Genomic DNA, 576,716 nt, shown 5'->3' with positions numbered 1-576,716 from the left:
TCATAAAAGAAGGATAGTTCCTCTAAATGAGGGGCGGATGGGGGCTATGCTTCTTGTCTGATATCTACTATCCGGAGAGGTTCAGACAGCAATTCAGCAGTTTAGGAGGAACGCAAAATAACCTTGAGAAACCTCCATCTGGCAGAGGCCCTGCTAAACTGATGGATGCAAAGTGTGACCAAACTTCAAGATTTGCTGCCACGGATTAGACCATCTGGATTCCTCATGTTTGTTCTCAAACAATAGTCTGCTGTCCAGAGGTGGAACTGTGAAAATAATACCAGAAAGCTGGGACATTTATAAGAAGCGGATGCACATTAAGACAGAAAGGTCATGCTTCACATTCTGATAGAATTCTTTCCATTCCATTTTTGGTCTGATCCCTCTTCTAGTATCTAGAATAGAAGGAATGCATGCATTGTTCCCGAGCAAGACAGATGGATGTGATCAGTAACATTTTATTACTGCACCAGCCCCCCCATATTTCACTGCACCTTTCCAGCTACTCTGTGTAATTCTTACGTCCCGCTTCTATTATTCCACATTCTCCACACTAGTTACAAAAGAGAGATATATGGGGCTATAGAAAATCATTTCAGAAAAGGATACAAAGTTCTTCCAAGAAGATTGACATTAACATCTGAAGATGATTTATTCCTATATTGAAATCACTTTAAGAGTTTGGTTGGATTTTTTTATTTTTCCCGGACATTCATTGAAAAGATAATTAAAGGGACAGTATCATATATTTTTAAAGAGCACACAATTTGTGTTTTATACACTTGATTTACTAAAGGCAAATAGACTGTGCACTTTGCAAAGTGCAGTTGCCCTCTGCAAGTGCCGTCGCTCCAGAGCTTAGTAAATGAGCAAAAGCTCTGCTGACTTCCATCATCCAATCATGTGTAAGCAAAAATGCTGTTTTTTTTAATTTTCCTTGTTTGTGATTGGGTATTCTTTGCAAAGTGAAGCTTTACCTAATTTACTAAGCTCTGGAGCAACTGCACTTGCAGAGTGCACAGTTTATTTGCCTTTAGTAAATCAACCCCACAATGTTACATACTTAGGTTGTAAACAACTGAAGTCCACGTAGTTTAACCATACCTCCCAACTTTTTCAGATGGGAATGAGGGACACCTATCAGAAAAAGTATTCAGGCATAGGACACACCCCTTGTCAAGCCCCCTTAAAGGAGAATTGTACAAAAAAAACAAGGTGGGTTAAACCCACAAGTGCTTTTTTTACCACTACTATTCCTTTATATTGGCTTTTGGAAATTTACAAATGCAGCAATTTAGAAATCAGATGAAAGGTTTAGGGCTGGAAAACACTTTTTGATAGATAAAAAGTGCATTTTATTATCATTGCTCCAAATCAGGGACAGTCCCTCGAAATCAGGGACAGTTGGGCGTTATGGTTTAACCATCAGAATGAATAAATGCTGTAAATAGAATAGAAAACCATATGTAGAACCCTACATCCACAGTTCATCCAAAAGAAGGATGCCAAACTCTATGAGCCTCCATTCACACTAAGGGGTTCATTTACTAAAGGCAAATAGACTGTGCAGTTGCCCTTTGTAAGTTCAGTTGCTCCAGAGTCTAGTAAATGAGGTAAGAATACCCAATCATGTGCAAGGAAAAAAAAACAAAAAAAAACCCAGCAATTTGCTTGCACATGATTGGATGATGGAAGTCAGCAGCCTTTCTGCTTATTTATTGATTGGGTATTCTTTGCAAAGTGAAGCTTTACCTCATTTACTAATCTCTGGAGCAACTGCACTTGCAGAGGGCAATTTGCCTTTAGTAATCAACCAAACAATTTTACATACTTAGGTTGAAAACTACTGAAGTCCACGTAGTTCAACCAATAGAATGAATAAATGCTGTAAATAAAAAAGAAAACCATATGAAGAACCATACATCCACAGTTGATCCAAAAGAAGGATAAAAAAAACCCTATGAGCCCCCATTCACACGGGGTTGATTTACTAAAGGCAAATAGACTGTGCACTTTGCAAAGTGCAGTTGCTCCAGAGCTTAGTAAATGCGGTAAGGCTTTACTTACCACATAAGGTTTAAGAGTACCCAATCACGTGCAAGTAAAATAAAAAAAATAACAGCATTTTTGCTTGCACATGATTGGATGATGGAAGTCAGCAGAGTTTCTGTTAATTTACTAAGCTCTGGAGAAACTGCGCTTTGCAAAGTGCACAGTCTTTTTCCCTTTAGTAAATCGACCCCTATTCAGTAAGTCAAAACATTTTTGGCCATTTTTCATGCACAGGGTGGCCCATTCATTTCAATGGGCTGCTCTACACACATGACAAGTGTGGAAAAGAAGCTTAATGCGGAGCTCCAGGCTCCTTCAGAAAGAAAATTAAAGGTTAACAGCTACAAATACTGTAGCTGCTGACTTTTAATATTAGGACACTTACCTGTCCAGGGATCCAGCGGTGTCTTCACCCGAGCTGATTTTTCAGTTGGCTCTCGGGTGTTGCGGCCGCCATCTCAGCTAAGGGAAACTGACAGTGAAGCCTTACGGCTTCACAGCCGGCCCCTTACTGTGCATGTGCGAAGTGCGCTGCGCTTTGTGAATGGCCCAGCAGCAGAGGAAGGAAGAGGGGCCAAAATTCCGGGTGAGTTTGCCGTGGCGATGTCAGCCGGAAGTGGGAGCGGGTACCTCTCAAAACCAGGTACCCACTCCCCCTCCCCCCGAAAGGTACCAAGTGTGGCAAAGGAAAGAGGAAAGAGTCAAACAAGCAGGGCTTCCCCTTTTGGATGGAGCTCCGCTTTAAGTATCTATTTGAGCTTTGCGCAATTTGTAGCCACATTTTGGATGCCATTACCAAGAAATGTAGAAAATGAATGCTTTCATTCCGATAAAGGAAATTTGCATAAAAAAAGATGGCAATTTCCCGATGATCATCCCTGTTTTCAACATACTATGGGGCTGATTTACCAAAACTGGAGAGTGGAAAATGTGGTGCAGCTGTGCATAGAAACCAACTTCAAACTTCAGCTTGTTTAATTACACTTTGACCAAAAAAAAGCATGGAAGATGATTGGTTTCTATGCAGAGCTGCACCAGATTTTGCACTCTCCATTTTTAGTAAACCATCCTCTGTATATGCACAGCTCGACCACTCTAAAGTCAATAGCATGTGAAGACTTCTGTGAACATCTGGGAATTATAGTTGGGCATAACACCTGTCAAAGAGGTGACAAACCAACAGGAGGGACCCAGGTAACTCCACATATCAAGCATGTGATGTATAGCCAATATGAATTATCATTATGGTCTTCTGATATTAGAGCAAGTGATGAAGTAATAGGACTAGTACAGTGCAAACACCACTAAAGTGTTACCCGGAGAAGAGAGAATAGACGGGTCCTCATGACTAAGGGAGGAACAGGTCAGAGAAGGGTTAAAGAACTCTGTAGTTTAGTGTGGTAGGGGCGTAGCTTACCTGATTGGTAGGTGAGGATCAGATAGGCAGGGTGGTCCATTGCAAGGCTTGATGGGTAATCATTCCATAAAGTTCAGGCAACAAGAAGACTTTCCCTCCCTCCCGCCCTGTATCCTGGGTTTATGGTATATTCTGGGTTGGGGGAAGTTTTTGTGCTCCACATTTTTATTAAAAAAAAAAAAAATTGGCACTTTTGTCACAGCAGATTGCGGGTCAGGGGGTCTTTGGGGGGGGGGGGGGTCAGTGATTAACCATATTGTTAAAGAATGGGGGGCCCATCTAGGGTATGACGCTTCAACCTGGTTGGTTGTTGGTGGTTCTCCCAGGAGCTAGGTCCCCTGGGGGAAAGTCTAAAATGTGTAAGTCGCAACATCTTCGAGCCGGGTGGGTCGCGGCTGGGGACCTGGCCGATTATAGTAATAAAGTGTGCCTTAAGGACACCCAAAGACCCTCTCCTGGTTGCCATTGTTTAATTTGCATTGTTTAAATTGTTCTATTTCTGTTATTCATTCATTTGTCAATAAAATGGCTGCTGTGGTCTTTTAAACCCACGTCACGCAGTTTTGTGTCTTTATTATAAGTCTGAGGACCGAAGGTTGACGAATCCTCTAGTCATGTATTATTAATATTGATCTTCATCATACAGTAACAGTACTGTGGGACATATAAATGACCACATGACTGCTGCAATGATTTGACGTATTTGATCATTGATTTTTTATGGTCATTTTCATCAGTTGCAAAAGTTCATACTATTATGAATCTTACTTGGACTAGCTAACCATGCTTATGGGCTGATGTCTGATGCCTGGATATGACAACATCATAAATATCAATTTTTAACAACCACATTGAAGCTTTTAAGGGGACAGGTAATGTGACCAATTTTCTGTTGTGAATTTAAAAAAGGATTGTGATTTGTTATGCAATTCACTGTACTAAGGTAAATAATAAGAAGAAAGCTGCTGCGCCAACCAAACAAACAAATATAGGTGAATGTAAAAAATGAAAAATGTAGTGAAAAAGATAAGCAGCCAACACCACCAATTAGACTAATTGTGACAATGAGTATAAAAACATAAAGTGTAGCGCTATAATGTTTCGGTCAGCAGCATTGGAATGTGCTGAGTGACCAACAGTGTATATCAAAGATTAGGTTATATTAGACCACAAATAAAAGAACAATGAACCAGGGAGAAATCTAATATTCCAAAGAAAACCACTATTATCATGTCCTTTGTGACAAAACGATGTGAATCAAAGTTCACTGTACTGTATTACTGTTTCATTTCTTGCTATATAATTTTGCCTGGTTCTGGAAGTCTTGCTGAACCTTGCTGAAGATCTTTTGATAATGTTTATGAACCTTTACAAACATTGAAAATTACATTTGAAATGTCACCAAGCTTAAATTAGGATTTTAGTTAACGTTACATTAACATTAAAGTGGAGGTAAACTCCACTTTTGAACTTGTAGTTACAGGTAAGCTTATAATAAGGCTTACCTGTCAGGACAGTTTATATTTCCTAAACTTGCACTGTTTAGGAGATATTCACAGAGCATGCGCTCTGAAGGGGTGGCATACCGTGCTGTACCTTCAGATCTCTGGGCCAGAGCCGAAGCCCGCAAAACCAGAAGGAAGACCAGGCGAAGATGGCAGCACCAGGGCTCTGTGGCAGTGCCACGTGGGAGGGATCCACTTTACAGGTAAGTCTGTCATAATGTGCTAGTATGTAGTGCATACTAGCACATTATGACTTAAAGTGGTTGTAACCACTGCCAGCCCCTTTTTTATGCAGCCATAACACACTGTGTACATATTTGTGTAAAATGGTGCCCCTAAATACCTTTTTTCAGAGCTCTTCTGGCCATTCACGTTACCTTCGGCGACTCTATTCCTCCAATCTACGAGTTACAGTGAGAGGGGCCAAGATTTCCCTCTGACGTCAGCCGAGGTGGTCACGTGACTGCTGTGCTGGCCGCTCAGCCCCTCCCACTGTAGCCATTAGATGGGGGAGGAGAGTGACCGGTGGTCACATGACCGGCCAAAAGAGATCTGAAAAAAGGTATTTAGAGGTATTTAAATATGTACACAGTGTGTTTAGGCTGCATAAAAGAGAGGGGCTGGCAGTGATATTTCATTAAGTTTACTTTACTACTAATAGTGGCAGGAGCGAAGGGGGAGAAAGCTCACACACACACTGGAGCTGACAGTCAGGGAGGGAGGGGGAGAGGGTGAGAGAGGAGACCAGCAGAGGACGAGGCACTGACCACAGTAATCAGGGATCAGTAGCCATGACTACCGTGGTCAGCACACGAAGGGGGACACAGGAACAGGCAGGATCAACTAGGTTTTTTGAAAGCATAGAAAGGGACAGGTTAGACAGCACAAGCCTTCCTAAAAGAGAAGTTATTCACATGTCTCATTCCATCACATATCCCAAAATAGGAGGATTATTCCTTATTTTAGGACAAGAGCCACGCTGTTTCCCGGAAGTGTGAAACTCTCACTCTTTCAAAAACCATGGGAGTCTGGCTTCTCTTGGGAGTAAGGAAACATATGTACAAAATCCAGAAATCTGACATTCATGTTGAATTCCAACACACGCTGTTTGTGTTTACGGACGCAGGCAGCGCAGCTCGGGATTGGCTTCCTATGGTGGCACACTGAGAGAAGGAGGACCCTGGAGCACCATTGAGGGACCCCAGAAGAGAAGGATGGTGGCTGCTCTGTGCATAACCATTGCAAAGAGCAGGTAAGTATGATGTGTATTTTTTTTTTTTTAAAGCTTACAATCTCGCTAATATTTTATAACCATTTATTCCAAACTGCATACGGCTGTTTCAGGCTATTTGGCCATCATCGGTGCAGTGTATGGAAACCATGGCTTTCGATGGAGTAGGGCTTGGGACCTAACAAAATAGTATAACCATACAGGTTATCGTGAGAAGGGAATAAGCAATCAAAAAAACCCTCCAACTGAATCAGTATGTAGTATAGTACAATTTTCCTGAAACAGAAGGTATTCACTTGTCTCATTTCATCACATCCTACAATATTATTATTATTATCATTATACGGGATTTATATAGCGCCAACAGTTTGCGCAGCGCTTTACAACATGGGGGCAGACATTACAGTTACAATACAATTCAATACGGGAGGAATCTGAGGCCCTGCTCATTAGAGCTTACAGTCTAGAAGGGAGGGAATATATAAAATAAAATAAAGCTGGAGTTTCTCTTGAACAGAAACCTCTTTATAAACAGTTCTATACTACTAAGGGATTTGAGGCATTTCATGTTAAATTGCTTAGTTCTGCATTCTGCTCGGACTTACTACATAAGTCACATTATATCATGTTCTGAGAAGGATGTGGTTTGGCCTCTACCATCTGGAGTGCGGAGTCTTGCAGGACAAAGAGTTCCCATCAAGAGAAAGGATCTTGAGGAATGTGTCATTTTATTGGAGAGAGCAGAGGCTGCACTATCAGGGGCTCTTTATTTTTCACTATAATTGGTATTTCATGCCATGGTATATACAGCACTGCACAAGACGATCATTTTTAGCGCAGCAGGGTTTTGTCTGTTATTTATAGTGAAGTTGGCTTCATGCAATGGAAAACACTGGCTTGCTGTCATATTCCGTTCTAATCATCTTCCTGTTTTAAATTGTGAGACTTTAAGCTTTAAAAGAATATGCCACTTTCCACCCAATTTTCCATACCCTCCAGCCTATCTTACAAAATAATATAATTGTTGGATTTTATTTTTATTTTTAGTGTTAAAATAATCCCCATGCTATTTCCGCCTTCCTCTGGATCAACTGTGGGTATAGGATTGGATATATGGGATTGTATGATATTTTTTTTATTTGTTTTATTTATTTATTGTGTGGTTAAACTAGATGGACTTGTGTCTTTTTTCAACCTTACTAACTATGTAACTATTCACTTCAGCCCCGGACCATTTGGCTGGCCAAAGACCAGAGCACTTTTTGCGATTCGGCACTGCGACGCTTTAACTGACAATTGCGCGGTCGTGCGACGTGGCTCCAAAACAAAATCAACGTCCTTTTTTTCCCCCACAAATAGAGCTTTCTTTTGGCGGTATTTGATCACCTCTGCGGTATATTTTTTACATTTGCTATAGTAAATATTCCCCAAAAATATATAAAAAATCATTTTTTTTTCTCAGTTTAGGTCGATACGTATTCTTCTACATATTTTTGTTAAAAGAAATTGCAATAAGAGTTTATTGATTGGTTTGCACAAAAGTTATAGCATCTACAAATTAGGGGATAATTTTATAGCATTTTTATTAATAATTTTTTTTTGGCAGCGATTTTTATCATGACTGCGACATTATGGCGGACACATTGGACACTTTTGGCGCTATTTTGGGACCACTCACATTTATACAACAATCAGTGCTATAAAAATGCATTGATTACCATGTAAATGTGACTGGTAGTGAAGGGGTTAACCAGGAGGGGGCGTTGAAGGGGTTAAGTGTGTCCTAGGGATGTGTTATAACTGTAGGGGGGATGGGCTATGTGTGGCACGACACTGATCACCGCTCCCAATCACAGAGAGCTGTGATCAGTGTCCTGTCACTAGGAAGAAAGGGGAAATGCTTGTTTACATCAGCATTTTCCCGTTCTACCACTCCATGAGACGATTGCGGGTATCCCTGCGGACATCGAGTCCGCGGGACCCGCAATCACACTCATGGAGCGCGTGGCGGCGCACCCGCAATTCCGCGTCTTTAAGGCAATGTACAGGTACGATAATGCCTGTCCGTGCCATTCTGCTGACGTATATCGGCGTGAGCCGGTCGGCAAGGGGCTATATTAGTGTACCGCAGGCGCGTTGCTAGGGCTACAAAAGATCTGGGGCTAGAGCCCATAGCAGCATATTAAAGAAAGTCATACCCTTGGGTGGGCATACACATGTATATACAGTAATATACATGTATGTATATCCCCAGAGAGCCCCCCACTTACATCAGGGTTCCCAGAGAGCCCCCCTTACATTAGGGTCCCCAGAGAGCCTCCCCCTTAAATCAGCATCCCAGAGAGCCTCCCCCTTAAATCAGGGTCCCCAGAGAGCCTCCCCCTTAAAATCGGGGTCCCCAGAGAGCCTCCCTGCCCCTTGGGGACCACTGCAGAGACTCGGGGCTATGGGCCCCAGATTCGGGGCTATAGCCCCAAAGGCGACGCCACTGGTGTACCGCTCTACCAAATTGTGCAAATTAAATGTAATTTAATTACATTTATAACCTTTTGTGCTGCTACCACTACACAGTGCAATCACAACACGTATAAAATATTACAATCAATTAAAGAAGTGAAACTCTCCACCATTCACAATAAATAAATGTAAAACTACAAATATAATTCCTCATCAAATCACATGTAATCCATTCATAAGTCGCATACACTTTCCAATTAGTTATGATCAATCAAAATCACAATAATGCAAGTGTCCTAAAAAGATCAATCCAGCTAATTCCATCCTCAATGGGATCCACCACAGCATTCCAAGCATAGGTGAGCGCAGCCTATTGCATTAGGGTGTGCACCCCAAAGCTCAAACACACATGCCTGTCAGTAGGCAGAGGACAGTGTCAGTAGGGCAGAGATTGGTGTCAGCAGGGCAGTGGACAGTGTCAGTATTTTCTCATTTTTTTATTTTATTTTTTATTACTTTTTATAAAAAAAAATGTTTGCAATTATTTTAGGGGCCCCATTAGGGGGCTTTGTTGAAATATCAGGGTTCTAAACAAGGGGAATCTGCACCACACGGGGTGATTAGGGTGTGCATAGGCACACCTGGCACACCCTGTGCGCACACCTATGATTTCCAGCACCGTGCCTCAATAGGTGTCTCCTCACACCCAGCGTGATGATGTCAAAAGTGGGTGGTACATGACGCTGAGCAGGGACCAGGCGCAAACTTGTTTTCACATTTACCAATGTACAGCCAAGGTTCCCTCTAATATTGATTGACTAGTTATTTGAAATCCTTTGACTGTTTTATCTTCTTTTTAATAAATATTGAAGTGGTTTATACTATGAGGCTTTTCCGTTTTTTCTGCCTTATAAATGCTGCAGGAACAGGATAGGGGTGCTGGAGAGAGGATCTGATTGCTGAGGCTTTTTTCTCTGCTTAAGCGCTATCTGACTTCCTATTTTTTCAGTGAGGTCCATCCTGCCAGGTGAGAAGATCCCTGTAGGGCCACGGTGATGGGAATGCTGTGGCAGATCACGGTGAAGATTGAATTTACTGGATTGATCTTTTTGGGACATCTGCAATTAATGTGATTTTATCACAAATTGATCACAACTAATTGGAATGTGTATGGGACTTATGCACGGACTGGATATCATTTTTGTGTGCACTTTATTTAACTATTTATTCTGGGGAATTATATTTGTAGTTTTATATGTATTTATTGTGTATGGTGGAGTGCTTCACTTCTTTAATTGATTGTAAGATTTTTTTTTTTTAAATCAAATTTTTATTTAAGGGTAGAGTGATTCTTCAAGTATATAACAACGGAGAGACAAGCCATCAATCAGGACAGTGAAACTGAAAATAAAAAGGAAGGAAGAGAAGCACGATAAGGCCGATATACAACACTGAACACATGGATTATCAGTGTTAAGTGAATAAGACACTTACAGTGCCTTGAAAAAGTATTCATACCTCTTGAAACTTTTCCGATATTCATTTGTAAAACATTTTGAAAACCATTTATAATTTTCGTTCCACTTCACAATTATGTGCCACTTTGTGTTGGTCTATCACATAAAATCCCAATAAAATACATATACGTTTTTGGTTGTAACATAACAAAATGTGGAAAGTTTCAAGGGGTGTGAATACTTTTTCAAGACACTGTATACACCCCTATAATACAGAATAGGTGGATATTTATTTCACAATAACAGTAAATGCAGCATTCCCAATTGTAAGATTTTAACAGATCCTCCTAACATTTTTATGTTAGCAGTCATAGTGACAGGTCCTCTTGTTGGGTCACCCCAGCCCTGCTAATATTTACCTTCACCATGTTCCCCCACTGCTTTGTTTGTCTGTTGGAGCCATCAGTAATGGTATTTATAGGTCTGAAGAGCATTCCACCTTCTCCCCTAACTCCCAGAGTTCGGTGCTCAAGCCTGAGTGGCCAATAGCGCTATCACGTGAGATAGGAAAAAATGACAAAAAAGCTGAACCCCACAAAAAATAAAAATTACCCTTGCAATATAAGGGTTGAAATGGTATTAAAGGATAAGTGTTTTTACCATTAGGCTTTGTTAACACGTGCAGCCAGGGGGTGTCATAACCAGATGGATAAGCCGCAGTTTTACCGCCCACCCAAACACAGCTATGTAGACATGTTAAACAGCATGTTGCATTCACAAGGCGTTACTGACACTGAACACGATCTGTGCAAGTCTTTGGAGCTGCAACTAGTCAAGTAATTGCAATGCAGTGGTGCAACAGTTACAGTGTTAAATCAGGTGGTGAGGAGATGACATATTGCCTCCTCAGAACCTGTAAAACGCCTAGGGCTGGGGAAAAAATTGATTTGAATCTTGAATCGAGTTGAGAGGTCAAATCAATTCAAATTTTCAGCAAATCGATTTTTTAAATTTTTCATTTTCACCACGCCGGTCCTGAGGAGCTGCGGGCAGGAGTTTTTAAGCGAGGCCGCGGCTTCGGCCTAGTTCACGAGGCCGGACGCCGCGGACTAGGACGAAGTCGCGGCCTCGCCTAAAAACTCCTGCCCGCAGCTCCTCAGGACCGGCGCGGTGTCCATTCAAAAAAAAAAAAAAAACTCGATTCGAATCGTGAATCGTGTTTTTTTTTTTTTTAATCGCTGATTTTTTTTTGGGAGAAAATCGCCCAGCTCTAAAAACGCCTCTGAAAAAGGATCCACCGCGGACTGCATTTCAGAGGGGCGACAAGGCTGCTGCTAGATATATGTGCTGCAGCACATCCGATGTGTTGCAGTGGGTTTGTAGCCCACTGAGATAATATGACACCTATACAAAGCAAATCTTTTTGCATTGACTGTGTTGGGCAATGCTGCCCATTGTAGCCCATTGGGGCTGATATGGATGAGCCTTAAATACATTTTTATCTATTCCTTAAAATATGTATTCCTTTGTGGAGTCCATACTTCATTAAAATAATGTCCAATTCCAACCAAACAAGGGACTGCAGTTGGCAGGGAATGGGTACAGATTTACCAAGGGCTTGTCCATAGCAGCCCCATTGGGATACATTGGGCAGTGTAGCCAAATGCAGCCCACTGGGGAGTGCTATGGATGAGCCCTTAGTAAAAAAAGTGTTTTGATTCCCTACCAACTTTAATTCCATTGGGCTATGTTAAGCAGCGTTATTAAGTGAGTCCTTAATACATTTTTATCTCTACCTTAAAAAATTAAATCCCTTGTGGGGTCCATAATTCTTTAAAATAATGTAAAATTCCAACCAAACAAGGGATTGAAGTTGGTAGGGAATGGATACAAATTTACTAAGGGATCATTCATAGCAGCCCCATTTGACTATGTTGGGCAGAGTTGCCCAATGCAGCCCCTTGGGGCTGGTATGGATGAGCCCTTAGAAAAAAAAATAGTTTATATTCCCTACCAACTTTAATTCCATTGGGCTATGTTGAGCAGCGTTGCCCAGTGCAGCCCACTGGACCTGGTATGGATGAGGCATTAGTATTTTTTTTCTATTGCCTATCAACATCAAGCTTATTGGGCTATGTTGGGCAGCGTTGCCCAATGCAGCGAATGGGGCTAGTATGGATGAGTCCTTATTAATTTTTTTTTCTATTCCCTACCAATTTCAATTCCACTGGGCTATGTTAAGTAGCGTTGCCCAACACGGCCTAATGGGGCCGGTATGGATGAGCCTTTAGTATATTTTTATCCATTCCCTACCAACTTCAATCCCTTGTGGAGTCCATAATGAATTAAAATAATGTAAAATTTCAACCATGATAAGGCTGTTTGTTGTTGGAAGGTCTCACAGCAGAAGCATGTCAAATATTTACTTTTCTCATGGGAACGAATATTTCTGCAGGTTTCCATCAGAAAATTTCTGCTCTGTCCTCTTCCTGAATTCTCACTCTCCATGAAGCTCTGGGAACTGAAAAGTCCCTGCTGTGTAGAGGAGGCAGCAATAGTGCGGAAAGTGTATGTTCCCTCTAATATTATGCTTGTAACAAATATGCAGCCTGTTTTTCGGTTTCTCAGGGAGAGATTCCCACTTGAGTTCCCATTATCTCAAGCATTTTTAGAAAATTATAGCAATGACTCGACGGGGGTTGATTACCAAAAGGAGCAGAGCATGTTCACTTTCAAAGTGAATTTTCACTTGTCTTAGTAGATGAGGTGAAACCAGGGCTTTTTTTCAGCAGGAACAAGGGGGGAACTCAGTTCCACCACCTTTGGCTCAGGTCTTCTGCTCCCTGCTCACCACTATCACTTGGTAACACTGAGGTCCAGGTTCTGCATTTACAAGTGATAGCTTATCTCCCAGTAGCTTCCACAGGTCAGATCTCCTGCGCAGATCCCACTGAGTGCCGGACAGGGACAAGGGAGATACAGAACAGGTGCCCAGGGTTCAGTGCAGTCATGGGCAGGAGAGGGTGTGTGGTAGGCTGCACCCTCTGTGGTCTCCATTTTTTCCCTGGTGACCAGTTGTTGATGCTCCTACTGCATGATCTCCCTTGCAAGTGACTGTAGTATAGTATAGTATGCTGGGAGGTACTACAGCCGGATAGGTGTTTCAGCTTAATATTATAACAAAGGTAAGATATATGACAGATAGTGGAGCTTTTAAGGAGGGGGGAGAAGATGAGGGCAGTGGAGGGAGGGGGTTGTATGCAGAGGGAAGAGCTACTATTTGATGCCATTTGGCAGGTATGTGAGTGTGGCGGGCATGGTTGAGTTCCTGCACCTATTCTCTGAGAAAAAAAGCCCTGGGTGAAACTAAGTAAAAATTGATCTTGCAGAGAATCCCCAATAATATGCAAGGAAATGTTATTTTTTTTAATGGATTTTTGCCTGCAGATGATTGGATGATTGAATTCAGAATAATTATTCCTCATGCAATTAAAGATCGGTATTATCTAATGCTTTTTTTCAAACCAGTAATGGTTTGTTTACTGGAAGTGACAAAATACTCCTTGCTTCTGGTTTCTCAGACCATAGAGATGATCGGGGCCATTCCAGGAGAAACGGGAGAGCCCAGGAAGACGGCGGGGGGAAGGGGGCAACCCCTCCTGCCATTTGTAAAAACAATCCAGCGGCTATTTAGCCACTAGGATTGCTTTTACATGAAAGTGTTCCACCGGCTCTAAAAAACAATATCAGGATGAAGCTTACAGTGGTACGTCTCCCGGAGGCAAGTGGTTAAGCAGGATGATCGCTTGAGACTGCAGTGTCCCACTGGCCTGTATGGAGCGTTGGCCCATTATAAATTGCCTGGAGCTTCCAGGATAATGGAAGCCCCTGAAGTCGAGGTGTTCCCCTGTTAATGTTGAACTGTGTAATAGTAAACCATCAATCAGGCTTGGGTTACTGACCCTCCAATACATGACATTTCTGAAACTTGCCCTTGTCAGATTCTGAGGCTCAAACAAACCTACAGCTCATTACAGAGCTCCCAGGCCTGAAATCTAATATATAGTCGAACGTGCAGGGCCCTCGGATTCCTCTTATATTGAATTGTATTGTAACTGCCTGCCTTCAGTTTGTAAAGCACTACGTAAACTGCTGGAGTTATATAAATCCTTAACAATAATAAAAATTAATAATGTGGTCAAAGGTACAGATGGAGAGGAGAAGAAGAGGGACTCTGAGAAGACACCACTGCTAACAGGAAAACAATGATGCTTTCCCAACAGTTGTCTGCCAAGTGTCTGGTGGTATGTTAACCATGAGATTGAAAATTACAGAATGTCCATGGCACGTTTTAGCCAGATGAGTGCATTGTGGTTATATTTGTTACATTCTGTCACTCTGCTGCACATACAGATGAGCTTCTATCGGCTCATCTACTGTTGGAGGAGGAGGCAATATGTATATGCAATGTGTACACTGTGACTGGGTCTCATCTGTCACATTTATCTTTTGTATGTCGGCAGACAGATGTAATTAAATAGACTAATGGGGCAGTGACCTCATCCACCCAGTGGCCTCAGGCTCCTTCCACAATCCCTGTCTTATTGATCTATTGTTGGCACACACTACTTGTCCTTATGTACTTGCTTCATAGATAAAAGTATTGCTGAAGGTCTTCAGGTAATAGGAGATAACGTTTGGAGCCTTTCACATTGTTTGTTGTACTGCCGATACGAGTGAACTGGCCAAGTAAGCACCAGTATTGGCGTATGACGTACATAGATGGCCCAGAAACACAGGAGGCCAATCACTTAAATTTGAATGATATTTATAGCTCCTATCTGTTCTTCATTTGGAAGGACTGTCCCTCTTTCCTCCTCAGTTTTCCTTTTTTGCTTGATGTATATAGAAAAAAAGTAAAAATTAAGAACCAAAATTGTAATATAATAGTACACATATTGAAATTCTCTTTAGTTTTTTTTACATTCCTACAAATTGATCCACAGTACTACTGTCTCTGTACCCTTAGGCCTGGTTCACACCTATCCAGAAGCAACAGAGCAGCACAGGGTTGGGATTGTGGCTTGCAGTCCAACCAGAGTTGACGGTTCTGCCGGCCAGAGAATCTGTCAGTGATCGGAGGTAGAGGGGAAGCTGTCGCCACTAAGGGACCATCCTCCTTATCACCAGGGACCACAGTGAGTAACTGAAGTAAGTATCGAAGCAGTATTCTCACCAAACGGACACAGTGGAGAATCGGGAAACTTCAGGTGGTGATTAAGTCAGGGACCCAGCCAGTGGAGGTGACACTTGCAGAGCAGCCTTGTGTGCCAAGCCAGGGACCGAACAGGCCAGTGGGGTGACGTTTGAGAAGTATCTGTGAGTGTCAAGCTATGGTCCCAGCAGAGAGGCGGGGGTGACGTTTGAGGAAGATACCACCGTGAAGATTGGAGGAGCTCAAGGAATTCAGTGGCAGTGAATCAGAGGGTCTAGTGAGAGACCAGGAGCTCAGTGGGCTGAAGAACTACAAGGAGAAGTTGTAGAGAAGGCAAAAGAACTGTTACACTTTGTGCTAGGAACTGTTAAAGACTATTGCCATAGGAGACAGCATCCATGCATGTGCACATGTGGCGTCTTGCTGGAGGCCTTTCCCTGCATGGCTGTCTTCCTATTGAAGTCTCGCAGTCTGCTAATTGAACTTGCAACTACTTAAGGGTGTCCTGGCCCTAACCCTCTTTCCCCAAAAAAGTTTGTAAGAGAAATAAACATCTCTTTTGCATTCAAGAAGTGTCTGGTGCCCAATAACTTTATCCACCTTGCACCCACTATGCCTCACAACCCACCATATACAGGATAGGATGTCAGCTATCTCTGGCCCTGGAGGTTCTCATCAGACTTTTTTTTACTAAAAATATGTAGAAGAATACATATTGGCCTACACTGATGACATTTTTTTGTAATTTCTATTGGATATGCATTCTAGCAAAAAGTACAAAATATTGGGGTTTTTTTCAAAATTGACGCTCTTTTTTTTTGTTTATAGCGCAAAAAATAAAAACTGCAGACGTGATCAAATAGAAAGCTCCATTTGTGGAAAAAAAGGACATACCTTTCATTTCGGTATAGCGTCGCACGTCTGCACAATTGTTGGTTAGGTAACGCAGTGCCGTATCCCAAAAAATGGCCTGATCATTTAGGGGGTAAATGATTCCGGGGCTGAGTTGGTTAAAGGACGGTTTTCTGGAATGATTCTCCATACATAACAGCTATTATTCTCATCTGTATTGTAGACAGGTTGCCATGTACACATACACAGAGTGCTAGTCTAGACACACCTATTTAGTTTGGGTACACTTCAATGCATTCCTGACCTACACTCTACACGCGTAACAATCTATGTTCACTACAGACGTAAATGGAGACTGACTGTAATGTTTGCAGTTAAGTACAGAATAGAACACAGCACTACGTAGCAACACACTCTGATCCCTGCAGACATAAACCCTCAAAAAGGCCCTCAGACTGATTTAAAAGCTACAGTATAGATAAAATCTATTTAACGAGGGGGGGGGGGGGACTACAGAGGTGAGAGCTTGGGACTCCATCCAATGGAGTGTAGTCCCCTATAAGGGTGCATCCTAGCTGCGACTGTACGCGAGAAGAAATGATGAAAGCAATAGGAGGCTGACAGCTCTCACAGTTAATCGCACCCATTAACATGTAATCTCTCAAGCAGTAAAATAACAGGCAAGTGATTTGCCCAGGGCCAGTTACTCACATCTAGTTGCAGCAAGTGGGCGTGATTAGCCGTGCAAGCCAGCAGCCTTCCATTGCTGTCAATGGGGCTGCTGCTTGCAGTTAATCGTGGGAACTCCCGCTTGGGTTCTCGCATATAATTGTGGCTAGGGTACATTCACAAGTGTAAATGCACCCTAATGGCTGCTAACAGGTGCAGAAATCCTGGAAATCACTCTCTTATCATCTGAAATGCAGACTTTTCATCACATATGAACTATAGGCAAACTTTCTTTTTCATCTTGGATAGCGTAAGGGAGGATTATAACCCCTGTCAATTTTTATTTTATTTTTATCTGTGTCCCATTGGGGAGATATACGTTTACTTCCTGTCCCACAGCCAAAACAGGATGTGAGAGGAAATCCCTGCTAATTAAGGGAATCTATTGGGGTCTTCTATTACTTCTCTGGGGACAACTCAAAATTTGGGATTTCCTCTTAAGCCTCGTACACACGATCCGATTGTTGGTCAACAAAACCGTGGAATTTTGTACGAAGGGCGTTGGCCCAAATTTGTCTTCCATACACACGGCCACACAATTGTTGGCCAACAATTACGAACGTAGTGACGTATTACGTTGTTTTTCAGCTCTTTAACGCCACCCTTTGGGCTCCTTCTGCTAATTTCGTGTTAGTAGAAGTTTGGTGAGTGTTGATTCACACTTTTCATTTCGCACTTTTCATTTCGTTTCTGAGCGGCCGTTCGTCAACCAGACATGTTGCGGAATCAGAGGAGATAACGTGTTATTTATTATTGGCCTTGGAGTTATTGCTTTGACATTATTTTTTTGGTTGAATAATAATGATTTGATTTGGTATATTTTCTATAGTTCTATTGGCAGATAGCATGTCTAATTTTATTCGTTTTCTTTTTTTTAATGCACAAAAATTGTGTAGAATAATACTTGGCTATGTGTTTTACTTCAAATGACAGTTTGGGAGTAGGCAGTTACATTTTCAAAAATATGTAAAATTGACAAGGGACACCAACATAGTTGTATCTTTGATCTTAAAAACTACAGGATAATGGTGTTGTGGTAACTTGACCGAATAAAAACAAAAAAAAACACAATAATATTATTCTTGATATCACTAGAAAAAAAAGCCTTTGAAAATGTGTTTGCAAAAACTCCATCAGTATCACCAGCAAAGCAGCTTCATTATTATCCCATTAAAGAAGAAGAGAATTGTGTGCTGCATTTGGAGATTTCGTAATTTGCCACGTCACAAATGTTAATTCTCCATTACGAACGCTAGTTTACAAGACCGACCGCTTCTGGCTTGTCCTTGCTTCCGAGCATGCGTGTTTGTACTTTGGACTTTTGTCCGACGAACTTGTGTACACATGCTCGGAAAATCTGACAACACGCATTTGTCCGCGGAAAATTTATAAATCTGCCATCCAACATTTGTCCAAATGGGTTATTCTCTGTTTAAAATGGTAGTGCATCCCACTGAAGTCAATGCGGAACAAATTATTTTCGTTTCCATTGACTTCAATTGGAAAACTGACTTTGATATGCGAGTACTTTGGATTACTAGCATACTCCTGGAACGGACTATGCTCATAATCCGAGGTTCCACTGTATTTACATTCAAACAGCACAGGATATGGCCTATTACAATCATTTTCTGACCAATTCGTACAGAATGAATCTACATGCTCTTTGCTTGGACATTTACATTCACTATGTGAATTCTTTATAAATCAACCCTTAGTGTGTCTCCCTTTGATTACAAAGCCTGCCTGATTGTTTTTTTTTTTTTTTAATTAATTATTACTTAAGCTTATATGCAGAAATAGGAATTAGATCTCGGCATCTCCCTTGACTCACAAGGAGATGGTTGGTTGGTGGTTTCCTAAGTCCTGTTCCCAGAATGCACTTGAAATGAATTATAAACTGCTGTACCACTTGTACCTAGTTCTGACTCCAGTTGCACAATATATCCCAGGACATGCCGGGACCTGTTTTCGGGGGTTGCTTGGAACTGGGCACTTCGGCCCACATATGGTGGATCTATCCAATTGTTCAAGCCTTGAGGACGCAGATCCATGATGTGTTGCACATACTCTTTGAGGTGGACATTCTGATGGCACCTGCCTTGGCATGGCTCAATTTGAAACCAGAGACTAGCTGATGAACACCCTCTCCCTGAAAGCTGTAAAATGTAAGGTACACAGGATGCTTGAAAATGATAAATTAATGGCTAAACTTACTGATGCAATGCTTATCTTTCATAAAACCTGGGACCCATGGATCACGAAATTCATGCCAGCAGACTCTGACCACTGTCTCCTAGACCTGTCAGTGGTTATCTACTTTCCTGAGGCTGAACGTACACCTCCCAGGCTTCCACAATGCTCAGTCTCATAACATACTAGATCATTATGTATTACTTACCTTAGATCGAAGCCCCCCGCAGCAGTCCTCGTTCACCGCTCTGGCTGGCGTCATCGCTCCCAGAGTTACTTCTCCGGCGCTGTGATTGGCCGGAGCCACGATGACGTCACTCCCATGCAAGCGCGCGGGAGCCACCGGTAACGGCACAGTCTAACTGAAGCAATGGCACGTACGTGCCATTGCTTCGGTTTGCTTCAGTGCGCATATGCCGATGACGTTGGCACATGCAGATACAGGGGATATCTCCTATACCGTTCAGGTTTAGGAGATATCCAGGGTAACTACAGGTAAGCCTTATTATAGGCTTACCTGTCGCAAAAAGTGTGTTGTAAGGGTTTTATATCCACTTTAAGCCTAGTACACACAATGAGATTATTTTTTTGCATGCTAGTCTCCATATTGAAAATGAATAGGTTACTAAAGTATGGAAATTCTCGTAGGACAGAATACAAATTCGGAAGTGATGTAATGTATTGCAGTGTATTGTATTTTAGGACGAAAACTGTGCTGCTTAAACAAAGTTTTCATGTTTGTCCCTTTGGGAAATTTCAGACGAAAGCTGTATACGAAAGATCTGATTATTGTACAATCACGATGAAAGCAGTATTTTTTTGTACAATATTGACCTGCGTGCCTTGTTCATGACGTATGTACTTTGCATTGGACATCTCGTGAAAATAATAAAAACCAATTTACATTTTTACTTAAAATTCCACTTTAAGTGATTTTGTTGCTGTTGACAGGGCCATCTTTAATATTGACTGGACCCTGGGCAAACATTTTCTTGGGCCCCCTCTGCCATGCAATTTTCGCTCTCCACATGCTTTGAGACATGCAATAAATAGCAGCTAGACTCAAAATCAGTTTACTGAATCAGCAATTGCGATTGGTTGCCAGAGGTTACAGGGTATCATTACCACTCACTGACTGGCTGCTAGAAGTTGCAGCACACATTATTGTTCACTGTTTATTTTCTAGAGGTTACAGCACATGACTTCTGCTTGTTGATTGTTTGCTTGTAAAAAATATACAGAACTTTACACTGAGATATCGGGACACAGCACGGGACTAAAATTTCAGGGGATAAGGGAATTTGAACTGGGATAGTTGGAAAGTATGAGGCAGCTGCTTTGGGTCCCATAACAATAATGGGGCCCAGGGCATCTGCCCCTTTTGCCCTGCCTTAAAAACGGCCCTGGCTGTTGAGTTGCTGGTAACAATAGATTCCCTGATGTGACAGAGGTCCAGGATTGTGTTAGGCGTTTCAATATACAATTCACCAGAATCCACCCAAAACAGAATACTCAGTTTTGGTCAGAACCATCTTTGAAGACAGGATACGAATAATTAAAAAGGTTTACTTGTTTAGTCTTTTGTTATAAAACAGTGAGAAATCTTGTATTCTAAATATTTTGAATTTAAACTGTAAGCAAATATTTAACATTCTATTTCCAGGATCCACATCAAAACATCTCTTCTTTCAAACAGGACAAAATGTGAATATAATTTAGCTTGCAATCCTGAAGACACTTTGATCTGAATCCCACTTGTCAATTAAACGGTTTGAGTAGGAGCCAGGATAAGTCGTTCCATGTAACGGAGAACAAGCTGAAATAACAGAAGATGAAAAGCACTGAGCTCTCAGATCATCACAAAATCCCCCAAATCAATTTCTAATGATCCAATTTAAAGGGAACGTCTGAAATTAAACATGAATTGTAACGGCTGGCTAACAAGTTTTTTTTTGTTTTCCTTTGCATAAAAGCGTTGCATTGTTGAATTCCAACTTTGGCTTTAATCAAATCTAAATTGCCCTTTCAATTACTGTAAATGCAGGGCGTGTAGCACGATGGGCTCACCAAATATCAGAAGTGCATGCTGAGTGGTGAGCAATCTAGATGAATGTATAGCCCTTATATACTGTACACACGGGCTCCATATCCCTATATTTCAAAACCATTTTCAAACTGGGAAATGGGGCTGGTGCCTAGATTAGGGTTGCCACCTTTTCTTCGAGGCAACCCCTCACTGGACACTTACCTGTCCAGTGAGCCCGCGATGTTGCCCAACCCCCCACCCCCCCCGAGGCCGATCCGTCCATCGGATCAGCTGCCGTCACCGCCATCGTAACGCCCTTCGTTACGCCTTGCGGCTTCACTGCCCGTTTCCTACTGCACATGCGCAAGTCGCACAGCGCTTTCTGAATGGCCCCATTGTTTTCTGGGACACACACATGTCCCAGAAGACAACGGGGCTGCTCGCTGAAGAGGAGGAAGCGCCACGGAGTAGGAAGAGGCAGATTAGGAAGACTGCCTAGCAACAGGCGTTTCTGGTAAGTTAAATTTTTTTTTCAAATTTTTTTTAAGAATATTAATGCTATTTTTTATTTTAGGGTGGCCCTCCACTTTAATAACAATAGTCCCCCTTTACATCAGAGTCCACAGAGTTCTCCTTTTGCATCTGAACTCGTAGAGTTCCCTTTCACTGTAAGGGGGACTCTTCAGACTCTGATGTAAGGGAGAACTCTGGGGATTCTAATATAAGGAATGCTCTGGGAACCCTGATTTAAGGGGGAACACTGAGAACTCTGATGTACAGAGAGGACTCTGATTGAAGGGGGAACACTGTGGCCTCTGGTGTAAAGAGGAACTCTGATGTAAGGGGTGCTCTGAGAACCCTGATTTACTTTAGCGTTAGGAGATAGAAGGGGGAGACTTCAGTCACAGACAGGGATGGATGGTGAGCTCACTCACCCCTTGGCAGTCAGCACCTCTCATCCAGATGTATCTGAGGCTGCTGGACTTTAAATTTCCAGCCCGCACTTTAATTTTCTGAGGAGTGTGGGCAGACACAGAGGGGTAGGGCCGGGTGGAAGAGGTGCAGATCGAGCCCTCTCACCTCTCCCATCTGTATGTGTTTGGGGGAGATTGTTTGTGCTGACTTTGGGCAGTGTGAAAGAGTGTAACAGACACTCTCAGCTTAGACAACTGCAGCCAGCAACCCTGCTGGGAAGCCATAGTCCGGTCTAAATAATGTGTCTGGGTTTCAGGCAGTCTGAAACCCAGACGCATGATTCCAAACCCAAACCGTCCAGGTGAATCCCGGACAGGGGGCAACACTAGCCTAGATCCTAAAAAATAAATAGTTGTTCTTGTGTACAAAGCTGCTGCCACATGGTGTCTCTTGATAGATCAACATGCTCTGGAATCCCCAAGAACTGTAAAGGCCGGTACCCACTATACGATAATTAGGTGAACGAAAGTCCAGTTTTCATTGAAGTTTCACAGCAAGTTGAAACCGAGGCTGGAAATAATGTACGAAAATTCTTGTGCTATAGAGGCTTTTTGGTTGTTGTTTATTGTTTGTGATCATGCGCAGTCTTTTGTATCTGATTTTTCTCATACGGAAACCATATGAAAAGAGTACACATTAAAGAAATATCATTAGTTCTGTTCACATACAAGAAAAATTTTGGAGTTTGTCCCTTCGGAAATTTTCATTTGGAAAGTCTGAATCAGATGTCGACAGTTGTGTACACACTATAAGAAAATTCAACACTCGTGCCTCATACAGAGTTTTTCTTCTGATTTTCTTACTTTCAGGAGTGAGTGAATGAAAGACTCCTCTGAAAGCATTGGCTTCAGCTATTAAAGGTGAGTTCCAGGTATGGCAATTTTTACATTATATTAATCCAGTTATATTAATCCAGCTGGGTGCCATGTGTGTGCTATACCCGTGGGATCCTGGTGGAAGCTGGGGAACACTGTAGTAAGCACAGCCACTACAGTGATTGCTACTAGATTTCGGGTCCTGTGTCGCGTGGCTTTCCTGACGCTTGCTGAACAAGGGAGGGGGGTTGCTCGGCACAGACGCCAATTAGAGGACACTTTACATTTTCTCAATGACTGCAAAGTATTCTCTGATTGGATGAGGTGAAGTGGCGGGGTGGTCATGTCACAATCTGCACCTCATCCAATCAGAAAACACTTTGCATTAATTGAGAAAATAGAAAGAGTTCTCTGAATGGCACCTGTGTCAAGGGATCAACCTCTTGTATTCAGTAAGCATCAGGACAACAAGATAAAACAAAATGGCGCACGAGAGGGTACCGAAACACACTGATAAAACAACTAAAAGTCTATAAAGTTCAGGGAGAATACATATGCAGAATTAGTGGCAGCTCCCTTGAGAGCAAAGAACAATAGGAGAAAATCAAGGTGCAGCAGAAGATGCAACGAATGGTATATTTAATTAACCACTTGCTTACTGGGGACTTAAACCCTCTTCCTGCCCAGACCAATTTTCAGCTTTCAGTGCTCTCACACTTAAAATGATAGTTGCGCGGTCATGCAACGCTGTACCCAAATTAGATTTTTTATCATTTTTTTTACACAAATAGAGTTTTATTTTGGTGGTATTTAATCACTGTTGTTTTTATTATTTTTTGCTACAGAAACGGAAAAAGACCAAAAAGAAAAAAAAAAGAACAGTTTCATGGTTTGTTATAAAATTTTTAAAACAGGTCATTCTTCTCCTTCATTGATGCGCACTGATGAGGCTGCACTGATGGGGACTGATGAGGCTGCACTGATGGGCACTGATAAGGCAGCACTGATGGGCACTGATAGGTGGCACTGGTGGGTGGCACTAATGGTTGGCACTAATGGGCAGCACTGAAGGGCACTGATAGGTGGCACTGAAGGGCACTGATAGGCGGCACTGATAGGTGGCACTGATGGGCACTGATGATCACTGATGGGTGGCACTGGTGGACACTGGTAGGTGACACTGATAGGTAGCACTGATCGTTAATACTGATGGGCATTGATTGGCAGCACTGGTGGGCATTGATAGGTGGCACTGTTGGGCAAAGGTAGGTAGCACTGTGGGCACTGGTAGCTGGCACTGGTGGGTACTGATAAGTTGCACTGGTGGGCACAGATGAGGCAGCCACAGCTCTCTGTGTGAGGGACTGATGTCCCTCTGACAGAAGTAGGTTATCAGCTTTTTTTCCAATTACCGATCTTCTGTTTACATCACGTAATCAGCTTCATTGGCTGACAGCTGATTACGTGGTAAGGGGTCGGGATCTGCCCCTTACTCCGATCTGTGATCAGCCGAGTCACAGAGACTCAGTGATCACAGAGCGCGCCATCAGTGCCACACAGAGGGCACACAGGCAGCTCATGCAAGGGAGGACATCATATGACGGCCTCCCGGCAATTAAGGCCCGGGCTGTAGCCATCATTCGGCTATAGCGCGGGCAGGAGGTGGTTAAAATCAGCCAAATGGGTACTCACACTATAAGGATCAATAGGCATATAACAGTATAATACTGTGGTCACTCAGCAGGTCTCCGGTGGATTATGGTGTGTAGATGTTAACAGGAGAGGAGAGGAACAACCAGCTGGACATCTGTCTCGTCGTCTCTAAACCAGCATGGAATGCACTCGGAGTCACATCGGAAGAAATTCTCCCGCTCTACAAGACTCTGGTCCAGCCACACCTAGAGTATGCTGTCCAGTTCTGGGCACCAGTTCTCAGGAAGGATGTATTGGAAATGGAGCGAGTACAAAGAAGGGTAACAAAGCTAATAAAGTGTCTGGAGGATATTAGTTATGAGGAAAGGTTGCGAGCACTGAACCTATTCTCTCTGAAGAAGAGACGATTGAGAGGGGATATGATTTCAATATACAAATACCATACTGGTGACCCCACAATAGGGATAAAACTTTTTCACGGAAGGGAGTTTAACAAGACACGTGGCCACTCATTAAAATTACAAGAAAAGAGGTTTAACCTTAAACTATGTAGAGGGTTCTTTACTGTAAGAGCGGCAAGGATGTGGAATTCCCTTCCACAGGCAGTGGTATCAGCGGGGAGCATTGATAGTTTCAAAAAACTATTAGATAAGCAACTGAACAACCGCAACATACAGGGATATACAATGTAATACTGACATATAATCACACACATAGATGGGACTTGATGGACTTGTGTCTTTTTTCAACCTCGCCTCCTATGTAATGTAACTATGGAAGTGACGTCAGAACATGGGGGTAATGTTTCAAAGCATCCGATTCTTCATCAGATCTAAATGACTATTGATCTAAACAGTCTATATAGAGATTCACACGGAGCGTGGACCAGAGGCAATATAACTTATTGTGAAAAAACATCTAAACAATTTAAATACATGTTTAATTAACATATGTGTGAAATATTGACATTCTAATATCATGAGACAAACACAAGGTATATATCTGAATGTGGATATTGTTATTCGTTTTTGTGTCTTATAAGACAATTAGTAATGATCAACAATAAAGAAGCTAATGACTGTGGGTACGAATATATTTAAATAAGGGGTGTGTCATGTGAGAGAGATATATTTACCAAAAATGTTATATTCATATTAGGTTATATTAAAATAAGTAAAATTAAAGAGAGAACATTATTTATTTTACAATAAGCGGAAAATTAATTAAAATAAATTTTTTATGGAAAGACAAAGTTCCAACCAATATCAGTCCCAATGAGGTGATTCGGGTTCCATATGTCAGTGGTAAAATAAATATATATAAAAACAGTTATTCTATCTATATATTGTTATTATAACTATAATCACTAAATTATCATATCCACACTCTACATTTACTTTCCTATGATTAACAAGTGGTGGAATCACGAATGGAAAACTAGACTCCCAAAAAATCTAGAAATCTATTAGATGATCAGAGGAGGAACAAATAGAAGGCAAGATACTGGATATACATATATATATATATATATACACACACATATATGTACATATACATATATGCACATGCACACAAGCACACACACATTTTATATATATATATATATATATATATATATATATATATATATATATATATATATATATATATATATATATATATATATATATCAAGGCGTTTAAAATACTGCATTTATTCCAATTTCTTCATTAAGGCCTTTGGGCGTCAAAGTATCTGAAGTATAAATCCAAAATGTTTCCTGTTTACATAAAAGTTGAAAATACTCAGCAGGTGAATATTTTTCAGGTATGGATTCAATAATCCACACCTGAAGTTCAGCTGTTTTTACTGTGGTGTTTGGCAAAATGTCCTCAGACACTGTATTTAGGAAGACCTTCTTGAATGAACCGTTGGTGGTCACCGAACCTAGTCCACAGTGTCCTGATGGTTCTGCCCACATAGAGCAAACCACATGGGCAGGATAAACAGTATACGACATATGTTGTCGAACAGTTGTAGAATGACTTAATTGTGTAAGTATTGCCATTGGTTGTAAAGGCTTTTTTGCCATAAGGGACATGTGAGCAAGTGAGACATAGTAGTTTCTTGCAACAATACATACCCACTAGTGGAATGAGAGTTATTTGTTTAATAGTGGTGACTTTGGCTTGGGGTTTCCTTTTATTAGGTGCAATTTTAGTTTTTACATTAGGTGCCCTTCTATACGCAAACTTTGGTAAAGCTGGAAGGGATGCTGTCAAATGAGGATCCTGTGTTAGGATAGACCAGTATTTCTTGAATATCTTTTCCATCTTACGATGTACTGCATGATATTGCGTAATGAATCAGGAAATAGGTTCTTGGACCTTTTTGGATGAAGAAGAAAAATTGTCTGACAGATAAAAAGAATAGGCTTCATCTATCAATTTGGAAGGATGTCCTTTATATAGACTGTTTAGATCAATAGCCATTTAGACCAAGAAGCAGATGCTTTGAAACGTTATCTTCATGTTCTGATGTCACTTCTGATGCGACTCCTAGTGCATTCCATGCTGGTTCCGAGACGACGAGACGGATGTCCGGCTGGTTGTTCCTCTCCTCTCGTGTTAACATCTTCACACCACCATCCACCGGGGACCCGCTGAGTGACCACAGTATTATACTGTTATATACCTATTGATCTTTATATAAGTGTGAGTAGCCATTTGGCTGATTTTAAATAATAATACCATTCGTTGCATCTTCTGCTGCACTAAGTTTTTGGTGCACTTTGCTTCCCTCAGTAAGCATCAGGGCAGCTGCTGGTCAAGGAACACAGAAGCTAGCAGCAATCACTGTAGTAGCGGTGCCTACTACAGTGATTTTCAAATTTCAAGGGGATCCCATAGGAATGGCACATACATACTTACATTAGATTGAGTTAGACTAATGAAACTATGTAAAAATCACCATACCTGAAATTCAGCTTTAAGTTATCAAGAACAAACACAGCAGAATTGCCCTTGGTTATTCTATTTTCTCAGGGGCACACTGCAAGCTTTCCTCACCAAATTGGCTTTTTTAAATCTTCTATCACAACATGTAAGTTAGGTCTGACTTTCCGACGGGAAATGTTCGATGTGAGCTTGTTGTCCGAAAGTCCGACCGTGTGTATGCTCCATTGAACATTTGCTGTTGGAATTTCACAAATGTTTGAGAGCAGGTTCTCAAATTTTCCGACAACTTCACTTGTTGTCGGAAAGTCCGATCGTGTGTACACAAGTCCGTCGCACAAAAGCTCATGCATGCTCGGAATCAAGCAGAAGGCTATTGAACTTCCTTTTTCTCAGCTCATCGTATGTCTTATACGTCACGGCGTTCTTACGTTCTTACGTTGATCAGTGTATTCGGTAGGCGGGGAAGCAGGGAGGACTTCCCACATCCACCTCAAATGTGTAAATGGGGGGAATCGGGTCAGCATTTTTTTTTTCAACCCTCTGGTTGAACGAAAAAAACTAACGTAATGTATGGGCTGCCTTAGTGGGGGTCTCTGCTGGGCACTACTGAATGTAAGGGGGAGGGGGGCTCGCTTTACTGGGAAATCTTGGATGTAAGGGGGGAACTCTGCTGCACAATCCTGACTGTAAATGGGGAGCTCAGCTGATCTATTCTGGATGTAAGGGGGTACTCTGCTGGGCACTGTTGAATGTAAGTGGCAACGCTGCTGGGCAATCTTGAATGTAAGGGAGACTCTGCTGGGCACTCCTGATTGAAAGGGGGAACTTATTTGTTCGTTTGAATGTTATTCCTTCATTTACAAAACTGATTTTTTTTCAGCAGACAAATATCTGTAAAACATATGATGTGGCCCTCATACTGAAAAGTTTGCAGACTTCTGTACTATAAAACAATAGAAATGCTGATGGCAGATATTCAATCCAGCAGCTCTCTCAGCATCCATCGTAATAAAACCGGTGTGTTGCACTCGTGGCACCTTGACCTAATCATATGGAGTGCAGAGACATCTCAGTTACAATCACACCCTTTCATCTGAATGACTATTAGAGGCAGCACTTGTTGTACATACCCTTTAGCTACAGAAAAGTATTAACTGGACAGTCACTGACATCAAAACCGACTTCACTGGAGTACTACATATAAGTAAGGGAATTTCAGGCAAATGCTCTCTCCAAAAGGTGAAAGGACTTCTGGGTGAATGCCATTTGTAAGTAAATTAATCCACCCATCTAGGAGAAATGAGCAAAAAGGGTGGGACTTTAAATGAAATGCGTGAATGCCAAGAAACAAAATTGATGAACAACTAGGAAAATGTATTTGATTCATAAAAATATAACATGCATATAATAAAAATATATCAATCACAATTAGAGAGAAATATTGGCAATAATAGCAGCAATTATACATGATGATATGAATACAACAATTTTCCATGGTACACCAACTGGATGTTAATACATAACCATAAAATATGGGGTATTACCTACAAAATGTGTGCGACGAACACATAATAGGATAATAGGATCGAGCAATTAAATGGGGAGAGGCAAATAAGAAAATTAGTATTATTTGCCTCCCCCCATTTAATTGCTCAATCCTATTATCATTATTAGCTACCCTTCATTTTGGATTATAGTTTGTGATTCTTTCTGATACCAGCCTAGTCCATGGTTCATCTGTTCTGGCGGTGGCTTTATTGGCTTGAAACACCACCGTTTGTTTCGGGTTTCCTCTTTTCCGGGAGCTGTGACGCGCCTGTCGGCCCCTCCCCTCTGGGGGCAGGATCTGCTGCTACTGCTCGTCAGCGTCACGCACTCCCCATCGGACATGCACGCCCTTTGGACGCTGACACGCTCGATTGGATGGTGTCCCTCTCGCACACTACAGGGATGGGGCGTTGGCATCGGCTGGCCGGGCGCTCAATGCCCGATCGACGGTGCCGTTCACCCCTCCCATGTGTATGCTGCATGACGTTGGTGGGCGGTCCCCATGGTGGCGCCTATATGGGCGTAGCCTCGGCAGTGCTGGCTCCCGAGGCTCTCATTCCACTGGATACCACGTTGTTTGGGGACTGCTATTGCTTTCTTTCCTCCACATTGTCTCACTTTGCACACCAGGTACCTTCACCTCCGTAATGCCTTTGTTTTCTTTTTCTTTTCCCTGCACCTCCACTCTATGGCACTTGGTTTTTCCTTCTCAGCACTTTTATTCAGGTATCTCAATCCAGATTCCCTCTTTATCCTCAACACGGCCACATTCTTTCCTTCATTTCTGGCACTATCACTCCTACATCCTTCATTTACACATTATTTTTCACGTCTTTGGTATGGTCGTATTTGATTTTCAATTTTCACTTTCCACTTTAGGTTTGCCTCGTGGGTTCATGCCTGCCTTGGATGACGCCTTGTGGGTTGCCCCCGCTGATCCGTCCACCTCAGCTCCCGGGGGGTGGTGTCTCCGAATGTCGGGCGGCATATGGCTTTCTGCCACCATCTTACGAACCATAGTGTGTAAGCATGCACTTTGTGTGGGGCTCTTTCAATTACCCCACCTCTGTTTCATGTTTATATTTACCAGACCATTTTTTATCCTTTATCCTAGATAAGACACGCGCTTGCTCCTGACGAGTGGCACAACAGCCACGAAACCCGTAGAGCTACCATTGTCGCGGTTTTCACCAGCGTCATGCAATCCATTTTTTGAGTTTTTTTGGAGGCTTATTTTGTAGGCAATACCCCATATTTTATGGTTATGTATTAACATCCAGTTGGTGTACCATGGAAAATTGTTGTATTCATATCATCATGTATAATTGATGCTATTATTGCCAATATTTCTCTCTAATTGTGATTGATATATTTTTATTATATGCATGTTATATTTTTATAAATCGAATACATTTTCCCAGTTGTTCATCAATTTTGTTTCTTGGCATTCACACATTTCATTTAAACTCCCACCCTTGTTGCTCCTTTCTCCTAGACTAGTATAGGGATGGAAACACATGACCCCATCAGGTCATGGTTTCATTTAAAGTCCCATGGGATGTATAGTCCAAAACCTTCCTTTAATAATTAATCCACCCATTGGCCTATCAAATGATAGCTTTCAAATAAAAGAGATACAGAAGCTGTCTTGATAATTTTAGTTTCCTGCCTGCTTCTGGTTCTAGTAATACTGGCACTGACCCAGAAAAGAGGAATTCAGCCAGTGGGGTCAGAACTCCTTAAGTATACTCACAAGACTCAGACAGCATTCATGCTTGAGGGGCATCATGAAATGCCAGACAACTAGCATCTTTATAAGGGGCTCTCATCATCCTCTAACCAGATGAAACTGAGTGCTCTGCCGGCTGTGTGCAACTCTCTTTAACAGCCCCCTGGTTCTTTGTGTCATGCAGCATCCAGCTCTCACCTTTTGCTTCACAGCTGTGTGATCAGAGCAGGTTGTGTTCCTCTCACCCCTCACTTCCCTGCTCCCCTCACTTCCCTGCTCCCCTCACTTCCCTGCTGTATGAGCAGAGCAGTCTGTGTTCCTCTCACCCCTCGCTTCCCTGCTGTGTGATCAGAGCAGGCTGTGCTCCTGTCACCCCTCACTTCCCTGCTGTGTGATCAGAGCAGGCTGTGTTCCTCTCACCCCTCGCTTCACTGCTGTGTGATCAGAGCAGGCTGTGTTCCTCTCACCCCTCGCTTCACTGCTGTGTGATCAGAGCAGGCTGTGTTCCTCTTACCCCTCGCTTCCCTGCTTGTGTGAGCAGAACAGGCCTTGTTCCTCTCACCCCTCTCTTCACTGCTGTGTGATCAGAGCAGGCTGTGCTCCTCTCACCCCTCGCTTCCCTGCTGTCTGAGCAGAACAGGCCTTGTTCCTCTCACCCCTTGCTTCACTGCTGTGTGATCAGAGCAGGCTGTGCTCTTCTCACCCCTCACTTCCCTGCTGTGTGATCAGAGCAGGTTGTTTTCCTCTCACCCCTCGCTTCACTGCTGTGTGATCAGAGCAGGCTGTGTTCCTCTCATCCCTCGCTTCCTTGCTTGTGTGAGCAGAACAGGCCTTGTTCCTCTCGCCCCTCGCTTCACTGCCGTGTGATCAAAGCAGTCTGTGTTCCTCTCACCCCTTGCTTTACTGCTGTGTGATCAAGGCAGGCTGTGTTCCTATCACCCCTCGCTTTCCTGCTGTGTGATCAGTGCAGGCTGTGTTCCTATCACCCCTCGCTTTCCTGCTGTGTGATCAGTGCAGGCTGTGTTCCTATCACCCCTTGTTTCCCTGCTGTGTGATTGGAGCAGTCTGTGTTCCTCTCACCCCTCCCTTTTTGGCTGTGTGTTTAGAGCAGTCTGTGTTCCTCTCACCCCTCGCTTCACAGTTGTGTGATCAGAGCAGGCTGTGTTCCTCTCACCCTTCACTTCCCTGCTCTATGAGCGAAGCGGGCTCTGTGTGAAATCCCTGCTCGCTCTTCCCCTCCCCCCTTCTTCTTGGCAGATGATCTGAGCCAATCAGTGGCAAGAGTACATGTTATGCATCGGCTGCCATGAATTCTGGGAAATGTAGTCCTTAAAGGGGCACAGTGCAATACAAGTGAAGGGAGGCTAATGGAGCTGTGGACCCCACTACTCAGTGTTCCCTGCACAGCAGAGGATGAGAAATAGTATTTTTCCCAGGCATTTCTGAAGAGACCTAGGCCGAGCTGTACTGGAGCCAGAGTTTCTTGCAGCACGGGGACCAGAGAGTGTAGACCCACCACTGGGGTGTCTGTGTCTACACCAGAAAGGACACAGACCTGTTTCTGGTGTCTGAGCATAGCACCAGTGAGACTGAACAATTGAGAGATCACTTGCTGAGCTGGGACTGGAGCTGGAAAAACCCATTGTTGGGAGTGTCTACAGCAAGGGAAAACCAGTGAGGATCAGAGTTGAGAGATTGAGCCTTGGGAGGACCTGTGTGTGAGGACACCAGGTCCTGGGTACCCGAGGACAGTAAGCAGCCACAGTATTTGGAAAAGATTCCTGTGCACCAGGAGTGGTGAGCTGTATCATTTGTGTATATCTTAACACTGACACAGTTAATGCAATAGAGTCTGCTCCTTACTTAGCAGCCCATCAGCCATCCATTGCACACCCTTAAAGGGACAGCTTTATGTGTACAACCTCACAGAAGAGCCCCAGCTTCAGCCGGCTTAACATTTCACACTAGGTGCCCGATGTTACTACAGAGTGCACTCTGGGGGAATTTCTTGGAATTGGTTATTACAGAGTTACTGTGAGACTCCCTTTACTGCCTTTTATATACTGTTTATGTGCTTCCTTAATAATGCCGTTAAATCCATTAGTTTAGTTTAGCATTAATGTGGTCTAAGCTCATTTCCATACTTAATGCTAGTATTTAAATCAGTTAGCCTAACATATTCTAACTTGATCTTTGCCCAGTTTATTTTTAGTAATGACAGGGACGCTGGCCAGCCACACCATTCACACTGGTTCTTAGTGCCAAAAAATACCAGTGCTTGATTCCCAGCACTATGAATGAATATATTTTGAAACTTTCCATCAAATATTATTTTAATGTACACATTAAAATGATGACAGATTATACAGTGCCTTGAAAAAGCATTCTTACCCCTTGAAATTTTCCACATTTTGTCATGTTATAACCAAAAACATAAATGTATTTTATTTGGATTTTATGTGATAGACCGACATAAAGTGGTACATAATTGTGAAGTAAAAAGGAAAATTATAAATGGTTTTTCAAATTTTTTACAAATAAATATCTGAAAAGTGTGGTGTGCATTTGTATTCAGCCCCCCTGAGTCAATACTTTGTAGAACCACCTTTCACTGCAATTACAGCTGCAAGTGTTTTTGAGAATGTTTCTACCAACTTTGCACATCTTGAGAGTGAAATTGTTGCCCATTCTACTTTGCAAAATAGCTCAAGTTCTGTCAGATTGGATGAAGAGCAGCAATTTTCAAGTCTTGCCACAGATTCTCAAGTGGATTTAGGACTTTGACTGGGCCATTCTAACACATGAATATGCTTTGATCTAAACTATTCCATTGTAGCTCTGGCTGTATGTTTAGGGTCGTTGTCCTGCTGGAAGGTGAACCTCCGCCACAGTCTCAAGTCTTTTGCAGACTCTAAGAGGTTTTCTTCTAAAATTGTCCTGTATTTGGCTCTATCCATCTTCCCATCAACTCTGACCAGCTTCCCTGTTCTGTTGAAGAAAAGCATCCTCACAACATGAGGCTGCCACCACCATGTTTCACGGTGGTGATAGTGTGTTTAGTGTGATGTGCAGTGTTAATTTTCCACCACACATTACATTTTGATTTGTGGAGTGCACGACTAATAGTTGTCCTGTGGACAGATTCTCCCACCTGAGCTGTGGATCTCTGCAGCTCCTCCAGAGTTACCATGGGCCACTTGGCTGCTGTCAGTTTAGGTGGACGGCCATGTCTTGGTAGGTTTGCAGTTGTGCCATCCTCTTTCCATTTTCGGATGATGAATTGAACAGTGCTCTGTGAGATGATAAAAGCTTGGGATATGTTTTTATAACCTAACCCTGCTTTAAACTTCCCCACAACTTTATCCCTGACCTGTCTGGTGTGTTCCTTGGCCTTCATGATGCTGTTTGTTCACTAAGGTTCTCTTACAAACCTCAGAGGGCTTCACAGAATAGCTGTATTTATATTGAGATTAAATTACACACAGGTGGACTCTATTTTCTCATTTGGTGACTTCTGAAGGTAAATGGTTCCACTAGATTTTAGTTAGGGGTATCAGAGTAAAGGGGGCTGAATACAAATGCATGCCACACTTTTCAGATATGTATTTGTAAAAAAATTGACAACTATTTATCATTTTCCTTCCACTTCACAATTATGTGCCACTTTGTGTTGGTCTATCACATGAAATACCATTAAAATACATTTACGTTTTTGGTTGAAACATGACAAAATGTGGAAAATTTCAAGGGGTATGAATACTTTTAGAAGGCACTGTAAAATATGTGTTCACTAAAATTATACTGTGGAACTCCAATAGGGTATGCTGCTCATTGCATGTCAGCAACAGCTTACAGTCCACCTGTAACCTACCTCTGTAGGTTTTATTATCATTCTTCACATTTCATGCTTGTTTAAAATATTCTGAAGTGAAAAATGTCCAGCTCTGCTGTGAAAACACTTGGAAGTTGCATCAAGCAGAGCCCTCAAGGTTCTCTGGCTGCTCTTAATCTATGACATGCAGATCTCTAGCAGATAAGAGCTTTCTAACACAAATTCTTCACATTGATCAACGTGCATCCTGGAGGGAAAATCCTGGTATTTTTATGGTGAAGAGTCAGACGGGTGATGGGTTAATCAGAGATAATAGGGGCATGTAAAAAATGTGAAGGAAAATGTCTAGTTTCTTATTGGTCAACAGCTTAAAGATGAACTGCACAGTCTTGCACATTTGTACAGTGCCAGAGATCATAGCTCCATCTTCTTGCTGCAACAATGATGAAGGGGGCTTCACACTTTCAGCTGGATTTTTCATGTAATTCATACCAAAAGGAATATGACATCTCTGAGACAAGGGAAGACCTGGCAGGGAGATTCTAAGCTGGAGTCCCTGAGATTTATAAGAAGCCAGTTGGTGGATCCACCAACCAGGAGATAAAAACCTAAAACAGGGATATCTATAATACTCAATAGCACAGGGTAACCATCAGAGAACAAATGTGTACATAAAAGTTATTCTGTTTTCTTGTAGATTTCTATGTAAGAGTTTTCTGTGGATTTGGACTACTGCAGCATGTTACAGCTTAGTGGAACCAGGTGTATAATATGAAGTCATCCACCGAGACCTCTGTGACTGGTCTACACAGGAAGAAGAAACCTCACATCCCAAAAAAACAGGACATAAAAATCCCTCTGTAATTTCACTTGAAGTTCAACAGCTGCTGTTGTATTCACGACTTGATCCTTTTTTTTTCATAAAGTTGAAAGACCCTCAGGCATACAGATGTGTCACCAGCAATTTATTTTAAACTACATCACGTGCGGCACAGTACATCTAATAAAACTGCATAACTGAGTCCCTTCACTATTCTGGACTGAATGGACCAGCCATTTTTAACCAGGGTTCCTCTAGAACAGTGGTCTCCAAACTGCGCCCCCTTGGTTGCTTTTATCCGTCCCTTGGGGTAATATTTCATCCTCTGACACCAACAACGGAGCATAACGAATGAAAGGGCACAATCCTTCCCAATGACACCAACGATGGCCCACAGTTCCTCCCAATGACACCAATGGTGGGGCACAGTTCCTTCCAGTGACTCCAACGATGGGGCATGATACTTTCCACTCCATGACACCAACGATGGGGCACAATTCCTCTCATAGATACCAAAGATGGGGCATGGTTTACTCCCACTGATGCCGGGACATTTTCTACTTCCAGTGGACAGTAAACTGGCCCTGTGTTTAGAAAGTTTGGAGACTCCTGCTCTAGAAGGGGATTCTTCAAACTGTGGCAGATTGAATTCCTATTCCTATCTGCCTGCATAGTTTTGGATGAAGACCACTTGGGTCAACGCGAGTCAGCGGAAATCCACAAAGGATCTTTTAGCTGTCTGCAAGGGTGGCTTTCCTCCCACTGAGCACCAATGTAAGAACAGTGTAAGAAGTAGCAAGAAGCTTGGGTTTGGCCAAACCCGCAAGGTACCTGTCATTCCTGGGCCAATGAACTGTAGGTGGGGGACTATATTTGGCCGATGACACTGGCCTAATATGGTCATGTTAGGTGAACGATGTCACTAGTTTCCCCACCCCTTTGTGTACATGTGACTATGAGGTGGAGAATCTCCTGCCGCAGCTCTTTGGCCCATCACTGACAGATGAGTAATGGGTTCGGAGCGAACCTTGAGTGGAGCCAAAGGTAATTCTCCGCTGATCACTGATGTAAGGGAGTCTCTCTGTGTTTCTTTTCTGGCCATTATTTTTCATTTAAATTTTGTGATTATTACAGAAATTTATTTTATTTTTTTGTTTTGTTAGAAATGTGTTAAAAATGATCCACCATGCGCTTCAAATACTCTAGGTGTGCCATATTCTTTTTTATTCTAACGAGGGCTGTACCAAAAGTAATGCAAAAGTTCACACGTTGGTGGGGTAACTCTTCCTCTACAGTAATTCTTTTTTTTCATTGCATGTAAATATTGAATTCAAAGCAGAAGCAACATGCTATCATTGAGGAAGAAGGGGTTCAGGCTGTCCAACATCGAGAGAAGGTTACAGAATGTTTATGGAGATGACACCATGTCATGTCTAATATACCATGAGCTGTAGAAATAATTTTTAGCAATAGTTTTCTAAGACCAGAACATTTTTCAAGGGTTCCTCAAAGATTGAGAAGGGCTGGAAAGGACTCAGAAATATGTTCTTGTTTTCCAAACTGAATTTATTGATGTTCTCAATGCAGAAAAAGAACCTAACAACATTCCGATGTTTGAACGTCCTTAGTATAGATATTACAATCTGATTATGTACATTTTCCTTTAGATTTCCCAACTTCTATGTGTTATGAGGCTGCTGGGGAAGAGTAAAACTGGCACTTGCTCAGGGCCTTCACTTTCTGATGGAGCCCCAGTCTTACCTTGACTAAGCTCAGGTAACTGCAGTGTGGCACCCAAGGTGGGTGCCTCTTTTGCCTAATCCAAGCCTTGGCAGTTCCCAAATCTCTATCCTTATCTCTTTAAAAATGTGATGATGTCACCTGATCTACTAAAACAGGGGTCTCCAAGCTCTCTAAACAAAGGGCCAGTTTACTGTCCTTTAGACTTTAGAGTGGTCTGATTGTGGCCAGTGGGAGTATAAAATGCCTTGGCATCATTGGGAGTGAACATTACCCTATTTATGGTATTATAGAAAAAAAGTCACATCTTTGGTGTCAGAGGAAGAAATAGTGCCCCATCATTGCTGTCAGTCGGAGGAATCATTGGTGTTAGTGTGATGGAATAGTGTCAAATTGTTTCTGTCAGTGGGAAGAATAGTGCCCTATTGTTGGTGTCAGTGGGAAGAATACCCTCCATAGCTAATGTCAGTGGGAGGAATAATGCCCCATCATTGATCTCAGGGAGAGGAATAGTGCCCCCTCATTTGTGTCAGTGGGAGGAATAGTGTCCCATAATTGGTTTTATTGGGAGGAATAGTGTCCTTTCTTTGGTGTCATTGGGAGGAATAGTGTTCCATCATTGGTGTCTGTAAGAGGAATAGTGTCCCATCATTGGTGTCAGTGGGAGGAATTCTGCCTCATTGTTGGTGTCGGTGGGAGGAATAGTGCCCCATCATTTGTGTCAGTGGGAGGAATAGTATCTCATCATTGGTGTCAGTGAAGGGAATTGCGCCTCATCCTTGGTGTCAGGGAGAGGAATAGTGCCTCATTGTCGGTGTCAATGAGGGGGGGGAATAGTGTCCCATCATTGGTGTCAGTGAGAGGAATAGTGCATTATCATTGGATGTTAATGAGAGGAGTTACGCTCATATGTTAATGTCAGTGGGAGGAATGGTACTTCTTCAATGGTATCAGTGGGAGAAATAGTACATCATCCATAGGTGTGCGCAGCCTATTGCATTAGGGTGTGCACCCCAAACCTCAAACACACATGCGTGCATGTATGTATATATGAGCAGGGTTGCCATTGAGACCCCTGTGACCCCTGAAGCTCTGCCAGTGATGCATGGGGGGATTAGGGTGTGCCAAGGCGCATTCGGCACACCATGTGCGCACACCTATGACATCATCAATGGTATCAGTGGGAGGAATAGTGCGTCATCATTGGTATCAGTGGGAGGAATAGTGCGTCATCATTGGTATCAGTGGGAGGAATATTGCGTCATCATTGGTATCAGCGGGAGGAATAGCACCCTAAAGGCTGGATAAAGACAAACAAAAGGGCCACATCTACCCCTGGGCCACAGTTTGGAGACCACTGTACTAAAATATCAATGAATTCCTTGGTTGTGACTCCAGTTAGTGGAAGTCGGTATCCTTTGCAGTAGGGGGTGGGTAAGTAGTGTCTCAGGGGTAATGCTTTCCATTAGGAATTTTAACAAAACTCAAGTGAATAAACCAGCTACAGCCCACTCAAATCTGCATCATCATTCATGTGACCAGATTTTACCCATCAAAAAAGGTCAAGAGTATATTTTCCTGACATTCCCTCGGATAAAAAAAAAAGAAATTCGCAGGTCTTACAGCTGGTGTTTGCAGAAATCAGGCCAACAAGATGCACATTCCTTATTTCCTGCGAGATTTCTGAGAAAGACACTTTTTCTGCTTCAGTGCCAAACTAGCAGAAAGGAATTAAGGAATTATTTTGTCTCAATGGAACGCTGTGGGAACGGTTCCTGATATATTTGCAGAACAAAAAAAAATAGGAGAGGCTGCAACTTCGGCTAACAAAAACACAAGACGCAGTCATTTAGATGTGCGCCCGATAAGGGAGAACCCACACAAAAGCGTGCCCTTCACGTCTTCGTGGATTTCTTTTGAATGAGGTGGAAGGGGTATAATTACCTGAGCACAAAAGAATCGCAGGAACTGTTTATATTTTGTTGGAAACTAGCATGCACAATGCCTGCATATTTTACCCAACAACGCAAAGAAAGTCCGTGAACACGCAGACTCTTCATGGAGGATTTACGCTGTTTAGACAACAAGTGCTTACATGTGTTAAAAGCACATTTCTTTGTTAAAGTGACACTAATCCTTATTCTCCAAAAATAATCCATACACTACTTAAAGGAGAAGTACCACCAAAGCTCATTTGGCTGAACTTATCCTGTAGATCACAGGAGTGCAGTTCGTTCGGCACTCCTGTGACCTGTTTCCAGCAGACAGCGGGCTGAAGCTCGCTGTCAGCTGACGTCACAGAGCAGGTTCCAGATTGGGGAAAGATTGCGACAATAATGGTTGGGATCCACCCAGATTCCTAGACCAGCACCCGGCTCAGCCTCTCAGTAAGTTGCTGAGACACTGAACCAGCCGCTCCCGCCCCCTCCATAGCCCAGCACTCCAGTGAGCATGGGGGGGGGGCAGAACAGAGAGCCAGTGACTGACAGTCGACAGCTCTCTGCTCACGGAGCTCTGAGAACTGAGTGATCAGCGGTGTTAGATCGCTCGGTTCTCAGCCTTAGAGCCAGCTGCAGATGCAGCATTGGACCAATGCTGCATCCACCTAGGTAAGTATCAGAGCCAGGACAAGGGGTGAGCAGGAAGGGAACTGTGGTATTATGGGAGGGGGGGTGCCAAGAGGAAATTGTTCTAAGAGGGGATTTTTTTTTTCGGGGGGTGGGGGTGCCAGCAGTGGGGATTTATAGGGGGTTTGTGTTTGGAGGGGGAATGGGGGAAGAGGATTTGTGAAAGGAAGGGAGATTTGGAAGGTTTGTGCTAGAAGAAGTAAAATGGTAGAGGGGGGAGAAGAATTGTGCTATGAGGGAGATTTTTTTTTTTTGGGGGGGGGGGGCAAGGCCGTCTTTAATACTGATTGGACCCCGGGCAAAAATTTTCTTGGGGCTTTCACTCTCCATCTGCTCTGAGACATACACTAAATAGCAGCTAGACTTAAAATCAGTTTACTGTATCTTATCAGGCAGCAATTGCTATTGGTTGCCAGTGGTTACAGCATATCATTACTGCTTACTGTCTGGTTGCTAGAGGTTACAGCACACATTATGGCTCACTGATTAGTTGCTAGAGGTTACAGCAAATGATTTCTGCTTGTTAATTGGTTGCTAGAGATTACTGTACAGTAATACTGCTCACTGATTGGTTGCTAGAGGTTACAGCACATCATCTCCTCACTGCAGGGGGGCATGATATACATATGAATGCCGTCTTCATTTACATATCAATGCAGCCGGCCACAGCTATTTACTTATGCATGCCGCTGCTATTTAGTTAAAATTTAAAAATTATTTACATGTAAACACAGGATCTGAAGGTGAGTCATCTGTACACAACAAAAGGGCAGAGCTGGGCAGCATTAGTACCAGCACTTCACACTGAGATATCGGGACACAGCACAGGACTAAAACTTCAAGGGACAAGGGAATTTAAACTCGGATAGTTGGCAAGTATGAGGCAGCTGCTTTGGGCCCCACAATAATGACAGGGCCCAGGGCAGCTGCCTCTTTTTCCCTGCCTTAAAGACGGCCTGGGGGGGGGATTGTGCTAGTAAGGACGACTGGGAGGATTTGTACTAGAAGAGGAAGTTGGGGGGGGGGGGGGTATTTGTGCTAGGATGAGGGATGGGAGAGGGATTTGTGCTAGGAGTGGGGGGGAGAAGATATATATTCAGAAAGGAAATTTGAGGGATTTGAAGGGTAGAGGATTTGCTAGCAGGGGTGATTGCTTTTTTTTGGGGGGGAGCACTTGTGCTGGGGGGTTTTGTAGCAGGGGGTGCAGATTTGTACTTGGAGGAGGGGGAAATGTATGCTTAGAAGGTAGGTGTGCAGATTAGTGCTCAATTTTTTTTTGGGGGGGGGAAGGATTTTTGTTTACATATAATGCTCATACATCTTGGGGGGGGTGCACTTTGGCATGTTCACCCTGAGCTCTAGATGACCTTGTCCCGGCACTGGTAAGTATGATTCCAAAAACAAAAATAACCTTAACCTCTCTTTTAATGGCCCTGTAATTTTTTTTTTTCATGAAATTATTATTTACTGTGCTTTTCTGTCTCATTGCAACGTCCTCTGTGAGCTGTTGTACCTGTCCTTTCCCCCTCACTTTCCTTTGTTTGGAATGAGCAGTGCAGGTTAGTTCATGCACACTGCTCTATGCACACTATAAATCTCATAGGGGTCTTTCACATGGGCAGTCAGGGGGGGGTAAAAACAGGCAATTAGTTGCCACCCCTTATGCTGGCCATACACTATACGAAAAATCGGCCGAACACATTTTCGAAAAACGAACATTCGACCGTGACCGCAAACGATCATGCCATCATGTAATGACCGATAAATTGTTCAGTGGACATGAATAAATAATTTTTTGTTCATTTTTTTACATATACCTAGTGCAGACAGTTCGGACGGGAAACAAATTAACCTTGCAATTTATCGTACGTTCGGCAGAAATTTTCCAAACTTCCCGTTCGTTTTTTTTCCACAAAAACGTCACAAACAATTATCGATTTGTGCCCATTAACTTGCCGAAAAACGAACGAAGTGTCTATATGAACGATTTTTTCGGCCGATTTTTCGTATAGTGTATGGCCAGCATTAGATCACCCACCTAAATTCTACCATTACAACTGGGTGGGGCAGTGCACATGTCGCTCCTGTGATGCTCTGCTTTGCAGCTGACACCATTTTTAAATCAGCTAGCAGAGTTTGACAAGCAGCACCACCTATCAAATGCACCCATTTACCACTTGACCTTTTCGAAAGATTTTACCCCCTTCATGACCAGAGCATTTTTTTGCTATTGGGCACTGCGCTTTTTTAACAGGCAATTGCATGTAACACTGTACTCAAATTTTTATCAATTTTTTTCCTACAAATAGAGCTGTCTTTTTGGTGGTATTTGATCACCGCTGCATTTTTTTTATCTTTTGCGATATAAACGAAAAAAGATGGAAAATTTTGAAACAAAAACAATTTTTTTTTATTTTCTGCTATAAAACATATCCAATAAAATAAATTTAAAAATCGAATTTCTTCATTAATTTAGCCCAAAATGTATTCTGCTTTATGTCTTTGGTAAAAAAAAAAAAAAAAAAAAAATCCAATAACAGTATATTATTTGGTTTGTGTGAAATAGCGCTGGGTATAGATACTGAAATGTTTATTTATTTATTTTTGTTTGTAACCCGGAACGAAACGTAATTGGTCTGTATGTGTTTATTCTTTTTTTCAACAAACATTTATTGAGAAAAAATAAATAAATTGGTAAGATGAAATATAATAAATGCTTGCTTTTGGGTTTAATACTGCTTTAAGACTATATACTTGTATATATATATATATATATATATATATATATATATATATATTTTAACCAGAGTTTAGTCTCACTTTAAAACTACGAAAGGGACTTAGCACTGATAAATCACATCTTTTGCAAGCCAACATTTTGAAAGCAACCTCTAGAGATGCTTTTGTGTCAGTTAAGTGAGTTGATACAGGTTGTGCAATGGACATAGAACATTATGCACTGTTACATGTTGTGCAGACTAAGGACAATCCAGGACCTGACCATCGGACGTCATTATTAAAGTGGAACTGCATGCAAAATCAAAAATGATGCCATCTGTCAATAGTAATAATGGCAGTTTTTGTTTTCTGAGACTCCCCTGTAACATAGCATTAGTTTACCTCTGCAACAAGCCCGTAGATCCATTTTTTTCCCCCACTTCCTTTCATGGGATGACATTTTCTATTCTGAAGTGAAACTATAGAGCAGGACTGTCACTTTGTGCACAGGATAGTTTTAGAAAAACAAATAGGGTTGTATTTTTAAAAAATTTAAATTGCAAAGCAATTCTCCCAGTGAACGTGCCTGTAATATAGTTCTGTGCAAATAGGGAAGGGAGGATAGAATATTATTGGGCTATATCCTGAGCTAGACAAATGTTTTTCATTGATTTAAAACAGTAAATACTGGATATGGCCAGTAGGTGGTGCTAAGTATCATGTTGTATCATCCGAAACGCCAGCTGGTGGCCACTAGATGGTGCTAAGTGTGCTTTCCAATCCTACTTATTGCCATCTAGTGGCCAAATGCTGCGTTTTCCATTTTAAATCATGGAAAAACATTTGTCCAACATAGGAAACAGCCTAATAACATTCATTTTTTTCTGTTATGCACACAGAATGAATGTACATGCATTTTCGCTGGATGAATTTCTTTGCATTTTTTCTTTATAAATGCACAACGTGGTGTTAATAGGACTTTGACCCTTTCGCTGCCAGAGCCATTTTTGCATTGTTTCTGCTCACACATTAAAAAAAATATTTTAGTTAAAACCCCAAAACATTATATATTTTCTGAAAGCAGACACCCTAGAGCAGTGATGGTGAACCTTGGCACCCCAGATGTTTTAGAACTACATTTCCCATGATGCTCAACTACACTGCAGAGTGCATGAGCATCATGGGAAATGTAGTTCCAAAACATCTGGGCTGCCAAGGTTCGCCATCACTGCCCTAGAGAATACATCAGTGGTAGTTCCAATTTTTTTTTATTATAGGACACACAAATCCAGTATCTTACTAAATTTTTTTGTAAAATATAAAAGATGATGTTGTGCCAAGTAAATAGATACGTAAGCATACCTAAGTCAAGGCTTAAAACTTATAAACTCATATTTTCAATAGGTGACGCTTTAAAAACTCCTACAGGTCATCAGTTCAGAGTAATAGCAGGAATACACGGTTAGAAAATCGACCGATCGCTCGACTGCCGACCAACAAAACAGCGTCGTTGGTCAAAATTGTCGCCAACATTAAAAATTTTTTAAAAAATCTTTAAAAGAGCAACCGATTTCTTCCGTAGTGTTGACGTCTTGCGTACAAGTGAGGTCATCTACCAGTTCCGCTCATGCGTGATAATGTTCAAGATATGTTTTAAGGACGACCTTCACACCAACGAATAGAATATCGTTTGTTCGCAAACGATACGACACAATTTTTCCATTTTATCAATTGGTCTTTTTCGTTCACAATATCGATATCGGGTATTACTTGCTGGGCATCAACGAGTAGAAAATCGTCCGATCGTGCACAGAACAGAAATTTTCGCCCCATTTTCTGATTATGTATTTCTGCCATTAGCCATGAATACCGGGCCTAGAAATATTGCTCTCACTCCAGTGAAAGAAAATTCCCTCTATAGTGTATACTATAGGAGGCTCCACCACACAGCCTGTGATTGCCTCAGCTCTGTTCCCATGTGCTGTGTGAAGGGGGTGTGTCCCTTCCCTCCAATCAGCTCTCAGCTCTCCTCACTAAGCTCTGTAGAGTGTAACCTGAGCTACCCGCCCTCTGGTTTCTGAAAGCTCGGACAAGAAGTATAAATTCTGGGTTTGAATAGCGGTAGGGTAGAGAAGGCTACAGATGAACAGGTACAACTTATGAAGGAGGATTTGTTTAATCTTTTGGGTATCACCTGAGGCCAATCACTTAACTGGGTATATGGAAGGGTTTACAACCACTTTAAAGTGGACCTTCAGTAATTTTTCATCTTTCCATCTATTAAATCTTCTGCCCTTGTTGTTTTAACTTTGGATAGTAACACATTTTTTTCTGCCAGTAAATACCTTATACAGCCCACTTCCTGTTTCTTGTCTGGTTAAAAAAAAAGCCTAGGCTTATGACATCATGCACAGCTCTCTCTCTCACTCTCGTGAGAGTTTGCCAGGAAGGGAGGGGGGATGAGTCATAAGAGGGCCAATGAGAGCTGCAGAGCTGGAGGTGTGTCTGTGTAAATCCAGGAAGTGAACAGGCAGCAGCTTCAGCTGCCCTCAGTTAAAATGGCTGCAGCCAGACTCAGTGGAGGGAGATTTCTGCAGCACATTTGGCAAGTACAGAATCACAGTATATATAAAATAATATGCAAAGTGGTTGGAGGGAAGCTTCAGAATGGCAAAGATGTTTTTATTACAAATTATTTGAGCAGACTGCAGTTCCTCTTTAAAAGTGTAAGTTCAAAAATTGAAAAAGTGAACTCACCCCCTGCGGGGGAGGGGGCACCAACAACAGATGGGCCATAGGTGACACCACCGCTCTCGGATTCCCAGCAGTTGTTGAGTGCCCTCTCTTCTCCCTTGCAGCTGCCACTGGCTGACACATCACATGATCGGACGGGAGCTGGCTGAAAAGAGGACGAGAGGAAGGGACCAGTTAGGTTTAAGCTGGAATTCCACTTGAAATCTTGTAAGCACACAAACACTGCAACACACGTCTCTGGCTCCTTGCTTTGCTTATCCCTCTCCTAGTTTAAGCTCTGCTGTAAAGGGACTGCAAGTGGCTAAGTCAAATTCAGGTACATACACTTCTTGCATTCAAAAATGCATTTAATGATTACAGAGTTACATAAATGTATATCATCATATCTGCCTGACAAAGTCCAAGTAAAGCAGGCTGAGTAGGCTCTGATGACTTTGTACAATAAGAATGTCCCCTTGGCTTGTTATCGTCACCTGTCACCATGATGTCCTCAGCGCTGTCAGCAGCACAACCTGCAGCAAACACAAAAATTTGGCAGCCTTCATAAGATGGCTTTGTTCCATACAGGAAGGTTATTAGCTTTAAAATAACAACACCACTGAAATATCATAATTGTACTGTGATTTCTACCTCCTATATCACTATAGGACAGAGAAGTGCCATAGAGGTCAGAGGAAGGAACCATATCAACCGGCAGGGGGGGACACACATCCAACACACCTGGAAATGTGCTGATCCACAGTGGGAGGGGTAGGTACTAATCCTTTGCTTGGCAGGGAGGATTTATTTTCCGAGATCCCAAATCAGCAGGATGCACAAGATTTTCTGATTGCAGAACTATAGGTATGACCCAATAGAGGGCATGTCAGACCTCTGCAGAGAGACCACTGCTTCTACACTGAGAGTAAGGACCCATTCACACCTGAGCGTTTAGCAGCTTGATGGTACAAAATGCTCAACAATAACAATTTCAGGGTCTTCAATAGTAACAGGTGTGTAGGCGCTTCTACTTTCCCACATTACAGCTCCGCCCTGGTGCTCAGACTGTCAGGCCACCATTGCCTCTATATAACACGGATGACATTAGAAGTGGTCGGCACCCGGGATGGCATCAAACAACAGTCTTCCTTTATCTTTTATATTTTTTATCTACATACCTCCCAATGCTTTGAGATCAGAATGAGGGACACCTACTAGCAAATGTATGTAGGGATAGGACACGCCCCTCTTGCCACACCCCCTTAAAGGAGAATTAACAACAAAAAAAAAGGTTAATTAAATCCACGGGGGCTTTTTTTTACTACTATTATTCCTTTATATTGGCTCTTAAAATTTACAAATGCAGCAATTTAGAAATTGGATGAAAGGTTTAGCGCTGGAAAACACTTTTTGAAAGATAAAAAGTGCATTTTATATACAACTATATAGATCAGACCAAAATGAGGGACAAATGAGGAGTAATGAGGGACAGAGGGGCATTGTTCCAAATCAGGGACAGTTGGGAGCTATGCGTATAGTTGCTTGCTGACCGCCTCACGTAGGGGTACAGCGACAGAGCAGGCTCTCCTGGGCACGTATCTAGCTCGTGATCCATCACTTCCGGGTAGGGGGCATGCCGCCTGTGCTGTGATTAGTCGATCAGCCAACGATTGATTGCCAGCACCCACTGATCAGCGAGGAGGAAGACAGGCCAGAGCTCTGTCAATGTAAACAATACAGAGCTCTGTCCTGTCAGCGGCGATGTGCCTGACTTTGTTTCCCTCCAAAGCACATCCCTTAGTAAAAGCACAGTAAACACTGGCTAGGCACACACAGTGAACCCTTTGATCACCCCTGATGTTCCCAGCCAGTGTCATTAGTACAGTGACAGTGCATATTTCTAGCACTGATCACTGCATTAGTGTCACTTGTTCCAACAAAGTGTCAGTGTCAGATTGCCCGCCATACTATCGCAGCCCTGCTATAAGTCGCTGATTGCTGCCATTACTAGTATGAAAATAAAGAAATAAATACAAATTCCAGTATATATCCCATAGTTTGTAGACGCTATAACTTTTTGCACAAACCAATCAATATACGCTTATTGGGATTTTTTTTATACTAAAAATATGTAGCAGAATACATGTTGGCCTAAATTTATGAAGAAATTTGATTTTTTACATTTTTTATTGGATACATATTATAGCAGAAGGTAACAAAACATTGTGTTTTTTCAAAATTATCAGTGTTTTTTTTCTATTTATAGCGCACAAAAACAGTGCTGATCAAATAGCACCAAAAGAAAGCTCTATTTGTGTGAAAAAAAATATATAAATTTATTGGGTACAGTGTTGCATTACTGTGCAATCAGTTAATCAGTTAAAGTAAAGCAGTGCCAAAAAGCAAAAATTGGCCTGGTCGGGAAGGGGGGGAAATCTTCTGGAGCTGAAGCTGATAATAACTATAAAATAGCCAACATGTTTCGGGCCACCAGGCATTAGTTATGACTAAGAGCTGACGGCCGAAATGCGTTGGTTGTTTTAAAGCCGCTGTACAGTGTTGCATAACTGTGCAATTGTCAGTTAAAGTAACGCAGTGCCAAAAAGCAAAAATTGGCCTGGTCGGGAAGGGGGGTAAATCTTCCAGAGCTGAAGCTGATAACAACTATAAAACAGCCAACATGTTTCGGGCCACCAGGCATTAGTTATGACTAAGACCTGACGGCCGAAACGTGTTGGTTGTTTTAAAGCTATTGTACAGTGTTGTACAACTGTGCAATTGTCAGTTAAATGTAATGCAGTGCCAAAAAGCAAAAATTGCCCTGGTCGGGAAGGGGGTAAATCTTTCAGAGCTGAAGCTGATACTAACTATAAAACAGCCAACATGTTTCAGGCCACCAGGCATTAGTTATGACTAAGACCTGACGGACGAAACGCGTTGGATGTTTTACAGCTATTATACATGCTTTTTCAATAAAGGAAGACTGTTGTTTGATGACACCCTGAGTGCTGACCACTTCTAATGTGTCTTAAATAGTGCCTGTTTACACCTGAGCGCTCAGGCGCCTGACGCTTCAAAAAGGACTTCTTTTCAGGCAGATTTGAGCTTTTTAGCTCCATGACCTTCAATGTGAGTGCCTGAAAAATACACAGAAACGTGACTTATGCCTGTTCTCAGGCAATCCAATTATAAAGGTCTTTGGGTCCAAAAACAGGATCTTGCCCCAAAGAAGCTCCTTTATGGCACATCAGTCCTAAAACATGCAAAAAATTAGCAAGAAAGCCCAAAGTAAAGTGTGAAGAACACCAAAAATACTGATGCTCAGGTGCAAATGGAGCCTGAGGCTTCTTCTCTGCAGCATGCTGGAAGAGGGCAGGCTTATCTTTCTTGTGTAAACTACCAATCCCATCAATCCCCATGTAATGGCATAGCTCCCAACTGTCCCTGATTTCGAGGGACTGTCCCTAATTTGGAGCAATGTCCCTCTGTACCTCTTTCCTCCTTATTTGTCCCTCATTTTGGTCTGATCTATATAGTTGTATATAAAATGCACTTTTTATCTTCCAAAAAGTGTTTCCCAGTGCTAAACCTTTCATCCAAATTCTAAATTGCTGCATTTGTCAATTATAAAAGCCAATATAAAGGAAAATAAGTGGTAAAAAAAGCACTTGTGGATTGATTTAACCTTTTTTTTTTTTTTTGGATATGTCCCCTTTAAGGGGCATGGCAGGGGGTGTGTCTTATGCCTACATACATTTTCTAGTAGGTGTCCCTCATTCCCATCTCAAACTGTTGGGAGGTATGTAATGGAGATAAACAGATACAGACATGGATGGAGATACACAGGGCCGTCTTTAGGGCAGGGCAAAAGGGGCAGCTGCCCTGTGCCCTGTCATTGTTGTGGGGCTCAAAGCAGCTGCCTCATACTTGCCAACTATCTCAGTTTAAATTCCCTTGTCCTTTGAAGTTTTAGTCCTGTGCTGTGTCCCGATATCTCAGTGTGAAGTGCTGGTACTAATGCTGCCCAGCTCTGGCTTATTGTTGTGTACAGATGACTCACCTGCAGACCCTGTGTTTACATGTAAATAACCAGCATTCATATATAAATAGCGGCTGCATTCATAAGCAAATAACTGTGGCCGGCGCGGCATTCATATGTATATCATGCCCCCCTGCAGCGAGGAGATGATGTGCTGTAACCTCTAGCAACCAATCAGTGAGCAGTAATACTGTACAGTAATCTCTAGCAACCAATTAACAAGCAGAAATCATTTGCTGTAACCTCTAGCAACTAATCAGTGAGCCGTAATGTGTGCTGTAACCTCTAGCAACCAGTCAATTAAGCAGTAAGGATATGCTGTAACCTCTGGCAACCAATCGCAATTGCTGCCTGATCAGATACAGTAAACTGATTTTAAGTCTAGCTTCTATTTATTGTATGTCTCAGAGCAGATGGAGAGCGAAATTGCATGGGGGGTGGGCCCAAGAAAATTTTTGCCCGGGGTCCAATCAATATTAAAGATGGCCCTGGAGATACAGACATGTTTGGAGTCCAGCCAAGTGTGGAGATCATGAATCCCTCCATAGATACAGTGGATAGGTCAGTGTAGCCATCCGGGGAAAAGTAGTATGTTATGTGAAGGGTCACCAAGTAAAAACCTGATAAAAGAAAACGAATGCAGCCACTATGTCTAAGGGCTGACAGACTACAACATCATACGTTGTGGTTTTTGGGTGTGGATACACTTTAACATTTCTAGGTTTTTCCCTATAACACAGCCACTCTTTTTGAGTTCAGGTCCACGTTAACCTGTAATAGCTCAGAACTATCTTTAGTACAACATAAACTTTGCTATGTGGCTCAAAGTGCATAGATATTCACATTCCAGAAAATAAAGAATGGATGTGTCCGAGGGAGCAGGAACAAATTGGAGACCGCATTACCACCATCTAAAAATAGCATTTTTGGATCTGATCAGCATCATTTTTAGCCTATTACTCACAACAAAATGTTAGTTCAGCAAAAGGAATCATTGCCTTTCCTTAAAACTTTTTGCTGCAAACATTTTTTCTAAGTTCACATATGTGTTTTTTTTGTTTTTGTTTATTTGCCATCATTTTTTTAACATAAAGCTGAACACTAGGCAGATATTAAAGACACAAATTAACCGCTTGCTGACCGCCCTATAGCAGATTTACTGCTACAGGGTGTCCGTTCTATGCAGAATCATGTATATATATATATATATATATATATATATATATATACACATGATTTTTCTCTTCTGGGTAGGGGGTGAACGTGCCACTTCTGCTGTGATTATCCACAGCAGAAGCCGATCGGTGGGTGATGTCCAGCGGCACCTGCTGATCAGCGAGGAGAGAGGCTGGATGGAGCTCTGTCTATGTAATGTAAACGAAGCACAGCTCCGTCTTGACAGCGGGGATGTGATGGGTTTTCTTTCCCTGCAAAGCAGGGAAAGAAAATCCATCTCATCCCTTTGTGAAAGCAGCTCACATAGTACACCAGTACACATAAAACACCAGTTAGGCACACATTTTAGACCTTTGATCACGCTAGATGTTTAACCCCTTTCCAGCCAGTGTCATTAGTACAGTAACAGTGTATATTTTTAGCACTGATCACTCTATTAGGGCTCATTTACACTTGTTTCGGCTTCAACACACATTAAAGTGCTTGTAAACCCTTACAGACCCTTACAGTCTGTTATAATAAGGCTTACTTGTAGCTACCCAGGATATCTCCTAAACCTGCCGACGTCATCGGCACATGCGCACTGACACAAACTGAAGCAATGGTGCGTATGTGCCGTTGCTTCAGTGAGTGTGCCGTTACCGTGCACATGCGTGGGAGTGACGTAATCGCGGCTCTGGCCAGTCGCAGCACCGGAGCCGTGATACCCGGAAGTAACCCCCGGGAGTGATGTCGCTGGCCGGTGCTGTGTACAGCGGGGGCTTCGATCTCAGGTGAGTATTACATAATGAGCTAGTATGTTATGCATACTAGCTCACTATGCCTTTGTCTTGCAGGTGTTAGTTTTTTTTTTTTTTCAAAGTGGGTTTACAACCACTTTAACGGCTAGTTTACACTTGCTTCAAAACAAAGCTTTGGACAGGCTTTGTTAAAGCTCCTGTCATTAAATAAAATGGTTAGCTTACAGTCCTGTTTTTGCTTTGCTTCGGCTTTGCTTCAAAAATTATACCCCATGTAGCTTTAGTGGTGCTTCAAAGCGTCTTCAAAGCCTCCATAGAAGTCTATGGCAAAACTCGCTTGAAGCCCCACTGAAGCCTCATCGAAGCCCCACTGAAGCCTCATTGAAGCCCCAAGCAAAAGCAAGGTGTAAACAGGACTGTAAGCTAACCATTTTATTTAGTGACAGGAGCTTTGACTGTCGTTCAGAGAGCTTTTAGGACTAGATTATACTTGTTTCAAAACAAGGCTTCGGACACACTTTGTTAAGCTTTCTGAACACCAGTCAAAGCTCCTGTCACTAAATAAAATGATTAGCTTACAGCCCTGTTTACACCTTGCTTTTGCTTGGTGCTTCAATGAGGCTTCGGTGGAGCTTTGATCGGGCTTCGATGAGGCTTCAATGAGGCTTTGGTGGGGCTTTGGTGAGGCTTCAGTGAGGCTTTGATGAGACTTCGTGGGGCTTCAATGGAGCTTTGTCATAGACTTCTATGGAGGCTTTGAAGATGCTTTGAAGCACCACTAAAGCTACATGGGGTATAATTTTTGAAGCACAGCAAAGCAAAAGCAAGGTGTAAACAGGAATGTAAGCTAACCATTTTATTTAGTGACAAGAGGTTTGACTGGCGTTCAGGGAGCTTTAACATAGTGTGTCGTAAGCCTTGTTTTGAAACAAGTGTAAACTAGCCCTTAATGTCACTAAAAATTTTTATTGATTATGTTTTAAAGCAGAAAGTAAAAAATAAATATTTTTTTTCAAAATTGTCAGTCTTTTTTTGTTTATAGCGCAAAAAAATAAAAACCGCAGAGGTGATCAAATACCACCAAAAGGAAGCTCTATTTGTACGTACATTTTATTTGGGTACAGCGTTGCATGACTGCGCAATTGTCAATTAAAGGAACGCAGTGCCGTATCACGAAAATGGTCTAGTCATGAAGTGCGGTGAATCATACAGAGGTCAAGTGGATATACAGTATATACTGTATATTATTTTGGCATTGAGGCAGAAAAAAACCCTTCTGGTTTGAGTTTTTGAAAGCAGTTTTCTGGCAGAAAAAACGATAAACGCTCCTAAGTACCTGTAAAAAAGTGCACTATATGAGTGTTTTTTTCTGCCAAAAGAACTGGTGTTTATTTAAGCCCAGTGTGCATGTAACCCTAATTGAATGACATTTAATGTATGGAATGTTCATTAATTGTCAGTGGGGTCAAATCAACAACAACGTTTTTTGACTGTAGTGACGAGAAAATTCAAGGGAGCAGAATGGAGATTTTTCTTCAAGAAAGCAAATCCTAATTGTGAATGTGGTTTTCGTTCAGGGAAGAAAATGTACAGTACATCTTGTTATGGAACCTGTTCAATAGGTCTGGGATTCCATTCACAAAGAAGGTCTGGACAAAATTGTAAGTCTTTTCAACGCAATTAGTTGACTCATTGACGGCAGGAAATAATGTTCTGGTGGTTTGGGTCACTGGTATGTAAGAGTGTGGTCTAGTTGAGATATGGGTGGCTTGGTAGCCCCATGACCAGGGAGAGGAAAGGAGAAATCAAAACTCAAAAAGGGTTAATAAAGAGTGTAGAGAATTGAGGGGGAGGGGGTGTAGAGGAGTAGAAGGTGAGGAACTTTGTCAGGGTCCATTTATTATTTTAATGAAAGATGTTGATTGAAAACTATGGAAAATTACCTTAAAATGATATTAAAGTGGTAAAGCTTACGTGCGATTTTAGTGATGGGATTGATATATACTTTATAAAATAGCAGACTCTCCCTGATAAGAAACATGTGCTTGTCATGTTGTACCATGCTCATCATATCTAAATAACTTCACATGAGGACTCGTGTCACATCTAAGTCATGTGTGCCAGCAGCAAACTGAAAATGGACGTTCTGGAATTGAATTAAAGAAATTAATGAACGTTTCTCAGAATTTCATATCCACTTTTGCGGAACAAGATTACCATTCTTATAGTGGAATACAGCATTTTTCAAGCTTTTTTCAGTCATGACCCCCATTAAAGGTATGTAAAAAGAGGCACCCCAATCTAAAATGTAAAAAAAAAAAACATAGATATTACTTATCAATGGGAAACTTGAGCCTGGAAGGATGCACACAACCAGCTTAATGGAATTAATTTCACAACAGAAGTCCTCATATTTACATCAGAGGTCTAGCTATCACATCAGAGGTCCCTCCATCACATCAGAGGTCCCTCTATCACATCAGAGCTTCTCCCATCACATCAGAGGTTCCCCCATCCCATCAGAGGTCCCCCCATCACATCAGAGGTCCCCCATCCCATCAGAGGTCCCCCCATCACATCAGAGGTCCCCCCATCCCATCAGAGCCCCTCTTCAGATCAGAGGTCCCCCCATCACATCAGGGGTCCCCCCATCCCATCAGAGCCCCTCTTCAGATCAGAGGTCCTGCCACTACATCAGAGGTCCCTCTATCGCATCAGAGTTACCCCTTCACCTCAGAAGTCTCCCCTCACATCAGAGACCCCTGATCATGTCTGATGTCCCCCTATCACATCAGAGTCTTCCCTTCGCATCAGAAGCCCCCCATCACATCATAGCCCACATCCCTATACATCAGAGGTCCTCCTATAAATAAGAGACTCCTAGTACATCACGGTACCGCAAGGACAGAGTATCCTCATCACATAAGAGTCCCTCAATCACATAAGGTCTCCTCATCATAGAGTATTCTTGTCACATCAGAGTCCCCCAATCATAGGACAACCTATCACACAGTTCCCCAATCACACATTACCTTTATCCCAGAAACCTCCCAATCGCACAGTCTCTACAATACAGAGCGCCCCAATTACACAGTCTCTGCATCACAGAGCACCCCAATCACACAGTCCCCGCAATTACACAATGCTCTATCACAGCCCCCCCCCAATAACACAGAGCCCCAATCACAGAGCCCCAATCACACAGTCCCCTTATTACACAGTTCCCTATCACAGACCCCCCCCATCACACAGCCCCCAATCACAGAGACTCCAATAACAGACCCCCCAATTACACAGCCCCCCATTACAGAGCCCCCAATCATACAGTCTTCTCTTTACATTAGAGCCCTACATTTTGGCTTCAGTAGTGTGGTAGAGGTTGTGAGGTGTAGAAGGTCTGGTGTAGGTGGGCTTCTGTGTTCTCCTCATGGGCGTAGCATAAGGGGTTGCAGGGGTCACAATCGCAACCCCGCCCCTAGCTCCAGGGGGCCTCTGCAGCCTCCCTGTCATATTATCATATCCTCCACAAAATCCAGCTCCGATCTGCCCTAGGGTCCCAAAGCCATGCTCCAGTACTGGGCTTCTACTTTGCCTTCCACAGTCCACACCCCTCTGTTCCCATTGGCTGGGGAGAAGCTGTGAGCCATTTCCTGAATGGAGAGGAGCATGAGGTGAGAACAGCCCAGGATGGGGAAGTGTCTGTGCTGTGTGCTGGCAACATGGAATGGTAACCAAGCTCAGCGAGGCAAGAGGAGGAGAGTGCCGTCCTGTAGCCACGGCGGGACCGATGTCACTGGTGAGGTATGACACTGCTCAGTGTCTCCTAGTCACCAGCTGGGATTCTCTGTACCCTCCACCCGGGGATGTCTACTTACCCCACTTCCCTGACAACTGGGGTAAAGACACACACCTTCGGGAGGTGACCTTCCCCCAACACTGACAGAGAAACCTTCAGAAATTGATAAAACAAATCCCTTAACACCTCCTTGGGGGGCCCCAGAAGGGCTGCAGGCTCCAGATTTTGTGTCACATGGCTTTGCCCTCCCAGATTTAAGTTGCCCCCCCAAAGCCCCCTGACCACCCCCTCCACCCTGCATGCTATGCCCGGCTGCTGAGCTCCTTTTCCATTATAGCACTTTATACTGCTCCTCCTCCACAGGGCTGGAATCACATTCCTTTACAACACAGCCAGTCAGCCAAGATCTTCACAGGGTGTATCCGCCTACTGCAACTACACTGCCGATCCGACCAGAGAATTTCACAGGTCACAAGGGAAACATAAAAGCATAGCTCCTAACTGTCCCTGATTTCTTCAAGGGACAGTCCCTGATTTGGAGCAATGTCCCTCTGTCCCTCGTCCCCCCTCATTTGTCCCTCATTTTGGTCTGATCTATATAGTTGTGTATAAAATGCACTTTTTATCTTTCCACAAGTGTTTCCCAGTGCTAAACCTTTCATCCAATTTCTAAATTGCTGCATTTGTAAATTTTAAAAGCCAATATAAAGGAATAGTAGTGGTAAAAAAAAGCCCTTGTGGATTTGATTAACATTTTTTGGGGTTAATTCTCCTTTAAGGGGGTGTGGCGGGGGGGCGTGTCTTATGCCTACATATGTTTGATAGTAGGTATCCCTCATTCCCATCTCAAAATGTTTGGAGGTATGTAAAAGCCAGATACACCCTGTGAAGACTGACAGACTGTGTGTAAAGGAATGTGATTCCAGTCCTGTGTAGTGTAAGGGAGAGGAGCTGTAAACAGTGCTGGGATGGGAAAGGAGCTCTGCCAAGTGACCTGCCAGGGGTCCCTGTCCTCTGATTCTCCAGGGGTGATCCCTGTCCTATGATGTAAGGAGGAACTCTGGAAACTCAAATCTCTTAAGCCACTTTGAGTATCTTGGCATGCGGTGGGTGTATCTGCACGCACAGTGGAAGTAGTGGGGGGGCCCAGGTCAACTTTTGCATCTGGGCCCACAAGCTTCAAGCTACGCCTGTAGTTCTTCTTAATGCTGGGGGGCAGCCCTGCATATTGCTTGCCCTGGGTGGCAGGTCGCCCGCTAACACCATAGCAATCAATGGCACAGAGGTCCTGTCTTACAGAGTTATTGGATGTTATTGCGCTGGCAGCCACATCATGGCAACTTATGACCCTGATCCAGTGCAAACTAGGTCTTGTGTATGCAGCGACATAAAAAGAGAAAAGGGCGCACCAGCCATGTGCATTATCTTTTGTAAAACATTTATTAAATAAAATGATAAAGGAAATTACTCACAAGCAGTAAAAAATCATGTGCCATAAACCTTGGACATCAACTTGCAACAAGTGGTATAGATGATGAACAAAACCTTCCAAAGGTGTTTCCGAGGAATATATACACTGCCCGCTTACGCGTTTCGAAGGGCTCATCCCTTCTTCATCAGAGCTCAGCAGTCTGAGACTGCTGAGCTCTGATGAAGAAGGGATGAGCCCTTCGAAACGCGTAAGCGGGCAGTGTATATATTCCTCGGAAACACCTTTGGAAGGTTTTGTTCATCATCTATACCACTTGTTGCAAGTTGATGTCCAAGGTTTATGGCACATGATTTTTTACTGCTTGTGAGTAATTTCCTTTATCATTTTATTTAATAAATGTTTTACAAAAGATAATGCACATGGCTGGTGCGCCCTTTTCTCTTTTTATGTCTTTGTTTGCTAGGAATCCCCATCCTTGAGGGCAGCAAGGCCAGTGTGTTCCTTCTATATTGGGTCGACCACTTGTGCGCAGGAGTCATTTTCTGTTTTTATATCGGTTGCTTGTGTATGCAGCACCTCAGATAAACCTCACCAATGACACCCCAGTTGAGAATCTCTGGTGTAATATAATATTGATTGATTTTATGCATGCGGGCACCATACATATCCATATCCAAATAATTCCATAAATATATCCCATAGTTTGTACAGACTAACTTTTGCGCAAACCAATCAATATCCGCTTATTGGGATTTTTTTTTTTTAACCAAAAACATGTAACAGAATACCATACCTCCCAACTTTTTGAGATGGGAATGAGGGACACCTATCAGCAAAAGTATGTAGGCATAGGACACACCCCTTGCCACGCCCCCTTAAAGGAGAATTGTACAAAAAAAAAAGATTGGTTAAACCCACAAGTGCTTTTTTACCACTACTATTCCTTTATATTGGCTTTTGGAATTTACAAATGCAGCAATTTAGAAATCAGATGAAAGGTCTAGTGCTGGAAAACACTTTTTGATAGATAAAAAGTGCATTTTATATACATCTATAGAGATCAGACCAAAATGAGGGACAAATGAGGGGGAAAGAGGGACAGAGGGACATTGCTCCAAATCAGGGACAGTCCCTCGAAATCAGGGACAGTTGGGAGCTATGGAATACATATTGGCTTAAAGGAAAAGTCCAGCCTTGTTTGGCTGGGCTTCACCTATGGGTCACAGGAGTGCAATTCGTCTTGCACTCCTGTGACCCATTATCAGCAGAGAGCGGTCTGAAGTCCGCTCTCTGCTGACGTCACCAAGATCAGTCCATCCCGACAATGGAAGTGTGGATCCGCCAGGTGCCTGGACTGACACCCGTCTCAGGCTCTCAACAAGCCGCTCTCAGCCCCTCCACAGCTCAGCGATCCAGTGAGCGTGGGGGGAGGGGGCAGAGCGGAGAGCTGTGACTGACAGGAAGCAGCTCTCTGCTCGGACCGAGCGATTGTCACTGCCCCATCCTATTGCCCCCATCAAAGTTGCCCCATCATATTGCCCCATCAAAATTGCCCCATCATACTGCCACAATCAAAATTGCCCCATCTTTTTGCCCCATCAAAACTGCCCCATCATATTGCCCCCATCAAAATTGCCCCATTATACTGCCACCATGAAAATTGCCCTATCGAAAACTGCCCCATCCTATTGCCCCATCAAAACTGCCCCATCCTATTGCCCCCATCAAAATTGCTCCATCAAAATTGGCCCATTATACTGCCTACATCAAAATTGCCCCATCCTACTGCCCCATCAAATTGTCCTCATCAAAATTGCCCCATTATACTGCCACCATCAAAATTGCCCCATCCTACTGCCCCATCAAATTGTCCTCATCAAAATTGCCCCATTATACTGCCACCATCAAAATTGCCCCATCCTACTGCCCCATCAAATTGCCCCATTATACTGCCACCATCAAAATTGCCCCCATCAAAACTGCCCCATCCTATTGCCCCATCAAAACTGCCCCATCCTATTGCCCCCATCAAAATTGCTCCATCAAAATTGGCCCATTATACTGCCTACATCAAAATTGCCCCATCCTACTGCCCCATCAAATTGTCCTCACCAAAATTGCCCCATTATACTGCCACCATCAAAATTGCCCCATCCTACTGCCCCATCAAATTGTCCTCATCAAAATTGCCCCATTATACTGCTACCATCAAAATTGCCCCATCCTACTGCCCCATCAAATTGTCCTCATCAAAATTGCCCCATTATACTGCCACCATCAAAATTGCCCCATCCTACTGCCCCATCAAATTGCCCCATTATACTGCCACCATCAAAATTGCCCCCATCAAAACTGCCCCATCCTATTGCCCCATCAAAACTGCCCCATCCTATTGCCCCCATCCAAATTGCTCCATCAAAATTGGCCCATTATACTGCCTACATCAAAATTGCCCCATCCTACTGCCCCATCAAATTGTCCTCATCAAAATTGCCCCATTATACTGCCACCATCAAAATTGCCCCATCCTACTGCCCCATCAAATTGTCCTCATCAAAATTGCCCCATTATACTGCCACCATCAAAATTGCCCCATCCTACTGCCCCATCAAATTGTCCTCATCAAAATTGCCCCATTATACTGCCACCATCAAAATTGCCCCATCCTACTGCCCCATCAAATTGCCCCATTATACTGCCACCATCAAAATTGCCCCCATCAAAACTGCCCCATCCTATTGCCCCATCAAAACTGCCCCATCCTATTGCCCCCATCAAAATTGCTCCATCAAAATTGGCCCATTATACTGCCTACATCAAAATTGCCCCATCCTACTGCCCCATCAAATTGTCCTCATCAAAATTGCCCCATTATACTGCCACCATCAAAATTGCCCCATCCTACTGCCCCATCAAATTGCCCCATTATACTGCCACCATCAAAATTGCCCCCATCAAAACTGCCCCATCCTATTGCCCCATCAAAACTGCCCCATCCTATTGCCCCCATCAAAATTGCTCCATCAAAATTGGCCCATTATACTGCCTACATCAAAATTGCCCCATCCTACTGCCCCATCAAATTGTCCTAATCAAAATTGCCCCATTATACTGCCACCATCAAAATTGCCCCATCCTACTGCCCCATCAAATTGCCCCATTATACTGCCACCATCAAAATTGCCCCCATCAAAACTGCCCCATCCTATTGCCCCATCAAAACTGCCCCATCAAAACTGCCCCATCCTATTGCCCCCATCAAAATTGCCCCATCATATTGCCACAATCAAAATTGCCCCATCAAAACTGCCCCATCAAATTGCCCCCATCAAAATTGCCCCCATCATTTTGCCCCATCAAAACTGCCCCATCCTATTGCCCCCATCAAAATTGCCCCATCATATTGCCACAATCAAAATTGCCCCATCAAAACTGCCCCATCAAATTGCCCCCATCAAAATTGCCCCATCAAAATTGCCCCCATCATATTCCTCTAATATAAATGATTAGTAAAGGTGTGGCTGTGCTGTCCCCTGGGCTCTGTAATCAGAGCTGGGATGCTCCAGCCGCCTCCCCCACCGCCCATTACTGTGTATAAGAAGCTTTGGTAACCATGGCAACAAAAGTCTGGTTACCCTTTTTAAAAATGGCGCTGGCCGCCTCCTTGCATCGCGTCATTTCCGGTTTGAAAATAACGCGATGCTACAGTCCAGCGATGCCTATTGCCTCCTGGGATTGATGACACACATCTCCCAGGAGGCATTGCAAACCGGAAATGCCGCGCGCGGCAGCGGCCAGGGAGGAGGAACTGAAAAATGAATACAGCAGATATACAGAAGGTGCTGAGAAAAAAAATTCAAAAAATATCCAATTCATTTCCAGTGCACAAAGTAGTGAGGGATGCTGAGGAGATGAAAAGGTGTGTGGAACTCCGCTTTAAGGGATTGTAAAGTCTCATGGTTTTTTAACCTTATACATTCTATGCATTAAGATGAAAAACCTTCTGTGCTGCTTCTCCCCCCAGAGCCACCCTTTTACTTACCCGAACCCGATCGTTCCAGCGACGGGGACAAGCACACCAGCTCCTCATTGGATAGATTGATAGCAGCGGGAGCCATTGGCTCCCGCTGCTGTCAATCAAATCCAGTGACAGGGGAGCCGGGGGCGGGGCAGAGTCCTGCTGTCTGTGTCAATGGACGCAGCAGCAAGACTGGGGAGCGCGCCCGCTCAAGTGCCCCCATGGAGGAGGAGCCAGGAGCGCCACCGGGGGATCCCCAGAAAAGGAGGATCGGGGCCACTCTGTGCAAAACCCTTACACAGAGGAGGGTTAGTTTGACATGCTTGTTACTTAAAAAAAAAAATATAACAAAATAAAAAGCCCTTTACAATCACTTTAACCACTTAAGGACCGGACCTCTTTTTTTAGATTTGTTCTTTACAAGTTAAAAACAGTTTTTTTTGCTAGAAAAATACTTAGAACCCCCAAACATTATACATTTTTTTGTCTAACACCGTAGAGCATACGATGGCGGTCGTTGTAATACTTTGTCACACCGTATTTGCGCAGCGGTCTTACAAGCGCACTTTTTTTGGAAAAAAAAACACTTTTTTGAATTAAAAAATAAGACAACAGTAAATTTAGCCCATTTTTTTATATTGTGAAAGATAATGTTACCTTGAGTAAATTCATACCCAACATGTCACGCTTCAAAATTGCGCCCGCTCGTGGAATGGCGACAAACTTTTACCCTTAAAAATCTCCATAGGCGACGTTTAAAAATTTCTACAGGTTGTATGTTTAAAGTTACAGAGGAGGTCTAGGGCTAGAATTATTGCTCTCGCTCTACCGATCGCGGCAATACATCATATGTGTGGTTTAAACCACGTTTTCATATGCGGGCGCTACTCACATATGCGTTCACTTCTGCACGTGAGCTCGACGGGATGCGTTTTAAAAAAAAAAAATTTCTTATTTATTTTAACTTTTATTTTTTATTTTTACCCTGTTCTTTGTTTAAAAAAAATCTGTCACTTTTATTCCTATTACATAGAATGTAAACATCCCTTGTAATAGAAAAAAAGTATGACAGGACCTCTTAAATATGAGATCTGGGGTCAAAAAGACCTCAGATCTCATATTTACACTGAAATGCAATAAAAAAATAAAAAGAAAAAGAAATTTGTCATTTAAAAAAATAATCTCTCCCGCCGCCGATAAAAGTGAGTTTGCGGCGAATCCGCCGCAGAGACCACTCTTATCGGAAAGCGGACTACTGGACGAAGAAGAGGATACCAGGGTTATTGCAGGTAGCTGCTGCCATAACAACGATATTCCTCTTCAAAAATCGCAGTGAAAAAATATATGATCTATATATGTAGACTTGCGCTGATGGTGAACAAATAGGGTAATAAAAAAGTGAATGAAGCTGCTATACACAAAGTGCTAAACACTTGATCACAATAAAAAAACATAAAATAAAAAAAACACAAGTGAAAAAAATCAAATTAAATCATAAAGTCCGTGATGAAAAAATGCTTCACATCTGGTGGGCAAACAGTGCAGAAAAAATGTTTCAGAAATTTTCAGGCGTACCAAGACACCCGCACATGTGTCCCCACTCACCAGATCACAATGACACCCAGCTTTTCAGTCTGGGGTTCAAAACAGACTTAGAACAATATCCAAAGGACGTCAGGCAGATTCAATGATGGGACTTGATGAGAAATACTTCTTCAAGATGATATCTCAGCCATAAAAACAGGTACCCAAAAGGAAAGAGTTTTTTTTTCTGACATGGTGGAGGCCTCTTTCTTTTCTAAAAGGAAAGAGTTGGACTAATAGTGAAGTAAGCTAAGAACAGGTTTTATTGCGCATAAAAAAATGCATACTTACAGACGTAAGTTAAAAGCAGGCATAAAATGGAGAAGAAAATACAGCAAACGTCGTCTGGTGTTGTTTCCACGAGACCGGAAGTGACGTCAGTCGTGCCGGAAGTTGCGTCACGTCAATTAATTTCGCCCTCCCACAGGGCGTCATCAAAGGACCTGATAAAAAACGCAGATCGCCGCCATTACTAGTAAACTAGAAAGGATAAGGAGAATCTAGCAAGGGCTACTCCGAGAATGCCCTAGTTCTCCAAAAATAAATTATTGGACTATTGCGGTACCCAGGTAAAGAGTAAGACATAGATAAAAATTACAATTTATTTTAATTACAAAAAAGTAATACAATTTACAACAAGAACAACTCTACAGGGTAGACAATTAAGCACACATATAAATGACAATGAATAAAACCCCCATGTGTAGGTAGAGGCACAATGATGTGAAAAAGGACGTTTGGCCTCAACAGTTTCGCGGCCAATGCCGCTTCCTCAGGAGGCGTCCAATCATAACATCTAGAAAAACATATAATCAGAATTACAATCATAAAGTGCAATGAACTGATAATGCATAGTAATACATAGTAATATTGGAGTGTTTGAACAATGTATAGCAGAACTCACCAATAACTGCCCAAACGGGCAAAGAATGGCAATTCTGAGACACCCAGGATGGGTGTTCCCCCTGGGAGCGGACACGGGGGGCTATTGGGACGGACTACGGGTAAAAAATATTAAAATTATATATTGGTTTTGATACCAAGAGGGTTGAGATATGCTCTGAAACACAGAAACACTGTGGATGGGAGTAGGGCAGGGGGAGAAAGTAAAAAAAAAATAATAATAAAAATGCTATAAAACTATCCCCTATTTGTCGCTATAACTTTTGCGCAAACCAATCAATGAACGCTTACTGCGATTTTTTTTTTACCAAAAATATGTAGAAGAATACATATCGGCCTAACCTTAGGAAAAAATTTGTTTTTTTATATATTTTGTGGGGGATATTTATTATAGCAAAAAGTAAAAATTATTGCTTTTTTTTTGAAAATTGTCGTTTTTTTTTTTATTTGTTTATAGCGCAAAAAATTAAAACCGCAGAGGTGATCAAATACCACCAAAAGAAAGTTCTATTTGTGGAAAAAAAAGGACGCCAATTTTGTTTGAGTGCAACGTCGCATGACCGCGCAATTGTCAGTTAAAGCGACGCAGTGCCGAATCGCAAAAAGTGCTCTGGTCAGGAAGGGGGTAAAATCTTCAGGGGCTGAAGTGGTTAAAGAGGAACTGCAGTCTGCTTACATAATTTGTAATGAAAACAGCTTTGCCATTCTAAAGCTTCCCTCCATCCACTTTGCATATTATTTTATATATACTGTGATTCTGTAGTTGCCAAATATGCTGCAGAAGTCTCCCTCCACTGAGTCTGGCTGCATCCATTTTAACTGTGGGCAGCTGAAGTTGCTGCCTGTTCACTTCCTGGATTTACACAGGACACACAGAGGCACACCTCCAGCTCTGCAGCTCTCATTGACCCTCTTATGACTCATCCCCCCTCCCTTCTTGGCAAACTCTCACGAGAGTGAGAGAGAGAGAGAGAGAGAGAGAGAGAGCTGTACATGATGTCATAAGCCTAGGCTACTGACCAGACAAGAAACAGGAAGTAGGCTGTATAAGGGATTTACAGGCAGGAAAAAAATGTTTTACTATATAACGTTAAAACGACAAAGGGCAGAAGATTTAATAGATGGAAAGATGAAAAAATGTCCGCTTTAAGGACAATTAGCATTACCAGTAAAGTCATTTAGATCACCATCAGTCAATGAAGTTCTGTAGTTGTTCTCTCATCTACTTAATTCAACTAAACTAGTAATTTGCAGGAAATTGTCTAACAGGATCCCCATGCGGGTCACATGGTACCCAGCACATTATATAACATTCATTTCATAGTCTGATGCTTGTCATGCCTACTGTAAGTCACGAGTGATAATGTAATTGCCTTACAGAACTTTTTCAATTATTTCCAGAACTGGATATTAACTTTTGAAGCATGGGATCTCATTGTGAAAGAATAGTTCAGCTTAAAGGAGCATTTAACTCTTGCGGTGCTTGGAGGCCATTTTTTTTTCTGGTGCCCAGGATGGGGATTTAAAGTTGAATTCCAGACCAACAGCTGGGAAACATATATGTGGCTGTTTTACCTGTCAAAAGATTTGTAAGTCTGTATGCCCGTCCATCCAGTCCTGAGATTTACACAGCTCAGCCCTGCCGGACAGGACAGAAGACCTGCATTTTCTCCGCTGCAGATGAGTGACAAAAGTGAAAGGAAAAGCAACAATCTGATGAGCTCATCTCTCCTCCTATCAGCATGCTCCTTGTTAGCGCTGTTGTGTCTTGCACCTCCCTCTCTTAGTGTGAGCTCTGCTGCCCAGGGCCCGCAGGAGGCCGACACCAAGTCTTATTCCAGTAAGTAAATTGTTCATTCACAGGGATGTATTGATCCGTACGCACGTGCAAAGGAGCCGCCTTCGTCTGTGCAGACCTGTGATAACAACCTGTTAAAATCAATGAAAGTCCCCCAGATCTCCACCCACATCCCAGGGGGTGCATCAGTGCGGGTCCATTCCATGAATCAAGATGCAGACAGACTGGGTTCTGATGCATGCATTGGAATCGCATGTACATGGAGATCTGTGCAGGTCCGTGCAGCCAGCAGCAGTGCCGGGACAAGGTCACTTAGAGCATAGCTCCCAACTGTCCCTGATTTCGAGGGACTGTCCCTGATTTGGAGCAATGTCCCTCTGTCCCTCATTCCTCCTCATGTGTCCCTCATTTTGGTCTGATCTATATAGTTGTATATAAAATGCATTTTTTATCTTTCAAAAAGTGTTTCCCAGTGCTAAACCTTTCATCCAATTTCTAAATTGCTGCATTTGTACATTTGTACATTTTAAAAGCCAAGATAAAGGAATAGTAGTGGTAAAAAAAAAGGACTTGTGGATTTAATTAAAATTTTTGGGGGGTTAATTCTCCTTTAAGATGGTGTGGCAGGGGGCGTGTCCTATGCCTACATACATTTGCGAATAGGTGTCCCTCATTCCCATCTCAAAATGTTGGGAGGTATGCTTAGAGCCCAGGGCGAACATGCCAAACTGCAACCCCTTCCCCAAAAAGTATGTACATTATGTGTCAGCAAACCCCCCCAAAAAAAGATTCGGCACTAATCTGCATTATTACCCCCTAAGCATAAATGCCCCCTCCTCCCAGTTGCGCCCCCTGCTGAAATTCCCCCTTGGGGCACAAATCTCTGCACCCTCCATCCCCCAAAACACAAATGCCCCCTTTCCCAAAAAAAAATAAATCACCCCTCCTAGCACAAATCCTCCATCCCTGAAATTTCCCCTCCAAGTGCAAATTCTCTCCCTCATCTACTCCAAATCCCCCTCCTAGCACAAACACTCCCCAAACATCAATATTAACCAGTTGCGGACCAGGCGCCGCAGTTTCACTGCGGCAGGTTGGCTCTGCTGCGCAAAATCACGTTAATGTACGTGATCTCGCGAGGTCCGGATTGCAGGAGCGCGCCGCGAGCTTCGTGAGTCCGACCGCGTGTCCCGCGGACTTGATGTCCGCGGGGATACCCACGATCGTCTCATGGAGAGGAAGAACAGGGAAATGCTGATGTAAACAAGCATTTCCCTGTTCTGCCTTGTGACAGGACACTGATCAGCACTCCCTGTAATCGGGAGCGGTGATCAGTGTCGTGTCACACATAGCCCCTCCCTCCCACAGTTAGAATCACTCCCTAGGACACACTTAATCCCTACAGCGCCACCTAGTGGTTAACCCCTTCACTGCCAGTCACATTTACACAGTAATCAATGCATTTTTAATCGCACTGATCGCTATATAAATGTGAATGGTCCCAAAATAGCGCCAAAAGTGTCTGATGTGTCCGCCATAATGTCGCAGTCACGATAAAAATCACTGATCGCCGCCATTACTAGTAAAAAAAAATATTAATAAAAATGCCATAACTCTATCTCCTATTTTGGAGACGCTATAACTTTAGCGCAAACTTATTGCGATTTTTTTACCAAAAATATGTAGAAGAATACGTATCGGCCTAAACTGAGGGAAAAAAAAAAATGTATATATATATATTTATATATATATATTTTTTGGGGGATATTTATAATAGCAAAAAGTTAAAAATATTGCTTTTTTTCAAAATTGTAGCTCTTTTTTTGTTTATAGCACAAAAAATAAAAACCGCAGAGGCAATCAAATACCACCAAAAGAAAGCTCTATTTGTGGGGAAAAAATAGACGTAAATTTTGTTTGGGTACAACATCGCACGGCCACGCAATTGTCAGTTAAAGGGACGCAGTGCCGAATCGCGAAAAACACTCCGGTCACGAAGAGGGTAAATTCTTCCAGGGCTGAAGCGGATAAAATAAACTAAAAAAAAATTAAATAAAAATAATGTAAATATAGTGCAAAAAAAACACAATGATTGTGTGAGAACTTCCAACACGACAGCAGCCTGTGTGTTACACAAATTCAATCAATATAATGTGCACCAGTGTGTAATCTTGTAATAAGCACCACTATGAGACAATGCACCTCCACCACATAGAGTGCGTGCTTACCAGAAGGCAAGCTCTTATGAGCCTGCGGCTATAAACCCAGCCAGGGCCTCTGTCCGGAGGAGTGTTGATATAACAATTCACAGATAGCTGATAAGAAGTGTCATGGGCTAGGCATCAGGCGATCAGGGAGACTTAATCATCAGCCAATCAAGGGAGTAGGTCAAGCGTTACCCAAAAATGTAAACAGACTCACCATAGCGTAAAACGTACCATATAAGATTTATTAATGCTAAAAATTGCACTTACAGGAATGCAGAGTAAAATCATCAAGAAACAGCTGGCCCAGCTTGCTAACACCCGTCCACTGCGTTACACCGCGATGACGTCAGCACGTCAAACCTCCCGACGCGTGTTTCGTCACAATCTGACGTCGTCTCGGGGAATCCCCAAACCCCCCAATCATCCCTACTTGTACTAACCCCCCCCCCCCCCCAAAAAAAGAAAAACATTTCCTCCTAGCAGAAATCCCCTTCTACCATATCACCTCTTCTAGCACAAACCCCCAAATTAACCCTCCTAGCACAAATCCTTTTCTCCTATCCCCCTCCCAATACAAATCTCCCTGTATCACCACTCCTAGCACACACAGCCAAATTTCCCCCCCTACAACAATTCTTACCGTTTGCTGCCCCCAAATTCCTACTCCCAACACAAATCCCTCCCCCCCTCAATCTCCTTGTGGTGCACCCCCACTCCACTCATTCATTTCAACAGGCTGCTTTGCATGGGCCAGCAAGGTACAACTGTGCATCCCGTGTGGATAAAAAGAGCCGCTTCACACAGGCATATGGATCAGTATGTATATATTAAGTGCTGCACTAAAAAACTACCATAGACAAGAAAAGAAAAAAAAGTAAAAAATATCCAAACAGTCTGTAGTATAGAGCAATAGAAAAAAAAGAATAATCTGAATATACAATATAAACAGCGTCTGAATCTTCAGTGTGACCGCCATTCCACATGCACTCAAATCTGCTTACCAGATACATATGATTCTCAAGAATATACGAGTCAAATATCGCTTTTGTAATCATATACAGGATCCACAATCCCAGTCTCCCTCAGTAAAAGGTGGTCTGCTTCTGTGTTTTTTCTGTACAAGTTACCCATAGGAAACCCATATTGGAAATCATTTTGAGCTATCAGTAGATGTACTGTACTGCTGCTGTGGTTTACAGACTTAAGCCTCGTAAACGCGATCGGATTTTCCGCAGACAAAACGGCAGACTTTTGTCCAAAGGGCATTGGCCAGGAACTTGTCTTGCATACAAACGGCAAGGAATTGTCAGCCAACCAACACGAACGTAGTGACGTACAACAAGACTACAAAGAGGAAGTTCAATTGTCATGTGCCACCCTTTGTGCTCCTTCTGCTAATTTCATATTAGTAGACGTTTGGTGAGTGTTGATTCGCGCTTTTCATTTTGCACTTTTCAGTTTGTTTCTCCTCAACCAGACATGTTGCGGAATCGGAGGAGATAACGTGTTATTTATTATTGGCCTTGGAGTTATTGCTTTGACCCAGGTCCAGTCCAGGAACAGGAGGAGGAGGATTTCTTGGACCAAAAATTGGTTGCTTTATTAATCGTGACCAATTATGTCATATGGAGCGGGAGCTCCAGGAGAATAATCCGGATGATTTTCGGAATTATCTCCGGATGACGGACCCCTGCTTTCACCAACTCTTGGCATTGTTGACCCCCTATATTAAGAAGCAGGACACATGCATGAGGCTTTTATTTTATTTTTTAGTTGAATAATAATGATTTGATTTGGTATATTTTCTATTTTTGGATGCATAGAATACACTTTTTGGTTAAGTTCTATTGGCAGATAGCATGTTTATTTTCTTTTCTTTTTTTAATGCACAATAAAAAAAATTGTGTAGAATAATACTTGGCTATGTGTTTTACTTCAAATGACAATTTGCATTACATTTAAAAAATACAATGTAAAATTGACAAGGGACACCAACATAGTTGTATCTTTGATCTTAAAAACTACGTGATAATGGCGTTGTGGTAACTTGCACAAATAAAAAAATAACAAGCATAATAATATTATTCTTGATATCACTAGAAAAAAAAGCCTTTGAAAATACCTTTGGCAGAACTCCATCAGTATCACCAGCAAAGCAGCTTCATTATTATCCCATTAAAGAAGAAGAGAATTGTGCGCTGCATTTCGAGATTTCATAATTTGCCGCGCCACGAATGTTAATTCTCCATTACGAATGCTAGTTTACAAGACCGACTGCTTCTGGCTCATCAGTGCTTCCAAGCACGCGTGTTTGTACTTTGGATTTTTGTCCGACGGACTTGTGTACACACGCTCGGAAAATCCGACAACAGACATTCGCCCGCGGAAAATTTACAAACCTGCCATCCAAACCTGCCACGGAAAGTTGGCCAACAATTGTCTGATGGAGCGTACAAACGGTCGGATTTTCAGCCAACAGCCTGTCATCACACATTTCCCATTGGAAAATCCGATCGTGTGTACGAGGCTTAAGTTTTAGCTTACAGGCATCATGCATCAAACAAAAGACAGAAATTGCTGCCATCTAGTGGCCAAATATAATACAGCAGTCCTGCCAGACTAGGTTTAATCACTAAGGGCTAGTTTACACTTGCTTCAAAACAAGGCTTCGGACACGCTTTGTTAAAGCTCTCTGAATGCTAGTCAAAGCTCCTGTCACTAAATAAAATGGTTATCTTACAGTCCTGTTTACAACTTGCTTTGCCATAGACTTCTATGGAGGCTTTGAGGACGCTTTTAAGCACCACTGAAGCTGCATGGGGTATAATTTTTTTTGAAGCGAAGCTGAAGCAAAGCAAAGCAAAAGCAAGGTGTAAACAGGACTGTAAGCTAACCATTTTATTTAGTGACAACGTTCAGAGAGCTTTAACAAAGCCTGTCCGAAGCCTTGTTTTGAAGAAAGTGTAAACTAGTCCTTCATGTGTGTTGAAGCCGAAGCAAAGTGTAAATGAGCCCAAAGTGAAAGAATTCCAGGCAGATATACAAGAGACAAATTATTTGAGCACAATATTCATTATTAAGTCAATAAATGTTTTTTTTCCCCAAATGATAGGACTCCAGAACGACATACTCAAAGAGGCACTGGGAACTTTCATACTTGCATATTCAGACAATTGAAGAAAAACTTCAAACAAGGACCTCTGGCGAGGTGGTCCAAAGCCCAGTGTGGAATAGCTGGATTCATTTGCTATTGGGCAGGAAAGGTATAGTATGATGACCATTGTGAGCTGGGGATAGGTAGCAGGTACAAACGCTCCCTGGGGTGGGCACACTTTCAGGCACAGATACCAGTCCAATGGAGTAGTGGCAAACAGTGCTGTGTTTATTTGTGCTATTTACAAGTCTATTTACCAGTGCTGTACAGTGAAGTAAACAGAACAAAAGAAAAAAAAGTCCTAGCTGTGTCCTGGCATTAACTGCACAATCAAAAATCCTGACTATCAAGCTGTCCAAGCCTAATGCCATGTACACACGGGCGGACTTTTCGGCATCAAAGGTCCGGCGGTCTTTCCGACGGACTTTCAACGGACTTTTGATGGACTTCCGAACGAACGGACTTGGCTACACACGATGACACCAAAGTCCGACGGATTTGTACGTGATGACGTACACCGGACTAAAATAAGGAAGTTGATGGCCAGTAGCCAATAGCTGCCCTAGCGTCGGTTTTCGTCTGTCGGACTAGCATACAGACGAGCGGATTTCTCGATAGGAACTGGGTCCAGTGGAGTTCCGGCGGAAAGATTTGAAATATATTCCAAATCTAAAGTCTGTCTGATTTTCGACCGAAAAAGTCCGCTGAAGGTCTGATGAAGCCCACACACGGTCGGATTGTCCGACGGATTCGTTCCGTCGGACCAGTCGAAAAGTCCGCCCGTGTGTACACGGCATAATTCTACATATCTTGTTTTCTTTTCACCAACCTTGTAGCTCTAAGGCCCCTTTCACACTGACGGACCAATCGGGTAAACCTCTCAGTTTTTTAGGCGGACCCGATCGGACCATCCATTGCTCTCTATGGAGCGGCGGATGGCAATGGACACGTGGACATGTGTCCACTGACACCCGCCAGCATCCGATCCGCTAAAAACAGATGGATGGCGATTTGGATCGGATGACAGTTGGATGGAAATAGACAGGCGATTCGTCTCCATCAAACAGCCCATAGAGGACAGCAGGCTGTGTCCGCTCTTCATCAGCGGAGGGGACGTGGACCTGTCATCTGCCAGCTCAGAGGGGATCAACAGAGAGATTCCCTGCTGAGCAGGTGGACTCCACTAGTGTGAAAGGGGCCTAACACCCTGTTTGTTCCCCCCAAGCTCCAGCACTGACTGCATGTTCCAAGTGAGTCTAAACTGCCACAGTGTAGAGGAGTAAAACGTGAACTGGACCAGGAATCAGAGATCCCTGGAAGTGTATGAGAGGAGCCTGGGAGATGAGTAAACCCTGAACTGGACTTTTCCCAGCTCCCTCTGCTACACCAATGTCGCAGCTTTGCATATTGTCTCTGCTAACACTCTAGACTCTTCTGCCCATGAGAAGGTAAGGCCTCTGGTAGAATGTGCCTTTATGGATTCCCAGAGGCTGCTGACCACTACCCAGGTACAGATTTTTAAATGATCTTAAAGAGCCATGAAGAGATGGTATGGGAACACGCTCCTTTCTCCCTTCTTGGGCCCACTGGGACAATTATAGACTTTTGCTACTGGGAGACAGCGCCAATGGGACAGTCAGAAAAATGCAATATAGAATGTCTAATAACAGCAAGAAGGTGCATACATAGAGAATGGCGCAACCCATTTCCCCCCAACTTTGGAAAGGGTACAGAGAGATATAAAGAACTTGCTTTACTTAGAAAATCGAATCAAATTAAAATAGATGATGGGGGGGATCAAAAATCGAAGAAAATGAATCAAAGATGGGCTCTATACAGTGGAAGCTCGGATTACGAGCATATTCCGTTCCAGGAGTATGCTCGTAATCCAAAGTACTCGCATATCAAAGTCAATGGAAACGAAAATAATTCGTTTCGCATTGACCTCAATGGGCTGCAATACCGCATGCGGCCAGAGGCGGGGGCGCCGGAGCCTCCGAAACTGCCGAAAAGGCCTGAGGACACTTTGGCGGACCTCGGCAAACCTCAGAAAGACTTCCTGAATTGTGCTTATTTTGCGAGACAACACTCGCAAACTGAGTTATGATTTTTAAAAATACAGTGCTCGTATTGCAAAATGCTCGTTAACTGCGTTATTCGCAATCCAAGGTTCCACTGTATATGGAGAAATCTTTACAGCGCACGAAAAGGCTACGTTATCACCTAATTGGTTGTATACAAGTTGTAAAACTAGAATATGAGGGGTGACCATATATTACTTTTCTCCCTTTTTTTTTCATCTGTTACATATTTTATATGTTATATTTCACATCTAAGACCCTAGATGCCTGTTGGCATGTGTTTTGTACTGCTGATTTGTTCAATAAAACATTTCTGTTAAAAAAAAAAAAAAAAAAAGACTAGATTTCGATCTATTGGTGAAAAAAATGCTTATATACTAAGAGAAAGCGGTGGCAAGAAATTAACAATGAAGTTCACACACATAGGTTGGACTTGATGGACTTGTGTCTTTGTTCAACCTCACCTACTATGTAACTATGTATGGTTTGGTGATGGGTAATAGAGAGAAGAAATTAGTAAAAGTCCAGGATAATTGATATTATTAAATATTGGACTCCCTTCTTTTTTTAATGTGTCATTAATTTGTTTGTTTTTGTAAAGAAATTTGTCTGAAAAAAGAATTCAATGTTTTTGAAAGAAAAAAAAAAAGCCTTTCCTGGTGACATGGCAGCATACATGTGATAGTATCAGTGTCATGGATTGGCCCCAGGAAAGCAAAATTACAGAAGTATTTGATACAATTTTCTGATTTTATCACATTTGCTGCCAATAAACAAGCAGTGAGATTTCCTGATAAATTGAGGCTACATGGCTCTTCGTACATGTAGCTCCTGGCTACTTATCAGGAAAATCTGATAACTCCCATTCTCGGTTTACATGGAATTCTGTTGTTGTTGCTGTTGGGATAAATTTCCGTAAGACACCCCTCTCCAAAACAATGTGATGTGTGGTTCACAAACCCTAGGGCCCACAATTTTGAGACGCTCCTAGCAGATGTTAGCAGCCACCAAGAATAGGGTCTTAAATTTGACATTTTTAAAACACATACTGTATTGTAAAGCGGGTTTTGATAAGAGCGTTGTCAGGTTCAGAAAATATCTCCCTGGGGGTCTGATGTTTAATGTTCACACTGCTCCGACACAAAAGTAACACGACTTTCGATCTGACTTTGCCCTGCAACTTCAGTCCAACTTTGATCCAACTTATTGTGACTTTTTACACTCTATGGCATTGAAGTCGTATCAAAGTTGGACCAAAGTAGTGCAGGAACTTTTTTCAAAGTCGGACCAGTTAAGACGGATTTAATAGGGAACCATCGATTTATACACGTCATGCGACATGTTGGAGCAAATGTGACACTAGTGTGAACCAGGCCTTAGTCCGTCCTTCATAAAATGATCAACTAGAAGGTTTGCTGCCAAATTAATTTCTGTAATGGACCAGGCCACTGATATTTGGACATTAAAGGAATTTAATGCCAGTATGTTATCCAGGCCCCTTTGTAAACAGATGGGGAACCTTGGGCTTTAGTGGGTTTATGAGAAATAGGCACAACTATTCCAGATCCGATAGCAACCTAAAGTGGTATTAATTCCAAAAGCAAACATTTATTCAGAATCAGAATACTTTATTAATCCCAAAGGGAATTTATTACAATGCAGATTACCAATTCTGAGATGTGATGGCTGCATTCGTTTTCTTGTTTAGTCTTTCTTTCCTTTATTTTCATCGGGTGTTGCAGTAAGCAGGTCTGTTTTTTTTCAGTAGAAAAAGCTCTCCTGCAAATGTTAAAGCTGAGTTCCACCCAAAAGTGGAACTTCCGCTTTAAGCACTCCTCGCCCCCTTACATGCCAAATTTGGCATGTAAATTTTTTTTTGGGGGGGGGAGTAGGTACCTGGTTTTGACAGGTACTTCCTTTCCAACTTCCTCCTTCCGTCTTCTCGCCACCTAAGCGACTCCTCCTCTCCCCGTAGGCAGCCCCTCCCTCTCTGCAAGCTTCTGGGACGCGTCACAGGTCTCAGAAGATTGCATGGCCATTAGCAGAGCATAGTGCGCGCCCGGCTGTGAAGCCGCAAGCTGTCACAGTCGGGTGCCCTCAGTTGCTATGACGGCGCCACATAGAGGAGGGGGAGAGGATCGAGGCTTCGGGTGGCCGCATCGCTGGACCGTGGGACAGGTAAGTGTCTGTTTATTAAAAGTCAGCAGCTAAACTTTTTGCAGCTGCTGACTCTTAATAAACTGAAAAACGAGTGGAACTCCACTTTGAAGCCCCGCACACATGATCGGATTTTCTGACGGGAAATGTTTGATGTCAGGCTGTTGGCGGAAAATCTGACCGTGTGTATGCTCCATCGGACAATTGTTGTCAGACCTTCCGCCAACAAATGTTGGCTAGTCTGTTTTCCAATTTTCCACGAACAAATGTCTGTTGTCAGATTTTCCAAGCATGTGTACACAAGTCCGTCAGACAAAAGTCCAAAGTACAAACACGCATGCTCGGAAGCAAGGACGATTCTCTTCTTCTTTGATGTGATAATAATGAAGCTGCTTTGCTGGTGATACTGATGGAGTTATTGCAAACACATTTTCAAAGGCTTTTTTTTTCTAGTGATATCAAGAATAATAGTATTATGCTTTTTTTGTGCAAGTTACCACAACACCATTATCCTGTAGTTTTTAAGATCAAAGATACAACTATGTTGGTGTCCCTTGTCAGTTTTACATTGTATTTTTTTAAATGTAACGGCCTACTCCCAAACTGTCATTTGTAGTAAAACCCATAGCCAAGTATTATTCTCCACAATTTTTTTTATTGTGCGTTAAAAAAAAGAAAACAAATAAAATTAGACATGCTATCTGCCAATAGAACTTAAAAGTGCATTCTATGCATCCAAAAATATACCAAATCAAATCATTATTCAACCAAAAAAATAACGTCAAAGCAACAACTCCAAGGCCAATAATAAATAACACGTTATCACCTCCGATTCCGTAACATGTCTGGTTGACGAACGGCCGTTCAGAAACGAACTGAAAAGTACGAAATGAAAAGTGCGAATCAACACTCACCAAACTTCTACTAACACAAAATTAGCAGAAGGAGCCCAAAGGGTGGCACTAAAGAGCTGAAAAAACCACGTAGTATGTCACTACGTTCGTAATTGTTGGCCAACATTTGTGTGGCCGTGTGTATGCAAGACAAGTTTGAGCCAACGCCCTTCGGACAAAATTCCACAGTTTTGTTGGTGAAAAATCCGATCGTGTGTACGAGGCTTAAGGGTGTTGAGACAAACCATTTATGCTTACAATGATCAGCTTTTATTTATTCAAGTTATCCCAAAAGAAAAACTGTTGCTGTACCCGCTTGTCTAACTGCAGTTTGGCTCCAATTTGCTAAATCTAAATCTGCTAGTACATCTAACACTCCCTCCCCCAGACTAACAGTGCTGCTGTCCAAAGGTGCCCCTGTGCTCCTTCATCCAGAGTGGCATTACAGGAGGTGTGTTGCTGACCAGATCACTATGTGAAAATAGAGGGGACAAAAAGCCTAAGAAAGGAAAACTAATGCAGCTGCCACTTCTAAGGCTTGGTAATATACAGTATTACAATTTTGATTTTATTGTTGCTTTAAGGCACAGGACGGTGTTCAGGAGAGGCTGAGCCTGAACAAACAGGTAGTGATAATAAAATGAACGGGCCTGTAGTGTATTTTCCCATAATCCATCATTACCAATGGAGAAAGCAGCTTCTTTTTTATTTTTATTAATGTCCACTCTTTCCTAATTTGAATCTGCAGATTTTCATTTTGGAACTTCACAAATACCCGGCAAAGACATTTTTAAAAACATGATAAAAAGAGGCAAAGACCAGCAGAGCACAAAGAGGAAAAAATTACCACAAATTCAAAATACAGACTGTTGAAGAAAAAAAAAATCTGAAAACATTCAGGTCTGGTAGATCTGTTGATCTGGGATCTCTGCACCCGAGTTTTGTTGGATTTCATTTTATAGCAATTACACAAGGAGTGGGGACGGGCAAAACTCAATAGTGGGGACAGTGGGGTTTGATTCACTAAAACTGGAGAGTGCAAAATCTGGTGCAGCTCTGCGTAGAAACCAATCAGCCTCCTAGTTTTAAAGTGGTTGTAAAGTCAGAAGGTTTTTTATCTTAATGCATTCTATCGGGACTCCACACCCCCCCCCCCCCTCACTGACTGAGACAGCAGCGTGGTGCCATTGGCTCCCGTTGCTGTCAATCAAAGTCAGTAAGCCAATGAGCAGAGAAAGGGAGCAGGGCGGGGCCGCAGCTCCGCGTCTGAATGGACACAGGGAACTGTGGCTCGGATGCACAACAAACTGCTTGCTGTGGGGGCACTCAACAGGAGAGAGGGGCCAGGTTCACCGAAGAGGGACCCGAGGAGATGAGGAGGACCTGGGCTGCTCTGTGCAAAACCATTACACAGAGCAGGTAAGTAGTATAACATGTTTGTTATTTTTACCTGAAAAAAAAACAAAAAAACACGAGACTTTACAATCACTTTAACTGAACAAGCTGACTTTAGAAGCCGATTGGCTACCATGCACAGCTGCTGCAGATTTTGCACTCTCCAGTTTTAGTAAATCCACCCGTGTTCCTACTGTGCAGTCTTTGTAGAGAAAAAAAAAAAAAAAAAAAAAGGGGTGGGGTGGGTTTAAACCCCTTCGCGACCTCGATATAGCCGAATGATGATTTTAGCATGGCCGCACTTTGCCGGGAGGCCACCATACGTTCTCCTGTGCTTGCGCTGCCTGTGTGCCCCCTGCGGCGTGCATCAGCAGTGATCTATAACCTCTGCATCCTTTGGACGCAACTGATCACAGATCGGGGTATAAAGAGCCAATTATGGTGGGGTTTTACCACGTGATCAGCTGTGTCCAATCACAGATGTAAACAGAATTTGCCGGTTATCGTTAATCCCCTCTCACGCTGACAGGGGGTGTGAGGAGAGGAGAGCCGAAAACTGGCAAGTCCACACAGGGGATATCTGCTCTGACAATCAGTGCAGCCCCAACAGTGCTGCCAATCTGTGCCCACCAGTGATGCCGGTCAGTGCTGTATATTAATGCAGCCTCATCAGTGCAGCCTTTATCATCAGCACATATCAGTGAAGGAGAAAAATCACTTATTTACAACATTTTAGAATAGAAAACTAAGAAAAACTTTTTTTCCCCCAAAATTTTTGGTCTTTTTTCCATTTGTTTAGCGAAAAATAAACCCAGTGATGATTAAATACCCCCAAAGGAAAGCTCTATTTGTGTGAAAAAAAAAAAAAGATACAAAATTTAGTTTGCATACAGTGTTGCATGACCGCTCAATTGTCATTCAAAGTGTGACAGCGCTGAAAGCTGAAAATTGGCTTGGGCAGGAAGGGGGTGAGAGTGCCCTGTAGGCAAGTGGTTAATCTGATTTTATAATTATTTTCAGTGTTATGATCCGGTCATCCTTGCAAGACAGCATATCGTTCTCCATGACATCGCTTTTCTCTTCTGTAGTTTAGCATAGAGCCTGGTCAGGACCTTCCCCAGTCTGCTAATCGGACAATGAAGAAGCTCAAACATATGTCTAAAGTGTTCTTGCGAGCCACCATTGCCTTGGAGTGCTGGCCCTTCCTTCTCAGTGTGGATGCTGCTATGCTAAGATGTGACAAAATAGTATCTATACATCAGGATGGAGTACATTTTTAAGTGTTACTAAACCCAGGACCCTGCATTCATTATATCCCACAGTACAGAACATGGAAATGCAATAGTTTTAGTAAATATAAATTCTCATCAGCAGTATATAGCAGTCCCGTGACTTCTATCAGTGTCTGGTTAAAGCTTATAGGAGGAGTTTTCATTCTCTTCTGAATGTCCTCTGAGGCTGCAGGACCCCTGACCCTCTCACATGCACCCTCCCCCCCCCAAAAAAAATAAAACAATACACACCAAACTGAGCATGTGCAGAGTGCCCCCAAGGCTCTGTTCTATCAGGGGATAGATTGGGGACTGTAAAAGAAGGGGAGGATCAGAGAAGACAGGATCAAGCAGCCTTTTTACACAATGAAAAGGATTAACCCCTTAGGTTCCACAGTGAGTATAACAAGCATGCTTTACTGCATTTAGACTGATTTTACTGTTGTGGGTTTAGTAACACTTTAAAGTGCTATTAAACCCCAAACCAAAAATATTATATATTGCAGCTTAACAATCATTGCATGTGGTGGCTGTATTTTTTTAAGGCGTTTCCCCTCGTTTGTTTCCTGGTGATCTGGCCAGTAACGCACCTCCTGTATTAGAGAGAGACCACTCTGAATGAAGGAGCACAGGAGGCACCTCTGGAGAGAAGGACTGTCAGTCTGGGGGGGTCTAACCCTACCCATGCCCTTTAAGCTGTATACAGTATGGAAATTGTATGACCTAGGAATGCTCCCCTACCTGGAGAGTCGGAAACTGTCTCTTCATCTGTTAGATGTAATAGCATCTAAATACATCTTAAATACACCAACAAATTGAAGGTATACTCCAGCTAATACTTTATAATCAGTTACAGTGGTTTTTCCTTTTGGGATAAAGGTTTCACATAAATAAATGCTGATCATTTTAAGCACCCTGCCAGTGTTAATGGGTTTGTCTTATCTTTGTAACTGCAAGAGAGCTTGTTCTGTTAAAAAACAATAGACTTACTGGCCAGATCACCAGATGAAAATAGAAGAAAGAAAACCTAAAAAAGGAAACTAATACACATCTAAGAATTGATAAGCTGCAATATAATAAATGTTTGCTTTTGGGTTTAATACTGCTTTAAACTCTGGTTGAATTATAAAGAAAACAAGATTTAAAGGAGCCAAAAGGCACACGATTTTATCAAATGTAGATTTTATTTCGGTGAACTATTTACAAATTATTTTACCTGTAAAACAGCCCCTGAGGGGGATTATTACAATAACTTAGTTTGAAACACACTCCTTTATAAAAGGTTTCTAAGACAATGCAGACGAGCGGCAGAACCAAACTGCATTTTCACTGATTGAGAGAAATAAAAAAAGTAAATAAAAGCATTGATGTACTGCTAGACAGAAGGCTCTTTACAACTCATTACATTCACCAAGACAAGTGTGTTCTATACACCATATACAGTAGTCCTGCTCTCTCACATGTATGTTCAGGAACTGGTGACTAGGGACATGTGAGATATCTACACTCAGTTATGACTGCATTCTGGAGGTCAGGTGACTCCAGGAGATCGGTTTTCCAATCAGATGCAGACTGCTTGTGTCCAAATTACAGCTATGAAACCTTTCGCTTTTTTGCAGTTGATGGCTCATCCTCTTCACCTGAAAGAAAAACAAAATAAATAGCAGAGATGATGGCTTGCAGTCTAAAGCAAGAGCTTTAAAAAAAATAGTAAATCTAAATTCAAAACACTGGGTTTGCTTTAATGCTTCATTAAAGGAGCGCCTGCAAAGATCTGAATGCAGAGAGTACATTAAGGTCCATGCACCTAATCCTGCCCGCTTGTCAAATTTTAACATGCGGCTGCATCCAGCTGTACAGGTTGCTTGCATGCAGCTTGGGTCAGACGCAGGTGAAATAACAAAGGGAGCCTGCACACAGGACGGTGGTCAGCGTCCGTCTGAACAAACCCTAAAGCAGAAACAAAACCTAAATAAAAAAAAAAAAACACTCCTAACAGATAAATATTTGTAGTAGAGACTCTATGGGATTGGGTTTACTAAAGGCAAATAGACTGTCCACTTTGCAAGTGCAGTTTCTCCAGAGCTTAGTAAATGAGGCAAAGTGGTTTATAACCACTTGACCTTTGGAAGATTTACCCCCCCCCCTTCATGACCAGGTAATTTTTTGAGATACAGCACTGCGTTACTTTAAAGCAGGGGTCTCAAACCTGCGGCCCTCCAGCAGTTGCAAAACTGCAAGTCCCATGAGGCATTGCATGGCTGACAGTTACAAGCATGACTCCCACAGGCAGAGGCATGATGGGGCTTGTAGTTTTGCAACAGCTGAAGGGCTGCCAGTTTGAGACCCCTGCTTCAAGGTATAACTAAAGGCAGAATTTGTTTTTAGTTTTGGATAGCCGTTTAGCATGTGCCGGCGGACATCCATTGGCCAGCACCTGCTGATCGGCTTGCGCTGTGTCTAATCCAGTGTTTCTCAACTCCAGTCCTCAAGGCGCCCCAACAGGTCATGTTTTCAGGCTCTCCATTATTTTGCACAGGTGATTGAATCAGTTTCACTGCCTTAGTAATTACCACAGCTTCATCTGAGGGAAATCCTGAAAACATGACCTGTTGAGGAACCTTGAGGACTGGAGTTGAGAAACACTGGTCTAATTCCAGGACCGCCGCAGTGAGCGCCCCCTACCTGGAAGTGCTGGATCACGTATTTTTAAAAGTTACCTTCAATCGGTTTAAATCTGCAACTTTCATTAAAGTGCTATTTAAGCCCAAGAACAAAAATGTAATAAACTGCAGCTTGCTAGGCCTTAGATGTTGTGGCTGCAATCTTGTGCTAGGGTGACAAAGCCCACTCACTGTACTGTATCTATGGACAGGGATCACCATATCAGATTAGCAACCCAATGGCCAATTAAACTGAAAACCCCCAAAAAGGCAGCGTTCTCTGCTGCATTACTTACCCTCCTGGTGCAGTCCTTTGCAGCATGGTTGAATGATGGCCATTGATGCTCAACCTGGAAGTTAACGCACAGGCCATTATGCCCACACCCCCTGTAGTCTTTTGGACCAAATAAGCTGTATTCAACAGACAGTCTGCCAGTAGTGGCTGTATGAGGTATGTGCATCACTCTGTCCACAGAACTCCAAGAACATAGTAAGCTGACACACCTAACTGCCATTGAGGAGATTTCCCTTCACGTCCTGTCTCATAGCCAAAAGAGGAAGTGAGAGGAAATCCCTCCAAAGTGAGGGAATACCTGGTTGTCATCAGAACTGCGATTTAAAAACACATACACCTGGAAGATTCACCTGCAATGAAAGTCAGATTTACTGCTTTCTGCCCCACGGGGTATATAAAGCCAAAACATTTTTCTTTAATATATTTTACTGAAAGAAAGACAGGAAAATTATACCTATATAAAATAAAATCCAAAACTTTTTTAGCAGTTTTAAATCATGTAGGAAAGCGTTAGCACCTCTATCAGGATATTTTAATTTTGGAGACACAACAGGAAATGAGAAGAAATCTCTCCAAAGTAAAGGAGAGAGTTGTCATAGGAACAGGTGTCCTCACTCGAGGATTTTCCCTCACCCCTTGCTTGGATGACAACGCAAATTTTTGGGTTTAAAGCAAGCCATAGATGATTTGATTTTCTTTCCTGTAACTATGGGTTACAGGAATGAATATCGCTTGATTCCCCCATCAACACAGTCACTGTTGATGGGGGAATTCCTCTTGCAGTGCTATTGTATTCTGCTGGTAGGGGGGCACGGGGAGCCTTCCTGGCTGGCAGAACACCATGATTACTGCTAACAGCTATAGCCGCTGGCAGTAGACACATGTAAAAAAAATCTGATCTGATGGATCGACTTAGGTTCAACCAAAATGTGCCCAGAGATGGGTTGAATCTAAGCTGGTCCCTGCTGAACTAGGACAAGATTCGATCCATCTATGGCTGGCTTTACCCCCATTTTCTGTCTCTGCAACAAAGCTCACCAGGACAGAGGAATGAATCTCCCCAGTGGGGGAAAGAGGCAGCAATAAAATCTGACAAAGAGTCTAACCCTACTCATGCCCTTTAAGGTGTATACAGTATGGAGATTGTGTGACCTAGGAATGCTCTCTTACCTGGAGAGTCAGCAGCTGTCTCTTCATCTGGAAGAAACTTAGCCTTGGTCACCTGTTGAGGAGCATCATCTCCGTTGTCCTGGTACATACTGGACCATTTTATAGCCATGTCCAATTCAGGGGGCGGCCCCTTCTTTTCTTCTACCTTGTAGGATGCTGGAGGAGGAACTGCATTCATCTTCCATGCTTTAAACTCTCTGGGAGGCTGTTCCAATAAAATAAGAACATTACAGATCATCAGATACTGAAGAAGAGAAGAGAGCAAGTGCAGAGTTTGCTAAAAAAAAAAATTGTAAAGCAGAGCTGTGAAATAATGAACTCTGTATATAATATTCATTCTGAGAAGAGTTTAGTTGGCCCTGTTCAGGCTTGTGAAGTCTCCATTAATCCTGACCGCAATCTGTGAGATTCTTCTTGATGCCACAGGGAACTGAACACAGACACGGCATCACAGCTGGCATGATAAAGGGGCCGCAATCGAAATAGAAAATTAGAAACAAAACACTAACATTGGAGTTTGGTGTAAAGATTAGGCAAGTGAAAATGGGAGTTTAAAGGTGCAGAATTAATTAACTTTGAAACAATATCAATGTCATAATTTTACTAAACATATATAAATTGAAAAATTATAAAAAACAAAAACAAAACAGCACATAAAAATCATGCTGTCACAATACAAAGATTTGTTTCCTCTTTTAAAAATAATTTTAAAATGTATATATGTTTAATAAAATTATGAAATTGATATTGTTTCAAAGGTAATTCTGCAACTTTAAACTCCCATTTTGACTTGCCTAATCTTTATACCTATATCCTGAGGAGGTGGTGCTTGTACCAAGACCTCTCATCCCTGGTATAAAATGTAATTTATTGAATTTTGGTGAATGTTGGGATAATGACTGTACAGATCCCACATGGCAACAAACAGAAGGAAAACATTTTCAACAGAGGAGAGCAGAAACGTCAACTTGTATGAACACCAGGGGACAAACCAGAGAGCTAAAATGTTGGGCAAAGTTTATTATTTTGCCACCCTGGCCTCAAATGTGCCAGGTAATGTGATAAAGTTGGGAATACCCTAAGAGTAAAAAACGCTAATCTCCATCCAACCTTTAAGTCTCATATGTCTGTGTACTGATCTCTCTTGTAAGCCCCTCATCACAATGACTCCACTTCTCCTGTGATCCCCTCCTTCCCAACTCTCCCGGGACCTACCCGTTCCCACCGGGACCTACCTGTCCCCACCTCCACTGAGTCCACCGGGACCTACTCGTCCCCGCCTCCCCCGGGACCTACCCATCCCCACCTCCACTGGGTCCACCGGGACCTACCCGTCCCCACCTCCACCGGGACCTACCCGTCCCCACCTCCACTGGGTCCACCGGGACCTACCCGTTCCCGCCTCCACCGGGACCTACCCGTCCCCACCTTCACTGGGTCCACCGGGACCTACCCGTTCCCGCCCCCACCGGGACCTACCCATCCCCAACGGGTCCACCGGGACCTACCCGCCTCCACCGGGACCTACCCGTCCCCAACGGGTCCACCGGGACCTACCCTTCCCCAACGGGTCCACCGGGACCTACCCTTCCCCAACGGGACCTACTTGTCCCCACCGGGTCCACCAGGACCTACCCGCCTCCACCGGGACCTACTTGTCCCCACCGTGTCCACCAGGACCTACCCGCCTCCACCGGGACCTACCCGTCCCCACCGGGACCTACCCGTTCCTGCCTCCACTGGGACCTACCCGTCCCCACCGGGACCTACCTCTCCCCACCGGGTCCACCAGGACCTACCCGCCTCCACCGGGACCTACCCGTCCCCACCGGGTCCACCAGGACCTACCCGCCTCCACCGGGACCTACTTGTCCCCACCGTGTCCACCAGGACCTACCCGCCTCCACCGGGACCTACCCGTCCCCACCGGGACCTACCCGTTCCTGCCTCCACTGGGACCTACCCGTCCCCACCGGGACCTACCTCTCCCCACCGGGTCCACCAGGACCTACCCGCCTCCACCGGGACCTACCCGTCCCCACCGGGTCCACCAGGACCTACCCGCCTCCACCGGGACCTAACCGTCCCCACCGGGTCCACCAGGACCTACCCGCCTCCACTGGGACCTAACCGTCCCCACCGGGTCCACCAGGACCTACCCGCCTCCACCGGGACCTACCCGTCCCCACCGGGTCCACCAGGACCTACCCGCCTCCACCGGGACCTACCCGTCCCCACCGGGTCCACCAGGACCTACCCGCCTCCACCGGGACCTACCCGTCCCCACCGGGTCCACCAGGACCTACCCGCCTCCACCGGGTCCACCAGGACCTACCCGCCTCCACCGGGTCCACCAGGACCTACCCGCCTCCACCGGGTCCACCAGGACCTACCCGCCTCCACCGGGTCCACCAGGACCTACCCGCCTCCACCGGGTCCTACCCGTCCCCACCGGGTCCACCAGGACCTACCCGCCTCCACCGGGTCCACCAGGACCTACCCGCCTCCACCGGGTCCTACCCGTCCCCACCGGGTCCACCAGGACCTACCCGCCTCCACCGGGTCCACCAGGACCTACCCGCCTCCACCGGGTCCTACCCGTCCCCACCGGGTCCACCAGGACCTACCCGTCCCCACCGGGTCCACCAGGACCTACCCGCCTCCACCGGAACCTACCCACCTCCTCCGGGACCTGCCCGTCCCTATTTCCAAATTGCCCCCCCATCCAAATCTATTACTACCCCTCATATCCCTCCTCTCCTCCAGGGTCACCTCCTCGGGGGGTCGGATGAGCCTCTTCTCCCAGTTAATGGTGGAGGAGCTGGAAGGGGCGGACAGGAAGGCCGGGCGGCTGACAGTCTGGAAGAGCTCATCAGGTCCGGGGAGGCGGCGTGCTGGGGGCGGCCTCTTCACCTCCGCCGCCCTCTTCTCCCCTTCCCCGTCCTCCTCCTCACTACTACTGTCCGAACTCCCATACTCCGCGAAATAACTCAGAGGATCCTTCTCCTCCGCCGCCATGGTGCACCCTGCAACACCGTCCCTCACCAGCCACGCTTCCGGGATGGGGGGGAAGACATTTCCGGGTGCACACTCACGCACTCTCTGCGTACGGAGGGAAAGAGAAGCGTCCTGCTGCCGAACAGCGCCACCAAGCGGCCCCTCCACGCACTGCGCCCTCTGCAGAGCCCTGTGTTCGCCTTCTGCGCAGATATCTGCACTGCTGAAAATGCCTTCTGCTGGGCTGTCATCGGCTTCTGAGTCACAGGCATGCAGGACAAGAGTCAGAGAGAATCGAATAGGCCTGAGCTGTATTCATGTCCTTGTCAGCAACTCAGAAAGTGCTCATGTCTTTAATCGTCCCCCCCCCCCCACTTCCACCTCAAAAAGTGTATATCTTCTGAAATCAGAGGCCCTGGGGAATAAAATGGTGGTAGTTGCAATTTTTTATGTCATGCAATATGTGCACAGTTTTTTTATTAAAGGCATATTTTCAGGAAAAAAAAAATCCACCCAAAAGGTGAAGTTCTGTTTCAAGGCCTCCTCCCCCGCTCCTGTTTGTGAACTGGAGTTTTAAGGGAGGGAGGGGAGCGGGTACCTGATTTTGACAGGTACCCGCTTCCACTTCTGTTCTGATTGCCTTTGGCAATTGTAATTGGAAATTCTCCTCCACCCCCCCCCCCCCTCCAGAAATCTTCTGGGACACATGAAAGGTTCCAGAAGACTTTGGGACCAGTCACGGAGCTCATGCGCAGTGGGAACCCAGCTGTAAAGCCGCAAGCTGTCACATCCGGGTGCCCATAGTGAAGATGCCGGCGCCGCCCAAGGAGGACACAGGGTGAAAACGTCTGTGGTGAGCACACCGCCGGATCGTGGGACAGGGGAGTGTCTCTTTATTCAAAGTCAGCAGATACTGTTTTTGCAGCTGTTGACTTTTAATTCTCACTTAAGAGACCGGAGCTCCGCTTTAAAATGAATTTTAATGCAAACAAACGCAATATTATACCTAATTTTTGTTAAAATATAACATATTGACCAGATCTTTTCAATAAAAATAAAAAATAATAAAATTTAACATATTGGATTGCGTAGAATAATTGGATACCAAACATGTCGTCTTAAAATTGCAAATGCCCTCGGAATCGCAAAAAAAACGACGGTACCAAAAATTCTCCATAGGTGACGCTTTAAAAGTCTTTACAGGTTCCATAATCAGGAGACACAGGCGATCACAAGACCAGAGCAGAGCACTTCCTGTTGCAGGCTGACAACGATAAGCCACTGCTTCACAATTAGCAGCAGGGTTGTCAGTCCACTATGTGAGTTCCGTCATTGGATTGCCTATGCATACCCCACAACTGTCCTGGATTTTGCGGGACTTTTCCGGGATTTCAAGTAAATTCCGGTGTCCTGCAGGTCAGGGCTGGAGTCCCGGAGCCAGTGCCAGAACGCCTGCCAGCAGTGTCCCCCGTCCTCTTTCCTGCCAGCGGCGACCCCTGTCCTCTATCCTTCCGGCAGTGACCCCTGTCTTTTATCCTTCCAGCAGTGACCCCTGTCTTTTATCCTTCCAGCAGCGACCCCTGTCCTCTATCCTTCCAGCAGTGACCCCTGTCTTTTATCCTTCCAGCAGTGACCCCTCTCCTCTATCCTTCCAGCAGTGACCCCTCTCTATCCTTCCAGCAGTGACCCCTGTCCTCTATCCTTCCAGCAGTGACCCCTGTCTTTTACCCTTCCAGCAGTGACCCCTCTCCTCTATCCTTCCAGCAGTGACCCCTCTCTATCCTTCCAGCAGTGACCCCTGTCCTCTATCCTTCCAACAGTGACCCCTGTCCTCTATCCTGCCAGCAGTGACCCCTCTCCTCTATCCTTCCAGCAGTGACCCCTCTCTATCCTTCCAGCAGTGACCCCTGTCCTCTATCCTTCCAACAGTGACCCCTGTCCTCTATCCTGCCAGCAGTGACCCCTGTCCTCTATCCTTCCAGCAGTGACCCCTGCAGTGCAGCTCTATTCAATTGAGTGGGAGTTGTTTGGCAGTTCCCACTGAATGCAACAGGAGGTATAATTCCCGCTGCTACTGCAGCATGTGTGCATCCCCCGCCACTGACTTTGCAGCTAAAGGGGGAGTGGTCCGGTGGGGGCAGTACAACTGTAGCTCAATTGCATGGTTTTACCATCCTCAACTGCTAATGTAAACAATCCAGGGACATTTTTTTTTTTTTTAATTGGCAAATGGTAAACTATTTTATAAGCATATTTTCCTTAAATTATATATACAGTGTGTGCGGTATGTGTTTATGGAATGATTGTATGATATATACGTTATTTCTTAGATTTCGTTCATGAGATTAAAAAAAAAAGATACTTCTTAGAATTTGTTAGGATATGACTACCACAGAGAATTATTTTTTTTTTTAATGCATATCTCATATACTGTATTTCCCTCTTTCTATATACTGTATCTCCCACTGTCTATATACTGTATTTTGATATTTCTGTATTTCCCTCTCTACGTATACAGCATCTCCCTCTCTCTATGAACTGTATTTCCATCTCTCTGTATACTATATCGCCCTCTCTCTATGTACTGTATCTCCCTCTCTCTATCTACTGTATTTCCATCTCTCTGTATACTGTATCTCCCTCTCTCTATGTACTGTATTTCGATCTCTCTGTATACTGTATCTCCCTCTCTCTATATACTGTATTTCTATCTCTCTGTATACTGTATCTCTCTCTATCTACTGTATCACCCTCTCTCTATATACTGTATTTTGATCTCTCTATATATACTGTATCTCACTCTCTCTATATACTGTATTTTGATCTCTCTGTATACTGTATTTCCCTTCTCTATATACTGTATCTCCCTCTCTCTATATACTGTATTTCGATCTCTCTGTATACTGTATTTCCCTCTCTATATACTGTATCTCCCTCTCTCTATATACTGTATTTCGATCTCTCTGTATACTGTATTTCCCTCTCTCTGTATACTACATTTCCCTCTCTCTATGTACTGTATTTCCCTCTCTCTATATACTGTATCTCCCTCTCTCTATGTACTGTATTTCGATCTCTCTGTATACTACATTTCCCTCTCTCTATGTACTCTATTTCCCTCTCTCTCTCTATATATACTGTATCTCCCTCTCTCTATGTACTGTATTTCGATCTCTCTGTATACTGTATCTCCCTCTCTCTATGTACTGTATTTCGATCTCTCTGTATACTGTATCTCCCCCTCTCTATGTACTGTATTTCGATCTCTCTGTATACTGTATCTCCCTCTCTCTATGTACTGTATTTCGATCTCTCTGTATACTGTATCTCCCCCTCTATATGTACTGTATTTCCATCTCTCTGTATACTGTATCTCCCTCTCTCTATATACTATATCTCCCTCTCTCTATGTACTGTATCACCCTCTCTCTATATACTGTATTTTGATCTCTCTCCATATACTGTATCTCCCTCTCTCTATGTACTGTATTTCGATCACTCTGTATACTGTATCTCCCTTTCTCTATGTACTGTATTTCCATCTCTCTGTATACTGTATCTCCCTCTTTCTATATACTGTATTTCCATCTCTCTGTATACTGTATCTCCCTCTCTCTATGTACTGTATCACCCTCTCTCTATATACTGTATTTTGATCTCTCTCTATATACTGTATCTCCCTCTCTCTATATACTGTATTTCGATCTCTATGTATACTGTATTTCCCTTCTCTATATACTGTATCTCCCTCTCTCTATATACTGTATTTCCATCTCTCTGTATACTGTATTTCCCTCTCTATATACTGTATCTCCCTCTCTCTATATACTGTATTTCGATCTCTCTGTATATTGTATTTCTCCCTCTCTGTATACTACATTTCCTCTCTCTATGTGCTGAATCTCCCTCTCTCTATGTACTGTATTTCGATCTCTCTATGTACTGAATCTCCCTCTCTCTATGTACTGTATTTCGATCTCTCTGTATACTGTATCTCCCTCTCTCTATGTACTGTATTTCGATCTCTCTGTATACTGTATCTCCCTCTCTCTATGTACTGTATTTCAATCTCTCTGTATACTGTATCTCCCCCTCTCTATGTACTGTATTTCCATCTCTCTGAATACTGTTTCTCCCTCTCTATATATACTCTATCTCCCTCTCTCTATGTACTGTATCGCCCTCTCTCTATATACTGTATTTTGATCTCTCTCCATATACTGTATCTCCCTCTCTCTATATACTGTATTTCAATCTCTCTGTATACTGTATCTCCCCCTCTCTATGTACTGTATTTCCATCTCTCTGAATACTGTTTCTCCCTCTCTATATATACTCTATCTCCCTCTCTCTATGTACTGTATCGCCCTCTCTCTATATACTGTATTTTGATCTCTCTCCATATACTGTATCTCCCTCTCTCTATATACTGTATTTCAATCTCTCTGTATACTGAATTTCGATCTCTCTGTATACTGTATCTCCCTCTCTCTATTTTCTGTATTTCGATCTCTCTGTATACTGTATTTCCCTCTCTCTATATACTGTATCTCCCTCTCTCTATATATTGTATTTCGATCTCTCTGTATACTGTATTTTGATCTCTCTGTATACTGTATCTCCCTCTCTCTATGTACTGTATTTCGATCTCTCTGTATACTGTTTTTCCCTCTCTCTATATACTGTATCTCCCTCCCTCTATGTACTGTATTTCGATCTCTCTGTATACTGTATTTCCCTCTCTATATATATATATATACTGTATCTCTCTTTCTCTATATACTGTCATTCCCTCTCTCTCTATACTGTATGCACAGAGCTAGATCAGGATTGGGTTCAGGTATGTATTTAGGGGGCCACAGGGGAGCTATTATTATTAAAACATTTTTTTACATTAATGTGGAGAATGCATTAAGATAAAAAAAAAACGTTCATCTTTATAACCACTTTAAGGTGCGGTTGCAAAACATCAAAAGTGATAATTTCCTATTTTAGCCTTGTGCAAAAATAATAAAACAAATCTCACAAAGCATTTGAGGAACCTCATCTGACATGAAAGTCCAAAACACTCATTAATGTTATAAGTGCAAAAATGTGCCGCTGTAGAATTGGCTGTGTGTTGTTAAGGGCTCCTTCCTGCTAGCTTTGCTCTTTGAAGATCAATCCGGATTGCTTTTCAGAGAGAATTTGACAGTCAGTGAGGCAGTCTTGTATCACCTCTCGCTCTAAGGTTGCGTTCACTGATCAGTTTTTCTTCTGCTTTTGAGTTAAAAAAGCAAAAGAAAAACGTGTGACCACGTGATCCTATGGAACTCCTCACACTGTTCTGTTGTAGTTCTGCTTCGTTTAGTAAAATCCTACTTGCTGTATTTTTGGTGCAGTAAATAAAACTGTGATGGCTTTGCCCTGAGTTATTGTATGGAGTGGACAGAGCAGCCATTGGGACTATTCCCCCCCTAGTGCCATGGGAGGGAACTCCATCTAGTTCTTTTGTGGCACACATGAGCCGTGTGTACTCCAATCACAGCTGCTGAGATCATTGTGGGCAACAGGAAAGAAGGCACACTGCGCAGTTTTCTTGGAGTTCCGCTTTAAAATGGAACTAAACCCCCCTGTGTATTACAGCCAAGGAAGCTGCCATCTTGGCCTTTGTTTGATTTGCAATTGTCATGGCGCTGCACATGTGATAAGTAATGACACCAGCCATTTGATGGCTTGACAGTTCAGTTGAGAACACAAGCAACTGTGACAGTTATCATTCACAGCATACCTTGAATGCATCTGTTTGGGGTTAATCAATGAGTTCAATCAATAAGTTTAGCTCCACTTTAAAAAAACTTATTTCACAACTAGCTTCCAACATCCTATATACAGGGCAGCCTCACATTTTCAATTCTCCTTTTGATCTTCTCCTGGTGTCATTCTGTGGCCTTTTTCCTATTTATGCTAGGTTCGCATCTCTGCGTGTTTGTGGGCTGCGTTTACGCCGTGTCAGCAAAATTCTAAGTTTCTCCCTATAAGCAAATCATTTCTTTGCGCTTAAAAGCACAAATACAGCTCTCTCATATAATGCCAGGACAGCGCGCTTTTATGTCTCCAAGTAACACAGACAGGCGCTGGTATCACGTTGAGCTCAGCAGAATCCTGCCATTGAATGCGTTTACTCCTTTATTTATACTGTCAACATGAATAAACAAAGGAAAGGTGGTGGCTTCAGAATAAGCCAATCAGACACTTGTATTCTTTCAAAAGAACCAATCACACACACGTGTATATATTCAAATAGAAGTACAGTAGTGACGTGTGCAGACGGTCATGTTCAGGGCCATGCGGCAAGCGTTTTGTGAGACACAAAGGACATGGCTCTGAACAAGATCGTGTGCACATTTCCACTGCTACCAATGACGCAAGCCATACTCTATCATGGCTCAGTGGGCCATAATTTTGTATGGTTATGCTATGGTTCCCATGTACGCAGATCTGCTTACTTAGGAGTTTAGATGTGGTCGCCATGGAGTGACCAGTCCCTTGGTGAGGCATAAACAAACATCCTTTAAAGAGCAAACAGATCTGCCATGTCCACGGGAAGGTTTCTGCAGTCAATGGTCTTCCACCAGCGTCTTTATGTGCGAATACCCTCACATGAGCGTATTACAGCAAAACTGACACTGGGGGACATCTGACAACATACATTAATTAAAATTTCCACAACAGCGGGCACGGCAGGCCATTCATTTCAATGGGCTGCTGTGCCTGTGTTTCCGGAAAAAAAAAAAGGGCGTGCACCTTTTTAAAGATGCAGCCGCAGGAAAATCACATGGTCTTTTTGACCCCCTCCCTGCAGTTCCCACACCCGCACTGCGATTTTACATACATGGGGGTGGCATTCAGAATGAATGGCAGCCCCGTGCGTTTCCACAGAGCAGTGAGTTTTCACTGCAGGTGGTTGCAAGTGTGGGAATCTCTGCGATTCCCGCAGCCTCACGCAGAAGTGTGAACCTAGGGTTAGGCTCACTTCACACCTATGCAGTTTGCTTTTGATCATTTCTGCAGTGCTTTTTGCTGTGCATTGTGCGTTTTTTCCATGGGTTGCATTTTGCATTTTTATGCCTTCTTTTTGCCAATTTGTTGTTCGGCAGATTAAAAAAATGCAAAACGCGGTAACATCGCTGCAGAAACACAGTACATGCTTTTCTGCCGCTTCTCCATTGAAGGCCATTGAACCAAAAAAGAAAAAAAAGCAGCGTTTTGCGTTTAAATAAGTCCCTGACCCTTTCCAAAAACGCAGTGGCTGAAAAAAAGCATAGATGTGAACGTGTCCCATAGGAAACAACACCATAAAAACGCATAGGTGTGAACCAGGCCAGGTCATTTGGTTCCATAGACTACAATGGAGAAGTTGCAAAAGAGCATATAGTGCGTTTTTGCAGCAATTTTTAATCTGCTCAACAAGTTAGCCAAAAAAACCCATAAAAAAAATGCAAATTGCAGTAAAATCACATGTGTAAAAACGCACAGCAAAATGCACTGTAGAACACACCAATCGCAAACTGCATAGGGGTGAACCGAGCCTGAACCAGGTCTCAGTTCCAAGCAGGAAGTCACCCATCCAGCAGCAATCCATAGTTATCAGCTGTCCCTGAATTGGAGCAATGTCCCTCTGTCCCTCTTTCCTCCTCATTTGTCCCTCATTTTGATCTAATCAATATAATGTATTCAAAATGCACCTTTTATCTTTCAAAAACTATTTCCCAGTGCTAAACCTTTTAATCCAATTTCTAAAATTGCTGGAATTGTAAATTTCAAAAGCCAACATAAAGGAATAGTAGTGATAAAAAAATAAAGCAGTTGTGGGTGTAACCAATCATTTTTTTGTATAATTCTCCTTTAACTGCTTGCCGCCCGCCCACCGTCAAATGACAGAGGGATGGTTCTGGGTGGACGTCACGTGACAGCGCACCGAACAGCAACGCAGCGCGGCGATCGCGGCGTGTTGCTAGGACACAGCGCGACCCCGATCTCTGTAAGAGCCGCAGATTATTAACCCTGTGACCGGCTGTGTCCAATCACAGCCGGTCACATGTAAACACGGAAATGTCGGTAATCGGCTTTCATCACCTCACACTGACAGAGTATGTGGCGAGGAGAGCCGATCAGCGGCATTTCCTCGCAGGGGACATCCAAACATGTAATCAGGGCACTGATCATCAGTGCCCTGATTACAATAAAATGCCACCAGTGCCAGCAATCAGTGCCCACCAGTGCCAGCAATCAGTGCACACAAGTGCCACCAATCAGTGCCTATTAGTGATGCCAGTCAGTGCTGGCTATCAGTGCCCCTATCAGTGCTGCCCATCAATGTCCATCATTGCTGCCCATCAGTGCCACCCATCAATGCCCATCAGTGCCGCCTATCAGTGCCCACCAGTGCCACCTATCAGTGCCACCTATCAGTGCCCATAAGTGCGGCATATTAGTGCCTCTTCATCAGTGCCTATAAGTGCTGTTTCATCAATGCCCATCATTTCCGCCTCATCAGCGCACATCAGTGAAGGAGAAAAATTACTTATTTACTACATTTACTGACAGAAACAAAGAAAAACTTTTTTTTTTTTCAAAATTTTCAGGCTTTTTTTTTTTTTTGTAAAAAATAAAAGACCCAGCAGTGATTAAATACCACCAAAATAAAGCTCTATTTGTGTGAGGAAAATGATAAAAATTTCCCATGGTTACAATGTAGCATGACCTCGCAATTGCCATTCAAAGTGTGACAGCGCTGAAAGCTGAAAATTGTCCTGGGCAGGAAGGGGGTGAAAGTGCCCAGTAGGCAAGTGGTTAAGGAAGGTGTGGCAGGGGGTGTGTCCTATGCCTACGTATTTTTGCTGATAGGTGCCCTTCTTTCCCATCTCAGAAAGTTGGGAGGTATGGCAATCTCACATTTTTAAAAACACTGGGGCAGATTTAATAAGGCATTTGTGATGCACTTCTGACACTGTTTTCGTGCATTATTTTGTGCATTAACCTCTTTATGACTGCTCCATAACAGATTTACTGTTACAGGGCGGCCACTGTATGCAGAATCACGTATATATATGTGATTCTGCACTTCCAGGTTTTGGGGCACGAGTGCGCGCCGTCGGCCGATCAGCGAGTTCCGGGGACCCAATGTCCGCTGGGATCCGCCGATTGTTCGATACTCTGACAGAACGACAGTCTGCCTATGTAAACAAAGCAGACTGTCATTCTGTGAGTACAGAAGACATGGATCCTGTGTTCCTGTGAATCAGGAACACTGACCCATGTCTTCAAGTAGTAAAAGCACCTCCCCCCACAGTTAGTGAACACTACCTAGGCACACAGTTAACCCCTTGATCACCCCTGATGTTAACCCCTTCCCTGCCAGTGTCATTAGTACAGTGACAGTGCATATTTTTAGCACTGATCACTGTATTAGTGTCACTGGTTCCCAAAAAAGTGTCAGTTAGTGTCCGATTTGTCCGCCGCAATATCACAGTCCTGCTATAAGTCGCTGATCGGCGCCAATACTAGTAACAAAAAAAAATGTCCCATAGTTTGTAGACGCTATAACTTTTGCAAGAACCAATCAATATACGCTTATTGGGATTTTATAGCAGATGATATAGCAGAATACATATAGGGCTAAATACATTTTTTATTGGATATGTTTTACAGCAGAATGTAAAAAATATTGTTTTTTTTTTTTCAAAATTGTCTTTGTTTCTTGCGCAAAAAATAAAAACCGCAGATGTGATCAAATACCACCAAACGAAAGCTCTATTTTTGGGGAAAAAAGGACATCAATTTTATTTGAGTATAATGTTGCACAACTGCGCAATTGTCAGTTAAAGCAATGCAGTGCCGTATTGCAAAAAAAGGCCTTGCCATTAAGGGGGGTAAACCTTCCGGAGCTGAAGTGGTTAATGCAGGTTGTAATGAAGCTGCTGCATTATCTTCCCCGCAGCACACCACAAAGCATAGATAGTTCCCGTCTGTTCTTCGCGATCTGCTAAAATGCATGCGTGTTGCATCATTTTGGATAGAGTAGAAAAGATTAGATCCTATGTCACCACCCAAAGATTCTAATTCAATTGTAAACTTTATTTGTGAAAACAGTCCAAAACATTTTGTATATGTTCCCAACATGTTTCAGGGATAGAACACCCTCTTTATCAGGACTTAGAATATTGCTGGAGACAAGAGATGGATTCTGGGGGTGAGGAGTCTGGTTGTACCTGCACAGCAATAGAGCTTAAAAGACGTCACCTGTTTGAGTGACAACTGTTTAAGAAAGGATTTCGCTTACTCAAGAGCAGTGGTAGTTAGAGCCCCTCATGTGTGGCCGCTAACATTCCCAGAGAGCTGCATATTTGAAGATCATTTTGATGCATTGTATTGCATTACATAAGATTAGACAGCACATTCAAAATGAATAGGCTGCAATGCACCTCAATGCTCAGAAACTTTGATGCTGCTGTATTTTATTTAACACAACATGCACTGAAGAGAAAATGGGAGTAAAATTGGCCCAATTGTTGGTGTCAGTGTGAGTAATAGTAACTCCCAGCATTGGTGTCAGTGGCCACAGTAGTATCCCTCAGAATTCGTGTTGGTGACCACAATCAAAACCCCCAACACTGGTGTCAGTGGCCACAGTCATAACCCCCAGCATTGGTGTCAGTGGCCACAATAATACCCCCAGCATTGGTGCCAGTGACTGCAATAATAACCACCAGCATTGGTATCAGTGGCCAAGATCATAACCCCCAGCATTGGCGCCAGTGACTGCAGTAATAATCCGCAGAACAGGTGTCAGTGGCCACAGTCATAACCTCCAGCATTGGTGTCAGTGGCCATAATCATAACCCCCAGCATTGGTGTCAGTGGCCACAGTAGTATCCCTCAGAATTCGTGTTGTTGACCACAATCAAAACCCCCAACATTGGTGTCAGTGGCCACAGTCATAACCCCCAGCACTGGTGCCAGTAATCACAATAATACCCCCCAGCACTGGTGCCAGTGACTGCAATAATAACCACCAGCATTGGTATCAGTGGCCACAATCATAACCCCCAGCATTGGTATCAGTGGCCACAATCATAACCCCCAGCATTGGCGCCAGTGACCGCAGTAATAATCTGCAGCACAGGTGTCAGTGGCCACAGTCATAACCCCCAGCATTGGTGTCAGTGGCCACAAACATAACCCCCAGCATTGGTGTCAGTGGCCACAATCATAGCCCCCAGCATTGGTGCCAGTGACCGCAGTAATACGCAGCACAAGTGTCAGTGGCCACAGTCATAACCCCCAGCATTGGTGTCAGTGGCCACAGTCATAGCCCCCAGCATTGGTGCCAGTGACCGCAGTAATAATCCGCAGCACAGGTGTCAGTGGCCACAATCATAGCCCCCAGCATTGGTGTCAGTAACCACAATCATAACCCCCAGCAATGGTGCCAATGACCGCAATCATAACCCCCAGCGTTGGTGTCATTGGCCACAATCATAACCCCCAGCATTGGCGCCAGTGACCGCAGTAATAATCTGCAGCACAGGTGTCAGTGGCCACAGTCATAACCCCCAGCATTGGTGTCAGTGGCCACAAACATAACCCCCAGCATTGGTGTCAGTGGCCACAATCATAGCCCCCAGCATTGGTGCCAGTGACCGCAGTAATACGCAGCACAAGTGTCAGTGGCCACAGTCATAACCCCCAGCATTGGTGTCAGTGGCCACAATCATAGCCCCCAGCATTGGTGCCAGTGACCGCAGTAATAATCCGCAGCACAGGTGTCAGTGGCCACAGTCATAACCCCCAGCATTGGTGTCAGTGGCCACAGTCATAACCCCCAGCATTGGTGTCAGTGGCCACAGTCATAGCCCCCAGCATTGGTGCCAGTGACCGCAGTAATAATCCGCAGCACAGGTGTCAGTGGCCACAATCATAGCCCCCAGCATTGGTGTCAGTAACCACAATCATAACCCCCAACAATGGTGCCAAAGACCGAAATCATAACCCCCAGCGTTGGTGTCATTGGCCACAATCATAACCCCCAGCATTGGTGTCAGTGGCAACAATCATAACCCCCAGCATTGGTGTCAGTGGCAACAATCATAACCCCCAGCATTGGTGCCAGTGACGACAATAATACCCCCCAGCATTGGTGCCATCAAACGCAATAATAACCCCCAGAATTGGTGCCATCTGCTGCGATAATAATACCTTCAATAAGTTCACCAGCGTTTGAAATAGCCTAATAACAATTGTTTTTTTTTCCCTCTTCCCACAGAACAAATATACATGCACTTTCACTGGGTGGAATTGCTATGCAGATATTTTATATATACACCCCATAGTGTGTTTGTGTTAATGTGTCCATAAATGTTATTTGAGAATCTTTCCAAAATTGTGGTGCTTTGTCAGATGATAATACGTTCTGACCGTCTTGGATATTTTCAGAGGTTGGAGGGTGAAGTGGACCTTAGGGGATGAAACTGACTGTCAATCGGGATGCTGACACACACATCTTCATGCTCCTGGGGAAGGGTCACTGGAAGAGGAGGCGCTCCGAATTCTCCGGGTCTTGGGAGCCGAAGTGAATGGGGAGAACTTTGCCTGGGGCTCCTTGCTCTGTTTTCTACAACAGACAGATCAGTTAATGTCAGGGTTGTGTTAAAATAAAGAGGAAGGCTAGATTCACCCTCGGGGTGATAAAGAACCGTGGATTCTGTTTCCGGCGACAATAACTTGCTATCTGAGGAGTGCTGTCTATAAAGATCACTACTTAATCCATTCAGTGTGGCCGGCGAAGTGCTCAGACTGCAACCTGCAAGACAAGGTTTAGATAAAAATCATTAAAGTAGACATAATCGCTAAATGAATGACAGTTTGCTAAAGCGCTGGGTATCATAAGTTATTGCCTTTTTACCACTTGAAGACCAGGCCTTTTCTGGCACTTCTTGTTTAAATGTAACAATCTATATTTTTTGCTTGAAATTTTCTTAGAACCCCCAAACATTACATATTTTTTTTAAAGCAGAGGCCCTAGAGAATAAATTGGTGGGTTTTGCAATTTTTTTGTCACACGATATTTGTGCAGCGGTTTTTCAAATGTGATTTTTTTTTTTCTTTTTTTTTCACCATTTCATCTTTTGTTGCAGCTCAGTGTTGATGATCTCTTTGCAGCCTCTTTGTGGCCACCTCTTGTCTACATACACTGCAGTGATAGCTGTATGGCATTTCCCAAGGTGGGTGTCCCGATTAGGGCTGCCACCTTTTCTTCGAGCCAAACCCGAACACTTCAGCAGGGCCTGGCCTTTTTTTTTTGTAGCATACACCATGAGATTGTAAAATACCTGGGACACCTCCAAGCAAAGTCATTTCACAGAATTAAATAGACTGAGCTCTTCAGGACACAGGACCCAATGTCCCCTTTAAAGTGGTAGTAAAGGCTAAAGGGTTTTTTTTACCTTCATGTATTCTATGCATGGAGGTAAAAAAAAAAAAAAAAAACCACTGTGTACTGCTCTCCCCACAGCCCCATAATACTCACCTGAGCCCCCTCTCGATCCAGCGATGTGCACAAGAGCCTCAGCTGTCCCGGGTCTCCCTCTCCTTATTGGCTGAGACAGTAGCAGGAGCTATTGGCTCCCATTGTTGTCAATCACAGCCAGTGAGCCAATGAGGAGAGAAAAGGGATGGTGCCGAGCCACGGTTCTGTGTGTCTTATAGACGCGAAGAGCTGGGCTCGGGAGCGAGCATGCACCAGTGCCCCCATAGCAAGCAGCTTGCTATTGGGGGCACTGGTCAAGGGGGAAGAGCCAGGAGCATCAGCGGAGGACTTAGAAGAAAAGGATCGAGGCTGCTCTGTGCAAAACTACTGCACAGAGCAAGTAAATGTAACATGTTTGTTATATAAAGAAAAGAAAAAAGAAAAAGCTGAACCTTTAATACCACTTTAAATATGCTGACTTTAGCCCAGGATGGATGGCAAACTGCACTCAGTCTCTAGGATCTCTCTCACCAGTCTGCACTCACAAATATGCTTGGAAAATTGGTTGCCTTCTTCCAATATCCTTGTGACACTTTCACCCTGTGATACCAGACTAAATCCTCAGATGACAGTCTCTTAGTCAGTTTTTCGCAACGTTCAAAGCCCGAGTCCAGGTAGGCCACCTGTGGCTTTGACACTCCGCAGGGACATGGCGGCATGGCCTAGGGGGATAGAAGCCCCCCCCCCAGGCTGTGTTCTTCTTCTCAGAAAAAAGACCCCACTACTCTCAGTTCCAGGGTATTTATACAGACTCCCAGTCACCATCTGGGCCCCTCTCCCAAGGGATTGGCCAGGGCTGTATGAATATTCAGCTGCTTCCTGTCCACTAACTTCCAGAACATTTCTGGACCAGCCAGGGGGAAGCAGTCAGTCCTGCAGCCACTGAAACATAGAACAGGCCAGAACAATCAACACAGCTACACTGATTACAGTCAGCCAGCACTAAATTTACCTAACAGTGAACTGTGGCTCCACTGGATACAGTGAGCCAGAACTAACTTTACCTAATCCTAGCACCTTACTAGGAGGGTGCTACACTTATGGGAAAAATTTGTGAATATTTGGCGAAAGTTTGGTCAACATTGGATGAAAACATTGATAAATAGATGCTTTAGTTTCAAGAAATGCTTAGTAGATGTAACTTAATATTATACATGTTTAACCCCTTGAAACCTAAGCCTTTTTCTGACACTTGTTGCTTACAAGTTAAAATCAGTACTTTTTGCTAGAACCCCCAACTATTATATATATATATATATATATATATATATATATATATATATATATATATATTTTTAGCAGAGACCTTAGAGAATAAAATGGCGGTCATTGCAATATTTTATGCCAAATTGTATTTGTGCAGCGGCCTTTCAAATGCAATTTTTATGTAAGAAATACACTTTCATGAATTAAAAAAATAAATAAAACAGTGAAGTTATCCCAATGTTTATTTTATAATGTGAAAGATGATGTGATGCTGAGTATATAGATACCTAACATATCATGCTTTAAAATTTCTTTTACGGTTACCAGTTTAGAGTTACAGAGGAGGTCTTAAAAGCATTCAAAATGCCAAGTTTGGCTGTTTTGAATTGAGTCATTTTTTAAAATCTGGTGCCTTTAAGGCTTGAGTAAACCGGAAGTGATGTCATGACATCGCTTCCAGGTTACTAGATCCGAGACCCGATCAAAGCCGATTCTGGCTTTGTTGGGGTCTCCGGCCAGCTGACAGACGTGCCGGCTTGTCACTTGGGCCTCACGGTGGGACAGGAGAGCCCGGGCGAGACGTGGAAGGCGGCAGGAGGGGCGGGCATCCCATTACCCTGCTTGTAATAACAGCTGAGTGGCTGATTAGACGCATCAGTTGTTATTACAAGAAAGCCGACCGTCGGCTCTAAAAACGGTAATGGGGTGATGCGTGCAGCTACACGCATCACCCAGGTACAACCCATTGAAGGAGAAGGCTGTATATTTGCGTTACGTTAGCGCAAAGGGGTTAACTATCATTTTTGTCTTGATTTATGTTTCTTTCATTATTTCTTTTCATTGTATTATTACATCATAGTGTTTGAAAGTCGATTGTAAGTGCCAGATGAAAACCGCATGGGAAATTGATAGGTTTGTTCTCAGTCTAAAGACCCCGAGGCTAAAATATACATCACAAGTAGTATAAAAGAATACAGCAATCTCTCCTAAGACCTAATAAAGACTTTGTACTATCTTCAATACACAGCTTTATCGTTTACTCTACCTCCTGGCTACATTACAGCCTTGAGCGGGACACACTTACCTTTGCTGAATTCCAGTCTCTTGTTTTTCAATCGGAGTACCTCGTCTGTGATCTTATCAATGAGAAAATCCTGCGTTCGTAGCAGTCTAATTGATTCAATCAGCCTGTCAAGGCCTTTTGGGTTTTTCGCCAGTCGATCCAGCAGTTCGCCCGCTCTTTTACTGCTGGTAGTCTGGTTCATAATTTCCTCCGTGTCGTCCTTGTTTAGTATCCTATTTGAACGCAAGTAATCAAAGTGCCTTTCCGCAATCAGTTTGTCACACAGGTAGTGACGTAGGCATTCGATGGCCTGGAAAACAACCGGTGGAATCAAGAATGTATGCGTAGTCTTTTTGATGTTTTTTTTTTAGACAGGTTTTAAGCAGTATTAAACCCAAAAGCAAGGATTTATTATATTTCAGCTTACCAATTGTTAGATATGATGGCTGTATGTTTCCTTTTTTTTTGTCTTTCTTTCTTCTATTTTCATCTGGTGATCTAGCCAGCAAGTCTTCAAATTGCTAGTGTATTTAAATCTGCTGGTACATTTACCCCCCCCCCAGCCTGACAATACAGCTGGTGCGAGTGAGGGGGGGGAGGGTGGCCGTGGTGCGAGTGGCGGAGGTGCGAGTGAGGGGGGGGAAGTTAGTTTGCTGGTTATATCACTATGTTGCTGCCTATTGTTTTCCATGCTGGAGAGGAAGCTGTACTGGAGGACCTGCATAGCAAGGATCCCCCTGCTGCTTCATGAATATTCTACCAGTCAGATAACCATTCATCAGTGGTCAGATCTGGCATGAGAAAGCAAAGTCTTGGTCCTCTACCAACATGGCCTCCTCCACACAAAGACAGTGCCGAACAAGGCATAATAAATCAGTAATGGGGAAAAGATTAGCTGCAGGGAGATCACGGGTGACAATTCCTTTGCACACTACCTGAATTTTTTTTTTGGACACAGCTTCCAGAGTTCAGGTCCTTTTAAACCCTTTGAAAATACCCACCACCCCTCTTTTACCCTCCACACATTCTTGGCGCCTTCTGCCCAGATTTCCTATATACATAACAGGAAATGAAAGACATATCAGTCCAAAGTGTGGAAAATCTCCTCTTAGACAGTTGTCACTGGAGAAAGTGTCCCAAATTGAATATTTCCACTTTCTGTTCCAATGACATCTGGATTTGGAGTTTTCATCCTTTTCTGTCCCACCAAGACAAATGGAGAGGTCAGATGTCCCCAACAGCAACAAAAACCTCCATATGTTTCCTTCTCCGGTCAAGAGCACACGGCCCATGGTGACACTGTCAACAACCATTCAAAAATAATGGCAGCACAATTTTAAATTGATTGTAAACCGTTTCAAATACAAATGTGTCATACTTACCTGCTCTGTGCAATGGTTTTGGACAGAGCAGCCCCAATTCTCCTCTTCTTGGGTGCCCTGCCGGTGCTCCTGGCTCCCACCCCCCATCGAGTGCCCACCATAGCAAGCCATTTCAGTTAACTTCAGAGCTGGATCTGTGTGTCCATAGACCTACAGAGCATTGCTCGGTCCCTCCCCCCACTCCCTCCTCACTGGCTGTGATTGACAGCAGCGGAAGTCATTGGCTTGAGAGCTGAGAGAGCAGCTGCTTTCGTGCACAGATCAGGTTCAGGTAAGTATAGGGGGGACTGGGGGAAGGAGTAGCACTCAGAAAGTTTTTTACCTTAAAGCTGAGTTCTACCCAAAAATGGAACTCCGCTTTTCGGAATCCTCCCCCCTCCGGTGTCACATTTGGCACCTTTCGAGGGGGGGGGGGGGGTAAAACAGATACCTGTCTAATCCAGGTATTTTGCTCCCACTTCCGGGCATAGATACAGTATCCGCAGATATCTACGCCATGTCCGGCACCTCCTCCATCCCCCCCGCTGTCTTCTGGGAGACACACAGGTCCCAGAAGACAGCAGGGACCAGTGGACTTGCGCATGTGCAGTAGGGAACCAGGCTGTGAAGCCGCAAGGCTTCACTTCCTGATTCCCTTAACGAAGATGGCCGCGCCTCCACCCGAGAGCCGAAGGACAGATCGGCTTCGGGTGCCGACATCGCGGGCGCCCTGGACAAGTGTCCATATTTTAAAAGTCAGCAGCTGCAGTATTTGTAGCTGCTGAGTTAAAAAAAATAAAAAATTGGCGGAACTCCACTTTAATGCAGAGAATTAATTAAGGTAAAAAACATTCAGCTGTTAGAAACACTTTAATGAAATCAAATTGCAAAAGCCATGCACAAAACTGCAGAGTCAATAATCAATACCACCAATGAGAAGGACCCCTTTCTTAAGGTTGCAACCAGAGCAACAAAAACCTGATTCTAATTTTTCTCTGCTTTTCCAAATTGAGAAGAAAAAAAAACAGTTTGGTTATAGATACACTTTAAAATGAATGAATGAATTTCTGTTATTTGCCCTTTCTGTGCTGTCTGTGTAGCATTGGGGACGAATGTTCCTTTCACTTTCTTTACCAGAGGCCCAACAGGAAGTTAAAGGATATATCCCAAAGTGAGGGGAATTCTACTCTCAAGTTAGAATCTCAGACAGATCTGCAGGGACTGGCTAAGATTCGATCCATGTATGGGCAAGCTGATTGTACCCAAGTCAATCCATCGATCGATCAATCGATCCGAGTACAACCAGTATGTCAGATTTCTGGCATGAGATTATTGCCACCGGCCATAGCCACTAGCAATAATTACTGAGTTCTCTTGGCAGGGGCTATACACCCAACCTGCCCACCCCCCCCCGCACTTGAAGAACACAATAGCTCCGCGAGGAATTCCTCCATCAACAATGACTGCATTGATAGGGGAATTAAGTGATTTTCCTGTGGTTGGAGGAAAGAAAATCACTTCATCTATGAGATATCAATAGATTCCTCCCTGCATTCTAAGTGGCATAGATTGAGGAATGTGCACTGCTGGCTATTGTATAGGAACTGTATCTGCTAGGATGCAGTCACTGTTCAGCTGACACGGCTTGAATTTCAGCCAATTCAGCTGAAATCAGATGAAATTCAAGCCATGTAAAGCTGGCAAAAGATGGATTGAAATTCAGCCAGTTCAGCAGGGGCCGGTTTAACTTTGATCCATGTGTGGCCACCCCCGCTTGACAGAAATTAATCTAACAACTGACTTCTGTCGAATGGGATTGTTGGAAATGTTTTCTCAATCAGTAGCTGCAGCCACTGATCAGTGTATTCTGACAGCGGAGCGAGTCCCTGCTTTCAGAATTCAATGTGCCAGCGGGGAGGATTCCTCTATCCACCTCGATTCTGTGGCTGGAGGAACCCATTCATTTTTTTGGGCTGAACGAAAGAAAACAGTCCATCTATGGGCAGCTTTACGCTGGCATTAGACAGATGTCTCCAGAACAGCTGTCCCTGATGGAAAATTCTCCCTTACCTTTTGTTCTAAGGACAACTGAAATTTTAGCTTTCTCCTTACTTTCTGTCCCGATGACTATAGTAATCTCCTCAATGTGGACATAAAGTGCAATAAAGATTTTTCAGAGGGTCCAGCCCCAACCCAAACCATCCAAATAAATACAAACTTTAGACCTAGAGCAGGGGTCTCCAAAGTTTCTGAACAAAGGGCCAGTTTACTGTCCTTCAGACTTTAAGGGGCCAGACTGTGGCCAGCGTGAGTCAAAAATGCCCTGGTGTTAATGGGAGTAAACAATGGCCCATCAATGGTATTCGTGAGAGAAATATTGCTCTATTGTTGGTATTAGGGGAAAAAATAGTGCCCCATCATTGGTGTCAGTGGGAGGAATAGTATCCCATCATTGGTGTCAGTGGTAGGAATAGTGCCCCATCATTGTTGTCAGTGGGAGGAATAGTGCCCTATTGTTGGTACCAGTGATAGGAATTAGACAGATGTCTCTAGAAGAGGTGTCCCCACTGAAAAATTCTCCCCTACCTTTTGTTCTGAGGACAACCAAAATTTTAGATTTCCCCTCACTTTCTGTCTCGATGACAATAGTCTTCAGGACAAATAGAGAGGTGAAATCTCACCAATGTGGACACAAAGAGCAATAAAGACTTGTCAGGGGGTCCGGCCCTAACCCAAGCCATCCAAAGTAAATAAAACCTATAGCCTAGAGCAGGGGTCTCCAAACTTTCAGAACAAAGGACCAGTTTACTGTCCTCCACACTTTAAGGGGCCAGACTGTGGCCAGCGTGGCTCAAAATGTCTTGGTGTTAATGGGAGTAAACAATGCCCCATCATTGGTATTCGTGGTAGGAATATTGTCCCATTGTTGGTATTAGCGGAAGGAATAGTGTCCCATCATTAGTGTCAGTGGGAGGAATAGTATCCCATCATTGGTGTTATTGGGTTGAACAGTGCCCCATCATTGGTGTTATTGGGAGGAACAGTGCCCCATCATTGGTGTCAGTGGAAGCAATAGTGCTTCATCACTGATGTCAGTGGAAGGAATAGTGTGCTATCATTGGTGTCAGTGGGAGGAATGGTATCCCATCATTGATGTCAGGGAAGGAATAGTGTGCTATCATTGGGGTCAGTGGGAGGAAGAGTATCCCATCATTGGTGTCAGTGGGAGTAATAGTATCCCATCATTGGTGTCAGTGCAAGGAATAGTATCTCATCATTGGTGTCAGTGGGAGGAATAGTGTCCCATTATTGGTGTCAGTGGTGGGGAATAGTGTCCCATAATTTGTGTCAGTGGAAGGAATAGTGCCCCATCATTGGTATCAGTGGAAATAATAGCGCTCTATTGTTGGTATCAGTGACAGGAATTATACCCCATTGTTAGTATCAGTGGGAGGAATAGCACACCAAGGGCCTGATCAAGACAAGGAAAGGGCCACATCCAGCCCCTGGGCCACAGTTTGGAGGCCACTGGCCTAGAGAGACTCTTTAAATTCGCCTTTACATGCAAATAGCCAAAATGGCATTATTTCACAATTTTATCTAAAATTTTGGGAAACAAAACCTCTTTATTTTGCTCATCCCTGACAAGGAAACATAACCAGGGTTGGATATTAGGTGGCCCTGTAATGTCTGTGTGTACTTGTATGGGACTGTCTGTGGTGCACTGTATCATCTCTGACTGATTTCGTAAGCAAAGTGGCCCTTACATTTAAATACGTAAACCTCGTCTGCTGAAAGCCAAATTTTTGTACTTACATCCCTTTTAATTTCTGCCATGTCATCCTCATCCAGCCTCAGTGTAGTCATCTTGGCCTCCCCCCTCAGGCTTTCCTGTTCATACAGCATCCGGCAGAGGGGCAAACTGAAGTCAGGTGTTTGGGGAAGGGAAATCCGGAAAGGGCAGAAACACGGAGATATATTGAATTATCTCTTACGTGAATGAGCCGGCCTTCCCTTTCCAGCTGCACATTGGTTTCTAGTGTTTTCTACGAGACTTCCTGTCACAAAAAGGTGAACTGAACAAGAAAGTCCCGTCTGAGGGCTTCCTGTCAGTGAGGTTGCCACAGGCATTGTGCTCAGCACTTCCTCATACTTCTGTCAGTGACGTGTTCGGGCACATTTCCTGAATTCCTTTGGTACGCAAACACAACATGGCTGCAGATTGCTAGCTGTTATCTCCCCGTATCCGTATCTTCCAACCTGTGACATCATGAGGGGAATTAAAGGGGTGCTCTAGATCAGTGTTTCTCAACCTTTTTTCAGTCAAGGCACCCTTTAAAATTATGGACAATCTCAAGGCACCCTTTAAAATTAACAGAAGGAGGTAGCTCCAGGGATTCTATGGACATGGGAGGGAGGTAAAACCAGACCATACAAGAGTATAAAAAAATACATTTATTGAAAAGACATATAAAGAGACATAATATATTAATAATAATTAATCATTTAAAATTAAGGACAGTCTTAAGACGCCCCATTCTAAAATGTAAAAACGATTCTAATAGTTGTACACAATGCAGCACATCCACACGTAGGACACCCAACCTAAGAGGTGATTTATTCTTCCACTGCAACACTTTTGCAAACTACAATCGTGCTACTTCAGCGTGATTTCAAAGCCGCCGGTCAGTGCGGTTTGCTGACATCTGTGCGACTTCGTGCACAGATGCCAATGCAAGTTGCATATGAAATCACCAAAAATAGTGCAGGGACCTTTTCAAAATCAGTGCTGGAGTCGCACCAATATGAACGGTTTCTTAGCCAGAAATAGGGTGGGACTTGTCATGCGACTTTGATCTGTCAAATTGCATGACAAGTGTGAACAGGGGCTTAAAGTGTATGTAAAGTCAAGACTGTTTTTGAAAACTTTGTGCAGAATAGGGAACGTTTTTTTTTTTTTCTTTTTGAGCCCGTGGTGAGGTATGCAAAATCTAAACACCAAAAGTGTACAAAACAAGTGCACTTAGGTGTGTCTTAGTCCCCTCCCAGAGAGGAAGGACCCTGCCCTGGCCCCCGGGGTGCAAGACTTCTGACCAAGGTAATACCTGGTACACACGGTAATTGTTTTTTTTTTGTTTAAACCAGCATGCTGAGCGAAAAAAATTGAGGTGCTCACCATACTAACTGTGCGATGTTAGTACAGTGATCCCCCTGCTGTGTTTTGTGTTCTGACAGGGGGACCGCCCCCCCGCCAGAATACACCGGTCAGCGCTCGCAGCCATTGGCTGCGAGCGCTGATCAGATGCGGATCAGCTGCTGGCTTTCCAGCATGCCCGTCAGTGGTGGCTGGTGCTCCATTTTTTTTTATGGGGGCGGCAAGGCTCTAATCATCAAAAAAAAAAAAAAAGCTAGTAAAAATCTATGCATCCGGCGCCCCACATGGAGATTAGGGGCCGGTGCAAGGAGATTAAGGGGGCGGTGCCCCTTATGGACCGGCCGCCGCTGAGGCCCGTTCTACAGAAGCCGGCCTAATGTGTGCCTTCTGTCAGACAGGCTGCTGTATACACTGGCCCAGAGGTGGCCAGTTTCTGTTGAACCGGCTGATACCTTCCAATATTCGTCCCGTGTGTACACTCAGGTCTACCTAGCCAAAAGGTCTGGTGATCCCCGATCCTCATGGTCAGCTGAAGTGGACCAAGGCCAAGACCAAGGAGTACTAACTGAGGGGCTCTCCCAAAGAGGGACCCCCCCAAGGCAGGGGGGGAAGGAACCTGATGGCTACACATCCTCCCTCTAGACTTCAGAGTAGGCCTGAAGACCCCCAGCCTCCACCCCGAGTGAAAGGAAAACACATAAACAAGTGCAGGGTGACAGCAAATAAATATGCAAAAATAAAATAAATTTCCCTGTGCAGGTGGATTGGGTAGGCCTTGCGGCCTGGTAACAAAAATTGGTTATTAACCGCTTGCTGTCCGCCTCGCACAGATATACTGCGGCAGAAGGGCTCGTACAGGCAGAATCACGTACCTGTACATTGCTCTTTAAGAGGCGGCCTGCGCGTGCCCGCAGCAAACTCCGTGAGCCACGATCGTCTCACGGAGAGGAAGAATGGGGAGATGCTAATGTAAACAAGCATCTCCCCATTCTGCCTAGTGACAGTGTCACTGATCTCTGCTCCCTGTGATCGGGAGAGATGGTCAGTGACGTGCCACACACAGCCCCTCCCCCCCACAGTTAGAAACACACCCCAGGACACACTTAACCCCTACAGTGCCACCTAGTGGTTAACCCCTTCACTGCCAGTGTCATTTACACAGGAATCAGTGCATTTGTATAGCACTGATCGCTGTATAAATGACAATGGTCCCAAAAATGTGTCAAAAATGTCCGCTGTGTCCGCCATAATGTCGCAGTCACGATAAAAATCGCTGATCGCCGCCATTACTAGTAAAAAAATATATATATTAATAAAAATGCCATAAAACTATCCCCTATTTTGTAAACGCTATAACTTTTGTGCAAACCAATCAATAAACGCTTATTGCGATTTTTTTTACCAAAAATATGTAGAAGAATACGTATTGGTCTAAACTGAGGAAAAAAATGTTTTTTTAATATATTTTTTGGGGGATATTTATTATAGCAAAATGTAAAAAAGAATGCGTTTTTTTCAAAAATGTCGCTATTTTTTTGTTTATAGCGCAAAAAAGAAAAACCGCAGGGGTGATCAAATACCACCAAAAGAAAGCTCTGTTTGTGGGGAAAAAAAGGATTTCAATTTTGTTTGGGAGCCACGTCGCACGACACGTGCAATTGTCAGTTAAAGTGACTCAGTGCCGAATCGCAAAAAGTGCTCTGGTCAGGTAGGGGGTAAATTCTTCCAGGGCTGAAGTGGTTAAAGAAGTATATCTAAAGTCAAAACCCTTTTTTTTTTTTTTTTTTTTTTTACTTTGGATACAAGTGTAAAGGGTTAAGACTACTGGAATTTTTTCTTTCTATCTCATTAGGGGATTCCCCTTCACTTCCTGTCCTGTAGAGTCAACAGGAAGTGAGGTAATCCCCTGTCAGAGTGCTTTCACATGTGTGGCTATACTGCCACAATGGATTGTTTTTCAGAGGGCATTTGACAGGTGGTAAGGAGGTAGTACATCATCCATTTACTGCCTGCTGCAACTCTTGAAATGCTGTACTGCCGTGCCAAAGCCGTGTGTATTTCATGTGGTTGCAGGGTGGTTGTGGCATAGCTCCATTACCTTAACCACTTCACCTCAGGAAGGTTTTACCCACTTCCTGACCAGGCCATTTTTTGCAATTTGGCACTGCGTCATTTTAACTGACAATTGCGCGGTCGTGCAACGTTGTACCCAAAAAAAATTTATGTCCCTTTTCCCCAAAAATATAGATTTCTTTTGGTGGTATTTGATCACCTCTGCGGTTTTTATTTTTTGCGCTATAAACAAAAAAAGCGACAATTTTTTTTAAAAAAACAATATTTTTTACCTTTTGCTATAAAACATATCCAATAAAAATATGTAAAAAAAATCTTATTTCTTCATCAATTCAGGCCAATTTGTATTCTGCTACATATTTTTGGTTAAAAAGAAAAAAAAAAAAAATCTCAATAAGCGATATAGCGCCTACAAACTATGGGATAGATTTATGGACTTTTTTTTTTTTCTATTGTTTTTAATATTAATGGCGGTGATCAGCAATTTTTAATGGGACTGCGACATTGCGGCGGACAAATCTAATCCTGAGAGCCCTTTCACACTGCCAGCGCCCGAGCATCAGTTTTAGCGGCCCTTTACCGTCGTTTTTGCGGCGCTTTTTGGGCACTAGCGGCCGAATAAAGGGTTAACCCCGCTAGCGGCCAAATAAAGGGTTAAAAGCACCGCTGCTGAGGCGCTTTGCAGGCGCTTCGGCAGAGCTGCCCATTAATTTCAATGGGCAGGGGCCCTTTTTTGCACTGTATACACCGCTCCTAAAGCGCCTCAAGGAAGCTGCTTCCTGGACTTTTTTTGACTTCCTGCCAGCGCAGCGCCCCAGTGTGAAAGGACTCAGGCTTTCACACTGGGATGGCAAATGAGGCTTTTTTCAGGCGCTTTACAGGCGCTATTTTTAGCGCTAAAGCGCCTGAAAAACGCCTCCAGTGTGAAAGGAGTCCTGGTGACACTTTTTGGATGCCAGTGACACCAATACAGTGATCAGTGCTAATAAAAATGCACCGTCACTGTATAAATGACACTGGCAGGGAAGGGGTTAACATCAGGGGTGATCAAAGGGTTAACCGTGCTCCTAGGGAGTGCTTTCTAACTGTGGGGGGGATGAATGCCCTAGAAGAAACCCAAGATCTGTGTTCCTGTTTAGCAGAAACACAACATCTCCATTTTCCTCTCTGACAGAACGGCGGTCTGCCTTGTTTACGTTCTGCCTCTCAGAATGATTGAAGCGGCCATCGTGGCCACTGGACCCACTGATTGGCTCCCGCTGTGTCCATTCACAGCAGGAGCGGGGCTCCGGCGATGCGCGCACGCGCCCCCAAATCATGTGCACAAAATCAAGTACAGATACGTGATTTTGTGACTGCGGTGGGCAGTCTGGAAGCCGTTAAATAACCTATCCATGCAAACGTAACATGCGATTTACATTTTGTTGTGGCGGCGAAGCATTGCAGCCACGGCATGGGTACAGCCCCGAGCAGCAACTTTGATTTTTTTTTAAGTGGGGTGGTAAAACCGCAGCACAACCGCTTGCTTATACCATCTCTCGCCCTTAGACAGTTTTCACAGGTACAAGTGTCCCCATTGGTAGATTTTTCCCTCCTTTCCTGTTCTAATGTTAAATCAAAATTGTGGATTTGCACTCACTTTCATCCCCGGTGATGATGGTGGGTTCACCAACTATTAAATTCTAGGTATTCGAATTTCCTTTCAAATTAAAATAACGAATACAAATGGAATGTAACAAATTAATAATAATAAATAATAAGATTAAAAAGTTTTTATTATTATTATTATTAATTTGTTATGTTCCATTCGTTTAGATGCGGGCTTCTTTATTTCGGATAATTTGTTACTTCGGTTAAATTCGTATTCACTACCAGCCAAATTTTAAAGGAAATTCCAATACCTATAATTTACAAGTTAATAATAGTTATTATTTCAGATTTTCAAATTTTTGTGGTTTCAAATTATTCAGATTTTCGTTCTTTGGAATTTTCGGGTTTTCAAATCTTCAAATTTCGTATTTTCGAATTTCGTATTTTCAAATTTCGTATTTCCTGAAGTTTTGTTTTTGGAAAAATTTGTTAAACGGGTTTTCGTTAACTCAAATATTTCCGGATTAACGAATTTCATCGAAAAACTAATTTGGAACGAAGCGAATTGCACATGTCTATTGGAAGATTTCCACTCTATTCCGGTTTTGGCACCAATCCAAAATGTAGGATTTTCTTTTACTTTTAATGATAACATTACAAGTAGAGAGGATGAATCGCCCCAGGCACAGGCAGCATTAAAAACCTGACAGGGGGTCTAATCCCTCTCCATTATATCCAAAGTTACAAAAAACAAAAACAAAATGTTTGTCTTTAGATATATTTGGATAACTCCAATCCAGAGCTTTAGGGCACTTTGAAGTCTTCAAGGAAGTTGCCTGAAAACTCTGCAGATATAGGCAACTCTGATCTTGGTATCGGGGGGGATTTTAAGGGGGTCTATCGATAAAGCAGTAAAAGTGACTTTCACCAAACATTCTGGAGACTCAATCACTGCCATTTAAAATACATGGGTCTGGGCGATTCTCCTGCAGAGAATGTGTGCCGAGCCCTCGAGCACATTGAAGCGACTTGTCGCATGACAAGTCGCATCCTATTGCTGGCTATCACACTGTTCAAATCAGTACGATGCCGTCTTTGTGGTGCCACATCAATTTGAAAAAGTAGTTCCTGCGCTACTTTTGGCAATTTGGGGTGCAACTTGCAGAGACTTAGAAACTTCCAAGTCGCACCCAAAGTCGTACTGACATGCAAATGTTAAAATTGTGTGATTTCAGATAAAGTCACACGATTTCAAAGCCACAGTCAATATGAATGAAGGCGTAATGTCAGGTTCAGTGCATTGTAAAAATGCCCCTCATATGTTGGTTCATCAAGGCTGCAATAAAAAAATAAAATAAAAAAAAAAATAACCAGCAGGAGGCGCACATGTACAATCTATTTTCTTTGCTATAAAAAGTATTCACGTGATTGCGCACAACTATTTACTGTGTTTCAGTTCAGTGTACCTGTTGGTCATAAATTACTAATTTTTTTTTATTTATTTTTTTTTTTTACGTTGTTACATAAACCTGATGTTTCTGACATATATGAGCTAATCAACATGTGTTGTAAAAACCTTATTTTTTATGTATCACTTGTAACAATATCATAGTTGCCAACATTTCAATGAGGAGGGGGACAGGAAGGTGAAGAGGTGAAGGAGGAGGAAGGAGAGGTGAAGAAGGAGGAAGGAGAGCTGAAGAAGGAGGAAGGAGAGGTGAAGAAGGAGGAAGGAGAGGTGAAGAGGGGGACAGGGAGGTGAAGTGGGGAATGGGAAGGTGAAGGGGGGGAAGAAGAGGAGAAGAGGGGGACGGGAAGGTAAGGTGAAGAGGGGGACGGGAAGGTGAAGAGGGGGACGGGAAGGTGCAGAGGGGGGCGGGAAGGTGCAGAGGGGGACGGGAAGGTGCAGAGGGGGGCGGGAAGGTGCAGAGGGGGGCGGGAAGGTGCAGAGGGGAAGGAGAGGTGAAGAGGGGGACGGGAAGATGAAGAAGGGGACAAGGAGTAGGGGGGAAGGAGAGGTGAAGAGGGGGACAGGGAGGTGAAGTGGGGAATGGGAAGGTGAAGGGGGGGGAAGAAGAGGAGAAGAGGGGGACGGGAAGGTGAAGAGGGGGACGGGAAGGTGAAGAGGGGGACGGGAAGGTGCAGAGGGGGGCGGGAAGGTGCAGAGGGGGGCGGGAAGGTGCAGAGGGGGGCGGGAAGGTGCAGAGGGGAAGGAGAGGTGAAGAGGGGGACGGGAAGATGAAGAAGGGGACAAGGAGTAGGGGGGAAGGAGAGGTGAAGAGGGGGACAGGAAGGTGCAGAGGGGAAGGAGCAGAGGGGGGCGGGAAGGTGCAGAGGGGAAGGAGAGGTGAAAAGGGGGACAGGAAGGTGCAGAGGGGAAGGAGAGGTGAAAAGGGGGACGGGAAGATGAAGAAGGGGACAAGGAGTAGGGGGGAAGGAGAGGTGAAGGGGGGGACGGGAAGATGAAGAAGGGGACAAGGAGTAGGGGGGAAGGAGAGGTGAAGAGGGGGACAGGGGGGTGAAACTGGGAAGGAGAGGTGAAGAGGGGGACAGGAAGGTGAAGAGGGGGTGGGAAGGTTAAGAGAGGGACAAGGAGTAGGGGGGAAGGGGAATGGAGAGAGAGATGGTTGGTAAAAAGGGGAAAGGTGGGGGAGATGAAGATGAAGCTCTTGAACCCAGTCCTTGATGAGGAATTGACTTTGAGGAAGATCTCCAATGTCTTGGAATAATGGTACTTGTTAAGAGGAAGATGTAATCACTTTTATAATATTACAGCTTAGACCCCCTTCACACTGCGGCGTTTTTCGGGCTAAAAATAGCACCTGTAAGGCACCTGAAAAACATCTCCCCTGCAGCCCCAGTGTGAGAGCCTGAGTGCTTTCACACTGGGGCGGTGCACTTGCAGGACGTTAGAAAAAGTCCTGCAAGCAGCATCTTTTTTGGGCAGTGAAGGAGCAGGTGTATACACCGCTCCTCCACCGCCCCTGCCATTGAAATCAATGGGCACCGATGCCGAAGCGCCTGCAAAACGATTCGGCAACGGCGTTTTGCTGGCGCTTTTAACCCTTTATTCGCCCACTAGCAGGGGTTAAAAGCGCCCCACCAGCAGCCTGAAAAGCGCCGCTATAACAGCAGTAAAGCCCTGCTAAAATTGGTGGCGTTTTACTGCTAACATCCCTCCGCCCCAGTGTGAAAGTAGCGTGATAGCCCTCTTAGAGGACAAGTGCAGTTTTAGTAAAATGTCCCCCCTCTCTAGCTCTACTCACCTAATCTAAAACCACCACCACCACCCGGCTGCCTACTAACCTTACTGAATAGCATTTTAATTTAAATGGGTTCAAATCAGCTAAGGCCAGTGTACAAGAAGAAAAACATTGACGTAGGGCCACATGACTGGGTATAAGGGATTTAGGAAGAGTTTTAGAAAACTAAAAGTAAATATAGTTTTGGGGTACTTATCTGATTGGTGGGTCAAACAGGAGGAGATTCAGGGGTTGGTTACAGAAAGGTCTTTGGAGAATCTTCAGTTGGAAGGTTACCTGCCATCGGGAAATCTTACAACCCTCCCTGCCCTCTTATGCCCTGTACACACGATCGGACATTGATCGCACATTCCAACAACAAAATCCATGGATTTTTTCCGACGGATGTTAGCTCAAACTTGTCTTGCATACACACGGTCGCACAAAGTTGTCGTAAAAATCTGATCGTTCTGAACGCGGTGACGTAAAACACGTACGTCGGGACTATAAACGGGGCAGTAGCCAACAGTTTTCCTCTCTTAATTTATTCTGAGCATGCGTGGCACTTTGTTCGTCGGATTTGTGTACACACGATCGGAATTTCAGACAAAGGATTTTGTTGTCGGAAAATTTTATAGCCTGCTCTCAAACTTTGTGTGTCGGAAATTCCTATGGAAAATGTGTGATTGAACCTACACACGGTCGGAATTTCCGACAACAAAGTCCTATCACACATTTTCCATCGGAAAATCCTATTGTGTGTACAGGGCATTAGGTCTGATTCACACCTATACATTTTTAGTGCTTTTTGCATTTTGCAGATTTGCACTACAGTCCATTTAACATGGTTTCCTATGAAACACGTTCTGTAGTGAAAATCTGCAAAATGTAAATAGCACTAAAAATGCATAGGTGTGCATCAGGCCGAAAGTATTTTTGATAGTGTAACCCTCTTTTCAGGGGGCTTATGAGAAATGCCCCTCCCCAAACAGGATACTGCGCTAAACCTGAACAGAACCTTCACATGGATTGAAATTCAGCTGGTTCAGCAGGGACAGGATGAATTTTGATCTATGCATGGTCAGGGTAGTTGTACAGAAGTCAATCTATCGAACCAAATTGCTGCTGCTTGATCAGCGCTGATGGCTATAGCCTCCCCGCTGTTGCCTTACGTCGCTTCGCGTTTTAGCCACTAGGGGCGCGTGCCCGGAGCCGATGGGAGTGCCCGGCGGGTGCAATGACCGCCGGGTACCCGCAATCGCTCGTGACCACGGAACTGTGTGTGTAAACACAAATCCAGGTACTTAAAGGGGAGAGGAGACAGATCGTGTGTTCATACGAAGTATGAACACCAATCTCTTTGCTCCGATCTCTCTGCTCCCCTAATCAGTCCCATCCCCCCCACAGTTAGAACACACCTAGGGAACACTGTTAACCGCTTGATTGCCTCCAAGTGTTAACCTCTGCCAGTGACATTTATACAGACAATGTATAATTGTCAATGGTCCCAAAAACGTGTCAAAAGTGTCCAATTTGTCCGCCTTAATATCGCAGTCCCGATAAAAATCGCAGGTCGCCGCCAGTACTAGTAAAAAAAATAATAAAAATGCCATAAGTCTCTCCCCTATTTTGTAGACACTAACTTTTGCGCAAACCAATCAATATAGGCTTATTGCGATTTTTTTTTTACCAAATATGTAGAAGAATACATATCGGGCTAAACTGAGGAAAAAAAAAGATTTTCTAAAAAAAATGTGGGATATTTATTGTAGCAAAAAGTAAAAGATAGTTTGTTTTTTTTTTGTTTTTTTTTGTTTGTCGCTCTTCTTTTGTTTATAGTACAAAAAATAAAAACTGCAGAGGTGATCAAATACCACCAAAAGAAAGCTCTATTTGTGGGAAAAAAAGGACGTAAATTTTGTTTGGGTACAGCGCCGCAGACCGCGCAATTGTCAGTTAAAGCGACGCCGCGCCGTATCGCAAAAAATGGCCTGGTCATTGAGCAGCCAAATCTTGCGGGGCTGAAGTGGCTAATATTTACTTTTTATTAAAGTTTTTTTTTTTTTTTTACAGTTTTACAACATACAAGCATTACATCAAAACAAAACACTAATTCTACAAAATATATTTTTTTAGATCCCAGACTATTATTTCAGACAATCTCCAAAATAACTATATGCCACAAAGGAAAAAAAAAACCCCACCATTACCTCCCCAGACTACCACTATTGATCCTCCCATACCTTTTAAAGCATCATATCTGGCTCGTATTTACCTATTACCTCATATTTCATACTGTAATGTTCTAGAAGAGGCCAAAGAAAATAAGGCCAGTCCTGAGGCTGTTAACCAGGGTCCCCACAGCTTATCTCATATATCTAGTGTACCCCTATTCTGATAAACCTGTTGTTCCATTAGTATTGTATAATTTACCTGGGAACGCCATTCCTCAAATACTGGTATAATATAGAAGATATTCATTTTCTGGCAATTAACTTGCGAGCTATAAATAATAATCTACCAATTGGTATTAATGTTTCCCTTGAATATAGCTCTAAAGTAACCCAGTAGACAGGTCTTAGGTTTCGCTTCAATATGGGTACTATAGGCTCCATTAATTGTGTTCACCATCTCTCGCAAATATCTGGCCAGTTTAGAGCAGTGGTCATCAAGTCCTGTCCTCAGGGGCCACTAACAGGCCGGGTTGCAAGATAACTGAAATACATCACAGGTGATATCATTTGTTGCTCAGTGATTGCAGTATTCTAGTCTGCATCTCCCCAAGGTAATACATAAAACTTGGCCTGTTAGTGGGCCCTGAGGACAGGGTTGAGGACCACTGGTTTAGGGCATTTCCACAAAATATGGAATCGATCAACCGGGGATCGCTTACACCACGGGCAGTTTGAGGTTTCCCTTCGCCTCCACTAACTTTACCGGGGTCCTATATGACCTTTATATAATAACCAATTGAGATAAACATTGTGTAGGTGATAACGATACTAACTGGGCCCTCTTAATGATATTTTGCCATTCCTCCTCCGATGTGACCCCAGATCTGTCTCCCATCCCTTTCTGCCTGGATTGTCTAAAATATCTTGTTACTTCATCATAAGTTGACTATAAACTACTGAAATTAAGACTTTTTTCTTACAGCCCCTGCCAATAAAGATAACAGTGGCATAGATCTTATGTTCATCCCAACACCTTTAAACTGTGAATGGGCCGCATTTCGTAATTGTAAATATTTATAAAAATTATTATGAGGCAATTAAGACTCCTGTAACTCCTGAAAAGACCACATAACATTTTGAGCATAAAGCTGAGGAATATATTGTATTCCTTTAGACCGCCAATGCTCAAACCCTCCAGTTTACAGAGTTTTTCATAGTGCCTATTCCCCCATTTTGGTGAAAATTCTGACACCCCTTCATATTTCATTATGCGTCTCATTTCCTGCCATACTTTTTTCATAAGTACCATTTTTGGGCTAGAATGGGTACAGGCAAATGATCCTGATTCTAGCTGAGCCAGGGCTGCCATCGGGGGGGGGGGGGGGGGGGTACAGCCGTTACAACTGTAAGGGGCTCCGGGGGGCTCAAGGGGCCCGCCCGGGCCAGAAGAAGGTAGGTTGGGTGAAGGGGAAGAAATGATCTCACAGTTTCTGCAGTTCTTGTTTCATTGATTTTAGACATCGAGCTCTTTACTGCCACCCCTGGCTACTATGTGTATGTGCACCCCTCATGTGACAGTGATCTGCCTGTACTATGCTTCTCAGCAACACGTCAGCTTTGTAATTCTACAAAATATATTTTTTTAGATCCCAGACTATTATTTCAGACAATCTCCAAAATAACTATATGCCACAAAGGTGTGTGTGTGTGTGCACCGACATATATACAGGTGTGTGTGTCTGTGGGGAGGTGAAATATATACAGGTGTGTGTGAGGGGGCTGACATATATACAGGATTGGGGGGGGGGGGGCTGAGTGCGTACAGGTGAGGTGGCTGGTGTGCGGATTCGGTAGGATGGCCCATAGGCAAGCCCTGGGGAATGTTGGTGGTCAGGCTGGGGGGGGGGGGGGGGTTGCGGAGGTTCCAGGTCTAAAGCTGTGTAAGGGGCCTAAAAATTTCTGATGGCTGCCCTAAGCTATAAGATTATAGCGCAAGCAGTGGCTCAGAAGCACAGCCTGTATGGGGTCTCTCCAATCTATCGTCCCCCACCCAGCAAAATACTGGGCTGCTTTAGTGAAAGAATGGGTTTGATAATGAAGTTGGCAGTGCTAACACCCAGGACGGGGCCTCTGTGAACAGAGGGGATTCCCTTCCTGGGAAATTAAAGCGGAGTTCCAGGCTTTTTTTGTTTATTAAAAGCCAGCAGCTACAAAAAGTTTAGCTGATGACTTTTAATAAACAGACACTTACCTGTCCCGCGGTCCAGCGATGCGGCCGCACGGAGCCTCGCTCCTTTTCCTCTCCTCGACGCCTCCAATGAAACTGTGGGCACCTGGCCATGACAGCTTGCGGCTTCACGGCCGGGCGTGAGTGAGTCGTGCTGCTCTCTCCAAGTGGACAGGCAATCTTCTGGGACCTGTCACATGTCCCAGAAGATTGCAGAGAGGGAGGGGCCGCCTAGGCGGCCCGTAGGCGGAAGCAGGAAGTGGGACAGAAAGTCCCACTCAAAACTAGGCACCCACTCCCCCCAAAAAAATTATACGCCAAAAACGAAAAAAATCAGATGTACATAAGTATTTACAGCCTTCGCCATGACGCTCAAAATTTAGCTCAGGTGCATCCTGTTTCCACTGATCATCCTTGAGATGTTTCTACAACTTGATTGGTGTCCACCTGTAGTAAATTCCGTTGATTGGACATGATTTGGAAAGGCACACACCTGTCTATATAAGGTCCCACAGGTAACAGTGCATATCAGAGCACAAACCAAGCCATGAAGTCCAAGGAATTGTCTGTAGGCCTCAGAGACAGGATTGTATCGAGGTACAGATCTGGTGAAGGGTACAGAAAAATTTCTGCAGCATTGAAGGTCCCAATGAGCACAGTGGACTCCATCATCTGTAAATGGAAGAAGTTTAGAACCACCAGGACTCTTCCTAGAGCGGACCGCACGGCAAAACTGAGCAATTAGGGGGAAGGGCCTTAGTCAGGGAGGTGAACAAGAACCCGATGGTCCCTCTGACAGAGCTCTGGCGTTTCTCTGTGGAGAGAGGAGAACCTTCCAGAAGAACATCCATCTCTGCAGCACTCCACCATTTAGGCCTGTATGGTAGAGTGGCCAGACAGAAGCCACAGCTCAGTAAATGGAACATGACAGCCCGCCTGGAGTTTGTCAAAAAGCACCTGAAGGACTCCTCAGACCACGAGAAACAAAACTCTCTGGTTTGATGAAACAAAGATTGAACTCTTCGGCCTGAATGGCAAGTGTCATGTCTGAAGAAAACCAGGTACTGCTCATCACCTAGCCAATACCATCCCTACAGTAAAGCATGGTGGTGTCAGCATCATGCTATAGGGATGTTTTTCAGCAGCAGGAACTGGGAGACTAGTCAGGATTGAGGGAAAAGTTAATGCAGCAATGTACAAAGACATCCTTGATGAAAACCTGCTCCAGAGCGCTCTGAACCTCAGACTAGGGCGAAGGTTCATCTTCCAACAGGACAACGACCCTAAGCACTCCAGCCAAAATAACAAAGGAGTGGCTATGGGACAACTCCGTGAATGTCCTTGAGTGGCCCAGCCAGAGTCCAGACTTGAACATCTCTGGAGAGATCTGAAAATGACCGTGCACCAACGCTCCCCATCCAACCTGATGGAGCTTGAGAGGTCCTGCAAAGAAGAATGGGAAAAACTGCCAAAAATAGGTGTGCCAAGCTTATAGCATCATATTCAAAAAGACTTGAGACTGTAATTGGTGCAAAAGGTGCTTCAACAAAGTATTGAGCAAAGGCTGTAAATACTTATGTACATAAGATTTTTTTTTTTTATAAATTTGCAAAGATTTCAAACTTCTTTTAACGTTGTCATTATGGGGTGTGTGTTTGTAGAATTTTGAGGAAAAGAATGAATATATTCTATTTTGGAATAAGTTTGTCACATAACAAAATGTGGAAAAAGTGAAGCGCTGTGAATATTTTCCAGATGCACGGTATACCTGGGTACAGTTGATTGTCGCATCAAAGTCCAGTTGCAGGGGCCCCTGAGGATGATGATGGTGTTCATCTCGGTGTTGAAGTTTTGAAAATGGAATCAGTGATGATGGGGAGATCCTCTAGCCGCTGTCCAACCAGCCTGGAACACTGCTTCTCACCCGTAGAAACCTTGGTGTGACAGTGTAACTCAGAATCAGCCTATCTACTCTGCGTCCTAGTCCCTAGTAGCTTCCAATCTGCAATACAACTGGACCTCTAACTGCCTATGGGCTGTCAGATGCCTAACCTGGTTTTAGCCTATGCTGGTTACAGAGCCCTGAGCCAACACTAGCTATAGAATCCCTGACTAGTAGGGACAGGTTTAACTAGAATAACAACTGCATATAAACTCTATTGCAATAAACAGGTTCACCTACCAGCATACAGCAAAGTGACCACAATACACGCACACTATGGGGGTTATTTACTAAAGGCAAATCCACTTTGCACTGCAAGTGCACTTGAAAATGCACTTGGAAGTGCAGTCGCTGTAGATCCGAGGGGGACATGCAAGGAAAATAAAAAAAACAGCATTTTAGCTTGCACATGATTGGATAAAATCAGCAGAGCTTCCACTCTTTCACATCTTCCCCTCAGATTTAGAGCGACTGCACCTCCAAGTGCACTTGCAGTGCAAAGTGGATTTGCCTTTCGTAAATAACCCCCCATTGTCACAGACTGAATTATCTGGTACAGGGCATGTGAGAAAGCAGCAACACAGCCATCCAGAGAAAGGAAGTGCTTGTACATAATTAACTCTATATTAGGCAGCACAGTTATTTACAAATACAGACAGTAGAGAGCAGCAGATCCCTATACACACACACACACACACACACACACACACACCACTTGTGCAACCCCGTGCTAGTAAACATGGCCCTCACACAGGGTATGCATTGATATGCATGGGGCTCAATCTCCCTAATAGGGGAGACAGCAATACAAAATTGACAGGGGTTCTAACCACTCATCAGTCAATCCAAAACGAAAAAAAAAATCTTTGGCTTTAGATACACTTCAAGAATGAATACAATCACACTACAATGTGCACACAGGGTGTTTTATCACATGAGTTATGATGTTAAAAGCCAACTTGGGCTTTAAACATGAGTTGCCAGTGATCTATATAGAACCCCTAATAGCCCCTATGCACTCTGTGCCACTTGAAGGGGGACACCACTCAGCAGTAATAGGAATTACTTACCCTTTGTGGCCTCTGTATCTCCCTCTGGGTGCCACTCAGCAGTAGTAGAGATGCTTTGAACCGAGGCGCAGGAAAGCTCAGTTTTGGCCCAACAAAAATCTTGTTATACATTTTCTTTGCCTTCTGCATGCTATTCCACAAATTTCAATTAGTGTTTGATTTTTTTTTCTTAACTGATGCAAGGAGTACTCCTGATGTGTGGAGGCACTCTCAATGGAAGCCGACACTCCGGATTTGTAATGCAGGACTCGGATGCGTAAAGGGGCACTCCTGGTGTATAATGGAGAGCTCTGATAAATGTAATGGGGGTCTCTGATGTGTACAAGGGCACTCCAGATGTGTTAAGGAGGGACACTCCTGGTATGTAATAGGGGACTTTGACATGTAAGGGGGCACTCCTGATGAGTAAGAAGGCATTCTTGATGTATAATGGGGGGCACTGATGTGTTAAAGGGGCACTCCTGGTATGTAATATGAGACTCTGATATGTAAAGGGGCACTCCTGATGTGTAATATGGGGGCTCCAGTGTATAAGGGAGCACTCCTGGTATGTAATAGGAGACTCTGATATGTAAAGAGGCAATCGTGATGTGAAAAGGGATATTCCTAATGTGTAAAGGGAGACTTCTTATTAGTAATGGGGGCTTTAATGTGTACGAGGACACTCCTGGTGTGTAATGCCCCCCCTCGTACCCCCCCCATTACTAAGGGGCACTCCTGATGTTTAATTAGGGGCACTGGTGTGTACCACCTCGTAATGTGGGGGCTCTGATGTGTAAGGGGCACTCCTGATATGTAAAAGGGCATTCCTGATGTGTAATGGGGGGGTTCTGAAGTGTAAGGGGGCATTCTTAATGTGTATAAGGCATACTCCCTATAATTGTGGGCACTCCTGATTGATAATGGGGGGCTCTGATGTGTCAAGAGGGGCATTAATGTGTAGGAGGGCACTCCTGATATGTAATGGGGGGTTCTGGTCTGTAAGCAGGAATTCCTGATGTGTAATGGATGGGGCTCTGATGCATTAAGGAGACACTAAATGTGTAGGGAGGCACTCGTAATGTAGGGGCTCTGATGTGTATGGGGGGCACCCCTAAAATGTAATAGGAAACTCTGAAATGTAAAGGGGCATTCCTGATTTATAATGGGGGGACTCTGAAATGTAAGAAGGCACGCCCGATGTGTAAGGGGGACTCTGAAGTATAGGGGGCCACTTCTGATGATTAACATGTTTTTACATTTTTGAGTTGATATTATAGTAAAGTTAACTAAAATATCAGTCAGGTGTTTGGACAAGGGCACAATGTCAGTTCTTGCCATGGGCGCCATTTTCCGTAGATGTACACTACGTAAGGTGCTGTGCAAAGTGACATCACTATATAAATATCTGTAATAGATAAACCAATGCAGCTCTGGCATCTAAGGACTGGTAAACTGCATATTTGTTCTTGAGATTAGATGCAAGTTAAAATTCACAACAAAATTGCAACTGCAGAAATGTCTTAATAAATCCCTTATTGTAATAACTTTATTTTTCACTGACAGTGTTACATTTTTATACATGTGCAATCACAGTTTCTTGGAAAACGACAACACCCACATGTACAAGATTAATGCTAGAAGTCTAGTTCAAGTCTAAGTCAAGTTTGCTCAAATTACAACATTTATTTAGTAGAACATAAAAAAACAAAATCACAATAAAATTTGCTCTCCAATTAATTTACGACAGTTTTAGGGGATTAGCGGCAGCCAAGTTTGCGGCGAGCGAATGTTCAGTCTGTTCGGTCAGCACAGTGATGGCAGTAGATTTCCACAGAGAGGGCTCAGCTTGCAAACCAGTTGCCGCTTTGACTGCAAAGGATCGTTACATTTCAAGGGGAACTTTCATTTGATAAAAAACATAAAAAGGTTTAGTCCTCCTAAAAAGTGTTAGGCCACTGCCTGCGTCCCAGGCTGACCATTTGAATGCGATTGCTGCATGAGCGATTACAGGTGAGTGGCTGCGATTAGCTGCAAGAGCCTTTCATTGCTTTCAATGAGGCTGACTCTCGCAGCTAATCACGGGGAACGCTGGGGTTCTCACATCTAATTGCAGTGTGGGTCCATTTGCAAGTGTGAATGCACCCTAGAAATTATGTTCCAATTTTGTGGAGAAGCTGTAATGCCAATGATGGGCACAATTTACAGAATTTTCTAACCATGTAAACGCATATGTGCGGAAGCAGGGAGGGTGGGCCTTGATGTCCATGTGCCGCACATATGCGTCCCATAGGGATGGGGGGTTTCTGTGCTGAGAGGGTGCTCACTGCGCGCTCTCAGTGGCGTGCCCGAACTGTCGCAGACAGCTTCCGGCCTCTGTTTATGATCGGGAGCTGTTGAAAGGGGCTCCTGGTCATATGACCACTATGACAGCCAATAGCCGTGATCATGTGATCTTTAAAGCGGTTGTATACACCGCTTGGTCATTTTTAGCTACAGATAAGCCTATAATAAAGCTTAACTGTAGGTAAAATGAATATTTCCTAAACCTGCACAGTTTAGGAGATATTCACCCTGCATGCTGACATCAGCGGCTTGTGCCAGAACTTGCCAGAATGGAGGACTCGTGCCCAAGTGACCTCATTGCGGCTCCGGCCACTCACAGCGCCGGAGCCCACGAACCCGGAAGAAACGCTGAGGGAACAGGTCAGCCCCCATAGCGGTCACTGGACGCGCTGCAGGAGCTTCGTTCTAAGGTAAGTATTTCATAATATGCTAGTATGCGATGCATACTAGCACATTATGCTATTGTCCTGCAGGTTTTTTTTTTTGTTGTTTTTTCAGCGGTTTACTACTGCTTTAAGGGCTCATTTAGATGTGCGTTAAAAGACATGGTTGAGCTGCATTTTTAGACAGTGGTATTCACATGCTGCGGTTGTAATTCTTTGCTTCACGCTTGTGGCAAAAAATGATCCTCCCTTTGACATTTGTTGTGTAGTACCACCACCGAACACGATCATTCAAGCAATGCACGCGGTTGCAGCACACTGGAGCATTACAGGGTTCACACAGGTAGTGAAGAAGCGTCATATCGCTTCCCCACTGTCGGTCAAACACCTCTGAAAAATGATCCAAATGCAGATCGCTTTTCAGAGGGACAGCAATTTAGGCCGCACGTCTAAACCTAGCCTTAAGCCAGCCATTCACGGGTGGGGAATAGGTGGCGTTTCCGCCTAGAGAAGACAGTGATTATTGCAAGCAGCTATACCAGCCGCTAGCGATATTCACATGTAAAATGCAGCAAGCTGGTTGTACCCAAGTTAACCGATCAATCAACTTTGTACATTCAGCCTGCCCATACATGGTTTGAATCTCAGCTGGTTCCTGAGACTGGAACCATCTATGGCCAACCTTAGTATGTCCTTCCTCCCGGAGTTAAGACCCATTTAAAGGGCTGCCAGGCGGGGATGGAAAGGGGGTTCAAATTGAATTAGTTAAACTCTTATCCTGGTTTGTTCGCTTGGAGAATTGAGCCAAATGTCTCTCTCTCTCGTTTTATTTTTGAGGACTCCAGCGGGGGTTGGTGGTTGTTCCTGGCTCTGCCCTTTAACAGTATAGAACACAATTTAGAGGTCTCACTCCTCCTGTTGCAGTAGGATAAGATAAAGCACGCCTCTCACTGCATTCTCAGTTAAAAAAAAAAAAAAAAAGTAGCTGCATCAGTTTAGTAGACATGGAAATTTAGAAAAAGATCATGCTGGTGGGGTCAAGAAGATTGGTGGCTGACCCAACCTGCTGGCAGCTACCCATTGATTGTTTTTTGGGGGACTAACTTAACCAACAGACAGTTGGAATGATTTATTCAGATTAAAGATATTAGCTATATCTTGGCATCACATGACCTGCCTTATCATCAAACTCCACCCAAAACAATATCACTCTTGCTTGCTGGCAAATGAAATCCCAAGCTGGTTCCTTAGATCACTCAGAACCTCAAATGGCGAGATTGCCACCACTGCTATTCACAGTTTTGCCCAACAGTCATAGCCATTATATAGACAAAGGACGGTGTCACTCTCCCATGGACGGGTTAACAAAAACAATAAATAAATTAGGGTGGCGAGTTGCAGGAGAGTGACATCTTCATCGTAGCATTGCAGGTATAAGGGACAGACACAAACTACTGCCTGGGAAAACTTTCCGCCTGAGTTTTTAAAGCTGGCCACACACATTATAACTTCTATAGAATCTCCTTTAGATGTATTATCAAATATGTTTTGCAAGAACCAGGCTAAACAATACATTTTGAGTGAAATGAGTGAGATTTTTATCGAAATGTCAGTAAAGATTGGGAGATCTCTCTGAACCTTCACCAGTATGATGAAATGCATTGGTGTCAATGGGTAAGGCAAACATTAAAGTGGTTTTTGGGGGTTTTCAATTGTGTAATGGGTTTGAAATGGCCCCCCCCCCCCCCCCCCCCGAGTGCTACAGAAGCTCCTTTCATCTATCCTGGGCCTATTGTTGTGCCAAAAATTAGCCCCGCTATTTTATTTAATTTTTTTGCACAGAAAAATTAAAACATACATTGTAAAAAGTAAAACAATTGAAGAATTAGTGTGCATATAACAATCAAATAGACTATAAAGAAAAAAACAAAAAAAACACCAAGGGCCCATTTTTTTGTTTTTGAGGTGCGCCAACACACATACGTCAATGTTTGTTATGTTAATGCCTTTCCCTAAAATTAAAGTTCATTAAAATAAATGGGCTGCAAATGCACCCCAACATGCCAAAAACGAGACATTATCAGAAATGCAACACAACGTACATTCATGCATTGCATCGCTCTGTAAGACAGGTATGTTGCCCATCTGCATTGGTAGCTACATTCAAAATAAATGGCGCCGCAATGCAGCAACGCGCGTAATGTTACTACATCGCAAAAGTGTAAATGGACCCAAAATTAAATAAGCTAAACTACTCTTAAATACACAAAAACCCCACACCCTCCAAAGAAAGAAAAACAAAAAGATTTTTCACGTAATCTTTGCCTAAGCGGCAAAATTGGGAGCTCCCGCTACGAGAAGATTTTGCCAATAGTGAAATGAACTTTTCTGAAATCATCCCACCCATCCCTATGGTCTCAGACAGGTGTCCGTGCTTACTGCCCTCTGGAAAGCATACTGGGGTGGATTGCTTTTCAGACGGCAGTAGAGCAGCAGCTGACAGGCGTTCAGGAGGCGCCACTGCCGTCTGTTTTTTTTTTCTTATTTAATTGGTTTCTATGCAGAGCTGCACCAAACAGCAAAAATGCCACAAAATATGGACAACCCTGTCAAGCTATAGGCCGAGTTCACATATGTGCGGTCGCAGGTTCGTGCCCGGGGCCCGGTGCCCATGTGTTCACTGGTTCAGGTGCGATTCAGGTCTGAATTTTTGGCCTGAATTCGCATCTAAACTGGACCCAAAACACGCACAGGACCCTTCTACAATTCACTCTGCGTCCGCCCCCCCGACCTGTGAGAACCGGCTCCATTATGAGCTGATCACACTCGCCTGTCATGCGAATTGGATGCTGGGAAAATCCAATTCGCATATATGTGAACCCAGCTTTAATGTTAGCATTTTGGTCAGTGGCTGGGGGGGCAGTAAAGCCACAGAGTTACTGTCTGCTTTTACTGCCAGCATGTGAAAGAGCTCTATTTGTTTTATATCTAGTAAGGGTGACAATCATAACATAGTTGTCATTACATCTACAAGTGATTATGTAACCAGATTGTAATGTGTGCAGTCATCTTAAAGGTATAATTCACCTTTCAAGAAACAATGTGTAGGTGAACTAAGAGCGGCCACCCTCTCCCCCCCCCCCCACTGTCAGCACCCCCGAAGGCACTCCACCAGTCTGGGGATTTGAAAGACCCACTGCTTCCGGGACAGACCAGTTCTGATTGGTCGGCTCCGTCAATGTTGTGACACTGACCAATCAGAATTGATCTGGTCCATGCTACCCTGTTTCCCTGAAAATAAGACCTAGTGTGATTGTCGGTGATGGCTGCAATATAAGCCCTACACGCCAAATAAGCCCTAGTTAAAGTCCTTGTAGGTCTTATTTTCAGGGTAGGGCCTATTTTGGGGGAAACAGGGTAGGGCTTATTTGGGGGGAGGGCTTATATTGCAGCCATCACTGACAATCACGCTAGGTCTTATTTTCGGGGAAACAGGGTAGAAGCACTGCAGGACAAGATGGAGAGGAGCTGGGATTTTGAATCCCTGGATTGCTGGAGCAGGTGTGGGGGGTGCCGATCCTGGAGGTAAGAACAGCGGGCATCGATAGGTGGGGTGGATGGCCCCACACCCCAAACCTATACACTGTTTCTGTAAGCCTGGGTTCACATTTCAGCATGGCCTTGAATGTAACTTCTTTAACAGAAGCCAATGCAAGTCATACCAAAAACAGTGAAGGAACCTTTTTCTAAGTCGGGGGGATTTAAGTCGCACCAATTAGAATGGTTCCATTGAATAGAATGGGGTAAGACTTCTAATGTGACAAGTGCTCCAAATTCGGAGCGATTGTCGCATCAGTGTGAACCGGGCCTAAAAGGCGAACTAACCCTTTAAGATATATAAGAAATCAGAAGCAGATGCAAACACACTGGAGTCCACTTAAGACTGAAATACCAGTTGGGGTTAACCTGTAAGGGGGACCTCATAGAAAACTGGAAATCCCTTGTCCGTGACTCATGCATGAATAAACACAGCATATTCCCATCACACGGCTGGCAGCTTTGGGCTGTACTAATACAGCCCATTACAAAAAAACAATAAATCCCTATAGCGATTGTCACATTTTTATGGTTGTCCGCAAATCACTGCAAACAGCTGGATGGGCCTCTTTCAATGGCATCTTTCCACATTGCTGTGTCTGACTATGCATTACACAACATGAGTCACTGCCCCGCCCCCTCCCAGTACTGATGGAATGAGAGTTCTGGAGCCAGCAGAGTTGGACCGGCACCACAAGAGTGCAAAACATTGTTGGGTGGAGTTTTTTCTTGAATGGGCAAAAATGTGTGAAATTCTGACAAACCCACATGCTGTATAATGATGAATATTTATTAATACAGAATTACAAAACAGGCTCTTGTGTTCATGAATTTAAGGCGTTCATAGATGAATAGAAAGTGATAGAATAAGATGATCTAGTAATCAAAATCCAGCCCTAGATTTTTTTATTTTATTTTTTTTCTCACAAGATGTGTCACTTAGTATTAGTAGCTTAGTGGTAGATTGTCAGATTAAAGGGCATTACAGTAGTGGCCACAGGATTGAACCGGTGCCGTAGGCATGGCGGAGTCCATCATCTCAGAGGTCAGGTGACTTGTTTATCAGTAGGGAGCTGCAGGTCAGACATCCGTCCACTTTGGCTAATTCCGAATTGGCTACGGGGATCAGCATGTGTTCCTTCAGCTTCTCAAACACCTGCAAGAGGAAAAGTAGCAGAGTTATCGGTGCTTGCCCTGATTTAAATTTCATTAAAGTGGTTGTAAACCCTTTACAACCACTTTATACTACAGGCAAGCCTATAATTAGGCTTAACCTGTAGCTACACTGGATAGCACATGCGCACTTAAGCAAACTGAAGCAATGGCACGTACGTGCCTTTGCTGCAGTTGTATTGTGCCGTTACCGGCAGTGACGTCAATGCGGCTCCGGCCAATTACATAGCCGGAGCCGCGATACCCAAAAATAACCCCCCAGAGAGATGTAGCCACTCCGGGATAGATGGCGGCGTCGGAGGAGGCGAACAAGGACCGCTGCGGGGGCTTCAATCTCAGGTAAGTAATTCATAATGAGCTAGTATGCTATGCATACTAGCTCATTATGCCTTTGTCTTGCAGGTTTTTTTTTGGAAATTTTTTTAAGGGTTTACAACCACTTTAAAAAGGAGAAGTACTTCTGTGGATCACAGGAATGCAGTTCGTTCTGCGCTCCTGTGTCCGGTTTTCAGCAGACAGCGGGCTGAAGCCCTCTGTCGGCTGATGTCACTGAGCCGGTCCAGGCTCAGGAAGGATCGCAACCATATAGTCAGGATCCACCAACATGCCTGGACTGGCATCCAGCCCAGCCACTTAGTGAGCCCCTGAGAGCCTGAGCCGGCCACTCCCGCCCCCTCCACAGCCCAGCGCTCCAGTGAGATTGGGGGGCAGAGCAGAGAGCTGTGATTGACAGTCAGCAGCTCTCTGCTCAGGGAGCTCTGAGAACCGAGCAATCGGCGGTGTTCGATCGCTCGGTTCTCTGTGTTAAAGCTGGCGGCGGACGCATGCAGCATCGTACCGATGCTGCATCCAGCTAGGTAAGAATCAGAAAAAAAAACCAAAAAACACCATACTTTTTTAAAAAACATATTTAAAGCCAAGATTTTTTTTAGTTTTGAATAGGGTAGCAAAGGGTTACAATTTATGTCAGGGCAAAATAAAAAATAAATAATAATAATAAAAACATATGCAGCACATTTCTGCAATGCGTGAACAGGTTTTATCGCTTTAACCCTTTCACTGCCAGAGCCGTTTTTGAATTTTCTTTGCACACAAGCTAAAAAATCATTTTAGGCCTGAAGATTATTTAAAATATTATGGGAGATATTTACTAAAACTGGAGCGTGCAAAATATGGTGCAGCTCTGCAAAGAAATCAGGTTTGAACCCCCGTTCACAACGGCGCGATTTGACAAACCACAGCCTTTTGCCGGCACTGTCCCAATCGGTGGGACGCCGACTTTGCAGTGCCACACCGATTTCCAAAAGTAGTTCCTGCGCTACTTTTGGCGACTTGGGGGGAGATTTTAAAAGAAATCTGTGCACGAATCCGCACAGATGTCTTTCAACTCACCACCGAACTCGCACTGAAATGCGGGTTTGAAGTCGTGCGAGTTCAGTGCGATTTCAAACCTGCGTTCGGTGTGAACGTTCCCTTATTGTCAATGCTTGAACAAGCTGAAGTTAGAAGCGGATTGGCTACCATGCACAGCTTCACCAGATTCTGAGTGCTCCAGTTTTTGTAAATCTCCCCCTATATATTTTCTGAAAGCAGACACATTGATGAATAGCGGTTGTTCCAATTTCTTATGGCACACAATATTTGTGCAATGGTTTATCAAGTACTAATTTCTTTGGTAACATGTTAGAGGAGACTATGCCATGTACATAGATGCCCAACATGACAAGCTTTAAATCTGTGTGTGCGCCTGCAAAACAACAATAATCTTCAGTAACCTCTAATTTCCACAGGTCATCAAATTAGAGATAACCATGAATAGTGACCCTAGAACTATTGCACTCATTGCGGCATGCATTTCAATATGTAACATTTGTATTGCAAGCAAAGTTTTCATATGTATAATCATTTTTAAGGCAGGTTCTCTAAAATGAGAAATCCATGCCCTTTAGATCCCTGATGTCTCACCTGCCTTCTATTGTGTGCCATTAGCTTCTCCCCTAGCCCCAAGAGCCAGGGAAAAGTGTCACCTGAGACCATTCCTGATAGGGGAGATCAGCAAACATATGCTCGCTGGTCTCCCTCCCCGCCTCCCAGCAACACCCGCCACGCAGGTCCCAGGCCCACAGGTGGGACAGAAGAGCCTGGGAAGCATGGCGAGAGTCGCACTCCATGGGTCGTGGAAATCAATTGGGTGGCCCACCTGATTGCTATCATTATAATGCCAACAGTTGGCATGTGGCGTGTACACACATTCTCAGTGCTGCAGCTGCCAGGAGTATGTGAAAAACCCCTTGCTGCCACTGCTGTAAGCCTTACAGCAATGGCAGTAAAAAAGGTTAATGACCATGCAATTACAGAAAAAAACCTGTTGGTAAAAACAAAAAAAAAAAAAAAAAAACATGTTTCATACATCTCTACAATACATGCACTTCATGTTTTAATATTAAAGCAACACACACACACACATGATGTAGGCAGCGCTATTATAAACACCAGAGATGGTGTGAACTAAATAACTCTATATATCATACAAAAAAATTCATGCGATACACAAAGTCAATAAAGAGCATAAATGATGAAGTCCATAATTAAAATGATAAACAGTTCATAGGGTAATGCAGAGTGAAGTTTCTTTAAGATAAAGATGGCTAGACTTTCACCGATCCCCCTCTGAATAAAAAACTTACCAGAACTAGTAAGGTAGTAAGCAGGTTAATGGCACTTGTAAACACTCGTTTTGGTATTCGATTTCCCTGGAACAGCTTTATCATAGGGGCTTGATCACACACATAAATATCCATGTCCAATCATATGAAAAACAGAAATAATTCCAGTGTGATTCTGTATAAAAGTATTTATTTCCTCATAAAACAGACACCTCCCTCTTTAAGAATTGCACTTACAGCAAGAAAAGTAAACAATGAGTATTGCATCACATGAAGCAGTTGTACCAGTTGGAACAGCCAAGCATGAATCAAAATGTCAGGGTATCTCCTACCGCAATCAGCTCTATCTACGGTGGTAGTGAGACCCGTGTCTCTGAATAGTGTGCTGGAATGTAGTATTGATTGTCGCTGAGACACACCCCAACGTTTCGTCGTAATTGACATCATCAGAGGGCTGATTGCGGTAGGAGACACCCTGACATTTTGATTTATGCTTAGCTGTTACAGCAAGAAAAGTAAACGATGAGCATTGCATTTCATGAAGCAGTTGTACCATTGTAAGTGCAATTCTTAAAGGGGGGGCGTCTGTTTTATGAGAAAATAAATAAATACTTTTATACAGAATGACACTATGGAATTATTTCTGTTTTTTTCTCATATGATTGGACACAGATATCTATGTGTGTGATCAAGCCCCTATGATGAAGCTATTCCAGGGATATCGAATACCAAAACGAGTGTTTACAAGTGCCATTTACCTGCTTACTACCGTGTTTCCCCGAAAAAAAGACCTAGTGTTATTTTCCAGGAAGGCTGCAATATAAGCCCTACCCCGAAAATAAGCCCTAGTTTAAAAAGCTTGTAAAATCCTATAATCCACTCTATTACAGTAGTATATAATGTGCAATGTGTGTGTTTCTGTAATATAAATGCGGGGAAGAGAGCTCCGGCGGGTCACAGAAGCGCAGAGAGGCGCTATAACGAAGGTATTTGGCACAATTATATTATAAAAACACACACATTGTACATAATATACTACTGTAATAGAGTAGATTATAGGATTTTACAAGCATTTTAACTCAGTTCACACTGGGGATTCCTTTCAGGCAAAGAGAGAGAGGGGGAGAAGACAGCACATTACATGGTAAGACCTGCCCCAAAAATAAGCCCTACTGTGTCTTTTGTTGCCAAAATTAATATAAGACCCAGGCTTATTTTTCGGGGAAACACAGTACCTTACTAGTTCTGGTAAAGCCGCGTACACACAAGCAGAATGTCCGAAGGAAGCTTTTCACCGTCTATTCCGATCGTGTGTAGTTCTCATCTGACTTTTTTTTCAAAAATTCTGATGGACCTAGAAATAGAACATGTTCTAAATATTTCCGACGGAACCAATTTCTATCGGGAAAACCGCTCGTCTGTCTGCTGTTCCAATGGACCAAAAACGACGCATGCTCTGAAGCAAGTACGAGACGGAAGCTACTGGCTACTGAACTTCCTTTTTCTAGTCCCGTCGTAAGTGTTGTACGTCACCGCGTTCTGGACGGTCGGACTTTGGGTTAACCGTGTGTAGGCAAGACCGCTTGGATGAAATTCCGTCAGAGTTCCGTCGGAGAAACCTTCGGAGTTTATTCCAACGGCAAAACCGGTCACGTGTACGCGGCATAAGAGTTTTATTCAGAGGGGGATGTGAGTACTCCCCTTGCCTTGTACGTGTGGTGGTGTCGTGAAAGTCTAGCCATCTTTATCTTAAAGAAACTTCACTCTGGATTACCCTACGGACTGTTTATCATTTTATTTATGGACTTCATCATTTATGCACTTTATTGACTTTGTGTATCGCTATGATTTTTTTGTGTTTGATATATAGAGTTATTTCGTTCACACCATCTCTGGTGTTTATAATAGCGCTGCCTACATCTTGTGTGTTGCTTTACTATCTGTTTAAGCCTTGGTAGGCCATAAGGTAGCAGCTGTTTGCCTTAATTGGCTATATTTTTTTTTTTTTTTTGTGTTTCACCTTATCCATGAGCGCTTGTTAATGTAGGAACTAGGCGTTGATTCTGATATTTATTTTTAGCATACATGTTTTAACATTAGAGTGATACTAAAGTCTCTTTTTTTGTTAAAAGTAACAAACATGTTGTACTTCCCTCCTCTGTGCAGTTGGTTTTGCACAGAGCAGCCCAGATCCTCCTCTTCTCGGGTCCCTCTTCGGGGCTCCTGGCCCCTCCCTCCTGTTGAGTGTCCCCACAGTAGGCAGCTTGCTATGAGGGGCACCCGAGCCGAGCCATAGCTCTGTGTGTCCATTTAGACATGGAGCTGCGACCGCCCCCGCCCCCTCACTCTCCTCATTGGCTCACTGACTGATTGACAGCAGCGCTAGCCAATGGCGCCACTTCTCAGCCAACCAGGAGGGAAAGTCCTGGACAGCTGAGTCTCTCATGCAACATTGCTGGATCGAGATGGACCTCCGGTAAGTATTAGGGGGGCTGAGGGGCGGCTGCTGCACACAGAAGGCTTTTTTTTTTATCATAATGCATAGACTGCATTAAGATAAAAAAACTTTCTGCCTTTACAACCACTTTAAAGTCGCAAGTATGAAATAATTCCTGTTGATGTGCCAGAAACATAGTATGCTCCCACCTTCCTCTTTGGCATGACAACTCAGTGTCATTTTGGTTCTGAATTTTAAGCACATGGTGTCAGCCCTGCCTACTTTTTTTTCTTCTAGTGGATCACAAAGAACACTGCCCTCTCCTCATCTCCTGTACCCTTGCTCTTCTCTCCCCCCCCCCCCCCCAATCTCCATAACCCCTCCTTAGGCACAGAGCACAAGACGTTATTAGCGCACAAGATTTCTGACAGGATCAACAGGTATTTTTTGCAATCATTGAAAAGATATAACCTGCCTCTGATTGGGACCTTTCTGAAGAAGTAGTACTATTACACACCCTAGTAAGCAATTACCAGCTAGATCTTGACAGTTAACATGTGCAATATGTGGGACAATGTTTACTGGTCTAAGGCTGTACTTATTTTTAGGTTACCTTGACACTTTCTGGGAATTCCTCAGGTGCTCTGTGTAATAGTACATGGCCTTTTCCTGGTATGTTCAAGTAGATGCAATTCGCAGCCGCATCATCGGGGACAGTCAACTTATCATAACGGTGATCACTCATTTGCTGCATAGTCTGCCAAATAATTACAGTATTATCAATTCTTGTCTGTTCACATACCAGGTTAACAAACATAACTTGTAAACTGGAAATACAATCCATTTAACATTGCACTTGTGTTAAGGTTCAATCATGCTACCTTAATCTGAGTTTTATGCAACATGTCACGATCCTTTACAGCCAGATGATTCAGCAGGACTTTCACAGTGCCCACGAGTAGGAGGCAGGCTTCTCATAATCATTCTGAACTGTGCAAAGACTTTCAGAGCTACACACCTCTGCATGTAATGTTTCCGCAAGACAGTAATGAGGGTAGAGTGGGTCATAAATATATTTTGGGAATGGACAGAGGTGTGTATTATTACACTGCAACAGTCTCAAACTGAAATGGAACAAGGCCAAATCAATGGAACAAGGCATCAGCCCCTCCAATCCCTTAAAATGGACATTGGCAAGGGATGCAATGGACACATAGATTGCCTGTACTGGCATTGCCCTATAACACCAACAGAGCATGTTCACTTAACTTTCATTAACTACTTCCCGACCACCCCATAACAGATTTACTGCTACAGGGTGGCTGTTCTGTGCAAAATCACCTATATATGTACACACATGATTCTGCACTTCCAGGTAGGGGGGCGCTAGTGCACCGCATCTGCTGTGATTAGTCACTGCAGAAGCTGATTAGTCGGTACCAGCCAATGGATGTCCGCCAGCATCCGCTTATGTTCGAGGACAGAGATTGGACGAAGCCAGGGAATAAAATCCATCACATCTCTTATTGAAAGCAGCACAGAGTACACAAACACTGGCACACATTTAACCCTTTGATCGCCCCTGATGTTAACCCCTTCTCAGCCAGTGTCATTAGTACAGTGACGAAGCATATTTTTTAGCACTGATCACCGTATTAGCGTCTCTGGTCCCCAAAAAGTTTCAATTAGTGTCAGATTGTCCGCCACAAAATTGCAGTTCCGCTATAAATCGCTGATCGCCCCCATAACTAGTATCAAAAAAAAAAAAAAAAAATCCAAATATATTATATATATATATATATATATATATATATATATATATATATATATATATATATATATATATATATATATATATATATATATATATATATATATATATTAGTAGACGCTATGACTTTTGCGCAAACCAATCAATATATGCTTATTGGGATTTCTTTTACCAAATATATGTAGCAGAATACATATTGACCTAAATTTATGAGGAAATTCGATTTTTTTGAATTTTTTTAATTGCCCATGTTTTATAGCAGAAAGTAAAAAAATCTGTCTGTCTTTGTTTATAATGCAAAAAAAATTAAAAACCCAGGAGGTGATCAAATACCACCAATAGAAAGCTCTAAATTTATAAAATTTTATTTGGGTACAGCATTGCATGACCACGCAACTGTCAGTTTAAAGAACGCAGTGCCGTATTGCAATAAGTGGCCTGGTCACGAAGGGGGGGGGTAAATCTTCCGGAGGGCAGAACATGCATTCACACATAAATGGTTCATACAGAAAATTCACTTGAAAGTGTTCTACTTTAAAGTTTCTACAGAAGATACTAGGGCACTTGTGGATAAAAGGTTTAACCTCTTCATGATGAAAGGATTCTTTACTGTTAGAGTTGCAAAAAAATGTAGAACAGTCCTCCATAGGAACAGCTTAAAAAAGGGCAGGAGGTATTTCCTAATATACAAAATATTGTTTTCTAAAATTTCTAAAGAATGCATTGCAAATGTCAATCAGATGATCCATATGTTCATTATCCGACTGCCTATAGGGATTAGAAAGGATTTTTTCCTATTAGAGCAAATTGGGCCACACTTTTTAGAGACGTTTTACCCTTCTCTAGATGACTATGGGTTAAGGGTTTTGTCCAGTTCAATTTTTTTTTTTTTTTTTTTTAATATCAGGCAAATGTACAGAAGAAAAATAAATATTTGCTACATAAATGTGACAAAGGTCTATAACCTTATTAAAAATAACTAATGGAATAAGAAAAGAAGAGGATTAAATGGGAGGGTAAGTGACTCTATAGAACAAAAAAATGTCCTGCTTGAGCAGATGTATGAAACTCAAGAATCCCAAACCTTCTGGAAATCATCTGTTTTATCATTTAAAATAGCTGGGAGATTGTCACTGATTATTACCCAGTTCAGTTTTGAAACAATCCAGGTAAAGTTAATTGACGTTGAGTTCCATGACCTACCAATTGTAATGTTGGCTGCAAGGAAGACACAAGAAATGCCTTTACTGGAAGGCCTAGGAACGTTGGGTATAATGTGGTTAAGAGGAGCCATGACTATGGGTCAAGGGTTTGATGATGCAATGCTTTTCTGTTTTTAATGGTTAAATCTGATGAACATGTGTTGTCTTTCACTGTAATTATATAACATGCAGATAGAAATAATAGGCTTTTTGACTTACCATAAAGTCCTTTTTCCTGAAGTTCATTAAAGTGGAACATTACCCAAAAAGGAGGGGGGGGGGTTTCACATTTCCACCTCCTCCCCCCACACTCTAACTTTTGGGCACTTTTTTTTGGGGAGTGAATACCTAGTTTTGATTAGGTACCCGCTCCCCAGTTTGCGGAAGTTTGGCTCTCACTCCTCTTTGCCCAAAGTCTTCTGGGACCTGAAGGCTGTGGGACCATTCACAAAGCACAAAGCACAGTGGAAAGCTGGCTTTATAGCTGCAGGTAATCACAGCTTGCTTCCCACACTAGACATGACGGCGCCGGGGACCCCAAACCCAGCGAGAGCTGGCCCAGGTGAGGACAGGGCTGGATTCCTGGACAGGAAAGCATACTTTTAAAAGTCAGCAGCTATGGTATTTGTAGTTGCTTACTTTAAATTTTTTGGGGGGCGACTGAAGATCCTCTTTAAAATTTAACTTTAGTCAGAAAACTTCAGGCTGACCCCTTTTACAGGTATAGCTATGTAGAACATTAAAAATAAGTGACTATGCTGTTTAAAATCCAGTAATACACTGTCCCACCCTGTTCTGTACATGCTCAGTTGCTCTTTTTTTTTTTTTTTTTTTTTTTTTTAGGCACTGTACCGAAATTGTAGAGGCCGATCTGCTTACAGTCTAAAGATTTACTGCTGTTCAGGGGCTCTGGGCTTCAGGAAAAAAAAAAAAAAAAAAAAAGGAGTAGCCTCCAGCAAGAAGAAACACTAACAATGTTGGAGGCGATTTACAGCACACACTAACTTTGGTTGCATAATTATTAATGGGGATTGTATGTTCCTTTCTAAATAACATTATTTTTATCAAGTTGTTATCGGTAAAAGTTCCAATTTAAGAAAGATTCTGGGACAACTGAGTTATACTGCCACCAACAGTTGGATTGGACACTGGCAAACAAAAAGATGTTGGTCAGCTATTAACTCCTCCCACTCCCATCATGTTTTAGTTTGTGCAAAAGAAGTAGTAGGAGTGAGGCATAAAGACAGAGGGGGTAGGACATGTGTCCCTTAATCAATTCCAAGAAAAAGGATTTGAAAGGAAATCATTTTTTTAATCATTCATTAAAGGTCACATGGTCAGAAGAATTCTGAGACAGCTGGGAGTCCAACTGAGGGGTGGGCAACAGAAAACAAAATGCTAACAGGCCTGCAAAAACAAAGCAAAATCGTGTGCTGCCCGCAGTTCAAAGAGCAGGCTGAAGGACTTTGTGTTAGAGGCTGGCATCAGATAAGGCCTGACATTCCCCTGGTAAAATGTGGGGAACATGCAAACATCCTAGTAAGACACCTAAGTTAGTTGAAAGCCCAAATATATTTCTTTATCAGTAAGAATGGAATAGATTGCACAGGGACACAGGATTACGGGGAAACCTACAGTATGTGCCATAATCACATAGTCCTATCATAAGATTGAGGACTATACTATGGGATCTAATGAAATGGAAAAACAAAAAAATAAAGTGAAAAGAAACCAAGCTTCAACTATGCAGGAGAGAGGTATCCACAGCTAACCCCATCTATCACTCATAATAATGTGTAATGTCCCATTCATTGTGTTAACCATGTGGAATACGGGTCTTCAAATGGAAAATCCAGAAAACTACTCTCCTGCAAAAGACAGCGAGACACATCACCCCTTTTGGAGAGCGTATTTGAGTGGACCTAGACAGGAAAATGGGGGAACTTTATCCTTAAGCCTATAGGCTTGAATGGTGAGCTGCCTAAGCCACCTAGAAATGGAGGAACGAGATGCAGATTGTTCCTTAGGGGGACCTTCAGGAATGAATGAATGAATGAATGAATTATTTGTATAGCGCTGCACATGCGAACTGAATCGCCTCAAGGTGCTAGATCTCTCCTGTGTTGTCCAGCTCCTTAGAAGAGGTAGGTCTTGACTTTCTTCCTGAAGGCCTGATGGTTTTCTTCCATGCGGATGTGAGTAGGAGGAGCGTTCCATAACCGTGGTCCTTGGACTGCGAATCTTCGTTCTCCTTTTGTTTTGTAGCGGGTTTTTGAAATAAGGAGGAGGTTTTGGTTTGAAGATTGAAGACTGCGATTGGGTGTATAGTGCTTTATTTTCTCGCATAGGTATTGAGTAGCATTTCCTTGTATACATTTGTGGGTGAGGCAGAGGGTCTTGAAAGTGATTTGGTTCTTTACGGATAGCCAATGTAGGCTCCTCAGGGAAGGGGAGATGGATTCCCAGGGTTTTTTCCTGTTAACAGTCTTGCCGCCGTGTTTTGGATGAGTTGCAAGCGTGCAAGCTGATATTGGGGTAGTCCTATGTAGAGGGAGTTTGCGTAGTCAAGTCTGGAATTGATGATTGTTCCAACTACTGCTGCTTTGTCCTCTTCTGGGATGAAGGGGATGAGTCTACGTAGCAGGCAGAGGAGATGGTGAGATTGGCTGACTACTGATCCTATTTGTGCATCAATTGACATTTCTGAGTCAAAAATGACTCAGAGACTCTTGGCTTTGGTGCTTGGAGAGATGGTCTGTCCGAAGATGGTGGGTGGTGTCCATGGGGTCTTAGTTTTGGAATTTTTATTTGCGTGTAGGAGAAGAAGCTCAGTTTTTGATCCGTTGAGTTTAAGAGAGCTAGTGGTCATCCAGTCTTCTATCAAAGTGAGGCATTTTTCTAGTTGCTGATGATGGTCTTTTTCTCCAGAGATGCGAAGGTAGAGTTGGGTATCATCAGCGTATGAGTGGAAGCAGAGGTCCGAATGAAAATGATTGTCCAGCTTGAAAGAAGATGTGGCTGAAAGACCAACTTGAACAGCTTGTTCAAGCAATGGAGAGAACTTGTATTGGGATGTACTGTATTGTACCTACAGATTAGGAATGTCTCTGACAGGGTCAAAGGGTGGTCTTTGAAGAGCCAACAGAGCTAGTTGTAGTAAGGGAAAGGGATCACCGCTCCAGGTGGAAATGTGGATATAGAACTCTTCTCGGAACTGGAACACCAGGTGCCGGCTAAGCATATAGCAACATGAGGCAAAAAGGAAGTTCTGGACAGCCGCATTCCGGAATATAGCCTTCATTAGTAAAAAGTCCAACAGATACAAGCCACAGCAAAAAAATGGGACAAACAAGCTGACGCGTTTCATACTTAACAGTGCTTAGTCATAGCTGCCCTACCACCAAAAACAGTGCAATATATACACTAAAATGTTTCAAATATGTGACTCCATGTGTAGGTAATTGAGTCTAATTACTCAATTAGATCTTCAATTGGAAGAAACCCTTGATTAACAAACGTGCTCAACGTGTGTGAGTTGGGGGAATACACATGAATATGTGAATTCAGTGCAAAGATGAAGCAAATGCTTTTATAATGAATTAAATTAAATTTAAACCAACTAAAATAAAGTGTCTAAATAACTTATTTTGTTTTAATGAATTGTTCAAATGAACTGTGAGCTGTAAATATGTCCAATAAATATGTGAACACCTAAATAGTTGGTGAAAAAAATGAAATGAAATAAAAATAAAATGTGATAAGAATTAAACATTAAAATAAAATGAGTGACTTTATGATAATAATAAATCTGTGTTAATAATAGTGAAATATATATGTGTATGGGAATGGCTAGAGAAAAGATCTATTCTTTGATGGTACTCAAGGCCAGCATCAATCAAGACCAGACTGAAATGGTAAAGATATGCTCTACAGAGTATTTCCTAGAATAGAAATGCTTTTCCTCGCACCCTGTGAAATATGCTTTCCGAGTGCGACGGTGGACCCTGGGAGAGGTGGATTTCCTAGCCTAGGACACTAGCACAAAACTGAAGCATGATGGGATTTGATGAAGTTATTCTTGGCTGACTTAAGCTGGCCATAGAAAATAGTATAGATAGTCACCTATCAGTTAGCGAGCAAAAAAATAAACATATTTCTCCATCCTTCTAACCCTGTGCCCCTTAATGAATGATTAAAAATAAATAAAGAAAAAAAAAGAAAAAAAAAAAAAAGCAGGCTACTATAAATTACCTCCTTCTACAGATGCTATGTGCCTGGCTGTCCCTAGCACCAATACTTTGAGTCAATGATCTAGAGGAAGCATAAAGAAAGTGAGTTTAGCCTGCAAACTTGCTCTAGGTCATTGTCTTAGAAAATACTAAAGCCATTGGATCAGTGTGAGAGCCAGGCAATTCACATTTTCACAGGGAGAAATCAGCAATGGCCGCTTGCTCGTTTCAGCACAGTTTTTCCAAGTATATATGATTTAGTGGAAAGTGTACATATTGTACTTTCCATGGCGCCTTATAGATAACATTTTCCATTTATCCCTCTAGCTTGTTCGAGTGCATCAGCTCCCCAGAGGTCTGGCAGGGCTGCTTAATGTTTTCCAGGTCTATTTGCAAACGCTTAAAGATATCAGTAGTTTATCATTCTTTCAGAGGTAGAGTAAGGTTGCAGGCAAATATTTCCATTGCATCTCATGGATTAACCTTAGTACAATATTGTCTATAGGAGTCCGAGAACAAAGAGAAGGCATTTTGGTGCACATACCGTACGTGTACCAACCATGAGTCTAGGGGTACTTCAAGACTTTTATTACTCATATTTGTCTAATACCAACATATTCCACTGTGCTTTACAGAACACACAGAATTGCCTACATCAGTGTCAGGGCTGGGCTCAGCCCTTCCTTCTCTGAGCTGGCCGCTCAGCAGTCGGGTAATTGCCAGCTCCTATCTCGCCACAGTTATTCAGCTGTTAATTATATCCTGCTCGTCAGTCCTGCCTACTTAAGCCGTCCAGTCCAGAGGAGCTCTGCCTTCACCTTGGTCAACATCACAGAAACTATCTCCTGCGATCCTGTTCAAGACTTGCTTTGCTGACATCCCTTCCGGCTCCAGATCTTGCTTGCTGTTCCACTACATTGATCCCTGACTTCTGGCTTGGCTGACTATCCGTTCCGATTACTGAACTTTGGCTATGTTTTGACTACATTTGTTCTTTTTACTTTTATTATTAAACAAGTGTGATATAACTGTACTTCTGTCTTGGTCTGATTTCATGGTTTCTGACAATTGGTCACGGAATCAGTGAAGCTTATAGGCGAATGTGCCTAAAATAGTCAGCCAAATAGACAATAGGACCCCAAAGTTTCATAACTCCCCCAAACCTACACATAAATCATGATCAGGAAAATAGTATAAAAATTTAAGTTGAAATCAGGCTTAGGCATTATGCACACTGCACGTTTTACAGCTGCTCTTAGGGGCGTCTGGCGGTTTTTTTTCCTGCCTCTAAACTCCCCTGCATGTTATCCTATATATCCATGCACACAGACGTTTAGTAGCAGGAGAAAAAACCCTACTGCCAGTGCATCCAGGAGCAGCGGCCTTTTGGAAGAAATAAATTGGCGCTTGTAAACTAAACATTAGGTGTGTGTAGCACTTGAGCATTAATTCATTTCAATGTCCAGAATAATAATTTATTTACATGAATTAACGCCCAAGTGTTTCGATGCCTGTAAACGCATTACGACCTTTACAAGCAGCAGGCGTTTTTCTATACATTACTAACCAGGGGGAGGGGACTCACAAGGGGAGGAGACCGATCTGTGTTCCTCTGTACAAGGAACACACCATCGGTCTCCTCCCACCTGACAGGACGTAGATCTGTGTGTTTACACACACAGATCCACGGTCCTGCTCAGTTACCGGGTGCATGGCGGACATCGCGGCCACCGGGCATGCGCACCGGGACCCGAGTGACGTGGCGGACGCGCGCGCCCCCTGGGGGGCCTGGAAGGCTGTCACGTCATATGACGGTGGCCCAGGATAACAGCTGCACCGTCCCGCCGTCATATGATGGTGGGCAGGCAGCAAGTGGTTAAAGGGGATCTATTTTTTTTTTTTTTTTTTTTAAATAACAAACATGTTATACCTACCTACTCTGTGTAGCTGGTTTTGCACAGAGCAGTCCAGATCCTCCTCTTCTCGGGTCCTGGCCCCTCTCTCCTATCGAGTGCCCCTTCAGCCAGCAGCTTTCTATGGGGGCACCCGAGTCAGAGCTTCGTGTATCCATTCAGACACGGAGCCCTGACCTGGCCCCGCCCCCCTTTCGCCTCTGATTAGCTGACTGATTTTGATTGACAGCCGCGGGAGCCAATAGCGCTGCTGCTGCGTCTCAGCCAATCAGGTGGTGTCAACGCAAATACGCATCACGCATGTGGGTTCTCAGTTTAAACGGCAGGGGTGTTTTTTCTTGCATCATCCGTGTTATGAACTTTATGTTTTTTTGCTTTTAAATTTAAATAAATCAGCCAAAGATTTTCTACACCAGTGGAGTCTCTTTTTCTTCTTTTGGCACTTATGGTTCATCTTTGCTGGATTCGTGGAAGCAACTACTAACTGCTCTATGTGAAACGATCCTGGGACTGCACCTTGTGAAGCACTTCAAGTTGTTGCTAACGTGTTGTCCATGAAGGAGGTTGGTGTTTCTTCTCAGCAGTGCCTTCCGGAGCATACCCACGGTGGTCTACATCTTTCTACTAAGCCTGTTTTGACCCCCCTGAGTAAGGGCGGTTGCAGGCTTTTTGGTAAGACTCCATTACTTTATCATCAGATGGTGGGCGGCACTAGTGGTGGAATACTGACCCTGGGCCTCGTACTGAATACCAAACATATCACAATTTTGGACTTTTTCACTTTCATCAAATTAATTTATTAATTTTAATTCATATGTTCTTGTAATACTTATGAGCACTTAATTGTTGTTGATTTGTTATCAGTGATTGGAAGTTATTCACTGTGGTTTGTTATTTGATCAATTGATTTATCACTGTTCACATAATTTTATGTTACATGTCCAGCGCTGCACTTTCTATTTTTAAATCAGGAGGTGTGTCCCGGACTGCTTAGACATTCGTGGACATCACAGGAGAGAGAAGGGGCTCAGGTAAGTAATTAGGGGGTGCTGGGGAGGCTTCTACATACAAAAGGTTTTTTTATCTTAAAAAAAAAAAAAAAAAAAAGAAAGAAGAAAGAAGAAAGAAAGAAGAAAGAAGAAAGAAAGAAGAAAGAAGAAGAAGAAGAAGAAGAAGAAGAAGAAGAAGAAGAAGAAGAAGAAGAAGAAAAAAGAAGAAGAAAAAAGAAGAAAAGAAAAAAGAAGAAAAGAAAAAAGAAGAAAAGAAAAAAGAAGAAAAGAAAAAAAGAAAAAAGAAGGAGGAAGAAGAAAGAAGAAGATTTAGTTTTCCTTTAACAAACATATCATACTTACCTCCCCTGTACAGTGGGTTTTGCACAGAGTGGCCCCGATCCTCCTCTTCTGGGGTCCCTCAGTGGCGCTCCTAGCTCCTCCTCTTCTGGAGTGCCCCGGAGAAGCGATCTCCCTTGGGGCACCCATGCGGGCGCGCGTCCATTGACACAGACAGCAGGACTCGGCTCCGCCCCCCACATCATTGAATTTGACTGACAGCAGCGGGAGCCAATGGCTGCGCTGCTATCAATCTATCCAATCAGGATCCGAGACACAGGCTGGAGTAGGTGTGCTCGTCCCCGGTGCAGGAACAATCGGGCTCAGGTAAGTAAAACAGGGGCTCTGGGGGGCAGCTGCACTAAAGAAGGTTTTTCACCTTAATGCATAGAATGCATTAAGGTGAAAAACACCGAAGGTTTACAACCCCTTTAATGCACAGAATGCATTAAGATAAAAAAACCTGCCGCCTTTACAACACCTTTATTGCTGAACTCCAGGTAGATAAAAACACAAAATTAATCAATACATTGCATATAATCTGTTCAAAGCACCTAATGTAATGTAACCTACACCTAAATTGTGTTGGGATGCGATTCAAGATAAACAGACCATTTTGTGTATTAACATGCTAAGTGAAATATGAAGGCTGCCATAGTTGCCAGCATATCAAAGGCTGCTTTCAGTATTCTACAGATTAAGGAAGCCCTAGCATTAAAAAAAATTATCTAGGCTGCATTCTGAAAATTCTAAGCCTGGCTTTCATGTTGATTCCTGTTGCTTTGATACTTGTATTAGAGTCATAGGAGAAGGAGGTCAGGCTCCATAGTTCTCTCAGCACAGTTTTCTTTAAAACTGAATACCAAGCAAGCAGATCACTTCATATATACATACACACACATATATACAGGGCCGGGACATGGAGCAGGCAGGAGGGGCAGTTGCCCTACGTGCAATGGTTTACTGGGGGTGCCTTCCTTCTGTTGCAAGGCTGACAGGAGTGACAATGGCAGTGATTCTAACAAGTGAGTGACTGCTGGCAGAGGCGTAGCTTGAAGCTTGAGGGCCCCGATGCAAAAGTTGACCTGGGCCCCTCCCCACTACCACCCACCACTTCCACAGTGCGTGCAGATACACCCACCACATGCCAAGATACTCAAAGTGGCTTAAGAGTTTGAGTTTCCACACAATATATGTTGCAATACACTGGCTGATAGAATACCAGTGGAAATCCCCATTGGTACCTCTAGTCCATTTGAAAATTAGAACAATATTAATCTCATGGAAAAATATTTCAAACCTTACATAATACAAATCATTTATATGATAAAAAATGGGACCCCTGGTTCAATCATTCTAAACACTTCTTAAACCATGAATAATAATACTTTGATTAGAGATCATTGAAAAATATAAGTTGTTTATGGTATTCAAGGATATTACTGTTAACATGTTAGTCAACTATAACAAAGTACATCCATCAACTACTCTATACTTTACCAAACCTCCTTACTTGTAAATCTCATGTAATGCATTTCTCTTGACATATGATATCACTTTTTTGTACCCAATAAAAATAGTTTGTAAACAGAAAAAAAGAGTTTCCAGAGTTCCTCCTTACATCAGAGGACAGGGACCCCTGGCAGGTCACTTGGCAGAACTCCTTTCCCATCCCAGCACTATACAGCTCCTCCCCCCACACTACACAGGGCTGAAATCACATTCCTTTACACACAGTCTGTCAGCTTTCACAGGGTGTATCTGGCTTTTATGTTGCCCTTCTGACATGTAAAATTCTCTGGTCGGAACGGCAGTGTAGTTGCAGTAGGCAGATACACTCTGTGCAGATCGTGGCTGACTGGCTGTGTTGTAAAGGAATGTGACTGCAGCCCTGCGGAGGAGAAGCAGTACAGAGTGCTTAATGGGAAAGGAGCTTAGCAGCCGGGCATAGCATCCAGGGTGGAGGGGCGGTCAGGGGGCTTTGGGGGGGGGGGGGGGGGGGGCGCAACTAGGATTGGGGGGGGGCAAAGCCATGTGACACAGCACAGACCCTTTCCCACCCTGAGCGGTTCTCACCTCATGCTCCTCTCAATTCAGGAAATGGCTCGCAGCTTCTCCCCAGCCAATAAGAACGGAAGGGTGTAGACTGTGGAAGGCAAAGTGGAAGCCCAGTATTGGAGCGTGGATGTGGGGCCCTAGGGCAGATCGGAGCTGGACTTTGTGGAGGATATGATAATATGACAGGGAGGCTGCAGGGGCCCCCTGGTGATAGGGACGGGGTTGCTATTGTGACCCCTGCAACCCCTTATGCTGCACCCATGACTGCTGGGTGTAGGATCCTCTAAGTTTGCACATCATGAATAGGGGCCCAGTTTGGCATCTTTGCCCTGGGCGCTGGATGACCTTGTCCCAGCACTATGTGTATGCGCATGTGTAGATATAGATATAGATATAGATATAGAGAGAGAGAGAGATAGATAGAGAGAGAGATAGAATTTTTATGTGCCAAAGGATCCTTAACTCTGTTCAGCCAGACCTGTGCAAGACAACATTTCCAGGTTTGACTCCAGTCTTAAAGAAAGAAGAAAGAAGGCAAAGCCTCTCATGGTTAAAGCTAGTAAATTGGGTTTACTGAAAAAAAAACGCTGCGCGGACTCATGCATCTGATGTCACCAACTCTAATGTTGCGTACACACGGCCGGACTTTCCGACAGAAAAAGTCAGATGGGAGCTCTTGGTCGGACATTCTGACCGTGTGTATGCCCCATCGGACTTTTTCTGTTGGCATTTCCGACAGACTCCGATATAGAACATGTTCTAAATCTTTCCGTCAGAGATGCCGACAAAGTTTAGCCCGTTGGCAAATCCGCTCGTGTGTACGCGGCATAACACGTTTCACTTCTACATAAAAAAACACCCTAAGAGTTGCCAACACCAGATGCATGAGTCTGTGCAGCGTTTTTTTTTTTTTTTTCAGTAAACCTAAATACTGGTTTTTAAGCATTAGTGAATGGCTTCCTCCCCTTTTTTTTGAAAACCGGAGTGCTAAATATGGAGCAGTCCACGACTGTTGGGAACTTGCACGATTAGGACTAGAGAGAGGGAAGCCATTCCTGTATGGGAATAAAATTTCTAGCATGACCAGGTTCTAGACCTCCCTAGAGACTACACAGTGCTTAAGAAATACAGCCTGTTCCGAGACCTGCCCTAACCAGTGATTGGACATAGAAAGAGCATCAGCACAAGGATAACATCACTCTTCTTCTCTCCCCACCTATAAGATATCTTCCTTGTAAGCAACAGAGCCCCGATTGGCTCATAGTTCCAACCCTCCCTCTCCCAATCTTAGTGCTTGGTGTTATATCGAGACTCAGTTTTATAAAAGTTTTATAAAAGTTTTTTTTTTTTTTTTTACCATAACTTGATTAACCCATGTTTCTTTTTTTCTGCCTGGAGTCCAGCTTTAAATGCCAGGCCATTTTGTTCTTACCCAACCTACCCGGTTTCAGATCCGGCTTGAATTTGATATACAGGATGCACACAGTAGAGTGAAACTCTCAGGAATGTTGACAGTGATCTAATACATGCTTTGGCTTTGATCCCTGAGATCTAATAATGCCAAAGGTTTTATTTTATGATCTGGATATATGGCACCAGCCTAAGAAGCCACCTAGATTCTGCCCAAAGGCTTCATGCGGCCAAGAGGTGGGGGCGGGGGTGATTAAACATTAATCTGGCAAAAGGCACAGAGCCTCTTAGAGGTATAATACGGGTTACATCATTCCAGATACCGAACATTAAACAGCATGTGAGGATGAACAGACATCTTTCATTCCGGTTACATTGTTTCACGGGGCATGCAAAACACCCACTTCCCCCCGACAGGTCCTGCCCTGGGGCTTGTGTGCAGATATTTTTATTAAGTCTAGTATTTACCTTCAGAGCTTTCTGTGCAGGCTCGCTTGAACCGATGACGATGAGGTTTGGTCCGGCCATACTGCAAAAGCTTTTTAAATGCAAATTGTCCAACACGGGGACTGTGGAAACAGCATAATCCTGCAGAAAAGAAATCAGAGGAATAAATACTAAACTTCCTCTAGCAGCCTGGATTACTTAAGCAAGCCATAGGTGATGCAATTTTTTTTTCCTGCAACAGGCAGAAGAAAACCATGATTACTTGTGGTGGCTCTAGCCACTGGCAGTGATGGCATGCAAACAATACGACAGGTTGGTTGTACTGAAGTCAATCCATGGATCGACTTCAGTACAACCAGCCTTCCCATAGATGGATCGAATCCTGGCTGGTCCCTGCTGAACCGCCTGAGCTTTGTTCTACCTATGACTGGCTTTTACTAATTGACCTCCAGAAACTTCACCCCCCTTCATGACCAGGCCATTTTTTGCGATACTGCACTGCGTTACTTTAACTGACAATTGCCCAGTCATGCAACACTGTATCTAAATAAAATTGATATAAATTTTTTTTCGCACAAATAGAGTTTTTTGGTGGTACTTGATCACCACTGCGTTTATTTTTTGCGCTATAAACAAAAAAAAAAAAAAAACACGAAAATTTAATTTTTTTTTAAAATATTTTTTATTTTCTGCTATAAAACATATCTAAACTATGGTATTGGTATAATAAATAATATATATATATATATATATATATATATATATACACACACACATACATATATATACACACATACATACACACACACGCACCTACACATATATACACATATACTGGAATTTTAATTTATTGATCTGTTTTTTATACTAGTAATGGCGCCGATCACATCGGACACTGACACTTTGTAGGAACCAGTGACACTGATCAGTGCTAAGAATATGCACTGACACTGGCTGGGAAGGGGTTAAACATCTAGGGTGATCAAAAGGGTAAATGTGTGCCTAGCCAGTGTTTTACCGTACTATGTGTGCTGGCTTAACCTAGGGAAGTGATGGATTTTATTCCCTGCTTTGCAGAGACACAAAATCCATCCCTTACCCCCGTCAGAATGGAGATCTGCCTGGTTTACATAGGCAGATCTCGGTTCTGCGTCTCTGCCTGACGATCGGCAGGTTCAGACGGACATCCAGTGCCTGGCACCCGCAGATCAGCTTCTGCTGTGAGTAATCACTGCTAAACGTGACTCATTCAAGTCAACCGCATGCAAATGGTAATGTGTAGCTGCACCTTTAAAAAGGTGATCCCCGGTGGCAGAGGGAATTTGACAGGTGAGGCGGTAATGTGTTGCTTCCTTGCCGCCTGTTTTAACTCAAAACATCGGACCACCGTGCTGCAATGGCGTGCATTGTATGAAGTTGCAGGATGTTTGGGACATGGCCCTATTAAACCTGCATGGGTTACATTTTGCAGCAGTATCTGCCAAATGCAACATGCCATTTTACTGTTGCCACAGCCGCAAAGCAAGCTGCAGCATGGGTACAGCCCTAAGTGGCCGCATTGCTTTGTTTAGGTGGGCGGTTGGGCAGGGGCAATAAAACCACCTGGTTTTACCCCTTCAGGTCATCAATGTGAATGAGCTCCAACACATTCCAAAATCCACACTAGGCATCATGGATAGATGGATTCCCCTTGATGGACCATTGTATCCTGACAGTTGGCACCATTGACTGTCAGACCATCTGAATGGTGGCTGCAGGCACTGTTTGGGCGACAATTTCCGCAGGATTCCTTCTAGAAAAGTTGATTGAACAATCAACTTTTGTTGAACGGAGCAGTGCTGGCAGGACCGTACACCGCTTGAATTTCACCTAAGCCAACAGGAATTGGCTGAAATTTGAGCAGTGTATGACCAGCTTAATGAGGACTACAGATGGATCAAAATTCAGACAGTTCAGCAATGACTGGCCAAATTTCAATCCATCTATGGCCGGTCCCATTCAAGTGCAGTTGATCTCCTGATCAACTGCTCACAAATAGGCTTGCTGGAAAACTTTAGTTCCAATAGGCTGCAGCTCTGCTCAGTGTAATCTGACAGCAGAAGAGTCCAGCTGACTCCTCCACTGTCAGAATACAATGACACAGCGGGGAGGATTCCCCCATCCACCTCATTTGTATTGATGGGGAAAAATCGGTTCAGTTTTTTTTGTCTGAGTGAAAAACAACTGAGCCATGTATGGCCAACCTAATGCTGCCCATACACAGAATTTCAGCCGAAACTGGTCGATTTCTGAAAGATCGTTCGACGATTGTGCGGTTAGTGAATGCGGTCCTGGCTAATGTCGATGGATCTCAAGCGAAAACTTTTATCGTTTCAACAAAAGTGTATTCCTGCATGTTAGAACTGAAACTAAAATAATATTCAGTCTTGTATAATATGTTTTTAATGTTATCAAACGATCACTTCGAACATGGAAACTATCATAGAGACTAGTTTATTCTGTCCGTTAGTGGCCAATTAGCTTTTGACTGACGAATAATCGTTCAGTCTGCAAACGGCTGAAATTCTGTGCATGTATGGCCAGCATAAGAGTGTCTTCTCTTCACACCAAAAAAAAAAACAAAAAACAAAACATGGGTCTGACCTTAAAGGTATCAGCCAGTATTTCTGCACCTCGTTGATTGGTTCTTTTTGATAACCCGACAAAGAACTCCCGTCCTGGAAAGTAACACAAATAAAACACAATGAATGAAGTTGGTAATGCTGATTAGTTAATATATATATTTTTTTCTTTTGAATAAATTAACAACAAAAAAACCCAGAAACAAAAATAAAACCAGAACACCGCCATTACAGCCGAAACCCTGTTTGTTCTTCTGATGTGCCAAAGGTCGCCCACCCCTCTCTGCCTCCAATACATTGCTACTGGTCAGCGGGGCAGCCTGTCATAGTGATGGACCAATAGGAATGTGGAGGGTCAGGAGGTAGCAGCAAGATCAGCACTATCTGATACTGTTGCAGTGTTGCTGTCAGAACAGCACAGAATTCATTTTAAATATTTTATCTTTGGGTTTGCTGAAATAGTAACTTTAATATGCCCTGTTCGTGCATGGCTTCCATCTGTCTCTGGTTTTCAGACAGTTGTTGAAATGAAAGCGTATGGAAACCCAAGAGCAAAAATGTAATACATAGCAGCTTAACATCCTTTGATGTGGTGGTTCTATTTTTTTTTTTCAGGCTCCCCCCCCCCCCCCCCTACATTTTTCCCCGGTGATTCTGCCAGTAACACATCCTGTTCTAAGGTGACAACACCCATTCACTATACTGTATCTATAGAGAAGCAGCATTATCAACCCAGAAGAGGAAGTGTGTTAGGACAACAAAACACCCCCTCCTCCTCTACATAACATGGGAAGGTATTCTGTAGTCCAGAAAGACAGTAGACACTGCGCTAAAAACATTGATGGAGATTTTAGTATTGTGATCTCAATACCTGAAGGATCAACAGGTATGTTTTGCACTTAACAGATACGCTTTCAACTGTATATTTAACAGACCAAAAGGGAAAAATAAGAAGTTCATTGCTAGGGTCTACATACATTTACAAGAAAACTCTGAACAAATAAAAAATGTAATTGAGTCCATTTAAAGTGGTTGTAAACCCTTACATATACCCAGTGGCCTAAGGTTATACACAGAGATTAAACAAATCCACCTACATAAGCCGTACCCGTTTCTCGGTGGTCTTCTCTTCTCTACAACCATTCAAAGTGCTGAATTTTTAAAGCTTGTCTGAGCTTCCAGAAAAAAGGGGGCGGAGAGCTGACATTACACTCTGCCGAGCTCAGTGGGGCGAGCTCTGAGAGCTGATTGGAGGAAAAGGGACATGCCCCCTTCACACAGCACACAGGGACAGAGCTGAGTCTGTCAATCAGCTGGAGGTCCCTCCCCTGTCACCATTTTTCTCTTGGTGTCAGGAAAACTTGTCAGAAGTGATTCATGCACATAGCAAAAGAACGAAGCAGCATACAGAAATGGCACTTATTGCCCTGGGTTGAGACAAGTATACACTATAAAGGGATAGGCTTTGTTCATATTTCATGTCTGAGGTTTACAACCACTTTAAAATGGAGTTCCAGTTATTTGTTTATTAAAAGTCAGCAGCTACAAAAAAGTGTAGCTGCTGACTTTTAATAAACGCACACTCACCTGTCCCACGGTGTACTCACCACAGTGGTGTTCTCCCTGTGTCCTTCCTCTGCAGCTCTGGCATCTCTATTATGGTCACCTGGATGTGACAGCTTGCGACTTCACAGCTGGGTGCCCACTGCGTATGAGCGAGCTGCACTGCGCTCTGTGACTGGTCCCGAAGTCTTCTAGGATCTGTCATGTGTCTAAGAAGACTTTGGGAAGGAGAACTTCTGCTTCCAATCGCCTAAAGAGACAGGAAAGGCAGTGGGAGCGGGTACCTGTCAAAATCGGGTACCTGCTCCCCGCCTCCTCCCTAAAAGCTCAGTTTCACAAACAAGAGCAGGGGAGGAGGCCTTAAAGTCGAAGTCCCACTTTTGGGTGAAACTCTGCTTCAAGTCTTCATAAAAAAACTTAAAATATATTTTAAAATGTGGCTTTAAGTAATCGGCTTTTAAAGTATCCTCTTATAATTCAGCTCCATTTTTTGTACATTAGATAAATGCCCAGCATGGCGACACAGAGAGGTGCAGCAGGAGATGGCGGTGTCACCCTACAGCCTAAGCAGTGACAGGGTGTCTGGAGAACATAGGTGCCTAAACAATATGACTAACTTACTGGCAGCCAAAAGAGTTGACATACAGTTCTTGAATGTATAGAGTCATCATGTGAATACTTTCATTGTCTGCTGTATGGTCTGGATGTCAGCTCAATCTACATCACTTGCCCCTTTGATATTATACAGCTGAGGCACTGGGGAGGAATACAGGCGATTTACCTGTGAACAAAACATCGCCTCCATCCAATGTCGCATTTTCGTCTGTCATCTCAACAACATTCAGCTGCAGGTCTTGCAATGCTTTCTTAACACCTTCCACCTGTAGAAAAAAATAGATTGGACAATTAATTCCCAGTTAGAAAACTGCATTGGAAACTAACTTAAGAGAAAAACAGAAGGTTAATATAAAAAGTAGTACAATAATTCTGCCGCACTCAAGGGTGGTGTAATGGTGCTGGAAGTGTCACATGTTCTTGGCGGGTTCAAAATGAATGCACAGGTTTTGCTGCCCTCTGAGGGCCGAGGGAATGAGCCCAATGGGAACACTGTAAACCAAAGAGGGCGCACCAACCTTGCCCATTACCCAAGTGATATCTTTAATAATGTATAAAAAGAGATATACTCACAAACACATAAGTGATAAAAGCATTTCAAAGTCCATAGTAAAATTAAAAGCAACCAGGTCACCAGTTTATTCCCAGTAAGTCGGAGTCTGAAGGTCCTCTAACTTGCTGGTAATAGTCTCAGTGACCCGGTTGCTTTTGATTTTACCATGGACTTTAAAATGCTTTTATCACTTTTGAGTATACAGTAAAACTTTGGTTTGAGAGTAACTTGGTTTGAGAGCGTTTTGCAAGACAAACAACATTTAATAAAATTTGACCTGAAATACAAGCGATGTCTTGATATACAAGTAGCGTCATGTCACAACTGATTATAAAAGAGAAGAGAGGCGCCTCTAAGTGTAGCAATATGGTTACATTTAATGAAGGTACAACATTTAGCAACTCATATGGTTAATGATTAAAACAGGCACATCTAAGTATGCAGGCATCCAGGGTAAAGCTGTCCACATAGCTCTCCCTCCCCACCGCCATCGACATCATCTCTTCCACGCTGCGCTCCACGAGCGGTTCAAGCCTCGCTTTCAGATCGCTCTACTGCAGGGTAGTCTTCCCGGTCATGATTACAGACTGACAGCGGTGAGAGCAGGCGGTGCAGGGGATGGCTGTGCCATGTGCCTCTTTAATCATCAACCATGTGAGTTGCTAAATGTTGTACCTTCAATTAATGTAACCATATTGCTACACTTAGAAGCACCTCTCTTCTCTTTTATACTCTGTAGCTCCTGCTGGATTTTACTTATAATCACCTTGTGGAGGCTGCCATTTGTGGATATACATTTTGTGATTATGCAACCTATCACATTGCTATAATCTTTTTTATATGGACTATAAATTGAAGCACTTATGGATTACAAGCATGTTTCTGGAACGAATTATGCTTGCAATCCAAGGTTGTACTGTATCTCTTTTTTTTTATACGTTATTAAAGATACCACTTAGGTAATGCATAAAGTTGGTGCGACCTCTCTTTGTTTTACAGTAAGTAGTAGTTGTACATAAAAACAAAAAAATTAAACATTTTTTTAAGTAGAGTTTGGCCACACCCCCAAGTCTCGGATAGGCTGTGCAACACATTACATAGCCAATAGGGACGCATGGGCGACAGAAGGAAGTGGGACCAAGCTTGACTTTTACAGATGTCAAGATTTGCATAAAGCTTCAGCTGCCTACATCACTCAGTCATCTGATTATCTCCATAAGCAGTTTTCACTGATGGAAATGTTTGCTCCTATTTTCTTTATCTAACCTCCCATTTTAAAGTTCTACAGTTTGTACCAGGTTCCCTTTAAGGGGAACTTGTATTCTGCCCACAACAACTGAAGGCAAAAGGTATTACTAGAGGCTCTGTAAGCAGTCAGATCTTACCTCCTCTAAAGCCGCGTACACATGAGCGGAACGTCCGACAGAAAAAGTCAGACGGAAGCTTTTTATCATCTATTCCGAGCGTGTGTATGCCTCATCTGACTTTTTTTTCCCCGAAAATTCTGACGAACCTAGAAATGGAACATGTTCTAAATATTTCCGACGGAACCAATTCTTATCGGGAAAACCGATCATCTGTATGCTGTTCCAATGGACCAAAAACGACGCATGCTCTGAAGCAAGTACGAGACGGAAGCTATTGTCTACTGGCTATTGAACTTCCTTTTTCTCGTCCCGTTGTACGTGTTTTACGTCACCGCGTTCTGGACGGTTGGACTTTGGTGTGACCATGTGTAGGCATGACTGCTTGAATGGAATTCCGTCAGAGTTCTGTGGAGAAACCTTCAGAGTTTATTCCGACGGCAAAACCGGTCGTGTGTACGCGGCATTAGCTGTCCTGCTACCCCGATTCCTTTCCAGAACCGTCTGAAGTCTGGTGTCATGGTTAGGGACCATATGTCTTCCAAACTACTCCACCCCGCCCCCTCCCCCTCAAACTTTAAAATTATCCCTTGCAGTAGGGCCGTACCCACACTGCGCACTAAGTTAATTGCTCATTTAGGTCTATAGGACACAGAAAAGGAGATTTACTTAACAAATCCTCTGCTCCTTCCAACTGCTAGACCGGTTCCCACAGCATCTTCTCCCCCATGCTCCACTGGTCTAAAGTCCCGATGTCATCAAGATCAGTGGAGGGTCCATAGCCCTGTGCTAGAAATGAGGACATCAAGGGACAGTCCACTGCTGGAAAGTGGGGGAGCGCCATCTGCTGAAGGATCAAGTAAAGGTTATTATCCTCTCCCCTAGATAAATTGAGCAGTCAACCCTTGCAGTGCAGGCACGACCCCCATGTTATGGGTTCCCGAAGTTGGGCTTTAAAATTATAGGTTCCCATTCAGTATGACGGAAACTGAAAGTTTTATTTTTGTCCAACATGCACAGAAAAAATAGCTACTATTGGCAAGGGAACTTTGGCATAGCATTAGGGCACCTGGGAATTTGGGGGTGGTCATCATTTAAAAATAATGATCTATTATCTGGAATGTTTAGTATCTAGAATAAATATTATTTTAATACATTTTCAAAGCCATGAGAGGGTTACTGAAATCAACATCCTGCTTTTTTTTTTTTTTTTTTAAATTATACTAAATTTCTCCTTTACTAGTAAATGATTTTAGCTCAGAGCTATAAACGCACATTGTCTGAACTCTGGCACCCGGAGCCAGTAGTCATTCACTTCCTCATACTTCTACAATTAAGGCAAGTAACGAACGGCGGATGACGTTCGCGGCAGTTTATTTACACTGCCTTTTTTAATAAAGCGGCTATTCCGAGTTCCAGAGAAACATGAATTTCTGCAATGTCTTCCCTGAGTCCCCCCAGGCAGGAGATGGCATATATGTCAGAGTACAAGGTGATACACAGCAATGTAAACATGGCAGTATATCTTCTCTAAAACCTTCACCGGTGACAGAATTATGAGGCTGACATTTGGAAGAAAACTGAAACCGTGCAAAATTTCTGAGAACATTCACAGAAGAATCTCTGCAAACCCAATCTGACAATTGGGTTACATCACTTGCAATCGTGTGAACCCTGCTTATATAGCCATCTTGAAAAAAAAAAAAAAAAAAAAAAAAAAAGGAACATTCTCATAGAAAATAACTTTTTAAGACCAAGTGTTGTAACATAGAATGGAAGAGGCCATTTTTTGGGGCTTATGCAATATTTAGAAGACTAGATCTTGTCAGTTCAGTAGAAATATGACTGGAAACATTTTACAGACATGTTCGGGAAGGAAGAGCATAGAGAAATGAGAAAATACAAAGTGCACTGAACCAACAAAACCAGCCAGATTTGTTTGCATAACCTAGATGTGTTTCTAAACTCTGACCTCTCCTTTAGGTTGCACACCCAATCACTGACCAAATTATTGCCACCTTCTCCTCCGTAACATTACCAAAATTAGCTCCTTTTGAATTACCGACACCGATATACTCATTCACGTTGTGGTTATCTCTCCACCTCCACCACTGAAACTCCCTTCTCATTGGTCTACCTATACCTCCTTCAATCTATCATGAATGTTGCCGCTAGACTTCTATTAACTGATCAATGGTCGCTGCTCCTCCCTGCCAGTCCCTTCACTTGCTTTGGCTAGGGCAACATGTACGTTGTAAAATACTAACAACTACAAACAAAGCCATCACAGCTCTGCTCCCAGCTACATCACTAACCTCCTCTCAAAATATCATCCAAATTACCTACTCCTGCCAAAATTTCCTGCTCGCTAGTTCCCTTGTCTCCTCCTTCCTTATTTAGGACTCTCTAGCCCTTTATCAGCCACTTCCTGTCTACATGCACTTACTGTCCGAATGCACTCTCAGCCACTTCCTGTCTACATGCACTTCCTGTCCGAATGCACTCTCAGCCACTTCCTGTCTACATGCACTTCCTGTCCGAATGCACTCTCAGCCACCTCCTGTTTACATGCACTTGCTCCCGGTGCCCATCATTGCTCTGAGGTAGATTGTCATAGCCACTTGTAGCCTACTCCAGGGTGCATGTGACAAAGTATATGACTGAAAGACAATTGTCACCCCAGAACAGTAATACAAATCCTTATGGCAGAATGACCTGGTATTATTTTAATGAAAGCTGCAAAATACAAAAATGAAAACGTTTACCCTAATATGGGAAAGCTTAAATGAGGCTTTACTGTATGAATAGGCAGCATGAGCATATACAATTATGCAGGGTCATCAGGAATGCATTCTCAAGCCTGTGCTGTGTAACTCTCTCTCTGTATCCTGCTTCACTAATTACATTGAAACTTCTAAGACAACTCTGAATCTGGTTGATGGCTGTGTATGGAAGAGCCCTGGGGCCATCATAAAAAAAAAAAACTGAATTCTGACTTTGAAACTCAGAATTCTGAGATTGAAATTCAGAATTGTAAGTTTAAAAAAAAAAACAGAATTCTGAGATTCAAAGTCAGAATTCTGAGTTTGAAAGTCAGAATTCTGAGATTCAAAGTCAGAATTCTGCCTTTCAAACTCAGAATTCTGAGATTCAAAGTCAGAATCGTGAGTTTAAAAAAAAAAAAAAAAATCTAACGAATTCTGAGATTAAAAGTCAGAATTCTGAGATTTAAAGTCAGAATTCTGAGATTTAAAGTCAGAATTCTGAGATTTAAAGTCAGAATTCTGAGTTTCAAAGTCAGAATTCTGAGTTTCAAAGTCAGAATTCTGAGTTTCAAAGTCAGAATTCTGAGATTAAAAGTCAGAATTCTGAGATTTAAAGTCAGAATTCTGAGATTAAAAGTCAGAATTCTGAGTTTCAAAGTCAGAATTCTGAGTTTCAAAGTCAGAATTCTGAGATTTAAAGTCAGAATTCTGAGATTAAAAGTCAGAATTCTGAGATTTAAAGTCAGAATTCTGAGATTAAAAGTCAGAATTCTGAGTTTCAAAGTCAGAATTCTGAGTTTCAAAGTCAGAATTCTGAGATTAAAAGTCAGAATTCTGAGATTAAAAGTCAGAATTCTGAGATTAAAAGTCAGAATTCTGAGATTTAAAGTCAGAATTCTGAGTTTATAAATATAGTAGTCTCTATTAGGAAGATTTTAGGACCAATGAGCAATAATGTAGTAACACCCACAGATCATCATTCTGCAGACATACATGTCTTCTGCTCTGTATATGGATATATAAATCTATCTTATTAACAGCACACAGTACAGGGAAGCAGGCAGTGCTGGGTTCTCTGGTTCTATGACTGTACTAATAGTTCCTCTGTTTGCTGTCTTATCCTTCTTCTCTGTGATCTGCTCTAACATAAAGAGCCATGCTGAAAACGTGTATTGTGTGTGAGTGGGGGGGACACAGCTTCCATAGATAACAGAACACAATGGCCAGCACCCCTCTGCACCCCAACTTGTAGAAAACATTGCACTATTGCCCCTACATTGGGGAATTGTGAATCGCTAGAAGGCAGCAGGACAATGTGTGTCTATGGTTATAACGGATTAATCATAGCAATTACTTGTCTGGAATAATAGAGGTGTTTCACACACAATTAACCTCATGTTAAATGTAAAAGCATGCTCAAACAACTAATGAGAGTTAGTGTAGTGGTTAGAGCAGCAGGCTTACAGTGGTGAAGTTGTGGGTTCTAATCTGGGTGAGACTATGGTTTTTATCTAAATATATTTAAAATAAGAGATTTGCGAGGGCTTAAATTGTATTTGGGCTTAAATTGTATTTTATTAATATATCCAAACTGATCCCAATAGAACACAATGGCCAGCACAGCACAGCTCTGCACCCCAACTTGTAGGACACATTGCACTATTGCCCCTACATTGGGGAATTGTGAATGACTAGAAGGCAGCAGGACAATTACTCGTCTGGACTAATAGAGGTGTTTTACATACAATTAACCTCATATTAATCATAAAAGCAAGATAAATCAACTAATAAGAGTTTAGTGTAGTGGTTAGAGCAGCAAGCTTATATTGTTAAAGTTTTGGGTTCTAATCCTGCTGAGAGTATGTTTTTTATATAAATATATTTTAAAATATGAGATAGCGAGGGCTTAAATTGTATTTTATTAATATATCCAAACTGATCCCAAGGTATATTAACAAAGACACACTGATATATTGAGCACACAAAACAAATATGCTGACTAGTATTAATTAGAGTAGGATTTTTTTATTACAAATATGTGTATATATTAGGGTGATTAGTGTGACATCTATAGTGTTCCCCAGAGGTAGTTACCAATTTCAGTAGACTGTCACTGGGTAAAAATGTCCCCATCCCCCCACAGGTCCCAAAAGACTACTACAAGCTGCAGGGCGATCTGGAAGCAGCACATGCACACAATGTTGAGGGGTGCTTATTTTCAACTGAGGCAGAATATCATTCTACAACAGCAGAGGCTAGGTGGTGCACCCCCTGGGACAGACAGATTGGTATGTCCTGCTGTGCAGAGGCACAAGTTTATAAAAGCAGCAGTGACATGTGGCTTCGCTGCGTGTGGCGGGAAGGAAGCTGGAAGAATACCGCGGAGGAGGGTCTGTCCTTATACACGCAGCCCCCCGCCTTTGTGGCTATCCCTCACCACCACAAATTCAGGTAGGCAGTGATGGCAGAGTTTGAGAAATCTTTTGTTTGCTTAGTTAGGACAAGAAGGGACTATTCAGTCGGGCACTGTGATATAGGAACATGTTAACGGGGACTTGAAGGAGGCACTGTTAGGGAGGCTCACTAGATAGGGGCAATGTGAATGGGGCCCCTGGATCGGGTCACTCTGAGAAATTCTGATCTATATGAGAACTGTGATATAGGGGTGCTCCTGATCTGGGTACTTTGTGAATGGAGGAATCCTGATCTATATGGATACTGTTTTAAGGGGGCATTCCTAATCTACACACTCTAAGGTGGCCAATCAACTGATGAAATCCTCCAGGATCCCCTCATTTATAAAATATATGTCTCTTAATATCCTATGTGAAAAAAATGATGTAGGTGTAAATGGTGTGGTAGAAATTACAGAACCTCCCTGATAAAAAAAAAAAATCATGGCTATGACTGCCAAACTCCATTAACATCTTAAAAATTTGATATGGGACACACCAAGCTGTATCAAAGCTATACATATATAAAAAAAAATATATGAGTGACATCGGAATAATTAAAACTTTTGGCCAAGAGGTATAGAATCAAACTAGTACTGCTACCACTGGTAAATGAAGGCACCTCTCTTCTAACATACAGTGCATCTTCAACATTATATTGCAGCCTGATACTACAGTTGTTTAACCCTTTTTCCTACCTGGCTCATATGCCATACAGACATGAATGGGGGGTGGTGGTTTACACACACATGTGTTTACCTGACAAGCAGACTGTCTCCTATCAGATTGAAGCATTTGGGCAGCTGTGCTGCCACCTGATTGATTTCACACATACCCGGGTTACCTGCACATGTCCCCACAATGTATCCCAAGTTTTGCTTGCCCATCTGCAGGCCTGGGACCAGCATAGCGGGTGATCCTGGGTAGGTGAGAAGTAGCAGAGGGGACACATGTCCACTCTCCTCCCCTTCTTGTTCCTAACTGCCATGTCAGTTTCCCTGGCCAATACATCCAAAAAAGCATGTGATATAATTCAATCTGCATTGCGTTACATTTAGCGGAGCACAGGGGAGACATTGGGGGGCCTTTTACCCCTTGAATGTCTCACTAAAGAGAACCGGTCACCAAAAAAATCATCACATGGTGGATAAAAAAACATTAAGTGAATGGAAATTTTTGTAAATTGTAAAAAAAAATTATGTTGCACCCAAGCCTATATAATCCTTTCTCAGAAAAATGTCAAGGCATCCCCCCCACCCCACATATATGCATGTACTAACGTAAAGTGGTGTTCCACCCAAAAAAAAAATGCATTAAAAAATCCTAAAAAAAAAAAATAAAAAAAAACATTTGGAATTTTTTTTTTTTTACTCACCTCTAAATGCCTGTTGCTAGGTGGTCCCTCGTAGTCTGCCTCTTTTAGTGCCTGGGCTGCTGATATCACTTCCCCCTCGACATAGGAAGGGCTCAGCTCTGCTCCCTCCCTCCTGTCAATCATCTGGGACCCATTACAGGTGACTGAGCGCAGCGCCGCATGCGCAGTGGGTGCCCAGCTGTGAAGCCACAGCCCGGCGTCCACAGTTGCAATGCCGGCACCGCCGAACGGAGGGGGAGACAAGCGGGTCTTCGATCACCCGCATCGCTGGACCCAGGGACAGGTAAGTGTCCAATTAAAAGTCAGCAGCTGCAGTATTTGTAGCTGCTGACTTTTAATTTTTTTTTTATTATTATTAATGGGCCCTCCTCTTTAACCACCTCAATACTGGGCATTTTCACCCCCTTCCTGCCCAAGCCATTTTTCAGCTTTCAGCGCTGTCGCACTTTGAATGACAATTGCGCGGTCATACAACTCTGTACCCAGATGAAATTGTTATCATTTTTTCCCCACAAATAGAACTTTCTTTTGGTGGTATTTGATCACCTCTGCAGTTTTTATTTTTTACGTTATAAACTAAAGAAGAGCGACAAGTTTGAAAAAAAACACAATATTTTTTACTTTTTGCGATAATAAATATCCAATTTTTTTTCTGTAAAACACATTTTTTCCTCAGTTTAGGCCGATATGTATTCTACATATTTTTGGTAAAAAAAATCGCAATAAGGGAATGATTGGTTTGCGCAAAAGTTATAGCGTCTACAAAATAGGGGATAGATTTATAACATTTTTATTTTTTTTTTATTTTTTTACTAGTAATGGCGGCGATCTGTGATTTTTATCGTGACTGCAATATTGCGGCGGACACATCGGACACTTTTGACACATTTTTGGGACCATTCATATTTATACAGCGATCCATGCTATAAAAATGCACTGATTACTGTATAAATGTGACAGGCAGTGAAGGGGTTAACACTAGGTGGTGATTGAGGGGTTAACTGTGTTGCTAGGGAGTGTTTCTAACTATAGGGGGTGGGGACTCACTAGGGGAGGAGACCGATCGGTGTTCCTGTGTACTGGGAACATACCATCGGTCTCCTCTCCTCTGACAGGACCGTGGATCTGTGTGTTTACACACACAGATCCACGGTCTTGCTGTGTTACCGGAAATCGCGGGTGCCCAGTGACACGGCGCGCACGAGCGCCCCCTGGTGGGCCGGGAAAGCAAGGCCGTCATAGGACGTCTGCCCGCAACGAGAGCTGCGCCGCCTGGCCGTCAATTGCCAGCCGGCAGTCAGCAAGCAGTTAAACACACATGGGGATACCTACACTTGAAAATGTTGACTACACTACACATGTTACATATCACCACACATGCTGGAGTGAGAGCAATAATTCTAGCACCAGACGTCCTCTGTAACACCAAACTGCTCACCTGTAGGGGTTTTTTAAAGTGTCACCTATTAAAAAATATAGGCTACTGAAGTTTGTTTCCCTTTCACAGGCGCAGGCAAATTTAAGGTTTGACATGTTGGGTATCTATTTACTCGGTGCAACTTCAGCCTTTATATTTTACCCAACAATTGGGTCATTTATTGCGTTTGTGTTACTTAGTAACATAGTAACTTTGCTTTTGTTTTTTAATACTATGTGGTAATATTGTGTGCCATAAAAAATGGAACTACCACTATTTTTATTCTCCAGGGTGTCTGCTTTCCAAAAATGTTTGGGGTTTTATATAATCTTCATGCCTAAAATTGTGTGAAAAAAGGACACTGGCAGCTAAAGGGTTAAATTCATTTTTTTTTCTCAATCTAAACTCAGTACCCCAATGGCAAGGTGAAAACATAATTTTAAAAATGTTAGCAAATTCATGAGAAAGGAAAAATGGAAATATCACATTGGCAAAAGTATTCAGACCCTTGGAAGCAACACTTGAAATTTAGCTCAGGTGCCTTCCATTTTGCTTGATCGTTGCTGAGATGCTTCTATACCTTGATTGGAGTCCACCTGTGGTAAATTAGATTGATTGGACATGATTTGGAAAGGCACACACCTCTGTATAAGGCCCCTTTCACACGAGGCGGACTCCATTTCTACGGAGCCCGCCTCTGTCCGCCGGCTCAGTGGGAGATCTGTCCGTTCATCTCCGCTGAGCCGGCGGATGACAGGTCCCTCTCTGCTCACTAAGCGGGGAGGGGCTTGTCAGGCGCCGCTGTCGCCTATGGAGGGATCGGATGAAAACGGACGGCGTGTCCGTTTTCGTCAGATCTCACCCGATCCGATCCGCCAGCGATGGACCTGGACGTAGGGCCATCCGTCTGCTTTTAGTGGATCGGACGGGGTCGGATGTCAGCGGACATGTCTCCGCTGACATCCGACGCTCCATAGACTAACATGGAGCGCCCGTTCAGATCCGCTGTCAAAACTGACAGGTGGACCTGAACGGTCCGATCGTGTGAAAGGGGCCTAAAAGGCCTCACAGCTGACAGTGCACACTGTTATGGAACAAAAACCATGAGGTCAAAGAAACTGTCTGCAGAGCTTAGAGACATTATTGCAAGGCATAGCTCTGGGGAAGGTTGCAAAACCTTTCTGCTGCAAGAGCAGTGGTTCTCAACCCTGCCCTCAAGTACCCCCAACAGGCCATGTTTTGGGAATTTCTCTTAAAATAGCTGTACAAAATACCAAACATTGACTCTGATTTAAAGCACCTGTGCAAGATAAAGGAAAACCTGCAAACATTCCCTGTTGGGGGTACTTGAGGACAGGGTTGAGAACCACTGCCCAAGTGCATAGTGGCCTCCATATTTCCTAAATGGAAGTTGTTTGGCACAACCAGGGCTCTACCAAGAGCTGGTCACCAAGCCAAACTGAGCAATAAGGTAGAAGGGCCTCAGTAAGAGCCCTTTCACACTGAGGCGTCGGCGGTAAAACGCCGCTATTATTAGCGGCGTTTTACCGTCGGTATGCGGCCACTAGTGGGGCAGCTTAACCCCCTGCTAGTGGTCGAGAAAGGGTTAAATACCACCGCAAAGCACCTCTGCAGAGGCGCTTTGCCGGCGGTATAGCCGCGCCGTCCCATTGATTTCAATGGGCAGGAGCGGTATACACTCCGCTCCGAAGATGCTACTAGCAGGACCTTTTTTTACTGTCCTGCCAGCGCATCGCTCCAGTGTGAAAGCAGCGGCACTTTCGGGTCGGTTTGCAGGCGCTATTATTAGCGCAATAGCGCCTGCAAACCGCCCCAGTGTGAAAGGGCTCTAAGAGAAGTGACTATGAACCTGATGGTCACGCTGACTGACTTCCAGAGTTTCTGTGTGGAGATGGACAAGGTTCTAAACCAGTGGTTCTCAACTCCTGTCCTCTGGACCCATTAACAGACCAGATTTTAAAGGGGTTGTAAAGGAAAATTTTTTTTTTTTTAAAAAATAACACATGTTATACTTACCTTCACTGTGCAGCTCGTTCTGCACAGAGTGGCCCCGAACCTGGTCTTCTGGGGTCCCTCGGCGGCTGTTTCAGCTCCTCCCCGCAAGCATTAACCACCTTAATGCGAGCTCCCTCGCATGGTGGTGAGTGCTTGCGGGCGCGCTCCCGTGATACAGCCGGCGGCTATAGCCGCTCACTGTATCACTCGGCCCCGCCCCCCAGCACGCTGCGTCATTGGATGTGATTGACAGCAGCGCAAGCCAATGGCTGCGCTGCTTCCAATCCATCCACTGTAGCCAATCAGCGGCCAGGGTGAGCGGAGGAATAGCTGTCGGGAACGCAAAGCTGACTTTCGAAGCGTCAGGTAAGTAAAACGGGGGGGCTGGGGGCGGCGGTATTGTCAGAAGTTTTTTCACCTTAATGCATAGAATGTCTGAATAGGGGTCTGAATACTTTATGAATCCACTGTATGCACCTTCAACTGTATAATTCAAAAGGGCAAAAGTCCATAGGCATGAAGTGTCCAATCCAAATTTGGTATATAGAAAACACTCAAATATTGCTGTGTGGATGCATCAGCCAATTAACATCACCAACCACCATACTTTTCAGATGAATGGTTGTCCTTGGACACATTGGCTATAGAGTGTCTCCCATGTAAATATACAGCAATAATATATGGTGAAATAGCACTATTGTAGTAGAATAGTTCTTCAAGATGCCAAATTCCAGTCACTGAAATCTAAGGGACCACTCCTAATATGTATGGGCACTTTGGTCTAAGGGTGTACTATTGATTTATATGGCATTGTGATCTAATTGGACACTCCTGATCTTATACGGTAGTATGTGATCTTAGAGGATAATTATAATCTATATGGGCCCTCTAAAGGTGGATTTTTATTTGGGGGAAGATTCTAAACCGCATGCAGTAATGTTTATAGTAGTGTATACTGTAATGTTTGTGGTAGAGCACCATACTGTAAATTTTTTTGTGGAGCAAACTGCCCATCAATAAAAAGGGACATACCAACTACCAGTATAAGGGGGTAGGGGGGCACAATGCACAACCACTGTGCTACAACCGCAAATGCACACATTTGGAAGGAGGTTGTGATATGACCCCCTTCACTTAAATTGGTTGCGTTCAACAGCGGTACCACCCACCAAATGCAATATGCCATTAAATATTAGCGGTGGATGCAAAGCAAACATCACAGCCGAAGCAGGTGTACAGTATTGAGGGGCAGTAAAACCATGGCTCAACTGCTTGGCACAGTGGTGTAGTGGATAGCACTCTCGCTTAGCAGTAAAAAGGGTCACTGGTTTGAATCCCAACCACAACACTACCTGCCTGGAGTTTGCATGTTCTCCCTGTGCCTGCGTGGGTTTCCTCCAGGTACTCCGGTTTCCTCCCACACTCCAAAGACATGCTGGTAGATTAATTAGATCCTGTCTAAATTGTCCCTAGTATGTATGAATGGGAGTTAGGGACCTTAGATTGTAAGCTCCTTGAGGGTAGGGACTGATGTCAGTGTATAATTGACAGTGCTATTATAAGTAACTGAAATAATAATAATCCTTTTACTGCCCTCCAGCCACCTGTGTCTGCAAGCCCCTAGAAGCCCACTGTCCACCAATGTAAAGGGGCACATTAGGTATGGATTACCAACATGAGTGGTTATGCTGAGCACCAATGTAAGAGGAAGCACTGGGCAGCTAATGTTGTACATAGTCCTAATGCCAAAATTCAATATGCTACCTCAGTCCTGCAACGGATCAAAAAACTCACGGATCGGATCGATCCTCGGATCAGAGTCACGGATCGGATCATTTTCGGATCAGCAAAAAAAACGAAAAAAAAAGACAAATCTTGTTACACCCACCGGAGTTTTAGATTTAAAAGCTATTTTCCACACAAAACGGAGTTTATATGCATAAATACAGTATTTGTAGATCGGACGGACTGTTTAGATGTTAGATTTTAAAAGCAACAGCAAACCTGCTGACCTTACATGGTTGCTAATGTGACAGAACACCTCTGATTTTCACATTTAACATTAAATGTGAAAATCAGAGGTGTTCTGTCACATTAGCAAATACTGTATTTATGCATATAAGCTCCGTTTTGTGTGGAAAATAGCTTTAAAATCTAAAACTCTGGTGGGTGTAAGATGTCCGCTTGCCCCCTTCTAACTCTATCATTACAGTACTGTGCAAAGGAGTGTGGGGTGTAGCAAGATGGCGACGACGAAACGTCACTTCCTGACGATACAGCGGCTGCCGCCGGGTGTACCAAGATGGCCGCCGCTCCGGAGCTAGGCCGAAGCCGCGGCCTTTCCTATGGCCGAGGCAGGCGAGCTCTCCGCGGATCGGCACATCCGCGGAACGCTCGCCTGCCTCGAACGGATCATGGATCAGTGACGATCCGTTGCACCCCTAGTCCTGACCTTCATCATTGCATATGCTATGTTATGTGACTTAATGAAGAGGGCACACAGCATAGTCCTCGCTGCTCTACTCCTAATGCTCTGTTGTATGTTAAGTAGTCCTGAATACTGCACCATATATATTTTGTACATTATCATGTTCTGACATGTACATTATTTACACTGTTGTATATTGCATAGTATTGATCACTCCATATTCTATTTTGTTTGTTATAGTCCAAACAGCCATGCTGTTTATTCAAACATAGACGGAGAAACACATTTGGCAGAACTAACTCTGTGACGTCATCACGCTGAGGTTCACTGGATGACATTGCGGCCAATCTGCAACAGTGTTTGTGAAATGGCTGTTTCCGAATCTGTGTAAGTGCAATATCTTATGGAATAAATTGAGTATTTTTGTTGCGCTATGAGACTTCTCCCTTTTTAAATTTGATGCATCTGTGTGTTGGAGCTTGTTGCTGGAGTGCTTGCTAATATTTTTCATTAAATTCGGTGGACTTTGCTGCTAATTCTGTTCATTGGGGTCATTGAGCTGTGTGGAGATTCAAGGAAATGTTGGCTCCTCCAAGCCAAACAGAGTTATTACAATTATGCAGCGTACACGCGGCTGGACTTCCCGACAGAAAAAGACTTTTTCTGTCTGCATTTCCGACGGACTCAGATATAGGACATGTTCTAAATCTTTCCGTCGGAAATGCCGACGGAGTTTAGCCCATTGGCAAGTCCGGCCGTGTGTACCGCGGCATTAATCTCTATAATTTGAGATAAGGTCTGGTAAGAGGCCCCATTATCTTACTAGCACTCTGTGCGCTAGAGCACTTTGTATACTGGAACACAGAGCACTTTGTTTTGCACGTGGATGCACTCCATCTCCATAAGACTTTTGATTTATAAGTATGAGTGGTTTATGAATGATTTGTTTTATACCAATACATTTTCATTTTTGACACGTTGGTAATGAATTGCATTTTTCACTGATTTCACGTTTTTAATTATTTTGCTTGATTTGCGCACTTTTGGGTTATTTTTTTTTTTTTTTTAAATAATGTCTTTTTTTATATGCATGAAAGTTCAGTTTGATTTTTTTTTTTTTTTTTTATCACTTAGGGACAGGGTGGATATAAATCAATGATTTTTCAAAAAAAATCTATAAAATCTGATTTTTTTTATTTAAATGTTTTTTTTTTTATATCAAATTTATTTAAATAAAATTCTTTTGAAATAAAATCGATCTAAAAAATGTTTTCTATTTAAGATACATGAATAATTTTGTTTAATCAGCATGAAATGGAACTTAGTTATGTAGCATACGGCTGCATATTCTGCAATATTTAACCACTTTACAACCGGCCCTTAGCCGAATGACGGCTTGCAGGGCGGTTGCTTAACTCTGGGATCACGTCATATGACGTCTTCCCAGAGTTCCCCTCTTGCGCGCCCCCTGGGGCGCGCACCTGAACATATCCGTGACCGCCGGGTCTAGAGGACCCGGCGCATCACGGATCCCGGTAAATGGCCGCTGATCGCGGCCGTTTACCATGTGATCGCTCCGTCAAATGAGATGACGCCGGTTTGTTTACATGTGATCGCTTCGTCATTTGACGGAGCGATCACATGGTAAACGGCCGCGATCAGCGGCCATTTACCGGGATCCGTGATGCGCCGGGTCCTCTAGACCCGGCGGTCACGGATATGTTCCTCTCCTCCCCTCCTGTGTACCGATTGGTACACTGTGAGCGGAGAGGGGGATGGATGGCTGCAGCGCTGTGGGCTGGTTGTGTAGTGCCCAAAGCGCTGCACAGTGACATCCAACCATCCATCCATCCATGCTCAGCCATCCCTAACGCTCTGCAATGCCCTGCAATACTCTGCAATGCCCCAGAATAATGTGCAATACTCTGCAATACCCCGCAGTACTCTGCAATACCCCGCAGTACTCTGCAATACCCCGCAATACTCTGCAATACCCCGCAATACTCTGCAATACCCCGCAATACTCGGCAATACCCCCGCAATACTCGGCAATACCCCGCAGTACTCTGCAATACCCCACAACACTGTGCAATACGCTGCAATACTCTGCAATACCCCACACCACTGTGCAATACTCTGCAATACCCAGCCATACCCAGTCATACTCTGTGATACCCAGCCATACTCGGCAATACCCCACAATACTCTGCAATACTTGGTGAAACCCAGCCATACTCTGCCATACCCTGCCATGCTTGGCCATGCTCAGCCATACTCGGCCCCTGTATGTGGCCAGGCTGTGGAAGTCTCACACATGTGGTATCGCCGTACTCAGGAGGAGGAGGAGAATCTATTTTGGAGTGTCATTTTTGGTATGTACATGCTATGTGTTAGAAATATTGTATAAATGGACAACTTTGTGTAAAAAAAAAAAAAAATTCATTTTCTTTACACATTTTCCAAAAACTTGTAGAAAAAAATGACAAGTTCAAAAGACTCATTATGCCTCATAGATTATACGTTGGGTTGTTTTCTATCCAAAATAGGGTCATTTTGGGGGCGTTTCCATTGTCCTGGTGCTCCAGGACCTTCAAAAGTGTAAGAGGTAGTCAAGAAATTTGATGTGTAGTTTATGCTCCTAGAACGCCTGATGGGGCTTCCTGCATGTTGGTCCTCTGTATGTGGCCACGCTGTGTAAAAGTCTCACATGTGGTATTGCCATATTCAGAAGGAGTAGTAGAATGTATTTTGGGGTGTAACTTGTGGTATGCATATGCTGTGTGCGAGAAATAACCTGATAATATGACACTTTTGTGAATAAAAAAAAATCCTGCTTTTTCAAAGAATTGTGGGGAAAAAATTACAACTTCAAAAAACTCACCATGCCTCTTACTAAATACCTTGGAATGTCAACCTTCCAAAAAGGGGTCATGGGAGGGGGGGGGGTATTTGTATTGTCCTGGCTTGTTAGGGTCTCAAGAAAGGAGATAGGCCGTCAGTACTTCAGGTGTGATCAATTTTCAGTGATTGGCACCACAGCTTGTAGACTCTATAACTTTCACACAGACCAAATAATATACACCGATTTGGGTTATTTTTTACCAAAGATATGTAGCAGTATAAAATTTGGCCAAAATGTATGAAGAAAAATTCTTAATTTGCAAAATTTTATAACAGAAGCAAAGAAAAATTTATTTTTTACGGAATTTTTGGTCTTTTTTCGTTTATAGCACAAAAAATAAAAAACCCAGTGGTGATTAAATGCCACCAAAAGAAAGCTCTATTTGTGTGAAGAAAGGACAACCATTTCATATGGGTACAGTGTTGCATGACTGAGTAATTGTCATTCAAAGTGTAAGAGCTCTGAAAGCATAAAATTGGTCTGGTTAGGAAGGGGGTTAAAGTGTCCAGTTGTCAAGTGGTTAACTTGGTTTCTTGCCCTGACACCTTGCTAGGGGTTATCGATGCTGGCTCTGACACATGCTGGGCGTTATTACTAGCCCCTCTCACTTGCTGGGGACTCTCATTGCTGGTCCCAGTAAAGCATGTTTTACTTCCACAATCTCTTTAGTATACCTGAAGGCCCTGTTCAATCTATACAAAGTGGAATTGACTATACCAACGGGGTAAACATGGCACACTATGAGATATAGACTGGGAAGAAACACACTTTTTGGAGCACACCCACATGCAAAAAGTGGGTGGCATCTTGTGCGCATTGCATCAGTTCACCCTCTCATGCTTCTGTGAGTGCAGGTGCATAGCACCCTCAAACGATTTGGTCTGGAGCAACTGTACCTTCTAAAGTGCATTTGGTAGTGCCAGGCCTTCATGGTATGTTGGAAAAACACTTCACTTTCTTCTGGGTTATGTTGCACAAGCCAGAAAATCTCTTGTAAAATGAAACTTTTGGATTCTAGTAATTATAATAAATTTGTAATATTTGTTTTTTAGATTAAAAAAGTTGAACATGTCTGAGGAAAATTCTGTAATAGAATTTCTCTGAGATCGTGGACTTCCGGAAGAAACTTTGCAAGTCCTTCAAAACGAAAAGGTTATTTTTGTATTTTATTTTTTAGCTGAACAATAAAAATATTAAAGGGGAAGTCCACCTTAATACTAAAATCTCTACATCTACAGTCTACCACGATCTAAGACTAACCTATCTAGCCCTGTAAAGAGGAAATCACTATACATAAATCTTTTCTGAAGATGATCCAGTCCCACGCTTAGCTGTCAACGGCGGCTTTTCTGCGTAGGCGGGTGCAGATGAGGCAGCCCCATAGTCTATGAGTGACGTCACTCCCCATTCATTTTACAGCAGTTGTCGACTGTGTCCTCTGCAGAGTTTCCGCCTCTGGAGAATGGACCGCATCAGCTTCAAAAAGGTCTGTATAGCAGTTTCTTCCTTATAGGGTTAGATAGGTTAGTCTTAGATCGTCGTTGTCTGTAGATGTAAAGATTTTAGTGTTAGGCTTGACTTCACCCTTAATGTGTGTTGTTTATTTTGAGCTATTGCTAAATGTTGGACGGAAGTTTGCCATAATCTTTGCAGCTATTACCATTTCTAAGGGTCACAAATTATCTTTGTAAGTTAGCTCCAGGTTTTTTTATTTTGGACGAGTATGCCAGATGTATGTGTTTCATTGTAGCACAGAATTTTAGAAACCTTGGTAAAACTAGCTGGCAGTAATTGTCATTTAAAAGTGGAAGAGTGTTTGCTAGTTATGTAAAGAAAAAACAAGCTTGTGTAATATTTTTCACCATAGATAATTTGTCTGTTGCAGGGAGGTTTGATAAATGATTGTCAAATTATACTTGCTAGTTTTATATGTAGGTGGATATAACTTTATATATTGACTTTTTTATTTTATTTGCTAAATATATTCTTTCATTTTAGATTGACAGAGATATTATACTTCTCATGGAAGACCATTCGCTTTCAAAGTATATTCCATCATATGGAGACAGAATAGCTCTGTTCAACTTCTGTAGGCGATCAGAGCCACTGTCAAAGCGCAAAATGGGCCTTTTTGAAAAATTACGTAACAAAATGAAACTTAGAAAAACCCAACCTGAAAAAAGTCTTCTAAGTAAAGACCATGATGAAGCAGAGATTGAGCCTAAAAAAAAATTGTCTGTAACTCGGATGATTGAAGTAGGTTGGATTAATGAAGTGAAAGGGACACTTAAACAAGTCAGAACTAAACAAGGTGGCGGAACCAGAAAGGTTAAAATGTCTAAGGAGGCTGGAAAGACTGAAATACTACATGAAGCAAAAAAACTTTTTTTTCCTAATGGAAATTCACCAAGAGGAAAAGAATCCCTTTTTACATTTGATGTCTGTGACTTCCAGCAAAATCCTCTTTCTGATGACATTACAATAGGCAAAATGTATGAGCTTGTAAAACTTTCTGTTCTGCGTTTTTACCTGAAAACTGTTATTAAAGCTGATACTGAAGGAGGAGACTCTACCTACTTTCCTTCATTACCCACATCAGTTTGTGTTGGGGCGACTCAAAGTGAGCATTATTCCACAAATAACACACCAGTTTTGATTGAAAATATACTGATGGAAGAAGGTGATATAGCTGTGCAAGCTTCTGCCCTTGGAGAGCTAACCAACAGTGATAATGAAATTAATTTTGGTCCACTAGACACCTCTGATGAAATATTAGAAAGCACTCTTCTATGGTTATCTCCGAGTCCTGCTGAAAATGAAGAGGAATACACGTTAACTATTCACCATGCTAACTGTCTGACCGATATGATCACTGCTTTTAGTAATCCCGAAATTTTAAGGCAAAACATTCATGTAAGACGTCTGTTTCCAGACGGCTCAGAAGAACCTGCATGTGGGTCAGGTGTCATGAGAGATACATTGTGTCATTTTTGGGAGGAATTTTATGAGCGGTGTACTTTAGGAAACAGTTGTAAAGTACCATTCATAAGGCACGACTTTACATATGAAACATGGAAAGCAATTGCCAGAATCATCCTGAAAGGTTACAAAGATTGTGGGTACCTTCCTATAAAACTTGCGCTTCCGTTCATGCATGAAGTCTTATTTGGAAGTATTTATGCTGACATAATTGAATATTTCTTTGAGTATGTCAGCTATTCCGAAAAAGAAACCCTCGCCACGGCTCTGGACACGTTTTCAGCAGTTGATGAAGCAGAACTTATGGATGTTCTTGATGATTATGGATGTCGACGTAAAGTAACATCGACCAGTTACAGAGCTACACTGTTTGAGATAGCACACAAAGAATTAATACAAAAACCAATGTTTGTCATTGATGCCTGGAAAGAGATATTACAGGAAATGCAGTTTATTACAGTCGACCTATTATCACAACAATACACAGAACTCCAGCCAACATGTCAAAAAGTTCTGAAGCAGTTAGAATTCCCTATTGCCATGTCGCCAAAGGAAAATGAGGTATCAAAATATCTTAAAAAATACATTAGAGAACTCACTAAAAGCAATTTGTGTAAGTTTCTGAGGTACTGCACTGGCAGTGATTTAAATATGCCTGGGATCATCTACGTGCAATTTGAAGAAATGCCTAGTTTTTCCAGAAGGCCTATTGCCCGTACATGTGGTAGGGTCCTGCATCTTTCTGAAAACTATGAAAATTACCCTGATTTTCGATCAGAATTTAATGGCATACTGGATTGCAATATTTGGGTAATGGAAATTGTCTGAATGCTTTCCATTATGTCTTTCATTTTTTTTGGTCGTATACATCTAATTTCTGCCTTTTTTTTTTTTTTCGTGATTTTTTTTTTTTTTGGGAGGACTACTTTATTTTAATTGCCTAGCTACTTCGGTCCAGTTTGGCACAATGTAAATATGTATATCTGAGGGACTGCAGGGGAAGAAGACATTCACTGTAGTAGTTGGTGCTACTACAATGCTTGCCACTTCTGAATCCTGTGCCAAATGGCTTTTCAGTTGAATAGTGAACTCAGGGGGGTGCTTGCTAGGAAACAAGCTGCCGTTCACAGAGCACCTTGCTTTTTTTTATAACATGGCATTCTCTGATTGGATTAAGTGCATATTGTGATGTCCAAGACCCAATTCTTCATCTACTCCAATCAGAGAATGCTATGAATTGATAAAAATACTAGCCATTTTATAAATGGCAGCAGTGCCAGTGAGCAACCCCTTGTGTTTACCATGTAGAAGGTAAGCTGCTTGGTACAGGTCTCAAAAGATAAAAAGCAGTGCTTGCTTCCACAGCAGTCCCTCAGATATGAAATATGCATACTTATGTTGGTTCAAGTTGGACCAATGTAATAATGAAAATAAAATCATACCTTGTAGGTGTGTCTGAGCAGTTATGGACCTTTATTTAAGATGAGTGCCAACTCCACTGTTTCAGTTTTCACACTTGAGCTTATTCCTGCAGAAAAATATCCAAATGGCAGTATTCTGCCACCGGATCCAGAATGCACAATTGCTTCAAGATGACTTATTAGTTGGTGGACAGTGAGGACAGGCATGTAATTGCATTGATATGTGCTCAGACAATTCCTGCTTCCTCCTAAACCTCAAGAACCATGGCTGTTTTCCTCGTCCCCTGATTCTGAGTCCAGTGGATTTGATGTGAACAACTTCCACCTGGAATTGCCAATTGGGCAGTTTGAGTAGAACCTGACCCAGCCTTTGTCTTGTGTAAAATAGGTGAGGTGCTTAAGTGCACCAATTATAGAATTACAAAGGCAGATGTTGAGGCCCTGATTCATCAAGTGCATGATTCTTAACAAAAAGGCTCTAATGTAAATCTACAGTGACTTTTTCCAAGTTACTGAAAGACTAGATATGGGAGAGTCTACAACTTCAACGATGAAGTCCAGGATTGTCCCACTAGAACAATTTCAGAGTTCACAAACCGTATATTTGTGCACTCTCCTGCTGCACACTAAGGACTTAGAGGACATAAGTCACTGGAAAAAAATACAACTATGTTCACTTGCTGGAGGCAACTGAAGCTGAACATTTCCAAAACACTACAAAATTCATACTATTTTAACTACTGGACAACACTACAGACACCTTTTAATGATTGACTTGCTCCACAGAAGTCTGTACTCACGGTCACCTGACCCTGCCAGAACATGTGATGTTCTTGGTTGTATCCATTATTAATCTCAGAAAAATGAGATCTTATGTCAGGCATGGATTAAGGGTCTGGGAGAGTTTGATGGTGCACAAACAAATCTTGAGGATACTGATCCTTTAAATCTGACTGACTGAAACCTCTGTTAAATGTTCTAGTTCACCCGAAGCTCTCTGAACCCTGCAATCTTTTAGTTCCCACCTTCTCTTGTTCTGCATACATGTGAACTTTATCCTCTTTAGACTACCATTCCCATCTCACTCCTGAGAGAGATGTAAACCCACCTTTGCCCCTTGTTAACACCTGTAACCCACTCAGAAAAACATGGATGTCCTACATGGAGCTTGTATCGTCTATCCCCCTTTGACATTTTCAGCTTGCCTATACAGACTATAGTGTATAGGGGGAGGCAATCTTTTATTGGAACCCCCAGGATCTGTCAGGTTACCACTTTTACAACCTATTGGTGTTCTTCAAAGATTTTGGTGATGTTGCTATCATTCCTCTTTGGACTAGATTGTGGCTAACATGGTATGTCTTTTACAGTGCTTGCAGATGTATTTTTGTAATACTCTTAACATCTGATAGAAACCTTTGATGATCAATGCTTTAATCACATTAAACAATACACATTGGATTTCCAGGGGTTAAGGAGGGTACTTATGTTCATGCTTTGTGTTATGTGGCTATTTTCCGCCATACATTCAATGTTGGGCTCATAGATGTGAATGTGATCTTTTTGGGGAGATGTACTGATGTTTGTGTCTGGCCTGCTCTGATTTCATGCACACGAGTACTTTGCAGTGGGCCTGGCCTTTTGCCTTGACTGTTTTGGGTAGCATTATGCTGGAAATATGGAGAGTTGTAATTTTTGTTTTGTCCTCTGCAATGTCCTTTTATATGCTTATTTTCTAGCATCAGCAGGCAAAGGTGAAGACTTATGTGTGGTGAATGAGTTTAGGGAGATGTCTTTGCATTTGCAAGGTGTGTTTTGGGCTTTTGGACTGATATTCCTAAGACCGTGGTGCTTCAACAAGCAGGTTCCATCTTTATACCTCAGGGGACCCTTTAATTGCCCACGGCTTCTACCTTTGTTCTTTTCATTGTCAGTTATAAATGTTGTCAGTTGATTTGTTGTTCCTAAGTGTGCTTTAGACACTAGTGACCCTTAGACCCCATACACACCATTAGATTTTCTTGAGGTCAAACATTAAGAGTTTCAATTTGTATGCAGTCAGGCAGGCCCTTGCACTACGGGGTCTTAAGTTGACCATAGTTGATTAGAACCATCTGTTAGCGAGCTGATTGTACCCAAGTTGATCCAGCAATCATCTTGTGTACAACCAGCATGTTTACATCCAGTTATTGCCAGCGGCTATAGCCACTAGCAATAATTACTGTGTATTACCAGCACTGACTGTGTTGGAGGAAGTGAGCGTTTTAATTTACTGCAACCCATGGTTTCAGGAAAGAAAATTGCATAATCTTTGGCTTGCCTTAGTTTAAATGTTTCATTAAAGTTGTATTCTGATAAGATGTCTTGTTCTGTTTTGTTCAGATATTGCTTAAGGTCATTTGTACCTATGATCCTGTATGGAATACTGGGAGGGGGGGAATGGAGAAGGCTAGTTCTTGCTGAGCTCCAAAGCACCCTCACCATAGGTCGTCACCCACAGGGTAGTCCTTTTAAATTTAGTGAAGTGGGAGTAGATTCCCACTTATACCCTGCCCACGTTCCACAGCATTATCCTCTGTTTGAACCCCACCTTTCCTAGATCCCCACTTAACTTTTAGATCATTGCTGTCACTGTTCTGTCCCCCCGCCCCCCAAATCTTACTTTCCCTAACCTTTCACCTTTTCTTCTTTTTAACACATTTCCACCAGGCTTCAGCTCACGTTATTTGCCACTTTAAGTTGGAATTTAAAATCAATTATGCATCATTTTGGTAAAATCTTCTCAATCTGTGTGAAAACAGACTACACTTGAAAAGATGGGGGGGTTGAGAGTTAGAGAAAGGTGTTAGCAAGTTATTTAATAGATCCAAAAGGTTATCTGCAAGGTTCTGTGAGGTAAGCATTTTATCACTGTAACTTGTAGTCACTTTAGAGATATCGGAATGCTATTGCTGAGCGCAAATTGCTTCATCCAGAGCAATACCACACTTGTTACCATGCTACCTGTATTTATAGGTACCATCTTTCTCTGACTGTGCTCCTGTATCTCTTTAGTTGGACCTTACCAACCAACCCATGAGATCATGGAACTGGTGACTTAATTTTTCACTTGTTCAGGATCCTGTAAGTTGAGGATCAAGAGGATTTTCATTAAATGTGGCCCTCTACTTAAAAAAAAAAAAAAAAGAAAAAAAAAGGACATTCCAAATAGAAAAACACTTGGGGGATATCCATAACTTAGAGTCTACCCATAAGAAAACATTAGCCCTATCCATTCTTGGTAAAGTAACCATGTTGCAGAAAAGCTTTAGATCGCTTGATTTATATAGTACCAAAGCAAAACAAACAAAATGTAAAGTACTACTAGGAGCATGGTAACAACTGTGGTAAAATGACTACAAGATGGAGGGGATAAAGAGCCTACCTCACAAGATATTGAGGAAACCTTTTGAGTATAATATATGCAGTAACTTGCTAACACTTTTCTCTGACTCTCAGGCATTTCATAACATGTATGTTCTAAACAGTTTTGGACATCTGTTAGAGATATGGTTCTTCTGGTACGGTCTGATTAGGTCCTTTTGAAAGCAGGTAAGGCATATTTTAGGCATATTCATGTTCCAAATGACCCTGCCTTCTTTCTTTAGAATAATACTTATGTAAGGAAAACATATGTAAAGTCAATACTTTCCTCACAGAAAGCAACTAATGCCGCGTACACACGGTCGGACTTTTCGTCTACAAAAGTCCGACAGCCTGTCCAACAGACTTCCGACGTACCTTCGGCGGACTTGCGGCAGACTTTCTTACGAACGGACTTGCCTACACACGACCACACAAAAGTCCGACGGATTCGTACGTGATGACGTACACCGGACTAAAATAAGGAAGTTCATAGCCAGTAGCCAATAGCTGCCCTAGCATGGGTTTTTGTCCGTCGGACTAGCACACAGACGAGCGGATTTCGGGGTCCGTCGTACTTACGACGTAAAGATTTGAAGCATGTTTCAAATCTAAAGTCCGTCGGATTTGAGGCTAAAAAAGTCCGTTGAAAGTCCGGAGAAGCCCACACACGATCGGATTACCAGCCAGCTTTAGTCCGTCAGCGTCCGTTGGACTTTTGTAGACGAAAAGTCCGACCGTGTGTACGCGGCATTAGAGTTATACTCAAGATTTATAGAAACAACCTTGTCCTCTTTCCATTGCTGTGTGGTTAAAAAAAAATAAACAACCTTTAACAAATGGAAGACTTTATCTCCTATAGCAAAGATAATAAAGAACATTTTGATAGGTGTGGTTCTATTGGTGAAAATTCTGTACTGCCCAGAATACAAATTGCTTCTATAAGACAGTATTCTATATTACTAAATAAATATCCGTTATTGGGCCTTGTCCTACATGCGAGTTGGAGCCTGTCGGAGGAGATCAACCTTCAGCTGTGTGGACCATATTTTTCCCTTGCATTCCTTGTGTTTTTCTTCTCTCTCCTACCTGCCTCTACATTTAGATCCTTTTACCCCCTCCCACATCTTGTTGGGTTCCACCTTGCTTCTTCCTCCCATATGTTGTTTATTTAAAAAAACTATACTGGATTGACATGGTTCATAGAACATTTGCATTTCATGCTTTCCTGTTTGATGGACTAGCAAATACATGTTTTTATGGACTATGATTTATAACTTACTGATCTCAATGTTGTCTGAAAACTATTATTTTTGATTTTGTCTCATTTATCTTGTGAATGTTGTATAACTTTGATTATAAAAAAATTAAAAACATACCTCGAGTTGTAATCTAATGTGTAGACTTTTTTTTTTTTTTTTATTAATTATTTTAAATTATTAAAATTCATTTGACTTAGTTGACATTTTTCATTGTAAATGGGAATCAGCTAAACTGCCCTGGGTTCATTTGAAACAGTTTGACTTTAAAATGATTTAGGTTGAGCAACTGAACTCCTTTGAAGTTGCCCAATGTTAGGGATTTATCAAAACTGAAGCAGACAGAATCTTGAGCAGTCATGCATAACAACCTATCATCTCCAGCTTGTTAATTTTTGGAAATAAAATAAAAGATGATTGGTTGCCATGCACAACTGTTTTATATTCTGATTACGCCTGTATTGATAAATTCTCCTCAATCCTAGCTGAATCTGTCAAATCCGAAATGCCCATTTTTTTAGGCAAATAGGTAAAGGGCTGTCTAAAAAATAACGTGGTGTGTTGGTAATGCCCTGGAGAACTTGTAGCAATGCAGAATTTTAAAAATACATTGGGCCATTGAGAAGTGTTTTTTTTTTTTTTTTTTTTTTCAATGCGCCAACATTTACATTTTTTATGTAATTTGCCAGCAAATGACATTTCCCTCCTGGCGTCTTTATTCACTTCCCTACTGGCCTATTGCAGAATGACGTCCACAAGGTGGCTCAGTTATCCAAACTGGGCATCAGATGACATCTAGCAGGATAAGCTGCTCCTGGTCCCCCTCGGGGCATGCAGAGCAGCGATTGGTGTTGCAGTGTATCGATCTGACACACCGCATCTCCGAACTTGGTAAAGAGCATATGACATACAGTAGGCTCTTTATCATGTGATCAGCTGTGACCAATCACAGTGGTAACCAGGAAGTGCCGGTAATCAGCTTTCCTCAGTTCACACTAACAAGACGCGAGCCCAGCCAAACGGCAGCTCTCCTGACGGGGGGTCTGCGCTGATAATCACTGCATTGATTATCAGCGCAGCCCCATCAGTAATGCCTATCAGTAATTCAATACCAGCCATTTAATCTGAGCATGCAGTCAAGTTAGCCAGAAAAGAGGTTGACATGCATGCACCCTACCCACCCTGAACCATACTGGGCCACATGCCCTCAACATGGGGAGAGTATCTTGCCAGGGGGAACCCTTGGTAAAGCTCTATGTCCTCATTTTAATGAGGACAAGGGCCTTTTCCCACAGCCCTGGCTAAGTGATGTTGGGGGCTTTTGGCTTCTGGAAAACTTTAACAATAAGAGGGCACCCAGATACTAACCCCATTCACCTATGTGTATATATTATCTCTAATCATAAGGAAAAAAATGAAAAAAGTCTCACAATGTACATTAACAATGACCGAAGAGCTTAACTCCATGACATCACTTGCCAAATAACATCTCCCTGATCGTTAATATACGGGGAAGGCCGTTGCCATATTCAGGCAATGATGTAACACCTCGCATTCCCTGCCCATTTAGTTACTTGGCTGGGGATTCCTGCCCATGTAAGTGAAATGGGCTGAGTAACATCAGTGGTTGGTAAAGATTTGATGGGTGCTAGCCTCTGCTGCTTCCTTAGTAATCATTGACAGCCAGAAGCTGCCACCTTTGTTCAAACTGCCTTAAAGTGGTTGTAAAGTCAAGGTATTTTTTTTTTTTTAATGCATTCTATGCATTAAGATAAAAACCTGTGTGCAACAGCCCCCCTAAAACTTGCCTGATCTTCCAGCGATGTACACAAGCTCTTTGGCTGTCCAAGACTCTCCCTCCTGATTGGCTGAGACACAGCAGTGGTGCCATTGGCTCCCGTTGCTGTCCATAAATTCAGTTAGCCAATCATGAGAGGGGGTGGGGCAGAACTGCAACCCCATGTCTGAATGGACACAAAGAGCTTCAGCTCAGGTGCCCCCATAGTAAGCTGCTTGCTGTGGGGGCATGTCACAGTAGGGAGAGGCCAAGAGCCTGTGAGGGATCTGAGAAGAGGATCTCTGCTGCTCTGTGCAAAACCACTGCACAGAGCAGGTAAGTATAACATGTTTGATATTTTTCAAGAAAATAAAAGGAAACTTTACAATCACGTTTTAATTTGTGAAAACATCTGAACACTGAGCTCATCCCTAATTGTGAACAGGTTTCACGTTCAGATCACCGTAACTCATCCACTAATCAATTACCTCTGAGCAAATGTGTTCTTGGACACTATTTAAATAATCCTGATTTGAACTGGTAAAGTTATGAAGCACCAAATTGAAACCTGACACAGTCCTGGATTGAACGTAGCTCACAGGTCATCTCTAAAGCTGCGCATAGACTAACCATAAATTGAAATGATTCTGAAGGGACTGACTATATTTTGATTCAGGTGTCGCCTTCCCCTGTTTGACTGAGGTCGATTGTTAGGTCAAGTTCTGTTGAATCATGTGCAAGCAAAAATGCTGTTTTTATTTTTCCTTGCACGTGATTGGGTACTCTGCAAAGTGAAGCTTTACCTCATTTACTAAGCGCTTGAGCAACTGCACTTTGCAAAGTGCACAGTCCATTTGCCTTCATTAAATCAACCCTGTTGTCTGACCGAATTTCTAAATGTAGTGGTATTGTAAACCATTTAACCCTGTCCATTACCTAATATGCTTGCACAATGAAAACATACCATGAGAACAGGCCATGATTGTCAGGTGACTGCAATGAGGCCCATTAACTTGAATGGGTTGTGTCCTGCACTAGTGTATGTCAAATATTACAGGGGCTATAATTGCTGCTGTGGAGCAGATCATCAAGGATTTTGCATGTGTACTCATTCCTAGCTGCTGCGTTGTCAGCTAAAGAGGGAGCAGTTTGGGAGCCCTTATAACACAGCTCAACCATGTGGTTAAACAGCCCCCCCCACCCCCCAAGTGTGAATGAGCCCTTAGCGTTCAGATAATACTTGCTACAGTTTTTTTTTTAACCAGTTCCTGACCATGCTATTGCCAAAAGATGGCTACAGCATGGTCGGCTAGTTCTGGGAGGGCATCCATGGACATCTGCTGCACTCTGTGATCGCAGTAAAGGGCCAATCACAGTGGCCTTTTACCATGCGATTGGCTGTGTCCAAACATAGCTGATCACAATGTAAACAAAGTTATCAGTTATCAGCATTTCTTTCCTCACGTGATTTTACAGGGTCAGGCGTGAAGAGCCGTTAACCGGCAATTCTGACAGGGCACATATACCGTATTTTCCAGTGTATATGACAACCTTTTACACCAAAAAAATGGCCAAAAAGCGGGGGTTGTCTTATACGCAAGCCGCCTGCTCGATGACAGCCCTCCAGATGCTTGCTGAATGTGCGGTAATACTGTATACATTATACACCGCTGAGCTAATCCCGGCAAGAGATGTATTCTATTAATGAATACAAAGTCTGCTCGGATTGGAGTAACAACCTCTGCCAATCCGAGCAGACTACATACAGTAGTCTGCTCCGATTGGCTTTGAGAGTCAGAGGCGCGGGCTGATGATGTTACAGCCTCTGCCAATCTGAGCAGTCTTTGTATTCATTAATAGAATACATTGCTCGCCGTGATTGGCTCAGCGCAGTAGACTTTGAGACAGTATGTTACCTGTTACCAAAGCTACTGAACATACGGCATTACTGCACATCCAGCAGGCTGACAGACTGGTCGGGAGGGGGTCGTCTTATACGGCGAGTACAGCAAAAAGACAATTTTAAATGGAAGATTGGGGGGGGGCGTCTTATACGCCTACCCGCCTTATACGCCGGCAATTACGCTACGTTGATAATCAGGATACCGGTTGTAAGTGCAGCCTCAACAGTACACATCAGTGAAGGAGAAAAATTGCTTGTTTGCAAAAAATTTTAACATAAACTGAGAAAAAAATAAATAAAAATTTTACATTTTTGGTCTTCTTTTGTTTATCAAAAAAAATGGTGATTAACTACCATCAAAAGAAAGATCTATCTGTCTAAAAAAAATTAAATAAATATGAGTACAGTATTGCATGACCGCACAATTGTCATTCAAAGTGCAACAACGCTGAAAGCCCAAAATTGGACTGGGCAGAAAGGGGGTGAAGATGACCAGTATTGAAGTGGTTAAATGTGCTGCCCTCAATGAATGTGGAAAACCAGCAGATGCTGCCCACTGAAGTAACAAAGACGGCTGCCCTGTGTGTTAAATCGTACACCCGCTGCCTGTTGAGTGCAGGCTCCATGCCACTGAGCTAAGCTCCTTGCCGGACCTCTGCGACAGGCAGCTGTGGCTGCACTGTACCTGCCATGAATGCTGTCACAGAGACCACTCCAAGCAGTTGGACAGGGGACTCAGCTCAGTGACATGGAGCCTTAACTAAAGCATTGCCCTGATTCACCATGTGAAGCCGGTGTTCTGTCGAGATGTGCCTACCCATCGAATAGTGCCCGGGACGAACTGCGCATGCGTTGTACGTCGAAGCACAACAGCTGTTTTGCCTATCAGCTGGGCTGACGTAACCATGGCGCATGCGCACATCGTAGGAGGTATTTCTCGATGGGAGATACCACAATTTAAACCTATACAAACAGCAGGGGTAGACAGAGGTTCTCAGATTGTGCATCGCTGCTGCTGGAGGGTGGCATGTGGCTGTGTTGAAGAGCTGGTTTTGTCTGTGTTGCAAACCACCGTTTCACACAGGCAAAACCGGCTGTTCAACACATGCAAACCCACCCTGCAACATAGACAAAACCAGACCATCAGCACACTGTAAAGCCGCCCCGCGAGGCACAATGTGAGAACTACGGTCTCCCCCCCCCACTGTTTGTATAGGTTTCAATCAAGGCAGTGAAATGGTATCTCCCATCGAGAGAGACCTCCTAAGATGTGCACTTGCACCCTGGTCACGTCACTCCAGCTGATCGGCAACTCAGTTGGAGTGCGGCTCTGTCCTGCGCATGCGCGGGCACTATTTGATGGAGGCCACTTCTTGACAGAACACCGACACTTGAAGTCACCTTATGGGAATTAGGCACCCCTGACTTTCACAGAAGTTGGTTGAGTCTAGATATACAGCTCTCTGCATGACAGGAACACCACTGACACAGATGATTTCAAAATAATAACTATATTATCTCCACATTTTTCAAATCTTGAAAAAGTGACATATTTATATACCAGTATTTGATTTGGGTAACAAATCCAAATTCTAATTGTATTATTCAAAGGTTTTGAAGAATGTTATTCCTCAACTGAAGGTATAGATCAACAGCTGAATATGGGTCTTCTGGTGCATTCCAGGAATTCTCTTCCATAATGAGACAACACAACTCAAAAACAGTTTCATCACATGAGTATCGACCTTTTGGGAGGCATTCCTCCTTGCATATGGCTACTTCATCTGCATCAACAGGCATTATTCTATTCACTGTGCCACGAGTTTCTGGATACAGATATAGTAAAATGGGCCTTCCACCTGAGCTGTCCTGTCTTTTGCATTTTCGCATATTGTGAGAATTCCAAATGTATACAACTTCATCAAGTTCAGCCTGAAATAACAATACTGAGAATTAGGGTCTACGAGGGAAATAAGAAATATTAAACAAAATGTTCCCATACTTCTTCATTGAAGAAAATTACATTGCTAGCTTGTCAAAGAGATCTATACCTAATTGTGATGGAGCAGTAATTCAAAGGTCCTGTATATATTTTAATTTAAAGGATAAGTTCACATCACATTAAAAAATCAATAAATACATTTTTTGGCAGTTAAAAAAGTGTATTTAATGTGTTTTCCATAGGAGCCTGAAAACATTGCACCCGGAATCAACAGATCAAGGGTGCAGTGTCAGGCTCCTGCAGACTGTGTAACTATCTGCCCATGTCTTTAATATGGACAGGCATACTCAGTCCAAGAAGAATCAATAAACTCCAAGGATGCTCACCAGCTCCCTCATTGTGCACTAAAAGCTATCAGCTGCAAAGGCTGTTGGTGTTTGGAGTTTATTTGTTCACAAAATGAATGATGTGACCGTGTGGGCGGAGCCCTGCATGGCTAGGTTCTTTTCAAATTGTAAAATTAAAAAAGCTGCGCTAAAAAAAGGTTTCAATCAGTGAGTCCAATTAAACTTTAAAAGACAGGAAAGTCAATATAAGCCACTTGGAATTCTTGATATCACCGCAATGTGCACACACAAACAAGAAAGTGCCCGATCACCGTATTTATATAGTCTGCTTACCAGATGGCAAGCATAAACGGCAGGTGGCTATAACCCAGCCATGGCCTTTAGCTTGTAGATGATAACAATGGTAGAGGTAAACCGGATCATGCAGATCACTCCCTCTATTCAACTATGATGTCCGTTATGGCTCAATGGATAGCGTAATTTAGTCTAGATAACAGTTTATTAAAATGAGGTATTGCACAGTTAGGAAGAAATGGATATGCATATAAAAGAAATGCCGGCCAGCACAAACACATGAAGCCCGTCCTCCTAGTTCAATCGTGTGGTGACGCCACTACGATGTCACGCTTTAAAATTGCTCACACTTGTGGTATGACGCAAAAGTTCAGTACTCAAAAATCTTCATAGGTGACGCTTTACATTTTTTTACAGGTTACATTTTTATAGTTGCAGAGGAGGTCTAGTACTAGAATTGTTACTATCGCTCTAACGTTCATGCTGATACCTCACATGTGTGTTTTGAACATTGGTTACATATGCGGGCGCGACCTACGTATGCATTCGCCTCTGCGTTCAGGGACAGGTGCGCTTTAATTTTATTTTTATTTTTTTACACTTTCCCTTTCAAAAAAATGGTTTTGATCACTTTTATTCCTATAATGTAAACATGCCTTGTAATAGGAATGGTGCGTGATCCGTCCTCTTAATGGAGAGATGTGGGGTCTATAAGGCTGGAAAGCATCAGATCAACAAAAAAACATGAACGATCTAATGCTTTTCTGCCGTGTCCCAGGCTTTTACTTACGCCGGACTGGACATGACGTCATAATGTCACGCCCGGGCCCCCGAGAGTCATAGAGATTGCCTGGGACCATCTATCCCTCAGCGCCAAATTCTTTCTCCGCGACGCCGATCGTACGGGTGACCCGGGAGAAGCACCGGAGGGCGACGGGAGGGGGGGTCATCCCCTCTCGCCAGCTGTAAGAATGATCAAGTGGCTGAATAGCCGCTATGATTTTGCTTACGGTGAAGGGAATCACCGGCAGGAAAAACAACATCTGAATGATGGTTGCAGCTGCAGGTATCATTCAGATATAGGGTTGCCACCTGTCCAGGATTCACCTGGACAGTTCGGCTTTGGAATCATGCGTTCGGGTTTCAGACTGCCTGAAACCAGGACACATTATTTAGACTGGACTATTACTTCCCAGCAGCTTCCACCCCCCCCCCCCCCCAAACACTCCTACCCCTCTGTGTCTGCCCACACTCCAATCCCCAGCGCTGTGCCTCAGAAAAGGAAAGTGGGGGCTGGAAATTTGAAGTCCAGCAGCCTCAGATACATCTGGATGAGAGGTGCCGACTGCGAAGGGGTGAGTGAACTCACCATCCATCCCTGTCTGTGTCTGAAGTCTCCCCCCTTCTCTCTCCTGCCTCTGAGTGAGTACACTAAGGCAAATCAGGGTTCTCAGAGCACCCCTTACATCAGAGTTCCCCTTTACACCAGAGGCCACAGTGTTTCCCCTTACATCAGAGTCCTCTCTGTACATCAGAGTTCTCAGTGTTCCCCCTTACATCAGGGTTCCCAGAGCATCCCTTATGTTAGAGTCCCCAGAGTTCTCCCTTACATCAGAGTCTGGACAGTTCCCCCTTAAAGTGAAAGGGGACTCTGCGAGTTCAGATGTAAAAGGGGAACTCTGTGGATTCCGATGAAAAGGGAAACTCTGTGGATTCAGATTTAAAAGGGGTACTCTGTGGACTCTGATGTAAAGGGGGACTCTTGTTATTAACTTCATATGAATAGAAATATTTAATAGCAAAATATATGTATAGTTTATACTATAAAAAAAATTGCTGTGCGGTGCTAAAGTGTTTGGGTTTGAAAAGGTGGCAACCCTATTCAGATATCACCACTGAAAGACCAGGACGTCATATGATGGCCAGCCGTCGTCAAGTGGTTATAGACAGCTTACACATTTAATTGCATGTATGACATCCTGTGTCACTAAAATGTAACCAAAGAAGTATGTTTGGATAAATATGCTAGCTATTTTACATTAGGAATGAGACAAACATACCCGGGTTGGATTCGATGGCCATTTGGGGAGCATGTCATACATTCTGCTGAAAAATCCGAACCCCTTTTGAGTTGATGGGAGTCAAATCTGTCAAACCAAGTATCGCCATTTTAAAAGCTAATGGCAAAAAGGGCATGGGGGCTGGACTCTGCCCTGGGGGACATGAACCAATGGAAATGTATTTAAAAAAAATTAAGAGTTTATTGGGAAAATTGATTTTAAGGCCTTGTTTACAAGGGCTCTGTTTGCCTGCACAGGGATGCACAAATGTTCCATGCACAGCCACTGCTCCCAATGTCACAGCCGTTTAGGTGCGGGTGTGTGTCCCTGAAGAAACACACACACAATGTCAAAATGGAAGCAGCAGCTGTATCCATGCCGCTAATGTGTCCCAATTGACATGAACAGAACTGCCTGCATAGGAATGCACAGTACGCCTGTACATCCCTGTGTGGGCAAACACGCCCTCACACAGGAATATACTTAAGTACACCCGTGTGAACAAGGACTAATAATGCATAAAGCAAAAATAAATAAATTTAAATAACATGACTGTGGGTGGCCTTAAAGCGGTAGTAAATGTAATTAAATAATTAAAAATCCAGGCCCCCTGCATGCTAATGTCATAATGTGCTAGTTTGCATCACACACTAGCACATTATGAAATACTTATCTTAAAGCGAAGCCCTCCTGGTTTGCGGTCTCTGACCATTTGGCTGAGCCGCTATGATGTCACTCCTGTGCGTGCGCACGGGAGTCATAGCCGTGACACAGAGCTCTAAAGGGACGGCATGAGCATGCTGTCCCATCAGAGCGCATGTACCGGTGATGTCATCAGCCGCAGAAACAGTGAATATCTCCAAAACAGTGCACATTTAGGCGATATTACTTGTATCTACAGGTAATCTTTATAATAAGCTTAACTGTAAGTACAAGTATCCCAGTGTTTACTATCAGTTTAGCCTGCCTGTGAGCAGTGTTAATTTTGTCGACTAAAACGACTAAAACCTTTTAGCCGACTAAATGAATACTATTTTAGTCTACTAAAATACGACCAAAACTAAAACAACTGAGATGACTAAAATACGGCTAAAACTAAAATGGCATTTTAGTCCTAAGACTAAGACTAAAACTAAATTGAAATTTGCTTCCAAAATTAACACTGCCTGTGAGGTGTTGCATCTGTATGATGTATAGAACCTCCTGCAGCAAAACTAATATTTGCAGCATTGCTGTATGGTGGTTTAAATTGCAAGTAATTTACTTTTTAATGCCAGTTACCTTTATTTTAAAACAAAATGCATAGATACCCCACTAAAATACATTTCAAACTGTCAAGAGACATAAGGGTCTAGTATGCATTTTGGGGGGTTCCTGTGCACCTTTTTTGGGTACGAAATAAAAGAGGTTTACTGTGAAAAGTAAATTACCCACTGATGTATTTTTATATCTAAAAGGGGGGGGGGTTGTCGCAGAAAATCTATACTAGACCTCTCAGAACAGATTTTAAGGGGGTAGCCTGTGCAAAGTACAAGAAAAGAAAAATGACATAGGGTTCCCCCAACTCTATACAACACCCTTGATCCTAGCACACAGCCTGGCAGGCCAGGAAAGGGGGGATGAGTGTGCGTTCCCCCTTCTGAGTGTGCGTTCCCCCTTCTGAATCCTAACAGGCACCTGCCTTCAACATAGCAAGATTATGTTGCCAGGGCTATAATTGACCAATGCAATGATGGTTCTAGACATGCATTTTTGGGACAAGTTATTCCCCCAAATGTCCCTAAGGTTCGGATCAGTATCAAAATTCCAAACAGACAATGTTCATCTCATCCCCATTACACATTACTGAGGTTTTTTATTATCAGCTACTGCAGTCAAATTTAACATGTACCTGTTTTGTAATTCTCAAGAATAAGCCAAAAAACCAAGCATGCATGTGACAATCATGAATTTAATTGGCTGTAAATACTTGTAGAATATATGTAGTCAATGAGCAACTCTTCAATGGTAATTTTATAGTCCTGCCCTGCTTCCAGTGGTGTACCTAGCACACCTGACACCCGGGCTAGACATTTTTTTTCACCCCCCCAAGAAAAATGGTATGTGGCAATATAACCAAAACTGTGGGTGTGGTCAGATTGCATCAACAGTGGGAAGGGTTTAAAGGGCCATATGCTTTAAGACTGTGCCACAAGCGAGTATGTATCAGACAGTACAAACCTCAGTATACTCATTTTAATAAAAGAAAACTGTTCTATTGCATATCCTTTACTACACACAGCTAACCATAAAGTGATATTATAGTCTTGATTTTTGTTTGTTTTTTCTAAATAATAAACATGTTATACTTACCTGCTCTGTGTAATGGTTTTGCACAGAGCAGCTTGGATCCTCCTCTTCCTGGCCCCTGCCTCTTTCTGGGTGCCCCCACAGCAAGCACCTTGTGTCTATTCACACACAGAGCCATGGCTCGACTCCACTCCCTCCGTCTTCTGATTGGCTCACTGGCTGTGATTGACAGCAGTGTGAGCCAATGGCTCCCGCTGCTGCCAACAGCCAATTAGGAGTGTGAGTCCCCAGACAGCCAAGGCTCTCGTAGACATCGCTGGATTGAGAGGGTTGGGGAGGCTGCTGCACACAGAAGGTTTTTTACCTTTGTGCATAGAATGTTGCACCTTTACAACCACTTTAATAAAGAATGCGCTGTACTTAGAATGCTGTAGTCAGGATAGGGTTGCCACCTTTTCTTCAAGCCAAACCCGAACACTTTTGCGACGCACGGCAATTTTTTTGTAGTACATGCTATATGATTGTAAAATACCTTCTGTTACCCAAAGAGAGTAGTAATGAGGTGTGCTACAGTGAACAGTGGCTGTGGCCCAATTGCATTAACAGTGGGGGGGGGGGACTTAAAGGGGCATGGTTAAATAAAACAAAAGCATTAGTGTACCCATAAAATATGATTCGATTAATAATTAATAATATCACTATGGCAGAGGACGGTGTCAGTATGGCAGAGGACAGTGTCAGTATGGCAGAGGACGGTGTCAGTATGGCAGAGGACGGTGTCAGTATGGCAGAGGACGGTGTCAGTATGGCAGAGGACGGTGTCAGTATGGCAGAGGACGGTGTCAGTATGGCAGAGGACGGTGTCAGTATGGCAGAGGACGGTGTCAGTATGGCAGAGGACAGTGTCAGTATGGCAGAGGACGGTGTCAGTAAAGCAGAGGACGGTGTCAGTAGAGCAGTGGACGGTGTCAGTAGAGCAGTGGACGGTGTCAGTATGGCAGAGGACGGTGTCAGTATGGCAGAGGACGGTGTCAGTATGGCAGAGGACGGTGTCAGTAAAGCAGAGGACGGTGTCAGTAGAGCAGTGGACGGTGTCAGTAGAGCAGTGGACGGTGTCAGTATGGCAGAGGACGGTGTCAGTATGGCAGGGGACGGTGTCAGTAGGGCAGGGGACGGTGTCAGTATGGCAGAGGACGGTGTCAGTATGGCAGAGGACAGTGTCAGTATGGCAGAGGACGGTGTCAGTATGGCAGAGGATGGTGTCAGTAGCACAGTGGACGGTGTCAGTAGAGCAGTGGACGGTGTCAGTATGGCAGAGGACGGTGTCAGTATGGCAGAGGACGGTGTCAGTAGGGCAGGGGACAGTGTCAGTAGGGCAGGGGACGGTGTCAGCAGGGCAGTGGACGGTGTCAGCAGGGCAGTGGACGGTGTCAGCAGGGCAGTGGACGGTGTCAGCAGGGCAGTGGACGGTGTCAGCAGGGCAGTGGACGGTGTCAGCAGGGCAGAGGACGGTGTCAGCAGGGCAGAGGACGGTGTCAGTAGGGCAGAGGACGGTGTCAGTAGAGTGGATGGGGTCAGTAGAGTGGATGGGGTCAGTAGAGTGGATGGGGTCAGTGGGGCAGAGGACGGTGTCAGTAGAGCAGAGGACGGTGTCAGTAGGGCAGAGGACGGTGTCAGTAGGGCAGAGGACGGTGTCAGTAGGGCAGAGGACGGTGTCAGTAGAGCAGTGGAAGGTGTCAGTAGAGCAGTGGAAGGTGTCAGTAGAGCAGTGGACGGTGTCAGTAGGGCAGTGGACGGTGGCAGTAGGGCAGTGGACGGTGGCAGTAGGGCAGTGGACGGTGGCAGTAGGGCAGTGGACGGTGGCAGTAGGGCAGAGGACGGTATCAATAGAGCAGAGGACGGTGTCAGTAGGGCAGAGGATGGTGTCAGTAGGGCAGTGGACGGTGTCAGTAGAGTGGATGGGGTCAGTAGGGCACTGGACGGTGTCAGTAGGGCACTGGACGGTGTCAGTAGAGCAGAGGACGGTGTCAGTAGGGCAGAGGACAGTGTCAGTAGGGCAGAGGACGGTGTCAGTAGGGCAGTGCACGGGGTCAGTAGAGTGGATGGGGTCAGTAGGGCAGTGGACGGTGTCAGTATGGCAGAGGACTGTGTCCGTATGGCAGAGGACGGTGTCCGTATGGCAGAGGACGGTGTCCGTATGGCAGAGGACGGTGTCAGTAGGGCAGTGGACGGTGTCAGTAGGGCAGTGGACGGTGTCAGTAGGGCAGTGGACGGTGTCAGTAGGGCAGTGGACGGTGTCAGTAGGGCAGTGGACGGTGTCAGTAGGGCAGTGGACGGTGTCAGTAGAGCAGTGGACGGTGTCAGTAGGGCAGAGATTAGTGTCAGTAGGGCAGTGGACGGTGTCAGTAGGGCAGTGGATGGTGTCAGTAGAGCAGAGGACGGTGTCAGTAGAGCAGAGGACGGTGTCAGTAGAGCAGTGGACGGTGTCAGTAGGGCAGTGGACGGTGTCAGTAGAGCAGTGGACGGTGTCAGTAGGGCAGTGGACGGTGTCAGTAGGGCAGTGGACGGTGTCAGTAGAGCAGTGGATGGTGTCAGTAGGGCAGTGGACGGTGTCAGTAGAGCAGAGGACGGTGTCAGTAGAGCAGTGGCCTGTGTCACCCGGTGAGAACTGTATATATGGATGGTGTATGGGGGGGGTGGAGTACTGTATATATGGGGGGGGACTGTATATATGGAGAGGACTGTATATATAGATTGTGTATGGGGAGAGGACTGTGTATATGGGGGGACTGTATAGGGAGAGGACTGTATATATGGGGACTGTGTATATGGGGGGGACTGTATATATGGATGGTGTATGGGGGGGAGAACTGTATATATGGGGGGAACTGTATATATGGATGGTGTATGAGGAGGAGAGAGAGAACTATATGGATGGATGGATGGTATATGGGAGGGGGCCGGCAGAACTGTATATATAGTGTATGGTGGGGGGAGGGGGGTGTACGTATATATGTATAGTGTATAGTGGGGGGAGGGGGGGTGTACGTATATATGTATGTATATTGTATGGTGGGGGGAGGGGGGTGTATGTATATATGTATGTATATTGTATGGTGGGGGGAGGGGGGTGTATGTATATATGTATGTATAGTGTATGGTGGGGGGAGGGGGGTGTATGTATAGTGTATGGTGGGGGGAGGGGGTGTATGTATATATGTTTGTATAGTGTATGGTGGGGGGTGTATTTATATATGTTTGTATAGTGTATGGTGGGGGGAGGGGGGTGTATGTATATATGTTTGTATAGTGTATGGTGGGGGGAGGGGGGTGTATGTATGTTTGTATAGTGTATGGTGGGGGGTGTATTTATATATGTATGTATAGTGTATGGTGGGGGGGAGGGGGGGGTGTATGTATATATGTTTGTATAGTGTATGGTGGGGGGAGGGGGGTGTATGTATATATGTTTGTATAGTGTATGGTGGGGGGAGGGGGGGTGTATGTATGTATGTATGTTTGTATAGTGTATGGTGGGGGTGTATTTATATATGTATGTATAGTGTATGGTGGGGGGGAGGGGGGGTGTATGTATATATGTATGTATAGTGTATGGTGGGGGGAGGGGGTGTATGTATGTATGTATAGTGTATGGTGGGGGGAGGGGGGGTGTATGTATATATGTATGTATAGTGTATGGTGGGGGGGAGGGGGGGGTGTATGTATATATGTATGTATAGTGTATGGTGGGGGGAGGGGGTGTATGTATGTATGTATAGTGTATGGTGGGGGGAGGGGGTGTATGTATGTATGTATAGTGTATGGTGGGGGGGGGGGGTGTATGTATAGTGTATGGTGGGGGGAGGGGGTGTATGTATGTATGTATAGTGTATGGTGGGGGGGAGGGGTGTATGTATAGTGTAAGGTGGGGGGAGGGGGTGTATGTATGTATGTATAGTGTATGGTGGGGGGAGGGGGTGTATGTATATATGTTTGTATAGTGTATGGTGGGGGGGGAAAGGTGAGAGTACTTTGAAATCCTGACATGGATGGTAAAAACTTACCTTACAAGCTGGGCTCCAGTCCCAGCGTGATCTGTGCACACATTCCAGCAGGGAATGGGGAGGCTCCGCCCACCTCCTTGTCCCTTCTGCTGTCAGCCAGAGGATTGGAGGAGAGCACCCGGCCGGTAACATGGAGGCTCTGCCTCTGTGTCCCGACTCCGTCCTGCACTCAGAGTCAGACAGCTGAGCACTGCAGGAGCAGAAATCAAGCAGCGCTAAGGCGGCGCTACGGAACGGAACTCCACGGCCGCACTGATGACACAGCTTCGGCACAGGGAGCCACGGGTCTGAGATGAATAATGTGTCCGGGTCTCAGGCGGGCAGAGACCTGGGCACATGTTTCAAAACCCGTACTGTCCGGGTGAATCCCGGACAGGTGGCAACTCTAAGTCAGGAGTAAGAAATGTAAAACACAGTGAGGGGAATTCATCAAAACTGGTGCAGTCAGAATCTGGAACTACTGTGCATGGCAACCAATTAGCTTTTATCTTCAGCTTGTTCAGTTTTAAAAATGAAAGTTATGAGCTGATTGGTTGCTATGCACAGCTGTTCCAAATTCTGTCTGCTCTAGTTTTGATAAATTCTCCTAAGGCCTAATCAGACTGGTCCTGTATGCTGAGCCACTTTTTGATGCATCTGCGTCTACCAGAGAGCTTCACCTATTGAAGTGGGTGCACAGATCCGAATTCAGACACTGTGCGTTTGGATACATGCATCCCTTCCTATCTGCATGTCAAATTTTGATACTCGACTGTCCATGCAGTTGCTGCATCCCGATTGACTTTGACAGGAACTGCCTACACAGGAATGCACAGAACACCATGCATCCCCATGCGTTACACAAGGCCATCACACTGGGCATGGATGCATATGCTCCATGTAAATGAGGCCCAATTGCCATGTGGGCCAGATAGCAGGAAAGATGATATGTTGGGTAATTAAAAGAGAAGTACAGGCAGTCCCCGGGTTACAAACAAGACAGGGACTGTAGGTTTGTTCTTAAGTAGAATCTGTTTGTAATTTTGAACTGGTACAGTTTTTTTTTTAAAGTGTAGCTCCAGCCAAAAAATCTATTTTTAAGCTTTTTGGAAAACATAGGGAAGGGTTATCACCCCTGTAACATTTGTTTTGCTGTCTGTGCTCCTCTTCAGAAGATTTCACCTCACCTAGGTGGATGCTGCATCTGTCCCCCACTGGCTCTAAGGCTGAGAAACAAGTAACCAAACAACCGATCACTCAGTTCTCAGAGCTACCTAAGCAGAGAGCTGGGGGCTGCCAGTCTCTGGCTCTGCTCTGCCACCCCCGGTGCTCACTGAAACACTGGGTTGTGGAGGGGGCTGGAGTGGCCAGCTCAGGCTCTCAGCAGCTTGCTGAGAGCCAGAGCTGGGTGCCGGTCCAGGCATGTGAGCAGATCACAAACATATGGTTGCGATCTTTCCCCAGCACCAATTCTGTGACATCATCCGACAGCAGGCTTAAGCCAGATGAAAATGGGTCACAGGAGTGCAAAACAATCTGCACTGCTGTGATCGACAGAAGAAGTACAACCAAACAGGCTTTGGCTGTACTTCTCCTTTAATAAATCTATCACACGACCTGTCTCTCTGGTCCTGTTTGGCATTACTTAAAACAATTGATACATTTTGCCATTTATGTTGTGAACTCACCCTCCAGGGCCCAGACAGGCTTTTCCTCAGCCCAGGCTTTAAGGCCCCATTCACACCTGAGCTTGGTGTTTTCAGGCAGAAAATCGCGCAACTTTACAGCGCTTTTACGGCGTTTTTTGCAGCGTTTTTATACAGCGATTTGCGGCGTTTTTTACCGCGATTTTCCAGCGATTTTGTGCAGGGCAAAAGGTCACCAATGTAAAAAGCAGAAAAACGCCTAAATCTGCCCAATTTGCGCGACAAAAAAGGGTCCAGAACTTGTTTGAGCTTCAGTCGTAGGGCTTCAGGCATTTTGGAGTGGAGATGTGAACTATCTCCATAGAGAATAATTGATTTTTTCCCCTCCAGCGTTTTGTAGCTTCAGGCTTCAAGCTACAAAACGCTCAGGTGTGAATGGAGCCTAAATCCAGTCCTCTCTCTCCCTGAAGCTGGAAGGTCCTTCAGGCACCCTCTTTCCTAGTCCAGAGGTCCTCCACGATCCCTCTCTCATAGTCCAGGGCCTCCATATACCCTCTCTCCTAATCCGGGACCTCTAGGCACCCGCTCACCTAGTCCAGTATCTCCCTTGTCCTCCACCTAGCCAAGGGCTTTTGCCACACCACCCCCTTCCTAGTCGGGGGGCCTCCTCTGCTAGTCCAAGGCCTCCTTTACAGCCTACCCCAAAATAGGAGCCGCCTCTGCACCCTGCTCTCCAAATCCAGGTCCTTTATCAACCCCACTTTTCAAGTCCAGGGCCTCCATTGTACTCCCCTCCTAGTCCAGGGCCTCCTCTGCTAGTCCAAGGCCTCCTTTACAGCCTACCCCAAAATTGGAGCTGCCTCTGCGCCCTGCTCTCCGAATCGAGGTGCTTTATCAACCCCACTTTTCAAGTCCAGGGCCTCCTCTATACCCCCCAGTCCAGGGCCCCCATTGTACTCCCCTCCTAGTCAAGGGCCTCCTCTTTATCCTCCGGTCCAGGGCCTACTCTGCACCCCTCAGTCAAGGGCCTCCTGTGTACTCCCCTCCTAGTCCAGGGCCTCCTCTACACCCCCCACACTCCTGCACCTCCCTCCTATTCCAGCACCTCCTCTGCACAACCCCAGTCCAGGGCCCCCTCTGCACCCCCCAGCCAAAAAGCTCCTCTGCATCCCCCAAGTCCAGGGCCTCCTCTGCACCCCTCAGCCCAGGGCCTCCTCCGCACTCCCCAACCCAAGGCCTCCTCCGCACCCCCCATCAGCCCAAGGCCTCCTCCTCACCCTCCATCAGTCCAGGGCCTCCTTAACCCCCCCAGCCAAGAAGCTCCTCTGCATCCCCCAAGTTCAGGGCCTCCTCTGCACCCCCCATCCCACAAGGAACTCCTCTGCACCTCCTCTAACCCCCCCAGTGTGGGGTCTTCTCTGCACCCCCTCAGCCCAGGGCCTTCACTGCACCCCCCAGCCTGGGGCTTCCTCTGCACCCCCCCAGTCCAGGGCCTTCCTTGAAGCCCCCCCTTCTCTGGGATACATCACGCAGAAAAGACATAGGCTGTTTGGGGACTGGGCAGGAATAGGAGGGAAACCGGCCTGTCCATTACACTTGATCGGGTGGCAGTGACACCCTTAGAGCAGCGGTTACCAGTGTGGGTGGGGGCAGCACCCCCCTAGATGTGTCACCCGGGGCAGGCGCCAACCCTGCACCCTCTAGTTTTGGCCCTGCCTGCTTCTGACATGTTTTGGAAGTAGAGTGGGAAGAACATTTTGTTAAATAGCAGTAAATGTATTCTATTAAAATTGCATTTTACAAGAGCTTATAAGGTAATCACTCTCATATATTTAAAAACACTTACCTGTATGATGTTTAAGAAGCAAAACTGGATGAGGTTTTTATCGATAAAGTCTCCAGTAAAATAGCCATCATTCTGAATATTTCTTAAAAGGTTAATCCAGAACTGCACATTCTGTTTCCTCAGTACACCCCACCATCTTTCAATTCTTTGATTTGCTGTACTTCTTCCATACAAAAAACTTTTCTCTGCAGCCCAATTGTCTGAGTGTGAGCGCCTTAGAAATTTCTGCATTTGTTCCATATGTCCATTCTCTGTGCCAAGATCAGCACGTATCCTTTCTGGGCAACCTCCAATCATAGATACAGCATCAATAAAATAATTAGCAACTATTTTGGGGTTGCTATTAGTAGTAAAGGCTTCCATCCATACAATATAACGACTGTAACCATCAATGCAGCCATTAATTGCAATGCCATAGGGTTTTAATTTGTCATAAGAATCTACATGCCAAACTGCATTTGGACCTTCAGTATGGTAGCGCCGTCTATGCAAGCGTCGAGCTGTTCTTAATTGAACTCCTTCTGGGTCAAGGTATTTTACCATTTGCCTTATCGTTTTCTGTGTAACAACAAATCCTTTTTGAAGTGCCCTTAGATGTAGCCATCTATATCCCTGCATTTGCCCAGATTTGAAAATTTCAGCTTGTAGAAAGCTAAAAACTTCAGGCAAGTTGGAAAAGTTCTTCTTTCTGTAAAGACTAAATTTGCTGCAGATTCTCTTCAGTGTTCGATAACTAATAACTATGTTATGACTGGCTAAAACTGCAAGTATTTCCTTATTATTAAATCCAAGTCTAAAATAGAATTGAACAAGTTCTTCTCTATTTGCCATGCTTCACTGACAGCCACTGAAGCTAAAGAAACCTCTACTGGGCTGAGTCTCCTGTAACATTCCTTTTATACTGTGTAATCTCAGAATTCTGACTTTTAATCTCAGAATTTTGTTTAATACATTTTAGGATGGATAAAATTTTAAACAAAAAAGTTACTTCTGTTGTTTGCAGCCTCCTCCAAATCTACGGCCCTGCCCTTATACACTGCTCACTGCAAATGAAATACTGTTCCTTGTCACCAAACACTGCTCACTGGTAGATATTAGGTAATGCCATTTTATAAAGCTTCCTTCACTGACACAATATAAAGTTGCATTGCCAGACATCCCAACCTGCAAAAACTCATTTCAGGGAGGTGGCAAACCCATTTCATTCTCACTCGCTCCTGGACTCACTCCTCCCTCTGTTTGAATCCGACACAAGCTCCCTCCACACAGCTGCTGCTCACCTCCCATTGGCTGCCCTGGCTAACTCTCTCTGAGCTGGATTGGCAGAGGGCAGGCACTCAGTGATTGGGGGAGCTGGAGGGTTATAAGAGGAGGGCGGAGTAACAGTCTGGGACACATAGGAAGTCCTATACTGCACCCGCTTTCATACAATTGATCCCCATAGCGATGCCACTGCCACCCCTGGCCCGGAGGAGGGGGTGACTCGGGCTGTTGTGGTTGACAATCGGAAGATGATGCTGCACTCGCAGGTGTCTGTGAGCCCGCCGTCAATTATGGGAGACTTGGGATGTCGGCATTGCCATCATATACTGCTGATTGAACAGAACTGCTATTACACTCTGCTCACTGCCCTGACACTACATTGTGTTTAATCATCACCCTGACACTGCCAGTACATACAGCTCATGGCCTGCACTGCACTGCCACTATATACACTGGTTACTGTGCCTCCTCCCCCCTCTCAGGTGGGGATTCTGGGAAAATAGTGGCATGCAGAGCAAAATACTGTATCTGTGTATATATATATATATATATATATATATATATATATATATTTGTAGTATGTTAGACCCCTTTCACACCGAGGACGATTTGCAGGCGCTATAGCGTTAAAAATAGCGCCTGCAATCTGCCCTCAAACAGCTGCAGCATTGTCTCCAGTGTGAAAGCCCGAGGACTTCACATTACTCTACCTGAGGACTTTCACACCGGAGCGCTGCGCTGGCAGGACATCAGGAAAAGTCTGCGCTATTGCGGCGCATTGCGGGCGGTTTTAACACTTTCTTGGCCGCAGGCGGGGGGGGGGGGTAAAAGCACACCGCCAGCGGCCGAAATGTGCCACTAATCCGATGGTAAAGCACCACTAAAAATAGTGGCGTTTTACCGCCGACGCTATGGGCGGCTCGGTGTGAAAGGGGTCTAAGAGTTTAAAACTGGTGCACACATAAGGGACTAACAGTAGTGAAGAAGAAAAATGACCCTGCATCGGTGGTGTCACTGGATGAAAACAAAATGACCCTGCATCGGTGGTGTCACTGGATGAAAACAAAATGACCCTGCATCGGTGGTGTCACTGGATGGAAAAACGACCCTGCATCGGTGGTGTCACTGGATGGAAAAACGACCCTGCATCGGTGGTGTCACTGGATGGAAAAAAATGACCCTGCATCAGTAGTGTCAATGGATGGAAAAAAATGACCCTGCATCTGTGGTGTCACTGGATGGAAAAATGACCCTGCATCGATGATGTCATTTGATGGAAAAAAATGACCCTGAATCGGTGGTGTCACTAGATGGAAAAAAATGACCCTGCATCGGTGGTGTCACTAGATGGAAAAATGATCCTGCATCGGTGGTTAAGTTATAAGACGTGATGGTTATCATGCAGCTTCCAGGGACAATCTCCTGAAATTTAGAACTGGCCCCATGTCACCAAAATCATCCCAATATATACACAGATTTGTAAAAAAATCCCTACTCTCTAATTTATAGTAGTCAGCTTATATAACAATTTTATCAATATGTCTTTGTTAATATGCCTTGAAATCAATTTGGATATATCAATAAAATACAATTTAAGTTCTCAGTAACGTATAGTTTAAAATATGTTTAATATAAAATCAATATATTGAAAATACATATATAATTAAAAACGTGCTCTGAACTGGATAAGAACCAGAACTTTCAACACCATAAGCCTGGTATTCTACCCACTGTACTATCACTTAAGGGTTTCTAATAGTTTCTTTCTATGTTTAATATGAGGTTAATTCTCTGTGAAACTACTGTTTTAATCCAGACAAGTGATTTATGATCGATTCGTTATGACCAGTCTCCTAAATTATGAACTGCCCCCGGGGAAACTGAAGATGACACCCTAATGATCCTATCTGATCACCCTAATAATATATACACAGTTTTTTCTTTGAAATCTCTACTCTCTATTTTATAGTAGCCAGCATATACTACAACTTTGTGTGCTCAATATATCAGTGTATCTTTGTTAATATACCTTGAAATAAATTTTGGATATATTGATAAAATAAAATTTAAGCCCTCACTATCTCATATTTTAAAATATATATATATAAAAAAAATTCCCACACCTGGATTAGAACCCACAACTTCACCAATACAAGTCTACTGCTTTAACCACTAAGCTATCTTTCGTTAGTGGTCAAGTGCTGCTTTTATGATTAATATGAGGTTAATTGTATGTAAAACACCTCTATTAGTCCAGACGAGTAATTGCTATGATCAATCCGTTATGACCATAGACACACATTGTCCTGCTGCCTTCTAGTCATTCACAATTCCCCAATGTAGGGGCAATAGTGCAATGTGTCCTACAAGTTGGGGTGCAGAGCTGTGCTGTGCTGGCCATTGTGTTCTATTGGGATCAGTTTGGATATATTAATAAAATACAATTTAAGCCCAAATACAATTTAAGCCCTCGCAAATCTCTTATTTTAAAATATATTTAGATAAAAAACATAGTCTCACCCAGATTAGAACCCACAACTTCACCACTGTAAGCCTGCTGCTCTAACCACTACACTAACTCTCATTAGTTGTTTGGGCATGCTTTTACGTTTAATATGAGGTTAATTGTGTGTGAAACACCTCTATTATTCCAGACAAGTAATTGCTATGATTAATCCGTTATAACCATAGACACACATTGTCCTGCTGCCTTCTAGCGATTCACAATTCCCCAATGTAGGGGCAATAGTGCAATGTTTTCTACAAGTTGGGGTGCAGAGGGGTGCTGGCCATTGTGTTCTGTTATCTATGGAAGCTGTGTCCCCCCCACTCACACACAATACACGTTTTCAGCATGGCTCTTTATGTTAGAGCAGATCACAGAGAAGAAGGATAAGACAGCAAACAGAGGAACTATTAGTACAGTCATAGAACCAGAGAACCCAGCACTGCCTGCTTCCCTGTACTGTGTGCTGTTAATAAGATAGATTTACATATCCATATACAGAGCAGAAGACATGTATGTCTGCAGAATGATGATCTGTGGGTGTTACTACATTATTGCTCATTGGTCCTAAAATCTTCCTAATAGAGACTACTATATTTATAAACTCAGAATTCTGACTTTAAATCTCAGAATTCTGACTTTTAATCTCAGAATTCTGACTTTTAATCTCAGAATTCTGACTTTTAATCTCAGAATTCTGACTTTTAATCTCAGAATTCTGACTTTTAATCTCAGAATTCTGACTTTTAATCTCAGAATTCTGACTTTAAATCTCAGAATTCTGACTTTAAATCTCAGAATTCTGACTTTTAATCTCAGAATTCTGACTTTTAATCTCAGAATTCGTTAGATTTTTTTTTTTTTTTTTTAAACTCACGATTCTGACTTTGAATCTCAGAATTCTGAGTTTGAAAGTCAGAATTCTGACTTTGAATCTCAGAATTCTGACTTTCAAACTCAGAATTCTGACTTTGAATCTCAGAATTCTGTTTTTTTTTTAAACTTACAATTCTGAATTTCAATCTCAGAATTCTGAGTTTCAAAGTCAGAATTCAGTTTTTTTTTTTTTATGATGGCCCCAGGGCTCTTCCATAGCTGTGGGATACTTTGTGTTGTGGAATTTTTATATCGGTCTATAGGAGGCAGCAGGGAGGGTGTTCAATTATTAGCAGATGTGTTCCATTTTTAGTATAAAGTGTGTTCTATCATACTAACAAGTGTGTTCCAGGATCACTAACAGAAGGATTCCATCGTCACCAGCGGATGTGTTCCATTGTTTTCAGCAGGTGTGTTCCATCATTACCAGCAATTGTGTTCCAGCATCATCATCTGATGGATTCCATCATCACTAGTAGGTGTGTTCCATCATATTTAAAGTGGATGTAAACCCAATGTCAACCCCTATGGCAGTAGTTTAGAAAGGATATCTATAAGGATATACATGCCTCCTGCATGTATCTTTACCTGTCAAATGTCTCCCCTCTGTCTGTTATGAGACCCGAAAAACTGCAGATTCTGTGGGTGGGTCTGTTGTCTGGAGTTCGGTGGGTGGAGTCGTGATGTCAGTAGACTCCCCGCCCACCTCTACACTCCCCTTGTCAATATGCATTTTCTCCTGTGTATTTCTTACACTGAACTTCTGCTATGATCTCTAACATCCAGTGAAAAGACAGGAAAGTAACCACATGACTTCAGCATGCCAAATCATGCTGAGGTGTGGAACAGCCAATCCTTGCAGAGCTGCTGAAGAAAGGAGTGGGGGTGGGAATTAAAAAATAATGCATGTCTCTTAGGCTAGTACACGAGATATGTAAATCACCTGTCACTCACAGCAAGGGGGGGGATTTGACAAAGTTTTTCTCTGTTTGTCAAGTTTTATCTCTCTGAACAATAAAAGAGGATTGCTCAGTGATGGCTTAACTCTTCGTGGCAAGACTGGGCTCAAATGATAGGAAATCCTATACTCTACATTATGACATAGAAAAAAAAAAAAATAATTTCAGGTTTACATCCACTTTAAGCAACTGTCTTCTTTCATGACCAGCAGGTGTATTCCATAATTTTCAGCATCACCAACAGATGGATTCCATCATCACTAGCAAGTGTGTTCCATCATTTTTAACAAGTGTGTTCTTTCATGACCAGCAGTCGTGCTCCAGTATCACCAATAGGTGGATTCCATCATCACCAGTAGGTGCGTTTCAATATCACCTACACTTGTGATCTATTCTCACCAGCAGGTGTCGTCCAAGATTACCAGATTATAGAAGCAAATGTTGTGGACTGCTGCAGTCCATTAGTCTACTAGTAGTATTTAGGTAAAAAAAAAACCTGCACTGTTCAGCAGATGGGCTATGCTTCTTATTTGCATCTCAAGCTCTGTTTTTTCAATTCAGGCCACAGAATACTTTTACATTTTTCACAGTGGGTTGTCTGCATTTCCTCCCCATCATGGAATAGAAATTCACTCTTTGCGAAGCATCTAGTCCCTATAGCGGTAGTTCGGTTGCATCTTCATTTAGGCCCAGCCCACAATATGGGTGTTTCAGAATATGCAGACAGTTTAATATCCAAACTCTAATATCCATTTTGCATTCTTGTCAATGGGACAAGCTATAATGTTATTAAGATTTGGATTTCATTGGGGCATATTTGCACTTCACAGCGCCGAGACAATTGGACTAACTGAGAGACATCCTGAGGTTTTGAGGCAGACACATTCCTGAGTTAGAAAATGTCTACAAATGTAGATGAGAGACATAGAAGATCTGCCAGTGCTCCTCAGTTTCTGGGAAAGGAGCAATAAATGTGTGTTAATGACATTTCTAAGAATTTCCTGTTATCCGGCTCACAGTAAAATCCATCCTGTAGCACTGTCCCAGTATACCAGTACACGTGTATGCAGCCTGTCAGCTCTCAGAGAAGGAGCGCCGTTTAGCAATGCATAAAAACAAACTGTTGATCTGTCTTCTAGGGGAAGAACTTCCCCAAATCTTTATCAAGTATAGCTGGGCAGTACATTGACTAAGCAGCTAACATTCCTTCCTTACAGCACTGGTTTACTGGCTTCAGTTGCTCCCAGGGACAGTTTGCATGGAATTTGAATGTTCTCTCTGTTTTTGTGGGAAATTCATCCAGTTGCTTGAAGTTCCAAACACAAAAGGTTATTAAAGTTTAACTAAAAGGTTATTATCATTAAAAACGAAAGTAAAAGAAAATCTCAAGTTTTGGGTTGTCCCAAGAAAAGTAATGGAGGGAAATCTATGGGGACACTAGTTCTGATGGCCTGGGGGCCCCAAGAGATCCCCTTAATTTGCAGGGATTTCCTTTCACTTCCTGTTTTGGCTCTGGGACAGGAAGTGAAGGGAAATTTCTCCACTGGAAAAAAAAAAAAAAAAAAAAAAAAAGGAGGTTAAAAATAAACCTTACAGGGGGTATAAACCTCATTTACGCTATCCAAAATGACAGTTTTTGGTGCTATACAGATATGAGAAATAAATTCTGTATTGCAGCTGGGTTTTATAAATTCAATCCAATGGCCTGTGTGAATGAGCCTTGGGTTTCTGTCAATGGCATCAGTTTGAGATGCTTCTAAGATAATTCAGAAACCACTGACAGGTGTCTTTTCTGCAGTTGACCTTCTTCTGATGTGTGTTTGACCTGCTTCAAGCAGGTTTTGCATTAACCGACTAGCATGTCAACCTTTAAATACTTGGGTGTCGTTCTTACCCCACAGGTAATAACTCTGTAGAAAAGAACTTGAGTCCCCTCCTCACACGTTTTAAACAAAGCAGTAAAACATGGAGTAGGCTTCCCTTGACGGTGGTAGGCAGAGCCAATTTGGTTAAAATGGTATGGATGCCACAACTATATCTTCTCTATAACTGTCCCGTATGGCTTCCACAGTGTTTTTTCCAAAAATAGATTCCATCGATGAAGACCTTATTTGGAAATATAGACACTCTAGAATAAGGCTCTCCACATTACAATTGTCCAAAGACGGGGAGGCCCAAATGGGCGGTACCCAATGCTAGATTAGATTTTTTAACAAATGCAACACTGTTATGGTTAAGAGTAATACTGTGTGGGGTCTTGAAGGTCAAGTTTATTCCAACAAAACTCTACCTGTTCAACTGGTAGGGGCACATGATTTCCATCTTAAAACGTAATCTCCCTACATTTCATTTAATACATACCCTATGGGAATCTGTAAAGGGCCTAACTTTGCATGAAGGGTACACGCAATATATGCCTATCTGGATTAATCCAGAATTACCACAACTGGAAAAACTTGAAGGGTTTGATTTTTGGAACAGGGCTGGTCTGGGGTTCCTTTATCAACTGTATGATACCATAATTATTATTACCATTCAATGTCTTAGCAGAACGTTATCGGCTACCCAATACATTTTTTCTTCAAGGGTTACAACTATGCCATGCACAACAGAGCCAGGCGGCTGTGTACTGGCCATTGGCCAACATATAGTCCATTCAGAATTCTGACCATGGCAATATCTAAATCTTGTACCAAATGAGGTTTAATAGAAGATTGATATTCTACTATCTAAATAGCAGTAATTTGATTATTCTAGTACAGGAATGCAAAACCAATTTGAAGTGGGCTAAAAGTCTGTCAACACAGGGCCTTAAAATGAAATTATATACAAATATATACGCTCCAATAATTTAAGCAACCTACACTGCAGATTGTTAACACTAAGCTGGACTTTTGCAACTTCCTCATACGGACAATTGGTGGGGTCTTCTTTAAACAGAAATGCTTCTTCATATTCCCAAAGCACACATTCCCGGTGTAAGCTCTTGAGATTTGGGTGCTGCAGCAGCAACCAGCTGGATACTGGTTCAAGTCACAACGTAGATATTTGCCAGCACACCAAGGATCGGCACAAAGTGGCGTTCAAACGGGTGGTTTATTGCATGATCACAACATAAAAAAGGTGCAACGCTTCGGAGTCACGCAGGACCCCTTCATCCACCTGCCCGATGAAGGGGTTACATAGTAGGTGAGGTTGAAAAAAGACAAAAGTCCATCCTGTCCAACCTATGTGTGTGATTATGTGTCAGTATTACATTGTATATCTCTGTATGTTGTGGTCGTTCAGGTGCTTATCTAATAGTTTCTCGAAACTATCGATGCCCCCCCCCCCACTGAGACCACCGCCTGTGGAAGGGAATTCCACATCCTTGCCGCTCTTACAGTAAAGAACCCTCTACGTAGTTTAAAGGTTAAACCTCTTTTCTTCTAATTTTAATGAGTGGCCACGAGTCTTGTTAAACTCCCTTCCGCGAAAAAGTTTTATCCCTATTGTCCTGCGTGACTCCGAAACATTGCACCTTTCTTGTGTTGTGATCATGCAATAAACCACCCGTTTGGACACCACTTTGTTCCGATCCTTGGTGTGTTGGCAAATATCTATGTCGTTACGTTCTTTAAACAAAGACTTCAGTGCAGGAGGAGTTTTACTAGGGCTAGCCATTCACGGGTAAAACATTTTTAAAAAGAAAGAATGAAAAATTGCCCATCAGAGCATGCAATTGTACTCAGCAAATTTTGTTAGAATGCCCTTATAGAGGTTAAAATGTTAGCGTTCAATTTCGAGATGCATCGGACCGATGTAATATTTATGCCTGTTGCCATACCACATACTTTATACAGTATACCATTTTTAAAACAAATTAATGTTCACGACAGACAAACGTTTTTTCCATTTCCAAAAATGTTTTGAAACTGACCAGTTTGCATGAAATGATATCAGAGTCTTTATCGGGTAAAAGGTGGGATGTAAATTGACTGGAAGCTAGCTTTCCTTCCTTACCCACTTCCCGTGGACCTGGCGCATATACACTTTACTTTACTGTGCCGAGAGTGCGCTCCCTGAGCACTGCCAGCGCAATAATGAGCAGGTATCGGAAAGTTTACAAAGCATACTTGCGATTGGGATGATCCAGTCATGTGACTGCCAATCACAGCGGTCACCTGACCGGAATGCCTGCCTCCGCCTACTAGCATTTTTATTCACTTGAAGGTCCAGGATGCAGCGCCGGGAAGGGGTTAGGGTCCTTGCAAACTGCAGTGTTCTGCTCTGTTTAGCAGAATTGGAGCTGAATAGGGAGTATGTCAGTTGTGACATCCGTGCCCATTCAGTTTTCTGTCCGCATTTTCGTGGGCTGTGATGGACTCGTGTTGGATCTATGGGCAGCTGGATGTAAACAGACTTGTGTTCATTTACATCAGGAAACCCTCAGATTCGTCACATTTAGGTCCATAAATACAGAAAAGGTCCTTTTCCATTTTTTATCTGGACCTGGATGGACACGGAAGTAGAAGAATGTAAACAGACATAAGTCTGATTACATCCTCCTTCCCATAGACCCGCATGGCACTTCAGTTTTTCAGGCAGACCTGATCAAGAAGCCCATGTGATCTGGTGCAGAGTACTGTGTATGTGGGTTCAATTGCTCTTAAGCCTCACACACACCATCGGACTTTGTACAAACTTTCCCGTGGATTTTTGTACAAAGGGCGTTGGCCATAAACGAATTAAGCATACACATGGCAGGACTTTTTCAGCCAACTTACACCAAATCACGTGGTTTTTCAGCTCTTTACCGCCACCCTTTGGTCAACTTCTGTATTGTTGTCTGATCTTTTGCATTGGTTCTGAGCATGCGTGTTTGTACTTGTGTACACACGATAGGATTTTGCATCATAGGACTTTTGTTGCCGGAAAGTTTGTCTGTTTGCACAGCCAACATTTGTCCGATGAAAACCGAAAAAGTTTGTATGATGGAGCGTACACACGGTAGGATGTTGCCTTAAAACAGCTAATTTGCATGTTTGTTGTCAAAAAGTCCTATCGTGTGTATGGGCCTTTACGGAGTCCACATGGAGTTTGTATGTGCTGTAACCACAGTTGTGCATTGTGGTGCTTCCTGCTGGCCCCTGTGTCACTCCAGGACACAGGAATGGTGCACGGCCGCTAATAAGGCAGTACAGCCAGCCCCCCCTGTACTGGGGCCCATCAGTTCCAAAGGGGGGCCCGGGCACCTGCTAAGCAGGAGTGCCGGCTGTACTGTCTTATTGCAGACACTGATCCTCTTCTGCCTAACCCAGGAGGTTCTCCTCCTTTTTCTCTCTCCGGCTTCCCTCCTCTCCTCCCCTGTGACAGATGCTGCAGGAACACAGGAGAATGCTTCAGGATAGAGAGCGGGGGAAGGGGTAAATATGTCATTTTCTGACCCCTTTCTTTCCTGAATGAACACAGTGAGCGATCGGTGGCAATGGTTCCTGTGTCCATTCATCACGGAAGCATAGTAAACTGTATTCACTATGCATCCGTTTGTGAATGAGCAGGAAGCCTCCTATTCATTCATCTGTGCAGCTGAGGTTGCAGATAAAGCGACAGATACATCTATGTCCTCAGTCACTTTCAAACGGATGGGGGGGGGGGGGGGGTTCCTGTCAGGTAGGCTGTATGGGGCCCAGTGATTTCTAACAGCAGCCCTGGGTTGGTAGATCAAAACCACTGAGCACATGGGGGATTGGAAAATTCTGCAGATTCTTCAGCCGGTGGTTTCTCTTCACGTTAGCAGAGATTGGCAGTATGGGCAGCAGGAGCCATGGGTATTCAATGCCAATGGGCAACAATTCTGCTTTACGTTCCTGCAGCTCTCACATACAAGAACAGATCTGCTGGAGCCATTTAGCATCAAGGGTTGGAGAGGATTATGGTTTTAAATAGAATACAGAGTTCCTACATAATTGAAAGTTTTGTAGCTATCCTTATATTAGTTCAATATGGGCAATACAAATTTTCTACTTTGATCCTAATCCTTTTGCGTAAAAAAACTACGTAAAACGCAGTCAGTCATGTTATTTAGAGACCATAAGTGGGGATAAAAATAAATGACCTACAAACAAAACAGCACTTCTGCGTAGGAGCTGTCCAGAGAATTGTCTGTTACCCATAGCAGCTCTGGAAATGTCAAATTAAGACTAAACTCTAGACAGATATAAAAAGACAAACTAATGCAGCCATGTAACCATTTGGGATGCATTTGCACCTTGGCATTTCGAATCGCGGGCAGATGTGCCGCGATTCTGCCTGCGATTTCAAAGCACAGGAGGTGTGAATTGTGAATGACATATTTCAGATGCCTTTCATATGAATGCCACTTAAAATCCCGGTGCGGTTCTGCCGCGATTGTCTCGTGATAAATCGCACTGCAATCGCAAAACAACCCGCATGGCATGAAGCACGTCGCCCAAAAGTAGCTCCTGAACTTTTTTGGGCGACAAGTTTCACGTGATGTGGGTTGCTGCGATTGCAGCGCGATTTTAGATGCCATTCAAAGTAGCAGAAAAAGTGAAGGACTGAAGGTGAACATTGCAGAAATGGCTGGTTTTGTTCTTTTATTTTTTAAAGGGCTATTCCTTTTTAGCTTGTTATTTTTGGCTAGTGTTCTGCTCTAACCACTTCAATACCAGGTACCAGGTCGCAAAATGTAATTCTCTGCTCTGCAGACGCTTCTAGACGCAAACGCAGTAAAACGCGGCTAAACGCGGCATGCAAATGCGGTGAAACAGGCGTTTCTAAATGCCAGTTTCAGCTTCTAAAAACGTGTTCAGCAGAGTTTGCACCGGTGTCTCGTGTGCATGAGGCCTGATTTGATCCATAACCATCACCTCCTTCCAACCTCTAGTTTGATATACACTATATTGCCAAAAGTATTGGGACACCTGCCTTTACACGCACATGAACTTTAATGGCATCCCAGTCTTAGTCCGTAGGGTTCAATATTGAGTTGGCCCCCCTTTGCAGCTATAAGAGCTTCAACTCTTCTGGGAAGGCTGTCCACAAGGTTTAGGAGTGTGTTTATGGGAATGTTTGACCATTATTTCAGAAGCACATTTGTAAGGTCAGGTACTGATGTGGATGAGAAGGCCTGTCTCACAGTCTCCGCTCTAATTCATCCCAAAAGTGTTCTATCGGGTTGGCGTCAGAATTCTGTGCAGGCCAGTCAAGTTTCTTGACCCCAAACTCGCTGATCCATGTCTTTATGGACCTTGCTTTGTGCACTGGTCCAAATCATTTGGTGGAGGGGGGATTATGGTTTGGGGTTCTTTTTCAGGGGTTGGGCTTGGCCCCTTAGTACCAGCGAAGGGAACTCTTAAGGCGTCAGCATACCAAGAAATTTTGGACAATTTCTTGCTTCCAACTTTGTGGGAACAGTTTGGGGATGGCCCCTTCCTGTTCCAACATGACTGTGCACCAGTTTTTGTTTTAGATAGAGTGGAGAGGGATTAGAACACCTGTCAGTGCTCACTGCATCCCCGTTAGGAAAATTCATCCTATTTGTTCTGTTTACCATCATCATTGAAAGTGAAAATAAAAGAAAATACCAAATTTTGGGTTGTCCCCAGAAAGATAATAGAGGGGAAATCTTCCAATGGAGACACTAGACCTGGTGACCTGGGGGGTCCCCAAGAAATTCCCTTAATTTGCAGGGATTTCCTCTCACTTCTTGTTTGGCTATGGGACAGGAAGTGAAGGGAAATCTCTGCAGTGAAACAGATGCCGAAAAAAAAAAATCTGACAGATGTTATAACCCTCTCTTACTCTATCCAAAATGGAAAAAAAAAAAAAAAAGTTTTGCCCATAGTTCTACTTTAATTAAATAGCGGTTTCATTTTTTCATTTTTTGTGGTGCACAGATACAGTTTAAAATGATTTAGGAATTAAGGAATTAAAAAAGTGATTGTAAACCCCCAATGCAGAAGTTGTACCTATAGGTAAGCCTATAATAAAGCTTACCTATAGGTACAGTAAATGTCTCCTAAATATGCACATTTTAGGAGATATTTACCTTGTAGTGCGCCGATGAGGTCAGCTGTGCAGGAACGGCCCTCCATGCTGTTTCTTCACTAGCGAGTGCCGTGACTGGCAGCTCCCGTGTGCATGTGACTCCGGACAGTCACAGAGCCGGAGTCCGCAGCCCCGGAAGGAACATGGGCTTAGATGGGTGCGACCTCCAGCAGGGACATTGCGGGCTTCGTTTGCAGGTAAGTGGCACATAATGTGATGCGATGCATACTAGCACATTATGCTTTTACTTTGCAGGGAACTAAAAAAAAAAAAAAAAAAAAAAAAAGGAAGTAAAACCCATCATGGTTTCCTTCCTCTTTAAAAGAGGAAGTAAAGCCTCTGAAAAAAAAAAAAAAAAATACACCCTGCAAGACAAAGGCAGAATGAGCTAGTATGCATAGCATACTAGCTCATTATGAATTACTTACCTGAGATCGAAGCCCCATCGGCCCTTGTTCGCCTCTTCCGACGCCGCCATCTATACCGGAGTGGCTTCCGGGTATCACGGCTCCGGCTCTGTGACTGGCCGGAGCCGCAATGACGTCACTCCCGCACATGCGTGCTGGTGCCGCCACTAACGGCATAATCGCCGTTAGAAACGGCACGCTCGGTGCGCCTGCGCCCGATGTCTGCGGCGCATGCGCCATAGACAACCGTGCCGCTATTTCTGCAAATATCTCCTAAACCTTTTAGGTTTGGGAGATACTTCTTGCACCTACAGGTAAGCCTTAATCTAGGCTTACCTGTAGGTTAAAGTGGTTGTAATAGGTTTACAACCACTTTAACTGCGCTTTAGTACATTTCCTAGGATCATCAACGCCATCTGGTGGCAATAACAGTATTTTTTCCTGAACGACCTGAAATAAAATAAAAAAATACGGCCTGACTGCCACTAGATGGCGCTGATAATCCTAGGAAAAAAACATATTAAGCAACCTAGAGTGAGATTTGTTGTACCTGTGTGAATGATTGACACAGCAATTTTTTTTTTTTTTATACATAAACCCCAAAAAACTGTCAGGTATTTTAATTTCCCAGTATCTACCAAAAAAAAATAAAAAAAATAAATGAAATCTCCATTGTAAGTGGGAAGACTCTTTAAATCATAAGACAAGCAATTACTTGAACACAGCTGGCACTGTCAAACTGATTTGTCAATATTCCTTATGTAGGTTGATGATGCATAAAACATGGCCCAGCGACAGCTCGTGTCAAAGCCTCGGCCCCAGCGGCAATGTTCTGTCGCTAAAGAGGGGATCTCACGCACGCTCGGCCAGCTTTCTAAACAAAAAGGGGTGAGAGGAGGACAGCCAGACCGAGGTTTAGGCATACATGAGTAAGCTCAGGATTCTGCCACTGTACGGCTGTTACAATTACCAAGCATCCGTCAACACCGCTTCAGATTCTTACATCAGAATTATTCAGCCCCCTCCCCGGGCAAATATTTTCCAGGCTGCAGACACAATCCCGGCTGGAATAAAAACATGACATGTCATTCCACACACTGGCTCCTTGTGCAGGCTCATTCAAAGGACAGCACTGTATTGGGAGTCCCATAAATCATGACCTGCAATTACTAAAATGTGCGCCGCTTATTAATTTCCCATTACCGCAATCAAACTGCCTATTATTTCAAAAATAATTAGATACGTGTCTGCTTGAAAGAAGTCCGGAGACTGAAAGTAAAAATTAAAGGCTAGGTCTACCAAGGAATTAGATTTTACATTAGGAGTGGACCCTAGGGTGCTAAAACAGCCAAAATATTCAAAACCTGGTGATTTTTATGGTGAAAATATTTTTAATGTATTAATAACAAAAGCTTTGAAGATTTGTAAAGCTAATTTATTTTTCTGGTGGGGTGTTAGAATTTTTGGTAGGTTTAAAATCTCAATACCAGTATTAAAAGGAGTAAATAAACTCTCCCAATCAGCATGATTTATGTTTAATCCTTATGCTGCTAGCATTAGCAAGTAGATAGGAAGGTACAGTGGGGAATATGATTTGATCCCCTGCAGATTTTGTAAATATGTCCAATTACAAAGAAATGAAGGGTCTATACATTTTTATCATAGGTGTATTTTAAATGATAGAGACAGAATATCATCCAAAAATCCAGAAAAAAAAAGAAAAAAAAAACACATGATACAAACAAAAAAAAATAAAACACTCTCTCTCATTATAAACAGATACAACTATTGTCCTAAGTGAACCTCGCAATCACGTTGGAACAGGAAGGGGCCATCCCCAAACTGTTCCTACAAAGTTGGGAGCATGAAATTGTCCTAAATGTCTTGGTATGCTGATGCCTTCAGAGTTCCCGTCACTGGAACTAAAGGGGCCAACCCCTGAAAAGCAACCCCACATCATAATCTCCCCTCCACCAAATATTTGGACCAGTGCACAAAGCAAGGTCCATAAAGACATGGGTGAGCAAGTTTGGGGTGGAGGAACTTGACTGGCCTGCACAGAGTCCTCACCTCAACCCGATAGGTGTTCACCTTTGGGATGAATTGGAGCGAAAATTGCAAGCTAGGCCTTCCTGTCCACATCAGTGCCTGACCTCACAAATGCGCTTCTGGAAGAATGGTCAAGCATTCCCATAGACACACTCCTAAACCTTGTGGACAGTCTTCCCAGAAGAGTTGAAGCTGTTATAGCTGCAAAGGGTGATCCAACTCAATATTGAACCCTATGGACGAAGACTGGGATGCCATTAAAGTTCATGTGAGTGTAAAGGCAGGCGTCCCAATACTTTTGGTAACATAGTGCATCTCTCAATAACATGTGGGCAGGTGCAGTCCGTATACCACACTGTAGGTGGTGCTCAACTAAAGCTGCAATGCAGAAGGAAAAGGAAATTGTAAGGAACTTGGTTCCTCCATGACTTCCTGCAGTCACAGGGAGACAGCTGTCCAACTGTACGCGAACACCCCACGTAACCTCGGTGGCCATATTGGGAAAGGGCGAGTTAACCTGTCCTGCTGGCATAACTCATGTGGCAGCACGATGGGTGGGCCTTACTACCAACTGCCACGTGTGTCCATGGGGCTCCGCTGCTGTGTGCTGAAAGCCTACTCACAGCATACTGACCCCAACTGCCACTGACTGCTCCCGGTCACGGTGTATGACAGTGGCGGCTGGTGCTCAAAATTTGGGGGGGGGGAACAAACATGGCCCCCCCCCCAAATTGCTCGCTTGCACTAGCCCCCCCCCCGGCATGCAATCGAGCAATCGGGAAGGCAGCGATCCGTGGCATTACCTGATGTGGGGAGGTGGTTTGCGGAGGGAAGACCCAAGCTGGGGCCATTGCTTCTCCCCCCCCCAGCCAAACAGGAAGTGGGTCCCGAGACCCGATTCGCTAATGTCACACAAGTGGATGGGCTCGGGGCGCAGTGCTCTGCAACACAAGCCCACCCTTTTTAAAGCCAATTAGAGCCTCTGGCTCTAATCACGTGCTTCTAAAAAACAAAAACACACCCCAATAAAATCCATGCATCCGGCGCCCTGCTTGGAGATTAGGAGCCAGGCACATGGGTTAAGGGGGAGGCGCCCCTGTGCCCCTAATGAGCCACTGTTCTATGACAAGGAACTGGTGGGGCAGACGCCAGACCATGTGACTGCCAATCAATGTGGTCACATGATCAGGAATTCCAACTCCGCATGTTAAGATCAACTTCAGGTGCCAGAGTAACAGGGATGGTGTCACAAGGGGACCAGGGCCAAAGCCAAGGGGTACTGGAGTTTCTCTTTAACTAGCAAAAGGCTGAGCTTTTAAGGAAAAATTAGAGCTTTGCTGTGTGACATGCCAGGAATTTATTCATGCAGACTTGTAAAATTTCTGTAAGCTCTACCTTAGCATTTTCCCATAACCCCCTATGACTGTAAACATGGACGGTGTTGAACTCAAAAGGCCGATGTGATTTTGATTGCCCTCCGCGGCCAACATCAACCTGCCTCCCCACTGATAAGACACACACATTTCTCAGAAAACAAGTATGAATTTCATTAACCCAAAAGCCGAGCTGGGTCAGTGCATCGCAGCTGAGGAGCGCATTTGTTTTGAAAACACAAGAAAGCATTCAGGTCGGTGAAGGAAAAAAAAAGTTATATAACAGTTTTACTGGCACTTAGGGACAACCCCAAAATACCAGCACAGATCCTACACGATAACAATGACATGAAATGAGGATCTTGTACGAGCTTGCTGAGAACGGCCATCGCTGAATGCTTCACTTTACTATTACATAATGATCAATTGTTCTGTACTGGGCAAAGGTACATACCCCATTCTGTCTGGACATGCTCGGTGGGCCAAGAATGTACCTGGACTAGCCAAAAATGTGTTATCTTTCAGGCACCAGATATATCCTAAATGACCTGGACTGCATGCCAGTTCCCAACCACTATGCACAAAACAGATGAAGGAGCTCAACTCTTAGGTTGCAATATACAATGTACTGTGCCACGCACTAAATAAAAATCAAATATTGGTTTCCAGTCACCTCCTATGGGCAAGTCACTGGTCCTCCATGATCATGGCGAGTCTCTACTCCTGGTCTACCATCCTGCAACATTTATGCCCCTGCTAGGTACGCAAGCACCATCTGCTGGTTTAAATTAGTTACTGATTAGAGTTGTCCTCCTACATGCTTGTGATGTAATGAGCAGAAGAATTAAAGGGGAGCTCCAGGCAAAACTTTTTAAAATAAGGTTTAGACAGAAACTGGAAAAATTAAAATCACCGCCTGATTCTTATTACGGTCTGTGTTCCACTAAGGAGTTATCCCCTCACTTCCTGTCCCAGTGACCACACAGAGTGAAGTAAAACTCGCTAAGCAGGGAAGTAGACAGCTATAAAAAAAGAGGGAGGACCACTTCCCCCAATCAAAACTGAAAAACTTTTTGCTAGGATTAAACTAGAAATTAGCGCAGTGGGCTGGCTTTGTATTGGTTCCTGGTTTTCCCTCAGAATCATGTTCTGCCTATTCTGTTTGGCTATTGGTATTCGTTTGCCTGCACTTGCTTTGATCTGTGATATAACTCTGCCTGCCTGTTTATGGATTGCACACTTCCATGATTATTCTCTTTGGTGCCTGTTAGCTAATCCGCTGTCAACAATAGGGAAAATCTGAAGGCAAGACCTAGGAGGTGCCACAAAACACAGTTAACCCCCCCCCCTTTCCTTGTTCCTTTCCTTTTCCTTTGGAGTGGGAGACTCTTCACATAATGGGCAGTGATAGAACCATTAAGCAACTGTTTAAAATGTGACTACTGAATTTGTTATTCTGTTTAGATGGCATTATTATATAAAAGTCTATATCGATAGATCCCGATGAAGATTATGTCCAAGAAACGCGTTGAGCTGTAAAGACTATTATATGAAAATATACTGCAATATTAACGCTGACCCTTTTTATATTTCTGTATTTTATTATGATGCTTTTTGTAATGTGATTTGTAAATAGCGTTGATGCTGCTCTTAAAATAATTTTGAACAAACAGTATATTTTAATAACAAAGAGTGCTGTGTCTTAAAAGTCCCGTGCCAATACTATAGTATAACTTTGATGACAGCTTAAACCTACTTGGACACTATTTAAATACATTTATACGTTTAAAAAAAAAAGAAAAAAAAAAAAGCAGGGAATATGCTTTGAAACAAGCCCTCAATGACCCCTGCAGCTACAGGCACTGTAGAGTAATTCATCCTAAAAATTTCACAGCAGAAAGCACTTTCATTACAGCATCTCAGCTCACCCTACTGCCCCCTCCCAGCAGAGTTACTTAGTTATTCTGCTCTCCACCCCAGAAGGGACCTGGTAGCTTGCCAGCTTCTATCTTTTAATGTAAACACAGAGCATATGTACAGGAAAGGGGAAGAACTGAGTACAGAGTTAAACCTTCTCTAGTGAGCTTTGAAGATGAATTAATGCACAGTTTTTGCATCTACATAGATCAGTAAGGCTCCATGCACACTAGTTTAAAAAAAAAAAAAAAACGCTCCTAGCAGCTTTCAAGCAATTTTTTTCTGCTTATAGAAGCAAATAGTGTTATCCTATGTGTCCATGCACACTGTTTTAGTCTAAGCTTTTTTGAAGCTTCAGCTTTGAGGAGCAGTAAAAAAAAAAAACAAAAAAAAATATATATATATTTTTTGCGCTTTTGGGAGTGATTTGATGGAAAACACTGAACACTTCTAACTGCTGCTAAAACACTGCTAAAAGCTGGTACAAAAACGCTATTATGAGCCTTTTTTCATCCAGCGTTTTTTGGCATTTGTTTAGCTTATAGTATGCATGGAGCCGAAGGCTGGGTTCACACTTCTGCGATGGCGGACATCGCATGTGATTCGCACCGCATTGCTGTGCACATCAAATGGGATGTCTGCAAGATGCAAAATATAGCCAGACATTCGCACTAAAACGGTGCCGCACTGGAATCGGATCGCATAGGTGTTCAGACCCATGCGATCCAATTCCACAGTTCACACTGTGTTCTGCGAACCGATTTGGGGGTGTCATTAACTTTCTATGGACACCCGCAGCGGTTCACAGACATCAGTGTTAACTGCCCGCGAGTCAGATGCAATGCGGGAACCTGCACAGGAATCAAGCTGGTGGTTCCCGCATCGCACCACTGTGAATCGAGACTAAAAGCTTACTTGAAAGTTTATTTTCATGTTAAAGTGGGTGGAACTCATAAGGAAACGTCGTAAGCACGCCTCGCCCTCCCTCGTTATTGGATATTTTTTTCCTCCATACCTTTTTTTTATATTTTCTTCTGGACTTCCGTCGCCATGTCACTTCTGCGTTTTTTTTTTTTTTGCCCTCCTCCTTTCACTCCCCCCAGTCACCTTCTAGGACCTATGTGTGTCCCAGAAGATGACGGGACTAGTCTGAAAGTGCCGCACAGCTCACGCATGCGCAGCTGGAAACAGGCTGTGAAGCTGCAAAGCTTCACTTCCTGCATCCCTTAGTAAGGATGCCGGCGCCTGCACCCAGAGCCGATGGACGGGACGGCTTTGGGTGCCGACATTGCGGGCTCCCTGGACAGGTAAGTGTCCATATATTAAAAGTCAGCAGCCCCAGTATATGTAGCTGCTGACTTTTCATTTTTTTCACTCAGGCTGGAACTCCGCTTTAATGATCTGGAAATATCTGAACTTCCACAGCCTGGCTACACTTCTACATTAAAGCCCAATTCCCAGCAGAACCTTTCTTGCTTTACATCAGCAAGCAAAACCTCCATTTATACAGGTTCTCTTCAGGTTCTTAAAAACTTGTTTGTTCACATGCCCAATTAGTACAGCTCCCGCTATAATTCATGGCCACTCCGGCTCTAATGGCCCATACACACGATCCGAAAATCATATGACAGATCGTCCATTTTTTTTTTGGTTGCTAGTCTGATATAAAAAATGAAGTTTACTGAAGCGACGAAAATTCTCATAGGACAGAATAAAAATTTGGAAATGATGTAATATGTTGTAGTGTATTTGTATTGTATTTTCGAGCGACAACTGTACTGTTTCAATGAAAATCGTACGATCATATATCGTATATGCTTGTTCCATCGGATGAACTGTCCTGATCAGCTCTCGAAAGCTGTGTACTAAATGATCAGATTATAATACGATCGCTTCGAAAGTGGTATTTTGCAGACAATTTTTGGATCGTGTGTACGGGTCACAAGAGCTGTAGGTCTCAGACCATAATGCTGCAGTTGCATCTCTGACTCTCTCTACTCCTGGCCAGTCACAAAACAAAGCCTGGCCATAGATTGCTCAAATTTCAGTTGCCTGCAAGCCCTGCAATCACCACCCAGCTTGACAAGTCAATTTAAAATATTGACTGAGACGGGAAAAAATAAAAATAAAAAATTGCATAATGTCAAATGCAGACACTGTTCTGGCAGGCACCTGAATACAGTAATTGTTGCATGGATGGGGGAATCAATTGTTTTTTAATGGCTGAAAAAAAAGGGAGTCAACTGTTTACGCCTATAAAAAACATTAAAAAAATATTTGCTCAATCAGGTAATCTAAAACATTAGTATCTTGGAGGACACCTCCAAGACACTGGCCAAAACTCCCAAGACTGCATGGAAAGAACTGATGGATTGGAATGGATTTTCCCAGCTGGTATCTATTGTATCTGCCTCCTCCATATTCAGAAACATACAAGTTCATCCAATGAGAACTTGAGGTTTGAGGAAAGACCTTTGTCTTTGTCGGTTAGGTCATGCATATACAGCCAGCTGCAGTCCAACGTCTATGGCAACTTTTCTCAACCTTTTTTACTCTGAAGGAACCCTTAAAATAATTTAGAGGTCTCAGGGAACCTCTGTTAATAATTATTTCTACAATTCACCGTAAAATAGTATGATCAGTATGCTGCTGAAGGTTTTAAATATAAGAATATGACATAGTATTTGATACCCAGTGAAATAAATAGGGGGTGGCACTCGCTTTTTCTACGGCCTGGTTCACACAGACATACTACAGCGTAGACCTGTGTTTTCTCATACGGGGATGCATCCCCATGCAGGCAGTCCCATTCATGTCAATTGGGTCGCAGAGGCGGCACGGACAAAGCCGCAGTTCCCAATTTGACATCCATGCAGGTGCATGGCCTCCGAATGCAGACAATGATCATGAAAATGACAATTCGTCACCAGAAGTGTCACTTAAAATTAGTGGTCAGTGGTGGAGTGCGCCCTTTACATCAGTGGTCTGCGGGAAAAAAATATCCCGCAGGAGATGTGCTGGAGATCATTGAAGTGACCCCTTATATTGGTAGTCATTCTAGGTGGGAGATTACCATTACTCATTGCTAAAGGAACCCCTAGCAACCTCAGAAGGAACCCTAGGGCCCCACAGTACACTGGTTGGGTGTGGTTGCCTGGTCTGTAGGTAGTAAAGACCAAAATGGTGACATCAAGGATTCACTGCCCTCTGTGATGGAAGATTACTACCTTAAAGTGTTACTAAGCCCACAACAGTAAAATCGGTGTGTATATTATATATATATATATATATGCAGTAAAGCATGCTCGTTATACTCACTGTGAAACCTAAGGGGTTCCTCTGTATTGTGTAAAAAAGCTGTTTGATCCTGTCTTCTCTGATCCCCAATTCATCTCCTGATAGTACAGAGCCTTGGAGTCATTCTGCACATGCTCAGTTTGTTGTGTATCGCTAGAGTTTTTTTTTTTTGGGAGCGTGCATGTGATCGGCACAGGGCCAGTCAGCTCTGTCCAGACAGAGGGTCAGGGGTCCCGCAGCCTCGTAGGACAGTCAGAAGAGAAAACGAAAACTCCTCCTACAAGCTTTAACCAGACTCTGATAGAAGTCACAAGACTGCTGCATACTGCTGATGAGAAAAGGTATTTAGCAGTTTATATTTACTAAAAGAATTGCATTTCCATTTTCTGTGTACCGTTTCTGTGTACTGTGGGGTGACCAGATATAGTGAATGCAGGCGCCTGGGTTTAGTAACACGTTAAAACTAATTTGTAGCACCTCACTTAGGTTTGTTATACTGATATATTCTTTTCATTACCTGACAAAGGGTTGCAGCCCCCAAAATGTTGTACAGAAGCCTTGTAACTCCAGAATTCTCTGCAGTTTATAGAGCCTGATGGAGGTTTAGCTCCCCTGAGAGTTCTTCTATGTACTGCTGGCATCCAGAAGCCCAGTTTAATTACCGCTCCTGACCACTAACCATGTGTCCTATTTTTCTGCTGAAAAGCATTTAAAATTCATGAGGCTCACTGAAAGCCTGACTGTCACATTCTAGCCATTCCAAAGAGTATGGGAAAGTGAGGGGCAAGGCAAGAACATCAGCTGAAACCTTTATTACTGATGAATACTAGATATGCCATTAAAGTGCAAATAAGGCCCACTTGCAAATAAAGTTGGTTTCAATCAACAGAAATTCCTTAGATAGATTTCACTGTCAAGGGCTGCTTTCCAGCTGAGCCATTTCTCTTTTTTCTCCTTTTACACAAAAGGTTTACAAAATAAATGAAGTTAAACTAGACACCATTTTTTTTTTTTTTTTTTTTATATAAATTAAGAGATTCTTGAGCTTGAAAAAAAATGTGAAAGCACCAAGAAAGAAAACAAGGATGGCCAAGTTCAGGCTTTGTTTGTAGACAATAGTGGAGATCTCTGGTCTGCAGTTGGCACAATAGTAGCTGCCATGGCAACTCTCAAGGAACAATGGGCAATTTTAAAAGAGGAGAAGAATGGGGTGAGGACCAAGGACAAATTCTGGGATGAGGTCCTGGCCTTTGGCAGCTAGAGGGCAATGCGCTAGTCACTTTCTGCTCTACTTATTTCTTTTGTATCCAAAACCTAAATTTTAAAGAAAGCTATAAACAAACAATAATGGGAAAGAGCAAAGAGCTGCACATTTAAAAAAAAAAAAAAAAAAGGGAGGAAGAACCCCCCCCCAAAAAAAAAAAAAAACTTTTATTTTTTAAAGTTGAAGTTTTGGCATAAAAAAATTATCTGTTCGCTTTACTGAACTAATTTACCTGTAATAAAGTATATCCCACATTGGATAGCTGGATCGAATAGGTATAAAAACAGGTACCCACTCTTAGATCAAGAATTGTAATTACGACCGCTCCGAAATCGGTATTTTTCGTAGGATTTTCTGATCATGTGTACCGGGCATAACTGTCGGTTGTGCAACTTCTCCTCTATGTATGTAATGCTATATTAATAATTAGAATCATAGTTCAATTTGAATATGATTGGTGGATTTGGTAAAGCAACTCCACCAGATCTAGAATTAGCTCTTCGATAGATCGGGGGGGAGGGGTAATGGCCGAGAAAACAGTGAGCAGGCTGTTGGGTGACTTAGTGGGCCGGCTGGTGACTAGGCAGGCAGGCTGCTGTGCTGAGCGGGTGAGTGAGCAGGCTGGCGGGTGACTCGGCGGGCGAGTGAGCAGACTGGCAGGCGGATCAGTGAGCAGGCCTGCAGGTGACTCGGTGGGCGAGGGAGTAGGCTGGCTGGCAGGCAGGCTGCTGAGCAGGTGGGGGCGAGCAGAGAGAGATGACATCTCACCGCCCCCCCTGCATCACCGCAGTTCTGTGTCTAAAAGAAGACTGCTATTACTATGCAGGTGCGGGCAGCACAGAGATTATATAATCTCTCACTTCTTGCCCTCAGACTGGGATACGGTCACTGGCAAGTGACAATCCGCATCTGGTTGCAGACGACGTGGCAAGTGACAATCCGAATCTGATGACAGGTGACGTAGCAAGTGACACGCTGCATCTGGTGGCAGGCGATGGTGGCAAGTGACACTCTCACGTCTCCCACCGATTCTGCATTATGGTAAATTGAACAAATTTCATTTTATATTACAATGTAATAATAGAAATAATGTGCTCCAATCATCCTGACACCATATCAACCATGGTGTCGTGATGATTGACACTCCAACACCAGCCATTACCCCCACAAATTGCCTGTGAAAATTTTGGCAGTGCCCCTCCCGAGATTAGACTCTGGATCCGCCCCTGAATGTAAGGAGTCTTTTAGCCAATGACCACCATGCTAATGCTCCGTGAGATATGGTTATAGTCATTTTTGTCAGGGTTCCCTTAGACCTAAAATGTATTTCAAGGGTTCCTCCGTGTTAAGGTTGAACAAGACTGGCCAAAAGCTTAGTACACACCATCAGTTTTCTCAAAGGAGAACCCGTACCAACAATCCGATGTTAGTATAGCAATCTCCCTGCTGAGCTATTGTGTTCTGACGGGGGGGGGGGGGGAGGGGGAGAGGTGGCACCCCTGCCAGAACCCACCGGTCAGCTCAGCCATTGAGAGAGGAAAACAAGGAAGCGCCACCTAAGTGCAGTATTAGGATCAGTATTTAATGGCAAGGTACTTAAAATAACTGTATAACAGGCTCATCTGTTCCCAGTAGTCCGGAAAACATCCGGAGGAACAGTGCAATAGCAGGAAGTGGACAGATGGGCTACACGCTCAGAGCTTTAGCTCCTTCTACAGGTCTGGGGTGGCAGTGTCACATGGGTACTATTTATATGAACAGTGCATATAAATAGTACCCATGTGACACTGGCTTAAAGGGTTCCCTGATCAGACTACAAAGAAAAAAAGGAAGGAGCAACAGGATATAAGATTTAAAGAAAAAAAAACTGCCAAAGCTCTTGCCCATATCAACCTACAGTATTAAAATATGATTTTATTTTACCACAGAATAAAAGAGGACTTGTGATTGGTTGCTGTTGGTGAAACCTCCAACTTTGTTCCAATTCTGATCACTGCGCTGCTATTCCATACCTGATTGGTGTTCCTTAAAAAAAAAGTGACTTGTAGCTTGCAAAAAAAGTATATTATGAAAAGAATTACGAGGCATATAGCAAAGAAAAAAAAAAAAAAAAATAATAGAGCATGGATCACAGAACTAAGGATTATTTTACAAAATCTCTTGGGAAGTAACCCAAATCCTATATATGTATCTCCAAGCAGTAACAAGGTGTCACCTGCATATTGCAGAATTTTCTCGTGGATCTCACAATATTGGAATCAAGGGGGTTGGATCTGATCATGACAGCCAGCGGCCTCAATGTCCAGAGCAAACAGAGGGGGCATCCCCTGCCTAGTTCTGCTCCCCACAGTAAAAGGTCTGACATTCTACACAAATTCTCTTATGACCGCCTGCAAGTTAAGGTACAGTAGACGGACCCAGGAGATGTATATGTCCCCAAATTCAAACTTGGCCATCGTGGCCCCCAAGTAATTCCAGTCAATACTGCCAAATGCATTGATGGCTTCCAGCGACAGTAGGGTCTTCCGACCTTTATTACTGTATCTGCCGGAGTTCACGTATTTATATAGAGCCTTCAGAAACTGAATGGTGTGGAGTGGACCAAATCCTAGATTTGTGATAGAACCGTGTTCTTGGCTGCCTGGCTGGAGTTACCCTTTTAACTCAAAATTGTTGAATCATAGAAGTTGCATGCTCTCAGAGGACCCTTTCATGAACCCCCCTCAGTCATGTTTCGTGAGGAACAGGGCTTACGCATCATTTGCTTTGTATGTCTTTACATGGCAACAAGATGAAGACGGCAACAGGATACAAGAACCAAAAATGGTTGCATTTCCTGGATGACCCAATCCTTCAATAATGTCATACAAAAACTCCTCTCAGAAGGCTAATGAGGTCTAATCAGAAGACCCCATGATGTTATGAGAAAAAAAAAAAAACAAAAAAAAAAACACACCACTTGTACATTCTGAATGAAGTTTAACATTTTCTTCTACAGAACGGAAAGCTTGGCAAGCTCTCGTTCTTGCAAACAAAATATTCAGTGTTCCCCAGCTGTTCTGCAAAAAACTTGGCAAGGGGACAACTTTTTAGCTAGAGGAAAAGATGCACAAGTTTTCCATAAACTCCCGGAGACACTGTACGAGGCAGCTCCTCCAAGGATAACGCTGTGTTTGTGTTTAATAAAGAGGAATGTCCGATTTATTTACCAGGCTCATTATTTGCATAACGCCATTCCTGCACGCCATTCAGGTAGCTGCGATTATTAATCAATCAAAGCATTCCTTCAACAAACCAACCCTTTCACCAAAATACCGGCGCGGTGTTTATGTTGGGTGATGAAACGGTGGACTTCAAAGAACAGAAATATATTAAAGAGAGCATTGAGGAAAAAATCCATAATTCAGCTAAGGTAAATTCAAGAGCATGTTGTGGTTCTGTCAGCAATTTTGTATTAAAGTATACCTACCGCCAAAACTTTTATTTTTAAAATTGCAGGAGGGTTAAAACCAGGTTTTTCTTTTTACCCATCTGTGTCTAATGCCGCGTATACACGAGCAGAATGTCCGACAGAAAAAGTCAGACGGAAGCTTTTCATGGTATATTCTGATCGTGTGTAGGCCTCATTGGACTGTATTTTTAGAAAATTCTGACGGACCTAGAAATAGAGCATGTTCTAAATATTTCTGACAGAACCAATTCCTATCGGGAAAACCGCTCGTCTGTATGCTGTTCCGAGGGACAAAAAAACAACGCATGCTCTGAAGCAAGTACGAGACGGAAGCTATTGGCTACTGGCTATTGAAGTCCCTTTTTCTAGTCCCGTTGTAAGTGTTGTACGTCACTGCGTTCTGGATGGTCGGACTTTGGTTTGACTGTGTGTAGGCAAGACTGCTTGAATGGAATTCTGTTGGCGTTCCGTCGGATAAACCTTCGAAGTTTATTCCAACGGCAAAACCGGTCATGTGTACAGGGCATAAGAGGATATCTTTCCAATGTGAGGAATAGCTTCTTCTTGACAACTGTCACAGGAACAAGTGCCCTCTTCGGAACATTTCTCCTCTATTCCTGTTCTGGTGGCAACTCAAAATTTTGAATTTACCTTTTTATTTTCCGTGACATTGGCAATCAGGACACTCAAGAGTGAGTAAATCCCCAAACAAGGACCCAGGTAGTGGTACTATCCAAATCTAAAAAAAATGCCCTTTAGTTATGACTCAATGCCCAACGCTGTTGCTGGGTGTGGGGGTTTTAAAAACGGTGGGGTGTTAGAACCTCCTTTCAATTTTTTATTGCTGGAAGAGGTTTTAAAAAACAACAAATTGCCAACTGTGTGGATAATGTAAAGATCGGTGTATTTATTGTTACATCAAGTTAAAATGGTTCTAAAAGCCAATCGTTTTTTTTTTTCTTAAAAGTATAACTATAGGCAAAGCTTTTTTGTTAATTTTGGATAGAGCAAGGGAGGATTATATAACCTCTGTCAGGTTTATTTCATCATCTTTGTTGTGGGGATTTCCCTTCACTTCCTGTCCCATAGCCAAACAGGAAGTGAGTGGAAATCCCTGCAAATTAAGAGAATTCTTTGGGGACCCGCAGGTTGTCAGAACTAGTGTCCCCATTGGACGATTCCCCCCTATTACTTCTCGGAGGACAACCCAAAATTTTTGATTTTTTTTTTACTTTCACTTTCAGTGATAATTGTAAACAGGACAAATAGACAGGGTGAATCTCCTTAACGGGCGCACAGACAGCAATATGAACTGACAAGTGTTCTAATCCCTCTCGACTCCATCCAAAACAAAATGGATGAATATACTTTAAAAGCGGATCTTCACTGTATCTGATCACTTTGAAAAACAAAGCAAACACTTCCGGCATTTCTGGCTGCAGCCATCTTTAGTAAGGACAAATCATGGTTCATGAAGAATTTACTTCCTGGAATCTATCTGCCTTTAGCTCAAGCATACAGTACATGCAGGAGAGTGTGCTTAGCTAAGAAAACCCCTCTTCCCCTCCTGAAGACTCCTGGGATGTATGACAGCATTTGCCTAGGCAAGACAGCAGGAAGTAACTGAAGAAATGTAAAAAAAAAAAAAAAAAAAAAAAGTTTAAAACAAGTAGATATGATATATTTTCCTACCCATTTACTAATGATATCAGCAAGAGGATTAAAAATGATCAATAATTAGGAGAGTGAAGTTCCACTTTAATTAACTCCCTGCATTAGGGTAAAAAAAAAAAAAAAATCACTCACTACTTCATGTGCACCCTCCCCCCCTCACAACCCTAAACTTACCGGATGCCTCCACAGATCCAGAGCAGTCCCGTCCACAGCACCACTGCTTCCTCCTCCCAGTCCCACAGCAGACCACGAGAGCAGTGGGAGACATGGGTTCCTGCTGCTGTCATTCAAATCCTGTAAGGAGGGAGCGAGGGCGTAGCCGAGCCACGTTGTGCGTCTATGGACACACAAAGACCGGCCCATAAGCACGACCGAATGGGTGCCCCCTTGGCGCAGGACTCGCTGAATTAGCACTAGTGGGAAGAAGAAGCTGAGAATGCTGGTGGGGGACCACCAAAAAGGAGGTATGCTACTGCTTTGTGCAATATCTTTCCACAAAGCAGGCAAGTATAACATCTTTTTTATATTTTAAGAAAAAAAAAACAAAAAAAACAGCCTTTAGTATTACTTAAAAATCGGATCAATTAACGATTGGTATCGATATTATTATTGTTGAAAACACCAACCAAACAACAGTTCAGACTCTCTACAATGAAGACCTGATGAAAGGGGTTCCTTGGAGTCCCCGAATAAGTTGATTTCCTAAGTTCTAAAGCCTTAAGATTTTTTACCCTAATGAATTCTATGCATTAAGGTATAAAAACCTTCTGTGTTTTAGGATCCCCCTCCCCCACCTTTTTCTTACTTGAGCACGATCTGATCCAGCGATGTGCTTGACATGAGAGGCTCTCTCCGCTGTCTCCTTCCTCATTGGGCAGATTGATAGCAGCGGGAGCCAATGCCGCTCTTAATCAAATGCTGTGACGAAGAAGCAGGGGACGTGGCCTAGCTGCCCACTCTGTCATTAGAATCAGACAGGGGTGCTCAGGAGCGAGCAGGCAGAGGTGCCCCCATGGAAAGAAGGTTTTTGTGGGGGTACTCGCCAAAGAGGAGGTGCCTGGAACACCGGTGGGGGACCCCAGAAGACGAGGATCAGGGCTGCTCTGTGCAAAAGCATTGCTCAGAGCAGTTAAAGTATGACATCTTTTAATAATAAAATATATATATCATATCACTTTAAACTGGATATAATGATTAATGAACTTGATTAGCACATTAACTACATAGTAAGGCGGGCCATAGATGAAGCAAATTTCTTTCCTGCAACCCATGGTTGCAGGAAGGAAATTTGCACGATTCTCCCATCAACACAGACAGTGCTGACCGGGGAATCCCTCCTACCGAGACACTGTATTCTCCCGGCAGGGGTGGGGTGGGAGCCTTCCCCACTGGGAGAATACAATGTCTTGCCAGGAGGGATTCCCCTGTCAGCACTGTCTGTGTTGATGGGGGAATTGTGCAGATTTCTTTCCCGCGACCCGTGGGTGAAAGAAGTTCGAACCGTCTTTGGCCTACCTTAGTCTCTTTTCTTACCTCCCTGAGTATGTTCCTCCAAGAACCAAAACAACTCCTGTATGCCAAAAGAACAGTCTACTGTATGTAGATATTCCTACTATAAACTTCCTGCCCAGTCAAAATAAAATGTGATCCAGCGCACCCTATCTTCACTACCATCAAGGGTTTTATTGCAGTCTGTGTCCTCACTGGAGAGATTCCTTTTTCTATTGTCTCTAGTACTGCAAGTGAGGGAAGTGTTTTTGAGTTGTCATCGAGCAAACTGCATGTGTGTTTGTTGCTTTTTTTGCTCAGAGATGGAGGGTGCAGGTTTGTCGGGAACTGCTTTGGCAGTTCCCTAAGGAGTATGGTCCACCCTTGGACTAGGTAGACCATAGTATGCCTTGCCCTTGTCAGGAGCCTTGCGCCCAAAGGTCAGGGATTGAGGACCTTTTACTTGGGAAATTGGTCATTTTCTGTACCCTTTGTGCACTTTAGTATGCTGTGATTTCACGGTTCACAGGGGATCGACTAAGAACCCACATTATGGAGCTCCAAAAAAAAAAAAAAAAAAAAAAAAAAAAAAAAAAAAAAAGGAGGATACAGCTCTATGCAGTTTGGAATATGTGACCATTTTATTAAGCTATATTTGTGGTTTGTGGTTTACGCCAGCGGTTCTGGATGTGCCTCTAGCTGATGGGGCATAAAGGAATTATTTACATGACGATGCCCAATGTTTTGAAATAAGAATAATCCTCCTATTTTTGGGACATGTGATGGACACTTGACTGCCTTCCGGTCTAAGAAATCTTTACGTTTACAGGTGGGTTAATGTTAAACTTTATAGCACAGTAAACTTTTTTAAAGTTTTGGATAGAGTATGAAAGGGCTACAACCATCTATGTTCTTGCTGGGGAGATTGACCTCTACTACTGTTCTGATGACCATATTCATTGATACAGGAAGTGATTGGAAATCCAACATTTTTGATCTGTTACTGGAACAGATAAGGGAAATCTTCCAATGGTAACACTTATTCTGGTGGCAACTGTATAAGAAGGGATACAGACTCTGCTTTGAGGGGGGGATCTCCTCTTTCTCCAATTACTCTCTGGCATAGGAGGTGGAGAAAAATTTTCCCGACAGAATACAAAATGGCATGGGTCAAAACTATTCTCTACTCTGTCTAAACACCCCCCCCCCCCCAAAAAAAAAAAAAAAATATATATATATATATATATATATATATATATATATATATATATATATATATATATATATATATATATATATATATATATTCACAATCTTTAAAAGATTGATTAATCACCCCCTCTGTCGATCTGTATTGCGTTTCCCTGCAGTGTTTCCCGATTCTTTCATGTAACAAGTATAGAGAGTTCTAATATTTTATCTCTCACTGTATTTGCCCAGCGGTCTTTCAAACGCAATTTTTTTTGGGAAAAATACACTTCAATGAATAAAAAAAAAACGAAACAGTAAAGTTAGCCCAATTATTTTGTTTAATGTGAAAGATGTTACGCCGTGAGAATCGTGATCTAAGGAAAAAAAATAAAATTAAAAATCGCAATTCTCATTTTAGCCAGAAATGTATAATATATATATATATATATATATATATATATATATATATATATATATATATATATATATATATATATATATATATATATATATATTTATTTTCACTCACATGTACTTTACCCAACCCCTAAATGTATCCTAAATGAACTTAATCATAATGCCTTAATCATAAAGAAAATTAATGTCATAGTGAAAACCATACTATCACCTCCACAAAAGCACCAGTAATTATCCCCCCCCCCCAAAAAAAAAAAATCTAAGCACCAAAGACCATAAACCCCCCAAGGCCAACTAATTTAGACTTTTGGTTACTAGTTGTCATTTTCCAGGGCACAGATCTGATTGGTGGCTAAGGAGGAATACTCACACATCTAAGTACGGCCACTTTAGCTATATGAATTCTATTTTGCAATAGTCAGCCATTTTGTTTTTTTATTATTCATCACAAAGGACCAGAGAAATGATTTCAAGAACACAACGGTATGCTTAGCCTTTTTTTTTTTTTTTTTTGTTCTCATTACTCATCAGTAATGAAAACATAATCACAGCTGGTAGATTGAAGTTGAGCCAAACTAGGCCCCATTAGAATCTATGACTCATCTGTGACTTTCACTGCTGGTAAAGACAGAAATATAATGCCATTTTTGGGCCTCCTGATCAAACACGTGTGAAAGAATAATCTTTGTTGCCCCTCAGCAATCAGATTCTTCCCGTCATCCAATGAATGGGAGTGATTTCACTGCCACAGGCAGCACAAACAGTTCATCTTTCAAGTAGGATGTGGTTTATTGGGTGGTTAGTGAAAGGAGCTGTATTTTTTGTCTACCTTCTAAGCTCAAGAGATGAGCAAAGTGATTTCAGAAAAATTAGTGACATTAGTTGGGGAGCTTGAAAAAAGACACAAGTCCAACCTGTATGTGTGTTTTTATGTAAATAATATATTGTTTTCTCCCTATTGTGGGGTCACCAGTATGGTATTTGTACACTGAAATCATATCCCCTGTCAAGCGTCTCTTCTCCAGAGAGAATAAGTGCAATGCTTGCAGTCTTTCCCCATAGCTTAGATCCTCTAGTCCCTTTATTAGCTTTGTTGCCCTTCTCTGGACCCTTTCCAGCACATCCCTCCTGAGGACTGGTGCCCAGAACTGGACGGCATACTCTAGGTGCGGCCGGACCAGAGTCTTGTAGAGTGGGAGAATTATGTTATCTCTGGAGTCAATCCCCTTTTTAATGTATGCCAATATTCTGTTGGCCTTGCTTGCAGCAGCCTGGCATTGCATGCCATTGCTGAGCCTGTCATCTACTAGGACCCTCAGGTCTTTTTCCAGCCTAGATTTCCCCAGAGGTTCGCCCCCTAGCGAGTAAACTGCATTCATATTTTTGGCACCCAAATGCATTATTTTACATTTTTCAACATTAAACCTCATCTGCCATGTAGTTGCCCACCCTGTTAATTTGTTTAGATCTTCCTGCAAGGTTTGTATATCCTGCGTAGAAGTTATTGCTCTTCTTATCTTAGCATCATCTGCAAATACTGAGATTGAGCCATTAATCCCATCCTCCAGATCATTTATGAATAAATTAAATCAGATTGGTCCCAAGACAGAACCCTGGGGGACCTCACTTTCCACACCAGACCATTCCGAGTACTCCCCATTTATCACCACCCTCTGGACTCGCCCCCGTAGGCAGTTTTCAATCCATGTACTCACCCTATGGTTCATGCCAACAGACTTGAATTTGTGCATTAAACATTTATGGGGAACTGTATCGAATGCCTTGGCAAAATCCAGATATACATCTACAGGCCTTCCTTTCTCTAGATGGCAGCTCACCTCCTCATAGAAGGTTAATAGATTGGTCTGGCAAGAACGATCTTCATGAATCCATGCTGAATACTGCCAATAATACAGTTTTTATTATGAAGATATTGTATACAGTCCCTTAACATCCCCTCCAAGAGCTTTTCTCCAATCAGCTGGTACCATTCCAGTCAGTAGAATGTCCATAAAAATTAGGAACAATGGTTTGGCTATCACCTGACTGAGTTCCTTAAGGACCCTCGGGTGCAAGCCATCTGGTCCCGTTGACTTATTAATGTTAAGTTCTTCAAGTCTACTTCTAATTTTATCCTCTGTTAGCCATGAGGGTGCTTCCTGTAATGCGTTATGAAGATAAACATTGCAGACTTGGTTACAGAATCCCCCTCGTTTCCCTTGTGAAGGCTGAGGAGAAGAATACATTCAGGACCTTTGCCATATCTCCATCTTTTGTAACCAGATTCCCTTCATCATCCTTTATGGGGGCCATTATGTTCTGACCTCCCTTTCTTACTATTTATGTACTTAAAATCACTTACTGGGATTTTTTTTTTTTTTACTCTCCTCCGCTATGTGCCTTTCGTGATCTATCTTCGCTGCCTTGATTGCACCCTTACATTTCTTGTTGCATTCTTTGTAAAGTTGGAAAGCTGACTATGACCCCTCAGCCTTGTATTTTTTGAAGGCCTTCTCCTTTGCTTTTATTTGCATTTTTACATTGGGGTTAAGCCACCCAGAACTTTTGTTAGCCCTTTCAAATGTATTTGCCATTGGGATGCACTGGCCAATACCTATATTTAATATGCTCTTAAAGCACTAATTTTTCCACCGTATTCTTTGCACTCAGGATTTTATCCCATTTAATATCTTCTAGCAAGGAACGCAGCTTAGGGAAGTGGGCTTTTTAAATTCAGTGTCTTTGTATTACCCTTGCGTTCCCTATTTGTGCGATTTATGCTAAAACGAATTGACCTATGGTCGCTATTTCCTAAGTTGCCCCGTATTTCCACATTTGCGATCAGGTCTGTATTGTTAATAATCAGTAGGTCTAGTAATGCATTGTTTCTAGTTGGTGCAGTCACCAGATGACCCATGAAATTGTCCTTCAAGACATTTTGGAAATGGCAAGCTTTGGTCAAATGCGGTTCCTTCCACCCAGTCTATGTCTGGATAATTAAAATCCCAATTATAATGACACTTTCCATCCTTGCCGCCATTCCAAACTGTGATAGGAGGTCCGCCTCCCCCTCCTCTCTCTGCCTATAGCATATTCCCAGTATTACTTTTCCCTTAGTTTCCTACCTTTGAAGCTCTACCCATAAGGATTCCTCATATTCACTTGCACATCATTCTTGATACACAGGCATAGTCCTCCCCCTTTTTTACCCTATCTATCTCTGCAATATAGGGAATACCCTTGAATGGTTGCCAGCCAATCATGAGTACTGTTGAACCAAGTCTCTGAAATTCCTACAAAATCTAAATCCTTCTCATACAACAGCAGCTCTAGTTCTCCCATCTTGTCAGCCAGACTCTTGGCATTAGTGAACAATCCTCGTAGGTTTTGTCCGGTCGCATGCCAACTCCTTGTTGGTTGTTCTGAGGCTGGAATATAGATTTGTTAATTTACTTACCTTGAGTTTAGGTACTCTAGTCACCCTACCACTAATGCCCCCAATACTACCCTCTGAAATTTTTTCCACGCTGGCTCTCTCTACATCTAGACCCTCCCCTGTCGCCTACTTTAAAAGCCCCTCTAACTTCTGCCCTCTTCTCTCCCAGCTGAGCTGCACCCTCCCCATTTAGGTGCAGTCCGTCCCTGCTAAAGAGCCTGTAACTGACTGAAAGTCAGCCCAGTTCTCCAGGAACCCGAACCCCTCCTTTCTACACCAGCTCCTCAGCCACCTGTTAAACTTCCCTGATCTCCCGCTGCCTTTCTGGTGTGTCTCGAGGTACCGGTAGTATTTCTGAGAATACTACCTTGGAGGTCCTATTCCTTAAATTTAGCTCCTAAGGCCCCCAAATAGTTTTTTAGAACTCTCCATCTTCCTCTGTCATTGGTGCCAACGTGCACCATGACAGCTGAGTCATCCCCAACCCCTCCCAGTAATCTGTCCACCATATCCGTGACGTGCTAAACAACATACAATTCAGCGCTCCAGGTCTTTATGACAGATTGCCCTCTCTATCCTTCTAATAATTGAGTCCCTTACCACCAGAATCTGTCTTTCCTTACCCTCGGCTTTACCCCCGCCCTCACAGGAGAAGTTTCTCCCCTGGCAGTTAGGGGTGTCACTCTGCTCCAGCAATGCTGGTCCCTGACTGGTTTCCCCAATATCATGCAACAGGCCATACTTATTGGGATGTTTCAGCCCAGGACCGGCCTTCCTGACACTTTACCCTCTACCCTTCCTGAGTATCACCCATCTACTCTGCTCTGGTGCCTGCCCCCCTTGGTCTCCACCCGCCTCTGTGCTGGCACCTACCGAGTACGATCCCAACTCTTGAGTATGGAGAGTCTTCTCAGTGTTGACCGCTGCTTCCCTAGATTCAGAACCTGGGCTTCCAGGGAAACGTGCTTACACTTTGCGCAGCAGCATTCGCCCTTGATTGGATGATCAAGGAACGCATACATGCCGCAAGATGTGCACCGAGTCGTATCACCACACCCGCCAGGCATCGTACCCACTAATTAAATGGGGATGTGGTATAAAACTCCGTCCGATTATCTAACAACTAGCTTCCTGACTCTAGTAATCAATACAGGGGCACTCAGTTTTGCCGCAAAATTCTCAATTTTATTTTTTATTTTGTTTGGAAAAAAAAAAAATTCACTATATTTCGTGTGTGTGTGTGTGTGTGTGTGTGTGTGTGTGTGTGTGTGTGTGTGTGTGTGTGTGTGTGTGTGTGTGTGTGTGTGTGTGTGTGTGTGTGTGTGTGTGTGTGTGTGTGTGTGTGTGTGTCAAAAGTTTTGGGACACCTGTCTTTACACGCACATGACCTTTAATGACGTCTTAGTCGGTAGAATTCAATATTGAGTTGCCCACCCTTTGCAGCTATAACAGCTTCAACTCTTCTGGGAAGACTGTCCACAAGGTTTAGGAATGTGTATATGGGAATGTTTGACCATTCTTCCAAAAGCACATTTGTGAGGTCAGGCACTGATGTTGGATGAAAAGGCCTGGCTCACAGGCTCCGCTCTATTTCATTCCAAAGGTGTTCTATCGGGTTGAGGTCAGGACAGTCAAGTTCCTCCACCCCAAACTCGCTCATCCACGTCTTTATGGACCTTGCTTTGTGCAGAGTCATGTTTGAACAGGAAGTTCCCACTGTTCCCACAAAGTTGGAAGCATGAAATTGTCCAAAATGTCTTAGTATGCCGACGCCTTAAGATTTCCCTTCAATGGAACTAAGGGGCCAAGCCCAACCCCTGAAAAACAACCCCACACCATAATCCCCCCTCCACCAAATGATTTGGACCAGTGCACAAAGCAAGGTCCATAAAAGACATGGATGAGCAAGTTTGGGGTGGAGGAACTTGACTGGCCTACACAGAGTCCTGTCCTCAACCCAATAGAACACCTTTGGGATGAATTAGAGCAGAGACTGCGAGCCAGGCCTTCTTGTGTGTTTGGGTAATGCACAGTTAAATTGCGTGTTTTACCGCATTTGACCACAACACACAGATGTGAATCCACCATATATGGTTGCAGAAATTCCTAATTTCAAAGCCAAAATGCTGACTTTTTTTTATTAACAATGTTCCATGAATAGGCTTCATAATTGATTCCCCTTTTGTCTGAATGAATTGTCTGTGTTGCCCCCCTCAGAATCAGCTTAATCCTTTTTTTTTTCTTCATTTTTTTATTTGCACACTGGAAAATGATGATTACATTTGCTTAGGGAACAATCAGTTCCAATCTGCACACTTTGAAAAATGAGAGCCTAATATTTTTACTGCACTGCTGTATGACATGAACGGAGAGGTTAGAATACTATGAGCATTAGCACTAAAGGCTCGCTCTGCGTCATCCTATTGTCTTCAATCTGTGGGCTGTGTGCGTCTCAGAAGCCAAATTTTGATTAACCGCACAGTCGTTTGCTAGAAAACTGATCTGGCAGCACTGGTGGGCCTTAGTCATTGTGGATTACTTCCCGTATTACAGTACTGTGAAACCTATCAAGAATAACAGCGATTAATCACAGCCCACCTTTCTAAGCACCGCTGTCATTCCTTTGCCTCTCTTGTCTGGACCCGTCACTTCACCTGCCATGGTAATAATCCATCCCACCACAACAATCCCCATTCATTCCTTCACGCAAGAGGATTCTTCCTCATATTTCTCAATGTACATCTGGAATCACAACCCCCCCTTTCCCAATGTTCACTAGTTTCAGAGAAGTAGTGGTTAATCCCTGCCACGACCACCACATAGCATTTACATGTTCTATGTGGATTTCCCCAAAGTGATCAAGTTTCCTTACACAGTCCAAGATTCATCCCACAATTTCAACCTAAAACTACCTCACTGTTTATGCATTACTCATATAGGTACATTAGGACTGTAAAACTCCCTCACAAATGTCAGCTGTCCCAGTTTGGCCAGGACAGTCCAGCATTTTGGACCTTAGTCCTGATGATGCTGTGTACCAGGAGATGAGCGCACTCTCAGCACAGAAACCTGGGCTACCATGGGTGCCTAAGTGCGACATGCGAGCCCACCTTCCATACTGCCCCACATATGCATTGTGGTCGGCAAGAGCTTAAAGCGTATTCAAACCAAAACTTTTTATTTTGTTTGAATACAGTTTAAAAAAGGATAGAACCTCTGTCAAATTTTATTATTGCCTGTGTCCCCACTGGGAAACTTACCCACTATAGGTGTTCCAGTGACCACTGTCACCTGGACAAAAAAGTGAAGGTAAATCCAAATAGGTGTCAACCAAAACAGGAGAGGTGAAATCTTACAATGGGGAACTTCTTCTGGTGACATTTTTCCCCTAAAACAACCTCCCTATGTAGGTATTACTCTGATAGAGAGACTGTAAACACCCTCATGGATTCCAATTGTCCTGGATTTGCTGGGACAGTCAAGGTTCTCGGACCTTGGTCTGGCATCTTGGACAGCACAGAATCTTGGACCTTGGTCCTGTCCACTGTCAGCTGGACAAAAAGTGAGGGTAAATCCAAAATGTAGAGTTTTAGTGGAATAGAAAGAGGTACAATCTTCAGACGGGGACGTCTTTAAAGTGTTACTAAACCCAGGACCCTGCATTCACTATATCCGGTGTCCCAAAGTACACAGAACATGGAAATGCAATAATAGCTTTTCTCATCAGCATTATATAGCAGTCTTGTGACTTCCATCAGTGTCTGGGTTAAGCACTGGTTAAAGGGAAGATCAGAAGAAGGTTCAGAAACCTTTTTACACAATGCAGAGGATTAAGCCCTTAGGTTCCACAATGATTGTATATGCAGTAAAGCATGCTTGATATAGACTTATTTTACAGTTGTGGGTTTAGTAACACTTGAAGTGACAATTTCCCCCAAAAACTGGCCTCCCTGTGTATGTATAACTTCAATAGAGAAGTTAGACTGTAGGCTCCCTCATAGATGCAAATTGTCCTGGATTTGCCGGGACAGTCCGGCATCTTGGACCTTAGACCAGCATCTTGGTAGTTGGTCCTGTCCACTGTCACCTGGACAAAAAGTGAGGGTAAATCCAAAATGGAGTTGTCACTAGAACAGGAAGACAGGAGAAATTTTCCAGTTGAGATGCTCTCCTCTAACATCCTGCTGTGTCTAAAGGACAGTATAAAGAGAAGTGATAGGAATTCTACCCAATGACAAACGCAGCAAAAATACAAGCTAGGGGTTGTACCATACTCTAATCTATCCAAAGTTGAAGAAAATTAAGTTTTGGCTTCACATACAGTATACTTGTCTTTTGAATACTGAAACTCATCCAGAATCTTCCCTTTTACGAGCAGGTTTCAGATACAGAGAGAATGACGACACCGATGTATACAACATCATCCTGCACTGAAGCCCAGCTAACTAAATACTACTCTAGTGTGGTACAGGAGGGACTCCATATCTTAAGCTGGTCATACACAGTACAATCAATGCTACTTAAACAATTCATTTCATTTGTTTACAATGAGGTAGCTCCTCTTACTGCGGTAGACCTCAAGGAGATTGTACAATCCGATTGCATTCTTATATTTATACTGTGGATGAGTTTTTGATTTATGAGTCAAATTATGAAGGATGTTAGATGAAGAGATAGATGTTCTTTCCACACGTGTCTGCCTCTCAATGGGCCATCCCAGCTATACAGAAACATTTCCTTTCCATTCCTTTCCAGTGATCTTCTAGGAAAAGCCTGCACCTGTCTGACTGCAGTCTGTCTAGAACATATTCCTCTGCATTGGTCCAAACCAGACCATGCTGATAGTAAAAGCAGACAGAGCGTATGAGAACATTAGCAGACACACTCGGGAATGCAGTACACGTTACGCCATGCTATCAAAATCTTCCGTATTGCGTCTTCCTCTCCGTCCTAATAGTTTTTCCATTCTGTAATGCCTAAACCATGTCCTATGTTCTCTATACATTAAAATGTCTTTTCTCCGGAGAGCAAAGGCTGCAAGGGGTACCGCACTCAACCCGAGACGTGAATAGTTCAGCACTTTAAGGCCGCACAAGGACTGGGACTGCTGAGGCTACAGGGTGAGAGAATGGAAATTTAATATTGCAGGATGAGGCATGTCAAAAACCATTTTGCAAAGCAGCTGGTTGCTGCAAGTTGTGAAAACAGACAAAGAACAAAAGATATCGAATTGTGAATATAAAGATGATAGGTTGTACTAGGAAGGCTGTACAGTGCAGGGAGGAATATGTCTGCACACAAGGACTGAGGATAACAAAGAAGGCTTGTGATATAGATAACCTGTACGATTCAAATCCTTCAACGCCATATATGATTATTTCTCTATTGCACTCCTCTCATGTAGTCACTAGTGAAACAGATCACAAACTGCCAAAGAAGGGGCCTACATAAGTTTAGCTAGACCTTACCCATCTCTCCATCCTGTGTAATACCAGACAGTTAAAGTAGAACTATAGGCAAAACTTTTTTTTACATTTTGGATAGAGTGATATAACCCGTCAGATGTTTTTTTTCACCATCTGTGTCCCATTGCAGAGATTTCCTTTCACTTCCTGTCCCATAGTCAAACAGGAAATGAGAGGAAATCCCTATAAAATTAAGGGAGTTTCCTTGGGACCCCCAGGTCACCAGAGCTAGTGTACGCATTGCAAGATTTTCCCTCTATTTCTTTTCCGGGGACAACCCAAAATCTGGGATTTCTTTTACTTTCACTTTCAATGATAATGGTAAACAGAACAAATAGAGAGGATGAATCTCCTTAACCACTTCCCTACCTGCCTATAGTCATATGACGTCCACAGATGGGATCTCCCATCCTGGGTGGACGTCATATGATGGCCTCGGGTTCCCGGCCGCCTAGGGGGCGCGCGCCCGCCGCGTTGCTCGGGACCCGATATGTGTGCCCGACGGCCGCGATGTCCGCCGGGCACCCGCGATTGCCCGTTAACCGGGCCGGACCGTGGATCTGTGTGTGTAAACACACAGATCCACGTCCTGTCAGTTGTGAGGAGAGCGATCTGTGTTCCTAGTACAGTGGAACACTGATCGGTCTCCTCCCCTTGTGCGTCCCCTCCCCCTACAGTTAGAAGCATTCCCTAGGAAACACATTTAACCCCTCCCCGCCCCCTAGTGGTTAACTCCTTCACTGCCTGTCACATTTACACAGTAATCAATGCAATTTTATAGCATTGATCGCTGTATAAATGTGAATGGTCCCAAAAATGTGTCAAAAGTGTCCGATGTGTCCGCCATAATGTCGCAGTCACAAAAAAAAAAAAAAAATATCGCTGATCGCCGCTATTACTAGTAAAAAAAAAAATAAATAATTTTTTTTTAAAAAATGCCATAAATCTATCCCGTATTTTATAGACACTATAACTTTTGCGCAAACCAATCAATATACGCTTATTGCAATTTTTTTTACCAAAAATATGTAGAAGAATACGTATCGGCCTAAACTGAGGAAAAAAATTGTTTTTAAAAAAAAAAAATTGGGATATTTATTATAGCAAAAAGTAAAAAATATTGCGTTTTTTTCAAAATTGTCACTCTTCTTTTGTTTATAGCGCAAAAAATAAAAACCGCAGAGGTGATCAAATACCACCAAAAGAAAGCTCTATTTGTGGGGAAAAAAAGGACGTCAATTTTGTTTGGGTACAACATCGCACGACCGCGCAATTGTCATTTAAAGTGCGACAGCGCTGAAAACTAAAAATTGGTCTGGGAAGGAAGGGGGTGAAAATGCCCGGTATTGAACCGGTTAAAGTAGAAGTCCAACCTAAAACTAAAATCCTTGCATCTAGACATCCACAATCTAAGACTAACCTATCTAACCCTGTAAAGAAGAAAGTATACATACCTTTTTTGAAGCCGATCCGACCCAATCCCATGCTGAGCTGTCAGCGGCGGCTTCATTGTGGAGGCGGGTGCAGAGGAGGCAGCCGACAACGGAAGCGCCATAGTAACCCTATGGGTGATGTCACGCCCCATTCATTTCACAGTCAATGTCGGCTGTGTCCCCTGCAGAGCTTCCGCCGCTGGGGACTGGATCGGATAAAAAATAAAAAAAAATTAATGTATACGGATTTCTTTTTTACAGGGCTACAAGGGTTAGTGTTAGATCGTGGATGTCTGTAGATGCAGAGATTTTAGTGTTAGGGTGGACTTCCACTTTAACGGGGATTACAGACAGGAATAAAAACTGACAAGCTGTTTAATATCTCTCCCCTTTATCCAGAACTTAAAAAAAAGTTTTGCCTTTAGTTATACTTTAACTGCAGAAAGGAGAAGTCTTTTTTATTGTTAGTCCTGGTTTGCAAACTTGTTGATCTGTACAGTGCATACTGCAGACAGCCTGAATGCAAACAAAACAGTGTTTATGTTCTCACCAGCCTTAAAGCCAAACTTCAAGTTTTTTCGTGAAAAAAAAAAAAACTCTCCTCTGGGTGATCTATGTATATTACAAAGATTTTAACAAACTGTTGCAGATTCCTACCTTTTGTTATTCTGAAGAAATCCCTGCGCTTGTCTGTGTCCATGTGGAAGGTGAATCTAATTGGAGTGGTTTAATAATTATCAACCAGCTGCTGCACCAGCAGGACTCTAATGAGGAAAATTGCACGGTCTGCATCCCCTTAGATGTGACTTCCTATTGGGAGTATCTTACCAAAAATGCCATTTTTGTTGCAGGAGATGCCTAAAATCTGACTTGTATCTTAGTGTAGACTTCTGGGAAAATCAGTGAGCCAATCACACAAGCAGGAAATTACATATCTGGAGGGGGGGGGGCATTCTGTACACATCCGTGTACAGAACACCTCCAGGTAGCCATATATTGTTGCATTTTACAGACAATTATAGACCTGCAGAATGAAAAGGAAAGGTCATTTTTAGTAACATGCAACTACAAATTACTACTACTAACTCATTATGAAATACCTTAGAACGAAGCCCTCTCAGCAGCGCCCGCACACCACTGAGACTGCTGACATCTTCCCCGGTGTTTCTTCAGGGTTTGCAGGCTCCGGCGCTGTGATTGGCTGCAGCTGCGATGACGTCACTCCTGCGCATGTGGCCCTTTCTTTAGAGCGCATGCGCCGATGATGTAGCAGGTGTCGCTGCAGTACACTTAGGCGTGAATGTAGCCTAACAACTATTAACAACTATTAAAGTGTAAAATAAAATTAAAAAAAAAAAAAAAAAAAAGTATGTTTGTTTATCTTCTCAGAGCCTTTCACTAATGCACTAAGCTCAACAATAAAAAAGGGTAGCTGGCAGTGAGAACTGCAATGAGTCTGCATCTGAATCCTTTACTGCCATTTAGGAAATGTATGTTTTGGGGTTTTTGGCCTTTTGATTGGCTGAAGGAGGATGATGTCATCTTGCACATGGGAATCAGTCATTTCAGCACTTCCAAAATGTGTACCAGGAATGCATGCTGAGCTGCACATGAGCAGCTCTGGGTACATTTATTAGAAAACTGCAAGCAGGCAAGATTATATTATTGCAGGAGACAGCATGCAATAAAAAAGCTGCCTGCTCGCAGTTTTCTAAAAGTTAAGCCAGCCATAGATGGTTAAAATCTCGGCGGGTTCAGCAGGGACCGACCGAGATTTGAACCATTTATGGGCAGGCTGATTGTACCTAACTTGGCTAAAAGGAAGCCATCCCCGCAGGGAGAACACAATAGCTCTGCGGGAGGGATTTGAGCGATTTTCTTTTTGCAGGAAAGAAAATAGCTTCTCCTATGCCCAGCTTTAGGTTTAGTTCCACCTAATCCTTGCACTATATGTGGAGGAGGCAGGTGGGTGACCGCATCTGGGAGCATATTTAGATAGGAGGCTTTGCAGGACTGGTCGCAAGGGTCAATAAGCCCTGCTGGGGTCAGGTATTCCTCTTTATTCCTCTACCCCTAGACAAAAAAGAGCATTTAACCCTTGTAGTGTTGAAGGGAGAAGAAGGTCAGGAGGTGGATTTTAAAGCGACTTTTCAGTTTGTCCTTAATGGCAATGGCAAAGAGACAGGGTCTCTTTAAATTTCTATACCGCAGTGGGTATTTTTCATTCATATGTGAAAAAGCCATTTATGCAATCTTCAACACACACATTACTTTATTGTTTGAGTATCATGGTCCTTTAAGCTTCAGGCGTTCACATTTGTGGAGACCTCCGCAGACAAACCTTAAAACAGGACATAAAACCCCAAAGGCCAAAGTGCACCTACAACTAAGAAATGTCATAGATCATTTTTTTTGACGTCATGTGTGACTGCATGACTCGAGTGTCCCCATGACACCAAGATGAGAAGAAGAATGTGCTCACTGTTTTGCCTTATAAGGACAAACACTTATGGTCGGAAAGGGCCTTCTCAGCACACGTTTTGTGCAGCTGTTACAATGATCAGCCGCCAAGAAATGGCTTTGAAAGTCCAGATTCCTGTGTGTTGTGATAATCAGCTGGATTCGGAAAATCCTTCAATAATCTACTCGGCTGGCAGCCTAACAAGGCTTCCGAAAAAACAACAGTTCAACATCTGGAAATAAAATATGCGCAGGACATCAAGAGCTTTGGAGGAGAGAAATCCTTTCCTCAGTGGAGCACAATCAAAATGAATATCTTTTCTCGGAACAATTCAGATTTTAATTGTGGGAGAACAGAAAGTTGTGGAACGGGAGAGGGTTCCCGCTTCCTCTGACTCTGCAATGATTTTCTGGCCAAAAACTGTAGAGATGGCAATTTGTGTTAGTTGACGCATCCAAAAATGGAGTCTGAAATCAACAGGATAGCGTATAGATGAGTGGAGAGTTCCCTACACCAATATATTCACAAACATCATGTCTGGGCTTCCGGTGAGACACACACACACACACACACACACACACAGTTGTGCTCATAAGTTTACATACCCTGGCAGAATTTATGATTTCTGGGACATTTTTTAGAGAATATGAATGATCAGCACAAAAACTTTTTTCACTCATGGTTAGTGTTTGGCTAAAGCCATTTATTATCAATCAAGTGTGTTTACTCTTTTTAAATCACAACAGAAACTACCCAAATGACCCTGATCAAAAGTTTAAATACCCTGGTGATTTTGGCCTGATAACATGCACACGAGTTGACACAAAGGGGTTATTAAAAAGGTAAGCATCCTCACCTGTGATCTGTTTGCTTGCAATGTGTGTGTGTGTAAATAAAAAGGTCAATGAGTTTCTGGACTCCTGACAGACCCTTGCAATCTTTCATCCAGTGCTGCACTGACGTTTCTGGATTCTGAATCATGGGGAAAGCAAAAGAATTGTCAAAGGATTTGTGGGAAAAGGTAGTTGAAATGTATAAAACAGGAAAGGGATATAAAAAGATATCCAAGGAATTGAGAATGCCGATCAGCAGTGTTGAAACTCTAGTCAAGAAGTGGAAAATGAGGGGTTCTGTTGAAACCAAACCACGGTCAGGTAGACCAACTAAAATTTCAGCCACAACTGCCAGGAAAATTGTTCGGGATGCAAAAAAATTAAACCCCCTAATAACTTCAGGTGAAATACAGGACTCTGAAAACATGTGATGTGGCTGTTTCAAGATGCACAATAAGGAGGCACTTGAAGAAAGATGGGCTGCATAGTCGAGTCGCCAGAAGAAAGCCATTACTACGCAAATGCCACAAAGTATCCGGCTTACAATACGCCAAACAGCACAGAGACAAGCCTTAAACATTTGGCACAAAGTCATTTGGAGTGATGAGACCAAAATTGAGCTTTTTGGCCACAACCATAAACGCTACATTTGGAGAGTCAACAAGGCCTATGATGAAAGGTACACCATTCCTACTGTGAAACACAGAGGTGGATCGCTGATGTTTTGGGGATGTGTGAGCTACAAAGGTGCAGGAAATTTGGTCAAAATTGTTGGAAAGATGAATGCAGTATGTTATCAAAAAATACTGGAGGAACATTTGCATTCATCAGCCAGGAAGCCGCGCATGGGACGTACTTGGACATTCCAACATTACAATGTTTCAAAACACAAGGCCAAGTTGACCTGTCATTGGCTACAGCAGACTAAAGTGAAGTTTCTGGAGTGACCATCTCTGTCTCCTGACCTCAATATCATTGAGCCATTCCGGGGAGATCTCAAATGTGCAGTTCATGCAAAACAGCCCAAGAATTTACAGGAACTGGAGGCTTTTTGCCAAGAAGAATGGGCAGCTTTACCATCTGAGAAGATAAAGAGCCCCATCCACAAATACCACGAAAGACTTAAAGCTGTCATTGGATGTTAAAAGGGGGCAATACACGGTATTGAGAACTGGGGTATGTAAACTTTTGATCAGGGGCATTTGGGTAGTTTGTTGCCATGATTTAAAAAGGAGTAAACACAGTTGATTGATAATAAAGGACTTCAGCCAAACACTAACCATGAGTGAAAGAAAAGTTTGTGTTATTCATATTCTCTGGAAAATGGCCAAGAAATCATAAATTCTGCCAGGGTATGTAAACTTATGAGCACAACTGTATAACTAAATATAATATAATAATATATATATATATATATATATATATATATATATATATATATATATATATATATATATATATATATATATATATATATATATACACACACACATACACACACACACACACACACACACACACACACAGAGGACGCCTGCTTTTACACGCACATGAATTAATGGCACCCCAGTCTTAGTCCGTAGGGTTCAATATTGAGTTGGTCCACCCTTTGTAGCTTAACGGCTTCAACTTTTCTGGGAAGGCTGTCCACAAGGTTTAGGAGCGTGTCTGTGGGTATGTTTGAACATTCTTCCAGAAGTGCATTTGTGAGGTCAGACACTGATGTGAATGAGAAGGCCTTGCTCGCAGTCTCCGCTCTAATTCCTCCCTATCGGGTTGAGGTCGGGACTCCGTGCAGGACAGTCAAGTTCCTCCACCCCAAACTCACATATCAATGTCTTTACGGACCTTGCTTTGTGCACTGGTGCGCAGTCATGTTGGAACGGGAAGGGGCCATCCTCAAACTGTTCCTTCAAAGTAAGCATGAAAGGAGCATGAAATTGTCCAAAATGTCTTGGTATGCCGACGCCTTAAGGAGTTCCCATCACTGGAACTAAGGGGCCAAACCCAACCCCTGAAAAAACAACCCCACAACATAATCCCCCCTCCACCAAATTATTTTTGCCAGCGCACAAAGCAAGGCCCATAAAAAGACACGGATGAGCGAGCTTGGGGTGGAGGAACTTGACTGGCCCATTCCGATATCATTGTCTACCATGTGGAAAGACCAAAGGAAAAAAAAAAAAAGGTGCCCACAGAAATCAATCATCCTGCATCTGATCTGTCTCAATTTCATTCCTCTGATGTACATCTGAATTGAATCATTTTCATCTTCTGTATAATACATTTTTACAAGCTGCTAATAATGACCTTTCAGAGGCTGGACAGAACAGCCAAATGATAAGACACGTTGATTATTAAGGACTCGCTGTTCTATGACCTTAAAACAACCAAATGCATGATCAGCTAAAATAGAGTTCACCAGAATTCTACGCTAGGAGACAAGCCCTATAGATGAAAAAACAAAGTATTTATACCAAGCCTTCCAACACATGGAAAAGACATACTAAGTCATGCCTTTCCTAGAAGCTTCCTATTTTCTATCCAGATTAAAGAAAGTTTGTCTGATATAAATAAATAAATAAATAAATATAGGCTAGTTTTAAATTGATGAAGCTACTAAAATGAATGACTAGTACCAAGTGGAGGTTTGTAATGAGATTAGCCATGGCTAGCTTGTGTGCGGTAGAGGACATAATACTGGCCATCCACATCATGATTTAATGTGATTCTAAAAGGAAATTGAAAAAAAAAAAAAAAGACACACACACCACACACTTCTCTGTGTAATGGTTTTGCACAGAGCAGTCTGGATCCTCTTTTTTTTGGGTTCCCTCATTGAATACTTCCCCCTACCAAGGGCCCCCAATAGCAAGCCTCTATGGGGCTCCTGAGCCATGCTGTGTATCCATTCACACACGGAGCATGGCTCGGCCCCTGCTCGCTCCTCATTTGCTCGCTGGCTATGAGAGCAGCGCGAGAGAGAGGGGGAGAGGGGGAGCACTGCTCTCATGCACATAGCTGGATCGAGATGGGACTCGGGTAGGTATAAGGGGGAGCTGCACTTGCATTTTATTTACCTTAATGCATAGAAGCATTAGGGTAAAAAACCTTTAGCCTTTAGAACCACTTAAATGTAAAAATTGTTTTGAAGAGTAGACTGATTTCACCAAATACATTTTCCATGATTTATTTATTTTTTTAAAGGCAAGACTGGATCTAGCAGAATAGCTTAATTTTACCAAATAGATCTAACAGAAATAATTAAAATTGTTTGAATATAAATTGATCATTTTTTATTACCTCCATAAAAAGCCCAGAATTGTAAGTTCCTTCAGATGAAAAGGGTTGATGTGGATGGCTGAGGTTCATTTTGGATAGATAGGTAGGGTTAGAACATCTCAGGTTTTTAGGAAGCACAAGAAGTGATCTCTCCAATGGAGACACAGGCAAAAATGCATTTTTAGTAATGCGAGGAAGAGTTAAAAAACTGACAATTTTACCTGTCTGTCTCAGTGATTACAGTTCCCTCTGTTCCTGGAATGGGCAACACAATGACAGGAAGTGAAGTAGAAACTTTCCAATGGGGCCACAGACAGAAAACAAAACAGCAATTCTAACTTTTAATCACAATAATATAGGTCAGTGCAACTAGCAACAATGTATGAAACATTCAAAAGAATACATGTGAATAACTGTGGCAATGTGTTCTAAAAGGCAAAACAAATTTTCTACAAAAGAAAAAAAAAATGAAAATCAGTCCAAATAAAATGGCTCAAAAGTTTATTGTGCTAACAATATACTGTGATATTCCACTTCCGTGTTGCAAAGTAAATGTGCTCATCAATAATAATCCTCCATGCGTGTCATCCTGGGTATGGACTTCATCAGTGGGTCTACTGATGAAGTCCATATCCAGGACGACATACATCTGGGAATAGGAGCCAGACCCTCGATTTTTTATCTCACCACTGATGCTGAAGTGCTTTAGGAGCCGATCACCTGTTTGACACGCCGGCATGGTTGAGTGCCTTTTATGCGAGTGTGCCACCTTGATTTTATCCGACATTAAACAATCTGACAGAGAGCACTAGATTTCCTTTTGTTTGATTTTCATATACCGCTGACTGAGAGCATGCAGCACTGACAGGAGGTGTTGGAGATTAAAGGGCGGATCATGAGCATTCATCTGATATCACCCAATTAGGGGACTGCATGCTTAGACCCACTGGTGAAACAGGGGTCTAAGTATAAGTTGAGCGGCCATCCATTCAATGGTGGAGGATTATTATTGATGAGCACATTTACGTTGTAACACGGAGGTGGAAGATCAAAGTATATGGTTTCATTCATTAGCACAATGAACCTTTGAGCCATTTTATTTGGACCGATTTTCTCCATTTTCTTTCATTGTAGCACATGTATTCTTTCGAATGTTTGATACATTGTTGTTGCGCTGCACTATATTTTTCTGATTTTTTTCTGAATTTTTCACTTTATTATTTTGATTTATTTGTGCGGATTAAGGTTTAGGTTTATTTTGAAATATTCTGACTCGTAACCCCCCTCTTTAGCTGGAGTTAGGTTTTAAAGCATTGTGGGCAATTCATTAAGGGTCCTTGGGGTACTTTTTCACTGCTAGACCTGTATATGCTATGGATATGTTCACGTGTACTCAATCATACTGTCACTTGCAGTTGTGCCATGTCTCCTACATGGTGTAGGGAGGCATTCTCTATATTTCCATGCAGTGCCTGGAGTCCTCACATGGCAAAGCCTGGGTCTCCTGCAGCTAGCTACATCATATACCACCAACACTACTCTAGTGAATTCAGTATCCAGGGCTTAACTACGGTTCTTGGGCTACAGCCAGCCTAGACAGAACTTCAACTGCGGTCATGGTAGGGCAGTCAGGAACTCTTATGGATGAAGAAACTTCTTTCTTGGAGTCGTCCATAGCTATGAAGCTAGATGAGTCAACTAAGGAGAAAACCCCAGTGATGTCCAGCCAAATCTGTAATTTAATTTCAATGAGGACCTTTAAAAAAGTTGCGTAGCAACCATATCATCACATACAAACCCCCACATATTTCCATCATACAGATAACTGAAAATAAAACTAGGGTTGGAGGTGATTTCAATAAACAATAACGTAAGTGTCATAAATCTGTATCTAGCAGAGCACATCCTGTTTGCAGGAAACCAGTGGTATCTCAGAAATCGTGCAAAAACTTGGTTTATACAAAAAGGATCTCCTCCGGGGGTCCAGAGATACTTTTGTTTAGCTTAATCATACAAGAAGAATGCTGTGGGCTAGATCTGTTATTTTATTTTATAGAAATTGCAGAAGAGGAGGAGGAAAAAATTCATCCTTTCTGTGCTATCTGGGCAGTGCGGTACATTCCTTGTGCTCAAATACTTCGGCTGCGGTACTGTTAAATCATAAAGTGAATTTAAACTGCACACAGGCCATCACAGGACAGAATGTTCCAGATTTTATACACATATTTTTCTGCCATTCTAAAAATGGGAAAAGTTATATAAAAAAAAAAAAAAATTAATCAGGATGGAAGAGAACAAAGAACAGATATAAAGGCGTAAGTAAAAGCCAGGACTAGCTGTCCAGTAACCAAGGAGGCCAAATGTATCAATGCATGAACAAAAGTGGAGCTGCTGCCTATAGTAACTAGACACCCTGTGACCCAAAATGTAAAATACATAATATTATTATTATTATACAGGATTTATATAGCACCAACAGTTTACATAGCGCTTTACAACTTGAGGGTAGACAATACAATACACTTTAATACAGTAGGAATCAGAGGGCCCTGCTCCTTAGAGCTTACAATCTAAGAGGGAAGGTCAGGAGATACAGTATATACAGAGATATAATATATTATGTAGTGAAGTCACTAAATGAAAGCCTACCTAAAACTGTTTGTTTTGAGGGAACTAATCATTGGCTTTGTAAAGCCCTTGGAAGCTCCAATGGTAGACATTGCCTGGCAGCAGTCTTAAGCCTCCTGCTAGTTTCATATCGAAAATGAAGAGGTTACTCAATTTATGAAAATTCTTGTACGACAGAGTACAACTTCAGAAGTGATGTAATGTGTTGTATTGTATGGTTTTGTTTCTGGGCATGCGTGGCCTTGCTCTTTTGATTTTTTTCAGATGAATACTGTACTGATTAACTGAAAATCTTATGATCTGGTATCATACGAGAAAAAAATTAGTATTTGTCCCTTTGGATAATTTTGGTTGAACTGTCGTGATTGGCTCGGTGTACCAACGATTAGATTATCATACAATTCCTTCGAAAGTGTAATTTTTCGTCTGATTTTTTGATTGTCTGTACTAGGCTTTAGTCTCCGTCCTCGTACACATGGTCATGACAAAAGGTGTCATTCTGACAGCCCAGTTCCTCAAAGTTTGAGATCACTTTAGCTTTGTAATGGACACAAAAGAAGAAAATTGAATCTGGGTCATCAAGAGACAAAAGGCTATGTGATTCCATTGGTTAACAACTATACAAATCTGAAATATCTGTTTTGTATGGGACTTTAAAAATATTTCCCCTACCTGAACAATACGTAACAATCTACTCAACTTCGATACTAAACCTTCTACCTACCTTAAATCAAATTCATGTCCCTACCTAAACCAACACTTAACCCGCCCTCTACCCAAACCGTAACAGATATTCTTCTCCCTAAACCCAAAACGCTTGAATCTCCCGTTACCTGGACCCAAACATTTAACTCCCCCTCTATTCAAACTCTAAAATGTATTCATAGTTTCATAGTAGGTAAGGTTGAACAAAGACAATAGTCCATCCAGTTCAACCTGTGTAGGTGTATGTGTGTCAATGTCAACAATCATTTTCCACATCTCCGTATGTTGTGTTCACTAAGATGCGCGACCAAGAGTCTTTTAAAAATATCAATACTTTCCGCTGACACCACCAATTGTGAAAGAGTTCCACATCCTTATCGCCTTGACAGTGAAAAAACCCCTACGTAGCTTAAGGTTAAACCGCTTCTCTACCAATCTCATTGTGTGGCCCCGTGTCCCCTTATACACCCTGAGACTGAATAGTTTTTTTTTCCTATGCTGGGATCACCATTGAGATATTTGTATGCTATCATATCTCCTCTCAAGCGTTTCTTCTCCAGGGAGAATAAATGCAATGCTTGTGGTTGTTCCTCCTAATTGAGGTCATCTTCTTACCAAAACTCCAAATCTTAACCTGCCTTCTGTCCAAACCCCCAAATACATTAAACTCCCCATAACCATACAAGGATCGAAATTCTGACAGTTCAGCGGGGACTGGCCAAATTTCGATCCATGTATGGGCTAGCTGGTTGGACAGAAGTCGATCTATTCTGTTTTTTCCACGAACAATCAGTGCCACCGGCTATAGCCAGCAACACTGATCATTGTATTCATTGTTTTCCCTGCCTGCAGCAGAATACAATAGCTCAGAGGGAGTGATTTACCCATCCACATGGAATGGGTGGATGGGGAAATTGGTTTATTTTTATTATCATGTATGGCCTGCCTTAAACATTTGTAAACATTATTTCCCCCCCACCAGCTGTAAATAGGTTACACCGAGCCCTGACAGCCCCCAGGCCGGATGGACTTCCGCGAGGTGCGATAGTTAAGCCACATTTTTACTGGATTAAGAAAAAGATAATGATGTAAGCTAGAACCAAAGGAGAAATATCCCTCCTGGGACATTTGGTTCAGATCTTTGCAGATATCTCTCAGGTGACGATCCAGAAGAGGAGATTGCTGAATCCGCTACTAACCCATCTGATCAACCTGCCAAATCAAGTATCGATGGTTGTTTCCATTATCATTTTCATATAGGGGGAAATCCCACTACTTTGCGAATTTCCAGTCTAGTGAGACGTTGCTCATAGATTTGGGTCTTATTTCAAGAGGTTCACGTGTCCCCCAACGCTCCTTATGGTCCCAGCCCAGAAGATCCAGCTCCAGAAAGCCTCCATCTATCACCTGATCATCCCCAAGAATGTCATCTGGGCATTACTTCTCTCTCTGAGACCAGTCTTCCTGCACTCGGACTATGTCCAACATTGAAGACTTCTGTACCAACAGTAGACAGCTTGTTATGTTCTGTTCCTCAAGCGGTTTTAGTTTTCTGCCCACTTACCAAAGGTTTTCATTCTTCAGGAGAATGACGTTGTTCCCGATTGTGGACTTATTTTGCATTTATGACGCCAAGTTCGGTCAGCTGGTCCCTCCCATCCCTTCCAGACGCTGAAAGAGATGGGCCGGTAGCGGTGGTGAACTCGCCTATATCTCGAGAGTGGAGGCAACTTCCCAACACGATAGGGGGGGCTTGGCACCCCCAAAACACTGCAACAGTGTATGGGTTCTTTTTACTTGATTATACTGTTTGCATGTTTTTATTACAGGTTAACCAAAGACGTACAGTCTTCTCTCCTTAACTTTGTTCTTCTCTCTTCTTTTCAAGCCTGTCTTTCCCTTGGCGCACCCCCACTCCAGTAATATGTTTGATCCGACAGATCGAGGGGTCCCCAAGCAGAATTCTTGAAGCTCCTAACAGGTGAGTACAATCCACTGAGCCATTATGACCAGTAGGTCTTAACTCCCCTACAAAAAGGGCTAAAGCCTTTCAACAATACCATAAAATGGGGAAGGATATATTGCCATTACAGGAGACACATTTCTTACGGACTTCTGCCCCTAAATACTTGAATGCAAGATACCCTACGGTTTTCCTGTCAAATAGACCAGATAAAAAATGAGGAGTATTTATATGCATTGCTAAAAAGTTCCTTTCACACCCACTACAGTAATAAAAGATAAAGACGGCTGCTATGTCATGGTAGCAGGGAAAATTAATGAGAACGCAGTCACACTACTCTCCTACTATGCCCCTAACACGGGTCAAGCACATTTCTGCTACTGACATTTCTGCTACTGACAACCTATATGACATAATCTCTCCCCTGTCCTGTCCTGACCTGGCCACTTCTGTCTACAACAGTTCACTCTCATCATCACTAGATGCACTTGCTCCCCTAACCACACGCAGAATTAGGCCCCGACCGTTACAACCCTGGCAAACTGACAACACTAGAAATCTCAAGAGACATTGCCGTGCTCTTGAACGACTGTGGCGTAAAACCAAATGCTTGCAAGATTTCACCCTATATAAATCTGCCCTTCTAAAATACAATTCATGCCTCCATGCTGCCAAACAAGCCTACTTTGTCTCTCTTATTAATTCCTTGTCATCCAGTCCCCGTCGGCTCTTCTCAACCTTTAACTCTCTGCTTCGTCCACCACCCCCTCTACCCACTAACTCACTCACTGCCCAAGAGATTGCCAATCACTTCAAAGACAAGATCAATGCAATTCGTGAGGACATCTCCACTGTGCGTACATCTTCCCCACCCATCATACCTTACCCAGCAGCACATTCAACCCTCTCCTCTTTTGAATTGGCTACTACGGAAGAGGTTACAAAAATTTTCTCGAATGCCCACCTAACCAATTGTCCCTTGGATCCTGTTCCCTCACAACTACTACGGTCACCCTCTTCTTCTATCCTATGCTCCCTCACCCACATCTTCAATCTCTCCCTTTCTAGTGGCATTTTCCCCTCCCCTCTAAAACATGCACAGATCACTCCCATTCTTAAAAAGCCCTCACTGGACCCTACCGACCTGAACAACTTAAGACCCATCTCATTACTCCCATTCACCTCTAAACTTCTAGAACGCTTAGTCTACAACCGTCTTAGCTCCTACCTCAATGAAAATAACCTTCTTGACCCCTTACAGTCTGGCTTTCGCTCGCAGCACTCCACGGAAACTACCTTACTAAAACTCACTAACGATTTGCTAACTGCTAAAACCAACAGCCAGTACTCCATACTCCTACTACTTGACCTCTCTGCGGCCTTTGATACTGTTGACCACCCGCTCCTTCTCAATAAACTACATTCCCTTGGCCTCCGAGATTCTGCTCTATCCTGGTTCTCTGGCTATTTATCACAGCGCTCCTTCAGTGTCACCTACAACTCTGTCTCCTCCTCTCCATTGCCCCTTTCTGTGGGGGTCCCCCAAGGCTCGGTTCTTGGACCCCTTCTCTTCTCTATCTACACCACCTCCCTTGGTCACCTAATAACTGCCCACGGCTTCCAATACCACTTATACGCTGATGACACCCAAATCTATCTGTCTACTCCTCACCTCACTCCTTCAGTCTCCTCTCGCATTACTAACTTACTAACTGACATATCAGCATGGATGTCGCACCACTTCCTTAAACTAAATCTCTCTAAAACTGAGCTATTAATATTCCCCCCCGCCCGTGCCCCCCTCCATGACTTTTCCATCAAAATCAACAATGCAACCATCAGTCCCTCCCCTCACGCCAGGGTACTAGGTGTAATCCTAGACTCCGACTTGTCATTTCAGCCTCAAATCCAATCATTGTCGAAAGTTTGTAGAATTCACCTCCGAAACATCTCTAAAATTCGCCCTTTTTTAACAAATGAAACCACCAAGCTCCTCATTCACTCCCTTGTTATCTCCCGCCTTGACTATTGCAACTCCCTTCTCATTGGCCTACCGCTCCATAGGCTATCCCCTCTTCAGTCTATCATGAATGCTGCTGCCAGACTTATCCACCTTACCAACCGCTCAGTGTCTGCCAACCCTCTACTTCAATCCCTACACTGGCTCCCAATCACCCAGCGAATTAAATTTAAAATTCTAACCACAACATACAAAGCCATTCACAACTCTGCCCCAAGCTACATCACTAATCTTGTCTCCAAATATCACCCAAATCGTCCTCTCCGCTCTTCTCAAGACCTCCTGCTTTCAAGCTCTCTCATCTCCTCCTCCCATGCTCGTCTCCAGGATTTCTCCAGAGCCTCTCCCATCCTCTGGAACTCGCTACCTCCATCTATCCGGCTAGCCCCTACTCTTGCTACCTTCAGGCAATCCCTGAAAACTCATCTCTTCAGGAAAGCCTATCACGTCTCCAACTAATCTCCTACCACTTCCACCAGCTCATTCCCCACAGTTACAACCTTTTGTACCACCTGCCCCACCCTATTAGATTGTAAGCTCTTCTGAGCAGGGCCCTCTTAATCCTATTGTATTGTATTGTATTGTATTGTATTATATTATAACTGTATTGTCTCCCTTTTATATTGTAAAGCGCTGCGTAAACTGTTGGCGCTATATAAATCCTGTACAATAATAATAATAATAATTTCCTTTTGCTTGATGCTAGAAGTGGTTATGCCTCATAATGGGGCATGCAATTTTAGGTGGGGGTGGGGGAATAGCAATACTTCCTTAGACCAAATTTTGGATAAATCTAATCCTAGGAAGACAGTCCTAAAAACACACCCCGAAACAGAGTGGTGGAATAGCACGCCTACTACATAGCTACGATTTGATTGATATTTGGAGAGATGCTCATCCCACCACTATAGACTATACGTTCTACTCCCATGTGCACATAACGTATTCGAGAATTAATCATCTATTTACATTATCCCCTCTGCTTCCGTATTTCTCATCAGCTAAGATATTCCCCATTGCATGGTCGGACCATTCCTCGGTCCAAATTACATTAGCAGACCTATGGTCTAAACCACAGCCATCGTCTTGGCGAGTAAATGTGTCCATATTGAATGACCCAATTATTTCCATAGAAGTTGAAACTGCTCTCCAACAATACTTTCAGGACAATCCCCTCCAACTATGGTTTAGGAGGCCCATAAGGCAACCATACGCGGCAAACTAATACAACTAGCCTCCACAGTTAAATAAATGCGAGAAGAAACAATCCGACAACAGGATGAGGAGCTGCGGCGTCTCATGCGGAAACAATGAACAAATGCAATGATGCAGCACAAACGGCCCTGAACTTGAGCCTGACCATGAAACCAGAAAAATATATTAGATGGTCCAGACACCGCTACTATGCCATGGGGGATAAACCTAATAGTTTACTAGCAAGGAAATAACTCCCAGACAATTTACTCCCGCATTACCTAAATTATGATTGCAGAACGGCCAAACAACCCAGAATCCTCAGTTAATACTACATGAATTTTTCACTTTTTATTCCAAACTATATGATTCAACCTAACTATTTTCACAAAGATAAGGTGGAGGAGTTCCTCTGAGATATCCCGCTTCCTACACTGGCTCGAGATCATGTAGAGTTAATGGAAGCGGAATTTGCAGTTGGCGAAGTAGTAGCAGCTATTGAAAGTTTAAATCCGTCAAAGGCTCCGGGCTCCAGATGGATTCTCTGGCCACTACTATCGCAAATATGTTGAAGTTCTGACCCCACTTCTATGCTCTTTTTACAACGAATTGAGAAAAGGTTCCCCTTTAACACCACACAAAAATAATGCCTTTAACCAAGTTATCCCGAAACCAAACAAGGACCATGGGGACTGCAAATTATCACCCGATATCATTAATGTCTACCTCAAAATAACGACAAAGATTTTAGCTACTCGCATGAACTTGTTTTTATCCAAATACATCCACCTGGACAGGTAGGATTTGTTCCCAATAGGCAAGCCCCGGATCAGACCAGACGGATTATTGATATCATATTTGCTCTGAACTCGGGCTGGGATGGTGGGGGTCAGACGGGGGCGCTATTGTTATCATTAGACCTCCACAAAGCCTTTGACTCCCTGTCTTGGGATTATCTCTTTATTTTAGAATGCTACGGATTTGCCTCAAAATTTTTGACGACGCTTAAAATGATCTATAGTGCTTCCGCGGCACGCCTCGTAGTCAAGGGCTATAAATCACAAAACAGACATACGCAGAGGGACTCGACAGGGTTGCCCCCTGTCCCCCTTATTATGGCGTTAGAACCGCTAGCCATCAAAATTCGGGATCATCAATATATACGGGGGTTCACTGCGGAGATCGCGAGCATAAGTGTGCGTTGTTTGTAGATAACATATTGCTACTCCTCTCCTCCCCAGTCACCTCATTGCCTAATCTAAACGTGGTACTACAACAATTTACCTCTATCACAGGCTTGCGAGTGAACCATTCCAAATCTCAAGCACTCAACCTATCCTTACAAAAACACATAGTCCGAGCTTTACGAAGCTCATTTCCATTTAAATGGCAAAATGAGGCTCTTCCGTATTTAGGCATCTTTTTGGCCCCCTCCCTCCCCACACTCTATAGACGAAATTACCCTCCGATGTTTAAAAAATTATTAGAGGATCTCAAAAGATGGTCAAATAATCCTCCTTTGGTTCAGTCAATTGTATTCTGTCAAAATTACCATTTTGCCTAAGGTTTTATACTTATTCAGGAGACTCCCAATATCAGTAATAGTGTCTGATCTGAGGAAATTTCAGGCAAAACTATTAGAATTTATATGGGGAGATAAAAGACCCAGGGTGAATAGACAAACATTATACACTCCAAAACTGAGGGGAGACCTAGGAATGCCAGACTTGGTTAAGTACTACAATGCAGCGCAACTGGCCCAATTGACTCGATTCCACTCACGACAGTCCAGGCCACTCTGGATGTCTATGGAATCCTCCCTATACCCAAACAAGGAGATTAGTCACTTGATGTGGATGAAGGGGAAAGATAGACCAGCAATATTGTGCCCGACTTTATCATTTTCCTTAAATGTATGCGACAGGCCACACATGGATTTAAATCCCTACACACCCCACCAGCTCCGTTGCTTGATAATCCTTCATTCACCCGGGTCTTCACCCCCATAATTTTACATGGTGGACTAATAAGGGTTTGAAACGAATAGCAGATCTATGTGACCATAGAGTTTAAAGAAACCTCTGCTCTACCTTGCCAGACACCACCAGCCACATCATTTTTGACTCCAAATTTTAAGATCCATAAGGCACATCCAGATATCTGGCTGATGGATACACCCATCTCTAACCTTTGATGTTTTGGATGGTTTAATAACTTTCGATACACACCATCAACCAGACCTGCATTCAGGGGAAAGTACTATACTACCTCTCCTCTATAGCTATGGTCTATATAGTTATACCACTAAGTTATACAATAAGACCATCCCACATACGGACCCCCTGGCTGATGTCATTCACGTTCTCTGTTGCTTGTGTGCTGTTCTGATGGACATAGCTTTCTTTTAATTTTTTAGCTATGTTCTTTGTCTTTATGGGTGGAGCATCAACATTTGGGATATAAGTTAAAGATCTGGAACCCACAAGCCCTCTGTCCCTGAAGATCTGCATTTTGTTTTTCAAAACGCATTGGCCATTCTGTCTGACAAAGCTCTGGGCATTTCCTTGCAGCTGGTTTACATTTCTGTTAACAATATTTGTGTTTGTTGCGTAATATCCCCATGTTCATGTTGCTATATATTATCAACGTGTGATACATTTTGAATTTTTTTTACCATCAAACTGTTTGTGGCCTGGTTTAAAGTCCCAATCTGAGGAATTCATGTTTTGACTATGTGACCATAGAGGTGTTTTGTCGAAACAGGCCCTTCAGGAGAAATACCATCTTCCCAACTCAGAACTATATCGCTACACTTAGTGCATTTCTTGGCAACACTGAATCGCACTTCTGAATTGACCACATCCACCTTGATGGAACATTTCTGCAGGACGTTCAACAAACACACTGGCCACATATCAAAAATTTACAGTATTTTGTCCTCTACTTCTATAAAGCTATTCTATATGCAAAAATGGGAGCAAAATTTAGAAACCAGCTTAGAAGTTGAAGAGTGGTGTAAAATGGTACAGTGTGCATCCAGATCATATATTAATACCTCGTTGATAGAGGCAGATTATAAAGTCTTGATGCGATGGTACATGGTGCCAGTGAGGGTAGCAACCTATGTCCCGGGGCCTCCCCACAGTGCTTCAGAGGATGTGGCATGGACGGCACCATGTTCCACATATGGTGGATATGCCCAAAAGTGCAAAGGTTCTGGATACGTACAAACAACTTTATATATTCATTGACCCAAGTGAACCTCATTAAATCACCTCTACAGGCACTGTTGGGACGCCTAGTGGAGGGGACATCAAAACATAGGAGGAGACTCATAGCCTTCATATTCGTAGCAGCAAGAATATCCACAGCCAAATCTTGGAAGTCCCTTACGATCCCTTTTCACCTGCTGAAATCTAAACTATCATGGATAATGGTAAAAGAACGCCTCTCTGCAATTTTGAACTATAAGGTTGCTTTGTTCGACAAAATATGGGACCCCTGGATCAACTACCTTTCGGCTGCATTATGAGTCTTCTTCTCCAAGGCTAGAGTGCACCCCCTTCACTACCCTCTATTGTTCTGTCATCTCTTTTCCCTTTCTCTCTTCCTTCAATCTGAATTTGCCTTTCATTGGGCCCTCGGACCAATTACGGTCCCTGGGACTACACAGGAGTTAAGTTAGTAGGTTGCATCAAGTAGCTGTAGCAGAGGGGGATGGAGATTTACCCCTCACTGTTTCCCATGCTACACATTGGAATACACCAGTGCAGTACCGAGAGTATAAAGAGGGGTTCCCGAATTAAAATTGCATTATAAATGCATTTCCCTCCCCCAAGTTTTGTATATTTCTAGTGAGATGAGTGGGGAAGGCATGGAATATTATGAGACATCATTGCTTGATGTTATTCCTACATTTCATAAGATATACAGTGTCTATAGACAGTTTAAAAATGTTTTCTTTTTTCTGTTTCTTTCATATAAACCTAATGTGGATGATGATACATTAAGTTCCACATCAATATATGCTCTTCTGTGCTGTAACTGAATCATCACCGGTTTGTTAATGAGCAATTACTTCCTATTACAACAGCAAATGCTGACTTTGTACTTGTTAAAAAATTTTCTGAATAAAAATATTGGGATAGAAACATTTTGTAAACATTAACTGCCATTTGTTTACATAAATACTTGTTTTCATCATTTTTGCCCTCTTTTGTATATCTACAGTATACCGCTGATCTTCTGCAACCTCTATGTAGCCACTTCCTGTCACCATGCACTCCAATAATAGCTACATGGGATTTCCTGGGGCTGGTTTTCTGATAGTGACAACATGGGTTCATGCCTGCCTAATGTGTGTTGAACTAGCCACTTGAAGTCTCCCTTGTTACCCCTTGAGGTGGGGCTGTGCTAGCTTCTCATTTTGTTCTGGGGGGGGGGGGGGTTGGGGGAGAAAGAGCAAGGACTTACTCTGATATTTCACTGCTCTACACAGCTTCTTCTACTCCTTGCATGGTATAGGGCTGTGATGGCGTACCTTGGCACCCCAGATGTTTTGGAACTACATTCCCCATGATGCTCAGCTACACTGCAGAGTGCATGAGCCTCATGGAAAATGTAGTTCCAAAACATCTGGGGTGCCAAGGTTCACCATCACTGTTCTAGGGTCTTGATGTCAGCAAGACCCCAAAACGAGGTCCATAGTCCTGTTTTGGATGCAATGATGCCAAGGGGCAGTCTACCGCTATAGCATGGGAGAGCACCATCTGCTGGTGGAGCAGAGGATCAAGTAAAATGTTTTTTCCTCTACCCTAGACAAAACAAGCTATTAATTCTTGCAGTGTAGGCACTGCCTGTAGTTGGGCTTTATGTGACAACACTGACAACTGGCTGTCCAAGAACCGAACACTTTATGGGGACAACTTTCTAAAATCAAATATATATCTCCAAGTTAATCTTTAGGATCATCAGCTCGCAATCGATACACACATGGTGGTGCACTCATGTAGACCGATTATCAAATGCCACTTAACCTCATTGCTTTTTCCTGGGAGACGGGAGATTATACATGCCCCCATATGTGGGTACAAGCTCTGATAGCAAATTATGATGGGGAGCACCAGTAAGGCAAGTGCACACTGGGGTTGATTTACTAAAACTAGAGTGCAAAATCTGCTTAAACTCTGCATAGAAACCAATCAGCTTCCAGGTTGTTTTTTTTTTGGCAAAGCTTAATTGAACAGTTTAAAGTTAGAAGCTGATTGGCTACCATGCAATGATGCACCAGATCTTGCACTCTTCAGTTTTGGTAAATCATCCCCAATGCTTTTTGTACCTGCTCTAAACTGTTCCTGTTACTTTTCCTAGCATGGGCAAAGTAAACGTTCGCTTTAGCTAATGTTTTTGGACTGATACAATCTAGTATTACCTGAACAAATGGCCTATGTAATGCCATGAAAAAGAATTTGCAGATACAAAAGGCTACATTGTATGAAGAATTCCCTGAAATTTCATCCCCATGCCACCTGTAACGATGTGTATCTGCAGGCCACACAGGGCTGCCACACGTAACGTTCAAGCATCCCATCAATGCTCGGCAAACATTCAGGCTATGAAAGGCCTCTGTATGGCAGTGACCGGTGACCTGAAAGCCATAGCGGAATGTGCACAGCACAAAGTACACTGCCCACTTCTCTCCAGCATGCCCAGCAGCTGCAGAATGGCCGAAAAAAAAATCCTCTCTGATAAACAGTATGTCGTGCTTTTTACCAGCCAAGGAATTCGGCTTCCAAAACATATTTCTGCAGAGCTGAAAACAGGCTTACACCGACTTCCAGTAAGATCTGTGACTCTGGTTTAGCAGAAAGGGGGTGAGTGCCAGGGCTGGAATGAATGGCAATCTGTCCTGCAAATATTTATCTTGGAACGGCCGTGGGCGACCCGTCCTTTAATGTGAAAGATGGGAAGAGGGCCTTGCTTGTCCTCCATCGCCAATTATTGGACAAGTGCAGCCTCACAAGTATTTTTTTTCTTTAAAGGAATTTTCTTCCAGTAACGCAACAGCCAGAAATACCTCTAAATGAGCTTATTTTGGAATCTGTTTTTCCAAGAGAAACTGGCTTTAATCCGGAATCGTATCAAAATAAGGATCATTAGGGGTACTAGAGCGCATAGAGATGACAGGTTTATGTAACGTGTGGCTCGTTGGCAGACGATGAACTACTAGCTCAACCATTCATCCAAGTGAATTACTAACCCTATTCAGGAAACACTGCAACTGTCAGAGGGCCCACCTAGTCCATCTTTAGTCTAAAAAAGGTGGTCACACACATACTACCAATTGTAAAATCTTCTTTAGCTTTACCAACAGCCATATAGTGTGATGACCTACCTGTTATAGCGATCGCATAGGTATAGGTAGACCTTTACACTATATTGTTGGTAAATCTAAAGTAGATTGTACATACTACACATGGGTTGTAATATGTATTAGAACATCTGGTGCCAGATTCAGTGGGTTTCTTAGAACTATTGTGTCAAATTAAAAAAAAATAAATAAAAAAATATATATCTGACTGTTGTGCAAACCAATAGTGTAGCACAGTGCAAGAATTTCTGAATGCCTACACTTTAGGTGTCTGGAAAACCCATGGGCTCCAATACATAGGTGAAGCGTAGGTCATGAGTTGAGGGCCTGGCTCCACTTCCTCTATTTTCAACCTTTTTACCCCAAAGGAACCCAGAAGATAACTTTCAGGTCTAATGAAATCCTTGCTGAAATCAAATATTTTGGGGTTAACTAGTGTAGCAATAACTCACAGTGGAGCTGCTGATTTAAAGCGGGCTGTTACTGTCACCTTTTTACCTGTAGTTTCACCAATACCAGACTTAGAGTCCACGTTAAGCTTATTATCTGACAATGTAGGCACCAGTCAGTCACTTTAGTACTTTTCCAATGCTTTAATGGGAGATAACTGGAAGTAGCAGGAAAGAGGTAGAAGAAGAGTTGCAGGGAAGTTCAAATACCTTTTCTTGGTGTAGCACTAAGGAATTGAAATCTCAGGGATGAATGTATCTTCAGTTCAGGATTAAATCTTTGCCCGCCCGGATAGGTTTCTCTCACTAACCTAGCAGCCGGAGCGCAGCACGAACAGAAAGTCTCTGCCACAGACTTGGGTACAACAAAACTGTACGATCCTCTGCCACAGGACATAGTAGTTTTAGATGAACAGCAACACAGTACCAGAACCTTTAAGCCGACCCGGCAGTACTATGTGGTAGGTTAACTTAAGATGCGTCCTCCAATTGAGTCACCAGGCCCCTCTCCAGAACAACGCTCCGCATGATCCTTCCAAGACGGGTCCTCCCCTGGATTCTTCTCAATTGTCCGGCTTCGTCCCGCAGGACAAACAGCACAGGACCATCTCTGCAGTAGTCGTAGTAGGCTCCAGACAGACTTCTGGGCCCACCCACACACTGCAGCAAGACAGTCCTCCGGCTCGGAGGACCATGAGGTAGGACTCCTAGGACATACCTGTCGGCCAGGAGGGCCAGCAAGTGGAAAGAAAGACCAAGAAATATGGCGTCTGTCCCTTAAATACCTCTTCCCAGAATGCACCGCAGGGGACAAACTCTGCCGAGTTACTTCTGAGAAAGGAGAGCACTCAATACACCTCAGTCTGCTGCTTTTCAGCTCCGGTCTGTAGTGACACCGACATCTACAGGCAACGGAGTGGAACTGCACGTAACACAACCAAGGCTAGAACAGAAGCCAATTCAGCCATAGATTAAATCTGAACTATGTACAGAACAGATGACCCACTAAATTTACATATAAGCGGAAGATTAAAAATCTACCACCGCTACACTAGAAAAAAAAAAATGGTGATCAGTAGGAAGAATTAAATTCTTACAGTGGTGGTTACAATGCCACCCTTAGAGACAACTAAAAAGATAATTGATGTCATGCTGTTGTCTCTACCAAGTAGCGGCGAACCTAAAAATGTTTAGACACCAATCAAGACCAATTAGAAGGTCAATTAGCCACAGCTGAACCCCTTCACGCCTGAAGATAAAACAAATCTTAATGCCTAAACACAATTTTGCAACTTTAACATGTGTTAGTAAAACCGTACATATCACCACAACTATTTTGTGCATCCAGGTGGATTATACCAGGTTTTTTTAGGATAAATTGGGCTTTCATTTGGTGGTAAATGGTAATGGATACCTTCTGATTCTTTTTGCTTATTATCAAAGGAAATCTGGCCCAAAATAGTACAAAATTGAGGTATAGATATATATTTATTTTATTTTTTTATTATTTTTTTTTTCGCTTTTAAATTTAGCTGTACATTTCTTACTACTGCCATAACCTGCCACCAAAGAACAATGTAAGATAAATTCTTCTGTTCCCAACGATCGCAGCAATACCCCATATGTGTATGTTAGTTATTTGTACCCGTAGTACAGCCCAGAAACAATAGTATGCATTTTGCTTTTTTATGTATCCTACCTAAAACATACTGAACACTGAGCCTGGGTTCACACTAGCGTGATCTCAGAGATGCGCCACAGGTGCCGATCGCATGCAATCTCTGAGCAATGCGAGTCCAGCCATACAGTTGTATGGCTGAACTCGTACAGAAAATAGTGCCGGGACTTGTTTTTCCCCCACACTAGAATCGGATCGCATGGGTGTTCTCACCTATGCAATCCGATTCCTGTGCAAGTTCACAGTTCGCACTGCGATCTGTGATCCAAACTGGGGGTTGTTAATGACACTCGCAGCGGTTTGCACAAGGCAGTGTGCGGGAGACGAGCGATGCGGGAATCGGCTCTGGAATCACGCTGGTTACCGTATCGCACTAGTGTGAACCCAGGGTGATACTAATTTAAAAATGTTTTTTTTTGTAAATAAAATAAAAAAATCCTGCCCACAAAATACTGACCGTGACCTTTGACCCTAACTTGACTTAAACACTAAGTGCCGGTTCACACAGGGGCGGCACGACTTGCAGGTCGCCTCAGCGAGGCGACCTGCAAACGACTTCTGAGGCGACTTGCAAAACGACTTCTGTATAGAAGTCTATGCAAGTCGCCCCAAGTCGCCCCCAAAGTAGTACAGGAACCTTTTTCTAAGTCGGAGCGACTTGCGTCGCTCCTATTAGAACGGTTCCGTAGCAGAGAACGGGAGGCGACTTGTCAGGCGACTAGGTCGCCTGACAAGTCGCCCCTATGTGAACCGGCACTTACCCTGCCACTGACTTACTATTTATTATAATATTATTATTTATTATAATAATATTGATCTAACCATTTATTTATTTTTTTATACACACTTGTGTATTTTTCTCAAATACAAATGCAATGCATCTCTCTCTCTCTCTATTTAGAGAAAGAAAACACATGGGAGGGCTGCACAGTGACTGATCACTGTGATAACCAGAGGCTATCACAGAATTCAGGTGACCTGGAGCTGGGAGTTCCAGGTCCTAATCGTTAGTATGGGACATGGGGCTCCTGGTGAGAGCTCAGTGCTGGGAGGACGCTGTGTGCCACACTCCCAGCAAATAGACAGATATGCATAGATGTGGTCTCACAAACAAAAGCCCAGTTTAACCACTTGCTTACTGGGCACCTAAACCCCCTCCTGCCCAGACCAATTTTCTGCTTTTAGAGCTGTCATTCTTTGAATGACAATAGCGCGGTCATAAAACACTGTACCCAAATGACATTTTTATTTATTTTTTTTACCACAAATAGAGCTTTCTTTTGGTGGTATTTGATCACCTCTGGTTTTTTATTTTTTGATGTAAAAGATGTAAAAAATGTAAAAGACCGATTTTTTTAAACAAAGAATACAAAACAGTTTTATATTTTGTTAATACATTTTGCAAACAGGTCATTTTTCTCCTTCATTGATGTACGCTGATGAGGCTACACTGATGGGCTGCACTGATAAGACGGCATTGATAAGGCGGCACTGGTGGGCAGGCACTGATGGGCATTGATAGGTGGCACTGAAGGGCACTAATGGGTGGCAGGGATGGGCACTGATCGGAACTGGTGACACTGATAGGCAGCACTGCTAGATGGCACTGATGGGCATTGATAGGTGGCACTGATGTACTGGTGGGCACTGATTGGTGGGCACCGATTCGTGGCACTGGCAGGCGGTACTTGTGGGCACATGAGGGGGTTTCGCCTCTCCCTGCTCGGGACCGATATCCCTTCAACAGAGGCCGGTTATCGGCTTTTTTTTCTCCTCGCGCTTTCAGCGTGAGAAGGGAAAAAAAAAAAAAAAAACTATTACCGATCTTCTGTTTACATCATGTGATCAGCTGTCATTGGCTGACAGCTGATCACGTGGTAAGAGGTTGGGATCGACCCCTTACGCCGATCTGTGATCACCCGAGTTTCAGGGGGGCGTGGCCAGCTTGCAAAGGGGAGGACATCTATTGACACACTCCCGGCAAACCAGATCCGTGCTGTAGCCGTCATTCGGCTATAGCTCGGATCTGAAGGAGTTAATGAGACCGCATATATGCATACTGTTGGCAGGAAGGGGTTAGGGAACCCCTAGCAGCCCCTGGAGGAACCCTAGGGTTCCACAGAACCCTGTTTGAGAACACGGCTACACGATACGTCCCATTACTGGTCCATTACTGTGATGGGTGACCGATTTGGCCCATAAGCTCAGGAAGTAGGATCAAGTGCTCAACCAATCTGATCCAAGAGTTTCTGTAAGTTGGAAGCTAGCCAGCATCTACCTAAAGCTGAAATATGTGAAAGTGGAGCCGTAACCAAAAGAACTTACCAACCAAAATTACGGATAAGCTAGAAATCGTTTTTATTGCAGTCCTCGTTGGGATAGATCTTCCTTTACCCACTATGATCATGGGACCAAAAAGTTCAGAAAATCTTACCAGTGTGAGCTGTTGGGAAGATTATGTCTGTGTTTCTCCAGTGCAAAACAGTTTTTAACCCTTCCTTATGCAATCCAAAGAGATTAGACTGTCTCTGGCCATCTTAAAACCATCTGCATGCTACAGATAAAAGTCCAACTGTAGTCGACTCTCTCTCCCCCCCCCCCATTTTAGAGCGTGGAGAAGTAAGAGCTTCTATCAGGTATATAGTCGTTGTCTTTGTCCCCATTGGACATTTTCCTATTTCAAGGTTATTTTGTCAAAGTGACAGGTTTGCTTTATGATTTTGATATCTACCTAGTAGAATTTAATTTGAGAATTTGAGTTTTTAAAAGCATTTGTTCGATTTTCTAATAGTGAGTGGAATTAATTCGAAATTTGTTTTTAACTTCAGTTATGAGAATATTTAAAGAAGCAGGATGGAATTTTTTTTTTTTTTTTTTTCGAACAGTGAATTTTGTTTTCAGTCAGAAAAGTCCATTCACTCCAAATTCAATGTAAAATTCAAATTGATTTTTTTAAAGTATATTTGAAAAACATTTGTCATGTCATCGAATGTACTGATTTTTTTTTGGGGGGGGGGGGCTCGTCCGGGATTTGAACTCAGGACCTCTGCAATGCACTGTCATTTTTTCTACAAACATTTGTTCAAAGATCTACTAGTGTATGGCAAGTTTAAATCTTTATCAGGATTTTAGGGCTTGGGTACACAGGCATTAATTTACCAGTGTTTGGCATGCATTTGAGCGCAGATCAGTTTTGTCTTATTTACTCCAATGGTAAAGTCTAATGCTATGGATACATGATAGGATTTTCCGACAACAAAACCGCAGATTTTTTTCCGACGGATGTTGGCCCAAACTTGTCTTGCATACACCGGGTCACACAAATGTTGTCAGAAATTCTGAATGTCAAGAACGCGGTGACGTACAACGAGCCGAGAAAAAAAAAGTTCAATAGCCAGTGCGGCTCTTCTGCTTGATTCCGAGCATGCGTGGACTTTTGTGCGTCGGAATTGTGTACACACGCTCAGAATTTCCGACAACAAGTCTTGTTGTCGAAAAATTTGAGAACCAGCTCTCAAACATTTGTTGGCGGAAATTCCAACAAATGTTCTATGGAGCATACACATGGTCGGACTTTGCGACAACAAGCCCACATCCAACATTTGTTGTCGGAAAATCCTTTCCTATGTACGGCCCATTACAGTTCTGAGGCTGCAGTTGACCTGCCTTTCATTGTGTCGCATTTCTTTGAATGCAGCAGGTATGTGCTGGAGATGTGCTTGCACTGCAGGCAAATGCAGCCTTCGGGGTCTGAATGCATGCATTTGAGCTTTGCTGCCTTATGAAAACTATGAAATCCAGCGTTTGACAGCAACACCCATGTACACAAGATACTAAGAGTTTAATGTAGTTGTAATCTAGTAAAATTCCATTTCAATATAGGTGTACCTAGTGATCCTGCTATGGAGGTCCTTATTCAGGCACTTCCTGTTTTAGGGTGACAATGCTCTGCCCCTGTCCCCCTTTTGTGCTCCTACATTGTTGCCAGTTACATGGGCTTCTGATAAAAGCTAAAAATAGCCATTAAAAGCACATTAAGCAGGCATGATGCACTGTTGTCCCCAGCAGGTAACCTGCCCTGAGAAAGGTCATGCAACCATTACTGGGGTACATGTAGACAGGAAGTAGTTGCAGCACTGAAATGGCGCAAAAGTGCAATAAAACATTAAATAAGTTCCAAATTTAAGAGAAGGCAATCATTTGTGATACACAGTGACAAACTGACATTTATTTGGGGTCTACACCTACTTTAATATAGGATATATTGTACCCCTTTCCTGGTTTTTATTCCTGTGGGCTCGGCTGAACTAACACTGCAGCTTTTATAATACTCAGCTGAATAAGCTACAGTGTCAAAGAAGAAATAGTTTTGGAAAGAGCTCAAAAATCTGAATAAATTCCTGAGAACTGAAGAATTCAAATGCTGCCACTGACTTGAGCCTGAACGAGCGCTGCGGGGAATTTGAAACCCCACATTCCAAACCGCTAATTACATGAAGACGCTGTAAAAAGTGTCAACAGGCTACATTTTAACAGCCAAAATTATATTATGGTGCTAAATATAAGGAGCTTTAATTGCCAACAACCTAGAACTGGTAAAGAAGTTTTTACCTGCTGATCCCCACTGAAGCCAGTCTAGATCCTGCTGGAACAGCTCAAGGTCGCTCCGAGGTCGGGGGAGCTACAGAGCCCAGCTGACCTTTTAATGCTGGCAAAGCATGGTCTATACAAGACTGGTAAAGCCATTTGTGTGTAATATTATGTATACATATATACATACACACACCACACAGTATCTCACAAAAGTAAGTACACCCCTCACATTTTTGTAACTATTTTATTCTACCTTTTCATGTGACAAGAAATGACACTTTGCTACAATGTAAAGTAGTGAGTGTACAGCTTGTATAACAGTGTAAATTTGCTGTCCCCTCAAAATAACTCAAAACACAGCCATTAATGTCTAAACCGCTGGCAGCAAAAGTGAGTACACCCCTAAGTGAAAATGTCCAAATTGGGCCCAAAGTGTCAATATTTTGTGTGGCCACCATTATTTTCTAGCACTGTCTTAACCCTCTTGGGCATGGAGTTCACCAGAGCTTCACAGGTTACCACTGGAGTCCTCTTCCACTCCTCCATGATGACATCACGGAGCTGGTGGATGTTAGAGACCTTACGCTCCTCCACCTTCTGTTTGAGGATGCCCCACAGATGTTCAATAGGGTTTAGGTCTGGAGACATGCTTGGCCAGTCCATCACCTTTACCCTCAGCTTCTTTAGCAAGGCAGTGGTCATCTTGGAGGTGTGTTTGGGGTCGTTATGTTGGAATACTGCCCTGTGGCCCAGTCTCCGAAGGGAGGGGATCATGCTCTGCTACAGTATGTCACAGTACATGTTGGCATTCATGGTTCCCTCAACCTTTTTGTACAGGCTGGGACTCCTCTTTAAATGACATGGGCAGTATTTTTGGTGTTTTTGTCCTGATGCGGAATAAATTTGGGGCCAATCACACATTTCCTGATGGTATGGCATGATAGACCAGTATCTGCCTGTATACCATTATGCCATGCCCTTAATTTATCAAATGCTATATGTTCTCCAACTTAGGAGACTATAATTATAGGAGATCGGACCGCAGTACACAGAGGAGCCTTGATTTGGCACTGCCGCTTACGCATATATTTGCAAATGTGTGCAACTAAACCCTCTGGGGTTGATTTACTAAAACTGGAGAGTGCAAACCTGGTGTAGCTGTGCATGGTAGCCAATCAGCTTCTAACTTCAGATTGTTCAATTAGGCTTTGAGCCTTAAGCTGGTTGGTTTCAATGCAGAGCTTCACCGGATTATACACTCTGCAGTTTTTAGTAAATCAACCCATCTGTTTTTAAAGTGAACTGTTATGCCCTGTACACACGGTCGGACATTGATCGGACATTCCGACAACAAAATCCTAGGATTTTTTCCAACGGATGTTGGCTCAAACTTGTCTTGCATACACACGGTCACACAAAGTTGTCAGAAAATCCGATCGTTCTGAACGCGGTGACGTAAAACTCGTACGTCGGGACTATGAACGGGGCAGTAGCCAATAGCTTTCATCTCCTTATTTATTCTGAGCATGTGGCACTTTGTGCGTCGGATTTGTGTACACACGATCGGAAATTCCGACAACGGATTTTGTTGTCGGAAAATTTTATAGCCTGCTCTCAAACTTTGTGTGTCGGAAAATCCGATGGAAAATGTGTGATGGAGCCTACACACGGTCGGAATTTCCCACAACAAGGTCCTATCACACATTTTCCGTCGGAAAATCCGACCGTGTGTACGGGGCATTAGACAGGATCAATTTGGTTGTTTTGCAGGCTGGCTGGTAAGTGTGCTGGAAAACCTTATTTTGTTTGTAACTTGTGCTGCCCTTCCATGTGCATCTTACTGCAAAGGCTAGTTATAAGTTGGGGTGGTTGCCACATTTTTACAGCTGGACTCTCTTTGGCTTCTAATGCACACTGCGAGAAGCTCACAGTGTGCAGCTAAATCAAAAGTAAGCAATGTCAGCACAGGAGAGTACAACTGTGCAAGACTAAAAAGGGAAGGCTGGAGGTCAAATTTAGGAAGCTTCTGCTGTTTCAAATCTACTTGAAATAAAAAAAAAAATTAAATCAGTTCAAAATGACAAGATCTTGGTACCAGCTGACACACTGCATGGAGTCTATTCCCACAATCCAAAAAAAATATACTGATAGGCTGCAAAATGAAGCTGATGCTCACAATATAAAAGGGACTGAGATGACAGGGACATGACATTTTATTCTCCTTTGCAGAGGAGACAGATGGAAACAGTTGGAGTTCTCTGTAGAGCTCTGCAGGAAGGGTCAGTGCTGTACAAATTATAGAAACGTATGACAGCCATTTAAATGTAGTTTAAAGATTTCCCACTAGATGGCGCATAGGAATGTGTTCTGCAAAGCCACATAGCCACATACCCCAAGAAGAAGACTGAGAGCATCCTTCATCACTGACACTTATTAGAAACAGAACTTTCCCTCGGATGTGATAGCAGTCTGTGTACAGCACAAGTGTCACGTAGCCGCCAATAACGGAGCAATCTGTAACTGAAATGTTGTTTTCATATACAGAAGATATATGGGATATTTGTACTGACAGATACAGACATATGACCCCTCTGCATCATCTGATCTATTGATTAAACCCATTAAGCTTGGAAAGCATTCAGCATACAGACTAATAGGAGTCTGAATCTAGAGAGACAGCTGATAACCTTTATTGGCAACACACAGCGCTTAAAGCTCACCTCCGGGAATTTTCGAAAATTCTTCCTTGCGGTGAGGCTGTGCCAGCACTACAAGGGTTAACTGATCATTTATTCTCCGCTAAATGCTCTCTATCCTCAGGCTTATTCTAGGGGAGAGTAAAAGCACTTTTCCTTACCCGATTCCCCATGCTCCAGCGGAGAAACGTCCCTATGGACCCTGCATCGGTCTTAATGAAGTCAGGACCCTAGACCACTGCAGTGTGGGGGGAGAAGAAAAAAATAATAATAATGACACCAGGACCTGGAGGTGATGTTTTATACTAGGCTAGCAGTACAGTCACTAGCAGGAACAGGTATTTCTGATCTGTACCTGTCATTCTGGTTCCAGGTCTGCCAATGGGCACACGGAGCCTAGGAAACATGGAAGTGGCACATGGTGTGTGGGGGGGGGGGGATCCAGCTCTGTAAAACCCCCCACCGCCAAATCCAACTCACAGCCAGGGTCAGTGGCGTATCCTCGATGTGCACAAGGGATTAAGATAAGCAGAGGCCGCTTTTGGTCTCCACTTCTGTGGGGGGGGCTCCTAAGGCAGACACTGATGTAAGGGAGGGGGCTCCGATGGGAACCCTGATGCAAGGGAGGGGGCTCCGATGGGAACCCTGATGCAAGGGAGGGGGCTCCGATGGGAACCCTGATGCAAGGGAGGGGGCTCCGATGGGAACCCTGATGCAAGGGAGGGGGCTCCGATGGGAACCCTGATGCAAGGGAGGGGGCTCCGATGGGAACCCTGATGCAAGGGAGGGGGCTCCGATGGGAACCCTGATGCAAGGGAGGGGGCTCCGATGGGAACCCTGATGCAAGGGAGGGGGCTCCGATGGGAACCCTGATGCAAGGGAGGGGGCTCCGATGGGAACCCTGATGCAAGGGAGGGGGCTCCGATGGGAACCCTGATGCAAGGGAGGGGGCTCCGATGGGAACCCTGATGCAAGGGAGGGGGCTCCGATGGGAACCCTGATGCAAGGGAGGGGGCTCCGATGGGAACCCTGATGCAAGGGAGGGGGCTCCGATGGGAACCCTGATGCAAGGGAGGGGGCTCCGATGGGAACCCTGATGCAAGGGAGGGGGCTCCGATGGGAACCCTGATGCAAGGGAGGGGGCTCCGATGGGAACCCTGATGCAAGGGAGGGGGCTCCGATGGGAACCCTGATGCAAGGGAGGGGGCTCCGATGGGAACCCTGATGCAAGGGAGGGGGCTCCGATGGGAACCCTGATGCAAGGGAGGGGGCTCCGATGGGAACCCTGATGCAAGGGAGGGGGCTCCGATGGGAACCCTGATGCAAGGGAGGGGGCTCCGATGGGAACCCTGATGCAAGGGAGGGGGCTCCGATGGGAACCCTGATGCAAGGGAGGGGGCTCCGATGGGAACCCTGATGCAAGGGAGGGGGCTCCGATGGGAACCCTGATGCAAGGGAGGGGGCTCCGATGGGAACCCTGATGCAAGGGAGGGGGCTCCGATGGGAACCCTGATGCAAGGGAGGGGGCTCCGATGGGAACCCTGATGCAAGGGAGGGGGCTCCGATGGGAACCCTGATGCAAGGGAGGGGGCTCCGATGGGAACCCTGATGCAAGGGAGGGGGCTCCGATGGGAACCCTGATGCAAGGGAGGGGGCTCCGATGGGAACCCTGATGCAAGGGAGGGGGCTCCGATGGGAACCCTGATGCAAGGGAGGGGGCTCCGATGGGAACCCTGATGCAAGGGAGGGGGCTCCGATGGGAACCCTGATGCAAGGGAGGGGGCTCCGATGGGAACCCTGATGCAAGGGAGGGGGCTCCGATGGGAACCCTGATGCAAGGGAGGGGGCTCCGATGGGAACCCTGATGCAAGGGAGGGGGCTCCGATGGGAACCCTGATGCAAGGGAGGGGGCTCCGATGGGAACCCTGATGCAAGGGAGGGGGCTCCGATGGGAACCCTGATGCAAGGGAGGGGGCTCCGATGGGAACCCTGATGCAAGGGAGGGGGCTCCGATGGGAACCCTGATGCAAGGGAGGGGGCTCCGATGGGAACCCTGATGCAAGGGAGGGGGCTCCGATGGGAACCCTGATGCAAGGGAGGGGGCTCCGATGGGAACCCTGATGCAAGGGAGGGGGCTCCGATGGGAACCCTGATGCAAGGGAGGGGGCTCCGATGGGAACCCTGATGCAAGGGAGGGGGCTCCGATGGGAACCCTGATGCAAGGGAGGGGGCTCCGATGGGAACCCTGATGCAAGGAGGGGGCTCCGATGGGAACCCTGATGCAAGGAGGGGGCTCCGATGGGAACCCTGATGCAAGGAGGGGGCTCCGATGGGAACCCTGATGCAAGGAGGGGGCTCCGATGGGAACCCTGATGCAAGGAGGGGGCTCCGATGGGAACCCTGATGCAAGGAGGGGGCTCCGATGGGAACCCTGATGCAAGGAGGGGGCTCCGATGGGAACCCTGATGCAAGGAGGGGGCTCCGATGGGAACCCTGATGCAAGGAGGGGGCTCCGATGGGAACCCTGATGCAAGGAGGGGGCTCCGATGGGAACCCTGATGCAAGGAGGGGGCTCCGATGGGAACCCTGATGCAAGGAGGGGGCTCCGATGGGAACCCTGATGCAAGGAGGGGGCTCCGATGGGAACCCTGATGCAAGGAGGGGGCTCCGATGGGAACCCTGATGTAAGGGGGGGGGGGTCCTAAAGCAGACTCTGATGTAAGGGGGGGGGGCACTGATGTAAGGGTAGCCCTGATGGGGATCTTCTTTGCCCCATGATTATTTGTAAAATATAAAATGCAGCCCCTGTAGTGGAAAGTTTGGAGACCCCCGATCTACATCCATCACTGATCTGCAGATGAAGCTGATGAAAGTTTCATATCGAGAACAGATACACCAATCCGCTGTGTGTGGAAGCGATGACCTGTACAAGTCAGCACATTTCGGAACACGTGCGCATCAAAGAGCAAAGCTTTTTTTTAGGTCTATGTACTACCTTGATGTTTTCTAAGGTTCATTACCTCGCTAGATTCCATATTCAAGAATTCAGAAAATGTGCAGAGCAGTGATGGCAGAGAACATGGTGTGCAAAATAATGCTGCCGACTAAGAGGGTCCCTCCACCTTTATGATGAGGTATTTATCAATCTCCTTCCTCTATGCCAGCACAGGTTCTCTACATATGGACCCAACATTCCAGGAGTCTACAGTTCACTCTTTATGTAAAACAGAATAAAAGCTGCTCTATGCAGCAATTTCTATGGCCATTGTAATTGTTGTATATGCTGTGCCTTATGGGTTTTTAAAAAAAAAAAAAAAAAAAAAAAAAAAAAATACAAATTCTTGAACAAGAAAACAGAGTAAGGCTCACAGGTTCACACTGCTGCAACCCCAAAGTTGTGCAACTTTGCGTTATGACTTGCTTGTGACTTTCATTAGGGTTGCACCAATGCCGATATTGATACTGATCATTTGCAAAAGTACTCATACGAAGGCTCAAATACCTGAAACCAATACCTTTCCACTGCAATTTGAGCCCATACAAAATTAATGGGCTCAAATCGCACTGCGAAGAATTGCATGTGATTTGAACAAGAATTTGGTGCGATTCCTGTCTGAATCGCATGCTATTTGTCCCACTGCCCCTGTGTGAACTCAGGCTTGTCATCGTGACTTCAGCCTAGGTTCACACAGTGAGCCATGGGGGAAACCGCATGCAAGTCGAACACTAAGGCTCGGTTCACACATATGCATTTTAAATGCTTTTTTGAAGAAATGCACTACAGTTCATTTAACATAGTTTCCTATGAGACATGTTCACATCTATGCTTTTTTCAGCCAATGCATTTTTGGAAAGGGTCAGGGACTTTTTTTTAAAAAGCAAAAAGGGTGTGTGGTTTTGGTTCAATGGAGAAGCTGCAGAAACCCATGTACTGCATTTTTGCTGCGATTATTCCTTAATTTTTAATCCGCTCAAAAAAAAATAGAATTAAAAAAAAAAAAAAAAAACATAGAATAAAAAAAAAAGAAAAAAAAAAAAAAAAAAAAAAAAAAGTGTCAAAAATGCATGTGCAAAAATATAAAATGCACCTCAAAAAGCACTGCATAAATGGATCAAAAGCAAACTGCATAGGTGTGAACTAAGCCTAATGGCACAGCTTCCCGTTCAAATCACATGTGATTCTTTGCAGAGCAATTTGAGCCCATTAATTTTGTGTGGGCTCAAATCGCACCTCAAAAAGGTGTCGGTATCGGGGAGTACTTGAGCATAAGTATTGGTACTCGTACTAACCGATAAAAAAACGATATCGGTGAAACCCTAACTTTCATGTTTTGCGACTTTGGCAAATCATAAAACAGAGTGTGACACATATTTTTGAACTTTCAAAACCCTCTGAAGTCGCAGCCAAAGTTGCAAAGATAGGACAAAAATGACTTTCTTGCGACTTTTGTGCTTTTAACATTGCAGTCTATGGTACTCATATTGCATAGTAGATGCAGAAAAGTAGTGCAGGTACTTTTTTTTGCTGCAACTTGAGTCACAACAATTAAGGCAGCACCAACTGAAAACGAAAGGAGTCTTGACTTTTCATTCGACTTTCTGTCGCATGTCGCAGCGAGTCGCATGAGAAGTCGCAGTAGTGTGAACCAGGGCTAAAGCTGGCCATACAATTGCAGATTTTTGAACGAGCGTTGCATGGAAAATTTTAGTACAACTGGTTTGCTTTTAAGATTTCGTTTTGGAACCACATTCTCTGCTAGAAATTAATTTGTTCGACAAAAACGTTCTATCCCGCTACTTCGATTTTTTTTTTTAGGTCAATGCGGTAGAAAACTAATGCCGATTCAATCCCAACAACAATTAGAAAAGACAACGAAAGTTCTTAAAATTGAACATTTTTAAAACAGAATTCTACTTATGTATGTCCATCTTAACAATAAAGCTACTGGCATATATTGTTAAATGTCACCATCCTGGTATAGAAGGAGAAAGAAGAAGGAATCTCAAAAATCCAAATGTTGGTTGGCTGATCACATGCTAGAAACCAATACAAGCACATAAAAGTGCTCACAGACAGGCAGATCTTCCACCCAAAAAATTATGGAACCTGCCGATTGGCGTTGTCACTACAGGTCCACCAGATGGACTGATTTAAAAATACCTTGTTCCCAACTTTTTAAAGAAAAACACAAGAAAGAGCACAGAAAAAAAAATCTAATATTTAAAATTCTTACTTGCAGTATTTATTCTTCCCAGAAAAAAGAAAATTATTCACTTGCAAGGTGCCTTGCTAAAGAATTAGACTGATACAACAAAGTCCATCCTCTAGCGCAGCCTCCTCGCAGGACATAGCCCACACCTCTTCTGGGAGTGTCTAATTACTGTCTGTGCTGGCCCAGCTCCTCCACCCCTCCCCTGCCTTCATAACCCGCTGGGGGAGGAATGAAGGAGAATACTTTGGAGTGTGAATTGAGTGACAGCTCTGAGTCTGCTGGGGCTTCTGACATCACATCCAAGATGGCGGTGCCCAGCAGCAGTCTCGGGGTTTTTGGAGGTCTACACAAGGGAGGTTTTTTTTTTTTTTTTCAGATAAACATGCATGAATGTTACATGTTCGTATAATCTTATTAGGACATTTTGTTGGAATGAATGGTCTGGAGGCAGGATCTCAGGCATTCACAACAGGCCCACACACAAATTACAGCCACCACTTTGTTGCCTTTGGATAGTAAATACAAAATATGAAGCACTGTGATACTTTTGTGCTGCGACAATTGCTCCAGCTTGCCAGTCAAGTGATCCACTGCATATAGATTGTATCAGGATGAATGGCCACCCCTGCCTGATCATCACCCCCCCCCCCGCGAAGCTGCATCATGGGATCAATGTCTAGGTACTGGGTCAAGTGACAATACACTGGGTGGGAATGTGGAGCAGTGATTTCTATAGGACAGGTGAGTATCACAGAACATATTTAACCATCCATTGTAATGGGGAAGGAGGGTCAGGATGAGAGGGTGTGTTCATTCTAACATTTGATTTAACTGCAATGCATATTGTATAGTAGAGCTGCACAATTCTGCCCAAAATGAGAATCACGATTTTTTTTGCTTGGAATAAAAAGATCACGATTCTCGCAAAAAAAAAAAAAAAAAAAAAAAAAAAAAAAAAAAGAATTGGGCTAACATTACTGGTTAGTTTTTTTTTTTAATTCATTAAAGTAATTTTTTCCAAAAACATTGCATTTGAAAGACCGCTGCCCAAATACAGTGTGACATAAGATATTGCAACAACCATAATTTTCTAGGGTATCTACTACTAAATAAAAAAAAAAAAAAAAAATTATATTACACACACACATACATATACAGTGGGGACGGAAAGTATTCAGACCCCCTTAAATTTTTCACTCTGTTATATTGCAGCCATTTCCTAAAATCATTTAAATTCATTTTTTTTCCTCATTAATGTACACACAGCACCCCATATTGACAGAAAAACACAGAATTGTTGACATTTTTGCAGATTTATTAAAATAGAAAAAACTGAAATATCACATGGTCCTAAGTATTCAGACCCTCTGCTCAGTATTTAGTAGAAGCACCCTTTTGATCTAATACATCCATGAGTCTTTTTGGGAAAGATGCAACAAGTTTTTCACACCTGGATTTGGGGATCCTCTCCCATTCCTCCTTGCAGATCCTCTCCAGTTCTGTCAGGTTGGATGGTAAACGTTGGTGGACAGACATTTTTAGGTCTCTCCAGAGATGCTCAATAAGTCAGGGCTCTGGCTGGGCCATTCAAGAACAGTCACGGAGTTGTTGTGAAGCCACTCTGTGTTTTTCTGTCAATATGGGGTGCTGTGTGTACATTAATGAGGAAAAAAAATGAACTTAAATGATTTTAGCAAATGGCTGCAATATAACAAAGTGTGAAAAATGTAAGGGGGTCTGAATACTTTCCGCCCCCACTAAGTAAATTTCTAGCAAAAAAAAAAAAAAGAAGAAGATTTTAAACTTGAAACCAACAAATGTCAGAAAAAAGGTATAAAGTGGGGTTCCCATAAAAAAAAAAAAAAAAAAAGTCAGCAGCTACAAATACTGCAGCTGCTGACTTTTAATTGGAAACTTACCTGTCCCAGGGTCCAGCGATGCGGGGGATCGAAGCCCCGCTCGTCCCCCCCTCCACTTGGCGGCGCCAGCATTCTAACTGTGGGCACCCACTGCGCATGCGCAAGCCGTGCGCTGTCACTGGCCCCGCAATCATCTGGGACCGGTCACGTGTCCCAGATGATTGACAAGTGGGAGGGAGAGAGGTGATCTCCCTTCCTGCGCTGAGGGAAGTGACACCAGGAGCCCAGGCATCGAAGGAGGCAGACTACGAGGGACCCCTAGCAACAGGCATTTAGAGGCGAGTAAAAAAAAAAAAAAATTCTCCAAATTTTTTTTTTTTTTTTTTTTTTTTTTTAACGCATTATTAATTTTTTTTTTTCGGGTTGGAACTCCACTTTAAGTGGTTAAACTTTCCTCATTTACACACCAAAGTGTATTCCTTTGACAAATTGTTACAATGTTTATACTTAAGTTCCACTGATAAAGATTGTTGTGATTCTTGGCAGACTGCCCGTTTTTTTCTTCCTTTCTTTTGACAGCTGTGGCTTCAGAAGAGCAGAGAGAATTCTCTGCATAGAAAGAATCGGGAAATACTTTGTCAAGATTGCAATGGGGGGGAAAAAAAAAAAAAAAAAAAAAAAAAAATCGCAATAGCGGTTCTTAAAGTGGAGTTCCACCCACTTTTACAACTCTTCAGCATCCCTCACTAAACTGTGCACTGTAAACGAATTGCATATTTTTTTCTCAACACCTACTGTATATCTGCTGTATTCATTTTTCACTTCCTCCTCCCTGGCCGTGGCCCATTGCATCATTTCGTGTTTGCAATGTCTTCTGGGAAGGGGCGGCAACTTCCTCTGACACTGCCGTTGCTATGAAAACCTGACCTGAAACCTATTACACTGCTTGTGCTGCACTGAGCATGTGCGAGATCTGCAAGGATGAGATCCAGGAAAAAATACATTCTGGCTTCAGATGCCCAGACTTAAGATGGCCACGGCCTGCTGTAAGTTTATAAAATACCAAACTACTGCTATAAACTAACAAAACAGACCTTAGTTTACAGACCAACTTTACTAGAATACATTAAGCTTGTGTATTATAGGGGTATTTTTATTTAAAAAGTATAATTTTGGCCGGAACACCACTTTATCGATTAATCATACAGCTCTAGTACACATAACTCATAATAAGTAACTTGTACATACAAAACATAGAAAAAAAATACATAGCATTTAATACAAAATGATGGATCTGTGCACAAAAATTTATAAACATAAGAGCCAGTAATGCTTGATACTTTGAGATGATCATGAACAACGAACTTTGCATAGTAGAATATAGAATACAATTTTGCTAAAATGTATACACCATATCTTAAAAACATGTATGCATCTAAAATTGCTTGACGCGTTTCATGGTATTATTCCACTTCCTCAGGAGTAAATGCATAAAGTGTGTAAGTATATTAGCTCAAGATCCAACCATACAGTACTGAAGGCTGGGGGCTGTCAAGGGTGTCTGCCCCGGGAGCTGTGGTGGAGAGGGCCCACGGGAGAACCGGACTCACACAGCACCACCCAAAGAGGATGGAATTCTCCATGCTGGAATCTCTTGTGGTAGGCAGAATATACATCCAATGTGTCTTGTATGTCCCATGGGAACAAGATCCGCGTGTAATGGGTCCCAAATGAACAGCCAGCAGGTTCTAGTTGGAACTAAGATATTTCTAATTGTTGAATAAACTATCAGCCAAGGAAAGAAAATCACAACTAGTCTTATGCACATGTACTTTCACAAACCCTGAAATCTTTCTATGAAAGTCAGGATATTGACATGGTACCCGCATGTAAAGTCATTTGAAAGTCCATGAAGGCACCATCAAATGGTTGGAACAGCATTTTATATGCATCCTCATGTGAATGATTAAATGAAATTCCACAGGTGCCAGGTCAGCATTAGTGACTTCAATCCCAGTGGAGTAGCTTATAATACCCATAGGGGGTTTGGACTCCAGGCCTTGCCTTATTTGCTCCCCACTCTATTGTCCTGCTCAACTGCAACTCTTCGCAATACTAAGCCATTAATAGGTATGCCACCTGATAATATCAAGCAGCGTTCATACTGGTGGAATAGCATGCAAACATCTGCCAGTTCACAGGTAGCCAAAGTCATGAATGAAGGTGTGATAGAAGGATAGATAGAATGATCATCCAGTGCCCTCTGGCCTGCAGTAATGCAATACATGCATGGGTGGTACACAATGGCTAAATTAGTAGAGTCCATGAAAGCACCATCGAAATGGTTGGATAGGCAATTTTTTTACTTTCTCGTCCAGTGGAATAAAATTCTACAGGAGAAAATATAAATAATTGCCTCACATCAAATATGGATATTGGCACCACATCCCTAAAGTATACAATATACAAAGCATGGAGGGAACTGGGATTTTAAAAGGTGCAAAAGGGTGACAAAATTTATGTAAAAATTTCACATTTTATTTAGAAAAGTTGATAAAAACATTTATAAAAAGGGTTTACATTCAATGTACTGAGACAGTCTTTAAATAGTGCAACCGAAGGATTTATTTCTCAAAATGTTTCACCACATGACTGGACGAGAAAGTAAAAAAATTGCCTATCCAACCATTTCGATGGTGCTTTCGTGGACTCTACTAATTTAGCCATTGTGTGCCACCCATGCATGTATTGCATTACTGCAGGCCAGAGGGCACTGGATGATCATTCTATCTATCCTTCTATCACACCTTCATTCATGACTTTGGCTACCTGTGAACTGGCGGATGTTTGCATGCTATTCCACCAGTATGAGCGCTGCTTGATATTATCAGGCGGCATACCTATTAATGAAATTCTACAGGGTTTAAGCAAGCATTAGTGAGGTCAACCCCACTGGAGTAGCTTATAATACCTAAACCCCAATGCAAGTTTGGACTTCAGAATACTCTCTCCCCCCCCCCCCCCCCCCCCCCCCCAATCGCCCCTTTAATGCTTAGATAAGCAAATGACAATTTTTTAAACAAAATTTTACACGTGTACGGCCAGCTTACACTGCACCAGCAACTATGATCAGAGATCTTTGTGATCATTCACTTGTATAATTAAGAAGAAGAAGACAAAAACACATGAATTATGCATGTAATGAAAAGTTGATATGGTTTGTTTCAAGCTGACAGATAGAAAAGTGATAAACAGAACAAAGGGAAGGTATGGGCCCATCTGTAACATTACTGCCCTATGCACTGGCTGCTTTGGCCTTTTCATACACCTTGGTCCGGCTACACTAGGACAGAATGGAGAGATGCTGCTGCTGCTGCTCCTTGCATGGCAGGTGCCCAACTCAGACATTTTCCTTGGCAGCTGGACAGAAAGTGATGAATTGTTCTTAACTTTTAGTATCGGCGTACTTACAGATTGTTACAGAACTGACAATGGAATGCTGAAACCACGAGACAGAACAATACCCCCAATGTCCCTCACACAAAACACCGTTGTTCCCAGATACGTTGTCTGCATTTATGACCACCTGCTGATCCCATATTACATGTCAACTTAGCTGACATTTAACCCTTTCCTGAGGGCAGTTAAGCGTAAGCTCTGGCTGTTGGGTTGTATGCATATTTAGTTACACATAACACACATTCTAAAGGAATTCACATATCAAATGATGGAATGGCTTGTACTTAACCACTAACCGACCAGCCGCCGTCATACTGTGGCAGGCTGGCTCTCTCCAGCAAATCGGCGTACTTGTACGTCAGTCCTTTAAACAGCTATAGCCTGCTGCACGCCAGGGGACCTGATGTGCGTGGTCACAATGACCGCCGGCCCGCCACGAGAGCCAGAACGGGGATTTGTGTGTGTAAACACACAAATCCCTGTTCTGAGAGGAGAGACAAATCGTCTGTTCCTACTAGCTAGGAACAACGATCTGGCTCCTCCTCTAGTCTGTTCCATCCCTCCACAGTAAGAAACACCTAGGGAACACATTTAACCTCTTGATCGCCCCCCTAGTGTTAACCCCTTCCCTACCAGTGACATTTACACAGTAATCAGTGCATTTTTATAGCAATGAAAGCTGTATTAATGTCAATGCTCCCAAAAGTGTCAAAAGTGTTTGATCTGTCCGCCGCAATGTCACAGTCCCAATACAAATCGCTGATCGCCACCATTACTAGTAAAAAAAAAAAAAAAAAAAAATTTTTTAAAATGCAATAAATCTATCCCCTATTTTGTACAGTGTAGATGCTATAACTTTTGCACAAACCAATCAATATACACTTATTGTGATTTTTTTTAACCAAAACTATGTATAAGAATATACATCAGCCTAAACTGATGAAGAAATTTGTTTTTTTTTGTTTTTTTTTAATTTAGGAGGATATTTATTATAGCAAAAACTAAAAAAATATTGTTTTCTTTTCAAAAAATTGTTGCGCTTTTTTTTTTTATTAAAACACAAAAAATAAAAACTGCAGGAGGTGATCAAATACCACCAAAAGAAAGCTCTATTTGTGGGAAATATCCATTTTAGATGATGAAACTTACAAAGTTGAAAAACTGGACACCAGCCAATGGATATTTTTTTCTGAATGCTTGTGGTTTTTGCATTTACAGTTCTGCATTATGCATTACAACGTAAAAGGTGGTTAAACCCAACTGGGTTTTTGTAATATTACCGAGTGTGAATGTACAAAGTGGAGCAAACCACAGTAACTCATCTGAAACCTTCTCTTAATTGATCTGACTACAATGCACTCAAATTGGTTTGGTTTGCTCTTTATACTGTTTAACCTCCCTGGTGGTATGATTATGTCAGATTTTTGATGCTCAAAGCAGTACATTGTTTTGCATGGAAATTTGGCGTTTTATATTGTAGGCCTGTAATTCTTGGAATAACACACTTAAATCTGTCCAAACAAGAGTCTAGTAGACATCCCGGGTTTGATAAAGTTTGAAATACGAAATCATAAATTTGTAATAAATAACTATAAATAATAACATAAAAAATAACAAAATAATAATAAAAATGATTCAATAATGTAATCAAAAAACACTGAAATTTGCTCAGTTGCAGAATTGTCGCTGTCATTACTTTCTGTGTTTGATGACGGATTTCCCCACAAATCACTATCGCTCAATTCTGCAAGTGATTCTAATTTACTATCGCTGTTTTCTAGCTGGTCTAAAACCACTTTTGATGTAAAAGGGACGTTTTTTGGTTGCTATGGACAATCTCAAGTGTCCAGGCAGAAAGAACAGTATTTATAATATAAAACTGCATGCAGGACACTGGACAAACCACTAGGGACAAACGGATGTGAAATAATTTGATACAGTAATGTCATCTGTAAGATTACAGTATACTGTATGTATTGTGTGTTTTTAACTTTTTGAATTTGGCGCCGTGCTCCGTCCCGTGCGTCGCAACGCTCGCAGGGAACAGAGCTCGGCACTGTGATACATCGAGCGGAGACACGGCTCACACACACACAGCGGGGGACAGGGTAAGTAACTGTACCTAGATCCTGCAATGCGATCGCAAGTGTGGCTCAGGGTTACCGCTTTTGGTACTGAAAATTCACCCCGAGCCACACTCGGGAATACCACTAAGGAGGTTAATGGATTAAAGTATCTAAACCCAGCAACAAAAATATAATACAAGGGTTGTACCGAAAATAATGCAAAAAGTGGGAGTAACTTTTTTATTAACTTCACATGTTGGTAGAGTAACTCTTCCTCTACAGTAACTCCTCTTCTTTTTTGTCATTGCAGGTAAATAATGGATTCCAAGCAGAACCAACATGCTTTCATTGAGCCTTTTTCCAATTTATTTTTACTTGGTGATCCTGTCAGTAACCCACTCCTTCCATCAGATGTGGTGGATGCATTCGTTTGTCTTTCAAGTTTTTTTGCTTTATCTCCCTGATGCCAGAAAGTTTGGGGACCACTGCTTTATCTATGGAGGGGCAACATTGTCAGCCCAGGACAGGAAAAGTGTTAGGACTACAGAACACCCTTCCCCACTCCTCATCCCAATAATACACTGGGAAAGTGTTCTGTAGTCCATGGAAGTGAAAAAGACAGGGCCGATAGAGCATGCGTAGATTAAAAAAAAAAAAAAAAAAAAAAAAAACCCCACACAAGGTGAAACGTGTGCATATTGGAGAGACTTATTGAATGTTTTTATTTTTATTTTGCCCGGGCATACACTTTAAGCTATAAATATTTACAAGGACATATATCTGTATATATTGCATGGAAACTATACCATAAAGCAGAATGCTTCACTTTTTCAAACATCTGTTGTGTGGAAATTATGAACTCCCATACAGCAATCAAGTCAGCACATCCTGGGACACATGCTCATCAAAAGAGAAGATTTTTTTTTTTTGGACCATTTTAAAAAATATGATGATTTTGAGGTTTTCCAGTGTTCCATGCCTTACAAGTTCCCATAATCAGGACTTTAGCAAATGTGCAGGGCAGCAATGGTAAGAATAACTGTCGGACCGCAGGGGACGTGGCAAGTGACAGTCTGCATCTGGTAGTAGACGACGTGGCAAGCTGCATCTGAAGGCAGGAGAAAATGGTAAGTGGCACACTCAGGGCTCCCACTGATTCTGTATTGTGGGGAGCTGAACTATTTCATTTTACATAAACAATGTAAAAATAATGCGCTTTAATCATCCTGACACCATATCAACCATGGTGCCCTGATGATTGAAGTGCTAACACCAGCCATTGCCCCGACAAATTACCCGCAATAACTCCCCATGCGAAAACCCCCCCCCCGACCTTGGCACAATTTTAATTTCACGCAGTCGATGCCAAAAAAGTTGGGGACCGCTGCCTTAATATGTGGCTGACAGATGGTGTTAAAAGCTAATTAACACCTGTGAATCGGCATGGAGAAAAAGACAAATCTTCAACATTACAGATTACGTCCAGTTGAATGTGACTACTACTAGCTATACCATGACCGGGATAACCAAGAACCTTCACAGACATCAAGTATCTCTGGTCCCCTGTCCTGCATACCAGTTCCAAGGCAACAAAACCAAGACTATAGAATACAAAGGCAGCCAGGCAACCAGATCTGTCAGTAAGAGGACATTGAAGACAGATATCGTGGTACAAAATATAAAAGGTATTACATATGAATATTCATGTGTACCACTTGCAGCCGGCTCTGAACAAGCGCTGAACCACTCCCATGGCTCTTTCAATAGCTTTTCAGATAGACAGATAGACAGGAGAGAGACCTGATTAGCAGGGACACTCAGATTACACCATTGCTTAAGGCCAGGTTCACATATATGCAAATTGGATGCATTTTTAACCATTACCAATTTGCATGACATGTGAATGTGACCAGATCTCAATGGAGCCGGTTCATACATGTCCGCGGCGGCCGTTTCAAAAAGGGTCCTGTGAGTTTTTGGTTCAGGCACACATATGTGAACCCAGGCTAAAGGATAAGTTCACATTTTGTAAAAGGTTACACCCATATTCAGTGTGTAATGCGTTACAAATGCACTGCCCCCTGCACCCCCCGATCCCCCGTTTTGACAGCTCGTTGTCACAATCTAAAAAAAAAAAAAAAAAAAAAAAAAAAAAAAAAAAAAAAAATGCGGCCGTGGAGGGCTCCACTTACCCACATCATTCATTCACAGTATTCTGTGAATGGGAAAATTTTGCTGGCGGCTTGTAGTTCTCAACTACCAGGACGCAGCGAATCGCTCTGGGTAGTTCATTGAGCTTCCTGTCAGAGTGTAACTGCCTGCCTGTATCAGAGGTACGGGCAGACAGCTACACAGACAGTCGTGTCATTACACTTATAATCTGCTGATCGTGAGTGCAATGATTTCCATGTCCCTAACAAAAAAATTAATAAAAGCATATTTTTTACCTGCAAAAAATGTGCTGTTATTAGTTTTTTTTGTAAAAGTGAACTTATCCTTTAAAAGACTCATAAGAGACACACCCGCTTTCTTTCTACATGGCAAAGTTTGAATTGTCTGAATTAGTCAGTTGAACACAGGCTGCCAAAAGCATGCATGCTTGCAGTTTGTATTTTTTTTTAATAAAAAGCTTGACATGTACCCTGCAATAAGTTTGTAAAATTGGGAATGTTTATGGCCATATCGCACCATATGGCCCATAGAAACAGGAAAAAGAATGTGTCCTACACATGAATTTCACATACGCATGATTACAAAGGTTGAAAACATAAAAATAAATAAAATTAAAAAAAAAAAAAAAAAAAAAAAAAAAAAAAACACAACACACACACACACACACACACACACACACACGCGTCTTTTGGGTTCTAACAAAAGACAAAATCTTTAATCCTGCATTCTCAGAACCGTACAAACTCCTATGGTAAAGAAGCTTTTATGTATGCAGAGGTTAAACATTTTTTCCTCCAGATGCGGTCTTGTCTTTTTCAATGATCCTAAAGTTAACAAAAATTGCACCAAATTTTCTATACTAAAACATTTATGAATTTATACAAGATGATCATATACCTGTTACTTTCCTCTTCTCAAGGGAGAATATGCACAGAATGTCCCATAACCCCTAGGGTTGATGTACTACTTTAAAGGCCTCATGCAGACTGGACGTTATAATAACATTATAAAAACGCCAGTAGCTTTGGAGTGAGTTTTTCAATGTTTAGTGTTTTTTAGAAAATTTATCGTTTTTTTCTTTTTCAATGGGAAAAAAAAAAAAAAATGCTAAAAACTGCTGGTGAGCCGCGTTTATCGGCGTTTTTAGACGTTAGAGCGTTTTTACAGCTGAAAAACTCCTCTCAGAACCCACTAGTTTTGGGGGTTTTTTACAGCCAAAAACAGTTGATAACAGCCTATGTGTGCATGGACACATAGGATAACATGGAGGAGAGTTTATTGACTGCAGAAAAAAAAAAAAACATTCAGTGTGCATGAGGCCTTAAAGTACATTTTGATAAAGAATGATAAAGATTAGAAAATTATGTACAAAGATGAAAATTCACGTTTGGATTAATATCAAGTTATGTTCAAAGAAAAAATGTAAAAAACAAAATGAATTTTTCATGTCAGCAAAACTTCACCTCATCCACTAAGATGCCTAAAACTTCCCTTTGCAAAGAAACAAACTGATTTAGTTTAGTGAAGGAGATAAGGTTGTGCTTAATGTTGTTGTGCGTAATCATCGTAATTAATGTTGGTTGTGCGTAATCATCCAATCACATGCAAACAAAAATTCTTGCTTATGATCGGGTATTTTTTGTAAAGTGAATCTTCACTTTGCTTCAACTTATTTACTAAGAAAAGTGAAAATAAACATAGGCAACGCCTTAAAAGTGGTAGTAAACTTTGTACCACCACTTGTACCTACAGGTAAGCCTATAATAAGGCTTACTTTTATGTACTGTGAATATCTCCTAAACCTGCAGTTACAGTTTAGAAGATATTCAGAGTGCATGCAGCCGATGACATCACCTCTGAAGTTCTAGCTTACCTTCAGAGCCTGTGCCGGATAGGCGGCTCCGCCACGCATGCGTGGGAGTGACGTCATCGCGGCTCCAGCCAATCACATAGCTGGAGCTCGCAAACCCGGAAGACAGATGGTTTAACATGTCAGCCCTCTAAGCTGTGACTTTACAGCGCTGGAGGGCTTTGTTCCAAGGTGAGTATTTCATAAATGTGCTAGTATGCAATGCGAAGGTAACAATTAGCAGAACATAACTCCCCCCTCCCCCACCAATGTTACATATTGGTGTGGAATGATTACTAATGCCCTGTACACACGACCGGTTTTGCCGTCGGAATAAACTCTGTTTCTCCCGACGGAATTCCGCTCAAGCTGTCTTGCATACACGCGGTCACACCAAAGTCCGATCGTCAAGAACGCGGTGACGTACAACACGTACGACGGGTCTAGAAAAACAGAAGTTCAATAGCCAATAGCTTCCGTCTCGTACTTGCTTCAGAGCATGCGTCGTTTTTGGTACGTCGGAACAGCATACAGACGAGCGGTTTTCCTGATAGTAATTTGTTCCGTCGGAAAAATATAGAACATGTTCTCTATCTAAGTCCCTCTGAATTTTCTACGGAAAAAGTCCGATGGGGCATACACACGGTCCGAATATACCATGCAAAGCTCCCATCGGACTCTTTCTGCCCGAAATTCCGCTCGTGTGTACACGGCATTAGGCAGATGCACAGCTAAAAAAGTCCACTTTTTTTTTTCTTAACAAAACTACAACACACAACAACATTCCCCTCTGGGTGATCTATGCACATTGCAGGGATTTTAACAAACTTTGTTGTAGAATCCTATCTTTTGTTATTCTGAAGAAATCCCTGTTTGATTGTCTGTGTCCATGTGCAAAGTGAATCTGTATGGCAGTGATTTTATCATTATCAGCTGCTGCACTTGCAGGGTTCTAATGAAGAAAGTGGCAGTCCTTTATATGTGATTTCCCTTTGTAAGTATCTCACCAAAAATTACATTATTGTTGCAGGGGATGCCCAAACTTTGACTTGTATCTTAGTGCAGACTTCTGGAAAAATCAGTAATCCAATCACACAAGCAGGAAATGACATTTCTGCCTCCAGGTTGCCATATTGCATTGAATTTTACAGAAATTGACAGAGCTGCAGATTGAAAATGAAAGGTACATTTTTAGTAACATTCAATTACAATATGACTTGTGTTGCAATTGTATACTCCATATTTTTTTTCTATTTGTCATTTTCCCCCCCCACGAAAGTGGAGTTACCCTTTACCTGTATCATACTAATGTGATCAAGATACAAGATATAAGCATAGGGTAACTCCACTTTTGTGGTGAAAAAATAGCAAATAAAAAAAAAATATATAATATAATATAATATATATATATTACACAATTGAGACACAAGTCATATTGTTAAATAGAAAGGTAGTTGCGCTCTGCTAATCAATAAACGAATACTAAAAAAAGACTGTGAAAGTGAATGAATGCTGCTGCTGTCACCTAAGTGTTCCCACAAGAAAAAGAAGATAATAAAGTGAATGTGACAGCACTGCATATATAGTAAGCTCAAATAATAAATATAAATGTTGATTTTTATAAGTCATATTGTTATATATTTTTTTTTTTTTTTAAATGAGAAAGTATGCATACACAATATTTCAAAGTATACAAGTCTTTTAGGACAGCCTCTTACATAGCTATAACAGCCTATTAAAACACAGTATATTATGTACAGTATATAAAGTGCACAAGTGCAGCCTCCATTCACCTCTTCTGCTATCAACACAAGTCATATTGTAATTGAATGTTATTAAAGAATGACCTTTCCTTTTCAATCTGCAGCTTAGAGCGGCACCATTCTGGATAAAATGAGAATCATTTTTTGCTTAGAATAAAGATCACGATTCTGAAAACCTTTTCTGTAAAAGATTAACAACTCCTGAACATTAGGTTATTAAACAAGAGGGCAATATAAAGACATAATACTCTTTGCTTCAAATTTAAAGAAATGTAATAAAAAAAAAAAAAAAAAAAAAAATTACCATTAAGTTATATTAGGATCTTTTTTTTTAGTACTCGCCGATATCAAATAACGATACCTACCGCAACTTTTTTGTTTACACTTCAGCAGCAGTGGCGGCTGGTGGTTTTTTTTGTCTGGGGGGGGGGGGGTAAACAATCCTGCGTGACACCTCAAACCCCCCCCCCCCCCCCCCCGCTGTCTGCCGGTACACCAGCACTTACCCCATCAGCGGCAGGGATCGGCGGGCACATCGGGCAGGGAGACAGGCTACGGAGGGCATCTGGCAGTACCTCCTGTGTCCTCTTCTGAGATCACGGCGGCTTCCGCCGTGCGTCTCCTCCCATAGGATCGCCTGACCTTTCAACCAAAATCGGGAAACAGGTAACAGACCCGCATTTCCTGATTGGTGGAGAGGCAATTCAGTGTTAGAAAAGCAGATGAATATTCGCTTTTCTAACACACCTGGGTGGGCTCCGAGTGCAATGCTCTGTGCTCCGAGTCCACCCTATTTTGAAGCCTATTAGAGCCTATGGCACTAATCAGGCACTTCAAAAAGCACCCCCACCGCTGTAAGGGGTCTGGACGCCTGAATAGGGTATGCTATGCATGAATCTATCCATTAACCATGGGTGGGGGGGGGGTGGGGTTCGGCGCCCGTGTGCCCTTATTGGATGGGCCGCCCCTGTTCAGCTGTCAGCAATGGTACAAAGCATTGAAAAGTTATTTTACAAATGAAATAAATATATATATTTTTTTATTTTGCGCTTTTTTCAAAGTGAAACATGTAAATAGATGTTAAAAGGTGTAAAAATATTAATGAACAAAGCAAACAAAAATAAAAATTGTTTAATTAATAGTTTATAAAATAGAATAAAAAAAAAGAAAAGAAAAAAAAAAAAAAAAAGGGAAGGACTGCTGTTAGCTGACTTAGCCACTTAAGGGTTCTCTAATGCCGCGTACACACGACCGGACTTTACGGCATACTTGGTCTGGCGTACCGGAGTCCGTTGGACAATTCGATCGTCTGTGGGCTCCAGCGGACTTTTTTTTCTCGAAAGTTTGACGGACCTAGAAATGAAACATGTTTCAAATCTATCCGACGGACTCGAGTCCGGTCGAAAAGTCCGCTCATCTGTATGCTAGTCCGACGGACAAAAACCAACGCTAGGGCAGCTATTGGCTATGATCTTCCTTGTTTTAGTCCGGTGTACGTCATCACGTACGAATCCGTCGGACTTTGGTTGATCGTGTGTAGGCAAGTCCGTTCATTCGAAAAGTCTGTCGTAAAGGCCGTCGAAAAGTCCGCCGGACAAAGTCTGCCGTAAAGTCTGCTCTTGTGTATGCGGCATAAGAGAGTAGTGAGAACTTATTCAACATGATCTCTATAATTTACAGAGATTTCATTGTGATTAGTAGAGGGAATCCACCTCTGCTTCTTGCTCACACCATACAAACCAACTATTTAATCACAAAATGATTCCTTATAGGGGATGACAACTAGAGAAGAGAAAAGAATAAACACAGGAAGAAAATAAAGTAGAATTCCATGCAAAACCTACCATAAAAAAAAAAAAAAAAAAAAAAAAAAAGCTCCCTCCCCCTTACTAGCACCCGACTAATCTTGGATAGAGATAGAGATGATAGAGATAGAGATGATAGAGATGATAGAGATGATAGAGATGATAGAGATGATAGAGATGATAGAGATGATAGAGATGATAGAGATAGAGATGATGAGATTATATATATATATATATATATATATATATATACACATACATACATACACACACACACACACACACACACACACACACACATACATACATACATACATACATACATACATACATATATATATATATATATATATATACACACACACACACACTTAATTATTTTTAGGCCACTTTGGTCCAGTTATGCAATTTGGCTCCCCTCGGCCTGCCAGTGGAGGCTGCAGGAGAGAGGAGGGAGCGCCGACAACAGCTGGGGCATGGGAGCCAATGGGTGATGTCACCACTCCCAGCCATTGTTGAGTGCTCCCACCTCTCCCCTGCAGCCGGCGCTGCCGGACACAGGGGAGATCACATGCCTGGACCGGAAGTGCCTGAAAATAGACAAGTATACTGTATTCATCTTTCTTACACAGGTCAAAATAGGTGTTGGGGGGTGAGCATTTTTAAGACTAGTTAGGTTTTGTGTGAAATTCTACTTTAAAGTGGTTGTAAAGGACCTTTTTTTTTTCTTTTTAAATTACAAACTTACTTGCTTTGTGCAACAGAGTTGCACGCAGTGGCACCAAACCTCCTCTTTTCCGATCCCCTGTTGGAGCTCCTGGCTCCTCCTCTCTTGCTAGCCAATTCCCATGGGGGACCAGTGCAGGTTTGCTCCCAAGACCTGCTGATGAATCCATTGACACAGACAGTGGGACTCAGCCCTGCCCCCCGCTCCCTTGTTACTGAAGTAGGAGCACGTGGCTCCTGCTGCTATCGATCTGCCCAGGGAGGAGGGACAAAACCAGGAAAGCCGCATCTCTCATGAGCAGCACTGGATCGCGCTGGGGCTTAAGTACAAGAGGGTGAGGGGGGAGTCTGACACACAAGGTTTTTTTACCGTAATGCATTAAAAGAAGTTGTAAAGGCACAAGGTTTTTATCTTAATGCATTCTATGCATCAAGCAAAAAAAACCTGTGTGTAGCAGCCTCCCCAGCATCCCTAGTTACTTCCCTGAGCCCCATCTCTCTCCAGCGATGTCCACAAAAGTCTAAGCCATCAGTAAACTCCTCCTGATTGGCTGAGACACAACAGCGGCACCATTGGCTCCTGTGGCTGTCAGCCAATCAGGGGAGAGAGGGGCGGGGCCAGGTCGAGGCTCCGTGTCTGAATGGATACATGGAGCTCTGACTTGGGTGCCCCCAAGGCTGAGGTGGGCCAGGTGCTGCTGGCTGAGGGGGCACATGATAGGAGGGAGGGGCCAGGAGCAGCAAAGAGGGACCCGAGAAGAGGAGGATCCAGGCTGCTCTGTGCAAATCCAACTGCACAGGAGGTGGTAAGTAGGGTTGTCCCGATACCAATACTAGCATCGGTATCGGCACCGATACCAAGCATTTGCCCGAGTACTTGTACTCAGGCAAATGCTCCCGATACTTCACCTGATACCTGGACAGTCAGCGGTGATCGGTGAGTGGGGGAGTTACAAGCTTCCCCCCCCCCCCTTTCAGCTGCCTTAGTGAAATCTATAAAAGCGGTGATCGGTGCTTGTAACTCCCCCACACACGATCACCGCTGACTGTCACCACATCCTCCTCCATGCCCCCTTCGTTCTGCTGTCCCACTCCTTTCTTCCTCCATGTCCCCCTCCGTTCTGCTGCTGTCCCCCTCCATGTCTCCCGCCGTTCTGCTGCTGCCCCCCTCCGTTCTGCCTCCGTGTCTCCCGCCGTTCTGCTGCTGTCCCCCCGCCAGTTTTCCTCCGTGTCCCCCTCTGGTCTGCTGTCCCTCTCCATGTCATCCTCCTTCCTTTGATGTATGAACAGAGTCAGTGATCACTGACTCTGTCCATTCACATAACTGAAACATTGTAATCTCCTGTGATTACGATGTCTCAGTTTATGAATGGAGAGGAGCCGCTGTCTTCTCTCCATTCATTCTCAGTGCAGCTAAGGCTGCAGAGAAAGGGACTGAGGAATCTCTATCAGAAGTATCAGTATCGGTGAGTACTTGAAAAAAAAAAAAAAAAGTATCGGTACTTGTACTCTTGTAGTCTTAAAAAAGTGGTATCGGGACAACCCTAGTGGTAAGTATAACATATTTGTTTTTTTAAAAAAAACTAAACCTTTACAATCACTTTAAAGTGGATGTAAACCCAATGTCATCCTTTCCAAACTCCTGCCATAGGGGTTATCTATAAGGATATACATGCCTCCTGCATGTATCTTTACCTGTCAAATGTCTCCCCTCTGTCTGTTATGAGACCCGAAAAACTGCAGATTCTGTGGGTGGGTCTGTTGTCTGGAGCTCGGTGGGTGGAGTCGTGATGTCAGTAGACTCCCCGCCCACCTCTACACTCCCCTTGTCAATATGCATTTTCTCCTGTGTATTTCTTACACTGAACTTCTGCTATGATCTCTAACATCCAGTGAAAAGACAGGAAAGTAACCACATGACTTCAGCATGCCAAATCATACTGAGGTGTGGAACAGCCAATCCTTGCAGGGCTGCTGAAGAAAGGAGTGGGGGAGGGAATTTAAAAATACTGCATGTCTCTTAAGCTAATGCACAAGATGTAAATCACCTGTCACTCACAGCAAGGGGGGGGGGGGATTTGACAAAATTTTTCTCAGTTTGTCAATATTTTTCTCACTGAACAATAAAAGAGGATTGCTCAGAGATGGATTAACTCTGTGTGGCAAGACTGGGCTCAAATGATAGCAAATCTTATACTCTACAGTAGGATATATAAAAAAATAAATAATAATTTCGGGTTTACATCCACTTTAAAGGTAAAAAAAAACAAAACAAAAACTTGAGGCTTTAGAACCACTTTAATCATTCTAATTAGCTCCCTGATCTGGAAAACCGCAACAGTCACATTTTTGTGTGTGTCCTAACCAGTTCATTCTTCAACCACTGTGGGACTGGACTGACTTGTTACCAATGTGTACAGCAGTAGGGAGGCTCCTCAGGGGTGGGCCTTAGATATAGTAACAATGCTTTGCAACAGAAGAGGCACAAAAGCGGTTTAGCTTTTAAATGGATAAAACATCAGCTGGGGAAATTCCATACAGCATCCATTATGAACTTCCTTCCCTTGCTTAGAAAATATCTTTACCAAGCTAGTGGTTTAATTGCTTCCTCTTCTATTTCACAATATCATGATATATTCACAGTGTGCCGCTAGGTCACAGAAACCCTCTCCTTCCTCATTACATCCTTGTGTGAAAAGAATGCACAGAATCAGTCCAGTCAGCAGACCATCCAGGTGGAGGAAGCACAGTGACAGTTATTATATTTAACTCAGCGGCCTCAATATCTATTCTTTTTATGCTCACTTATGCTTTTTTGGCTTCTTTAATCAACAAAACAGAATATCCAAATGAACATGAAAACAAGCACATTAGCAGCTTCTGGAAAAAGATTGCAAATAAACAAATTTTCTTCTTTTCTGCAATTAAACCGTTCATATTACTGCAACTCAAGTTGCAGCGACTTTGAAAAAGGTTCCTGCACAATTTCCGTGCGATTTCAGTTCAAATCGCATTGACATCTGTTAAATGAAGTTGCACAGATATCAGCAAGCTGCATAAAAATAAATAAAATTTCACACTGCTTTGATGTCACTCTGAAGTAACGCAACTTCAGAAATGCAGTGATGTGAACCAGGGCTGAAAGAGTAAGATACACCTATCTAGGTGCTGTGAAAGCCATAAAAAATGACCCAAGTCATATTGACTTCACCAGGCCCTTTATCAGTCAAGAATGAAAAATGTTTTACTCTGAATATCCCTCATCTAAAGCCTAGGCAAACATCACAAGGTGTCTAGTTACTGGAGACTGTAAAAAGTGTATTCTTATCAGTCATACAGATCCTGCGTGCACACATAGCAAAAGGATGGAAAACGAATACTGCACATCACCCTGAACACACCATCCCCACCGTGAAACATGGTGGTGGCAGCATAGTGTTGTGGGGATGCTTTTCTTCAGCAGGGACAGGGAAGCTGGTCAGAGTTGATGGGAAGATGGATGGAGCCAAATGCAGGGCAATCTTAGACGAAAACCTGTTTGAGTCTGCAAAAGACTTTCAGTCTGGGGCGGAGGTTTACCTTCCAGCAGGACAACGACCCTAAACATACAGCCAGAGCTACAATGGAATGGTTTAAGATCAAAGCATATTCATGTGTTAGAATGGCCCAGTCAAAGTCCAGACCTAAATCCAATTGAGAATCTGTGGCAAGACTTGGAAATTGCTGTTCACAGATGCTCTCCATCCAATCTGACAGAGCTTAAGTTATTTTGCAAAGAAGAATTAGCAAAAAAGTCACGCTCTAGATGTGCAAAGCTGGTAGAGACATCCCCAAAAAGACTCACAGCTGTAATTGCAGTGAAAGATGGTTCTACAAAGTATTGACTCAGGGGGGCTGAATACAAATACACTCCACACTTTTCACATATTTATTTGTAAAAAAATTTGAAAACCATTTATCATTTTCCTTCCACTTCACAATTATGTGCCACTTTGTGTTGGTCCATCACATAAAATCCCAATAAAATACATTTACGTTTTTGGTTGGAACATGACTAAATGTTGAAAATGTCATGGGGTATGAATACTTTTTCAAGGCACTGTAAAATTTGAGCCATGTATTGCTTTCCCCATAATCAAATAAGTCATAAGTAATTATGCACACCCCAATGTTCGTACGTTACTACAAAGTATACACAAAAACAGTGAACTGAGCCAAGAGTTTGGCCCCCCTCCTTCCCCTGCAGTCTTCTGGGACACATCAAAGATCCCAGAAGACTATGGGACCATTCACAGGCGCAGCGCGACTTATGCATGCGTAGTAGAAAACCGGCTGTAGAGCAAGGCTTCACTTCCTGTTTCCCTTACTAGAGATGCCGGCACCTGCACCCAAAGGCGATTAAAGAATCGGCTCAGGTGAGGACATTGTGGGATCCCTGGGATAGGCAAGTATCCTTATCCAGTATTTGTAACGGACTTACATTTTTTGAAGAAAAAGCTTGGAGCTCCTCTGTAATATAATTTAGTACACCCTTAATGCAGAAGTAAACCCCGTTTTTTAGCCAAGGGAGCTGCCATCTTGGCCTCTGATCTTCAACTTCCATGGCGCTGCATATGTGATCAGTTAGGACACCAGGCATTTGATGGTTTGACAGTTTGGTTAAGAGCACAACCAATGTGACAGTTACATTTCTAGCAAGTGCTGGGAACGTAACTTTTTTGAAACGGTTAAATCAATGGGTTTAGTTCAGTTTTAGGAAGTCTGCCTATATTGCAGGTGTCGAAGTAAAAAGGCTCAGTGAAAGATATAAAGAATATTTTCGAAAACGCTCACCTAACATCTCCAGGTTTTGGACCCTTTCTGTGGGCACCTGGAAAGTCAATGTAGCTCACTGTGGGATCCAGCTGAGGATCCTGAATCTCATGAGAAGAAGGCAGAGACATTACCCCAACCTGGGAGAGCCATGACGTACAGTAAATATTTCCTTTTGTTGTTATATACAGTATATAGTTGTCTATAGTATTTAGTCAAGGGATGAGGTGTTGCAACATACTGTATGTGAACCCTGTATTTTAGGACCAAAACTACTAATCGATTAATTTCATAACCGATTAGTTGTCGATCTATTACTATTTTCATAATCCATTAATTGGCCAGCCGATTAGTTGGCCTGCGCACAGAATGCATTATTTATTTGTTTACATATCAGGTAATACAGTGCAGCACACATACAACCCAGTACACCATCCATACATGTCAGTAAGTGCCTGAGAACTTGTGTGAGGAGCAATGCCTCATGGGACATGTAGTCCTGGGCAAGAAGTGACTGGTTCTAAAAGGCAGAATTTTTTTTTTACCTTGCTATAGGGGCACACTATGCTATACTTTGTGGCTTGCTATAGGGGCACTCTGAAGGCAAGAGGAGCCAGAAGCATTAGTGGGGGACCCTAGAAGAGGAGAATCAGGGCTGCTCTGAGCAAAACCATTACACAGAGCAGTAAGTATAACATGTTTGTGGTTTTTAACTGCAAAAAAAAAAAAAAAAAAAAAAAAAATCACGTGCGCAATAATCAAAAACGCACAGCAAAAAGCACTGCAGAAACAGATCAAAAGCAAACTGCATAGGTGTGTACCGAGCCTTATGCTGGCCACACGGATCAATTTTCAGACGAGAATATTCAGACGAAAAATCTTTGTACATTCGCTGAATGAAAGAATGTTTGAAATTTTCACTTGCTTTTAACATTCTGTTTTAAAATGAATGTAATTCATACACTATCCACATACACTGTCTGAAAATTCCTACGACCAAGAAGTTTTCTATTATTTCTAAATTTTCCCATCACTATGGCAGAAAACGAATGTCGATGTGACCCCACTAACGATTAGAAAATCAAACGAACGTTCTTAAAATAATTTTTTTTTTAAAAAAAGGAAGACAGTGTTTTTGTATGGCCAGCATATAATATATTACAGTTCTGTTTGAAAATCTGCAAAACAGTCTAACTTTTTTTTTCCCTTTAAATTTAAAAAAAATTTGATCTCCGAGTCTGATATTTACCAGATTCAACCTCTAATAGTATATACAATAGATCTCTTCTGTCTGTTATTCTCAGAGTGGATTCGAGATTTTGCTCCCTAACCATATAGTTGGTTATTTATATTTATCACTAATTAAAAGATATTTAAGAATAAATTGCTTTTTTTTTTACTTCTACATAGCAACTAAATTTGACACCACACTTTAGAGTCATTAACCGATTAAGCGAAACAATAAATCGACCAACTAATCAAATATGAGAATAATGTTAGTTGAAGCCCTACTGTATTTACATTCAAGGTTCTTTTGAGGGTAATACAGGTATACCAGGAAAAAACACACAAAAAGTACAGTTCTTCTTTTAAATGGTATCTCCTCTAATTGTAGGCTGGTTGATTCAATCCACCCAATCACTTGTTGGTATCTCACTTTGGCCATAGATGGACCATTACAAGCAATTCTCCTCATTTTGTGAACAGATTGCGATACCTTGTCCATCTTTACTGGAGGCAAAACACGTGGCCAGAGCCTAAGGCCTCATTCTCACCAGGCGGATCCGCTTCCACGGAGTTCGCCTTGGTCCGCCGGCTCAGCGGGAGATCTCTCCAATGTTCCCCGCTGAGCCAGCGGATGACAGGTCCTTCTCTGCTCACTGAGCGGGGAGGGGCTTGTCAAGCGCCGCTGGTTTCTATGGAGAGATCGGGCAAAAACAGACAGCATGTCCGTTTTCATCAGATCTCATCTGATCCGATAGCGACGGATCTGAACGTAGAGGCATCCGTCTGCTTTTAGCGGATCGGACCGGGTCGGATATCAGCTGACATGTCACCGCTGACATCCGTCACTCCATAGACTAGCATGGAGCGCCTGTTCAGGTCCGCCGTCAAAACTGACAGGCGGACCTGAACGGTCCGCCGTCAAAACTGACAGGCGGACCTGAACGGTCCGATCGTGTGAAAAGGGCCTTACCCGAATATTGAACAGAGCCAAGTACTACACCTGTTCTGTACCATCGCAGAGACAAAGTAGACCCAGGTATTTATTTATAAAGGAGAGCAGGAAAACTCGATCCACTCTGTAGAGTTATTCTATACTGCTCCTTGAATTTTACAGCCCATTCATAAAACCAAGGCTGCTGTGCTTTATAAATGTGCAACAGTTTCTTTATCATTTAAAAAAGTATAAATTAAAAAGCAAAACTTTTTTTTGTTCCCCATTTTGGACAGAGTGGAGAGGGATTATAACCCTTGTCAGTTTATTGCTGTCTGTAACCCTGTTTACCATTATTTAAAATAAAAAAAAAATCCACATTTTGGGTTGTCTCCAGAAAAGTAATAGAGGGTAAATCTTCCAATAGGGACACTAGTTCCAGTGACCTGGGGGTCCTCAAAGAATTCCATAACCAAACAGGAAGTGAGAGGAAATTCCTGCAAATTAAGGGGACAGGAATTTAAAGGAAAATTTCTGCAATGGGACACAGATGCTTTATCAGCAGATCCCCAAAGCTGGCCTTACCCCCTGTAGATTCCCGCTTCAAAACACTCAATTTCAGAAAATTCATTCATTTATCTAAGGGTTAAAAGGGGCCAATATAACAATTGCTTTTGAGTGGAGTGATCAGGGAAAATTGAAGGACAGAGATGAAAAAAGTTTATCAAAAGTCTAATGCCGCGTACACACGACTGGACTTTCCGTCAGAGTAGACTCTGGCGTTCTTTCCGGAGTTCCGCTAAAAACGGACTTGCCTTCACACGATCACACCAAAGTCCGATCGTTTAGAGCGCGATGACGTACGACGGGACTAGAAAAAAGGAAGTTCAATAGCCAGTAGCCAATAGCTGCCCTTGCGTCGTTTTTGGTCCCTCGGACTAGCATACAGACGAACGGTTTTCCCGATAGGTATTAAGTCTGTCGGAAACATTGGAAAAATGTTCTATTTCTAGGTCCGCCAGAATTTTAAAAACAAAGAAAAAGTCAGATGAAGCCCACACACGATCGGTATGTCCGACGGAATGATTCCGTCGGACCTTTTCTGCCGGAAAGTCCGGTCCTGTGTACGCGGCATAATAGTAACAAACCAATTTCTATTCATTAAATTGTCTCCCGGACAAGAAAAATCATAACTTGTCAAAGTTAATTGGGATCATCAAATTGAAATTCAAGACACTGACATGGTACTTGAATGAAAGGCTCGAAATTAATCGAGTCAGTGAAACCATCAAGTGTTCGGACAAATGATTTTGATCCTGTCTAATTCTAAGCCCTCGTTCACATTAAATGCAGCTTTAAAATCGTACGACTTTACCTGAAAAAAAAAAAATCTCACGATTTTCATCTCACGATGTCAGCGTGACTTTGAAGGCATCTGTGCGGCTTCATGCACATATGTTCCGCTCCGATTTGAACAATGCCATTGCTGACAATAGGCTGCAACTTGTCATGCGATTTGACCTCCGATATTAACGAGAGCTAATGTTCGATCGAAAATCTACAGGTGTAAATACAGCTTTAAGCTCCATGCACACTGGACGTTAAAATAATGTTATAAAAACGGCAGTAGCTTTGCAGTGAGTCTTTCAAAGTTTTTTTAACGTTTATTAGCGTTTTCTTTTTATTTAAATTTTAAAAATTTTTTTCAATGGATCAAAAACGTTAAACGCTGAACAGCCACGTTTTTTGTGGTCAGAAAAATGACTCCTGAACACGATTTTATGGCGTTCAGAAAACAGCCCATAAACTCCACTGCTGATAAATGTCCAAAAATGTCCATGTGTGCATGGACACATAGGCTAACATAGAGGGAGTTTATGGGCTGTTAAAAAAAAATGCCCAAACTCCCAAAAACTGCCGTTTATCAGCTTCAATATGCATGTAGCCTAATGCCGCGTACACACGATCGGACTTTCCGACAACAAAACCTTGGAGCCGTACTACGTGTTTTTTGAGCTCTTTAGCGCCACACTTTGGGCTCCTTCTGCTAATTTTGTGTTAGTAGAAGTTTGGTGAGTGTTGATTTGCGCTTTTCATTTCGTGCTTTTCAGTTCGTTTCTGAACGGCCGTTCGTCAACCAGACATGTTGCGGAATCAGAGGAGATAACATGTTATTTATTATTGGCCTTGGAGTTATTGCTTTGACATTTTTTTGGTCGAATAATGATTTGATTTGGTATATTTTCTATATTTTTGGATGCATAGAATGCACTTTTTGGTTAAGTTCTATTGGCAGATAGCATGTCTAATTTTATTAATTTTATTTTTTTAATGCACAATAAAAAAAATTGTGTAGAATAATACTTGTCTTGTGCTTTACTTCAAAACGACAGTTTGGGAGTAGGCAGTTACATTTTAAAAAATACAATGTAAAATTGACAAGGAACACCAACATCGTATCTTTGATCTTAAAAACTACGGGATAATGGTGTTGTGGTAACTTGCCCAAATTAAAAAAAAAAAAAAAAATAAAAACACCCCATAATAATATTATTCTTGATATCACTAAAAAAAAAAAAAAAAAAAAAAAAAGGCCTTTGAAAATTCGTTTGCAATAACTCCATCAGTATCACCAGCAAAGCAGCTTCATTATTATCCCATTAAAGAAGGAGAATTGTGCGCTGCATTTGGAGATTTCATAATTTGCCGCGTCACGAATGTTAATTCTCCATTACAAACGCTTCTTCTTCAGAGCATGCATGTTTGTACTTTGGACTTTTGTCCGACGGACTTGTGTACACACAATCGGAAAGTCTGACAACAGACATTTGTTGGCGGAAAATTTGAGAGCATGGCATGCTAGCCAACATTTGTTGGAGGAAAGTCAGCCAACAAATGTCCGATGGAGCGTACACACGGTCGGACTTACCGCCAACAAGCTCACATCCAACATTTCACATCGGAAAATCCGATCGTGTGTACGGGGCATAAGAGTATAAAAAAATAGGGTAAATGAAGTAGCCCAAAAAACTCATCCACATCTCCATTTACATATTAACCAGAACTGCAAATCTGAACTTGACATATTACTATAAAACTAGGACAGCTCATAAAAAAGCTAGACCCTTCACAATGGAATCTTTCATGAAAGCCGAGAGAGATTAGAAGTTATACAGATAAATGCAGACACAGCACAGATGGTCAGATGACTTAGAGGATTACACTAGTAAATAACACACTTATATCTGTCTGCTGTCCATTCACTGTCCCATCACTCTTCAGGACTTACTAATGAGTCAATAATATACACCAACCGCTTTCCATTTCAGACCGCACATTTGTTTGTTTATCACAATAGACTGAAAGATTTGTAAACCTAATTGATCTTTTTAGACAGGTCAATATCTGATCTCTGAGAGGCAAGAATTTTCATGACCCTAATGGAAGTGAATGAAATGTACAGATCAGTTTTAGGCATTAAAGGTTTTGCAGAGATGTGCATTGCCTGCAAGGTTGAGAGACCAGTCCATGTAGAACATGTTTGGCATCCAGAAATCTTCAATTAAAGAAGTTTACTGTTCTAGTCAGGAAGAGAAGAAGACCACTCCTGCTGGTCCTCCTAGAAGATGCCATGACTCTTTCCCCCAAGTACATACTACTGTCCTGAGGCAAGGTCTACCAAAAGCCTAACAGCCATTGCCTCAATATTTCTTTCACTGAATAAAAAGCAGCGACCAAATCTATGTGAGGTGGGAGCTACGAAGGACTGTTCAGATAGAGGTAATCAGAATGTTAAAACCAAACTTCATTCTAAAGAAAATAAAGGATTTATTGTCTAAGCCTTAAAAATGTAGTTCTCTCTTATGCAATACCTAAAGGGGTTGTAAACTCTCACGGTTTTTCACCTTAATGCATTAGGGTGAAAAACCTTTTGTGCTGCAGCACCCCCCATTTTCTTACCTGAACCCGATGGTTCCAGCAACAGGGACGAGCACAGCAGCTCCAGCCACTGTCTCAGGTCCTCATAGGACAGATTGATAGCAGCGGCTTCCGCTGCCGTTAATCAAATCCAGTGACAGGGAAGCCGGGGGGCGGGGCCAAGTCCTGGTGTCTGTGTCAATGGATGCACGAGTGCCCCCATGGAAGGCGGCTCTCCATGGGAGCACTTGAGAAGAGGAGGAGCTAGGAGCGCCACAGGGGGGTCCTCAGAAAAGGAGGAGCTAGGAGCGCCACAGGGGGGTCCTCAGAAAAGGAGGAGCTAGGAGCGCCACAGGGGGGTCCTCAGAAAAGGAGGAGCTAGGAGCGCCACAGGGGGGTCCTCAGAAAAGGAGGAGCTAGGAGCGCCACAGGGGGGTCCTCAGAAAAGGAGGAGCTAGGAGCGCCACAGGGGGGTCCTCAGAAAAGGAGGAGCTAGGAGCGCCACAGGGGGGGTCCTCAGAAAAGGAGGAGCTAGGAGCGCCACAGGGGGGGTCCTCAGAAAAGGAGGAGCTAGGAGCGCCACAGGGGGGGTCCTCAGAAAAGGAGGAGCTAGGAGCGCCACAGGGGGGGTCCTCAGAAAAGGAGGAGCTAGGAGCGCCACAGGGGGGGTCCTCAGAAAAGGAGGAGCTAGGAGCGCCACAGGGGGGGTCCTCAGAAAAGGAGGAGCTAGGAGCGCCACAGGGGGGGTCCTCAGAAAAGGAGGAGCTAGGAGCGCCACGGGGGGGGGTCCTCAGAAAAGGAGGAGCTAGGAGCGCCACGGGGGGGGTCCTCAGAAAAGGAGGAGCTAGGAGCGCCACGGGGGGGGTCCTCAGAAAAGGAGGAGCTAGGAGCGCCACAGGGGGGGTCCTCAGAAAAGGAGGATCTGGGCCACTCTGTACAAAACCCTTGCACAGAGGAAGGAAGTATAACATGTTTGTTATAAAATAAAACCACAAAGCTTTACAATCACTTTAATCTAGATTTGGCATGGTCTCCCACAAACTCATTGCTCTGAGATCCAGCACTGGTCCTTCAGATTGAATAACAAATCGGGAAGATTTACTAAAACTGGTGCACGTAGATTCTGGTGCAGCTGTGTATAGTAACCAATCAGTATCCTCAGTATTCTAATTGCAGTTTCTTCAATTATGCCTTGACAATAAAACTTAAAGTGGTTGGCAAGTCGCTTTCATTTCTTCATACTATCAGCGCTGTGTCCCCCTATGTGAGTGATTTATATTAATAAAAAAAAAAAAAGCCGATTATACCTCAATTCACATCGCCTCTCAGCGGTCACGTGACCGGCTGGCTCTTTCCTTCCCCCGTAAGACAGATGCAACGGGCAAGGGCCCAGATTCTCAGCTGACAGAGAGACAGAGACAGAGACAGAGACAGAGAGAGGAGAATTACGACACAGAGCGGATAGTATGACAATATACAGTTAGGTCCAGATATATATTTGGACACAGGCACAATTTTAGATTTTTTCGGGTATTTACCAAAACATATTCAAGCTATATAATGGGCTGAAAGTGTACACTCTCAGGTTTGAGGGTATGTACATCCAAATTGGAAGGGTTTAGGAATTACAACTCTTAAGAATAGCCATACCCCCTTTTTCAAGGGACCAAAAAGTAATTGAACAATTGAATCAAAAGTAATTTCATGCCCAGGTGTCGGCTACTCCTTCGTTATTTCTTCATCAATTAAGCAGGTAAAAGGTCTGGAGTTGATTCTAAGCATGGTATTTGCATTTGGAATCTATTGCTGTGAACCTACATCATGTGTTCAAAAAGGAACTGTCCATGCAAGTGAAATAGGCCATTGTAAGGCTTCAAAAAAAATAAAATAAAATCCATCAGAGAGATAGCAGCAACATTAGGAGTGGCCAAGTCAACAGTTTGGGACATTCCGAGGAAAGAACGCACTAGTGAGCTCAGAAACATAAGGCCTGGACGTCCACAGAAGAGAACAGTGGTGGATGATCACAGGATCCTCTATATCAGCGGTTCTCAACCTGGGGGTCGATTGCCCATTCTCCAGGGGGTCGCGAATGCTGGCCGAGACAGACCCGAAGTTACTGCCTGAGTCCGTCCGTCTCGGCCAGCGAGATGTCACTTCCTGGAGAGGAGGGACTACACGGAAGTGACGTTCCGTCGCCGCCATCTTGGTACTCTCGTCCACAGTAAGGCTTAGACTTAGAAGTCGGCAAGCGGACATCTTTGTACACCCACCGAAATCCGCTTGCTGCGGACGAGTGTACCAAGAGGGAGGCAACGAAACTTGCTGAAGAAGAACACCTGTGACTTCTGGTAAGTCAGACACACAGGAAAAGCTGACAAGACAACATTTTTTTTATTATGGAGATATATATCTCCATAATAAAAAAAATGTTGTCTTGTCAGCTTTTCCTGTGTGTCTGACTTACCAGAAGTCACAGGTGTTCTTATATATATACACGTCGCATATATATATATATATATATATATATATATATATATATATATATATATATATATATATATATATATATATATATATATATATATATATATATATATATATATATATATATATATATATATATATATATATATATATATACACACACGTCCCAGTTGGTTCCTCAAAAGTAGTTATTCCGTGCCAGTGCTAGATACATGTTTGGAAGCTATACACTTTGTGTATCTAGCACTGGCACGGAATAACCACTTTTGAGGAATCAACCGCAACGTTTATATATAAATCAGTGGTGGGGGCGCAAACAAACTGAAACAATCAGAAAAAAACCCCCATTAGAACGCTGCAACTGTGCCATCAAATGCAGCCACTGTGCCCATCAATTGTCGCCACTGTGCCAGCAAATGCAGCCATTGTGCCCATCAATTGTCGCCACTGTGCCAGCAAACGCCGCCACTGTGCCATCAAATGCAGCCACTGTGCCCATCAATTGTCGCCACTGTGCCAGCAAACGCTTCCACTGTGCCATCAAACGCAGGAACTGTGCCCTTTAATTGTTGCCACTGTGCCAAACGCAGCCACTGTGCCCATTAATTGTCGCCACTGTGCCAGCAAACGTCGCCACTGTGCCCATCAATTGTCGCCACTGTGCCATCAAACACAGCCACTGTGCCCAACAATTGTCGCCACTGTGCCATCAAACACAGCCACTGTGCCCAACAATTGTCGCCACTGTGCCAGCAAATGCCGCCACTGTGCCATCAAACGCAGCCACTGTGCCCTTTAATTGTTGCCACTGTGCCAAGGGCAGCCACTGTGCCCATCAATTGTGGCCACTGTGCCAGCAAACGTTGCCACTGTGCCAGCAAACGTTGCCACTGTGCCATCAAACGCAGCTACTGTGCCATCAAACGCAGCCACTGACCCCTTTAATTGTTGCCACTGTGCCAAACGCAGCCACTGTGCCCATAAATTGTCGCCATGGTGCCAGCAAACGTTGCCACCTGTGCCATCAAACGCAGCCACTGTGCCCTTTAATTGTTACCACTGTGCCAAACGCAGCCACTGTGCCAGCAAACGTCCCACTGTGCAGCCACTGTGCCCATCAATTGTTGCCACTGTGCCAGCAAACGCCGCCACTGTGCCAGCAAACGCGACCAGCAAAAATAATTTTACTGTTAGGGGTCCCCACAACTTGGGAAATTTTATCAAGGGGTCACGGCACTAGGAAGGTTGAGAACCACTGCTCTATATGGTAAAGAAAAACACAACATACAGACAAGCGACACTCTCCAGAAGGTGGGCGTATCACTGTCAAAGTCTACAATCAAGAGAAAACTTCACAAGAGCAAATACAGAGGGTTCACCACAAGGTGCAAACAATTTATAAGCCTGAAGAATAGAAAAGCCAGATTAGACTTTGCCAAAATCATCTAAAAAAGCCAGACTAGTTCTGGAAAAGCATTCTTTGGATGGATAAAACTAATGCCGCATACACACGGCCGGACTTCGACAGAAAAAGTCCAATGGACTCAGATATAGAACATGTTCTAAATCTTTCCGTCGGAAATGCCGACGGAGTTTAGCCCGTTGGCAAGTCCGCTTGTGTGTACGCGGCATAAGATTAATCTATACCAGAACGACAGGAAAAAAAAAAAAAAAATGTGCAGGAGGTTTGGAACAGCTCATGATCCAAAGCACACAACGTCATCTGTAAAAACATGGTAGTGTGATGACACGGGCATGCATGGCTTCCAGTGGCACTGGGTCATTGGTGTTTATTGATGATGTGACAGAAGCAGCTGGATGAAGTCTGCAGTGTTTAGAGATATACCGTCAGCACAGATTCAGCCAAATGCAGCAAAGTTGATTGGACGGTGCTTTACAGTACAGATGGACAATGATCCAAAACACACTGCAGAAGCAACCCAGGAGCTTTTGAAGCAAAAAAAAGTCAATCACCTGATCTCAACCCAATTGCGCATTTCACTTGAAGGCAGAACTAAAGGCAGAAAGACCCACAAAGCACAACTGAAGACAGCTGCAGTTAGAGCCTGGCAAAGCATCAAAAAAGAGGAAACCCAGTCTTTGGTAATGTCCATGGCTTCCAGACTTCAGGCAGTCATTGCCAGTAAAGGGGGAAGAGACTGTGTATAAGAACGGTTGCAGTTCCTAAAGTTTGTACTTGATATGTTTGTTCAACTCCTTGAAATAAAGCTGAAAATCTGCACTTCAAATTCATTTGGATGGTTTTGTTTTAATTTTGTTTTGGTGGCGTACAGAGCCAAAAGTATGACAATTGTGCCTGTGTCCAAATATATATGGACCGAACTGTAAATGTTATTTAAGCAGCAGGAGGGGGAAGGGGACAGCAGAGCTGCGGATTACGGAGGCACGTAAACTGACCATGGTGTCAGGGCTCAGCAGCCATGATATACCGTGGTCAGTTTACAAAGGGCAGGGCAGAAACTGGTAGGATCAGCCAGGTATTTCAGGTGTTACAGGGGGCCAAATGATACAGCACAAGCACTGTGCTGTATAACATGCTTTAAAACGTTAACAAATGTTTTAAGCCTCATTCACATGCTCTGAAAATCGGACGACAGATCGTCTGGTTTTTTTTTGCATGCTAGTCGCTCAAACATGAAGAATTTACTAAAGTTATGAAAATTCCCGTACGACAGAATAAAATAAAATTAAAAAAAAATTTAAAAAAAAATCGAAAGTGATGTAATGTGTTGTAGTGCATTTGTATTGTATTCGAATGACAACTGTACTGATTAAACAAAAATCATATGATCTGGTATCGTACGATAAAAATTTTCGTGCTTGTCCATTCGGATGAACTGTCATGATCGGCTCTCGAAAGCTGTGTACTAACGATCAGATTATCCTACGATCGCTTCAAAAGCAATATTTTTTGTACAGTTATCGGATCGCGTGTACGGGCCTTTGGAAGATGATTGGTTACTATGCACAGCTGGACCAGGTTCTGTGTGCACCAATTTTAGCAAATCTCCCTCTGTGTCCTTCCACCTATTTCCTGTAAACCCGAGGCATTAAGGACCCATCCCCTGAGGATACATCAAGTGTCATTGGGGGTCTCAGGAAAATTCTGCAGGGAACAGCACCACATCATTACCTGGAATTGGGCTTTAAAGACCTGAACCCTTGCTTACTGTAAAAACATTCTGTAACACCTAACAACTTAACCCCACATTCTAATACCATCCCTAATTGAATGCCTTTAACCCCCGGAATGCTCTATCAGGTTCTGAAGTCATCTGTAAGTAAAGCTTAGCTACTGTACCTAACAGAATTGAGATATACTGAGAATTACTGATCTGACTAGAGTAACGGCACACGGATATTTGGGGGACCCAGAATGAAAACATTCGGTGCAAGAATGATAGAAAACCAACTCGAATACTTGTCTTATGCCAGATTAAACACTCATTAACGTTTGGGTCTCTGAATTTCTAGCACACTAACATTCAGGCCCCTAAAATAATGGCATACAGACACATGGGCCTCTGAAATAATGGCAAACTGACCATTTGGAACCTAGAATAATGGCACATTAACATCTAGACTCCTAGAATGATGGCAAATTTGAACCTAGGCTACTAAATTATGACACACTGACGCTTGAGGAACTTTAATAATGGAACTCTGATATATGAATTATCTGAAAAGAACCATTATGAAGGAAAAGCTCCATTTATTGTTGCCACCATCCCAAATATATTGTATATAAAGAATAAGTCCCCCCCCCCCGGTACAAAGGGACTTTAAGGGCGAACTTTTAAAGGCACAATATTTTTAAAAAAAAATAGAAAAATTTATTGTTTCATAAAAATGGTGTAACGGTCAAAGATAACAACCATACACAAAGTGATAAATAATATCCATATTTAGTGTATAAGAAAAGAGGACTTCTCAACAGACGTGGTTGAAAAGAGTGGTGGACATACATGCAATGGAGGACTTGGTGGCCACAGAGAAAGGCCTACATGAGACATTTTCCAAAAAATGGTTCCACTGGCATGAATTCTACTACTTTGAGTATGGACGGCTGGTGGCTCAGCACCCTTGAGGGGGTCATCTCTGGAAGGACCCAAAGGAGAGTGGCTGCGACTGGAGGATGGTACCAGCTTCCCTTTCTTCAACCTCCTCCCCTTTTTTTTTTTTGTTCCCCCTCCTCTATGTTCCCTGTCTCATCTTCGTTCTCTTCCCTTGTACTGTCTAGGTTAGGAGCACTAATATGCTATGCCTTTTTTGAGCCGGTCACTTACGGGCTCAAATCTCTTTTTTCCAAAACCTACAACGGCATTTGCCGTAAAAATGGTCATGCAGGATCCAGAGGACTCCTGTTCCATTAATACCCAATATGATTCCCCTCTGATAGCTGAGATACCCTCTTTTCAGGGTTATCCATTTGTGGCACTTGGGGGACTGTCTGCTTTATTGTGATATGTACCAGCGTAGTCTCTGTATTTCTGCATGTCCACCTCTCTTAAATAAAGAATTTTTTTTTTTAATATAAAAGAACAGAGCACTTCTTCTCCATAAGATATGGATATTATGTATCACTTTGTGTATGGTTGTTATCTTTGTCCGTTACACCATTTTTATGAAACAATACATTTTTCTATTTTTTGAAAATATTGTCTTTAAAAGTTCACCCTTAAAGTCCCTTTGTACTGGTGGGGTACTTATTCTTTATATACAGCACTAAAATATATGCTCCCCTTGAATATTGGCACATTAACATGCAGGCCCCTAGAATAATGGCACATCTGGGCCCCTGGAATAAATGTAAAGCTGATGAATGACCCCATGGAATAATGGTACACTAACATGTGGGCGACTGGAATTATGTTGCGCTGAACCTTGACGTCCCAGAATAAATGACAATATGCCATTCGTGGTACCATGGCAACTGACTTATGGGGTCCCGAAATACCATCTGCCAGCTGAATTACCTGGACTAATGACTCAATGGTTTGGGTCTCTGAGTTCACAGCAGCCTGACATCCAGGTCCTGCAAATAATGGCAAACTAATATCTGAGCTCCTGAAGCAATGGCACACTGACATATGGGCCCTGAACACACAGCCTTGACATCCCAGAAATATTATTATTATTATTATTATTATTATACAGGATTTAGATAACACCAACAGTTTGCGCAGCGCTTTACAACATAAGGGCAGACATTACAGAATAATAATAATAATCTGACATTTGGGGTACAACAGCGTTGATACTATGATACTTTAAGTTTGAGAATAAGGACACAATGGATCTTAGTATAACACTTATACTTAAAATCACCCAACACTTTGTCTTCTTCAATCACAAATTGGTAAATAATTCATATAAAAATTACACTTTTTCCTTGGTATACATTTGCTTTTGATTTTCCCAGCTCAGTTATTGTTCTCACGATCGTCTCCAGCTTGAGATTCCGCCCTGTCACTTAGATTCTATTTTCCGGCTGGCTGCCCCTTTCCTCTGTCATTATGTACTAACGAGCACCCCCCCCCCCCCCCCCAGCTTCCTGCAGGCTGAGAACTGCAACAAAGATGGTCCAGGGGTGTGGTGGGAGCTGACAGCAGAACAGAGAATATGTACTGAGCTCCATCACTAATGATCCCAACTGATACATTTTTTTTTCAGTTAATTATAAACTGATACTTTTACAGAACACAGCCTACACAGTCAGTCATTCCCCCCCCCCCCCCCCCTTCTTTCTGATGCCAAGTATTCACTGCTATTACAAATCGCAACTGCTATATTTTCACCCTTTTTGATGATCGGCTCTCCTCACCCTTTTTGATGAGATGCTAGCTGCTTCGTTGACATATACAAATGCATGCATGGTATACAAAATAAAAGTTATTTGGTTAAAAAAAAAAATATATATATATATAAAAAAAAAAAAAAAATTTTTTAAAAAGTGATAAAAATCGCTAAACATGTGCAGCATCATAACAAATGCAGCTTTTAACAAATAGGATACGGTTATTTTGCATGAAATCACTTCTGATTGGCTGAAATTTGTATATTGCTCTTCACCTTAATGAATTAACCAGTTTTCATAATGCTTTATTAATGCATAATCCATTTATAAGAACAATCGAGGACACACCCTGCCTAGTAGCATAGTAAAGTCGCTCCATACACTGTCCATGTAAAAAAAAGCTCCACCACCTGCTGAGTCAACATTACACTATTTTAATAAATGCACAGCAAGTTACACTTTATCATATCTCAAAGCTCATGGTCTCACCTTATGTTATAGTAAAGCAGCCTTTCTCAAATTTAAATATTTAGGAGAAACCCTTAATAAATATTTTTCAGGTCTCGGAAAACCCTGGTTAAAAAATAATTAAACTTAGGGCCCTTTTACACTGCTCATTATGCGTTTTGTGTGTGCTTTCTGGTTGCCTGACTCCAATCATGCACCTCTGAAAACATGGACATGCAACTCAAAAAGTGCACCAAAAAATGCAACCGTGGTGCGTTTTTGATGCATTTTCCATTCACTTCAATGGGGAGGTGTGTTTTTTCTGCACTTTTTTTTTTTAGACATGCACCAAAAATGCAAAGACTTTTAAAAACACACCACACCTGCAGAGCATTGGTTGAAGATTTCCACAGAATTTAAAGGGACACATTTTCATGCATTTTTGTACACCAAAAGCACATAAATCAGTGTGAGTGTAGACGTGCCCCCCTCCCTTTGCGTTGGTGGTCAGTGTAGACGTGCCCCCCCTTTGCGTTGGTGGTCAGTGTAGACGTGGCCCCCCCCCCTTTGCGGTGGTGGTCAGTGTGGAGACGTGCCCCCCCTCTTTGCGTTGGTGGTCAGTGTAGACGTTCCCCCCCCCCTTGCGTTGGTGGTCAGTGTAGACGTTCCCCCCCCCCCTTGCGTTGGTGGTCAGTGTAGACGTGCCCCCCCCTTTGCGTTGGTGGTCAGTGTAGACGCTCCCCCCCTTGCGTTGGTGGTCAGTGTAGACGCTCCCCCCCTTGCGTTGGTGGTCAGTGTAGACGCTCCCCCACTTGCGTTGGTGGTCAGTGTAGACGCGCCCCCCCCCTTGCGTTGGTGGTCAGTGTAGACGCGCCCCCCCCCCTTGCGTTGGTGGTCAGTGTAGACGCGCCCCCCCCCTTGCGTTGGTGGTCAGTGTAGACGCGCCCCCCCCCTTGCGTTGGTGGTCAGTGTAGACGCGCCCCCCCCCTTGCGTTGGTGGTCAGTGTAGACGCTCCCCCCCTTGCGTTGGTGGTCAGTGTAGACGCTCCCCCCCTTGCGTTGGTGGTCAGTGTAGACGCTCCCCCCCTTGCGTTGGTGGTCAGTGTAGACGCTCCCCCCCTTGCGTTGGTGGTCAGTGTAGACGCGCCCCCCCCCCTTGCGTTGGTGGTCAGTGTAGACGCTCCCCCCCTTGCGTTGGTGGTCAGTGTAGACGCTCCCCCCCTTGCGTTGGTGGTCAGTGTAGACGCGCTCCCCCCCTTGCGTTGGTGGTCAGTGTAGACGCGCCCCCCCCCCTTGCGTTGGTGGTCAGTGTAGACGCGCCCCCCCCCCTTGCGTTGGTGGTCAGTGTAGACGCTCCCCCCCTTGCGTTGGTGGTCAGTGTAGACGCGCCCCCCCCCCCTTGCGTTGGTGGTCAGTGTAGACGCGCCCCCCCCCTTGCGTTGGTGGTCAGTGTAGACGCTCCCCCCCTTGCGTTGGTGGTCACTGTAGGTAGGAGAGCAATTTTCCATTGCTTAAACCTCAGAAGGAACCCTGGTTGAGAGAGGTTGCAGTGGTAGGGACCTTTACAAATCAATAAAACCCCAAATTAAATATACCAGACAAAAAAAAAGTAAAACAAAAGTCAAAGTAAACAATTATTTTTTTTTCCTGTATTTTGGTTTTCCATTCTCCCCAAGGCAAATGCAATTAATTTTCAATATATACTATACACTGTGGGACCTATTTATAATATACCCCATGGCCAACTTTTGCACTCTGAAAAGATCTGTTGCATTTATAAAGCACACTCACTATCCATATTCGCCCATGAGCTTGGTCAGCCGATTTAAATTGGACGACACTGCCCTGATGTCTGGGTTTCTAATTCTTCAAATAGGTAATTTAGGTGTCAGTTTTGTTACTATTGGTTTTAAATACTCAGCATCTATCAATGGCGAACTGCTGCCCCCCCTATCAAATCGCTGTTGGATCTTCTGCAATGGATCCAACTTGCTAACTATTCATTGCAAACCTTCATTTGCATTTGCGTATTTTATTGATTTTCTTTTTATTAAAAAATAAATAAAAAAGCAAAACAAATAAAAAGTGCCACTTTGTATAATATATGTAAGTAAACAGACACAATGCAACTCTTATACATACACTAACTCGATCAGTAAGCACATAGTTGCAATGATCACATGACATGTAACACAACCACAGTAGGAAGAATGTCTTGGCATTTGCACACACAGACATATGTCCCTTCCATTCCTTTTTCTATTTAAAGCCTATTGCTGGTTTGAACTGGTCACCACCATGACAGAGAAATCAGCGTCTTAAAATTCGCCTTGATGTCTGCACAAATCACTGATTAATAGAACATTGTAAACTCGTTGTTGTGCGTCTGACACATTTTAGGGCAAAATCTACTGAGCAGATAAAAGACTGGATTTTCCTAATCAGCAGCTTGCAGCAGGCATCTGGTTGTGTGGGCACAGTCAGGCCCTGGCACGCTGGAAGCATGCCACACCTAAAGTATTACAGAGCTGCTGCCTGCAAAGAACAGTGCTGTGCAATCGCTCCCAGTCACCCCAGCTGGTTAAACCACACGGTTAGGCGGCTATGGGAAAATAAATCTGTCTGCATTACAAAAAGTCCCATTACGCCAAATGATATGGAATTTTATAGTGCCAGCATGTTCCATAGCGCTGTACAAAGTGAGAACACAAAAGAGCTCCAACGATGTTTTATCAGGCAAGGGTTCCATGACCTGTGAACGATCAACCTTCTATTAATGGTGACTGTATGGCTCCGGGACCAACATCACTTGGCAGAACCAAAAGCATGACACTCATTTTTTTAAGCTGTCTGTAAGGGTAGCTTTGTAACCACCAATGTAAGGGGGGGGGGGGGGGGCTGTCTTCCCACCGACCACCAATGTAAGGGGGGGGGGCGCTGTCTTCCCACCGACCACCAATGTAAAGGGGGGGGGGCGCTGTCTTCCCACCGACCACCAATGTAAAGGGGGGGGCGCTCTGTCTTCCCAACGACCACCAATGTAAAGGGGGGGGGCGCTCTGTCTTCCCAACGACCACCAATGTAAAGGGGGGGGCGCTCTGTCTTCCCAACGACCACCAATGTAAAGGGGGGGGGGCGCTCTGTCTTCCCAACGACCACCAATGTAAAGGGGGGGGGCGCTCTGTCTTCCCAACGACCACCAATGTAAAGGGGGGGGCGCTCTGTCTTCCCAACGACCACCAATGTAAAGGGGGGGGGGCGCTCTGTCTTCCCAACGACCACCAATGTAAAGGGGGGGGGGCGCTCTGTCTTCCCAACGACCACCAATGTAAAGGGGGGGGGCGCTGTCTTCCCAACGACCACCAATGTAAAGGGGGGGGCGCTGTCTTCCCAACGACCACCAATGTAAAGGGGGGGGCGCTGTCTTCCCAACGACCACCAATGTAAAGGGGGGGGGCGCTGTCTTCCCAACGACCACCAATGTAAAGGGGGGGGGCGCTGTCTTCCCAACGACCACCAATGTAAAGGGGGGGACGCTGTCTTCCCAACGACCACCAATGTAAAGGGGGGGGCGCTGTCTTCCCAACTACCACCAATGTAAAGGGGGGGCGCTGTCTTCCCAACGACCACCAATGTAAAGGGGGGGGGGGCGCTGTCTTCCCAACGACCACCAATGTAAAGGGGGGGGGGCGCTGTCTTCCCACCGACCACCAATGTAAGGGGGGGGGGGGGTAATGTAAAGTAATTTTCTAGCAAAGTACTGATTTTCACATGAAGGAGAGGGTGGGAACATACTAAACTGGTTTTAGTAAGCCCCCCAAAAAGTAGGGGTCCCTCTGAGGTGAAAAAGGCTTCCACAGACCCATTAAACAATATAAAGGATATACACCCAGAACAATATACATCACACAGGCACCCAATCCCAAATATGAACACATGCAATTTGCAAACCAATATGCAAGTCATCCAATCAGCATTCCTCTATAGGATGAAATGTGGTTGCTAGTAGTAATCTCCATAGTACAGGAGGTGTAATGTGGGGAGAGAAAGGGGTGACAGTGGTAGGTGGGTGGGGGAAAGGGGTGACAGTGGTAGGTGGGTGGGGGAAAGGGGTGACAGTGGTAGGTAGGTGGGGGAAGGGGTGACAGTGGTGGGTAGGTAGGTGGGGGGTGAAGGGGTAGGTAGGTGGGGGAAGGGGTGACAGTGGTGGGTAGGTAGGTGGGGGGTGAAGGGGTAGGTAGGTGGGGGAAGGGGTGACAGTGGTAGGTGGGTGGGGGAAAGGGGTGACAGTGGTAGGTGGGTGGGGGAAAGGGGTGACAGTGGTAGGGGGAAAGGGGTGACAGTGGTAGGGGGAAAGGGGTGACAGTGGTAGGGGGAAAGGGGTGACAGTGGTAGGGGGAAAGGGGTGACAGTGGTAGGGGGAAAGGGGGTGACAGTGGTAGGGGGAAAGGGGTGACAGTGGTAGGGGGAAAGGGGTGACAGTGGTAGGGGGAAAGGGGTGACAGTGGTAGGGGGAAAGGGGTGACAGTGGTAGGTGGGTGGGGGAAGGGGTGACAGTGGTAGGTAGGTGGGGGAAGGGGTGACAGTGGTGGGTAGGTAGGTGGGGGGTGAAGGGGTAGGTAGGTGGGGGAAGGGGTGACAGTGGTGGGTAGGTAGGTGGGGGGTGAAGGGGTAGGTAGGTGGGGGAAGGGGTGACAGTGGTAGGTAGGTGGGGGAAGGGGTTACAGCAGTAGGTAGGTGGGGGAAGGGGTGACAGACAGTGGGGAGGGGGGGGGGGGGTAGGTAGGTGACCGGTTACCTCCTTCCTCCGGCTGGTTGCTCCAGGTCTGGTCACCAGGGCGGTCTCATTGAGCACTACAGCGATGTCTTCTACGAAGGGAGCGTCCGGCATGGAGCTGTCCGCCTCCAGCTCGATGACTTGCAGCCCCAGCTTGTCTCGGAGGACCCGGGTGTAGAGCTCATGTTCTCTCCGGGCTCGGGCTGTGTCCACCTCTCCGCTGTCCGCGGTACGCAGCGCCTGCTGGCTCAGGGAGTCGGGAATGGAGCGCACTATGGCGTGTGTGCACCTGCCGAGGACGGAGGCGATCTGAGCGGACATGCTGGACGGACGGACTGGCTCGGGGACACGTCGGGCGGCGGCGGCTCTGGCTGGACTTTGATCAATGAGCCGCCCGCATCTCTCAATGTAAAGCGGTCCCCAGCGCACAGATGTAATGCACACTCCAATTGGCCGCTTATCGGTGCTGTTTGATTGGATGCTGCGCAGTCCCGGTTGATATCCTTGCTGGTGCTGAGGCTAGAGCAACATTTCATTCATACAGAGGATGTCCCTACCGGGACTGAGTACACCGACACCGTCCCTGTCCTCACATACATGGTTCTTGTGCTGCAGCTTTATTATTTTTTTGCTTGATTATATGGTATCTCGTGTCCTTATTTTATGTTTTTTACTCACATGTGCTTTTTATTTTATGTTTCCTTTCTTGCTGTCTTGATTTTAGTTTTTTTTTTTTTTTTGCTAATGTTCTGTGTCCTGATCTTATGTTTCTTGACTAGCTGATATCTGGTGTCCTGATTTTATACTCATTTATGTCCTGTGTACTTATTTATTCTATACTCATTTATGTCCCATGTCCTGATTTTATACTTATTTATGTCTTGTGTACTCATTTTATTCTCATTTATGTCCCGTGTACTTGTTTTATGCTCATTTATGTCCTGTGTCCCATTTTGTTTTACTCATTTATGTCCTGTGTCCTGATTTTATACTTATTTATGTCTTGTGTACTCAGTTCATGCTCATTTATGTCCTGTGTACTAATTTTATACTCATTTATGTCCTGATTTTATACTTATTTATATCTTGTGTACTCATTTTATGCTCATTTATGTCCTGTGTCCCATTTTGTTTTACTCATTTATGTCCTGTGTCCTGATTTTATATTTATTTATATCTTGTGTACTCCTTTTATACTCATTTATGTCCTGTGTCCTGATTTTATACTCATTTAGGCGGCAGGGAAACCACATGGTCTTTTTGACAATTCAGTTTCACTATGTGAACCAAGTAAAGCCCCTTTCACACAGGCGTTCCGTTTGTTTCATCAGTTCAGTCATGTTTTTTTTCAAAGAAAAAACTGATTTAGTTTACATCAGTATTTCATCAGTTTTTCATCAGCTTAAGGCCAGGTTCACACTATAGCGATCTCAGACATCGCATGTGATTCGCACCCGCACCACAGGTGCCGCTCAGATGCTATGTCTGTGCGATGCAAGTTCAGCCATATAGTTGTATGGCTGAACTTGCATTGGATTTGCAGGAAAAAAAAAAAGGTACAGGGACTTTCCCGCACTGGAATCGGATCCCATGGGTGTACTCACCAATGCCATCCGATTCCTGTCCGAATCCACAGTTCACACTGCGATCTGTGAACCGATCTGGGGGTGTCATTAACATTGTATTGACACCCGCAGAGCTTCGCAGAGGGCAGTGTGAACTGCCTGCGGGAGAGATGCAAAGCGGGAATCGCGCTGGTTCCCACATCGCTACAGTCTGAACCTAGGCTCAACGGATGGATAAAAAATTAACAAATAAATTGCTTGTGGGAAAGAGGCCTTATACTCATTTGTTGTTTTTTTTTTTTTTTTTTTTTTTTTTTTTATAGGAGCAAAATGCACTGGAAGCGTGGTAAAAAAAAGCGCAAAAATATGCATTTTTGCAATGAAACAGTGTAAAAGTAGCCTTCCGGTTGCCTAATGTCTCATGCCCTTTTTTATGTTTGTGTATTTTGTTTTATGTCTTTATTATATGTTTTACTCCAGGGGTAGGCAACCTTTTGAGCAGAGTGTGCCGAAAATATGTTTCGAAGAATGTGAGAGTGCCGGCTACATAAAACAAAATGTCAACTTCACCCTCTCAATCACGAAAAAGAAATTTTATAACGTAATTTCTGAAAACAACTTGAATAATAGTAATATATACTGCGAGGTAAGTCTGCTAAAGTTGAAATGAATATGCCCAATTCCTGCACACCTCAAATCAGTCCCAATTCCTACACCTTCACCCCTCAGATCAGTCCCAATTCCTGTCCCTTCACCCCTCAAATCAGCCCCAATTCCTGCACCTTCACCCCTCAGATCAGCCCCAATTCCTGTCCCTTCACCCCTCAGATCAGTCCCAATTCCTGTCCCTTCACCCCTCAGATCAGTCTCAATTCCTGTCCCTTCACCCCTCAGATCAGTCCCAATTCCTGCACCTTCACCCCTCAGATCAGTCCCAATTCCTGTCCCTTCACCCCTCAAATCAGCCCCAATTCCTGCACCTTCACCCCTCAGATCAGCCCCAATTCCTGTCCCTTCACCCCTCAGATCAGTCCCAATTCCTGTCCCTTCACCCCTCAAATCAGCCCCAATTCCTGTCCCTTCACCCCTCAGATCAGTCCCAATTCCTGCATCTTCACCCCTCAGATCAGTCCCAATTCCTGTCCCTTCACCCCTCAGATCAGTCCCAATTCCTGTCCCTTCACCCCTCAGATCAGTCCCAATTCCTGCACCTTTACACCTCAGATCAGCCCCAATTCCTGTCCCTTCACCCCTCAGATCAGTCCCAATTCCTACCCCTTCACCCCTCAGATCAGTCCCAATTCCTGCACCTTCACCCCTCAGATCAGTCCCAATTCCTGCCCCTTCACCCCTCAGATCAGTCCCAATTCCTGCCCCTTCACCCCTCAGATCAGTCCCAATTCCTGCACCTTCACCCCTCAGATCAGTCCCAATTCCTGCCCCTTCACCCCTCAGATCAGTCCCAATTCCTGCCCCTTCACCCCTCAGATCAGTCCCAATTCCTGCACCAAATAAGTGCTGTAAATGACTGGCTTTGTGAGTACTGTACTGCAAAGCCAGATATACAACATTACTCACAAAGCCAGTCATAAAGCATTACTTATAATGCCAGATATAAAGGAGTGCTCAGAAAGCCAGATATAACGCATTACTCACAGAGCCAGATGTAAAGGAGTATTGCTTTATATCTGGATTTTTGAGAAATGCTTTATATCTGGCTTTGCAGTACTTACAAACCAGTTATAAAGCATTTCTCACAAATCCAGTTATAATACCGTACTCACAAAGACAGTTATTAAGTATTACTCAAAAAGCCAAATATAATACTGTACTCATAAAGCCAGATATAAAGTATTTCTCACAAAGCCAGTTATTAAGCATTGCTCACAAAGCCAGATATAACGCTTTACTCACAATGCCAGATATAAAGTATTTCCCACAGAGAAATCTGATTACGGTATTATATTTGGCTTTATGAGAATTACTTTATATCTGGCTTTGCAGTACTTATAAAGCCAGTTATAAAGCATTGCTCACAAAGCCATCTATAAGGCAGTATTCCTTTATAACTGGCTTTGTGAGAAATACTTTATATCTGGCTTTGTAAGTATTACTTTTAGTAGTACCTACAAAGCCTGTAATATTTTTAGAAAACTGTTAAAAACTTCATCCACAGTGAATATGGTCTCCCCTTAAGCTTGAGCCAGTTGTGTGGCTGCTTAGGGAGAGAAGGGACAGAGATAACAGATGCACACTGATCAAAAAAAGCCCGGGCATGAGCTGGCTGAATACAAGACTGCTGCTGTCAAAGGGAAAAAAAAATGCATGGATTACCAAAGGTCTGCCTTGAGGCGTCCTGCCCTCTGACTCACCCACTGCACATAGTGAAGTCGATGCCAGCGGGAAGAGAGGTGGGCAGGAAAATAAGTGGGTGAGAACCAGTCTACAGAGATAGTGAAGTGCTCAGCCAATGCCAGCGGGAAAAGAGGTGAGCGGGAACCAGCCGCAGCACCTGGCTGGCATTCATGTTTGGGAGGTGGGCTCCCCAGGATTGGCCTCACGTCCCGCCTGAAGGGCAGCCACGTGCCATGTCTGGCACATGTGCCAGGGGTTGCCGACCCCTGTTTTACTCATTTATATTTTGTGTTGTGTCTTTCTGTTTTTTTTTGATTAGTTAAACATCTTGTCTCCTTTTTTTTATGTTTCTGTTAATTTGTGTCTTTTTTTGTGTGTTTTAGTTTTCATCTGTGTTTTGTGTTCTCATTATATGTTTGTTTTAGGCTAGGTTCATACTTTGTGTGTGTTGGGAACAGGTGCAAAATTTTGCACTTTCCTGACATGCACAGAAAAGCGCTTTCCTTTACCAGCTGCACCACAGTGCCAATAATTCCTAATGGCATCCCTTGCATTTGTTAACCTGCATGCAAAACACATGGTGCAGTGCAATTTTGCAAAGAGGCCAAGGTCTTCTTTTGTACATTTCTTGCACATAGGGCAGCCCAATGAAATGAATGAGCTGCACTACACATGGGAACAAACATGCTGTCACACCCGCAGCTTGATTAGTCTAAACGGTTCAATTGTTGGCAGGGGATCGTCTGTTGACAGACTGTTGTCCGAAAATCTTACCGTTAGTACGCTCCTTTTGACAATTGTTGTCTAACTTTCGGCCAACAAATGTTGGATGACAGGCTAGTAAATTTTCGGCGGACAACGATTTGACGTCAGATTTTCGTATGGTCAATACACAAATCCGTCACACAAAAGTGGAAAGTACAAACACACGTGCTCGGAATCAATGTTCCCCAAACACGAAATTAGCAGAAGGGGCCCAAAGGGTGGCGCTCAAGAGCTGAAATTCCACGTAGTACATCACTAAGTTCGTGTTTGTTGCACGACAATTGTGTACCGTTAGTATGCAAGACAAGATCCTGGCACACGCCCTAAAGACAAAAATCAGACGCTCGGTTGGCTAACAATCGTACCATGCGTACGAAGACTTTAGAGCCCTTTCACACTGAAAGTGCCCGGGTGTTGGCGGTAAAGTGGTGCTATTTTTAGCGCCACTTTACCGTCGTTTTAGCGGCGTTATTCGGCCCCTAGCGGGGCGGTTTTAACCCCGAAAAAGGGTTAAATCTGCCCGCAAAATGATGCTGCATCGGCGCTTTGCTGGCGCTGGCCATTGATTTCAATGGGCAGGGGCACTTTAGGCGCGGTGTATTCACTGCTCCTACAGCACTGCAAAGAAGCTGCTGGTAGGACTTTTTGTGATGCCCTGCCAGCGCAGCGCCCCAGTGTGAAAGCACTCGGGCTTTCACACTGGGATTGCAGCTGAGGCTTTTTTCAGGCGCTTTACAGGTGCTATTTTTAGCGCTAAAGCGCCTGAAAAACGCCTCAAGAGTGAAAGGGGTCTTATGCTGGCCATGCACTAAACGAAAAATCGTCCGAAATTCGCTCATTTAGACAGTTCGTTCGTTTTTTGGCCAATTAATGGGCACAAAAATCGATAATCGTTTAGACGTTTTTGAGCCGAAAAAACGAAGGACAAGTTTGGAAATTTTCCGCCGAACGATAAACTGAAAGGTTAAGGTTAATATGTCCAAACTGTCTGCACTAGGTACATGTTCAAAAAAAAAAAAAAAGAACAAAAAATGCATTCATTTGTGTCCACTGAACGATTTATCGGTCATTACACGATGACACTATCGTTTGCACTCACGGCCCAATGTTCTTTTTCTAAAATGGGTTTGGCCGATTTTTGGTATAGTGTATGGCCAGCATTAGGCAATGTTTCTCAACTCCAGTCCTCAAGTATCCCCAACAGGTCATGTTTTCAGGATTTCCCTCAGATGAAACGGCTGTGGTACAGATCAAATCACCTGTGCAAAATAATGGAAAGCCTGAAAATATGACCTGTTGGGGGTACTTGAGGACTAGATTTGAGAAACATTGGTGTAAAGCATAATGCCTGGTACACACAATGAGATTATCGGACGGATGATCGTCCATTTTTTTTTTTCAAGCTAATCTCATATCGAAAATGAAGAGTTTACTAAAGTTACAAAAACTCATGACAGAATAAAAATTTGGAAGTGATGTAATGTATTGTATTTTCGAACATTTGTATAGATTTAATGAAAATTATACGATCTGGTATCATACGAGAAAAATTTTCGTGCTTGTCTGATCGGATAATATCGGATGAACTGTCGTGATCAGCTCTCCAAAGCTCTGTACTAACGATCAGATAATCGTACGATCGCGATCTGGTCGGGTGTATGGTCCTTAAATCAGTGTTCCAGTTGTTTTTAAGCTTATTATTAAAAAAAAGACCCACCTTATTTTAATAAACAGACCCACCTTTCCCACAGTCCAGCGATGTGGCCACCCGAAGCCTCTCTCCTCGCACTTTCTGTGGCGCCAGCATTGCAAGTGTGGGCACCCGTCTGTGACAGCTTGCGGCTTCACAGCCGGGTGCACACTGCGCATGCGCGAGTTGCGCTGTGCCTTCTCAGTGTCCGTGCAATCTTCTGGGACCTGTGACGTGTACCAGAAGATTGCAGGGAGGGATGGGGAGTAAGGATGAGCTCCGGCGTGTTCGCACACTCCACGTGCAGAGCCCGCCAGGAAGTCGGCACGGCACTGCGCTAATCACAGGCAGTGAGACATTTCCCGATCTCTGCAGCCGCACATCGGGAAAATGTCTCACTGCTTGTGAGACAAAATAACAGAAAAAGTCAATGTGCATAACTATTCACCCCCCTAAAGTCAATACTTTGTAGAGCCACCTTTTGCGGCTATCACAGCTCCAAGTCACTTTGGATAAGTCTCTATGAGCTTGTCACATTTTACCACTGGGATTTTTGCCCATTCCTCCTTGCAAAACTGCTCCAGCTCCTTCAAGTTGGATGGTTTGCGCTTGTGAACAGCATTCTTTAAGTCTGACCACAGATCTTCTATTGGATTGAGGTCTGGGCTTTGACTAGGCCATTCTAACACATTTACATGTTTCCCCTTAGACCACTCAAGTGTTGCTTTAGCAGTGTGTTCGAGGTCATTGCTGGAAGGTGAACCTCCATCCTAGCCTAAAATCACACACAGAGTGGTACAGGTTTTGCTCAAGGATATCCCTGTATTTAGCACCATCCATCTTTCCCTCAACTCTGACCAGTTTCCCAGTCCCGACTACTGAAAAACATCCCCACAGCATGATGCTGCCACCACCATGTTTCACTGTGGGGATGGTGTTTTTTGGGTGATGTGATGTGTTGGGTTTGCGCCAGACATAGCGGTTTCTTTGATGGCCAAAAAGTACAATTTTAGTCTCATCAGACCAGAGAACCTTCCTCCATACATTTTGGGAATCTCCCACAAGCCTTTTAGCAAACTCAAGACGTGCCATTTTGTTTTTTGCTGAAAGTAATGGCTTTCTTCTGGCCACTCTGCCATAAAGCCCAACTCTATGGAGCGTACGGCTTATTGTCCTCCTATGTACAGATACTCCAGTCTCTGCTGTGGAACTCTGCAGCTCCTCCAGGGTTACCTTAGGTCTCTGTACTGCCTCTCTGATTAATGCCATCCTTGCCCGGTCCGTGAGTTTTGGTGTGCGGCCGTCTCTTGGCAGGTTTGCTGTTGTGCCATGTTCTTTCCATTTGGTTATGATAGATTTGATGGTGCTCCTAGGGATCATCAAAGATTTGGATATTTTTTTTATAACCTAACCCTGACTTGTACTTCTCAACAACATTGTCCCTTACTTGTTTGGAGAGTTCCTTGGTCTTCATGGCAGTGTTTGGTTAGTGGTGCCTCTTGCTTAGGTGTTGCAGCCTCTGAGGCCTTTCAAAAAGGTGTGTATATGTAATGACAGATCATGTGACACTTAGATTGCACACAGGTGGACATCATTTCACTAATTATGTGACTTCTAAAGGTAATTGGTTGCACCAGAGCTTTTTATGCGCTTCATAACAAAGGGGGTGAATACATACGCACATGTCAATTATCAGTTTTTTTATTTCTGAAAAATAGTTTTATGTATATATTTTTCTAATTTTACTTCACCAATTTAGACTATTGTGTTCTGATCCATCACATATAATTCAGATTAAAAAAAACATTGAGCTAAAGGCTGTAATGTAACAAAATAGGTAAAAAGCCAAGGGGGGGTGAAAATTTTTGCAAGGTACTGTAAATATTTCATTTGTGTTGCCCAAGAAAAAACGGTGTATACTTATGCAATACTGTGAATTGATTCAGCAAGTCAGCATGTTGTCCATTAAGTTTACTGTTTGGTTAAAGTTTAATCGTTAATATATAGCTGTGGGTTAAAGTGTAATGAATTCTGCAGTCTAAACATCACACTTTACACTACATTTTTTTTTTTTTTTTTTTTTTTTTTAGTTTTGAATAGAGTACCTGCTGGGGGGGACTCACCCCTCTATGGGGGGTATTTACTACAACTGAACACAAAATCTGCTGCAGCTGTGCATGGTAACCAATCAGCTTCTAACTTCAGCTTGTTCAATTAAACTTTGACAATTAGCCCTCTTTCACATTGAATGCGCCTTTGAAATCATGCAACTCCATCTGAAACCATACGCTTTCAAACGTCAGTGTGACTTTGGTGTGGCTTCATGCACAGATATCTATTCAAGTCTCACCTGAAATCGCCAAAAGTCAAAATCACATGACAAGTCGCTGCATTGTGAACGAGGGCTAAGGCTCGGTTCACACCTAGGCAGTTTGGTTTTTGATCCGTTTCTGCAATGCTTTTTGCTGTGCGTTTTTGCACACACAATTTTACCACAATTTGCGTTTTGTATGCTCCTTTTTTTTTTTTGACTAATTTGTTGGTGGGCAGATTAAAAAACGCAAATTCACAGCAAAGACGCACTACATGCTGCTTTTCTGCAGCATCTCCATTGAAGTCTATTAAGCAAAAAAAAGCACTGTTTTGTGTTTTAGAAAAGTCCCTGACCCTTTCCAAAAGCGCATTGGCTAAAAAAAGCATAGATGTGAACGCACCCCATAGGAAACCATGTTAAATAGATTGTAGTGCATTTCTGCAAAAAAGCCCCAAAAAACGCATAGGTGTGAACCAGGCCTTTGCCTAGGTTCACATTGGTCCGATTTGGCATGCGATTTGACATGCCAAATCGGCGGCTATTGCCGGAAATAGCACCGTCCGAATCAGTGCGACGCTGACTTCCCAAAATGAGTTCCTGCAATACTTTTGGTGACTTCGGGTGCGATTTCAATAGACATCTGTGCAGGAACCCACACAGATGTCTGTCAAATCGCCCCCCGAAGTCGGACTGCATTGCCGGGTTGAAACCGTGCGAGTTCAGCTGAACTCGCACAATTTCTAACCTGCAGCAATGTGAACCTAGGCTTAACCCCCATTCACAACGGTGTGACTTGTCATGCAATTTTACAGATCTGAATCGCATGACAAGTTGCACCCTATTGTTGGTAATGGAACTTTTTAAATCAGTGCGACTTCGACTTTGCAGTGTTGCACCAATTTGCACTATTTTTTCCGATTTCAGGTGCGACTTGTATAGACATCTGTGCAGGAAGTCGCACAGATGTCAGGTAAGCCGCATCTGAAATCGCACTAACCTGCGGCTTTGAAATTGTGCTACTTCAAGTGAAGTAGCACGATTTCAAAGTTGCATTCACTGTGAATGGAGGCTAAAACCTAGAAGCCGATTGGTTGCTATGCACAGCTGCACCAAAATCTGTGTATTCCAGTTTTTGTAAATCCCAAACATATGTGTCTTAGTGACCGTTGCCCCAGAGACAGAGAGGAAGTTGAAATCCTACTTTTTTCTCATGAGGCCAAATCTTTTAGGGCCCTTTTTGTACTAGAATGCCGTGCGGGAAAACCGTGTTCAGTGCTGGTTTCCCCGCACTGAATTTCAATCTTACAATCTGCAGAAGGTGTCAGTGCAAAGTTAACGAATCCCCAAATACATGTCGCAAATGCAGTGCGTTTGTCCGCACCAGATCACATGGTACAAGGTACAGACATTATGGCATAACCCACCTGGGAGCCCCCAACAAAATAAAGTTATAATGGACTTAAGTGCTGCTTTAACACTAGAAATTCTGAATAAACCCTCTGCACCCTCTGCTATTGGGATTTGAGCACAATTATATCTTGTTTCTGTTAAATGGTAAGTTAACGACACCCCAAACGCAGGTCGCAAATGTAGTGCATTTGAATGCACTGTATCGCATAGTACAAAAGTACCATGCGAACCGGTTGCAGTGTTTCCAAAGGTAATGCATGCACTACTTTTGGTATGTTGTGGAGTGATTTTATCTCATTCAAAATGAATGGACTGAAGAACTGCAAGAACCGCACAGCATTCCTGTGCGATTCACATGCAGTTCCTAGTGTGAATGGGCCCTTAGTACTCGTTCACAAATGCTTGGCTCTTTAAAGTGGGATCTGTGTTCTGAACGCTCTTCAGAGAGCATCTGACAGGTGATGAGGAGGTGCTGCCTGTTTTAACCCCTAAATGTTGGACTACCATGCCTCAACTGCATACATTGCACGGGGTTGAGGGGCGCTTGCAGCGCGTCCCCGTGCACTTAAATGGGTCACGCTCAGGAGACACTCCACCCGCAGAACAGGACTGGAAGTATGATTCCTGCTACGAAGCTAGTAGTTGTGGCCTTCTTGACTTGATATGACTTATCGTAGCGATAATGGCTCATTTTAGCCCCTGTTCACACCGGTGCGACTTGTCATGTCAGGTTCAAACTGCATAACAAGTTGCACCCTATTGTCGGCAGTGGAACTGTTAAAATCGGTGCAATTCCGACTTTTGCGGTGCCGGGGCCGATTCGAAAATAATGTTTCTCCGCTATTTCTGGCGATTTCAGGTGCGACTTGCATGAAGTCACACAGATGTTAGCCAAGTCGCACTGACCTGTGGCTTTGAAATCGAGCGAGGTTGAACAATTTCAAAGTCAGACTCAGTGTGAATGGGGGCTTAAACGTGCTTAGCACTTTGAAGAGCGATCTGTGTTAGAATCTCTGTCACATGCACTCCTAATGGAGGCTACAAGCAGCCGTGCAGACCAGGGCCATCTTTAACATAGGACAAAAGGGGCAGCTGCCCCGGGCCAAGTCATTATTGTGGGGCCCAAAGCAGCTGCCCCTTGAGCCTGCATAGTCAGCTAATAGTTGATAAGTGAATTTGGGAGGGCCCAAGAAAATGATTGCCCAGGGTCCAATCGATATTAAAGATAGCCCTGGTGCGGACACACATTGCACAGGTATGGTCCTCTATGAGAAAGCCAGTTCAGTGATGCACAGCTAATACTGGAGCGAGTGCATGTAGGCCGGAAGTTACTGAAAGAGGCTGGAGAAGATCAGCAGCACAGAGGTTAAAGAAATGATAGAAAAAATGGTGAAAATGTTTTTTTGTTTTTTTTTTTTAAATAATGGCGATTGTTTATGATACCCAGTGCTTTAGCAAACTGAATGGAGAGGGTTTAGATCTACTTCAATTTTGTTTTCCCCTAACCCTAATCACCATCTCTTGTTGCCCAGCTGCGCTGTCGCAGGTCAAGCAGAAAGCATCATCCAGTGCTTGTTTTTGGTAATGACAGCCTGCGTGAGCCAGATCTCAATGACGTAAGTGCTGGGCACATCATGAATATTTAAGTGCGCAATGCAAGATAATTACCCATGCATCAGAGAGCATGCCATCCGCACACAGGCAGCCATACTACAACACTGTTGAGATCATTGAAACCTACTTTTCAGTTCCTGTAATTGGTGTCTGTGTTTTATGAATGCTGTTAATAATTTAAAAAAAATCTCAGAACATTCTGCAGTTAAGAGAATAAATGATTGACTCTTCAATGTATTTTCCATTTATTTTATAAAGGAATAAAAAAAAAGAATGTAGTCCAAGTGGAATTAAAGCCTTAGGCCGGCCATAGGTTCACCAGGAACTGGCAGAGATTTGAACCATGTGTGGGCAGGCTGAATGTACCAAGTTGATCGATCAATCAACTTGAGTACAATCAGCCTGCCGGATTCGCTTGCGATTATCGCTAGTGATCGCTACAGTCACTAGCAATAATCACTGTCTGCTCCTGGCGGGGACGGCTTCCCTCGTCTGACCCCCGGCCATGAGCAGACAATGGCTCGGCAGGAGGGATTCCCCTGTCAGCACTGTCTGTGTTGATGGAGGAATCGTGCAAACTTCTATGGCCGGCCTAACCAGTGGCTCCAGCCGTGGGGGGGTTAGGTGGCAAACAAGCCTCAGGCTCTAATCATGTGCTTCAGTAAAAAAACCCATAGAAATCTATGCGTCCGGCGCCCTGCATGTAAATTATAGGCCAGACACATGGATTAGGGCGGCGGCGCCCCTAAGGGAGCGTTCACCACTGGGCCTCATACTAACTATTCCTAAAAATGTTGCCTCGCCCTCCTCCTACTTATCTGCTAACCCTGTGTAAAAACATACTGTATACTTACTTTTTTTTAGTCTGCTCCGGTCCAGTCATATCTCTGGCTTTCCTGTGTCAGTGAGTGGCTGCTGCAGGGGAGAGGAGGAACCACTGACAATGGCTGGGTCATGTGAGCCTATAGGTGACATCACGGCTCCCTGAATTCCCCACTGTTGTCAAGCGCTCCATGACACAGGGGAGCCAGGGCTGCAGGATCGTGTGACCAACTACATTGAAAAAAGGTAAGTATGCAGGGGGTAGGTAGGCTAGATCGAAGGAGGGGGGAGGAAATGTTTTTAACCACTTTCTTACTGGGCACTTATACCCCCTTCCTGCCCAGGTCAATTTTCAGCTTTCAGCGCTGTCGCAATTTGAATGACAATTGCGCAGTCATATAACACTGTACACAAACTAAATTTTTATCTTTTTTTTTTCACACAAATAGAACTTTCTTCTGGTGGTATTTAATCACCTCTGGGTTTTTTATTTTTTGCTAAAGAAACAATAAAAAACAAAAATTTGAAAAAAAAACAAAAAAACATTTTTCATAGTTTGTTATAAAGTTCTGCAAACAGGTAATTTTTCTCCTTCACTGATGTGTGCTGATGAGGCTGCACCGATGGGCACTGATAGGTGGTACTTATAGGCTCTGATGAAGCGGCACCGATGAGGCACCACTGATGAAGCACCACTGATAGGTGGCACTGATAGGCAACACTGATGATGGGCACTGATCGGTGGCACTGATTAACAGCACTGGTGGGCACAGAATGGGACCCATGTCCCTGTAACAGAAGCCAGTTAGTTACCGGCTTTCTTCTATTCTCCTCATGCTGATCCTTAGGAGGAAAAAAGCCTATAACCGGCTACTGAATAGTTCTGTGATCAGCTGTCATTGGCTGACAGCTGATCACATGTTAAAGGGCTGCTCTGATTGGCCCTTTCCCTGTTCTGTGATCAGCCGAGTCCGAAGGACTCAACGATCACAAAGCGCGCCAGCAGCACGATCACGGGAGGACGTCTACTGATGCCCTCCCGGCACTGGAGGCCTGCGCTGTAGCCATCTTTTGGCTATAGCCCGGGCAGAAAGTGGTTAAGAATAATTAGTGTAATGCCACGTACACACGATCGGACTTTCTGCCAACAAAACGTGGATTTTTTTCCAGAGGATGTTGGCTCAAACTTGTCTTGCATACACACGGTCACACAAATGTTGGCCAACAATTCCAAACGTGGGAACGCCGTGATGTACAAGACGCACAACGAGCCAAGAAAAAGGAAGTTCAATAGCCAGTGCGGCTCCTTCTGCTTGATTCCGAGCATGCGTGGACTTTTGTGCGAAGGACTTGTGTACACACGATCGGACTTTCCAACAACAAGTTTTGTTGGCTGAAAATTTGAGAACCTGCTCTCAAACATTTGTTGGCAGAAATTCTGACAGCAAATGTTTGATGGAGCCTACACACGATCGGACTTTCCGACAACAAGCTCACATCCGACATTTCCCGTCGGAAAGTCCGACCGTGTGCACGCGGCATTAGACTTCAACTCTACTTTAAGTTGATTTTGGACATGTCCTTGTATTGCTGCGTTAAGGGGTTTGTGTTTGGTAGATGCCGCAGAGTTTAAAACTGATGTTTAGTCAAGAATTAAAAAAGGAAAATCAAGCTATGTGTCCCTTGTGCTGCTGGATGGTGATTTAGTTGAAATCTTCCATCCTCCAATGCCCCCCTACCCATGCCACGATAAACTCCCAATATGGCAGGGGGTAATAGAGCTGAGAGACCTCTCATATAAACTTATTGTGAGTGTCGACTATGCCTGGCCTTTCAGCTCCCCTCCTCAATTCATGGAAGTTGTACTAAAGCTTCTTTAAATCACGCACAATCTATGATTGACCGACAGGCGGATGAATGAAAGCCCTCCCCCCTCCTCCATTCATAAAACGCTTTTCATTCATACAGTAGAAGCTATCATACAGATACTATGAATGGAGGAGGGGGGAGGAAAGGGCAGGCATAGTTGGAACTCGATGAGTGCATATGGCAGACCCCTCAGCTCTATTAACTCCAACTGCACTGGAAGATTGCAGCGGCAGGGAAAAGGGGGAATCAGGAGATTTCAACTAGCACCAGCCAGTAGCGCAAGGGACACATTTTTTTGTGGCAAGACTTGAAAATTGCTGCTCACAGACTCTCTCCATCCAATCTGACAGAGCTTGAGATATTTTGTAAAGAAGAATGGGCAAAAATGTCACTCTCTAGATGTGCAAAGCTGGTAGAGACATCCCCAAAAAGACTTGCAGCTGTAATTGCAGTGAAAGGTGGTTCTACAAAGTATTGACTCAGGGGGGCTGAATACAAATGTACACCACATTTTCTGTTATTTATTCGTCAAAAAATTTGAAAACCATTTATCATTTTCTTTACACTTCACAATCGTGTTCCACTTTGTGTTGGTCTATCACATAAAATCCCAATAAAATACATTTACGTTTTGGTTGTAACATGACAAAATGTGGAAAATTTCAAGGGGTATGAATAGTTTTTCAAGGCACTGTACGCATAAAGGAAATTAATGCAGATAAGGGATCTCTGAAACAGTTCTAAGGTATTTATGGGGATTTCATCTGACATTTACTAATTATTCACTGCAGGTGTATCTTCCAGGTACATGTATTTTAAATGACAGTGATGGATTTACCACCAGTAAATGTTTGGTGAAAGTCCTATTACTGCTTTATAAATATGGGTGTATAACACCACAATTTTTAACCAACATTAATTTCTGATTTTGAAAAGCACTTGAGTGCACTAATATCAGTTAAAATAGATGCTGGTAGCCTGCCCTACTGACACTGTCCACTGCCCTACTGACACTGCCCTACTGACACTGCCCACTGCCCTACTGACACTGCCCACTGCCCTACTGACAAGACACTGTCCACACACTCTCCACTGCTCTACCGACACTGCCCACTGCCCTACTGACAAAGTCCTCAGCCTTACTGACACTGACCTACAGACAAGACACTGTCCACTGCTCTACCGACACTGCCCTACTGACAAAGTCCTCAGCCCTACTGACACTGCCCTACTGACACTGTCCACTGCCCTATGGACACTGCCAACTGCCCTAATGACACTGCCCACTGCCCTACTGACAAGACACTGTCCACACACTATCCACTGCCCTACTGACACTGTCCACTGCCCTACTGACACTGCCCACTGCCCTACTGACAAGACACTGTCCACACACTCTCCACTGCCCTACTGACAAAGTCCTCAGCCCTACTGACACTGACCTACAGACAAGACACTGTCCACTGCTCTACCGACACTGCCCTACTGACAATGTCCTCAGCCCTACTGACACTGCCCACTGCCCTACTGATACTGCCCATTGCCCTACTGACAAGACACTGTCCACACACTGTCCACTGCTCTACTGACACTGCCCACTGCCCTACTGACAAGACACTGTCCACTGCTCTACCGACACTGCCCTACTGACAAAGTCCTCAGCCCTACTGACACTGCCCTACTGACACTGTCCACTGCCCTACGGACACTGCCAACTGCCCTAATGACACTGCGCACTGTCCTACTGACACTGCCCTACTGACACTGTCCACTGCCCTATGGACACTGCCAACTGCCCTAATGACACTGCGCACTGCCCTACTGACACTGTCCACTGCCCTATGGACACTGCCAACTGCCCTAATGACACTGCCCACTGCCCTACTGACAAGACACTGTCCACACACTATCCACTGCCCTACTGACACTGCCCACTGCCCTACTGACAAGACACTGTCCACACACTATCCACTGCCCTACTGACACTGTCCACTGCCCTACTGACACTGCCCACTGCCCTACTGACAAGACACTGTCCACACACTCTCCACTGCTCTACCGACACTGCCCTACTGACAAAGTCCTCAGCCCTACTGACACTGCCCTACTGACACTGTCCACTGCCCTACGGACACTGCCAACTGCCCTAATGACACTGCGCACTGCCCTACTGACACTGCCCACTGTCCTACTGACACTGTCCTCAGCCCTACTGTCACTCTGCCCACTGCCCTACTGACACTGCCCACTGTCCTACTGGCACTGTCCTCAGCCCTACTGACACTGCCCACTGCCCTACTGACACTGCCCACTGCCCTACTGACACTGTCCTCAGCCCTACTGACACTGCCCACTGCCCTACTGACACTGCCCACTGCCCTAATGACACTGCCCACTGTCCTACTGACACTGTCCTCAGCCCTACTGACACTGCCCACTGCCCTACTGACACTGTCCTCAGTCCTACTGACACTGCTCACTGCCCTACTGACACTGCCCACTGCCCTACTGACACTGCCCACTGCCCTACTGACACTGCCCACTGCCCTACTGACACTGTCCTCAGCCCTACTGACACTGCCCACTGCCCTACTGACACTGCCCACTGCCCTACTGACACTGTCCTCAGTCCTACTGACACTGCCCACTGCCCTACTGACACTGTCCTCAGCCCTACTGACACTGCTCACTGCCCTACTGACACTGCCCACTGCCCTACTGACACTGCCCACTGCCCTACTGACACTGCCCACTGCCCTACTGACACTGTCCTCAGCCCTACTGACACTGCCCACTACCCTACTGACAATGCCCTACTGACAAGACACTGTCCACACACTATCCACTGCTCTACCGACTGAAACTGACCACTTGAAGACCAGGCTTTTTCTGACACCTTTTTTGTATACATGTAAAAATCTTTTTTTTTTTTTTTTGCTAGAAAATTACTTAGAACCCCAAATATTATATATTTTTTAAAGCCGAGACCCTAGAGGATAAATTTTTAAATTTAAAAATTTTTAGTTTTAAAATTGCCCATGTCTGCACAGAGGCGACAAACGCCGTAAAGGATACTATCCAGAGGTGACATTTTAAAAGCCTTTATAGGTTACCACTTTATATCTACAGAGGAGGTCTAGTGCTAAAATTACTGCCCATAATCTGACGTTTGCAGCAATAACTTCACGTGTGGGATGATCGCAGTTTGCGTGCATGCGGGACTGACATATGCATTCGCCTTTGCGTGCTAGCATGGGGGGACAGGGGCATTTTTAAAAATATGTATAATTTTTTTTGCTGTCACAAGGAATGTAAACATCCTCATGACAGGTACTCTTTATGGAGGGATCTGGGGTTTAAAAAGACTCCAAAGTCTAACCTATCTGAGTTTTTTGTTCTATTGGGGCATGGCAAAGGTGTTTCAGTGTGTACAGACATCACCTGGCATTCAAGCAGATAATAATGCATAATAAAGATATTTTAAGTAAATACATTATCTAGCCAGTGTCTTATATAACTGTTTGTTGTTACTGTTTGCAGAGAATGTATTTCCGCCTAGTAGGCTGCATTCCCTACTCATTAAACACTGATGGGTTTAATGCAAGGTGAGCCTTCATTAAGGTATGCCCCGATCACAGCAGGCAGAACACATCTGTTGTGTGGCATCTGACAGATTCTGGATGCTGCAGGCACTATAATAAACACAACCAGTGCGTTCTTCTAGCTACACACAGGATACACACACATCAGTTATATCTTGCATTACAGTTTATGTGTAGCCCAATTTTTTTTTTTTTTTAGTTTGTATGAAGTAGGAAGGGGTAATGACCTCTGTTGGGTTTTTACTGCTATCCAGGGCTCTGTTAAAGAGACCCTTTTGCCAGATCATTAATTTCGGCCAGAAATACTGTCGTAAGATTATTTGTGCATTTAACTTATTTTATGTCTGTTATTCTCCTGTAAAAGCTTGTCTAGACATTCAAAAGCCCTGAGACCCCAGCAGACTCAGGGCTGTCACTTAGCGGACACTCTATGTGCTCGTTTACATGTGCAGTGCTCTCTGAGAAGTGATCCACATTTGGATTGCTCTTCAGAGAGCATTTGACAGGTGGATAAATGAACACTTAAATGCCGCACAACCACATCGCAACCATGTGCACTGTACGTTGTTGTGGGGGCACTGGCAGAGCAGCCCCACTCACTTGAATGGGTCATGTTCGGCGGGCACTATGCCCGCTGAAAGCAACAGGTGGCAAATTTCTGCCAAAGTCATGAAGCAAAGTATCACCGCCATGGCATGTGTACACCCCCCGGTGAAACTAAAGGTTAATAACTGTTAGGGGTAATCATAAAAGTTCAGTTTAATAGTTAGAGGCAGGATAGGCTTCTCTGAAGAGATGAGTTTTCAGGGATGTCCTAAAGGTGGCCAGAGTGGGAGATAGCCGGACAGATTGGGATAGACAGTTCCTGAGGATGGGAGAGCCTCTGGAGAAATCCTGCAGATAAGCATGGGAGGAGGTGACAAGAGTGCAGTGGGGGCTGGTGGTTAATTTTTTTTTGGGGGGGGCAAACAGTGCAACCACAGCCAACCCCCCCCCCAGTCGGTCGGGTCACCCGCACCCTCCAGTCAGTTACCAACCCCACACTTACCCCATCCATGGCGCGGGCAGCGCTTTCCTCCGAGCGACAGACGGGGGCTCCCCTGCGTCTCCTCCTTGGCATCACACCATGCGTCTCCTCCCTCCGCCTCCCAGGCCAATAGAATCGATCCTCCTTTCAGCCAATTGGGAAATGGATCTCAGGACCCGCTTCCTGATTGGCCGGGGGGAGAATCAGGAAGACAATAGCGAATATTCTTTTGTTATTGTCACACCCTTTTTTGAAGCCTATAAGAGTCTCTGGCTCTAATCACGTGCTTCAAAAAATTAAAAAAAAGACCGATTGGAATCCATGTGTCCGGCGCCCATGTAGACTAGGGGGCCGGACCCATGGATAGGTGTGGGGGGAAGCTGGAACCCGTGCACCCTGTTTTACGGGCCGCCACTGCAAGAGAGATAGCGAGAAGGAGGTCATGGGTCATGGGAGTGAAGAGAACAGTTTGGTTATATTGAGATGAAGTTGGAGATGTAACTCAGGGCAGAGTTGTGGCTCTGTAGGTAGCAGTCAGTATTTTTAAATATTATTCATTGGGTGAGAAGTCAATGGAGGGATTGGCAGTGAGGAGTAGTGGACAATGAATGCGTGGGAAGGCGGATGAGTCTTTTACCTGCAATTCTTTTTGGTAGGTGAGAGGATCTCTTTAAAGTTGACACATTCTTGACAAGCAGGAAACAGAGGTTCTACATTTCCCATCCACGCAAATGTGCTATTGCTGTCAGTTTAAGAATTTTTGTTTAGTGACAGGTTTGCGTCAAGGCAGCCCATTTGCTTTGAACAAGCCCCTAACAAGATTCAACACACAAAAATTTACTTTTTTTTGGGTGACTCAATACACTGCAATGCATTTGCATTTGCAAACATGGTTTGGGGTGAAGTAAAGTGCAGATGTGCTGGGCTGACACTACATGTGAGTTGGAGCGCCATTCAAAAAACACCACGATGGTACACTGTGCTAAAACTCATTAAAACCTGAATTTTAACATTATAATGGAAAAATATTTCTGCACTAGGTGAGATAAATGGTATACTTAAAATGTGAATGGCAGCTGCACTCATGATATCGCCCACAACAATATTTACGAGGACACTATTTGAAAAAAGGTGCTGCACTCAATATTAATAAGTGCATGCCACATTCAAACATGCTACACTGTGCATAAAATGAATCAAACAAATATAATTCATATAATCATAAGTTAATCAACCACTTGGATGCGCTCTCCTACTCTCCTCAGTTGTCCCAGTGATGACGTCCCATGTGACAAAACGTACGTCAGGCAGAGGAAATAGCGATGATGTCAGCACACCAGCCAGGGTTCCAGACACTGTGTATACTGAATGCCTGTATTTTTGCTGTCCTTGTGAGTATAATTCTTTTTTTAATTAAACTGCTTTTATACTTGGTATTGCGCAGGGAGGTTTCGCTTTCCCTCTATTTGAGTTTACCAGGCTCCATTTACACCTGTGAGATCAATATCGGGCCATATGATGTTTTACTGAGGCGGGTAGGAGAGCGCATCCAAGTGGTCGATTAATACACTGACCTGCCAGGGTTAATAATGCACTTTTTGGCCTGCAAGGGTAATATCTTTCCAGTAAGCAGCTAATTGGCACTTTTGGAGTGGAGCACGTATTTTGGTGACCTTTCACAGCACGGACGTTCATATGAATACATGAGTGGAACACCACCTTTCATTAGTTGGTTATTGGGACTAATAAGATTATATTGAGCACTTTGCACTTTATTCTCTGCATGATAGCATGGACTAAATGGTGGGTTATTTTATGAACTTTTTGGATTTATTTTATTTATTGGCATTGAAGCACTTTTTGCACTTTATGATTATATGAATTATATCAGTTGGATTCATTTTATGTTGTAGCACATTTGATTGCGGCATGCACTTATTATTAATATTTTTTTGTGAACACAGCGCAACACCTTTTCCCATAGTGAATTTGAACACGTATTACTGCGCACACATACTGTAGGTGTGACAACTTTAAGGATAACTGGACATTTACCCTACAGTCACACCTAAGCGCTTTTTGGTGCATTTTGCATTTTGCAGAAATGCACTACGTGCTATGGATGTAGTTCACATCTGTGCGTTTTGCAACACTGCGTTTTTTTCTAAAAAGGTCAGGAACTTTTTTCCCCCATCAGATTGCATGTAATAGACTTCAATAAAGTCGCACCAAAAACACAAGTGCTGCGTTTTTTATGTGTTTTGCAGGGGTCTTTTTGCTTTAAAAACACTGTCTATAGCTGGTTGCTAAGGAGCGGGCTGGGAAGCCAATCGCTGCATCCTTAACAACCAATGAGTCATCAGCTGTCAGTGGGGAATGTAAAAAAAAATTGCTGGCAAAAAAAATCCAGAAAAAAAAAATACGCCAAATACGCCAAAATAAAAAAAAGAAATGGCATGGGGCCACCCAAATCCAAACCAGACCCTTATCTGAGCATGCAGCCTGGCAGGCCAGGAAAGGGAGGGGATGAGCGAGCGCCACCCATCCCCCTCCTAAACCATATCAAGCCACATGCCCTCAACACAAGGGGGTGCTTTGGGGTGGGGGGGGCTCTGTCCCCCCCACCCCAAAGCACCCTGCCCCCATGTTGATGGAGACAAGGGCCTCTTCCCCATAACCCTGTCTGACGTCACTTTTGCCGCTTAGGCTTAAGAGTGCTTTCACACTGAAAGCGCCCGGGCGTAGGCGGTAAAGCGGTGCTATTTTTAGCGCCGCTTTCCCGTCTTAGCGGCGCTATTCGGCCACTAGCAGGGCGGTTTTAACCTCCGCTAGCAGCCGAAAAAGAGTTAAATCCACCCGCAAAACGCCGCTGCAGGGGCGCTTTGCCAGCGGTATGGCGGCGCTGCCCCATTGTTTTCAATGGGCAGGAGCGGAGGAGGAGCAGTGTATTCACCGCTCCTCCTCTGCTGCAAAGAAGCAGGACTTTTTGTGACGTCCTGCCAGCGCTTTCACACTGGGTTTGCAGCTGAGCTGCTATGCAGGCGTTATTTTTAGCACTGTATTGCCTGAAAAATGCCTCCAGTGTGAAAGGGGTCTTAATGGATGATTTTTTTTACATTCCTTGTAATAGAAATGAAAGTGATAAAAAAATAATAATTAAGGCACAGTGTAAAAATAAAAAGTAAAATAAAAAAATTAATTAAAAAAATCTAAAATGTTCCTCTGAGCTCTTGCATAGAAGTGAACACATACATAAGTCATGCCGCATATGTAAATGGTGTTTAAACCACACATGTGAGGTATCACCACGATCGTTAGGGCAAGAGGAATAATTCTAGCACTAGACCTCCTGTAACTCTAAACGGGTAACCTGTAAAAAATTTTTAAAGCGTTGCCTATGGAGATTTTTAAGTGCCGTAGTTTGATGCCGTTCCACAAGCATGCACGATTTTAAAGCAAGATAGATAGCTATTTACTCAGAGTAACATCATCTTTCACATTATACAAAAAGAATTGGGCTAACGTTAATGTTTTGCTTTGTTTTTTTTTTGTTTTCTTTTTATTCATGAAAGTGTATTTTTTTCCCCCAAAAATTGCTTTTGAAAGACCGTTGCACAAATACAGTGTGACATAAAATATTGCAATGACCACCATTTTATTTTCTATGGTCTCTGCTAAAAAAATATATATAATTTTTGGGGGTTCTAAGTGATTTTGTAGCAAAAAAATACAAATTTTTACTTGTAAACAACAAATGTCAGAAAAAGCCAGGATCAGCAAGTGGTTAATGGAGGCCTCACCTCTCTCTTATTCTAAGACACAGGCTGGAGGGGCGTTACACAGCCTGTGACTGGCAGAAATCAACCCACACTATATTTGTACATATAGTCAGTGGCGGATCCAGGGGGGGAGCGGGGCAATTGCCCCCCAGAAAATATTACCGACTCCTAGGCTTTCTCCCTCCGCCACCTCACCATATTTAAGTTTGGAGAGGCAGGGACTTTATTTCTGCTTCCCCCACTCCTCGCGTCTTCCAGGTGGCCTAAGATATATTCAATGGGCCCCATCAGTTAATTTAGAGGGGCCCAGGCAGCGGCGTCGCTTTGGGGGTACAGACCGCGGTGATACCGGGGCCGCCGCTATACACTGTGTAGTATTACTGGCAGAGCCGCAGCACAGCGGTGCAAGTGTGCCCAGCGTACTCCTGCCTTTCTAAGCACTTACTTCCCTGTCAGGCGGAGTGATCTCTACCCGACAGGAGCTCCCTAGTCCCGGCTAGCGTGACGTCACGATTCAGAGGCCAGGAGCGTGAGATCGAAGGTAAGATGCTTCCGAACTGTAGCCAGACTAGCCTGTGTGCACTGCAAGTGAGTGATTAACACAACACTGCCTTAGCTGTCTTAGCTGTTTGAACTTGCTGAAGTGGTGGGGGTGGGGGTTAGGGTTAATTCAGTAAGGCTACTTTCACACTGAGGCGCTTTGCGCAGGCGCTATAGTGCTAAAAATAGCAAAGCGCCCTGAAAGAACCGCTCAATTCACTCCAATGTGAAAGCCCCGAGGGCTTTCACACTGGAGCGGTGCGCTTGCAAGGACGGTCAAAAAAGTCCTACAAGCCGCATCTTTGCAGCGCTATAGGAGTAGTGTATTCACCGCTCCTAAAGCGCCCCTTCTCATCGAAAACAATGGGGCAGCGCTGCAAACCCGCCGGCAGATCGCTTTACAGGCGGTTTTAACCCTTTTTTCGGCCACTAGCGAGGGTTAAAACTGTCCCCGCTATCGGTCGAATAGCGCCGCTAAAATCACGGTAAAACAGCGCTAAATATAGCGCCGCTTTCTCGCCGGCGCCCACCCAACTCAGTGTGAAAGTAGCCTTACAATGGTAATTGTAACACGCAGCATGGAGGGGGTTAATGTACTCACTGATGCAGTAGTCACCAATGGTAATTAATTAACTCCTTTGTGCTGCATTAGTGACAGTGCCACCATCAGTGTTAATTAACCCCTTTTATGCTGCAGCATGAAGGGGTTTAAAAAAAAACACTGCCACTAATGCAGCACCAAGGGGTTAATTAATTGCCATTGGTCACTAATGCATCAGTGAGTACATTAACCCCCTCCATGCTACGTATTAGAATTAGCAATCATCATCATTATTATCATGAGCCACAGCACCTGTATTGTGTGATTATCATGATAATAATGATGATATAGAATGATAGTAAATTTCATCTTTAGGCCTCATTCACACAGGGCGTGCTGCAGACATCCATCTAACATGCAGAGCTGTCTTTTACTGGCTTGGGGATGCATAAAGTGTTGCATATATCTCTGTGGTGGCATCCCATTTATTTCTACTGACACACACAGAGCTATTGTGTCCCAATATGTCGTGTGTGGTGGGTGTGGGTCTCAGATTGCATGCAGGGTGCGTTTAGGGAGCTGCACCAGCATGTCATATTGGGATATAGCGGCTGTGTCAGTGCAGCCATGTGTCACAATACAAATAAATGGGATGCCGGAATGGGGATGCATGTAACACTTTAAAAAAAAGTGTCGCTGTTTTAAACAAGGTTAGGACTGTGGAATATGTTAAATACAGTTCTCTAAGCAACACCTTATTTTCTGGCAGTGCCCCTCCCGAGACTAGACTCTGGATCCGCCCCTGCATATAGTGCAGGGCTACTAATAAAGTGCAATAAAATGAATATCACTAATAAAATACAAATAATAAAAATACAATTCAAATAAAATAGACACAAATGAAATGAACAAATGTCCAAAAATATAAAAAAATGTAAGTGAATGTCTCTTTAACCGGTTCAATACTGGGCATTTTCACCCCCTTCCTTCCCAGAGCAATTTTTAGTTTTCAGTGCTGTCGCACTTTAAACAACAATTGCGCGGTCGTGCGACGTTGTACCCAAACAAAATTGATGTTGTTTTTTCCCCCACAATTAGAGCTTTCTTTTGGTGGTATTTGATCACCTCTGCGGTTTTTATTTTTTGCGCTATAAACAAAAGAAGAGCGACAATTTTGAAAAAAACACAATATTTTTTACTTTTTGCTATAATAAATATCCCAATTTTAAAAAAAAAAAACAAATTTTTTCCTCAGTTTCGGCCGATACGTATTCTTCTACATATTTTTGGTTAAAAAAATCGCAATAAGCGTATATTGATTGGTTTGCGCAAAAGTTATAGCGTCTATAAAATACGGGATAGATTTATGGCATTTTTTAAAAAAAATGTATTATTTTTTTTTTTTTTACTAGTAATAGCGGCGATCGCAATTTTTTTTTCGTGACTGCGACATTATGGAGGACACATCGGACACTTTTGACACATTTTTGGGACCATTCACATTTACACAGTAATCAATGCAATTTTATAGCATTGATCGCTGTATAAATGTGACAGGCAGTGAAGGGGTTAACCACTAGGCGGCTGGGAGGGGTTAAATGTGTTTCCTAGGGAATGCTTCTAACTGTAGGGGACGTACAAGGGGAGGAGACCAATCAGTGTTCCTCCGTTCTGGGAACACAGATCACTCTCCTCTGAGCTAACAGGACGTGGATCTCTGTGTTTACACACAGAGATCCACGGTCCGGCCCGGTTAACGGGCAATCGCGGGTGCCCGGCGGACATCACGGCCGCCGGGCACACGCACCAGGATCCGAGCAACGCGGCGGGCGCGCGCCCCCTAGGCGGCCGGGAACCCGAGGCCGTCATATGACGTCCACCCAGGATGGGAGATCCCATCTGTGGACGTCATATGTACATACGCGGGTAGGGAAGTGGTTAAATTGCATCAATCTTATCCAACCAATGTGTAAAAAAAATCTGTGCAAAAGAAATATACAAAAGAATTTGTACAAAGAATGTTCTTCAGTCAATGATCTTCATTTCATATATTTTTAACCATGGACTATCCTTTTCTCTCAGCAATGTGCCACCTCCACTGTTTTAGATGTACCCTCACCTTAATACAGCAGATAATGATCCTTTATCATTTTCCTTATATAACGATCCAACCACACTATGTTATTGCCAAAAACTAATCAAATATATGTATGTATGACAATCTAAAAGCTGTTTTTTTTTGTTTTTTTGGGTTTTTTTACATCTGACCAGCAACACAGGACTAGAAGCTCCTCCTACTTATGTTTCCTTGCAGACAGGCTGGGAGAGATTTCTATATTTGTTTCAATTACCAAATCTAATAACCTGTGTTTGGGACTGTCCAAAAATAAAAAAAATATTGGAATGAGATCTTACAACTTATAAAAGAGGTTACCAACAGAGTAATACCTGAAGAACCGTGGACGTGTTTGTTTCATGGGGTGGAAAGTCCAACAAAGCAATATAGAGAATCAGTGATACCTCATATGATGAACGCTGCTAAAAGCCTGATACCCAAAAAATGGCAAGAAATAGAAAGCCCCAAAATAAGGGACTGGATTAGTAGAGTAGAAGAGACATATAACATGGAATACCTGAGATATAGTGGGGAGGAAGAAATGGAGGGATTGGCAAATACATGGAAAGATTGGAAGACGTTTAAGAAGACGAAGAGAATTCTCAAACCCTAGAATTACAATGCCTAACTTACTGAAGATATTAAAATATTATGGAGAATTATCAAATTTTAAAATAAACCCCGCTAAATCAGAGATCCTAAATATAATTATAAGCAAACAGGAAGAACAGAGCTTACAGCAGGAATTTCTATTCCCATGAAGGAAGACGGAATTAAAATATCTAGGTATAAAGCTAACAGCATCCTTAGGGAAAATATATCAAGCAAATTATATACTATTATTAGATGAAATAAAAACTGAAATTAAAAAAATAGCAGTAAGGCCCCTCTTATGGATAGGACGAATAAATACCCTAAGGCCTCATACACACGGACATTTTAACAGCGGCTTTTTTGAGCTTTTTTGCTGCTTAACCACTTCAATACCGGGCACTTTCACCCCCTTCGTTCCAGTCCAATTTTCAGCTTTCAGCGATATCGCACTTTCAATGAGAATTCCGCAGTCATGCTACACTGTACCCAAATGAATTTTTTATCATTTTGTTCCCACAAATAGAGCTTTCTTTTGGTGGTATTTATTCACAACTCCGTTTTTAATTTTTTGGGATATAAGCGAAAAAAGAGCAGAAATTTGGAGAAAAAAACAATATTTTCTCTTTTCTATTTTAAAAGAAATCCAATAAAATCTAATTTTGTCATAAATTTAAGCCAAAATGTATTCTGCTACATGTCTTTGGTAAAAAAAATCCCGTTAAGTATATAATAATTTGGTTTGTGTGATCACAGACATATGTATGCAGATGATCATGTACAGATGTGCGCAGATGATCACAGACAGATGTACGCAAATGATCATGTACAGATGTGCGCAGGTGATCACGGACATATATGTGCAGATGATCATTGGGACATGTGATTTTACTGTTACATATGTGGGACAGGTGTTTTTACTGTGTGGGGACATGTGTGTGTGGGGACGTATTTTGGGGACACTATTTTGGGGACATGTGTGTTGACATTGTGTGGGGACATGTGTGGGGACACTGGGCCGGTGATCAGTGTGTAAAAAGCTGTAAAAAACAGCTCATACTCACTGATCACTGGCCAGCTGCAGCGATCTGCCCTCCTCTCCTCACTGACAACCTCTGAGTGAGGAGAGGAGAGCCGTTCGCCTAGCAACCAGCTCTCTATTTACATCACATGACGGCTGTGATTGGACACAACTGTCATGTGATCAGGAGGGCCAATCACAGAGCCCTCCTGCTGATCAGAGATGCGCCGTGTCCGGGTGACACAAGCGCATTGGGATCGCGCCGCTGCGCGGGCATGCGCGTGTGCGATCCCCTCCTTCTGAGGGACGTTCCTAAATGTCCACTCAGAAGGAGGAAGTGCCCACCTGGCCGTATATGTGCAGTGGCCGGGTGGGAAGTAGTTAAGAACGCCACTTCATGTTATTCAATGGGCTCATACAGACCATGGCGTTTTTGAGCTGTAACAGGCAATGGTCATTTTTAAGCTCCAAAAAAAACCAAGGACCAGCGCTCTGAGGCTCTAGCGCTAGAGCTGTTTTGACGCTGACAGCGAAAAAATTAGCGATATACCGAAGTTTTTTTAGCGTCAGCGTTTTTAAGCTGTAAAAATGTTTATGTGGGTAATTTGGGAGTGGAAAATAGCAGAGGGATGTTTTTTTAAAAAAAATGCGCCTTAGCGTTAACGCTTACAAATGACGTTAAACGCACATTGACGCCAAATCAAAACACTAATAAAATCGCGTTTTTAATGCTGCTTTTTTCCAGGTGTTGTTACTAGCTTTTTATAGCCCATTTTTTTAAATGTCCCTGTGTATGAGGTTTAAGGCCTCATGCACACTGGATGTTTTTTGACGTTTTTTACAGCAGCTGTTTTTGGCTTCAGACGTTTTTTTCTGCAATCAATAAACTCCTCATGTGTCCATGCACACATAGGCTGTTATCAGCAGTTTTTGGCTTGGCCGTTTTTTTGGCTTTAAAAAAAAAAAAAAAAACACTAGTGGGTTCTGAGAGGAGTTTTTCAGCTGTAAAAACGCTCTAACATCAAAAAACGCTGATAAATGACGATAAACGTTCAAAAACGTGGCTCACCAGCATTTGACGTTTTTGATCCATTGGAAGAAAAAATAAACCGCTAAAAAACGCTAACGCGGAAAAATGCTAAGAAACGCTATTGCAAAAACATTGAAAATTGTTAAAAAACTCACTGCAAAGCTACTGCCTTTTTTTATAACATTATTTTAACGTCCAGTTAACCAAGTTTATTTGGTAGAATAAGAAATCAGGAATTTCATTTTTGGTATTAAGGAAAGATAAAAAGCAAGGAGGACTAGTGGTACCAGATTTTGAAAAATATTATAACACAGTGTTGTTATCACGAGTAGTGGAATGGGCAAAAAAAAAATGAAAAAAGGTGGGTAAAATTGGAGAATACAATGAGTAATGCACGGTTGAGGAATGTAATATGGATCCCACCACAATGTAGGGCACTAGGAGAGAACACATATAATCACATGAAGTGCACTTGGAGTTGGGATTTAATACACAAACAAGGTAAATGGAAATATAATTCATTAATTCCACTGAAGGAAAACAATTATTTTACACCGGGAAAAGGGATAGTAGGTGGGAATTGGATAAAAAATGAAAATGCTCAACTCAGAGATATAACAAAAAAGGGGAAAATATGCACATTTCAACAACTAAAACATAAAACAGATTTGATGGTGGTTAATGAATGGCGGTATCTCCAGCTGAAGCATTTCGTTAGGACTTTGCCCCAACCAATAAGATCAGGGGATGATTTAATGCCGCTAGAGCTGGCTGGCTGGTTATGCACAGCGGCAAATACAAGAAACAGCATATCCCGGATCTACATAATCCTAATGGCAGCAGAGGGGCTGGAGGTTCTGCCATATATAAAAAAAAATGGGAGAAAGAATTGGGGACACGAGGGAACAAGCAAAATATAGGAAAGATATTGAAACTGGTACATAGTTCCGCGGTAGACACAAACACAGCCAAAATGAATTACGAATGCCTGACAAGGTAGTATATAACACCAGATAAAGCATGCAAATAACAACCAGGGAAATCCCCAGAGTGTTGGCGAGGTTGCAAGGTAGTAGGAACTATTTGGTGGGACTGTCCAAAAAAAAATATTGGAATGAGATCTTACAACTTATAAAAGAGATTACCAACTGAGTAATACCTGAAGAACCGTGGACGTGTTTGTTTCATGGGGTGGAAAGTCCAACAAAGCAATCTAGAGAATCAGTGATACATCATATGATGAAGGCTGCTACAAGCCCGATACCCAAAAAATGGCAAGAAATAGAAAGCCCCAAAATAAGGGACTAGATTATTATGCCGCGTACACACGGTCGGACTTTTCGACCGGACTTGTCCGACGGACGCCGACGGACCAAATCCGGCAGACAATTCGATCGTGTGTGAGCTTCACCGGACCTTCACCTGACTTTTCCAGTCTCAAATCTGACAGACTTTAGATTTGGAACATGCTTCAAATCTTTACGTCGTAACTCCGCTGGACCCAGAAATCCGCTCGTCTGTATGCTAGTCCGACGGACAAAAACCGACGCTAGGGCAGCTATTGGCTACTGGCTATCAACTTCCTTATTTTAGTCCGATGTACGTCATCACGTACAAATCCGTCGGACTTTGGTGTGATCGTGTGTAGGCAAGTCCGGTCGTTAGAAAGTCTGTTGAAAGTCCGTCGAAAGTCTGTCGAAAGTCTGTTGGACGGGCTGTCGGACTTTTGTAGCTGAAAAGTCCGACCATGTGTACACGGCATTAGAGTAGAAGAGACATATAACATGGAATATCTGAGATATAGTGGAGAGGAAAAAATGGAGGGATTGGCAAATAAATAGAAAAATTGGAAGACGTTTAAGAAGACGAAGAGATGTGTTGAGGCGATGAGTTGCTAGGTGAGGGGGAATTGGGTGAAACGGAATGAAAAAGGCAGGGGGAGGAAGGGTTCAGGGAAGGGGGTGGGAGGGTTTGTAATTGCATTTAATATTATATTCATGGTTGAATTTTGAAGGAAAATTTTGTATGCTGGTATTTTGATATAATGAAAATAAATAATAATACAAAAAAGACACAAGTCCAACCTATGTGTGTGATTATATGTCAGCATTACATTATATATCACTGTATATTGCGGACGTTCAGGTACTTATCTAATAGTTTTTTGAAACTATCGATGCTCCCCGCTGAGACCACCGCATGTGGAAGGGAATTCCACATCCTTGCCGCTCTTACAGTAAAGAACCTTCTAAGCAGTTGAAGGTTAAACCTCCTTTTCTTCTAATTTTAATGAGTGGCCACGTGTCTTATTAAACTCCCTTTCGCGGAAAAGTTTTATCCCTATTGTGGGGTCACCAGTACGGTATTTGTAAATTTAAATCATATCCCCTCTGAAGCGTTTCTTCTCCAGGGAGAATAAGTTCAGTGCTCGCAACCTTTCCTCATAACTAATATCTTCCAGACACTTTATTAGCTTTGTTGCCCTTCTTTGTACTCGCTCCATTTCCAGTACATCCTTCCTGAGGACTGGTGCCCAGAACTGGACAGCATACTCTATGTGCAGCCGGACCAGAGTCTTGTAGAGCGTTGCATGCTATTGCTGAGCCTATCATCTACTAGGACCCCCAGGTCCTTTTCCATCCTTGATTCCCCCAGAGGTTCACCCCCTAGTAAGTAGATTGCATTCATATTTTTGTCACCCAAATGCATTATTTTACATTTTTCTACATTGAACCATTTGCCATGTAGTTTCCCACCCCATTAATTTGTTCAGATCTTTTTGCAAGGTTTCCACATACTGCGGAGAAGTTATTGCCCTGCTTAGCTTAGTATCGTCCACAAATACAGAGATTGAACTGTTTACCCCATCCTCCAGGTCGTTTATGAACAAATTAAACAGGATTGGTGCCAGCACAGAACCCCAATATTGCACAGTACCTAATATTAAAAGTCAACAGTTACAGTAGTTGTAGCTGATGCCTTTTAATTTTTTCGTGAGGGGGGCCGGAACACCTCTTTAAGTGGGTTTAAAAAAAAAAAAGGGACATGTCTAGGGTCATATCCCCGACTTTCCCTGGAGATTACAGCCAGCTGAAAGCTATGGAAGTAAAGCACAAGCTGTTCCTTACCTTGGCCATCCATGGTCATCTGATTGAGTCACAGTACGCTCTAATAGACGCTGCCTTCATGGTGGTACAATCGTCATCAATGAACGGATGGCTAGAAAAGAAAGTAAAAAGAGTAAGTTACTGGGGTTGGATGGAGGAAGTAGACACCAATATATACACAGCATAGGAAAATCCGGAGGTTTCTGCATCTAAAGGTTACAAAGAAAAAAGTATTCACACAATTCAAGAAATGTGTTTGAAGGCCGATTTCATGAACCAAACAGAAGATGGGTGACTCAGCATGTTGTGCAAATATGCAGCTGGCCTGACTCAAGGGTAGGACAAGTGAAGTAGATGCCTAAGGGCCTGAGCAGTTCTTAGAATGCATAGCCACTTCAAAGTTTTACTTTGTAGACATGCTAAAGAGATCAGCTTGATGGAAATAATCTCATCAATATGTTTTTTTTTTGTTTTTTTCATTCTACGTATCATTTCTAAGGATTACTTATGCAGTTGTGCTTTCTACCTTGCAGTGTTGCACTTCACTGCTCACAATAATAATGCTGACTCACTAGAAACAATTCACTCCCTGTGTGGCTGATAAGATATTTCCAAAGTTGTTGAAGTTGAACTCAAGGAATGATTTTTTATTCTTTTTTTTACATCACAGATGGGTAAATCCTTTATATATCACACCCGGAGGGCCAGGGGGATGCAGAAATTCACTGTAGTAGCCCGTACTGCAGACAGTCAGCGCTGTCCCTTCTGGGTGCTGCTGAAGCGACTTGCATTCTGTATAGTGAACACAGGGGGACGCTTGCTCAGCATCTTAAACAAAGGCCCAGTTTAAAGGCCTTCAGAATTTAGGGGGGCCTGACTGTGGTCATAGGGAGTAAAAAAATTACATAGTGTCTGTGGTCAGTAGAAGGAGGAACTGTGCCTCATAATGGGCATTAGTGATAGGAATTAAACCATATTGTTGGTGTCATTGGAAGGAATAAAGTCCAATTATTGGTGTCAGTTGGAGGTATAGTGCCCCATCGTCAGTGTCAGTGGGAGGAATAGCCCCCATTGTTGGTGTCAGTGGAAGGAATAGAGCCCCATCATTGGTGTCAGTTGGAAGAATAGTGCCCTATCGTCGGTGGGAGGAATAGTCGCCCATTTTTAGTGTCAGTGGAAGTAATAGAGCGCCATTATTGGTGTCAGTGGAAGGAATAGGTACTGCTGGTACTGACGTTATTCCCGGACCATGGGGTTCCATTTTAACTTTAGTGGAACACAGGTCGGCTCTCTTGTCAGCTTGTATAGTGGGGTGATTCACTGAGAATCAGGGCCTCTGATAAGGCAGTACAACCAGTCCTGTTGTAGTGGGCCCAGGCCCCATCAGCTAAACAGGGGGGCCCAGGGCAAGTTTCTGCCAAAATAAATACATTTATTTTACTAGGCCACACCCTCACTCCTACTTGCTTACCAGGGCTTAAATTACATTTACACAGGTTAACAGAGGGGCCCAGAAGGTGGGAGCAGAGGAGGGACTTTTTTTTTCATTTTCAAGGTGTAGGTAGATAAAGTCAGTGCTGCTTTTCTGCTGCACCCCAGGGGGTAGGTGTGGTTGGGGGGGGGGGGGGGGGGCATCAGAAGGGCTGTATGGGGCCCCATGATTTCTAACAGTGGCCCTGTTGAGAATGATCATGCTATGTATATGTGCCTAGCCATTGAGGCACCTACAAATGTGAGTGCAATATTTTGTTTTATTCAAATAAAGAAGAGTTTTTTTTTAACATATTACACAATGAGTCCCTCTCTCTGTTCCCTTTTCTTATGAGCCAAGTATGTCCGAATTCCTTCTCATGAGTCATATACACCTGGATCTGGAGGATTAAGGAGAAAAGGCAAAGTCGTCCCCCCCCCGCCCCTTTGAAAGCATTTTTGACCTGGTGTTATTTAACATAGGTCCATCTGTTCTGGTGAGTCCAGGCTGTCCAAAGGAGAGTGCACTGGGTGGTGGATTTCATTTCAATTGATAAGTGGAACACTTTTAAATGTGGACCACATTTATGAACTATTCATTTTTATATTTATTATTTTTTATATTATATATATATATATATATATATATATATATATATATATATATATATATATAATTATTTATTATTATTATTTTATATTTATTTTTTTGCATTTATGACTTTTTTGGTGAATGTGGACTGTCTATCTCCTTTTTTTTTTTGTATAGTGTTTATTGATATTATATGCAATATACAGTACCTTGAAAAAGTGTTCAAACCCCTTGACAGTTTCCACATTTTATCATTTAACATCCAAAAAACGTAAATTTATTTTATTGGGATTTTATGTGATAGACCAAGGATCTGCAATTAGCGGACCTCCAGCTGTTGCAAAACTACAAGTCCCATCATGGCTCTGCCTCTGGTTGTCATGCTTGTGGCTGTCAGAGTCTTGCTATGCCTCATGGGATTTGTAGTTCTGCAACAGTTGGAGGTCCGCTAATTGCATATCCCTGTGATAGACCAACACAAAGTGGCACATAATTGTGAAGTGGAAGGAAAATGATAAATGGTTTTCAACATTTTTTACAAATACCTGAAAAGCATGGCGTGCATTTGTATTCAGCCCCCTTTACTCCGATACCTCTAACTAAAATCTAGTGGAACCAATTGCCTTCAGACGTCACCTAATTAGTAAATAATGTTCACCTGTGTGTAATTTAATCTTAGTATAAATACAGCTAATTTTTTTGAGCCCTCAGAGGTTTGTTAGAGAACCTTAGTGAACAAACAGCATCATGAAGGCCAAGGAACACACCAGACAGGTCAGGGATAAAGTTGTGGAGAAGTTTAAAGCAGGGTTAGGTTATAAAAAAATATCCCAAGCTTTGAACATCTCACAGAGCACTGTTCAATCCATCTTCCGAAAATAGAATAAGTATAGCACAAACGCAAACCTACCATGACATGGCCGTCCACCTAATCTGACAAGCCGGGCAAGGAGAGCATTCATCAGAGAAGCAGCTAGGAAGCACATGGTAACTCTGGAGGAGCTGCGGAGATGCACAGCTTAGGTGGGAGAATCTGTCCACAGGACAACTATTAGTCATGCACTCCACAAATCTGGTCTGTATGGAAGAGTGGCAAGAAGAAAGACATTGTTGAAAGAAAATCATAAGAAGTCCCGTTTGCAGTTTGCGGGAAGCCATGTGGGGGACACAGCAAACATGTGGAAGAAGGTGCCCTGATCAGATTAGACCAAAACTTTAGTTTTTGGCCTAAAATAAAACGCTATGTGTGGTGGAAAACTAACACTGCACACAGTGGCGGCTGGTGCTCAAAATTTTTATGGGGGCACAAACAAACTGAAAGATTCAGAAAAAAACATCAATTGCAGCCTCACTGTGCCCATCAATTGCAGCCACTGTGCCCCATCAAATGCCGCCACTGTGCCATCAAATGCTGCCACTGTGCTCATCAAATACCGCCACTGTGCCCGTCAAATACTACCACTGTGCCCATCAAATGCTGCCACTGTGCCCATTTAAAAGTTAACACTGTGACCCCCCCCATGCCTGCTCATCGTCTGCCCGGCACTTACCCTATCTCGGTGGGGCAGCAGGTGACGGCGGCAAGCTATGTCCTCTGTGCGTCTCCTCCCGATAGGCGTCAAATCACAGCGCCTGTCGTTTCAGCCAATCACGTGACGGGTAACACACCCGCGCTTCCCGATTGGCAGAGAGGCAGTTCAGCCTGGTTAACTGACAGCCTTGCAATGCCAAATGGGACTTGGAGTCCTGCAACAGTTGGAGGGTCACAGGTTGAGCACCCATGGTTTAGATTAAAGCATATTCATGTGTTAGAATGGCACAGTCAAAGTCCAGACCTAAATCCAATTGAGAATCTGTGGCAAGACTTGAAAATTGCTGTTCACAGACGCTCTCCATCCAATCTGATAGAGCTTGAGCTATTTTGTAAAGAAGAATGGGAACAAATCTCACTCTCTAGATGTGCAAAGCTGGTGGAGACATCCCCAAAAAGACTTGCATCTGTAATTGCAGTGAAAGGTGGTTCTACAAAGTATTGACTCCGGGGGGCGAATACAAATGTACATCACATTTTCTGTTATTTATTCGTCAAAAAATTTGAAAACCATTTATCATTTTCTTTACACTTCTCAATTATGTGCCACTTTGTGTTGGTCTATCACATAAAATCCCAATAAAATACATTTATGTTTTTGTATTTATAATATGAAAAAAATGTGGAAAATTTCAAGGGGTATGAATACTTTTTCAAGGCACTGTATAGCTTACATTTGTGGGTCATTTTTTAAATTTGTTTTAATGCAGTATTGGTATAATATTTATGTATCGTTTGTACCTATGTAACATTTTGTATTCAAATGAGTGCTGTTTTATTTTATACACATATTGTTGGCAGCTAGTTGATACACTTGGTTTATGAGTAGCATATTGTAACATTTTGTATCCAAACAACTACTACTATAGTTCACACATATTATTTGTACCTGGTTGATACACTTGGTTTATCAGTAGAAGCTTGTTTTCACTATGAAGATTTAAAATAGTGATTATAACGATCACCTTATAAAACAACCCATTCAGTTTAAAAAGGTAATGAAAGGCAAACCACTTGTTATAAATATCTTTTTTCCTCCCTTTTTTATAGGTGATCACATTCCCTCTGTTGTAAGCTGCATAAGAGCTGGGGGGAGGAGAAGCAACAGCACATTGAGCTTACCAGTGAAAGGCTGTGCAGGGGGGCATTTCAGGACAAGTCTGCTCATTGGGGGAGAGCAGGCCAAGTTCCCAGCATAGCTAGAGAACTGACCACAGTGTGCTCCCCTGCTTAGTGTGGTCAGCTTTTAATAGGAAAGCTGAGGGACTGGCAGGTACACCAGGGATTTTACACAAAGGAAGTGATACAAAGAGAACAGGAGACTTTTTCAAAGAAGTACATGGTACAGCAGGCACATATCAGGAAATGAAATGTTGGGGTAACAAACACTTTAACCACTTCAGTACCAGGCCATAGTCATATGATGTCCACAGATGGGATTTCCCATCCTGGGCAGGCATCATATGACATCCTTGGCTTCTCGCCACTCCTGCGGGCCCCCGGGGGCCCGCATCACAGTGATCGGGGATGAGGCATGTCCCTCGGACACAGCCCACCCTAGATCCGTGTAAAGAGCCAATAAAATAATGGCTCTTTACCACGTGACCAGCTGTGTCCAATCACAGCCGGCCACACACTGTCCACGTGCACGGTGCACAGATCGCCGATCGGGGGTGAGGCTTGTCACCCTGACACAGCCCAACCCCGATCTCAGTAAAGAGCCAATGAAATTGGCTCTTTACCACGTGACCAGCTGTGTCCAATCACAGCCGGTCACAGAATGTCAACAATGTTACCGGGTTCTCCTTCTCACACACCGATCATGTGTGAGAAGGAGATTGCAGTAACAGCTCGTTACTGCTTACCGTGCACACCAACACACACTGATTGCCCCCCCAATAAAGAGGACCTTTCATCAGCCATCAAAGTACCTGTCACCAGTCATCAAAGTACCTGAGTACGTGTCACAGCCAATCTGAGTACCTATCACAGCCCATCTGAGTATCTGTCACAGCCCATCTGAGTATCTGTCACAGCCCATCTGAGTACCCGAGTACCTGTCACAGCCTTTCAGAGTACCTGTCACCACCCATCAGAGTACACAAGTACCTATCTGCAGCTCATCAGGTTACCCGAGTGCCTATCTGCAGCCCATGCCTCATAGATTACACGTTGGGGTGTTTTCTTCCAAAATGAGGTTATTTTGTGAGTAATTCCACTGTCCTGGTGCTCCAGGACCTTCAAAAGTGTGATAGGGAGGAATGAAATGAGATGTGTAATTTATGCTCCTAGAATGCCTGATGGTACTACTTTAATGTTGGACCTCTCTATGTGGCCAGACTGTGTAAAAGTCTCACACATGTTGTATAGCCATACTCAGCAGTAGCAGAATGTATTTTGGGGTGTACCTTTATTTTATTTATCTATATACATGCTATGAGTTAGAAACATCTTATAAATTAACAATTTTTTGAAAAAAAAAAAACGTTTTAATTTTCTTTCCACGATTTCCAAAGACTTGTGGAAAAAAAATAACCATTCAAAAGACTCATAATGCCTTATAGAACAGACTTTGGGGTGTTTGCTTTCTTAAATGGGATAATTTTGTGGGTAATTCCATTGTCCTGGTGCTCCAGGGCCTTCACAATGTAATAGGTCATTTGTAAATTAGGGATGTAATTTATGCTCCCAGAACCCCTGATGGTGCTCCCTGCATGTTGGACCTCTCTGTGTGGCCAAGCTATGTAAAAGTCGCACACATGTGGTATCGCCATACTCGGGAGGAGTAGCAGAATGTATTTTGGGGTGTAATTGGAAGTATCCATATGCTGTGTGTGAGAAATAACTTGGTATGACAATTTTGTGAAGAAAAAATTCTTAATTTTTCCAAGAATTGTGGGAAAAGTTACAACTTCAAAAAACTCACCATGCCTCTTATTAAAACCTTTGACTGTCTACTTTTCAAAAAGGGGTCATTTGGGGGGTATTTGTACTGTCCTGACATTTCAGAGCCTCAGTACATTAGGTGTGATCAATCTTCAATGATTTGCACCATAGCTTGTAGACTCTATAACTTTTACACAGACCAAATAATATACACTGATTTGGGTTATTTGTATCAAAGATATGTAGCAGTATACATTTTGGCCCAAATTTATGAACAAAAATGATTTATTTGCAAAATGTTATCATAGAAACTAAAAAAAAGTGTTTTTTTTTCACAATTTAAGCTCTTTTCTCACTTATATCGCAAAAAAAAAAACAAAAAAAAAAATAAACAGTGGTATACCACCAAAAGAAAGCTCTATATGAAAAAAATGATAAAAATTTTTGTTTGGGTACAGTGTTGCATGACTGAGTAATTGGCATTCAAAGTGTGAGAGCACTAAAAGCCTAAAATTGGTCTGGGCAGGAAGGGTGTATAAGTGCCCTATATTGAAGTGGTTAAGTGGGCTTAGCACTGTCAGTCTACTCTTAACAGCAGTACCAAATAGGCCAGCCTGAACCTAAATGTCACAGCACCAGGTTGGGTGATGGTAAATCTTCAGGCACAGTAAGTCACAGCACAGGCAAGGCCTACATTACCAGGATGGCATCTGCTAGATGGGTGGCTGAACGGCAGGGCAGAAGGCATTGGAGAGAGAATATAAGGTCTGCCATGGTAACTCCAGGGACCGGTGTAGAGTAGAGCTGCACGATTAATCGTTAAAGAATCAAGATTCCACCCCCCCCCAATCTTAAAAAATAATTTCCTAGATTCAGTGCAGAGAGTTCTCTGCTCAGGCTGACAGCTGTCAAAAATAAATAAATAAATAAAAACTGGGCAGCCTGTCAAGTTTCTCACATTTCTTAGACCCCTTTCACACTGGAGGCATTTTTCAGGTGTTATAGCGCTAAAAAAGCCTCATCTGCAATCCCAGTGTGAAAGCCCGAGTGTTTTCACACTGGAGAGCTGCGCTGGCAGGACATCAAAATAAGTCCCGCAAGCAGCTTCTTTGAGGCGCTTTAGGAGCGGTGTATACCAATGCTCAATCTCTTTCCCTGACAAAGTGGGTTCCTGTCCCTACACTGACCACTCGCAGAATGTGTGCCAAATCCTGGCAGGGTCTCTTATTCAAAAAGGCTACCCCAACCAAAATGGCCACAAAAGGTAACCAGGGATCGCAGCGTCCAATTGGACAGCTGCTTTCCCAGTAAGGCCTACAGAGGCTTCAGAGGAACAATGTTCCTCTGAGTCTCCGCTCCATCTGCATAGTGGCAAGACGCCACCTGCTGGATGGAGTAAGAACTACACCTCTCTACAGCATCCACCTAGAGATGCTGTGCAGAATAAAGCATAAAAAGCCAATGAGGTGAAAAGATCAGCTGCAGAAAGCCTACAGGCATTACAAGGTGACTCGTCCTTTGCCTTCTGCTTGCCATTTTTGGGCACAGCTTCCATAGTCCAGGTACTCTTTAAAGAAGAAGTAAACCCTGATGAGTTTACTTCCTCTTTGTTTCCCTGCAAAGGTAAAGCATAATGGGCTACTATGCATCGCACAGTAGCCCATTATGTGTCACTTACCTGACAAGGGAGCCTGCGATGTCACTGCTGTCCCTTCTCCTATGAAGCGTCCATCTCCTTTCCGGGTATCGCAGCTCCGGCCAATCACAGCGCTGACGTCACTCCCGCGCATGCGCTCTGGTGCCGCCACTAACGGCACGATCGCCGTTAGGGACGGCACGCTCAGTGCACCTGCGTGCCGTTGTCTACGGTGCATGCGCCGTAGACATCGGTGCTTGTCTTTAGGAAATATCTCCTAAACCATGTAGGTTTAGGAAATATTTCTTGCACCTACAGGTAAGCCTTAATCTAGGCTGACCTGTAGGTAAAAGTGGTCTGTAAGGGTTTAAAACCACTTTAAGACAATAATTACAGTAAGTCACCGACAGTGCCCTCTAGTGGCCAATCTACAAATCTCAATACAAACGATACAATACCAAAAATATGAAGAACAAGCTTGTATAAAAAAGTGTCACACTTTAATGCCACGTACACACGACCGGACTTTCCGGCAGGTCATTCCGATCACGCGTGTGCTTCATCCGACCTTTTCTGTCGAAAAATCTGACAAATCTTAGAAATAGAACATGTTTCAAATCTTTCCGACGGACTCGATTCCTATCGAAAAAAACGTTCATCTGTATGCTAGTCCGACGTACCGAAAACGACGTAAGGGCAGCTATTGGCTACTGGCTATTCAACTTCCTTTTCTAGTCTGGTTGTACGTCATCACGTTCAAAACGACCAGACTTTGGTGGGATCGTGTGTAGGCAAGTCCGTTTCGTCGGAACTCCGTCGGAACTCCATCGAAAAGTCCTTCGGAGTTCAGTCCAACGAGAAGTCCGCTTGTGTGTACGCAGCATAACACCTTCAAGACCACAATGTCCAGATTAACGTTCTCAGAGAGCATTAAAGCTGAACTCCAGGTATGATCTTACTTGCATTGGTCCAGCTTGGGCTGAATGGGCTGCTCTACATGTGCACCAAAAGAAGCTCCCGCTTTTTCCAGGCGGTGAGCTTCGCCCTTTTCTTTTACTGTGAGTTTTGGCATGTGTGATTTCCTAGCCATGTTTGGCATCCCATCAACAATTTCCTAGAATAGGATCCAAGGAGGGACCCAAATTATAATAACATGGGGGAACTACTTGCGGAAAGCACCAGAGGACTCTGTAATCACAATCATATTTATTATGTTTTTTCAAACAATGGCTATACCATTATGTATATCGGTTCATGTTTCCTTAAAAAAAAAAAAGACGAAACGCACTGGCCTAGACAAGTGTACGCGACACCACATTCCACTGAGATACAAAACACTTTTACACCAGAGAGGAAAAAATGTTTAGGAGGGAAAAATTCCCAATAAGTGCGAAATTCACATTTTTTCGGCTGTGTTTCTAGGTGGCAGGGGTGAGTTATGTCCCGTTAGCTCTCTCTAATAACAGAGACATTGAGTTCGGAAATTTGGACCATGCTCCGGGTAATCTTTATTTTTCCTTTCACTCTATTTCAAATGATTTTCCTTAGACATTCCATTCGGCAGCGGAGAAAAGTCATTAATCTCTTGTCTGACACAAACATACATGGTACAGGAGACATACTTTCCACTGTTTGTGGACAGTCAGGGTTGTTTTAATAACCCTACAGGTGAAGCCAATGTAAAAATGCAGTTATATCCAGCAGGAATTCAGCTCCAGAATAGAAGAGGCAAATTCCAATTAAAGGGAAACTCCTTTTTTAGTGAGCACACAGTTTGCATTTTGGCTTTAGATATACAACAAAAAAAAGCTGAACTCTAAATTCAAAAACTTTTGTTTAAATACACTATATTACCAAAAGTATTGGGACACCTGCCTTTACACACACACACATGAACTTTTAATGGCATCCCAGTCTTAGTCCGTATAGTTCAATATTGAGTTGGCCCACCCTTTGCAGCTATAACATCTTCAACTCTTCTGGGAAGGCTGTCCAGAAGGTTTAGGAGTGTGTCTATGGGAATGTTTGACCATTCTTCCAGAAGTGCATTTGTGAGGTCAGGCACTGATGTTGGACGAGAAGGCCTGGCTTGCAGTCTCTGCTCTAATTTATCCCAAAGGTGTTCTATCGGGTTGAGATCAGGACTCTGTCCAGGCCAATCAAGTTCCTCCACCCCAAACTCGCTCATCCATGTCTTTATGGACCTTGGCTATACACAGGAGCTTTTGTTCTGCACTCCTGTGACCCATTTTCAGCTGACAGTGGGCTAAAATTCCGCTGTTGGCTGATGTCACAGAGCCAGCTCAAGCTATGAAAAGATCCTGATCATATAGTCAGGATCCACCTAACAGCCTTGACCGACAGCTGGCTCAGCCTCTCAGTGATCCACCAAGAGCCTGATTCAGCTGCTCCCACCCCCTCCACAGCCCTGTACTCCAGTGAGCACTGGAGGGGAGAGCAGAGAACCAGAAACTGACAGTCTAGGCTCTTTGCTAAGAGCAGAGGGGGGGGGGGACTGAGCAATCAGTGATGTTTGATCACCCAGTTCTCAGTACAGAGCCAGAGGGGGACAGATGCAACATGAGATCGATGCTCCATTCACCTAGGTGAGTATAAAAGTTTTTTGGGTTTTTTTTTCAAAGTCCATACTTCTCTTTTAATTTGTTCAATTCTAAATCTGATGATCAATCTAACACTACCCTCTCCACAAGTTGACAATGCTGCTGTCCAAAGGTGTCTCTGTTTCCCCTCCAGTGGGGTGGAGACAGTCTAAAAAAGAAGCGTGTTATTACCCAGATCACCAGATAAAAAAGCCCTAAAAACAAAAAACAAACAAAAAAAAAAACCAAATGCAGCCATCACATTTAAGGATTGGTGAGCTGCAATCTATTACTAAGCTCTGGAGCAACTGTACTTGTACAGTGCAACTACACGTTGCAAAGTGCACAGTCTGTTTGCCTTTAGTAAATCAGCCCTTAAGTGCTCGTTCACCTTAGTGCATGTGGTTGTGGAGCGTCAGGGATCGGGGCATAGGTGGACATCGGGTGGGAATTGGGGCATCAGGTAGCAGCCCCTGTGTCTTCTCCTCCTCCATCCCGCCGTGTGTCTCCTCCCCTCCTCCTAGGCGTCCAAAAGGATCGCCTGTTCTTTCAGCCAATTGGGTAGTGGGTATCAGACCCGCTTCCCAATTGGCCAGGAGGAGGATCAGTGTTGCAAGCCATAGGAATTCATGCACCCGGCATCCTGAAAGGGGCTGGGCGCATGGATAGGGAGTGCGGCGGCATGGATAGGGGGGTGGCACCCGTGTGCCCACAATGGATGGGTTGCCCCTGTTCAGAGCCAGCTTTTTAAGCAGTTACAGCAATAGTTTTTTTCCTTTTGGGGTAAAGGTATAGGAATAAAAGCTGACCATTGTAAGTACACCTGATAGGGATAAATGGTTTGTCTCAATCCTCTACCTGCCACTTTTACTGGACAGCTTGGTCTGTTAAAGAGGAAGTAAACCCTGATGGGTTTTACGTCCTCTGTCGTTCCCTGCAAAGCAAAAGCATAATGGGCTAGTATGCATCTCATACTAGCCCATTATGTGACACTTACCTGCAATCGAAGCCCGTGCTGTCCCTGCTGGTAGAAGCATCCATCTTCTGCCCTCTTCCTTCCGGGACCGCGGACTCTGGCTCTGTGACGTCACTCCCGCGAATATGCGCGGGAGCCATCAGTCACGGCACATACGAGTGAAGAAACGGCATGGAGGTCCGTTTCTTCACACTACAAGGTAAATATCTCCTAGACGGCGCACGCTTAAGAGATATTTCCACTTCCTATAGGTAAGCCTTATTGTAGGCTTACCTCTAGGTAAAAGTGATGCTGGAGGGTTTACAACCACTTTAAAGAAAGCTAAAAAAATACTGGCTGGATCATCAGGTGAAATAAAAAAAAAAAAAAAAAAAAAAAAAAAGAAAACCAATGCAGCCACCACATGTAAGGATTGGTAAGCTGCAATACATTTTTATTTTGGAGTTTGATCATTTGAATTTCGCCTTGCCCATTAACCCCAAACATTTTCTCAAAATGGCAAAAAATTGCCTAAACATCCAGGTTTTCACCAAAATTTAAACAAGGCAAAAATTCTCAATTTCACTCATTCCCAGTCAGTACATTTAGAGCCATGGACAAGAAGAGCAGGCAAGTGTTTACCTGACTCTGCTAGCAGTTCAGTTCTAGTGTATGGACCCAGGGTGGATGAAATGTGCACACCAACAAAGATACATCTACCAACAAAAATCCATAATTAGTGCAGCTATTGCAATAAGGACCTGGCTGGAAGGGATTGGCAGCCCATTCACATCTACACGTTTCGGGACAAACGCGCCAAACTGCGCAGTAAAAAAACACGCAAAGCTCAACACCCGAAAAAGTGCGGGAACTTCTTTTAGCATGTTTGTTATGCTTAGGACAGCCCATTCAAGTGAACAGGCTGACCTATGCATCCCGTGCAAATAAAAAAGGCACAAAAAAATGCGCATTGAGGTGACACACAGATGTGAATGGGGTCTTATAGAGTGGAATGTGCTACAGACCACAAGCAATCTGCAGCAAATTCTTCTAAAAAGGAGTTGAAAATGGCAGTAACTTTTTATTGTACTTATACGCAGACACACGCACATGCCAATTTTGGGTGAAAGCCAATTAACCTGCCGGTATGTTTTTGGAAAGTAGGAGGAAATGGAACACCTGGAGTACACCCACACAATTCAAGAGAATACAGAAGCTGTGATACATATCAGAGATATGACCTGAGGTTACATTCTCCAGGTTGATCTTAAAAGGTTTTCATGAGATAACAGTAAGCCCTCATGCACACAGGCTGTTAAAAAAACGTTATGAAAACGCCAGTATCTTTGCAATGATTTTTTTAAACTTTTTTCAGCTTTTTTCAGCGTTTTTGCAATAGCGTTTTTTAGCGTTTTTGAGCATTTTTCCGCGTTAGCGTTTTTGAGCGTTTTTTTTTTTTTTCAAATTTTTTTTTTTTTTTTTTTCAATGGATCAAAAACGCTTAAAAAACGTTGGTGAATGACGTTTTTGAGCGTTTTTGAGCGTTTTTGAGCGTTAGAGCGTTTTTACAGCTGAAAAACTTCCTTTAGAACCCACTGGTCCTGGGTTTTTTTTACAGCTTAAAAACGCCTATGCCACTTGCAGCTCAAAAACGCCTAGGTGGGCATGAAGCCATAGACTAACATAGACAGGCCTTTTTAAGCTGCAAAAAAAGCTCAAAAAAGCAGCTGTAAAAACGTCCGTGTGCATGAGGACTAAAGTTTAGATGGCTGGATCATTCCTGTGTGCCCTAAGCCAACTGTCTTGACCCACTTTCCTTCCCCTCTACCCACTAACTAGCCTTGGTATCGCATTGACAAGATCGGACACCACAGACCTACAAGGCTCAGCGAGGCTGGGGTGAAAAGACAGTGTGCCCACTCAGTGCCAGTGCTAGGGATGAGCCTCTACTTTTACTACCATATGTCAGTGACTTTAAAGTAGAGCTTTACCCATAACAACTTGATAAAAAATAATGTTCTTTAGCAAAAAACATACATTCCACAATAATAATTATGCTACCAAAATTAGTGTGTCCTGTAAATTGCCTACTGAATTGCTCCTATTTCTTCTTGCTGGAGGCTGCTATTTTGCTGAAGCCCAGAGCCCCTTAGCAGCAGTAAATCTTTAGGCTATCAACAGATCGGCCTCTCGTGGCTCTGATTTTCAGCACAATGCCAAAAATGGAGAGCAACTGTGCATGTGCAGAGCAGGGTGAGACAGTTGGGGGGGGGGGTTACTAAAACTGGAGAGTGCAAAATTTGGTGCAGCTCTGCATAGAAACCAATCGGCTTCCAGGTTTTATTGTCAAAGCTTAAAGGAACAAGCTGAAATTAGGAGCTAATTGGCCACCATGCACAGCTGCCCCATATTCTGAGTGCTAAAGTTTTAGTAAATCTCCCCCCACTGTATTACTGGATTTTACGCTTATTTTTAATGTTTTACATGCCATTCCCGTTCTTATATTATGAGCAACTCACACCTATGCATACATTACGCACATTTGCATGCCCTGTAATGCAATAAGGATGCCCATTCACTTTAACCACTTAAGCCCCGGACCATTTGGCTGCCCAAAGACCAGAGCGCTTTTTGCAATTCGGCGCTGCGTCGCTTTAACTGACAATTGCACGGTCATGCGATATGGCTCCAAAACAAAATTGACGTCCTTTATTCCCCGCAAATAGAGCTTTCTTTTGGTGGTATTAGATCGCCTCAGCGGTTTTTCTATTTTTTGCGCTATAAACAAAAAAATAGCGACAATTTTGGAAAAAACAACGCATTATTTTTTACTTTTTGCTGTAATAAATATCCCCAAAAAATATATATAAAAAAAAACCATATTTTTTCCTTTTTTAGGCCGATACGTATTCTTCTACATATTTTTGGTGAAAAAACTCAATAAGCGTTTATTGATTGGTTTGCGCAAAAGTTATAGCGTCTACAAAATAGGGGATAGTTTTATGGTATTTTTATTAATATATTTTTTTTTTTACTAGTAATGGTGGTGATCAGCAATTTTTATCATGACTGCGACATTATGGCGGACAGATCGGACACTTTTGGTGCGATTTTGGGACCAATCACATTTATACAGCGATCAGTGCAATTAAAAATGCATTGATTACTGTGTAAATGTGTCCGGCAGTGAAGGGGTTAACCACTAGGAGGCAGTGTAGGGGTTAAGTGTGTCTTAGGGAGTGATTCTAACTGTGAGGGGGAGGGGCTATGTGTGACACGTCACTGATCACAGCTCCCGATTACAGGGAGCTGTGATCAGTGACAGTGTCACTAGGCAGAATGGGGAAATGCTTGTTTACATCAGCATTTCCCCGTTCTTCCTCTCCGTGAGACGATCACAGGTGTCCCCACGGACATCGAGTCCACGGGATTACACTCACGGAGGTCGCGGCGGGCGCAAACCGCTTCTTAAAGGGCAACGTACAGGTACATTAATCTGCCTGTACGTGCCCTTCTGCCGACGTATATTGGCGCGAGCCAGTCGGCAAGCGGTTAAAGAGGAAGAAAACCCTGATGTGTTTTACTTCCTCTGTTGTTCCCTGCAAATTAAAAGCATAATGGGCTAGTATGCATCGCATACTAGCCCATTATGTGGCACTTACCTACAATCGAAGCCCACGCTGTCCCTGCTGGTGGAAACATCCATCTTCTGCCCTCTTCCTTCCAGGGCTCTCTGACTGTGACTGGCTGGAGCAACATGACATCACTCCTGTGAATGCACGCGGGAGCCGTCAGTCACGGCACATACGAGTGAGGAGACGGCATGAAGGTCCGTTTCTTCACAGCCACACACAACGTTTCTTCACACTACAAGGTAAATATCTCCTAAATGGCGCATGTTTAGGAGATATTTCCACTACCTATAGGTAAGCCTTATTCTAGGCTTACCTCTAGGTAAAAGTGATGCTGGAGGGTTTACAACCAGTTTAAAGAAAGCAAAAAAATTCTGGCTGGATCATCAGGTGAAATAAAAAAAAAAAAAGAAAACCAATGCAGCCACTACATGTAAGGATTTGTAAGCTCCAATATAATACATTTTTATTTTGGAGTTTAATGCCATTTGAATTTCGCCTTGCCCATTAACCCCAAAACATTTTCTCAAAATGGCAAAAAATTGCCTAAACATCGAGGTTTTCACCAAAATTTTAACAAAGCAAAAATTCTCAATTTCACTCATTCCCAGTCAGTACATTTAGAGCCATGGACAAGAAGAGCAGGCAAGCGTTTACCCGACTCTGCTAGCAGTTCAGTTCTAGTGTATGGACCCAGGGTGGATGAAATGTGCACACCAACAAAGATGCATCTACCAACAAAATTCCATAATTAGTGCAGCTATTGCAATAAGAACCTGGCTGGAAGGGATTGGCAGCCCAATCACATCGACACATTTTGGGGCAAACGCACCAAACTGCGCTGTAAAAGAAACATGCAAAGCTCAACACCCGAAAAAGTGCGGGAACTTCTTTTAGCATGTTTGTTGTGCTTAGGACAGCCCATTCAAGTGAACAGGTTGCCCTATCCATGCCGTGCAAAAAAAAAGGCACAAAAAAACACGCATTGAGGTGACACACAGATGTGAATGGGGTCTTATAGAGTGGAATGTTTTACAGACCACAAACAATCTGCAGCAAATACTTCTAAAAATGAGTTGAAAATGGCAGTAACTTTTTATGGTACTTATATGCAGACACACGCACATGCCAATTTTGGGGGAAAGCCGATTAACCTGCCGGTATGTTTTTGGAAAGTAGGAGGAAACGGAACACCTGGAGTACACCCACACAATTCAAGAGAATTCAAGAGACTCGCCCGTGCATGCAGGGGTACCTTTCTTATGGAGCACACTCATCAATGCCTGGCACTAGGCAGAGACTGTGGTCATGTGAAATTTCTAGCATTAAGGCCCTGACACACTTTTTTTTTTTGTTCAACCCCGCTGAGCTGTTGTGTTCTGACAGGGGGACGGCCCCCCACCAGATCAGTGCTCTCTGCTATTGGCTGAGAGTGCTGATCGGGAGTCGGTTGGATGCTGGTTTTCCAGAATGCACGTCCGACAGAAGCCGGTCAAACGGCCAGCTTCTGTCAGACAGACCAACATACACATGGGCAAAATGTCGGTCTTTTTTCGAACCAGCAAATGCCTCCCAATATTCTGCCTGTGTGTAAGGGCTTCAGGAATGAGCCTTCACTGTGTGTAGTAAAACTAGAGTTCCTCTGAAAAGTGTCTTGTCCCGTGTCACTACACACTGAATCTGTTGTATGTTGCATTGGGAGGGACGTCCTGAGCTCTCCCCCAGTAAGAGAATGGGGTCCTGCCATGTACCTACTACGAAACTCATTTATGCACTCATTAACTTCACTTTCCGTACCTTGTGACCAGGCCATGGATCTCCTTAACGTGAGTTCGGATCTGGTTGCTGCTGGATACCGACCACTAGAGATGGAATCAGACATCGACCCCAGGTAACTACCAGAGGACCTGACACCTTTACCAGGTACCACGCCTCACAACTGGTAGCTTTGTGTCTTGAACTTGTGCTTGGTCACTATTGGTAACTACACTCCTCTTCTTGTCTTGCCACGTTAACCCCTTTTGTAGTAGCGTTACTTCTTACCGCTTAGTGCTTTACAAACTCTGGTTCTTTAGATACACCAGAACGAACATACACCCCTCTGAATAACTTCAGACCATGCTAATAACGGTTAATGTAACTTTACTAAACAAGTGTGGCATAACAGTTCAATATGAACAACGTCCTCAACCCTAATTTAACTATTGTTGTGTGGCTGCCCAGGCATACTTCCGTGATTATGGCATTTTCTATGGATTGAATGTCTCAGAAAGTCCCAGTGTATTCAGCAGCGGTCCCGGGACCATGGAAAGAACCAACCAATTGGGCTCAGAAGAAGATCCTGGACCTCAGCTTTCCCTCTTTTTATAGCACAGGTGGGTTGGCTAGGACCAAAAAGCCTGGCAACTGAACTTTCAACAGTTAATCCTTTCCCTAGCCTGGGCCAGCCACTAACTTGCTAGAACACATTTCAACCTGCCTACAAGCTTATCTCACTGCCAATCTGCCAGCGTATGACCAACAGGAAGCAATTTATTCCCTGCAGGCTCTAATGACTCAAAACACCCACGCATATTACCCAAGGGCCATATTTTTTTTTGTCTAAACTTTACATATGGGAGCAGCACTTTTATGCTGCATACACACGGTCGGATTCTCCGATGGGAAATGTTTGATGGGAGCTTGTTGTCAGAAATTCCGACCGTGTGTAGGCTCCATCAGACATTTTCCATTGGAATTTCCGACAAACAAAATTTGAAATCTGGATCTCAAATTTTCCGACAACAAAATCCGTTGTCGGAAATTCCTATCGCGTGTACACAATTCTGACGTACAAAATTCCACACATGTTCGAATCAAGCAGAAGAGCTGCACTGGCTATTGAACTTCATTTTTCTCGGCTCGTCGTACGTGTTGTACGTCACTGCGTTCTTGGCGTTCAGAATTTCCGACAAGATTTTTGTGACCGTGTGTATGCAAGACAAGTTTAAGCCAACATCCGTCGGAAAAATAACATGGATTTTGATGGCGGAATGTGCGATCATGTTTGCATTAGACTTATGGCAATGGGCTCTGATCTGCCAGCCTTCTAATATAGACAAACAGCAGGTGCTGAAAGATGTTAAAAATTGACTGAAACCTGACTTCAGAGTCACTGCTAGAATATTTGAGGATGAATTACTCCACGATACCTACAGATACAGAGGTCAATGAGGATCTATTTTACAGCTAATTTACTGCTTATTAGGAATATGTACTGTAAATTCTTCTACAGAGGACCTTGACTCAAAATTAACGCTTCCTCTCCCTTCCTTGTTACACATTTGCAAGTGTTTTGTTGGAGGGTGACCCTCTTGGCTCACCCTCCCCCCTGGCAGCAGCCTCCTTGGATAAACGTCACATATTCCAGGAGGCTTCGGGACAGCCTATTCCAGTTGGAAGATCTCACACATACACAGTATGAGGGCCATCTGAGTGCTCAGGGAGTGACAGCAAACTACTGAATTCAAGATGGCGGTATGGGAAAAAATAGAACTGTGAAGACATCAGGTGCGAGGAAGATAGTGCTGGACTTTATGGGCCAGTGTGTGTGTTTTTAAAGGTCAACAGCTACAGTACTTGTAGCTCCTGGCTTTTATTTCTGGATAGTTTGATGATGTTTCTCTTTTATGTAGTAGCCTGGGCACAGGTGTGCTTTAACTATGACTTTTTATGATGGGTCCACTTAAAGAGACTTGGCAACACAAAATTGGTCTCCTTCACATCGACGATAACAGCCTCCGAATTTTGGCATACGGTGGAGATTTGGCAAGAACATAGGCTGCCTGCAGGGGTGTCTCAGGAGATGAAGTTTTATAAACGATTATAGGGTCAGAAAAACACAGTCACACTCTTCTAACCACAACAGCTATAAAATGTTGAGCACGTTGATAGAACCAAGGACTGACATTAGCGAAAAGAATTTAAAGGTAGGAATTGAACACTATACTACTGTATACTCAATAAAAGGTGCTTTTATTTTTTGGATTAGAGCTGCTGTTACATAGTTGTCTGTAGGTGTGAATGGTGGTTACCTCTGTGAGAATGCAAAATGTTCCTGTAACAAGAATGTAAACACCTCCTTGTATTTCTCAGACTTTTGCATCACCTGTCAAAGGACAATGCACAGTAATTCTTTAATCGGAATACTTAGAGCAATTAGCAAGGACTGTCATGTCAGAGGTATGCTTTCACCAATGACACAAACAGAGGCTGGATGCTGGACTAGATGAAAAACAGGACTCTAAGTGGAGTATGTTTTAAGAATAAAAATAGAAAACTGTTTAAAGGGTTTGGAATTAAGGAAGGTGAGGTCTGTATGATGTGGTAATACCATTTACCCCATCCCTGCCAATAAATTGTTATACGATCCTGTACCTAGCACTAGAAGTTCCGGTACATGCTATCTTGCAGTAACCCCTTTGCCACAGCACGTATTATTGAGCGCTATGTTCATTTTGGATGGGACCTAATGCAGGAGAATCCGCAACTGCTCTATTTTTTTTTTCACTGATATAGCACAGGTGCGCTCTGTAGGTGAGTTAAAAATGAATGACATTCAAAATGAAGGGCGCTGCAACCCATCACACTCTGCTTAATACGTTACTGTGCATTGTGGTAATGCTCATGCTTTACCGCAACTCACATGTGAGCAGGCCCTTTAGCAGGGACGTAGGTAAAAGGACATTAGAGGACACAGGGAATGGGGGGGGGACTTATAAGGGGTGTCATAGACACCATTTAGAATTCTGATGACCATCTTATCAAAATTGTTGATGCTTGCAGAAGATTCATATGCTTGTTAAAGACAAGTGTATGAATCTATTGGTGAAGGGCACTAAGGTTGGAGTGGCCATAATGGACATTCCTTCCTCAAAATGCTCCCTTCCTCCCTCATTTGTTACACTGATGTATACATCCCTTGGAATTCTGTTGGCCACCATACCTAAATTCATACACCTCTCATAGATATGTACATGAATCTGTTGGTGTCGGGCACAGTGTCTATACTGGACCCTCCTTTCTCAATGAGCTCCCTTCCTCCCTATCTGGCTACTGCACCTGTCTCACACTGATTTTTGTAGTAGGGATGGGTGCAGACTGCTTGGGAACTGAAAGAATAGTTCCATTTCAGGACCACCTGGCTGTTGACTGACTGCACATAGCCTTTATTCAATCCAATGTCAGCTTTTGAAACCACTTACTGCCGTGCGCAAAGGAACAGTGGACTTGGAAATAGTGGTGATGTCATTACCCAAATATGCCAATGTCCATGTTACTATGTGGGTGGAGACTGATGGGGAACTGAGAAACTAGTTCCCCATCAGTCTCCACCCACATAGTAACATGGACATTGGCATATTTGGGTAATGACATCAGCACTATTTCCAATCTCTTTGTATACATTTATCTTTTGGCCGGGGCATCTCCCGGTCAATAGTTGAATGAAGCCAAGGATAGAGCCCTGTTCCGGAAGCTATCACTCAGAGCCCACTCTGAGTATTGTGGTGCCTTTATATGGCAACTCTTTAAGAATTTGTTGCTGCCACAGCCCTGAGACTGCTGCTGGGTGCTGCTAACTAAGATGTAATGTCAGCAGCCCCAGCAGACTCAAAGTTGCATCTCCTGTGAGATTATAGCTTCCCCCATGTGACAGCACTTGCTCTTGGGGATCGGCCCAGTGCTCTCTTATGGCATGTCACATGCTCCTCCATATCAGGTATAAAGTAAACCCATTGCTTTATCATGCATAGGCAAAGTACAGGTTTGCTTTAGGAATCTTAATTGAATGTGGTCTCAATCTGTTTCTGTACGTCATTAAAGCTTTGATTGCAATCTTCATATTTCGTTCCAAAGAATCAGAATATTTTAAAGGGTAAGTTACAAAAATTTTTATAGAAATGATTTTTTCAGATTTGCAATTGTGGCTAATGCCGCGTACACACGGGCGGACTTTCCGACGGACTAGGTCTGGCGGACTTTCCGACGGACTTTTAAATGAACTTGCCTACACACGATCAACCAAAGTCCGACAGATTCGTACGTGATGACGTACACCGGACTAAATCAAGGAAGTTCATAGCCAGTAGCCAATAGCTGCCCTAGCGTCGGTTTTTGTCCGTCGGACTAGTATACAGACGAGCAGACTTTTCGACCAGACTCGAGTCCGTCGGAAATATTTGAAACATGTTTTATTTCTAGGTCCGTCAGACTTTTGGGAAAAAAAAGTCAGCTGGAGCCCACACACGGTCGAATTGTCCGACGGAGCCCAGTCCGCCAGACCTAGTTCGTCGAAAAGTCAGCTCGTGGGTACGCGGCATAACAGTAGCCACAGATTGTATTCTGTTTGGTCCCATGATTTGGTTCCAGTCTTTAGCTCATCATGGTGGACGGCTGTAGATGGTACCCAAGCGTAGAGACATCTTGGATGCTCATAGCTGTTGCTCCATGGTGCCCTCTTGTTGTGGTACAACCTGGCAAGTGTCCATTTAGGCAACAGCTCACAGAGCACCACTATATGTTGGTCCTGTGACCACTGCTGACACTCGTTATAAAGCAAACTGGCTGTGGTAACTTGTTCTCCATGATGCTCTGGGTTTCAGAGCTGAAATAATCTTTTATTTTAAGCATCTGAAGAATGCGTTGGCGTCACTGTATTCCTCCACCATCAATCTTTCTGAAATATTACAAGAAGAGAGAATTTATCAACGTCACCAGAATGTCAGAAATAACATGACATCGACAACTGTACTGTAATCTGGACATTCAGACTTTTGACAGAGAGTGGTAAAACTTATTTACAAGCAGTGTGCCGCAGGAGTAAGCACTGGTTTGTGGTACTTGGGTTATGACCACACTCCATCTATGTGAGTGCTCCCTGTGTTTATGGGGGTTTCCTCCACGTAAAATGTTTTCCTTCACAAGTCCAAAAATATACCGGTAGGTAAGGTAGCTTACACCCACATTTTCCATAGAATCTTAAAGTGACCTTGTCAGGGGGTTACAAAAATGACAACGGCAATACCCCTTAAATGAAGAAGGTTTATATTTAGTAATCTGGAGGCCGATTTGCTGAAACTTCGCTCTCTTGCAAAACTATGTGCGCTGAAACAAACCCGTACTTTCGGTTATGAGCAATGTGTCATTTGCTGACCACAGTGGCTCCTGTTGGAAAACCCATATGCCACTATTGTGTCCAGTGACTATGGGTCAGTGGGAAGAACCACAAAGTTCAGCAGTGAACTCATTCATGCACAGAGCTCATTAAGAGAATGAAATTTCAGCAAATCAGCCACTGGACAAGTTAGTATAACTCTGCTTCTTTCATAGGGTATTGCTATTCAGATTTTTTTTTAACCCCCTGACAGGGTTTCTTTAGGAGCCAGTCACTAATGGACTTATACAAGAAAATGAATAGTCTGGTCTCTAGAGAGCTGGATGCAGAAGCACAACTACCAGTGCTTGTGTTCCATGACTCTTCAAAATGCTATTCTGGAAGGATTCAACACAACCAGGTCATGCCAGCAGGGGCGTAGATAAGGGGGGGGGGGGCAGGGGTGTTCAAACCCCCCCAGGGCCAAAATGAAATGCATGGTGCCCCTGCTCTGCAGCCGCACATGACACCAGCGACAGGCAGCACTGCAGTCAGTGGCATACAGTGTGTAATAATGCCGCTGCAGCAAGTGTAATAGATCATTAGGCATACCCGCACGCATGTTGTGGTACACCGCCAGGCCGGTCTATCAGGCTCTGGATGAAGGCTGACAGAGCTATCACCAGGCAGCAGTTCCTGTGCGATTTACATGCAAACTATAGTGTGAACCATGCTTGATACCTGTGTTGATTGTGGTGCAATCAAGGCCCCTTCATTTTGAATAGGCTCAAATCGCACCAAAGTCATGCATGCACCAATTTTGGAACCGCACTGCAACCGGTTCGCATGGTCGTTTTGCGAATGCGAACTGGTGCAGGCAAACACAATGTTTTGCAACCTTAGCTTGGGGTATCGTTAAAGTGGTTGTAAACCCTTACAACCACTTTTTGCTACAGGTAAGCCTATAATAAGGCTTACCTGTAGCTACCCCGGATATCTTCTAAACCTGCACGGTTTAGGAGATATCCCTTGTATCAGCATGTGCCGACGTCATTGGCACATGCACACTGAAGCAATAGCTAGTGTGCCTTTACCGGCGGCTCCCGTGCGCATGCGCGGGTGTGACATCATTGTGGCTCCGGCTAATCACAGCACCGGAGCCCGTGATACCCGGAAGTAACTCCGGGAGCGATGTCGCCAGCCGAAGCGGTGTACGAGGACCGCTGCGGGGGCTTCGATCTAAGGTAAGTAATTCATAATGAGTTAGTATGCTCATTCTGTCTTTGTCTAGCACTGACACCCACTGCAGATTGCAAGGGGGGTGCGATTTGAATGAGGTGCATGAACCGTGCTTGGATTGAGGGTTTCCCACATTTTAGTGTACCTACTGCTGAACCCCCCCCCGAACAAAAAATTATCTACGGCCCTGCAATGCCAGAGATGGATGTGGCCCTCTCTTCAGTCAATGGTTGCTAGGATGCTAGCAACCTGGCTGCACAGCATTACTGATTGCAAGAACACAGGCAGCCAGGGCTACACATTGTCATTGTTTGTTATCGTACAGGTGGTGTGTCTGCACCATAACAAACACCGACACTACAGCATGGGGGCTTAACGTACAGAAGGCTGAACATGCACTAAAGACAAAGTGTCTGATATAAACACTCCGGCCTCAGTGCTGCCCACTACTGCGCTTCCATGACTGCTGCCAATCTTGGCCACCTCAAATGGCCTCATGGGTGGCACAACCCTGAACGTAAAGCAATGAGGCACCATGGCTCAGTAGTTGCAGCTTCCGAACTAGTGTAAAGCAACACAAAGCACAGTATACAACTGATACTGTATGTGCACTGAGCCAATCACCTTACTGCAAAATGTCAGAACCAGCATTTAGGGTTAAGTCTGTTTAAAGTGATACTAAAGTCTAGTTTTTTGTTTCAAAATAACAAACATGTTATACTTACCTGCTCTATGCAGTGGTTTTGCACAGAGCAGCCCAGATCCTCCTCTTCTCAGGTCCCTCGCCGGCGCTCCTGGCCCCTCCCTATTGCCGAGTGCCCCCACAGCAAGTAGCCTGCTGTTGGGGCACCTGAGCCAAGCCGCAGCTCTGTGTGTCCATTCAGACATGGAGCTGTGGCCTGGCCCCACCCCCCCCTCTCCTCATTGGCTCACTGACTTTGACAGCAGCGGGAGCCAATTGCGCTTCACTGCTGTCTCAGCCAATGAGGAGGAAGAGTCCTGGACAGCCAAGTCTCTCGTGCAACAACACTGGATCGAGATGGGGCTCAGGTCAGTATTAGGAGGGCTAAGGGGGGCTGCTGCTCACAGAAGGCTTTTTATCCTAATGCATAGAATGCATTAGGATAAAAACCTTCTGCCTTTACAACCACTTTAAGGCCTCATGTACACTGCTGCTCCCAAATGTGAGTTTAGGAGCTTTAGGTTTTTTCTTGCCAAAGCTCCTGAACTTTATGGAAGGTTTTCCCCAGTGGGGCTTTAAAACAGCACTAAAACAAGGTCAAAGAATTTTTTCTTAATTAATATATAGAGAGTTGTTTATTTGAAAAATGTCCAATATCATGGTATAGTTAAATATGATATGTACAATAAAACCTGGTCCAATAATACAATACACGTTCCACAATGCAATAAACAAACACATTTGTGCACATCATTACATTACAAAATGTTATATGGTATGCAAGCCCCGGCGCATTTCAACCTATGTACGGTCTCTTCAGGGGGACAACTGGATCTAAAAAATATTGCATATATTCAGAATTAAAGAAGCATGTCGTCGTACAACACATTAAATAAGCCATGGTGGTATATTTACTGCTCAGAGGTCGAATGAGTGTTCTATAACCAGAAATAGTAGGAGCCATTGGAGAATCCGGAGGGCTTATAAGCCGCCCCCCTATAAGCGGCTATAAATGGCTATCACTGGGTACTCGTTGCGGGCGTGTGCTCCTCTGTCCTTCAAAAGGCGTTTACAGTGTGGCTCCTTGCAAGCCCCTCGGGGTGGGCTCTTCTTCCCTGGGGAGGTGGGGGCGGCCTATAAGCCCTCCGGAGTCTCCAACAGCTCCTACTATTTCTGGTTATAGAACACTCATTCAACCTCTAAGCGGTAGATATACCACCATGGCTTATTTAATGTGTTGTATGACGACATGCTTCTTTAATTCTGAATATATGTAATATTTTTTAGATCCAATTGTCCCCCTGAAGAGACCGTACATAGGTGGAAACGCATCGGGCCTTGTATACCATATAACATTTTGTAATGTAATGATGTGCATAAATGTGTTTGTTTATTGCATTGTGGAACATGTATTGTATTATTGGACCAGATTTTATTGTACATATTATATTTAACTATACCATGATATTGGACATTTTTCAAATAAACAACTCTCTATATATTAATTAAGAAAAATTTCTTTGACCTTGTTTTAGTGCTGTTTTAAAGCCCCACTGGGGAAAACCTTTCCATATAATTCGTTTTCGGGGTGTGCAGCTCTTTTCATCTCTCCCATATGTGTCTTTCCTATATTGTAAGCTCCTGAACCCAACACAATAAAAGCCTATGTGTCCATGCACACTAAAACGAAAAATACCGCTTTCTAAGCGATCGTACGATAATCGGATCGTTAGTACAGAGCTTTCGAGAGCCGATCAGGACAGTTCATCCGATAGTATTCTATCGGACATGCAGGAAATTTTTTTTCGTACAATGCCAGATCGTACGATTTTCGTTTAATCAGTACAGCTATTGTTTCGAAAATGCAATACAAATGCATTACAACACATGACATCACTTCCGAATTTTATTTCTGTCGTGCGGGAATTTTCGTGACTTTAGTAAACTCATCAGATTCGATCTGAGATCAGCATGCAATAAAAAACGGACGATCATTCGTCCGATAATCTCATCGTGTGTATGGTGCATACGTTTTTACCAGAGTTTAGGAGCAGCAGAGTACAGGGGCAGTTAAATGTCCCTCTCTTGAACACAGAAGAATCACGTTGGTCAGTACTCTGGCCAATTAAATGAATAAATGTCCAAGCACTAAACGCGTCTAAAGGCAGTACACGTTCACATGTGCTTTTGCACACATATTTAGTGTTTTTCTGCTGCCAGGAGAGTTAATGTCTGGGGGAGTTCCAGTGTACATTTTGCCTAAGTCAGAAACATCTCCCATGTATCTCTTTTTGAAGCCTGGGTGAAGGATCATTTGTAAATTTTGCAACATCAGTATTGGCTGCCATGTATACTCCATTATATATTCTTTTACCTATATATCTTTAATAAAATCCATATATTTTTTCTACTTTATTGTTTTGCTATATTCATGCAAGTGCCGCTAAAGTCCTACCCCAAAGGGACCTGTCTTTCTTTGTATATTCATATATTTGGATGTTGGCACTATGAAGTCTAACTATTCAGCTTAAGTGTAAGGGGTCAGAGGTCTCCTGAAGTTTCCCAAATGATTCCCTGTTAACTGCCTTCTAGCTCCTGAGAGTGCATAATAGTGTAGTATAGATAGGACTATAGGGTTTACTTCCTCTTTAAAGGGACACTCGGGGGTTGGGCTTACTAAAACTGGAGAGTGCAATATCTGGTGCAGCTCTGCATAGAAACCAATCCCATGCCGAATGTGAATACCCAAGTGCTTTCACACTGGGGTGGTACGCTTGCAGGACATTACAAAAAGTCCTGCAAACAGCATCTTTGGGGTGGTTTGGGAGTGCTGCATACAGCACTCCCAAACCACCCCTGCCCATTAGAATGCATGGGCAGCGCTTCTGAAGCGCCTGAAAAGTGGTTCGGAAGCGCCACAACACGGGCGATTTTAACCCTTTCTTTGACCGCTAGCGGGGGGTTAAAAGGGTCCCGCTAGCAGCCAAAAAGCACTGCTTAAACAGCGCTAAAGCGCCACTAAAATGAGCGGCGCATTAGCTCTAACCCGGCCATGGCTACAGTGTGACAGTAGCTTTAATAAAGGGTTTTTTTTACTTGACAAAGTTGCTTTAAAATTACTTCATTTGCAGACCGAAGTTCATCGTTTTGATCTGTAAATGAATAAACAGAAAGATACAATAGTTCTTTTTATCTGTCTCTTTCAGGTCTGAGCAATGTTGTTGATAAACATTGCTAGCTGCTTTTTTTTGACAGCTGTGAGCAGGGGAACTGCTCTACAATTTTTACATGACTCGTGGAAATGCTGGATTAAGGTCGTGTGGGGGGTCGAATCGAGATCTCGATCTTTTAACAATTAATCGTGCAGCTCTAATGCACAGCTGCAGCAGATTTTGCACTATCCAGTCCCTGCTGAACCGGCTGAGATTCGAACCATCTATGGCTGGCTTAACTTCACTAACTTTGTCTGAGCCTGACTCTTCAGATTGGGTTTCAGAGGTCATGCTGCCTTGTTAATTGCTTGACCTCACTTACTGTCTCTCAACTCCTACGTGCTTACCAGTTTTAAAAAACAAAATCCTGGTGGGTTTACTTCCTCTTTGTTTCCCTGCAAAGGTAAAGCATAATGAGCTACTATGCATCGCATAGTAGCCCATTATGTGTCACTTACCTGACACAGGAGCCTGTGATGTCACCGCTATCCCCTCTGCTATGGAGCGTCCCTCTTCTTTCCCGGTATGGTGGCTCCAGCGCTGTGATTGGCCGGGGCCGCGATTACGTCACTCCCGCGCATGTGCACGGGAGCCGCCACTAACGGCATATCGGTGTTAGCAGCGGCATGCTCAGTGCGCTGTAGACAGCGGTGCCTGTCTTTTTGCAAATATCTCCTAAACCGTGTAGGTTTAGGGGATATTTCTTGGACCTACAGGTAAGCCTTAATCTAGACTTACCTGTAGGTAAAAATGGTCTGTAAGTGTTTACAACCACTTTAAAGCTAAACTCCAGGCACACAGCTAAATACACAGCTGAAACATAAACAGGAAGCTGTTTTACCTGCCAAAGGTTGGGAGATTTCCCTGTTTGGCAGGGAAGGAGACCTGGTTTTTCTCTGCTACAGTTACATAACACTTACAGGTCTCTTCATCACTCCAGCCTGTGATTGGACAATAAAAAAAGAGAAAATAATCTCTCTGCCCCTCTGCTTCCAATCAGCATGTTCCTTGTTAGCACATAAACACTGCAGCACCACTGATTGGCTCCTTGTGCTACCCCCCTTTTCTAATCTGAGTTCTGCTGAAGCAAGAGGCTGATTTCAAAATAATTTTAGATACCGTATATACTCGAGTATAAGCCGAGTTTTTCAGCACATTTTTTTTGTGCTGAAAATACACCCCTCGGCTTATACTAGAGTCCTGCCAGCGCTGTCCCCATCTGCCGCCTCATTATCTCCTGGCGCTGTGATATATTCAGTCTAGTCAGCGCGGCCGTGCAGTGCCCCACCTCCTCCTCGTCCGTGATAGGCTGAACACTGACTCACTGCTGGGAAACCGAGTCAGTGTTCCATCACGGACAAGGACGAGGAGGAGGCGGGGCTTTGGTACACTGCATGGCCGCCGACTAGACTGAACATATCACAGCGCCGGGAGATAATAAGGCTGCAGAATGGGCACAGCGCCGGGATCAGGTACACGAGGCAGGGAGATGGGCACACTGAGGCTGAGGCACAGCTTCCATAATAGCATAACCTGGATATTTTAATGTATATCTATGGATTCCAAACAAGTATGAGTGAAAGTTGAAGGCCATTTATTATCTAATATGGAATTTTTATATGATGTGGCATTATACTATGTGCAGATGGACACAGTGAGGCTGAGGCATGCAGATGGGCACAGGGAGATTGAGGCATGCAGATGGTCACAGTGAGGCCGAGGCATGCAAATGGGCACAGTGAAGCTGCAAATGGGCACAGTGAGGCTGCAAATGGGCATTGTTGACCCTCTTTTCCACTTACAGTAGCTGCTGCATTCTCACCCTAGGCTTATACTCGAGTCAATAAATTTTCCCAGTTTTTTGTGGTAAAAGTAGGTGCCTTGGCTTATATTCGGGTCGGCTTATACTCAAGTATATACGGTACATTCACAGACACATAAAAAAAAAAAAATTAATGAGCCATTAATTTATATAGAGCTGCATTTATTTGAGTATCTTACATGTGCCTGGAGTTCTGCTTTAAATCTTGCTTCTGTTTAGTGGACTTGGTTTGATCCCTATGCTGTGCTGTTCAATGGGGATGTATAATGTGATTATGCTGAAAATTTGGCCTAAAGCTCTTGGAGAATAGTGACTCATGAAGCTGCAGGTTAAACAGTGATAGAATAATTAGAGTGTATCACAAGTGAACTGGAAGAAAGAGAATAAATGACAGGAAGACAAGTGTTAACGCTCAAAAATATAGGTCAAACATTCTCTATTAGGACTTCAAAGCTTCTTCACTCTGCTTACCTGTGATTCCAGACTACAGCAATGAGTTTGAAGAGGGATAACATTAAAGGTAACCTGTCATGAGAAAATCCTGACTTTTTCTATTGAAAATGCTAGTTGTTTGGCGATCATAATTCGTTTTTTATCTGAACTCAAAAACCTTAATTGAAATAAATTCCCCTATAGTCACAAAAGATATAAATCCATCTTGTGTGTACCAAATGCCTTTGCAAACTGAGATTTTACCTTACAAAAAAGGCAATGGCATCATTATTGTGCTAGATCTATATGTGAAAAACGTTTTCCAATCAAAAAGATATCACAAAAAAAACTAGAAAAACAAACAGCAGCACTTATATGATACTTTATATACCAAAATATCAAACCAACAATATTAACAGAAAATGCTGTGCTGTCCATTTAAGTTTATATATTTAAATACAACAAGTGCCCATAAATAAAAAAGTCCAGTGAAGTCCAACAGAGGCCCCTTAAAGACGTCCTTTTGTGTCGAAGTGCGTAAGTGAAGCTAGCAGTGACGTCATCACGCACGCTCGTCATGAGCAGCAGGGCCATCTCTACTTGCTTGCTTTCTGTGTTGTTTTGTGAGTATCTCTTTGTTTTTTTAATAAAATGTGTCTTAAGATTCTTTATTATGGAGTTTTTCTTTTTATTTTGACTGGATATTTATCATCAGTACCCGGGAATCCATAAGTGGAAGAGCGGACCACATGTGCGATCCTGATTGGGGTTTAACTCCTAAGTGCTTTTAGACTTCTTTTGCTTTGGTGGTCTGAACATCTTGTAAGAGGCTTATTAAACTTCACTGGATTTTTCTATTCACTGGCTCTTGTATTTAAAGGCTAAGTTCACCTTTTTGTTTTTTCTAAAATCCAGTTCCCCTATTTACCAATGTACCATTAATGTACCTCAGTTGCAGAAAAAGACAAGCTTTCTTTGATTTTAAGAACAAGGCCTTACCTTAGCCCTTGCTGTATTTCTTAGAAAGCTTCAAAGACTCCCTGGTATACAGACAGAGACCGAGAAACCAGTAAGACACAGGAAGGAGTTTACCAACTGACCTCATTAGCACACTCTCTTCACCTGTCAATTGCGTTTTTAAAGCATCCCCGGCATTTTTCCACGCGTCAATTTGCCTGGCTTCCCCATCGCCCCTTTGGACGGGCTCAGGCTACATGCTAAACTTCCTGGGGCCGCGTGCAGCCCACAGGACAACCCTGATGTAGTGCAGGGGGCCTGCATGATTGGATACAGAGTGAGTGGATAGCTGGTGTGTCTTCCTATTATATAGTTTTGGTAAATCTAAAGGAGATTGTACAGAGGTTGTACAATCAGATTGTATAGTGTATGGCAACATTTATACACCCAAAATTACCTAGTTGAGCTTTCAGTGTCATTACTTGTTAACAGCACACCAAGAAGCAAACACACATTTTGCCACAGGTGAATAACACAATAAAATAATGTGCCACTTGCACCATGCCAAAATGTCCATTGAGCTACTTTGCCGCGTGTAGCACAGCCTATTGAAATCAATGGGCTGCCCTATGTGTGTCACTGCAAAACGAGCCAAAAACATGCACTCCCACTATGCTAGGTGTGAATGGGGCCTGAAAGTGAAATTGGTGCGTTTACACAAGAACAATGAGGCTCCATTCACATCTTCAAACTGCACAGAAAATGCATGCTTTGCCATGCGTTTCAGAAATGCTGCATCATGTTTGTGTTGTCATTACATGTTAAAGGCACCCCACATGTGGCAAACACACAAAAAAACTGCGGTAACGCACTATGGTCTTCTCCCCAAAAAAGAATTCTGGAACTTCTCTGGGGCCATTGTTGTGTGTATGGCAGTCAATTCAAGTGAATGGGTTGCCCTATGCATGACAAGTGAAAACGCTCCAAAACACCTAAAAACAAACACATGCGGGAATGTGTGTTTTCACTATGTGGAGATGTGAATGGGGCCTGACAACTGTCTCCGTCCACTCACCCCTATGTACTTGTATAAAAATGTTATCTGCTTGTACAATCCCTGTACAATTTCCTTTACATTTATCAGAACTATGGAATAGGGGGACACATCTGAACAGTCCATTTAATTTCTCTCAAATCAGACAGGCCCTTGTACTACATAGCTGATGGGAGATCTAAAGGAGATTGTACAATCAGATTGTATAGGAAGTGGGTGGAAGGTAGTATTGTAATGAGGGAAATGTGGTCCAGAGTAGTGAATGAAAGGGAGGTGTCATCCCAGTAGGCACTGTAAGTTTCTAAAGGTGGGCCCCCATCCCAATTTCTAGCCAAACACAAGCACCCCCTATCGGAGTGCAATACCTCTAACGGGACTTTATGGCGGGGTCACCTCTGGTAAAGTAGAAAATAGTAGGAAATTTTTAAATTTTGTATAAAAGTATTAAAGTTTATTCATTAAACATTTCTTAAAACACATTACCATGACCTAACCGTATATACAGTAAAAATGGATGCGTATAATGGGAAGATACAATTGTAAAGGAAAATTGACCAATTGCAATGATACAGGTAAATAACCAATAATCATAGAAACCCAACGTTTCGAGGTATGTAAAAAAGTTGACCTCTTCTTCAGGGGTAACGATAATTAGTCAGAGTGGGTGTTTCATCTAAAAAGTTAACAAAAAAGCAGAACAGAAATAAGTGAAAGAAATTCTCAGATATTCATAACAGGAGGCAGTGGAAAGCATTTTGGTTTGCATTACAAGGTTCAGTTCACATTTCAACAGTTGTTAACATCATTGGTAAATTCTAGGCATCTATAAGCAAGAAATTCATACTGACCCCTTGAAAATTATGTAAAACTTCCTAAGGACATTTCCAGCATCCAGTGCGACTTAAACAAATTGCCGTCCGTCACGGCCACACAGGAATCGCAAGACCAAGGTTGAAGCAGATAGAGAAAAGACCAAGTAAACCGCAGGAGTGAAAGCCAGGGTGGGCTGAGGTTGCTTCACAAAGGATGTCCCCCAAAAGGCGGAACAGACACAGTCCTCCCCAGAGTAGTGAATGCGCCCTATCACACCCACTTCTGTGATGCAACAAGGAAGTGAAGGCTTCTGGGAGATGACCTACAGGAAGTGAATGCTGAGAGAATCTACGGGAAGTGAATGCTGAGAGAATCTACAGAAAGTGAATGCTGGGAGAATCTACAGGAAGTGATGGAATCTGAAAATCATTTTAAAAATTAAAATAAACTGATAAGTTTTTAAACTTCCTGTGGATGAGGTAAGTGAGAGAAAAGCACATTGGGATAGCTGGGCAAGAAATGGCATTGGAAAACACTTCTATTTATTATGAAAAATGAAATTCTGCCCAAAATTGAAAAAAAAAAAGGTGAATTTATCCATAAAATATACTGTATAAACTTAAAGGGGCAGCACAACATTTTCTGTTTATATCATTATTGTGCTGCACATAGGCTGTGGAGAGAGCAGAGCTGTGGGAGGGACTCAGCAGACTCCACCCACTACAGTCTGCCTGCAAAAAACTACAGGAGGGGGCGGAGACAAGACCAGTGACCCTGCACAAGTAGAGAGAGAACAGCAGTGACCGGTCTTTATTACAGGAAGCTCCTGCATAGAGGTAAAGTTTCACACTGGATTACTACACAGATCTGGTGGACATATACAAAGCACACCAAGATTCAAGTAAGAACACACCTGACTCTTGTATTTAGACAATGTTTACTTATCCCGGTGTTCATCTTTAAGTTGAAGCACTGGCCTCAAGCACTATCAGAACACTGCCTCACATGTATTAAAAGCTTCAGGATAAACAGTGATAGAAAAAAAAATGAATGTACGACAAGTGAACTGGAAGAATTGAAGGCAATATAGATGAATTATTTAAAAATGTAGGTCAACAAATCACTCAATGAGCAGATTTGATTAAAAATATCTTGCCTCTTGTTTATTTTAAGGAAAAAAGTCTTCATTGGTATTTCACTGCAATATTATTATTAAAATTCTTCTAAAACATTTTACTGTTTATAAAGCATGTGAGTTTATCTCTAATGTTTTATACCTGCTTGTACTGAAAGGAGCATTGCTAATAATCCACCTTGGCTGTGTAGGCCAGCCATTCTCAAGTAGGGATCCGTGGAACCCTAGGGTTCCTCCAGAGGTTTCTTGAACTGTGGCTGATTGACCTATCTGATGGCATCTGCATAGTCCTGAGGCCGATGCTATTTTTTAGCTGTCTACAAGGGTAGGATGCAGACCACCAGTGTACATGGGACGTTCTTGTCACTGGGCACCAATTTAAGGCCCATTCTTCCCACTGACCACCAATTATGTGGTTTTAGAGGGGGTTCTCAAAACCTGAAATTTCTTTCAAGGGTTTTTCTAGGGTAAAATGGTTGTGAAAGGCTGGTGTAGCAGTGAAGGTGGGTTATATTGTAAAAAACCTTAAGCTGGCCATAGACGGTTTGAAACTCAGCCAGTTCAGAAGGGTCTGTCCAAATTTCCATGAGTGGCCATCCCATAGTTAGATCAACTTCTGTTGAATGGGCAGACTAGAAAATTGTTCTCGATTAGCGGCTTTAATGAACAGCTGACCGAACTAAAAAATAACAAACCATCTATGGTTAGCTTTAGGGTCAAGTCTGTAAGATAAATGTTCCCAGACTCAAGTTTTTTATAATTGATTTCAAACTACTCTCCCCAACAATGGAGTCAAATCAATATAAGGCTATATCTGGCAGCAGTTCCTAGCGCCCCTCTAAAAAGTGACCCATGGCAGTTGACTTCAATGGCCAAGTTCACAAGTAGCTCTACTTGCCAAAGTCAGTTTTCTGAGTTAAAATTTAGCACTGAAGCATCACTGATGTGGGCAGGCTGCCCTCTGGTTAAGTTAGTGCACCCAGCTGCCCAGGTTGGTAGGGAAGGGGTTAATGCTTCTGTAGCCTTTTCTTGTGTGTTCGTGGGTTTTCATCTGGGGTCCAGCTTCCCTCCTGTATGATAAAAAGGAAGGAGGTCCAGATCCTAGAACGGACCAGGGATGCACGCAAGGGAACTAAGGACTTTGCCTCAAGAAGCTTGCTCGTCAGCTTGCAATGCCAAACCATCGGGATGCTGTAGAGGACACAGACTTCTCCACTCAAGTTATCTCCAGTCTGAACGCTTTCCAAAGATGCTACACCTGTGCAGGTACCTGGGCAGCCATGGTCTGGTTTAGTTAGGGAAGAAATGCAACTGCATGTTGTACATGTTCTGCCAAATGTTCAGTAAAGTTTCTACTGCTCAAGGCCTGGTCTGAAGTTACTCATCACCCCCCTACCCCTACATACTCACTTGAGCTGCCACCATGTTCTGTTGAAGGTAAGGAGGCAAAAACATGGCTGAGCCACTTGTTTTTACTGAATGTGTGAACATGGCCTAAAGGTGGCATAAAGCTTATCATAAACACACCTGCCGAACCTTCTGCACTAGAATAAGAATTAAGAAGAAACATTCACCACTCCATCCAACACTGACTGTACACACAGAGATATTTGGTTAGGTTATACATTCACTTATACGCATCAAATACTCCTATGTATAGGAATCCTTAACCCTTTCATGACTAAGCCTATTTTTGAAATTTAGTGTTTACAAGTTAAAATCCGTATTTTTTGCTAGAAAATTACTTAGAGTTCCCAAACATTATATATATATTTTTAGCAGAGAATCTAGAGAATAAAATGGAGATTGTTGCAATAGTTTATATCACATGGTATTTGTGCAGCGGTGTTTTAAACGCAAATTTTTGGAAAAGGGACACTTTCATGAATTTTAAAAAATCCAAACAGTAAAGTTACCCCAATTTTTTTGTATAGTGTGAAAGATGATGTTACGCCGAGTAAATAGATACCAAACATGTCACCCTTTATAATTGCACGCACTCGTGGAATGGCGACAAACTACGGTACCTATGAATTTCCATAGGCGACGCTTTAAATTTTTTTTACGGTTACCAGGTTTGAGTTACAGAGGAGGTCTAGGACTAGAATTATTGCTCTTGCTCTGACGATCGCGGCGCTACCTCACATGTGTGATTTGAACACTGTTTACATATGCGGGCGCGACTTCCGTATGCGTTTTCTTCGCTGCGCGAGATCGCGGGGACGGGGGCACTTTAAAAAATGTGTTTTTTTTTAATTTATTTTATTTATTTTTATACTTTATAAATTGTGTTTAAAATTTTTTTTTTATTCTTACTTTTATTGCTGTCACAAGGAATGTAAACATCCCTTGTGACAGTAATAGGTGGTGACAGGTTCTCTTTATGTATGTCTAAAAGACCCCCGATCCCTCCTTTGCACATCAAAGTATTCAGATCGCCGAAAACGGCGATTCTGAATACTGTATTTTTTTTAAAAACCGGCGCCATTGGCATCCGAGTAAATGGGAAGTGACGTCATGACGTCGCTTCCGCGTTTACATTGAGAAGGCTGGAACGAAGCCGCCCACAGCTTCGTTCCAGCCCGCCCACAGCCGCCGGAGGCAGCCGATTGGACACCGGGCCTCCCGATCGCACGGGAGGCCCGGTAAGAGCGGCGGGAGGCGGCGGGAGGCGGCATGTCCCCTCCCGCTTCTTCGGTATAACAGCCGAGCGGCTTTTAGCCGCATCGGTTGTTATACTCGGGTATGGGATCGCCGCTGTAAACAACGGTACCGGGATGATGCCCACTGCTGTATAACCCCGGAAAACCGAGTACGCATATCTGCGTACGGTCGGCGGGAAGGGGTTAAAATCTATCTAAAGCCAATTTTTTCTTTTGTGGATAGGGTGTGGATGTAATAATACCTTTCATCTCTTTGTTTCCGAGATTCACATTCTCCATTTGTTATGTTGACCATGGTCACCAGTACAGTAAGTGATGGGGGTTCCAAAATTTTACAGTGGTCTCCAGAAAAGAATAGAGAGAAAAAAACTCTAATTGGGACATCTGTCCAAGAGGTGATTTCCCTTCTCTTTGGAGAGATTTACCATCAGTTCCTGTTGTTTGTCAAGGAAGTGAAGACAAATCTTTCCAGTGGGGACACACACAAAAAAAGGAAACTTACAGGGGTTTTAATTGGTCCCTCTTCTATTGAAAAATAGATAAAACTTTTCGCCCCAGACATACTTTAGCAGTTGATTCTAACCACAAAACAACACACGTCACAGGGTAATATTCTCAGGACTTGTTCAGAAGACAACACTCAGATTCCTACATATGGTTAGTAGATAATTGATTTGTGTTGGAGTATTGTACTGCAGATTATCAACAGGGAAAACATTCAGAGCTTCCCTGCAGTCAGTTGGCCCGTGTTTTGGTTGCCCTTTCAAAGCTAATATCCCTTGCATATGGAACAGGGAGCTGGAAAATAAAACTGCATGAAGGTCACATTTGCTATTGAATGTGGTACAAGTGATAACTCTGACAGCCCCGCCCCCACGGAGTTTGTCACCTGCTGTATGGACATATTTGTAATATTTAGCCTTTATTGTAAGTGTGCTGAAGATGAAAACTTCTGCACCCAAGGCTTTGAAATGTTAGGCAATTCACTGTCTGAGTATAAGCATATTCATTTTTTCAATTCAAATGCTATTGCAAGGTCAGTCCACCCAAAAATGTTATTTGTTTTGAATTAGTTGCAAGTATGTTGAATCACATGCTGGTTTTCTATATCATTCGGGAAGTCAGGTGGTGAGTTATCGCCATCAAAATTCCCAATTCTACCTGACTATAATGCCGCGTACACACGGTCGGACTTTTCGTCTACAAAAGTCCAACGGACGCTGACGGACTAAAGCTGGCTGGTAATCCGATCGTGTGTGGGCTTCTCCGGACTTTCAACGGACTTTTTTAGCCTCAAATCCGACGGACTTTAGATTTGAAGCATGCTTCAAATCTTTACGTCGTAACTACGACGGACCCCGAAGTCCGCTCGTCTGTATGCTAGTCCGACGGACAAAAAAACGACGCATGCTCATAAGCAAAAACTAAACGGAAGCACTCGGTCTAGTAAAACTAGTGTTCGTATTGTAGGTAGCACATTCATCACGCTGCAAAATCTGTGATCGTTGAATGCAGCGCATTTTATTTCTTCTTTACGAAGGCTCTATAAAGAACGAAGGTGTTTTGCTGTTCATAATCAGAGTTCTCCCAAACTGATTTCTGGATTCTTTTTCTCTTTGATCTCATGAATGATATAGTATGCATTTTAAAAACAATGTTTCCATACTAATAATACTTTTTCCCCTTTTTTTTTTTTAGGTTTGTAAAGTTACCACAAAGAACCCATTATTCTGTTTTTTTTTTTTATAGTGATTATTTTTTAGTTTTTAGATAAAGTTAACCCAAAGCACCGTTTTTGGTTACGTAAATTTTTTGATTTTCAAGACTTACCACTTGAACATTATTAACATTAGTAATGTATTTTTGGTGTGTTTTTTTTCAAACTCAATGAGATTGTTGTCCCTTGTTAATTTAACATTGTGTGTAAAATCAATGATTTCAAAGAAAAAACATAAAGTCTTTTGCTAAACTCAAAAAATGATCCATTTATTCATGGTCAAAATAAAATAAAGAGGAAGTCAACGCTGGAAAAAGTCGGTGTACCAGAAAATTGGGATCTTGCGGAGTCCATATAAGAGGGAGCACAATCTGGTCCAAGAATCCCAGAGATCAACAGCACCAGCAGATGATCTAGATGTCCCCAGACTGTGGTCCTACAACAGCCTGCGTCTTCTGTCAGACCAGACTGAACCCAGGTCATCATTTTCTTCTCTTCCCTGCAGCCTTTCCTCCACGCTGCCCTGCAGCCTTCCCTGTAGCCTTCTTTTGAGGCTGTGGCTCTGGTGTTTCAGTTGTGGCAGGAGGAGGAGGAGGAGGAGGAGGAGGAGGAGGAGGAGGGGGGGCTGCCTCATGTAGTTGGGTGTTTTGTGTTAGCGTGCCCTGCAGCCCCTTATGGATTGTTTCCCCAAATAGGCGCTCACAAATGAGGCGCTGCTCCCTATTCATCTGAAGAAGCCTGCTGGCTAAGTAGCAGCCATAGGATTCTTCCGCTTCGGGGGGGCTCCTTAAAAAACGGGTGGCCTCTTGCATGAGGCGCAGGGATGCGTCCTGTGTGACCATCCCCTTCCTGGCCCTTTTTTTGGGAAGGTGGAGGGGAGGCACTTGGGATTCGGTCAGGCTCCTACTGGGCCCAGCCACCTCACTTGGCCCAGCCACCTCACTTGGCCCAGCCACCTCACTTGGCCCAGCCACCTCACTGGGAGCAGCCACCTCACTGGGAGCAGCCACCTCCTGCCTGACACTGGGCCCAGCCTCCTCCAGGATGATGGTGAATCCGGCCTCCTCCAGGCTGTCCATGGGCCTGGTCTCCTCCTGCCTGCCACTTTCCCCACATTCCTCCTGGATGGACTCATCCTGTGTATAAAAAAAGGACAATAGTTTGAGTATATTTTTTTGGGTTCATCAATGACACACAGTTTGCTTCTCATGAATAGCAAATTCAATGTGAATACTTCTCTTTAATAAAAGAGTCTAATCAGACACCCTAATTATTTCAAGCAGGTGCCAAACATATTTAGCCACTACTGTCAATTGATATGTATACACAATTTTGAGTGCCAAATTATTTTAGACAATTATAACATCCAGTTAACATCATTAATATTAGTACAGTAAATATTTGTTAAAATAATTTACCTGACTCCAGATGGTCATATCTGGTTCATCCAGGATGGAAGACCCAGCTTGCTCCTCATCAGCCTCTGCTGGGGTGGAGGGAAGGGTGGAGGGAAGGGTTGAAAGTGATGGCCTGGCTTCATTCTGGTCATCCAGAAAACGGAGTTGATTATAGTACCACAGCCTGGGTACATAAACATCATCTGCTGATGCTCCTGATCTCCTTGATTCCTGGATCTTCTTATGCTCCCTCTTATACATGTTCCTCAAGACCCCAATTTTCTTGAGCAATGTCTCCATTGTTGCTTCCGGGATGGTCGCCTGGACAAAGGCCAGAAGTCTCTCCAGCGTTGACTTCCTCACATGCTTAGCATAATACTGAGGGTGTTTCACCTCCCACAAATTCCTCATCTCTCGATATTTGGAAATAAAAGATGTAAGGAACTCTGGATCCTTAAATAGGGGATTCATTATATCTGGAAAAGATGAAGTCACAAGACAAAAAACACTTTTATTATAGGTTTCGGCTAACCCCTCATCATCTTCTCCCTATGTAGGCCTCATCAATCTATCAAGCCATATAGGCCGCTTGCTACAAAGTCATGACCATAAAAACCAAAAAAAAAAAAAAATATCTAAAATTACCTTCGTTTTGTAACGTCCAGGTCCACTATCACCTACCACAGAACGTACGTACGACACGTGCGGAAGGGCCCTCTTTATACACTACGCATGTGTGAAACTCCGCCTGCGTCGCCCGCCCCTGACGTTCGAAATTAACTCATGTTCTCCGCCCCCTAATTCGACGCACAGAACGTACGTACGACACGTGCGGAAGGGCCCTCTTTATACACTACGCATGTGTGAAACTCCGCCTGCGTTGCCCGCCCCTGACGTTCGAAATTAACTCATATTCTCCGCCCCCTAATTCGACGCACAGAACGTACGTACGACACGTGCGCAAGGCCCCTCTTTATACACTACGCATGTGTGAAACTCCGCCTGCGTCGCCCGCCCCTGACGTTCGATTTTAACTCATGTTCTCCGCCCATTTTTTGTTACGGCGCGTAGTGGAGTTAAAGAATGGCGGAGACACCTGAAATGTTGACGACCTCAGGTAGTGGAGACAGCCCGGAGGCTGGAACGTCAGCGAAATCTATGCGGCCTAGATTTAAGGCCTCTAATATGAGTTTTAAAGAGATGGTGGAGATGGTGGCCATTCTTCACAAAGACGACTATGATGGCAATTATGGGCCGTACGCACGGCCAAATTTGCGCAAGGCCAAAATAATGGCGAAGGTCGTGGAGACTTTGCAAGCATCTTTTGGGGTCCAGCGCTCCAAAGATCAACTGCGAAAAAGATGGTCTGACCTGAAACTCAGGGAGCCGGATCAATACCGACGTATCCGGAAAGTTCTTAAAAAAAGTAAGTACTTGTCGTGTTTTTCTCTTGTGTTTATTACCTTGTATACTGCTCCATGTGCTTTTCCTTCCTATCCGATTTTTTGTTCATCGTTTTAAACGATCTTTTAATAAACCTCGTTACATATCTATAGATATATATCTATATATATCTATATATCTATATATCTATCTATATATATATACATATATATATACATATACATATATATATATATATATATATATATACACACATATATACATATATATATACATATATACACACATATATATATATATATATATATATATATATAACTATATATATATATATATATATATATATAACTATATATATATATAACTATATATATATATATATATATATATAACTATAGAGAGAGAGAGAGATATATATATATATATTGAGAGATATATATAGATATAGAGATATAGAGAGAGAGAGAGAGAGAGAGAGAAATATATAGAGAGAGAGAAATATAGAGATAGGTAGATAGATAGATATAGAAATGTAAAACATTCTTTTTGAAGATTTGAAGTTATCTTAATTTTTTGGCTTTACATTTAGTTAGATATTTAGAGATTTTGTTCCAGATATAGAGAGAGATCAAAAGATTATTAACTATATTTTGAGATATTGATATCTATCTATCCGATATGTCTTTCTAATTTTAAATATTGAGGTAAAATAGGAACTCTACACAAACCACTTCATTACAAATGTTGGAAAATTACTATGTACTAAAATATCTGTGTGCTAATTAGATTAATAATTTTTTGTTTCACATAGGGGAAAAATCACTCAGCCAACAACCAGAAGACAGTCCACCCCAAGCAAAACATGATTGGGAAATAAGCCCAAGTCCCATTGAGGATGTGGAGGAAGGAGAGGTGGGCGACATGGGCACCCCACCAGGTGAGTGTCTGACACACCAGCTTACGTTAATCTATGCATGGCTGCCTTTTGTTTAATGTAATTTGTCTACTCTATTTTAGGGGATCTGGTTGTGCTTGATTCAAGCAATAGTGCCACCCCCGAGGATGTGGAGGAATTAGGCTACATGGGCACCCCACCAGGTCAGTGTCTGAGACAACAGCTTTATTATGGTAAGGTAAAAACTATGTATGTGTGCATATTTCTAAAGACATTTTTTGGTTTCATTCCACTTTAGGTACAACAACAAGAAGTGACTATTTCACCTCTGAAAGTGCCCAACGGCTAATTGGTCAAATAATGGCCTGGAATAAGGACATGGATGAAATGCGGAATCGGCTGGATCGTATGCAGCAGGAAATGAAGGACATGATTGATGTTTTGGGTCGAATCTAAATGCCCTTTTTTAAACCCCAAAACATCAATCATGTCCTTCATTTCCTGTTTTGCTGACCCCATTCTGGGCCTTCTCTTTTTTTTTTTTGGCCGAACATAAATGGCTGTTTAACCTAATGTAAAAAGGAGGGCTGTTTCTCGTAAATACCTCAAAAATCCACAAAAAAATAAAACTTGATTTTCAAAAAAACACAAAAAAAAAAAAAAAAAAAAAAATTGATTTTAAAAAACCAAAAAAATTAAAAAACTTGATTTTAAAAAACCAAAAAAATTAAAAAACTTGATTTTAAAACACCAAAAAAATTAAAAAACTTGATTTTAAAACACCAAAAAAATTAAAAAACTTGATTTTAAAACACCAAAAAAATTAAAAAACTTGATTTTAAAACACCAAAAAAATTAAAAAACTTGATTTTAAAAAACCAAAAAAATTAAAAAACTTGATTTTAAAAAACCAAAAAAATTAAAAAACTTGATTTTAAAAAACCAAAAAAATTAAAAAACTTGATTTTAAAAAACCAAAAAAATTAAAAAACTTGATTTTAAAAAACCAAAAAAAATAATATACAAACTTTATTAAAAAAAAATAATAAAAACAAAAATAACTTGATAAAAAAAAAAACATAAACAAAAAAATTGCTTTAAAAAAAAAAAAAAACAAAACAAAACTTGATTTTCCCAAAACAAAAAAATAAGCCTGTTTGTGAAAATCAAAAAGCCAAAAATATTTTTTTGTGGATTAGGTATAAATATTTAGATATAATTATATTTTGCTACATTATTAAGATATCATTCTATTTTTGTCTATGAACATTTTATACTAAATGCAGAACTGAATGCATAACAACCATTAATAAAAACATCTCCTTATAGGAATTAAATAAATGTGTGGTTTGTTATTTCAAGGCTCAGTATCATTTTAGTTATAATTGTAAAAAAGTTGTTTACAGTGGCAATGGAGCTTATTTAGACATTTAAAATTACAATACAGTTGGCACTACAACTGCTCGACCATAACCTAGGAGACAGCCCAAAAGAAAGGCAAGCAATAAATATAATGCAAGATTTCATCAATAATTTTTTTATTGTCAAAAATTATATATCCTGGCCCATTGCAATGGCCCCCCCTACCCATAAAATAATTAACATATTGCTGTCTAACTTGACGGGCACTTTGGGGGGCCAAGCCAGTACGGACAGTATCCAGGCCTGTAAGGTTGGCTTCTATTTGTCCGGCCTCAGGCCCAACTGTGCCTATATAATTTGGAGAATGCTTATTTAAAAAGTTGTGCAGAATGCAGCACGATAAAATGATAAAATTAAGTTTGTATTCCGCCAAATTAATGGTTGTTTGAAACAGGCGGAACCGGCTGGCCAGAATTCCAAACGCATTCTCAACCACTCTTCTAGCTCTGGCCAGCCGGTAATTAAAAACCCTCCTCTCCGGGGTGAGGGTTCTTTGGGGGAATGGCCTCATGAGGTGCTTGCTGAGAGCGAAGGCTTCATCGGCAATGAAGACAAAGGGGAGTCCTTCCACGTTATCCTCATCAGGTGGCAATCCCAGGCCACCACTCTGGAGACGCTGGCAGAACTCCGTCTGGGCAAATACTCCTCCATCCGACATCCGGCCATTCTTCCCCACGTCCACATATAAAAAATCATAGTGTGCCGACACCACCGCCATTAAAACAATACTGTGGAACCCCTTATAATTAAAATAATATGACCCCGAATGGGGTGGTGGCACAATGTGGACGTGTTTCCCATCTATAGCCCCTCCACAATTGGGAAAGTCCCAACGGCTGGCAAAATGGGATGCCACAGTCTGCCATTCCTGTGGCGTTGAAGGAAACTGGGAAATCAAACAAGAAAACCAAAATCAATTAATTTTGAAGCTAACATTGCAAGAAAATTAGACAATTAAAAACATTATTCCCCAGCATCAGTATAACATTCAATAATTTAATTGTTCTGGAATAACTAATATGGAAAGGCACACTTATCAGATTGCTCACCCCCTCTGATGGAACATTGATTACATTTTAGGGGGTTGTGAAATCCCTAAAAAAAATTACTTTTAGGACACGCAGGAATTTAGGGACTAAAAAGGCTACAAGACTGCAGTTGTCGCACTCTGCAGGTGCAGTTGCTAACCAGCTTACAGTAAATGAGGTAATGTAAAAAGGCATTCATGTTGCAAGGAGTACACAATCACATGCAAGGGCAATTAATGAAAACACTTTGAGGCTTGCATATGATTTGATGATGGAAATCAGCAGAGCTTCTGCTCATTTACTAAAGCACTGGAACAAATGCACTTGTAGAGTGCACATGCATTTTGCAAAGTGCAACATATATTTGCTTTAGACAAATCAACACCACAGAACATTCCAGCAAATTTTAACGAGGGTGGGGGTGGGGGGGTTGTGAAATCTAGATAATTGCTCATTAGCAGCACACTATTTGGAGTGAGTTTAGGTGGGGGGGTTGTGAAATCTAGATAATTGCTCATTAGCAGCACACTATTTGGAGTGAGTTTAGGTGGGGGGGGGGGTTGTGAAATCTAGATAATTGCTCATTAGCAGCACACTATTTGGAGTGAGTTTAGGTGGGGGGGGGGGTGGGGGGGTTGTGAAATCTAGATAATTGCTCATTAGCAGCACACTATTTGGAGTGAGTTTAGGTGGGGGGGGGGGGGGTTGTGAAATCTAGATAATTGCTCATTAGCAGCACACTATTTGGAGTGAGTTTAGGTGGGGGGGGGGTGGGGGGTTGTGAAATCTAGATAATTGCTCATTAGCAGCACACTATTTGGAGTGAGTTTAGGTGGGGGGGGGGTGGGGGGGTTGTGAAATCTAGATAATTGCTCATTAGCAGCACACTATTTGGAGTGAGTTTAGGTGGGGGGGGGGGGTGGGGGGTTGTGAAATCTAGATAATTGCTCATTAGCAGCACACTATTTGGAGTGAGTTTAGGTGGGGGGGGGGTTGTGAAATCTAGATAATTGCTCATTAGCAGCACACTATTTGGAGTGAGTTTAGGTGGGGGGGGGGGGGGTGGGGGGGTTGTGAAATCTAGATAATTGCTCATTAGCAGCACACTAAATACACTCAAACAAAATACATTCCAAATGAGTAGACTAGGTGGATATGTTCCCATCACTTCATGCTGGGAAGGTTATTGAAGGAAAATATACATGCATGACAAAAAATAACAGGAAAAAATTCCAGCATGTGTGAGGATAAAAAGGGGACATTCACACTATATTGCAATGATGGTAAGTAGTGTTTGAAGCAAGAAATACATCACATTATCAAAGATTACATAAAAGAACATGTGATGCTAATAAAAGAAAAATATCTTACCTTAATATAGTCCTTCTGCAGGACCTGGATGATGGCAGAACAGGTCTCTGGGATAATGATCCCCAGAGCCTGGGGGGAGATGCCTGTCGAGAACTTAAGGTCCTGCAGGCTTCTCCCTGTGGCCAAATACCGCAAGGTAGCGACCAGCCTCTGCTCCGGAGTGATGGCTTGCCTCATGCAGGTATCCTGCCTGCTGATATAGGGGGTCAGCAAAGCCAACAAACGGTCAAAAACGGGGTCCGTCATCCGGAGAAAGTTCCTGAAATCCTCAGGATTATTCTCACGGATCTCACGGAGCAAAGGCATGTGACAGAACTGGTCACGCTGAAGCAACCAATTCTTGGTCCATGAACTCCTCCTCGCCCTGTTCATGGACTGGTCTTGGGCTGAAGAATAAACTACAGCACCAAGCACATACAATGCACGAGCTCTACGACGAGTACGTACAGGTAACATGGCTTCAAAACGGTCGGCTGGTCAGAACGCACTAAACAGAACGCACTGAAGAACAGCAAGGCCTGTGAAGAACGACCTGAAAATCAGGAACGAGCGGCCAATAAAACAAAGATTTCTCAATGCCAACTGACCAAACGCACTGAAAAGCAGATACAAACCTCACAAGCACAGACTGAACAACAGTTAAAACGAACTGAAAAATACGAGTCTCACAAGCGCGAATCGTCTCTCACCAAACTTCTACTAACACGAGATAAACACGAGATTAGCAGAAGGAGCCCAAAGGGTGTCGTACGGGCTATTGAACTTCCGTTTTATAGTCTCGTCGGACTTGGTGTACGTCACCGCGTACTAGGCTGTCGTACTTTTGTGTGGTCGTGTGTGTGCAAGTCCGTTCGTAAGAAAGTCTGCCGCAAGTCCGCCGAAGGTACGTCGGAAGTATGTCGGACAGGCTGTCGGACTTTTGTAGACGAAAAGTCCGACCGTGTGTACGCGGCATAATACTTAGTGCAAAATCAAATTTGAATTCCCTATCAGAATGACCATAAAGTAAAATAAGGAATTAGAGATTTCAGCTCTGAGAGAAGAGCACTTTCATGTGGTCTTCTGAGAGCAGCTGAAGACACATTACAACAGGCAAATCTCACTATTGGAGTCTCCAACAGTAGAAGTAGTGTGGTGTGGAGATACAAATTATTGCAGACCAAAGATAAGTATTCATTTTACATAGACTTGACCTTTAAATGTATTGTGCCACAGGGATGGAGCTACATGTGTCCCAGAAAACAATGACTTCCAGCTAAGCCAAACTATACATTGCCCAGGGCACATTCCTAGCCGATGAGCTCATCCAAAGGAGGATGTACACAACAATAGGTAAACACATAGCGTGCCATCAAATTCCGATAGTCACATGCCAGTAATAACCATGTACAATAGAACAAAACAGGGTGCTCTTAATTGTTTAAACCCTTAGATTTCTACAATCGCACAACTAACTAATTGCAGGAGGTAGGTCGTCTGGATGTTAGTTTCACATGCCACATAGCTGGTTAGGACTTTACCCTAGGTGTTTACTATTGCAGGTCCTCACAAATTACGTTAATGGGCTTACTCAATCAAGCAGTGCCAGCTGATTGGGCACCAGTATCTAAATGGATATCTCTTTGCTTTCAATAGGATACTGATTCTGCTTTAAATGCATCTCCTGTTTTGGTTACAGTGGGGAAGGGTAAGAACCCTTATCGGGTTGTATTGCTGTTTGTGTCCCCGCCGGGGATTCACCCTCTCTATGGGGTTGATTTACTAAGGGTAAATAGACTGTGCACTTTGTAAGTACAGTTGCACTCTGCAAGTGCAGTTGCTGTGGAGCTTATTAATTGAGGGGAGGCTCTGCTGCCTTCCATCATCCAATCACGCGCAGGCAAAAATGTTTTTTTTTTCCTTGCATGTGATTGGGAATTCTGTGTAATGTGAAGGTTTACCACATTTTCTAAGCTCTAGAGCAACTGCACTTGCAAAGTGCACAGTCTATTTGCCTTTAGTAAATCAACCCCATTTTGTCTTGGTAACCCTTGTCCATGAGAAAGTGACAAAAATCCAAAAATATACAGATCTCAGAACTAAAATAAAGTTGTAATCTTCTAATGGGAACATCTGTTCCAGCAACAACTGTCTGAGAGGGTATTTTTCTCCAATAAGGAGAGATTACCTCTCAAGGACAAGAAGTAAAGGGGTATCTCTTTTCTATATGTATACATACTGTATAGTGGGCTTAGGTTTAAATGAACCATGCCCCTTTAAGGCCATTCTTCTGTTATTGCAATTTGGCCACAACCACCATTCAACATGGCGCACTACATGCCTATAATAATTATTAATTAATAATAATTAATTAATAATTATTATCTTATAACATATAGCATAATAATATATGATTTAGCTTGAATATAACAGTACCTTTTCAGCATGCAGTGGATTCTCATTCTCCCTCTTAACTGTGTGAGAAAAACATGGGATTGTGGCTAAATCTTTTACACATAAACACATGTTTTTTTCCTTGTAGTTAAAGCGGAGTTCCACCCAAAAATGGAACTTCCGCTTTAAGTGATGGTGACCCCCTGACAAGCCACATTTGGCATGTAATTTTTTTTGGGGGAGGGGGCGGAAACCTTCTTTTTAGAGGCATCCAGCTCCCACTTCCTCCCGGGGCTCACCTCCTCTCCCCCCCTTCCCTCTCTGCAATCTTCTGGGACACGTCACAGGGCCCAGAAGATTGCCCAGCCATTCACAGCGCGGCTCGCGCATGCGCAGTGCGTGCCCGGCTGTGAAGCCACAGCTTGGCGCCCACGGTTACTATGCAGGCGCCGGGCTTTGTTCTCCCGCATCGCTGGACCGTGGGACAGGTAAGTGTCCGATTATTAAAAGTCAGCAGCTACACATTTTGTACCAGCTGACTTTTAAATGGGTGGAACTCCACTTTAAGAGGGCTGGGCTGGAAGGGAGCATTTGTCTTTTAGACACATGCCCCTTCTATGACACTTGGACAGCTGGGACCAATGGTACTTTACTATTGGTCCAAGACTCCAAGCTGTTTATTGAGCTCAGTGCCTCTGACAAGAAGTGAGAGGCACTGTGAGCTCAACCTCTCAGTCTGCTGCAAACAGAGTGTGTCAACTTGTATTTAAAGTGGCCGCTCTGTATTTAGCTTCTGACCGGCTGTGCAAGGAGCCCTATATCTCTGGAACCATAGGTCGTAGGAGCCCCAATTTTTTTTTACCAGTGGTGGGGTAGGGCTTAGGCTACATACCCCCCAGCTACCCCAGGTCGCTGAGCTACGACCCTCAAAGCTCAATATTTTTTTTTTATGTTCATGGCAGGTGAGGCCCTGCCTTACCTGCCTCCCCTGGCTATGCAATTGTGTGCTTTCAACCTTGTAGTAACAGGTTGGAGAAGACCCTTTTTATGCTAAAGTATGACTGTACCCCTGTGCACAAACCAGGTCAACTAAGACATGGTTTGACCAGTTTGGCGTGCAGAAACTTGTGTGGCCTGCACAGAATCCTCACCTCAACCCTAATGAACGCAAATGAAGTGCCATTTGCATGCTAGTCCTCCTCATCCAACATCAGTACCTGACTTCACAAATGCTCTTTTAGCCAAATGGGCATAAATTCTCAAAGATACATTCCAACCTCTTGTGGATAGCCTTCCCTAATGAGTGAAAGGTTTTATAGCAGAGAGGTGGAGAGGAGCAACTCTATATTAAAGCCTTTGGTTTTGGAATGGGATAAACAACTGCTCACATAGGTGTGATGGCCACGTGTCCACAAACCTTTGGTCATTTAGTTACTACCTGCCAACCTTCTTGAGCAAACAGACCATTTTTCCAGTCTAGTAAAACCAGCCCAGCTTCATTGAAACTTGAATGACCTTTTTAGTCCACAGAAATCAGTATTGAGAGTACAGTATGTAATGAAATGTGACTGCGGGCACGTTTGTGTAATATTTACAGAGGATGTAGGTTTAGACCAGAAAATGGCCCCTTCCACTTTGTGAAGACATTGTTGGGGTACATAATATAAGGCTCTTGGGCCTTATTTTTGTGCACAGTAGATCCTACTGTTTAACCACATCTAAAAAGACTCGAGAGAGTGACTGAAAATATACAGATGTATTTTGTTTTCCAGGTCTTTAAAGATTCGCCTCAGACAAGAGGATGTGGAAACTTTCCACTGGAATATGTGCAGAGCTTATGTTTAAATAGCATTGTTGTCACAGGCATTCCTGCCAGGAACTCATCAGAAATCAGACTAAATATTTATGTGCTCCAGAGGCATTACGTAATCTCACACATCCAAATCCCACTTTTTCTTTTTAAATTTTAGATCCATTTTACTAATATTGCTCATATAGAAATATTGGATCTGAACAGGAATAGGTTTAAGAAAGTCTATCCAGTTTACTTCTTCTATGGGTTTTATATAATCTACTGCAGACAGATTCAGCACTCTTTTCACAGTGCTTCTGGATGCAGCTGCAGCCTCTCGCCACATGATACTATGCTTAAACCAATCACAGTCTTTTAAAGTGTACCCGTAGGGAATTTGTTTTTTTATAAACTGTCCTCCAGGTATAGTTTCAATCAGATAAACCATGGGCCAAATACAGCCTGCTGCAAGACATTATGTGGCCTGCCAACACCGCTAGGGTCTGTGACCTCTTTTTATAGGTCAGCCTATGGTCTCCATCTCCAGCTTCCCCAACCCTTCCCCTGGTCTCCAGCATAGGTCCCCCCTGTACCAGTTGCAAGGACCACAGGCGTCCTAAAACCAATCATGTGCTTGCCCCAGAATTCACAGGAGGATGGTTCCCAGCCATGCTGTAAGTGTGTAAGGATGGACCCTGATGTAAGGAGAGATTCTGATCAGGACCCTGATGTGAGGTGGGATTCTGATGGGGAAAATTATGTAAGGTTCTGATAGGCTCAAGTTTATTTTAAATTTGTTTGCTTTGTTTTACTGAATCATAAATCATTAATCATGAATCTAAATCATATTATGCTGGCTCCAGGTAAAACATATTAATTAATTTAAATGTTATATATTCAGTCTATAAAACCGATTTTTAAAATACAATGTGGCCCTTATACTGAAGACCTCTGACCTAGATGAACATATCTCTTCTAGAGGCCCCTGGAGCCCCAAAAAGCAGGTGCTCTAATATGCAAACAAGGCTTCATCTACATTAACACTTTCCCCACCCCCCACCTATATAAAGAAACTTTATTCTATTTTATTTTATACTCGCCATTCTAGATGGTTTCTGAGTATATCTGATTACAACCCCCTTTTTTTCTTAAATAGACTACTATCATTTGTATCATGTGCCTCTTAACGGGCTCCTGTGCCCTCCGGGGCGGGTCATCTTATCTTGGGCCCCTGGCAATCCAACGCCTTTTGGCAATTGAACATTGGGGGATTCACAGCAGATGCTTTATCTACAAAAAATGCTATTATATGTATATATAAATTACTCCTATCTGTTTACTGTATTTAAATTGTGACTAATATTTTCTACTTTCATAGTTATGTGATAATCATCATTTAATCACCATCTAACTGTAGCAAGCTCCTGAAGAAGCAACTAATGTAAACCCACAAAACATGTAGAGCAACCAATATACAGATGGTATCTATGTTCTTGTTGTCACGTTGTGTTGCAACTATGGAATTTTGTCTTGATTATCACTATTTGTTTCAATCTGTAGAAATCTATCATCATATGTATTTTTGGAATAAATTTCTTTAAATATTTTAGTTCTGATTGTTCAGCATCAGTTGATATACGGTACCATTAAAGTCCAAACATAACCTCTTCCTTCCTATTTATCTATAGAGACATGGTTTGTTGAGACTGGTTGAGTCTGGTGTGGAGGAACTTAAGTGTCCTGCGTGGAGCCCTTTGAGATGAATTGAAACGCTGTTTGCGAGCCAGATTTCCTCATCCAAACTGACTTCATAAATGCTCTTTTGGTTGAATGGGCACAAATTCTGTGGTGGATCACCTTTCAGAGGCATTTGACAGGTGGTGAGGAGGTGATATGAAGCCTCCTCAATGCCTGTTTTAACCCTGTAAATGCTGTCCTACCACGCCACAACTGTGTGCATTGCAAGCAATTGATTACTTGATCAGTTTTGTCTCTGACACTAAGCATCACAGTCTCAGAATGTGTGCAACCCCCCGAATACAAGTGTAGATGAGCCATTGCACAAAAGATGGATTTAGGGAAAGTAAATTTCTCCACTTCCTGATTTTTTCAGAACGGGCCTACTGCTTTATAAGAGGCCTACTGCTTCTGCTTTTGCCTTTTCAGAGTACCTGTGCTCTTTTTGGGTACCCTGTACCCCAGTAAACCCTCTCTCCTAGTGTTCAGTAATGAAATGTAAAAAGACTAAAGTCACTGGCACCCAATTATTTTCCCCACCACAATACATAGTGATGCCCCCTTCCCTATCACCCTGCTGTCTCCTGGAAGGTGTGATGTGGACATCCCAGAGCAGTGAGAAGAATATGTATGCCACAAGATCCCGTGTATGACTGGCGCAGGTCTCTGCCTAGAAAACAAGAAACTCCCCCCAAAAAGGAGTTGCAAGATGTCGGCACAGAAGCAGAGCAAGGTAAGGATGTCTTTAAATGCAGGGAAGACAACACACTCCATTGACTAGTGTAAAAATGTAGCGCTAAAACCAAGCAAAACCAAAATATATATATATGAATAAAACTCAGTGACCAGTGGGTGATGTCCACTGTGACATAAAAGAAAACAAAACCAAAATATATAGAAGTGAATAAAGTTCAACGACTCGTGAGTAATATCCACTGTGACATAAGTATGGGCAACATAAGTGATAAAGTCCCACAGTGCAATGAGGTAAAAAATCCAGTATGAGTGGAAAATCTTCTAGTGTGTAATTCATCAACATGGAAATCTTGAGGTAGAGAGAGGTGAAATACTCTTACCAGAACAGGTGGATTCGGATGTCAGCGACACCAAATCAAACAGGCTTAGAGATCCAGATGGATGGCTGTCCTGGAGGGAGATGGAAGTCCCGGATCTCAAAGGGCATCTCCTTTTGACTAGACCAGCTACAGTGATGTTCACCAACTGAAAGGAACCGTGTAGGAAATGAAAAACGTCCAGATCTCGTATCCAGTCCCAAGAGTATGGGGAGAGAAAAAATTGGAGTACTCCAATAGTGCAGGTCAAAGAGGTAGATTTATTGGATCAAACCAATACACAAATAATAAAAGCGTGATCACATAGGATAAAATCAAGTGTAGGAATTAGTGTGCCTTGGCCAATGCGTTTCGTCCAATTGGACTTTTACAGGGGCAACTCCATTGACTAATAAGTTGTTTTTTGTTTTTTTACACTACAGGGACAATTTTAGAGAGCGAATGAAGGTAGATGAAAGTAGAGTGAAGTTCCTTTTCAAGCTCTGGAATAGATTTGGAGGAAGCTGGGCTGGAAGAGGATCTTTTACTGAAGAGTGACGTAGGGCTGGGTAGAAGTTGCAGTGTGGACATTATAAGAAGGCTTCATTGCCCACAGATCAAGGTATCTTTGACTGCTCTAAAATGGGTCAAGGACCAGATTTATTTAGAGAGAACCACTGCAACTTAAGAAAGACTGTGACTGCTCATACAGGGTCAAAGGTCGGCCTGGCTGCTCTCCCAGGGCTGGCAAATCACCAAAAGGCTGCTCTTAAAGGGCCTACTGCTACTTATATTGCTACTTCAGACTTGTCCTCTTTTTGTGTTCTTTTTAGGTATCCTGCACCACTAAACCCTAAACTCTATTCAGAAATAAAAATGTAAAAAGACTAAAGTCACTGTTACCCAACTTATTTTCCACAACATAGACCAGACCATGAAATTGACATTTTAACCTACCACACTACTTAGTGGATCATTCCACACCAACCCAAGAGGAGAAGTGCTACAAGTGTATAAAATGTAACCTTATTTGGGACCTTAAGACAGTATTCACACCTGAGCATTTTCAGCTCGTAAAACGCCCGAAAAAACATCTGAAAAACACCCAACAAGCAAAATCCCATTCTTTTCAATGGTACCTGTTCACATCTGAGCGTTTTGTCACCCGAAGCAAAACGCCTGAAAAACGCCTTAAGCTCAAAAAAGAACATGAGATTCTTTGGGGCAGATTACAGGTGTTTTTCTGCTTTTTACATTGGTGACCTGTACAAAATTGTGGCAAAAACGCTGCAAAAACACGCGACTTTGAAACACTCAGGTGTGAATGTAGCCTTAATCAGTTTTTTTTTATACTTCCAATTGGTTTGTACAACAATTATTTCAGTTTTTTTCCCTATTTTTAATTTACTAGGCATCTCCAGTATCAACAGCTCTTTCCATCACTTCAGTCCATCCATTTGTTGAAAAATTATGTAAATGTTTCAGTGTCCTTCATTTCACTGTATTGCAGTTTACACTATCAGTCTGCCTTTGGGGCTCTCCACGCAGGGGCTCTGCTCATTGGCTGCTGGCTGTCAGATTTATCAGAAAAAAATGTCCATCCAAGAGGTACATATGTCCTACAGGGATTAGGTTCTTAAGAAAGAACAAGACGCGTGTAGCTAAAACAAACACAGCTCCTTGTAGGAATCAGATTCTCCGGAGCTAGGAAAATTCAAAAACATTTCACATACTTTTGCTAATACATCATGCCTGTACATACAGGGTTGGCCTCTGGCTTCACATATGCAAATGCATTAAGACGATTTAATATAGGTAACAGAGCAAAGTGTAACTATACACGTAGAATCTGTACGTAGAGTGAGAACTCTGTGAACCCATTAAAAATAAGATTTATTGTCTGCATTCTGTCGGCAACTATTTTATTTACTGATGTAAAATTTAAAGGGTACGTCCACCCACAATAAGGGATGGTCGGCACTCAGGATGAGATCCAAAAAATAGTACTCCTTTATTTAAAAGACATGTACAACGCTGTAAAAACAGTCTACGCATTTCAGACGTTAGTCCTTAGTCATGGCTCAAGGATTAACATCCGAAAAGGCTTTTTGTCATCCTGAGTGCCAACCATTCCTTTCCTTATTCTGGTACGTTGGAGGTGTCAGCAGCCTCAAGGTCTGAGCACCCAGGGAGCCGTTATGAAAGTGGAGTCACCCTTTAAGGTCAAGATGTACGGCATCATTCTTTGCTATGGTGATGGCAATGCATGACTCTAATCTAGGACAGGCGGCATGCAGGGCCAACCCCAGCATTCAGGAGACAACAAAAGTCCACCTCCTCCAGACCTCTTCCACCTCCACCCTCTGCCGACTGCCTCACAGCTGGAGCCAAAGTGTAGGGCTCTGATGTGAAGAGGGGACTGTGTGATTGGGGGGGGCTCTGTGATGGGGGGCTATGTGATGATGGAGGCTCTGATGTGATGGGGGAACCTCTTATGTGAAGTGGGGCTATTGATGTGACAGTATTTTCATCAGGGCAGTCGTGTGCATCGTCCTAGGGCTCGGGTTTTCCATTGATAGGTAACATTTACCTTTTTTCTTTTTACACTTTTAGACTGGGGTGGCTTAAGATTTATACTTTTAAAAGGTTGCTGCGACTAAAAAAAGGCTGAGAAACGCTCCTTCATAATTTTTAATTATTACAAAATCCAACAAATAAAGTGGGAACCCCCATAATGGCCATGGCAGGTATGCAGACCTGGGAACTAAGGCAGATTCAGTAAGAAGACTTTGGGGATATATTTATAAAGCATCAAGCAATCAAGAGCAAGAGTCCCACTCTGCAGCATGCTGGCGAAGGACAGGCTTTTTACTTAGGATTTGGATGCTTTAGAAATAAAACAAACTATAGGACATTAAGTCCTTGTTCACACTGGTGCAATTTATCATGCGATTTGACAGTTCAAAATTGCATAACAAGTCGCACCCCGTTGCCGGCAGTAGATCTGTTCAAATTGTTGTGACTCAAGTCGCAGCGACTTTGAAAAAGGTTCCAGCACTACTTTTTTTTGGGAGATCTGTGTGACTTGCATAGACTTCTGTTAAAGGAAGTAGCGAGCTGCAATGAAATCGGAGGTGCAAATCGCACTGATCTGGGGCTTTGAAATCGCACAATTTCAAAGCCGCACTGGTGTGAGCCTTGTTTTTTAATGCACATGGAAAGTATTTAGCTTATTTAAAGAATAAGTTCACCTTTTGGAGTAGGGTACATCAATATTTAGGGTGTAGTGTGTAACATGCTCCAGGTCTGCCCCTCCCCCACAACTTGTGAATCAACTACAAGTCTCGTCTGACACCATGGCAGCTTGTAGTTCTCGAGGGTACTGATGCACCCCCTTGTAGTTCATTGACACTTCCTCTAGCTTTGTAACTGTCTGCCTGTATGGAGGTTACATAGCTACATAGTTAGCCAGGTTAAAAAAAAAAAGACACAAGTCCATCTAGTTCAACCAATTAAAAAAAAAAAAAAAAATCATACAATCCCATATACACAATCCTATACCCACAGTTGATCCAGAGGAAGGCAAAAAACCCTAGCAAAGCATGATCAAATTTGCTCCAGCAGGGGAAAAAAATTCCTTCCTGATCCCCCGAGAGGCAATCGGATATTCCTGTGCTCCTACTTCTGGACCTCTCTGCTGCCTTCGATACGGTTAACCAGCTCCTCCTCCTCAAAAAACTCCATGCTTTTGGTCTCCGTGACTGTACTCTTTGCTGGTTTTCTACCTACTTATTTAACCGCATCTTTAGCGTTACCTACAATTGTACTGCCTCCACTCCTCTTCCTTTCTCTGTCGGGGTCCCCCAAGGTTCTGTTCTTGGACCTCTCCTATTTTCAATCTACACCTCCCCCCTGGGTCACGGCTTCCAATACCATCTTTAGGCTGAGGACACCCAAATCTATTTCTCTACCCCTCAACCCACTACTTCAGTCTCCTCACGTATCACTATTTTACTATCAGATATATCAGTCTGGATGTCACACAGGCCCGGACTGGGACAAAAAATAGGCCCGGGCATTTTGGAATGAGCAGCCCATGACATCTTAACCGGCCCCTTCCCCACTCTCCATCCTGACCTATCCCCCGGGAGAGGGGAGGGGGAAACCCGGCAAAGGTGCGGGGGGCGAGGGGGACAGGGAAAGAGCAGGGGGGGCAGAGAGCACAGGGAAGAACTTTGAGAACATGGGAGGAGGTGAAGAGCACAGGGGGTAGGCGGAGATCAATGGGGGGGGCTGGAGAGCACTGGGGGAGAGGCGTAGGGCACAGGGGGGCAGCATAGAGCATGGGGGAGGTGGAGATCACAGGGGGCTAGAGAGCACTGGGAGGGCTAGAGAGCACTGGGGGAGAGGCAGAGGGCACAGGGGGGCACCATAGAGCATGGGGGAGGTGGAGAGCACAGGGGGGACTGGAGAGCACTGGGGGGGCTAGAGAGCACTGGGGGGGCTAGAGAGCACTGGGGGGCTAGAGAGCACTGGGGGGCTAGAGAGCACTGGGGGAGAGGCAGAGGGCACAGGGGGGCAGCGTAGAGCATGGGGGGAGGTGGAGAGCACAGGAGGGAGGTGGAGAGAAGAGGGGGGCTGGAGAGCACTGGGGGGGCTGGAGAGCATTGGGGGGAGGTGAAGAGCACAGGGGGAGGTGGAGAGCACAGGGGGAGGTGGAGAGCACAGGGGGCACAGGGGGCAGCGTAGAGCATGGGGGGAGGTGGAGAGCATAGGAGGGAGGTGGAGAGAACAGGGGGAGAGGCGGAGGGCACAGGGGGGCAGCGTAGAGCATGGGGGGGAGGTGGAGAGCACAGGGGGAGGTGAAAAGCACAGGGGGAGAGGCAGAGGGCACAGGGGGGCAGCGTAGAGCATGGGTGAGGTGGAGAGCACAGGGGGAGAGACAGAGGGCACAGGGGGGCAGCGTAGAGCATGGGAGGAGGTGAAAAGCACAGGGGGAGAGGCGGAGGGCACAAGGGAGCAGCATAGAGCATGGGGGATGTGGAGAACACAGAAGGGAGGAGGAGAACACAGGGGGGCTAGATACCACGGGGGGGGGGGCTAGAAAGCACTGGGTGGACTGGAGAGCACTGGGGGAGAAGTGGAGGGCAAAGGGGGGCAGCGGAGAGCACGGGGGAGGTGGAGAGCACAGGAGGGAGGTGGAGAGAACAGGGGGGCTGGAGAGCACTAGGTGGGTGCTAGAGAGCACTGCGGGGGCTGGAGAGCATTGGGGGGAGGTGAAGAGCACAGGGGGAGGTGGAGAGCACAGGGGGAGAGGCAGAAGGTACAGGGGGCAGCGTAGAGCATGGGGGGAGGTGAAAAGCACAGGGGGAGAGGCGGAGGGCACAGGGGGGCAGCATAGGGCATGGGGGATGTTAAGGGAGGAGGAGAGCACGGGGGCTGGATAGCATGGGGGGGCTAGAGAGCACTGGGTGGAGGTGGAGAGCACAGGGAGGGCTGGAGAGCACTGGGGGAGAAGTGGAGGGCACAGGGGGGCAGCGGAGAGCATGGGGGAGGTGGAGAGCACAGGAGGGAGGTGGAGAGCACAGGGGGGAGGTGGAGAGCACAGGGGGGAGGTGGAGAGCACAGGGGGCAGCTGAGAGCATGGGGGGAGGTGGAGAGCACAGAAGGGAGGTGGAGAGAACTGGGGGGGGGGGCTGGAGAGCAATGGGGGGGATGGAGAGCATTGGGGGAGGTGGGAGAGCATTGGGGGAGGTGAAGAGAACAGGGGGAGAGGCGGAGGGCACAGGGGGGCAGCGTAGAGCATGGGGGGAGGTGGAGAGCAAAGGAGGGAGGAGGAGAGTACGGGGGGGGGCTGGATAGCACTGGGGGAGAAGTGGAGGGCACAGGGGGCAGCGGAGAGCATGGGGGAGGTGGATATCACAGGGTGGGAGGTGGAGAGCACATGGAGAGAGGCAGAGGGCACAGAGGGGCAGCAGAGAGCATGGGGGGGTAGAGAGCACTGTGGGGGCAGCAGAGATAAGCAGGACAGGAGGAGCGGTGGGGGTGGCTGCATATAGAAGAATTATCCATCTTCCTTCCGCAGTACCTGAAAGCCTGCGAGAGGGAGAGTAGCAGAAGCAGGCATTCAGAGACTGCGGGAGGAAGATGGAGAGAATAATTCTTCTATATGCAGCCACCCCCACCGCTCCTCCTATTCAGGTTACAGGACGCCACACTTATGTACGTTCTCTCTGATCCAGCTGCAGCAGGCTCCTCTCCCCTTCGTGGTCACGCCCCCCGGCACCAACGGCTAAACTATACTGGCGGCCGTGGAGAGGTGTCTCCTCTAGCTCCTCCCCCCTTCATGTTTCCGTCCCCCTGTTGCTGATTGCTGAGCCTGAGCTGAACTGGCAGCCGGGAAAGGTCGGGGGACTGGCGTGGGCTTAAAGAGCAGCCTGCCTTGGCCCTGCAAGCAAGGACATGTGGCCCCGGCCCACCGGGCATTTGCCCGGTTTGCCCTATGGCCAATCCGGGCCTGATGTCACACCACTTCCTCAAACTTAATCTATCCAAAACCGAACTTATCATTTTTCCTCCCCCACGTGCCTCTTCCCCTGATCTCTCTGTCAAAATTGATGGCACAACTATCAGCCCATCCCCACATGCCAAGGTACTAGGAGTAGTCCTGGACTCTGAACTCTCCTTTAAGCCCCATGTCCAATCACTGTCCAAATCTTGCCGCCTCAACCTCCGGAACACCTCCAAAATACGCCCCTTTCTAACCAATGACACAACAAAGCTCTTAATTCACTCGCTGGTCATATCTCGCCTCGACTACTGCAACTACAGTCCATCATGAATGCTGCTGCCAGACTCATCCACCTTACCAACCGCTCTGTCATTGCTACTCCTCTCTGTCAATCCCTCCACTGGCTTCTGCTCACCCAACGAATTAAATTCAAAATACTAACAACTACCTAAAAAGCAATCGACAACTCTGCCCCCAGCTACACAACTGACCTAGTCTCAAAATACCAACCTAATCGTTCTCTTTGTTCTTCTCAAGACCTCCTCCTGCTCTCTAGCTCTCTCATCACCTCCTCCCATGCTCGTCTCCAAGACTTTTCCAGAGCCTCTCCAAGCCTATGGAATGCCTTATGCCGCGTACACACGGTCGGACTTTTCGTCTACAAAAGTCCAACGGACGCCGACGGACTAAAGCTGGCTGATAATCCGATCGTGTGTGGGCTTCTCCGGACTTTCAGCAGACTTTTTCAGCCTCAAATCCGACGGACTTTAGATTTGAAACATGCTTCAAATCTTTACGTCGTAACTACGACGGACCCCGAAATCCGCTCGTCTGTGTGCTAGTCCGACGGACAAAAACCCATGCTAGGGCAGCTATTGGCTACTGGCTATGAACTTCCTTATTTTAGTCCGGTGTACGTCATCACGTACGAATCCGTCGGACTTGTGTGGTCGTGTGTAGGCAAGTCCGTTCGTTAGAAAGTCTGCTGCAAGTCCGCCGAAAGTCCGCAGGAAGTCTGTCGGACAGGCTGTCGGACTTTTGTAGACGAAAAGTCCGACCGTGTGTACGCGGCATTACTGTCCGTCTATCTCCTATTCTATTAGCTTTTAGACGATCCCTGAAAAGCCTCCTCTTCAGATAAGCCTATCCTACCCACACCTAACAACTGTATTTTCATTTTGTCCATCTGATCACCCCCCACAGCTACTAACCTTTGTTCCACTTGACCCTCCCTTTTAGATTGTAAGCTCTAACAAGCAGGGCCCTCTGATCCCTCCTGTATTGAATTGTATTGTAATTGTACTGTCTTCTCCAATGTTGTAAAGCAATGCGCAAACTGTTGGCGCTATATAAATCCTGTATGATAATAATAACTTCAGCTTGTTCAATTAAAGGGTAAGTTCACCTTTACAGAAAAATCTGTAAGGTGAACTTACACAGGACCCCCACCTCACCCCCCCCCCCAGTTCCGCTGACCTGCATGGCGGCGATCGCACGTTCTGAGCCTAGGGTTGCCCCCTGCCTGGGATTCACCCGGACAGTTCGGGCTTTGAATCATGTGTTCCGGTTTCAGTCCACCTGAAACCCAGACACAATATTCAGACAGGAATGTGGCTCAGAACAGGGCCCCATAGGAGGGTGAGGGGGCACTATGCACGCCACATTACTATTCTCTTTGGAGCTCCCAAAGTTGTCTCGGGTCTGTTACAATCCTATAGTTTATGCTAAAAAAATATATTTTGCTGTGTTCCGCTAAAGTGTTCGGGTTTGGCTTGAAGAAAAAGTGGCAACCCTATCTGAGCCCTGGTATAGCAGCCTTGCGGCTCCAGGGCTTAGAAATCCCCGGAGCTTAATCTCCTAAACGCTCCCCATCAGGCGGTACGGTTAGGAGCATTCTAATTGGTCAGCGCCACCACATGGGCAGCGCCGACCAATCAGAACCCGCGTGTCCCGTCCTCTCAGCGGGGAAGAAGAAGAGAGGAAGCTGAGAGGATTTCTAAGCCCTGGAGCCGTGAGGCGGCTATATCAAGGCTCAGGGCCATCTTTAATATTGAACGCTGGGCAAACATTTTCTTGGGCCCCCCTCCCCCATGCAATTTCGCTCTCCACCTGAATCTACAATAAATAGCAGCTAGACTCAAAATCAGTTTACTGAATCAGCTCAGGCAGTGATTGCGATTGATTGCCAAAGGTTACAGTGTATCATTACCACTCACTGACTGCTAGAGGTTACAGCACACATTATGGCTCACTTATTATTTTCTAGAGGTTACAGCACATGACTTCTGCCTGTTGTCGATTGGCTGCTAGAGATTACTGTACATCAATACTGCTCACTGATTGGTTGCTAGAGGTTACTGGATATCCTTACCACTCACCAATTGGTTGCTAGAGGTTACTGCACATTATTACTGCTTACTAATTGGTTGCTAGAGATTACTGCATATCCTTACCACTCAGTGATTGGTTGCAAGAGGTTAGTGCACATCGTTACTGCTCACTGATTGGTTGCTAAAGGTTACAGCACATCATCTCCTCACTGCCTGCACACCATGGACTGGAGAGGTGAGGGGACCCATCAATATACAGAAAACTCCAATGTAATGGGGATTGACATTGACCACTAATGTAATGGGGATTTACACTGACCACTAATGTAATAGGAGCATTCACAGGAACAACTAATGTAATAGGAGCATTCACAGGAACCACTAATGTAAGGGGGGATTTACACTGACCACCAATGTAAAGGGGACCTTCACACTGACCACTAGTGTGAATGAAAGGGCTGTAAACCAAGCCCCAATATAATGAGAAGATTTACACTGACCACCAATGTAACTGAGACAATTTAGCCTGCTTTCACATTTGTGTGTGTGTCGAGAACGCATGCAAAATCGCTTTCTTGACACCACAGAAACATGCTGCCCTTTAGGAGATACAAAGCAGTGCGACTAATTGTTAATGACACCCTCACACATCTGCTGAGATGTGCTTATTTACATGCAACACAATTCAGGGTGCTGTGGCACCATGTTATTTTGAAAAAGGGTTCCACCTCCAATTTGCTTTCCTTGCAGAACAGGCTAATGATAGGTTTAATGATCACAGTTGTAGGCAGAACTTTTAAGCAAGCACCTTTACCTCCCCAGTGGGCAGCATTCAACAGAAGTGATGGTGGATGTGACCTCAGGGGGGCATGATATACATATGAATGCCGCCTTTATTTACATATCAATGCAGCCGTTCCACGGCTAGTTACATATTAATGCGGCCACTATTTACATATCAATGCAGGTTATTAACATTTAAACACAGGGTCTGCAGGTGGGTCATACAAAAAGAACAGGAGGGCGCACCGACCTTGTGCATTTCCAAAGAAAAAATTTATTCGTAAAGTAACAAGAAATATACTCACAAACGAGTTTTCAAGGCTTATCAATACTCCGGCAAAAGCAGGCAGTATCTCTAGACGCCTACAGCCTGAACCAGATGTTTGGAGAAACCAGATGGCATCACAAGTGGCTTACGCGTTACGAGGGCGAACCCTCTTCCTCAGAGCCATAGCGATCGTGTCACGGAGCCGCAGAACGGCTTGTAAACAAGGCATTTCCCTGTTCTGCCTTGTGACATGACAGAGATCACTGCTCCCTGTTATCGGCAGCAGTGATCGCTGTCATGTGAGTTGAAGCCCATCCCCCCACAGTTAGAATCACTCCCTAGGACACACTTAACCCTTGATCGCCCCCTAGTGGTTAACCCCTTCCCTGCCAGTGTGATTTACACAGTAATCAGTACATTTTTACAGCTCTGATCGCTGTATAAATGACAATGGTCCCAAAATAATGTCAAAAGTGTCCGATGTGTCACGATAAAAATTGCAGATCACCACCATTACTAATAAAAAAAATATATATATAATAAAAATGCCATAAACTATCCCCTATTTTGTAGACACTATAACTTTTGCGCTAACCAATTAAATATATGCTTATTGAGATTTTTTTTTACCAAAAATACGTAGAAGAATACATATCGGCCTAAAATGAGGGAAAAAATGTGTTTATATATTTATCATAGCAAAAAGTAAAAAATATTGCTTTTTTTCAAAATTGTTGCTCTTTTTTTGTTTATAGTGCAAAAAATAAAAACCGCAGAGGTGATTAAATACCACCAAAAGAAAGCTTTATTTGTGGGGAAAAAAAAGGACATCAATTTTATTTGGGTGCAACCTCGCACGACCGCGCAATTGTCAGTTAAAGCGACGCAGTGCCGAATCGCAAAAAGTGCTCTGGTCAGGGAGGGGGTAAAATCTTCCGGGGCTGAAGCGGTTAAACCGAAGGTACAATTGAGCTTTAAAATCTCAGCAATTATGTCTAATGCCTCACCATCCCCTCAAGTGCCACCTACGCTTGTACACAATGAAACAAATAGGAATTGTATCATTAGGTAGACAGGGATTTACAAGCACGTGGTGAAAGAGTTACTTGGCAGCTGTTTACACTGAGGCCTGACTGAAGAATGAGGAAAACTTGAAGCATTATACATGAAAAGGAAGTTTACTTTTTGTCATTCAGGAACCTTCCACACTCGACACAGCGAGCTGCTATATTTGGTCCCCTGATCGATATTTGGATAAATAATAGCACTTTTATGTAACAGACTATTCAATCTGCAAAGCCAATAAGACGCAGCGATCTCCTACACATTACAAGGCCTGTCTGCAGCTAAGTCTGTTTCTTATTAGCCAGGAAACTGTACAAAGAATCCTTCTCTGCTTGGCCTGATACATTCCTAGGAGCTGACGCATGTCCCAGCCAGAAGCCCTTACTTCCTAGGACAGGAGGCATTCCCACGGAAATGCTGGCCACCTACAGGCCTCAAATAAAGATTGCATTCATTCTCTGTGTTAAACTTTCTGCTGCCACCAAAGCAGTAAAATGACAAAAATGACCTTCACCTCACATACATGGGTATACTGTCTGTGTCTTCCAGGGACAGCCCCATGTTTTTAAACTCTGTCCTTCAAAATTCTAGGCTTTTCAGTATTGAGCATGTGCTCCGTTCAAGACAAACTTGAACTCCCTGTTTCTTTTTCTATCCCCTCTTACTAGGGTTGCACCGATACCATACCGATACTAGGCCTTGGCACGGGTATCGGTACTCGTGCAAATGCGCCAAAACTCGAAACCGATACCTTCTGGTTCGGTTCTTTCAGCTGTCAGCAGGATTTCTCCGCTAACAGCTGAAATGAAAAGAATGCTGGCAGTTATTGGTTGTTCAGGAGCGGGACCACCGCGTCCTTAACAACCAATGATATTTCATCTGTCCGCAGGATTCCCCTCCCCGCTGCCTCCTCCCCTCCCGTCAGCTGTCACCCTCCTGTCCTGAAGGACAGAGAGAGCAGGGCCATCTAAGTGCAGTATGACCGCAATTTATTGTGTAAAAGATAAGAAATAAACTCGCAAGGTTAAAAACAATTCCAGCATAAATGATGAATGTGGTGTTCATCTGCTCTACTCTTGGGTGGTAACCGCTGGTGTGTTGGGGGCCAGAGGTTTAGAGGCGCTGGTGGCTCCCAGCACTTCTTGGTAAACTTGAAGACACTCAGATGCACTGATGATGTCACTTCTGGCTCAGTGCCCCCGAGCGTCTCTGAGTTTACCAGGAAGCGCTGGGAGCCACTGGGGGGGGGGGGCTTGGCCTGGTCAGAGTCCAGGCTGAGGTTGCCACTCTATCCACCTCCATAGGATTCCTTAGATGTGAGGCATCCGAGATCACCCCTTTCCTCTTTGAGCCCCCGGACCTCTGGCCACCAACATACCAGCGGCTACCACCCGAGAGTACAGAGGATGAACATCACATTCATCATTTATGCTGGAATTGTTTTTAACCTCATGAGTGTATTTCTTACCTTTTATACATCAAATTGCGGTCATACTTCACTAAGATGGCGCTGCTCTCTCTATCCTTTGTGTTCTCAGAGTCCTTTCTAGCTTCCCCATCATGCCCTCACTTACCCTCCTACTCCCCCCCCCACCCTGCCCTCACTTACCCTCTCTTGTTCCCCCCTATCCTGTCCTCACTTACCCTCTCTTGTTCCCCCCTATCCTGTCCCCACTTACCCCCCTACTCCTCCCCACCCAGCCTCAACTAACTCCGTAACTCCCCCCCACCTTCCAATCCACCCCTCTACCCACTCTTCCTAAGCAATAGGTATCGGTAATTAGTGCTTAAAAAAAAGTATCAGTACTCTTACTCTGTGTTAAAAAAAATGGTATTGGTGCATCCCTACCTCTTACCCAGTTCCCTGGGATAAAGCGGAGTTCCACCCAAAAGTGGAACTTCCGCTTATTCGTCTCCCCCCCCCCTCCGGTACCACATTTGGCACATTTCAGGGAGGAGGGAGGAACGGGGACCTGTTTTTGACAGGTCCCCTTCCCCACTTCTGGAGACGGTGCTGCGGCAAGGCTCTGCCTCCTTCCTCCTTCGCTGGGCCAATTAGAAAGTGCGGCGCCCTTCGCCCATGCACAGTAGGGAACCGGCTTTGAAGCTGGAAGGCTTCACTGCCAGGTTCCCTTACCGGCAATTGCGGCGGTTGCACCCCGACAGCTGATCCGAAGATCGGCTGGGGTGCCAACATTGCGGGCTCCCTGGACAGGTAAGTGTCCATATATCAAAAGTCAGCAGCTGCAGTATTTGTAGCTGCTGACTTTTAAATTTTCGTGTGGTGGGCGGACCTCCGCTTTAAGGCTCTTGCACACAGGCTGGCTGAGCACATTCAGTGTAATTGCTGGCATATTACCTCTACCCAGACAGTCCAGCATGCAGTCTGTCATTGACATAAATGGATGTGAGTTGCTGTATTTGTGTATACAACGGTGCTATTGTAAACACAAGTACAGCATACAGGGGTATGGTAAAAAGTGAACATTTTGTTTTTTGCATTCACTCATACATTGTTTTTGTGTTCACAATTTTCTATTTCTTTGCATACATCCTTACGCAGTACTTGTGTTTACGATAGCAATACTGTATACATGAGTGCAGCAGCGCACAGCCATTCATGTCAATGACAGGCTGTACGCTGCACCTGGGAAATGCGCCGGCAATGACCCTGAATGGGCTCAGCCGGCCCGTGTGCAAGAGCCCTTATCCTCAAAAAACATGTTCATATATCCAGCGAATCCAGTTTAGTCCCACTGCACCACTGCGCCAATCCGCCATCGCACAGTTGAATGTTGAATGGGCTGAATTGCACTGGATAGCAGCAAAAGTAGTGCATGCACTACTTTAAAAAATACACTGCAATCGGATCGCATGGGACGCATGGGATCTGGTGCACGTAAACGCACTGTGTTTGCGACCTGCATTTGTGGTGTTGTTAACTTAACATTGACACCCGCAGAAGTCAGTTTTGAATGAGGTGCAGGAAACGCTCACAGAACGTGGGTTTCCCGCACCGCATTCTGGTGTGAATGGGCACTTGGAGCATATTTTACGCACGTAAATGTGCAAACACATGCGTAACTGTGCATGAACACGAGTATATGTGCGCAATCTTATTCTAGTGGCCAGAATAAATTAATATGCTGACCAGTAAAATGTGTTTACATTCAACGCCATACACCTGTAAATGCGCATAAACACACTTAATTACATGCCAAAATTTGCATTTTTACGTATCTCCTGACAGAAAGATCCAGCTTAGATAGGAGTATTTAATAAGTCCATGTGCATGAAGCCTTACTGTACTAGTGAGACGTAAAAGTGATTGTAAAGTCTTGTTTTTTTAAAAAATAAATAAATAACAAACATGTCATACTTAACTCCTCTGTGTAATGGTTTTGCACAGGGCAGCCCAGATCCTCCTCTTCTCGGGTCCCTCTTCGCTGCTCCTGGCCCCTCCCTCCTGTCGAGTGCCCCCACAGCAAGCAGCTTGCTATGGGGCACCCGAGCCGAGTCACAGCTCCATGTGTCCATTCAGACACGGAGCCCCAACACGGCCCCGCCCCCTCTCTTCCCTGATTGGCTAACTGAATTTGATTGACAGCTGTGGGAGCCAATAGCGCAGCTGCTGTATCTCAGCCAATCAGGAGGAGAGTCCCGGACGGCTAAGACACTCGTGGACATCGCTGGAGAGAGACGGGGCTCAGGTAAGTAATTAGGGGGTGCTGGGGAGGCTGCTACACACAGAAGGTTTTTTATCTTAAAGCATAGAGTGCATTAAGATAAAAAAAACTTCTGCCTTTACAACTCCTTTAAAGCAGAACAATGGCAACTCTTTTTTTTTTTCATTGTGAGCAGAGCAAGAGAGGGTTATATATATTTTTTTCGTCATCTGTATCCCATTGTGGAGATTTCCCTTAACTTCCGGTCCCATAGTAAAACAGGAAGTGAGAGGAAATCCCTGCAAATAAGAGACTTCCTTGGGGATCCCCAGGACACCAGAACTAGCGTCCCCATTGCAAGATTTCCCCTCTATTGCTTTTCTGGGGACAACCTAAAATTTGAGATTTTCTTTTACTTTCACTTTCAATGATAATGGTAAACAGGACAAATAGGGAGGTGGTATCTCCTTAACGGGGGGGCATAGACAGCTATAAAAACTGACAGGAGTTCTAATCCCTTTCCACTCTATCCAAAACTAAAAAAAAAAAAAAAGTTTTGCCTTTAGTTCTACTTTAATATTTGGGATATTTCCCTTTCACTTTCAGTGATAATGGCCAAAAGGACAAATAGACGTTTAATCTCCCTAAAGGGGACACAGACAGCAATAAAAACCTGACAGGGGTTCTAATCCTTCTCCTCCCTATCCAATACTAAAAAGAAGCTACACATTAAAGTTTATCTAAAGACTTTATAGGGGTTTTGCTGGGGAGATTCGCCCTCTCTATTTCTCTTGGTGACTACTGACTCCATGACAGGAAGGGAGGAAAAATAGGATTTTTTATTACAGCTTACCTGTAAAATCCTTTTCTTTCGACGGACATCACGGGACACAGAGCCACAGTAATTACTGATGAGTTATAGGGTATCACTAGGTATTGGACACTGGTCACACCCTAATCAGGAAGTTCAACCCCCTATATAACCCCTCCCCTTCCAGGGATACCTCAGTTTTGTAGCAAAGCAGTATAGGTGTATTAGAAGAGGGGCGGGACCTCTGTGTCCCGTGATGTCCGTCGAAAGAAAAGGATTTTACAGGTAAGCTGTAATAAAAAATCCTATTTTCTTTTCTCGGACATCACGGGACACAGAGCCACAGTAATTACTGATGGGATGTCCCAAAGCAATGCCAACTGAGGGGGGGGAATCACAACCAAGTAGGGTGCTATCAGACCTGAGGACCTTGTACCGCTGTCTGCAGCACACTACGCCCAAAGGCGATATCCTCATGCCTTCTCACATCCACCTGATAGAATCTGGTGAATGTATGAACTGAAGACCAGGTTGCGGCCTTGCAGATCTGAGCCATAGAGGCCCGGTGATGCACTGCCCAAGAAGCACCAATAGCCCTTGTGGAATGTGCCTTGATCTGAAACGGGGGAACCTTCCGTTTCAAACCGTAAGCTTGAATAATCAACTGTCGAATCCATTTAGAAATGGTCGCTTTTGACGCTGCCTGTCCTCTATTGGGACCCTCCGGCAGCACGAACAAGACATCCGTCTTGCGAATCTGAGCAGTTGCCTCCAGATAGGTCTTGACTGCTCTTACTACATCCAAAGAATGTAATGACCTTTCTTCCGAAGAACAAGGTTCTGGAAAAAAGGAAGGTAGCACAATGTCTTGGTTTAGATGAAAATCTGAAACCACCTTCGGTAAAAAAACTAGGATGAGGGCGCAGTACCACTCTATCCTTGTGTATAATCAAGTAAGGCTCTTTACAGGGAAGAGCTGCTATTTCTGATACTCTTCTAGCAGAAGAGATAGCTACCAGGAAAATTAGTTTCCTCGTCAGTAAGACCAAAGGAATCTGACGTATTGGTTCAAAAGGTTGTTTTTGTAACACCGATAGAACCAAGTTCAAGTCCCAGGGGTTTAGGGGCGCCTTAACCGGAGGATTAAGACGCATCACCCCCTGTATAAAGTTTCGGATCAGAGAATGCGAAGCAAGCGGCCGTTGAAACAACACTGATAAGGCCGACACCTGGCCCTTGATGGTACTCAAGGCCAGCTTCATCTCTAATCCTAATTGTAGAAAATCCAGATTTCTACCTATGACATATTTCCTGGGATGCCAACCCCTGGATTCACACCAGGATACATAAGCTTTCCAGACACTATGATAAATCATTCTGGAAGCTGGCTTCCTTGCCTTGATCAAGGTAGATATGACAGGACCTGAAAGCCCACGATTTTTCAGAACGTGGGATTCAATAGCCCACCGGTCAAATCTAGCATTTGTGAGGCAGGCTGGAACACCGGACCTTGAGCTAACAGGTCTGGGTGTATCGGTAGGGTCCACCGGGAACCCACCATCATCCCTGCTATTTCTGCTTATCAGGTTCTTCTGGACCAAACGGGGGCCACCAGAAGTGCCGACTTCCCTTCTTGCCTGAGTCTGCGAAGGAGCCGTGGCAGTAGCAGAATGGGAGGGAATGCATAAATCGGTGAGAGCCGATGCCACGGAATCACCAACGCATCCGTCCTGCCTGCAAGAGGATCCCAGGCAACCGGTAGGAAGGATTTCCCCTTCTGTAGGTTTTCGGGTATGAGCCATCAACTGAGGCTCTGACGCATCGCATGCGATAGGTGCATTGGAAAGTTTAATGTCTGCACCTTCCTGTTCCAGGTCAACAGAATACTGTGTTACAACAGTTCTGCTTGGAACTGCGCATAGGGAACTGCTTCGAATGAAGCCACCATCTTCCCCTGCAGCCTTATACAAAGGCGGACAGAAAGACCCTTCTTGGCCCTGACTGTCAGAATCAGCTCCCTTAGAGCAGTGATCTTTGCCTGCAGACACTTCAGTTAAGCAGGAAAACTGGGCACATATAGGCCTCTCTGATGCCTATTGATATCAGAAATTCTCCTCCCTGCAGGACGGAGATTACTGTCTGAATTGATTCCAAACGAAAGGACTGCATCCTTGGGAATCGTTTCAGATCTCTCAAATCCAAAATGGGTCTGTCGTCCCCATTTGGTTTTCGAACCATAGAAAGATTGGAACAAAGTCTCAATCCTTGATCCTTTGTGGGAACCCCCACAATGACCTCTTGCGACAAAAGTCGCTTTATCGCTAGAAGGAGCGACTGCTTCTCTTCTGGCTTTCTGGGAACACCTGATCTGAGGAAACGAGGAGAGGGACATTCTTGGAACTTAAGTCTGTACCCTAAGGTTACCGTGGAGATCACCCATCTGTCCTGGAAGTCCTTCTGCCAGGGCCCTGAGAGCTGCAGCAGTCTTTCCCCCCACTCGAGCAAGCGGGGCGCCCCTTCATGAAGAGGTCTTAGTGTCTTGCTTAGAAGACCTTTTCCCCCAGGATTTCTTGTGTCCCTGGGGTTGACTCTTGTTTCTTGCCCCATACGGAGGAGACCCTCGTGACTGCCTGGAGGCTGATGCCCCTGGCGCTGGGGAAAGAGTCCGTTTAAAAGAGGGACGCTTACTCTTCTTCTTATCAGGTAAGAGAGTGCTTTTCCCACAGGAGATCATCTTGATATAATTATCCAAGTCCTCTCCAAACAACCTTTCACCACGGAAGGGAAACCCAGCCAGTAGCTTCTTACATGGTGCTTCGGCTGACCAATTTTTCAACCATAAGATTCTACGTATATGCACCAACCCAAGCAAGAGGCGAGAGGTTTGCACGATAGAATCTCTAATGGCATCAACAGCATAACATAAAGCCGCAGGAAGGTTAGCAAACCCCTGGGCCTGCTGTTCAGGTAATACTTTGATGACCTGTTTAACATGGTCTCTTAAGTATTGACAGACTCCAATCGCTGCTACTGCAGGTTGGGCCACTGATCCTGCTAAAGAGAACACATCTTTCAATAAGAAGTCCATCTTTTTATCCACAGGATCTTTGAGCATCTGAGCGTTGTCTACAGGACAAGTCAGATTACTATTTACAGAGGAAATGGCCGCATCAATGGCCGGTATTCCCCACCTCTTAATAAACTTTTCTTCCATAGGATAAAGTGTAGAAAACTTTTTTGGCGGAAGAAATCGCTTATCTGGGTGATCCCACTCAGAATAAAGCAGCTTTTCAAGTAAATTATGAACAGGAAAAGCATGTGCTGCTTGGAAAGGTTTCAGTGACCCCAAAGCAGAAGAGGTTTCTGTAGTAGTTTCAGGTAGGGACAACTTAAATGTGGAGCGGACCAAACCAGTGAGGATCTGCACTAAGACTTTCTCCTCTTGGGAAGTCGCAGAGGGTCGCTCTCCACCTGAATCCTCCGAAGAGGAATCATCTGTCCCATCCCGATCCTCTGAAAGGGATTCATCTCCTTTATCCCAGAGCTCCTCTGACTGAGGGTCTTGGGAAGCAGAGGAAGGCCTTGTGCGTTTTCTTTCACTGCGTGAAGATGTAATCGCGGCCATTAGCTTTTTCTCTAATCCAGAAATGGTTGAGGAAAAAACTTCTTGTGTAATGTACACAGGGGCTGAAGTGCCGGCAGCAGATGTAGCCCCTAACCCCAATGGCTCTCCCTGTCCAGCTGCCCCTGGTCCCTCAGGAGGGGATGGTGTAGCAGACAGGGGGTCCTCAGAACCTGAACGAGACCCCCTAGTGCCTCTGGTTCTTGGGGTGCTTGAACCTCTTCTACCCATAGTGCAAAGCAACAAGGTGTGAGGTATCAAAAGCGAACACTGACTGCTGAGCGATGTAGTCTGGCTAAAAGCCTTGCTACCAAATGCCCAGTCCGGTGTTCTTTAGTAAATGCAGCCTAGGGGAATGCCTGTGTCCCACCTTACATGCGACTGTCAGCTCTGTGTCTCTCCAAAGCTCAGAGCACCTGTACAGTGTGCTTTAAATGGCCATGCTTTCTGGCACTGTGGGCGTCTGGGCACGCTGACGCTGTGCTGACGCCCCGCCCCCCCTTCCCCCCCCTCGTTTTTGAAAAACGAGCGCTTCCCGCGCGAGCCGACCCTTTCTGACAAGCCTGAAGGGAGGCTGGGGTTGGGGGAATAAGGAGGAGGCCGGCAGTGATGGGCCCTGCATCGCAATGCGGCTTCGGTGGCGGCGGCGGCAGCGGCTGTGACAGTGCGGTCTCACCCGCCTTACAGCATACCTGAGCCTTTCCCTAGCCTGGGGGGACCATCCCAGCAGAGAAAACCCCCCACCATCTACCTTTGGAGCTGGAGGAAGAGCTAATGCAGCAGACGCTGAGACAGATCAAACATGAAAAGGTTTGTGCTCTTGGCAGCCCCCGGTGGTCACAATAGGCACAGCATGCATTCACCTTAAAGGAGAAAAGCCACTAGAATTAAAATTCTGTGGAATCTCCTCTTACCTTATCCAGGCCGCAGGGTTCAGTTTACACAGACCCAGCCTTCGCCTCTCACGGTGGGCTCCGTTTGTGGAAAAACCGTCAGAGACTGGGGCCCCCATCAGTAGGGGGATCCTTCAGTTCTGGGCCTGTAAAGCACCTCGCCAGAAATTAGGAAGTTTAAAGCCATTTTCTGATCCGCGGGTCCAGCTCTCTAAAAAGAGAAGCGTTACATTTAAAACCTCGTTTCTTCGGACACGAGGCCCGGGTACCATCCAATTCGGCCATGAAAAGACACTTTGAATGGATCCGGTCGCCTGGCTTGCCCCAGTATAGGATCTTAGAATATTCCTTTTGGAGCTTCAGCACAGGACATCTTTACACGTCCAACACCTAAGACACTGGTGTAAAAACTGAGGTATCCCTGGAAGGGGAGGGGTTATATAGGGGGTTGAACTTCCTGATTAGGGTGTGACCAGTGTCCAATACCTAGTGATACCCTATAACCCATCAGTAATTACTGTGGCTCTGTGTCCCGTGATGTCCGAGAAAAGAAATCAAACATTTTACAGCTGTCACTAGAACATGAATAGAGAGGAAATCTTATAATATGGGGATCTGCTTCTGGTGACAACAAGGTGGGACTTTCCCTCACATTGCGGAGATGTCCTACTTCCTTTAGTGTCTCTGGGATAGGAAGATAAGGTTAATCTCCCCTTTTGGGTCACAGACAGCCAGAAAAAAACTGACATCGCTAGTCTTCAGGTGGGTCACCAGAAGTCAGGTTTGAATAACTGGTGGAAGCCTCTTTATGATTTTTTAACAGGTTCTATTAAAATTTAAGCTAATTATTTTTCCAGTATTTTCCAGTTCTCTGCTGCCAAAATGTTTGGAGGCCAAAAAGATCAGTGGAATTTGATCGGCAGGTTGACGCAGAAGCACCTGGGATGGAAACAGCTCCCAGTCAGGTACACAGTGGAAAACTGCCAGAGGGTCCTGAGGTCAAACCAGAGTGAGGTCAAGTGCTTCAAAGGTCAGGGCAGGCAGCACACAGCCATAAACTGCAGCAACCATTCAAAGCATCAAGGCAGGTGGAAAGCAATGACACGCTTTAGACACCAGCAGGGTCAAAGACAGCACAATCATCCCAAGAACGTGAGGACGACCATGGCTTTCGTGCAAAGCAGCGTAGAAGCTCACATCACCTGTTTCCTGCACAAACGTAGGCATCCATTTCAAGGACCAACAAACTGGTTATTGGCCAGCTTGTGACAACTCTGACAACTTAAAACATATACATAACATTTGTGAGGACTAAGACAGTGAAATGAGAAAACATAATATGTTATGTGCAGTCTTCCAGCGCCACCAATCAGAAATCATCGCTCAAAGTCCAACGCTAGCAAAACTTTTGTAGGACAGATCATTAGCTTGACATGTGAAGGACCTAATCCACTGTCATTTAAGCCACCCGTTGAACATAATATCTAACCCCTCCAAATCCCCTCACAAATGATGTGACAAGATTTTGGAGTAAATGGCCTTGACGGCCTTTTATTAACAATTACCATACAATTAAATAAATAACCTTATTAAATAACTCTTACAACTTTTATGTACTTTTGGGGTCTTCGAGGGAAACACACACCACTGGTCACTGCAATAAACTTCTTTAACTTTAGGCCTCCAGTCGCAAACCCCCGGACCCAGAGACGGTACTCAACTTCGCAGTGACCTACCTTTTACCCCTTCCTGGTTAACACCTTGTTAACCAGAAGGTACCTGATAACCCCATACAACAGATGGGTACCAACCATTTTAACCCCATACAACAGATGGGTACCAACCATTTTAACCCCATCCCACAGATGGGTACCAACCATGTTAACCCCCATCCACAGATGGGTACCAACCATGTTAACCTCCATCCACAGATGGTACCAACCATGTTAACCCCCATCCACAGATGGTACCAACCATGTTAACCCCATACCATAAATGGGTACCAACCATGTTATATATGCATATAACATCCATATTCTCCTCCTCCAAAGACCCAACCACTGTACGGGCTGTCCCTACAGCCCCTATCATAATTAACCATACTCGGGAGGGTGGGTGGGAATCTTCTTCTCCGCCGCTCACCGGTGACGTCACTCCCCCTCCTTCCTCCTAGCTTACTAGCCCGAGTGCCTCCCCCGCTCTGGCCACTCCCCCTTTCTTAAAGGGGACACATTTTTCTCCCAAAAAGCATGACTGTGCTGTCCACACCTGTCATGCCGTCCCTACGCCAATCCTTTTTCTCTCCTTCTGCTCCGGGACTCTCTTTTCATGAATAAACTTTGGGAGTTTACCCGACAAACACTGGCAACTGGCACGGGACCCAAAAGCAAGTTGAGATCACTGGCGTAGCGGGGTCTACAAACTCTGGTTGCAGAGAACAGAACTTGTATCAATGCAGAATCCAGTAATTCACAACAGACCCAGTGGGAAGGAGCCTGACCAGGAACACTCAGGGCAAGTAACAGCAACACGTAGCAGAGCAGGTCTCAGATGTGCCAACAGTGTTTGTCTTGAAGAGTGTAATGCGACCTGGCCAGTCCAGACCCAATGGAGAGGGCTCTGGGTAGGATGGAGAGTCCCTATCCTTTCCCGACTTGTCGAGAACCTCCTCCTGCCGCTAATCCCTGACCCTATCTAACAGATGACCTGTCCCTACACTACATACACGTAAAATGCGCACCAAGCCTGGGAGCCAGGACCTTAAAGTGTAGCTCCACCCAAAAGGGGAAGCTCCGTTTGTTAGTACTCTCCCCCTTCCACTGCCATATTTGGCAGTTTTTGGGGGGGAGGGGGGAGGTGGGAGCGGGTACCTGGTTCTGACAGGTACCCGCTCCCGCTTCCTGGTAAGATCGCCACACGGCAACCTATGTCATGTCCGGCCCCTCCTCCTTCCCCCCGCTGCCTTCTGGGACCTGAGCATGTCCCAGAAGACAGCAGGACCATTCAGAAAGCGCAGCGCGACTCGCGCATGTGCAGTAAGAAACTGGCAGTGAAGCCTGAAGGCTTCACTGCCGGTTTCCCTAACTTGCAATGCCGGCGCCTGCACCCAAAGCCGATGGACGAATCGGCTTGGGGTAAGTGTCCTTATATTAAAAGTCAGCAGCTACAGTATTTGTAGCTGCTGACTTTTATTTTTTTTCCCCCAGACTGGAACTCCGCTTTAAATAGGCTCTGCCTGACCCAAGATGGTGACTAGAGTCACATGTAGTGGCAGCATCTCATCAGATAGCTTCCCCAGTGATCCTGGAAACCATAGAGGAACCATGTTCCTCTTGACTTACTGTTTACTGCAATGCTGCTGCGTTTGAGCTCCACCTGTAGTGGAGAAAGTAGACTGCACCTGCCTACATACTTCAGTGAGTTCCAGCTTCCAGGGACATCGGTCAGGTATGGGAAATACATAGTTACGTTGATTCAAACTGGACCAACTGGATAAAATATCCATATGTGGAACTAAAGGGATTGTAAAGGTTCATGTTTTTTCACCTTAATGCATCCTATGCATTAAGGTGAAAAAACATCTGATGATTACCAGCCCCCCGGTTTACTTACCTGAGCCCTCGAAAGTCCTGCGCTCGATCGTTGCCTGGGCTTCTCGGCTCTTCATTGGATAGATTGATAGCAGCCATTGGCTCGCGCCGCTGTCAATCATATCCAATGCCGCGGGCGCCGGGGGGGCGGGTCCGAGTCCCGCACTCGGTGGCTATGGACGCCGAATGCAGGACTCGGGAGCATGCCCGCAAGGTAACCCCCCAGGAGAGCGCCTCTCCCAGGGGGTTATCTGAGACGGGGAGGAGCTAGGAGAGCCACTGGGGGACCCCAGAAAACGCCATTCGGGGCCACTCTGTGCAAAACAAGCTGCACAGTGGAGGTAAGTATGATATGTTTGTTACTTTTAAAAAATAAAAATCGAACCTTTAGTGTCACTTTAATGCAATGGTAACCTCTGTATTCCTCAAACAATCAGTGTTGGTTCCAGCTTTTACTCCTTGCACTCACTTGTCTACTCATTATGAGTCTATGGCGCAGGGCGGCTGCCAGCTTACTGTTAAAGGCCATATGCAAATATCACAAAAACAGTTACATAATCCTTACTTCATTTTTTTTGGATTGGGACCCCTATGTTTTAAGCTGCAGGCCCTGTTTTGATTACACACATTCCTTTTTATACAGAGCACAATGTACCGAATGTGTAGGTGTTTATTTTTATATGTTTAGCTCTGCTGAGGGGGTTCATTGTATCCATGGTCGTGCATCATGCTATATATGATAAAGCATTTTACATACTCTGGAACATACTAAAATGATCTGCCATGAGGGAAACAGCGTTTTTTTTTTTTTTCTCTACTTGAAATGGAAAAAAGAATGATGTAATTATTTCCAACTCATTACAATTCCAAAATGAGGTAAACACCAAAAAAGCTCAGCCCCCGGTCTTTCAAGCTTGGAGGGATTCCACTACATAAGACATGAGCTATTCTGCAAGCTATCCTGACCTTCCCCAGGAGGGCCAGCTATGACGCACGCCTGGGCCGTACCATATATGGATCAGAGCTGGACTCTAGGTGGTGGGCGGTGATGTCACGGATGGAATGTTCCGCTGATTGGGTGACCACAGAACAGGCCTCTTCGCTTAACCTCATAGCTTTCAAGGCCAATTCACACAGGATTAAACAATATGTTCCCAAATCTGTATATTGTGCTAACATCATGACTCCAGTTTTCCAATTACATAACACTGCGCCGGAATATATCATATACGCCTTCCCGTAATAGGGAAAATGACTATATCCAAAGGCGGTCACCCATGGCAACTACTCAGAAATACTATTGCTTTGACTACATTACTATAAGGGAAAATCTAATGTTGCTCTCTGAAGAGCGATCTGCATTCGGATCACTCCTCAGAGAGCATTTGACAGGCATTACATTGCCTCTTCTTCACCTTCTGTAATGCCTTGAACCCCGCACTAGCAAGACACAGGCTGCAGCACTGGGCAGTTGTAGGGCACTTCAATGCAGGTGATCCCACTCACTGAGCGCAACAGCAGGGATCATTTTTTTGCCACGTTGCAATACAAAGCATGGCGGCCACGGCATACATACATACCCCTCTGCTGCCTTCACAGCTAAAGGGATAGTGGTTGGGAGGCGGTAAAACTGCATGTTTTTACTGCTCCTCCCAACCCCTAGTTTAACCACTTGCCACCCACTCACAATAGATTGGAAAGCGGGTGGCACAGCCAGGCAGACATGTACAATGTGGGGAATTTCCTGGATTTTGGGTGCACATGTGCATCTCCCCACCCACTCCGCCTCCGCTGACCTGTGCTACGTCCTGTGTGAGTTTGTCGGCAGGTTTCAGACGATGATGTCGGCTGAAGCCTGCTGATCGGCTGTGGCCAATCACAAACACACAAACCTCTGTGTACACAGAACAGCGATCTAGCTGTTTCTTCTCCCTGAAGTCAACTCTGAACTCTGAAAGCAGCACACATTACACATATTACACGTGCTATGCATACAGTTAACCCCTTCATTGCCCCTAGATGATAACTCCTTCCCAGCCTGTGTCATTAGTACAGTGTACAGTATTATCACTGTTCACTGCATTAATGTCCAGGGCTGCTGATAGAAATCACAGGGCCCCCTACAGCCTACCTGACAGGGCCCCCCTCCTCCGAAAATATCAAATGATATTTTTGCTAAAATGCAACATCTGCAATACTGGGATTTGCAGCCATGGCAGAAATGATACCCCCTGTTAAACAAAACCTATTCAAGTGAATAGCAGCACTGAGACAATATATGCACTCCCTCATTCAGCGATCGTTATCGATCGCTCTCTGTGTTCATGTAGGGTGGTGTGTTCATTCAGAATGGTGAGCCCCCCCCCCCCGCTCACTAGCCTGAAATAACTGGGCGCCCTCAACAGCTGCCAGCAAGAGAGGAGAGAAAACGGCAGCACTGCAGAGGAAAGGGGCACACAGGGGTCCCAGGCAGCAGGGGGAAGGGGGCAGAGATACTAGAATTGATCCTCCTGCAGTGCAGCCAGAGGAATAAAATTAGAAGCCAGCAGAACTGCACAAGAGTCACAAGTGTCAGCAATAAGGCAGTACTGCTGGGCCTCCTGCTCGGCAGGTGCCCGGGCCCCCCTTTTGAACTGATGAGGTCTGGGCCCAGTACAGGAGGGCTGGTTGTACTGCCTCATTAGCGGCCCTGTTATGCTGGCCATACACTATATAAAAACTCGGCTGAACCCATTTTCGAAAAATGGACATTCGGCCGTGAGAGCAAACGATAGTGCCATCATGTAATGACTGATAAATCGTTCAGTGGACATAAATAAATCAATTTTTTGTTCATTTTTTTACATATACCTAGTGCAAACAGTTTGGACGGGAAACACATTAACCTTTCAAGTTATCATTCGTTCGGCAGAAAATTTCCAAACTTGTCCTTCGTTTTTTCAGCTCAAAAACTTCCCAACGATTATCGATTTTGTGCCCATTAACTGGCTGAAAAGCAAACGAACTGGCCAAATGACCGAATTTCGATCGATTTTTCATATAGTGTATGGCCAGCATTAGTGTCACTAGCAATGTCAGTGTCAGTCAGTAAGCATCCCTCCCAGTCAGTGTCAATTAGTCCCGGATTACCCGCCACCCTATCACAGTCACACTATAAGTCTCTGATCACCGCCATTACTAGTATCGGGTATTATGGGGCAGCACAGTGGCCTGCAGTACTAGGGTCCTCGGTTCAAACCTCAGCCAGGACCTTATCTGCATTGAGTTTGAATGTTCTCCCTGTTCTCGACTGGGTGCAGGTTCATGCACAGATGTCTATTGAAATCGCAGCTGAATTCGCCAAAAGTAATGCAGAAACTACTTATGGGAATCAGTGCAGCACTGCAAAGTCAGCGTTGTACAATGCGGACGGTGCCGTTGCCGGCAATAGGCTCCTATTTGGCATGCGATTTGACATGTCAAATCGCATTATATACTAAGGCGACCTAACACAACCTGATTGTAGCAGTGGCAAGCCTCCATCCCTGATATGTATTGACCACTTCAGCCCCGGACCATTTGGCTGGCAAAAGACCAGAGCACTTTTTGCGATTCGGCACTGCGTCGCTTTAACTGACAATTTCGCGGTCGTGTGACGTGGCTCCCAAACAAAATTGACCTCCTTTTTTCCCACAAATAGAGCTTTCTTTTGGAGGTATTTGATCACCCCTGCGGTTTTTATTTTTTGCGCTATAAACAAAAAAAGTGCAACAATTAAAAAAAAAACGGATTATTTTTTTAATTTTTGCTATAATAAATATCCCCAAAAAATATATAAAAAAAAACATTTTTTCCCTAAGTTTAGGCCGATATGTATTCTTCTACGTATTTCTGGTCAAAAAAATCGCAATAAGCGTTTATTGATTGGTTTGCGTAAAAGTTATAGCGTCTACAAAATAGGGGAAAGTTTTATGGCATTTTTATTAATAATTTCGTGACTGCGACATTATGGTGGACAGATTGGAGACTTTTGGTGCTATTTTGGGACCATTCACATTTATACAGCGATCAGTGCGAATAAAAATGCATTGATTACTGTGTAAATGTGACTGGCAGTGAAGAGGTTAACCAGGAGGGGGCGCTGTAGGGGTTAAGTGTGTCCTAGGGATGTGTTCTAACTGTGGGGGGGATGGGCTATGTGTGACACGACACTGATCACCGCTCCCGATTACAGGGAGCTGTGATCAGTGACAGTGTCACTAGGCAGAACGGGGAAATGCCTTGTTTACATCAGCATTTCCCCGTTCTTCCTCTCTGTGAGACGATCGCGGGTATCCCCGTGGACATCGAGTCTACGGGACTACGATCACACTCACGGAGCTCGCGACGGGAGCGCACGCTCCCACAACCCGCATCTTAAAGGGCAAAGTACAGGTACGTTAATATGCCTGTACGTGCCCTTCTGCCGACGTAAGGAGAAAGGAAGGGGACTTTGTGTGAGGCATGTCACTGAAAGGATACCTAATTCAAATCATTCATAAAATTATTTATTAATAACAAATCAAATTATAGAGACTGTCAATCTGTAATACAGGACAAACTGTACTATGATACACTTTTATGAATATATAGTTATTATACGGAATAAAATACAACATAATTAGCATTATAGTTACATAAAAACAATCATCCATTCATGAAAAATCAATGAACATGATCGATTGCTCATGGTGAGCCAAACTTGTCCAGGCATCAGTTCAAAGTAATAGAATCCTTTCAGTGACATTCCTCACACAAAGTCCCATTCCTTTCTCCTTTCTGATGTCAAATCGCATGTCAAATTGGCCCGGGGTGAACGAAGGCTAATGGCAAGAAAGAGCAACTGGTTGCTGCTGGCAACGCAAATCATGCTTCTGTCTGTTACTTTTAATCAGAAAGGGCCCTATGGCCTCTTTCACACGGTCTGTCCGATCAAGTCTGCCTATCAGTTTTTCAGGAGGACCTGATCGGAACCTCCAGTCTCCTCTATGGAGCAGCGGATGTCAGCGGACACATATCCAGCTGACACTCGCCGCCATCCGATTTGATCCTTTCCGCCAAAAACAGAGGGATGGCGGTCCTAATCCTCACCCGTCAGGTGGATCGGATGGAAACGGACAGGCGGTCCGTTTCCATATGATTGCCCCATAGAGGAGAGTGGGATTGTGTCCATGTCCACTCTGCATAGCGGAGCGGACACAGACCTGTCATTCGCCGGCTCAGCGGAGAGATCCCCCGCTGAGCAAGCAGATTCCACTTAGCGGAGGTGCCCATGTGAAAGGGGCCTATGTTAGTTATATAGCGGTTTTATCGGGTATTATGAGGCAGCCCAGTGGCCTACAGTACTAGTGTCCTCGGTTCAAACCTCAGCCAAGACAATATCTGCATTGAGTTTGAATGTTCCCCCTGTTCTCGACTGGGTTTCCTCTGGGTACTCCGGTTTCCTCCCATACTGCAAAGTCCTGTCTAACTTGGCTCTAGCATATGTGCACAAATTATATGTGATAATACATATATTATCACATTTGCACACCAGTCCTAGGCCAAGCATAATCTATGGAAAAAGGCTTTGAAGCATATCAGACATGGCTCTCAGAGAGCTGGCCCATAGAATCTCTGTTTTGGTCGGATATGACTGAATAGATAAATACATACATTGGATATAATGTAAACCAGGGGTAGGCAACCTGGGGCCCTCCAGCTGTTGTGGAACTACTACAACAAGGATCTAGAATTGCACCCCCCCCAACTGTTAACACATGCCATAGAATGGGTGTACCACCCTGTATCTATTCTTTGCCCCCTTGCTCGTCTGCGCCCAGGGCAGCTTTCCTTCCTGCCCACCCCTTATCCCGGCCCTGCAAATTAGTGAGCTATGAATGGTAAGCATGAAACAACTTCAGTGATGGTAAAATTAGGAAGTGCTCTGAATTAACCTTCAACTGAGTGTTAACCAAGGCTTTTTTCCCCATAGAATAGGCGCAGGTACTTCCTCCTCTGAATCACCCCTCGTCTCCACCACTACCCACCTCCAAACACTGTCCCTTGGTTCCACATCCTACCCATCTCCCATTAGCAACCCGTTCAGAGAATACAGAACCAAGTATCATTTTGTGGTGCTTAGTGATTTCTATGGAATATGTTAACAATAACAAGAAAAAGCAGTAAATAGATCCCCTACAGCCAACAGGGATAGACCCCCCCTCAGCAACAATAGATCTCCCCAGCAAAAACAGATCCTGTCCAGGAACAATAGACCCCCACCAGCAACAACAGGTCTCCCAGTAGCCAACATCAATAGACCCTTCAGCAGCCAGCAACAATATACCCCTCCCTCAACAGTAAATCCCTCTCAGCAACAATTGACCCCCCCCCAGCAACATAAGACCCCCTGCAACAATAGATCCCCCAGTGACATTAGACGCCTGAGCAACCAGCATCAACAGATCCTCCAACACACCCTGGCCCCCTTTGCCGTTACATGAATTCAGTGCTGGAGGTGACAGAACTGCATTCTCCCGCGTACACGCTGAAAAAAAAAGACCTGGTGCTATTTTATCCACTACACTTATGCTATGTACACACGATAGGATTTTCCGACAACAAAACCGTGGATTTATTTCTGACGGATGTTGGCCCAAACTTGTCTTGCATACACACGGTCACACAAATCTTTTCGGAAATTCCGAACGTCAAGAACACGGTGATGTACAACACGTACGACGAGCTGAGAAAAATGAAGTTCAATAGCCAGTGCGGCTCTTCTGCTTGATTTCGAGCATGCATGGAATTTTGTGCGTCGGAATTGTGTACACACGATCGGAATTTCTGACAACGGATTTTGTTGTCGGAAAATTTGAGAACCGGCTCTCAAATTTTTGTTGTCGGAAATTCCCGACAACAAATGTCCGATGGAGCCTACACACGGTCGGAATTTCCGACAACAAGCTCCCATCGAACATTTGTTGTCGGAAATTCCGATCGTCTGTACGCGGCATAATGCCCGGAAAACACGATCAGAAAACTGTGCACAAAAATACAGATTTCGGAGCGATCATACAATAATTTGATTGTTAGTACAGAGCTTTTGAGAGCCGATTAGGACAGTTCATCCAATGTTATTTGATCGGACATGCACGAAAAAAAATGCCAGATCGTACGATTTTCGTTTAATCAGTACAGCTGTCGTTCAAAAATGCAATTGAGAAATACATTCCAACACATGACATCACTTCTGAATTTTTATTCTGTCATACGCAAATTTTCGTGACTTTAGTAAACTCATGAGAGTCGCTCTGAGACTAGCATGCAAAAAAAAAAAAAACGGACGATCGTTCGTCCGATAATCTCATCGTGTGTACCAGGCATAAAGTTGGCCATAGACGACTTGCAAGAACTACCCAGCTTCGCAAAAATTGTCTGAGCCAGATGGCAAATTATTGACCGAACAATGACTATTGGATGCAGCCACTGTTCAGCAGTGCCGTTGCATTCAGGTAGCTGCAGGTGCCATAGCTGCCTGGATATAATAGCCAGCAGTGGAGATACCCCATCCATGCGAACAACAATGAATTATTTTTGCTGAATGAGAAAAAATGAGCCGAGTACAGACAGTATGGAGCACTTCACATCTTCAGTAGTAGGATGTGATCCATGAAGTATGGGCCAGGTATCTTTCCCTCCAGCGGCTACATCACCACTTAGATTATAGAGGTATTAAACCCAAAAGCAAATATTTATTATATTGCCTCTTACCAATTCTTAGATTTGATGGCTGCATTCGTTTTTCATTTTAGGATTTATTTCTTATATTTTTGTCTGATGATCCAGCCAGCAAGTCTGCAGTTACAGTTATGAGATAGATGTATCAGTTACAGATAGGAAACCATTTACCACTGGCAGGAGAGCTTACAATAAACAGTTTTTATTTATTTATGTAAAACCTTTATCCCAAAAAGAAAAAACTGTTTGCTGTAAAGCCCCTTTCACACTGGGGCGGTTTGCAGCCGCTATTGCGGAAACAGCCGCTGCTGTCTCTCCAGTGTCAAAGCCCTGGAGCGGTGCACTAGCAGGACGGGAAAAAAGTTCTGCTAGCAGCAGCTTCGGAGCGGTGAAGGAGCGGAGTGTATATGATTGGCTGATGTGGTTTACAACATGTTACCCCTGCTTTTGCATTCGATTCGATGGGCCGGTCCCAGGCGGGTGCACGGGGTGCAGTGCACCCAGGCGCCACAGAGGTGGGGGCGCTGAAGCGCCAGAGTGCTCCCCTCCCTCCTCCTCCTCCCCTCCGTGTCCAGAAGTAGCTCTGTCCGCAGCAGCTCACCGCCGCCGCTGTGCTTTACATTGCTAGAGCCTGTCCCCCCTCCCTCCTCCTCCTGTCAGAGGAGGGCAGCCGCCGAAGATAGGAGCGGCTGGTCTCTGTGTTTCGCCTTTTCTTCACCCGGGCAGCACGGCTGCACACTGTCCTCTCTAGCTGCTGCCCGGGTGTTAATGTGTCTATCTGTACTGATAGAGGGAGGTTTGTCCCTGGGGCGGTCTGTACTAATGGGGGGGTTGTCCTGGGGGGGCGGTCTGTACTAATGGGGGGTTGTTCTGGGGGGGCTGTACTAATGGGGGGTTGTCCTGGGGGGTCTGTACTAATGGGGGGGTTGTCCTGGGGGGTCTGTACTAATGGGGGGGTTGTCCTGGGGGGTCTGTACTAATGGGGGGGTTGTCCTGGGGGGTCTGTACTAATGGGGGGGTTGTCCTGGGGGTCTGTACTAATGGGGGGGTTGTCCTGGGGGTCTGTACTAATGGGGGGGTTGTCCTGGGGGGTCTGTACTAATGGGGGGTTGTCCTGGGGGTCTGTACTAATGGGGGGGGTTGTCCTGGGGGGTCTGTACTAATGGGGGGGTTGTCCTGGGGGTCTGTACTAATGGGGGGGTTGTCCTGGGGGGTCTGTACTAATGGGGGGGTTGTCCTGGGGGTCTGTACTAATGGGGGGGTTGTCCTGGGGGTCTGTACTAATGGGGGGTTGTCCTGGGGGGTCTGTACTAATGGAGGGGGAGTTGTCTTGGGGGGGTCTGTACTAATGGAGGGGGAATTTGTCCTGGGGGGTCTGTACTAATGGAGGGGGGGTTTGTCCTGGGGGGTCTGTACTAATGGAGGGGGGTTGTTCTGGGGGGTCTGTACTAATGGAGGGGGGGGTGTTTGTCCGGGGGGTCTGTACTAATGGAGGGGTTGTCCTGGGGGTCTGTACTAATGGGGGGTTGTCCTGGGGGGTCTGTACTAATGGAGGGGGAGTTGTCTTGGGGGGTCTGTACTAATGGAGGGGGGATTTGTCCTGGGGGGTCTGTACTAATGGAGGGGGGGTTTGTCCTGGGGGGTCTGTACTAATGGAGGGGGGTTGTTCTGGGGGTCTGTACTAATGGAGGGGGGGTGTTTGTCCGGGGGGTCTGTACTAATGGAGGGGGGGGTCCTGGGGGGGGTCTGTACTAATGGAGGGGGGTTTGTCCTGGGGGGTCTGTACTAATGAAGGGGGGATTTGTCCTGTGGGGGTCTGTACTAGTGGAGGGGGGTTCTCCTAGGGGGTCTTTACTAATGGAGGGGGTTTGTCCTGGGGGTCTGTACTAATAGAGGGGGGGTTTGTCCTGGGGGTCTGTACTAATGGAGGGGGGTTGTCCTGGGGGGGTCTGTACTAATGAAGGGGGGCTTTGTCCTGGGGGGGATCTGTACTAATGGAGGGGGGTTGTCCTGGTGGGGGTCTACTAATGGAGGGGGGGTGGTTTGTCCTGGGGGGGGTCTATACTGATGAAGGGGGGTCTGTACTGAGAGAGGGGTTTATACTTAGTGGGGGTCTATACTTAGTGGAGGGAGGTCTGTACTGAGGGGCGACTAAAGTTGGTGGAAGGAGGGTGACACCATGTTATACCGCACCTGGTGACACCAACCCTAGTGACGTCACTGCAGCTGCAGGCTCTTCTTTCGCCCCTTCCCCTCCCTCTCCCTCTCCTCCGCACGTGCACTGCTATACTAGTGAGCGGCGCTGGCCAGCACAGCCTCCCACTATGTTTCTTCCCCCGCCTTCATATCAGCCAGGGAAAAATAGAATAGAAAAAGGAGAAGAGGATTGTGGGACATGTAGTCCCGAGGACTGGCAGCCCCACTGTAACACGGAAACTGCAGTCCACACAGCAGGCTCAGCTGAATGGGAGAGAGAGAGATACAGGAGCCTGGGAAAGCTTTCAGGGAAGTACACCCAGGACTCCAGAGGGAGAGGGCAGTGCTCAGGGAACACCATCAGAGAGGAAACCCCGCTGCCCTGCGCCACCAGAGGGAAAGCCACACAGCCTGGTGCCATCCCTGGCGGAGAAAGGAATGGAGAATACAGATCTGGGTGCTACCCAGCGGAGTCACCACGGGCAATTCAGAGTGAGCTTACTCCTGATCAGAGGAACCATCGCTGGGTCAGGTGAGAGGGCCAATCGGCCATTATCTACTAATGTCCATAGGAACTGCAGTCTCTGACCATCTCCTGTATTATATCTGCAGTCTCTGACCTTCTCTTGTATCATGTCTGCAGTCTCTGACCATCTCCTTTATCATGTCTGCAGTCTCTGATCATCTCCTGTACTATGTCTGCAGTCTCTGATCATCTCCTGTACTATGTCTGCAGTCTCTGATCATCTCCTGTACTATGTCTGCAGTCTCTGATCATCTCCTGTACTATGTCTGCAGTCTCTGATCATCTCCTGTACTATGTCTGCAGTCTCTGATCATCTCCTGTACTATGTCTGCAGTCTCTGATCATCTCCTGTACTATGTCTGCAGTCTCTGATCATCTCCTGTACTATGTCTGCAGTCTCTGACCATGTCCTGTATTATATCTGCAGTCTCTGACCTTCTCTTGTACCATGTCTGCAGTCTCTGACCTTCTCTTGTATCATATCTGCAGTCTCTGATCATCTCTTGTACCATGTCTGCAGTCTCTGACTGTCTCTTGTATCATGTCTGCAGTCTCTGACTGTCTCTTGTATCATGTCTACAGTCTCTGACTGTCTCTTGTATCATGTCCAGGGCCGTCTTTAGCGCAGGGCAAACGGGGCACTTGCCCTGGGCCCAATCTTTGTTGGGGGGCCCGCGCTAGCCGTGAATTGGGGCCCCGATGACAGCTTTGCAGAGTGCGCAGAGGACACGGGAGGATGTATTCCGTGCTAACCAGCTGAGAGGGGGTGGGGCCGGGAGCTCCACTGACGCTCTGACCCCGCCTACGTGACGGCTTGTAGTGAGAGCCAGTGATCGGAGTGGGAGTGTCATTGGAGCTCCCGGCCCCGCCTCCTCTATACTGGCTGGTGAATACAGAGGTCCGGGGGCGGGGCCGAGAGCTCCAATGACACTCCCACTCCAATCACTGGCTCTCACTACAGACGCTCTATTCCGAGTACACAGGCTGCACGTGGGCGGGGTCAGAGCGTCAGTGGAGCTCCCAGCCCCGCCCCTCTCAGCTGACTAGCGCGGGAATACATCCTCCTGTATCCTCTGTGCGCTCTGCAAAGCTGTCATCGGGGCCCCAATTCATAGGTGATGCAGCCCCCAACACAAAGCATCAGTGGAACTGTTGTAGTGAGAGCAGAGAGTGGAAGCCCCGCCCACACACCTGAATGTATGTAGTGAGTTTGGCTGGCCAGGTATGTCTTTACACCCATAAAATGCCTGACTGCTGAAACCCTGAGCTGTGTTATTCAACTGTAAAGCTGTGCATTGCTGAAAGTTCTTTGACCATCTCCTGTATAATGTCTGCAGTCTCTGATTGTCTCCTGCAGTATGTCCGCAGTCTCTGATTGTCTCCTGCAGTATGTCCGCAGTCTCTGGTAATCTCCTGCAGTATGTCCGCAGTCTCTGGTAATCTCCTGCAGTATGTCCACAGTCTCTGATTGTCTCCTGCAGTATGTCCACAGTCTCTGATTGTCTCCTGCAGTATGTCCGCAGTCTCTGGTAATCTCCTGCAGTATGTCCAAAGTCTCTGATTGTCTCCTGCAGTATGTCCGCAGTCTCTGGTAATCTCCTGCAGTATGTCCACAGTCTCTGATTGTCTCCTGCAGTATGTCCGCAGTCTCTGGTAATCTCCTGCAGTATGTCCACAGTCTCTGATTGTCTCCTGCAGTATGTCCGCAGTCTCTGGTAATCTCCTGCAGTATGTCCACAGTCTCTGATTGTCTCCTGCACTATGTCCGCAGTCTCTGGTAATCTCCTGCAGTATGTCCACAGTCTCTGATTGTCTCCTGCACTATGTCCGCAGTCTCTGATTGTCTCCTGCAGTATGTCCGCAGTCTCTGATTGTCTCCTGCAGTATGTCCGCAGTCTCTGGTAATCTCCTGCAGTATGTCCGCAGTCTCTGGTAATCTCCTGCAGTATGTCCGCAGTCTCTGATTGTCTCCTGCAGTATGTCCGCAGTCTCTGATTGTCTCCTGCAGTATGTCCGCAGTTTCTGATTGTCTCCTGCAGTATGTCTGCAGTCTTTAATTGTCTCCTGCAGTATGTCCGCAGTCTCTGGTAATCTCCTGCAGTATGTCCGCAGTCTCTGGTAATCTCCTGCAGTATGTCCGCAGTCTCTGGTAATCTCCTGCAGTATGTTCGCAGTCTCTGATTGTCTCCTGCAGTATGTCCGCAGTCTCTGGTAATCTCCTGCAGTATGTCCGCAGTCTCTGATTGTCTCCTGCAGTATGTCCGCAGTCTCTGATTGTCTCCTGCAGTATGTCCGCAGTCTCTGATTGTCTCCTGCAGTATGTCCGCAGTCTCTGATTGTCTCCTGCAGTATGTCCGCAGTCTCTGGTAATCTCCTGCAGTATGTCCGCAGTCTCTGGTAATCTCCTGCAGTATGTTTGCAGTCTCTGATTGTCTCCTGCAGTATGTCCACAGTCTCTGATTGTCTCCTTCAGTATGTCCGCAGTCTCTGATTGTCTCCTGCAGTATGTCCACAGTCTCTGATTGTCTCCTGCAGTATGTCCGCAGTATCTGGTAATCTCCTGCAGTATGTCCGCAGTCTCTAGTAATCTCCTGCAGTAAGTCCGCAGTCTCTGATTGTCTCCTGCAGTATGTCCACAGTCTCTGATTGTCTCCTGCAGTATGTCCGCAGTATCTGGTAATCTCCTGCAGTATGTCCACAGTCTCTGATTGTCTCCTGCAGTATGTCCGCAGTATCTGGTAATCTCCTGCAGTATGTCCGCAGTCTCTGGTAATCTCCTGCAGTAAGTCCGCAGTCTCTGGTAATCTCCTGCAGTATGTCCGCAGTCTCTGATTGTCTCCTGCAGTATGTTCGCAGTATCTGGTAATCTCCTGCAGTAAGTCCGCAGTCTCTGGTAATCTCCTGCAGTATGTCCACAGTCTCTGATTGTCTCCTGCAGTATGTCCACAGTCTCTGATTGTCTCCTGCAGTATGTCCGCAGTCTCTGGTAATCTCCTGCAGTATGTCCACAGTCTCTGATTGTCTCCTGCAGTATGTCCGCAGTCTCTGGTAATCTCCTGCAGTATGTCCACAGTCTCTGATTGTCTCCTGCAGTATGTCCGCAGTCTCTGGTAATCTCCTGCAGTATGTCCACAGTCTCTGATTGTCTCCTGCAGTATGTCCGCAGTCTCTGGTAATCTCCTGCAGTATGTCCACAGTCTCTGATTGTCTCCTGCACTATGTCCGCAGTCTCTGGTAATCTCCTGCAGTATGTCCACAGTCTCTGATTGTCTCCTGCACTATGTCCGCAGTCTCTGATTGTCTCCTGCAGTATGTCCGCAGTCTCTGATTGTCTCCTGCAGTATGTCCGCAGTCTCTGGTAATCTCCTGCAGTATGTCCGCAGTCTCTGGTAATCTCCTGCAGTATGTCCGCAGTCTCTGATTGTCTCCTGCAGTATGTCCGCAGTCTCTGATTGTCTCCTGCAGTATGTCCGCAGTTTCTGATTGTCTCCTGCAGTATGTCTGCAGTCTTTAATTGTCTCCTGCAGTATGTCCGCAGTCTCTGGTAATCTCCTGCAGTATGTCCGCAGTCTCTGGTAATCTCCTGCAGTATGTCCGCAGTCTCTGGTAATCTCCTGCAGTATGTTCGCAGTCTCTGATTGTCTCCTGCAGTATGTCCGCAGTCTCTGGTAATCTCCTGCAGTATGTCCGCAGTCTCTGATTGTCTCCTGCAGTATGTCCGCAGTCTCTGATTGTCTCCTGCAGTATGTCCGCAGTCTCTGATTGTCTCCTGCAGTATGTCCGCAGTCTCTGATTGTCTCCTGCAGTATGTCCGCAGTCTCTGATTGTCTCCTGCAGTATGTCCGCAGTCTCTGGTAATCTCCTGCAGTATGTCCGCAGTCTCTGGTAATCTCCTGCAGTATGTTTGCAGTCTCTGATTGTCTCCTGCAGTATGTCCACAGTCTCTGATTGTCTCCTTCAGTATGTCCGCAGTCTCTGATTGTCTCCTGCAGTATGTCCACAGTCTCTGATTGTCTCCTGCAGTATGTCCGCAGTATCTGGTAATCTCCTGCAGTATGTCCGCAGTCTCTGGTAATCTCCTGCAGTAAGTCCGCAGTCTCTGATTGTCTCCTGCAGTATGTCCACAGTCTCTGATTGTCTCCTGCAGTATGTCCGCAGTATCTGGTAATCTCCTGCAGTATGTCCACAGTCTCTGATTGTCTCCTGCAGTATGTCCGCAGTATCTGGTAATCTCCTGCAGTATGTCCGCAGTCTCTGGTAATCTCCTGCAGTAAGTCCGCAGTCTCTGGTAATCTCCTGCAGTATGTCCGCAGTCTCTGATTGTCTCCTGCAGTATGTCCGCAGTATCTGGTAATCTCCTGCAGTAAGTCCGCAGTCTCTGGTAATCTCCTGCAGTATGTCCGCAGTCTCTGATTGTCTCCTGCAGTATGTCCACAGTCTCTGATTGTCTCCTGCAGTATGTCTGCACTCTCTGACACTCTCCTGTAATATGTGTATTAATGTGCCTTTACTTGCTCAATTATTTGGGATTGCTCCACTGCTCAGTGAGAGGTAATGATGTGCATTAACCTCTAGCAACCAATCAGCGAACAGTAGTGATCTGCTTTAATCTCTAGCAACCAATCAGTAAGTGATAATGATGTACTGTAACCCCTAGCAACCAAGTGAGGGCTAATAATGTACATCAACCTCTAGCAACCAATCGGCAAGCAGAAATTATGTGTTGTAACCTCTAGAAACCAGCCAGTGAGCAGTAAGGATAGGCTGTAACCTCTGGCAAACAATTGCAATTGCTGCGTGATCTGCTGCAGTAAACTGATTTTGAGTCTACCTGCTATTTTTTGTATGTCTCAGAATGGAGGGGTGGGGCCCCAAGAAAATGTTTGCCCAGGGCCCAATCAAAATTAAAGATGGCCCTGATCATGTCTGCAGTCTCTGATCATCTCCTGTACTATGTCTGCAGTCTCTGACCATCTCTTGTATCATGTCTGCAATCTCTGACCAGCTTCTGTACCATGTCTGCAGTGTCTGTCTCTTGTATCATGTCTGCAGTCTCTGACCATCTATTCTATCTTGTCTGTAGTCTCTGACCATCTCCTGTATTATGTTTGCAGTTTCTGACCATCTCTTGTATCATGTCTGCAGTCTCTGATCATCTCCTGTACTATGTCTGCAGTCTCTGACCATCTCCTGTACTATGTCTGCAGTCTCTGATCATCTCCTGTACCATGTCTGCAGTCTCTGACTGTCTCTTGTGTCATGTCTACAGTCTCTGATCATCTCCTGTACTATGTCTGCAGTCTCTGACCATCTCCTGTACTATGTCTGCAGTCTCTGACCATCTCCTGTACTATGTCTGCAGTCTCTGATCATCTCCTGTACCATGTCTGCAGTCTCTGATCATCTCCTGTACCATGTCTGCAGTCTCTGATCGTCTCCTGCACTATGTCTGCAGTCTCTGATCGTCTCCTGTACTATGTCTACAGTCTCTGATCATCTCCTGTACTATGTCTGCAGTCTCTGATCGTCTCCTTTACTATGTCTACAGTCTCTGATCATCTCCTGTACCATGTCTGCAGTCTCTGACCAACTCCTGTACCATGTCTACAGTCTCTGTCCAGCTCTTGTATCATGTCTGCAGTCTCTGACCGTATCCTGTATTATGTCTGGGGACTCTTTCTAACAGAAGCCCTCTCTGTGTGGATCAGAGAGACTCCCCTCCAGGTCTCATTAGTGTTCTCTCTTCCTGTATTTTCTTTATTGTTAAGAGATCATGGGAGGATTTCAGGGTAACAAAGACTTCTTAGGGGAGCAGCTCTGTGTTTGAGTCGTTGCCATAGAATCATTTGTAAAGGGGTGGAGTTGGTAAGATGACCACGCCCACATGGGGCACCAGAAATATTTCTGCACCCAGGCGCCGGTGACCCTAGGATCGGCCCTGGTAAGCCCCCACGAGCAAGGCCCTCCTAAACCTCTTCTATTGAATTATTTTGTTGCTGTATTGTCTCCCTTTAGGCTTCATGCACACTGGACGTTTTTACAGCTCCTGTTTTTGGCTTCAGGCGTTTTTTTCTGCAGCCAGTAAACTCCCCAGCATGTTATCCTATGTGTCTATGCACACATAGGCTGTTATCAGCAATTTTTGGTAAGGGTGTTTTCTGGCTGGAAAAAAAATGCAGAACTGGTGGGTTTGAAGTGGAGTTTTTCAGCTGTGAAAACGCTCTAACTCTGAAAAATGCTGAAAACCACAGCTATTCTGCGTTTATGAGCCATGAGCTTTTGTGGGAGTATAGATTTGCTAAAAACCACAAACGCTAATGCAAAAACGCAGCAAAACGTGCGTTTTTAATGTACCATTCTACAGTTAAAGCTACTGGCGTTTTTATAATGTACAACGCTGCGCAAACTGTTGGCACTATTTAAATCCTGCATAATATAATAATAATTCTGTCTTAATACTGAATACACTAGGATGTTGTATATATCTAATTAATTAGTACATGTCACGGTTTATAATAAACTATGATTAGCTTATATTTACTGATTACAAATCAAATAAATTCTTTATGAGTAATTTATCTTTACCTGCATTCATTAATAAGAAGCATGAGTCAGTCTTTTGTACCAACAAAGAATGCAGCATTTTTGGAATCTCTCTCTCTCTTCCACATTCCTATTGCAGAACAGAATCATCAGCAGGTATTTCAGTGACGTCATCTGATGGATCTGGGGTGTTTTCAATGCTATAAAAAAATCACCCATCCGTCTAAGGTTGGGTTCACACTAGAACACGCAGCGGCTCACAGCAGGGGTCTGGTGCATCTCCATTCACTGTTTCAGGTCTAAACATAGCCCGAATTTTGGGCTGAATTCGGACCTGAAATGGACGAAAAGACACACAGGGCTCCTGTGCAATTCACACCAGAGCCGCTGCAGAGATGAGTAAACTGGCTCCATAGAGAGCCAGTCACAATCTCCTGCTATGTGAATTGGATGCAGAGAAAAAGGCAATAGGTGTGAACCCAGCCTAATAGTACCCGCACACATGGGTTGGTTCAGCTACTCACATAGGCCATCAAGGACGTTTGCCCAAAGAGCAGCCACCCTTGACACTAAGGCCCCTTTCACACGATCGGACCGTTCAGGTCCGCCTGTCAGTTTTGACGGCGGACCTGAACGGGCGCTCCATGTTAGCCTATGGAGCGACGGATGTCAGCGGAGACAAGTCAGCTGACATCCGACCCGGTCCGATCCGCAAAAAGCAGACGGATGGCCCTACGTCCAGATCCGTCGCTGGCGGATCGGATCAGGTGAGATCTCATGAAAACGGACATGCTGTCCGTTTTCATCCGATCCTTCCATAGGCGGCAGCGGCGCCTGACAAGCCCCTCCCCGCTCAGTGAGTAGAGAGGGACCTGTCATCCGCCGGATCAGCGGAGATCAACGGAGAGATCTCCCGCTGAGCCGGCGGACCGAGGCGGGCTCCATGGAGACGGAGTCCGCCTCGTGTGAATGAGGGCTTATAAGAGAGCAATAAGAGAAATGAACTGAGAAAACCCATCCCAACTGATTCTGGGTTACTAACTCCTCCTACACATCCAGTTGTAATCACCCAGATCTGGTGATAAGTTTACCTTTAGGATGAATTAGAACGGAGACTGTGAGCCAGGCCTTCTCTCCAACATCAGTGCCTGACCTCACAAATGCGCTTCTGGAAGAATGGTCAAACATTCCCATAGAGTAGTGGTTCTCAACTCCTGTCCTCAGGGCCCACCAACAGGCCAGGTTTGCAAGATAACTGAAATACATCACAGGTGATATTATTTGCTGCTCAGTAATTGCAGTATTCTAGTCTGCATCTCCCCAAGGTTATACTTAAAATCTGGCCTGTTAGTTGGTCCTGAGGACAGGAGTTGAGAACCACTGCCATAGACACACTCCTAAACCTTGTGGACAGCCTTCCCAGAAGAGTTGAAGCTGTTATAGCTGCAAAGGGTGGGCCAACTCAATATTGAACCCTACGGAGTAATGCCCCGTACACACAATCGGACATTGGCTCAAACGGATGTTGGCTCAAACTTGTCTTGTATACACACGGTCACAAAAATCTTGTCGGAAATTCCGAACATCAAGAACGCGGTGACGTACAACACGTACGACGAGCCAAGAAAAATTAAGCTCAAACCCAGTGCGGCTCTTCTGCTTGATTCCGAGCATGCGTGGCACTATGTGCGTCAGAATTGTGTACACACGTTCGGAATTTACGACAACGGATTTTGTTGTCGAAAAATTTGAGATCCAGATCTCAAATTTTGTGTGACGGAAATTCCGATGGAAAATGTCCGATGGAGCATACACACGGTCGGAATTTCCTACAACAAGCTCCCATCGAACATTTTCAATCGGAAAATCCGACCGTGTGTACGGGGCATAAGACTGGGATGCCATTAAAGTTCATGTGCATGTAAAGGCAGGTGTCCCAATACTTTTGGTAATATAGTGTGTGTGTATATATTTATATCTATATATAAAGATATAGATAAATACAGTGGATATAAAAATTCTGCACACCCCTGTTAAAATGTCAGGTTTCTTCGATGTAAAAAAATGAGACGAGGATTAATCATTTCAGAACTTTTTTCCACCTTTAATGTGACCTATAAACTGTACAACTCCGTTGAAAAACAAACTGAAATCTTTTAGGGGGGAAGTAAAAATAAAAAAATAAAATAATGTGGTTGCATAAGTGTGCACTGGGGATGTAGCTGTGTTCAGAATTAAGCAATCACATTCAAACTCATGTTAAATAGGAGTCAGTACACACCTGCCATCATTTAAAGTGCCTCTGATTAACCCCAAATAAAGTTCAGCTGTTCTAGTAGGTCTTTCCTGACATTTTCTTAGTCGCATTCTACTGCAAAAGCCATGGTCCTCAGAGAGCTTCTAAAGCATTAGAGGTATCTCATTGTTAAAAGGTATCAGTCAGAAGGGTACAAGGCATTAGATGTACCATGGAACACAGTGAAGACAGTCATCATCCAGTGGAGAAAATATGGCACAACAGTGACTTTACCAGGAATTGGAAGTCCCTCCAAAATGGATGGAAAGACAAGAAGAAAACTGGTCAGGGAGGCTGCCGAGAGGCCAACAGCAACATTAAAGGAGCTGCAGGAATATCTGGCAAGTACTGGTTGTGTGGTACATGTAACAACAATCTCCCGTATTCTTCATATGTCTGGGCTATGGGGTAGAGTTACAAGACGGAAGCCTTTTCTTAGCAAGAAAACCGTCCAAGCCTGGCTACATTTTGCAAAAACACATCTGAAGTCTCCCAAAAGCATGTGGGAAAACGTGTTATGGTCTGATGATACCAAGGCTAAACTTTTTGGCCATAATTCCAAAAGATATGTTTGGGTGCAAAAACAACACTGCACATTACCAAAAGAACACCATACCCATCGTGAAGCATGGTGGTGGCAGCATCATGCTTTGGAGCTGCTTTTCTTCCGCTTAGTCAAGGTAAAGTGAATTATGAACAGTTCCAAATACCAGTCAATATTGGCACAGAATCTTTCTGCTAGAAAGCTGAACATGAAGAGCAACTTCATCTTTCATCATGGCAACAACTCAAAGCATACATCCAAATCAACAAAGGAATGGCTTCTCCAGAAGAAGATGAAAGTTTTGGAATGGCCCAGCCAGAGCCAAGACCTGAATCCCATTGAAAATCTGTGGGGTTATCTGAGAAGGGCTGTGCACAGGAAATGCCCTCCAAATCTGGCAGATTTGGAGTGTTTTTGCCAAGAAGAGTGGGCAAATATTTCCAAGTCAAGATGTACCATGCTGATAGATTTATACCCAAAATGACTGAGTGATGTAATAAAATCAAAAGGTGCTTCAACAAAGTATTAGTTTAAGGGTGTGCACACTTATGCAAACAAATTATTTTAGTTTTTTATTTTTTCTTCCCTCCACCTAAAAGATTTTAGTTTGTTATTCAACTTGTACTGTTTATAGGTCACATTAAAGGTGGAAAAAGTTCTGAAATTTTTTATCTTGGTCTCAATTTTTCCCATCTCAGAAAGCTGACATTTTCACAGGGGTGTGCAGACTTTTTATATCTGCTGTATATTGCCCAGAAATACACACTAGAGGAAACCTGTAATGACAGAGGCTGTCACTGCCGACCCTCTTCTGAAATGCTAGTTGCCTGGCTTTCTTTCTTTCTTTAGTTTCAATATGTTGAGACATGATCTGATATAAGCATGTAAATCAAAAAATTCTGAGTGAAGTCAAAACTTCTAAATTTCGTCCACCCAATAACTAAAAATTACAGAATCTGCAGGATCAGCATGACAGCTATGCAATTAGTATTTTTAGAAAGGGGGAAGGTAAACAATGCAAGCCTCCAACCCTCCAGAATACAGGTTTCCTTTAAGCAATACAAAACATTGATTTCTGCCTGTAACAAACAAGAAATAATAAACACAAGTCTGGTGAAATATGGTTTCTGGGGCTTTTGCTGCTGCTGGTTAGCAAATCCCATTTTCAACTGCCTTAATAAAATAGTAATCACACATATTATTGACAATGTAAACAGTGCAGAAACATAATAATAACTATGCCACCTTTCCTCGGTATACCACAGGGAAACTACAAAGAATGATTTCTGATTGGTTGTTATACTCTAGCACCTAACTGTGGCCCTGGGGCCAGATGTAGCCCTTTGCCTGTGTTTATCTGGCCCTTGGGGCACAATTCCTCACACTGACACCAATGATGGACCATTATTCCTGCCATTAATGCCAACAATGTGGAACCATTCCTCCCACTAATACCATATATTAATGATTCTGGGGCATTTTGCCCACTGACCAAAGTCTGGCCCCTATAAAGTCTAAAGGACAATAAACTGGGCCTTTGTTTAGAAAGATTGGAGATCCCTGCTCTAGCATAACATGACCATGCAAGTCAAAGAAGCTAGTTGAAAGAATGTAGACTGTCCAGTGCTAAGATAACAAAGCCTCAAAACCATTCTGTTTCAAATAGGGTGTCCATGAAGGTTTTCATTTATCCAGGTCAAGATATATGCGGTAGTAACCTTCAACTGGACTTGTCCTGTAATGTTGAAGATGTTTTGTAGCTTGTCCAAGCCAGTTCAAGAAGTATGTAAGAGGTCACCTACGTCAAACTGAAACAACCATCAATGAAGAGAGGTGGGGGCCTTTGACACCATCTGTCTTCCACATATAGTGCCCTTTCTACCTCGGCGTTTGACAACATTTCACCTTTCACCTTCAGCCATGTAAATCGAAGGATTTACACTGACAGTATGTATATTTCCTGCCACCAAGGATTGGAACCATGTAACTAGAACAGGGTAGTTCCACAATTTTCACACCTTCCATCCTCTCCTTAGAATCCAACATCTTTGTACACCTTTCTATGGCTGATGCACCAGGGTGTTGGTGATACCTGTTTAAATTTGATTGCTATTGTATTTTCTGACACATTAGAACTGAAGAAGTGGCTAGGGCAAGCTATGAAATATCTTCAACATTACACAAGTCTAGTTGAATGTAACTAATGCCGCGTACACATGACCGGACTTTCCGGCAGAAAAGGTCCGACGGAATCATTCCGTCGGACATTCCGATCGTGTGTGGGCTTCATCTGACTTTTTCTTTCTAAAATTCTGACGGACCTAGAAATAGAACATGTTTCAAATCTTTCAGACAGAATCAGTTCCTATCGGGAAAACCGCTCGTCTGTATGCTAGTCCAATGGACCAAAAACTACGCAAGGGCAGCTATTGGCTACTGGTTATTGAACTTCCTTTTTCTAGTCCTGTCGTACGTCATCGCTTTCTAAACGATCAGACTTTGGTGTGATAGTGTGTAGGCAAGTCCGTTTCAGCGGAACTTCGTCGGAACTCCGTCAGAAAGACCGTCGGAGTCTATTCTGACGGAAAGTCCGGTCGTGTGTACGCGGCATAACTACTAATCGATATAAAACTGGGGTAATAATTTTAAGCAGCTCAATCCGACTACATATGCCAAAAGGTGGCATCTGAGATACCTCTGGTATCTATGGCTTGGTCACTACACATAAGTGATTGGCCTGGGTGTTAGGGGGATAGTTGTTTATATGACGGTGGTACTTCAGTTTTAGGCACATGGCTGATTTACTGTCCAGTAATCAACAAGAAAAAATCTGCTCTTCCAAAAAAGTCAATTATTCTGGTGCCTAACATACAGTAGCTGCTATACAAGGACAACAGTCTGCGCAGTGAGATATCCAAGTCTTGATTTCAATCCTGATGCAGACTGTTACATACACAGTTATGATGACTATTTTACTATCTTTTTCATATATTGTATTTTTTCCATTGTAAATGACCTATAATGTTCTCCAGGAGGAAAAATCATTTCAGAAAGTCTGTGACATTGTCAATAAAATACGAGTTTAAATATGAAAGGGTTAGTGTTTAAATTAGCATATATGACTTAGCATACGTGACGGAGACGCAAGAGGTTAAATATTTTTTGCCTCTGACATGGGAACTCCCCCCCTTATAAAATACCAGAAAGGAAAGTGGGGGAGGAATCCCCTTTCAGCATCAGTCCCCAGCTGGGGAATACAGTTTACAAGACCCCACGGTGTAATGTAATTGACATCTGCTAAGCCCACACTCTCAACCTCCCTCTAGTATACATACATAACAAAACTGGTGGTCACACATGAGCTAGAGAGTAGCTGTAGTATGACCCCCCCCCACCCACCTGCCACATGTTCACTTACCTGGAGCACCGTAGGTCACAGTGCAGCACCCAGGTGACTTTCACATTCTTTCACACCTAGGTGTCTGATATTCGGCTGAATTCCTCACGCTACAACAAAGGTCAAGTTCTCTCTCCATTCCACAAGCTACACATTGCCTGGAGCAGATTCTGCACAGAGATCCTCAGTGTAAGCTTACCTGTCAGGGGGGAGAGGTTTATTATAATGGATGACTTTCATAGACAATGGGTGAAGATTGCATGGTTCACGTGCAGTTCAGCTGCCCCTACTGTTAACAGACTAGGGACAGGGGGGCTTGAAAGAACAGTAGGGCAAAAAAAGTATCGCATACAGGAGACTGCAGCATAAATGAGCTATAGATCAGAGTAAGCAGGGCATGGGGGGAAAAAAAGCAAAGCAGGGGGAGATGACTGCGGTAGGGTGGGCAGAGGTAATATATTGCAGTAAGGTAGGCAGAGGAGGACAATAGGTAGGAAGCAGTGGTAATGTGGGTAGGGGTAGGAGATTATTGGAAAGTTGGCAGAAGGTTGAAGAGTGGACAGGAGCTGTCATATGGTATGCAATGGGTAGGGGTAACAAGTTGGAGTAGGGTGGGCAAGGGGTACGTAAGATGGGCAAGGGTATGAGACTGACAGCTTAGTGCACAGGGAAAGAGGTTGGCTGTCAATTTAGCGGGAAAGCAAGAGGCAGTAGGTAAGGCAAGGTGGCTTACACAATTAAGAATGACTTACCCCTTGTCCAATGGTCAGGTTACTGGAGGACAGCAGATGCTGATGTGTGTCACTAGACCCCTGCTTGACATGATGTGGGTAGTAAGCACTACACTGCTATTCTTCCCCTGCAACAGGTTAACAAAAAGCACTGAGTTCTCTCTGGGTGGACTCTGGGTGGAGGTTTTGGTTAATATGTAGCTGGTCAGGCAAACAAATCTTGTCTACTATGCTGAAACGGTGATGAAACCCAAATTTGCAAGCAATCTGATGGGAGCAAGATATCTGTGGTATGTGACTTATTTCAGCCTAAGAAGAAAAAAAGGGGGGGGGGGGGAGGCAGTCTGGATCCTTATGCCTTTTTCAGATCTGAACAGCCCAGAAGGCCAATTGGATAGTTAAAAGTCTATTTTTGAGCCTATCATGATAGACACATTGCGTGAATAATGAGGCATTCCACTGAATTTCCTGCTGGAACACAAGGCGAGTCTATATTTAACAGCATCTAAAACTGTCAAGAATGTTTTGTGGTTGGATAACAGAGGCAGAAAAATGTAAAAAACGCAAGACTCCAGCTCTTCCAAATATGGAAATTTCCTAACGTCTGGATGTGATTCCACATCTGGAAATATTCAGTGCAGACTCTCTGCAGCCTGGCTCACTAATACACCCCCCCACCACCACCACCATCACCGTCACTGCAGACTGAAAAAGCCATTGTACCCCAAATGATGCTAACTGAGCAAGGAAACACTGACATATTCTGGGTCAATTTCACAGGCACAACAGCCTAATGAGACAAGACTGTCTGCATTATACTGGCTACATACACAGGGATTTAGCATTAATACCAAAGTCAACAGAGAGCTGAAAGTATAGACAAGTTCCACAAGCAATATTTCACATTCTTTTACTGGCTGGTTATTTAATGCCACGTTCTTCCACCATGGAGAACACACCGCCACTAAGAAGGGAGATCATTTAAAGAGGACCTGTCACCAGTGATTAATGGTAGAATGTGAAGTGATCAATACTACTTTGTAAATTTCATCAATGGCATTTTATAAAAATAAAAGAGGAAGTTAGAACAAGGGTTGGCATTTCAAGCTAGAGGAAACCACAGAAAGAATATCCATTGTATAGTACACATAAGGTATGTGAGAGGTGGTGGTTCAGGAAGGAAGGAAGCAAAAAAGGAAGGAAAGATGGCAGAAGGGAAGGAAGGGAGGAAGGAAGAATGTGCATGATTGAGGAAAAGAAGGGAGGGAAGGGTGGAGGAAGGAAGGAAAGAAAAAAAAAATTAGGAAGCAAAGAATGGAGAAGGAAGGAAGGAAGGAAGGGAAGAGAGGGTAGAAGAAACAGGAGAGGGAGGAGAAAGGAAGAAAGCAAGGAAAGAAGGGGGAGCAAAGAGTGGAGGGAGGAAAGATGGAAGGAAGAAGAAAAGAAAGAGAAGAGAAGAGAGGGGAGGGGAGAAAAGATGGAAGAAAGGAAAGGAAGAAACCAAAAGACTGTTGAATGGAGAAAGGGAATGAATGAATGAAGGAAGGAAGGAAGGAAGGAAGGAAGGAAGGAAGGAAGGAAGGAAGGAAGGAAGGAAGGAAGGAAGGAAGGAAGGAAGGAAGGAAGGAAAGAAAGGAAAGAAGGAAGGAAGGAAGGAAGGGAGGAAGGAAAAACTAAAAAAAAAAAAAATGAAAAAAGAAATTAGGGGCGGGATTGAAGGTGTTAAAAAATAGTAAAATTAACTACAATTGTGCAATTGTTTCTTCTAGCAACCAACCATGTGACAGATCTGGCAGAAAAATCAGCTGCAGCTAGAAGATGACCACCCATGTCTCATCCCATTAAAAACGAACAAAATCAAAATAATTTACCACCTTAAGGCTGGGTATATATCTGCGGTGCGGTTCACATGCAAATCGGATCCAAATTTTTCCCTGAACTCGCACCTAAACCTGACACAAAAACGCACAGGACCCTTTTGGAAACCAAACCATGGCCGTCCCGGTCATGTGTGAACCGGCTCCATTAAGAGCCGGTCACATTTACATGTCATGCGAATTTGAATGCGGTTAAAACTGCATCCAATTCGCACATATGTAAACCTGCCCTTGGGTATCTTTTACTATAACCTGCTCATTTTTAGATGTATTATATAACTTTCTGTGTCACTTTCTACGGTTTTTGCCCTAGGTTCGTTATACTACAGTCAAGTAAACCTTAGTGCTGTCCAATCATGGTGGATAGATCACATCAGTTCTAAACATACAATTTACAACCCTTGTCTCCCAACAGTATGTAATCTTGAGTTGCAGCTTCCCATGACTAACATACTAACATGATGTGCTGCCATAGAAGAAAAAAGGTATCATACCTTAGGACAGTGATGGCAAACCTTGGCACCCCAGATGTTTTGGAACTACATTTCCCAGGATGCTCAACTACAGTGCAGAGTGAATGAGCATCATAGGAAATGTAGTTCCAAAACATCTGGGGAGCCAAGGTTCACCATCACTGCCGTAGAAGGTCCATATGCCCCTGCAGTAATCTATCCCTGATATCGAGCAGTTCCGGGCAACAAGTAAAACCAATTAGCTACTAATGGTACCTAGCAAACACTGCAACTGTGCTAACACCAGCATGTTCTCTTGCTTTATTTTGATCTGAGATCTCCTGAATCTACTGCAGCTGGAATCCAGGGAGCATCTCAAAGGGTCACTAGGTGTGTACTTCAGGAAACATGAACAGTGTAACTGCCCCCTCTCCTCATTCCCTGTATCACTTACAGTGCCTTGAAAAGTATTCATACCCCTTGAAATTTTTCACATCTTGTCATGTTACAACCAAAAATGTAAATGTATTTTAATGGGATTTTATGTGATAGACCATCACAAAGTGGCACATAATTGTGAAGTGGAAGGAAAATGATAAATGGCTTTCCAAATTTTCTACAAATAAATATGTGAAAAGTGTGGGGTACATTTTGTATTCAGCCCCCCTGAGTCAATACTTTGTAGAACCACCTTTCACTGCAATTACAGCTGCAAGTCTTTTTGGGGATGTCTCTACCAGCTTTGCACATCTAGTGAGTGACATTTTTGCCCATTCTTTATTGCAAAATAGCTCAAGCTCTGTCAGATTGGATGGAGAGCGTCTGTGAACAGCGATTTTGAAGTCTTGCCACAGATTCTCAATTGGATTTAGATCTGGACTTTGACTGGGCCATTCTAACACATGAATATGCTTTGATCCAAACCATTCCATTGTAGCTCTGGCTGTATGTTTAGAGTCGTTGTCCTGCTGGAAGGTGAACCTCCACCCCAGTCTCAAGTCTTTTGCAGACGGTTTTCTTCTAATGCCGCCTACACACGAGCGGACTTGCCAACGGGCTAAACTCCGTCGGCGTTTCCGACGGAAAGATTTAGAACATTTTCTATATCTGATTACGTTGGAAATGCCGACAGAAAAAGTCCGATGGGGCATACACATGGTCGGAATGTCCGATCAAAAGCTCCCATCGGACTTTTTCTGTCGGGAAGTCCGGCCGTGTGTATGCAGCATAAGATTGCCCTGTATTTGGCTCCATCCATCTTCCCATCAACTCTGACCAGCTTCCCTGTCCCTGCTGAAGAAAAGCATCCCCACAACATGATGCTGCCATCACCATGTTTCACGGTGGGGATGGTGTGTTCAGGGTGATGTGCAGTGTTAGTTTTCCCACACACATAGCGTTTTGCTTTTGGGCCAAAAAGTTCAATTTTAGTCTCATCTGACCAGAGCACCTTCTTCCACATGTTTGCTGTGTCCCCAATGGCTTCTCACAAACTGCAAATGGGACTTCTTATGGCTTTCTTTCAACAATGGCTTTCTTCTTGTCACTCTTCCCTAAAGGCCAGATTTGTGGAGTGCACGACTAATAAATGTCCTGTGGACAGATTCTCCCACCTGAGCTGTGGATCTCTGCAGCTCCTCCAGAGTTACCATGGGCCTCTTGACTGCTTCTCTGATTAATGCTCTCCTTGCCCGGCCTGTCAGTTTAGGTGGACGGCCATGTCTTGGTAGGTTTGCAGTTGTGCCATACTCTTTTAAATTTTGGATGATTGAACAGTGCTCTGGGAGATGTACAAAGCTTGGGATACATTTTTATAACCTAACCGTGCTTTAAACTTCTACACAACTTTATCCCTGACCTGTCTGGCGTGTTCCTTGGCCTTTGTGATGCTGTTTGTTCACTAAGGTTCTCTAACAAACCTCTGAGGGCTTCACAGAACAGCTGTATTTATACCGAGATTAAATTACACACAGGTGGATTCTATTTACTAATTAGGTACCTTCTGAAGGCATATGGTTTCACTAGATTTCAGTGGATAGGGGTATCAGAGTAAAGGGGGCTGAATACAAATGCACGCCACACTTTTCACATATTTATTTGTAAAAAAAAAATGAAAACCATTTATCATTTTCCTTCCATTTCACAATTATGTGTCGCTTTGTGTTGGTCTATCACATAAAATCCCAATAAATTACATTTACGTTTTTGGTTGTAACATGAGAAAATGTGGAACATTTCAAGGGGTATGAATACTTTTTCAAGGCACTGTATCATATTCAGACTTTCAAGGCAGGTTTGACTCTGAGTGGTAGCCGTGAGAACTTCTTGGTACTGCTTTTTTTTTTTTATCAGGCTTTCTGTATGTGAGCCTGAATCCTGGCCTGCGTCACAGTGGGACAAGTTGTTATATAAAGGCAATGCTGAAGTAACAGAAAGTCAATTTGCAGCTCAAGAGTTTATTTGTTTTGAGTGGAGTGCACCCTAAAGTGACACTCAGCCCTGGTTCACATTGGTGCGTTTTGACATGCGATTTGACATGTCAAATCGCATGTCAATTCTGCGGCAATTGCCGGCAATGGCACCCTCCTAATCAGTTATAACCCTCCCTTAGCCCCGGTTCACACAGGGGCGGCACGACTTGCAGGTCGCCTCACCAAGGCGACCTGCACACGACTTCTACGGCGACTTGCAAAACGACTTCTGTATAGAAGTCTATGCAAGTCGCCTCAAGTCGCCCCCAAAGTAGTACAGGAACCTTTTTCTAAGTCGGAGCGACTTGCGTTGCTCCTATTAGAACGGTTCCATTGTACAGAACGGGAGGTGACTTGTCAGGCGGCTAGGTCGCCTGACAAGTCGCCCCTTTGTGAACCGGCACTTACGCTATCCAAAATGAAAACAAAAAGTGTTGCTTATAGTTCTACTTTAAGCACAAATTTCTGATAATTTTATGGAGAGGACTAAGAAGATATAACCATGCCAATGGTGCAGCAGAAAACATATAGCACAGTAAGGAAGGTTTGTGGTCCAGGACGAGAGGACAGTCAAAATTAGAAGTGGTGCCCCCCCACACACACACACACAGTTGCGGAATGCCAGCCGCCCGCATACCGGAAGCAGTGCGGCCGCTTTATGGGGGCGCTAGACTAATTTGCCTCTCAGCACCAGTCCGCCCCATAAGAATGGCACTACACTAAAAGTGTAGCGCAAGCCGGCGGGGACTCTTTCCGTGCTGACACCCTGCAAAGTACTGCCCTAGGCCTGCGCCTTGTTGGCCTAGGCCAGGATACAGCGTTGTGCAGGGCCATTAGGTAGTAGTAGATGGGTATAGATTATGTTTGAATAAGGATATCATTTAGTATAATTTTAATGCCAGTTCTGTTTGGCACTTGCAGCTGCCATGGTGATAATTCAGAATATTCCTACTTTTTTTCCTGAGGACACTCTATCTGGGATCATTTTTATGGACATCAATATGACACACTTTTAGTTGATACATTAAATTCAAGACTTACCATAATATTAAAGAAGCGATGGAAAATCTCTCCGAACAGCGACACTAAACCACGCTCTTCATCCCAATGAGAGATCATTGATAAAAACTCAACAGCTGAAGTTCTTTCCTATTCTATTCAAAACAAAGAAAAAATGTTGGTTGGAGTTAAGCTTTGAAATGCATCTATAGCCAAAACTTTTTTTTCTTCTTCAAGTTGATTTTGGATTTTGAAGTTGGAAAGGTTTAGGACCCCTATCACTATCCTTGCCTTCTTTAGGCTATATTTACACTTTTGCGTAGCGGGAACAATCGCTCCCACTCGCGATTTTGGTTGAGCGACTTGCACGCGATTTTGTGTCTTGCATATAAGGCAGCCTATTCACTTCATGGGCTGCTCTATGCACGTCTGTTGTCTGAAAAGAAGCTCATGCTCCTTTTTGGAGCGACCAGAGTAGCACGTTTTTTTAAATTTGCGTTTTTGCCACGATCGTGTGGCAAGGATAGCGGCAGAATCGCATCGCATTTGGGATGCCATTAAAAGAATAGTGGCACCCAAAAGTTCATCACGCATTCTGCCGCGATTTAGGATCACGGGCAGAGTTGCGGCAATTCTGTCCATGATCCCAAATCGTGAGATGTGAATGGGGCCTTACAGAGATTTCTCCTCACTTTCTGTTCTGGGAATTACCTTCTACCAGACAGGAAGTAAGGAAAAATCTACAAAAGGGAAACAGACAATATTACAATAATGACAGAGGTTCCAACATCCCTCTACTTAAAGGGGAACTGCAGTCTGCTCACATAATGTGTAATAAAAACATCTTTGCCATTGTGAAGCTTCCCTCCAACCACTTTGCATAGTATTTTATATATACAGTGATTCTGTAGTTGCCAAATATGCCGCAGAAATCTCCCTCCACTGAGTCTGGCTGCAACCATTTTAACTGTGGGCAGCTGAAGCTGCTGACTGTTCACTTCCTGGATTTACACAGACACACAGAGGCACACCTCCAGCTCTGCAGCTCTCATTGACCCTCTTATGACTCAACCCCCTCCCTTCCTGGTAAACTCTCACGAGAGTGAGAGAGCTGTGCATTATGTCATAAGACTAGGCTTTTTACCAGACAAGAAACAGGAAGTGGGCTCTATAAGGTATTTACTGTCAGAAAAAAAATGTTTTTCTATCAAAAGTTAAAACAACAAGGGCAGAAGATTTAATAGATGGAGAGTTGAAAAAATGACTGAAGTTCCACATTAACTTAAAAAAAAGAGTGTCCTTCACTTTTTTTAAGGGAAAAGGTTGTCCCCAGGCAGTGAGTAAAGGGAAATCTTTCTAACAGCTGTAAAGTCTCACAGGGGGTCTAATTCTTCCCTATAAAAAATAAATTAAAAACATGGGTTATTGTTGGAATACAGAATTGTATTTTGTGCAACAACTACTGTAAGTTAGTATTTAGTAGAGATATATTCTTCAACCAGTAGATGGCAGTGTTTATAGGGCTGTAGCTGAATCTATGGTATGCTCTATGTCTTTTCTCTGTAATAAAGTTCCTGTTTCCTGTCTGCGGTTAAGCAGCTAAGCCTATGTGGACTGTGCACTGTCTGTAGGGCTATATACAGAATTTCTAACAGTTAGAAATGCATGTTAACATACAATGATGCTGCAGTGTGCACAATTCAGATAGGGAAATCTGCTCTACCTCTCAGTTCATTAGAGCAAGGGAAAACCCTTTTGGTGTAATTGGATTATTTGGTGAGGCCCTTGTACTCCAAATTATTTTTTACCTGGCTGACTGATTAACAGATGACCAGTTTTACATAGCACAGATCACTGCAGAGGTAGCATGTCAAAAAGTAGCTAGTTAGTGAATGTAACAAATGCAAGACTCTGTATGTGATACTGTTATAGTTACTTTGGAACTGGAAGACACAACTTGTTAGCAAGTTGAAATTTGTCCAGTTCAGCAGGATTTAGGCGGAATTTCAACCCATCTATAGGCAGGCTGGTTGTACTGAAGTCAATCTATCGATCAACTTTAGTACAATCAGCCTGTCAGGTTTTTTCATATGATCACTGGTGGCTATAGCTGCCAGCAGTGATCATTGTATTCTGACGACGGAGAAACCTCCCGCTGTGAGAATACAATAGCTAAGTGGGAGGGACTCCCCCCTCATCAATGACTGATGGGGAATCAAGTGATTTTCTTTCCTTGAAGATAAGAAAATTGCATAATCTATGGCCTGCCTAAGGCAGTAGACAGGGCAGTAATTATCAAACCTCCAAAAGACTCTCAGCTTTGACTATCAATTCCAAGAGTCATCCTCTTAGCCCCCGGTCACACTGGTGCAACCAATCATGCGATTTGATAGCTTTAAATTGCATGACAAGTCGCACCCTATTGTCCGCAATGGAAGTGGTCAAATTGGTGCAACTCCAACTCTATTGGAGTTGCCCCGGTTTTGAAAAGTAGTTCTTGCAGTACTTTTTTGCTAGTACAGTTACAACTTGCATAGATATCTGTGATGTCTTCCAAATGTCTTCCAAGTAGCACCTGAAGTAGTACTACCTTGAAATCGTGCTACTTCAAGTGAAGTAGAATGATTTCAATGTCGCGAATGTGACCGTAGGCTTAAAGAGTATGTAAATGCCAAAAAATGAACTTCTCTTATTGGCTCCCTTTTGGTCTAATAAAGTGGAACTAAACTTACCTCCTGTCTAATGGTTCTTCGTTGGCATCTGGGTTCTTCGTTGGCATTTTCTCCCTGAGTGCCAGTCTTCTGGCATCACCATTGGCAGGTGCAAGATGGCATAACTCCTGCGCATGCATAGGACTCAGTCATCCCAGGACACAAGGACCATGCCGGCAATGAAATTTGAGCTGAACATGCGCAGCTCAGCTTACACTCTGCAGAAGACAGTGAGCAGGCAGGTAGGTGTATTTTATTGTAGGAGAGACATTGCATGTCTCTTCTGCCATGATAGCCTGCCTGCTTATAGTCTGTTCAAAGAAGCCTTCGGGTTTCACCTTAAATATACAATATACAAATAACAAAACTTTTTGTTATAACTGTTTGATGAGTAAAAAACATGTTAGAAATCAGCTGATAATTTTACATGCTCTCTGCCTGTGCTGACTGTTCTCAATTACATTGTTCTCAGCCATCTCTGAGTACTAGAGAATGTCACCCCTCTGTGTTATGGAAAATATGAGTGGGGAGGGGTTCTAAAGTTCTGTCTTGAGTCTGTTGTCCTGATACAGAGGGGTGAGTGAGCACCTTATGACAAGAAGTGTTTGCTGTTAGATTGCTCTTCAGAAGGCATATGACAGGCGATGAGGAGGTGTTATGTTGCCTCCTCACTGCCTATTTTAAAGCAGTACTAAACAGCAAACATGTTATAGTGCAGCATACCAATTCTTAGATGTGTTGGATACATTCGTTTTTTTTTAGGCTTTCTTTCCTTTATTTTTACCTGGCTAGTAGGTCTGTTGTTCTTCAACAGAACAAGCTCTCTTGCAGATATAGCAGATAGAGGGTTGATACAAACCATTAACTACTGACAGGGGTGCTTATAATGATCAGCTTTTTCTTATTTATATAAAACCTTTATCCCAATAGACAAAAAAAAAGTTTTGCTGAATTAGCTGGAGTTCAATTTCAATGTGTTAGTGTATCTAAATCTGCCAGTGCATATAACACTACCCTCCCACCCAGACTGACAATGCTGCTGTCTGTTGTGCCCCCTGTGCTAGTTCAACCAGAGTTGTGTCCCACTAATACAGGAGGTGTGTTACTGGCCAGATCACCAGGTGAAAACAGAGGGGGGAAAAAAGCCTTGAAAAGAAAACAAATGCATCCGCTACTCTAAGGTTGGTGAGCTGCGATATATTACATTTTTGGTTTTGGGTTTAATATCACTTTAACCCCTTAAAACCTGCACCACCATGTGCAACTGTGTGCAATTCAAAGCTGCACTTCTGAAATGGTCACAAATGTTAGGGCACACCACAATTTTTATTACATTTTTACACATTCATTTAACTTCAAGAATATTACTGAAAATTATGTTTGGGAGCTTATCTGAGAGATAGAAATTGGTCATAGCTTAAGGAACCCATGGCAACCTCTGGAGGAACCCTAAGGTGCCATGGAACTCTGGCTGAGAAACTCTGCCTTAGGCTCCATTCACACTTTTAAGACACCAAAGTTGAGCCGAGTTCAGGACGCAACTTTGACGCAATTTTGGATGGGTGCAACTTGGATACAACTTTGGCTTTGACCAGTGATAATGGACAACTGTTGCATTGTATAACATTCAGGTATGACTTTCATGCAACTTCTGAGGGTAAGCATTGAAGTCTATGGCCCTCAAATTGCATGAAAATCAGACCAAAGTAGTGCATGAACTACTTTGAAGTCGCTGCAACTTCAAGTTGCAAATATATGCAGGGGCGGCCTGTCCATTAAGGGCGCGCGGGCGGCGCCCCCCTATTCATGGATTCCAATGCGGGGTGTTTTTTTGAATCACCTGATTAGAGACAGAGGCTCTAATAGGCTTCAAAATAGGGTGGACTCGGGGTGCATAGAATATGAGCGTACCCCACCCAGGTGTGTTACAACAGCGAATGAATATTCGCTGTTGTAACACTGATCCCCTTCCCATCCAATCAGGAAGTGGTTTTGAGACCTGTCTCCCTGATTGACTGAAAGGACAGGCAATCCTTTTGGACACTTAGGAGGGGGGGAGGAGACACACGGCCACCGAGATGGAGGAATGGAGGAGATGCCCGATGCCCCCTGCCGCTGCCGCTGCCTGGTCTCGCTGCTGGATCCCCGATCCCGCTGCCGATGCCCGATGCCTGATCTCCGATCCCGCTGCCCGATCCCGCTGCTGATACCTGCCACCTAGATGGGGTAAGACAGCGAGCGGGCAGGGGAGGGCTGGGGGTTTTGAGGTGCCACTGGCCGCCAGGGTGTGGGGGGGGGGTTGTTTGCTGCCCCCCCCCAAATAAAACACCAGCTGTCACTGCATTTATGAATGGTTATCATTGGAAAACATGGGGAACGACATGTTGTACAACTTTGATGTCCAAAGTTGCATGACAAGTCACACAAGTGTGAATGGAGCCTACGGCTAGGTTCACACTTCTTGGTCTGCATCTGTTCCCGCAGCTGCAACCAGATCTGAACAGAAAAATGTGCTGCCGCTCAGGAGATGTGTGGGGGGACTATTAATCCTAAGGGCACCCCCACGCACTGCAAACAGCACTGCACAATGCGGTTTCCGTGCGGCTGCATTTTCTGAAATCAATGGGCTGCTGTGCACAAACAACGCAGCCGCAGGTAAACCGCACAAGTGTGAACCTAGCCTTAGGGAATCCCCACTGAATGTATACTTCTATAGCTAACAGTGCATTAGTGTCATCACTTTGATGTTGAAGATAAAAGAATAAAGAATGTATCATTCCTAAAGTATTGGACCTCCAGGGTGGATCATTTTTGGGCCTCCTTGCAGTGGTGGCCAGAAGGGGGAACTCTAACTGATTGCTATACTAAAAATAATAATAAAAACTAAAATTTTAAGCCTCTATTTACTTTAAACCTTTACACAAACCTTCTCTTCTTTTGTTTACTTCCTGGTTGGGTCCTTCTTCAGGTGTCCTTGTATTTGCCTGCATGATGTGGACACTTCCTAATTGGGTGTACAGTGACTGGGGTTCTCTCAGGATGCAGAAGAGGACTGATGTCAGCAGAGGGGAGTTGAAGAGACCTGGCAGCATTGCAGTGCTGGATTAGCATCCCCTCCCCCACCTAAAACCAGTGGCAGCAAGGGACCTGAATGGGAGTACTTAGGTAAGTAGAGCTGGCTTCACCAGGTAAGGAAAAAAATGTTGGTTCGGAAGGTTTACAGGAGGGGGGGAGGGAGAGCTGGTAGAAATCTGTTTTTTTGCCTTAAAGTGGGGGCTTACATGGAGCAAATTTTGTCTGGTTCCTGATTAACTGGACAAAATTAAAATTCAGAATAAGATGATCACTGCTGTCGGAAAAGGCCAGCAGCAGTGATCGTACAACAAAAGCCCAACAGGCTGGTTGTATTGAAGTCGATCGACAGATCAGTAAAATCAGCCTGCTCATAGGTGGATCAGAATTTGGCTGACCAGTTCCGAATTTTGATCTGTCTATGGCCGGCTTAAAGGAGAAGTCCAGCCTGAGCTCGTTTGGCTGGGCTTCTCCTATGGGTCACAAGAGTGCAATCCGTTTTGCACTCCTGTGACTAAGGATGAGCTCCGGCGTGTTCGCACACCCCACGTGCAGAGCCTGCCAGGAAGTCGGCACTGCGCTGCGCTAATCACAGGCATTGGGACATTTCCCAATCTCGCATCGGGAAAATGTCTCACTGCTTGTGATGAGCGCAGCGCAGTGCCGACTTCCTGGTGGGCTCTGCACGTGGAGTGTGCGAACACACCGGAGCTCATCCTTACCTGTGACCCGTTTTCAGCAGAGAATGGTCTGGAGTCCGCTCTCTGCTGATGTTACTGGAATCAATCCAGGCACCGCGTCATCCCGACAGTGGAGTCTGGATCCACCAGGTGCCTAGACTGATGCCCGTCTCAGCCTCTCAGTGAGCCGCTGAGAGCCTGAGACGGCCGCTCCCCACCCCTCTACAGGTCAGCGCTCCAATGAGCGTGGAGGAGTAGAGAGGAGAGCTGCTGACTGACAGTCAGCAGCTTTCTGCTCGGATAACTGAGAGAACCGAGTCATCGGTGGCGTTCGATCACTCGGTTCTCAGTGCAGAGACGGCGGGGGACAGATGCAGCATCGGTCTGATGCGGCATCCAACTAGGTAAGTATGATGGGTTGAAAAAAAAAAAAACATACTTCTCTTTAAAGAGAAAGGAGCAGAGGACACAATGGTCCTAGGGTCACCATACATGTTACAATCTGACTGTATAATCTTTGTGCAATCCATTTTAGATTTACCAAAACTATGTAATATGAGTCAGGCAGGCCCTTGCACTACAAAGTTGGAAGATCTAAAGGAGATTGTACAATTGGATTGTAACGCGTTCGTTGAACTTTATGAAGGCCACTGGCTCTGCCCAGAGATATTTGGCCCATAACTATGCAGTAAGGATGAGCTCGGGCGTGTTCGCACACTCCACGTGCAGAGCCCGCCAGGAAGTCGGCAGGGCGCTGCACTAATCACAGGCAGTGAGACATTTCCCGATCTCTGCAGCCACGCATCGGGAAAGATCGGGAAATGTCTTACTGCCTGTGATTAGCGCAGCGCCCTGCCGACTTCCTGGCGGGCTCTGCACGTGGGCTGTGTGAACACGCCGGAGCTCATCCTTACTATGCAGGCACCACCAGGAAGTCAAACAATCCCTGATTATTTCTCAAGAGACCTTTATCAATCTCTGGAGGAACCTTGGTTGAGGAAGGCTTGATAAGGACTCATTTACATGGGTTGGGAGGTGGTAAAAATAGGCGGTTTTACCACTCTGCAAGCTGCAACTGCAGCCAGAGTGGGCTGTACACATACAAAGCAGCATGACTGTGGCAAAAATTATACCTTATGTTGCATTCTTTGGGCAGTACCGCTGCTGAGTATGCGCAAGTAAATGGGACTAGGGTGCAACCTTATGTAATGCGCGTGGTTGCAGGTCGTGGATGCAGGTCTTCCATGGTTAAAATAGGCAGTAAGGAGGTGACATATCAACTCCCTCTGAGAAGGGATCCATCGCAGATCGCTTTTCAGTGGGGCTGCAATGTCTGCCGCGAGTGTGAATGAGCCCTAAAGGTTTCTATACACTTTAAATCTAGGTCCACGCGAGCCTGCATGGTACAGTGCAGAATTTGTACTGTGTGGGCACCTATCAGGCCAGGTTCACACTTTGCGTTACAGGAACACGCATTTCCACTTAGTTCTTTTTTTTCGCACGTTGCACATTCACTTGAGTGGGCTGCCCTATGCGTGACCAACGCACCAAGGAAGCCCCCAAACTATTTTCAGGCATCAAGCTTTTCGCATTTTCTGATGCACGTTTTGTCGCGTCCATCGTGTGACAAAACGCACGTCTGCTAACCGCGTTTGGGGTGCCTTTTAATAATCAATAGTGCCACAAGCGCAACGCAACATTTTTTGCGCGTTTCCAAAAGGTGTGCCAAAACTGGGGTGGCTCTGTGTTTTGTCGCATGTTCAGGAAATGCGATGGTGTAAATGCAGCCTTAGCCCCTGTTCACACCGCGACTTCAGGTGTGAAATTTGATTTACAAATTGCATCTGAAGTCGCATCTAATGTCTTTCTATGGCACCGTCTTAATAGGTGCGATTTGAAGTAGTGCAATTTCAAAAATAGTTCCTGCACTATTTTAGGCGATGTCACGTGCGACTTGTATTGACATCTGTGCATGAAATCGCTAAGATGTTGGCAAGTCGCGCGGCTTCATTGCCGCAGCTCCGTGTGAACCTGGGCTCAATGCGGCTTTAAAATCGCGCTACTTTAGCGCGATTTCAAAGCCGCAGGACAGTGCGATTTTCATCTGCGGCTTGCCAACATCTTAGTGCTTTCACGCACAGATGTCAATACAAGCCGCACGTGAAATCGCCTAAAATAGTGCAGGAACTATTTTTGAAATTGCACTACTTCAAATTGCACCTATTAAGACGGTGCCATAGAAAGACATTTCGGCGGCAATTTCACAGACATCTGTGCGGGTTTCTGCATAGGTGTCAATGGAAATCGCACCCCGAAATCGCAAAAAGTAGTACAGAAACTACTTTTTGAAATCGGTGCGGCGCCACAAATGCAGTGTCACACCTATTAAGACGGTGCCATTGCCAGCAATTGCTGCCGCCGATTTGACAAAACGAACCAATGTGAACCAGGGCTTAATGTGAACGGGGCCCCAACAGGGGGCACTGCGATTTCCATCTCAATGTTAACACTTTTTTTCATTTTTTAAACTTTAATTGAAGCGAAACATTGTGACACTTCATTTATATCTGCGCAGTGCATTGTGCTGCAGTTCGGGAACATCCGGTACACCACAGAATATTGCACCTGCATTATGGTGTGAATGCGGTGCATGCGACTGGCGTTTTATTAAGTGTGGAACAGTGCAGGTGACCGTGCATAGTGTGAATGAGCCCTTGGGTTAACAGACACTTTAAACTTTCGCAAAGCATATGACAGGCTGAGGGCGGGGGTTGGGTGAGTAATGAGTGCACACCATTGCTGCCAGTGTTAATACAGCCAATTTCCTCCACTGTGCTGTCTGTATGGAGCTCACTGTAAATAAGTGATGCTAGGCTGGGTGCCTTTCCCTCCTCCTAATGGCAGACTGGGAGCCTTTTCCTGTCTGCTGGTGAGGCTGCACTCCCCCTCTCTGTCTCTTCTCCCTCCTTGGGAGACACAGTCAGGCTCCCATTAGACGGGGAGGGTCTTGGCCACGGTTCGAGCCCAGCCGCATTCCTAGGATGTTTTGTGAATGTGGAACTTAGGCAGTGGTGACGTCACGTTCGGCCGTCTCCTATATAAGAAGGAGGGAGCCTGGAGCAGCTCAGAGAGCAGCACCAACTCTAGACTGGGACCAGTACGAGCACTGCCACCAGTCGTAAGCACAGCACAGCACAGCACTAGAAGGTGTCGCACCGGACTTCCCCAGCACTTTTATTTTAGAGGAACTATGGCTTTCCTAGGAATGAGCCCTCTTCTGATCGTGGCCATCCTCACCGGACTCATAGACTTGGTAAGTAGACTTAACGTTGCAGAAAGTTTCAAGAGCCTTGCCTTGTGTGCACATGCTGTGATGTCTTCTGCTCATGATGTCTTCTGCTCATGGGTTAACAGTTCTTCTTGTCCTTCACCCCCCAGGCGTTCTCATCCTGCCCGCTTGTATGCCAGTGTCCCCTGGAGGTACCCCGATGCGCCCCAGGAGTTGGATTGGTCCTTGACAGCTGCGGATGCTGCAAGGTGTGTGCGAAACAGCTGAACGAAGACTGCAGCAAGAGCCAGCCTTGCGACCACACCAAGGGGCTGGAGTGCAACTTCGGGGCAAATTCTAAAGCCACCAAGGGCATCTGCAGAGGTAAGTTGATTTCTGGGTTCACCCTTGATTTCTATTATCCTCTTTTGCAGAACTGCAGTCTTCTTGCTCTATCTAGTCAAGGAGTTTAGGGAATCTCAGTCCATGTATGGTTATGCTTTGTTGATGCTAGCTTGGCAGAAAGACACATGATTTCAGCAGTCTGGAATGCAATTCAGTGTCTGGGTCTAGCAAAATGAGCAAATCGTTATTCCATGATCAACATTAAGGATTGTGATCTTGTTTACGTGTCTCCGAGGAATCTCAAAGTTTTTTTTATTGTTTGCTTCCTTTATAGCAAAGTCTGAAGGAAGACCTTGTGAATATAACTCAAGGATCTACCAGAACGGAGAAAGCTTCCAGCCTAACTGCAAGCACCAGTGCACATGCATAGACGGGGCTGTTGGTTGCCTTCCTTTGTGCCCTCAAGAACTCTCTCTCCCCAACTTGGGATGCCCAAATCCAAGACTGGTGAAGGTGCCCGGGCAGTGTTGCGAGGAGTGGATCTGTGATGAAGCCAGGGACACATTCGATGACATGGAAGACTTCTTCAGTAAAGAATTAAGTCTGGATGCTAATGAAGGAGAGCTGACCAGCAAGAACGAGTTTGTTCCCATTCTGAAAGGAGGACACAAATTGCTACCCGGTGAGTTTTTTTTTTTGGTTTGTTTAACTGCTTTCAAGTCCAACTGTTATTCCTAGTAGTAGATTTAGATAGAGGGCACCTTGATTGATTGACAGCTGTCAGTATTGCAGACAGGGAGCCCATGCAGCATGCTATTCTGCATCAACTAAGCATTGCTTTGTCTCCTTTACAGTATTTGGCTCCAATCCACAAGTCCATGTTGTTGAGACCCAGAAGTGCATTGTCCAAACCACATCTTGGTCCCAGTGCTCCAAGACTTGCGGAACTGGCATCTCTACAAGAGTTACCAATGACAACAAAGATTGCAGACTTGTTCGAGAGACCAGGATCTGTGAGGTCCGGCCATGTGGAGAGACAAACTACTCACAATTAAAGGTAAGATCCATAGATCTGTTGCATACTATTAACTTTGTGCATATTTCCTTTTTTTATTTATTTTTTTTTATTCTTTCTTTACGTTTTTTTTTTTTTGCACCTGATATGTAACTTTATGCACTTTTTTTTTTTTTTACTTTCCTTGTTTCCTTAACTGATATGTGGCTAATGATTTTATTTTTTATTTTTTTTCTTTAATTCTACAGAAGGGAAAAAAATGCACAAAGACCAAAAAAGCTAAGGCTCCAGTGCGATACAGCTACGCCGGCTGCACAAGCGTGAAGAAATACCGACCCAAATACTGTGGATCTTGCGTGGATAGCAGATGCTGCACCCCACAGCAGACACGGACTGTCAAAATTAGATTCAGGTGTGACGACGGAGAAACTTTCACCAAGAACGTTATGATGATCCAGTCCTGCCGGTGCAACTACAACTGCTCACACGCCAACGAAGCTTACCCTTACTACAGATTATTCAACGACATCCACAAATTCAGAGATTAAACCTGAAAAGGCAAAGCAACACATGGACACACTTGAGGAAAATTTAAAAAAAAAAATTTAAAAAATGGGAATTTACTGTTGTGAAGACGTTGCAATGCCTTCTTTGGACACTGTGTGGCACTAGAGACTTAGAATGCATTACCACCTGGACTTCATTACAACAGGCTGAAAATATTTACAGCTTCATAATACTGGAGCAAACAAGTTGCTTCTTTTTTTGGAGCAGTTTATATTATTATTATATTATTATTATTTTTTATTTTTATTTTTTTTTTTGTTAGTAAATTATCTTCTTAAGTATTCTGGTCCCTTTTAAAAAAAAAACAGAGTTGTTTCTGCATATTTCTATTGAATGACCAAACTGGTAAACTTGGGAAAAAAAGAGAAAAGGTTAAGTTACATTCCTTCCTAATGGATTGCGCTTAATGAAGCGTTAATCTGTGGCAGCTATCACAATCCAACAGTTCTCCAGCAAACAGAAGTTTTTTTTTTTTTTTTTTTTTCAATTTTTTTTTTATTTATCGAAATGTAGTTTTTTTTTGTGACAAATGTAATACTGGAATAAATTGTAAATGATTTTAATTTTTATATTCAACGAATTAAAGAATTTATTTATGGAATTAATCAGTTAATAAAAATATTTACCTATTTTTTAGATTGCTTTTCCTGTTTGGCTTTTTTTTTTTTTTTTTTTCTTTCTATAGAGTATGCGTGCTTTGAAAAGAATGCTAATTGCCTTAACCCTTTGTGCTCCAGCATAGACAGTCTGGTAACTCGAGCTTCAATGGCTTTTATATTGAGGTACAATGGTGTGCTTATTTGAAAAGGCAATGCAGGGATGTGAAATGTACCCTAGCAGCCAATGGGATTTTAGCTTTTGTTCAGATAATTAAAAGACGAATGCTGATTTGCTATTGTATGTCTGATATGGAGAATGCCATTGCTGTTCTCCACTTTTGAAAATTTGTAGCTGTTATAATGATGATCCTCTTTCTTCAAAACTTTCTGAGTCTCTGACCTGGAGCAAGCATGCAGATCAGTTTTGACTTCACTGGCTGCATGCTTGTTGCTTGCCAGTAACTCAGAATGTATTGAAGCTAGAGATGGCAAATCAGCACTGTATTTTTCTCAGCATCCCTTTAAGAAGCTCGATATTGCCATGCTATTTGATATTGAATTAATGAGGCAATACTATGTAACATTTTACTCCATTATAGTACGAAGTTATTAAACAGCTATTCTCAGATTGCCCCTCCCCCCCCATGTGCACGTGTTACCTATTTCCAAAATCCAGTTTATATCTTGATTTTTTTTTTTTTTTTTTTTGTGATACTATACTTTAATGGTTGCTCTATGTATAGGATGTGCACACTTATGCAATAACTGGCAGCCAATCAGATTTTAGCTGTTATTTTTTTTAGTTCCTGAAAATGATCTGACATTTTTCATGACCTTCTGTGTTCCCACATGCACCAAAAGTCACACCTGCAACTTTTTTTTTTTTTTTGCTTAACTGTCTGTTTTGGGACACCTAAGCAGAACATCCTCCCAAAACTGAGTTGTCACCAGAACAAGAGGTGAAGTTAAAAAGTAAGGACATTTTTTTTCATTGACAGTTCCTAAAGCTGACCAAACACTGAACAAATGTCAAAATGTGGTCAGTAGGTGGCGCTGCCTGCACCGCTCCGTGCCACATCCTTTGATTTGAAAAATTGAAGGAGACGGGTGGAAAATTGTCGGCTGAACAGCACCTGCATCCTATCAGATGCAATCATTGTTCAGGTATTCTGACAGCCGGTAGCGCCAGCTGTCAAAATACAGTAGTCACAATGGAAGATTTGTCTATCCATGATAAATATCATGAATGGAGGAATCTGTTTCATTGTATGGTCAGGTTAGCTGGATACACACTATAACATTTTCTTTAGATTTTTTACCTTAGATTTACCAAAACCATATAGTATGAGGTCAAACCTAAACACGTTCAATTGGTATGCAATCAGGCGGGCCCTTGCACTACATAGTTGAAGGTAAAAATACAAGAAAAAACAGTCACTTCCAGCGCAAAAAAAATGTCTTTCGTGATTTAAACCTCCTCAGATGGGGTAATCCGGTAAAATCTATAGAAACAGAAAAACAAGGGAGGTGCGCACACCTAGTGCATTACCAAACACATTTAATTGTTTGGTAATGCCCTAGGCCAGGGATATGCAATTAGCGGACCTCCAGCTGTTGCAGAACTACAAGTCTCATGAGGCATAGCAAGACTCTGATAGCCACAAGCATGACACCCAGAGGCAGAGGCATGATGGGACTTGTAGTTTTGCAACAGCTGGAGGTCCGCTAATTACATATCCCTGCACCAGGCTCTGAGGAAGGGGGGTGCGCCCCCAAAACGCGTCAGTCCACACCGTGTCTCATTGTGCAGCTGTATGGCTCATTGTGGCCATACTTTTGTGAGTATCCACTTTTAACACCAATTAAATGTGTTTGGTAATGCACTAGGTGTGCGCGCCTCCCTTTTTTTCTGTTTCTATGGTTGAAGGTAAATCTAAAGAAAATTGAACAACAAAAGTTGTATAGTGTGTATCCAGGGGAATTCCCCTGACCTTGCAGATTTATCTTTTCTCTTCCTGTTGTGTCTCCAGAACAGGAAGTGAAAGGAAAATCTTTCCAAAGGCACACAGAAAGCAAAAAAAAAAAGCTGACAACAAGGGTTAACCCCTTCTTTTCTGTATCTAAAACTGAAAGGAAACATTTTAGCATACACTTTAACCAGATTTTTTTTTTTTTCATCTAATTGCAGTAATTAAAAATGTAATGGGTCTTGTTGTTCGTTCTGCAAGTCCAGTTACTTTTTTTATTTAGTGCTACTAGATATCCCGTGAGCTGGATGGACAAAAATCTTTTATGGAGAACCACTATGTCATAACTCCTCAGGATTCCTGCTGTGGGATATCCCCATCGAAGATCCTGGCAGCAGCACACTGCTGCACCCACATTGGAATGGGTGATTCATTTTTTTTAAAGATCCCCCCCCCCGCACAGTTGCCAGCATTGCCAGAAACAAATGGGAGGAAACTTTCCCGTGATAGTAAAAAATAGCAGCACACATAAAGTATCTCACAAAAGTGAGTACACCCCTCACATTTATGTAAATATTTTATTCTATCTTTTCATGTGACAACACTGAAGAAATTACACTTTGCTACAATGTAAAGTAGTGAGTGTACAGCTTGTATAACAGTGTAAACTTGCTGTCCCCTCAAAATAACAACACACATGTGCACTCAACTTCTTTGGTCGACCATGGCGAGGCCTGTTCTGAGTGGAACCTGTCCTGTTAAACCGCTGTATGGTCTTGGCCACCGTGCTGCTGCTCAGTTTCAGGGTCTTGGCAATCTTCTTATAGTCTAGGCCATCTTTATGTAGAGCAACCATTCTTTTTTTCAGATCCTCAGAGAGCTCTTTGCCATGAGGTGCCATGTTGAACTTCCAGTGACCAGTATGAGAGTGTGAGAGCGATAACACCAAATTTAACACACCTGCTCCCCATTCACACCTGAGACCTTGTAACACCAAGGAGCCACATGACAACGAGGAGGGAAAATGGCTAATTGGGCCCAATTTGGACATTTTCACTTAGGGGTGTACTTACTTTTGTTGCCAGTGGTTTAGACATTAATGGCTGTGTGTTGGGTTATTTTGAGGGGACAGCAAATTTACACTGTTATACAAGCTGTACACTCACTACTTTACATTGTAGCAAAGTGTCATTTCTTCAGTGTTGTCACATGAAAAGATAGAATACAACTTTTACAACAATGTAAGAGGTGTACTCACTTTTGTGAGATACTGTAACATGCCAGGTTCCATTGCAACATGTCTGCTACTCTGCTTTACTGGACCTTCCATGGGACACTTGGGTTGTATAGGAGAGAATGTATTGGGGAGGGGGGGGGAATACCTCAATAAAAGAGGATACTTGGATTGTATAACAGGCACACTGGGGATTTAGGTACAGAATCTCCGGGGGGGCCTAGTTGAACTTGTACATCGTGGCAACACATCTGCTCTATATGTGGTGCATTGTGGTGCTATTTATTATCAATGGCACCCGAACACATAGTACAGTAAAGCCCAAGGCACTGCAGTGCGCCACAATGCGTATACCATGCGTTGTGGTGCAATGTGTTTTCAAAAAAGCGTCTTTGTGTGTTTTTTCATCCATTATGTGTTGGCAGCCCTTCCATAATGAATGGTTTGTCTTAAAGCAGTGCATATTAACCTGTGCGCTAATTCTGTGCATTAACACACAGACATGGAACGCTAAGAGGCCCATACACATTGGCATATTGGGCCATCTAACGTTAAATATGGCCGTATTTCAGCAAACAGGAACCATAGTTGTTTCGTACAGCCACTGGGGTACAAATGATGTATAGAATACCCTTGTACGCAGGACAGGTATACCCAGCTCTACGCCTGAATATGCGTATGGACATTTGCCCCTGAACACAGAGAGTCTGGGGGAAGCCTACCTCTATATTTATGGTCATAAGTGCATATACCTGCATACAGCCGTATCCTGTCATTTAATTTGTACAGATGCCTGTATGCAACACCTGTGGCTCCGGGGCACCAAAATACGATCTCATTTTATTTAATACAGCCCAATATGTCAGTGTGCATCAGCCCTAAGTGAGAATGAGCCCTGAGGGTTTCGTGCCATACAGTCCTGGAAATAAAATAATTCACCAGGGCCTATTGAAAACTCAATTATGTTTGTATGGCCTTGACCTTTAAAGAGAACCAATAGCCAATACTTTTTTAACCAAATACTAAAGGATAACTAAACCCAAGAACAGCGGTCTCCAAACTGCGGCCCGGGGGTCAGATGTGGTCCTTTGCTTGCCTTTTCCCTGCCCTTGGGGCACTATAATAACTCTAATGCCCTGCACACACGGTCGGACATTGATCGGACATTCCGACAACAAAATCCTAGGATTTTTTCCGACGGATGTTGGCTCAAACTTGTCTTGCATACACACGGTCACACAAAGTTGTTGGAAAATCCGATCATTCTGAACGCGGTGACATAAAACACGTACGTCGGGGCTATAAACGGGGCAATAGCCAATAGCTTTCATCTCTTTATTTATTCTGAGCATGCGTGGAACTTTGTGCGTCAGATTTGTGTACACACGATCGGAACTTCCGACAATGGATTTTGTTGTCGGAAAATTTTATAGCCTGCTCTCAAACTTTGTGTGTCGGAAAATCCGATGGAAAATTTGTGATGGAGCCTACACACTGTCGGAATTTCCGACAACAAGGTCCTATCACACATTTTCCGTACGGGGCATTAGACTGGGGCATAATTCCTGTCGCTGACACCAACAATGGGGCTTTATTCCTCCCACTGACACCATCAATAGGCACAATTCCTCCCACTGACACCAACGGTGGGGCACAGTTCCTTCCATTGACACCAGTAACAGGGTACAAATCTTTCTATTGATGCCAACGATGGGCCCCTATTCCTCCCACTGGTAATAAACAATGGGGCACAATTCCTCCCACTAACACCAGTAAAAGGGCACAATTTCTCCCACTGACACCAACAATAGGGCAGGATTTCTTCCATTGACACCAACAATAGGGCAGGATTTCTTCCATTGACACCAACAATGGGGCAGAATTTCTTCCATTGACACTAACGATGGGGCACTGTTCCTCCAACTGACACCAACACTGGGGCACAATTCTTTCTACTGATACCAACGATGGGCCACTATTTCTCCCACTGGTAATAAACAATGGGGCATAATTCCTCCCACTAACACCAGTAAAAGGGCACAGTTTATTCCCCCTGATACCAACAATAGATCAGAATTTCATCCATTAACACCAACGATGGGGCACTATTCCTCCAACTGACACCAACAATGGGGCAATGTTTCTCCAAATTACATCAATGAGGGGGCACTAGTCCTATGACAGGACATTTTCTACTCCCACTGGGCACAGCCCGCCCCCCCCCCCCCCCCCCCCCCCTAAAGTTTGAAGGACAGTAAACTGGCCCTTTGTTTAGAACAGGGGTCTGCAAACTTTCTAAAGAAAGGGCCAGTTTACTGTCCTTCAAGCTTTAGGGGGGCCGGACTGTGCCCAGTGGGAGTAAATAATGCCAGATCTTTGGTATTAGGGGGATAAATAGTTGGTGTTAGTGGGGGGAATAGTGACCCATTTTTGTTGTCAGTGGAAGGAATTATGCCACATCATTGGTATCAGTTGAAGGAATTAAGCCCCATCATTGGTGTTAGTGGAAGGAATTAAGCCCTATCATTGGTGTTGGTGAAAGGAATAGTACCCCATTGTTGGTGTCAGTGGAAGGAATAGTGCCCCGTTATTGGTGTCAGTGGAAGGAATAGTGCCCCGTTATTGGTGTCAGTGGAAGGAATAGTGTCCCATCATTGGTGTCAGTGGTAGGAATAGTGTCCCATCATTGGTGTCAGTAGAAGGAATAGTGTCCCATCATTGGTTTCAGTAGAAGGAATAGTGTCCCATCATTGGTGTCAGTGGAAGGAATAGTGTCCCATCATTGGTGTCAGTAGAAGGAATAGTGTCCCATCATTGGTGTCAGTGGAAGGAATAGTGCTCCATTGTTGGTATCAGTGGAAGGAATAGCGCCCCATTATTGGTGTCAGTGGAAGGAATAGTGCTCCATTGTCGGTGTCAGTGGCAGGATTAATGCCTCAGGGCATAATAAAGGCATGCCACATCTGGCCGCAGTTTGGAAACCACTGGTTTAGAAAGTTTGCAGACCCTTGCCCAAGAACAAGACAATAATATGTTGCAGTTTATAGTCCTTAGATGTGGTGGCTGCATTAATTTCTTTCTTTTTTCAATATTCTTAGGAAGTACAGAATTTACATATTGCTCCAGCCTGAAATGTCATGTCCTTGTCACTTCCTGTGAGCTGCAACAAAGAATATCTTCTTTCCTAGCTGTCTTCTGTAAACTATTAAATGTCCTGCCCTGCATGTAATGAAGATGAGGACATGTTAGTAGTCCATATGAGGAGAGCAGCCTAGGGTGACAACCATGACTCCCTCCATAGATACAGTGGAGGATTGATGTAGCCACCCAGACAGGAGGTGTGTAACAAAAAAACATAAGGTAGCTTGGAAAAAAAAGTTAATGCTAATGCTAACCACACCAAGGGCCAGTAAGCTGCAATATATTGCATTTTTGGTTTTGGGTTCAGATACACTTTAATAGTTTAATGATGGCAGAATGGTAATATTGTGTGTAAAGGCTACCCTTGGGATGTGTTATAAAGCCATAAAAGCGGACGGATTGTGACATCATAATGTGACATCACCGGGATCTCAGAGGCACGGCAGGACTGATGTGAGCCTAGGAGTCTGTGCTGCATGGAAGTGAATTACACACAGCCCTTGGATAACCTTCATGCACAAAATTAACACACTGAATTAATTAAAATGGAATTTCAGTCCAAACTTTTTTAGAAAGAGAAGATATTTAAACCCCTGTAAGGTTTTTATTGCTGTCTGTGTCCTATTGGGAAGATTTTCATGTAACATCTGTCCCTGAGACTGTATGTACGGAATTCTCTGCAGTGGGGGGGCGATACACTAATAAAATCTCCATACATGTTATCACACTTCCCTGCTGTTGTAAAAATGTGTTTTGCCGTCTGTTTCCCGGATTAAGTGGTTTCCTCACTTCCTGTTCCAGTGACACAACAGGAAATAAGATATCTCTCTAATACAGACAAAGGCAGCAATACGAAAGGGCATAGATTTTAACCCTTCCCCACTCTTCTCGAAGCAAAAATTTTGGCTGGACTTTCCCAGTGTAAGTTGATTATTCAGTTAAAGCTGAAAGGCAGGCATTTATAAAAGTCACAGATCAATGCAGCTCTGTAATCATTAAAGTGGTTATAAAGGCAGAACTTTTTTTTTTCTCTTTCTTTTTTTTCTCTGCATTAATGTTAAACCCCCCCCCCCCCATCCCCATTCTGTACTTACCTAAGCCCGATCCCAATCCTGCGCTGTACCTGAGAGCAGCGGCTCTCCTGGCTCTCTCCCAACTCACTGGACAGAGAGGCAGCAGTGGGAGCCATTGGCTTCTGCTGCTGTCAATTACAGCCAGTGGGAAAGGAGCTGGAGGGCAGGGCTGAGCCGTGCTGTGTGTGTCAATAAGCCTGGCTCATGATCGAGCCCGCACAAGTGCCCCTATTAGCAAGCAGCTTGGAAGGGAGGAGGAGCCAGGAGCGCCAGTGGGGAACCCCAAAAGAGGAGAATTGGGGCTGCTCTGTGCAAAACTATTTCAAAGAGCAGGTGAGTAAAAAAAAAAAAATATTTTCTTTTATAATAACTTTAATACATCAAAAAAAAATATTTTTAAAACTCTTTTAACTCTTTTGCAGAGCTTGAGTGTGAGAGGAAGAAGGAACACAAGAAGTTCAGTTCATGTGCTGACAAGAAGCATATTAATAGGAGGAGAGAGCAGAGTGATAGAGAGATGAGCTTATCACTAGTCTGCTTCTCCATTCACTGCCCAGTCACAGACTGGCACAGATCCGGTAACATAGTTAGTCTGGTTGAAAAAAGACACAAGTCCATCTAGTTCAAGCAATAAAAGGGGAAAAAAATCATATAATCCTATATACTCAATCCTATACCCACAGTTGATCCAGAGGAAGACAAAAAACCCCATCAAAGCATGATCCAATTTGCTCCAGCAGGGGAAAAAATCATTCCTGATCCCCCGAGAGGCAATCCTATATTCCCTGGATCAACTTCACCTATAAATGTTAGTATCCAGTTATATTATGTACATTTAGGAAAGAATCCAGACCTTTTTAACGCAATCTACTGACCAGGTTGACCTGGGCTCAGAGGAAGTGGGTTGAGTGATGCTGGCATCAGGCTGAAGATGTCTAGTGGCCAAAAATAGTACTGCAGGGAAAATGACTTCATTATTATACTGTTGTTCTTGGCTTAAAGCAGTAGTAAATTCAAAACCTTGCCCTGCCGGAGACAGCGGGAGACGAGTCGGACCACCTCCCTCACCATGGAAATGAATGGGGGGAATGCGGCCTCCTTATCTCCGATCTCCCCTCCCTCCCCTGTCTGAGCTGGGGAGTGCCGATGTGGGTGAGCCAATTCAGTGGCGGCTGGTGGGTCGGCGGGTCTTCTCCTTCGGCCATGCTCTCCACTCCTCCCTCTCTTCTCTCCTCATAGGCTTCCAATAGGATCGCCTGGCGTTTTGACCAATCGGGAAACGGGTCTCATGACTCGCTTCCTCATTGGCCAGGAGGATTAGTGTGAGAATAGCGAAAATTAATTCGCTGTTGTCACATAACCGGGTGGACTCGGAGCGCGGTGCTCTGCCCCCTGAGCCCACCCATTTTTGAAGCCTGTTAGAGCCTCTGGCTCTAATCACGTGCTTCAACCCCCCTCCCCCCCATTGGTGTCCTGTATGTAGATCAGGAGGCCAGATGCATGGATGGGGGGGGTGGGCGCCCATGCGCCCTCTATGGAGGGGCCACCACTATCATGACTGCTGCCCCAGGTTTCCTGTTTCAGGGTGGCTCCCTTCTCTTGCAGCATCTTATGGAGCCACCCTTGCATGCAGAGAATAGAGTCGTGTCTCCCAACACTGTGTGCATCAATAGAAACACACAGCCATATAGGCTAGGACGGCAAGACACTCCCCTTCTCCTTCTCCCAGTCACTTTTTCTAGCTAACAGACTGGCTGGTGACTGCACTGTCCGCTGTTAAAGTGGTTCTAAACCTTAAACATTTTTTACCTTAATGCTTTCCTTGCATTAGGGTAAAAAATGTTTAGGTATCGGTATTGGCCCCTCACCCCCCTTATACTTACCTAAGCTCTCATTCGATCCAGCGCTTTGCATGTCTGCAGCTCTTCTCTCCCCTCACTCTCAGGTCTCACAGGCTTTACTGTGGCAGCGAGAGCCAATCAAAGCCAGTGACGAGGGAGTAGAGGGCAGGGCCGAGTCCCGCTGTCTGTGTCAATGGATGCAGCGGGGGCTCGGGATTGACCGTGCATGGGTGCCCCCATGGGAAGCGGCTTCCTATCGGGGGCACTAGCCAGAGAGTAGGAGCAAAGGGACCCAAGAAGAGGAGGTTCGGGGCCGCTCTGTGCAATTCTATTGCACAAAGCAGGTAAGTATAGACATGTTTGTTATTTTTTTATTTATTTTTTTTTACATTTCCTTTACAATTACTTTAACTCTTTCCTGTGAAGACAGGACGTTCAGGGAAGCAGCCCTGAAAGAGAAGGAGCCAATAGTATGCAAAGTTGTAAGCTACAAGTGCTGGGGTAAGAATTTAAACAAAAAGTTTATTTTAACCACTTGCCGGCCGCTGCACGCCGATATACGTCGGCATAATGGCAGCGGTGGGCAAATGGGCGTACCTGTATTTCCCTTTAATTGCCGGGGCTAGCGGGCGCGCACACCCGCTGCATACATCGTGATCGTGCCCACGGGACCCGCAGACTAGATGTCCACCGGAGTCCCTGCAATCTTGTCACGGAGCCGCAGAATGGGGAGATGCTTATGTAAACAAGGCATTTCCCCGTTCTGCCTTGTGACATAACAGAGATCACTGCTCCCTGTCATCGGGAGCAGTGATCGCTGTCATGTGAGTGGAAGCCCATCCCCCCCCCCCCCCCCATTAGAATCATTCCCTAGGACACACTTAAACCCTTGATTGCCCCCTAGTGTTTAACCCCTTCCCTGCCAGTGTCATTTACACAGTAATCAGTGCATTTTTATAGCTCTGATCGCTGTATAAATGACAATGGTCCCAAAATAGTGTCAAAAAGTGTCCGATGTGTCCGCCATAATGTTGCAGTCACGATAAAAATTGCAGATCGCCGCCATTGCTAATAAAAAAAATGTATAATAAAAATACCATAAATCTATCCCCTATTTTGTAGACACTATAACTTTTGCGCAAACCAATCAATATACGCTTATTGTGATTCTTTTTAACAAAAATATGTAGAAGAATACATATCGGCCTAAACTGAGGGAAAAAAAATTTTTTTAGATATTTTTGGGGGATCTTTATTATAGCAAAAATTAAAAAAATATTGCTTTTTTTTTTCAAAATAGTTTTTTTCTGTTTATAGCGCAAAAAATAAAAATTGCAGAGATGATCAAATGCTACCAAAAGACAGCTCTATTTGTTGGAAAAAAAGGACGTCAATTTTGTTTGGGTACAGCGTCGCACGACCGCGCAATTGTCAGTTAAAGCGACGCAGTGCCGAATTGCAAAAAGTGCTCTGGTCACGAAGGAGTTAAAATCTTCCGGGGCTGAAGCGGCTAAACTAAAAAAGGGTTTAATACTACTTTAAGGATGATGACATCACAGAAGAAGGCACAATGTCAGAGATAACAGCAGCCAGAAGATCAAATGTCAAGAAATGAATGTACTGGAATGTATTTGCTTGCAGATTTTCGGGGATGGATAGAAGGGGCTTGCGTTCGTTCGTAGCATGACTTGCAGCGGATTCCTTCTAGGTTCCCATATCTGCGCATTACATAACGGGCAGCCGTGAGGCCCTGTGTGTCCTGTGTGCGGTGAATATTCCCCCCTCCCCATAGGAGGTAGCCTGCTTTCCCTAAATGAGCTGGAAGCCACCAGCACGGTTAATACCAATAACTACATCATTAAAGATAAACAGGCTGGTAAATACATCGGAATGCCAGGAATGTCAAGAACTTTCCAATGATGCGTGGCCGCCAGGAAAAAATGCCCCCATTATTGTGACGTTTTATATAGTAGAAGTTTATTAAACAGAGCCGACTCTGCAGGGGGTGACATTCTAGAGCTGGCGTCTCTGGAGGGTCATACTTACACAACGCTTAATAGGTGATTATAATTGGAGGAAATGTGAGCGCTGATGTGTTCCTAAAGAGACCCAGTGATGTCTTTTCTTATGCAGGATGCTGAATATTCTTTCTTTTGTTATTAGAACTGGAAAGTTTATGTCGGTTATTGAGCTTTACTTTGACCCTGCAGCTTGAGCATTCAGTGGGAATTCAGTGACCATCTAAAGCCCCCGGTGCCCAACCTGCAGCCCGCAACCTGCATTTGGTAAATGATGTGCGACCCTCGGACCTCAACAGTCTGTAGTGGATAATTATGGTTGCCACCTCATCCCTTTAAACCCGAACACATAATAATTACACAGGTTCTGTGGCTAATTAAGGTGGCAATTAAACTCACTTGGTGCCTTATCTGCATTTAAATTAGCCTCAGAACCTGTGTAATTCATATGTGTTCGGGTTTAAAGGGATGAGGTGCCAACTCTAGTGGGAACACTGGTTAGGGTAAAAGCATTCATCTCTACTAACCTCATGTACCATCATCCCAGTTGTGTATTGTCTTCTGTTAGACCCCTTTCACACTGGGGCGGTTTGCAGGCGTTATTGCGCTAAAAATAGCGCCTGCAAACCGCCCCTAAACAGCCTCCGCTGTTTGTTCAGTGTGAAAGCCCGAGGGCTTTCACACTGAAGCAGTGCGCTGGCAGGAGAAGAAAAAAATCTCCTGCAAGCCGCATCTTTGGAGCGGTGAAGGAGCGGTGTATTCACCGCTCCTAAACCGCTCCTGCCCATTGAAATCAATGGGACAGCGCGGCTATACCGCGGTAATACCGCGGCTATAGCCGCGCTATACAAGGGGTTTTAACCCTTTTTCAGCTGCCAGCGGGGGGTTAAAACCGCACCGCTAGCGGCGGAATACCGTGGTAAAACAGCGCTAAAAATAGCGCTGTTTTACCGCCGACGCCCCCTACCGCCCCAGTGTGAAAGGGGCCTAACATATCCCCAGCCTTTTGGCAGGGGGTGTGGACATGTAGCATGTCCACACTCTATGACCCTCATTTCTTCTGAGGTCTACAGTTTCCCGACTGCCCTCTCAAGCATTACTTACTGTATATTGAACATTATGTGTGGCCCTTTGGTGATGTTAGGAGACCCATTTGAGGCCCCCTTTAGCCCATAAGTTGACAACCACTTGTTAAACGTTTGACTGTTGCTGCCATGATGGCAGCTTGAGCTTGAACGCTAGCTTCCATCTCCGAAGTGTACATAACAGTGTCAACAGCAGAAGGCGTGTGAAGTCAGATAGTTGATAGTTGTCACATACAGTACCTGATAGGAGACTAAAATCACGAGGTCGGCCTCTCTTGTATCTCCAGCCCAGGTCCTACTGAAGGTAGAACAAAGGGTACCGAGGGACAGGAGGAACACAAGTGCCTGCGGATGTTGATGGAAGAACTTGCAGCAGGAGATGCGATCCCAAGGGGACTGGCAAACCAATCGACCAGGAACAGTAGTAGTGTAGTAGTCTAACAGTAGTAGTAGAAGTATTTTTCAATAACCAGATATTCCTCTTTTTTTTAGGACTTTTACATGGCAACCAACATATACCACCAAATGGTTTATATATAAAAAGTGTACATTTTATTATTGTTCACATTTAAAAGGAAAGAGACCTCCATGAGGCTCAAAGTGTTAAAAAACATAGATTCGGACATTCAACGTTATAACACAATTATTTTCACGGTGGTTATACCCAATGCCATATTGGGTGATACCCAATACCCATACCGTATTGGTATCACCACTGTGAAAATAATTGTGCTATAATGTTGAATGTCCGAATCTATGTTTTTTAACACTTTGAACCTCATGGAGGTCTCTTTCCTTTTAAATAATAATAATAAAATTTACACTAGTAAATAATAATAATACATTTTTTTTACTAGTAATGGTGGCAATCAGCGACTTATAGTGGAACTGGGATATTGTGGTGGACAAATAGGACACTGACACTTTTTTGGGACCAGTGACACTAATACAGTGGTCAGTGCTAAAAAATATGCACTGTCACTGTACTAATGACACTGGCTGGGGAGGAATTAACATCAGGGGCAATCAAAGGGTTAACTGTGTGCCTAGCTGGTATTTTCTTACTGTGGGGAGGCATGGATCGGAGCCCCTGCCTTGCAGAGACACAGGATCCATCCCACTGTACTGAAGGATCGGCGGGTGCTGGCAGACCTCGAGTCCACGGTGCTCACCGATCAGCTCCCACTGTTTATGATCACAGTGGGAGCGGGCTGGGGGCGGCAGCGCATGCGCGCCCCAGACCGAGAAGTATCAGATCATGTACTAGGTAAGTGATCGGGCGCAGCCGTGCCACTTTGCCACCGTATATGTAAGTTATACGGTTGTCAAGTGGATAACTGTGTATTTAAATGTTTTAGAAAGGACAGCCCTGGTTGGAAAGAATAGCCTTGGTTGGAATGGACAGCCCTGGCTGGAAAGGATAGCCCTGGTTGGAAAGGACAGCCCTGGCTGGAAAGGATAGCCCTGGTTGTAAAGGACAACCCTGGTTGGCCCTGGTTGGAATGGACAGCCCTTTTTGGAAAGGACAGCCTGGGTTGGAAAGGACAGCCATGGTTGGAAAGGACAGCCCAGGTTGGAAAGGACAGCCCTCATTGGAAAGGACAGCCCTAGATGGATAGAACAGTCCTGGTTGGAAAGGATAGCCCTGGTTGGAAAGGACAGCCGTGGTTGGAAAGGACAGCCGTGGTTGGAAAGAACAGCGGTGGTTGGAAAGGACAGCCCAGGTTGGAAAGGACAGCCCAGGTTGGAAAGGACAGCCCAGGTTGGAAAGGATAGCCCTGGTTGGAAAGGACAGCCCTGGTTGGAAAGGACAGCCCTGGTTGGAAAGGACAGCCTTCATTGGAAAGGACAGCCCTAGATGGATAGAACAACCCTGGTGGGAAAGGATAGCCTTGGTTGGATGGGACAGCCCTGGTTGGAAAGGATAGCCCTGGTTGAAAAGGACAGCCCTGGTTGGAAGAGCCTTCACTGCCATTCATTATGTGCTGAACCCTAGTTCCTTGTTTTCCTTGTTTTTATTTTTTATTTTTTGTTCCGGCTGCCGGCTACCTTCTTGGAAACTGGCATCATTTCACATCCAAGAAAAACAGCAGACACAATGATCTCTGTACGTGTGGATGACAGATGGAGCTGGGATCTAACAGCATGGATGTGTTGTTCTAATTTGTTGCTGTCGTTCTCGATAAAGCTTGTTTCTGGATAAGAATTACAAAGTGACCTGCATTTCTCTTACAGCACACACATCCTTAAAGCTGAACTGCGGGCAGGTTTAAAAGTCATAAAATAATGCAACTCCGTATTCATTAACACATCATAAAATTTAATTTTTATAAAAACAAGAAGTGTAAGTACCGGAATTTGACTTGGAATTAGCCCCCTGTACAGTAGAGGAGAGAGTACAGTGAGACATATGAGTTCAGAGGTATGCTGCTTCTCCTTTCACTGTCCAGTCACGGCCTGGGGGAAAGAGGTCCTGAACTGAGAAAAATCAGGTCTTCCACTCTGGAAGATAGGGCTGCGCTGTGTGGCAGAGCTCTGCAAGTCTCAGGACTGGATTGACAGGAATAGAAATCCTTTGGCAGGTTTGCTTCATCTGTATATTTAGATGTTTGCCTGGAGCTCAGCTTTGTTCTTCATGCACAATTTTGGCACCAACACCGCAGCTGTGACAGCAGACGACGAAAGTAGAATATTACATTGTCTGCTGACCCACTGTGGAAATTTCGGGGGGGTCGTGTACTGTTGCTTTTTATATTTTACACTATGAAGAATGCAGCAGGAGTAGTGAGACTCCCCAACATAGGAAGGCAGAGCTAGGAACTCTGTGAGGGAGATCTTTGTACTGATGTCCCTGGGAGATAAATTTATCCAGCAAGCAAACAAGCTCACCAATACGCACCTTTAAATTTGAATGCAATCATATATTAAATAAAAGATGACGATGTATTTTTCATTTCCATTAACATTAGTTCCTGCATTTGACTTGCTATCAGCCTCTTGTTATTTTTATGCGGTACAACTGAGACTGGGAGAGGGAGGAACAGCAGTCTGAGACAAGCTTTGCTGCATGCATATGCTCTGTCAAGAAATATGAATGAGAGACAGCAGAATTAGAAGGATGAGCTCATCAGTCTGCTGCTACTCCCTCACTGTCCAATCACAGGCTTGTAGGGTAGGAGCTGGCCATAATGTATTACATAACTGCAGCAGAGAAATCTGGGTCAATAACCCAGCTGTGCTGTCTGGAAGGGTGGCATAATCCCTAGGATTACATAGAAAAAATGTAATTTGTCAAATTAAACAGCTCACATATACCCCACCCCACCCCCACTTTATTAGGTACACCCGTTCAATTGCTTGGTAACACAAATTGTTAATCAACCAATCACATGGCAGCAACTCAATGTATTTAGGCATCTGAAGATGACTTTCTAAAGTTCAAACTGAGCATCAAAATGGGGAAGAAAGGGGATTTAAGTGACTTTGAACGTGGCATGGTTGTCGGTGCCAGACGGGCGGGTCTGAGTATTTAAAAAACTGCTGATCTACTGGGATTTTCACACACAACTATCTCTATGGTTTACAGAGAATGGTCAGAAAAAGAGAAAATATCCAGTGAGCGGCATTTGTATGGAGGAAAATGCCTTGTTGATGTCAGAGCAGAATAGGCAGGCTGGTTTTAGATGATAAAAAGGCAACAGTACCTCAAATAACCACTGATTACAACCAAGGTTTGCAGAATACCATCTCTGAGTGCACAACACATCGAACCTTGCAGATGGGCTACAGCAGCAGAAGACCACACCGGGTGCCACTTTTGTCAGCTAAGAACAGGAAACTGAGGCTACCATTCACACAGGCTCACCAAAATTGGACAATAGAAGATTGTAAAAAACATGGCCTACCTGAGTATTGTTGCTGGCCATGTCCATCCCTTTATGACTCCAGTGTCCCCATCTTCTGATGGCTCCTTCCAGCAGGATAATGCACCATGTCACAAAGCTCAAATTATCTCACCACTGGTTTCTTGAACATGAAAATGAGGTCACTGTACTCCAATGTCCTCCACAGTCACCAGATCTCAATCCAATAGAGCATCTTTGGGATGTGGTGGAACGGGAGATTTGCATCATGGATGTGCAGCCGACAAATCTACAGCAACTGCGTGATGCTATCATGTCAATATGGACCAAAATCTCAAAGGAATGTTTCCAACACTTTGTTGAATCTATGCCACAAACAATGAAGGCAGTTCTGAAGGCATAAGGGGGTCCAACCCGGTACTATTTACCTAATAAAGTGGCCGGTAAGTGTATGTAAGCAGTGTAAGTATCTGAATGTGACCTAGTATCAACCTCTAGCAGTTGCTGTACAGCAGGGCTGGAATGTAAGAGGAAGAAGCAACACAAGGAGCCAATCGGTTTATGTGCTGGCAAGAAGTATGCTGATAGTAGGAGAGAACACAATGAAAGAGAGATGAGCGCATCACTGTGCTGCTTCTCCTTTCACTGTCCAGTCACATTTTTGTATAGCTTGCTTTTTTTGTTTTATTTTTGCAGGCTGGCTGGTAGGTGTGCTGGGAAATTTTTTGTTTGTGCAGACTGGGGCGGCTCCAGGATGGCATGAGCTCAGAGGAAGTGGATTGAAAAATGTTAGCCATTAGACTGGCAGGGCTTTTTTTCAGCAGGAACGTGGGGGAACGCCACCTCCAGCACTGAATACCTGTAATGACGGGGGGCCTGGAGGGTCTATTAATGGTGGCTGCTGGGGGATCTATTGTTGCTGGGGGATCTATTGTTGCTGGGGGATCTACTGTTGTGGGGGCAGCGGTCTATTGTTGCTGAGGAGGTCTCTTCTGGCAGGTGGGGATGGGGATCTATTGTCACTTTGGGGGGGATCTTTTGTTGTTGGGGTGAGTTGTTGCTAGGAGGGGGTCTACTGTTGAGGGAGGGATCTACTGTCAAGGTAGGGGTCTATTAATGTCTGCTGGGAGGTCTAGTCCTGCTTGGGGATCTATTGTTCCTGGGAGGGAGGTGGACTGTTGTTGCTGGTTGTAGGGGATCTATTATATTGCTTTTTCTTTTTATTATTAACACATTCCATACACATTACTTAGCACCACAAAATTATACTTGGGTCTGTGTTTTCTAAAAGGGGAGGTACTGGGAGGTGGCTAGGGGGTGGAACCAAGGGACGGTGCTTGGAGGTGGGTAGGGGGCGGAGACAAGGGGGTAACTCATAAGTGGGGAATACCCTCACCTGTTCTCTAAGAAAAAAAGCCCTGCAGACTGGGGACATCTAGTGGCAGAAAAAAAAACTACTGGGGGGTTCTCTGGGTTGAAGGTGAATATTGCAGCAAAAACTGGTTTTGATATTTTATCTTTTAATGAGTTATTAATTTTATTTTATTTTTGGATGGCGTTCTGCTTTTAAGATGAACTCTGGGAAAAGGAAAAATTGTCTAAATACAAGAGTCAGGTGTATTTCAATCTTTGTACTTGAATCCTGGTGTGCTTTGTGTATTTCTTCTAAATCTGTGCAGTAATCCAGTGTGAAGCTTTGCCTCTGTACAGGAGCTTCCTGTAATAAAGACTGGTCACTGCTGCTCTCTCCTTGCGCAGGGTGACTGGTCTTGTCTCCACCCCCCTCCTGTAGTTTTCTACAGACATCCTGTAGTGGGTGGAGCTGTGGCCCCTCCCAGAGTTTTGCTCTCTGCACAGGCTACGTACAGCACAGTGATGTTGTCATTGCTACTTTCACAAGGTCATATCTGGGTTTGTAAGGGCATTTGTTGCACACAAAACTTGATTTATGTCTTTTGTGGCTTTCAAAGAGTTTATATCTAAATAAAATAATTTGTGTCCAGAGTTCAACTTTAACTATTTTCCCAGAGTTAGTATCTAATAGGTTTCAGTAGGATTTGGCCTTCAGAGCAGCATTTCTAAATTTACATAATAGGGGGTTCAGGGGGTTATCTGAGCTTGATTGTGATTGGCAGTGCTGATGCATTGAAGGATATTTATAGATCAGCCCCTCACAGCTGAGGATACATTTCTAATTCTCAATTCTGGATGGTGTTGTAATGAACTGCATTAGGTTAACAGTATTTGTAGTATGCTCAGATCTATTGGCGGTTTTCAGGCCACTGCACCTTGTTTACAATTTGATTTTGGTTATCTTCCTCTGTCTTCCCCTCCTGTTTAGAGCTAGTTGGTTCAGTCCTACCTAGACCCTCTGCACTTCGCTCGTGTTGCCTCAGTCAGTCTTAGTTATTTGCAGAGACAGGGCTTAGGAGACTTACTAAAATGGGTGCACACTGAACACAGTGCAGCTGTTCATCAGTGGCGGCCTGTCCATTAGGGGCGCACGGGCGCCTCCCCCCCCCCATCAATGCGTCCGGCCCCCTAATCTACATGCAGGGGCGCCAGACGCATGTATTCCAATGGGTTTTTTTTTAAGCACATGATTAGAGCCAGGGGCTCTAATAGGCTTCAAAAAAGGGTAGGCTTGGGGGGCAGAGCACTGCCCCCCTGAGCCCACCCAGTTGTGTGACAATAGAGAATTGTTAATAGATCAAGGTCCATAAAGACATGGATGAGTGAGTTTGGGTTGGAAGAACTCCACTGGCCTGCACCTGACCTCATCCCGTTAGAACACCTTTGGGATGAATTAGCGCCGGGCCTTCTGGTCCACATCAGTGCCTGACCTTAAAAATGCGCTTCTGGAAGAATGGTCAAATATTCCCATAGACACACTCCTAAACCTCGTGGAGCCTTCCCAGAAGAGTTGAAGCTGTTATAGCTGCAAAAGGTGGGCCAACTCAATATTGAACCCTACAGACTAATGCCCCGTACACACGGTCGGACTTTGTTCGGACATTCCGACAACAAAATCCTAGGATGTTGGCTCAAACTTGTCTTGCATACACACGGTCACACAAAGTTGTCGGAAAATCCGATCGTTCTAAACGCGGTGACGTAAAACACGTACGACGGGACTATAAACGGGGCAGTGGCCAATAGCTTTCGTCTCTTTATTTATTCTGAGCATGCGTAGCACTTTGTCCGTCGGATTTGTGTACACACGATCGGAATTTCCGACAACAGATTTTGTTGTCGGAAAATTTTATATCCTGCTCTCAAACTTTGTGTGTCGGAAAATCCGATGGAAAATGTCCGATGGAGCCTACACACGGTCGGAATTTCCGACAACACGCTCCGATCGGACATTTTCCATCGGAAAATCCGACCGTGTGTACGGGGCATAAGACTGGGATGCCATTAAAGTTCATGTGCGTGTAAAGGCAGGTGTCCCAATACTTTTGGCAATATAGTGTATGTCAATGTATAAAGTGTAATTTGAAACAGAACATTGGAATTTTGTGTAATGGATACTTTAGATGGGAACCTTGGAGCTCATCTCAGAGCAGACACAGGGGAACACCTTCTAGCCCATTTAATGGACAGTGCTAACGATGCAAATCCCCCCAAAACTTAAAAAGAAAGGGTGGAGTTTCACTTTAAAATTCTTCAGCATAAAATTCCTCAGCATTTTTAAAGCATATTACCACTGGCTCCCTGACACTCCCTGAAAAATTACAGCATTATATCTTCTGATAGAACATTTTTTGTTCCTTGCCAAAGGCAATTTAGCTGTTTTGGAATTTAAATACTACATGGCATTTGTATAGAAAGTGGTGAACTTGTCGGTGCAAAAGTTCTTAAAAAAAAAAAAAGTTCCAAAAGCTGGGATTTAGATGAATATTTCAGACAACGCTAAATTTAAACCTCCCGTGTACTCATATCAATCAACATCTTAAAGGAGTAGGAGATATTCTGCCTCTTACCTTTCAAGGTCATTGAAGGGTTATGTAAATCAGGAGAAGCATACTTGGAGGAGTGCATCGGAGGGGCGCACAGCTTTTACCTTTACAAATATTCTCATTATTTTTGCCCCTTTTCCTTTAGGGTACATTCCTCCACTTGTTCCACTTTGCCAACAAAAAATACTCCTAATAAGTATTTTTTTTTAATCTGTCTAAAGTTAACCTTCAGACAACTATAAAAGCATACAAATGCTGCTCTGTAATCATTAATGCAGAAAGGTAAAAAAAAAAAAAGTAACATTTTTTTTCAGTGCCTTAAAAAAGTATTCATACCCCTTCTACTTTTCCACATTGTATCATGTTACATCAAAAAACGTAAATGTATTTTAGTGAGATTTTATGTGGTAGACCAACACAAAGTAGCACATAATTGTAAAGTGGAAGGAAAATGATAAGTGTTTGTCAACTTTTTTTTTCTCTATGAAGCCAAACTCCTCTTCTCTGTACCAGCTCCTCAGCCACTTGTTAAGCTCCCTGAGCTTCTGCTGCCTTTCTGGTGTGGCTTAAGGTACAGGCAGTATTTCTAAAAATACTGCTTTGGAGGTCCTTTTCTTCAACATAGCCCCTAAGTCCCTGAAATAATTTTGTAGGATGCTCCATCTTCCTCTAACTTTGTCATGGGTGCCAATATGTACCAAGACAGCTGGGTCCTCCCCAGCCCCACGCAACAATCTGTCCATCCAATCTGCAATGTCCCGAACCCGAGCGCCTGATAACATACTTTTCGGAGTTCACAATCTTTGTGACAGATTGTCCTCTCTGTCCCTCTACTAATTGAATCCCCTACCACCAGTATCTGCTTATCCTTTCTTGTAACCTTGCCCCCATCTTTACCGGAGGAGATGTTCCCATGGCTTCCCTGGCATTTTGGTGGAGTCTCAATGTCTGGTACAGCCCCAATGTGCACATCACACTCTACTGGAGTTTGCACATGAGCGTCACATTCTGCTAGAGTCTCAACGTTAGCGTCACATTCTTCTGGAGTCTGAACGTGAGCATCACACTTTTCTGGAGTCTGAACATGAGCATCACACTCTTCTGGAGTCTGAACATGAGCATCACACTCTTCTGGAGTCTGAACGTGAGCGTCACACTCTATTGGAGTCTGAACGTGAGCGTCACACTCTTCTGGAGTCTGAACATGAGCATCACACTCGTCTGTAGTCTGAACGTGAGCGTCACACTCTTCTGGAGTCTGAACATGAGCATCACACTTTTCTGGAGTCTGAACGTGAGCATCGCACTCTTCTGGAGTCTGAACGGCCCACACTTCTGGAGGCTGAACGGCCCACACTTCTGGAGGCTGAACGGCCCACACTTCTGGAGGCTGAACGGCCCACCCTTCTGCAGCCTGAATGGCCCACCCTTCTGAATCCTGAACGGCCCACCCTGCTGGAGCCTGAAAGGCCCACTCTGCTGGAGCCTGAAAGGCCCACTCTGCTGGAGCCTGAAAGGACCACTTTGTTGGAGCCTGAATGGCACACTCTGCAGGAGCCTGAACAGGAGTGTCGCACTCTGCTGGAACCTGAACGGGAGTGTCACACTCTGCTGGAGCCTGAACGGGAGTGTCGCACTCTGCTGGAGCCTGAACGGGAGTGTCGCACTCTGCTGGAGCCTGAACGGGAGTGTCGCACTCTGCTGGAGCCTGAACGGGAGTGTCGCACTCTGCTGGAACCTGAACGGGAGTGTCCCACTCTGCTGGAACCTGAACGGGAGTGTCGCACTCTGCTGGAACCTGAACGGAAGTGTCGCACTCTGCTGGAGCCTGAACGGGAGTGTCGCACTCTGCTGGAACCTGAACGGGAGTGTCGCACTCTGCTGGAACATGAACGGGAGTGTCGCACTCTGCTGGAATCTGAACGGGAGTGTCGCACTCTGCTGGAATCTGAACGGGAGTGTCGCACTCTGCTGGAACCTGAACGGGAGTGTCGCACTCTGCTGGAACCTGAACGGGAGTGTCGCACTCTGCTGGAACCTGAACGGGAGTGTCGCACTCTGCTGGAACCTGAACGGGAGTGTCGCACTCTGCTGGAACCTGAACGGGAGTGTCGCACTCTGCTGGAACCTGAACGGGAGTGTCACACTCTGCTGGAGCCTGAACGGGAGTGTCGCACTCTGCTGGAGCCTGAACGGGAGTGTCGCACTCTGCTGGAGCCTGAACGGGAGTGTCGCACTCTGCTGGAGCCTGAACGGGAGTGTCGCACTCTGCTGGAACCTGAACGGGAGTGTCGCACTCTGCTGGAACCTGAACGGGAGTGTCGCACTCTGCTGGAACCTGAACGGGAGTGTCGCACTCTGCTGTAGCCTGAACGGGTGTGTCGCACTCTGCTGGAACCTGAACGGGAGTGTCGCACTCTGCTGGAACCTGAACGGGAGTGTCGCACTCTGCTGGAATCTGAACGGGAGTGTCGCACTCTGCTGGAACCTGAACGGGAGTGTCGCACTCTGCTGGAACCTGAACGGGAGTGTCGCACTCTGCTGGAACCTGAACGGGAGTGTCGCACTCTGCTGGAACCTGAACGGGAGTGTCGCACTCTGCTGGAACCTGAACGGGAGTGTCGCACTCTGCTGGAACCTGAACGGGAGTGTCGCACTCTGCTGGAACCTGAACGGGAGTGTCGCACTCTGCTGGAACCTGAACGGGAGTGTCGCACTCTGCTGGAACCTGAACGGGAGTGTCGCACTCTGCTGGAACCTGAACGGGAGTGTCGCATTTTGCTGAAGCCTAAACAGGAGTGTCGCACTCTGCTGGAACCTGAACGGGAGTATCGCACTCTGCTGAAGCCTAAACGGGAGTGTCACACTCTGCTGGAACCTGAACGGGAGTATCGCACTCTGCTGAAGCCTAAACAGGAGTGTCACACTCTGCTGTAGCTGAAGCCTAAACGGGAATGTCACACTCTGCTGGAGCCTGAACATGGGCGACACACTCTTCTGGGGTCTGAACGTGGGCGACACACTCTTCTGGAGTCTGAACGTCGGTGACACACTCTTCTGGAGTCTGAACGTCAGCGACACACTCTTCTGGAGTTTGAACGTGGGCGACACACTCTTCTGGAGTTTGAATGTGGGCGACACACTCTTCTGGAGTTTGAATGTGGGCGACACACTCTTCTGGAGTCTGAATGTTGGCGACACACTCTTCTGGAGTCTGAGTGTGAGCGATTTCTTCTAACTTGTTGGCCATCTTCACTCCCAAAAAAACTGCACCCCTCCCATTTAAGTGCAGTCCATCCCTGCTATACAACCAGTAACCAACCACGAAGTCAGACCAGTTCTCCATGAAGCCAACCTTCTCTTGTCTGCACCAGTTCCTCAGCCACTTGTTAAGTTCCCTAAGCTCCTGTTGCCTTTCTGGTGCGGCTTAAGGTACAGGCAGTATTTCTGAAAAATAGTGTTTGGAAAGGGTACATAAAATAATTGATAATAAATGGTACAGCCCCAATGTGCACATTACACTCTACTGGAGTTTGCACATGAGCGTCACATTCTGCTAGAGTCTCAACGTTAGCGTCACATTCTTCTGGAGTCTGAACGTGAGCATCACACTCTTCTGGAGTCTGAACATGAGCATCACACTCTTCTGGAGTCTGAACATGAGCATCACACTCTTCTGGAGTCTGAACGTGAGCATCACACTCTATTGGAGTCTGAACGTGAGCGTCACACTCTTCTGGAGTCTGAACATGAGCATCACACTCGTCTGTAGTCTGAACGTGAGCGTCACACTCTTCTGGAGTCTGAACATGAGCATCACACTTTTCTGGAGTCTGAACGTGAGCATCACACTCTTCTGGAGTCTGAACGGCCCACACTTCTGGAGGCTGAACGGCCCACCCTTCTGCAGCCTGAATGGCCCACCCTTCTGAATCCTGAACGGCCCACCCTGCTGGAGCCTGAAAGGCCCACTCTGCTGGAGCCTGAAAGGACCACTTTGTTGGAGCCTGAATGGCACACTCTACAGGAGCCTGAACAGGAGTGTCGCACTCTGCTGGAACCTGAACGGGAGTGTCACACTCTGCTGGAGCCTGAACGGGAGTGTTACACTCTGCTGGAGCCTGAACGGGAGTGTCGCACTCTGCTGGAGCCTGAACGGGAGTGTCGCACTCTGCTGGAGCCTGAACGGGAGTGTCGCACTCTGCTGGAGCCTGAACGGGAGTGTCGTACCCTTTCGTTGGAAAGGGTACATAAAATAAGTGATAATAAATGGTGACGTGAAAATAATATTATTTTGCATAGGTGCATAAATATAAAAACATTCTATAGTAAACTTTTAGGTGATAGAAGTAATAAACAACTGATGATAGATAAATGCTGGTGCACAGCTAGTGCTAACAGACACATCAGTACATGTACTCTGGTATATAGAAAAAATTCAAGTCAATAATAAATAAAGAGATATAGTCCTTAACGTTGGGTAAACTATCATAGAAAGTCCAAAATTGGAATGTGGTATGAATCCAATGTAAGGCTTCTTAATAAAGCACTATGGTGGTGTTGTCCCTCTGAACTTTCTGTATGTATGGTCTCTCAGAACTCTCACCTCAAAACTGTGGTGTCATAGCTGTTGTGAGTAATAATCCATGGATGTTGTCACCGCTGTCTGTCAGTACTGCTGGTCATGGATCTCTCCTCTAGGATCATCTGCTGTGACTTCTAAAATAGCTCCAGTATAATCAGCTCGACATTGGAGGTGAAGAAGGGAGAGAAAAGAAAGGGGGGCTCCACTAGTGTTGTACGTTAAATTGTGGGGACATTTATTAAGTGTTAAAATAGACTCTTACATTTAAATAAAGGTTAAAAAGCAGATACAGCAAAACTGAATTGGTGTGGCGCTTTCAGCGCACTCTCACTTCTCTTCCTGTGTTGTTCTCGCTCTGGCCAATCCCTACGCGTTACGACACTTCACGTGTCTTCATCCATTTAATTATTATTTTTCCGCTTTTTTTCATTTGTTCAAGTCTATTTTATAAACGATACACAATTAAAACTTTTTTTTGTTTGCTTTGTGAATATTTTTACACATATATATTAACATACAGTGGGGACGGAAAGTATTCAGGCCCCCTTAAATTTTTCACACTTTGTTATATTGCAGCCATTTGCTAAAATCATTTAAGTTCATTTTTTTCCCTCATTAATGTACACACAGCACCCCATATTGACAGAAAAACACAGAATTGTTGACATTTTTGCAAATTTATTAAAAAAGAAAAACTGATATATCACATGGTCCTAAGTATTCAGACCCTTTGCTCAGTATTTAGTAGAAGCACCCTTTTGATCTAATACAGCCATGAGTCTTTTTGGGAAAGATGCAACAAGTTTTTCACACCTGGATTTGGGGATCCTCTGCCATTCCTCCTTGCAGATCCTCTCCAGTTCTGTCAGGTTGGATGGTAAACATTGGTGGACAGCCGTTTTTAGGTCTCTCCAGAGATGCTCAATTGGGTTTAAGTCAGGGCTCTGGCTGGGCCATTCAAAAACAGTCACGGAGTTGTTGTGAAGCCACTCCTTTGTTATTTTAGCTGTGTGCTTAGGGTCATTGTCTTGTTGGAAGGTAAACCTTCGGCCCAGTCTGAGGTCCTGAGCACTCTGGAGAAGGTTTTCGTCCAGGATATCCCTGTATTTGGCCGCATTCATCTTTCCCTCGATTGCAACCAGTTGTCCTGTCCCTGCAGCTGAAAAACACCCCCACAGCATGATGCTGCCACCACCATGCTTCACTGTTGGGACTGTATTGGACAGGTGATGAGCAGTTCCTGGTTTTCTCCACACATACCGCTTAGAATTAGGGCCAGTAAGTTCTATCTTGGTCTCATCAGACCAGAGAATCTTATTTCTCACCATCTTGGAGTCCTTCGGGTGTTTTTTAAGCAAACTCCATGCGCGTTTTCATGTGTCTTGCACTGAGGAGAGGCTTCAGTCGGGCCACTCTGCCATAAAGCCCCGACTGGTGGAGGGCTGCAGTGATGGTTGACTTTCTACAACTTTCTCCCATCTCTCGACTGCATCTCTGAAGCTCAGCCACAGTGATCTTTGGGTTCTTCTTTACCTCTGTCACCGAGGCTCTTCTCCCCCAGTAGCTCAGTTTGGCCAGACGGCCAGCTCTAGGAAGGGTTTTGGTCATCCCAAACATCTTCCATTTAAGGATTATGGAGGCCACTGTGCTCTTAGGAACCTTAAGTGCAGCAGAAATTTATTTGTAACCTTGGCCAGATCTGTGCCTTGCCACAATTCTGTCTCTGAGCTCTTCAGGCAGTTCCTTTGACCTCATGATTCTCATTTGCTCTGACATGCACTGTGAGCTGTAAGGTCTTAAAAAGACAGGTGTGTGGCTTTCCTAATCAAGTCCAATCAGTATAATCAAACACAGCTAGACTCAAATAAAGGTGTAGAACCATCTCAAGGATGATCAGAAGAAATGGACAGCACCTGAGTTAAATATATGAGTGTCACAGCAAAGGGTCTGAATACTTAGGACCATGTGATATTTCAGTTTTTCTTTTTTAATAAATCTGCAAAAATGTCAACAATTCAGTGTTTTTCTGTCAATATGGGGTGCTGTGTGTACATTAATGAGGAAAAAAAATGAACTTAAATGATTTTAGCAAATGGCTGCAATATAACAAAGAGTTAAAAATTTAAGGGGGTCTGAATACTTTCCGTCCCCACTGTATGTTAATATATATGTGTAAAAATATTCACAAAGCAAACAAAAAAAAGTTTTAATTGTTTATCGTTTATAAAATAGACGTGAACAAAAGAAAAAAAGCAGGAAAATAATAATTAAATGGAGGAGAATAGGGAGTTAATTAAGGCTGATTAGAGTAAATTAAGGGTTAATAAGGGGTTAAACAGAGGAACATTTGTTCACCCCTTTGATCTGCAGATGAAGAAACAGAAATATACAAAAAGAAACAATGTTTCAGGGCTGAGCAATGTTGTTAATAAACATTGCTGGCTGCTTTTTTTTTGACAGCTCCAATTACCAGACTTTTTTAACACTGGGGAGAACAACTGACAGCTCAAAGAGCCGAGCCTGAAAGTATTGGTTTCAGGTATCGGTGCATTTGCACAAGTACCGATACTTGTGCAAATACTCGGTATCGACGCCGATACTGATACTAGTATCAGTGCAACCCTAATTATAACCTATCAAGTGACTTGTTTGTGTTGAAGTGTATATCTGCCACTTCATTATTTAAAGCAATAGTGTCCCTTTTTGGTCTGGGGGGGTTTCTAGCTAGTATTAGCCTAGGGAACAGTAAACAGATCAGGGTAGTGACAGGCTAGGCTTCCGACGGCCATTTAGATACGTAGCGGTCCGGTCGCATTGATAGCCTATAGTCAGGTTAGGGACCAAGAGATAGGCTAGATAGGCCTGATTTGCCTTGCAGGTGGCGTGTTCCAGAATTCTTCGCCAGCGGTGTATTCATCTGTACAAGTGTCCCCAGAAAGCCAACGCTCCACACATGCATCAACATTCATCCTCTCAAGCCGGATTGTGTTACGCCTTGCAAGTCAACTCATCAGGGGCCCCTGCAACTTAACTGTGCCACAAGGCCTAATTGGAGGTATTGGTGTTAAAGGCCTTTAGTTATACAGTATCTCACAAAAGTGAGTACACCCCTCACATTTTTGAAAATATTTTATTCTATCTTTTCATGTGACAACACTGAAGAAATGACACTTTGCTACAATGTAAAGTAGTGAGTGTACAGCTTGTATAACAGTGTAAATTTGCCGTCCCCTCAAAATAACTCAACACACAGCCATTAATGTCTAAACCGCTGGCAACAAAAGTGACTACACCCCTAAGTGAAAATGTTCAAATTGGGCACAATTAGCCATTTTCCCTCCCCGGTGCCATGTGACTCGTTAATGTTACAAGGTCTCAGGTGTGAATGGGGAGCAGGTGTGTTAAATTTGGTGTTATCTCTCTCACTCTCTCATACTGGTCACTGGAAGTTCAACACCTCATGGCAAAGAACTCTCTGAGGATCTGAAAAAAAGAATTGTTACTGTACATAAAGATGGCCTAGGCTCTAAGAAGATTGCCAAGACCCTGAAACTGAGCTGCAGCACGGTGGCCAAGACCATACAGTGATTTAACAGGACAGGTTCCACTCAGAACAGGCCTCGCCATGGCTGACCAAAGAAGTTGAGTGCACGTGCTCAGTGTTATATCCAGAGGTTGTCTTTGGGAAATAGACGTATGAGTGCTGCCCGCATTGCTGCAGAGGTTGAAGGGGTGGGGGGTCAGCCTGTCAGTGCTCAAACCATATGCCGCACGCTGCATCAAATTGGTCTGCATGGCTGTCGTCCCAGAAGAAAGCCTCTTCGAAAGATGATGCACAAGAAAGTCCACAAACAGTTTGCTGAAGACAAGTTTATCTTGGTCTCATCAGACCACAGGACATGGATTACTGGAACCATGTCCTGTGGTCTGATGAGACCAAGATAAACTTATTTGGTTCAGATGGTGTCAAGCGCATGTGGCGGCAACCAGGTGAGGAGTACAAAGACAAGTGTGTCTTGCCTACAGTCAAGCATGGTGGTGAGAGTGTCATGGTCTGGGGCTGCATGAGTGCTGCCGGCACTGAGGAGCTACAGTTCATTGAGGGAACAATGAATGCCAACATGTACTGTGACATACTGAAGCAGAGCATGATCCCCTCCCTTTGGAGACTGGGCTGCAGGGCAGTATTCCAACATGATAAGGACCCAAAAAACACCTTCAACATGACCACTGCCTTGCAAAAGAAGCTGAGGGTAAAGGTGATGGACTGGCCAAGCATGTCTCCAGACCTAAACCCTATTGAGTACCTGTGGGGCATCCTCAAATGGAAGGTGGAGGAGCGCAAGGTCTCTAACATCCACCAGCTCTGTGATGTCGTCATGGAGGAGTAGAAGTGGACTCCAGTGGCAACCTGTGAAGCTCTGGTGAACTACATGCCCAAGAGGGTTAAGGCAGCGCTGGAAAATAATGGTGGCCACACAAAATATTGACACTTTGGGCCCAATTTGGACATTTTCACAATGTGATGACGTACGAAGGGACTAGAATAAGGAAGTTCATAGCCAGTAGCCAATAGCTGCCCTTGCGTCCTTTTTTGTCCGTCAGACTAGCATACAGACGGACGGATCTTTCGACTGGACTCGAGTCCGTTGGAAAGATTTGAAACATTTTTCTAAAAAGTCCGTTTGATTTTCGACAGAAAAAGTCTGCTGAAGGTCCGATGAAGCCCACACACGGTCGGATTGTCTGACGGATTTGTTCCGTCGGATCAGTCCGGTCGAAACGTCCGCCTGTGTGTACACAGCATTAGAATAGCCCAGTCAAAGTCCAGACCTAAATCCAATTCAGAATCTGTGGCAAGACTTGAAAATTGCTGTTCACAGACGCTCTCCATCCAATCTGACAGAGCTTGAGCTATTTTGCAAAGAAGAATGGGCAAAATTTTCACTCTCTAGATGTGCAAAGCTGGGAGAGACATCCCCAAAAAGACTTGGAGCTGTAATTGCAGCGAAAGGTGTTTCTACAAAGTATTGACTCCGGGGGGCTGAATACAAATACACGCCACACTTTTCACATATATATTTGTAAAGAATTTTGAAAACCATTTATCATTTTCCTTCCACTTCACAATTGTGTGCCACTTTGTGTTGATCTATCACATAAAATCCCAATAAAATACATTTACGTTTTTGGTTGTAACATTACAAAATGTGGAAAATGTCAGGGGGAATGATTTTTCAAGGCACTGTATATTGCAGTTTACCAATTCTTAGATGTGATTGCTGCATTCGTTTTCCTTTTTAGGCTGTCTTTCTACTATTTTCACCTGGTGATCTGGCCAGTAAGTCTGTTATTTTTTTAAAAGAACAAGCTCTTGCAGATGTATCAGTTTACATGGATGAGACAAACTATTTAACACTGGCAGGGGGGCTTACAATTATCAGCCTTTATTTATTCATGTAAAACTTCATCCCAAAATATCCATTCCAATCACCCCAGAGTTTGCCCTTCTGGGGATACATGACAATGAGCAAAGAGCTTATCACCTAAAACTGCTTATCTCCTATCTGCTCTATTACGCCAAAAAGGAGATCCTTATGAAATGGATAGACTCATCTTCCCCGACCATTTCAGCCTGGGAAGCACAGATTGAGGCAGCTATACCCATGTATAGACTCACATATATCAACCGAGGCTGTCCATGGAAATTCGATAAAGTTTGGGCTCCATGGCTTTCCTCCTAATGTTCCACAGTCGATGGTTGAATAATCTTGTGAGGGGTGAGGGAGACTCTAGATACGAGAGGTCCTGTTTTGTACCTATAATACTTACAATATTAATATACTCCGATGCATTATCCCTTAGACTATCTGTACAACCCCGATCTTTGAGCGTTCATGTTGATCTGTCATGTAGTGTTATGTACTATGTCAATTGGTATTTTGTATTTTTCCCTTTTGTGACATTAAAGCACATCTGTTTTGTAAAAAAAAAAACTTCATTCCAAAAAGGAAAAAACTGTTTGCCATAACTGATTATAAAGTGTGAGCTGAAGTTTTGGGTTTGATACTTCTTTAATACCTCATTCATTTTTTTTTATTTGTTCAATGTAAGCACTGTAAGTATCTGAGTACCTTGAATAATATCTGCTTTTTGCAATCCCTGTACAGCAGAGCTCAAACTAGAAGATTTAAAAGGCTGGAGAAGGGTCAAGCCCTAAGTTTAGACTGGCTTCTAAAGGCCACTGAAAAGTGATCCACATACATTTTTTCCATGTCATTTTAACATTTTGTGATTGAATTTTTAAAGTGGAACCCCAGGCAGATAAATACCGGTAAATAAATACCATACACTGCAATTATGCACTCATTAAATTTTTTTTATGAAATGCAGCTAGTGTACGGACCTGAAAATTACTTGTTATCAGTTTCTTGTAATCTCCAGTACAACAGATCTCAGACTGAGAGAGGAAGGGGCAATGCGAGGTGCTGACAAGTAACATGCTGACAAAAGGAGCAAGCTGAACTAAAATTATATTAATGTGACTCCTGCGCTACCAAATATCAAACTAACCAGTCCAGTGAACTATATGTAGCGCCACCCCTGTAAGATCCGCTTGTTGACTTAAAGTGACTTCTTCTTCTGTGGGTACTGTTTGGCTGGAACTCCCTGGACACATATCCGGATTATTCAGCTGAATTAAACGGGCTTCAGTCTTGTTAGACAATTATGGCACCTCTAAAACTGTCAGGGACTCCTCGCTTCCACTCTGTCAGTGCATATGTGCGGGAAGCCCCACGATCTAGCTTAACATTAATCACCCACACCTTCTTGTCTGGGACCAATGTCTTTACAGCTTGGCTGAACTGCTCTTCCGTCCAGGTCTCCCCAGGGGGATCGACTACCACACTCGACTCTGGGCATCCATTTTCCTCTTCACACCACTGGATGGCAGTAACAGAGTCCATCTTTAATGCCTTCAGGGGCACTGTCCTGGAAAATTTGATGGCAGAACAAAGTGTATCCCGGAGGAGCCCCCACATGTAGCGCCACCCCTGTAGGAGCCACTTGTTGACTTAGGTTCTATGTTCTGCCTTCCGACCCCAGCAACAGTCTCAGCCTCTCTGGCACATCTGGTATAATTTCCCCTTGCATTGACAAGATAGTATGACACTGGATTGCAATGAGAACAATAAAGCTTTTACTGATAAACTCTGCAATACACAAGACAGCGATTTCTCAGCACAGATAGCGACCTGGAGCAGTTGTGTGTTTTTACACCTAGAAACAGAGACAAGCATACAATGTACTTAAATCTTGGGACAGCTATACTCAGAAGCCTGAAGATGACCCATGTACTCAGGTATGAAAGGGAAAGAATGGTATCTTATGTGACAATCCCCCTCCCAAGTCCTGAGACCATTGGCACAAACTCTGATTTTACACCTTTTTCTTTTGGTGTAAGAGCTTCCCCTTCTTTCTAAACCAGTGTTTTGCACTGAGTGCCTCTCAAGTTATTGCAGAGATGCAAGAATCCTTTCTTTGTGAACCGCCAGTATCTTTGGCCGGTCAACTCCTATGAGAGAAAGTGTACCAGTGTTATCAGTAGCCCAGATGGACCGATTTGAAAGGTCTTTTGTTTAAGCTTAAACAGTGGAGGAAGATAATGGTGTTGTTGGTAATGTTTCCGTAAAGCAGGCTTAGGTTGGGGTTCTGCCCTCTCACCAATCCCAGCATCCCCACGTCCCCCGTGGTAGGATATCCAGGGACAGACTTTAGAAGGCTCGAATGACCCCCTGACAATGAAAGGCCCAGCCCCAATGCCCCTTAATTTCGATTTCTCATCCACATTGTAAGCCTCATCTCTCTTCCTCTCCGTTTTCCCTCCCTGTGGTAGCTCTCCTCTTACTCAAGTTATTTTCCCTTACTTGCGCATGCTGGGGATTGTATTTCTCCCACCAAAGGTTGTCAAAGAGTGCCTTGGTTCCAGCACTACATGTCCCAAGATTCTATGTTTTCACCCTCCTAAATGGTCTTAGCTTTAGCCAATTAGGAGCAGGTATCGCCGGCTTATTACACAGGTGCCACTGCTTGTGTCTCCTTTCCCATGGCATTCAATGCAATATTCCCATCGCACACAATCCTGTAGAGACAGCTGTATTTGCAAGTGGGTGCTGAAGCGACCACCGGCTAGAACCGTATGTTGTCAGAGAAAGTAATGTTGTTACCTGGTGTGCTGGCAACATTACTTTATTTTTCCCATGGCAGCTGCAACTGGCACGCTGGGAACAGAAGTTAGCACCCACTACAGATAGAATGAGCTGCTACTAGAACCTGTTCAAACAACTAGAATCAATAAGTGAAAAAAGAGGGAGCTGTGCTGCTAACAAAAAATGAATAAACATAAATTACCACAATCTGTGTATGGTGTGTGTTCCTTGTGTATAAGTACTCAAAAGCAAATACAGTTGTGCTCATAAGTTTACATACCCTTGCAGAATTTATGATTTCTTGGCCATTTTTCAGAGAATATAAATGATAACACAAAACTTTTCTTTCACTCATGGTTAGTGTTTGGCTGAAGCCATTTATAATTAATTAACTGTGTTTACTCTTTTTAAATCATAATCACAACAGAAACTACCCAAATGACCCTGATCAAAAGTTTACATACCCCAGTTCTTAATACCATGTATTGCCCCCTTTAACATCAATGACAGCTTGAAGTCTTTTGTGGTATTTGTGGATGAGACTCTCTATCTTCTCATATGGTAAAGCTGCCCATTCCTCTGGCAAAAAGCCTCCAGTTTCTGTAAATTCTTGGGCTGCCTTGCATGAACTGCGCGTTTGAGATCCTCCCAGGATGGCTCAATGATATTGAGGTCAAGAGACTGAGATGGCCACTCCAGAACCTTCACTTTATTCTGCTGTAGCCAATGACGGGTCAACTTGGCCTTGTTTGAAACATTGTCATGTTGGAATGTCCAAGTATGTCCCATGCGCAGCTTACTGGCTGATGAATGTAAATGTTCCTCCTTTGATAACATACTGCATTCATCTTGCCCTCAATTTTGACCAAATTTCCTGTGCCTTTGTAGCTCACACATCCCCAAAAAATCAGCGATCTACCTCCGTGTTTCACAGTAGGAATTGCGTACCTTTATCATAGGCCTTGTTCACTCCTCTCCAAATGCAGTGTTTATGGTTGTGGCCAAAAAGCTCAATTTTGGTCTCATCACTCCAAATGACTTTGTGCCAGAAGGTTTGAGGCTGGTCTCTGTGCTGTTTGGCGTATTGTAAGCGGGATACTTTGTGGCATTTGCATAGTAATGGCTTTCTTCTGGTGACTTGACCATGCAGCCCATTTTCCTTCAAGTGCCTCCTTATTGTGCATCTTGAAACAGTCACACCACATGTTTTCAGAGAGTCCCGTATTTTACCTGAAGTTATTTGTGGGATTATCTTTGCATCCCGAACAATTTTCCTGGCAGTTGTGGCTGAAAGTTTAGTTGGTCTACCTGACCGTGGTTTGGTTTCAACAGAACCCCTCATTTTCCACTTCTTGATTAGAATTTGAACACTGCTGATTGGTATTCTCAATTCCTTGGATATCTTTTTATATCCCTTTCCCGTTTTATACAGTTCAAATACCTTTTCCCACAAATCCTCTGACAATTCTTTTGCTTTCCCTATGACTCAGAATCCAGAAATGTCAGTGCAGCACTGGGTGAAAGATGCAAGGGTCTGTCAGGACTCAGGAGTCCAGAAACTTATGGACCTTTTATACACACACACTAATTACAAGCAAACCCTTTTGTGTCAACTTGTGTGCATGTTCTCAGGCCAAAATCACCAGGATATGAAAACTTTTGATCGGGGTCATTTGGGTAGTTTGTGTTGTCATTATGATTTAAAAAAAAAGTAAACAGTTGATTGATAATAAATGGCTTCAGCCAAACACTAACCATGAATGAAAGAAAAGTTTTTGTGTTATCATTCATATTCTCTGAAAAATGGCCAAGAAATCATAAATTCTGCCAGGGTATGTAAAACTTATGAGCACAACTGTACTACTATACAATACTCCACAGGTAAGTGACTCGTGTAAACAAATAAATGAACATAAAGTCCCAAAAATATATAATACTCCACGGGCAAGAAAATAATGTAAGCTAGTGAACATAAAATCCCCCCAAAAAAATGCTGCTCGCTGTGTAATATACTGTGATCAAAATCGTATTGAGTTCATCACTTTATGAGGCTTGGTTCACAAGTGGTTTACAACACTGTCAGGCTCTATAAAGAAACCACAGCAAACACTGAAATGTAGTGGAAGTCATCCAGATTTCTTATTATCTCTGTGTGGTCAGTGTACGTTTTTGGGATCCCCTGAAGTAATAGGGAAATGTATAGTGTTCTACTGCTTGAGATTTTTATATCCATTTTTTTTTTTTTATAAAAAAGCACAGTATCAAATAAGCACTGTTTCAGGGGTATATCCCAGGACATGTCTGTAAAGTGAAATATGATTTACTATGGGGCCTGGATAGTTCAGTTGGTGGTTCCTCAGACTTTTAGCTCGAGGGTCCAGGGTTCGAGTCCCTGACCAGATCACAATAAATGTATTTTTGTCAATGATGTTCCAGTCTTATGACGGAACTTTGTAGAAGCTGCATGGTTGTACGTAGGTGATATCACACTTCCCATCCTGTTCTAGGCAATCAACATCTGTCTTGACACGTTCCTTGGTAATTGTAATAAAGCAAAACTTATGCCCTGTACACACGATAGGATTTTCCGACAACAAAATCCATGTTTTTTTCCCGACGGATGTTGGCTCAAACTTGTCTTGCATACACACGGTCACACAAATCTTGTCGGAAATTCCGAACACCAAGAACGCGGTGACGTACAACACGTACGACGTGTTCGACGAAGTTCAATAGCCAGTGCGGCTCTTCTGCTTGATTCCGAGCATGCGTGGAACTTTGTGCGTCGGAATTGTGTACACACGATCGGAATTTGCAACGGATTTTGTTGTCGGAAAATTTGAGATCCAGATCTCAAATTTTGTTTGTCGAAAATGTCTGATGGAATCTACACATGGAATTTCCGACAACAAGCTCCTATAGAACATTTTCCGCCAGGAAAATCCTATTATGTGTACGGGGTATTAAAGTGGTTGTAAAGCCTAAACATTTTTTACCTTAATGCATTTGTTGCATTAAGGTAAAAAATGTTTAGGTGCCAGGGTCAGTAGTATCACAGAGTGTAGAGATTAGTAATAAGTAACGTAAAGTGCAGGGGACAGTAATGAGTAACACAAAGTGCAGGAGTCAGTAGTAAGTAACACAAAGTGCAGGGGTCAGTAGTAAGTAACGCAGAGTGCAAGGGTCAGGAGTAAGTAACACGGAGTGCAAAAGTCCCCTAGTCTAGTGTTGCCAACCGCCCGTAGATTTAAGGACAGTCCTTAAAAACAGGGCACTTTTCCGGTGCCTGTAAATGTCCATAGTGGCCCAACGGTGCCAGTAAAAATGGCTGCGACAGGCTCAGGTGAGAACTGTGCATGCGCTAACTCCGGAAATCCCCAAGACAATATGATCATGAGCCCGCCCCGTGCTGCCTGGCTCGTGCCCGCTGATGATGTCAGGAGCTGAGCGGGCAGACGGAGTGGACACGGACAGTGCAATGGGCAGCGCAGGGTGCTGGGGACCCAGCCAGGCCGACCCCCTGGTTGGACACATAAGGCCCCCTGACCAGTGCCACTGGCCAGCACTGAGCGCCACACCCTTCCCTGGTTGCAACCCCCTGGTGAGTGAGTGGCGTGCAGCTCTACATACATAGTTACAAGCCAACTTGAACTGAGTTCCACCATTGGACCCCTGGCCTGGCTGCAACATCCACCCATTAGTTGGCTGGCTGCCACAGGCAGCAGTTTCCAGATAAAAATGGCAGTGGTGAGATTGTACGAAATCATTGTATACAATCCGTGTCTGCTGTCTCTCTGATATCTCCTGTATCCTGTCCGCATGACCATCTCCTGTATCATTTCCGCAGCCTCTAACCACCTCCTGTATCTTGTCCATATCCTCTGACCACCTGTGCCATGTCCATATCCTCTGACCATGTCTTGTTCCCTGTTCATATCCCATGCAATGTCCATATCCTCTGACCATGTCCTGTGCCATGTCCGCATCTTCTGACCATGTCTTGTGCCCTGTTCATATCCTGTGCCATGTCCATATCCTCTGACCATGTCCTGTGGCATGTCCATATCCTCTGACCATGTCTTGTGCCCTGTCCATATCCTCTGACCATCTCCTGTATCATGTCTGCAATCTCTGACCATCTCTTGTCTTTTATCATGTCTGCAATCTTTGACCATCTCATCTTTTATCAATACTGCAGTCTCTAAGGGGAAGCCTGGAGAGGAGTCAAGAGTGGGAGCGCCGCCAGATTGGGGATCACGAGAGATGTCAAATGTGTGTGGACGGTGTAGAGGAGACTATGGGATAAAACCAGAGCCACCAAGCATGAGTTGCCCGACTGAGCCTTGCACGGTGCACCTGAGAAGAGGTCAGTCTGAGGAAGGGTCACTCATGTAACGGGGGGGGGGTGAACACAATAATGTAAGGGGGCACTAAAATAAAGGTCCCCCCTTATATCAGTAACCCCCCCTCACCTTGGTGTATTCACTCTGTGGAAGGTAATCTCTGGTCACCACAGTTCCCCCTCATTAGAGTCCCCCTTTACATCAGAGTCTGCAGGATTTCCTCTTATAGTGCAAGGGAGAACTCTGCGGACCCTGATGTAAGTGGGAACTCTGATGTAAAGGGGAGCGCAGAACTCTGTGCTGGCTGGGTTATATTAACCTGACCTTCATGTAAATAGAGAAATTAGTTTTTTGACTTTTGTTTAACTTAAAACACATTGCTAATAGCACTAGCTACATGCTTATAGTTTAAATACGAATAGCTACACAGTTTAGCACCGAAAACAGACATTTTAGGTACTTTTTTGCAGTGTCAGTAAAAAATTGGTGTCATTTGTAAATGTTGGCGTCTTGCCAGTAAATTTCACTTGGGGGGGTTGGTAACACTGCCCTAGTCCTCTATGGCACCTGGCACCTCCGTGGAGAACTAGGGGCGTTTAGTGTCTGGAACGGTGCAATTGCCTTTGGATCATACTTCAACATGGTATTGAATAAGACATTAACAGGGAGTTTTACCAAAATGCCTTTTATTTCATTAATGCTTTTTATACAATTTAGAAATAAAGATTTGTAATTTTAGAAATAATAAGTATTGAGACCTTTTTGGTACCTAGGAAGTCCCATCTATGGTATCTAGAACTTTCAATAAGCCTGGCTGTGTTTAGGCTGCTTCTCACAGTACAGTTTAACCCCAAGCAGCAGATACAATCTGACCAACCTCTCCCAGACAGATGGAATCATACAGGCGTACAATACGAACAATATGGAGTCTGTGCGGATCAAAGCATCGCAGCACTAGCCACGCTTGCCTCCGCAAGTCATTTCATATAATAAGAGTCCAGCTTTTGTGAATTTACCGTCTGATAGTGTTCTCAAAATATGTTTTACTCTTCAAAAGAATTAAAACACTTTTAATCTGCTCCACATGTTCCCATGTGACCGGAGGAATTATACGGAGGAAAATAAAGTACATTTGTTTTTCCCATTCTTCCTTCACATGGAGCTGCTCACGCAGGTATGTGTGTGTATTACAAAATCTCCAACTATTACACAAGGCCGCTTCTCGGTTTTAGAGAATAATCCTCCTTTTTTTTTTGCAAGCGCAAAATTCAGTAAACACAATGAAGCAGACACAAGGAATGCTTGTAAAATTTGGAGCTGAACGGACAGTCGGCAGGTTGATTGGGAACAGATGTGAGATGCCTTTTCGGGTTCCGCTCCCTAAGACCCCTTTCACACTGGGGCGGTTTTGAGGCGCGTTAGCGATGGAAATACCCTCTGCTAAGCACCTGAAAACCGCCTTCCATTCATTCAAGTGTGACTTTTCACACGGGGCGGTGTGCTTGTGGAACGTTCCGAAAAGTCCTGTAAGCAGCATCTTTGGGGCGGTTTGGGAGTGATGTATTTAGCGCTCCCAAATGCCCTGCCCATTGAAATGAATGGCCAGCGCTTCGGAAGTGCCTAAAAAGCACTTCGGAAGCGCCGCGACACGGGAGTTTTTAACCCGTTCTTTGGGGTTAAAAGCACCCCACTGGCGGGCAAAAAAGCATTGATAGAACAAGCAGAGCTTTAGTGCTAATGGGGCCACGGCCCCAGTGTGAACGGGGTCTAATGAATAGAACGCAAGGCCGGGCCGGGTTTGTGCGCTGCTCCGGTTGCTGGTTCCCAGGCTGAGTATTGATCTCGAGGCAGTGAGGCTGAACTTGTTCAGCTTTACTGCAACACTACTGCCTTGGAACTCATATACACCTCAGTGTAAGAGCAAGACAGTCTCTGTCAAGAGATTTTGACAAATTCTCTTTAACCACTTCACCCCCGGAAGGATTTCCGCCCTTAATGACCAGGCCATTTTTTGTGATACGGCACTGCCTTGCTTTAACTGATAATTTGCACGCGATCGTGTGACGCTGTACCCAAACAAAATTGATGTCCCTTTTTACCCACAAATAGAGCTTTCTTTTGGTGGTATTTGATCACCTCTGTGGTTTTTATTTTTACGCTAAAAACAAAAAAAGACTAACTTTTTTTTAAAAAAACATTTTTTTTTTTACTTTCTTCTATAATACATATCCAAAAAAAAATATGAAAAAAAAACAAATTTATTCATCAGTTTAGGCCAATATATATTCTTCTACATATTTGTGGTGGACAAATCTGACCCCAAATTACTCTTTTTGGTAACCAGTGACATTATTACATTGATCTATAAATATGCACTGATGCACTGATCAATGTAAAAATGACACTGGCAGGGAAGGGGTTAACACTAGGGGGCGATCAAGGGGTTAATCGTGTTCCCTCAGCATGTTCTAACTGTAGGGGGGATGGGCCGCCTGGGACATAACAGAGATCGCTGTTCCCGATCACTGGGAACAGTAGATCTCTGTCATGTCATCTGGCAGAACGGGGAATTGCCTTGTTTACATGGGCAGTTCCCCGTTCTGCATCTGCTCACCGGGATCGCGGGTCGCCGTCAGACATGGAGTCCTGCTATCCTCCCTGCAAGAACTGACATACAGGTACGTCGCTTCGCGCAGGAGAGCCGACCTGCCGCAGTATATCTGCGTGAGCTGGTCGGCAAGTGGCATAAAGTGGAACTGAAGCCCCCCTAGAAATATAGTATAGGGTAGTTTTCTTTGGCAGAATGGACTTGTTCACAAAGTGGTAGTAAAAATAGGTGGATGAACAGCATTTTTACTACCCCAACTGCCTACCTACAAGCGGACATGGCTGCCGCTCAAATCTGTTCATTTTGCCACGGCCGCAAATCTTTGCAGCACAGCAGTGATATTAAAGTCTTGTTTTTTTTAAAATAACAAACATGTTATACTCACCTGCTCTGTGCAGTGGTTTTGCACAGAGTAGCAAGGAACCTTATCTTCTTGGGTTCCCACCTGGCGCTCTTGACCCCTCCCTCCTGCCAAATGCCACCATAGTCCATTCACACACACAGGCTTGGCCCCTCCCTCTCCCGATTGGCACACTGGCTGTGATTGCCTGCAGCGGGAGCCAATGGCTCCCACTGCGGCCTCAGCCAATGAGGAGTGAGAGTCCCCGCGGAGCCTTGCCACACATAGTTGATTGTTTGCTTCAGGGAAAGCTCTTTTCATGCTGAACTAATCAAAATGACCACAGCTGATCACAGTTGAAAGTCAAATGGCTTTGTGTGCCATTCAGAAGGTGGTTAGCTACACCTGATTGAGTTTACAAGTCATTTTTAGGAAGGGGGGGGGTTTGTAGGGTGTTGACACTTTTTTAACTCAGTGATTCTGTTTTTATTCTTATTTTTTAAACTCTGACATGCTGGTGTTATATCTTTCATTTGGATGTTATAAGTTGCACTGACTAAGTACAGCTGGATAAAACAAAAACTGTAAATATAAAAGGGCAAGTTTGGGACCTTTTTATGAAGCATGCAGCCAGGGAGATATCACAGCATAGTACTATAGCAATGTCTGGTGAATAAACCATCAATTAGGACCATATATCAAAACAAGGTAACATAATAACCATCATAATAATATGGGAAAACTTTATTCCATGACATAATACAAAGTAACATAGTAACATTATAGCATAATAGCATAATAACACAATAACAGCATAATAAAAAAACACCAGACTAATTGTAGCGTATCTCCACAATAAAACATAATAAGAATTGGTATGATCCAACGAAACATACTAATGGTAACATTTGTAAAATAATTAACAGAGGGTAGCATCTAATAGCTCGATGCGTTTCGTGGCTGTACTGCCTCTCTTCAGGAGCAGATGCAGAGTAGATGTCTATAAAATGTCTCCTCACGCATTACCAACTTACTAGCAGACATATCAGCCTGGTTGTCACATCACTTCCTCAAACTCAACCTATCCAAAACCGAGCTCATATTTCCTCCCTCAGGTGCCACTTCCCCTGATTTCTCTGTCAATATCAACGGCTCAACTATCAACTTGTCCCCCCACGCCAAGGTCCTAGGTGTAATCCTGGACTCTGAACTAACCTTTCGGCCTCACATCCTATCACTATTCAAAATTTGCCTCCTCAACCTCCGCAACATCTCCAAGATACGCCCCTTCCTAATCAATGTCACCACAAAGCTTCTAATCCACTCGCTGGTCATCTCCCGCCTCGACTACTGCAACTCCCTCCTCATTGGCTTACCTCTAAACAGGCTATCCCCACTTCAGTCCATCATGAATGCTGCTGCCAGGCTCATCCACCTCACAAACTGCTCAGCGTCTGCTATACCCCTCTGCCAATCCCTCCAATGGCTGCCACCGAATTAAATTCAAGATACTAACTATAACTTACAAAGCCATCCACAACCTGGCCCCCAGATACATTACTAACCTAGTCTCAAAATACCAACCTAATCGTTCTCTTCGCTCCTCCCAAGACCTCCTGCTCTCAAACTCCCTTGTCACCTCATCCCATGCTCACCTTCAGGACTTCTCCAGAGCCTCTCCCATCCTCTGGAATGCTCTACCCCAATCTATTCGATTTTCTCCTACATTATCCACTTTCAGACGATCCCTGAAAACTCATCTCTTCAGAGAACCCTATCTGGCCCCCACCTAACGACTGTACATTTATCTTCTCAATCAGCACATCGCCCACAGTTATTACCTCCTGTATCTCTTAAGCTTCCCTCTTAGATTGTAAGCTCTAAGGAGCAGGGCCCTCTGATTCCTACTGTATTAAAAAGTGTTTTGTATTTGTACTGTCTACCCTCAAGTTGTAAAGCGCTACGTAAACTGTTGGCGCTATATAAATCCTGTATAATAATAATAGATATTGAATTGGGTAATTATATAGACTAAAATGTTATAACTATAAAGGAATGAGTCTCACACTCTTTATAATCATAACATTTTCTTCTATATAATTATCCAATTCAATATCTATCTCTAACATTTTATAGACATCTCCTCTGCATCTGCTCCTGAAGAGTGGCACTACAGCCATGAAAGGCGTCTAGATATTAGATGCTACCCTCTGTTAATTATTTTACAAATGTTACCATTAGTATGTTTCGCTGGATCATACCAATTCATATTATGTTTTATTGTGGAGATACGCGGCAATTAGTCTGGTGTTTTTATTATGCTGTTATTGTGTTATTATGCTATTATTATGCTATCATGTTATTATTATGCTATAATGTTATTATGTTACTATGTATTATGTTATGGAATAAAGTTTTCCCATTTTACTATGATGGTTATTATGTTACCTTGTTTTGATATATGGTCCTAATTGATGGTTTATTCACCAGACATTACTAAAGTACTATGCTGTGATATCTCCCGGACTGCATACTTCATAAAAAGTCTCAACCTGGCTCTTATATTTCCAATTATCTGGGATGGAGGTACAATTATTTGGCCTCATACAAAGTCCCAAACTCCTTTTCCCTTTTTCAAAACAGAAACTGTGTCTGTCTCATTTCAGGCTGCAAAACAACAAAATGTGATTATTTTAAAGGGGTGATTCTTTTCTATACCCAATGTGTATATATATACAGCAGTCAAAGAAATGGAAATGGTAACCCATCAAAGAAATGCATAAAACAGTAGCAAATAAGGTATACAGCTGGTAAGCATATACTGTATATACAGTAGCACAGAGGATATATACTGGTGGTGATATTAAGCCAATAGTCCAGAGAATTGCCCCTAAGCCCTATAATGGGGATGTGGTCCTGCCTAAGGGACAATGTTACAATAAAAGTCTATATTAAAAACTTTCCCTACTGGCCAGCATGTTGGGGCCCAGATCCAGCATTATAGTGCTCAGGATAAGTTCCTCCTAACCCAGGTATAGGCACCTACACTGTTTCCCAAGAAAACATTACAGTTCCTCTTTAATAGGGTACAATGGGGTTTGGCCAGCAGCCTCTCACCAACTCCTGCCAAAAACAACAAAAAGCCCTACACCAGGAGTTTGTTTGGCTCATAGCGCTACACTCTCCCTGTATTGACCATAATAAACCAAAAAGGCTATGTGTTACAATGTTATAAATATAAATATAAACACAGGAATCAATAAATAATGAGTGGGTAGCCCAACACCTAGACACACAACTACTACACACTAGGAGGAGTGCTGCTGTAATCACGGAGAGGAAACTCCAACTTTGAAGACAAAAGCAATGGAAGGGAGAAAACAGCGCAGACCTCTAGTGTAGTAAAAAGATCAAAGAGCTTTATAAAAACAACATATTATATGCGCACAAAATAAAATAGGAGAGAGCGCATATAGTCCACAAAAAAGAGCCCATTCAACAAACAACACACTCACAAGGAAAGGATGGATGAGCAGATCACTGTGTCTGGATCACTGTGTGGCTAGCTGACAGATGAAGAGCTGGGCTGGATGCTCCAATCTCTGCTCCTGCTCAGCTCGCTCAATCCTAAGGACAGTACTCAGTGGATGGTGGTCTCCTGTAAAAGTGGGGTCGCTGGACACGTTTCGAGGACTCCTCCTCTTCTTCAGCTGACTCTTTTCTTCACTGATTGTATTAATTAAGTCAAGTAAGGGACTCCTTCCCCACTCTCCATCCTGACAGATCCCCCCCAGGAGTCGACAGGAGGAGGGAGGGGGAAACGTGGCAGTACTGTGGGGGGCAGGGAAGGACACAGGGGCACGAGACAGCAGGACAGCAATAGGGAGGCGGTGGGAGCGGCACGTGGAGGAACCAATGCCCTCCTTTTACCTGCTGCAGCCACTGAATGTCCGCGGGAGAGAAGGAAAAGTGGGCATTCAACAACTACATGGAGGGATCGGTTCCTCTACATGCCACCACCCCCACCGCCCTCCTGCCCAGGCAAACAAGGGGGAAGCAATGGCGAACACTGTGTGTATGCCCCTAGCGGGAGCATGTGACCTCCTCCCAGGGTGCAAATAAAAAATGGAAAAAAAAACTTGATATACATTAACATCTTCGAGCTTATATGAGATGTTAGTGATTGGGCTTACATCAATGTTAAGGGTTAAGTAGGGAAGAATAGACTAAAGGCCCTTTCACATGTGTGGATCCGTATTCGGACATCAGCCTGCTCAGCAGGGATGGCTTTGCTGATCCCCGCTGAGCTGGCGCATGACAAGTCCGTCTAGTCCGTCTCTGCACACTGTGCAGAAACGGATCTGTCAGATCTCCACTCTCCTCTATGGGGGGATCAGGTGAAGATGGATCCACCTGTCCATTTTCATCTGATCCGCCAGATGGATGGAAAATAGGGTTTCCATCCTTCCACCGCTGACATCCGTCGCTCCATAGAGATGTATGGAGCGTCCGTTCAGGTCCGCCTGAAAAAACTGACAGGCGGATCAGAACAGTCCACACGTGTGAAAGGGCCCTAAAGGCCAGTTCACACCATAGAAATGCAGTCCCGATGCACCCCATATGCTTTTTTGCATATGCGCTTTTGACGCTGTCCAGTGCATTTTCCCCCTTTTTTTTCTTAACCTTGAATAAGGATGTGTGTTCCGGTGCGTTTTTGGTGCAGTTAAGTGCGTTCCGGTGCTTTCCTGTGCATTTTTTATGCATTTTACAGTGTTCCAGTACAGTCCAGTGCAGGTAAAATGCAGCATTTTCTTCTTTTTTTTTCTGGACCTGGAACGCACTGAGACTGCCAGCACAGGTGTGAACTATGCCATACTGCGGCAGGCTGGCTCCCCTGCACGAGCTGTTGTAGCTGTACATTGGCTCTTTAAGACGCCTGAATCGTGTCTCCGGAGCCGATGCGAGTGCCTGGCGGGCGCAATGATCGCCGGGAACCCATGATCACTTGTGACAGAGCGAGAACCGGGATCTGTGTGTGTAAAAACACAAATTCCGGTTCTCTCAGGGGAGAGGAGAGAGATCGTGTGTTCATACTAAGGACTTGTACTAAGTATGAACACCGATCTCTCTCCTCCCCTAATCAGTCCCCCCCCACCCCCACAGTTAGAACACACATGAGGGAACACAGTTAACCCTTTGATCGCCCCCTAATGTTAACCCCTTTCCTGCCAGTGACATTTATACAGTAATCAGTGCATTTTTGTAGCACTGATCTCTGTATAATTGTCAATCGACTCAAAAATGTGTCAAAAGTGTCCGATGTGTCCGCCGCAATATCACAGTCCCGATATAAATCGCTGATCGCCGTCATTACTAGTAAAAAAAAAAAAAAAGAAGAAGAAAAATGCCATAAATCTATCCCCTATTTTGTAGACGCTATAACTTTTGCGCGAACCAATCAATATACGCTTATTGCGATTTTTTTCACCAAAAATATGTAGAAGAATATATATCGGCCTAAACTGAGGGAAAAAAAAAAAATTCTTTTTTAAATTGGGATATTTATTATAGCAAAAAGTAAAAGATGTGTAAAAGAAAATTGTCGCTCTTCTTTTGTTTATAGCGCAAAAAATAAAAACCGCAGAGGTGATCAAATACCACCAAAAGAAAGATCTATTTGTGGGGAAAAAAATTGTGGACATCAATTTTGTTTGGGTACAACATTGCACGACCGCGCAATTGTCAGTTAAAGCGAAGCAGTGCCGTATCGCAAAAAATGGCCTGGTCAGGAAGGGGGTAAATCCTTCCGGGGCTGAAGTGGTTAACATGCATCCACATGCTGCACTGTGTTGGCTTTTATAATGCGCTCCAATACAGTTTTTAAATAAAAGTAAAACTTCATTTAATTTTATTAGTAAGTCCGATCCTAATGCCGTGTACACACGGCCGGACTTTTCGACCAAACTTGTCCGACGGAACGAATCCGTCAGACAATTCGACCGTGTGTGGACTTCATCGGACCTGCAGCGGACCTTTTCTGTCTAAAATGTGACGGACTTTAGATTTAGAACATGTTTCAAATCTTTCCGACGGACTCGAGTCCTGTCGAAAAATCAGTTCGTCTGTATGCTAGTCCAACGGACGAAAACCAACGCTAAGACAGCTATTGGCTACTGGCTATCAACTTCCTTATTCTAGTCCGGTCGTACATCATCACGGTCGAATCTGTCGGACTTTGGTGTGATTGTGTGTAGACAAGTACGATTCATCAGAAGCCTGTCGAAAAGTCAATCAAAAGTCCGTCGTGTGTACACAGCATTAGTCCTCATATTACCCCTACTTTCTGCACCTTCAGATCTCAGATCAGCCCCAATTCCTGCACCTTCAGTCCTCAGATACGCCCTAATTCCTGCACCTTCATACTTTAGATAAACCCCAAATAATACACCTTCATACTTCTGATCAACCCCAATTCCTGCACCTTCAGTCATTAGATCAGCCCTAATTCTTGCACCTTCATACTTCAGATCAACCCCAAATAATGCACCTTCAGGCCTCAGCCTGGTACGCATGCCTATCTCTGATATATTGGTTATTAATATTATTTTTTTATGGTTCTGGTAATACTAAATAAGGGAGAGATGTACAAAACCACTATATGTTCAATAAGTAGAACTTTTTTCGTTTTTGTATGGAAACATATTGACAACCCTATAAGGTTTTTTTTTTCTGCTACCTTTTTTTTCAGAAGTCCGTCGAAAAGTCAGTCGAAAGTCCATCGAAAAGTCCAGTCGTGTGTACACAGCATTAGTCCCAGGAGTGTGAACTGAGCTTAAGTGTAAACAAGTCCTTGGGGTAGGTTATAATCCGTATCTCCCCCAATTCCGCTCTGTAAACTCACCTGCGCTGTCAGCACGATGCAATGGAAGCAATCAACATAAACACAAGGTTATTGAACGTGTCACTGAGTAGAAGTTGCTCTCCCGCTGCAAGGAAACTATGTAAAATGTTAAATTATTCATATTTACTTATTTCATCAGCTCCTCATTTTAAATCCACATGCTGCTTTCATTAAGTACGCATGTAAGCATGATCATGATTGCTATTTGTCTTTTTTTTTTTCTCATTGCACATGGTCCCCAAAGCTCATGGATGTTGCAATTCTCCCCTGAATCCCCTGATCAATGTGGATGTTGCCTGTTTTGCTGTGGAGCATCGTTCCTGGTGTTTATAATACATGCACATCCCTCCCTGGGACTTATTTGCAAATTTCCACCAAATCAACACACAAGCATTGCCATGGCGACCCAAGCAGTCAGCGTACACAGCTCTGAACAGAATCCGCATCTGCATACGGTTTAATCCAATCGCATAGCAACAACACAAACAGCAATTCAAATTGTGTGTTATTGAGAAAGCCAGCTCCGCATTCTTCAAACAATTCGGCTGCAACCAAATAAAGTCACAGATGAAACATGGCCTGCCTCCCTCCTACATGTTCAAACCAAACCAAATCAGAACGATAGAAGGAGCCCTGATATTAAAGGCATGCTCTGGTCATAACTGAAAAATAGACCAACCTAGCTACTCAGAAGTTCACAAATCTAGGCAATGCTGTAAGGCACCAATCTACCATGCCCCCTTTGGTTGGTAACCTGGTGATCTGAGAACCCTTGTTTGGGAGGAAGGTGAAGAATTCCTGAATGAACCCAACTCCTAAAAAGATCATTTGTAGTAGTTTTTTTTTTTTAATCAGCACAAGGAATGGTACTTACATTGAATGAGAAGTGTCCCTTGTGCTTGTAGTTGGGCTGAAGCATGGTGCGGAGCTAATAATTCACACAGGCAGGTGCAATAAACTTGTATTGAAGAAATGCAGCAACAGTTCACAACAAAACCTGTGGGAAAGCCACCCATCCTGGCAAACTCACAGTTTAGTAGTGGGACAGGAGAAGATTCCAGCTGGAATGACAGCGTTTGTTCCGAGAAGACTGAATGCGACCTGGCCGCCTGGTCCCCAATCGGGAGAATGTTCAGAAGAGATGAGGTCCTACTCTTACCCTCCTCATCTGGAACCTTTCCCTAACACCGTTACTGTCCCTCACAGATGGGGAACCTGTCCCTACCCTGTCCACTTGCCAAGCAAGCCAAAACCCAAGAGCCAGGGCCTTAAAAAATCTCTGCCTGACCCATGATGGCTGCGTGAGTCACGTAGGGCGGCAGCATCCAGGATTGCTTCTCCAGTGACCCAAGAAACCATAGAGGAACCCTGTTCCTTCTGACTTCCTCTCCAGCAACAGGGCCACCATGGAGAGCTCCACCTGCTATGGAGAAAGTAGACTTAACCTGCTTACATGCTGGTGGCTGCTCTCCTAGTTGAAATCTTCCATCCTCTGCGCCCGGTAATCTTTTGGTGCTGTGGGAGTAAATCAAGCTGCTGGACATAGACACTTGTCCAGAGTGCTGACAATGCCATCCTTTTCGCACCCCTCCACCATTCCTAGAAGCTGTACTATAGCTTCTGTCAATGAAAAGCGCTCTATTAATGGGAATGGTCAGATGAATAAAAGGTCCACTTCCTTCCATTCATAGAGTGCTCTTCATTCATGGAGGCTATAGTACAGCTTCTATGATTGGAGTGTCAGTGGGGTCCAAGTTGGGTACCTTGTATAGGGAGTAAATGCTCACACGCAATATATAATGCACTAATGTCTTTTATATAACTTTTGCACAGTTGGTTTGCAAATATACATGGTTTTTCAGCACTGATATCAACAAGCCATTGAAATTATAGTTTCAGTATTCACAGGATATGTTACTGGAGGACTGCTTTCATTATCAGGAGTTGTCTCTCCGCATATGTATATATACACTATATTGTCAGAAGTATTGGGACGCCTGCCTTTACACGCACATGAACTTTAATGGCCTCCCAGTCTTAGTCCGTAGGGTTCACTATTAAGTTGGCCCACTCTTGCAGCTATAACAGCTTCAACTCTTCTGGGACGGCTGTCCACAAGGTTTAGGAGTGTGTCTATGGGAATGTTTGACCATTCTTCCAGATGCGCATCTGTTAGGTCAGGCACTGATGTTGGACGAGAAGGCCTGGCTCGTAGTCTCCGCTCTAATTCATCCCAAAGGTGTTCTATTGGGTTGTGGTCAAGACTCTGTGCAGGCCAGTCAAGTTCCTCCACCCCAAACTCGCTCATCCATGTCTTTATGGACCTTGCTTTGTGCACTGGTGCGCAGTCATATTGGAACAGGATGGGGCCACCCCAAACTGTTCCCACAAAGTTGGGAGCATGAAATTGTCCAAAATGTCTTGGTATGCTGATGCCTGAAGAGTTCCCTTCACTGAAACTAAGGGGCCAAGCACAACCCCGGAAAAACAACCCACACCATAATCCCCCCCTCCACCAAATGATCTGGACCAGTGCACAAATTGTATATATATATATATATATATACATATATATATATATATATATATATATATATATATATATATATATATATAGTGAAGAAGAAGCCTTCCCTGAGCTATCCTCCTCACCAGGAACATGACGCTGATATAATCACTGCCCCTTACAATCAAGTTTCCTTCCCTACCGCACACTTGCCAGAAGCATGCCAAAATGTCATGGGGACACTTATTTAAAAGGTGCTCCCACTCAAGATGGCTGGTGAAAGTCAACAGTGGTTGCAGCGTCCAATCAGACAGCTGCTACCTTTGAGACACTGATGGAGTCCATGAGAGAACAATTTCCCCTCACAAACTCAACTCCATCTGTATGATGGCCCAAAGTCACCAACTGGAAGGAGCAAAACCTGCCTACTGGAGGGGGGGGGGCATAGTTAGCGCTTTTGATGAGTGCCTGTCACAGGTTCAGGGGCTCGTATTATTCCCCGCAGCACCAGAAGATTGCTAGGTGGCAGAAAACAGAAGATTTCAACTAGGTCTGCAGCCACCAGCACAAGGGACACTTCTCATTTAATGTAAGTACTTGCCAAAAAAGTAATGAAATATAGGCTTTACACCCTCTGGTTGGCATTACTATAAAGCAATACTAATATGTATCATAAACGATTAACTTTTCTTTCAGCCTCTTGTGAGCATTTCCTGTCTACATGCACTCACCCCAGCACCTGCTGTACATCATTGCTCTGGACTGGTGTCCTGATAGTGACAATGGTAGATCATGCATATGCAAAATGTGTCAGCATGGCTGTTTCTAGTCTCCAATAGGAAAGCATGCTACAGGGAGGGAATACAGTAGCACAATTGGGAGATCATTATCATCCTATAACAGGAAGTGCCTGAACAAGGACCATAATGGCAGAATCACCAGGGATTATTTTAATGAAGGCTACAAGTTAATTTTTTTTAATGAAAACAGTTTTTTAAAGTATGCAACAATTTAGGCCCCTTGCACATGGGGGCTTTCAGCTGTTGTGTGCCCTTCCTGTCGTATTAGTGTGCCCGGCAGGGACAGGTGCAGCGTCCAGCCCCTTTGCCTGCAGCCTGTCAAAATCTTTGGTAGGCTGAGGCTGAACAGGGCTGAGTGCTGTAGAGTGGAACTAGCATTCAGGGCCCTATGTGTTTAGGGACCAATGCATGGAATGCAGGTCTTATGTGTTCTGGGCAATCGTTCCTGAAAACATAAGGCCCAAAAACACAAGTACCACTTGGCACAGCGTTCAACCCGTTCAGCTGCAGCCTGCCATAGACTTTGAAAGGCTGCAGGCAGCAGGGGTGAATGCTGCACCTGTCCCTCCTGGGCACACTATAGTACCCAAAGGGGTGCACAGCATCAATCCCGTGTGCAAAAGCCCTTAACACCTGAGATTTAATGCTTGGGTTTAACCCCTAACCCACTATGTAACACTTAGCACTTTACTAAGCCCCAAACTCTAAACTTAAAGTGTTAGTTCACCTTTGAAAGAAAATTGCCTATGCAGTCAAGGGGCCCCAGAAAGTAAAGATTATTTGTGCAGCTCTTGAAAATGTTGATTAATGTAAGTGTCATAACTGTAGGCCATATGTACCCCCAATGAAGCATGGCCGAAAAACAATTACAGATAGTTTGGCCTTGTTTCTATCTTGTTGCTAGGATGCTCCAACCTTTTGTCTCCCACCCCCAGCATCACAGGAGTGAATTTTCACCTCATTTTAAAACCCACAAATTCACAGTGCACTCTCTCTCCCTCTCTCACAGCAAAAGCTGAGCTCACCTAATGTAACCTCCAAAACAATTGTTTTTTGCTTGTGCAGTACAGCTTCATAGACTTCTATTGAGCCATCTCTCATCCAGAAAACAGATGTAAATGATCCCTATAGAAGTCTGTGGGGCTGCACTGCGCAGGTGCAACCAGGAGAGGGCGCCTTTCACCTCTGGATGTAAACAAACACCATCAGATGTTGGTAAGTATCCACTTCAGCTCTAGGCCTTTTCTTGACACTTTTGTTTACATGTGAAAATCAGTATTTTTTTGCTGGAAAACTAGTTAAAACCCTCAAACATATATTTTTGTAGCACGGTCCCCTTGGGGACTGCTGAGAATTACCTGCTCATGTGCACGGCCATGACCAAGTGAACCTTCCAACTCACCTGACGCTCTGGGGTCAGACATCCTGTTAACACTATAAAGCAAGAATAAAACAACTCAGTAGTATAAGGTTATGAAATATTTTACTTGAACCCAAATTGTATAGGTTATTTCACAAAAGGAAGGAATAGATCCGCTGAGCTGGGATAACAGCACCAACTCAGCAAACAGATTCCTCACAACAATAGTTAAAAGATGGATAATGCTATATACACAAGCGTACACTATATTCAGATCCGAAGTCACTTTCTAGTGGATGTTTCAGTCAACTACATACGTGGCCACGCTTAGATAGATGTAATCTAGACATCTTATGCCAGGTGTAGGCAACCTTAAAGAGGTGGAGATCTACCTGAACAACATGGGAGAAGTCAAAGATCACCAGGCACAGTGTGGCCTCCACACACCTGATTTAAACCTCTAATTGCCGTATTACTGTGTAGCAATCGTGTGCATTGCATGGCAATCATGAGTTTAAGGCCCCTTTCACACGATAGGAGCGTTCAGGTCCGCCTGTCAGTTTTGACGGCGGACCTGAACGGGTGTTCCATGTTAGCCTATGGAGCGACGGATGTCAGCGGAGACATGTCCGCTGACATCTGACCCGGTCCGAGCCGCAAAAAGCAGACGGATGGCCCTACGTCCAGATCCGTCGCTGGCGGATCGGATCGGGTGAGATCTGATGAAAATGGACATGCTGTTCGTTTTCATCCGATCCCTCCATAGGCAGCAGCGGCGCCTGACAAGTCCCTCCCTGCTCAGTGAGCAGAGAGGGACCTGTCATCGGCCAGCTCAGCGGAGATCAACGGACAGATCTCCCGCTGAGCCGGCGGACCGAGGCGGGCTCCGTGGAAACAGAGTCCGCCTTGTGTGAATGAGGGCTTAATCAGGTGGAGAGGAGGCAACATATCGCTTTCTCACCACCTGCCAAATGCACTCGGATTGATTTGCAGGGGAGCAGCATTGCCTGCCGCAGCGCAGTGCATTTGCAAATTTTCTGGGTTAGGTGTGCTTTGCCATAGATATTATGTCCTGTAGGTGTGGTGCCCTTTATGAAAGTGCACCAAAACTCCTGCAACAGATTTTTTTTTTTGTTTTTTTTTTAGTCACGTCAGCGAGAAAGTTTTCCCCGGGAATAAATTTTTCAAGTAAATGAAATTCAAAATTTTCCCATCTTATCGTATCATAGTGGCTTTAAATCTGTTTCATAGACTAAATCATCATATTACAAAAGGTATTTGCTCAACAAATTATGATTACTTCCCTCCTGACAAGCTCTCCCCCTTCCCCCCCCCCCCCCGAGACCGTACCCCATCCATCTCCCATCGATCTTCTCTCTCTGTCTTCCCATTATCTCGTCCTGTCAACCCCCCCTTCCGGTTTACATCCGTATCTTGTACTGGGGCGAGATCTCCACCTAATCTAGGTGGTCCACATCTCAACTGCTCTTGAAGATTCTTTGAATTTTTCCCATTCTCCCCACTTTATTTCATAGGCCCCCATTTTTATCCCTTCACTAAACCTTAAATACTCTAGATCCTGTATCTCGTTTATTTTACTAAGCCATTCCCTCATAGTGGGTCTTTCTTTCTTTTGCCAATGCTTAGGGATTAGGCTTTTGGCCGCGTCCATAAGATGAGGCAAAAGTGTTCTGAGATATGTTTTAGAGGGCATATCACTCAAATGAAATAAGAATATCCAAGGGTCGTTTGGCAAGTCGAAACTTGTGATCTCTTTAATATATTTTCTTACTTCGTCCCAGAACATTCTTATTTCCGGACAAAGCCACCAAATGTGGGCCATTGTCCCTAGTTCTGTACAGCCCCTCCAACAATACTGCGGTTTTTCCCTTTGGAGTTTATGTACCCGATCTGGGGTCAGATACATTCTAGTCAGGCACTTAAAGTTTAGTTCTAGCAATTTACTATTGACCGATGTGGCCGAGACTCTCTTCAATGTCAGAGAAACTTCTGGAGCTGAAAGTGTTCTCTCTAGCTCCTTTTCCCATTTCCCTATAAAGGCCGGAGTGTTTGGCGTGCTTTCAAAAAGTGCACCAACCCTGCAGGATCTACAGTAATAGAAGTCTATGGCTAAGCGCGGCAAACCCACAGGAAAACTGCAGGTAGGTGTGGGAAAACCGCAGAGCATCAGTGTGAAAGCAGCCCTATACTATTATGCTTCACTGACCTGAAGATCTCTTCTTCCCTGCTGCTGGCACCACCCTGGAGACCTATAGCCAGGATTAGAGGTGGAGTGCAGTTGGTATCACTCCGCAGGGGACAGGAGCCACACTACAGAGGAGGCATCAGTTTATGCGGATCTTGTTCCCTACTACAGCTCCAACTTTGCAAGTAGTCCCTCCGCATTGCACCCTGTTTGATGCTCTGGGATGGTGGGTCAGCAAACCCAGACCGAGATCTACCAGTCACCTGTTCGCGGTCTACTGGTAGGTGCTGACCCCTGGCCTATGCTATTCTGAGAGAGCTAATCTCCCACTGATGATATATATATATATATATATATATATATATATATATATATATATATATAAGTTTCCTATAAGTAATGGCAATAGAGTTCCAGAGAGTTGCAGATCTGTTATTCTTCGCTAGCTACTTGGAGCTTGTTAACTGTAATCCATTTGGTTGTAGAGGAAACAATAGGTTCCGAGTGGTGAAGGCCTAAGGCATCTGAGCACAGTGTTCCAGCAATGCAGGAAAGTGTACTTGGGTAGAGATGTGGGTGCACGGTGTTCTGTACTGGTGGTAGTGAACAGATAAACATTGAGCAGCTTGCTCTCTCACCAACGACCCAAATCGATCCGAGGTCTTCTAGACAGGAACGGATCCTCTGTCTCGGCCTTCTGTAGTGACTTTCCCCACACGTCCGCACCAATGGGTAGGAGCTGTAAGTGATGCTAGTAACAGGATGTCTGACAGCAGGTAAAAGGAGTAGGCCTCTTAGACCTTGTGGTAGGAGTAGTGATCCGTGTGGTAGGCCACGACCTCTCTCTCTTTGTCATACAGAGAGGTCCGTCTTGCGTCAGGCCCAGGAGGAAGAGTGCGTGCGCAGGCCTCTCAGCTCCCTTTTATCATCTCTCCCAGCATTCTTCAGGCCGCTGCAAGGGTCCCTGGGATTTGTAGTCTGGCCTTCACAGCAAGGAGCACATGGAAGAAAAAAAGACAAAAACAGAGCATTCCATAACTCACCAACCAGTCTGCCAACCAACCAAATTACCTGTCCAACAGTCTGCGTTAAGGACAGGGGGTCTAGTTAGCACGCGTTTGCAAAAGCATGCGTAAGCTGCAAGGCCTCTTCACGGCACCCTGTGTATGCTTGCAGTCCTAAATGCTACTGAATTTATAAGCGTCTCCACAGTGGGAGCACATGCATTCAATAGATAGATGAGGGGCAGGTGGGCCTGGAGGCAGCCAAATCCCCCTTAAAGGAACAGGAACACACTGGACAACAAGCACGTAGCTCAGTGGTGCCCAGTGTGTCCCCGGACCATATTTACACCAGTAACAAACAAATGGCCCCCACCTATAACTGGCCTTTACATGGAAGGGCAAACGCATAAAAGACAAAAACAGAACATTCCATAGCTCAACTCACCAATCAATCTGCCAACCAACCAAATCAACCTGTCCAACAGTCTGCGTTAAAAACAGGGGGTTAGTTAGCACGCATTTGCAAATGCATGCGTAAGCTGCAAGACCTTACGCAATTGTTTATGTCACATGGTATTTGTGCAGCTGTTTTTCAAACGCAGTTTTTTTTTAAAAATACACTTTTTTGGAATTTTAATGCAAACAACACAATAGATAACCCAACACAAAGATGATGTTACCCTGAGTCAATAGATCCTAAACATGTCAAGCTTTAAAATTGCCTCTGTGGCAATACATCACATGTGTGGGATAATCATTGTGTGCGTGCCTGCGGGACCGACACAAGCGTTCGCCTTTGCGTGCACAGGGAGGGGGCACATTAAATTTTTTTTTAATTATTATTCATTTTTTATTTTATTTTTTTACACTTGCTTTAAAAAAAAATCTTTAATACTTTTATTGCTGACACAAGAAATGTAAACATCCTTTGTGAGAGCAATAGGCATGTGACAGGTACTCTTTATGGAGAGATCTGGGTTCTATACCCCAAATCCCTCCTCTGCCTTTAAAAGCATTCAAAACACCAAGATCGGTGTTGTTGAATGTTTTCGATTTAAAAAAAATGGTGCTGTTGACATCCAGGTAAACCGAAAGGGATGTCATCCCTTCCGGGTTACTATATCAAACAGCCGATTAAAGCCGATCCTGGCTTTGTTTGTCTGTCCAGCCAGCCGGAGGACGCGCTGGCTGGTTGCTTCGGTCTCCTGGTGGGAAGGGAGAGCCTGAGCAAGCCATGGAAAGCGGTAAGGGGGGGGCACTGCTTGTAATAGCAATCGAGCAGCTAGTTAGCCGCTCTGATTGCTATTAGAAGAGAGCTGACCGCTGGCTCTAAAAAATGGTACCGGTGGTGTGATTCCCATCCCAGTGTAGCCACAGAAAGTCCAGAGATGTATGGGTACATCGCTGTTCGTTAAGTAGGTATGCATCTGTGGAGGGGAAGGGTGGGATGGTTTTGGGTCAGGGCAAAAGAGCAAAAAGAATAAGCGCACTTCGTCTAAAATTGCACTTACTCTTTAAGAAAGGATAACAAACATGTTCCAAGGTTTACAGGCTACCACTCTAGGGAGCTTTCATAAATCTGTATTAAAGAATAAATTAAAATATGGTATGATACAATTAAAATGTAAAAAAAAAAGTCACATTAAAATTACTTTCAGTTAAAATGTTGCAAAAATAAAAGTTACTTACTGAAAACACTCTCTAGTTTCCTATAAAGGTGTATTTTATGACAAGGTAGGTCTCATTCACACCAGTGGGTGGACATTAAGTAGTGGTAATGCATTCCCGCTGGTGCTTTTTTTTTTTCATTTTATTAAACTCACCATTTACAGCTGAATTCCAAGTATGTTTTTTTTTTTTTTTTCATATTTACATTGCCGAGTAGCTGCCCTTCAGATGGTCACTTGCTCAGGCACCAACATAGAATGTTTTGCATATTTCTCATTGAATGCAAAATGCTCTCTAATTGTATTGCCCCATACACTCGGTCGGATTTTCCGACGGAAAATGTGTGATAGGACCTTGTTGTCGGAAATTCCGACCGTGTGTAGGCTCCATCACACATTTTCCATCGGATTTTCCGACACATAAAGTTTGAGAGCAGGCTATAAAATTTTCCGACAACAAAATCCGTTGTCGGAAATTCCGATCATGTGTACACAAATCCGACGCACAAAGTGCCACGCATGCTCAGAATAAATAAAGAGATGAAAGCTATTGGCTACCGTCCCGTTTATAGTCCCGATGTACGTGTTTTACGCCACCGCGTTCAGAACGATCGGATTTTCCGACAACTTTGTGTGACCGTGTGTATGCAAGACAAGTTTGAGCCAACATCCGTTGGAAAAAATCCTAGGATTTTGTTGTCGGAATGTCCAATCAATGTCCAACCGTGTGTACGGGGCATATGAGTTGGAAAGGCGGGGTGGTAACAACACAAACTCCACCTCACCTCATCCAATCGGAGAATGTCTTACATTCATTGAGAAAATTGCAAGGCATTCTGTGAATGGCGCCTTTGGCGATCCAGCTATTCACTATGGAGGAGTGCAGGCGCTCTGCACAGGACCTGGGAGACAGCAACGGTCACTGTAGTAGAGATACCTACTACAGTGATTTTCAGCCAGGTATGGCCTATGCATACTTACATTGGTTCAAGCTGGAAAATCCATACTTGGAATTCAGTTTGAACTCTAGGCATTGAAGTGCATTTTAAAGTACATGGCCTGGAGCTGAGTGAAACTAGGAGGAGGGCCAGCATGACTAGGGCTTGCAGAAGAGCATTTTGCTTACTGGATGAGAGTTCAAGGCAGAGGATGTGTCCCGTATTGGGTAAAGAGGAGGGGGGATCATGTCGAAGCTCAGTCGGAGCTCATCACAGCATCAGACAGTTTTCTCCCACCTTCCTCCCTTGTTTGTTTTGGTTTGGGGGAGCCTCCTACTTTCTCAAGGTGCTGGGGTATTTGTAGTGGGTTTTCGGTTCTTAGTTCTTAGCTTGCCATTTAGTCTCTTGGTCCTTTTATTTTCTTGTCATAGCAGCAGGCAGGGGTTCTATTGGGGCTTTGAAGGTGGTGCTGGTTAAAAAATTGTGGAAAATTGTGGGTTGGGGCCATCTGAGGTATAGGTGTCCATTCCTAAAAATACAATCATGTAAAGAGAGTATCCCCCAAAAGAATACCATGGGACTTTAAGGGCAACTAAACAGTAACACAATATCAGAAAATAGAAATATATTTATTAGTATAAAAAGTGTGGTGCATACATCACCATGGCTAGAGTACATAAAAAAGGCAGAACAGAATATGTAAATGCAGTTCCATTAGTATTGATCCCGACGCATTTCAGAACCGATAGAGAGTCCTTTCTTCAGGGGCATTCCATGTAGGGTATTACTGCTATACAACATTCTATAATGAAACACAGTTACAGATTAAAATCAGAATCAGGGATACAAGAATATACAGGAGCATCATTGAAGCAAATTGAAAAAAAGAGAAACTAACTAAATGGGACTTTATATGAGGACATTAACAAAAATGTACCTCCATCCCCAAAATGTATACAAAAAACAGAAAAATGGGGGGGTTTTGGGACTTTAAATGAGACATGCAGTTGGGAAGGTGACACAACATAGTAATGATATGAATATCTAGTAATTGCACCATAAATGCGACCGCATCGTATTGCATAGTAATGAATGTATAAACATTTATTCATATGCTATACTCTCTTATTCTGTATACATGCAAGCTATTTGGTCACAAATGTGGTCCATTCACCAGACTTTACTAATACTATGATGCAGTCATATGCAAATATTAGTCTGATGATTTCTTACTATGGTACCATGATGACCATAATAGGCTGCAATGCCATTATGTTGTTTTATGATGTTTCAATAATATATATGTTACTATGCAATAAAGTTTCCTTGATTTATTACAATTTACTGTTTATACATTCATTACTGTGCAATACGATGCGGTCACATTTATGGTGCAATTACTAGATATTCATATCATTACTATGTTGTGTCACCTTCCCAGCTGCATGTCTCATTTAAAGTCCCAAACCCCCCCCATTTTTCTGTTTTTTGTAATCATTGAAGCAAAGTCTGGAAGAGACACATACCAATCTGAAATGGGGTCTGCGCTATGGATACCACCTAATGTCGCGCCAGATGTAAAGTAAGGCTCAAGGGTTACAGGGAGGCATTGGCTAGTGTGAGAGGGTATGAGAGTAGAGGGTGTGTCCCCCATTGGGTAGAGAGGAGGGGGGATTGTGTCGGAGCTCAGTCGGAGCTAATCACAGTGTCAGACAGTTTCCTCCCACCCTCCCTCCCTCCCTTGTTTGTTTTGGTTTGGGGGAGCCTCCTACTTTCTCAATGTGCTGGGGTATTTGTAGTGGGTTTTCGGTTCTTAGTTCTTAGCTTGCCATTTAGTCTCTTATGCCGCGTACACACGGTCGGACTTTCCGGCATACTTGGTCCGGCGGACCAGAGTCTGCCGGACAATCCGCCCGTGTGTGGGCGCCGGCGGACTTTCCCGGCGGACTTCTTCCCAAAAGCCCGCCGGACCTAGATTTGAAACAAGTTTTATATCTTTCCGTCGGACTCAGTTTCGGGCGGAAAGTCCGCTCGTGTGTGTGCTGATCCGACGGAAAGCCCACTCGTGTGTATGCTGGTCCGACGGACCAGATACGACACGAGGGCAGGGTATTGCATCTCGCGCTCGCTGCAATAGGAAAAACAAATTTTCCTATTGCTGCGAGCGCAGGGCATACCAGGCCCTTAGGTCTGGTATGGATTATAAAGGGAACCCCCTACGCCGAAAAAACGGCGTGGGGTCCCCCCTAAAATCCATACCAGACCCCGATCCGAGCACGCAGCCTGGCCGGTCAGGAAAGGGGGTGGGGACGAGCGAGCGCCCCCCCCCTCCTGAACCGTACCAGGCCACATGCCCTCAACATGGGGGTGGGTGCTTTGGGGGAGGGGGGCGCCCTGCGGGCCCCCCCACCCCAAAGCACCTTGTCCCCATGTTGATGAGGACAAGGGCCTCTTCCCGACAACCCTGGCCGTTGGTTGTCGGGGTCTGTGGGCGGGGGCTTATCGGGATCTGGGAGCCCCCTTTAATAAGGGGGCCCCCAGATCCCGGCCCCCCACCCTATGTGAATGAGTATGGGGTACATGGTACCCCTACCCATTCACCTAGGGAAAAAGTGTAAGTAATAAAACACACTACACAGGTTTTTAAAATATTTTATTAAACAGCTCCGGGGAGGGGTCTTCCTCCGGCTTCGGGGGTCTTCTTCCGGCTTCGGGGGTCCCTCCGCTTCATCTTCTCCCGGCGTCCGGTTGGTTCTTCTCCGCTCTCTTCTCCCGGTGTTCCAGTTCTTCGGCCGGCTCCTCCGCTGTCTTCAGGTAGCTCTCTTGCCAGCAGAGGTCCGGGCTTCTGGGCTTCTCTTCTCTTCTCTTCTCCAGATGTTGACACAACGCTCTCTCCGGCTGGACTGCTCTAGGAGGGCTGCGTTGTGACTTATATAGGCGGAGACCCCGCCCCCTTTTGATGTCACAGTCCCTGGGCATGCTGGGACTGTGACGTTTTAGGGGGCGTGGTCACTTGTTGACCACGCCCCCTAAAACGTCACAGTCCCAGCATGCCCAGTGACTGTGATATCAAAAGGGGGCGGCGGTCTCCGCCTATATAAGTCACAACGCAGCCCTCCTAGAGCAGTCCAGCCGGAGAGAGCGTCGTGTCAACATCTGGAGAAGAGAAGAGAAGAGAAGAGAAGAGAAGAAGCCCAGAAGCCCGGACCTCTGCTGGCAAGAGAGCTACCTGAAGACAGCGGAGGAGCCGGCCGAAGAACTGGAACACCGGGAGAAGAGAGCGGAGAAGAACCAACCAGACGCCGGGAGAAGATGAAGCGGAGGGACCCCCCGAAGCCGGAGGAAGACCCCCCCCCGGAGCTGTTTAATAAAATATTTTAAAAACCTGTGTAGTGTGTTTTATTACTTACACTTTTTCCCTAGGTGAATGGGTAGGGGTACCATGTACCCCATACTCATTCACATAGGGTGGGGGGCCGGGATCTGGGGGCCCCCTTATTAAAGGGGGCTCCCAGATTCCGATAAGCCCCCCGCCCGCAGACCCCGACAACCAACGGCCAGGGTTGTCGGGAAGAGGCCCTTGTCCTCATCAACATGGGGACAAGGTGCTTTGGGGTGGGGGGGGGCCCGCAGGGCGCCCCCCTCCCCCAAAGCACCCACCCCCATGTTGAGGGCATGCGGCCTGGTACGGCTCAGGAGGGGGGGGCGCTCGCTCGTCCCCACCCCCTTTCCTGACCGGCCAGGCTGCGTGCTAGGATTGGGGTCTGGTATGGATTTTAGGGGGGGACTCTACGCCGTTTTTTCAGCGTAGGGGGTTCCCTTTATAATCCATACCAGACCTAAGGGCCTGGTATGCCCCGCGACGGGGCTCGCAAGGTGTCAATCTCGCCGATAAAAGCGGCAAGATTGACATCCTTTTCTAGTCCCGTCGCACCTGAGTCACGTTCAAAATGAACGGACTTGTCCGTGTGTGGGCAAGTCCGTTCATTCTGAAAGTCCGCCGTAACTCCGGCGAAAGTCCGTCGGAAAGACGGGCGGACCTAGCCCGCCGGAAAGTCCGGGCGTGTGTGGGCAAGTCCGTCCGTTTTAAAGTCCGGCGCACCTGGCGGACAAAGTCCGTCGGAAAGTGTGCCGGACCAAGTAGGATAGAAAGTCCGACCGTGTGTACGCGGCATTAGTCCTTTTATTTTCTTGTCATAGCAGCAGGCAGGGGTTCTATTGGGTGTTTGAAGGTGGTGCTGGTTTAAAAATTGTGGAAAATTGTGGAAAATTGTGGGTTGGGCCCAACTAAGGTATGGGTGTCCCTTCCTAACAATACGGTGTAGTTGCGACTGGGTGCCTTTGATTGGGTGGCAGACACAACCTTTCGGTTGTGAGTATATAGGCCTTCAAAGACCTTGGACCGGGCAGGATTAAGCTGAGGTTGGTTTATTTGTTATGCATTGACAGTATTATATGCATTAATCTTGTTTTCTTTTGACTGTCTTATTTAATGGTTTGTAATAAAAAAGGCTGCTATGGCCATTTGACTTCAAATAATATGTTTTGGGGAATGGGTCAAGTGTTTAATGTTTTATAGATAACCGGAGTCCCTGCATCACAGAAATTCAACATGTCCTTTTTTTTTTTCTTATTGCACACCAATGCAGCTTATTGGTGTGAACTGAAGCAATAGTACATAAGGCCAATTGTCTGGCCTATGTATGGGGATTGTGTTGGGCAGCGGTGGGCTGGTGTAAATGCGCCCACATGAGGGGGGGTACATCCTCCTTGTAAGCTCTCTGTCATAATCCTGAAGAAAATCACCTCCATGGAGGTCACTGGGGAGGGAGAAGAAAAAGAGATTGAAAATTTGGAACAACGCACTTTTCTACAAGTCATGTTCTAAGCTAATACTCTTGCGTCATGAGTGAGGGAAATCTATCTCACAGGAATGTGCGCCCTGCAGAAAATTCTAGGCATAGCTGTGCACATTCTGAAGCCTTCTTGTTTTGTTTTTCCACACTGACCGTAGCTGGTTATAACCCCTCGCTTTAATCTTTACCCCTCAGGTATACTTACACAGTGGCCTTCTCACACACAAACAAGCACTCTCTTTTGGATGAAATCCCCCTGACCTTCTTATACAGATTCCCATTTGGGTCACTAGGCACAGGCTTTGAAGGCATAGTTCACCTTTACCAAAAAAAAATTGTCTATGCAGGTATGGGGCGATTGTAGATAAAAAAAAACAAATAAAGAAAAATACCTTTGGAATGAAAAACTCCCAAAGATCGCATCATCCCGTCCTACCTTGTTGCTAGGACATTGCTGAGGGTCAGCCCCGGCTATTACTGTTCATCTCCAGGATCACAGGAGTGAGGTCTTTCTCTGATTCTAACCTCCTCACATAGGCTTTCTCTCCCTTGACTCAGTAGATCTGAGCTCAGCATTTTAGAGCTCGCATCTGTGATGGTGGATGTGAACAGAAACGGCTGGGAGTGACCCTTAGCAATGTCCTGGCAACAAAGCAGGACAAGGGGATGTCACGTCTAGGAGTTTTCCAGTCAGCCTTCAGGAGAGAAGTTAATGGTCTACACCGGGGATATGCAATTAGCGGACCTCCAGCTGTTGCAGAACTACCATTCCCATGAGGCATAGCAAGACTCTGACAGTCACAAGCATGACACCAAGAGGCAGAGGCATGATGGGACTTGTAGTTTAGCAACAGTTGGAGGTCTGCTAATTGCATATCCCTGGTCTACACCTATAGCAAGAGCATTAATCAACTTTGGTCAGTTTCTTTTTATTTACCGATGCCCCTTACCTGCATAGGCAGTTTTTTGGTAAAGGTGAACTATGCCGTTAAAAGGATTTCGAGCTTCCACAGGGATCCCAGGTATAGCACATACATAGTTACATTGGTCCAAGCTGGAGCAATGGAAATATGTAAAAATTTGCATACTTGGCCAGCATAGGATATCACTCAAAATGTTCAGCATTTTTAGAAGGCTAAACAGTTACAGGACACTACTACAGATAAACTTTTTTTAAATCGAAAAATACAATAAAATGTGTACTCACTGTAAAAACAAAAACGATATAGCTTCTTTGTAGCTAGCAGGCAATGTGTCATACACCAGTGGTCATCAACCCTGTCCTCAGGGCCCACTAACAGGCCAGGTTTTATGGATTACCTTGGGGAGATGCAGACTAGAATACTGCAATCACTGAGCAGCAAATGATATCACCTGTGATGTATTTCAGTTATCTTGTAAACCTGGCCTAGTATTGGGCCCTGAGGACAAGGTTGACCACTGTCATATGTGACCCAGACATGTTCTTTTCATGCAGATTTTTCTTGTATGTAAACTAATAAAGCACCTGAACATTTTTAGTACCCCATCGTACAGAGTACATCCATTTTCAGTTTTTGAATGTTCCAGTTTTATCACCATAGTATTCGATGTTAGCTGCAGGCTATCGGTAGACATGTTTTTTCTCATATCTCCTGCCCTGGAGTCGGTGAACAGAATGTGCCGGACTGCAGGTATGGATGGATATTTATCATCACGGTACTTGAATAAATAGCTCCATGATTTAAGACTGAAGGAATTCCCCTGTCCTATTAATTCTGGGGCTCTGTGTAGTACTGTCATCCAATAGAGAGTGTCAGCACAAGAGCCAGTGATGGATTATTTCGATGAAATAGCTATTTCTAGCGTCCAGATGTTCTTTTAGAGGGACAGTCCCTTTAAGGGAAATAAGTCCCACTTCCCCCTTTTTTATTTTTTATTTTTTTAGTATAGAAGCCTGCTACCACAGGAAGTAAGAGGAAAACCCTCAGGTGTGAGTGAAAATCCCCTCTAAGTGCTTGTTTACATAGGCGGCCGGGGGGGTGGTAAAACTGGAAATTTGGGCCACAGTTTTTGTCACCCCCTCAACTGCCCCTCTACAAAAGGGCATACAACCGTGCAAGCCTGTTCACATGCAGCGACGATTTGCTTCATGGCACAAATTTAACAGCATGTTGCATTTGGCATGTAGGTGAGGTGCGATGACAATAATTCACACGCACGGGTGCAATAAAAAACTTGTATTGAAGAATGCAGTAATAATACACCAGAACCTAGAGGAATAGCTTGTATTGCAGCAGGGTGGAACTGTAGATAAAAGGTGGTACGTCCTAACTATAACGGAAGATTGGATGAGGGCAAAAACCTGGACTTTCTAGGCACAGGTACACAAGTTTGATAAATTGTAATCAGTTTATTACAAAAAGGTGATAAAAATATTCGCATCTCATAAATTAACACGTGAAACACATTTTGCCTAAGAGAAGTTTATACCCAATGCCACTCTAACAACCACAACCTAATTCTGGTAAGTATTACACGTCCATGTAGAACAATAATCAGTGTCCAGTCAGGCTTGGTGTAGGTGGATATGATATAGAGTTGCTCTACATGTTGCACGCTTCCTCAGGAGCTTAGGCTTGTGTTAAGATACAATAAAAACATCATCTCACAAGTTATGTAGGTGGGCAGGCCAAGAGAAAACAGCGGACGGTAAAGAGGGTGAAAGATATGGTATGTATCGCTGCTCACATACTGTATCCAAGAGCATTAATGATCATCAACATTTCCATCATAGACAATAAGTATATTCCAACAGTAAGAATCCATACACAAGATAAGTAAGGTATATGTCTCCTTGAGGGATCACATGCAAACAACTTCCCTGTTGTAATGATACCATCAGATAAATTCCACCAAATCTAACCGGCCTGGCCAGAACCACACACAGGTGAGAGGCTGCCACCTGTGTGTGTGGTTATGACCGGGCCGGTTAGATTTGGTGGAATTTATCTGATGGTATCATTACAACATTACAATGTTGGGAGTTTTTAATGTGTCCACTGACACCAGTGTTGGGGGTTATTATTACACTCACTCAAACATCCCAAGTCTCCCTCGAGGTGCGGGAGTCTCCCACATTTCTGCGGCGGCTCCCGCACACCCGCAAGCACCTCCCGATATCCCGGGATTGATTGGTGCGGCGGGGAACATCTGTGAACACCGAGCTCCCTGTATAGAGTTCTTCTTTAACATTCTAGTCAGATGGTTTTACAAAGGGCTGGAGGCCAGTTTATCTTAGGAAGTACCATCAATATGGAAGCAAACAGCAGTCTTTAGTTTAACATATTTGTGTGGAATTAAACGCCCGTTATCTTAGACTTTCTGGAGAGAGCTGGGTGTGGGGCTGGACTCTCCTCCGCACTTAACCACAAAAACAAAAGTGTGAGATCTCTGCCAAGCCTAAGACTTCCTGTTTTAACTGCCGAGTGCAGAAGCAAAACATACAGTAGCCGAAATTTGTGTTATTCAACCAGCTATGTGTCAGTTCACAGAGCTGAACTCTGTTCCAAGCTGAAACAGTTAACCGTCTACCATCTATGAAAAGTAGACCTAATATAAAAATTGGACAAACCATCTATAATGTGTTTTCAGTGACTGCAGATGATTATAATGTTTAGCTCAAAGTCGTGTCTAATGCAGTTTTCAGTTTTACTCCCTTGGCTGTTCCATATTTTGATGACTGCAGTTCACATACAAATTTGAAAATGTGCCCTCTAGTGGTCACTGCTATATCACACCACACTGCAGCATAACCAGCCGGCTATTTGTGCAACTTCTCCCTCCCCCAGTCTGACCTCTGCTGTACAGGCATTGCAAGAAGCCGTTGCAAAGTCAAATGTAGGTATTTACACTGCTTGCATTAAAAAAAAAAAAAAGTGTAAGGATGTATTAATGGTCATCTAAAATTAACATACAGTACCATTAGTCACATGGGGACATTAAAGCTATAGATAATTTATAAATGAACAAAAATGTAAACAATTAACTTCCTCAATACTGGACATTTTCACCCCCCCTAATGCCCAGGCCAATTTTCAGATTTCAGCGTTGTCACACTTTGAATGATAATTGCTCAGTTATGCAACACTGTACCCAAATTAAGTTTTTATATTTTTTTTTAGACAGAGAATTCTTTTGGTGGTATTAAATTACCTCTGGGTTTTTTATTTTTTTCTATATAAACTAAACTAAAATCTATTAATCTTTCTTCATAAATGTAGCCCGAAATGTATTCAGCTGCACTGCTTTGGTAAAAAATAACCCAATCAGTGTATATTATTTTGTCTGTGTGAAAGTTATAGAGTCACAAAATATGGTATATATATATATATATATATATATATATATATATATATATATATATATATACAGTATCTCACAAAAGTGAGTACGCCCCTCACTTTTGTAAATATTTTATTATATCTTTTCATGTGACAACACTGAAAAAAATGCACTTTACTACAATGTAAAGTAGTGAGTGTTCAGCTTGTATAAAAGTGTAAATTTGCTGTCCCCTCAAAATAACTCAACACACAGCCATTAATGTCTTAACCTGCTGGCAACAAAAGTTAGTACACCCCTAAGTGAAAATGTCCAAATTTGGTCCAATTAGCCATTTTCCCTCCCCGGTGTCATGTGACTCGTTAGTGTTACAAGGTTTCAGGTGTAAATGGGGAGCAGGTGTGTTAAATTTGGTGTTATCGCTCTCACTCTCTCATACTGGTCACTGGAAGTTTAACATGGCACCTTATGGCAAAGAACTCTTTGAGGATATGAAAAAAAGAACTGTTGCTCTACATGAAGATGGCTTAGGCTATAAGAAGATTGCCAAGACCCTGAAACTGAGCTGCAGCACGGTGGTTAAGACCATACAGCGGTTTAACAGGACAGCTTCCACTCAGAACAGGCCTCGTCATGGTTGACCAAAGGGGTTGAGTGCACGTGCTAGCGTCATATGCAGAGGTTGTCTTTGGGAAATAGATGTATAAGTGCTACCAGCAATGCTGCAGAGGTTGAAGGGGTGGGGGGTCAGCCTGTCAGTGCTCAGACAATACGCTGGATACTGCATCAAAATGGTCTGCATGTCTGTCGTCCCAGAAGGAAGCCTCTTCTAAAGATCATGCACAAGGAAGCCCACAAACAGTTTGCTGAAGACAAGCAGACTAAGGACAAGGATTACTGGAACCATGTTCCGTGGTCTGATGAGACCAAGATAAACGTATTTGTTTCAGATGGTGTCAAGCGTGTGTGGTGGCAACCAGGTGAGGACTGGAGTACAAAGACAAGTGTGTTTTGCCTACAGTCAAGCATGATGGTGGGAGTTGAACCATGAATGCCAACATGTACTGTGACATACAGAAGCAGAGCATGATCCCCTCCCTTCGGAGACTGGGCCGCAGGGCAGTATTCCAACATAACGACCCCAAACACACCTCCAAAATGACCACTGCCTTGCTAAAGAAGCTGAGGGTAAAGGTGATGGACTAGTCAAGCATGTCTCCAGACATAAACCCTATTGATCATCTGTGGAGTATCCTCAAACGAAAGGTGGAGGAGCGCAAGGTCTCTAGCATCCACCATCTCTATGATGTTGTCATGGAGGTGTGGAAAAGGACTCCAGTGGCAACGTGTGAAGCTCTGGTGAACTCCATGCCCAAGGGAGTTAAGACAGTGCTGGAAAATAATGGTGGCCACACAAAATATTGACACATTGGGCCCTATTTGGACATTTTCACTTAGGGGTGTACTCACTTTTGTTGCCACCGGTTTAGACATTAATGGCTGTGTGTTGAGTTATTTTGAGTGGATAGCAAATTTACACTTTTTATACAAGCTGAACACTCACTACTTTACATTGTAGCAAAGTGTCATTTCATCAGTGTTGTTACATGAAAAGATATAATAAAATATTTACAAAAATGTGAGGGGTGTACTCACTTTTGTGAGATACTGTATGTGTGCTGCTATTTTTTACTATCACAGGAAAGTTTATATATATATTGATCAATCCTGATGTACTGACTACCTTTCTAACTCTTAAGGCCCTAAAATGCCAGGACAGTGCAAATACCCCCTAAATGACTCCCGTTTTAAAAGTAGACAGTCCAAGGAATTGGAAAGCATGGTGAGTTTCTTGAAGTTTTTTTTTTTTTTTTACACAATTTTTGGGAAAATTAAGAAATAAATCAAATTTGTTTTTGTTTTTTGTTTTTTCACAAAGCTGTCATTTTAGCAAGTTATTTCTTACACACAGCATAGGCATACTTAGAATTGCATCCCAAGATACATCCTGCTATGCCTCCCAAGTATACGGATACCACATCTATGAAACTTTTTCATAGCCTAGATCAGTGATGGCGAACCTTGGCTCCCCAGATGTTTTGGAACTACATTTCCCATGATGCTCAACTACACTGCAAAGTGCATGAGCATTCACCATCACTGGCCTAGATGCATGGATGGGTCCAAAATCCAAGGAGCACCTTTGGGCTTTCATGGAACATAAATTTCACATAAATTCCACATCTAAATTCCAGTCTACTGATCACATTTTTGGAGGCCTTGGATCACCAGGATAGTTGAAACACCCACAAAAGGACCCAATTTCGGAAAGCAAAAACTCCAAGGTATTTTCTGAAAGGCATTGTGAGTCCTTTGAATATGTCATTTTTTGCCACAAGTTTTTGGAAAATGCAGGAAAGAAAATGAATATGCATTTTTTTACACAAAATTGTCAATTAAAAAGATATTTCTAACACATATCATAAGCATACTTAGAATTATAATCCAAAACATATTCTGCTATTCCTCCCGAGTATGGTGATACCGCATGTGTGAGACTTTTTCAAAGCCTAGCCATATAGAGGGGCCCAAAATCCAAGGAGCACATTCAGGTATTCTAGGGGCATAAATTGTGTACCTAATTTCCTAAATACCTACCACATTTTTGGAGGCCCCGAAGTACCAGGACAGCGGAAATACCCATAAAATAACGGCATTTTGTAGAATAAACACCCCAAGATATTTTTTAAGAGGCAGGGTGAGTCATTTGAAGATTTCATTTTTCTTGCCACAAGTTTTTGGAAAATGCAGAAAGAAAATGAAAATATATATATTTTTTCTTGTTCAAGTATTTTATTGAAGACAACAAAGAATACAAAGAACATGTTTAGGAGATTTATAGGAGAATCGGTACAATCAAAATACAATCAATATGTCATAAAGAAATTTGTGGCATAAAAATATGGATGCAATCATCCTTTTTTAAACAGAAGAGAAGACATTTTTGACAATTGTGCAAGGTGGAGAGCAGTTGCTTCAGAGCATGTATGGTGGAGGTTTGTTGGGCCAATGACACCCCAGCCATGGGGACGTTCCCTGTAAAACTAGGTCACATACTTGTTTTGAACAGCAATATGTATAGGCTGTGGAGTGAGGTTGAAAAAGGTTATAAGGTGGTTGTGTCTTGCCCTGAGTGTTAGGGTGGGCTTGTGTTTTATAGTTGATGTAAGTCCGGGGATTGGGGCTTAAATATATTATTGTTATGGAAACCACAAGAGCAGAGAGAGACATGTGAGAGGATATTAGGTTCAGAGAAGAAGAGTAAAGGTAGAGAATTGAGACAGAGTGAAGAAAGGAAAAGTGGAGGCTAGCAATCCCGGGGGGGGGGGGGGGGGGGGGGGGACTGGGTCATCAAGGGAATGCTGTGTACTTTGCTCCTTGTTCATATGCGGGAGCCTCTATGGGAGTAAGAGAGTATTTTCAAAGTTGGGTGGCAAGTAATGAACTGTCGTGGGTAATGGTCGGTGGTTTCATGTTTAGGAGTGCCAGTGTGGGGTCTGGAGCAATGTGTGTGTCAAACAATTTGGAGAGGGTGCAGAAGATGTTGGACCAGAAGGATTGTACTACTGGGCATTCCCACCATATATGTAAGTGTGTACCTAGCAAGTCACAGCCCTGGAAGCATTGGGAGGGGTATTGTGGTATGAATTTAAATATTCTAGCGGGGACCAAATACCACCTGGTGAGGACTTTATAGTTAGTTTCTAGTGCAATTATGTTTTGAGAGGCCGACTTAGTGGCTTCCCATATGTGGGTCCAGTCAATGGAGTCTAGCATGAGGCAGAGGTCCCTCTCCCATTTAGCAACATAGGACGGGGGGTTAGCATTTGTCGGTTCTAGGAGTCATTTATATAGATCTGAGATAAGCCCTGTCCTGTGAGGGTCAGATTTGCAAGTGTGCTCAAAGTGGGAAAACTGCGGGGCAGTGGGGTCAGGTGGGATTAGGGGAGTGAAAAAATGTTTGAGTTTAATATAGGGAAAGAGTTCCAATGCGGGAATACCATGTGTCTTGCAGAGAGATGGGAATGGAATTATTTTCCCAGGTATTATGAATTTGTGGGCACGGAGCAAGCCTGCTGTGGACCATGTGGAGAAAGAGGATAGAGACATCCAAGCCGGATGAAATGACGGGTTTCAGAGGAAGGAAAGCATGGGTTTATGGTTAGATTGTAGACCGTAATGCTTTTTGAGCCTGTCCCATATGAGGAGAGAGTGGCACGTAATTGGTTTTGTAAGGGTTCTGCGTTGAGACGGGGCTAACCAACTGTGCAGCAGAATAATATGCCCCTAGGTTGGGTAGCCCTAGTCCGCCTTGCATTTTAGGTGCATAAAGCGTCCCTTAGGGACGCGAGGCTTCGATTTGGCCCAGATGAAGGCTGAGATTTGGCGCTGTAGAATACGGAGGAAATGAGCTGGGACCTGAATAAGGAGGGTGCGGAACAGGTAGAGTATTTTGGGTAGAACGGTCTTTTTTTAACCCTTATTCGTCCTAACCAGGCAAGGGGTATAGAGGACCATGTGGACATGGGTGCTGTGAGGTGGAGAAGCATGAGGATGCTCAGGGAGTAGTTTGCCCAGTATAGGTCAGAGGGGTTAGCAGTGAGTATGATTCCAAGAAAGGGGATTTGGTGTGAAGACCAAGAAAATGGGAGCACTTTGAGTAAGTGTTCAAAGTGGGGTGGCAAAGAGACTTTGAGTGCCGTTGACTTGTGGGGATCGATTTGCAGACCTGAAATACTGCCAAATTGGTCTAAGACACGAGGAGATTAGGAGCAGATATTAGCGGGGGCATCATAAATAGTAGGACGTCATCCACGAAGAGGCATAGTTTATGATGAGTATTTCCCAATTCAACGCCTTTAATGTTGGGGTCAGACCGGATAAGAAGCGCTAAGGAGTTTATGGCTAGGGCAAAGAGTAATGCCCCGTACACACGGTCGGATTTTCCGATGGACAATGTCCGATCGGAGCGTGTTGTCGGAAATTCCGACCGTGTGTGGGCGCCATCGGACATTTTCCATCGGATTTTCCGACACACAAAGTTGGACAGCAGGAGATAAAATTTTCCGACAACAAAATCCGATCGCGTCAATTCCGACCGTGTGTGGCCTGTTCCGACGCACAAAGTGCCACGCATGCTCAGAAGAAATTCCGACACGGGACAGCTCGTTCTGGTAAACTTAACGTTCGCAATGGATACAGCACTTTCGTCACGCTGCAATGTTAAAAATGGTTTAATACAGCGCACTCTCTTCTTCTTTATAATGTGACAAGAATTAAGTCGTTTTGCTGCTCATATTCACACACACCTCTCACAAACTTTTATTTGTATTTTTTTAGTGGGATTCCCTCAATATATTGTTATTAGTTGTCACATCTGACAGTTTTATATTTTTTTTTTTTTTTTTTTTTGGATTTTCAGCCTTTTTTTTTCTTTAATGTTTGGATTTTTTCCAAGGCTGATCTTTGCTCAATGTTATTTTTATTTTTACTCCAGAATATTTTTGTGTGTGTTTTGTGTGTCAAGTTACCCCAACACCATTGATATCTTTTATTATTTAATCTCCAGGAGATTGTTTGTTGTTGGTGTCCCTTGTTCATTTCACATTGTATATTTGAAATGTACCTGAATCCTCACAAACAAACTGTCCTTTTTGAAGTAAAACACATAGGAGAGTATAATTCAAAACAAAAATCCTTTATTAAGGGATCAGAAACAAACAAAGAGGAAGGCAACACTGGATCAACATGAGAAATTAGCGAAGCCTGGGACCCCCACGGCAGACATCAATTCTTCAACATCAAAATTGGTGGCCTGAGGAGTCCATATGTAAGGGAGGGCAGTCTGGTCCAGAAGTCCCAGAGATCCGGATAGCAGCAGATGACATCTGTGTCCCCAGGCTGTGTTACCACAAGAGGCTGCATCTTTTGGCCGACCAGACTGAACCCAGGGCAATCACTGTCTGGTCTTCCTTCCGGGCTGTGGCTGTGCAGTTGGAGATGTGGCAGGAGGAGGAGTAGGACCTGGAGGAGGAGGAGGACTGGGGGGACCTGGAGGAGGACTGGGAGGACCTGGAGGAGAGGGAGGAGGAGGAGGAGGACCTGCAGGAGGAGGAGGAGGAGGACCATCCCAAAGCTGTGTGTGAGGTGTAATTTGGCCCCTCATACCTTTCTCCAGAGCCTCTGATATGAGGGCCTCACACATGGCTTTTTGGCCCTCCTCCATCCTCTGCATTTTATATGCTATGAATGCAGCAATGTTCTCCTGCCTGGTGTGGGGTGCTCCCAGGACCTCTGTAGCCCTCCAAAAGAATGCTATAGCCGCCTCCTCTAGGGTACTCGTCCTACTGCCACTTTCTGTTTTCAGGGGGGGTGGAGGGACCTTGATATCAGCCAGCCGGCTCGGCCCGGCCACCTCCTGGCTGAGACTTCCCTGTGTATGAAAAAGGGACATGGTTTTAGTTGTTGCTTCATCAATCACAATCCTAAATTAGTACTCTCAACTAACATCTAGTTAACATCATTGATTGGACAAGCAGAAATATTTAGAGGAATGCTATACCTGGCTCAATCTGGGCTCCTCCACATGTGGCCTGGAAGGCCCAGGTTGGGCGTCAGAAGCCTCAGCCGGGGGGGAAGGAAGCGTGGAAGGAAGACTGGAGAGGGATGGCCTGGGTTCAGTCTGGCCTGCCAGAAAGTGCAGCCTGTCGTAGTACAACATCCTGGGGACATAGATGTCATCTGCTGCTCCGGATCTCTGTGAATCTAGGACTTTCTTGCGCTCCCTTAGATATGTACTCCTCAGGCCACCAATTAATATCTTTAAATAGGTGATGTCTGCCGTGGGGATCACCTGCTTCACAATTTCACACAATTGCTCCAGTGCTGCCTTCCTCTTTGCTTGGTTCTTGAAATGGGGGTGGGTAATCTCCCACAGACAGGGCAGCTCACTTAGCATATCTATGAATACTGACATGAAGTCATTATCTTTCATTAAGATATCCATGTTCACTGCAAGACACAACACAAGACAAAGCCTAATGTCAGACAAAACTCTCCTAATCTTGTTACAATATAGGCCTCAATCTAGAAGCAGTATAGGCACAAGTTTGTCTCTTACCTTCGTTCTTACGATCGGCGCGTCCAATGCTCCTTCCTCTGCTCACAGATCGTACGTAATACGCACGCGTGTTACGCTTTATACACACTGCGCATGCGTGTAACTCCGCCCGCCCCTGACGTTCTTTCTAGTGTATTCCCCGACCCTTTTCGCTCGGCGCAGTGGGGGAAGAGCATGATGGCGGAGTTACAACAGGTGCGTGATAATAATTCTAACAACGAGGAGGAGGAGGAGGAAAGCCCGGATCCAGGCACGTCCCGATCCAGAAGGAGGCGTTTTAAGGCCACAAATATGTAGTTTGGGGAGATGTTGGAGATGGTCGACATCATGAAGAAGTCCGACTATGATGGAAAATATGGGCCTTACCCCAACCCCAACATCCGAAAGGCCAAGATCATGGCGAAAGTGGTCAGGAGTCTTGAGAGGAATTTCGGGGTACGACGATCGAAAGATCAGCTCAGGAAGCGGTGGTCGGACCTGAAGTTAAGAGAGCCAGAGCAGTACCGAAAGATCCGGAGAGTGCTGCAAAAAAGTAAGTAGTTGTGCTGTGTTCCTATTCTTTCTGTCTTTATTCCGTTAGTTCTGCTCCATATGCTTTTAGTAATTGTAACGTTTCAAAAGGTCAACTTTAATGTTCATGGGCCCATTATTCGTTCGTATCAAACATTTTTCTTTTGGCCTCTAGAACACCATTGCATTTTCACACATTATTGGGGGCCTACTTGGATGCCAAATATTTGTTTGTGTAGATGGGTTTGTTACTAGAATGAAATGCTAACTAGATTGTGTGTAAGGAGAGGACACTGAGCAGCTGTTTTCACATCTGGACACTGGAGCACTAGTGTGGGACCCCAGAACACCCTTTTTATTAGGGGGGCCACACAGGTGCTCCAGTGTATACTATAGGGGGGCTACATCTGTGAAGCTTGTACCAAACAGGTAAAGTATTGCAGCTTGACAAAGGGCAATAAAAAATATACATCTTGGAACTCGGCTAAAATAGACAATTGTACCCCACTTCCAAGCAATGTTTCCTATTTCTAGTTCTGCCATCAAATATCTGTGTGCTAATTATACCATTTTTGTTTTACATAGGGGAGAAAAGACTCGGAGGACACCCCTCATCCGAGGAGACCAGAGACCCCCCCCCCCTCTGGAAGAAGGGGAAATACCAACCCAAGAAGCTGAGCAGGAGGAAGAAGAAGACGTGGTGGAGATTGGCACCACAACAGGTGAGTGTCTGCGACCACAGACTCAGGTAAAAGAGATGGATGGTGGCAGATTTTTGAGACCTTTTTTTTTGTTCTTTATCTCTTTTTAGGTGATCGTGATCCAGAACGCTTTACATCTGAAAGTGCCCAGATACTCATCGGGGAGATCATGGGGTGTAATCTCCAATTGCAAAACATCCAGCAACAAATCACTGATGTTATTAAAAAAAATAATAACATCATTGATGTTTTGGGGCGAATTTAAACCCCACAAAATCACCTGTTTTATGTTACTAAAATTTTTACAATGTTTAGAAAAGCCAAATTTGGAGGATGCACACAGTGTGCCAACATGTGCTATCTGCCATCACGGGAGATCAATGGACGCGTTTTGGGGGTGCAACCCCTTCCTCAATTATAAAGTCGCATTGAGGAAGGGCTTGCTCCCCCAAAACACGTCCCTTGATCCCCCCTGATGGCAGATAGCACATGTTGACATTCGTAAATTGGTGTGCATCTTCCAAATTTGGCTTTTCCAGGGGTGATTTCCCCCCATCTGAACGCTATATCAAACACAGTTCCTAAATACTCATGTCTGATATAGCCTTCAGGTTTTACCATATGTGAACTTTGTAAGTTCAAGTTTTTTGGCTTTCTTGTTGGTTTTACACTGGCCTGTTTTATCTGAAATGGATATTTGGATTTTTGATAATGCTACTGCAAACATTGTTATACAACAAACATGTTGGTTTGTTTTAAAAACCTTGCGTAAATGCACATGTGATTGTGCAGCTATAAAAAAGTGCCTTACTCAAGAATGTGTGGATTATTGTCTCAACACTACAACACTTTTGGGGTGATGTAATTGCTGTTTTATGCACAAATGGGGGTTATTTCCTAAGGGCAATTACACTTTGCACTACAAGTGCAGGTTCAGTGCAGTTGCAAGTGCACTTGTAGTGAAATGTGTTTTGGCATTTAGGAAGTACCAGCCAACACTGTTTTTTATAAGGTTACCCAATCACGACATTTTCTGCACTCAAAACATTTCTGTCAGGGTCAGTGTCAGAGAGGTTACCTGGTTGGGCGCCGGTGCGCGCCGGGGCGCGTTGGCGCTCGTGCCTCTGTGCGTGCTGGGGCGCGTGTCCTTGGGGATGCTGGCGTGTCTGGGCTGACCAGCCGTGGCATGCGGGGTGGCGCCCGGGCGTTCGGGCGTGCGCGCGTACGCGCTAACGCGCGTTCGCGCTAGCGCGCGTTCGCTTGTGAGCGTTACCGTTGGCATGTCCGGTGGTGTGGGCGTGCACGCCGGTGTCGGGGGCGTGCTCGGGCGCGTGCGGGGGCGCGGCGCGCTTTGGCGAATCGGCGCATGCACGTGCGTGGCGTTTTGGCGCCAATCAGCCTATTTAAGCCTGCCTCTACTCTGATCCGGTGCTGCCTGATCAAACAGCTCCGTGTCTTACCCCGTGATCACCTTGTCTTCCTGTATCTCAGTAGTGTTTACCCGTTGTGACCCGGCTTGCCTTTGGACCTCCCTCGATTGCTGCCTGAACCCGACCCCGGCTTGTCTGACCTTGCTTCTGCCTTCTCCTTTGTACCGCTGCTGCCAGCCCGTTGCCGACCTCTGCCTGTGTGTGACCAGCCTGATAGCTCCTGCTCAGCATCCGCTTCATCCAGCCCTGAAGCTCTACCGGTTGCCTGCCAGACCATCTTGCTCCAGGATCCTAACTTCAGGCCCTCATACCACTCCGCATTCGTGGGCCTCCTGTCTACTCTATCAGGGGCCCCGAATCGGATACGTAAGGGAGCCTACCCTCTGCCCAAGCGGACTCACCTGTCTGGTAAGTGTGGGACCTGACAGTATCAGGCAGCTATGACTGAGTCCGGGCAGGGGGCCTCCCCCATGGATGAACTATGCAGACATCTCGCGGGTCTTACCCAAGCTGTCAAAAGCCTACAAGAGGGCTATACCAGACTGGAAGGACAGGTCCAGGCCCTTTCAGCCCCTCCTCCGGGAGCAGCATCTGCTAACCCTGTTTCTGCACCTTCTGTAGTTATGCTTCCACCAGAACCACGGGTACCTACGCCCGAGAAGTTTTCCGGAGATCGTAGCAAGTTCCGGGCGTTCCGTAACGCATGTGAACTATATTTTGCATTACAACCCCGTACATTCTCCTTGGAGGCTACCAAAGTGGGGTTCGTCATATCCTTGTTAACTGGCGAGCCTCAGACCTGGGCCCATCATCTGCTGGAGCAAAAGGCCCAATCTCTTGATTCTCTGAGTGACTTTTTCTTAGCCATGTCTCAGCTGTATGAAGACCCTCAGCTAACAGCCACAGCAGAAGCCGCTTTGCACTCCCTTCAACAAGGCCGCAGAGCGGCCGAAGATTACGCCGTGGAATTCAGGCGCTGGAGCTCCGATACGGAGTGGAATGACGCAGCCTTGCGTCACCAGTATCGGCTGGGGTTATCAGACCCTCTCAAGGATGAATTAGCACGGGTGGGGGTACCTCAGACTCTTGAAGAATTGATCAACTTGTCAATCCAGATTGACCGCCGCCTCAGGGAGAGACGCTCTGAGAGATCTGCGGGCCACCCACGCCTCACCTGGATGTTGCCCAGGGCTCCTAGTGCCCCGAACCAAGCTCCACTTGTCCAGCCTACTCCAGCCCAGGAACCCCCTGAGCCTATGCAGTTGGGACTGCTCCGTCCATCTCTGACTCTAGAAGAGAAGACACGCAGACGCTCACTCAACCTGTGTCTGTACTGTGGGAAGCCTGGACACTTTGCAAAAACATGCCCTAACAAAAGACGTAAGTGCCTGCCGTCCTCCTCGTTGTGTGCACCTGTCTTACCCAGTGTCGGTAACCACCTAACGTTTTCCATTATATTGCAGTTACCTGGAAGGAACATCCCAGCACCGGTCATTATTGATTCGGGGGCATGTAGTGGCTTCATTGACCGGACTTTCGTTGAAAAACATCACATCCCTACCCAAACTAAAGCCCAGGGACTGGCAGTCTTTTTAGCGGACGGCTCCACCCTCCGCTCCGGACCCGTTACCCAGGAAACGGTTCCCCTATTGGCCACCATTGGCCCGGAACATCAGGAACTTCTACGACTAGATGTCATCTCCTCACCCCTCTTCCCAATTATTCTAGGAATACCTTGGCTACAGGCTCACAATCCCAGTATCAACTGGTCCACTGGCAAGATCCAGTTCTCCTCTGAATACTGCAAACAACATTGCTTACGGGGGACTCCTTTAACTTCCTCCCAATGCCTGTGCATGGACTCAGAAACCAAGTCCAACCAAGATCTTCCCGAACCTTACCGGGATTTCCTGGACGTGTTTAGCAAAAAGGGGGCAGAAACTCTTCCAGCACACAGACCCTATGATTGTCCAATAGAACTTTTACCGGGTACTGAAGTCCCTTTTGGGAGGATTTTCCCCCTAACTGAGCAGGAGCTGGGCACCTTGAAAACCTATATAGACGAAAACCTGAAGAAAGGGTTCATCCGTCCTTCCACATCACCAGCTGGGGCAGGCATCTTCTTCGTGGAAAAGAAGGATCACTCCTTACGTCCCTGCATTGACTACAGGGAGCTTAACAAAATCACTATAAAGAACAGGTATCCACTACCCTTGGTTCCCGAATTATTTCAGAGGTTAGGATCTGCTACCATCTTCACTAAGTTAGACCTCCGTGGAGCCTATAACTTGATCCGCATAAGAGAGGGGGACGAATGGAAGACAGCCTTTCGTACTCGATTCGGACATTACGAGTACCTCGTCATGCCTTTTGGTCTGTGCAACGCACCGGCTACATTCCAGCATTTCGTCAATGACATCTTTCATGACCTCCTGGACTTATACGTCATTGTCTACCTGGACGATATCCTGGTTTTCTCTGCCTCCCTGATGGAACACCGCCAGCATGTACGAAATGTTCTCACCCGGCTTAGGCAACATGGGCTTTACGCCAAACTTGAAAAATGCGAATTTGAGCGCCAATCTATCCAGTTCCTAGGCCTGATCATTTCCCCTGACGGCATTAAAATGGATCCACAAAAAGTATCCGCTATCCTGGACTTGCCTGCACCTATAGACAAAAAGGGAGTACAGCGTTTTATTGGCTTTGCCAATTTCTATAGGAAATTTATTAAAGGATTCTCTTCGATCATAACTCCCATTACAGAACTTATTAAACAAGGAAGCCGGTTCTGCTGGACCCCTAAGGCACAAGAGGCCTTTGAAAAACTCAAAGCGCTGTTCACGTCAGCCACCATTCTCAAGCATCCCAACCCTGCCTTGCCCTTCGTTCTAGAAGTCGATGCTTCCGAAGTTGCAGTTGGAGCTGTGCTCTCACAGAGGCAAGGCGCCAAAGCACTCCTGTACCCTGTGGGATTCTTCTCACGGAAACTCTCCCCTTCTGAGCAAAATTATGACGTGGGAGATCGGGAACTTCTAGCCATTAAAGCAGCCCTGGAGGAATGGCGTTATCTCCTGGAAGGCGCAGCACACCCCATTTTGGTCTATACAGACCACAAGAACTTAGAGTACCTAAGAACGGCCAAGAGATTAAAACCACGACAGGCCAGATGGGCACTTTTTTTTTCCCGATTTATTTTCCATATTACCTATAGACCCGGATCCAAGAATGTCAAATCCGACGCCCTTTCCCGGATGTTTCCTGATTCTGAGAAGACCCTGTCTCCAGACACCATCTTGCCCTCCGGAATTTTCCTAATCCTACAGGAAGATCTAATCTCCCAAATCCGACGAGCCTCTATGGGAATGTCTCCACCTGCCGAAGCTTGTGCCAAAGATGGGCTGTTCTGGCTCAAGAATAAAATTGTGGTCCCTGAGGAGCTAAGAGTATGGGTGTTAAACTTGTGTCATGACCACAAACTTGCCGGTCACTTCGGCACACGGAAGACAACTGACCTTGTCCAACGCACCTTTTGGTGGCCTCACCTTACTAAGGACTGTAGAGAATATGTGGAGTCTTGTAACACGTGTGCCAGAAACAAAACGAGCCGAACAAGAGCATGGGGTCTGTTGAGACCATTACCAGTCCCAGAGAGACCATGGGACATGATCTCAATGGACTTTATCGTGGAGCTCCCCCCATCAGAAGGCTTTTCGTCCATTTTTGTTGTGGTGGATAGACTGTCGAAAATGGCCCATTTTCTCCCTATGAAGGGCACCCCTTCAGCCATGGAGACTGCTTCCATCTTTATTAAGGAGATTGTCAGACTACATGGGGTTCCGACCAACATAGTTTCGGACAGAGGCGTCCAGTTTACCTCCAGATTCTGGAAGGCCCTTTGTGGTGCCCTTGAAATTGAGTTGTCCTTTTCCTCGGCCTACCACCCTCAGTCAAATGGACAAACCGAGAGGACGAATCAAACCTTGGAACAATACATCCGCTGCTTTTCTGCATTCTCTCAGGATGATTGGGCATCCTTGCTCCCCATTGCAGAGTTCGCCTACAATAACTCACTACACTCAGCTACTAATCAATCTCCGTTTTATGCCAATTATGGTTTCCACCCATCCTTCTTGCCTGGACCATTTCCTGAGTGCCCTGTTCCCGCGGTTTCCAAAACTTTGGACTTTTTTTCAAACAACAACAAATTGCTGCAGGAAACCATGACCAAGGCTCAGGAAGATTACAAGAAAATCTTTGATAGGAAAAGACGGGGAGAACTTGTCCTGGAACGCGGCAATTCTGTCTGGTTGTCTACCGCTAATCTCAAGCTGGCCTGTCCGTCCAGAAAACTGGGCCCCAAATACCTGGGTCCGTTCTTGATTAAAAGGAAAATCAACAATGTGGCATATGAACTTGACCTTCCTAATTCCCTAAGGATACATCCAGTTTTCCATGTGTCTCTACTGAAACCGGTCACCCCAAATTTCTTTCCTGGTCGTAGTGTTGGTCCACCCAAACCTATCGTGGTTGATGGCGAAGAGGAGTTTGAAGTAGAGGCAATCCTAGATTGCAGAAGAAGACGCAATCAGGTTCAATATCTGGTGAAATGGAAGGGCTATGGACCCGAAGATAATTCGTGGGAGCCGGAAAATAATTTACATGCCAGAGAACTTCTGCAGTCTTTTAAAACCTCCCATTCCTCAAAGATGGCCCAGCTGGGCATCCGGAGTCTGCCCTTGAGGAGGGGGTACTGTCAGAGAGGTTACCTGGTTGGGCGTCGGTGCGCGCCGGGGCGCATTGGCGCTCGTGCCTCTGTGCGTGCTGGGGCGCGTGTCCTTGGGGATGCTGGCGTGTCTGGGCTGACCAGCCGTGGCATGCGGGGTGGCGCCCGGGCGTTCGGGCGTGCGCGCTAACGCGCGTTCGCGCTGGCGCGCGTTCGCTTGTGAGCGTTACCGTTGCCATGTCCGGTGGTGTGGGCGTGCACGCCAGTGTCGGGGGTGCACTCGGGCGCGTGCGGGGGCGCGGCGCGCTTTGGCGAATCGGCGCGTGCACGTGCGCGGCGTTTTGGCGCCAATCAGCCTATTTAAGCCTGCCTCTACTCTGATCCGGTGCTGCCTGATCAAACAGCTCCGTGTCTTACCCCGTGATCACCTTGTCTTCCTGTATCTCAGTAGTGTTTACCCGTTGTGACCCGGCTTGCCTTTGGACCTCCCTCGATTGCTGCCTGAACCCGACCCCGGCTTGTCTGACCTTGCTTCTGCCTTCTCCTTTGTACCGCTGCTGCCAGCCCGTTGCCAACATCTGCCTGTGTGTGACCAGCCTGATAGCTCCTGCTCAGCATCCGCTTCATCCAGCCCTGAAGCTCTACCGGTTGCCTGCCAGACCATCTTGCTCCAGGATCCTAACTTCAGGCCCTCATACCACTCCGCATTCGTGGGCCTCCTGTCTACTCTATCAGGGGCCCCGAATCGGATACGTAAGGGAGCCTACCCTCTGCCCAAGCGGACTCACCTGTCTGGTAAGTGTGGGACCTGACAGTCAGCTAAAACAAACACAAGCAGTAAATGTCCACCAAGAATTTCTTTTGTTTGTTTTTTATTTGAAAAAGGTGTCACAGATTCTCTGGCATATTGATAGCCCCCCTACCCGCAAAGAACTCCAGGTAGCGTAACCGGACATCACGGGCATTCAGGGCGGGCAAGCCAGGACGGCCACTTTCAAGCGCCGTCAGTGTTGATGGACTTGGGATTCCGGCCTCAGGCCCAACTGAGCCAGCATAGTTGGCTGAATGTTTTCTTAAAAAATTATGGAGAACACAGCAGGCAAGTATTATATGGTTCAGTTTATACTCCGCCATATGGATGGGTGTCAGAAATAATCAGAACCGGCTGGCCAGGATTCCAAATGTGTTCTCCACCACTCTTCGGGCTTTGGCCAGCCGGTAATTAAAAACCCTCTGTTCCGGAGTGAGGGTCCTCATCAGGAATGGCCGCATCAGGTGGTCCCCCAGCGCAAATGCTTCATCAGCAACGAACACAAATGGGAGACCTTCAACATTGTCCTCTGGAGGTGGCAAGTCCAAGCTGCCATTCTGGAGACGCCTGTAGAACTCCGTCTGGGTGATCACTCCACCATCGGACATCCGGCCATTCTTCCCCACGTCCACATACAAGAAGTCGTAATTAGCCGACACCACCGCCAACATCACTATACTATTAAACCCTTTGTAATTATAATAGTACGACCCCGAGTTGGGTGGTGGGACGATGTGGACGTGTTTCCCATCAATTGCCCCTCCGCAGTTAGGAAAGTCCCACCGCTGGGCAAAGTGGGAGGCCACAGTCTGCCATTCCTGTGGCGTGGAAGGAAACTGTGGAGGAAAAAACAATAAACATTACTATTTTTTCACAGAAACATGGCAAGCAGATTATACACAAACATTATGGGGCAACCTCCAGATAGCATTTAATAAGGGGAATTTAACAAGGCCAAAGTATAAGGTACACCTATCATATTCCCCCTCCCCCCCTCTCATGGGCCATTTCTAACATTATAGGGGGGGGGGACTCTTGGACAGGTAACCCTCTTCACTTCATTGAGAGATGAATGCCTAAATACAGGGTATTACTTGGAACAGCCCCTCCTTAGTTAAACTATTAGCAGACCACTGGACAGGTAAGAAGTGTCTGAATACAAAGATATAAATACACATTGTACACATTTGAGGACATTTGGACATTCTGCTATTACCTATCAAGATAATAATAGGATACAAAAACTTTAAACAGTTCCATTGGAAAGTATACAGGCAGGCCCTTGCACTACATGCTTTGGGGAATTCATCCATAAATCTGACCAGTAAAGAGATGGGTATAGTGTGTATGGGTTTGGCAAAGTCAGCAGATAGATGATTGAGGATAGAGAATTGGGATCAGCTGACTTAGCAGTTGGGGGGAGGGAGGGTTACCCAAAATTTGTGGACACCACAAAAAAAGCCTCTGGCACTCTGCCTGAATTTAAAGCTAAAATAACATTAACAAACATTTTAGGGGGTGTTTGGGGTAAAGCACTACTATGGAGCTGATAAAATACATTGTTAAGTGACTACATGAGGTGAATATAGGGCAGGAGACACCATGCTGGAGAGGTTTTTGAAGGGCAAATATGTATGAAGGACATAAAATAATAATTACATAAAAATCCAGCATGCATGAGGACAAAGGGGACATTCACAGCATATTACAATCATGGTAATTAGGGAATGAGGAAAGAAATACAAGATATTATCAAACATTCAATACAATAAAATGTGATATAAAAGGAAAAAAATCTTACCTTCATATACTCCTTCTGTAGGACCTGTATGATGGCAGAACAGGTCTCTGGGATGATGATACCCAGAGCCTGGGGGGAGATGCCTGTCGAGAACTTCAAGTCCTGCAGACTTCTCCCTGTGGCCAAATACCGCAAGGTAGCGACCAACCTCTGCTCTGGAGTGATGGCTTGCCTCATGCAGGTATCCTGCCTGCTGATATAGGGGGTCAGCGAAGCCAACAAACGGTGAAATACGGGGTCCGTCATCCTGAGAAAGTTCCTGAAATCATCAGGATTATTCTCACGGATCTCACGGAGCAAAGGCATGTGACAGAACTGGTCACGCTGAAGCAACCAATTCTTGGTCCATGAACTCCTCCCCACCCTGTTCATGGACTGGACTTGTGTCAAGGTCAGGACCCCAACACCAAGCCCCCGCACAGCACGAACTCTACGAGGAGTACGCATACGAAACATGGCTAGAAAACGGTTGGCTGCTCAGAACGAAGTAACAGAACGCACTGAAGAACAGCAAGGCCTGTGAAGAGCGACCTGAAAAACAGCAACGAGCGGGCAAGATCGCACAGAAAACTCCGATACGAACTGACTGCACGCACTGAAGAGCAGATACAAACCCACAAGCACAAACTGAACGGCAGAAAACGATCTGAAAGCCACAAGTCTGAAAAAGCGCGAATCGTCTCTCACCAAACTTTTACTAACACGAGATTAGCAAAAGGAGCCCAAAGAGTGCCGCGCTTGGTTCTGAACCGGGCTTTTCTAGTCTCGTCGTACGTGGTGTACGTCACCGCGTTGTTGTCGATCGGAAATTCCGACAACTTTGTGCGACCGTGTGTAGGCAAAACAAGTTTGAGCCAACATCCGTCGGAAAAAATCCTAGGATTTTGTTGTCGGAATGTCCGAACAAAGTCCGACCGTGTGTACGGGGCATAAGGGTGAGAGGGGACAACCCCGATGAGTGCCCCTAGCAATGGGGAGGAGGTCTGATTTGTACCCGGCGTATTGTACATAGGCTTTGGGGCGTAGAGAGAGGAGACCCAGGAAATAAAGTGTGCTCCAAAGCCCCATCTGTGTAAGACAAATTGAAGATAAGGCCAGGAGACCGTATCAAAGACTTTACAGATGTTGAGGGATAGGAAACAAGAGGGGATTTGACGAGTACGTACAGCATGGGCTAAGAGTATCATCCGACGGATGTTATCGCCAGTTTGGCGAGAAGGAATAAAGCCAACCTGATCCCTATGGATCAGAGAGCCTATATTTAAGTTCAGGCAGCTAGATAGAATTTTTGCCAAAATTTTTATATCCAAATTGAGGACAGAGATGGGCCTATAGTTAGACCATACCGTGTCGTCGGAGCTTGGTTTGGGGATCATAGAGATACTTGCCATGCAAGTCTCAGCCCTGAACGAATGACCATCTAAGATTGAGTTGACTCTAGCATAGGCACTAGGAGGTTGGCAAATTTTTTATAGTATGTGGCTTATAGGCCATCGGGGCCGAGGCATTTAACTTGAGAGCTTTGATAGTCGTTGGAATTTCTGTGATTGTAATGGGCTTTTCCAGGTTCTCAGTGTTAATGGCTGAGAGTGTGGGGAGTTTGATTTGAGAGAAAAGGTTCTTGGCTCTTGCCTGGTCAAATGTGCCAGAAGCCGTATATAAGTCAGTTAGTCTATGGCTGAATTCGCATAGTATTTTTAGGGGGTTGCTGGACTAAGTGTCGCACAAGAGTTTTAGATGTACTGGTTAGTAGGTATGGTCCGCCTTACGAAGGGCGAGGGCAAGAAACATGTCTGGTTTGTTCGCCTTAGTGTAGAATCTGTGTTGGGATTTGCACAGGGTTTTCTCTGCCGATTCCGTAAGGAATAGGATGAGTTCCAGTCGGGATTTGCCCAGGTCTTGTCTAGTGGTCAGAGTGGGGTGATCTTGGAACACGGCTGATTTTGTATAGAATGTTTCTTCAAGGCGTTTTTGAAGCAGACGTTTATCCTTACAGAGGTGGGAAGCCTGACTGATGCAGGTTCCTAAATGATTATATTTTTTTACACAAAGTTGTCAATTTAATAAGATATTTCTCACATGTAGCATGGGACATACACATCAAAACACATTCTGCTACTCTTTCTGAGTATGGCGATACCACATGTGTGAGCCTTTTTCACTGTCTGGACTGATTATGTGGACATTGTATCTTGTGTATCACACAAATCAACCTGTTTTGTCAAAATGAATGTATTGTAATGGTCACCTCTATACGAGTGGTCAGGGAATATAGCTTAGTGTAGCGTCACCTTCAGCAGTCCCAGTTCCTATAAGCCAAGTAGGCCTAGCTTACTGGTATATGGCTGCCCCCAGGAATGCCATGTTTGCTGGCCTGGTGTCTTGCAGGAATGTAGTCAACGAAATGTGCAGATGAGTCAGTTCAGGCCACAGGCAGGCACGTAGTAGGTAGGCAGAAATATGGTCAATAAATAGGCAGCAGGCAGAAGCAACAGTGCACTAGTGTGGTGGTAATCAGGGACAATAGGGGATGCGCATGAGGCTTGCTTCTGGGAGGATGTACTGTACAGGTATGTCCTCCCAGAACAATAAGTTTCCTGCCCAGCTGTTTATCAGCATTGACCAGGTGGGAAGCAGTTAAAAACTTACAGACTTTTTGGTTTACATAAAAAAAATATTTCAAGATATCAAGATATTTCAAGATATCATATTTGACATTATTTTTCTACACTATTTTTCTAAACAGGGGGAAAACTTTTTTAAGAGGGCTATACTGAAAGTTATGGAAAAGTGGGCCTAACATGTTGGTAGAGAAACTCTTCCTCTATAATAACTCTTCTTCTTTTCTTTCATTACAGTACAGATAAATAATGGAGTCCAAGCAGAAGGAATGTGCTGTCATTAAGGTCTAGAGGAAGGAGGGGATCAGGCTGTCAAACATCCACAGAAGGCTGCCCAATATTTCTGGATTAAAGTGGTAGTAAACTCTCATTTGTGATTTTTACCTACAGGGAAGCTTATAATAAAGCTTACCTGTAAGTAAGATTAATATCTCCTACACAATCACCATTTAGGAGATATTTAGGTGAGCAGCAGCTGGAAATGTCACAGGCGCATGCACTCTGAAGGAAGGGCACACCCGTTCCCTTCCTTCAGAGCTGTGTGCCATGACCGAGTATGGCTCACATCGCACGGTACAGACATAGGATGTGATGTGCACAGGAAAGAGGTGCGATTCCAGTGTGACTCATAAGCGGTTTTCCGCACGCACTAGTATGAACCCAGGCTAAAGAAGTGGAAACCAGCATTGAAGACAAACCACAAAGTGGAAGGCCATCAATGTCAGACAGTCTGCACCACTCCTTTCTCAATAACTCAATGACAGCACATTGCTTCTGTTTGGAAGCTATTATCTCATGAACACAATAATCTCCAATTGTCTAAAATACCTCCTAATCAGGTTATGCAGATTATCTATTTATTACTGAATAATTATTGGATTATCACTCAGTTTTGCAGCTGATAGTTGAGATGCTGTCTCAATGCATTTCACAGATGGTAAATCCGATTCTTTAGGAGAAAGGAGGTAATAGGAAATTTAAGATTAAAATAGGTAAAGGAGAAGTATGGCCAAAGCTTTTTTGGCCATACTTCTCCAATGGATCACAAGAGTGCAGTTCATTCTGCACTCCTACAATCCGCTGAAGCCTACTGTCTGCTGGCATCACAGAGCCAGTCCAGGCTCTGAAAAGATCCCGACCATATGGTTGGGATCTGCCTAGAAGCCTGGATCGGCACCTGGCTCATCTTCTCACCAATCCGGAGAGATCCTAAGCCAGCACCTCCCGTCCCCTCCTCAGCCCAGCACTCCAGTGGGCGCTGGAAGGGAGACCAGAGGCATGCTGACTGTCAGTCACAGCTCTCTGCTCTGAGCGGAGGGGGAGAACTGAGCAATCAGAGGTGTTTGAATGTGGGGGACAGATGCAGCATCGGATCAATGATGCATCCACCTAGGTGAGTATAAATGTTTTTTTTTTTTTTTTTAATCCTGAACTTCTCTTTTAATAATTAATCGATTTATGGATTTATTTGTAATGTACTGTAATGTAAAGACATTTTGCCTTAATATATATTGTATTAATTACAAAATAAACTCATTGCAAGCATAAGCTCAAAGAAATATCCGCCATCTGTATTCCTTTACTATGAGGAATGTTGCAATACAGAGTTAATAGTGCAATCATCACTAAGATGGCTTCTGGAGGTATGGTCATCCCTCAACTACTTTCAATAATTTGATTGTATATTCAACATGCAGTTTAAGGATATAATATATGACATGAGGTCTTAAATAGTCATCATCAATAAGCTTACTTGCACTTTCAGTCAAACAACTAAAATAATGGGTCTACCGGGGGGGGGGGGGGGGGTTAGGTTCTAATATGTCTTTGGCAAAGCATAAAACATTGGCATACAGGGATGCTCAATAATCAAGTATTCCAATGTACTCTTGTCAATCAGACCAGCCAATAATGCTTTATATATAATTTCCAGCAATTTACTTTCAAAAGTTATTAATACATTTCAAAGAGGTCTAAAAGTACCATTTCTTATTTCCTAAGATATCATGACATCATAACATATTTCTACTGAACATTATCCATAGCTACTACATACCCTCCGTTATCTGATGGTTTCATTACTATCTGATGGTTTTTGGGGGGCTAGCACAGATTGCCTCTAATGTCTGGTTAAATTCATCAGTCCCTTTTTGTTTAACAATAGTTGAATCTCTTTAGTGACATGCTGTACAAAAACACAGATGTTAGCATTTATGTTTAAAGTTGGGATTCACCTAGATTTTCTTTTATATTTTTAAGGCAAGTATCGCTATGATGTAACTGTTCCAATTCCTCCTGGTTGGAGGCCATATTATCAAAACTATCAAGCATCAGCATCTCTAGAGGATTTGCCCCATCATTCTCCTCTAAAAGTTGGATCAGATATTTTCCACATGTCAAAATCCTTCCATTGTTCCTTCTTTTCATTCCTTCCTTCCTTACCTTGCAGTGCTAAAGGACTGTGTTCTTCATCATATAAATACTTAACTCAGCAATAAACTACGGGCAAAAAGGTTTACATCATTTGGTATCTCAAGCTTGTCCAAATATTGATATTGGCAAAAACTCAGACTCTGACTAAAGCTGGCCATACACTGCTAGATTTAACAAAATCTAACATATTCCTTCATCCACGCTATCCAGCACGAATAGAGGAATCCCCCGCTGTGCCCATTGTACTCTGACAGCTACCTGCTATCAGAATACCCCAACTGCATATAATTGGATTTTCCATCTGGCTTCTTGTTGGTGGATGTTGGGTGGGCAGAGTGATCTGACAAGGCCCATTATGTAGGGAATTTCAGCCAGTTCATAAGGAACCGGCCAAAATTTACTCAAAGTATGGCCAGCGACAACTTAGGTACTTCACACTAATATGTCAATATTTGGTATGATAAGAGGTTAACTACCTCTAATTGCTCTTTTCCTGAGTTCTTTGACCAGAAACTGGTCCATACCTCCCTTTCTTATCATTATCAGTCATCATTTCTGCTTGCTGCATTTTGCCTAAAAATTTAATTTTGAGGATCGCTCCCAAGGGTTGTAACCCACTACCTTGGTTACCCTGATTAACATTTGTTGAGGTTTGTGCTTTGGCAATGTGTGTGCTTAATGAAGTGTTATTTGATACATGTATAACCAAATTATATGACTTATCCATTACCATAACACATTTTGTAAAAGAGTTGCCTCCATCACACATCAAATCCTGTATGGGCGCAAAATCAATGGGCGCTGGATTTTCTACATTTTGTTGAAAATTTATTGTATTTGTGTTTTGTTTTAGTAGAGTAATACCATTGTTTGATGCCACCTAACATTGTATCATACCTACCATCTTTAATTCTTTTGTGTCCTGTGGGCATATAGTCATCCAAATGATGCTGCAACTGTTGTGCAGACTGTGAAGACAAAGAATGGGGACAGGGAATAGGATTTATTTTCATCTTTAGTTTGATTTCAAATTTGGCTGTCCTGATTGTTATAAAGAAAGAAAAATTACGGCAGAAAAAAGGCCGAGTAGTCCATCGAGTCTCCCCATTTTTGTTTTATTTTTATACATGTTTTGTATTTTTCTATTGTGGGTTTTTTTTTTTTTTGGTTTTTCATTAACTTTTTTAGATCTATGTTTGTCCAAAACTTGTTTGAAGCCATTTACTGTTGACTGTCTCACTACCTCTGCTGAAACTCTATTCCAAGCATCAACTACCCTTTCAGAAAAATAATAATTTCTAAGTTTAGTTTTAAACTTTCCTCCAGTTAGTATGGGCTCATGCAATGTTGCATAGTCCAATGACCTCCAAAGAACGCCATTTTGTCCCTTTAGATATGTTTTGTCTTTTTTGACGATTAGATCATATTGATCATTATATCTCTCCAAATGCTCTCTCATTTCTTTTTCTTTTCTTCCTAACAAGGGGAGAGTTCTCACATTCTGCTAATATATGTAGCTGTTGTATTTCCTGGACAATATCAAGTAAGTCCTTCCTATAATATCCAATAAGTCATTCCAACATATTCTAGGAACATTAAAGTTGTTCCCCCACAGCTGCTTAAAGCCAGGATCAATTTTTGTAACAAAGATTTGGATGAGTAACTCAAAAGGTTTATACTGTTCATCACTATATTTCTCAAAATATTGAATATGCCAAAAGACACTCAATAGCTTTTCCAGTAACTTTTGCAGTTTAAAGTAGAAAATATTTATCTCAGAATCTTTTTGTGACTGATTGGAACGGGTTTGCAGTATTTTGATTATAAATCCATCCTACAAGGAAGTATGCAATGACTAATGCCATATTTCTTGCAGAAAAGCTTTTAGAGCTTAACTGTGGACATATTCCTATGTGTCTTCTATTCAGCAATTTTGGTTTAACAGTCAGTGTGGGCTCTTTATATGTTTGGTGAATTTCTGCAGGGTGGTCCTCTTAAAGGGACAGCACGGTCACTGACATGTGATCTTGGGGGTTATTTACTAAAACTGCATGGGGAAAAATCTGGTGCAGCTCTGCATAGAAACCATCAGCTTCCAGGTTTTATTGTCAAAGCTTAATTCAACAAGCTGAAATTAGAAGCTGATTGGCTACCATGCACAGGTGCATCAGATTCTGAGTGCTCTAGCCTAAGTAAATCTCCTCCTTGTGCAGTGGTGGATGGTGCTCAATATTTTGGGGGGGGGGCGACAAACCAATGCCACCCCCCCCGGGAAGTCGGCGGTCAATCAGAGGCCTCCTTACCTTAGAGGGCAGATGTCAGGGATCCGGGGTAGGGCTGCTGCTCCTCACTCCTGCTACTCCTCGCTCTAGGGCTGCTGCTTCTCCTCCCGGCCAAACAGACTCCCTAGCCAGTCGGGACTCAGGACCAGCTTCCTGATTGGTCGTGAGGAGAACCAGGAAGACAATAGCAAATATTAATTCACTATTGTCACACAACTCTGCACCCCAAGCCCACCTTTTTTTTAGGCCAATTAGAGCCTTAGGCTCTAATCATGTGCTTTAAAAAAAAAACCCTATTGAAATCCATGCGTCCAGCGCACCGACATGTAGCGTAGGGGACGGGCGCATGGATTAGGGAGGCGCGCCCCTGTATGGACGGGCCGCCACTGTCCTGGTGTCTTATAGAAAGCCCCAGTATACTGCTAGGGGCACGTGCTATAGTAAGTAGTTATATGGCACATGGGCGTCCGCAGAACTTTTTTCAGGGGGGGGGGGCATCATTTTAGGCTCACCCATGCACCGCCCCTTTTCGACAATGTCATTATCACATTATCATGGTCAGAGACTGCAGATGTAGTACAGTCCCTAGGATGAGTAATGGATAATGGCCAACAGGCCCTCTTACCAGACCCAGCGAAACTACAGCAGTGATCCCTCCGGCTGGACGATCGCTCACTCTGGGTTCCCCCGGAGGCGACTCTGGTCAGTAGTGTAGCATGTCTGTACCCTGGTAGTGGCTTAGTCTTTCTCTCTCTGGTGGTGCTGGTAAGCGTGGTTCTCTCTCTGGTGGCGCTGGGCAGCGTGGCTTTCTCTCTGGCTTCCACCCAGCACACTCCTTGTTCTTTGTCCTGTAGCACTCACTCCTTCAGCTTTTTTCCAGGCTGCAGTCTCTCAATCTCTCTCTTGATCGAGCTGTAGCCTCCAATCTTTGGGACTACATGTCCCATGATGCACTCCTCTCCTACTCTCCTTTGATTGGTCCTCAGTTATGACCAATAGGCAAGGGACGGAGCGGGCAGGAAGCTGGGCGGGGAACCTGGTGGGAGTCACCGTCTCTTCTCCCTGACGGGAGAAAGGGGGGCGAGCGGGGGAAACCTCTGACAGCCCGCAGCTCGCCTTTCTCCTGTCACAGTGCCGCCGAGTTCTCTGCTGGACTGAGCAGGGAAAAGAGCCAAAGTCGCACTACACTGATGGGAGGGCTTAACAGCACCTTGATGGTGTCACCCCACTGGCAGGTGGCACCCGGGTGCGGGCTGCCTGCACCTCGATAGCGATGCAACTGTACTGGATTTAAGATCCGATCCCTGATTCCAGGGGGGGGCACTTGACCCCCTTGCCCCTACCTGCGGACGCCCATGATATGGCAGCTACTCATTTTACTGGCATCTGACCTAAAGCTGATCTCCAGGCAATCAGCTAGATAACTAAGAAGCAGAAGACTAGTAATCATCTTTTTGTTACTCTGCTCTCTTCTCTCTCTGTTCTATCAGCATAGTCCTTAAATTGCAACATAAGTGATAGGCTACTTGTGCAACATCTCTTTTCCCAAATCTGAGTTCAGCTATTTACATTGCTTGCATTAAAAATATTTATTTATTGATTAAAACATTTTAAAAAAATAATATTGATTTAAAAAAAAAAATTATTTAAGGCTGTATGAATACTTACAGAGATGTCAAGGTCGCCAACACTAAACTCCTACAAACAAGAACCATTTGAAAGAGCATGAGTGTACAAAGTAGGATTACAGACCAGCATTTTGGAAAGTGGAAAAAAGTAACAAATTGTTTCTAATCCAAAAGAGTTTTTATTAGTATTGAAATGGCCATAAAGTAATAACATTAAAATTCTGACAAAGTCATGCAACTGTGTCATACATATTCAGTCAAAGGAATAGATAAGACAAGGTCTCTGCAATATACAGTTGTGCTCATCAGTTTACATACCCTGGCATGAATTTATGATTTCTTGGCCATTTTTCAGAGAATATGAATGATAACACAAAAATGTTTCTTTCATTCATGATTAGTGTTCGGCTGAAGCCATTTATTATCAATCAACTGTGTTTATTTTTTTAAATCATAATGATAACACAGACTACCCAAATGACCCTGATCAAAAGTTTACATACCCCAGTTCTTAATACCGTGTATTGCCCCCTTTAACATCAATGACAGCTTGAAGTCTTTTGTGCTATTTGTGGATGAGGCTTTTTATCTTCTAAAATGATAAAGCTGCCCATTCCTCTTGGCAAAAAGTCTCCAGTTCCTGTAAATTCTTGGGTTGTCTTGCATGAACTGCACGTTTGAGATCTCCCCAGAGTCGCTCAATGATATTGAGGTCAGGAAACTGAGATGGCTACTCCAGAACCTTCACTTTATTCTGCTGTAGCCAATGACAGGTCGACTTGGCCTTGTGTTTTGGATCATTGTCATGCTGGAATGTCCAAGTACGTCCCATGCACAGCTTCCTGGCTGATGAATGCAAATGTTCCTCCGGTATTTTGCATGTTTGCATGTTATCAGACCTAAATCACCAGGGTATGTAAACTTTTGATCAGGGTCATTTGGGTAGTTTCTGTTGCCATTATGATTTAAAAAGAGTAAACACAGTTGATTGATAATAAATGGCTTCAGCCAAACACTAACCATGAGTGAAAGAAAAGTTTTTGTGTTATCATTCATATTCTCTGAAAAATGGCCAAGAAATCATAAATTCTGCCAGGGTATGTAAACTTATGAGCACAACTGTATACAACAAAATCACAGAGTTAGGTTCTACAAGGTTTGACCATTTTCTAGTGGGGGAGCCCTCCACTAAGTAATATACCACAAATACTCAAACAACAGGGTGGATATGGACTCAACCCCAACTGTCCCACTCAATAGATTGTATTGGTAAACCAGAGATATGTGCGACCATTTGCATTCACATACAAAACTAAATCTTTATTATAAAGGTTAAAATTGATCACATAAACAACGTGCGCCTGAAAAACACCTCCCCTGCAATCCCAGTGTGAGAGCCCGAGTGCTTTCACACTGAGGTGCTGCGCTGGCAGGACATTAAAAAATGTCCTGCAAGCAGCATCTTTGGGGTGGTGAAGGAGCGGTGTATACACCGCTCATCCACTGCTCCTGCCCATTGCAATGAATGGGCACCGCTGCCATAGCGCTTCGGCAGGGGCGCTACATGGGCACATTTAACCCTTTAAACCCACTAGCCGGGTTAAAAGCACCCCGCTAGCTGCTGAATAGCGCCACTAAAATGATGGTAAAGCGCCGCTAAAACTAGTCAACGCCCGCCCCGTGTGAAAGCAGTCTTAAATTGACTTAAAGCGGAGGTTCACACAAAAATGGAACCTCCGCTTTTCAGAACCTCCCCCCCCTCTGGTGTCACATTTGCCACCTTTCAGGGGGGTGCAGATACCTGTATAATACCGGTATTTGCACCCACTTCTGGGAATAGACTCCCGCGAGAGTCACGCCCCCTCCCACCCCCCCCTCCGCTGTCTCCTGGGAAACACACAGGTCCCAGGAGATAGCGGGGACCATTAGGATGCGCAGTGCGACTCATGCATGCGCAGTAGGGAACCTGGAAGTGAACCTGCAACGCTTCACTTCCTGAATCCCTCACAGAGGATGGCGGCGGCAGCAGCCGAGAACCGAGCAATTGATCAGCTTCGGCTGCCGACATCGCGAGCATCCTGGACAGGTAAGTGTCCATTTATAAAAAGTCAGTAGCTGCAGTATTTGTAGCTCTGGCTTTTAATATTTTTTGTTCTAGGTGGACCTCATCTTTCATATCCTAATCTGACTCTGTTTCAATACTGGGCTATATTGTAACAATGTTTTAACCCCTTAGATATGTCAATAGTAAAGGGTGGCCACCAGGGCCCATCCTAGGGTCACAGACGCCTGGGTGCAGAAATATTTCTGGCGCCCCCATGTGGGCGTGGTCATCTTACCAACTCCTCCCCTTTACAAATGTTTCTATGGCAATGACTCAAACACAGAGATGTTCCCCTAAGAAGTTGTCGTTACCCTAGGATCCTCCCATGATCTCTTAACAATAAAGCAAATACAGAAAGAGAGTACACTAATGAGACCTGGAGGGGAGTCTCTCTGATGCACACAGAGAGGGCTTCTGTTAGAGAGTCTGTTAGAAAGAGCCCCCAGGCATAGTACAGGAGACGGTCAGAGACTGGAGACATGTTACAAGAGATGGTCAGAGACTGCAGACATGATACAAGAGACGGTCAGAGACTGCAGACATGATACAAGAGATGGTCAGAGACTGCAGACATACTACAGGAGACGGTCAGAGACTGCAGACATACTACAGAAGATGGTCAGAGACTGCAGACATAGTACAAGAGATGGTCAGAGACTGCAGTTCTTATGAACGTTAGTAGATAATGACCGATCGGCCCTCTCACCTGACCCAGCGATACAGCAACAACGGTTCCTCTGATCAGGAGTCTGCTCACTCTGAATTGCCTGTAGCGACTCCATTGGGTAGAGCCCAGATCTGTATTCTGGCAATGACTCCATTCCTTTCTCTGCCAGGCATGGCACCAGGCTGTGTGGCTTTCCCTCTGGTGGCGCAGGGCAGTGGGGTTCTCTCTCTGATGGTGTTCCCTCAGCACTGTCCTCTCCCTCTGGAGTCCTGGGTGTACTTCCCTGAAAGCTTTCCCGGGCTCCTGGCTCTCTCTCTCTCCCATTCAGCTGAGCATGCTGTGTGGGCTGCAGTTTCCGTGTTACAGTGGGGCTGCCAGTCCTCGGGACTACGTGTCCCACAATCCTCTTCTTTGCTCCTTTTTTTTTCTTCCCTGGCTAATATGAAGGTGGGGAAGAAACATAGTGCGCCGCTCACTAGTACAGACCTCCCATCAGTATTGACCCCCCTGAGGACAAACCACCCCCCTCCATTAGTACAGAACCACCCCTCCTCCATTAGTACAGACCCCCCAGAACAAGCCACCCCCCTCAATTAGTACAGACCCCCCCAGAACAAACCACCCCTCCTCCATTAGTACAGACCCCCAGAACAAACCACCCCCCTCTATTAGTACAGACCCCCCAGAACAAACCACCCCTCCTCCATTAGTACAGATCCCCCCTAGAACAAACCACCCCCTTCCATTAGTACAGACCCCCCCAGAACAAACCACCCCCCTCCATTAATACAGACCCCCAGAACAAACCACCCCCCCTCTATTAGTACAGACCCCTAGGACAAACCCCTCTCCATTAGTACAGATCCCCCGAACAAACCACCCCCCTCTATTAGTACAGACCCCCCAGAAAAAAACACCCCCCTCTATTAGTACAGACCCCCCGACAAACCACCCCCCCTCCATTAGTACAGACCCCCCAGGACAAACCACCCCCCTACATTAGTACAGACCCCCCCAGGACAAACCACCCCCCTACATTAGTATAGACCCCCCAGGACAAACCCCCCCTACATTAGTACAGACCCCCCAGAATAAACCACCCCTCCTCCATTAGTACAGACCCCCCAGAACAAACCACCCCCTTCCATTAGTACAGACCCCCCCAGAACAAACCACTCCCCTCCATTAATACAGACCCCCAGAACAAACCACCCCCCCTCTATTAGTACCGACCCCTAGGACAAACCCCCCTCCATTAGTACAGACCCCCCGGACAAACCACCCCCCTCTATTAGTACAGACCCCCCCAGAACAAACCACCCCTCTCTATTAGTACAGACCCCTAGGACAAACCCCCCTCCATTAGTACAGACCCCCCGGACAAACCACCCCCCTCTATTAGTACAGACCCCCCCAGAACAAACCACCCCCTCTATTAGTACAGACCCCCTGGACAAACCACCCCCCTCTATTAGTACAGACCCCCCCAGAACAAACTACCCCCCTCTATTAGTACAGACCCCTAGGACAAACCCCCCTCCATTAGTACAGACCCCCCGGACAAACCACCCCCCTCTATTAGTACAGACCCCCCCAGAACAAACCACCCCCCTCCATTAGTACAGACCCCTCCGGCCAAACTACCTCCCCTACATTAGTACAGACCCCCCCAGGACAAACCACCCCCCTTCATTAGTACAGACCCCCCCAGGACAAACCACCCCCCTACATTAGTATAGACCCCCCAGGACGAAACCACCCCCCCACATTAGTACAGACCCCCCAGAACAAACCACCCCCCTACATTAGTATAGACCCCCCAGAACAAACCACCCCCTACATTGGTATAGATCCCCCGAGGACAAACCCCCCCTACATTAGTATAGACCCCCCCAGGACAAACCACCCTCCCACATTAGTATAGACCCCCCAGGACAAACCACCCCCCTACATTAGTATAGACCCCCAGGACAAACCCCCCCTACATTAGTACAGACCCCCAAGAACAAACCACCCCTGAATCAGAAGTAATAAGAAATATAACTGGAATGTAACATGATCCCACACAGTGTGTGACTATCAGAATGCAGTTACATTCAGTTATAAATATAGGTTTTTTATAGAGAACCATCTCTTAGTATAATAAATGAAGAGATATCAGGAATTAGGATGTCAGTCCATTGAATCTTCTTGGTCCATGGATGATGTGGCATAACGGCCTTTTTTGTGAGAATGATGCTTCCCATTTTGTTCTGAAATTTTCTGGGTGCTGCCTGAAGGTGAAGATGATGCCATTCTTCTGCGTGTGGGAGTGTTGCTGCTTGTGGGTTCTGTCAGATTTAATTTTAAAAGGGTTTGTTGTAGTTCATCTGCTGATCTGCTTCTGTAAATTGTACCTTGGTAGTTAAATCTGACTGAAAAGGGGAAGCCCCATTGATACATAATGTTGTGGCGTTGCAGTTCCATTAGTTGGGGTTTCATGGATCGTCTTTTAGTAATAGTAAGTTGGGATAGGTCAGCAAAAATTTGATAATTGTGTCCTTGAAAATTAAGTTCCTTTTTTTCTCTTGCAGCAATTAGTATTTGTTCTTTCGTTCTGTAATAATGAAATTTTGTGATTATATCACGTGGGGGTCCATCTTTCTTTTTGGCTGTGAGGGCTCTGTGTACTCTGTCCAGTTCTAAACGTTCAATAGGGATATCTGGCTTTAGTTCTTGTAATAGAGCAGTAATAGTAGATTGCAGGTCTGTCACAGTTTCAGGTATTCCCCTTATGCGCAAGTTTGAACGTCTGGCTCTATTTTCGTAATCTTCGAGCTTAGTTTGAAGTATTAAATTCTCTTTTTTTAATTGTTCCAATTCTGTTATATTTTCTTGGGTTGTAATTTCAATTTCATCCATTTTTATTTCTAAGGCTGCGGTGCGGTTTCCCAGCTCTCTTATTTCTTTGGTTAGGCTTTTTGTTATTTGGTCTGAGGTTTGTTTTAAAGCCTTATGAAGCATCTTTTCAAATTGTAATAATATTATTGGGGATGCTGAGGAGTCTTGTGGAGAAGTTTGTGAGAGGATTTGTTCTGTATCTGACTCAAATGGAGAGTCTTGCTGTGACATTTTCTGTCTGTGAGAGCGCCCTGATGCTGTATATTGTGAGGTGACTGGAGCTGCTTCAGCTGCAGTGAGTGCCTGTGAGCTCTTTGTGAGGTGATTTTTATTTCTGCCACGGTTTCCTCCCAGTACCATATTTCCTGCCCAAACTTTCACAGTTTGTTCCCTGGGGCAAAAAGGTTCAAATGGATACCTTTTGAGCCTGCAGGCTCCGATTTGTCCTTCTCTTCTCTCCTCAGCGGTGTGGAGCTCTAACAATTCATGTCTGCTCTGCTAGGCTCCGCTTCCTGCCCCCCCAATAGAATTTATTTAACTGGGAGTTAAAAACAAGAGTTAGAATGTACAAGTCTTGCTGTTTGTTTGCTGTTTGTTTGCTGTTTGCTTGCTGTTTGTTTTCTGTTTGTTTGCTGTATGCTGTTTGCTGTTTGTTTGCTGTTTGCTTGCTGTTTGTTTGCTGTTTGTTTGTTTGCTGTTTGTTTGTTTGCTGTTTGCTTGCTGTTGGTTTGTTTGCTGTTTGTTTGCTGTGTTGCATTTTTGGGGCTTTTCCTTTTAGTTTTTAATTTGCCTTTTGCTGTCACTTTTTAAATAGCTTTTTTTTTTTTCTCTGGTTCCATCAATCTATCAATTAAGGGGGGTGGTTAATTGCTCACAGGTGCCTATTTAACTGGTTGTAGGACTCAGTCTGAGCGTGCTCAGTCTGAGGCTGTGCAACTTGGTGTAAGTGGAGCTGGTATAAGTGGGAGTTAAAAACCAGAGTTAGAGTGTACAAGTCTTGCTGTTTGTTTGCTGTTTGCTTGCTGTTTGTTTACTTGCTGTTTGTTTGTTTGCTGTTTGTTTGTTTGCTGTTTGCTTGCTGTTTGTTTGCTGTTTGTTTGTTTGCTGTTTGCTTGCTGTTTGTTTGCTGTTTGTTTGCTGCATTTTTGGGGCTTTTCCTTTTAGTTTTTAATTTGCCTTTTGCTGTCACTTTTTAAATAGCTTTTCTTTTTTTTTTTTTTTTTCTCTGGTTCCATCAATCTATCAATTAAGGGGGGTGGTTAATTGCTCACAGGTGCCTATTTAACTGGTTGTAGGACTCAGTCTGAGGCTGTGGAACTTGGTGTAAGTGGAGCTGGTATAAGTGGGAGTTAAAAACAAGAGTTTAAAACAGGAGGTTATAACAGGGGTCATAGTACCTGTGTAGTGTGAGTATCTGAGTGTTGTCTGAGTAGTGTGTGTGGATCGTTAGTACTTGTGTATTGTGTACTGTATACTTGTGTATTGCGAGTGCACGTAGGTCTGTGAGTACCTGTGTATTGTCTTGTTGTGTACCTGTGTATTGTCTTGAGTATTAGTGCCAAGAAGCTAGTTGTTAGGTAATTTGGACAGGGTAAAATCCCCAAATCCTCACTAAATTTAATAGGTACGATGCCGGCGGGTGTGGAGAGGCAACGCTTTGTACATCTTGCCGCATGTATGCGTTCCTTGATCATCCGATCGAGGGCGAATACTGCTGTGCAAAATGTAAGCACATTGTTTCCCTGGAAGCCCAGGTTCTGAATCTGAGGAAGCAACTGTCAGCACTGAGAAGTCCCTCCATACTAAAGGTGAGCCAGGAGCGTACACGGCAGGTGCCGGCAGGGGCCAGCACAGAGGCGGGTGGGGACAAAGAGGTGCAGGCACTAGCAAAGAGTAGATGGGTGACAGTCAGGAGGGATAGAGGGGGAAGTGCCAGAGAGGCCGATCCAGGACTGGAGCATCCCAATAAGTACGCTCCATTGAGTGACATTGGTGAAACCAGTCAGGGACCAGCACTGCTGGAGATGAGGGACTCTCCTAGCTGCCAGGGGAAGAACTCCTCCAGTGAGAGTGGGGGGGAAGCAAAGGGAAAGGAAAGACAGATTCTGGTGGTAGGGGACTCAATTCTTAGAAGGACAGAGAGGGCAATCTGTAACCAAGACCTGAAGCGCCGAACAGTATGTTGTCTACCGGGCGCTCGGGTTCGGCACATCACGGATCTTGTGGACAGATTACTGGGAGGGGCTGGGGAAGACCCGGCTGTCATGGTGCACGTTGGCACCAATGACAAAGTCAGAGGCAGATGGAGTGTCCTAAAGAACGATTTTAGGGACTTAGGTGCTAAATTGAGGAAAAGGACCTCCAAGGTAGTGTTCTCAGGAATATTACCGGTACATCGAGCCACACCAGAAAGGCAGAGGGAGATTAGGGAAGTAAACAAGTGGCTGAAGAGCTGGTGTAGTAAGGAGGGGTTTGGGTTCCTGGAGGACTGGGCCGACTTCTCAGTCGGTAACCGGTACTATAGAAGGGACGGACTGCACCTAAATGAGGAGGGTGCAGATCTGCTGGGAATGAAGATGGCCAAAAAGTTAGAGGGGTTTTTAAACTAGGCGATGGGGGGGAGGGTCCAGAGACAGTGATAGCCAGCGCGGAAGATATTCCAGAGGGTAGTATTGGGGGCATTAGTGGTAGGTTAACCAAAGCACAAAAACACAAGGTGAGTATAGTAGCAAGTCCTAGTTGCAATCTTGAAACACCCAATACGAGGACAATATGCGACCGGTCTAAACTATGTGGTATGTTCACCAATGCCAGGAGCATGGCAGACAAGATGGGTGAACTAGAGATTCTGTTGTACAAGGAGGATTTGGATTTTGTGGGAATTTCAGAGACCTGGTTCAACAGCTCTCATGATTGGCTGGCAAACATTCAAGGGTATACCCTATACCGCAAGGATAGAGAGGGTAAAAAAGGGGGAGGGGTATGCCTACATATCAAGAATAATGTACAAGTGAATGTGAGAGATGACATCACTGAGGGAGCTAGGGAGGAGGTGGAATCCTTATGGGTAGAGCTCCAAAGGGATGAAGCTAAGGGGAAAATAATACTGGGAGTATGCTATAGGCCCCCTAACCTGAGGGAGGAAGTGGAGACGGATCTGCTATCACAAATTGGATTAGCAGCAAGGATGGGAAGTGTTATCATAATGGGGGATTTTAATTATCCAGACATAGACTGGGCGGAGGGAACCGCGCATTCATTTAAGGCTCGCCAGTTGCTTAATGTCTTGCAGGACAATTTTATGGGTCAGATGGTAGACGCACCAGCTAGAAAAAAAACATTACTGGATCTACTGATTACCAACAATACAGACCTGATCACAGATGTGGAAATACGGGGCAATTTAGGTAACAGCGATCACAGGTCAATTAGTTTCAGTATAAATCACACAAATAGGAAACATGAAGGGAACACAAAGACACTGAATTTCAAAAGAGCCAACTTCCCTAAACTACAAACCTTGCTAAAAGGCATAAATTGGGATAAAATATTAGGAACAAAGAATACGGAGGAGAGATGGGTTTGCTTTAAGAGCATATTAAATAAGGGCATTAGCCAATGTATCCCATTGGGTAATAAAGTTAAAAAAGCGAACAAAAATCCTGGATGGCTTAACTCCAATGTAAAAATGCATATAAAAGCAAAGGAGAAGGCCTTCAAAAAATACAAGGTTGAGGGATCATCCTCAGCATTCAGACTTTATAAAGAATGCAATAAGAAATGTAAGGGTGCAATTAGGACGGCTAGGATGGAACATGAAAGACACATAGCGGAGGAGAGCAAAAAAAATCCCAAGAAATTCTTTAAGTATGTAAACAGTAAAAAAGGGAGGACAGACCATATTGGCCCCATAAAGAATGAGGAAGGACGTCTGGTTACAAAGGATGGGGAGATGGCAAAGGTATTGAATTTATTCTTCTCCTCAGTATTCACGAGTGAATCGGGGGGCTTCAGTAACCAAAACTGCAGTGTTTATCCTCATGACACAACACAGGAAGCACCTACATGGTTAACAGAGGACGGAATTAAAATTAGACTTGAGAAACTTAACATTAATAAATCACCGGGACCAGATGGCTTGCACCCGAGGGTACTTAGGGAACTCAGTCAAGTGATTGCCAGACCGTTGTTCCTAATTTTTACAGACAGTCTATTGACTGGAATGGTACCAGCTGATTGGAGAAAAGCCAATGTAGCACCAATATTTAAAAAGGGCCCAAAAAACATCCCTGGGAATTACAGACCAGTTAGCCTAACATCAATAGTATGTAAACTCTTGGAGGGGATGATAAGGGACTATATACAAGATTTTAGTAACAAGAATGATATCATTAGCAGTAATCAGCATGGATTCATGAAGAATCGTTCTTGCCAAACCAATCTATTAACCTTCTATGAGGAGGTGAGTTGCCATCTAGATAAAGGAAGGCCCGTAGACGTGGTGTATCAGGATTTTGCAAAAGCATTTGACACAGTTCCCCATAAACGTTTACTGTACAAAATAAGGAGCGTTGGCATGGACCATAGGGTGAGTACATGGATTGAAAACTGGCTACAAGGGCGAGTTCAGAGGGTGGTGATAAATGGGGAGTACTCGGAATGGTCAGGGGTGGGTAGTGGGGTTCCCCAGGGTTCTGTGCTGGGACCAATCCTATTTAATTTGTTCATAAACGATCTGGAGGATGGGATAAACAGTTCAATCTCTGTATTTGCAGACGATACTAAGCTAAGCAGGGCAATAACTTCTCCGCAGGATGTGGAAATCTTGCAAAAAGACCTGAACAAATTAATGGGGTGGGCGACTACATGGCAAATGAGGTTCAATGTAGAAAAATGTAAAATAATGCATTTGGGTGGCAAAAATATGAATGCAATCTATACACTGGGGGAGAACCTCTGGGGGAATCTAGGATGGAAAAGGACCTGGGGGTCCTAGTAGATGATAGGCTCAGCAATGGCATGCAATGCCAAGCTGCTGCTAATAAAGCAAACAGAATATTGGCATGCATTAAAAGGGGGATCAACTATCTCAAGAGATAAAACGATAATTCTCCCGCTCTACAAGACTCTGGTCCGGCCGCACCTGGAGTATGCTGTCCAGTCCTGGGCACCAGTCCTCAGGAGGGATGTACTGGAAATGGAGCGAGTACAAAGAAGGGCAACAAAGCTAATAAAGGTCTGGAGGATCTTAGTTATGAGGAAAGGTTGCAAGCTCTGAACTTATTCTCTCTGGAGAAGAGACGCTTGAGAGGGGATATGATTTCAATTTACAAATACTGTACTGGTGACCCCACAATAGGGATAAAACTTTTTCGCAGAAGAGAGTTTAATAAGACTCGTGGCCACTCATTACAATTAGAAGAAAAGAGGTTTAACCTTAAACTACGTAGAGGGTTCTTTACTGTAAGAGCGGCAAGGATGTGGAATTCCCTTCCACAGGCGGTGGTCTCAGTGGGGAGCATTGATAGCTTCAAGAAACTATTAGATAATCACTTGAATGACCGCAACATACAGGGATATGTAATGAAATACTGACACATAATCACACACATAGGTTGGACTTGATGGACTTGTGTCTTTTTTCAACCTCACCTACTATGTAACTATGAGTGGGTCGGCTGGGGTTGAGCACATATCCACCCTGTTGTTGGACTATTTGTGGTCTCTGCAATATAGCATGCACAGAAGGAATGCATTACGTAGACAATTTGCAAGTTATCAAATTGCACAGTGCAAAATAATATAGCAAAGCCCATAAAATTAAAGTACATTCGGTTGAGAAACGACAAAAACTGAAACTGAAAGTGTTGTATGCTGTCTCAAATGAATGGATATTTGGAACTTATTAGCACCTTTAGACATATTCTATAACAAATGAGTATATAGAACTGTAGCCTGAGTATATTGGACCTAAACCCTAAAAGTAAAACTATGGGCAAAACTTTTTCGTATTTTCATCAGATTTATTTCACCATCTGTGTCTCATTGCAGAGATTTCCCTTCACTTCCTGTCCCATAGCCAAACAAGAAGTGACAGGAAATCCCTGCAAATTAAAGGAATTCCTTGGGGACCCCTAGGTCCCCATTGGAAGATTTCCTTTCTATTACTTTTCTAGAGGCAACCCAAAGTTTTGGCTTTTCTTTTAATTTCTCATTCAATGATAATGGTAAACAGGTCAAATGGAGAGGGGGAATCTCACTAATGGGTGCACAGACAGAAGGAGCTGTGTCTGATAGACAGCTAGCAGTGGATTCTGCCTGCTACACATCCCAAATTTTCTTATATTTTTTTGGGCAACCTCAGTAGTCATAGAGTGCTTTATAAATCAATGATTTCAATTGTTGTAAGGTAGCACCCCAGCTTGGAGCCACGTCTTAAGCTATAAGCTTTTTGGCAATAAACAATACCTTATGAAAAAATGACCAGATAAATGTTTAATTATAAGGACTCAGGAGGATCCTATAGGCATAACAGAAGGTCTAATTGTATTGGGGAACCCATTACACCATGCAAAAAGTTTATTACTTGCTTCCAGTAGGCTGGTATCTGTGGGCAGGACCAGAACAGGTAAAAAAAAACACTTGACACCTAGGTCATAATGGATTAGAAGACAGAGTATATCTTGCCAACCGAATTGGTTTCAAATAGGTACAATAATTTATTAATAGATAAATAGGTAAGTTTATCGGTAATTTCCAGGGAGGCTAATCGGTAGCCAGTTAGAACCTAATTAGAATTACAAAATAATTTGTTTGGGGAGAAGCTCTAACCATGGTGGCAGCTAAATGATTATCTGCAAGCACAGGTAATATGGGCCCAAATTTCCAGGTGACTGCAGTCTAAGCTGAAGGTTTCGGAAAAGCATAGAATTCAGCAAGTTAAGTTCCTCTTTTAGATCCAAGAAGAATTTGACTACAACAAAATGTCTGCACACTGCCCCAGCATATAGTGAGCTCATCTTAGTAAAAATGGCTTCAGCTTGTCCTCCTACCCATGGGAGAACACCCTCTAACATGTTTTGTGCAAGGGATTTACTGTATATGGTATTTTCTCCAATGTGTAGGAAACCAAGCTGAAGACATGTTTTATTAAAAGGAGCTCACTATATGCCAAGTCATGGTGCAGACAGGAGCCATTTTGTTGTAGTCATCGATGTTTTTGATGAGCCAGTATTCAACCCGACCGCTACCATTGTGGCCTGTCGGCTGCGATAACAGATTGGGCATTTCTGTGGTATCAATTGTATTTGGTTTTTGGTTCAAAAAGGATTTGAGTTGCTCACTAGTTAAGATCTGAGCTAAGCCATACCATGTATATGCCATAGCTCAGGATGTGGCACCATACAAAGCTCAACTAAAATTTGACTATAAACCCCCTGAATACCTAATTTGAGACACTGGCGTCAACATCAACTAGGAAGACTATAGGAGCATGTACCCTTTTAAACTGCAATTAATACTAGAAAGAGGGTATGGGGAAGTAATTCTGTCAGGGGGTAATACCAGGTCTCCCAAATCCTAAGGCGCTTCAGAGTGGACCAGGTCAGTTTGTGTCTGCTGGAATTCCCAAATAAAAATGTTAGTAGAAAATCTAACACTCTAAAATATTTCAGGGGCAAATAGATTGGAGTGACAAATAGTATAAAGGATTTTGGGGAGATTAATAATTTTAACAAGGCTAAAATGCCCAGTGATACCAATCAGGAGCTTAGCTCATATGCCAATCTTAGTTTTAACTGTGGTAGGAGGGGTTCAATAATGGAAGTGGGGCCTGATTACGGCAATAGGGGAGGAATTAATAGGCAGCATTTGTGATTGTTTGAATAATTGTCAAAGTCATTAATCTGTACAAGCAGTTTTAAATGAAAGGTCCGAGTCCTCTAAATATAAAATCATATTGTCAGCATATAGTCCAACTTTTTCAACATGTGCTGCAACCTTCAAACACTTAATATCTGGATGTTTCCTGAGTCAAATAGCCAGCAATGGCATACAAGAGAGGAAAAGGGGGACATCCCCTTGTGAGGTTGTCCACCACTAATACATACTCTGCCCATGGGAGAGGCATAGATAAGTTGTAGCGATTTAATAAATTGAGGTTGTGTAACATTTGCCATAAGTAGCCCCATTCCACAGCATTTAATGCCTTCTTGGGGCACCTTACAAGAAAAAGAAGCTTTTGATGTGCTTCTCATTGGTTAGTGTGGTAATGTGGCTGCGCTGACCAATGAGCACTTGCCGTTGTGAGCATTATGATGACTAATCACTCTATACACTGCAATACACAGCCCCAGACTGCTACATTGGAAGCACAGAGCCTCATAGCCGCTATATGTAGTGGGGTCCAGGGGGGGGTGTTCAAATATTTGGAGTTAGTTCATCTTTTTATTTTTTTTGTAAAAAGGTGAATTTACACTTTAAGTAAAGTGATTTATTTCCACCTCAAGTCCCCTTGCTCATGGGCACCTCCAGTGTACGTCCAGTCCTGCTACAGGTAGCCTATCAAAATCTAAGACAGGCTGCAGCTGGACAGGGTTGAATGTTATACTCGATGGTACCAGCCTTTAGAGCCATGTGCCTTCAGGGATAGGTGTTGGGAGGGACGCACTGCAGCTAAACGACCCCATGTGCAAGGAGTGTGCAAGGATCCTATATCCAGAGCAATTTCCATTTTTGCTCAAAGTATTGACTTACATGTTTATAACTTTTAAACAGTTTGTGATATACAAGTGAATTTCAGATTGTTTCTCAAAGCAAACATTTCTTTACTCTTTTTACAGTTGTTAATATTCCATATGGTATTTCCTATGCATTTAAAAGGACAAATTCAATAAACTGAAAATTTGAATCTTTTTATATGCTCATCCTCTTCAATTTTTTTTATTTCTTTATCTAAATTAGCCTAAGGCTTATCTATAAAGCATCCATGATTGACCGCTCTTGTTTGTTTAATTTACACAGTACAAGCATAATTTGGCAGCCCCACAATCTCTGTGGTATATTCAGTTTGAAGAGTAAGTTTTCATTGTATGCAGTGGCTGGTGTCTATAGAATACAGAGCTCAAGGCTATAGATAGGCCTATATTTCTGCTACAGCACCAAACCTTTATGGGATATATTTTATTTGACTGATAGTTTATGTTAAACAAAAAGCAGACAAGCCTAATTAAAAGTTCATAGTTTGGCAAGAAGTTGTGGCTCACACTGTTCCATATTTCACCTGATCAAAGTATTTAAAAATCAGTTACACCCTTTCTATTATATACAGCCAAAGAATTAATCTCCAAACATGTCCCACACATCCCCTTCGTCTGAAAGAATCCAGAATATAGAAAATAGGTCACTTACAAACTATTATTTCACCCTGGTACATCGACTGATCGAACCATTTCGACTATGGAAAAATTTTAACCCCACAGGCGTTGCGAGGGTTTAGGTTGGATCTCAAGCTAAAATGGCTCTATATTGCAGTTTACCAGTCCTTAGATGTGGGGGCTGCATTCGTTTCCCTTTTTTCCAGTGTTAATTTTGTTGAAAAAAATATTTGACATCATTTTCGTCAGCGATATGTTTCCAGTGACGAAAGCGAAACAAAAATAACTTAGAATTTTTGTTAATTGACGAAAACTTTAACGAAAATCAATTCTAAATTTCAGCAACAAATGAAAAAGGAACAAAAATGTGAGGGAGGGACGTTTACCCATGTGAACTTACACTTTCCTCGGAGCTCCACCTGTAAAGCCAGTGAGTGTTTCCCCTCCCAGCAAGCAAGGTATCGACTGTAGCATGCTTAGTGGCGTGGAATGCTTAGTACTGTGCAGCATTACAGGCCTCCTCAGACCATTGTCCAAAGCACTGTGCAATATAGGTCTCCTCAGACCACCGTCCAGAGCACTGTGTGCATTACAGGCCTCCTCAGACCATCGTTCAGGGCACTGTGTGCATTACAGATCTCCTCAGACAGTACAGAGCCCTGTGTGCATTACAGGCTTCCTCAGACCATCCAGAGCACTTCTCGCTGTGCATTACAGGCCTCCTCAGATGACTGTCCAGAGCACTGTGTGCATTACAGGCCTCCTCAGACTGTCCAGAGCAGTGTGCATTACAGGCCTCCTCAAACCGTCCAGAGCACTGTGTGCATTACAGGCCTCCTCAGATCTTCCAGAGCACTCCTTACTGTGCATTACAGGCCTCCTAAGACTGTCCAGAGCACTCCTTACTGTGCATTACAGGTGTCCTCAGACCATCCAGAGCACGCACTATGCATTACAGGCCTCCTCAGACCGTCCAGAGCACTCACTATGCATTACAGGCCTCCTCAGATCATCCAGAGCCCTCACTGTGCATTACAATTCTTCTCAGACCATCCAGAGCACTCACTATGCATTACAGGCCTCCTCAGACCTTCCAGAGCACTCACTATGCATTACAGGCCTCTTCAGACCGTCCAGAGCACTCACTGTGCATTACAGGCCTCATCAGACTGTCCAGAGCACTTGATATGCATTACAGGCCTCCTCAGACTGTCCAGAGCACTCACTGTGCATTTCAGGGATCTTCAAGCCATCCAGAGCATTGTGCAGAATTACAGGCCTCCTCAGATGACTGTCCAGAGTACTGTGCAGCATTTACAGGCCTCCTGACTTTCCAGAGCACTGTGTGCGGCATTACAGGCCTCCTCAGACCATCCAGAGCTCTCACTGTGCATTACAAACCTCCTCAGACCATTTTTTTTACTCCAGGAGTATATGAGTTTGGTAATTCTAGAGAAATGCTTAAATTATGCATTACAATTTAACTAATCCCATTTGATTTTAGTCGACTAAAATGTATGATATTTTAGTGGACTAAAATGTACTGCAGATTTTAGTTAACTATAGTATGACTAAAACTAAAAGCAATTCGGATCACTGAAATACGACTAAAACTAAAATAGCATTTTAGTCAAAAGACTATGACTAAAACTAAGTTGAAATTTGACATCAAAATCAACACTGTCCTTTTTCAGGCTTCTTTTTCTTTATTTTCACTAGCAAAAAAAGATTTACATACAGTGGAACTGTTCAAAATGAATTTAGTGGCCCCTCATTGTTTGACATAAGTTAACTGTGCAACCAACTTTTGTCGAAGGAGCCTGCCAGGAAAATCTTTGACCAGATCAGAGGCTGCATCCAACCAAATGTAGCCTCTGTCTGGAAATTTTGACAGCGGCATGGAAGGCTGTCAAAAAACAATAGCTGCAATTAGAGATTCGTCCATCTGCACTGTATAGCTTGGAGGATTCTGTTATTTTTTCGGTCATCTTTACACACTTCCCATCCTAGGGTGGCAACACTTACTCACTGTACTGTATCTATGGAGGAAGCTATAGTTGTCATCCAAAGACTGAATTACAAAC

General features: G+C 43.9%; 5 protein-coding genes across 9 annotated transcripts; 2 read left to right on the top strand and 3 right to left on the bottom strand.

Annotated features, from left to right (window-relative positions):
* Positions 1 to 79,069: 79,069 nt before the first annotated feature.
* On the bottom strand, positions 79,070 to 85,141 carry LG07H1orf52 (linkage group 07 C1orf52 homolog). 2 transcript variants are annotated; one of them, XM_073593614.1, is made up of 4 exons: positions 84,805 to 85,141; positions 82,033 to 82,237; positions 80,864 to 80,917; positions 79,070 to 79,544 (listed from the first exon to the last, which is right to left on the bottom strand). In XM_073593614.1, exons 1-3 carry the CDS (start codon positions 85,048 to 85,050, stop codon positions 80,913 to 80,915), a joined length of 456 nt encoding a protein of 151 aa, XP_073449715.1. In that variant the 5' UTR covers positions 85,051 to 85,141; the 3' UTR covers positions 79,070 to 79,544; positions 80,864 to 80,912. The 2 variants fall into 2 exon arrangements, with proteins under 2 accessions (XP_073449715.1, XP_073449714.1); XM_073593613.1 differs by lacking the exon at positions 80,864 to 80,917 and having other exon boundaries at positions 84,805 to 85,136.
* Positions 85,142 to 94,684: 9,543 nt separating this feature from the next.
* Positions 94,685 to 106,455, bottom strand: BCL10 (BCL10 immune signaling adaptor). The gene is made up of 3 exons (XM_073593612.1): positions 106,046 to 106,455; positions 100,890 to 101,178; positions 94,685 to 97,873 (listed from the first exon to the last, which is right to left on the bottom strand). The coding sequence occupies exons 1-3, from the start codon at positions 106,133 to 106,135 to the stop codon at positions 97,503 to 97,505; spliced, it is 750 nt and encodes a 249-aa protein (XP_073449713.1). The 5' UTR covers positions 106,136 to 106,455; the 3' UTR covers positions 94,685 to 97,502.
* Positions 106,456 to 128,776: 22,321 nt separating this feature from the next.
* DDAH1 (dimethylarginine dimethylaminohydrolase 1) lies at positions 128,777 to 448,829 on the bottom strand. 4 transcript variants are annotated; one of them, XM_073593611.1, is made up of 8 exons: positions 448,622 to 448,829; positions 447,891 to 448,068; positions 348,420 to 348,510; positions 153,607 to 153,706; positions 151,285 to 151,358; positions 148,663 to 148,782; positions 134,897 to 135,040; positions 128,777 to 129,163 (listed from the first exon to the last, which is right to left on the bottom strand). In XM_073593611.1, the coding sequence occupies exons 3-8, from the start codon at positions 348,426 to 348,428 to the stop codon at positions 129,047 to 129,049; spliced, it is 564 nt and encodes a 187-aa protein (XP_073449712.1). In that variant the 5' UTR covers positions 348,429 to 348,510; positions 447,891 to 448,068; positions 448,622 to 448,829; the 3' UTR covers positions 128,777 to 129,046. The 4 variants fall into 4 exon arrangements, with proteins under 4 accessions (XP_073449712.1, XP_073449711.1, XP_073449709.1 ...); XM_073593610.1 differs by lacking the exons at positions 348,420 to 348,510; positions 447,891 to 448,068; positions 448,622 to 448,829 and adding an exon at positions 316,662 to 317,220; XM_073593608.1 differs by lacking the exons at positions 348,420 to 348,510; positions 447,891 to 448,068; positions 448,622 to 448,829 and adding an exon at positions 197,922 to 198,768.
* On the top strand, positions 167,693 to 179,906 carry LOC141103713 (uncharacterized). The gene is made up of 3 exons (XM_073593606.1): positions 167,693 to 168,198; positions 171,766 to 171,865; positions 172,712 to 179,906. Exon 3 carries the CDS (start codon positions 172,736 to 172,738, stop codon positions 174,518 to 174,520), a length of 1,785 nt encoding a protein of 594 aa, XP_073449707.1. The 5' UTR covers positions 167,693 to 168,198; positions 171,766 to 171,865; positions 172,712 to 172,735; the 3' UTR covers positions 174,521 to 179,906.
* A 15,138-nt stretch (positions 448,830 to 463,967) lies between the features above and the next one.
* CCN1 (cellular communication network factor 1) lies at positions 463,968 to 466,693 on the top strand. The gene is made up of 5 exons (XM_073593605.1): positions 463,968 to 464,175; positions 464,301 to 464,514; positions 464,810 to 465,157; positions 465,330 to 465,532; positions 465,739 to 466,693. The coding sequence occupies exons 1-5, from the start codon at positions 464,113 to 464,115 to the stop codon at positions 466,036 to 466,038; spliced, it is 1,128 nt and encodes a 375-aa protein (XP_073449706.1). The 5' UTR covers positions 463,968 to 464,112; the 3' UTR covers positions 466,039 to 466,693.
* Positions 466,694 to 576,716: the final 110,023 nt, after the last annotated feature.

This window comes from Aquarana catesbeiana, linkage group LG07 (assembly GCF_042186555.1).
Source record: "Aquarana catesbeiana isolate 2022-GZ linkage group LG07, ASM4218655v1, whole genome shotgun sequence".
Classification (NCBI taxonomy): Eukaryota; Metazoa; Chordata; class Amphibia; order Anura; family Ranidae; genus Aquarana; species Aquarana catesbeiana.
This window is presented reverse-complemented; position numbering and strand designations above follow the sequence as displayed.

Bases quoted from the DNA above. Each gene is read 5' to 3' on its own strand.
- LG07H1orf52 (XM_073593613.1), bottom strand. From the start codon at position 85,050: ATGGCGGCGGAGGAGAAGGATCCTCTGAGTTATTTCGCGGAGTATGGG. The intron at 82,238-84,804 runs GTGACCCTGGAG...TTATTGGAACAG, and splicing joins TCATCCGACCCCCCGAGGAG to CCTCCCAGAGAGTTTAAAGC. The intron at 79,545-82,032 runs GTAAGAGAGCAT...TTTTTCTTTCAG, and splicing joins GACAGCTGCTGACTCTCCAG to GTGAAGAGGATGAGCCATCA.
- CCN1 (XM_073593605.1), top strand. From the start codon at position 464,113: ATGGCTTTCCTAGGAATGAGCCCTCTTCTGATCGTGGCCATCCTCACC. The intron at 464,515-464,809 runs GTAAGTTGATTT...CTTCCTTTATAG, and splicing joins CACCAAGGGCATCTGCAGAG to CAAAGTCTGAAGGAAGACCT. The intron at 465,533-465,738 runs GTAAGATCCATA...TTAATTCTACAG, and splicing joins CAAACTACTCACAATTAAAG to AAGGGAAAAAAATGCACAAA.
- LOC141103713 (XM_073593606.1), top strand. From the start codon at position 172,736: ATGGAAGACCATTCGCTTTCAAAGTATATTCCATCATATGGAGACAGA.
- BCL10 (XM_073593612.1), bottom strand. From the start codon at position 106,135: ATGCTGTATGAACAGGAAAGCCTGAGGGGGGAGGCCAAGATGACTACA. The intron at 101,179-106,045 runs GTAAGTACAAAA...GTTGTTTTCCAG, and splicing joins TGGCAGAAATTAAAAGGGAT to GCCATCGAATGCCTACGTCA. The intron at 97,874-100,889 runs GTAAGTGTGTCC...CTTGTCTTGCAG, and splicing joins GAGACTGGAATTCAGCAAAG to GTTGCAGTCTGAGCACTTCG.
- DDAH1 (XM_073593608.1), bottom strand. From the start codon at position 198,752: ATGGCAAATAGAGAAGAACTTGTTCAATTCTATTTTAGACTTGGATTT. The intron at 135,041-148,662 runs GTAAATACTAGA...ATTATTTGGCAG, and splicing joins CTGCACAGAAAGCTCTGAAG to ACTATGCAGCAAATGAGTGA. The intron at 129,164-134,896 runs GTAACCTAAAAA...TTCCTCTTGCAG, and splicing joins AATTCCCAGAAAGTGTCAAG to GTGTTTGAGAAGCTGAAGGA.